This window comes from Typopeltis vanoorti, chromosome 20 (genome assembly GCF_054136105.1).
Source record: "Typopeltis vanoorti isolate ZY-2024b chromosome 20, IOZ_Tvanoo_1.0, whole genome shotgun sequence".
Classification (NCBI taxonomy): domain Eukaryota; kingdom Metazoa; phylum Arthropoda; class Arachnida; order Uropygi; family Thelyphonidae; genus Typopeltis; species Typopeltis vanoorti.
In genome coordinates this window covers 54789357-55302088 of record NC_143568.1, presented here as the reverse complement: position 1 = coordinate 55302088, position 512732 = coordinate 54789357, and the positions used below count along the sequence as shown (strand labels likewise).

Below are 512732 nucleotides of genomic sequence, written 5' to 3'. Positions count from 1 at the left end.
ATTTTAGAAACAAAATACATAGTAGTAGCATAGCTTGGTTACTGGCACGCTTAGCAAATTTGTAGCTACGCGCATTTCAGTATTTGAGCGCGGTCAGTAGTTGGAAGGGGACCAATTGTTCAATGCTGTTGGCACACTCTCCCTCGATGAGTCTTTGGACTCCCTGGAGGTGTCAAATAATAATAATAACGATTTCCATAAAATATGTCACTGTCGCTCTTCTGACAGCAGCGCCAACCATAGCGTTCCTTTCTCTGTATACTGTATTGATATGCCTTAGCATTGACGGAGAAATGCTTCTATTATTGATGCTCGAAGTTTCTCATGATATTACGTGAGATATAACAAAAATTGGTGAAATAATTTAATAAGGAAAGATGAACACTGATTCGTTTGCAGTTACTTGGCTAAATGGGGATGCACGTGTATTACATATTAATTGAATTATTACTGTTAAACTAGCATTTAGTTTGTAAAATGAAACTGCAAAGAATATTGCGTAAGTCAACATGATGAATACATTGTAGTGTCATGAATAATCAGTTTGAAAGAAGTTTGATTTTCCAATTTTAAGTGACATGGTGCCTTTTTAAAAGTGGAACGCTCAACAACAGCCACACAAAATAATGTTTGTTTATACCGAGAGCTTGGAGAATGTGTGAGAAAGAAGAATACCGCAACTAATTGCTTGACGTGATAGCAAAAATTGAAAATATATCACAGAAATAAAGTGAACAAGAAGTCGAATAGCAGTCTAACATAACAACTTACGGATTCTTTGGACTCCTTGGAGGTGTCACGTAATAATAATAAACACCTCCGATTCGTTGACCATAATTTATCATTTTAGTTACTTTTAAAAAGTTACCTTTAAAATTATTGACAATATTTTATTATTTTCTTCTCAAAACTCTTCAGAAGCTGGTAGATGATTTAGTGAAATTTTCATAGCTGAGAGAACACCATTATCTGCTTATTGTATTTTTTTATTATTATTTAAAATGCATTTATTTGCATTTTTTAGAAGCCTCAGTGGAAGTGGCCGACAAACATGCATGACGCACTTTGAAGAAAAACGTTTTGTAGAATGAACTTATGGAAAGTCGGAATACATTGTTCAAGACTGGGCTTAGAATAATCTCATATGGCAAAAGGCATACCGTTGGACAGTCCTCCAACCTGTCAATTTTGAAAAGAAACAAAAACACTTTACCAACATGATTTATTGTAAAAAAGTGAAAGAAATTTGGAGTGTTGTGAAATAATAGATGCCACAGATTCCAATAATAAATGAAAATGTACTCTTGGTTTGATGAGAAGCTAAGTAGAATATAAATAATCATAATTATTGTAGCTATGTATACTATGTCATATCGGTGTGATTATATGTATATATGAAAAGGCAGTCAAAATATCTTGACAAAGTTCCATCAATACCTACAAGATGCAATGAAGAACTTTATCCTTTTGAAAAAGATCAATGCTGAAGAATGGGAGTCCTCAGGTACACTTCCCATCATACTAACCAAACCAGTCACCTAGATAGCTGAACAGGAGGAACTTTTTATGTGTATGTTTGTGTGAGAGAGAGACTAAATATAATAGTATTATACAGGGTGTCCCAAAATTCACGCAAGATTTAAATTTAGCGCCATTTGTGCGGTAAAGTGTTGCCAACAAGAAAAAAAAAAAGACAGCGTGACAGCTGACAGTTCAAGGTTATTAAAAATGGAGTGCTACACGAAAGAACAACGCATTTTCATTGTTGAGCAATATTTTAAAAATACTGCCGACCATATTTCGTACAAAATATGGTCGGAATATTGATTTAACTTCATCAACTGTGAAAAGATTAATTAAAAAATTCAAGGAAACTGTATCAACAAGTCATTCAACAGAAAACATCGAAGCAGTTTGTGAGAGTTGCTGAGAGTCCAGGAACATCAATTCGGCACCGTGGTCTTAAATTGGGCATTTCGAGAAGCTCTACAGCGTATTCTCACGAAAGATTTCCATCTTTATGCTTACAAAGTTCAATTGACTCAAGAACTGAAACCTACTGACCACACACACACACACACACACACACACAGCGAAGAGCGTTCGTTGAATGGATTATGGAACAACAACAAGTGGATGCTTATTTTTCGAACAAAATCATCTTCAGCGATGAGGCTCATTTTCATCTTGATGGCTTCGTTAATCGACAAAATTGTCGCATTTGGGGTTCAGAAAATCCACGAGTGATTGTTGAGAAACAAATGCATCCACAACGTGTCACTGTTTGGTGCGGATTTTGGGCTGGAGACATCGTCGGTCCATTCTTCTTCGAAAATGCGGCTGGTAAGGCAATAACAGTTAATGGTGCTCGCAATCGCGACATAATAATCCTTTTTTTTTGTGTCTAAATTGCAAGATATGGATGTGGACGACATGTGTTTCAACAAGACGGTGCCACATGCATTACAGCCCGAGAAACAATTCAATTACTGCATGAGTCATTTCCTGGTCGTGTAATTTCCTGTTTTGGTGATCAGAATTGGCTGCCCAGATCATGTGACTTAACGACGTTGGACTTTTTTCTTTGGGGTCTTTTGAAGTCTAAGGTTTATGCCAACAAGCCCACGACCATCCACGCCTTGAAGGAGGAAATTGAGCGCTGTATCAACGAAATTCAGCCACATTTATGCAAAACGGTCATGGAAAATTTCGACAAAAGAGTGCTTATGTGCCAGCAAAGCCGTGGAGGCCATTTACCCAATATGCTATTCCATGCATAACCCTATACTGTATACTTTATGAATCAATAAGAAATTACAATTTTTAATTAAAAACCTGTGTTTTCAATCAAAATTTCTTCTTGCTTGGGACACCCTGTATATATATACTCTATATTAACTAATCAAAAGTAGTTAAAATTGATTCTGGAAGTGAACTTTAAGAACTCATGAGGCATAATGCTTAACAATTTATATTATTAATAACAGTAAATAGTAATAAAATAGTAAATAATAGGTATTTTATAAATGATATACGAGGTGGGATCATAAAACAAATGAACTTTTACAATCTCTGAATATAAAACCATTTAACTACTATAACACATTTGTAAACAAAAATGGTTAGAACATTTAAATCGAATGAAGAATAGTAGACTGCGAAAAATACTACAAGTACAGATATAAAATAATTTGAAAAATAACTGGAAGACCAAGAAACCGATGGCGTGAGACTCGAACAGGCCGCTTAGCCTAAAATCCATGATAGAAAGAAGAAAAGAATGAGAATAATAGTGAAACAATTCGTATAAGTGTACCAAACTGAATGTAACTAAGAGCGTAATTATTGCTATGTAACTATTCTTATGTAATTAGAAATAAATATGGGAAAGCCAAAATGTGTCATTGTTGTAATAAGAAATGTCTTAAATATAAAAGCTTTCGTTTGGCTATTAAAAAATAGCCAAACGAAAGCGGCTGGAGTTTGGTTCGATAATGATAGTGGTGGAAAAGTGTGCTGAAAATGTCAGGAATCCGAGGATTTGAAATGTGTCTCAGGTTGCGAGATTGAAATATAGATGAAAGCCATAATGTGATCGAAAAATAGTGATATGATAGAAATTTGCGATGTAGTGCCAGATAGCATTGAGAGTGGTGGTGAGGGCGAAAGTAAAAGTACAGAACGTGAGAATGGTTTGAGTGATTTAAAAAATGAAGATTTAGTTGCAATGAGGGAGATCGCACGGTTGCGCGGAGTGATACATAGGGTGAAGCGGCAGCTGGAGCGATTACAAAATTGTTTACCCAGTGCATCAGCTAACGGAAAGAAGCGAATGCGTGATAAGAAAAAAGAGCATGATCGGGAGTGAAAGGAAAATAAAGGAGCGAGTGTGGTACGGTTGATTCACTAGTAAGTGGTGTAATAGATGAGAGTTCGATAAGATCATATTTACCGGGTGCGAAAATTAAGGATGTTTAGATTGCGCTCTAATAGCCTCAAATTAGGCTATTAGAGCACAAAAGCAGAGAGGGTGAAAGAAATGATAGTAATAGCAGGAACAAATGATTTAAAAGGTGATAAATTTGCTATGAGAGAGGACCTGAAGGAATTACTAGAGGTAGCAAAAGAAAAGAGAGAGAGTTAAGATAGTGAGTCTGCTGCTGCGGTATGATGACAGAGAAGAGTTGAGAAGGAGGGCCATAATTGCAAATGACCTTATGCGCAGGTTATGCAGGAGAAGTGGTGTGGAGTGAGTTTGATGGGCGAAAGGATTTATACAAGACGGGTGGTTTGCAGCTGAATGGATTTGGTGTGCGGAGACTGGAAAAAGTGTTGCTGAATGAAGTGAAAGTGGATGTGCAGAATCAGGGAAATTAGAGCTATTGGGGGGGGGGGAGTGGATATGCAGACATCAGAGAGGAAGTTGAGTGTAAGAATGTGTATAATCCTGAGCTAATACAAAGGACAACAAATCAGAATGGGATAGTATAAGGCATCAAGATAGGGGTGGGACTAACAGGCTTCTGCACTTCATGTATACTAATACCAGGAGTATTGGGAACAAGAAGGAAGAATTTTCGACCTTGGTTGGCTCTTCCTGGCCACAGGTTATTGGCATTAGTGAGAAATGGCTGACAGAAGATGATTTAGCTAGTGGAATAGAATGTGAAGGGTACAGTGTGTTCAGGAGGGACAGAGAGAAAAGAATGGGGGAAGGAGTGTTATTCCTGATAGCTTATGAACTGCAGCCAAGAAGAATTGAAGTTGAGCTGCAGGATAGTGAAGAGAGCACATTTGAGGTTATTTGGCATGAGATTGAGACTTGCAGAACAAAATATACAGTTGAGTGCTGCTATAGAGCAGGTGATGGAATATATGGTGGAGATAGTATGCATAGACAAATAGACGCAATGAGTGGAAGGAGGGTAATTATTATGGGGAATTTCAACTATGGTAATATTGATTGGAAGGAGGAGAGGACACTTGGGAGGAAGCAATTGGATTTTATGCAGTTATTAAAGGATAACTACCTGAGACAGCATGTAATGGAATATACTAGGGGTTCGAGAGTGCTTGAACTAGTAACTGCATCTGAGAATTTGACTAATGAATATGACCACGTTACCACCAATTGGTGAGGGTGATCATAAGGTCTTGGGAGGTGGCTAAATGTGTGGAATTTTCAATTAAGAAAGGGTATATGTGGAATTACCAGGCTGGTAAGTATGACAAATTTAGGAGATTGCTTAGTTCAGTGCCATGGCATGTAAAACTGCAAGGGCTGGAGGTTGATAGTGCATGGGAAGCGGTAAAGGAGCGTTTGAAGGAGGTAATGGCTGACTGTATAACTAGAGTCCAGATAGTAAATCAAGTAGGGGATAAATGGATGAATAACACCATTAAGCTTCAGCTGCAAAAAAAGAAACAACAGTGGAGGGAATTTAAGGAGAAAGGTGACCTGCACACCAATGAACAGTATATAGCACAGGCCAGAAGGGTAACGAGTATGGTAAGAAAAGCAAAAGCGGATTACGAATGGAAATTAGCCACGCAAGCTAAAGAAAATCCCAAACAGTTTTTTCGATATGCTGCAAGTAAAAGAAAAAATGTATATGGCAGAATGATTTTAAGGAATGCTGATAGTAGGAAGGTAATTGAATCAGTTTGATATAGTGGAATTACTGAGCGAGCACTTTGCAAGAGTATATCATCCAGGTGGTGATATTGCAGGAATGAAGGAACCAATAGCTTATATGGGAATTGAGGTGAATAGTATATTACAAAACCTTAATGTGAATACATCTATGGGATTGGATGGTATACCAGCTCGGATCTTATGTGAAGCAGCTAAAGAATTGTCAGTGCCCTTGACCATTTTGTTTAATTTGAGTCTCGGGTCTGGGTTAGTCCCGAGGGGGTGGAAAGAGGAGGAAATAGTTTCACTGCATAAAGGAGGTTCCAAGACTGCTGTTGCAAATTACCGACTGATCAGCATATCAGGAGTCATTGTCAAGGTTTTGGAGAAAGTAGTCAAGAGAAAAACACAGGAATGGATAGATGAAAATGGGATACTGTATGGGGGACAGCATGATTTTGTGAAGGGTAAGCAAGTTGGATCATGCCTCACTAACTTGCTTACGTTTTATAACGCAGTGATGACTGAACTGGATAAGGGTAATGGGTATACAGTGATACAGCTGGACCTTGCTAAGGCCTTTGACAAGATACCACATGGAATTCTAATCAGTAAACTGCAGTATATGGGGAGATGGATATAGGATTGATGAGATGGATAGGAGGGTGGTTGATAGAGAGATACCAGAGAGTATTCAGGGGTAGAGTGCAAATGACGACCTGTGACTAGAGGTGTGCCACAGGGTTCTCTTCTTGGACCACTACTATTTAATTTGGTCATTAGCGATCTAGGAAAGGATCTGAGAGGAACTGTTCGTTTGTTTGCTGATGATGCAAAGTTGGGTAGGGCAATAGTGAATGCACATGATGTAAAAATTTTGCAAGATGATTTGGATAGATTGGAGGACTGGGATAAGGGGAATGGATGTCAATTTTATGTGGCCAAGTGTAAAGTTATGCATTTTGGGGTGAAAAGATTAGCAACAGTATACCACATCGGTGGAACTGTACTCCAGGAGATTGACGAGGCCAGGGATTTGGGAGTGTTGGTGGATAGGAAGTTGAAGTTTAGGGGGCACATTGCAAAAGTGGCTAAATCAGCTCATCAAATCACTTGGTTGCTGAAGAATACTTTGACGAGCAGAGACAAGAAAGTTATCGTTCCTCTGTATCAAGCCTTGACAAGACCCCATCTTGAATACTGTGCCCAGATCTGGACATCAGGGTTTCTCGATGGGGAGGAGGTGGAGAGGATCCAGAGGCGAGTGACCAAGATGATAGCAGGTCTATGGAATGAACGTTATGAGAACAGGTTGAAGATTTGTGGGTTGCAGAAATTAGTTGATGGCAGAAAAGTGGTGATATGATTGAGACATTCAAATTACTGAAGGGTTTCTATAAGATTAATTCAGGGGATATTTTTCATAACAGGACTGGTGGTGGGAAGACTAGGGGCTATCCATGGAAACTGGGCAAGAGTGTGGTTAGCAAGGGTGTTAGAGCTAGGTTTTTTACTTGGAGAGTGGTGAATGAGTGGAATAAGTTGCCAGAGTCTGTTGTGGGTGCCATGACTGTGAATGTGTTCAAGGCAAAGTATGATAGATACTTTGTGGATGTTGAATAGTTGAGTCTAAGGACTCCTTGGAGTTGCCCGTAACAATAATAATAAACCACGACGGTTAACAAGATTATAGAATTTCGAGAAGTAATTTCACAAAATTAAATAACTATAACAAATAGTAATACTTCCCGTACATAAAAGCATCTGTATGTATGTATGTATACAGGGTGGTTCGAAATTCCATGTACAAAATTTGAGGGGAGGTAGAGAACATCAACCATATTCGCATAGGAAAGCATGAACGGAAACGCCACCCGAAAGTGATAGGTGGCGCTGTTCGCCAGCTCTCCAGGCGAGCAATTGAGGCTTCCTCATTCAAGCTTGTGACGTTGTACAAAGAACATGAGTCGTTTTACGAATGCTGAGATGGCAGACATGTACCTTGTTTACCATATTATGTATCCAAATACTATTAAACTGTTCAGTTACGCCTAATAAAGTTTTTTTACACTGCTTACTGCCTTGTGTTATTTCTGTATCTTTGTGTCCCTGTTAGTACCTTCCTGTGGTGTTTCCGGTCATGCTTTCCTATGTGAATATGTTGATTTTGATGTTCTCTACTTCCCCTCAAAGTTTGTATGTGGAATTTTGAACCATCCTGTATATTGTAAATATTATATTATATACTATACTAAATTTATGATATATATATATATCTCTTTTGCGAATATAAGAGTAAAACTTGAACAGAAATACAAAGGAAAGTTTCAAAAAAGCCAGAGACATCTCAAGACTAAATGAAGACAGGTTAAGAATAGCATGTCAGGACATGCTGGAAAGCTAAGCTTAAGACCTCAAGTGAAAAACAAAATATAAATACAAAAACAGAACGATTGACTACAATACTAAAAAAAAAGCGGCAGAGGTAGTAATTCCTGAAAGAGAGACCAACAAGAAATGGATAACTCAGGAAACCCTGAAATTGGTACAAGAGAAAATAGAACTGAAACTTAAAAGAGATATTTCAGAGGCAGCAGATGAGTTATACCGTCAAAAATACAATGAAGTTCGGAAAGCGGTAAGATCTGAAAAAACCAAATGGCTGGAGAACCAATGCAAAGACACTGAACAGTACTATGGAGAGCACAGAACTAGAGAGGTCATAAACTTATAAGAAATGTCAAAAGAAAGTGGCAAACAAGATCAGTAGCAGTCAAAAATGAAGATGATAAAGTACTGTTTGCCAAGACCGAAATCATACACAGATGGACAAGATAGTGCAGCAAACTTTATAAAAATGAACTAAATATACTTCAACAGAAGTAATCAAGGAACTAAAAGCAATCTCTCCACCAGCAGACCTTTGAAAATGGCATCTAGGAAGAGGAGGTGAGCAATGCAATAAAACATCTCAAGAACAAGAGTCTGGAAATGACAATATAATAGGCGAGATGCTAAAATATGGGGGAGAATTTGTTGTAAAAGAAATGCATAAGCTACACCCTCTGTCCAAACAGAAACCGAACTTTTCGAAAATAGAAGAAACTGGTGACGCCCATCTGTTGTATCTTTTTGTTCTCGAAAGCGGCAACCTTCATTCAACTGTTTGTGACATTTGTTTCATTAGATGCCAAGTTATAGTTCCAAGAGTGACAGCGTGTTTTTGACGAACGGTCGGAAAATGAGTTTCAAACAGAGAGTTGAGATTGACTTTTGTGTTAAACTTGGTAAACGTTTTACCGAAACGCATCAAATGCATAAAAAAGCATAAGGTGATGAATGCTTATCCCGTACTCAAGTTTACGAGTGGTTTAAGCGATTTCAAAGTGGTCGCGAAACGCTTGAGGACGACGAAAAGCCAGGCCGTCCAAAAACTGGACCGAGCGAAGTTAACATTCAAAAAGTGCTTGATTTCTTCAAAGAAAATCCGAAATCGTCCTTGAGATTGATTGAAGATGAATTGGGGATTCCAAAATCAACTGTGCATAACATTTTGACCGAGAGTTTGGGTCTCCATAAATTGAATTCGCGATTTGTTCCCCACAAGTTGACCGACGACCAAAAAATGTATCGAATTAAGCACTGCAAGGACCTCATTAAAACTGCTCGTAAAGACTCAAACTTCCTTGAGACGATCGTTACCGGTGACGAAACGTGGTGATTTCAGTATGAGCCCGAAAAAAAGCGCCAGAGTGCTGAGTGGAGACTACCAGAAGAGGGGTATCCGAAAAAAAGTCGCTTGGAGAAGTCAAAAGTAAAGACAATGCTGATTTGTTTCTACGATTCCAAGGGCATTAATTATCCACAAAGAATTCATTCCTCCTGGCCAAAAGGTCAATGGTGAGTTTTATCTCGAAGTTTTGAAGCGATTGATAGCGAGAATTCTTCGTGTACGGTATGACTATTGTGTGCAGGCAGCTGGTCACTTTTGCATGATAATGCACCATCCCATCGTTCGAACATTGTGAGAGAGTTTTTGAGCAAAAACCAAGTTTGTGTGTTGGGTCACTCGCTGTATTCACCTGATTTAGCACCCTGTGACTTCTTTTCCTCCCCCCCCGACTTCATTTAACGATGAAAGGAAAGCGATACGCCACCATTGAAAACGTTCAAGCGGTAGTAACCACCACCCTCAACAGTATCCCAAAAACCGACATGAAAAACTAACCAATTACAGAATTGGTTAGTTTTTCATATCGGTTAACCAATTAATTGACTCGTTAAATGAGTGCCAAACGCTATTTCGAAGCTGAAGGAGAGTATATTGATTGAAATAAATGATTTGAATAATTATAATTGGCCTGTGTTTTATTTTCTATCAAAAGTTCGGTTTCGTTTTGGACAGAGGGTGTATGTAAATTGCATATACCCTCTGTCCAAAAAGAAACCGAACTTTTCATAGTAAATAAAACACATGCCAATTATAATTATTCAAATCACACATTTCATTACATAATCAATGAAATGTGGAGATCAGGGTATGCCCCAAAGAGTGAAAAAATTTGGTCTTGGTTGTTCTTCATATAAAAGACAGTGCTTTAGAATGCACCAATTACAGAACTATTGCATTGAGTCATTTTGGCGAAGTGCTGATGAAGATATTTACACTACACCTGAAGGGTCATATGGAGGCACATCTGCCTGTGAGCAAGCCGGATTTCGAAAAGATCGAAGACTAATAGCAGAGAAAGCTCGAAGAAAGAACAAAAAGATATACTGCTGTTTCGTGGACTTCCAAAACGTCTTTAATAATATTGACCAAAATACAACATGGGCAGTCTTCGAATCCTATGGTGTGAACAATAAATTTATCTGCCTGTTGAAAGATATAAACAGCCAAGCACAAGCAACAGTCAGGTTAGCAAGTGTGACTGGAGATTGGTTTGCAACTAGTCATGGGGACCCAATATCACCACCCATCTTCATCACACATATTAGAAGAACACTAGATAAAATTAAAGAAGGTAGAGCCATTTCAATAAATGGCATTAGAATAAACTACCTCTGCTTTGCAGATTGCCGTCCTGATTGAAGAAGATGTAGCAAGGCTGGAACGGACACTGCAAATACTAAACGCAGAAGGAAAAAGATGTGGGCTAAATATCAATTTTGAAGAAATTAAAAATACTCACAGCAGACGTTAATGAACAAAGTTACCATAATATTGACTGGAAAATGTAAAATATTTCACATATCTTGGATGCCACATGATGCATGACTTGGACCAAAAAAAAAAAAAAAATTAGAATAGCCAGAGCAACAGCTATCAAAAGCCTATACAAAATATGGAAGAGCCGAGCTATAAAGATTAAACTGCATATTGTGAAAATCTGTATCTTCAGCAGCATGTTCTATGGATGTGAGGCCTGGGAAGTCTTGAAAGAATCTGAAAGGAGGATATTAGCATTCGAGAGGAAATGCTAATTTCCTCTCGAATATCTTCTCGAATGCTAAATGATTCAGAAAATGAATAATGAGGAAATATATATACATATAGACGAATACAACCAAACGAAAACCTGATCCAGAAAGTAAGTAATCAAAAGGAAACTACGTCTATTCGACCATATATGTAGAATGAACGATGAGTGGAAATTAAAAACGCTGCTGTTTGGGATGATTGAAGAAAGACAAAAGAGGAAGACCAAACAGAGAATGGGACGATGACATCGTCAAATGGTGCATAAACTCTGCACACAAACTGAGTCATTTTGTACAAAATAGAATGCAATGGAAGAATCATATCAAGGTCAGACACTTATGGGCGTTGAACCTATGGTGGTTGTTGATGTCTCTATTGGTTCAATGAAATAGTCTCGGAGAATACTATTTCAGCCTATTCAACAAATTTGGGGAATAGGCTGGATGTTCCAACAATTCATAGCACAGATCCCTTAATTTTTATGTTGCCAAAACACCTTTGTGGGCAGGTGCATTGTACTGATGAAAGATGATTTTTTCTTTCTGCAAACCGGGTTTTTTCTCATGAATTTTTTCGTCTAGTCTGGTTAAAAGATCGGAATAATATTTCCTGATTATTGTTTTACCCATTTCAAGATAATTAATAAACAAAATGCCTCTAGCATTTCAAAACACTGATGCCATGACCTTTCCTGCTGATGGAACCACTTTGTCTTCTTTGCCGTTGAACAACCGGCTTCTGTCCACTGTTTTGACTGCTGTTTGGATCTGGTGTGTAATGATGAATCCAAGTCTCATCCATAATAATAAATTGACGCACAAAATCAGTGTTATTCTTGTTAAAACGCTCCAGGCACTTTTCAGAGATTTTCATGCGAGTGCGTTTTTGATCTGCTGTGAGCAAGCGCGGCACCCATCTTGCACAAAACGTTTTCATTTGCAATTCTTCTTGCAAAATATATCTTACACGTTCTTCTGAAATGCCTATAGTCTCAGCAATTTCACGCACTTTGATTTACCGGTCATCCAATACCATATCATGCACTGAATCAAAGATTTTTGGTGTTGTCACACTTTTTGAACGTCCTACACGTAGATCAACTTCGAGGCTGGTACGGCCACGTTTAACTCGGCAGTCCATTTCTTAATTGTCGAAAATGAAGGAGAAGAGTGACTATAAACTTTATGAACTTTGAATTCTTTTGGCGTTAAACCTTCTTATACAAAGAATTTTATAACCGCACGATACTCAATTTTATTAATTTCAAGGGATACAGACAACACTGTTGCTTCAGACAGCTGTGTAAAACAAACTACTTAACAGAATGACTTGCAATTTCACATGTATGCTTATGACAGATGTACCAACTTAAAAAAAAATCTTGCCGATAGTGTTGCTATCTATGGTCGAGGCCGAGAACTTTTCAGCCACCCTCGTAAATAACAAATGGCAAATCAGCAAAAGATAGGAAACTCCGAACTATAAATTCTGGAATAATATTCCGAACTATAAATTCTATAAAAATTATGAAAATTTTTAAATAAAATACATACAAATGGACAAATACCAATAAAATGGAATACAAGTATAGTAATACCTATATTTAAAAAAGAGGATAAAAGAAAACCTTCTAATTACAGAGGTATTAATTTATTGAATACATGCTACAAAATATACAGTAGAATACTTAATGAAAAATTGAAAATATACAGTGAGAAAATATTATTAGAATGTCAAAATGGATTTAGAAAAGGGCGCTCTACAATGGATGCTGCTTTTTGTTTAAAAACAACTTATGAAAAAAAAAAAAAAAGAAGAGAATTTAATTTAGAAACTCATATTTTGTTTAAAGATTACGAAAAAGCATTTGACAAAGTAAAAAGATATATACTATTTGATATATTACAAAGAATAAATATATCTAATATTTTACTACAATATTGAATATATAGTAAAATAATGAAATAAAAATAAATGAAAAAATGTCTGAAAAACAATCTATAAACCAAGGAGGAAGACACGGATGATCTCTGTCTCCAACACTTTTCAATATTTGATGAAATATTAATACAGTGTAACACCTTACACAATCCAGGTACAAAATTTCCCGGAATAGCAAAATAGATACGCTATTATTTGTAGATGATCACATAATAATACCGGATAAGGAAGACAATTTACAAAGAGCAATATATAATTTAAACATTATAGTAGAACAGTTTGGAATGAAAATATCCATAGAATAAACTAAAACAATGGCATTTTGTGGACAAACACCAGTTAGAAGTAAAATAGTTATTAATAATAAAACAATAGAACAGATAAATACTTTCAGTTATCTTGGATGTTAAACATTATATGAAGGAGAAAAAAACAGAAAATTAAAACCTTCAAAAGTTTTACAGATCATAGGCCTGATATATAGAACACTGAATCCAAATATAGTACAGAAAGAAACACGCTTGAAAATAATACAATGCTTAGCAGTACCCACAGTATTATATGGCAATAAATTTGGGCAATAAACAAGATAAATAATAAAAACAAGTGAAATGAGGTTTATGAAAAGAACTGCAAAATATACATTATTAGAGCCCCCCCCCCCCCAAAAAAGGAATAAAGATATTTTAAAAGAACTAATATATATATATTTATGAAAAGAACTGCAAAATATACATTATTAGAGCCCCCTACCCCCAAAAAAAGGAATAAAGATATTTTAAAAGAACTAATATATATATATATATTTGCTTCCACCTTTAAGGTGGAAGCAAAAAAAACAATGTTTTTTTTTTGCTTCCACCTTCCTTTGCTGTTTGTCAGATTTGAAGTGAACGTGTATTGTCCACATTTCAACCAATTGCTTGTTATTTATTGATTTTTATCGTTGAAGGTTTTCCTCCTTCAGCCATGGCTCAATATATCTTCAGAAGTGCTAAGTAATACTTAGACAAAATGTGTTGTGAGTTAACTCCAGTATTTATATTTTTCGGAAATCGCGCGAAAATATATATATGACCAGACCATGTATATATATATATATATATATATATATATATATATATATATATATATATATATAGAGAGAGAGAGAGAGAGAGAGAGAGAGAGAGAGAGAGAGAGAGAGAGAGAGAGAGATGATCAGACGTGGAGGGGTGTGGTTGGAAGGAACGGAGACCCCGACCTGAACACGAATGGGTTGAAATTATTGGACTTGTGCTATACTAACAGCTTGTCCATAATGAATACCTTCTTTCAGCATCGAGAAGTCCATAAATTTACCTGGTACAGGGATACACTTGGACAAAGGTCTCGGATTGATTTCTTTATAGTCTCAACAGACCTATTTTCCTCAGTGCTTTTGTGTGAATAGAGGGGAAGAACTGACAACTGACCACCACCTTGTTGTCTGCACTCTACGGCTTCAGAAACCCGATGCTACCATCAACGCTGGTAGGCCTAAGTAGCTATACCGCGTGAAATGGGAGGCACTGGAAAATGAGGCAGTGAGGAAGAATTTTGCAGATGACATTTCTTCCAGGTTCAGAGATTCCCAAGCATACTGCAGATGCTGAGGAGGAATGGGATCTGTTCAGAAATGCTGTCACTGCCTCTGCACTCTCATGCTGTGGCAGAAAGCGGCCCGGCGTGGCGACGGGCAGTGAGAAAAGGACACCTTGGTGTAAAGGTCCAAAAAGCTGTCTGGGCAAAAAAGGAATCTACCTAACACGGCTTAGGGTCAGGTCACCTGAGATGCGTTTCTGGTACACTCAGGTACGAAAAGCTGCTGCTGAAGCAGTAAAGCAGAAGGCTTGGGAATCCTTTGGAGAAAGATTAGACTCATCCTGTGCAAGTGCAAACAAAGTATTCTGGCAGACCATCCGCCGCCTTCGAGGGAGGAAATCGTGCACAGCAAGGGCAATTAAGGCCTCTGATGGTGCACTTTTAACAACCAAGAAGGATATCCTATACTAGTGGCTCACCCAATGAGGGGGTGACAAGGGGCCCTGACCCCCCCAAAAAAGAAAAGGTTAAAAAACACTAGAAAATTTTCCAAAATACTTTTCCTAATTAAAATTCATTTTTTATTTATGTTGTTTCATGTCTTCTATTTCTATACTACTTATGAATTAGGGATCACATAGGGTGAGAGAACCCTACAGCAGTGTTTCTCAACCTATGGTCCGCGACAATGGGATAGGTGGTCCACAGGCTTAAATGAACCAAATAAATCTATATATTTTAATTATCCAAACAAAACAAATTAAAATTGAATAAGTAAGTAAAATTATTAAAATAAAATGAATACTTAAAAAAAAAAATAGCGGCAGAATGTTCATGAAATGAACATTCTGCCACTATTTTAATTTGTAGCAGCAGAATGACGAGTAATAAAAGAGGGGTGAAGTGAAAAACAATGTTTTTTTTGCTTCCACCTTCCTTTGCTGTTTGTCAGATTTGAAGTGAACGTGTATTGTCCACATTTCAACCAATTGCTTGTTGTTTATTGATTTTTATCGTTGAAGGTTTTCCTCCTTCAGCCATGGCTCAATATATCTTCGGAAGTGCTAAGTAATACTTAGACAAAATGTGTTGTGAGTTAACTCCAGTATTTATATATTTTTCGGAAATCGCGCGAAAAGCAAGCTGGCAATTTAGTTGAAATGCTAACTCTCTTCAACCGAATTCCAATAATATGTGAAATTGCCATAACAGCATTCACTATATATATATATATGTGTGTGTGTGTGTGTGTGTCTTAGTTTTAACATGTTTACGAATTTTAACACTTTCGGTTGAATTTTATTGCTGCCGAGCGAACACACACAATCTAATTAATAACAATAGTTTTTAGTTAGATACTGTGTTTGCCGGTGCAACATATGGTTTTGCTTGAGTCTATATATACAGCATAGTTTCTGTGTGAGGAGATATGTGATTTATTAATTAGTGTCGTTTTTATCCCAGTTGTCTCTAATTGCACTATCTAATTAATAACAATAGTTTTTAGTTACTGTGTTTGCCGGTGCAACATATGGTTTTGCTTGAGTCTATATATATAGCATAGTTTCTGTGTGAGGAGATATGTGATTTATTAATTAGTATCGTTTTTATCCCAGTTGTCTCTAATTGCACTATCTAATTAATAACAATAGTTTTTAGTTAGATACTGTGTTTGCCGGTGCAACATATGGTTTTGCTTGAGTCTATAGATACAGCATAGTTTCTGTGTGAGGAGATATGTGATTTATTAATTAGTGTCGTTTTTATCCCAGTTGTCTCTAATTACACTATTTGTTGAGAAATATATTCCACAGACTGCTTATACCTTATTCACTGACATAATAAAAGTACTTGTTTTTCTTGCCTCTGCAATATAGTGGCTATTGGGGGGGGGGGGGGGGGCGTGTTGTTTACCGCGGGAGCAAGTTACTATCACCCTGCTCTGAACGTGTTTCAGCTTTTTTCATTTGCGAGGTATATGCGAAACTTTTTATTTTTTTTCGAAAAGTAAAATCAGGGGTGAGAGTTATATGCGAGTAAGTACGGTATTTCAATTATGGATAAGTACATTCGTACCTTCTTTAAACGGAAAAATATCTCGGATGACAGTGATAATACAAAACGAGTTTGTCATGACAGTTTGCGAGTAGTTTCTGAAAAGAAAGAGGTCTGTAACGAATCCACAGAATTCCCATCAGTTGCAATGCGATAATATTAATACGCTTAACGAAAGGAAAGATTTGCTGACTTGCAGGACACTCGACCAGTGGATCGCATTCAAAGGTAAATACAATTGGTTAGTTTGTACGAACATTTTTCTGTTCTGTGACTTTTCTTCCTTTACGGTAATTATCCCTACATTATTGTGTTATTATTCAACAATTGTTTACAGTTTTGAATGTGTATATAAAGTCAATATCAACAGTAGCCTGATTATGAACGCATGATGAAAGGGACGGGGAGGTTTGGAGCTTCCCCAGGTAGTATTCAAAAGGTAAATACAATTGGTTATTTTGTATAGGGCCCTGAAACTTATTAGTTTAGAATTTAGCCACTGGGAAAGGGTTTGTGTCCACCTCAAAACTCTGAAACAGAATTTGGAAACATTTTCCGAATAACTTTTTATAAGAAATTTCTGTGATTTCACGATCCATTTCAGAGTTGCAGTCACGAGAACGACCTTTCGTTATCGAAAAAAGAGCAGCCAATTGAGCTCTCAAGTGACAGTGGGCTTAAAACGCAATTCCATGATTGTGGTTTGGCTCGATTCTGGATCTCTCCTTCAGTGAGAAGTGAATTTCCCGAATTATTTGAAGAAGTCGAAAATCGTCATGCAGTTTTCTACAACCTACCTTTGCGAGAAACGATTTTCATCGTTCATTCAAATAAAAGCAAAATACAGAATTCGTCTTAGTGTGTGTGCTGACTGAAGTTGACCAATATTGAGCCAGATATCAGCAACTTTGCAACATCGAGAAGCTCATCCATCTCATTAAAAGTAAATAGTAACATAATTATATCATTTTATTTATTTGTTTAATAAAAATTAACTTTGTTTTAATTTTTATCCACAAAATTAAATTTTTTATCTATATATATCTGGCCTGGTTGGCCGACTCTCCAGCCAAAAGGCTGCGAGTTCGAATACCGCCGTGGGCATGGATGTTTGCGATTGTCTGTGAAAATACTAGTGGTAGTGGTCGGCGGTAGACAGCGTTGGTGTAGATGATGATTGTAGTTGTGGTTGGTGAAGACGGAGAATTGTAGAGTAGATGCTCTTCCTCGATATGTCTTTGGACTACCTAGAGATGTTATATAATAATAATAATATCGACAAGCTTTATATGTCCATTGTGCATCACACAGTTTGAATTTGGCACTTGGAAATGTTATATCTGTGACAAATAAGAAATTGCATTGGCATAACCGAAAAGGTACACAATTTCTTCAATGCCCCTAAAAGACAGGACGTCCTTGTTGTTTATAATATTATATTATAATATTAATAAGATTATATCTTTATTTAGCTTGCAAAAAATATTTGCGTGCACCTTACCATTGTCTAAAACAAAGCAAAAATCTGACAGTGACCTCATAATTGCCCTAAATTTTGATGATGATGTGGCTCAATTAAATACCGTTCGTGAAACACCAGATTCTTCATTTAAAGATATTTACAATGAAGCATGTATAAAAGCCAATAATTTTAATATTGACATTAAAAAGTCTAGGACTTCATCAAAACAAACATTAAGATCCAATGTTCCAGCCGATTCTGTAGAAGAGTATTTCATTCCATTTATTGACCAAATATTGACTCAACTTCATGAACGTTCCACTCGGCACCGCAACATTTTGAAATATATTTTTTTCTCTTCTACCAAATGGAAAAGATGCTCCAACAACAAGTGCAATGGAAGATTTTCGTCAATTGTGTGAATTTTAAGCCGGAGATTTGACTTATACAAATCCAGCAATTTTGAACGCCGAATTCAAGTTGTGGTATAAGAAATTTGAAAAACCGTTTGCAATAGCTCCATGCAAAAATGCCGTTCATGCAGTTTCAAAGTGTGACAAAATGATATATCCTAACATCTATAACTTATTAAAAAAATATCTGCAACGCTTCCGGTAACAACATACGCCAGTGAAAGGTCATTTTCTAACTTACGCCTTTTAAAAACTTATTTGAGATCTACCATGACACAATCATAATTGAACGGACTGGCTTTGCTATATATATACAGAGAGAGATTAATGTAACCACGACTGAAATAATTCAAGAGCTTTGTAAAAAGAAAGAAAAATGGATTTTATTCTTTAAATAAATTTTTATAATTACCTAATGAATTTTATTGAATGAATGAAATTTAACGAATTTCAGTTGAACGGATAAAAATATTTTTAATGCAAATTCATTGTATTAAAAATATTTTCATCCGTTAACCCCCCCCCCCCCAAAAGATTAAATCCTGGGTGCACCACTGTCCTCCACAGATGGAGGGAATACTTTAAGAGCCTTCTTAACCAAGGTGGGCCAGCAGTTGTGGACATCCAAGAGGTGCAGATCGGGGTGATAACTAGTCTCACAGCCGAATAGGTCCATTTAGCAATAAAATCGCTAAAATCGGGCAAGGCTGCTGGTGATGATGAAATTCGGCCAGAAATGCTAAAAGCCTTAAATCGAGACCGGGCTCGCTGGCTGACTCGAGTGTGTCAGGCTGCTTGGATATCTGGGCAAGCACCAAAGCAATGGCAGACAGGCATAATAGTACCAGGCTTCAAAGAGGGAGACCAGAGAAATTGCAGCAACTATCGTGGCATCTCTCTGCTCAGCCTGCCTGGGAAAGTATATGCTAGGTGCTCAGAAAGGTGCAGGAGTATAGTTGAGTCAAAGTTCCAGGCCGAATGTTGCTTTCGTCCTGGTAGAAGCACAACTGGCCAAACCTTCACTTTAAGGCAAGTCTTTGAGAAATCTTGGGAAAATGCCAAGAATGTCTACACGTTTTGTGGACTGGGTTCCTCAGGATAAGCTTATCCTGAGTATAGGAGTATGGAGTGGATGGCCAACTATTAGCTGCCATCAAGTCCCTCTATGAATGCCCGGAGTTTTGTGTCAGGGTAAACAGCACAAAGCCTGAACCTTTCACAGTCTTCATTGGCCTCTGCCAAGGGTGTGTTCTGGCACCTCTCCTTTTCATATTTATAGACTGGAATGATAGCCACAGCCGAGGCAGTGATCGTGTCAGAATTGGAAGATGTAGCATTGGACGTCTACTTTTTGCAAATGACCTAGTTCTGCTTAGCTCTTCCACAGATGACCTCCAGCTGGATAAGTTTGTAGCTGTTTGTACAGAAGTCGGAATGAAGTTCAGTGCGGCCAAAATTGAAACATTTGTGGTCTCAAGACAACCATCCCAGTGTACTCTACATGTGAGTGGAGTCCCTCTGAGGCAGGTGGAGAAGTTTAAATACCTTGGGTCCATATTCACGAGTGAGGGAAAGTGGGACGAAGAGCTAGATACTCTGATTGGCTCAGCAAGCACAATGTTGTGGGAGTTTGGCCGTTTGGTAGTACTGAAGCTGGAGTTAAGTCAGAAGGCAAAGCTAGCTGTTTTCAATACAGTCTATGTCCCCATCCTCACCTATGGTCATGAGTTAGGTAATGACTGAAAGAATGAGGACATGAATCCAAGCGACTGAAATGAGGTTCGGGTGGTTGTGGGCTGACAAGACTCGACCGGGAGCTTGGCCGTTCGGTAGTATTGAAGCCAGATTAAGCCAGAAGGCAAAGCTGGATATCTTCAATACAGTCTGTCCCCATCCTCACCTACGGTCATGAGAGCTGGGTAATGACCAAAAGAATGTGGACACGAACCCAAGCAGCTGAAATGAAGTTGCTTCGAAGGGTTGCAGGGCTGACAAGACTCGACAGAGGCAGAAGCTCTGCAATTCGGGAAACCCTCAATATCAACCATTGCTTCTCCGTGTGTAGAGAGATCAGTTATGTTGGTATGGGCACCTGGTCGGAATGCCAAGGATTCACTAGATAGATTATATCCATATCCAAAACCTTGGGTGGACACGTTTTGGAGTCCCACTAGAACACCTGAGCTTGGTGGTGGGGGATCGTGACCATTGGAAGTTCCTCTTTCAGAAGCTGTTGCTGCCCTCACAACCCAGTTAGGAAAGGTGGGCCTTGAAGATGAATATACATATTAGATGGATAATGAGACTGGAACAGACCAATATGGTCTATATCCGTAATTAGCGTTATGATGATTATGAGCTAAGGCAAATCGGGATTGTATTCTCGTAAGCTCTCAGGTTAACTCACGAAACTTTCATAGTTTCTACAAACATTTGGCTTTGAAATAATATTGGATCTAATATCCACTTTCCCTATGTAATTTAGCATTGCTGAAACAAAGCTGCATGGCTTTCTTTGTTTTAGTAATAGACAATTCATAAGTTTTAAATTGCATGTCATCTGAGTAGTTTCGGTTATCAGATCGACTGCGACGGTATCGCAGTGCTTGTGTTTAAGTAACTCTTATTTTACTTAATGGAGCCAAAGCGTAAGAGTAGTGATGCTGCAATTTGAATATGCCAAAGAGAAGCCGTAAAGTGCTTCCTTTTAAGTGAAAAAGGTGAAAGTTCTCGACTTCATAAAATAATAAAAATGTATGCCGAGGTTGCTAAGATTCCCATCCACATTCAGAACTTTTTATTGCAGTATGTTGTTGTTGTAATTGTTCTATTTTATTATTAGTTATTGTTGTTAATCTGTTACTGTGCCTAATTTATAAATTAAACTTTATCATAGGTATGTGTGTACAGGAAAAAACATAGTACATATATATATAGGATTCGGTACTATCGTGGGGTGTCTTGGAAGGTATCCCTTGTGGATAGGGGGGGAGGGGGTAAGGCTGGCTGCTGTACTGTACCAGCCTTACCACGCTTCGCTTTATAATGCATTCAATTATGACCAGTGCCCATTTATATGATGCTGCATTTGTTCATATGACGGTTTTAGCAACAAGACGCTCTCGCGAATCAACGAAAGTACAGTTCCCATGACTTTGTTTACGATGTTCGTTACTTGGTACAATTCTTTGCATTTTGGTGTTTCATGTCAATTGTAAGCTATTTATAATTATTATTTTGTTTTATTGTTGTTAACGACAGATAAAATGTGAAAAGAAAACACAAACCTATTACATTACATGCTAAGATTAAAATTATTAAATTTAGTGACGATGGTGCATCAAACACAGATTATTATATTATTATTATTTCACACTTCCATGGAGTCCAAAGACTCATCGAGGGAGGGCAGCTTCTCTACAACTGTCTCCACAGCTCAATCCACCAACTGACCACTACTAGTATTTCCAAAGACAATCACAAACATCCATGCCCATGGCGGGATTTGAACCTGCAGCCTTTTGGCTGAAGAGTGGATTCGCTAACCACTCGGCCAACCAGGTTGGAGAGATGTCGCAGGCTATTACCTTGCACTACTACTGTAGTTACAGTTGTTTAAAACAAAGATAAAGTTTTAAGTGAAGTGAAAAGTGCTACACCAGTTAACACTAGTTATCTGCAAGGGTTAACAATCTTACTGATGAAATGGTAAAACTTTTAATGTTGTAGATTGATGACTAAACAGATTGGTGCATTCCTTAAGCTAGGCTCTTCAGAATAACTTTTACGTGCTAAAAATGATTGTAAAAATTTTTTTTTTAAATTTACGTCCTTTACACACATATATCACTCTTTATTTAACCATTATAAGTGACACAAAAGGCAGTGATTCAATATAAGATGAAATTCTCTATACGACAGTGGTCTGTAACCTAACTTGTATGACAATGGTAATCTGGCCATTCTGATCATGTCCTGAATACTCTACACCTCTTTATTACATCACTCCTATAACGGTAGGAGCACTTATTTAAAAGCCCTGTGAAATTCTAATAAGCCACCCTAATCCTAACAATAATGGTCTAAAACTCCTAAATTATGGATGGCACATATTCTACCCACATAATCTTTTGTTCTAAAAGTTCAATTAGGAAAATAGTAATCTATGACCTTAGCCTTAATATAACAAACACTTATGTTAAATTATAGATTAGGCCACCACTATTGATGCATTCAAGTATTAATACGAATTTGTTCTCTGACAATGTTATAAATGGAATATAGCTTTTGTGTAGAAATTTTTTTATTTTTTTTTTCTTCACTAGAGGTCAAGCCCAGTAGAATAACAAATGATGAAATCATTATCAGTCTGGCATACTGTTTGAAATGCAATATAACTTTTCTCTCTCTCTTTATATGTATTCCAGATGATACCTTAATATGAAGGTTGAAACATTAGAAAATTATTCTTAACACAGTTGTAGTCTCCATAATTTATCTAAATGAATGCTGATTGCTGTGTAACATTAAAGGAAAGGAGAAACATGGTAAATGAATCTCAACTGCATCCTGAATGGATAACCTATAGAGCAAGCAAAACATTTTAACTATTTAGGCACAAAGTTTAGTGAAGATGGCAAGTTAAATATGGAAATAGAAAACAGAATTAGCAAATCTGGTATGGTAGAAGGTCAGCTGAATAATTTTATATGGAATAAGACAGAAATTGATCAAAACACTAGACTACCTGTGTACAAGATAGTGTTCAAATTAAGCTTATGGATCTAAGAGATGGGTTAGAAATAAAAGACTGGAGCAAAGACTAGTCTACAGATATGAGTTCTGAGAAAGATTTAGGGGGAGTGAACAGATAGCATCCATGGTGGTATCATATTAAAATGAGAAGATTAGGGAAGAATGTGACATTGTTAATGTGTTAGCAAGGCTAATCTGTGGTGGCATAGTCACTTAAACAAAATGAGAGAGAAAAGGTTAGCAAAACAAGTGTTCTTTGTCAGAATAGGATGAAAAAGATCAAGATCTAGATGGTTTGATACAGTAAAAAAAAGTGCCTTAGAAGATAGAAATATATCTGATTATATTAAAGCCTTAGCAGAAAAGAGGAGGGCAGCTGTGAATAGGAAGTTAGTAATCGCATAACATTTTAATGTAGGACAATCATATCCTGTACACTGCTGGTGTGTGTGTGTGTGGGGAGGGTATGCTTCAGGAATTTGATGATGAATGGTAGCCTCATTTCTGAAGAATGTAATGTATAGTTGTTTTTTTTTTTAAATGGTAATCCCATATACACATCAGACTGGAAGAAAGTTGCTTTAGAATTTGTTCATGATATTTCATGTGGACTGACCAATGCCTTCAAATGTTTGCTGGCAATGCAAAGCTATTTTGGAACAAATGGGTGGGATAGTAGTCTTAATATTAATAAATGCAAGGTGTTACACTTTAGGTACAGAGAGATAGATAAAAGGCTATGTACTATATTGGTGAAGCAGTACTTCAGGAAGTGGAGGAGATATGGGACCTTTGGGTGATGGTTGACTAAAGTTTTGAGGGCACATTACAAGGGTTGCAAAGTCATTTGCTGCTATGATAAGAAGTACACTGACATACAAGGATAAGGAGATGGTTATGCCTTTCTATGAAGCATTGGTTGCTGTGCTCAAATTTGTCCATCTAGTTGTCATTGTGATGTAGAAACACTAGAGGGGATCTAGAGACAAATGACCAAAATGATATCAGGACAATGGAATGTTGGACATGCAGAAGAGTTGAGGAAATGTAGATAGCAGAGTTTGGTGGACAGGAGAAAAAGAGGAGATATGATAGATAAGATAAGTGAGTGAAGTGAATTTATCATATTAATACAGAAGGGATTATAAAAAGAGTGAAGAGTGAGATGGGAAGAACAAGAGGACTTTCCTGGAAGTTGTGTAAAGATGCAGCAATGATGAAGACTGAGTAGCAGATTTTTTACATAGAGCATGGCATGCATTGCAAAATGAGAGGAATGTAGATGATTTCAATGTTTAAACGATGGATGTGATGCTAGTTAAATGGGCCTTCCACAATGAATCGACTGTAACAATAATTTTAAGATAACTATTTCATCATCATCAGGGGTACACAGGATGAGTACTACGTGAAAAGGCTACATCATTCTTTAAATATTAACATCCATTTAACTAATAAATTTAAATATTAACTTTCATTTAGCTCTGTGCCTGAGCTAAATAAATGGTGACATTCTGTATACAGCAAATGATATTTTGGGCAGTACAAATTACAATTGTATTCGAACTCACAATAATAAGAGAAATTATTCTGAAGACTAATGAAATTTCATCAAATATGAATATAGTATCTTAATTTAAAGGAGAAGACTACGTACTTCTCATATGTCACAAAAGCATCAATCTCACTCTACCTGGATATGTACAGGTAACCCTCGTATAAAGCGGTACTTATACAACGTGGTCTACAAATTGTAGTAACCCTTTATCTTTTCACTTAAAAATATGTGAAATATGATATTTGACTTAAAAATCAAATTTTATCTTTGTTAAATTTGAGTCTGCCCGTATCGTCATGTGGTTATAAGTAACAAAGTTATATTAGGGGAAATACCCTTTAGCACGCATGTACATCAATTGTTTACCATATAAAGTGTTTATAGTTGAAAATCGTCTTCGTTTTTTTTGCTGGGAAATTGCATTAAAAATCATAAGTGTGATAATCTCAAGTTGAGCACTTTATTTTCTGGTGAGTTATATACGTACATAATATGTAATGCTTTTTTATGTAAATAATTAATTTTTATAGTAATGGCCACTTAGAGGGCTTTTGCAATATTGTTGAAAACGAAATTAGTGAATTAATTGATAGGGAAATAGATTTAAATGAGGAGGAACTAGTACACTTAATAGATGATGTCGAACCAAATGGTGGGGAAAGTTCTAGGGAAGATTCTGATTGATGAATCCGTTGAAGAATTCAGTTTAAAGAAATTAGCAGAAGGATTGGACTTGGTAAGAAAGTTAGGAAGTTATTTCAGGGATAATGAAATAACTCAATGGAGCGCTCAGGAAAATTCATGAGACAGTTGGATATTTGTTTAGCTCCATATTATGAACTTAATAAAAAATTGCAGCATAGTGGTAAGCAAGGTCTTATTACTAACGTCTTGATAACTATAGCAGCCGAAGTATGCAATGAAAATTATACAAATGATGTCCAAGAGATTTCAAGAGATGACGATGTCCGGCCACTCGTAAATAAAGAACATCTACAAAATGTTAGTTTTGAAGTTAATGATGACAATTAAAATATACACTTTATTTTATTTTGCCTAAAACATTTATGCATTATGTGCAATGAAGTTTACATACAATTTGCAATTTTTATAATTTTATACTATGTATTTGTTTCATAGTTTAGATGTTTTCTTAACTTACATGAATTACCTGAATCAAATAAAAAAATATTTTTGTTGGATATGTCATTATTGTTTATATAATTTAAAAATGATTTTGGAACATAACCCTACTTTTTCTATGTGATCAGAGTCTTGCATGATGCGATTTATATAATGCGCCGTTTCTGTAGAACCTAACATCCGCGTTACACGAGGGTTACCTGTATTATAAATTTTGATATCAAGAATTACAAGTTGGTTGGCAAACTAATATTTATTCTGATCCAGTACTTTCATAATATCATGTTAAGTCGAATATGAACATGTTAAACAACTAAATGGAACTCACATTTTAACAAGTTATTGAAAGAGAAGCACCTCAACTTTTTTTTTTTTTTTTTTTTAAATAACTCTCTGAACATTAAGGCCTTAACATGCATGATCTCTGGATGTAAGTTTAAGTGTTCATGTATGATAAATCATTTACACCAAACGGAGTTTTAAATTTTTATTGTAACTTTTGTTTATTTATTTATTTAATTATATATATATATATATATATATATATATATATATACACACACACACACACACACACACACACGTGCATACCAGGACAAACACAAACAATAAAATCTTTACACCGTTAATGAAGTTACAAATACATGGGGACTATTAACAAACACAGAAGAGTTTCACACTATCAGTCAACTGAACATTCAGTGCAGCACCACAGGTGCCCAGTGCCTTACATGTTTGTTGGCAGATCCACTAGTATGTAAACAAAATAACATGGAAAATGTCTCTCCTTGAACTTAAAATTGTTGCTTCCTTTAAACATTTGTTATATATTAGCAACAAATGAAGAGCCAAAATGAACTAACCCATATCATTTTAAGAGTGCATTGCAATAATACATATATAATAAATTCAGCTATATATCGATCTGTTTAAATTTTTTGGAGGGGGGGGGGGGATGACAAAAGGAAGGAAGGTGAAAAAATACACAAGCAAACTGTCAAGTTTTTTTGTTTTTTTTAATAAAATACAAAGAAATTAATTCATTTAAGAGGAAGACTGTATTCTACGCATCTAATGTTGGTCACTAAAGCATCAATCCCACTCCAGTAGATATATATATATATATATATATATATATATATATATATATATATATAATGAAATACGGGAAGTATTAAGAAATGACCAGCAGTAAAAATTCTGTATTTCTTTAATGTCACATTTAGCCAAATATGAGCTTCATTCTAAATATAACAAATGTAGAAATAATATTCTATGGATTAGTTCATATTTGGACAAGTTATGCAGTAAGAGCAAGTTACCAAATAAATATTAAAAAACCTTTGATGAGAAAGAATACAATGACACCTTTGTCACAGGTCTATATCTCTGTATTTCATCTTGCAGACATTTCACCAAACTCTTGTCCTAATGACTAGTTTTTCCTTCGTTGATGTGAGGTTTCTCATTTTTATTTGCTGATGGTTGTGTTTCTAATGTATGTTTGTGTACATATAAATTTATGTAACAGTTTCATAGTCCCCCCAACCCAAAACCAAAATGTACAACTATGCCTAGCAGTAGATCCACAAAGAGGACACTTATAACATTCTTTATCTTTTATCATACAAAAGGCAGTTTGCGCTGGTTGCTTCCATCCTGCACAAGGCATGGAAATGCACAGGCTTCCTAGATAAACCCTTCCACTAGTCTTGCACATACTGTTGAACCATTCTTGGCAGTACAGATCTGTCTTAATGACAGTAACAATGATGCTTAATAATTAAGGATCATGACTATAGTTCTCCACATAAACACTGTTATCTCATAAAAGTTCATCCTACCATTAATGGTGGGTGAACTTTTAGTACAGGAAATATCACCAATTATTAAGCTATTATATTATGTGTATTCTTGCAGTAGCATAAATATTCTTCTCACAGAAGTCTTTTACAATTGGTCACAGAGCAATTTTTAAAAATGTCTATTTAGACAATAAGACAAATCCAACAAGAGAAACACTGATTAGAAACAAGATAAACATTCTCAATAACAGAATTTTGCTTATTTTAATGCCTGGTCAAAATTTTTATTTCTTTTTTCTTCTCATTCTCTTGTCTCAAGTGGATTTCAAAAATACTTTGATGGAAAACTTTTCTTGGGAGGGGGGGAAGAATTGACTTCATAAGAAAGATGAAATATTTTGAAGAGTAGAGATGAAAGGGAGGGAAGATGTGTGGAGTAATCACTACTTGTGAAATACATGAAATATGAAAATGTAACATGAAGAAATAATCAAAAACTGAGTATTTGTCAAAATCAGAATGACAAATCAGTATTTGGATCTATAGGTTTCAAACTGCACAGTCTTAAAAATAATAAAACTACTTTACAAACTGGACTTGAGATTTAGAGGGCAGGGAGGAGAGAGAGAGAGAGAAGTAAAAAAAATCACATTATGTAGCTAGTGAAATTCTAAAAGCTGAAAATATACATAATAAGTATAACACTAAAGTGAAATTTCAGAAACATACAATTTCAACTGCACAGATGATTTCATGGAAATCAAAATGATTTTAATTCATAAATATTGAGGTACAAACCGAGAATGTCTACTGTCCTCAGTTTACACATATTTGTTAAACTGCAAGTTATTGTCTTTCAATACACTCTTGTGACCAGCTTGCAACTGCCATGATAACTGTAAAACTGGAAATGTATAAAAACATTCATAGAAATGGAGGAGGCAAGTCTCCAGAGCAATGAGAGAGCAATATGAAAGATTAAAAACTTGCTATATTCTTGATCCTATCATATATATAAAGAATTATGAGATGAAGTGACAAAAACACAAGGATCATCAATACAGCACCAAGTTTTTTAAGCCCTCTGTACTACACATTGGCTATAAACCTGGCAACAGTTCTTGATTACAATGATTGCTACAGGAGGACACTAGCACCAGAACTCAGTTCATCATCTCTTTAAAACTATAACTAGTACAACCTAATGTTCAATATATATATACACACACAAGTTTTTCCCCAACAAAAAAAATTAAATATTAACAAATAAGAATACAAATTTAAAATGGACCAGTTTTCTCCTCAAATTATTAAAGATGTCATAAACTTCTGGTCATGGAAAGTATTACAATGTCATAATGTAGGCAAAACATTTTACTTTTATGAATGCATTCACATAATAATGTGTAATTGACAGATTCTGACTTTCATAGCAACATTATTTTTAATATGGCAAAAATAAAGAAAATTAAGATATTTAACAATGCATTGTCATAATAAAAGCAGTTATAGCATTTTTTGGAATCTAAATTAAAATGCAGTTTTAAGTTTCCCCATGAGAATTTCTTATGAATATTTTTTCTCTACAAGGGAATTTCATTTTTGAAAAATATGAATACATATTCTAACTGCTTATTATTAAATTTTTAATACAAAACTGGTCCAAAAATGAAATATATTATCTGTGTTTTGTCCATACTTACAAATTTTTTTTTAAAAAAACAAAAACAAGATTTCATAATCTATATCTTAGATGATTTTATACTTTAAAAGATATAACTGGACATACGTTTGCCTGGTCAAAATTTTTATTTCTTTTTTCTTCTCATTCTCTTGTCTCAAGTGGATTTATCTCAAGGGACAAGCAATTATGTATACTAAGGTTTTTATTAATTATAAAAACATTTATATGTATAATGCTCAAGAGACTTTCACAAGTGAAAAACGCCTAATCCCATGACAATTCTAAACAGAATCAGTTACTTCTTTTAAAGAACAGTGATGACATTTTGAAAATGTAAGATCTTATTAACCAGAAATGAAATAATTAAGCATTACATTAAAACAGTTTTGCTGTATTAAAGAGATGATTCAATTGTTTCAGAAAGTGAATCTGAGCAAAGATACATTTGTGTGAAATTATACTGGTTCTAATCAACTAGCAACTGATATTTTCAACCCCTGTGCAATCTCTCAGAAATTTAGAACAAAGAGAAAAATAAGTACTTAAGATGGCAATCATCACAACACATTTTTGGTCACATTTATAAATGCTTAACTCTGAGTGCACGTGTGTGAAGCAAGTACACACACAGAGACATTGATCAATAATGAAAGAAAGATGTCTTCAACAAAGTTACTGAAATAATTAAAACTGGATATATACACTTTCAACCAATGAATCCCCCACCAACAAAACATACATGAAAGCCCTTCCAAATATATCTAAATGTATATCCTGTACAATATATTCACTAATGATCACTATATAGGAACTGATTCCCATAAAGATCATATAGTACAAGCTCTTGGCATGAAGAAAAGCTCCATATTTGTTTCCAACTTACAAATTTTATATCTATATGGAAAACTTAACTCAAAAATTTAACATGACATCTGCATATGATATAACCCTTACATTTGGAAAACATATGTTTTCCAAATGTTTAAATGGAAACTCCGAAGTAGCTGGGTTGCAGCACTTTTCTAATTGTGTGTCAATGCCATGTAGTAGGACACCAATTGCAGTGCTATAAGCATCTGTAATAAATTTTGTGGCATATAATAACTATGTACATATAAGAACTAAAAATAATGGCCAGGCTAATATTCACTAGTCCTATTTATTCATTTTAAAAATAAGAATGCTAAATAAGTGTGTGCACTTTTATGTATATCAGAAGCATATTATATAAGAATAAAATTACTTAATATAATCATGATGCATTTTCCAAAATGCAAACAGAAAATGAAGTGCTCTCCAGCTTATATTTTATCAACCATACAAGTACATTTACAATCTGTTTAATATATTCCTATAACACCCTCTCCCTATGTTTAACATATTCAAATCAGGCAGCATACTATTTCTTGCCTTATAACACGCTCATAAAAATTCTTGATAATACTATTTCAATAAAATATCTTAAATAGGCATTAATGCATTTGCATGTAAAGCAGAGAAAGGAAAATGTAACCTCATGATATATATCATAAATTCTAATTGAAGCAATTAGCATCTTTGCAGTCATAAATAATGTGTTTCTTTATGTCAAACATATAATCAGTCACAAACAAAAACACTTCATTAATAGCCTGCATGCTCAGTTAAGTATTGGACACACATACACACTTGACTGTACCAATTAAATACTATCCATTTAAGTATTCTGGAAAGCCTCTGAAGCTGCAAGAAGAAACTGCACAAAACTTTCTTCCTTTTTATTGTTGTTTATTTATTTATTTATTTTTTTAAATTTATTCCTATTCTTATAGTTGAATTTGAAAGAACTTAAATGGCTTGGTAAAATAAAGATAACTTTAAGACACATATTCTCTTTGCCATTTAAATATTAAAAGCACTTAAACAATCTAAGAATGCATACTCTAAAATAGCATACATTTTTAGGTTTAATGGTGCAAGATATTAGTCTAAAAGTACACTTTCTCAAAGCTTTGACTGGAATAAAACAAGCTGCAAATCATAAATTCTAATGGATTTGGAATGAGGGAAATAAGATTTATGTGTTGGAATAGACATTGCATGAAAGTTTATTTACCAGCAATAATGAAAAACACCTATACTGCAACCTTATTACAAAGTGATTCACTTAAAAAAAGTCCATTTCATATGACTGCATAATTTATTATGGGCAAAAGTGGATGACATTAAAAGAAACATGCCAATATAAATGAAAGATTCATAAAAATGGACAGAGTGAAAATATCAGGACAGCAGATGTCAAAGTTGCTACACTTAAGAAAAGAGAAAAAGGAGACAGAGAGTAATAACGTCAAACAAATTCCACACAATTCAGAAATTATTGATTTTTTTTTATATCCATCAACCAATGAACTAAAAGTGGAAGCAATTTATGATAAACTAATTAGTAAATTTACTCATGTCAAAAACTTTTTTTTACAAGCCTTAACTGTAAAAGTGCAATAAGAATAGTTAATATATTATATAATTTGTAAATATCATAGCATACATTATTAAATTACAGATGAATTTAGAAAGCAGCTTTACATGTTTTTACTCTCCTCATCAGTTTTAAAATGTGTTTATCATATTTCATAAGATATATTAATCTGGAATACTGTTTGTTACTTACTTGGGATAAATATTATGCCCTAAAATATTCAACTGCCATATGATCTTTGTACATAGCACTACTATTTTTATGTCTGCCTGGACAAATGAAATATTATTAGCATGCGTGCGTCCAATTTTAATTGTTTTCCAAAATCATTCGTTACAGATTTCCAATAACAGTACTTTATAATAAGAAAATATATACATATATATTTCTTTATAATACTATTTTTATCATGTCTGCCTGCACAAATCAAATATCTGTCTGTTATTAATGTACAATAATACCCAATTTTAACTTTGTTTCCTAAATTCACTCATTAAGGATATTAACATTTCTAATAGTAGTACTTTATCTTAAGAAATATACAATATACAAATTTATATAATTTCTTTTATTAACTAATATATAAATTATGAATGTGAACAAGTGTACTTATTATGGCATGTATATGTTGAACATATTCACTGGTAATTCAACTAATAAAAGAGAAAAGTAATTTAAATATGAGCAGATGCAATTACTAATAAAAAATATTGTATAAAACTATTCACTTCACTGGAGGTCAAATTGCTGTTCAGAGTAAAAAAAATAAAATAAAAATAAAAATTTATATAACAATAAATATTGCTCCTTCCCAGTTTGCAAGATTTAATACTTTAAACTTCTAATCAAAGCAGTTGCTGTTTCTGAAATTACCTAAATGGATACTTCATTGGGTGACAGCAGGATGTTTCTATGAAATCATGGATTCCTATTAAAATCCAAGAATCACTGAGTTATTGTCAATATTATTTACATTAGTATTTTATGAATATCATGTGTATAGTTGCTGTTAGACCATAAAAAATAACAAATTGATAACTAGTTTGGATTTAACTATCTGACCAAATTATTGTTTATTAAGTTATGTGTGCATTCACTTTAAAAGAAACTGTGAAGATGATATATATCATATTCAAACATTTAGAACTGTCTGAACTTAATTTCTTGTTAGCTTCTTAAACTATGAAGAAAAATTACAAAAAGAAAATTAAAAAGAATGTATAAAATGATTACAGTACTTCGAAGATGGAAAGTAAACTTAAGACACCTCCTAGGGGAAAAATTGTTGGAACATTCCACTTTAAGGATTAGAAAATAGATCTGCTGATATTACAATTTATGTAATGACTGTAGGAGCTTGTCTTCCTGTCAGTTCTCTTAACTGGGACATTTGTAAAGCTATTTCAACCAAGGGTTTTAGCATATCCTATAAGAAAATCAAGGGCATATGCTTGAGAAGATTAAAAAAATAAAAAAAATAAAATAAATATAAAATTTCATGGAGACTAATTATGTTTTTAAAAAGCTATATAATAAATTTAGTTCAAAAATAGTAACTAGTCTATATAATACTTAGACAAAAAAAAAATATAAAATCAATAATAATAATAATTCTTAGCCCGCTCACAGTATGAACACAACACACACACACACCTGGTTTGAGGTAATCCTGTGTGAGGAGGTGTGCAATTTGAAATAACTGTAAAATAGTTTTTTTTTTTTTTTTTTTATTTATTGAGAATTTTTTTTAGATTACTTAATGTATTATTGTGGCTTTTACTATTTTTTTTTTATTGTATTCAGTACATTTTCTAAATATCTTTTAAGATATTTTTTTTTTTTTTTTTTTTTTTTTAAAATGACACCAGAAACCCTGAAGAACAAGAGTGCAGCTAAGGGTAAAAGTTTGTAAGGATAATGTCAAAAGCTAAGGGTAACAGTAATGTGTAATCCAATAAAGAGAACCTTTATGTTGATGACATAAATGAAGAAAATATGAAATGTCAAGATTAAAAGGAATAAACTGAAAATTGACCAGGGAGCTGGTGAAAGCAGAAAAATGTTTATAAGAACTAAGACAGAAAAAGGCAATTTAGGAGAAATATAATAGGAAGAAAAGCATGGTAGGTAATCCATGATGATGATGATAATAATAAAAATAGGTAAGTCAATTAAAATCTAAGAAAAAAAGGTCACATGCTATGGTGATTTGATAATTAAATTTGCACTTGTCAAAAGGAGTCACAACATCGACCTTTCTAGGAGATAAAATAAAGCATGTAACAAAGGCATTAATAAAACAGAAAATAAAAGTTAAAGAGATGGTAGTGCTAGTCAGAACTGATTTAAGCAGTGAAAATATAGTATAAGAGAAGATATGAAAGACTTGATAAAAGAAGCAAGAAAGAAAGGTGAGAAAGTAAAAATGGTTAGTTTATTAATAAGATATGTCAGTAAAGAGATAAAAAGGAAGGCAATGACAGTAAATGATTTCATGCAGGCTACGAAGTAAAAACAGATGAGTTTTTGGATATGTGGAATAAATTTGATGGTAGAAAAGATTTGTATAAGAGGGCTGGCCAGCCTGCACACTGAATGGATTTGGCATCAGGTGCCTGTAGAAATTATTTAATTATTTATTGGAATGAGACCTGATGCAAAGAGTTGGGAAAACTAGATCACCTTGGGAGGAATGCTGATGTGTATGTAAGTTTCAGCTAAGATGTGTAGACAATAGTGATAGAAATGTCAATGAGTGCAATTACAATTATGAATCTGCTGAATGGATTACTACATTTCAGGTTCAGGCATATTGAGTGTGTATGGAAGAGGGAAAAGAGAGAGTTGACCAACTGGGCCAAGCAGACTGTAGATTTAAGTATAAGAAAAAGGGAGAAGGTAACTTGTTATGTCTATACACATATGCCAGGAGCATCAGAAACAAAGTGGTTGAGTTTGTTACTTTGATGAATACATTCCAGCCTAAAATTTCTGGTATTAGTGAAACTTGGCTCTCACAGTCTAATGTTGTAACTGGAATCAAGTGCAAAAGATATAGTATTTTGTAGGAATGACAGAAAAGACATGAGAGGAGGGGGGAGTAGTAGGTTCAATTCTTTACCAACTAGAGGAAAAGAACAGTACTCATTGAAAAATTACTGAAGAAAAATGAAACAGTTTGAAATTAAGAAGCAAACACTGATTCGAGTAGGGAGGCAAAAACCTATAGTCAGGGCCAGCACTACCATTCAGGCAAACTAGCAAACCAGCACTACCATTCAGGTGCAAAACTTCAAGCTTTGCTTTATTCATACTTTACTAAAATATCAAAATTAAATAGTGATATATGATTTAAGTATCGATTCTTTTTCCTTATCCCTCACACATCACACTATTTTACTATTTAACTCTTGGTTCTTTTTTGTTCCTTACCTAAATGATTTGTTGAACTTACCGCTATTTAAAATTCAGTTAAGATAAATATTTTAAAACGTTAACATTTTAAAATATTAAATTTCGGTATTTTATAACTTTTTTTTTTTTTTTTTTTGTAAATGAATTATAACAGAGAATTTTCAAATTAATTAAAAAAAAAATAAAAAAAGCCCTATTAATTTAACCTGAAAGACAATTTTATTTTGTTTAATGTCAATTAGAAACATTTTAGTTTATGAAATAAGGGGCGCAAAATAACCTGGCACCGACAGTGCCTATAGTACATCTATATGACAGGCAGGATAATGATTTTTTTTTCTACTTGTATTGATTTTATATATTTTTTCCTTTAAAAAAAAATTTTTTTTTTATATACTTAGTCCAAAAAACCCTACTCTAGAGTACTGTAAAAGGAATCAAAGATGATAAAGGTGACATGAAATCTGAAGATGAAGAAATTTGAGATGTTTGAGGTAGTTACTTTGAAAGACTTAAACAAAACAAGCTGTGAGAGAACAGTAGTAGAAAAATTTCAGCAGGAATGCAAACAGGAGTACACATCAATACTTGAGGTAGAAAAAACTTGAAATATGGAAAGGCAGCTTGTTGTGTGCCTTTTCCAGATCTACAAAAGATATGCTCTTGTCTTATTCCCATGATTTTTCAACTGTTTATTATAATGAGAAAATCTGATATCTTGACAATTGAATCCAGCTTGTTCTTCCCCAAATTTTTGATCCTCAGTTTTTCTCAGTCTCTTTTTAAGTTGATTGCATAAATCTTATCTAGCACACTTAGTGGAGAAATTTATCTATAATTCTCAAACATTCAGCTTTATTCCCTTTTATATAGATGGGACTATGACAGCTTTATCCCAATAATCTGGAATTTGATCTTCTGACCAAGTACTCTGAATTATGCTGTGCAGCGAGTGTTTTCCATCACTGCACAGCATAATTCATTACTAAGACATCAAGAATGAACCTGACATTCTTTGCATTCAAGAATGTGTGAGCAGGGCTAATCTAAGGTGGTATGGTCACTTAAATAGAAGAGATGAAGAAAAGTTAGTAAAACAGGTGTTTGATGCCAAGATGGCAGAGAGGAAGACCCAGGTCTAGGTGGATTGATTTGGATCAGAAGTGCCTTAGAAGCACAAAATGTTAGATATGACAATATTGGAGTGCTCACAAGTAATAGATTGATCTGGAGGAAAAGTGTTGATAGGAGATTAATAATAATGTAAATATAATCATGCAGTGCTGTCCTAGCAGCCTGAACACTCCTTGAGGATATATATAAAGAAATTGATGATGATGAAAAACATTTTCCAGCTACTGCAAATCTAATCCACAGTTTTGCCCATGACATTACTACACTTCTGCATTTTTCTTTCTCATTTGACAAACACTGTACTTTATAAGTCAATTTTCCTAACCAAACCAATATAGAAACTACTTTAACAACCACTTCACCAACACCTGCAGCATAAACACCACCATAAATGACAATCATCATCACAGACTACACACATCAAAGACCATACTTACTTTTAATGGAAACCCAAATTACAGCCACATCACATTCTACCTTAACAATCAAAATTACACTTCCTATGGTTTCTTTTGCAGCACAGGTGGCACGTGTGCTTTGGGAGATCTAATATTGCTTGATAGAGAATGCAAAACATAGAATCCTCTGCTTCTGACCACCTCTAACTTAAGGTTTCTTTACCCCATTCAGTAATGTTCATCTGTTTATCCACTGCTCTTTGTCATTAAAAATGAAGATATTAGGAAGAAACTTGGCACTTTTAGTATTTAGAAATGTGTGAGCAAATCTAAATTGACATGGTACATGGTCACATAAACAGAATGAGAGAGGAAAAGTTGATGAAACAGGTGTTTGATGCCAAGATGGTAGAAAAAAGACCCAGAAGAAGACCAAGATCTAGATGGATTGATTCAGTCACAACTGTCCTAGAAGACAGAATTATAAGATATGACCATACTGGAATGCAAACAATGCACTTATTTTGAGGGAAATTGTTGATAGGAAATTATTTTAAAAACCACTCTGAACTCATAATTTCTTATCTCTGAAGTTGAACTTTCTTCAAAAAGTGAAGTCATCTTACTAGGTGATCATGTTCTTAATGCACACAATTCCAAATTGCTTCCTCTTTTCTAATTCCACAAACCAAGTTCGAAGAGATGTGGAATTATTTGCTATAAGCAAGATTTACAAATTGTCCCCATACAATCCAAATACCACCACTCTCTTCCAGTGCCTTTGTTATTTTTTTTATCATCATCAATTTTCTGATATATATCCTCAAGGAGTGTACAGGTTAGTATTCAGAAATGTGTGAGCAAAGCTACACTGACATGGTACATGGTCACATAAACAGAATGGGAGAGGAAAGGTTGATGAAACAAGGTGCTTGATGCCAAGATGGTAGAAAAAAGAATGACAGTACTACATGACTCTATGACAGTACTACATGATTAAGTTTACATTTATCGTCATCTTCTACAAACAATTTTCCTTCAAACTTGTTTATTACTTGTCAGCTCCCCACCCCCATTCTATTTAAGCAATCAATATCACCTTAGACTAGCCCTGCTCATCAACATTCTTCAATCTTGACAATGTCATGCGCCTTCCCAATATCTTCATTTTTAGATATGATTCTTCCACTGATGCCATCTGTTCAAGCCCCTGATTTTTTGTCAGAACTCTCATATCTGTGGTCTTAAATCTTTGGTCAGGTGCTTTATTGCTAACCCAACTCTCAGATCCATAACTTAAACCTCATTTGTACATTGTCTTGTGTGCTGCTATAGTTTAGTGTTTTTAGCTAATTTCAATCTTATTTCATATAAATTTATCGAATTGGTTTCCCACCAAATTAGCTTTGCTTACTCTGTTGTCTATGGAATTATTTCCATATTTAGTTTCCAATGACATAATAGCTGAAATATTTTACTTGTTGTTATATGTATATGTTAAACAGATTATAACAGAAATGAGTCATCTCCTTAAGAACTCCTCTTCTTATCAGATTATAGATTTAGATCCTACTAAATCTGAAAAGAAAAGTGTATAAATTATTAAAAAATAAAAGTTGCATGCTAGCCTAAGGAAGTTACCAAAAAGCCAAAACCTTATTATGTCAGCACATCCAGGATATATGGAGTCCAAAAATTCACAAACCTAATAATCCCGTTTGTTCAACCATTGACAGCACAGACAGTCTCCCCTACAAATTAGCCAAACATTCATTCAAATCACTTTCCTCCTTGCAGGCAATTCTCCCCAAATCACTCCCCCCCCCCTCACAGGCAACTCTCCTTCTTTTATTCTATGTTCTGTGCTTTGAAACATTAATAAAACATTTACTCTGACAAATTGTGACATCATGGTCAGCCTTGACATTACTTCGCTGTTCACTAATGTACCTTTGGCAGAGACCCTTGACCTCCTTGTTAAGTCACATTTACATGGCATATTATTTATACTGTATATTAATAAATAAATAAAAATTTATTTAATTTCCTTAAATTCAAAATGTTGAAAATGATTACTCATTGTATTTCAGACATTTTCATTATTCTCATAAGTCTCAATGTCACAGAAATAAGTTTATTATATAATGAATACCCTCGTACATATACTTTGTATATATATGAGGGTGTGCTGAAAAGTTGTGATAATCATGAAGGAATTGAGGTAGAACCTGTAACTTACACATTATTCTACATATTCCGCATAAAGTGTATATCAAGTGTTATACACTTGTTACAATGCTGCTGCTGCATCATTTGCAATGCTTTGAGAAAAAGGTCTTTCCCATAAACCAGTCATTTTTGTCCTAGGTGTTTAACAGAACTTTTCATACCCCCCTCGTATTGTGGAATATTCCCTCAAATGGTAAATTATTATCATTAAAATATTTGCATAGTATTAGCACATGTTTGTCTGTGTCTTCTTTATGCTCATTTATAACAAGAATTATAAAAGTCATGAAAATTTACCATACTTTGTCTATTATAATAGGCCAAGTATATGGTAAACTTTTATGACTGGTACCAATTTGGGAGTACATACTGCTGTCTGTAATACAGCCGATTCTAACTACAACAAATTACTGTAAATTATTAACTAGCCAAAACATTCAAGTGAAAATCACCAGAACATCGTATTAGTGCTATGTTAACAAACTACTACTTTGGTTGTTGAGTTCACTATACGTATTGATATTAGGATTGGGCTTAGATGAAATTATGAGCGAGGAAATTTACTTCTATACTGTGTTAACTGTGTGCATTATCTGGCTAGACTTGTTTGTTTTACATTATATGCTTAGTTGTGCCTCCAATTTTTTTTTTATTTCTCATACATAAAGATAACAAGTCACGTTTGTTCAAGTTAAACAAGCCTGAGGTGACTTGAAAACAAGACAACTTGTTACAGGATTAAATCAATAACACTGGCCTGGTTGGCCAAACGGTTAACATATCCTCTTCAACCAACAGGCTACAGGTTTGAAATCCACCATGGGTATAGATGTTTGTGACTGTCTTTAGACAGGAGGTGAATTTCATTACCTGGTGTGAGTTTGTGTGACCACTGTGAGACCAATGGTCGACTTGTTGGAAGCCTGAAATGGCTTGAGCAAGTTCCAAATTTGATCTCCAGAGCAAGGTTTCTGGAATATGTAAAAAATCAATAAAAAAAATAGATAAACTCCTTAGCCCAACCATGGTACAAATGCACTATAGCATACATAAAACCTTTTGTGGGTGGGAGCTATAAAAAATGAATAAATGATTAAATGTGCTATAGGATAACTTTTTGTGAGTGGGATTATCATAAACATAGCAACAGATAATGAAATGTACAAATAAGAAACATGTTGAAAAATATAGGAAGATGTATCTGGAGTGAGGAATATAAATTTCTTTTCTTAAGCGTTATTGCAGCAAATTATGTCATGACCTCCACCTCCATTTTATACAACCAATAAAATGTTTTCCTGAAATCTGACATATGTTATAACTTGTCATGTTGTAACTGGATCTACAAATACATATTAATAGATCTAGTATAAAAATCAACATGTAAAAATCTGGTTGGTTTGTGAGTGATTAACATATCTGCAGGTTCAAATCATAACTTGGGCAGGATGGATGTTTGTGATCATCTTCAGATGGGAAATGAAATTCACCGCATGGTGTGAGACTATCACCCTGTTTAATGGAGGTCTGAAGTAGCTTTTAAGTTCCATGTTTTGTCTCTAGAGCAGGATTACCCAGCCGTGGAAAATCACACACACACACACACACACACACACACACACACACACACACACACACACACACACAGCAATAGAAAATAAAAAAAACAAAGAAAATTTCTTGATAATGCAGGTAATCTTTATATGACAGGCAGATGTAAAAGATGAAAATGGAATATTGATTACAAACAGAAAAAACATGTTGGATTATAGCAAAATTTTATCAAGAATTATATACAAATAAGGGGAAAATAACGAACAACAATACAGAAAAGGATACTGAAAACTATAGTAGTCAAATCTGGCCTTGCAGACCATGTATTGGATACAACCCACAGGATCTCCTGGAAAAAACTACCATGCTCCACCATAGTAGATTTAAAAAGGGAAAGATTGTTTTTAGAATCTACAGCAGCACTCAGAAATCTACTGACTTTAAATAAATACAGATGCATAAAACTTCCCAAAATTTGGGAAACAATAATTGTCAGAGGTCTCACTTTACATCCTAGGCCACATGCCCATAGATGGCACACCACCTAGATGGGATTTGAGTTACCCATGCATTTCATTTAGTATTGTGTTATCTTTGTCTGTGTGTTACAAGAGTTATTTGTAATCCCTGAAGATGTCTCAGTGACAGACGAAATTAAAAACTAATTTAATTAAAAAAATTAAATTAGTTTTTAATCCTTTCCTAGTGCTGTAAATATTCCATTAAAACCTCCAACATGATGTCCTCCCAGCACTTAAGCCTTACACATGGACAGGGGAGACTATCTCACCAAAATTATTTGTTACAGCTCTTGAACATGCTATGAGAAAACTGAACTGAATATTGATGGAGTATATTAAGCAATCTACGATTTACTGATGATATCATACTAACAGCAACATCATCCAAAGAACTAGAACTCGATTATTGAATTAAATGAAGGAAGTTTGGAGATAGGCCTACAAATAAATATGGATAAATCAAAAATAATGTATAGTGAAAATACTCCAGAATTTTCACTATACATTATTTAAAAACAAAACAAATAAATATAAAGACAGATTGAAATAATGAATTCATACAAATACATAGGGCAAATCATTACAAACAACCATAAACTTGAAAATGAAATTTCAGCTAGAATAACAGCAGGATCAAAAGTTTTTAACCATTATAGAAATATATTTAAAGCCATTTATCAAAGTGCTTAGAAAGAAAGATCTATAACTAGTGTGTACTCCCAACAATGACCTGTGGTAGTGCAACCTGGAGCCTGACTAAAAATCACCTAGAAAAACTGAAAGCACGCCAGAACATGGAAAGAACCATTCTAGAAATAAGATGGTTAGATAAACTTGGTTAAGGAAGCAAACAAAGGTAACAGACATTGCATTAGTAATAAAAGACAACAAATGATGCTGGAAGGACATGTAATGAGAATGTCTGTCAACAGATAGACAAAGAGAACAACAGAATAGGCACCAAGAACTGGTTATCAGAAACCAGGTAGACCCACAGTAAGATGGGATGGTGAGCTGAACAACATGTTATGGACATTTATGGTGAAGAGAAGTACAAGACCAGCCAAAATGGAAGAAGCATGGAAAGGCATTTGTCCAGGAGTGAACTGAAGAAAGCTTTTGATGACATACACAGTAATATATTTATCTAACCATATCAGGAAGGTAATTTGCTGTTCTGATAATTGAAGCACATGGTGCTGCAGACGTTGACTAATGTGCAAGAGTTGGTTAATTGAATGGTCTTTGTTTTGAAGGTTGGATAAATGGTAGTAGATTACTGTGTATGTGTGTACATATGCAATCATGAGCCAAAACATTATAACCCTCCCTAAAAGCATGATGGGCCTCCTCTGCCCGAGATAACTGCTTGCACATGTCTTGATGTTGATTCCATTAGACCACAAAAGGTGTCTTGAGATATTATGGACCAACTAGAGAGAATAACATCTCGCAGGTTAGCAAATGAGCGAGGCACTGGCATCGGTTGGTGGGATTTGATTCAGGAGAATTAGGTGGTCAGGTGCACAGAATGGTTGGATTCCTGATGCTATGCTTGTTCAACACAAGTTTGTGACACAGGGTGGTGTATTGCTGGAAGAGTCCAGATTCACTGAGTAACATTGTCACTGTGTAAGAATTAGCAGTCAAAGTGTATTCAAAGTGCATTCAATGAATACCCTAAGAACAATCTCTATATAGGAAATTAGATACCACCATAACAGGCTTATTTCCAGCTAACTGAGTTCATGGTGAAACTGAACGAGGCCGCTGGGTCAGGAGGCAAGAAAATATGAATGAGTTTTGAGTTGATACTCTCTTTCCTTCTGATACAGAAGCCTTATTCAGTTTTATCAAGAACGTGAGCAATTTAGCATGAAAGGGGAAAACCCATAAGCAGACTGAAGGCACAGTTACAGGTTCCTATCAATTTTCATTGAGCGCTATGAAAACACAATCCTAAACTATACCCTTCTCAAACTCACAATATGATTATGCTACATGGATGTGATTCCCTGTTTGGCCATATGGCTGGTATATGTTGGAGACATTCTTAGCCACACCTCAATGGCTAACACTCAAAGAAGGGCAGATAGTTACTGTTTTTTCCTTTTCACCATTCAAAATGAAAATAAAATAACTGTTTGCTCTTCCTTGACACTCTGGTCACTGGACTTCCCGATGGAACCTAATCCTTTTCAGTCCACAGAAAAGCTACTCACACATATCACTACCCCCCCCCCCCCATCTCCAGCAACTCTGACCATACTAATATCTCCACAGAACTCAATCACATGTGGGACACTTTTTAGCCAATGGCTCTCCTCTTACCCCAAACCTGAACCTCTGCCCCCACCAAAATTCAGAACACAAAAAATCCATTGCCATTCCCTACATCTGGGGCATGTAAAAAAAAAACCTCATGTTTTATAAAAAGATATGAACCGATCTTCAAATTCATACCAAAAATTAACTACCCTTAACTGCTCAAAAAACGAATTTCCTTCATCATCTTGACCATCCTAAGCATCATCATCTTGACCATGTCTAGAGTATTTCTTACTCCTGCAAACTTTTGTATTTTGGACAAATAGGAAGAACTGCCAATATCTGTTTGGAGAAACATAGAAAATATGTCCATTATCTACACAACAGTCATTCTGGTGTAGCAGATCAAGCCATGGATATGAATCACTGGATTGAATGAAACAAAACTGCCCTTTTATTCAGGAGCAGATATAAATCAGAGAGATTATCTTTATAATCCATCACAGCATTGCAACATTTGCTATATCTTAACAAATTTGGCTGTCTTGCTTTACCTCAAACCTGGAAGACCTTCTTGAGGCTTTCAGCAAAATTCCATCATTGCAGCCATAGAGGGTGATGAGTGAATGAATGATCTTGCCTTTCAAACTCTGTCTGTATTTGCCTTCCTACTAGTGTGCCTGTATGCATACTTAGTGTTTCTTTGTGCCTATGAAGATGCCCTGGAGACCAAGATAAAATATTGGCTTAATTTATTAGCTAAATAAATTTAGTTGGCAGTTATTATCTCTAGACTTGTGTTTTCTCCACTAAACATCAACATGCACCATTTGTCTGTCATGGCCAACTAACTTGGATTTATATAATAACCTAATTAACACAATGATAGGAGGATTAATTCTATCTGCAAAATCTCTATGCCTGTGAATTATGTATATTCTCTCAATTAGCTGTCTTATGGGATGAAAAACTCAGTTTCCATGAATAAAAAAAATCCACAATCTCCATATGAGACCAGCTAACTCATCTTGCTCTGAAAAGCTTTCACAAGTGAGTTCAATCTCAGATTTTTCCAATCAAAGGGTATCATTATTAATGACTAAGCTACAGAGACTCTAAATATGTAATAAATATTAAACTAACAAATTAACTTATTTTCTGTCTCTTTTTTAACTTCTTGGTATGTTATCAGAAGTGCATATTGTTGTTTGTGTATTACCTTCATTCTAAAGTACCTATGTACAGCAAATGAATGGGACTTTTATTTTTCTTACCATATAGTGCATATACATTGAAAACTAAAAAGTTTAGTGTTCAACGAAATGTGGATTTCACAATTTTAGCTAACAGAGCAGAATCAGACCCTTGTATCATGATGGTTAAAGACAGGAAAGATGACAGCACTCTCATCTTATTTGAAACTGTTATATCCTTAAAATAAAAAGCTGCTCGAATCTATTAGAATAACAATCATTTATTGGCACATGAAATTAATTTGAATTAGGGAAATATGTCAAACGTAAATAAAATTAATCATGGGAATTAAATAAAGATGCAAATGAATACCTGAGCACTAAGTTTATGCTTGGTCTTATCTGCTTCAAAACTATCTACGTACATACGAATTGTAGCTCCAGTACTTCCAGTACCACTTAGTCTCATTACTATTCTTGAACCATCACTAAATACGATACGTATTCCCTACAATGAAAACAATTAAAAAAATATTATGGAGCAAATTTACAATTTCATATGCATAGTCATAATATTATTATCCAGGCCTCCATGGAGTCAAAAGACTCATCGTGGGAGGTCGTTTTTAGGAAACACAAAGTTTATCATACCACTCCTTGAACCCCATTGACCGTTCCCGCTCCAACCACTCTCTCAGGCAATGCATTCCAAGGTTCAACCACCCTCCATGCAAAGAAACCACTCCTCACCCCCCTGCGCACAGCCTCCTTTCGTAACTTCCAGGATGGCCCCTTGTCATCGCTCCTTCCCGTCGTTCCACCAAGTGAAAGAACTCTCTAATTTCTACCCTGTAACTGCCTCTCAACAGTTTAAAAGTCTCGATCATATCACCTCTCCTTCTTCTATCCACCAAACTCTGCAGTCCACATTCCCTCAGTCGATCCTCATAATGTACAGTTCTGAAACCATCTTTGTTATCCGCCTCTGTACCCTTTCCACAGTTAATTTATCCCCTTCAAATCCTGGGGACCAAATCTGAGAACAATAGTCTAAGTGTGGTCTGATCAGAGTCTTATACAACGGAATGATAACTCAATTGTGTCAGTAGTTTGTACAGTGGCGCAGCACAGTTCGCAACGCAGCTAGGATTATAAATGTTCAATGTGACGGCTGTCATTCATGAGAATGGCTGTCACACAATGGCGAATAACTTCTTTCAACATGGCCAGTGACGTCGGGCGACCTCTGTACACATGTGACTTCAAGTAGCCCCATAACCAAAAGTCACAAGGTGAAAGGTCTGGAGACCTTTCACCTTGTGGGAAACACAAGGCTGAGGACACGGTCATCGCTAAATGTCGATCGCAGCATATGCGGCGATCGACATTTAGGAAACTAAATGTCGCGATATCATGCTGCGATATGCAGAGGCGTTCCATCCTGCATGAATGTTACACTTGCCTCTCTTGCAAGGAGGAAATGATGCTGTCTCTTAAAAGCGCTGCATAACGCTCGCCTGTGACAGAAACAGTTTGAAATGTACTACTGTTGACTTCCTCGAAGAAAAACGGGCCTATAATGAATGACGCAGTGAACCCGCACCACGCCGTCACCTTTGGCTCATGTAAATGGGTTTCCACAATCGCGTGTGGGTTCTCTCTTGCCCAGATGCAGTAGTTGTGTACATTTATGCTTCCATTAAGCAAAAAGTGCATCTCGTCAGTCCGCTGGACGTTTGACAGCCAATCCGCATTGTTTACCATCTGTTGAAAAGCCCAATTTGCAAATTCATGACGTCTCTCGAAATCGGTTGGTTTCAGTTCCAGTACGTGTTGGATTTTGTCAGGATACCTCTTGAGGATGATCCTGAGTGATCGCCACACAGTCCTGAATGAAATGCCAGTTCGTCTTGAAATTTCACGTGCACTGCATTCCCCATGTGTGGAAGCTGCTGATTGTATGTCGTCTTGTGTTCGACCTTGTGCACAACTGCAATAGTTTTTTTGGGTCTCCCGCTTCTTGTATGTGCTTCCAAACTGCCAGTGTCCTCAAACCTTTTCATCATAGCTATCAGTGAGGAACAAGACATTGGTCACTTTCTACTTCTAATACCCCACATCGAACGATAGGGGCGCAAAGCCACACTTGCACATTTGGAGTTCTGATAATACAGCTTAACTAAAAGTGCTTTACCTTGTAACGATAACATGCCTCACCTTGGCAGAAAGTTTAATTCAGTAATAAACGTTAAATGCTGAAAGTTTAACTTCAGTATTCACTACATCTGAAATTTACGTACCTCATGGTTTAAATAGTGACAGGTAGCAGCTCCGGGACCGCTACAGTGCCACCTGTTGGTGACAAATGTAACTATTCTGGCAATAAAATTGTTTGTTATTAAAAAAATCCCATGTCTTTCTGTGAAAACTGCATCGTGCTACTGTCTATACTTTTCGAATTATTACTTTTTCTGTTACTTTTGGATCACCCGGTATGTGTATGTATGTATGTATATATATATATATATATATATATATATATATACACACACACATACATACATACATACATACATAATACATATGTGTGTATATATATATATATATAAATTCAGTCAGTGTCCCAAGGAGTTTTTCAGTCAGTGCCTTAAGGAGTTTTAAAGCTCTACTGATGCTTTCTAGGACTCATCTGTTGGTCTACCTTGCAGTGTACTGGATCCTCAAACAGTCTATCACACCACATCTAAAAAGCATCTATCTTTTTTTTTTATTAGATTTCTTCATGTTCAAATTTCACATCCAAAGGTAGTAGTTATGGCAAAAACAGCTCCAACCAGAATCCTCAGGTTTATTCCTGGTAAGAAATCTGTCTTTCCAGACTTTAGGTAAGTCTTTGACTATTGTCCTAGCCATTCCTAATAAGTTTCTACTGAAGAGCAATTTTTCACATTAGTAATGTGATCTCAGATACTCAAATTTGCTGACCTTCTGAATTATTTCTCCATTAACGTACAACTGTTTTCAAAACCTTCAGTCTATACATGTTCCCTCTAAGCTGCATGAGTGCACATGCCTAGTAACTGTGTGCACAAAATTTTCGCTTTCAGAATTTACAGTCAATAAATTTTGAACATACTATAAAAATAACAAATATGTTAAATCATACTTGACAGTTATTCAGTAATTTCTCTAATGTTGCCACTTTAATATTACTCTAACCCATTCCAACTTAATACACTTTAATTAGTTACTTTAAGCTTGCAGCATGTGGTCAAACTGACACTGAGGTCAACAAGTTGTGGAGGCATATCTGTTTGGGTGTCTACTGTCTAGATAGCATGGTCACTTCGACCATATAAATGGGGATGGATTTTTTATAGCTACATGGCTTTAAGCGTTCACAATTTTACAGGTCATAGCTAGACAAAAAAAGAGCGACATTAATATGAGGAATATTGCATTAGCGGTTTAAGTGTGTTAAACCCTTAAAAATGTCAAAATTACAGTACACAACACATTGAGTCTGGGGCTGAAAACTTGCACACAAAATGCTTTTCATGCACATATGAGCCAGCAAAAATTAGATGGAACATTGATTCAAGAACCATAATGTTCTTCCTACCAGGTTTGAGCTAAGTCCTCTGTTCTTGATGATCTCATTATTCTGTCAAGGATTCATCCTAGCTATCCCTATCATTACAGAGGGGTAACATATCAACACATCTCAGATTGTTGACCAATCTGACACCTATCCTAATTCCTGTCTTCAGCAAATCCAGTGTTATATGTATGTCTTCTGAATAGATGAGAAAGTAGGTATCCTTCACTACCTGAAGCCAATCAATTAATCCAACATCATGTTGGAGGCTTAATGGATTGTATACAGCACTCAGAAAGGATTAAAAACGGAATTTAATTCTTCCTATATTTCGTCTCAGTCAATAAGACATCTTCAGGGATTACAAAAAAACTAATGTAACACAAAAACAAATAACAAACATTAATAAGTCCAACCACGTAGGAGATACTAAAGTCCCATCTAGGTGGAGTGCCCTCTAAGGGCGGTTGTAGGTGGCCTGGAATGTAAAGTGGGACCTCTGGTGATAAGCGTTTCCCAAATATTAGGAAGCTTAATGCAACCATATTTGTTAAGATTTGGTTGATTCCTGAGAGCTGCTGCTGATCCTAAGAATAGTCTTTCTCTTTTGAATTTGCTGTGGTGGAGCATGGTGGTTTTTTTCCATGAGATCCTGTGGGTTGTATCCAAGACATGGTCAGCCAGGCTTGACTGACCATAGTCTAGCTTGCAGATGTATGACTTATGTTCCTCCAGACGGATAGTAGCTGATCTGTCTGTCTGTCTGTCCAAAGTACGCCAGTTTACAGGAACAGGGTACTTTATAGACTCCAGGCACTGAGAGAGGAGGAAGCTGATCTTTTGTAGAGCGGATGAGGGTAGCAAGTTTGCAGTGGGGCTTAAATGCTGTGTGTAGGTTGTATTTTTTTTTTTTTTAAATCTTAAAAAAAATTTAATAGCTATTTTTTCAGATGTGCCACGGATGTGTGATTCTATATAAAAATAATTTGTGAATTTTTATATAGAAAGGATATTATCATAATATTTAATCCTACCATAGAGATGATCTCTGTTTCTAACAATTATTTTTTTAATTCCGAGTGTACCTATATGTTATTATATGCACAAGGGTTCACTTCAATTGGTGCAATGAGCTTAACTCTTTCTTTCAGAATTCAAATAATCACTGACTCAAGACCAAAATAAACACATTTTATATAACAAAAACAATATATATACACTTCAAACAAATATTACATAACTAACTACAAAAATTAATTGGATCCAAGGCCTTTTAAAAATAAACTTACACTTAAGACTAGACTAAACACTTTGTTTGCACAATCACAAAATGTTCATAGCCAGTTTCTTTCTCTCAAGGCCCTTTTCAGAAGATATATGACTCTATTCTTCATTTTTACAGGATCCTTTCTCATCACTTATGTAACACACATTAATTCTTCCGAACTTAATTTTGTCTCTTTTCTTCAGTAGAAATAATAGTCAGATCCAACGTCCTTAATACAGATGAAACTTCCTAATCAGAGTTTTCTCGAACATTCCTTTACAACGTAAATAGCAAATTCTTCTTTTATTCATTAATACTCATTGACAGTCTTGTTTTAACTCTTCCATTTAAAAAAAAAACTTACAGTCCTACGATTCCCTTTTTGGAATCTACTATAAATCTTTCAATTAGTGTTTCCTCCAATATTCCGTTTAAAATGCATATAGCAATATTTTCTTTTATTTATCCCCATACTTATTCCACATTAAAACTTAATAGTTCCACGATTCCTTTTTCAGAATATACTATTAATTTTCCTTCGACTGTCACATAAAAAACTTAAGTTCCTCTGAATCTAAATATCTGCTGGTCTGTATTCTAAATTCCTTCCGAACGCTATCCTGTTTACTCTCTCGTTGCTTCGATACCGAACTTGTCAGCTGTCAATCACACATCAAACTTCTCGGCGAGCATGCGCACTCCATGAAACTGGTAAGCAAGAAGTTAGGTATAATTAATGGCTGACACGTTGTCTCCGTTAGCGACAAGAGAGAATGTCTTCATAAAAACACAAAACTGAATATTTTAAATTACAATAAAATTCCTGTAAATAATACAAATATCAAATCTGGTAAGTACATCAATTTTTTTAACTTCTTTACATATCATTTTTGACAAAACAATTTCAATAACGGGCACATTGCAAGTGCCGACAATGCGTGTTATGAAACTAAAACTAATAAACATGTTAACATAAACAATACGTAAAAATATTCAGAATTTTAAATTATGATTATTTTTGCATCTTTTTATTTTTAAATCTTGGCTATTTTTTCAGATGTGCCATGGATGTAAGGTATGGTGACGGCATTTCTAAACTCTTTTTGAAGAGAAGAGAATGGGAGAGGAACTGATTATTTTTCTAATGCTGTGATCACTAGCCATTGGAGAGGAAAGTGTTGTGTATGTGGTCTAGCATAGTTGGTCAAGCATAGGGCAGTTCCACTGGAACAAAGATTGGGCTCTCTTGGTAAGAGTTTTAATAATGCCATATTGTTGAGCAGGGTGGTGGTGGTCGGAGCGTTTGTGGATGTATCTGCCTGTGTGCGTGGGTTTTCTATATACCATTAAGGAAAGTGTACCATTGGGGAGGCGTGCAACTAAGGTGTCTAGGAAGGGTAAGCAATTGTTCTTTTCCTTTTCCATCGTGAACTGAATTCTTGGATGTAGGCTGTTGAAGTGACTGAGGAAGGCTTCTAATGTGTCTGGGCCATGAGGCCAAATAAAGAACACATCATCTACATATCTTAGCCAGATGGAAGGTTTGAGAGGGGCTGAGTCTATGGCTCGTTTTTCAAAATCTTGCATATAAAAATTGGCAATGGGGGGTGATGGGGGGGAACCCATGGCGGTTCCTTCTATCTGCTTATAGATTTTGTTCTTCCAAAAAAAATAACTGGAATAGATGGCAAAGGAAAAGAGATCTAAGATGTCAGAAGGAAAAACGTTTTTTAAGAGTGTTAAGGTATCAATTAAGGGAATATTGGTAAACAATGAGATGTCAAAGCTTACCAATATGTCTGTGTTATTTAAGGTTAAATTTTCTATGAGGGTTTTGAAATGGGTAGAGTTTTTTATATAGGATGTGGAAAGTGCAGTGAGGGGGGGGGGAGGTCAGAGAATTGGCCAGCTGTTTGTAGTGGCATCTACTATAGGTCTTAGTGGGGAATTGGATTTGTGGATTTTTGGTAAACCGTATATTCGGGGGGGAGGGGAACAGAAAGGTTCGAGTTTTTTCGTGATTTCCGGGGGCCAGGAAGACACTTTTTTAAGTAAGTTTTTTAACTTGTGTTTTTGTGGGGTCATGTTTTAGCGGGGTGTAGGTAGAGCGATCTCGGAGGATAATCTCCATTTTTTGATTGGATTGTATTCCGTGGCATTACCCTTATCAGCTCTGGTGATAACGATACTTTTTTCTTTTCATAATTTCATGAGAGCAGTGCGTTGGGAGGACGATAAATTACTTTTAGGAGGCAAAGACTGGGCGAGGATGTTAGTGACGTCAAATCTGACGTTGTTTGCTATCTCCGGCGCTAAGCGACAGATCCCGCGTTTGACGTTGAACATCACATTAAGCACCGGCACTTCTTTCAGAGCGACCGCGAAAAATTGTGGCTGAGGCTCAGTGACAGCATCGTCACTGAGCCTTTTGGACGATAAGTTCACTACTGTCTGGAGCGGTTGAATTTGTGGTTGTGGCTTGGCTTTACAAAGGTTGTTAAATTTCTTGATATGTTTATTTTTTGAAATTCTTTCTGTGCGTAAGCTTCCGAGATACCAGAGAGAATAGACCAATGTTCAGGGTTAAATACAGCAGAGAGCTCCGATTGTAAGGAGCCAATGGCGGCATTCGTCACGGAGAGGGTGGCACGAGTAGCGACGATTTGTTCCCTCAGTAGTGCCAAGCTGGCATGGTTTTAAATGCGGAGGGCTTTTTTGGAGTGGAAGCTGATGTTTAGCTTAACACAGTTCAGTATTACTCTTGTATCCCGACATCTTTTTAAAAAGGCCAGCCTATTTAGTTGCCTAGATAGTCGTAGTTTTGACTTTGCAAGCTATATCTTCTCCATGAATGATTAGAATCCGTGTGTAGAGGCTTAAGTGCTGTGAGAACATCATGTTTTTATGTTTATTTGTTTTTATGTTACATTAGTTTTTTTGTAATCCCTGAAGATGTCTCATTGACTGAGACGAAATATAGGAAGAATTAAATTCTGTTTTTAATCCTTTCTGAGTGCTATATACAATCCATTAAGCCTGCATCATGATGTTCTCACAGCACTTAAGCCTTTACACACAGAGTTAATCCAACACCACATGTTCTTGTGGCTTTTCTGCTCACTGTACACGTTAGCTTTCAACCAGAATATGTTCATGAAAACCAATTACTTACATTTTCCTCCCTCCCTCCCCACACACCAATATCATAAGCTAAATGCAGTCAAAAGCTTTTCAATGGTCCATGAAGCACAATGATCTGCCTAAGGATCTGATCTCTGGTAGCCTGTGCCTTTTCTAAAAAAAAAAAACCTGCCTGTTCTCAGGCATCTCAGCCTCGATTTTCCCTTTGCCCTCAATCCTATTAAGAATAATCTTTAGTAAAATCTTGCTGGTGTAAGAGATTAAACTAACAGTTCCGTGGGTCTTACATAAGCAAGATTATATTAAAGATCATTCAAAATCTGAATACTGGCTTCTTCCTGTCTCTAGTCATACTCCTGTCTTCCATATCCTTATAAATCAATCCATGATATACTTTTAATCACCTTTGTCTGGATTTTATCTTCATCTGCAGCTTTATTGTTATTAAGCGCCATAACTGCTCTTTCAATTTCAGGTGTAAGTGGAGGCTGTTCCAATGCAACATTCCTCTAGGGATGGGTCTCATTTTCCTGCTGTATAGTTTCTCCTAAAACCCTTTCCATCTGTTTCAATCTTCTGTTCTTCCATTAGTACTGTCCCATTTTGTCCTTGACGATATTCGATTTGGGTTTAAACTTGTGCATAAGCTCATGCACTGACCATAACATACTTTTGTAATGGCTTCCTCACATGGAACTCTGATTCTTCAGTTTTCTTAGCATAATATTTTTCCCTGTCCTTGATGTGTTTTATAACCTCTCTACATAATCTTTTGTAATCTTCAGTCTTTTTCTCCTAATCAGATCCTGTGCAGATTCTGAGATCCAAGGGTCACCTGGACTTCTAAATTGGGCCAATATATTTCTTGGTTGTATTCCTGTTCTTGACTCCCCTCACTACACCCAGAGGTAGGATATTAACAGATATATTTTTTAAAATATTTTATTTTTTATTATATTTTATTATAATTTTTAGGATATTATACTTTTTATGATATTAACAGAAAGAATAAGGAAATAAATAAAAGAAAATTTAAAAGACAAGTAAGCAGAATTCAGAAGAGAGAGGATTACACTGCATCAAATATTAATGTCAAGGAAGATACATGGGATATTTTAGTTCAAGGTATGAGAATCAATAACCTAAAGGTTTGCAGATTGCATGGTCATTATTGAAGAATAACTAGAAAGAATAGTGCTGATGTTAAGAAGAGAAGGAAAGGAAAGAGATACAGGTTGATAATGAACATTAAAGAAAAAATCTAAGGAGCTGTACTACCTAAACAACTGCAATGCTGTTGCTGCACTCTGAGAATTTCTTCACCTGAACAAATGTCGACAAGGTCCACTATCACCAAGTGCTCTGCGACAAATGATTAGTCGTTTTGAAGAAGCTGGATCATTGGGAGTTAGACCTGGCAGCAGTCACAAACCAATCAGTTCACAAGTGAATGAAGCTGATACTGCTGTTATGGAGCAGGCCATGAATAACAGCACTGATTCCTGCAGTGCACGTGCTGTATCAAGATACACAGATGTACTGTATACAACTGTCTGGAAAATTCTATGGAACATTCTGCATTTCTACCCTTTCAAGATAACCCTGACACATGAGTTGCACCCACAGGACTTAAGTTGACTGACATTTGCTTTAGTATTCTTTGCTGAAGTGGATGATTTTGTGGGGAGACAAAATCATCCACTTCAGTATGAGACTCGCTTTCACCTGAATGGAGCTACAAATACCTAAATTCGCCAGGTATGAGATATGCAAAACCCACATGCAATCTAAAAAATTCCTTTGCATTCAACCAAAGTTACTATCTGGTGTGGGTTTGCAGCTTCATTTATCATCAAACCATTCTTTTTTTGAGGTAATTTGCCAGTTGGGTCCTGTGACCTACTCAGTTACTGCTAAGAGATATCATGATATGATAAACAATTTTGTTGTGCCACAGCTACAGCAGCACCTGTACATGGATTTAGTCATTTTCATGCAGGATGGGGCCCCCTCCACATATCAGTCGATCTGTACAGGAGATTCTTCAAGAACATTTAATGGAAGCCAGAGTGATCAGCCGTGTGTTTCCCACTGCATGGGTGCCTCGTTCACCTGATATGACCCTCTGCGACTTCTGGCTCTGGAGATATCTCAAAAGACAGGGTTTATTGGAATATAACTTGTCAGTGCTAAAATACAACTAACACAGCATGTGCACAACATCAATCTCAACCAGTTGCATTCTGCTGTTAAACACACTGTGCAAAGAATGCAGTTTGTACCATACTAGGACCATATCAGAATAATGTGAATACATCCATTATGCCTGTGAATGCATAATGGAAGTGAATAAAAATGTGTTATTTATGCTTATGTTGCTTTCTCCTTCTTACACAAACACACACACACACAGAAAAATTACTACATCTGCATTGCGTACATTATACAGCACCCCCCTGGTGGTGAATTTTGGACTCCCCATATCATGTCCATGTGACACAAAATGTATTCCTGCAAAGTTTTGCAGCATTTGGATCACTGGGTGGTGTTCCACAAGACCTTAAACAGGAAAACTTTAATTTTGATCACTCTGTACTTGGGAATAAGGGGAATCGACAGAGCAAAGAGGTATACAATATCACTTTGAAATATAATACATAATTTAGTCTGGAAAAAGTAGATAAGAAGTCAGATAACAAATGCAAAAATAAGCCCACAGGCAAATAGATAAGATACGAAAAGTAAAGCAATGAGGCTTGAAACAATGCTGAGAATACTAAAATATATGCATATTCACAGACTCAAATTAAGTCACTCTGTATGGCAAATATGACATCTGAAAGAATGTGCTATAGAAAAGTTCTATGAAATGGATGAATGCACAAGATACAAAACTACAGAAAAGTTAATTAGAAAAAGAATCTAATTAAAATTTGGACATCTTTTTCGGACATATCAACATGATGGATGACAGCAGAAAGATCCAATCTTTGATGTTCAGCAGAAGAGGATGTCCAGAAGACAGCATGTAGATGATGTAAAAGAGTGGCGTGGAGAGAGAGAGAGAGAGACTGTGAGTAATCTGCAATAGGCCAAAAGAGATGGGAAAAATAGTGAACACAGCACTAGACATCAGTGAATGTTGGATCTACAGGCTTTGATGATGAAATCAATTCCTTTTCTCCTCCATATCATGTTCACAGTTTTGTGTCGCCATATAAGGTAAGCTTTATATCTACTGTGATATAAAATGATCATAAAAATCATACCTGTTTTCTAGCTACACTGCCATCAATAGGGTCGGTATACTCAAAATTATCAGCTTTTACTACAGTATAACTTTTGTCTCCATGAGTGTAGATCTTTCCAATAAAAGAAGGACTATTTATAAGCTCTTCCAAATTGGACATCATTGTTGTGCTTGGTCCTTCATCACAATTTTCATAGTCATACCTACAAAGAAATCTCTAATAATTAAACTAGAATATATAATTATTAAACCAGAACATAATTATTTTATATCTGAAGAGTTTAATACTAAAACTTATGCTCAAGCTTTGTTTGTAATCTAATCCACTACATCCCAAAAACTTAGGAAATAGTATTTTTTATTATTATTATTAAATATGCATTTTTGTTATCCAGTCTGAATGATGCTGTCCATAACAACTTTAACAGACTGCATCATTCTGCCTATATCAAAAGTTCTTCAGGTATGGAGTCACAGAAGTCATGCAACTGGTCATGAGCATGAAAAATTTTCCCAATATTATTACTACTCAGTTACAATTTTATATTTTACAACAATTTTGTAGATGACAGTAATTCCAGGTCAATGTCAATAATGCAACGAACCTTTAAGTCCAAAACAGATTTCACATCTCTGGAATGGAAAAGCATGCAAAACAAATATTTATTTATTTTTGACAAACTATTTTTTTTTATTTAAAGAAAAAATAAATCCTAGATGACTGATGAAGTAGTTTGAATTCATTTAAAATTTACAATTTCACTACTACTCAGAATAATTTTTTAAACTGTAATCTAATTCCACGTACGAGTGTGTTCAACATACATATAGTATGTTAATACTGTGGATGAGCAGAAATTGAGTTGAAAAAGAAACTTGTTAACTGCATTTGGAGGCATATAGGTTGTATGCTCTTTGAAAATACATAAGAAGAGAAGGCTGTTCCAAATAACAGCAGCAGAAAAAAAAGTAATGGAGTGGAAGAAATGTGTTCTGTGTGCCTGAAGTTGGCTTATGAAGTGTAGTGAATAGTTACATGTTTTAACAGATTCTGAAGAAAGTAGGAGGAATTTACTGATACAAATTCTAACGAACAGTGGCAATTATAGAAAATGCAAGCAGCAAAGACAACTGTGATTAATTAGAGAGATGTCAATAATCAACCTAAATTACCCCTGGTGAAAGAGAATTCTTAAGAGGATGCTGAGAAGCGATATATGTAATGTGATCATGATGAGATACAGTTCTCCAAAGAGAAAGCTTATAAAAAATCTGGGTTACTAACACTGAAATAGTTTCTTTCTTTTGTGAGAAATAAAACAGGATTGAGTTTACTAGCAATGAAATGAACAAGGTATTCAAAATCTCCTCTGGAGTGGTGGTGGTGGTGCAGATTTTGGAAAAGTTGGCAAGAACAGAGAGTCTATACTTTGCAATGGACAGCATGTGTTTTTGCTAAGAAATGCTATATTTGAATCACTTGATAATGTTACAGTTCAGTTAGGCAAGGGGAATGAATACATCATGATGCTTTTGGACTTTGTTAAAAGCTTTTGACAGGATACAGCATGGAAGACCATTATGTAAGTAGTTGAAAGATGAAGGATTGGATTATAAACAGTCACTTAGACAAAACGATAATTGACTGACAGACCAAAAAAGTGGTGTGTGTAGGGGGGGGGGAGTGAATCTGCAAGATTTAATGTAACTGGTAGCAATTTTAGGGATCAGTCTATTGTTATTCAATCTTTACACTAATGACACACTGAAAAAGATTGGGAGGGCATACAGCTATTTGCTGATGATATCTTGCTGCTCAGAATAATTGTTTTAAACTGTAATCTAATCCCACATATGAGTGTGTTCAACATAGATATAGTATGTTAATACTGTGGATGAGCAGAAATTGAGGAGAAAAAGAAACTTGTTAACTGCATTTGGAGGCATATAGCAACATAATCAAAGATACATTGTGGTTGGTCGGTGAATTTAGCACATGTAAAATTGGATTTTTGCCTGTTTTATTGTGTTTTTCCCTTAGAAAATTAGTGTTTTATAACATAATTTTATTAAGATATTCCAATAATAATTATAAGTTTAAAATGGTACCAAAAACACACACCAAACATAATGCTAAGAGCAGCACTGCAGGCAAGAACAAGAAGGTTAGCCCCACTAATGAGGTTATTGGAGATATGGAGGATGTTTATGAAAATGAATTAACCTCCAAAATAGCAAAATTAAAGCAGATCATTAGAGAGATGATGCAGAAATTACCAAAAGTCTAGCAGCCTTTAAATGAACTTAGGGAGGAAAAGAAAATTAACAAACAAAATAAGATAAGAAACAGCAAAGCATGGAAACAGGTAAGTCAGGAAGGAATGGAAATCAGGTAAGTGAAGTTGTTTGTAAAAAGAAGGAAGTTATTTGGTATGGTGACTCTATAATAAAACATGCTCTTGATGAGTGAATTATAACTCTGAGTTTTCCCGGCATGAAAATTAAGCATATATAGGAAGCAATTCAAAAACAGAAAAGAAAAGTAAATGAGACTGTAATTGTACTAACGAGTAAAGGTACTAACGACTTAACTAGCGATAAGTCCAGTATGAGAGGATATGAAAAGGTTGTTTGAAGAGGTAAGAGTGAAGAGTGAGAAAGTGAAAATCGTAAGTTTACCTCGATATGATAAAAATGAATTAAGAAGAAGGGCTATAATGGCAAATAATTTGATGCATAGGTAGAAGAAATAGAAGCAAGTTTTTGGATGTGTAGAGTGAGCTTCAGGGAAGATTGGATTTGTATAAGAGGGATGGCCTACACCTGAATGCATTTGGTATCAGGAGTCTTGAAAATCTAGTGCACTGTGTCATAATGCTGTTGCTGTAACTGCATGGTTTGTGGACATGAACAGGGAAACCTCATTCTATTGGGGAAAATTTGCTACTTCCAGCTATAAAAGATGTGGTAAAAATGATGTTTGGCAACAAGTGACTAAAAGATGATTTCATTCTTCTTTCAAATGACACTGTCGGTCACAGAATTAATGATATGGCAGGTGACATAGAATCTCAGTTAATCGAAAGAGTTAGGAAGAGCCCTTATTATGCGTTACAAACAGACGAGACTACTGATGTTACAAGGTGATGCGTAGTTAATATGCTATGTAAGATATGTGCATGATAACAACATTCATGATGATATTCTGTTTCGGAGAACTTTGCCATCCCAAACAACTGGAGAAGAAATATTTCACACTCTCAATAATTACATAATACACAAAGGGATCCAGTGGGAAAAATGTATAGGCTTCTGTTCAGATGGAGCTTGTGCCCTTACAGGCAGGCAGGCAGGCATAGTGGGGTTGTTTCTATGGTCAAGGAAGTAGCTCCGGATATGAATTGGGTACATTGTTTCATACATAGGGAAGCATTAGCTTCCAAAGGAATGCCACCAGAATTTAATACTGTGCTATATAATGCTGTAAAGGTAGTTAATTTTATTAAAGTTCGACTGTTAAATAACAGGTTATTTCAGTACTCTGCAATGAAATGGGTAGTGAATATACACTTTTGCTTCACTCTGAAATTCACTGGCTTTCCATGGGCAAAGTACTAACAAGGTTATTTCAATTAAGGTACGAAGTTTTATTATTTGTAAATGAACGTAATTCTGATTTTGCATCACTCCTTGTTGACGAAGCATGGTTATTTTCAGTTATTTTCAGCATGGTTATTTTCGAAATTAAATGAACTAAATCTCTCCCTTCAGGGAAAGTCTTTAACTGTTCTTGATGCCTACAAAAAAATAAAGGCATTCGAGAAAAACTGGTTTTATGGATTAATTATGTAAAAGACAGACAATTTGCACCTTTTCCAACATTGGAATCTTTTTAGTGGAAAATGATATTTTTGTTGATTTTGAGTTTCTGGAAAGGGTTTTTTATGACCACCTCAAAAATATGAAACGGATCTTTGAAACATATTTTCCGAATAATTTTTATAAGAAATTTCTGTGGGTTCGCGATCCATTTCAGGCTTGCAGTCACGAGAACGACCTTTCGTTATCGAAAAAAGAACAGTTAATTGAGCTTTCAAGTGACAGTGGACTTCAAATGCAATTCAGTGATCTTGGTTTGGCTCGATTTTGGGTCTCGCCTTCAGTGAGAAGTGAATTTCCCGAATTATCATTGAAAATCGTCATGCAATTCTCTACAACCTATCTTTGAGAGAAAGGATTTTCATCGCTCCTTCAAATAAAAACAAAATACAGAAATCGTCTTTGCGTGTGCGCCAATCTTCGACTGAATTTGACTAATATTGAGCCAGATATCCAGCAACTCTGCAAGGGCTGAGAAGCTCAACTATCTCATTAAAAGTAAGTAGTAACATAATTAGATAATATTATTTATTTGTTTAATAAAAATTAACTTTGTTCAATGATGATACACTTTTAATCATTTACTTTCAATTTAATTAATTATGTTTCCATATGTATTCAAAACATGCTTTTAGATTTATTATGTTATAAATGGCACAGTTTTTTCGAAATGTTAGTAATTCCTACATAGATTTTTAAAAAATTATGAAAAGTCAAAATGATGTATAGGGAAATAAATTAAAAAACACTATGTTTATTTTTTGAAGTAAAACTTTAATTCCAACATTCTAAAATGTTATTTTTCTTGCTTTTCTGTTTGCAAAATCGTTGATGACATTGTCAAAGTCTATTCCATCACTCAGTTGCTGTTTTATAGACAGTAAGACAAGATTTCTTAAACACCAATAACTGGTGATAGAAAATGTGCCACCCAGGGTAGATCGCCCCCCTCCCCCAGCTACACCTCTGTAACTTAGTGGTCCATAGAATTGTTTTCAGCATTTTACTGGTCCTTGGCCTTAGAAAGATTGAGAAACGCTGCTCTAGAGAAAGGTTCTCACTGAGACCAAAGTGGTAAATATACCAAACCTCTAGCTGTGTCATATGCTTTTTCCATGAAAAAAAAAGGGGGGGGGGGGAATTATGATGCTAAGTGGCATTTTATGACAGCATCTATTATGTATGCATTAAAGATGTATTAAATGATCTAATGTTGAATTATGTTTACAGAAACTAAGTTGTGTTTTTGAAAAAAAAAGGACTAGCACTAACCATTTTTACTAAGATCTTTCACAAGCAGCTGGTCAGAGCAACTAAACTAGGTAATTTGCTGGAAGTTTTGTATCCTTACCTGAGTTTAGAAAGGCAAGAATAATTGCCTTTTGTCAGGATTCAAGAAATTTACTGTTACAGAAAATTCTGAGTAAGTAGAGAAGTTGATCCATGGACAATGCCGACAAAAGTTGAGCCATATCATGATGGATGCCACTTGGACCTACAGCAGTTTTTCAACATTGATGAAAAGTAGTTATCCGTTCTTCTTTGTTATTAACTTCCAGACCATTTCAAAGTGAACAGAATTGGATGCCTTTCTTTGTATTACTTTAAGGCCAGGAATTTTGGTAAGAGGATGCTGTTAATGTTTCAGCAAAGCTCCCAAGTGTTTCAGTATCAGCAACTGATTTTGTGTGAGCAATTGTGTATTTATTTCATTCCTGGACCAAAGAGAGAGGTAGGTGGTATACTTCTGATCTTTCAAGTTTTTTGCCTCAGACCTCTTTCATCTTTGTTGAACTGGTGATAGAAAATGTGAGCTCCGTCCACGAGTCCTTTTGGCTATGACAGTGCTCAGGCCAAGCATATCTGAAAGCACTAAGTTCACTATGTAGAATTAATGAAGGCAAAATACACGTGTTGGAGCAATTATTTGACTCACAATTAAGAAAATAACACTTGACATATCGCCCTCTATATCAAAGTCATCACCAGGAAAACATATATGAGCAAGACACAAGCTACATAATACTACACATAAGTAGTGTGGTGCAAGTATAAGTACTGTTGGGTCTTGTTCATATACACACACGCGCGCGCGCGTGTGTGTGTGTTTTCCTGATGATGATCTTCACGTAGAGGCCAAAACATTGTGTTGGAAGTTTTTCCACTTGGTTATACTATAAATTGAAGACACCATGAAATTATATACTTGGTTTAATTCTTTATCCAAGTGTAAGCAAACAAAGTTTGCGCCTGAAGTATATTTAGGAACAAGACAATTCATATATAGTGGTTAATGATATGATACTAAAGTTACTAACCTCTGGGTCCCACTGATGAGACCTGAATAAAGGTTGAAACCAGTCTGGGTAGTGACTCTTCCCATAATGCATAGCATTATACATGTCTGCCAGGATATGTGCTTTGCATTATGGGATACTAAGGCAAATGATGTGAAATCATTAGCCTCTATATATGAGTTGTCCCAGTCCTGAAAATACTTCAGTCGCAAACTTTGTTTGCTTACACTTGGATAAAGGATTAAACCAAGTATATAGTTTCCTGGTATTTTTAATCAAAACATTGAGTGTTATTTTTTTAATTGCACATAAATTAATTGATCTAATATGTTTTTGTCTTCATAAATTCTACAGAGTGCTGACCACTGTGTAACCTCGAAATACAGCAGAAAATACCACAAAGCTTTGTGCTTTCTTAGCTAACATACATTCTGAATTCCACCATAGTTTGGGAAAAGGCAAAAGTCAACTTGGTGTTTTGGATGTAATTGTAGTAGCTTGTATTATATGTTTTGTAGCATGACTGATCGCTTCATTGATAGAAAAGGAGTGACTGTTGCAGAATCAAATTCTGATAAGAATAAAATGACATTCCAGTCAGCTGGATCTATTTTTTATCATGATATCCATGATGGAAAATGTAGCTGCCTGTGTAAGAGAGTGGATATCACAGGAAAATGATTGCGCCCATAGATGTTATCTTCTACTTCCCATTTAAATAGTGGGAAGATCAACGGTGAACAAATCTATTGATACCAGTTGGTTAGATGCTTTGGTTTTATAGCTGAAACAACACAACTATGGCTATAAGGCCACAGTATTGTCTGTAAACTGTGTGTTCTGGTCAGTTTGCAGGGAAAAAAAAAAGTTTCTGGAAGGAAAAATCCTGCCTCATCTATACGAGACTGGCTAACTCACCTTAAGTTAGAACGCATTGATACCAGTGAACATTTGGGTAGGCACGTGGAAGAATATTTATTTCAAGTATTTATAAGAGAAAGATTATTGTTATCAAACACATGCTTAACAACAATTCATCTGATGTTAGATTGTACATTACTCCACAGAGAACTGTGGCCATTTAAATCCTCATTAAAATGTATACTGTATACAATATTGGAAGTGGCACCTGTAGCATGATATCATCAAGATCATCCTGAGATATATCTGCATTGAGTAGTATCGATCTTATTTATTAGTGGAGTCTGAAGGCACTTCCTTGATTGTTTTAAGGTGCAAATTTCATTATATTTCTTACCAGATGAGTCCAACGTAGTGAATCATTTCTAGGAATAAGGCAATATTTGTTTCTCTCTCCCTCCTGATTTACGTGTGAAATTCCCAAATATATTGTACCATTAGGGTTATGTAATTGTGGGAAGGTAGGGCAGTCATACATGCTAGTATCTCTTTAGATACTTTTTTTTTTTTTTTTAAATTGTTACCTTCTCAGCATAAGAAGGTTTATCAATAGATGTAGTAACATACTTTCTCTTCACCACCTCCCACCCCTGATAAGGAATGATCTGTTCTGTTTGATCTTTTGACTCTCTCTTTATAATCATTCTTCCACCACTGACATGCTCTTGGGATTATTACTAGAGGAGCTCCAAAGCAATTAGCATATTTGGGTGTTTTGCACTTACTTCTTTTTCATGCTCTTTAATACTACATCAAGCACTGATAGCAGCCATGACAGGTATGAGGCACTTGAAGCAGCACAAAGGATTTGGAATGTAGAACCAGACAGGAAAATCAAGATACCCTGCTTTCATTAATGTTGGAGATTTCACGGTATAGATTATAAATTTTAAACATACAGATGATATTGCTGGTCGGTAACAGAACATTATCTCTGCATACGAGAATTCTTATCGCTGGTGCTCCTTTCGCTTTTAATTTAGGACAAATCTTTGTGAGGAAGATCAAGGAGATCCCATTCTGATATTAATCCTTGGAAAAAGTTCAAAGTTTTGTGTGCACATGGAAGGATTTACCATGATTGGTATTTCCCAGACTGATGCAGCATGGAGGAGTTATGAATGTTTCTGGCAACATGTTTTGACTAAATATCACTTAAACAGTTTTTAAGATTTTGGGTCCTCCTAAAATCCTTCTGGATAAAAAAGAGTAACATTTTCTTAATAGAACATTCACACTTGTTGAACGTATAATGAAGAAAGCTGAGATATTAGTGGGCACCTTAGATATTTACTGATCTTTGTTCTTGATGTTAAATTAATGTGGAAATGGTTTCTAGACTTGGTTGGGGATCCCTGATAAACCCAAGAATGCAACAGTTAAAAAATAAAATTAAAAAAAAAAAAAAGGGGTGGGATGAGTGAATTTGGGTTGAGGAGCTCACACCCACCATGGATGCCCATTATCTGGAAAAACAATGACTATCCTAGTAAATGGAATCCAGGGCTACTACAGATGACACATTAGCACACAGCAAGCATTTTGGACCTCGTCAATGGACCATGGGGAAAGCGACTTACTGCAAAACTGTTAACTCTTGCAGGCAAGCACATCAGCCAACTGAACCTGGCAAAGTAATGCATAAAGAAACCCCCCCCCCCACGTCAAAGGGTAATACTGCACAGAGCAAACATGGCGGAAGGATGCTGGATTCTAGTAAAAAAAAGTGTAAGTAATAGCTCTTAGAATATTATTTAGTATTTGTCTTTTTTGTAATATATTAAATAAAATGTTTTTATTTAATTCAATTCAAAATCTATAAATGCAATGTGTGTTTCTACATTTTCAATTTTTATTAAAGACGGGGGGGGGAGCCCACTGCAGTCACATCTGGTTGTCTGTGTATTTTTCCCTTCAATGAAAAATAACTTGAATATATAGAAAATTTGAATAACAAATATATTGAGGGAGGAGGGAAATTAATAAGGTCAAAGGTCTCTGTTAGTGGCATACTGGTACAACAGAGTAATATCAAACACGACTAAGATGCAGTGGTGTAGCTAGAGCTTTTGTCGCCCAGGGCTGTCCCTGAGTTTGCTTCCCCTCTCAATACACACCAAAAATACTACAAAAAGTCAAAACAATATAGGGAAATAAATTAAAACACTGTTTATTTCTAAAGTAAAACTTTATTTTCGACATTCTAAAATGTTATTTTTCTTGCTTTTCTGTTAGCAAAATCGTCAATGATATTGTCGAAGTCTATTTCATAGTAATGTAGGTAATTCTTAATCAATTTTATTTAGAAAAACTCCTCTCACAACTAGCAACACTTACAGCAGTTGTGAGGAAAATTCGCTGTAGTATTACAATAGTTGGACCTGAGTTCTCGGGACTGTATTTTAAAATTAACTGCAAAAGTTCAAAAATGTTCAGTGCCGTGTGGGGCGGACCACCCCCTCTGCCATGATGTCTGCATCTTTCGGGTTAAGATATTTTATTAACATTTTAAAGAGAACAGAATTTTTAATAAATAAAAAGGGGAAAGTTTCCCATGATAGGGATAATTTTGATAATTGTCTCTAAATAATCAACTAATGAACAAAAAGGGATAGATTGCAAATTTTTGAAATTTCATATATTCAAGGTAGTTTGACATGGTAAAGTTATTTCTTTACATGGAATGTTGCTCTTGAAAAGTTTGAATTTTGAAACATGTCCAAATGAATATTGCTAGCCACTGTGGGAGATAGATCATAGATGTCATATTTGATGATCATGATTTCTAGAACAGGTCTTGTCTAGGAGTAAAGGCAAAATTATGACCTTGACTGATACCATCGACAGCATATCCTGTGATGGTAAATTAAGTATTATACAATCCTGTCAGGATATACTTTACTTTTAGAGAGCTTCAAATTTTTTTGCATGTGATGATTTTTGGCTTTTTTTTTTTTTTTAATTCTTTAGTTGCTGCAATTTTGGAATGGTGTAAAGGATTGACCACAGTTGTGGATTTAGTATTTCAGATAGTACTTTTAACCAAGTGACAGCCCCACTGATTCTGGCAAGCTCAGTGTGGGTGATGCTGATCAGTTTATGGATTAATGCTAAGCTTGCTTACATGTAGATACATTTGGCTATAGCAGAATTCAATTACTGTTTCAACTTCCAAATATCAGGTTACAGATGGTATTAATGTATTTTAAGACAGGCATGCCTATTGAGATGTGAGAGTTTTAATTTCCACTTACCTAAGTGATGTGCTTTATGAGCAATTGCTGTTCTACATAGAATCTATACATGTGCATATAAATATAGATAAGTTCAGGTTTTTTATCTCTCAAAACAGGCAAACCAGCCCCGTGAACATATAAATTTACAGGCATACAATACTGGACAAGGTCAACAAGAAACCATCTTTTTCTATAATAATTCCCCAGTAGACAACATTGTTATTCCACCAACCATTAGGTGCAGGGGAGGGGGGAAACAAACAAAGACAGACAAAGAACTGAGATTAATATCTCCAGCTTTAAAACCAGACATAATGTCACTTTCCATCACAATGTTATCTATATATATGATGAATAACAGAGGTATAGTGTGCACCCTTGTCTTGCACCTAATTTTACATCAAGTCATCTATCTTCCTGTACCTGCTTCAATTCCATTCAGCTGATTTGCAACTTAAGTAACTGTTATACTGCTCTGCATAATGTTCCATTTACACCATATAACTGCATGGTATTGGCAGCTTTTCTCTTGGCATGTCTAAATCCACAAAGCTTAAATATAGATCCTTGTTATATTCCTACAATTTCTTGACTATTTGCCTGGTTGGCTGAGTGGTTAGTGTATCCACTCTCCAGCCAAAAGACTGCGGGATCAAATCCTGCTGTTAGCATGGATGTTTGCGATTGTCTGTGGAAATACTAGTGGTGGTGGTGGCTGGCGTAGATGGCATTGGTGTAGTTGCAGTTAGTTGTAGTTGGTGGAGACAGAGAAATGTAGAGTAGGTGTCCTTGCTCGATGAGTCTTTGGACTCCCTGGAAGTGTCATGTAATAATAATTTATTTTAAAGTAGAAATATGTAGAAATCTGATCTCGAAAACCTCTATTTGGCTTAAATTCAGTTTGCACCCCCCCCCCCCCCCCCCCCCATACACACACATTTCTTAGCCTCTTCTCAGATCAGTTTCATAAATATTACCTGGGATACTCAGTAAGAAAAAATAATGTGAAACTTATTTTCACACTCTTTTATATATGAGTACTATACTTCAATAATCTGAATAACTAAACTTTCTGAGCAGGTCTTTGTCTCTGTATATTTGAGCATTCTGGTCAAATATCATATGATTTGGAGTGGATAAGGTCAATTTACATTTAAAGTAGTGTTTCTTTCTTTGTGTTAAATGGCATCCAGATGTTCAAATTTTGTTCAAATTCAGATTTGAACATTGAGGATGTTCAAATATGAACATCCTCAATGTTCAGATTTGAACAAATATTTCCACCATCTGTTGTCTCAGGATCAGTTTCTGATTGGCTAATTTATAAATTATGTTTTGTATGATCTAGAGAAAGAAAGATACGGTCTGTTTCCTGCTGTGAGTTTATCTAGGAGTCTTTCCAATCAAGCTGATTAATTTTAGCAGGTGTAAAGATTTAGGAAGTGTTACTGCTTTAATATTATATATTATTATTATTTATGTGGGCATTCCATGCTGTCAAAAGACTCACTGCAAGAGATCCTCTATTCTGCCTGGTTAACCAATACTTACTATGCATCACCTTAAACCTATTCACTGTTGGGGTGCTCGCAACCACCTCTGGCAACCCATTCCAATCATTCGTCACTCTCCAAGAAAAGACTAGTTCACACACACTTACTAACCACATTCTTAGACAGCTTCCAAGTGTGACCTCTTGTTTTCCCTCTACTCCTCATGTACTGAAAACAAAACTTTCTTCTGTGTCAATCTTATAGTATCCATTTAGTAACTTATAAGTTTCTATCATATCCCCTCTTCTCCACCTGTCAAGCTAAACTCTGCAACCCACATACCCTCAATCTATCCTCATAAGGAACATTCCACAGACCTGTTACCAGCTTGGTCACTCATCTCTGAATCCTCTCCACCACCCTCCCAATCCCCAAGAAACACAGGTCACCAAATCTGTGCACAATAGTTGACATGTTTCTGAATCATAGCCTTATAAAGAGGAATAACCTCCCTATCTTTAGATGTCAATGTGTTCTTCAGCATCCCAGTAATCCTCTGAGCTATTCTGCCAACTCTTGCAATATGTCATTTGAATTTCAAATCTCTATCCACCATCACTCCCCAGACCCTAACCTCATCAATTTCTTGTAAACTAGTACCATCAACATGATAGAAAGTGTGTGTGTGTGTGTGTGTGTAATCTTTTCAAAACACTGAAGTGCATTTTACCTTACATTTCAAAACACTGAAATGACAACCATTGTCCTTTGCCCACACTGCCAATTTATTTAAATCATCTTGTAAGATATCTGCATCACCTTTATCAACTATTGTCCTCCCTAGTTTTGCATCATTGGCAAATAACTGAATGTCTCCCAACCTTCAAATCTTCTGCTACATCATTAATATACAAATTAAAAAGTAGTGGTTCTAGTACAGAGCCCTGGGCACTCCACTAGTCACCCTCATTTGCAACTTTAGCAATGTTATTTATTTTTGCCTCAATTCTGCTCTACCACTGGTACGTAAGTTGACATACTTAGAAAAATTAAACATGGAAACTAAAACTTCATGAAATAAAGGCATCCTCAGTACATTGAAAATGAAATGTACAATTTTATACATACATAAAAATACAGGGTGGTCCAAAAGTCATGCACATCAAAGTCGAAGCTGAGCTGCATCAAAATGTTTCAATTCTAATTATTCATTTCACCTACAGATGGCACCCTAGGCCACTATCATGTAATCTATCTGTCATGTGTCAGGTATTGGGCATTGACTGCATAGTTTTTTTATGAGGAAAGTGAAATGGTACTTTCTCAGGAGCAAAGAGTTCTTATTTTGGAATGTTATTTTGCCTGTCGTTTTTATGCAAATATTGTGGAGGAGTTTCGTCAGAAGTATCTCGACTGTTGTTCCTCAAAATTCGATAATTACACGATTAATCAAAAACTTGGGAAACTGGATTGGTTGCAGACAAACAGCAGCACGAAAGACCTTCCATTTTGACTGAGGCTAAAGTGACTGTACTACATGATGTGTTGTAATGCACACCTTCAAAGAGTCTTAGAAAACTCTCTGCAAATGCAAATACAGGTATGTCATTAGGCTGTACTTGGAGAGCCACCAAACAATTAAAGCTTTGTCCATACCATGTTCACTCAGTTCAGGAAATGAAGCCACTGGTTTAGACACCATCACCCAGTTCATGGCTCTCCTTGAGATTGAAAAATGTGATTGCTGTCTTCAGCAGGACAGTGGCACTTGCCATGCATCAAATGAAATGATACAATTTTTGCAAGTTTTTTGGTGACAGACTGATTTCTAAAGGATTTTGGCCCCCAAGGTCACCAGTGGCACTTGCCATGCATCAAATGAAATGATACAATTTTTGCAAGTTTTTTGGTGACAGACTGATTTCTAAAGGATTTTGGCCCCCAAGGTCACCAGATTTCACTTCCAGATTTCTTTTTATGAGGTAAGCTGTATAAAAATAATCCTCACATAACTGATGAACTGAAGACAAACATCACTGAAGCAATCAGAGCAGTCAGTAATTCCATGCTTCGAAGAGTTGCCTCCAATTTGGTAAAACGATCACGTGCCTGTGTTTAAGAACAAAGTGGCCAGTTTGAACATTTACTTTAGCAATGTTATTTATTTTTGCCTTTGTAAAAATACTATTCTAGGTTTTGTTTGTAGCAATTTAGTTTGATAAAGTTTGTCACTAATATTGAAAAATTCAAATTTATTTTTTGATGTGTGTGACTTTTAGATCACCCTGTATAATACTCAGGAATTTACATAAAAATGATGTAGTAATATTTCCAATAAAGGGAATAAGGTAACCAAAGGTCATCAGATGTGTTTAAGTTAGGTTGGTATAGAAAGGTCTCACAATTCTCTTTATATAAGCACTCTACAAGGAATCTATTTCTATATAAAAGTCATCAGATGATAGAGGCAAAACGAGAAGGACAGCAATGATGAAAGCTAATGAATCAATATGCAGGTTGTGCAGAAAGAATGATGTGGAGTTTGTGGACCGATGGCCTGAGTTTGATGGATGGAAATATTTGTACAATGCTGATGGTCTGTACTTAAATGGATTATGCATAGGTGCTATAGCAACAATACATCTAAATCTAATTTAAGGAAATATAACGTTTTACTTATCTAAATAACTCAGTCTATCTCACACACTTACAAAACAATAAATACAATAATTCAGGTGATTATGATATGTGGAACAATAAAGAAGGTGATTGCGATACATTTAGGAGGCAAGTTGAAGCAATACCATGGCATAAAGATCTGCAAGGATGTTCACAGAGCATAGAGGACAGTCAAGGGATATCTGGAGGAAGCAATATTACATCGTATACCCAAAGTCAGGAGGGTAAATTGGGTAGAAGTTAAATGGATGACTAGTATCATCAAGCATGAGCTGCAAAAAATGAATATGTTGTGGAGGGTATATAAGGAGAAAAGTGACCAGCTAACTCATGAACAGTACAAGAATCAGGAAAGAAAGGTGTCCAAGCATTATAAGGAAGGCAAAGTCAGATTATCAAAAGAAATCAGCTGAAGAGGTAAAAGGAAATCCCAAAGAATATTTTTCATTATGTGTGACAAGTAGGAGGAATAATAACTATGGAAGGATAACTTTAATGAGTGCAGATGGTATAGAGGCAGACTGAGCTATTGCATGACCATTTTGCAAAGGTATATCATCCAAGTGAAGATATTGTTATGGCAGAGATGACGGGGACTGATGTGAGAGCAGAGGTAGATGAATTAGAGGTACTTGTGTAAAATTCGATGCAGCGTCATAATTCTTACAATGTTTAATTGCATCAATTTTACAGGAGTCACATCTGAAATTCAAAGAATTGTAAACTTGTATATAATAGATGTAAATAATAATATTAGCCCAGAAAAATTTACATGATAACTATAGATAGAAGATATATGAGTGTGTATTTCAAAAGAAAATCCCTCAGAAATCAGAAGTATGCTAGAATTACCTACATAAGTAATACAAAATGCCCATCTGTAGAGACCCAGAGGAATTAAACATGCTAAAATAAAGTAAACAAATATCTAAAAATAGAAGTTTAGGGGCAATTACCTTAGAATTCGGAAATATATTTGATGTATCACTTGATATAGGGTAGAATAGAAATCCATTGTAATCAAAGCAGTATGACACCGCCGCCAAGGTCGATAGCAAAAGGGGTGGTATAAATCAGAAGCTGTTACGCTATGCTGAAAAAGGGATTAAACTACACTTCAGGGAGATAGAAGTCGGAACTTTCTAGAAGGGAAGGAGTTAGCATGTGATAGATACGGGGATCTCAGACCTTAATTCAAAGTTTGCGCGGAGATATTTGGGGTCTAAGAAACTTTGCGCAGGGTCCCATGAGAGGTGAAATAAAAAGTTCAGCAATCGACTAACATGCATTGGCAGACTTGACACAAGGAGAAGAGGGGAAGGTCGATCCATGGAATCCCGGATGAATTTGTGGAGGGTAACCGGAGGTGAAACCTTATAGAGCAAGTAGCGGCTCAGGACCCGGATGACTAGGCTTTGACTGTCAGACCGCACGTCCTAGTGCCTACAACGCCAAAAGATCGAGTTCCAACCCCACAAAAAATTCCAAAGGAGAACACAGTTTCCATGATGCGTCTGAAGCGATAGAGCAAGCCTTGACAATAGAAGGGGGATCCAGAATAAGTCCGAAGAGAAGATACAACTAAGTGCAATTGCGCCTATGAAAGAATTAATGTGAGTTGACTTTTTTTGTTGAAAAACTTTCTCTTATTTATGATGTGAAGGACTGTTTTGGATAGACTGAATTCTTAGAATTGAAAGATGTAATAGATTGAAAACTAATTCGCATGAAGTGAATCTGCTTTTAGAATAACTGAAAAGATGTTAATGAAAGTTTAAGCTTACATTGTATTACATTGAAATGGTTTAAAAGAACTGATAAGAAAGTTATAGAATTTAGAATTGTAATGGTGTGAGAAGTTGGTTGCTAAATGAGTGTTACATTTTTGTTGTGAAAGTTAGAATTGGAGATTTTATGAATCAAAACATGATATTTCCTAGATTGTAAATGGGCTGATAGTTATTTGATATATAGAATTAATTGTTTGATGATTTATGTCTTTGATGTTTATAACATGCCTAAGAGTTGTCCTATATGATGTTTTAATTTTGATGCTTAGCCTTGAGAGGAAATGATAGTGACATCATTTAAGTGTATACATTGTATTACTGTCCTAGTGTAAATAAATATGTTTGTTTTATTCATAAGTGCAGTCTGATCATTTTAGCAACTGCACTGTTCTCAAATAAAATCCGATCCTGTAAGCGGGAAAGAAATTAAACCTTGGTATGAATTTTAAGTTAGGAGTTAGCCATGACTGTAATTAACTGTACAGAGGTGCTTTACTGGAGGTATAAATAATTTCTTATGCCAATTAGAGATTTTTAGTGGTGCAGTCTGGAATAATCAAATAAATTTCTAGAAATCTCAAGTATAAGTATAATATACTGAAAGTAGAGAAAAGGAATTAAGATTAACTGACTATATAGAAAGGTAACGAATAAGGATAAAGTATAATAAAGCTAACAAATGAAAATATAAAAGACAAGTCAAAAGAAATAGATAGATATATTACAACATTGATAGACAGATAAAAAAAAAACGATAAAGATTACACTTGGGATATCATTTCATTTTAATAAAATGTACAGGGGGAAATGGCAATGCCTTTGACTAGGCTGTTTAAGTCTCTAAGCTCTGACAAAGTCCCAAGAGAGTGGAAGCTGGACAAAATAAATGCTTTTTTATATCCTCCGTTATTCCTTTGCATAACGGAGGATATAAATCTATGGTAGCAAATTACATACCAATCAGGATTTCAGGAGTGGTGGTGAAAGTACTCAAAAAGTTGATCAAAAAGAGAATTCAGGAATGGGTGGATAAAAAAATATGATACTCTATGAGAGGCAGCATGGCTTTGTGAAGAGTAGATCATGCCTCAATAATCTAACTTTTATAAGTTACACAATGATATTTCTGGATTTTGCTAAGGCATTTGACAGGATACCACATGGAAATCTGTTAAGCAAACTATAACAAATAGGGATGGATATGAAACTAGTGATTGGATAAAAGGGTAGCTCATGGAAAGATACCAGACAGTAGTATATGGAGGATCAGAATCGAGGAGAATTCAGGTTACTAGTGGTGTACTGCAGGGCTTGGACCACTGTTGCTTAATTTTTAAATAAATGACATAGGAAATAATTTGAAGGAAGATATTCACTTGTTTGCTAATCATGCAAAGTTGGGTTAGGATAATAGTTAATCAAGGTGATGTAGAGAGCTTGCAAGATGATTTGAATAGGCTGACAGTATGGGCTAAACGTAATGGAAGTTGATTTAATGTCAAAAGTGTAAAATTATTCATTCTTCTTTATAAAGCCTTGATATGACACATCTTGATTACCATGCTCGTGTCTGGCGTCTGGGTTTCTCGGGGATGAAAAAGTGATGGAGAGGATCCAAAGGTGAGTGACCAAGATGGTGAGTGGTCTATGGAATGCTCCCCATGAGCATTCTGCAAACCTAAAGAATTTTATATGATTGATGCAGGGGAAATATTGGGTTGGCAAATAAGTTCGTTCGGTTTTTGTGTCAGTACAAGTTGACGCCGCTTCGCCTGTCATTATTGTTGCGCTACCGCGCAATACTATTGCGCAGCTGAAAGGCGACATTTGACATGACCTTACAGTGAATTTTCGTTTGGCCTACTTCAGTTGCGTGCATGTAACATATTTTTAGAAATGGAAGGAAATAACGTACAATTACCGGCATATTTTGTTTTTTTCTTTCAAAAAAGGCAAACGAGCTATGGAGGCCCATAAAAAAATATGCAGCATATGGGGATGGTGCCTTAACAGAACGCGTATGCCAAAAGTGGTTTGCCAAATTCCGTTCTGGAGCTTTCGACGTCAGCGATGGGCCTCGATCCGGTCGCCCGACCGAGATTGATTCAAGTGTTGTGAACAATATCATCGACAAAAATCAGTCACAAACAGTGCAGGAGATTGCTGCAGTACTGAACATATCCCATACAAGCATTGAAAACTATTTGCACAAGCTGGGATATGTTTCAAAACTCAATGTTTGGGTGCTGCATGAAATGACTAAGGCCAACATGACTGCTCACATATCCATCTGTGATTCGCTGTGATGTCGCCAAGGAAACGACCCATTTTTGAAGCGGATGATTATGGGAAGTGAAAAATGGGTCGTGTACGATAATGTGGTATGTAAAAGATCATGGTGGCACAAGAACGAACCACCACAAACAACCTCGAAAGCGGGATTGCACCCAAAGAAGATCATGCTCTCTGTGTGGTGGGATTATAAAGGTGTTGTCCACTATGAGGTGTTACCGTCAGGCAGAACGATTGATTCAACTGTCTATTGTTCACAGTTAATGTGACTGGCCTGTGCAATTAGCACAAAACGTCCTGAATTGGCAAATCGGAAAGGAGTCGTCTTTCACCACGACAACGCCAGACCCCACACACATCGTTAACAACCCGGAGTAAATTGTTACATCTTGGCTGGGATGTTTTGCCGCATCCTCTGTATTCACCACACCTGGAACCTTCCGATTACCACTTATTCTGATTGTTGCAGAATTCTCTGAACGGGAAAACCGTTCAGAGAATTCTGTAACGCTAATGAGGAGGCTGTCAAAAAACACCTGGATTAGTTTTTTGCCAGTAAACCTCAGGAGTTTTATGAACGCGGCATAATGAAGTTGGTGGACAGATGGCAAGAAGTCATTGATAAAAAGGGTCAATATATAACTGACTAGTATGTATTATATATATTAAATAAAATGTGTTTCATTCCACTCTGAAAAACGGAATGAACTTATTTGCAACCCGATATTTCAACACCTAGTTACAAGGAGCAGCACAAGAGGATATCCCTGGCAGTTGGGTAAGAGTGTGGTAACCTAAGATGTGAGAATTAGATTTTTTGCTTGGTAAGTAGTGAATGAATGGATTGCCTCAGTCAGTTGTAAGTGCTTCGTATGTTAATGGTTTCAAGGAGAGGTATGATAGATATTGTGTTGATAGTTTGGGTCTCCATTGATGAGTCTTAGGACTGCAAGGAGGTACTCGTGCAATAATAATGGACTTTTCCCGCCCCCCCCCCCCCCATCTCATAGAGGCTTACATTTATTTCCAAAGTTCATTTTCAATCAGCTACAATTCTTTTCAAAGCAAAACTACCACCTACTAACCTAACACCACCAGAATTCAAAGCAGAACGTAATTCTCTAAAAAAGTATAATAATTTTATCATTACTTGGGCAGACAAGGGCAAAGTAGTCATGCAAGATAAGAAAGAATACTTTAGAAAGATTTCCTCAATGCTGTGTGATTTCTCTGTTTATCACCTCCTCTCATCTGATCCAACTTTAAGTCAAGTTAAGAAAGTCAATAAACAATTGATAATATTTCCAGTTGGGATGAAGAATTCAAGAAAAAAGTAAACATTTTTCATGCTCATCCACCTAGATTATATGGACTTCCCCAATGATTCATAAACCAGGCATTCCATTAAGCAAGACAGCCAATGCAACGGTAGACTGCATTGGCTGCCCCACATATAGTTTCTAAAAACTTATCTTCACTGCTTGTAAAGAAGTAAATGGGCACAGCGTGAAGAACAAACAGCCATGGTGCTCAACTTAATATGATGTAGGACCTCCTTTTGCTACATTGATTGCAGCAATCCTTTAGGGCATATTTTCCACAAGTGTAGGATGGTGATCAATAGCAATTTTGGACTATTCTTCCTGTAGGAATGTAATGAGGTCCTAGACTGTTGAGTGGTGGACGTCACTCGACCTCACCTGACACTCCTGTTCATCCCACAGATGTTTAATAAGGTTGAGGTCAGAGCTGTGGAGGCCAGTCAAGTGTGGCAACATTCATGTCCACAAACCATACAGTTACAGCAACAGCCTTATGACACAGTGCACTGGCTTGCTGAAAGAGACAATGGTTAGTGCCATAGAAACACTACAAAGTGGAAAGTAATGCAATGTCTAGAATGTTCGGGTACTTCATGAGTTCGATGTTCAGGGCACGACCAACAGAGGGCTGAGGCCAAACTAGAAAAAACAAGAGCATACCATCATATCGCCACCTCTGAATTTCATAGCTGGAGTTACTCACTCTGGTAAGAGATGTTCATCAGGCATTCACCACATCCATCTGCTCAGTAGAGGGTGTAGTGTGATTCATAACTCCATAACACAGGTTTCCAAGTATCAACTTCCTACTGTACATGCCCTTTGCACCACTGAAGATGATACTGCATGTCGGTTCAGGTAATGTGGAACTTGCATATCAAAGTCCTACAGTGGAAATCCATGTTGTCAGCCTCAGTTCTGAATGTTTTTGTGCAAATCTGTGTTCCAGTTAATGCTCAGGGCTCTGCATTCATGCATGGAGGCTGACAAATGGCAGTTTTACATATTATCCTTTGTAGTATATCCTACAGTCATGTGTGTGTAGCACTTGCAATTTACTCCTTGTGCTTCCATCTCAGTATAGTATCGCTGAATGCTGATTTGGGATGGCTCAACTTGTCAACAGTTTGCTGACCAGATAAGCCTTCAACACATCCTATCACAATGCCTCTTTCAAACTCCGTCAGTTCCCTTCTTGAAGCCATTTTACACAGACAGTTACAGTGACTTGGGTGCATCATATTCCTCCATTTTACACTGTCTAAAAACACGACTCATTACATGGCATGATTCACCTTGCCCATGTGGTGTCAGTTGACTTCTTGCAAGCAGTGCACGTTATTATCTTCAATTACTGGAAAATCTATTTCTCACATCAAGAACTCTCTAGATTTTTAAACTTGTGTTTTTAATCTACATTCAGAACCTTCAGATATTATATTTAGTCTTGATGCATTATCTCTTTTCACTTTTCATTTTGAAGATTGTCTCCTTAAGGCATTTCCTCTAATCATATGTTTCATACAGATACATAGATGATGGAAGATCTACAAAATGGTAGTAAGACCTGCATTGATGAATAACAGTGAGACCTGGCAGATGGGAGAAGAGAATGGACATAGATGAAATGAGAATGTCAAGACTTTCAAGTAGCATAACAAGATTGGACAAGATCAAAAACTCACTGATCACGGGAACAATGAATGTAACCAAAGAATTTAAAAAGTTTAGGGCAGGATGTCTTCAACTTTTCAGATAGTGCGGGCCGCATTAAAAATTTCAATGAAGCCCGCAGGCCACTAAGCTATACTGTGGTATTTAGAATTATAAGATGCTTTCCAGATTCACAAGGAATGCTGGGCATTTGATACTTTACATGAAATAATGTAAAAATAAACAAACTCAGCTTTAAGAGTGTAGGTAGGAGTTGGGTTCATGATTAGTAAATATAATCAATACTTGAAAAAAGATAATTTAATGAAGAAAACATTCATTTTTTACAATGTCAATGGGAAACTTCACAATGTTTTTCCTTGACCAGCTTGTCGATGTTGGCAGTACAAGAACTCGGATTACAGACCAACATTTCGAGAATACTCGAGATGTTGGTCTGTAATCCGAGTTCTTGTCTTGAACTTCACACGCTTCATTCTAGAAATGAACTACTCACATAAGTATGTACTTCCTAACAAAGGCATAGGCGCAGGGTATTCTCGAGATGTTGGTCTGTAATCCGAGTTCTTGTCTTGAACTTCACACACTTCATTCTAGAAATGAACTGCTCACATAAGTATGTGCTTCCTAACAAAGTGCACATCCTCAAAGCATGCCAGCGAAGATTAGGGAATGCGTCCTCAGAGATGTACCCTTATTAAAACGTAAGCAAAGGCACACTGAATAATTTTTCTCTCAAAGAAGAGTTGTTTTGGAGTTCAAGCAGCTCCATTTGTACTGACCAATGTAGCCTGGCATTTCGGCAGCATTGACACTGAATGGCATTGAAAATAAATCTAAAGAAGACTGTTGGTTACGAAAATCACTAAATCTCTCTTCGAACTCACTTTGCAACACGGCTAATTTTGTAGCGTATTCATCAAGAGACGAACAGTTGGACTCAGCAAGAAGCTGAAAATGAGTTGAATCTTTTTTTGCAGCGTATCTGTGAGTTGTGCCTCCCAAAGTTTGAGCTTGGCCACAAAAGCTTTTGTGTACAAACAGAGTGTGTGTACCAGTTGATCTTTGGATTATAGCCGCATATTTAGGCCATTCATATGCCACAAGATGTCAGTCACAAAGGCAAAGTCTGTCATTCACTTCGGATCATTAAATTCCGCAATCAGATTCCCCTTGGTTTGCATGAACTGCTGTATTTCGCTCCTTAAGTCAAAGACACTTTTAAGAACCTTCCCTCTGCTCAACCAACACACATCACTATACTAAACTACATCGCCATGATCTGCTTTGCACTCTTGGGTCAAAAACTCTTGAAACTGACGATGATTCAATCCTCTTGCCCTAATAATGTTGACGACAGTCACAATAACTATCATGACATTCTCAAATCCAATAGTTTCAACACACAAATTCTCCTTGTGGATTATCTTTTTTCTTTGTCATCTTAGTCGATTGTAACCAGTTTTTGCATGCCACTGGTTTTAACACCCTCCAGTCTCTGGCACTTATTTTCTGAGGCCATCCTGGGTGTTTTCCTGCACTAGTGATGCCAGAACATCTCCATTTATCGATCACATTGCCAACTGTTGATTTTGGATGCTCGAGTTGAGCAGCAATGACACGTATGGACATGCCACTTATGTGACAGCCCACGATGACACCTCCCTCGAATTAGTGAGTTCACGTTATTGTCATACCACTTATATTCAAGTGCTATGACGAAATACTGCTTCCTACTATCTGTACACCAGATTTTGTGTTATTAACAAACCTGGAATGTTCCATATCTTCAAATAATAGAGGTGTCTGACAATTATTGGTAGATAGTGTATATTTGCAACATGGAAAAATTCATTTCAAAAATAAACATGATTCATCCCAGAATTCAGTTTACTTTAGTAAAAGAAGTAAAAAAAAAAAACAATCAAATAGCTTATTTTAGATATTTTAATTCTTTGTCAACCAGATGGTAGTTTACAATTTTCTGTTTTTAGAAAAGAAACTCCTCCTGATCATTATATCCATGTGAATTCTCATCTTAGTCAAAAGACTGGAACTATGAAAACCTTCTTACATTGTGCTCATAATATTTATTTCACAGAACACCTTTTACAGCTTTAGACAACCAGTCTCTAAATCTCCTGAAGATATCACTTGGATTCTACTCCTTTATATTATCGTATAGCTAAAGTTCTGAAACCTCTTAATATTGTAGCATCCTTTCATTCTGTCAGGAAGATTTCTACCTTTCTTTCTTTATTCACTTAAAGACAAGCTTTCTCTACTCAATCCTCCAGACATTTATCAGATCTCATGCTTCTGTCATTTGTCTTACTTTGGACAGTCTGGCAGATCTGCGGCTATCCGTCATGAGGAATATAAATCTTACATCCTTTACAATGAATGTGAACAGTTCTGGCCTATCAGAACATGCTATTTCAACCAAACACAGAAGTTTTTGGAAGAAAAGTAAGCTTTTGCATAGAAGTAGATTCCTTATATAAATATAAAGAAAGTTATGAGACCTTTCTACATTGACCTAACTTAAACAGATCTGGAGGCCTTTCGTTATTCTCTTTAAGGGAAATATTATATCATTTGAAAAAATAATTCGGAATTTTACTGACCATTTGCTACGGTGCTTTTTAAAAATGATTCTTTAACTGTAGTTTTATATTGTTCCATTTTCAATGTATTGAGGATGCTTATGATACATGTGTGAAAATTTTACAGCTAATGTTTGTTTCATGTAAATTTTAGTTTTCATGTTTAATTTTCTATCTATGTAGTATATTTGTTAAAGATCTTTCTTTGTTGAAGTGATAACTTGGAATATTTGTTAGAAGGAACTAATTTGCACTTTCAATACAAAATTAATAACGGAAAAAACTCATGTACAAAGATTATTTAATAGTATAATTTTTGCAGGCATCTTCAGTACATTAAGCTCAAATTAAACAATAACTGACAATTCCAAAAAGCGCCACATAAGTAGCTGGTGTAAGATAACTAAAAAGGTCAATAAATTTCCTAAAAAAAAAAAAAAATCAATACAATAAAAAGTTTGGAAAGATTAGCTGATTTGTAAGTACTATCTCCCATAAAGGGGATAGACGTAAGCCATCGGATCTGTTTAAGTTAGGAGAATGAAGGAGAGTTTCACATGTTTCTTTATAAAGGCATTCCATGAGAAACTGACTTTTGTAAAGAACTCTTGTCTTTCTCCAAAGAACTCTGTGTCTAGTGAAGATGGCATGTTCTGCAAGTCCAGACTGTTCAGGTTTAAAGTATTCAATATAAGATTGGTGTTCTTCTAGCCGAATGGAGGCAGATCTTCCTGTTTGTCCGAAATAAGATAATCCACAAGAGCACGGAATCTGGTAGACATCTGGATGATTAAGATGTGGAAGCTTGTCCTTAGGAGAAGTGAGAAAGGTGGAGATTTTTCTAAACGGTCGAAAGGCAACAAAAATATTCGGTGGTTTTAAAACTTTTGCTATACGTTCACTGATGCCTTGTACATAAGGAATAATAATGCGCGTTATTTCTTCCATGTTTGAAGAGGAAGACATATTAAAACTACTCGAAGTTCTTTTAATGCAGCAATTCTTATAACCATTAGACAGAAAGGAAGAAGTTATATATCACAGTTCTTTCTGTAAAAGATCGTCTGAAGAACAAAAGGAGTGGGCCAGATGACCCAGTGTTTTAATAGTTCCTGCCTTTTGACTGGAATGGTGATGAGATTCCACATGGATATAATGGCCTGTATGAGTTCTTTCTATAAACTGAGAAATGTAGGTTACCATCTGGTTGGCGAAGAATTAGAAGATCTAAAAAGGCTAATTGCTTATTTGATTCTACTTCTAGGGTAAACTCGATCCTAGGATGAAATGCGTTTACCTTAGTGAGAAATTGTTGAAGTTCATCCGAAGAGCCATTCCATACAGCAAAAATGTCATCGACATAACTGAACCAATGAGTAGGTCTGGGAGAAATGTTGTCAAAGATACGTTGTTCAAAATGTTCCATAAAGAAATTGGAGATAGCAGGAGAAAGAGGATTACCCATTGCTGTTCTTTCAATTTGTTGATACAACTTATTTTTAAAGGAAAAATAACCAGAATTTATTACAAAATCAAATACGTTTACAATGTCTGAAGGAAATTCCTGTTGTAGTAATTCAATGCTTTCCGAAAGAGGCACATTTGTAAATAAAGAAACATCTAAACTGATCATGATATCAGAAACGTCCAAATGAAGATCTGAAATTTTATTTTTGAAATCCAAAGTATTTTTTATATAAGTAGCAGTTCTTCTAGTTGAAGAGGAGAGTAAATTTGATAAAAATTTTGAGATTTTGTAAGTGGGGCAACCTATACAATCCATGACTGGTCTTAACGGAATGCCTGGTTTATAAACTTTTGGAAGACCATACAATCTAGGTGGACGACCAAAGAAGGTTTTAAGTTTTTTCTTTTGATCTTCATTCCATGTAGATATAAGAGAATTAAGTCTCTTCAATTGACTCCGGGTAAGATCCGATGTAAGAGGCCTATAAGTTGAACAGTCGCAAAGTAAAAGAGACATTTTTCTCTCATATTCCTTCCTATCTTGAATCACTACAGCCTTCCCCTTATCAGCTTTTGTAATAATTAAATTATTGTTATTCTTCAGTGATTTCAATGCTTTAAACTCAGAGTAAGAAAGATTAGGACGAGAAGGCTTGGCATGAAAAAGAATTTGTGCACATTCAAAACGTAATCTGTTGGCTGTTCTTTGGGATAAGAATCGAATACCCCTGTCTATGTTATGAAAAAAAATCCATAAATGGCACCTTATTCGGCGTAACGGCGAAATCATGTCCTTTTGATAAAACAAAACGTTCACAGTCTGTTAGTGGACGTCCAGAAACATTTATAACTACTTTATCTATATCAACAGTATTATTACTGGATCTAGGTATGCTGACCAGTGATTCAAATTTGCGTTTTAGCTTATCACGAGAATCATTAAAGACCTTTAGGTAAGAACTTCTAGCCGAATAGAGGCAGATCTTCCCATTTGTCCGAAATAATTTGTTCTTCTGCCTCTCTTCGGCTAGAAGAACACCAATCTTATATTGAATACTTTAAACCTGAAAAGTCTGGACTTGCAGAACATGCCATCTTCACTAGACACAGAGTTCTTCACAAAAGTCAGTTTCTCATGGAACGCCTTTATAAAGAAACATGTGAAACTCTCCTTAATTCTCCTAACTTAAACAGATACGACGGCTTACGTCTATCCCCTTTACAAATCAGCTAATCTTTCCCAACTTTTTATTGTATTGATTTTTTTTTTTTTTTTAATTCAGTTATTGTTTATTTTGAGCTTAATGTACTGAAGATGCCTGTGACACACAGTTTAAAATTATACTATTAAATAATCTTTGTACGCGAGTTTTTTCCGTTATTAATTTTGTATCGATATGTCTACTCACGGTATACCTCTTTTAAAACTTATTGCCCTATACATGAGCATGATGAAAGCTGGAAAGAATGTGTGTGCAAATGATCTACTTCTGATAAAGTTGAACATTAACAACCAGGCATACAGCTGAAAAATTCAAACCACGTTTTTTGGGGGTGGGGGAGAGAATTAAAGATCTAGTGAGCAAATTTAGCTAGAAATGCATATAGTCTTGTACAGTAAAGTGAAGATGATTTCACAATTACCTTAACAAATTTGGATAATTCTTAATGCAGCCATGCTTATTTAGATTAGAGAAAGTAGTTTATTGCTGCTTCATTTATGCCTACTCCAAAAATGACCTTTCTGATTTTGAATAGCTATAAGATTGTCTTTTTCTGTCTGATCCTATGAAAATACAGTTAAGATTTTATGTAAATAATACCAGTTAAATTTCTGGTATCAATCAAAATAGCAATTTTTACCTGAAGACAAACTCAAACACTCCAGGTGTAAGATTTTATGTAAATAATGCCAGCCTGGTTAGCGTATCCGCTCTCCAGCTAAAAGGCTGCGGGTTCGAATCCCGCCGTGGGCATGGATGTTTGTGATTGTCTGTGAAAAGACTAGTGATGATGGTTGGCAGTAGATGGCATTGGTAAAGATGATGAAGGTAGTTGCAGTTGGTGGAGACGGAGAATGGTTGAGTAGGTGCCCTCCCTCGATAGTCTTTGGACTCCCTGGAGGCGTTATATAATAATAATAAATTTCTGGTATCAATCAAAATATCAATCTTTACCTGAAGACAAACTCAAACACTCCAGGTGTTACCAAAGGTTGAAGTGTGATGCGATGTTGGCTTATTTTGAACACAGAGTAAGAATGATTAACACCTGTCCAAGGAACATGAAGAAATGTGCAAGCTGATGTGCTAGACAACTCTCATTTCAAGTCAGATGATGAAAACAGCTATCCTATACAAAAACTTTTACAATTCCAAAAGGCTATTCTTGGAATAGGCAGTAGAAGTAGTATCATAATCTCAACAATTTCAGGTACATTAAGTTAGTCAAAACTATAATTTCTTCAGCCCATTAGCAAGCTATTTCTATTCCCAGAGGGGTGCATGTTGCAACTTCAGTTTTTTGTTTGTTTCCATTATAATTCTGATGTCAGATGAACTACTTTGTATACTTGACAGCTAGTGCTTTATGCTTCTGACAAGTGTTCTGAAAATGTTCATTTGAAACCAACAACTTTTGAAACCAAAAACCAGCAGATTTAGCTTATAGTGTTGTGACCGTGATCATATGTTTGATCTTTAATTCTGAATTTTTAATAATGACAAATCAATTTCATTTTACATGTGCCACTTTTTCTCATCTGTAGAGTGTTTGAAAGGCACATTTTAAATTATGCTATAAAACAGAATATATGAAGACATCAGCAGACATTCTGAGCATAGTGTGTAAGTGATATCAGTTGTATATACACTTCTCCTACTCTTTTCTATCTGGAGTTCTTCCAGGATATCCATCTCAGCTAAGTCTTTTAGCATGTTAGTGTTGTCGTAGTCTTCCTCTAGGTTGCTTTCCAGTAGACCTCATTCTGAATGTTTGTTTAGCCATTCTCTCCTCACCCATTTGTTCCACCTGTCCAAGCCATCTCTATCTGCAAAACTTTGATTTCATCAATTAGTAGATGAAATGAGGTGAATGGAGAAGACATGGCATGTCTTCTCCGTTCACCTCAATGCTATTTCTTACATGTCCAAAGACTAAGGATTTGTATTTCAAAGGTCTGCAAAGATTTTGCATCTTAGTCATTTATGCTTCAGATTTCTGCTTCATATGAAATAATAGATCTAATGATTGTATTGTATATTTTTATGCTAACTCTGCTCAAAAGAATTGTGGATGATAATAAATGATGTAGGGAATGATAAGATCTGGAGATGAGAATTCTAGCTTTATTTCTGTAACAATTTTATTATCTTAATAATCAATGTTACAAGATGTTTGAAGAAAGTGGCATTTTTAGATTTAAGGTTATGGAAAACTACATTTATATTAGGTTGTTGTTCTACAAACTTCTAAATATTCAGATTTATCCTAATTGACTGATTTGTAATCCAAATGTTTCAGAAGAAATTTTGAGTTTTCTGAATGTTATTTCAGCATTTTCCCCAACTAGGCAGATGAAAAGGTTCAGATCTAATTCCATTAACCAATACTGTGCTTTGGCTGTCAGTAGTGAAAATGTTCACATTTATCTCATGAGGTATTCCAAATTCATTTAATACTCCCAAAGGCATTCTCTATGAATGATATCATACGCTTTTCTAAAATCTCTAAATAAGATATGGACATGCTAATTATATTACCATTTTTTCTCTATTATTTATTTCTCTTAGTATAAAAATTAACTGTGGAACTATTTCTTTGAAATTATTATGTGTGACACCTCCAAGGACTCATCACAGGAGGGCACTCTGCCACATCCTCATAAACATAGTGCTGCTTATCATTACATTTCTAGATGCAGCCAAATTAATCAATCTTTCTCCATTAATATTTGTTTCTTCATGAAGGTTTTGGCTTCCAATAATTTTTTAAAAATATTTCTTACTTTCTAATTTTTGCAGTGAAATCTCTAAACAGAATACTTAACTTTTTTTGAGGATTAGTTCCAATTTTTCACAAAATAAATCTTTTTATTTCCTCTTCTGCAACTTTTGTGGGGGCATGTTAATAAGTTATCTTGAATCATTCTAGTTGTAATCTTAGCATGCTTAAGCTTTCTTTAAAAGCTTTAAATTCAATCATAAATTCTTAATAATGAAAACTGATCCAAGTTGTTTGTACCATATAGTAGTAAAAGATTGGCTTTCTTCTACTTACCTATCCCTATCTATCTCATCTCTTGTATTACTAATACATCCAATACATATTTAATCCAAGGGTAAGTTCTTGAAATGCTCTGGCTCTCTACAAAATTCTCAAATTCCACAATTCTATTATAACAATTATATAGGATACCACATGAAAGGCTGTCGCATGAAATAGAGAATATGGGATTGGAATATAAACTCTTGACTTGGATCGGTGGATGGTTGACAGATAGATATCAAAAAGTGGTATATGGTGCATGTGAATCTGCCAAATTTAAGGTGACCAGTGATATACTTCATGGTTCAGTCTTTGAGCCATTGTTGTTCATTCTATATATTAATGATGTTAGGACGGGTCTAACAGGAGATGTGCAATTGTTTGCCGATGATGCAAAGATAGGCAGGACAATCAGGGATGCAACTAAATATCTAGTACTTACAAAATGATTTGAACAGGATGGAAATTTGCTGTCAGCTTAATGTTAGTAAGTGTAAAGTGATGCACTTTGGCATGATCAGATTTCCAGCAGCATATTAAATTAGAGGGATTATGTTACAAGAAACTGATGAGGATAACAATCTTGGTGTAATGGTGGATAGGAATATGAAAGTCAAAGGTCACATAGCACACATAGTCACAAAGGTCACACATGATATCAAAATTGGAGATGTTAATCTCAGCTCTTTGCTTTATGCAGTTTATACTTCTAAATAAATCCGCTAGAAGTCTGCAAGATTCCATGACTAAATTGCTAGGGTGGTCTGAAAAGTTCTCTGCCTTGACCATAGATGGCAACACTATCAGCATGATTTTTTTTTTTTCAAAGTTGGTACATTTCTCATAAACATCCATGTGAAATTGCAAGTCATTCTATCAAGTAGTTTGTTTTATACAGCTGTCTGTATCCCTTGAAATGGATAAAATTGAGTATCACACAGTTATAAAATTCTTTGTAAAAGAAGGTTTAACGGCAAAAGAAATTCATTCAAAGTTCATAGAAGATTATGGGCTTCATTTTTGACAATTAAGAAATGGACTGCGAGTTTAAACATGGCCATACCAGCCTCGAAGATGATCCACATGAAGGACGTCCAAAAAGTGTAACAACACCAGAAATCATTGATCAAGTGCACGATATGGTATTGGATGACTGGCAATTAAAATCAAAATGCGTGAAATTGCTGGGACTAGAGGCATTTCAAAAGAATGTGTAGGATGTATTTTGCATGAAGAATTGCAAATTAAAAAGTTTTGCGCAAGATAGGTGCTGCGCTTGCTCACAGCAGATCAAAAACGCACTCGCATGAAAATCTCTGAACAGTGCCTGGAGTGTTTTAACAACAATAAAACTGATTTTGTGCATCAATTTATTATTATGGATGAAACATGGATTCACCATTATACACCAGAATTCAAACAGCAGTCAAAACAGCAGACAGAAGCCGGTTTTCAGCGGCAAAGAAGATAAAGTCGGTTCCATCAGCAGGAAAGGTCATAGCATCGGTGTTTTGGGATGCTAAAGGAATTTTGTTTATTAATTATCTTGAAAACTGTAAAAGGGGAATATTATTCCGATCTTTTAACCAAACTAGACAAAAAAATTCGTGAGAAAAGACCTGGTTTGCAGAAGAAAAAAAATCATCTTTCATCAGGACAATGCACCTGCCTTCAAAGGTGTTTTGCAATGGGAAAATTAAGGGCTCTGCACTATGAATTGTTGGAACATCCACCCTATTCCCCAGATTTGGCTCCCTCTGACTTCTATCTCTTCCTCGTTGGTCAGCGTTTTTCTTTGAATCAAGAGGCAATTGCAGCTGCTGTAGAGGGGTATTTGCAGATCTTACTGAGAACCACTACAGGGACAGGATAATGGCACTGGAGCATCGCTGGAATAAATGTCTTAAGGTAAATTATGTTGAAAAATAAAAATAATTCTGAAATTATATTTGTTTTTTCAATGTTAGGCCAAGAACTTTTCAGACCACCCTCGTAGATATAGTATGAAGGTCAGCAATAAGAAGACAAAGAAAATGAAAATAGCCAGAAGCACTGAAAATATCAACTGCATTGTGAATGGAGAACCCATTGAATAAGTAAAACATTTCAGCTACTTAGGCACGATTTTTAGTGAAGATGGTAAATTAAATATGAAAATAGACAACAGAATCAACAACGCTTTGTTGATTCTGTTGTCAATTGGCAACAGTATCAACAAAAATCTAATTTCTCTCTTATTCCATATAAATTTATTCAATTCCTATGATAGATATGAAAATTCCTATGATATGTCAATTGAATAAATTTATATGGAATAAGAGAGAAACTAGTGAAAACAATATACTAGCTATATACAAGAGACAGTGTTCAAACTAATTTTAACTTATCGATCTGAGAGCTGGGTCAGAATTAAACACTTGACAAAAGACTAGAGACTGCAGATATGAGAGTCCTGAGAAAGATTAGGGGCATAAATAGAGATGGCATCAATAGCAATATCATATTAAAAATGAGGATATTAGGAAAGAACCTGACATTGTCAGCATCCATGAATGCATTAGCAGAGCTAGTCTCAGGTGGTATGGTCACCTAAACAGAATGGGAGAGGAAAGATTAGCAAAATAAATGTTCTCTGCCAGGTTGGCAGGAAAAAGACCCAGACCAAGATGTAGGTGGATTGATATGGTAAAAAGTGTCTTAGAAGATAGAAATATACGATCTGATAATGTTGGAGTCTTCACAGGTAACAAACTGATTTGGAGGAAAATTGTAGATAGGAAGTTAGTAATGATGTAAATCTTTCATGTAGTACTATCATATCCTATACACTCCTTGAGGATACATGGCAGGAATTTGATGAAGAGGTCATATAGGAAAAGTTGCAAATACAAATGAGTGGATAATTGCGATGTTGAAGCAAACCTTGACATGTAAGGATATGGATGTCATTTTGTGTCTTTATAAGGCCTTTATAAGATCGCACCTGGATTATTGTGTGCAGATTTGGTGTCCCAGGTTCTAAGGGAATAAAGAAGCCATGGAAAGTTTGAAAAGAAGAGTTACAAAGATTATATCCAGATTATAGGATTTAGATTAGGACAGATAGCAGGTATGTGGGTTATAGAATCTAGTTAACAGGAGAAAGATGTGTGATATGATAGAGGTCTATAAACTTCTGAATGGAGGTTAGTTATAGGATATAGGCGAATGAAATTTTTTGTTATATGGAAGGTTGCGAGAGAACATTGGGAGAATCCATGGAAGCTAATGTTTGCAGTCAAGAAAGAGGTAAGAGCTAGGTTTTTTCTCACAGAGCAGTGAGTGGAATAGTTTGCTTTAGAGGTAGTGAGTGCATCTAGTGTGAATGAATTTAAGGGAAGGTATGGCAGCTGTTTTGGGTAATTTATTGGCTCTATCAATGAATCCTCAACTTGCTGGAGGTCTCAGATAGTTATTTATTTTGTATCCAAACACAAGTGGTACAACATTATTTACAACAAATTAGAATACATTACAAATGAGAACAGCTTAAATTTGTTAGGTGAATTATACAGGGAATAATAATTAAATTTGAAAAAAAGGAAACTATACATAACTTATATACAATAAATATGGTCAATGTTCCTTCAGTATCTTGCACAATCAGCTGCTCTTTCTGTGCAGGATATAAGGTCCTCTTTTATGCAAGATGATGGAAGAAAGGGACAAGAAAGAAAGTGTTCCATGGACTGGGTTGTCCCACATTCACAATTATCTGGGCCAGTGAGATAGCCTAATCTCAGATAGTAATAATAATATTTGGAATCTATTATTACAAAGCTCAGGTTGATTTAAGTTCATCCAATGAAGACTACTTGATACTTTGTTTGTGGCCAGTAGGTTTTTTGGTGACATGGGGTTGTTGGCTCTATGTTCAAGCAATCTAGATGCTGAGAGTGAGTGTTTTTATCCGATTTCTATGCCTTCACCTATCCAGATAGGATGGCTCTGCTGGTTGCAATGCTACTGCTAGTATTTCTTGTAGGATCATAGAGATATGCATGCCCCCCACACACACACTATGACAAAGCAGAGGGTATACAAGTTTTAATTCCATAAATATCAATGAGATTAAAACAAAATTTCAGCTCTATTGTCATATGATTTTCCCATTCAACATATCAGTTAATAGAATTAAGAGTTTGGTACATTTTATTAGAATAAAATCTTATTCCAAATTTCTAAGCTGATTTCGACAAAAAATAAGAGTTAGAACTACCTTGTAAAGAAATTACGGCCATAGGTACTCCAGTGATCCAACAAGATATCTTCAACAGTTTGCTTTCGCTTAGCAAGAATAGACAGCCAGGCCAAAGCAGCCCATATGCCATCCTTTTCTCTGTAAAATAAAATAAACATTTGAAACACACAATGGTAAGAAATTCCAAATTATTTCTCTTTATCTTACTTAAATACATTAGCAAAGCTTAATTTTGAAAGATGCCTATAAACTACCACTTAGTTTAGTTCTGAATGTTTTGAATAAAAAATGAAATAACCTGAAAATGAATGATGATAAAAAGTTAAAACACATAGCAAGACAGAACCAAAATCAGCAAATGGTACTTTTCTAAATAACTTAGGGAATTGAAACAACGTAGATCCGAATATAAATTAAATAATACTTTAATAGATATCTCCAATATTTCGGCAATGTCTCATTGCCATTTTCTATAGGAACTTACAAAAGGCAGGAGCACAACAAGCTCTAACAATATAGTAACTGGAAATGAAGATATGAAGCTATCTTTCTCCTAGAAGTCCTGATGGTGCCCTCTGGTGGGCTAAGTAGGCATTCTTGGCCGTTGGGCTGAAGGTCTGCTGATGTATGCCTCCCAAATCTGGGGCAGTCGCATACAACCAAATTTGTTGAGGTTTGGAGAGTTTCTTAGGGCAGAGGCTGATTCCACAAATAATCTTTCGAATTTATATTTGCTCCGGTGTATTATTTTTGCTTTCTTCCACCGTATTCTGTGGCGAGTATCCAGAGCATGGTCTGCAAGACCAGAATGGCTATATTTGTAAAACCGGATGTAGTCCTTGTGTTCAGAAATTCTGATATTCGCTGTCCTGCCTGTTTGGCCAAAGTACGACAGTTTACAACTGCAAGGGACCTGGTATACACCAGGTAGGTCTAGGGGAAGTGGTTGGTCTTTGGTAGAGCGGATAAGGGATGCCAATTTTCTGTAAGGCCTGTAACAGGAGGTGAGGTCATGTTTTTTTTAGAATTTTGGTAATTTTTTCCGAGGTACCTCGAATGTAGGGAATGATGATGGATTTAGAGTAATCTTTTTTGTGGAGGGGGGGAGGAGGGGGGCTGTGGTTTGTAGGTTTTAATATTTTTTGGATTTTTTTTTTGGGGGGGGGGGTAGCCATTGGCTGAGAAAGTGTTTAAGATGTGATTTAGTTCAGTGTTAAGGGCTATGTCGTTAGAACAGATTAGTTTAGCCCTGTTGTATAGTGTTTTTACCACTCCATATTGTTGTGAGGGGGGGTGGTGAGATTGTTGGTGGATGTATCTGCCTGTATGGGTGGGTTTTTCTGTAAACTGAGAAAACCAAAGTTCCATCAGGCTGGCGGGTGACTAGTGTGTCTAGGAAGGGGAGGCAGTTGTTTTCCTCTTTTTCCAGGGTGAACTTGATTCTGGCGTGTTGGTTGTTTAAGTGTGTGAGGAAGGAGAGGAGTGTTTCAGAGCCATGTGGCCAAATAGCGAACACATCATCAACGTAGCGAAGCCATATGGTTGGTTTTTGTGGGGCAGAGGCTAAGGCTTTTTCCTCAAAGGTCTCCATAAAGAAATTGGCTAAGGGTGGGGAGAGTGGTGAGCCCATGGCTGTCCCCTCTATTTGTTTGTAGAATTTTCCCTGCCAAACGAAATAGCCTGAGTTCATTGTGAACTGAAACAGGGCTGAGATATCGGGAGAAAATTTAGCTTGGATTAGCTCTAAAGTTTCCTTGAGTGGGACATTGGTGAATAAGGAGGAGACGTCGAAGCTGACCATTATGTCATTATGTTGGAGTGTAAGGTTTTCTATGCTGGCTTTGAAGTGGGCTGAGTTTTTTTATGTGTGATGGTGTGTTGCCAGTATAGTGTGTGAGCTCTTTGGCTAAATATTTAGCTAGTTTGTATGTGGGGGAATCAATGCCATCCACTATGGGACGTAATGGCACATTTTCTTTATGTATTTTTGGGAGTCCGTAAATACGGGGGGGTATAGAGTTAAACGGTTTTAATCTGTTGGTAACTTCTACAGGCCAAGAAGTAACTTTCTTAAGGAGGCTGTGAAGTTTTCTAATTTGTGAGTTGGTGGGATTGTAATTGATAGGGAGGTAAGTAGCCCGATCTAATAGGAGAGCATTCAGCTTACATTTGTAGTCCTTTTGGTTAAGTACTACAGTTGCATTTCCTTTATCTGCTTTGGTGATAACTATTTCTTTATTATTTCTCAATTCCTGTAGGGCTTCAAATTCCTTGTTGGATATATTGGTTTTGGGTGGTTTTGCTATGGAAAGGACACAAGCTACATCCAGTCTTACACTGTTGGCGATTTGATGTGGAAGGTGGCGGATTCCTCTTTCAATCTGGATCATTATATCCTCACTTGGTATTTTTTTGGGAGCAATAGCGAAATTGTGGCCACGTGAAAGCACGTTGAGAGCTTCAGGCTTCAGGGTGACTGAAGAAAGGTTGATTACGGTGTTGGTAGCAAGTTCTGGATTGACGGTGGAATTCTTTTTTATTATTAATTTATCGAATTTCTTCATCTGTCGGCTTCGTATTTTTTCAAACTCTTTGTCTGCGGAGGTACACGAGACGTCATGTAAAATTGTCCACAGTTCTTGATTCAAAGTGCACGACAGTTCCTCTTCGAGGGTACGAATAGCTTCGTTAATTTTGGCTAAGCCTAACCGCGTGGCGGTGATTTGTTCGCGTAGTAACGCGTAGCTAGCGCGGTTGTATATACGGAGCGCTTTTTGTGAAACAAAACGGTGCTTCAATTTCACACAGTTCGGGATTACCTTGTTATCCCGGCAGCGTTTCAGGAACATCAGACAATTTAATTGTCTTGACAGCTTCATCTTCATTTTACCATATTGGCGAGCCTTCCGTGCGATAGTATCTCCGTGGATGATGTTGATTCTCGTAGATAGGCTTATCCGCTCTACCAAAGACCAACCACTTCCCCTAGACCTACCTGGTGTATACCAGGTCCCTTGCAGTTGTAAACTGTCGTACTTTGGCCAAACAGGCAGGACAGCGAATATCAGAATTTCTGAACACAAGGACTACATCCGGTTTTACAAATATAGCCATTCTGGTCTTGCAGACCATGCTCTGGATACTCGCCACAGAATACGGTGGAAGAAAGCAAAAATAATACACCGGAGCAAATATAAATTCGAAAGATTATTTGTGGAATCAGCCTCTGCCCTAAGAAACTCTCCAAACCCCAACAAATTTGGTTGTATGCGACTGCCCCAGATTTGGGAGGCATACATCAGCAGACCTTCAGCCCAACGGCCAAGAATGCCTACTTAGCCCACCAGAGGGCACCATCAGGACTTCTAGGAGAAAGATAGCTTCATATCTTCATTTCCAGTTACTATATTGTTAGAGCTTGTTGTGCTCCTGCCTTTTGTAAGTTCCTATAGAAAATGGCAATGAGACATTGCCGAAATATTGGAGATATCTATTAAAGTATTATTTAATTTATATTCGGATCTACGTTGTTTCAATTCCCTAAGTTATTTAGAAATGCATAACCAACGTATAAGCCTATCTACGAGAAGCAAATGGTTCTGTTAAGAAATTATTATAAAAGTAACTTATTGAAATACAGTGGCTGGATGATTTCTTGTCAGAATAAAAGAATATTTATTGTTGAAAGTTTTTCACTTGGTTATATTATAAATTAAAGATACCAAGAAATTATATACTTGGTTTAATCCATTATCCAAGTGTAAGCAAACAAAGTTTGCGCCTAAAGTATCTTTCAGGACTGGGGCAACTGGTGATAAAGGTGGTATGACTACACATCACTTGCCTTAGTATCCCATAATGCAAAGCACATCTCCTTGCAGACATGTATAATGCTATGCATTATGGGAAGGGATGATTACCCAGACTGGTTTCGACCTTCATTGAGGTCTCATCAGTGGGGGCCAGACCCAGAGGTGAGATCTCTAATCCAGAGTGTTTTAATAATAAGGTGCAGGGCCGGATTTAGACTTGCTGAGGCCCTAAGCTATACAAAACCCAGAGGCCTTCTACTGTTTTAAATTACATCAGCTGGTCTTTTTGTTTTTTTATTTGAGGCCCCGGCAGATTGCGAGGCCCTAAGCTGTAGCTTTTTTAGCTTATACGTAAATCCGGCACTGATAAGGTGTGACACATTTTGGCAACTCATATAGGAAAATATGACTTCTGCATTACTTCGACCTTGGTATCTCACCTCCAGGTTTGGTTCCCATTGATGAGACTTCAATAAAGGTTGAAACTGGTCTGGGTAGTGACCCTTCCCATAATGCATAGCATTATACATGTCTGCAAGGAGATGTGCTTTGCATTATGGGATACTAAGGCAAGTGATGTGAAGTCATACCACCTTTATCACGAGTTGCTCCGGTCCTGAAAGATACTTCAGGCGCAAACTTTGTTTGCTTACACTTGGATAATGGATTAAACCAAGTATATAATTTCTTGGTATCTTTAATTTAGAATATTTATTGATCAAATATAAGATCTCTGTGAATAAAAAATAATTTATTTCAATAAAAGTCATAAGATGAAAGAAAATTTCATGTTAAACTAGAGTAATATGTATAGATGAAATATTAAGCATTTAGATTTGAACCTATTTTAGAAACTTAAAAAATAACAAATTAGATATTCTGTAAAATATTAGGGAAGAAAATTCATGAGAATAATTGTAAGCTAGGATGAAATTTAGGACTAATTAGTAAAAATTAAATGCAAGGATTGAAAACAAAAAATCTGTAATAGAATCATTCTGTACCAAAAAACCCTTCAGTATGTTGAATTTTTTCTTGACAATTATTCATAAGACTATTACACTTTTTTTTATAATCTTTGTCAAGTAGCTTTATTTTATCCTCCTACATGTTTCACCAATCTTTTTCTATTGGCATCCTCAGGGAATACAAACTAGTAAGCTAAAATGAAGGTTACAGACTAGGTTATAACTGATAATTCTAATTCATACAAAAAATTGGTATTGTGCGTGACAATGTGCGTGTCTCGTTAACGTGATTTATTCGTTATGGCTCATTACGTAATTGTTATAAAAGTTCATTTCTTTGATGTTTAATGATCTGATAAAAGTTTTCCAAATTTCTGTTAAATTAGACCTTGATTCTTATTTAGGTTTTCAGTTTTACGGGCGACTGTAGCTGCTTCTTTAAAGATTCTTGAATGGTAGTTATCTTCTATGTATGGTATAAGGCTCTTATCCCACTCAATATGATGGTTAGTAGAGGCAAAGTGGCATGAAAGGCCTGAAATGTCTTGTCTGTTATTTCTGACATATCCTACGTGTTCTTTCTTTCTCGTTTCAAAGCTTCTAGAGGTCTGACCTACGTAACTAATACCACATGAGCAAGGTATATTATATACTCCAGAGTACTTGTAGAATGGGTGAGGATCTTTCGGTGATCTTAAAAATTTCCGAATAGTGTTGATTGGTTTGAATGCCACTCTGATCTTATGTGGTTTTAAAAGGTTAGCTAATTTTTTGGAAAGGTTGCTGACAAAAGGAATCATAATTGTACTGATGTATTGGACGTCATCACGTTGTTGCTGTGGTATATCAGTAAAGAGAATCTTGTTATAGAGTCTTTTTGGGTAACCATTTAAAGAAAGTTCTCTGGATATTGTGGTTAATTCCGTTAGTAGGTCATCCTTGTCTGTCGTATACTGTATAGCTCTTTTCTTGAGACTATGGATAATGCTAAGTTTCTGAGCTATGTGATGAGTTGAGTTGAAATGGAGGTAACGTCCAGTATTTGTAGGTTTTCTGTATACAGATAGGTTGATACTATTATTGGATTGTTTCTTTATTAAAATGTCAAGGAATGGCAGTTTTTTATCTTTTTCCATTTCTAATGTGAATTTGATGGTATTGTGGAAACTATTGATTTGGTTGAGGTAATTCATTAGTTCTTCTTTCGTATGATCCCAAATGATAAAGATGTCATCTACATATCTGTACCAAATTTTCGGTTTTGGAATGATCTGGGTTAAGATTTTTTTCTCTAGATCTTCCATGAATAAGTCAGCACAAGCAGGTGATAGGGGGCTGCCCATAGCTAATCCAGTGAGTTGTTTGTAGATCGTTTTTTGCCAAATAAAATAGTTAGAAGTTACACAGTGATTGAACAAAGTAGTGATATTTTTTGGGAACAAGTTGTCTAAGATGTTGATGACTTCAAACACTGGAATGTTAGTAAACAGAGATGTAATGTCGATAGTGTATTTTCTCTCAAACTAACAGGGTATAGGCTGAAATCACAACTCAAATATGGATGTTTATGAAAAAAAAAAAAGTGTAATAGTCTTATAAACCCTTCAGTAATTTTAGAAATCATCTACAAAACTAAAGTCTACTTTCCTTTCAAGGTTATTCAGGTATTACTTTCTATAAGCTCTACTAAGTAACTGGTTTTAAGGACAGACAAAATACTTGAAGGCATATTTACTAAGCCTCAGCATGAAATTTGGTATGACAGCACTAATGAACATCATACACTAAAGTATGCTGTAGAAATTTGTGCTAGTTGCCATGAGTTTTTACAATGCTGTTATCTCCTGCAAAACATGACAGTCTAGTTAGACAAGTCGATAGTGTATTTTCTCTCAAACTAACAGGGTATAGGCTGAAATCACAACCCAGATATAGATGTTTATGAATGATTTTAGATGGAAGATGAATTTGATTACCCAGTATGATATCACCATTCTGCTTGAAAAGTTCCACATTTGGTCTCTAAATAAGCTTTCTGGATTATCTAATCCTCAATCTATAGTACTAATGCACAATAGGTTTCTAGGATGGTTTCACATAAAAATAAATAAATAAAATAAAACAAACAGTTACCACATGTATTGATATTAATTCCCAAAGAGTTAGCAGTTTCAAAGTGTCTACAAAATGTTTAAATCGCAGGATAATTACTATAATTACTCTCAAATTACCTACAATTTGAGAGTGCTCAACAACTCAACAGGTTAGTTGGAATTATGCCTGGAGTAACTAAGACTATGAGCCCAGTGTTAATTTACTGCATGTATTAACATCCTGTCACTTTTTCTGGATGAAAAATCATGTTACCCACATATGAGAATGGCTAGCTTACTTTTAGCTGAAAAGCTCTTATATGGTTCTTCACATACAACAGGGGATTTGATTCCAGATCTTTATAGCTGCCTAAGAGTTAAGCAGGCCTAATTAAAAGTACTGTGGAGTGTGGGAGGACAACTTAACTCTTAAAGGAACTTACTGAAGTTTGTTGCAATGTGATGGAGAAAAAAAATCAGTTATGCCACTGGTTAAAACTAATATCACTTAACTAAAATCTTTGTAAATGATAAACTAAATATCTGTGATTTGTCGCATGAAAAGGGAGAGGGAGGAAAGTCAAAGAAATTATGCTTGAAACTGTATTCCAAATTTTACACACTTTCCTGCCACTGAAAATAAAGGATCTATGAAAAATCTCACATGGTTACTACCAACCAGAATAAGTCAACTTCCTAATGGTGACCCCCCCCTGATTGAGGGAAAGAGGTGCAAATGATGGAACAGGCATGCATAAGTTGCTATCTGTAAAATGGTTTCCATGAAGAAAAAACAAATACACACTATTACATTATCACCATCAAATTCCTGACATGTACCTTCAGAGGCCATACAGGATAATTATGATAGTACTACATGAAAAAGTTACACCATTACTAATTTCCAATCAACAATTTTCCTCCAAATTAATCTGTTATTAGGAAAGACTGTAACATTATCAGATCTTATTTCTCACTTTTAAGGCACTTTTCACCATATCAATCTATTTGCATCTTGGTCTTCTCTGGGTCTTCTGCCAACTGGGCAAAGAACACTTGTTTTGCTAATCTTTCCTCTTCCATTCTTTTTATGTGACCATATCATCTCAGATTAGCTCAACTAACAAATTCCTGCATGGTAGCTATGGCAAGTTCTTTCCAAATATCCTCATTTTTTAATGTGCTACTGCCACTGATGCTATCTGTTTGCTTCACTAATCTTTCTAAGAATTCTCACATCAGAGGTCTCCAGTCTTTGATCAAGTGTTTTATTTCTAACCCAGATCTCAGATCCATAAGTTAAAATTGGTTTGAATACACTGTCTTGTATACAGCTAATTTAGTGTTTTGATTCTTATTCCATATAAATTTATTCAACTGACTTCCTACCATACCAACTTTACTAATTTTGTTGTCTATTTCCATATTTAATTTAACATCTCCACTAAAAATTGTGCCTAAATAGCTGAAATGTTTTCCTTGTTCTATAGGTTCACCATTCAAGATTCAGTCCTTTCTACCTATTTTCATTGCCTTTGTCTTGTTATTGCTGATTTTCATATCAAATTTATTACAGCAGTTATTCAATCTAGTCAGGGAATCTTGCAGACTTGTACTGAATTTATTTAAAAGTATAACATCATCTGCATAAAACAAAGAGCTGAGATTAACATCTCCAATTTTAATATCAGGTTTAATACCGCTTTCCTTCATAATGTGATCCATTATTCTTGTTGAGAGGCTTATACGCTGGTTAAACATGATAACTAATATTTAAGGAATTGACAGCGTATACTAGAAATATAGATTAAATAAACTTTAATATATACTTTCCGATATTTCGGCGAACGTCACGTTGCCATCTTCTTGGGAACTTACTACAAAGACACGTGCACACAAGTACTAATAACAGCAAATGAGACTGAAGCTAGGAAGCTAGCGTTTTCCTAAAGTCCTGATGGTGCCCCCTGGCGGGCTATATTGGTAGTTCTTGGCCTTTGGGCTGAAGTTCTTCTGATAAAAGTTTCCCAAATTTGGGGCAGTCTCATGCATCCAAATTTGTTGAGGTTTGGCATGTTTCTAAGGGCCGAGGCTGATTCCATGAATAGTCTTTCATACTTGAACTTGCTGCGGTGTATTACTGTGGCTTTCTTCCATCTTATTCTGTGGCGAGTATCCAGAGCATGGTCTGCAAGCCCAGAGTGGCTGTACTGGTGAAATCGGATGTAATCCTTGTGTTCTGAGATTCTGATATTTGCTGTCCTGCCTGTTTGGCCAAAGTAGGACAGTTTACAGCTGCAAGGGACCTGGTATTCACCAGGTAGGTCTAGGGGAAGTGGTTGGTCTTTGGTGGAGCGGATAAGGGATGCCAGTTTTCTATGTGGTCTGTAACAAGTGGTCAAGTCATGTTTTTTTAAGATTTTATTGATTTTTTCCGAGGTGCCTCGGATGTAGGGAATGGTGATGGATTTAGAGTAATCTTTTTTGTGAAGGGGAGGGGGCGGTGGGTTGTGGATAACTGGCTGGGTTAAGTATTTTTTGGAGGGGGTAGCCGTTCAGTTCAGTGGTTAGGGCTTGATCATTATATTATACATTATACAAAAATAATCTTGAACAGATTATTTTTGCCCTGTTGAATAATGTTTTAATAACTCCATATTGTTGTGGGGGGGGGGGGATCGTTGGTGAATGTATCTGCCTGTATGGGTGGGTTTTCTATAAACTGAGAAAACCAAGGTTCCATCAGGTTGGCGGGTGACTAGTGTGTCTAGGAAGGGGAGGATATTGTTTTCCTCTTTTTCCAGGGTGAATTTGATTCTAGGGTGTTGGTTGTTTAAGTGTGTTAGGAAGGAGAGGAGTGAATCCGGGCCATGTGGCCAAATAGCGAAAACATCATCAACGTAGCGAAGCCATATGGTAGGTTTTTGTGGGGCTGAGTTTAAGGCTTTCTCTTCAAACATCTCCATGAAGAAGTTGGCCAAGGGTGGGGGAAGTGGTGAACCCATGGCTGTCCCCTCTATCTGTTTGTAGAATTTTTCCTGCCAAACGAAATAGCCTGAGTTCATTGTAAACTGAAATAGGGCTGAGATATCGGGAGGAAATTTAGCTTGGATTAGCTCTAAGGTTTCTTTGAGGGGGACATTCGTGAATAGGGAGGAGACATCAAAACTGACCATTATGTCATTATGTTGGAGTGTAAGGTTTTCTATACTGGCTTTGAAGTGGGCTGAGTTTTTTATGTGTGATGGTGTATTGCCAGTATAGTGTGAGAGCGCTTTGGCTAAATGCTTGGCTAGTTTGTAAGTGGGGGAATCAATGCCATCCACTATTCTACGTAATGGCACATTTTCTTTGTGTATTTTTGGGAGCCCATATATGCGGGGAGGGGGGGGGGGTCTAGAGTTATAGGGTTTTAGTCTGTTGGTAATATCTACAGGCCAAGAAGTGACCTTCTTAAGCAGCCTATGGAGTTTTCTAATTTGTGAGTTGGTGGGATTGTAATCAATGGGGAGGTAAGTGGAACGATCTAATAATAAAGCCTTGAGCTTACCTATGTAGTCTTTAAGACTGAGTATACCACAGTGGCGTTCCCCTTATCCGCTTTGGTGATCACTATTTTTTTGTTTCTCTTCAATTCTTGTAGTGCCTTGTATTCACTAATGGATATGTTGGATTTTGGAGGTTTTACTTTATTGAGAACACAGGCTACATCCAATCTCGCCACAGAATAAGATGGAAGAAAGCCACAGTAATACACCGCAGCAAGTTCAAGTATGAAAGACTATTCATGGAATCAGCCTCGGCCCTTAGGAACATGCCAAACCTCAACAAATTTGGATGCATGAGACTGCCCCAAATTTGGGAAACTTTTATCAGAAGAACTTCAGCCCAAAGGCCAAGAACTACCAATATAGCCCGCCAGGGGGCACCATCAGGACTTTAGGAAAACGCTAGCTTCCTAGCTTCAGTCTCATTTGCTGTTATTAGTACTCGTGTGCACGTGTCTTTGTAGTAAGTTCCCAAGAAGATGGCAACGTGACGTTCGCCGAAATATCGGAAAGTATATATTAAAGTTTATTTAATCTATATTTCTAGTATACGCTGTCAATTCCTTAAATATTAGTTATAATGTGATCCATATAGATAACGAATAACAGAGGGGATAATGTACATCCTTGTCTGACCTAGATTTTAGTATAAAAAACTATCTTCCTGTACCTCCTTCAATTCTAACTACTGACTTACAGCTTAAATAGAGACTATGTGTTGCTTGATATAATGTCCCATTTACATCATATAACTGTAGTGCTTTAAAGAGCTTTCCTCTTGGCACTTTGTCATATGCATTTTCCAGATCTACAAAACATAACACAAATCCTTGTTATATTCTGCTGAAGATTTCTCAACTATTTGTCTTAAAATGAAAATCTCATCCTGACAACCTCTATTTGGCCAGTATTCTTCACCAAGCTTCCGATTCCACAATTTTTCTTAGCCATTTATCAAGTATACTGGCATAAATCTTAGTAGGAACACTCAGTAGGGAAATACCTATGTAATTCTCACATTCAGTTTTATTTCCCTTTTTATAGATAGGCACTATGGGAGTTCTGAACCATTCATTCAGAATTTGACTCTCAGACCAGGCATTCTGAATTATGCAATGCAGCTATTGTAAAATTTTATACCTCCATATTTGAACATTTCTGGTTGAATTTCATCTACTACAGCTGCCTCTCCACATTTCAAGTTTTTGAAATGTATTCCTGATTGCATTCCTGTTGAGTTTTCTACCACTGTGCAGATGCTGCTTGTTTCATTTAGCAGTCTTTCAAAGTAATTACTACAGACATCTAGAATATCTTTATCTTTAGTTTTCATGTCACCTTTATCATCTTCAATTCCTTTTACAGTACTTTTTGAATAGTCTCCAGAATATGTTGCTGCCATCCTGATACTTAGTTTCTATGTTCTTACCAAAGTCTTCCCAAAACTTGTGTAGCTAATTTTATCCAGTGTGCATCCCTTCCTTTTTTCTTTAAGAGCACAAGCTGACTTACTTGTGAGGAACTTTCGATATGCTTTCTTCTTTTTCTTTAACAATCTCACCACATGAATCTCTGCTGAATCAACAAATGTTTTTTTCAGGGTTGGCTATTGAATTTTCAAGGTTTGGTTCTTGTTTTCAAACTCTTTCATTTTTTCTTCAATGATGTTTGTGTATTTTCATCTCTGAAAGCTGCTCAACTCTGATCTGTTTTAAAACTTTCTTACACATGCTTCCTTTCAATATGAAATTCCATTTTATTCTGGTTAAAACAAAGTAGTGATCACTTCCTATTTCAAATCATCTGTATATTCTTGTGTCCTGAACCAGCAGGAAAACATTGCTAGCAACTATAACATAGTCAATAAGACTTTTCTTAATTCTTGCATCTTCTCTCCATGTGAATTTGTCCACATTTTTATGTTGGAACATGGTGTTAGTAATAATTAATCCATGTACTGAACAGAAATACAGCAGGCATTTACCATTATTATGAGCTGTGTGCTTTTCTGCAAATTTTCCCAAAACATTTCTATATATCTGGTAATCATTTCCTACTTTGCTGTTTAGATTTCCTACGTGGACCAACTTCTCCTTTTTCATTGAGCCAGCTGCCTTCGCTAATGCCTCAAAAATTCTTCCATTTCTTCCTTGGTAGAACTTTCTCTGGGAACATAAGCACAAATAAGTCTCAATGTCCAATTCCCCAGTCTAATATTTGCCCACATCAATCTATTTGATACTGCCTACCATTCTAGATCACAGATGGTGAACCTATGGTACGCATGCCAGAGGTGGCACATCTGAGAATTTTGTTGGCATGTCAACGATTTGCAGGCGATATCCTTTTATACGCTTATAAATTATTCAGCCCTTTTTTTAATTGTTACAATACGTACAACTTAAATTTTGTTTTACACTAGAGAGCAGCTATGAAGACATGCATATGATTGGTGAAATTGCAACCCAAATGCAAAGACAACCGACAATTCTTGAGTTGAAATGCTAATTCTCTTCAACCAAATTCCATAGCATCTGAAACTGTCATAACAACATTCACTATATATTTCTTAGTTTTAACACATTCACGAAGGGGTGCTGATTAATGTTCCGATGGAACTTCTCATTACCTGCCGCTCAACTGACACGACGTTTCAACTCTTGGTTGAATTTTATTGCTGCTTATTTGAGCTGGCAGACGAACTCACACACACATTATATAGCCTTTGTGATCTGTCATAATGACATCAAGAATTTCAAATGCAATAAAACAAACACTTATTTCATGTAATTGAAAAATTGGACAATAGTTTTTAGTTAGATACTGTGTTTCTGATGCAACATATGGTTTTGCTTGAGTCTATACAGCATAGTTTCTGTGAGAGGGGACATGTCATTCATTAGGCTAATAGGCCTAATGAACGCCATTTTTATTCCAGCTATCTGTAATTGCACTATTTGTTGAGAAATATATTACACATACTGCAGAAGGCTCTGTATCTTATTCAGGGATACAATAAAATTACTTGTTTGTCTTGCATCTGCAGTATAATGGCTGTTGGGGAGGGCGTGTTGTTAACTGCTGGGAGCGAGTTACTATTTAGTTTATTAACTGGTTAAACTATAAATTATATACATGCGTCTTCTGAAACGTTCTTGGCCTAACAATGAAAAAAATGAATTTATAATTTCAAAATTATTTTTATTTTTCAACATAATCACCCTTAAGACTAATACATTCATTCCAGCGATGCTCCAGTGCCATTATCCCATCCCTGTAGTGGTTCTCAGTAAGATCTGCAAAATACCCCTACAGCTGCAATCATCTCTTTATTCAAAGAAAAACGCTGACTAGTGAAGAAGAGTTTTAGTTTTGAGAAGAGATAGAAGTCAGAGGGAGCCAAATCTGGGGAATAGGGTGGATGTTCCAACAATTCATAGTGGAGATCCCTTAATTTTCCCATTGCCAAAACATCTTTGTGGGCAGATGCATTGTCCTGATGAAAGATGATTTTTTTCTTCTGCAAACCGGGTCTTTTCTCACGAATTTTTTTCGTCTGGTCTGGTTAAACGATCGGAATAATGTTCCCCTGTTATTGTTTTACCCTTTTCAAGATAATTAATAAACAAAATGCCCTTAGTATCCCAAAACACCGATGCCATGACCTTTCCTGCTGATGGAACCGACTTTGTCTTCTTTGGCACTGAACAACCGGCTTCTGTCCACTGTTTTGACTACTGTTTGGATTGTGGTGTGTAATGGTGAATCCAAGTCTCATCTATATTAATAAATCAATGCACAAAAAATCAGTTTTATTCTTGTTAAAATGCTCCAAGCACTGTTCAGAGATTTTCATGCAAGTGCATTTTTGATCTGCACAACACCCATCTTGCACAAAGCTTTTTCATTTTGCAATTCTTCATGCAAAATATATCCTACACATTCTTTTGAAATGCCTATAGTCACAGTAATTTCACACACTTTGACTCGCCAGGTCATCTAATATCATATCGTGCACTTGATCAATGATTTCTGGTATTGTTACACTTTTTGACGTCCTTCACGTGGATCATCTTCAAGGCTGGTATGACCACGTTTAAACTCGGCAGCCCATTTCTTAATTGTCGAAAACGAAGGAGAAGAGTGTCCATGAACTTTCATGAACTTCGAATGAATTTCTTTTGTCGTTAAACCTTCTTTTTACAAAGAATTTTATAACTGCACAATACTCAATTTTATCTATTTCAAGGGATACGAACTACACTTTTGCTTCAGACAGCTTTATAAAACAAACTGCTTGATAGAATGACTTACAATTTCACATGGATATTCATATGACATACCAACTTAGAAAAAAAAACATCTTGCCAATAGTGTTGCTATTTATAGTAAGCTGAGAACTTTTCAGGCTACCCATGTATTTAATTTAATCCTTTATCCAAGTGTAAGCAAACAAAGTTTGTGCCTGAAGTATCTTCAGGACTGAGGCAACTCGTGGCAAAGGTAGACTGACTTCACATCACTTGCCTTAGTATCCATAATGCAAAGCACATCTCCTTGCGGACATGTGTATAATGCTATGCATAATGAGAAGGGTCACTACCCAGACCGGTTTCGACCTTTATTAAGGTCTCTTCAGTGGGAGCCAGACCCAAAGGCGATACGAAGGTTGAAGTAATGCAGAAGTCATATTTTCACACGTTATTATTAAATAACTCTGGATTAGAGAAGGATGTTGGAAGTGAAACACCTTTTGGCAACTGGTATAGGAAAATATGACTTCTGCATTACTTCAACCTTGATATCACCTATGGGTCTGACTCCCACTGAAGAGACCTAAATAAAGGTTGGAAATGGTCTGGTTAGTGACCCTTCCCATAATGCACAGCAATATACATGTCCGCAAGGAGATGTGCTTTGCATTATGGGATACTAAGGCAAGTGATATGAAGTCAGTGCACCCTTGCCACGAGTTGCCCCAGTCCTGAAGATACTTCAGGTGCAAACTTTGTTTGCTTACACTTGGATAAAGGATTAAACTAAATGTAGTACTATCATATCCTGTACATCCCTTGAGGGTACATGGCAGGAATTTGATGATGATGATGATGTAATTTATAGTCTAACCAAGTGAAAAAAACTTCCAATGTTCAAAAATTTTTTTGTCTGTGAGATATATGCAAAACATTTTAATGTCTTTTTTAATGAAGTAAAATCAGGGGTGTGAGTTACATGTGAGAACAAGTTATATTCGACTAAATACGGTAAGCATTTCAACAAGTTGACATCCTTCTGCTGCTTCCCCTGCTCAGCTGACTTCTATGGTGAGTTACAATGCATAAATATTTTTCTCACTACGTTTTTTTTTCCAAACCAACATCATTAAAACCAATTTAATAATACAATAATCAATTTTAAACTAAATATTATTATAAATTTATATATAAATATTATAAATAAAATGAAATATTATTTATAAAATTATAAATAATTATTTATAAAATATAAATAAATATCTATATTATAAATTTATAAATTAAGTTAGATTAATTTTCTATTAATTTTCCCCTATTGAAAACTGCCTGGCACGTCAGCAACCCAATTTGCAAATTTTTGGCACGCGCACATAAAAAGGTTCGCCACCACTGTTCTAGATTATCCTCATATTTAGTGTTAAATACTACAGCTACTCCTTTTCGCTGATTGTTATTGTCTGAATATAACGTCTTGCATTTGTTGCTTAGAAAGATCTCACCTATTTTTGTCTTCTTAGTTTCAGTCATGCCTATTATGTTGATCTGGTACTTACCCAATTTTTCTACTGGTTTCATTTCTTTTCCATTGATGCTACTTACATTGATAGTACCAATCTTGAACTCTGCTGATGCTGACTTGATGTGTTGCAGTAGTTGAATTTATGCTGTTGCCCTGGTTCCCTGATGATAACAAGGGGGGGGGGGGGGCAATTGCTTAACCAGGTGATGCCCCATGCCAGCATGAATGTTGTTTTGTACCATCATTTTACATTGTGGTTTTTAAGCCAATAAAAATGCAATTTAGTTGGCTAAAACCAAAATTGCCAGCCCATCCTTGTTCATTTGGTATCCCTGTAGATAGGTAACAGGGATGCACCATGGGAAGGTGAGGATTGGATGTTACGGTTTTTAACATTCCTTAAAAGGCTATGTAAAAGTTCTCCTTCCATTTATGCAGCTTTGATCCTTACATACCCCTGATATATAGTTAGGTGAGAATCGGACATTACATTAAAAATATGAAAATGGGAAAATGTAAAATTTGGCTTGCACATATATACCTGTACATGTCTGTATTTATATTGTATTATTAATATAAGGAGTATTAACTGGAAAGGAAACTGAGCTAGAAGAAGAACTGGAAAAAATGCAATGTACACATAATTAGCATCACCAAAACAAAGAAGAAAAAAATAGATGAGATCTTGAGCAGAAGAGCGGTGATATTGAATGGCATAATAGCGAGAATGTGTGACAAGAGAGGACTGGTATATGTGGATGCTTGGAGTGCGTTTGAGGAAAGAGAGGAGTTGTTTGCGAGAGACCGTTTACATTTGAATGAGGAAGGACGTAGGCATCTGGAGAGATTGCTGTTCTGAACGAGTCAGTGTGTCCCAGGGAGGATGATAGCAGGGGTGGCCTCTTGTGGGAATGGATACTTGGGAGAAGGGAGACAATGTCAGGTAAGACTGAGCCCAGTGGAGTCTAGAAGGGATAATGCTGGGTATAGAAACAATGGCATTTATATGCTGTATACTAATGCCAGGAGTATCCGGAATAAGGGAGAGGAATTGGTGGCGCAGATAGCATCAGCCTGGCCAAAAATTATTGCGATCACTGAGACGTGGTTGACAGAAGGAGATATAAAAACAGGTTTAGAAGTCGCTGGGTATAGCATTTTTCGCCAGGATAGGAGGGGAAAGCGTGGTGGTGGGGTGCTGCTTATGATAAGTAATGACCTATGTCCTCTAAGAGTGGAGAATTTGGAAGGTAGTAAGGTATAGACAAATGATTTTGAGAGCGTATGGTGTGAGGTAGAGGTAGACAGGACAGGATATTTAGTGGGGTGTTGCTACAGACCCAGGAGCACAGAGGATGGGGACCAGGAGATGTTTAGACAGCTAAGTTTGGCAAGTGCAAGAAGAATGATTGTTATGGGAGATTTTAACTTCAGTAGTATAAATTGGAGAGAGGAAGATGCATGTAACAATAGGGGAATGGAATTTCTAGAATTCTTGAGGGACAAATGTCTTAGGCAACATGTAACAGAGGGAACAAGAGGTTCAAAAATTTTGGATTTGGTTATAGCATCAGAAGAGTTGATAATAACTGAGTTGACGTCTCTCCCACCAGTTGGAGAGAGTGACCATATGGTTTTGACTTGGAAAATGAATAGACATGCAGGAGTATCAAAGAGACGGGAACTTATGTGGAATTATAAGGCAGGTGATTATAATAGTCTTAGACGTCAACTTCGGGAAGTTTCATGGAGGGAGGAATTGGAAGGCAGGGATATCACCAGTGCGTGGGAAATTGTGAAAGAATATTTGTTATCAGCAATGGTAAGTTGTATACCACGAGTGAAGAAGAGGGCGCAATTTGGAGTAAAGTGGATGACAAACAATATTAAACAGGAATTGCATGCGAAAAAGAGGCTATGGAAGAGATATAAGGAGACAGGTGAAGAGATGCATGAGGAATATAAGACACAGGCCAGAAGAGTGACTCGTGTGGTAAGGAAAGCGAAACTGGAATATGAGAGGAGATTGGCCCTAAGATCCAAAGAAAATCCTAGGGAATTTTTTAGCTATGTGGCCAGTAGGAGGAGAAATGACTGTGGAAGAATGATATTGTGGGATAAAAATGGGAATAGAGTGACTGATGCAGAGGACATAGTGGAATTGTTTAATGAACACTTTATTGGAGTATTTCATCCTAGAGGAGTCAGTTTTAATGCTAGAGGGATAGGACTGGTACGAGGTCTGGAGGTACAGGAGGAGAGTGTGTTTCAGATACTGAGTACTCTGGATGTCAGTAAAGCTGTGGGACTGGATGGTATTTCACCACGAGTTTTGAGAGAATGTGCTAGGGAATTGACAGTACCTTTAACGTGGCTTTTCAATGAAAGTCTGGCTTTGGCAAAGGTGCCCAGGGAATGGAAGGAAGGTAAGATAGTGCCATTGCATAAGGGTGGTAACAGACTGGAAGTGTCTAATTATAGGCCAGTCTGTGTGTCATCAGTAGTTGTTAAGATCTTGGAGAAAGTAGTGAGGGACCGTATACAGCATTGGACAGATGAGGGTAATGTTATCTGTGAGAATCAACATGGATCTGTGAAAGGATGCTCTTGTTTTAGCAATATGCTAGCCTTTTATAATAAAGTTACAAGAGCATTAGATGAGGGAAAGGCATATACTGCAATTTTCTTAGACTTGGCGAAGGCATTTGACTGGGTGCCACATGATAAGCTGATATTTAAGTTGCAGCTCATGGGTCTGGATGTCAGATTGGTCAACTGGATTCAGGATTGGCTGTCTGATAGGTATCAGAGAGTTGTGTATGGTGGAGCAGTTTCCAGGAGGCAGAGGGTTACAAGTGGGGTCCCACAGGGCTCAGTACTAGGACCTATATTGTTTAACCTTTATATCAATGACATAGCCAGTGGATTGCAGGGGGATATTCAGTTGTTTGCAGATGATGCAAAGCTTGGAAGGATTATTAGTAATAGTGCAGATGTGGTAGCCCTGCAAGAGGATTTAAATAAGCTAGATAGATGGGCAAATGAATGGGGGTGTCAGTTTAATGCAGCAAAATGTAAGGTCTTGAGGTTTGGGAAACATCGATGGGATGCTGCATACTCTATGGGAGGAGTTATACTGGAGGAAGTAGGGGAGACAAGAGATCTGGGGTTGATGATTGATAGAAACCTGAAGTTTAGGGGACATATTGCAAAGGTGGTGAAGGTAACACAGAGGATTGCTGCTATTATGAGAAGGACACTGACCTGCAGAGATAAGAGGGTTATCATTCCGTTGTATAAGTCTCTGATCAGACCACACTTGGACTATTGTTCTCAGATTTGGTCCCCAGGATTTGAAGGGGATAAATTAACTGTGGAAAGGATACAAAGACGGATGACAAAGATGGTTTCAGGACTGTACAAGGATAGTTATGAGGATCGGCTGAGAGAATGTGGACTGCAGAGTTTGGTGGATAGAAGAAGGAGAGGTGATATGATTGAGACTTTTAAACTGTTGAGAGGTGGTTACAGGGTTGACACTGGGGAGTTCTTTCGCTTGGTTGATCAGCGGGAAGGAGTGATGACAAGAGGCCATCCCTGGAAGTTACGAAAGGAAACTGTGAGCAAGAGGGTAAGGAGTGGTTTCTTTGTGTGGAGGGTGGTTGAGCCGTGGAATGCATTGCCTGATGGAGTGGTGGGAGCGAGAACGGTCAGTGGGTTTAAGGAGTGGTATGATAAACTTTGTGTTTCTCAGGGGGGGACCTCCCCTCGATGAGTCTTGACAGACTTTATGTCTTAGAAAGGACCTCCCTCGATGAGTCTTTTGACTCCTTGGAGGCCTGAATAATAATAATAATAATAATAATAAAAAGCATAGGGTGTTATATTCAGACAATAATGATCAAGAAAAGGAAGGAGTGATAGTGGTCGCTTAAGGGTCAAAGCCAAATAACTTGGAGGAGATCTCCATATTGCCTTTAAGGAATGCAGAGAACCAACTGGGGCTTCTGACATAATGTCCAATCCTCAACTTCACGTGGTGTGCCCCATTAGTAGGTATCCACTGGGACTGGATGAACAACGAAGAGCTAATGAACAAATTGGGACTCAGATGACCAAACTGTACTCTCTATCGGCTTAAACCACAAATATGATAGTGTAACATGAGAAACCAGCCATGACATCTATAGATGTCCAGCTAAATCTGGACAGGATTCTGTAACACCCGTTGAATAACATAGATAAGAATGCAATTTGGTCTCACTATTTCATCCACCTCGGCCAGTAGGAAGGTTAAGGTGACCAGTGGTGTACCTCAGGGTTCAGTCATTGGGCCATTGTTGTTCAATCTATGCATTAATGACATTAGGAAGGGTCTAAAAGGAAATGTGCAATTGTTTGCTGATGATGCAAAGATAGGCAGGACAATCAGGGATGCTACTGATATCCAGCAATTACAAAATTATTTGAATAGGATGGAAATTTGGGCAAATGAAAATGGCCATCAGTTTAATGTTAGTAAGTGTAAAGTGATGCACTTTGGCATGATTTCCAGAAGCATATTATATTAGTGGGATTATGCTACAAGAAACTGATTATGCTAGGGATCTTGTGCAATGGTGGATAGGAATTTGAAGTTCAAAGGTCACACAGCAAAAGTTGCAAATACAACTCAGAATAATTGAGATGTTGAAGCGAACCTTGACATGTAAGGATAAGGAAGTCATTTTGCGTCTTTATAAGACTGCACCTGGATTACTGTGTGCAGATTTAGTCTCCCTGGTTTAAAGGGGATAAAGAAGCCGCGGAAAGGGTGCAAAAATAAGAGTTACAAAGATTATATCTGAATTATGGGATTTAGATTATCAGGACAGATTGTGAGTATGTGGCTACAGACTCTGGTTAACAGGAGAAAGATGGGCAATATGATAGAGGTCTATAAACTTCTGAATGGGTGTTATAGGATAATAGTTGGATGAAAATTTTCGTTATATGGAAGGTGGAGAGAGAGAGAGAGAGAGAGAACACATGGGGGGAAATTCATGGACGTTTGTTTGCAGTAATCAAGAAAGGGGTACGAGCTAGATTTTTTTCTCACAGATCAGTGAGTGAGTGGAATAGTTAGCCTTTAGGGGACAGTGAGTGCTTCTAATGTGAATGAATTTAAAGGAAGGTATGACAGCTGGTTTGGGTGATTTATAGTCTCTCTCTCTCTTGATGAGTCCTTTACTCTCTAGAGGTCTCAGATAATAATAATATTAGTTAACCCAGTATTCTATAATGAAAAAAGCATTATAAAGACCACAATTCAGATTGTCTTCAACCTTTATTTATTTCGTATCCAAACACAAGTGGTAGAACATTATTTACACCAAATTTAGGATACATTACAAATGAGAAGAGCTTAAATTTGTTAGGTGAATTACACAGGGACTAATAAGCAAAATATGAAGAAAAAGGGAACTATACATAAGTTATATACAATAAATATGGTCAGATGTTCCTCCAGTATCTTGCGAAATCAACTGCTCTTTTGTGCAAGGTGATTGAAGAAGAGGAACAAGAAAGAAGGTGTTCCATGGACTGGGTTATCCCATACTCACAATTATCTGGTACAGTGAGGTAGCCCAATTTCACGGGGCTAATTTGTTTGCAGCATCCAGTCATTCGAAGTCTGTTGAGGCTTTTCACAGTATTCCAGTCCAAGTGGGCACCACTTGGAAGATGTTCGGCTGTTGGAATACCAGTATTATTTTCCGGGTATACTGCAAGCCATTGTTGAAGTCTTGTCTCTGGATGGTTTTTAGGTGGGTCAAAAAACCATCCATTTGTTAGGTGAATTACACAGGGACTAATAAGCAAAATATGAAGAAAAAGGGAACTATACATAAGTTATATACAATAAACATGGTCAGATGCTAGGAAGCTATGTCAGGATCTTAGTCTTTGGGGCACTGTGGTCTGGCCAAATAGTGGGTGGTGTTCATCATTTATTTGTCTGTTTCTTTCGTCAGTTGAGGATGCAGATCTTCGAATTGAAAGGAGGTTGCAATACCAGCCAAAGTATACAGGTCTCTTAGTAGTGTTGGCTGGTTTCAGGCATCCTGTAATTAAGTAGCAGCTTTCATTCAATGCTGGGTCAAGTTTTTCAGCATGGCAGGATCTGGACCATATCGGGCAGGTATATTCAGCAGAAGAAAGCAAGGGGCCAAGGCAGAAGATTTCAATGTGCTAGAGTCTGCACCCCATTTGGAGGAGAAAAGCTTCTTAGTATACTGTTTCTTGCTTTCACTTTTGCCTTTATTTTTTCTGTGTGTGTTTTATATGAAAGAGTGTGATAGAGAGCACACAAGGTAGATTGGGTTCCAGGATTGTTCTATATTACAGCCTTCTCAAGAAATCTGTAGCTTCCTGTTGGCTTCCTTATTGTTAAGGTGGAAAAGGCCAGTCTGGGTTTTCAAGGGATTTTAATTGATTACTGCTATAATATGTGGTTAGACTATTTAAAGCAAGTGATAGAGCAGTTTCAATGGACTTGCAATTTTTTGATTGAGTAGCTATGGCAAGGTCATCTGAATAGATAAAATTTCTAGTTCCTGGAAAGATGGGGAGATCATTGATGTAGATGTTGAAAAGTACTGGTGATAACACACTTTCCCCGGGAAGGCCATTTCTTTGGGGATGCCAGTGGCTCTTCTCTCCCCCTCCCCTCCCAGGTCTGCAAAAAAGCGTCTATTTTCCAAGAATGATTGGATCAGGAGGACGAGGCGATAGTCTCTAGTTATTCTGTATATTTTATTTCTGAGTGTGAAATGGTTTATGGTATCATATGCTGCAGTTAGGTCCACAAAGATTACTCCTGTGGCTGGTTTTTGCTCGTAACCATTTTCTGTATATCGAGTAAGGTTGAGAATTTATGATGTACAGGAATTGCCTGGTCTAAAACCAGCCTGCTCAGCAATAAAATGGGGTACGATTAGGGTTGTAGCCTATTCAAAATGAATTGTTCATAGAGTTAAAAGAGGTTGCTGAGTAGTGGTATAGGTCTGTAATTTTTTGCTTTGATTGGAGTTTTCCCTGATTTCAGAAAGGCTACCACTTTAGCATGCCTCCAGATAGTCGGTATCCTCAGGGTTCTGAGACAAGTGTTGTATAGGTTTAATAACCACTCTTTAGTCCTAGATCCAAAATGCTTAATTTGTTCAAAACAGATATCCATCAAGGCCTGCAGATTTTAATATAATAGGTTTATATTATTATTATGTGACACCTCCAGGGAGTCCAAAGATTCATCGAGGGAGAGTGTGCCAGCAGCATCGAACGATTGATCCTCTTCCAACTACTAACTGTGCTCAAACTTGCTTAACTTTTTGCGTGAGCCATGAGTAGCAGAGGCTCTATCAATTGACCAACCTTATTATATTTATATTATATTAATATATTAGGTTAATATAATAGACCATAATAGGTTTATAGCAGCGTTGAGTTCAGTGATGGTGAAATCTGAGTTAATCATATTTTGTTCCTCACTTCGGGTTCTAAGTATCTTATTTTTTGGGTGCTTTTTAGGGAATTTTCCATTCAGCAGCAGATGGTGAGCAATTTGATTAGCTGTTACCTGTGGATACTCATATGGCTTAGTGAAATCCTTCCTAATTCTGTTGATAAAGTTCCATGCCTTTCTGCTACTATGGGTCATATCAAGGGTTTCTATTTCTTTTTCCCATGAGGAATGTTGGTGTTGTTGCTGTGAAGGGGTTGGTGTTGTAAAGTTGTAAGTAATTAGCATACCAGGCTTGTATGTCACTGGAAAAGTCTGGAATGTAGTTTGTGCAGCGAGGATGTTTTTGGTGGAGATTTTTCCTCAGCATTTTTATGAATTGAGGATAATCTGGAGGGTTTGGAGGGACTGGTTCTATGGAGAGGTCAAGATCTTCCATGACACCCTTCCAATTAGCTTTTTTGAAATTAAATCGTCATCTGTAAGGGACTGTGTTAGACATAATGGCTGGATTACATTGAAGCATTATAGGTCTATGCTGAGTATGTGGAATGGGATTTAAAACCTTTTTAACACAAATGTTGGATATTTTTAGCTAACAAATATGAGGTCAGGGTTATATCCTCACTTCCATCTGTCACTGTTGAAAGATACAGGGAGTTTTGGATTATGTATCAGGTTCAGAGAAAGGTTTTCAGCCCATTTTTCAACAAGTTCTCCATCTTCATTGGACTTTGTGTAACCTCAGAAAGTCACCTAATACATCAGTCATGTATGCATTATTGAGGAGGATGTCAGGGAAGGAGAAAGCTTCTGGCAGTTTATAAACTGAGGTGATTGAGATATTTTTAAATGTGATTATAATAATCTTAATGTTTCTGTTTGTTGAGTCAATGACGATGGAATTAAGTTTTCTTTTGTAAATATTGCACTTCCATATTTATCATGGGGGTATCTCTTTGATGAGTTTCATGCCATGGATGTAAGGTCTTGCAGCACCTTCCTCTCTGTGAATTTCTTGCAGGCAGAGCACATCACAGTCTCTGCAAATATTTGCAATGAGGCCTTGCTTGACACTGGAGAAACCTTCAATATTAAATGATATTATTTTTAGGCCTGGCCCCAGGTGGGATCCTTTAGGGCAGGAATTTGGGAGCATTTTAGTTTGTTCACTTGCGTTTAGTTGATAGCAGCTTTAGCTTCCCCTGATGGGTACTAACAGGGTGCAGGAACAAGAACCTAAGTGTTGCACACCCCAACCATTATTGAGGTCTCATAAGTGGTATCCAAACTCAGGAAGTTACCAAGCTTGAATCGGTGAATTGTCTCAGTATCTCATAATGAAAAAACATTATGGGAATGTGCACTATTCATAACAGTTTCTACCTTTAGTGAGGCCTTTTTGAACTGATGAGGCTTCAATGCAAAAATCATATTTTCCATATGCAAGTAGTAAAAAAGTATAACTTTATTATTAAAATATTCTTGATCAGACATAACTGTCGAAAGTTTTCCCCTCCCCCCACTTGGTTATAAAGTAAATTATATTTGACAAAAAATTTTATATTAAAGCTTTACCCATATCTAAGCAAATAAAGTTTGTCATGAAATATCTTCCTGACTAGGCTATTTGTATACAGAAGCCATTGACCCCACATCATCTCAACATTCCATAACACACAAACATTATGGGAAGGGACCACTACCCAGACCAATTTCAACTTTCACCTGAGGTCTTGTCAAAAGTGGGAGCAAAACTTCATTTACTTACACCTTGGTAAAGGAATAAATAAGAATATAATGTCTTATCAAATACCATTTACTTTGTAACCAAGTGCAATACACCTTTTTACATCCTGTTATGAAAAATATATGACTTCTGTATTGATTCAAACTTGGTATCTTCCTGTATCTGGCTCCCACTCACGAGCCTCAAATAAAGGTCAAAACTGCTCTGGGCAGTGGCTTTTCCTATAATGCTTTTGGGTTATGAGATACTAAGACAACTGGTGTGAAGTCAGCTTCTCTATACAAGTAGCCTAGTCATGATACTTCATGTGCAAACTTTATTTACCTACATTTGGGTAAAGGATTAAAGAAATATAATTTATTCAGAGCACCACATCTTGTTTAATTATGATTATTATTAAAGTATGGAGAATATACTTTGAAGGGCTTTTGAATGAAGAAAATGCAAGAACTCACAGAGAAGATGGGGAGCCTTATGAGGGGATGGTGCAGAACATTAGTAGAATGGAAGTGAAGGAGGCCAGAAAGAGGATGAAGAATGGAAAATTGGTGGGCCCTGCCAGGATTCCAGTGGAGGCATAGAAGGCACTCAGGAAAGATGGAATTGACCTGCTGTGGGACTTGTTAATAAAAGTTTGTCAATAGAAAAATATACCCGAAGAATGGAGGGAAAGTACTCATCCCATTCTACAAGAGTAAAGAGGATACACAAGATTAAGAATTACAGAGGAATAAAGTTGATGTCTCACACAATGAAAATCCTAGAGAGGGTTCTTGATGGAAGACTGAGAAAGGAGGTGGATATTGCATAGGAGCAATTTGGCTTCATGCCTGGTCGATCGACGACAGATGCTATCTTTGGGTTAGGATAGATGATGGAAAAGTTTTGCGAGAAACAACGGGAGCTACATCTGGTATTTATTGATCTGGAGAAAGCGTATGATAGAGTGCCAAGGCAAGAAGTCTGGAGGTGTCTGAGGGAGAAGAAGGTACTGGAGAAATATGTCAGGCTGGTGCAGGAGATGTACAGAAATGTGAAGACAAGAGTTCAGACCAGCCTGGGAGAGACAGCAAGTTTTCCAGTGACAGTTGGCTTGCATCAAGGGTCAGCATTAAGTCTGTTCCTGTTTAATATTGTGATGGACGTGGTGAAGGAGGAGGTGAGAGAAGGTGCACCTTGACTATGTTGTATGCAGATGACATCATGCTGCATGCAGAATCAAGAGAAGAAGTGGCAGCTAAACTGGAAAGTTGGAGGAAAGTACTGGAAGAGAGGTATGAGACTGAGCAGAAGTAAGACAGAGTACATGTGTTGCAAAGTGGATGGCAACCAGGAGACATCTGGAGCTGGAAGAAAATGTCATCAGGAAGGATCAGTGATTTTAGATACTTAGGTTCAGCAATGAAAGAGGATGGTGAGGCTGAGAAGGAAGTGGGATGCAGGATAAAAGCAGGATGGAGGAACTGGAGAGAGAGAGAGAGAGATGGCTGGAGTGCTATGCGATAAGAGGTTGGCGATCAATCTAAAAGGCAAAATCTACAGGACAGTAGTGAGACCAGCTATGACGTATGCTATGGAAACTGTGGCCCTGAGGAAAAATAACATCAACAGGATGGAGGTAGCAGAGATGAGAATGCTTAGGTGGATGTGCAGTGTGACCAGAAAGGATCTGAGAAAGGACTATGTAAGGTGAACGGTGAAAGTTACAAACTTGGGAGCAAAGATACAGGAGGCAAGGTTGAGATGGTTTGGTCATGTGATGAGGAGGGAGGAAGAGTATGTGGGAAGAAAGGTCATGCAGATGGATGTGCTGAGGAGGAGGAAACGCGGGCAGCCAAAGAAGAGATGGAGGGAGATGATGGAGGACTTGAGGATGAAGAACTTGGATGTGGCTACAGCCCAAGACAAGAGGTTGTGGAGGAGACTCACTACAAACAGCGATCCTACTTAGGTGGGAAAAACTGCAGAAGAAGAAGATTATTATTATTAAAGTACTGATTAAAAATTTCTATTTAGATCAAAAATATTTTATTTTTTTGCAAGAAAATTTAACTTACAAATGTCAGTTTTTTTGTTCCAAATCTTTGGGAATTAAAAAAATGCAAATAGCTTTGATGCAAAAACAAAAACATTATGCACTTTTGATGAACCAAACATACAGTGGTGTCCAAAACCTAAAGACAAACACTATTTCTGAAGAATACAACTGCAAATAAAGATGAATTAGCTTGTGGCTAATGTGTATAAATGAAGATTGAGTAGCACTCAACAGGATAAAAGGCAAAAGGCTGTGCTAAGCAACTTGTGTTTCAAGGACTCTTTTTTCGTGAAGGAATGAAACTGCAAACTTGGATGTCTTGTAATGTTTCAAAGACATCATCTAGATAATTTCATGTGGGGAAGATTTATTGGAAAACTTGAAGAAGGCAGAAGAATTACCGATACTGCCAGAGTTTGGAACATCACACAGCATTATATTCAGGATGTGGGCAGTGTTTCAAACCAATGGAATGTGTTCCATTGGATTGAAACACTGAAATAGTTTTGCTAAGAGGTCGGTGTTGCTCTATCATGGAGCATGAAGACAGAGTTTTGGTTATAACAGCAAAACATAATCGATGCACCACAGGAGGTCAGCTTGCAAGTTGGCACCATTCAAGCATAAGCTGTGGATATCTCAAAAAATTGTGGTATGACATCTGCAATAAGTGGGTCTATACACCCGAAGGCAGTCTGTGTCCCTTTATCCACACCTCATCGTATAGCATGTTTTCAGTGCTGTGCTGTTGTATCCATAAAAATTGGACAAGACACCAATGGGTTAATATATTCTTTACAGATGAGAGTTTTTTTAGTCTTTTTCTATGGTTCTAAATGACATTTCTGGTGTGAAAGTGGTACTGCTTATGATTGCAGTCCTTGAAAGGAATAGATATGGCAGTGCTGGGGGGTCATGATGTGCGTGTGTGTGTGTGTGAGGGGGGCATTATGCTTAACAGATGTACCAAGCTACAAGTGCTGGTAAAAGGGACTATGACTGGTGAATGATATTGCAATGAAGGTCTTCAACATCATGTTCAATTATTCCATGGTGCTATAGGCAAAGAATTCATTTTTATGGATGACAATGACACACCATATTGTACAAGAGCATTGGAGATATTTCTGGAGACCGAGGATATTAAGAGAATCGAGTGGCCAGCATGCTCCCCAGATCTCAACCCTATAGAACATGACTGGGACACAATAGGGAGGTGCATTGCTGCTCGAAATTCCCCTCCAGAAAACAAGGCCTTATCCTTGCTCTGAAGGAAGAGTGGGCCAGTTTGGAGATTGCCTCAAGAACTCCAAAATCACTTTTGAAAAAACTGAAAAATGCAAATAGCATTTTTTTCAAAAATGAAAACAGTATATATTCTGACTAACCAAACATGTTTTATAAAGAATGAATGATATTTCAGCTTAAATATATCATGTTAAAGAAGCGTGACTTACCTAATGTGATCAGAGCCTGTTCCAAAACTTTCTTCACCACAAAGTGATAATTTTTCAGCATCCATTAAGTTTCCAAAATACTTCCAGCCCGTAGGTACTTCAAAAAATTCTTTTCCTGTTTTCTCAGCAACCCTACAATGAATACATAAATGCATCTAAGTACATTTCCTAAGCACTCATTGATTCTCAGTTATAAGTTTTTTTTTTTTTTAATATGCACCCACAAATATTGTTCAACAACTAGACAAAAAGAAAACAACATACGAAAATTAGCATTCATTGACAGAATCCTACATATAAACAAGCTCATGCAAAATTAAAATGTTATGCAAAAACTGTGGTTGTGCTAAGAGCTGAACTGAAAAGATAATTCATTCTGATAAAATGTTCTACACGAATCAGAGCAGAACACTCAAGCAGTCTGATGAACAGATGTGATTGTAACAAAAGGAAAATCAGCAAAGCAAAAATGCCATTTACCATCTTTCACAAAGGAAACTAACTTCCATTGTAGAAGATGTTATATAATATAATACTTTCAAAGAGTAATGAATTTGATCTTTTCTGACTTAGCAGATATGTTTTTAGGACTATCCATGGATATATTCAAAGAACTTAAAAAATTATTAATCTAACAATTTCTGAGATCACCACAGACTAAATGAGGCCAAGTCATTCTTAAATCTCGTCATTCTCAAGGGAATCAAGTAATATAACAATAACACCATTAAGATTTCATGCCGTACTTTCTGATCAACAATTTTCTTCCAAATTGGTCTGTAATTTGTCTCTGATTAGATCACTCTTACATTTCCATCTTCTAAATCAATCCTAACTGTTCTATCCCACGATGAGTCTTCGGACTGGAGGTGTCACGAGTAATTATAATAATATTTGGTCTTCAAGTGGGTCTCTTTTCCTGCCATTTTTTGTTTCAAATATTCATTTTGCTAATCTTTCATCTTGTTTAGATTAGTCAATGTTGAAGTTATTATTAGGTTCTTTTCTGATATAAACAGATAAGACATTTAACTGTTTTTGATACTGAGGCTATCTATTTATTCCTGTAATTTTTTTAAAAATGATCATTTTGCTTATTTGATCATTTGCTTATTTTCAAAGGTATGTCATAATAATTGAGAATTTTGAACATCCTTTGTCTATTGATTGAAATTAAAACTTTTGAGAAATCTATGAAGATCAAGAGAAGGGGTTCATGTGTAAGCATATATTTAATTGACTCCACATGAATCTTTTTTAAATAATCTATTTCCTTATTTGTCATCTTCACTAAGAATTGCACCAACAGTTAAAATGCATAACTTTCTTACATCACTCTTGAGAAAGGTGTGAAATTTTATCTGTTTCTCTGCTTTTTTTGAAATTGTTTTATTGCTGATTTTTATATTTCTCACAAATTCTCACAGCAGTTATTTAATTTGACTTAAGTCTCTTGAACAATTCTTTGATAAAGCAGATTGAAGAAGATGATACATAGAAATTGGCTTAATACCTCCCATACGAATATCAGTTCTGATTGTTCCTGCCTTTCTTAATAATAATGTAGGCCATACAGATTATAAATAACTTCAGAGTTACTAATAATCTTGTCTTACATTTGATTTGCTTTTTAACTGCCAACTGCAACTTAATTGTGAGCTAAGTATCATTTGGTACAAGATTGCATTTACACAATACAGATTGCCTGGCAGAGTTTATCTTTTGATAAATTATCATATGAGGTCTAGCAGAAAAGTAATGTTTTTTTTTATTATTATTATTATTGCAATAATTGGCAGCACCATTGAACTGAAGACACCGTAGACTGTTAGAACAATTCTTGTTCTTTCCGTTAGTACAATCTCTTGTCAGTAGTATAAACACTTGTCAAGTTATTGTATTTTTAATAAGTATACGTCTCGTATATCAAGAAAATGGAGAAGCAAAATCTCAAACAACATTATGCGATTAAATTTTGTGTTAAACTGACAGTGCAACTGAAACATTTGATAAAATTAAGTTGATATGTAGTAATGATTCTTTATCATGTGTTGAGTGCTTAAATGGCACAAGATGTTTTTGGAAGATGAGCGACATGCATGGTGCCTGTCACAATAAGGATGAACAACAACCTCCTGGAACAACTGTCAATCAAATTTACTACAAAAAAAAAATCCTTAGATGGTTGCATCCAGATACTTTGAATATTTGGATTTTGCATCACAATAATGCCCCTTCTCATTCTGCTCTGTCAATTTGCAAGTATTTAGCAAAAAAAATGTTTTACCTAAGCTCAAGAACAAACGTAACCATTTTGAGGCTATAGAAAACATCCAAAAAAACCATGAAAGAGGCCATAATTGAGCTAACAGGAGGACTTCCAATCTTGTTATATTGCATGGAAGAAATGTTGGAACCTTTGCATTTCATGTGGGGAGGGAAGTTACTCTGAAGATGATCACAGTGTATCAGACGATTAATTGATTAGATGATTTTATACGAATTTTGTCTCATTATTTTTCTGGTAGACCTTGTATGCTTTTTCAAGATCAACAAAGCTTAAACAGAAATACCTTATATGGTCTTTTAGTAACCCTAATTTGGTTTAAATCCCAGAAACCTTTAGAAAATTCCTCTAATTTGCACATTCTTTTATTTCTCTTTTTATAAATTAATATGATGAGAGCTCTTCTCTAATCATCTAGGATTTAACCACTTGTGAAACCTTAAGAATTATGGCAATGTAAAACTTTTCAAACTTATAAAACTTTGCAAAATTTCAAAAATTTCAAGTTGAATATCATCTGTTCTGGCTACCAGAACGATACAAATATTTAAGGTTTCTGAATTCATATCTACTCCTGAGTCATTATCATTAGCAGTTTTCAAAATATTTTACTCCAAAATTTATTTAAATAACTTTCAAGAATTATATATGTAACAAAAATTATATAGAATTCTATTCAAAAACGTCAATATATTTCATCCAGTGTTATGTGGGCATCATCAGGGAAACATACTATTAACTTCATTCAAAACATCAATACCTGCAGAATGGCTTCTCTCAAAGAATTCAACACATCTGTGACACAAGCTTGTCCCTAGAAACCTTCGATAATTAGGGAATAATTAGAATAAGACTCTCCCAAATTTTTGCTATGGAAAGACAGTCATCCTGATTTAAGTTGTTATAGCGTAGTAGAGCTTCAGTACTCTTTGAACACTCCCCAAACTTAGAACAACATTAATGTGAGAACCAGGTGTCTCTCTGACCAGAGGATATGGTAGTCAGTGTTGTCCATTCTGTTTTATGTCAGACCAAATTTTTCATGCTTTTTATGGATGATGTAATAGAGCAATGTTCCTGTAGTTATTTTTCAACTGAATGTCCTAATTGTCTAAAATAAGAGAGAGAGAGAGAGAGAGATACATTCCCATTACTTTACAGGTTGTTCTTTTCCCAGGGCTATATATCTTTGCAACATACATGAAAACTAAGTTTTCTTTTTATATATTTTATTAACAAAGCATGTGCGTGCACACACACACATTTATAAACACAACATATAAAATAAGTTTGCATTAAAACAGTAAAGAGACGATTTTACTCTCTCTCTCTCTCTCTCTCTCACACACACACACACACACACACACACACACACACACACACACACACACACACACACACACACAACCTTAAAGCATTGGTCTTCTGGCATTAAATACAAGATATCTGCATAGATATATTCGGCAGCTAGAGGGCAGTAAGTTGTGTAGTGTCAGAAAGAGCTCTGGAAAAATAAGTTCTATTTTGAATAATAATTGGCAGTGTTTCATAAATTTTAGGGTTTCATTATTTATTTTTGAGAACAAAGTGTGTCTGAGTGATTTTTGATGTGAATTCTATCAGAATTATTAGTCTAAATTGCTGTTTTAAATATTACACAATGCCAGTCAAGAGGTCAACCACGCGGGCATCGACTAGTGCTACTAGGCGAATGGTGCAAAAGTCAAGTGGCATTGCCAACATAGACTTTTCAAAACTGATTCGATGTCCGATATGAATGCATGGCGGAATGCAAGAGATGTCTTTGTGGAGAGGAAGAGAAAATGAGTGAAAGACGAGAGAAAGTATGGATTTGTACTTTTACTTTCACTCCACTGATGGACTGAAAGATTGCAGGAATGTAGAAGTGAAAATTACGAAAAACTGAAATGAAACGAAAACAGGAGAAACTGAGGGAATGAAAGAATGCAAGGATGTAGAAGCAAAAGTTACGGAAAAAGTTGCAAAAACGAAAATGAAACGAAAGTTGGAGAAACTAAAGGAGTGAAAGAAAGTATGAGTGAGGAAAAGGAAATAAAGTGCGGCCGAACGAGCGGTAGTGAGATAGAGAGTGAAATTGTTGGAATGCAAGATTTAATAAAACAGATATTGGAAATGAAAAATGAAATGAAGAATATGTTGAGTAACATTAGGCATCTAGTGGAAATTAATGAAAGTATGCAAGAAAACAGAATGAAAGAACCAAGAGTAAAAGAAGTGATGAGTGATTCCAGGATAGCAGTATATGGAGACTTCATAATTAGGGGGCTAGTTACTCACAGAGTCCATAAGGTCTGCTATCCGGGGAGTTACTCTGAAGGAGAATGTGTACGATAATTAAGGCATTGGACATGAGGAAGAAACGAGCAAGAGAGTTAATTGTGATTGTAATTAAAAGAAACACGTTTCTTTTTATAAAAAAAAAAAATAAATAAATAAATAAAATTGTGATTGTAGGGGACAAATGATCTAACTGGACATAAGGAGGAGGTGAGGACAAATATCAGGAGGCTATCGAGAAGAGTGAAAGATAATAGTGTAGTAGGAAAGGTTGTCAGTGTGTTACCCAGGTATGATGATGATGAATTGAGACGGAGAGCCAAAATCATAAATGGTATGTTGGAAGAGCTGTGGGAGTGGAGTTTGTGGATGTATGGCATGTGTTTGAGGGAAGAATGAAATTATACAGGTGTGATGGGTTGCATTTAAATGGCTTTGGAGTGAGTGTGCTGGAGAAAATGCTGCTGGATAAAAGTATAGTGTGGGAAGTACAGTGTGTGATGCTGTTGTGTCCTGAATAGGCTAAGAAATGTTTAATGTAAATTATTCAGGTCACAACTTTAATACAATTTAGGCAGAGAATATGGAACGTTGGCAACAGGATAAGTGTAAGCTGTTTACAAGTACAAAACAATTAAAATTTAGGAATTTCATGAATTTGTATAATAAGCTTTTATATTTTATATATAATCTGTATTAAGTCGGAACCAGATATAGAGATCCATGTAAGCTGGCAAATCCATTTGAAAAAGCCAGTCTCTAGTACTAAATTAGCAAAGCCTATGAGTCAGGGTTCAAGGGTCACTTTGCCGTCCTGCAATATGAAAGAGAAGGGAGGGAGAGAAGTATTGGAAAAGGAAACCTAAGCGTCTTCCAAGAAAGGAAGGCAGACACACGTGCAAAAAAAAAAAAAAAACATAGGGAGCTAAGGTGACCAACGTTGGCACACGTGACCGTGTTAGCGTGCATCACGAAGATCGAGATTTGCCGAGAGGAAAGAATTATACAAAAAGGCCTTGCAAAGACGATTCGAGATCTTTTTTCCTGGATTCCTGGTTCCTGATCTCTCGGACAAAGGTCGAGCTCGTCGTCGTCGGGGAAGGCATTTGGTTCGTCTGTCATAGCGTTCGTATTGGGCCAAGCTATGTCCATGCTCTAGGATAGCTGTGTGTTGTCGTGCGACGGAAGAACCAAATTTGATGCTGGCTGTACAAGGCAGCGTTACCGTGCCACCGCCCAGTTTTCCCGTGGAGATTCTACTCGCATAGATCTACGGAAGATATCCTCTAAAGCGACTATATTGAAGGCCTTGATGACCAGACAAGGCAGGAACAAGTTTAAGAAATCAAGGACAGAGATGATAATGTAAACTTTTGAAATTCTAATTCCAGTTATAGAAGAGAGTGAATTCCCTGTGAGAACATTTATATTGGACTGAAACTTAAGGGACTGTAAGAGTAACCTACAACTAGGCATAAGTAAGAAACAGTGTTAAGATTTGTTAGCCCACGAGGCCGAGTAGATATCTGATTATGCTAAACTTAATGTGTAAATTGTGTGTTGTGTTAACTAATGGCCATTAGTTAATATCTAAATGGCCATTAACTAATAACTAAATTCTTCATTTTCCAATATGGAAAACGAAGAATTTTTTTGATCCAAAAATCTAGAGCAAGTATTCCCACAGTTTTCTGGGGAAGACAACGATGATGTGGGTACTTTTTTCGAAAATATTGAGGAACTAAGAAAGATTAACTGCTGGAGTGATTTCCAGCTAATTCTATTAATACGCAGCAAATTAGTAGGGAAGGCCATGGCTTACTTGCATTCATCGCCAAGCCTAAAAGCAACCTTTGATTACTGAGATTTCAGAGAGATCTTAATCTCGAAATATTCCAGAGTACAGATTGTAGGGCAGAGCCTCTGGAAGCTGCGGAAGATAGTACAAGAAGATGGTGAGAAAGTGTCTGATTTCTACGACCGACTGTTCACTCTCTCTAATACCTTTAGTGTTTCTAGTGAAGACAAACATCATTTAGAATGGGTCATCTTCCAATACTTCAGGACAAGTTTGAAGCAGGAGTTGAAAGAAACAGCTTTTGGAAGAGGGATATCGAACATGAAAGAGTGCTATGCAGCAGTAAGAGAAAGAGAACAATTGCTAGGAAACATCTGTCCCACATCTACCACCAACTACATTAATATGATCGAGGAGACGAAGAGTTCCAACTGCGAGAACAAAACTGAGAATGAATCTAGCTCATGCATAGAGACGAGTAATGATCAAAAGGACAGTGAGGAAATAAGAGAAAATACTGTCAAAACTAATCAAGAGGCTGAAGTAAAAATAAACATCACAAAGGAAGAAGTAGGGATAACAAATATGGAACTACGCACTTTTATAGGACAAGAAATTGAATGACTACAACAGCCTTTAATATACTGTCTTGATACTGCACTGAAGCAGCTGGCGGCAATGATGGAAAGGACCTCTAATTCAGCTATACTGCAAAACGAGAGGACTACTGAATTCATCAGGCAAGAAGTAGAAAGAATTCAACAGCCTATAATAGACCGTCTTGATGCTGCATTAAAGCAGTTGGTGGCAAAGACAGAACAGAAGACCGAGGAGCCCTTACAAAATATCAAACAAAGCAATAGACAAGGAGAAAGAAAGAGACTCCTCGATGTTTTAATTGTCGCAAGATTAGGCATCTAGCCCGAAATTGTTTTAAGAACAAAAGAGCCTCCTATATGAATAATAGATATGAGCCGAGATTTGAGCACACTCCTCATAATTTCGCAAGTAAACGGTGGAAGAGAGAAAAAGGGAAGCATGAACATCTAAGAGGATCAAGAATGAATATAAAGGGGAATGTACATGGATATGGTTGTAACATCTTGCTAGACACTAACTCCTGGGCCTCTGTAATCACTGAAGATTACCTTCAAGAAATCAAACCCAATATATGGCGAGGTGGTTACAAACTAAAAAGACCTGTTAGATTATCAGGGATCTCTGCATCAGAGATATATATATATAACAAAGAAATTTACAGTAAAGTTGTACTTACCCGATTTTAACATGAGTGTTTGGCAAGATTTGCTGATTCTCCCTAGGGCATCTTGCCCAAGTGTACAAATCATCTTAGGAAAAAAATTTCTAGAGAAGTATAGATTCTTATACGACCTCTCGAAATGAAATATCCCTCATGGGAAGGAAACAGTTGGGAAACAGGAGGAATAATAATGGAAGGATAGCCAAGGAATCATTTCAAAGGAGAGTGCATAATGAGACTAACATCACAGAAAGTGTACAGTCTGAGAGGAATAATGAAAATTACATAGATGAACAGGCTGATTCCTCAATGGTTTCTAAATCCAAAGAAAATAGCCAGACTGAAACTCACTTCATATCAAGTGTCAATATGGTAAATGATCAAAGCGAAGGAGAAGGGAAATTAAAGAAAATTAGCCAGAGAAAGGAACAGGGAAATCATAGCCACAAAGATTGCAAGCTTACAGTAGTTAAGAAGGCTGAGGAACATACCTCATCTGAGCATAGTAATAACACCAGACCAAAGGAAAGCAAGGAAATTAATCCTAGAGAGCTGAGGGAAGAAGGCTGTAAAAGAATTTTTCAAATGTAAAATTTTTTAAGAAAGGGGAGACCTATGTTGTGTCCTGAATAGGCTAAGAAATGTTTAATGTAAATTATTCAGGTCACAACTTTAATACAATTTAGGCAGAGAATATGGAACGTTGGCAATAGGATAAGTGTAAGCTGTTTACAAGTACAAAACAATTAAAATTTAGGAATTTCATGAATTTGTATAATAAGCTTTTATATTTTATATATAATCTGTATTAAGTCGGAACCAGATATAGAGATCCATGTAAGCTGGCAAATCCATTTGAAAATGCCAGTAAATTAGCAAAGACTATGAGTCAGGGTCCAAGGGTCATTTTGCCGTCCTGCAATATGAAGGAGAAGGGAGGGAGAGAAGTATTGGAAAAGGAAACCTAAGCGTCTTCCAAGAAAGGAAGGCAGACACACGTGCAAAAAAAAAAAAAAAACATAGGGAGCTAAGGTGACCAACGTTGGCACACGTGACCGTGTTAGCGCGCATCGCGAAGATCGAGATTTGCCGAGAGGAAAGAATTATACAAAAAGGCCTTGCAAAGACGATTCGAGATCTTTTTTCCTGGATTCCTGGTTCCTGATCTCTCGGATAAGGGTCAAGCTCGTCGTCGTCGGGGAAGGCATTTGGTTCGTCTGTGATAGCGTTTGTATTGGGCCAAGCTATGTCCATGCTCTAGGATAGCTGTGTTGTCGTGCGACGGAAGAACCAAATTTGATGCCGGCTGTACAAGGCAGCGTTACCGTGCCACCGCCCAGTTTTCCCGTGGAGATTCTACTCGCATAGATCTACGGAAGATATCCTCTAAAGCGACTATATTGAAGGCCTTGATGACCAGATAAGGCAGGAACAAGTTTAAGAAATCAAGGACAGAGATGATAATGTAAACTTTTGAAATTCTAATTCCAGTTATAGAAGAGAGTGAATTCCCTGTGAGAACATTTATATTGGACTGAAACTTAAGGGACTGTAAGAATAACCTACAACTAGGCATAAGTCCGAAACACTGTTAAGATTTGTTAGCCCACGAGGCCGAGTAGATATCTGATTATGCTAAACTTAATGTGTAAATTGTGCTGTTGTGTTAACTAATGGCCACGTGTATCTGAATGGCATGGTAATGACCTGTGAATTTATACTAAAAATGATTATATTAGTGGTTATTGCAATTTAATATGTGTGATTAGTAAAAATTAATTAGAGCCTTTGATATAAATTGAGTGCAACCATATTAACCTGTTTGAATTGTATTATTGTATATCACCTTAAAGCTAATTAAATTGTTTCATTCAAGTACGTGCCTGATCTGCTTACGTTATATGAATTCAAAACTACTGCTCGTAAAAATATCAACGAAGCGGGATAAACCCATGAGTACAAGTATATTAAGCGAGCCACGACTGTGAGAAAGAATTAAACAAGCGGAAGGGTAAGATTAATCTGGATCTAAATATCATGTGGTACTCTGAAGGGGTCACCCTGAGCAAGAATCATTTGCATCCTAGGTATCAGCTGGCGCAGTAAAAAAATAAATGTGTTAATACTTATAGGGTGAACTCCATCAGATTGTTGTGCGATAAAGTGATGTTTAGAAAATAGAGAGGCCAATAAGACTGCAAAGATCCTAACAAATAAGTTAATTTGATAGGAGACAAGCGATTTACTTGCATGTGTGAGAGAGAAAGGATAAATAAGTAAAGATAAAGGTAATGGTAAACTAGACATAGAAATCAGAACGAGAAGCAAATGCCAGATATAACAATGCATGCCAGAGATCAGAAGAAAGAGATGAAGAGAAAAATCAGGAGCGTGGTACTGAAGAGACAGCAATGCTTGGCAGTGGAAACAGTAGTGGTGTAACAGAGGGAGAAAGAATTGGAATACAAGAGGAAATGGGGAAGCTCGGGTGGACAGGGAGACATGGCATAGAGAGAGTGAATATTGAAAGTGACAGTGAATGTGTGTATGAAGATGGAGTATATTGCAATGTGGGTGGAGAAGTGGAGACTGAGGAGATATATGTGGTAAGCGGTGATAAAGATGATTTGGCAGTTGTAGTCGGGAAATCACAACCAACATATGGCTTAGATAGGACTGGCTATAGACCTAAAAATGAACTATTGTGTTTGTTTACAAATGCCAGAAGTATCAGAAATAAAGGGGATGAAATGGTATCAGTGATTGAGTTTATTCACCCCCAAATCATTGGAATAAGTGAAACATGGTTGAATGAAGATGATATTGTAAGGGAAATAGAAATGGAAGGGTACAGTATTTTTCGTGAAGATTACAGTATTACCGTGAACGGTACAGTATTTTTCGTGAAGGGCAGGAAGGGAGGGAGAGTGCTGCTGATGATTGCAAGGGAATTAAGTCCACATAAGGTAGACATGAAAGGGGGAAATAGTGGCAATGGTTATGAAGCAGTGTGGTGTAACATGGAGGTTGAGAGGAAGAGATATTTAGTTGGATGTTGCTATAGGGCTAGGAATGTTGTGATGAAGGAATGTATAAACACAACTTGGATTAGTGAACAAAGGAAGGGTAATTATTATGGGTGATTTTAATTATCGTGGTATAGACTAGAATGAAGAGATAGCATTTAGGAATAAGGAAAGTGAATTTCTTGAGTTCTTGAGAGATAACTATCTCAGGCAGCATGTAAAGAAAGGCACGCAAGGATCAAGAGTTCTAGAGCTCATCATTTCATCAGAGGATGTAATTGTTAGAGGGGGTTTCATATTTTCCTCCAGTTGGTGAAAGTGATCATGAAGTAATCACCTGTGTTGTGGCTAGTCATATGCAAGCTTTTGCGAGGAAAGGATATATATGTGGAATTATAAGGCTGGTGATTATGACAAGCTTAGGAGACAACTTCGAGCTATAACATGGAACGAGGAGTTGAGCGGTAAGGAAATAAATGCTGCATGGGAACTTACAAAGAAATACATAACAGCATCAATGTACGAATGTATACCAAAGGCCAAAAGGCTGAATAAGGTTGGTATAAAATGGATGAATGTGGAGTTAAAGCATGAAATCTGGAAAAAGAAAGTCCTTTGAAGGAAGTACAAGATGAATAATGGTAATCAGTCACATGAAGAATATAAAGAACAAGCCAGGAGAGTGCCTCAGTTAGGAAAACAAAAGTAGAGTATGAGCAGAAATTGGCAAATCAGGCTAAGAAAAACTCTAGAGAGTTTTTTTTTAGATGTGGCAAGTAGAAGGAAGAATGGAAAGATGAAGTAAAGGGATGAAAGTGGTAGAATAGTAACTGCTGCAGACGACATTGTTGAGGTATTCAGTGATCAATTTATAAGTGTGTTTCATCCTGGTCAGGGTGGAATCATGAGGAACTTAAGTGTAGAGGACATAGGAGAGGATAGCTTAATTGTGAATGAGCAGGAGGTATTTGAGGAAATAAATAACCTTGATGTTAATAAGGCGATAGGATTAGATGAAATATCACCACGCATCTTAAGAGAATGTTCCAGGGAACTGGCAGTAGCATTGGCATGTCTGTTTAACAAGAGTTTTGCAACAGCACAGGTTCCAAGGGAGTGGAAGGAGGGTAAAATTGTTCAACTGCATAAAGGTGGTGATAAGGCTCTAGCTTCGAATTATAGGCCGGTCTGTATATCTGGAGCTGTGGTGAAGGTCCTGGAGAGATTGGTGAGAAGTAGGATATAGAAATGAGTTGATAACAGCAGTATTCTCTGTGGTTATCAGCATGTGTTTGTTAAGGGGAGATCATGTTTCACTAGCTTACTTATGTACTATAACAAGGTGACAAATACCTTGGACAGAAGAGATGCATATACACTGGTGTACTTGGATTTTGCAAAGGCTTTTGATAGACTGCCACATAACAAGCTCTTAAATAAATAGAAACAGATTGGATTGGATAACAGATGTCTGCATTGGATCAGTGACTGGCTATCAGATAGGTATCAGAAAGTTGTATATGGGGGTGCAGTATCTCGAAAGAGAAAGGTCACCAGTGGTGTGCCACACAGGTCAGTTTTGAGGCCATTGTTGTTCAATTTGTACGTTAATGATATTGGGTTGGGTTTAACTAGTGATATCCAGCTGTTTGCAGATGATGCAAAACTGGGGAGACCAATGCACAGTCAGGCTGATGTTAATGCCTTACAAGAGGAATTGAATAGATTGCATGAATGGGCAGGTAAGTAGAACTGTCAGATCAAGTTCTCAAAACCTTACACTTGTTGCCAAGTGCAAGGTTTTGAGATTTGGTAAGCAATGATAGGATGCAAAGTATACACTTGGTGGGGAAACTTTAACAGAAGTTGAGGAGATGAGAGATCTAGGAGTGATGGTGGACAAGGACCTGAAATTCAGGGGCCACAATGCACAAGTTGTGAAGACATCACATCGAATAATGGCAATGATGTGGAGAACCCTGACATGCAGAAATAGAGAGGTTATGATTCCATTGTATAAGACCTTGATCAGGCCTCATATGGATTATTGTGCACAGATTTGGTTGCTGGGTTTTCATGGTGACAAGGATATTTTGGAAAGGGTACATAGAAGATTCACAAAGGTAGTCAGTGGTCTTTGGAATGTGGAGTATGAGGACAGATTGAGAGAATGTAAGTTGCAGAGTCTTGTGAATAGGAAGAAAGGGGGGGAGGGGGTATGATTGAGACATAAACTGGTCAGGGGTTGTTATCAGGTAGACATGGAAGAGATTTTTCATAGAATTAGAGAGGGGAGTATAACAAGAGGCCACTGCTGGAAACTGTATAAGGAGGGTGTGAGCAAAGGAGTGAGAAGCAGGTTTTTTGCATGGAGGGTGGTTGGTGAGTGGAATGCATTGCCTGTGTGTGTGGACACATTTAATCAGTTTAAGACGCGGTTGGATGAGCATTGTATGCAATAGTGAGTATCTCCCATGATGAGTCTCTGACTCCATGGAGGTCGGGTGTTGATGATGATAATAATAATATTCATAACCTTAAAACATTGGTCTTCTGGCATTAAATACAAGATATCTGCAAAGGCAGAAGTTAGCATATTAGTGAGAGACTCAAACAGATATTCACAAAAAATGTGGCAAATATTTCTCTAGAAAATAACACAAAATTGTCATCAATGCTTAAGCTCTAAGGGAAACAGCAGCAACACATTTTCTTGCACACAATCACACAGACAAAATGACAACTTATATCTATGTACTCAACATATGCCTTACTTCTCTAGCATATTCAATTACTGCTTAAAACAAGTACCAAAAATTTCAATAGTGTGCTTCATAAAATAAATTCAGCTATCCAGCACTGAAGCAGAAAACAACATACATGGAATGTTCTAGCATTTTTATTTGACAAGTGTCAGTTCCACAAATAATGAATAGCTTTTCATCCAACCTTCACTCAAAGAAGCAAAAATCACACTTGATGATTTTTCACTTCATGATTATTTCATTGCACTCAGTATAAAAAACTGTCCACAGGTATTTTAATTCCAACAGCGTAGAAAGATATGTAAATATTACTGATACTTTGTGCTGCTGAATGATAGGTTGTTTCTACCGATGACTTGAATCATGAGGCATAGTTAGGCTTCACAGCCTATAGTCTGTTTACAGTAAAATATTGTTTTAACATAAATTCATCCACATTTTTATGTCTTATGTTATATCATTTTCAATTACCTAAACTAACAATAATCTTCTTCTTTGAGCGCCACTCCTATCGGAGGTCGGCAACCACCTTGGCAAATTCTGAGCAATCCTCAGCCACTCTGAACAGTCCCTCAGAGCTCATGCCAATCCACTGTCTGTCAGGCAAGATTTTCTTCATCTTCTTTGTCCTCTTCTTCAATTTATCTTTCCTTTTATAATCAATTGAAGTACCTCATATTTTTCATTACAAAGTAGGTGACCAAGATATGCAGTTTTCCTTCTTTTTATGGTATCTAAAAGTTCACGATTTTCCCCATTTATTCCAGTACTTCCTAATTGGACGTTTTTACTGTCATGGGATTTTTAACCTTCGTCTGTATAACCACATCTCCAAGGCTTCAAGTTTTTTTCATTGATGTTGTCTTCAAGGTCCAAGTTTCAGCACCATAGAGCAGTACAGACTACTATACATGGCATTTAGCCATGCATACTCTAAGCTCTAAATTTAAATTGCAGTTACACAGTGTTGATTTCATCAGGAGAAAATTTTTTTTGGCATTTCAATTCAAACTTTTATTTCCATTTCTGGATTGCATTCTTCATTTAACCAGCATCCGAGATATTTAAACTTTGTCATTCTTTCTATTTGTTTACTATTTAAAGAAAGTGCTGAATTAAGAATTGGTTTCTTGCTTATGACCATGAATTTAAGTTTTGGTGATATTTATTTTTAATCCCATTTTTTTCACTCTCTTCCTTCACTAGTTCCAGAAGATTTTGAAGAACCAGAATATTGTCAGCCAGGAGAGCTGTGTCATCAGCATATCAGATGTTACTGATGATTTTACCATTTACATTAATCCCTTCCTCTCTTCCTTTTAAGAGTTTTTGAAATATGGCTTCTGAGAATATGTTAAAAAGAAGAGGCAACATCCTCAGTCTTGAGGGATTATGTCTGTATTGTAGATCTTATTAAATAGCTTTACTAATATAGCAATGTTGTCACCTTCTAATAACTTTACTATTTCTGCTGGTATTCTATCGAGACCTAAGGCTTTACCATTTTTAGCTGAGTTCAGAGCACATTCTACCTCTGACCTTAGAATGCATGGACCTTTCATCTGTTCATAAGTATTTTCTGGGTTCTGTCTGTTATCAGTAAAGAGTTCTTTTACATATTTCACCCATTCTTGTATTTTGTCATCCTTTTCGGATATTATTTCTCCCTTTTTGTTTTGAAGGATATGTAGTTATTTTTTTTAAATATACCGGAGATCTCTTTCAGCTTTTTGTGTAGATTAAAACTGTCATACTTTTCCTGTAGAATTTCTATTTCTTTATATTTTTTATTCATCCAGATTTCTTTTCCTTCTTTGATGTTGCGTTTAATAATTTTCTGAACCTCTTTATATTTTGTTGGACTATGATTTTTATATAATCTGCATTGATCCACGAGAGAAAGAATTTTGTCAGTTATCCAATCTTTCTTTTTTACTGCTCTATCAAGACACAAGGTATTGGTACATTTCTCTATGAAGAAAGATTTTAATTTGTCCTATGATTCATCAACCCTCATGAAGTCATCATTCTTGATAAGTGCTATCTATTGATTCAGATCTTGACACTCAATTTGTTCCTTATCTCTGGGTTTTATAAGTTTACTAGATCAAACCTTTTTTGTTGATGTTTCTTAAGTATAGCTTTCAGTCTAAGTTTTAACTCTGTCACCAGTAGATTATGATTAGAAACAATATCCGCACTAGAATAGGTTTTTGTACTCTTTATGGAACTTCGAAATCGTTCATTAATTAGCAAGTAATAAGTTTGGTTTCTGACTATATATTTGCATTATTATCCAGTGGTGATCACCAAGTATAGCCTTTGGGATGGTAGCTTAAACCATGTGTTTGTGATTATTAGTTTCTCTTCTTGGCAGAATTGAATAAGATGGTCTCCTCTCTCATTTCTTGTCCCTAGTCCATATTTGCCAACTATATCTCCACTTCTATCTTTCCCAACTTTAGCACTGAAATCACCCATGATGATGTTAATATCATACTTCTTTGTGTTTTTTCATTAGTTCTTTTAATAGATCATAAAATTCTTCGATCTCGGTATCATTCTTGTCAGCAGTAGGGGCATAGATCTGTATAAGATTAATATCTAGTGGTTGACCTTCAGTTTTAATAACATCATCCTATCTGAGTAGGGGATGAAGCTCAACAGTGACTTATTGGCATCTTTGTTTAATATTATTCCAACTCCATTTTGATGACTGTTTTCACTACTTCCAGAGTGGTACATTGTCATGTCATTAACTTGAGTTTTGCCTGATTGATCCTGGCCACATAACTTCACTCATTCCTAAAATCCCAATTTCAAGTCTTTTCATTGCCTGGATAGCATTTCTTAGCTTACCTGCTTCATATAGGGTTCTGAATTCCAGGTTCCTAGATTTAGTGTACATGTTAGCAGTAGTTTCTCCATTTGCTTTCTGCTCTGCAGGATTACAGACATACACAATAAACTGTTTTGCCATCTACAATTTTCTAATCACAAGCTTTACCATCATCATGAGACTTCAACCTTGTGTTAGTACTGACAAAGCTGCTTCCCTATGTCAGAGGATTGACTCTTTTAATTTTCCTTGTAACCCTAGGTAGGAGCCCTAACCAGTTACTGACAGCCAGAACCAGCTAAGTGCAGGTTATTTACATAGGTCTGCTCCTCTGAAGATTCTTCCAGACATTTCTCCATTGGGATATGAATTCTCTTCTGCTGATATGTCTGTTGTTCTTCACAGAGGTCCATTAGCATCCTTATTAGGAGTGTACCTTAATGAAGGTTCCAGAGAGCACGACAGGGACATGGACTTGCCTCGCTCCCCCTAACAATAATATTTTCTGTAAACAAAATCATGTTAAATATCTTAACATACGAGGGTGGTCTGAAAAGTTCTTGGCCTCGACCATAGATGGCAACACTACTGGTAAGATTTTTTTTTCGAAGTTGGTACATCTGTCATAAACATCCATGTGAAATTGTAAGTCATTCTATCAAGTAGTTTGTTTTACACAGCTGTCTGAAGCAAAAGTGTTGTTTGTATCCCTTGAAATGGATAAAATTGAGTATCACACAGAAATTCATTTGAAGTTCATAAAAGTTTATGGGCACTCTTCCCCTTCATTTTTGACAATTAAGAAATGGGCTGCTTAGTTTAAATGTGGCCGTACAGCCTTGAAGATGATCCACGTGAAGGACATCCAAAAAAAGTGTAACAACACCAGAAATCATTGATCAAGTGCACAATATGAAACTGGATAACCGGAGGGTCAAAGTGTGTGAAATTGCTGAGACTATAGGCATTTCAAAAGAATGCATAGGATTTGCAAAGAATTGCAAATGAAAAAGTTTTGCGCAAGATGCGTGCCACGCAGATCAAAAATGCACTCGCATGAAAATCTCTGAACAGTGCTTGGAGCGTATTAACAAAAATAAAACTGATTTTGTGCATCGATTTATCACTATGGATGAAACTTGGATTCCCCAATACACACCAGAATCCAAACAGCAGTCAAAACAGTGAACAGAAGCTGGTTGTTCACTACCAAAGAAGACAAGGTCATGGCATCAGTGTTTTGAGATGCTCAAAGCATTCTGTTTATTAATTATCTTGAAAAGGGTAAAACAATAACCAGGGAATATTATTCCAATCTTTTAACCATACTAGACGAAAAATTTCGTGAGAAAAGACTCGGTTAGCAGAAGAAAAAATCATCTTTCGACAGGACAATGCAACTGCCCAGAAAGGTGTTTTGGCAATGGGAAAATTAAGGGATCTACACTATGAATTGTTGGAACATCCACCCTATTCCCCAGATTTGGCTCCCCCTGACTTCTATCTCTTCTCAAAACTAAAACTCTTCCTCACTGGTCAGCATTTTTCTTCGAATCAAGAGGTGATTGCAGTTGTAGAGAGGTATTTTGCAGATCTTACTGAGAACCATTACAGGGATGGGATAATGGTGCTGGAGCATTGCTGGAATAAACGTATTAGTCTTAAGGGAGATTATGTTGAAAAATAAAATAATTTTGAAATTATAAATTTGTTTCTTCATTGTTAGGCTAAGAACTTTTCAGACCACTCTCGGGCCCCCCTCTTAACAGAAAAAAAAATTTATATAATTTTTTTAATATAAATTAAATATATGTCTAGAAATCATTTTAGGCTAATAACATTAACAAAACATAATATCTAGTAACTTACATTTTTTTTCTATGCTTAAACTATTTCAACTTTAAAATAAAGTGAACATTTTCGTCCTTTAACATTTGATCTTAAATAGTATGTACTAAAGAAGACAAGGTCATGGCATCAGTGTTTTGAGATGCTCAAGGCATTCTGTTTATTAATTATCTTGAAAAGGGTAAAACAATAACCAGGGAATATTATTCCAATCTTTTAACCATACTAGACGAAAAATTTCGTGAGAAAAGACTCGGTTAGCAGAAGAAAAAATCATCTTTCGACAGGACAATGCAACTGCCCAGAAAGGTGTTTTGGCAATGGGAAAATTAAGGGATCTACACTATGAATTGTTGCAGTTGTAGAGAGGTATTTTGCAGATCTTACTGAGAACCACTACAGGGATGGGATAATGGTGCTGGAGCATTGCTGGAATAAACGTATTAGTCTTAAGGGAGATTATGTTGAAAAATAAAATAATTTTGTTTCTTCATTGTTAGGCTAAGAACTTTTCAGACCACTCTCGGGCCCCCCTCTTAACAGAAAAAAAAATTTATATAATTTTTTTAATATAAATTAAATATATGTCTAGAAATCATTTTAGGCTAATAACATTAACAAAACATAATATCTAGTAACTTACATTTTTTTTCTATGCTTAAACTATTTCAACTTTAAAATAAAGTGAACATTTTCGTCCTTTAACATTTGATCTTAAATAGTATGTACTAAAGAAGACAAGGTCATGGCATCAGTGTTTTGAGATGCTCAAGGCATTCTGTTTATTAATTATCTTGAAAAGGGTAAAACAATAACCAGGGAATATTATTCCAATCTTTTAACCATACTAGACGAAAAATTTCGTGAGAAAAGACTCGGTTAGCAGAAGAAAAAATCATCTTTCGACAGGACAATGCAACTGCCCAGAAAGGTGTTTTGGCAATGGGAAAATTAAGGGATCTACACTATGAATTGTTGCAGTTGTAGAGAGGTATTTTGCAGATCTTACTGAGAACCACTACAGGGATGGGATAATGGTGCTGGAGCATTGCTGGAATAAACGTATTAGTCTTAAGGGAGATTATGTTGAAAAATAAAATAATTTTGTTTCTTCATTGTTAGGCTAAGAACTTTTCAGACCACTCTCGGGCCCCCCTCTTAACAGAAAAAAAAATTTATATAATTTTTTTAATATAAATTAAATATATGTCTAGAAATCATTTTAGGCTAATAACATTAACAAAACATAATATCTAGTAACTTACATTTTTTTTCTATGCTTAAACTATTTCAACTTTAAAATAAAGTGAACATTTTCGTCCTTTAACATTTGATCTTAAATAGTATGTACTAAAGAAGACAAGGTCATGGCATCAGTGTTTTGAGATGCTCAAGGCATTCTGTTTATTAATTATCTTGAAAAGGGTAAAACAATAACCAGGGAATATTATTCCAATCTTTTAACCATACTAGACGAAAAATTTCGTGAGAAAAGACTCGGTTAGCAGAAGAAAAAATCATCTTTCGACAGGACAATGCAACTGCCCAGAAAGGTGTTTTGGCAATGGGAAAATTAAGGGATCTACACTATGAATTGTTGCAGTTGTAGAGAGGTATTTTGCAGATCTTACTGAGAACCACTACAGGGATGGGATAATGGTGCTGGAGCATTGCTGGAATAAACGTATTAGTCTTAAGGGAGATTATGTTGAAAAATAAAATAATTTTGTTTCTTCATTGTTAGGCTAAGAACTTTTCAGACCACTCTCGGGCCCCCCTCTTAACAGAAAAAAAAATTTATATAATTTTTTTAATATAAATTAAATATATGTCTAGAAATCATTTTAGGCTAATAACATTAACAAAACATAATATCTAGTAACTTACATTTTTTTTCTATGCTTAAACTATTTCAACTTTAAAATAAAGTGAACATTTTCGTCCTTTAACATTTGATCTTAAATAGTATGTACTAAAGAAGACAAGGTCATGGCATCAGTGTTTTGAGATGCTCAAGGCATTCTGTTTATTAATTATCTTGAAAAGGGTAAAACAATAACCAGGGAATATTATTCCAATCTTTTAACCATACTAGACGAAAAATTTCGTGAGAAAAGACTCGGTTAGCAGAAGAAAAAATCATCTTTCGACAGGACAATGCAACTGCCCAGAAAGGTGTTTTGGCAATGGGAAAATTAAGGGATCTACACTATGAATTGTTGCAGTTGTAGAGAGGTATTTTGCAGATCTTACTGAGAACCACTACAGGGATGGGATAATGGTGCTGGAGCATTGCTGGAATAAACGTATTAGTCTTAAGGGAGATTATGTTGAAAAATAAAATAATTTTGTTTCTTCATTGTTAGGCTAAGAACTTTTCAGACCACTCTCGGGCCCCCCTCTTAACAGAAAAAAAAATTTATATAATTTTTTTAATATAAATTAAATATATGTCTAGAAATCATTTTAGGCTAATAACATTAACAAAACATAATATCTAGTAACTTACATTTTTTTTCTATGCTTAAACTATTTCAACTTTAAAATAAAGTGAACATTTTCGTCCTTTAACATTTGATCTTAAATAGTATGTACTAAAGAAGACAAGGTCATGGCATCAGTGTTTTGAGATGCTCAAGGCATTCTGTTTATTAATTATCTTGAAAAGGGTAAAACAATAACCAGGGAATATTATTCCAATCTTTTAACCATACTAGACGAAAAATTTCGTGAGAAAAGACTCGGTTAGCAGAAGAAAAAATCATCTTTCGACAGGACAATGCAACTGCCCAGAAAGGTGTTTTGGCAATGGGAAAATTAAGGGATCTACACTATGAATTGTTGCAGTTGTAGAGAGGTATTTTGCAGATCTTACTGAGAACCACTACAGGGATGGGATAATGGTGCTGGAGCATTGCTGGAATAAACGTATTAGTCTTAAGGGAGATTATGTTGAAAAATAAAATAATTTTGTTTCTTCATTGTTAGGCTAAGAACTTTTCAGACCACTCTCGGGCCCCCCTCTTAACAGAAAAAAAAATTTATATAATTTTTTTAATATAAATTAAATATATGTCTAGAAATCATTTTAGGCTAATAACATTAACAAAACATAATATCTAGTAACTTACATTTTTTTTCTATGCTTAAACTATTTCAACTTTAAAATAAAGTGAACATTTTCGTCCTTTAACATTTGATCTTAAATAGTATGTACTAAAGATTGTGGAAACTAAAGATCTATCTCTTACTTGAGTATTTGGAGATAACTCAGATGTACTTTCTAAATGATCAACATTTTCAGCAACTGATTCTACCTGCTCATTTGATGATGTGGATTTCTCAGTTCATAATCACCATAGATAGAATTTCAAAGTTCCCTAATATTAACCAGATATCAACTGTAGAGCTCTTTTATTATATGTATCAAAACTTTTTCTGATAATGTCTCAGTTCCACAAGCATTTTGATTAGGTACATTCAATTTTGATTTATTTTTATTATTATTTCACGGCATGGAGTCCAGTGATTCATCGCAGGAAATCCACATCAACCATTATACAAATCCTATCATACCTGTCTCCTTGAATCCATTTAACTAATATGGACATAATGAACATTTAACAAAATGTTACATTTACAAAATTTAACATTTAACATAATTTAACAAAATTTAACATAATTAATGGAGTCCAGTGATTCATCGCAGGAAATCCACATCAACCATCATACACACAAATCCTATCATACCTGTCTCCTTGAATCCATTTAACTTCAGGAACTCACAACCAATTCAAGTAATCTATTCCACTCACTCACCACTCTCCATGCAAAAAATCTGGTCTGCACACCCTTACTAACCACACTCTTACATCAATTCCACAGATGACCCCTAGTTCACTGACTATTTGTCATATATTGAAAAATTTCGCTTGCATCAATTTTATAAAACCCCTTTAATATCTTAAAAGTTTCTATCATGTTCCATCTCCCTTTCCACCTATCAACTAAACTTTGTAACCCACAAAACTTCAACCTATCCTAGTTGGGAGTATTCCATAGACCTCTCACCATCTTGGTCACTAGTCTCTGAATCTTTTTGACCACCTCCTGGCCCCCAAGAAACCCAGGTGACCAAATCTGTGTGCAGCAGTCAAAATACGATCGAATCATAGCCATATAAAGAGGAATAATAATTTCCTTATCTTTACTTGTGTGTTTTTCAACATCCAAGTAATTTGCTGAGCTATTTTACCAATTTTGCAATGTGCCCTCTGAATTTTAACTCTTCGTCCACCATTATCCCTAAGTCCCTAGCCTCATCAATTTCCTGCAAACCAATACCATCAAAATGGTACACCATATGCAACCTTTTCAACCCGAAGTTCCTTACATTTTGCAACATTAAATTGACAATCATTATCCTTTGCCCTCGATGCCAATTTATTTAAATCATCCTGCTGAATATCTACATCACCTTTATCAACTATTGCTCTCCCCATCTTTGCATCACCAGCAAACAACTGAATATTATTATTCTTATTACGTGACACCTCCAGGAAGTCCAAAGGACTCATCGAAAGTGGGCACCTACTCTACAACTATCCGTCTCCACCACTCAAATCCACCAACTACAAAGAACCGCAACTACCATCATCTACACCAATGCCATCTAGGAATACCACCCACCACCACTGGTATTTTCACAGACGATCACAAACATCCATGTCCACGGCGGGATTTGAACCTGCAGCCTTTTGGCTGGAGAGTGGATATGCTAACACCACTCGGCCAACCAGACCAGCAACATATCCCCTCCTCTTAAATCTTTCCCTATGGGATTGATATACAAATTAAAGAGCAGTGGCCCTAGTACCAAACCCTGAGGTACTCTACTAGTCATCATCTTGCTCCAAGACTCCACACCACCATATACTACTCTCTGGTGTCTGTCCATCAGCCATCTTCTTATTCCATGCTACTAGCCACATATTCATTCCCATCCCTCTCAAATCTTATTCTGTCAAATAACTTGACAAAGTTGAGCAGTATCATGGTGTACCATTACCTTTAAAGAGGAAAGATTTGAGGTTTCCTAAAAGAAATACCCTTCTGATAGTAATATTTCATTATTCTATCTGAATGTGTAGTAATGATTTTGTTAGGGTGTTTTATGTCAACAAGCTTATAAGTTATAGGAGAACAATCTCTCTAAAACTCTTTATGGTCTTGAGGCTTTAACATCTGAGCTGCCTCTTTCTTTTATCTCCATAGTCTTGTACTAAGGTCAAAGCCCCAACTCCTAAGCTTTGTTCCTTTCCTAACTTATTTAAAGTTAATTTACTTTTTTCTTTTCAGACGAAGCTTCACTTTGTTGCTTTATTACTGCCCTAGATGCATTAAATTTCTGTATTAGTTAGAGTTAGACAGCTTCAGAGAATTTGTTCATTCTCTCACAAAGTCCTTACACTAAGGCCAGTATGGTGTTGTGAATATTTTCTTGATATTCAAAAGCATACACACTTGTAGAAGCAATTCTGATGTAAAATTTGGACCTCTGTCAGCAAGAATGACTCAGGATAATATCTACAAATAATGTTTTCAACAAAACATCTAGTTAATGTTTCTTCCTTCTGGTCAGGAAAGTGAGATAACATATCACTGGTAGCTTTACAGATTGAAATGGTACTTTACCTCTGAATGGATTTCTTAGATGAAAAGTATGATAAGATTTCACCTAGTTCTTCACATCGTATCTCATGGTTGGCCAATAAAATCTCTCTTCAATTCTAGATAGAATCTTCTTATGTTCAAGGTGACATGCCAAGAAGGAAGCACAATACTGATTTAATTTCCAATATTTTAATAAATTAATATGAAATGTTAGAAATTGTTCTCACAAGATCACTTGAAAAGATGCATTATTAATTACTTGAGAGGCCAACAGCTCATGAGAAACAGAAAGATCGAACACAGATGGATAAGAAAATAACTATTTATTAACTTAACATCAACTTAAAAGCTAATATTTCGCTGGCATTATATCCAGCATCTTCCGAGCACACAACACAAAGTTTGTTACAAATGCAAGACAACCGATTACCGATTTACCATAGCTATATACCATAACCGAATATGGCCCGATTTACCATAGCTATAGCAGTTAAGTTTTCTCTTATCAGAAGCAGAAGAATTTTTACAAATGGGAGTATCACTCTCAATATTTCTGTGTGAAGAGTCTTCCCTTCTAATCTCTCTTTCAATTTTGAAATCGTTAACAAGAGAAGTAAGCTGCACTCCCAATCTAGTTAATTCAGAGAGCTTTTTATTTATTTTGGCACTAAATTCTTCTTTTAAGGAATTTAGTTCCTTCACAAAATGTTTTGGTATTGAATTACCAGAATCTGAATCCTTTTTGATTAGTTGACATCAACTGAGAAGTATTAGGTTCAACTAAACTGATATTTTTAAGTGAAGGATTCATGCTTTGCAATAAACTCTCCTTACTTTGATGCCATTTCTAATGCCCATATAATATTCAGCACTTCTTTTCCATGTACAGATTGCCTAAGGTCTGTTTTCAATGATGCTTCACTCACTCTGAGTTTTGCACACCAGACTTAGCCTTTCCTTGCAATTTAGACTTCAATATTATGAACAGCTGCTCATCGGACCATCTTCCTAAATTTCAATTTAGGAAGATGATGGTCTTATGGTTTGATCAAGATAAAGATCAAGACCCATATCACTGACATCATTCTTCACCACAGGTGACTAAAATGGAAATGGGCCAGACATCTATCCAGAAGAGAAAATGAGTGATGGACCACCATACTAACAAATTGGATTCAAAAAGAAGGGGAATTAGGCCAAGGACGTCCTAAAAGAAGGTGGAATGATGAATTGTCAAATTTTGTTGGGAAAAATTGGTCAGCCATTGCCATTGATGTGAAGTGGTGGCAAATTGATTTTTTTCTGTCTCTACCAATGGTGCATGTTTAACATTCTTTTCTCTGGGTGTGAAATGATGTACACAAATGCTGCGGTTTAACAACATAATGATTACTCCTGGTCCTGCTGTCCCATTCACGTGGGAAGCAACAGTACTTAGTGTATCCTATTTGTAACCCAAGCAAAATGGCAATGATTAAGATCAGCACAGATGTTCCACTTAGATGCATCATAATAAATGTTCCCCCCCACCATTGTGAAGAAGAACAGCTTTCAAACTGGATTTTGATAAATCAAAAAGTCTCCATCAGATGGCATGTGTTCATTAACCCGTCTATTTTAGTATACAAAAAGGTCATGGTATCACTTTTGCAGAAATAACCGATGTATTCTGACAGTGCCTCAAATATGCAATCTTAGTTCCTTCGGCTAGGAGATTCCATCCTTTCAGCCATGATGCTAACAGTTCTGAGTGATCCTTTGTAAGATTAAGATCTCTTACAAGATCATTCAATTCCTCTTGAGTGATTAAGTGTGGATTGTTGTTTTCACTCCAAAATCATGTTTTCTGTTTCTTCACCACCACTCTGTTCTGCAGTTGTTGGATGTTTCAGTACTGGCAAATCAACAGAATGAGGTACTGGTTGCAAAGCTGAAGCATCATTTGAATACACAATGTGTTTCTTAGTTTTTGAAGAAAATCTTAAAACTTTTGTAAGACAGAAATAACAGACTGTAAAATGATTGGTTAGCTCTCTCCAAATCATTGGAACAACAAATGGCATGTAGGGTCTAGTTCCTTTTAGCCAAGCCTGCAGATTAACCACACAACTTGCACAACACACATGGAGCCCAGTCATTGTGAGAGCGTCGCTGAAAGTGTAAATGAAGGTAGAAACACCGAAGGAATGGATGATTTGATCGATAATGAAAATGGTGAGATAAATGCGAGTAGCGAAATTGCCCGTTTAAATGGTGCGATACACAGAGCCAAACGACAACTGGAGCGTATGCAAAAATGTGTGTTGAACGTACCGACAAATAACCGGCGGAAGTCTGTGACGGCAAACAATAGAATGTACATAAACGTCAATAAAATGAAGGAGCGAGTGCTGTATGGGGATTCGCTATTAAGAGGCGTAATAATTGAGAGTTTAACGAAGTCGTACCAGCCGGGTGCGAACATAAAGGACGTCAGCGAATCTATTCGACTGCAAAAACAGAGGGTGAAAGAGATGATAATAGTGGCAGGAACGAATGATTTGAAAGAGGACAAAATGGAAATGATAGAGGATGTGAGGGAGTTGTTTGAGGTAGCAAAAGAGAAGAGTGAGAGAGTTAGGATGGTGAGTATCTTACCGCGGTATGACAGCGAAGTGTTTAGAAGGAGGGCCATAATTGCCAATGACTTTATGCGTGGGTTATGCATGGAGAGTGGTGTGGAATTTGTGGATGTGTGGAATGAGTTCGATGGGCGAAAGGACTTATATAAGATGGATGGGTTACATTTGAATGGAGTTGGTGTACGGAGACTTGAAAGAGTGTTGATGAATGATGTGGAAGTGGATGTACAGACTCAGGGAAACTAGATTTATTAAGAGGGGGGGGAGTAGATATGCAGACTTTAGGGGGGGCAGTTAAGTGTATGAATGAGTATATTATGCCCGGGCGAGTACGACGGACAACAAATCAGAATGGGATAATTAGTATAAGGAATCAAAGTAGGGATGGGACAAATGGGCTTCTGCGATTCATGTACACTAATGCCAGGAGTATTAGGAACAAGAAGGAAGAGTTTTTGGCCATGGTTGGCACTTCCAGGCCACAGGTTGTTGGTATTAGTGAAACATGGCTGACAGAAGATGATAAAGCTAGTGGGATTGAATGCGATGGGTATAGCGTGTTCAGGAGTGACAGGGTGAATAAAAAGGGGGGAGGAGTGTTATTGATGATAGCTGATGAGCTTCAGCCAAGGAGTATAGAAGTTGAACTGCAGGATGGGGAAAAAAGCACATTTGAGGCTGTTTGGTGTGAGATACAATCTAGCAGAACAAAATATACAATTGGGTGCTGCTATAGACCGGGTGATGGAGTGGATGGTGGGAATAGTATGCATAAGCAAATAGAAGAAATGAATGGAAAGAGGGTAATTATTATGGGTGATTTCAATTATGGTAATATTGACTGGAAAGAGGAGAGGGCACATGGGAGGAAGGAATTGGATTTTATGCAGTTATTAAGGGACAACTATCTACGGCAACATGTATTGGAAAATACCAGGGGGCAGAGAGTGCTGGACCTAGTAATTGCAACTGAGAATGTGGCTGTAACGAACATGACCTTGTTGCCACCAATTGGTGAGAGTGACCATAAGGTCATGACTTGGGAGGTGGCTAAAGGAGTCGAATTTACAATTAAGACAGGGTATATGTGGAATTATCGGGCTGGTAAGTATGACAAGCTTAGGTGTGTGCTTGGCTCAATGCCATGGCATGTAAAACTGCAAGGGCTGGATGTTGATGGTGCATGGGAGGTGGTCAAGAACTGTTTGCAGGAGGCAATGGTTGACTGTATACCAAGAGTCCGAATAATAAATCAGGTAGGGGTTAAATGGATAAATAACACTATTAAGCTTGAGCTGCAAAAAAAGAAACAATTGTGGAGGGAATTTAAGGAGAAGGGTGACCATCAGGTGCATGAACAGTATAAAGCTCAGGCCAGGATGGTAACAAGGGTGGTAAGAAAAGCAAAAGCAGATTACGAAAGGAAATTGGCCATGCAGGCTAAAGAGAATCCCAAACAGTTTTTTCAATATGTTGCAAGTAAAAGGAAAAATGCTCATGGTAGAATGATCTTAAAAAATGCTGAGGGTAGGGAGGTAACTGAATCAGTCGATGTTGTGGAATTACTGAGCGAGCACTTTGCAAGAGTATATCATCCAGGTGGTGGCCTTGCGGAAATGGAGGAACCAACAGCTTATACTGGAATTGTGATGAATGAGGTAGAGGTAACTAGTCTGTTACAGAACCTCAATGTCAATACATCTGTGGGATTGGATGGTATACCAGCTCGTGTCGTACGTGAAGCGGCAAAAGAATTGTCAGTGCCCTTGACCATTATGTTTAATTTGAGCCTCAGGACTGGGTCAGTCCCAAGGGGGTGGAAAGAGGGGAAAATAGTTCCACTGCACAAAGGTGGTTCCAAGGCTGCTGTTGAAAATTACCGGCCAATCAGCATAACAGGAATCATTATCAAGGTCTTAGAGAAAATAGTCAAGAGGAAAATACAAGATTGGATAGAAGAAAATGGGATACTGTATCGGGGACAGCATGGTTTTGTGAAGGGTAGGTCATGCCTCAGTAACTTGCTCACGTATTATAACACAGTGACGGCTGAACTGGATAAGGGTAATGGGTTTACAGTGATTCTGCTGGACCTTGCTAAGGCCTTTGACAGGATACCACATGGAATTCTAATCAGTAAATTGCAGCATATGGGAATGGACATAGGGTTGGTGAGATGGATAGGAGGGTGGTTGACGGAGAGATATCAGAGAGTGGTTTACTCAGGAGTAGAGTCCACAAGACGGCCTGTGACTAGTGGTGTACCACAAGGATCTGTTCTTGGACCACTGCTGTTTAATTTGTTCATAAATGATATAGGAAAGGATCTGAGAGGAACAGTTCATTTGTTTGCGGATGATGCAAAGTTGGGTAGGGCAATAGTGAATGCAGATGACGTCAAAATTTTGCAGGATGATTTGGATAGATTGGAGGTCTGGGCTAGGGAGAATGGATGTCAATTTAATGTGGCAAAATGTAAGGTTATGCATTTTGGGGTGAAAAGATGGGAGGCAGTTTACTGCATTGGTGGAACCGTGCTCCAGGAAATTGATGAGGCACGAGATTTAGGAGTGTTGGTGGATAAGGAATTGAAATTTAGGGGACACATTGCAAAAGTGGCCAAATCAGCTCATCAAATCACTTGGTTGCTGAAGAATACGTTGACAAGCAGAGACAAGCAGGTTATTGTTCCTCTGTATCGAGCCTTGATAAGACCTCATCTCGGCTACTGTGCTCAGATTTGGTCACCTAGGTTTCTTCTTGATGGGGAGGAGGTGGAGAGGATCCAGAGGCGAGTGACCAAGATGATAGCAGGTCTGTGGAATGAACCGTATGAGAACAGGTTGAGGATTTGTGGGTTGCAAAAATTGGTTGATAGGCGGAGGAGGGGAGATATGATTGAGACATTCAAATTACTGAAGGGTTTCTATAAAATTAATTCAGAAGATATTTTTGAGAACAGGGCTGGTTGTGGGAGGACTAGGGGACATCCATGGAAACTGGGCAAAAGTGTGGTTAGTAAAGGTGTTAGAGCTGGGTTCTTTACTTTTAGAGTAGTGAATGAGTGGAATGCGCTCCCTGAGTCTGTGGTGGATGCTGTGACAGTGAATGAGTTTAAGGCGAGGTATGATAGATACTGTATGAATGTCGAATAGTTGTGATGAAAATGATTTGGGGCCTCCCTCGATGAGTCTAATGACTCCCTGGAGTTGCCCGTAATAATAATAATAATAATAATAATAATAATCATCTACCTTATAACCGAAATAACATTCGTGGGTTTCCTTAATTAACTTTGTAAATGGTCTCCTTCTTCAGATTAAACTCCCTGCACACACAGCAAAACAAATTAAGAGAATTGATACACATCTGAGGCCTTTTTCTGTTACACAAAGAATACAACATAAGCTATATCCAAGCCTCGTGCACCGAATGGACTGTATAGGATAATGTGGAATAGTGTATGGTATTGCATCATCTTAAGCAATAGTTTCATATATACATATTGCATCATCTCTTGTTAACTAAACATGGTTGATGCAATAATAGCAGAATGTGATTCATCATAATAGGCAACAATAGCTCTTATAGGGCCGATTGTTTTTTCCAGAATGATAAGAGATAGAAAAATTTCAAAAACATTTGAAATCAGTGTGAAAAACTGATTCAGAAATATTTTTTTGCAAAGGAAACAATATCTTCTTCTTTCAGCCATTTTCTGTCCACTGCTGGACAAAGGCCTCCTCCAGTTCTTTCATGGACTCATGAAAAACTGTGAAAGTAATGGAATCAGGAAGCAGCAGGGTTTCAGTATTTTAAACAAATTCTCAAAAATAAGTGTGCAAAAGTAAAGGAAGGCATTTTCATTGGGCCTGAAATTATTTAATGAATGATCCCAAATTTGAACAAGTTCTATAGCAAAAGGAAGCTAATGCATGGACACATTTTGTTAGTTGCAGAAAAATTTTTGGCCAACCACAAATCTTCAGATTACAAAGAAATTGTTTCTTTTATGCTCAAGGCATATCATGACATGGGATACAAGATGTCTCTGAAAATACACTTTCTGAACTCACATCTAGACTTTTTTCTCAGAAAATCTCAGGTCCATAAGTGATGAACATGGAAAGGGGTTTCATCAGCAGATTATGAGGATGGAAGGCAGGTATAAGGACAAGTGGAGTTGTGCTATGTTAGCTGATTACTGTTGGGGTTTGAAACAGTCAGTCATTCTAGCTGCCTTTCATTCTGCATGTATGATATTGTTAATAGTGTTTATATCATAAAAACGTACAGAATTCGTTCTCAAAAACTATACGTTATAAGAAAAATTAAAAAAAAAAAAACATATTTAAAATCAGCATGAGAAATTGAGTAAGAACCACACACAACTGGAAAGAAAACAAAAAGAAAAAGTTAAAATTTGTCGAACGCTGAATTATTATTGGTGATTTCTTTAGCTCAATTTCAGTTGAGCTAAAGAAAGCTTCAACATTTTCAAAATTTTCTCCACTAAAATTCTTTATTAGCATAAGTTAAGTTTATAGATTACTTAAATTAAGGGGATATTAAATCCCACATAGTTTTAAAACCGAATAAGAAACTCAAAGATTGGAATCAGAGAGTTTCTTGCCGAATATAGTAAACTATAAAGTATCGGCGAACACTAGCGTTAGCAAATGCAAGTGATCCTAGTACGTAGTACAATACTGGGCAACTCGTTGCAAAGGTGGAGGAAGAAGTTCAGATCGCTATTCTTAGGTATTTTCCATAATGTAAAAACACATTTCCTAGGAAATGTATGCTGTTATTACATTATGGAGGGAGGTCACTGCCCAGACCGGTTTCAGCCTGTTTTGAGGCTTCATCAGTGAGCAGCTAGACCTAATACCAAAGTGTATAGCGAAAAGAACTTATGTACTTTGCGAACGAGTTTTCCAAATAGGTGCAACCATTAAGTTACTTAAGTATAAAGAGCTAATAAGCTTCATTTCGGCAATGAAAACGTTACTTAAATTAAGGGGATATTAAATCCCACATAGTTTTAAAACCGAATAAGAAACTCAAAGGTTTCTTATTCGGTTTACACTTTGGTATTAGGTCTAGCTGCTCACTGATGAAGCCTCAAAAAAGGCTGAAACCGGTCTGGACAGTGACCTCCCTCCATAATGTAATAACAGCATACATTTCCTAGGAAATGTGTTTTTACATTATGGAAAATACCTAAGAATAGCGATCTGAACTTCTTCCTCCACCTTTGCAACGAGTTGCCCAGTATTGTACTACGTACTAGGATCACTTGCATTTGCTAACGCTAGTGTTCGCCGATACTTTATAGTTTACTATATTCGGCAAGAAACTCTCTGATTCCAATCTTTGAGTTTCTTATTCGGTTTTAAAACTATGTGGGATTTAATATCCCCTTAATTTAAGTAACGTTTTCATTGCCGAAATGAAGCTTATTAGCTCTTTATACTTAAGTAACTTAATGGTTGCACCTATTTGGAAAACTCGTTCGCAAAGTACATAAGTTCTTTTCGCTATACACTTTGGTATTAGGTCTAGCTGCTCACTGATGAAGCCTCAAAAAAGGCTGAAACCGGTCTGGGCAGTGACCTCCCTCCATAATGTAATAACAGCATACATTTCCTAGGAAATGTGTTTTTACATTATGGAAAATACCTAAGAATAGCGATCTGAACTTCTTCCTCCACCTTTGCAACGAGTTGCCCAGTATTGTACTACGTACTAGGATCACTTGCATTTGCTAACGCTAGTGTTCGCCGATACTTTATAGTTTACTATATTCGGCAAGAAACTCTCTGATTCCAATCTTTGAGTTTCTTATTCGGTTTTAAAACTATGTGGGATTTAATATCCCCTTAATTTAAGTAACGTTTTCATTGCCGAAATGAAGCGTATTAGCTCTTTATACTTAAGTAAGTTTATAGATTTTATAAATGGGGGGGGGGGGGGTGGGGGGGGGGGGGGGTGGGGGGGGGGGGGGGTGGGGGGGGGGGGGGGTGGGGGGGGGGGGGGGTGGGGGGGGGGGGGGGTGGGGGGGGGGGGGGGTGGGGGGGGGGGGGGGTGGGGGGGGGGGGGGGTGGGGGGGGGGGGGGGTGGGGGGGGGGGGGGGTGGGGGGGGGGGGGGGTGGGGGGGGGGGGGGGTGGGGGGGGGGGGGGGTGGGGGGGGGGGGGGGTGGGGGGGGGGGGGGGTGGGGGGGGGGGGGGGTGGGGGGGGGGGGGGGTGGGGGGGGGGGGGGGTGGGGGGGGGGGGGGGTGGGGGGGGGGGGGGGTGGGGGGGGGGGGGGGTGGGGGGGGGGGGGGGTGGGGGGGGGGGGGGGTGGGGGGGGGGGGGGGTGGGGGGGGGGGGGGGTGGGGGGGGGGGGGGGTGGGGGGGGGGGGGGGTGGGGGGGGGGGGGGGTGGGGGGGGGGGGGGGTGGGGGGGGGGGGGGGTGGGGGCCCATTCTATTCAAGTGACCATACCACCTGAGATTAGCTCTGCTAACGCATTCCTGGGTGCTGACAATGTCAAGTTCTTTCCTAATATCCTCATTTTTAATATGATATTGCCATTGATGCCATCTGTTCACGCCTCTAATCTTTCTCAGGACTCTCATATCTGCGGTCTCTAGTCTTTGGTCAAGTGTTTTACTTCTGACCCAGCTCTCAGATCCATAAGTTAAAACTGGTTTGAACACTGTCTTGTATACAGCTAATTTAGTGTTTCGACTAATTTCTTTCTTATTCCATATGAATTTATTCAATTGACTTCCCACCATACCAGCTTTGCTGATTCTGTTGTCTATTTCCATATTTTTTCCAACAATAAATTAATGTGCACTTATGTATTTATTTCCAAGAGAAAATGGACTGTGGTATGAGAGAGAGAGAGAGAGCATGTGTTGTAGATGTTTTATGAGCCAGAAATGCAAGACTTGTCAGAAACAGGAAAACAAAGTAACAGAAGTTAATGCTGAAAGTTATGAAAATGAAAGTGTTGTAGTGAATGGAGTTCTGGATTCAAATAAGGTGAAAAAATGTGAAAGAGTTTAAATGAGGTGACTGAAACAATGGTAAGACAGTGAGCATAAGTGAGGATGAAAGTGCAACTGATCTTGGTAGAGATAGCAAAGAGCAACAAGAAAGTAATTCAGGATATGAAAGCAGAGTTGATGCAGATGAAACAAGAGATGAAGCAAGGAGAATAACAGGTATGCATGGAAGAGGGAGGAAGGCTGGAATAAAAGATGACAATGTGAAAGAGGCGTCCAATGAATAAAGAGTAGCCATGTATGGGGATTTCATTCTTAGAGATGTTGTTAATGAGAATGTGCACAAGATTTGCTTTCCAGAGAGTGGATTGAGCAGTGACTGGGATGCTGCAGAGTTGTGTGAAGAGAGAGGAATTCGTTTTGTCATGTGTAGGATGAATGTGAGGAATAGATGGAGCTGTATAAATGAGATGGACTGCATTTAAATGGTTTAAAGCAATGTGAAAGAGGTTGTGTGAGCCAGATGGAGAAACTGTTGTTGCAAGAGAGAGTAATGACTAAAGTGAATGGAAAATCTGAAGAAGCAAGAGAAGGTAGAGGTAACATGAAGGAGCACAAAAGTATGGTAGGAGAGCTTGTGAATACATTGGTAAGTGGCATGAGTGAAGAGAATGAGAGAGAAAGAACACAAGACAAACAGGAAAGAGGGAAAGTATGTAATAATACAGAAGTAAATGCATATGTACAAGGAAGGATTGGGAAGGCCAGGGATGTAGGGGAAACAAACAGGTCTAAGGAAAGGTGTAAGATCAGTGATGACAGAGAAGAGTGACCAAGGAGCGATGGTTATGGAGAAGTCATATCTGAAGAGTGAGGGTTGGTGAGGCTTGTTACAGAACATGAAAAAATATAAAGAAAATTTAGACTCCCTATGGTAATGACAGACTACTCCAAAGCTTCTGAATGTGTTCAGCATGTGAAACTGTGGGAAGTACTAAAAATAATGGGTTTTCCTCAACACATTATCAGGTTAATGGCTAACTTGTGCAGTGAACAAGAAGTCATGGTAAGAACAAGTGTTGAATTAACTGATTGGCTTCAGGTTAGAAAGGGATGTAGCTGTTTTTCAAACAGTAGCTTATGGATGCAAGACTTGGAACTTAAAGATGTCTGATTGGAAAAGGATAGCTGCTTTTGACATGTGTTACAGAAGGCTATTGAGGTTATCATATATACTGAAAGGTGAACAAAGAGATGGTTGCTAGAAAGGATCAGTAGAACTTTAATGTTCCTTAAAGATATTGACAGAAGTTGAAATACTTCAGACACATTGAAAAGATGGAAGGAGGACTTCTCAAAACAGTAATAAAAGGCAAAGTTTCTGGGGGGGGGGGGGGAAGAGAGGAAGGAGTAGACACTCAATGATATGGATGGGCAGTGTGCCTGGTCTTCAGAGCTGAAGCCACCAGAAAAGGACACAACAGTACCACCTGGCAAGGACTGGTGTCGCACATCACCGAGCAACAGAGTGACCATATGGCATCTGATGATGTCCAATGAATAGATGGACACAAAGTGAAATGCTTTTAGCTACAGTAGTAGTTCACAAAATCAAGGTGAAAAACATTTGCAAAGCTACTGAGGTTACCATTTGGTCATTAGCAAAGAAACCATTCACTTTTCTTTTATGTTTGGAGATTACCTCCTATTCTACATCAGGAACAAAAAGTATTAAGCATAACATTTCTTTTACATTACTACAACAATATCTAAATACAAAACTAACCTACTGGCATTATCCTCCTCTTCTAACTCCTGCACAAGTGACAAGGCAAATCACTATTTGCTCCTATCCTTCAATGGCTAATCTTTTTCATATTCTGCAGTAATATTTGATGATTGTTCAACAACTAAAAAAACAATTATTTATACTACACTCTTGAGGCAACTGACTATGGGTTGTTCAGTGCTTCCAACAACTTAATTGTGGAATATGCTGCTTTTTCCTTGACAGTACAGTGCATGGTTTTGCAGTAATTATCAAGAATTACAATACCTCTAATGATCCACAACTGAATAACAGTCATTATTGTTGACACCTCCATGGAGTCTGAGGACTCATCACAAGAGGCTATTCTATACTACATAATCTGTCATTTACACTACAAAATCCATCTGCATACAACAAAATCTATCACCCACTGCATAGTATTTTTTGTCTAATAACTGTATGTATTTCTCTGGCTGTCTTAATTTGCAGGATGAAAATTAGTTTTGAGGAGGTAAAAACCCACCCTCTATAAGAGGTCAGTCAACAACTAACCTTAAAATTCCCACAAAGATTTTTTCATCATAACAAGCATAAAACTCTCAAATCTTCCCCCCCCCCCCCGTAATTCAAATTGGTACATTGTTCTTTCAACTGCATTAGCAGCATTAGTTAAGATGCAAGCAGGCAGGCAGCAAATATATTATTTGCTGCCTGCAACTTGAGTGACTGGAGAAATAACTTATGTGGTACATCAGGAGGAAGAAAGAAACAAAAAAAAAAAAAAAAAAAGTGAATGGGAAAAGTATGAAATTGCAAGAAACTGGGAGTAAGGAAGAAGGCTGTAAAGTCATTAGCCTCTACACATAAGTAGCCTAGTCGTGAAGATACTTCATGTGGAAACTTTGTTTGCTTCCACTTGGATAAAAGATTAAATAAGAATGTAATTTCTTGTCAAATTTAAGCCAAATCAGATTATGAGAGAATATTAGCTATGCAAGACAAAGTAAATCCAGATTGTTTTTTTTTTGCTATGTAGCAAGTAAGAGGAAGAATGACTATGGAAGGATGACTTTAATCATTGCTGAGGGTATGAAGATGACAGAGGCAAAAGAAAGAGTTGAGTTGCTGAGTGATCACTTTGCAAAGGTGTATCATCCAGGTGAAGATTTTACAGTTGCTGATGCGACAGACCAATATCAGAATTGAGGCAGATGAATAGGAGATGCTCAGCATACTGAAAAAATATTAATGTGAATACAACAGTGGGACTGGATGGCATGTCAATCTGTGTGCTATGCAAACTGTGCAAGAGAACTGGCATCAACACTGATGAAGCTGTTCAATCTGTTTTGGCTCTGGCAAGATTCCAATAGAGAGGAAAGAGGATAATACTGTTCTCATTCCATAAAGGTGGCTACAAGACAGAAAAAGCAAATTACAGACCAATTAATATGTTAGGAATAGTGGTTAAGCTATGCAAAATAGCGATACAGTAATCTATGTCATGATACTACTGGACTTTGCAAAGGCATTTGATGGAATACCACATAGAAAACTATTACAAAAGTTGGAATGGAAATGGTTAGGAAGCTAGTAGCATGGATAGGATGTAAGGGGGGGGGGGGATAACAGACATAACAGAGTAATATTCCAGGAGAATGATGATGACTAGTGGAGTACCTCAGGGTTCTGTACTAGGACCACTACTCTTTAATTTGTATATTAACGATATACAGAAACATTTAAAGGGGATTCAGTTGGTTGCTGATAATGATGGAAAATTGGGGAGGGCAATAGTTGATAAAGCTGATATAGACATCTTGCTGGACTATTTAAATAAATTTGCATTGTGGACAAAGGATAATTGCTATTAATTTAATATTGCAAAATATAAGGTTATGCACAATAGGCTAGGGACCTGGGGATAATCGCCAACAGAAAGATGAAATTTAGAGGGCATATTGCAAAAGTTCGCAAAATAGCTCAATGGATTACTTGGATGTTGAAAAACACACTAAAGAGAGGGAGGTTATTATCCCTCTTTATAAAGTTATGATTCAGCTTCATCTTGACTACTGTGCACAAAATTTGATCATCAGGGTTTCTTGGAAATCAGGATGTGGTGGAGAGTATTCAGAGATGTGTGACCAAGTTGGTGACATCTCTGAAATGCTCCCTGTGTGGATAAGCTGAAGGTGTACAGATTTTAAAGTTCAGTCGATATGCAGAAAAGAGGGGATACAGTAGAAACTTATGAGTTATTAAAAGGGGTTTTCTATAAGATTGTCAAAAAGGAAATTTTTCCATACATGAAGAATAGGGAGAGAAACTAGGGTCCCCTGGAAGTTGTGTAAGAGTGTGGTTAGTAAGGATGTGCAGACTAGACTTTTTTTTGCTTGGAGAGTGGCGAATGAGTGGTATGATAGGCATAAAGGTTAGTGTGGGTCTTCCAAGATGAGTCTTCTGACTCCAAAGAGATACTTAGATGATAATGATGATAATAATAATAAGAGAATAACAGAGTAATTTCCCTACTGACTATTCCATTTAAAATTTATGCAGGCATACCTGAGAAAAGGCTAACAGAAGTTGTGTAAGAGAAACTTGGAAAAGGACAAGTTGGGTTTGGGTCAAATAGAATTGAGAAGATCAGATTTTCAGACGAATAGTTGAGAAATTGTGTGAATATATAATTAGAATCCATATTTAAGTTTTGTACATTTGGAAAAGGCATATGACTCTATGCCAAGAAAAAATTGATTCAAACATTACATTTATAAAGAATAATGGGATATTACATTGAGACATGTAGTCTATATTTGAGTTGTAAGTCCAGTTAAAAATGAAGAAGGATGTACAGGAAGATAGTCTTCTGTAAAATCAGGTGAGAGACAAAAATATGCTTTATCAGCAGTGGTATTCTCATTCCACACGGATCATATTATGAAGGAAAGTGGCATTGAATTTGGATATATTAATTTTGACAACTTTCTGCAGATGATGTTTTATACTCCTATATCTAATATGAGTCTTCAGGATTCCTCAACAAAATGGATGACCAAAGCAAATAACCTCCCGCAGTTCAATGAACTGCCTACTGCATGCATTCTCTGAACTTTTGCCAAAAGGACATCAGAAAAATCCTCATTAATCTTGATACTAATTAGCCTCCTGGTCCAGATGGTATTCCTATGGTTGTGCTCCAGAATTGACACTGTCCTGTACTGTATATATAGAAGCTTTCATATTCTATTGCCATCTACCCAACAGCATGGAAACAAGCCCACATCAGCCTACACCTAAAAAAGGAGACAAAAATCAGTCATCTATCATTATGCTGCTCTCACCTCAGTACTTTCAAAAGCAATGGAGAAGGTTATCAGCAATCAGCTTCATTACCTGGAGTCTCATACTCCACCATATTACTGTGTGGTGTCTGTCACCCCCCCCCCCCTGCATCCTATTAAATAGCCATCACCAATATGGATTTCACCATTCTTGTTTTACAGCCAACCTCCTAACTAATCTCACCTACCTTTGCACTCAGGCCATGGAAAGATTTGGAGAAACTGTGATATCATCTCTGCAGTTTAGTATGTGTTTGACTTGCTCATTTGTGCTCTGACCAGTGAACCTCAATTATTTTTCTTAAGCATTTCCTTTCATATGCTCTGATTTTCTGTATTTCTTCCTGATTGAGTCTCCATGTCTCAGCTCCATATGTTACCATAGGTATAAAATGATTTTACACAGTTTTAGTTTGAGAGATATGCTGCTATTTTTCCATATTTTGTTTAATTTTTCATATTACACCATTCTATGTTAAGCCTGTATTTTAACGTGTCTGTGTTTCATTTCTCATAACCTCAAGTTATGAGAAATGCGACATCCAAGATATATAAATTTCTTCACCTGTCTCATGTCTCATTTTGTTTTGCTTAAATTCATTTTCATTTCAAAATTTTGCATTCTTCATTTAAAATATTTGTAGTCTTTTCCAATTGTGCTCTAGAATCTGCAAGAATAATATAGCCTGCATACGTTGGTTGATATTCATGCCAGTTATTTGTAAACCTAGTTCGTTCGCTATGGTTTTGCACATTTCTTCGAGATAGATAAAAAAAAATTTGGTGACAGCATGCAACCATGCTGACTCCTTTTTCTACTTTGAATTTGTTTTTATTTTATTAAATTTGACAATTGTTTTGGAATCTTTAGAATAATTCTTAATATTTCAGAATCTAATGTTATAATTTTTTTTTTTTTTTAACGTTGAACCCATATATGAGAGGGTTGGTTAATCAGCCTGTAGCACTGTATGGGTAGTAGGTTGGGAAAGGAAAAACTTATTTACATTTGATTTAAAAACCCTGTATATTGTACTCCTTGGGAAACACATAAGGCAGAAGACTGTTTCACAATACAGCAGTAGCAGGGATGAAGGAAGAGGAGGAAAAAAAAACTTGTTCTGTGAGTTTCATCAAGGTGTATTTGTGAAGGGATGTTGGGTGGCAACCATACATGTTCCAACAGACTGAGTGAGGGAATTACTGATGCTATTTCATACAAATATTTGCACATGGAAATATTTATATATTGCACACATATTGCTGCAGAAACCAAATGGTTGTGCAAAAGTGGAAGGAGAGTTGATAAGAGATGGGTTATTAATCAATCTAATCGCCCTCTTCTGTACTGAGTCAAGCATTTTGAGGGAACTCTTGGGGGGGGGGGGGGGTTCGTGTGATTTGTATAAGGTTAACAGCAGTTCAGAGGTGAAGCAATGTCTTGAGTGAAAGAGAAATCCCAGTTCTTTAGAAGTTGAGGAGGCAATGGTTGTGATGAATTTATGTCAGGAGAGGCTTGCTGACAGTGTGATTATAAGAAGAGAAATCAACATCTTGTCTGGAAATTTGAGTGTTGTCAAAGGTATTTAAGATGTTTATCATTTTGTTGTAGTCAGTGGAATCAAATTCTTACTTGAAATCAATAAAACTGCAATACATAGGTACATTTTATTTCCAGTACTTTTCAGCCAGGCTATTAACTGTAAAAATATGGTCTATGGTAGATTTCTTAGGTCTGAAGCCTGCTTGATCGTCACCTATTATTTCATTCATTAAAGTTTGAATTCTCATTTTGTACAATGTATGTGAAGATTTTGTAGTTATGACTTAGCAATGTTACTATAATTATTATTATTAAACCTCCATGGAGTCAAAAGACTCATCGCAGGAGGTCCCGCTGTTACACACACACACAGTTTATCATACCATGCCTTAAATATATTTACTGTCTCTGTACTCATCACACTCGGGCAATGCATTTCAATCGCTCGCCACTCTCCATGCAAAAAACCTGCTCTAACTTCTTTGCTCACACTCTCCTTATATAGCTTCCAGGGATAACTTCTTTTACTCTCCCTATCTTCACCCATTCTATGCAAACCTCAACCACATTAATCTGGTAATAACCCCCTTAACAGCTTATATGTCTTGATCATATCCTCTCTCCTTCTCCTATCCACCAATTTCTGAAAATTGCATTTTCTCAATCTGGGTTCATACTTAACATTCCAGAGACCAGAAACCACCTTAGTCAATCATCTCTGGACCTATTCCAATACAAATTCATTTTGAAAACCAGGTGACCAAATCTGTGCACAGTAATCCATATGTGGCTGGATCAAAGCCTTATACAAGGGAATCATAATATCCTTACTTCTATAAGTCAGTGCGCACTGCATCATTCCCATTATACAATGTGCTGTCCTCAGAATTTTAGCAATATTTATAAATTTTAGATCCGTGACCACAATCACTTCCTGATCTCTCATCTCCTCTACCTCTTTTCCACCGATTCTGTTCTCTGCATCCCATCTCTGCTTCCCAAACTTCAAAATCTTACACCTCGCAACACTGAATTGACATCCTCACTCATTTACATTCAGCCAGTGTATTCAAGTCCTCCTGCAAAGCTATGGCATCCACTCTACTCCTGATCTCTCTCTAACTTTGCATCATCTGCAAACAACTGCATATCACCATTCCAACCTTTCCCAGTAACATTTATATGCCAATTAAATAGCAATGGACCCAAAATATGCCCTTGGGGTACACTACTAGTAACTTTCCTCTTTCAGAATAATGCTCCTCCACAGACAACTCGCTGATGGCTATCAGAGAGCCAATCTCCAATCCAGTGCACTAATCTACTATTTAGTGTCATCCATTCCAATTTAATTATCAGCTTGTCATGTGGCAATTTATCAAAGGCCTTTGCAAAATTTAAATATACCACTGCATATGTATTAATCTTATCCAATGCATTTGTTACATTATAATAAGTAAGCATACTGTTAAAACATGAACTTCATTTAACAAGCCCATGCTGGCCACCAAGGAGTATTTTTCTGTTATCAATCCAATTCTGAATCGTGGTCCTAATTAACCTCTCTAACACTTTAACCACAACTCCAGACTGACCTATAATTCAAAGCCCTAGTCTTATCACCTCTCTAATGAATCTGAACAATTTTACCCTCTTTCCACTCCTTCGGAACTTGGCCCAGTGCAAGACACATTAAAAAGATATGTAAAAGCTATTTTAACTCCCCAGCACATTCCTTCAAAACACGTGGTGAAATAGTATCAAGTCCTACAGCTTTATTTACATCAAATTTATTCAATTCCTCATATACCTCCTGCTTACTAACAGTTCCTCCTCCTCTGCCACTGCATTCAAGTTCTGCATGATGTCATATTCACAAGAATGAAATGCCTTTATAAATTGCTCATTAAAATAACTCAACTATATATAAAGACTGCATCTTGAGAAAAGGGGCAAAACTTGGGGCAAAGAAAATGAATTTTCTTTGCCCCAAGTTTTGCCCCTTTTCTCAACTTCTACTCTAGCTGGTAGAGGGCAGCAGCTCTACTAGTACTTGCTGGAGCACTGCAGTGGAGAAGGCAACAGGAAACCGCTCCACTAATCACTAATATCCCTAGAAAATTTTAGTAGCAATGAATAGAATGTCCGCGCGGTTAGCCTAGTGGCTTTGCTCTTCGCAACCATATGCCTGGGGAAGGAGTGTCCTAGGTTCGATTCCCGTCGGAGACGTGAGGAGCTGAAGGATCTTCCTCAGCCATAGCCAAGTTAGCTGGTCTTGGGCGCAGGCAGTAGGGTTTTTTCCGCCTGTTTATCTGGTGTTTTTCATCCCGCAAGCAGGCAAACCGGCCCCGTGAGCACACATGGATAAAGCCAAGAATACCTTGAGGCATAGGAGTGACCATTCTATCCTTGTATTTCGGTTCGGTTACGAAATACAAGCATGCTTGGAAGGTTGTGGGCCTTAAAGGCCTGTTAAAGCCATTGGGATAGATAGATAATGAATAGAACTTAACTTATAAGGGGGTAGCTACCAGCCCGGCAAACCAAGGTGGTGTCTCTTGGCACAGAGAGGAAAAGAAGGTGCACACTGGAATAGATACAATATCGGGAAATAAGGACGCTTCAAGGGCTGATGTTCCTCCCGATCAAACCTCTAAAAGTGACTTAAAACAATCTACAAACAAACCAAAAATGAAAGATTGTCAGAGAATCGAAATTGCAACATGGAATGTGAGAACAATGAATAGATGTGGAAAATTAGAAAACCTCAAACAAGAAATGGACAAAGGAAAAATTGATATCATAGGGCTCTGTGAAGTCAGATGGGGAAGGAATAGGGGATTTTTATGGTGATGAAGTAAGAATAATTTACTCAGGTGGAGATAAAAAGGAAAAAGGAGTTGCACTTGTTTTTAATAAAAGAATAGCAAAGAGCATCATTAGCATAAAATGTCTGAATGACAGGATTATGGTGGTAAAACTGAAGGCTGAACCGGTGGACATATAATAATGCAGGTATATATGCCACCACGTGACCATTCAGATGAGGAAATGTAAGAACAATTACAAGAACTAATTAAGGAAGAAAAAAGAAAAGACTATATGATTATAAAGGGAGACTGGAATGGAGTTGTGGGAGAAGAAGAAGCGGATGGGAATGTAGTAGGAAGATACGGACTAGGTAATAGAAATGAAAGGTTAGTGGAATTCTGTAAAGAAAATAAGCTAATAATTACGAATACTTGGTTTAAAAAAATCTAAGAGAAGACTATACACATGGAAAAAACCAGGAGATACAGAAAGGTATCAAATTGATTAAATTATAGTCAAGCAAAGATACAAGAATAGTGTAAAAAATGCATGCACGTATCTTGGAGCTGATATTTACTCTGACCACAACCTACTATTCATAGAAATAAATGTGAAAAGGAAAAAATGTAACTTAGAGAAATCATAAAAATACCAAGGAATTTGGAAATAGATTGGAGAAAGAATTAGAGGAAACAAGTTTTGTCAAAACTGAAGATCCAGAAAAGAAATGGGAACAAACTGGATTTGAAAGAGCTAAAAGAATAAAAAAACCTTGGATAACAATGAGATGATTTCTCTAATGGAAGAAAGAAGAAAATGGAAAAATAAAGACACCCCAGAAGGGAAAATACAATATAGAACCCTGAATGACAAATTGAGAAGGGAAGCAGAAAGGAGTAGAGCAGATTGGCTTAAAAAACAATGTGAAGAAATCGAAAATTATGAGAGAGTGGGAAGGTATGATCTTTTGTATAAAAAAGCAAGAAGCAAGAATCACAAGAGAAATGGAATTCAAGCTAGAGGAATAGAAAATAATGGAGAAATCATAACTGAAGAAGATAAAATCCTAATGAGATGGAAGGAATACATTGAAGATCTACATGAAAAGGAAAATAGACCAAATGAGTTACCATTAGAAGATATAAAGAAGGTAAATGAAGATGATCTAGGCCCAGAGATTTTGAAGACAGAAGTAGAAATTTCATCTATTCCTTCTGCCTTTCTACTAAAATGTGGAAAGGCAGAAGGAATAGATGAAATACCTGCAGAATTCCTGAAACAACTTCAGAAGAAAGGAACTGAAAAAATAACCAAAATAATAAATTTAATTTATAACAAAGGAGAATTACCAAAAAGATTTTATGACCTTAATATTTATACCTATACCAAAGAAAAGTAATTCAGTGAACTGCAAGGATTTTAGAACAATAAGCCTCATTTCCCATACATCAAAAATACTTATAAGAATCTTAACATGAAGAATTGCATCCAAGGTATAAGAATTTCTTGGAGAAGAAGATCAGTTTGGTTTCAGGAAGGGTAGGGGAATCAAGAGATGCGATTGGACTGTTAAGAATAGTAAGTGAAAGAAGTCTGGAAGTGAATAAAGAAGTTAATATCTGTTATATAGATTTTGAAAAAGCTTTTGACTTTGTGAAATGGGATAAGATGGTGGAAGTAATGGAAAAGATTGGTATAGATTGGAAAGCCAAAAGGCTAATTATTTCACTATATATGGGACAAATGCCATGGTGAGAGACACATATATGGTACAACAGAACCAAGTATGTTCTCTGTCACCCAATTTTGTTTAATATGTATTCTGAAGCAATGTTAAAAGAAGAACTGGAGAATTCAGAAGAAGGAATAAAGATTGGAGGTAGACAGACAGTTGCAATAAGATATGCAGATGACAAGGCATTATTATCAAATACTGAAACAGGACTACAACATCTGTTGAACAGATTACTGGAATTTTGTATCAATTATGGAATGAAAATTAACATCAGAAAAACAAAGGTAATGAAAATAGCAAGGAAAGAGGCAAATATGGATATCAGAATAAATGGGGAAAAATTGAATCAAGTAAAAACATTTAAATATCTAGGAAGTGTTATTAGCAGTGATGGAAGATGTAAATGTGACATAAAAGCAAAAATAGCGATGGGAAGAGATGACTTTAATAGAAAATGGAATTTGTTCAGAAGCAAAACGGATAGAAACCCAAAGAAAAGACTAATAAAATGTTATGTGTGGAGTGTTGCCCTCTATGCAGCTGAAACTTGGACACTGAAGAAAGAAGAAATTAAGATTTTGGAAAGCTTTGAGATGTGGATTTGGAGAAGGATGGAAAAAATCAAATGGACAGATAAAATAACTAATGAAGAGGTCTTAAAAAGAGAAGAAAGAAGTCTTAATTAAGAGGGAGATGTTAAATCCCGTTTTATTTTATAGCCGAGTACAAAACTCGGGTCGAAATCCATCGACACCCATAGAGTTTCAATGCCGAAAAAACTATCGGCGGAACCAAGTGTAAATGATCACTTGGATAGCACAACACCGGGGCAACTCCATGCAAAGGTGGAGCAAGCTCCGTCACTAACTTTAATATTCTCTCATAATGTAAAACCCAGCTCCTATGAGATGTATATATATTGTTTTACATTACGAGACGAGGTCACTACCCAGACCGGTTTCAACCTTTTTTGAGGTCTCATCAGTGAGTAGGTAGACCTGGAATATCAAGGTTTTAACAGAAACTTACATACCTCTACTATCGAATTGCCGAAGTGGTGTACTATAAGGGATTTAACATCTCCCTCTTAATTAAAAAATTCACCGGTAAAATAGCCTTTCGGCTTATCTTTGTAAGAAAGAAGTCTGTTAAGGAGGATAAAAAGAAGAAAGGGAAACTGGATCGGACATATTCTGAGAGGGATGGAATCATCAGAGATGCCATCGAAGGAAAAATAGACAGAAAAAGATCCAGAGGAAGAGTAAGGAAAACAATGCTAGATGACATGCTGAATGGAGACAGGTACACAACCTTGAAAGAGAAGGCTCAGAACAGAAGAGAGTGGAAGAAAAGTTTTTGCTCCTAAAAGAAGAATCTATTCAATTGCAGAATACTCAAGAAGAAGAAGAAATCATTTCTGGTTCTACAAGTCCTACAAACATCTCTTCTCTAATGTGACTTTTCAATACCCCCCCCCCAATTCCCTTTCTCTATATTACCACCAACTCTATAACTTTCCTAACACCCAAACTCTTCTCTCCCATCCCAGGCAATGTCAATCGTTTTTTGTCCACTCACACATTCACCTCTGAATCCAGCATCCACATGTTTCATAAAGTATCTCACTATCCACCTGACTCCCCACTACAGTGTTTCCACCTTCTCATTTACTTCGTGATATTCACCTCTCCATTCACAAGCCTCCTCACCCTGCTTTTTTGCTCCTTCATATTACCTCGCACCACCTCAAATCTATTCATTACAGTCATTACCTCTCCTTCCAGCAACAATTTCTCCAACCGACTCACACCAAAACTATTTAAATGCAGCCCATCTTCATTATACAGTTCCATCCATTCCTCAAATTCATCACATACATTTACAAAATGCACTCCCTTTCTCCTCACATAACTACACTAATATATCATTCATAATCTTTGCTTGCCACCTGTGTTTCAATCACAATCATACCTTTACAACACTGACTACCTTTCCTATTACACTGTTATCTTTTACTCTCCTTAATAATCTCCTAATATCCAATCTGACATTTTCCTTGTACTCATCCCTACTATAACCACCAGCTCTTTTGTTCCTCATGTTCAACGTTTCAATCACTCTGCTCATTCTTACCTCCAGGTAAACAAACCTTATGCACCTTCTCATTCACCACACCTCTAATAAATCTTCATAGAGAGCCACTCTCGAATAATTTGTTATATCTTTCGCATGGCCATCTTTCCTTCCATTCTTTTCACTCTTCCATGCATTTCATCTCATGCCTCATATTCATCAACTCTGCTTTCATGTTTGGATCCAATATATGGTTACATATGAAGATTCATGTCTGATATTTTTATGCAGTTTCATATGATGCTTTTGGTTACTACTGCAACTATAACTACTAAGGATCTGCAAGGATAATTAATTGACTCATGTATCTATCTTCTAAGTGACATTTTGACCTTGTAGTGTGTATGTACTTCATGATTGATTGGTGCAACAGTAGTAGGCCTGGACGTATCCCAAGACATCATCATAGACCTACTACTACCTTGATGTGAAGAACCAACTGAAGGCAAGAGTACAGTTCCAGGTAATAAGAGTGAGACACCAGGTTCAATATCTTGTATCATGCCATGTGCAACTTGACAAGAAGTAGATAATTCAGGTGATACAGAACAAGCAACTAATATTTGGCTATCTCCACATGAGCCTGATTCTATGTTATTTGATTGAGTTTCAACTGACTCAATTGTATTAAGAATAGGCGTTGTATCTATAACCGGGATTAATGTTGGATCTTGGAGCAAATTGTCAAAAGAAGTTGTCACTGCCTATGATTCAGCCATTTCTATTACTGTATCTTCACTTTGTTGCAATCCTTATACCAATACTGAACTCTGCACAGATGGAAATAAGTTCTGAGCTGGACTAGGATATATTGACTGAGAAACAAACCTCACTTAGCAGATAGTCAGTTCCTGACAGCTCTGATTTAGTATTTTCTGCTGTGGTTGGTTCATTTATTCTTAATGATATATTGGTCTTTATGCCTTTACTGTTACAACTATAACTACTAAGAAATCTATTCTGAGGTCTTCTTCTTTTCCTCTTACTTAACGGTGACAATTCTGTTTTTTTTTTTTTTTTTTTTTTTTTTTTTTTTTTTTTTTTTTTTTGTTGTTGTTGTTGTTGTTGTTGCACCTCAGCAAATAACAAGGCTTGGTTACTTGAGTCATGTTCACTCTTCTCCTGAAAATTAATACTGGAAGTATCATAATGTGCAACCTCTGTACAGATCTGAACATTCAAACTTGTAGCAACACTAAGCAGTATAGAAAGTTTATCTTAAGAAATGTTCACTTCACCCTCGTACATAAAATCTATTATCTGCTGCAAGTTTTTCCGCTTGGTTTTACTATAAAATAAAAATGCCAAGAAGTTATTCTTGGTTTCATCCTTTATCCAAGTGTACACAAACAAAGTTACTTTGTTTACACACAACGTACATATCCTTGCAGACATGCTTAATGCTAAGCATTATGCGATATGTGATCAAGGATATGTGAATTGCATTATGGGATACTAAGGCAATTAATGTGAAATCATTACTGTCTGACTACAGATGCGAGAACCTTGGCTGGCAATGTGCCAAGAAGAGTCAATTCATGTTGAAGGGAAGAAAGGAAGGAATATGGCGATGTATGAATTCATCACCAACTTGCAAAATCACATGCTTTATAAGTAAAATTTTCCAACTGTTGTAAAAGCAAAATAGTTACCACTTTAAAAACTAGAATTTTCATAAATGAAAAGCTTATGTATAATAATAAACACTCATCCCACGAAATGCGTTGATTACCCTATTGTTGGAAAGGATTCGCTTTCTTCTGCCATGTGCAGAAGTGTCGAGGGGTCTTGCATCTGTGGTTGCACAGTAGCCTCTATATACAAGTATCCCAAGTAGTGAAGTAACTTCACTACTGAACTGCTTATACACTTGGATAAAGGATGAAACCAAGAAAACAACTTCTTGATATCTTTAATTTATAGTATAACCAAGTGGTAAAACTTTCAACATCTATCTCTATTCCACAGAATTTTAGTAATAAAATGTGACACCTTTTGACTATTTGTATATGGAAATATGACTTCAGCATTACTTGAACCTTATGGTCGCTAGTGAGTCTTCACTGATACGGTTGTGAACTTTCTTCTCTGTAGAACGTGGTAATTAAATATGATGGTTTTGAAGTGTAGCTGCTAGATTAACTAGCAGAGACGCGTTTATTTAAAGTCATTAAATTGCGGACTATACTGAATCTAAGAACATCAGCAAAGGTAAGTGGACGGTAATTGCAACGAGGGCGATTCGTTAGGCCTAACAGCCGATAGAATCGCCATTGTTAGCATATCTATTCCAGATACATTTACTTGCGTTTATACGCAAACTGTCAATAATGAATGTGTCAGATTTGGACGCCCTCACAGATTCGCTGGACGAAGAGCCAGCGTTCATACTTGTAAATAAACTTCAAAGGAAATTTAAGCTCAAATGGCCATCAAACTTGATAGATCCTGATACAATTATAGACTCTCTAGATAAAGGATTGGCTTTCAGCTTCATAAAGAAACTCCTTAAGAAGTTCGAGCGTGAATGGCCCGGCTTCCTGAATCTTTACTCTTCACCTGAGACCGACGATGATCCAAATGAAGACACTCCTCAAATGGAGGAAAATTTAAATCCAGTCACCTCTGAATCTACTCATTCAGATCAAGGAGAGAAGCACGTGCGTAAAAAACGCAAAACTCTCGCCTCGGAGTCAGCAAACGAAAATGGCATGGATGAAGATGCCCCCGACATAGATTCCTCTGCCTCCACCAATGAAAAGGTGCCTCCAGTCATTCTTAGGGAAAAACAGAGATGGACAGCCCTAAGAACCACCATGGCCAACCTGCAAATAAATTACTCCACTGCCAAGAACATAGAGGACGGCATCAAAATTCAGCCCACTACAGTGTCTGACTATAGAAATCTAACCAAGGAGTTGGACACAAGAGGTATACAATACCATACCTTCACACCTACCTCGGAGAAAAATCTTAAAGTGGTACTCCGAGGAGTATCTGAAGACATTGAAACAGCTGAAATAGCTGCTGACCTCAACATGCAAGATCTGCCTCCCATCAAAGTCAGTAGAATGTACAGATCTAACAAGACCCCTATGCCTCTAGTATTGGTAGAAATACACAACATCTATAAAGATATTTACAATTTGAAGACAATCTGTGGGCTCAAGATCTCACCAGAGCCACTTAGGAAGAGGGCCTCTTCTGGGCAATGCCATAGATGCCAAAAATTTGGTCATGCCCAGAAGTTGTGCAAAGCCCAATACAGATGTCTGAAATGTGGTGACACCCACCCCACATATACCTGCTCCAAGCCAAAAACCACCCCGGCTAAGTGTGCTAATTGTGGTGGCCCCCACCCTGCAAATTACAGAGGATGTATATGCCACCCAAAAAACAGACAAACTGAGTTAATCAGTCAGTCTAGCTCACTGACAGAAACGAAAGCCCCAGAAGCCCAAGTTCATCAGGCTCCTATTAGCTTGAACAAGATGACAGGTGTTCACCCACCATCAACTGAGCCCCCTAAGAAAATAAATCTTCAACACCAAACAAGAACATATGCTGATGTGGCCCGCCCCAAAAAAGCAATCCATGACCAGAATATGAAAAATCCACATTCAAATATAACAACCATCATCACCTCTTCTCTTGTAAATATGTTACAGGATTTCAGTAACGCAAATCCATCACTGAGCACTACGAAAAGTTTCTTGCAGCAAACACAGCTCATTTTATCTGCACTCTCCAATGCATAGGAAAAAATTTACCCCAGATTCTCTAATGATTATCTCATGGAATGCCAACGGCCTTAAAAATAAAATACTAGAAGTACAGGAATTCAATGACAGATATAATCCGGATATATTATTAATTAATGAAACTCACCTGAGACCTGCTGACAATCCTAAATTCAAAGGATATCAGCTCTACAGGAATGATAGACTGGATTACAGAGGTGGTGGCACAGCCATCCTCATCAAAAATCACATCAATCATCATTCTGTAGCCATTCCTACAACCACCAATCTCGAACTTACAGGTATCAATGTCATCACAAACTCTATCGGAAACATAAAAATATATTCTGCTTATAACCCACCATCAAAAACATTGCTGACCACAGATCTGGATGCTATCCTCGGCATTAAACTGCCGGTTATTATTGCAGGAGATTTTAACGCAAAACATCACGCCTGGAGCAGTAGGTCTATAAATAGGAATGGCCGCATCCTCTATAACTACACAAGCTCAAATTGCGCAACTGTGGCTGGTCCCTCAGTGCCAACTCACCACAGTCCTACTGGCTCATCCGACGTCTTGGATATAGCTGTCCTTCAGAACGTTAACCTACAGTACTCCCTGGAATCATTGAATGAGTTATCATCAGACCACAATCCTATTCTGCTCCAACTGGGTTATCAGAGGGATCTTCCCCATTCGCCTCATACCTTCATTCCCTGGGAAAAACTATCCAAAATGCTTCCAAACTACATTGATCCCATCCCTCATATTAATTCCAAGGAAGAAATTGATTCTGCAGTCAATAAACTTACTGATCAAATCAACACAGCCATAGCATCTATCACCTCAAATTCAGTTGCCTTCAAGCCTAAACGACTACCAGATGACATAATGAACTTAATCAGGGAGAAAAATAAAGCAAGAAAAAGATACCACAACACCAGAGCACCCCAAGACAAGAAATATCTCAACAAAATGAACAGTGCAGTGAGAGATGCACTTAAAGTCCATAGAAACAAACTATGGGAAGATAAATTAGCCTCCATATCACCTGGTGATCAATCCGTTTGGAAGTTCCTGAGAAACATCAAAAACAAAAACAAATCTCTTCCTCCTCTCAAATCTGACCTGAACATTGTTTACACAGATGCAGAAAAAGCCGAAACTATAGCTAAAAATTTAGAAAAACAGTGTAGCCCTTCATACAATAATCTAAATTTCAATCATATTTACAAAGTCCACCGCCACGTCAGACATGTGTTAAAACGGCCTGATACCTGTACTAGCCAACTCACACCTATTTCCCCAGCTGAAATTTATGACATTATAAAGAATTTAAAGAATAAAAAAGCTCCAGGGCCTGACGGCATCTCCAACAAAGTTATTAAACTGCTACCCCGAAAGGCCATCGTATATCTCACAACAATAATAAATGCTATGTTCAGGTTTAAGTACTTCCCCTCTGCATGGAAGTTGGCAGACGTAATTCCTATATACAAACCAGGCAAGGATCCTCAGCAGCCTCAAAGTTATCGTCCCATAAGTCTGATATCTAATCTGGGCAAAATAGCAGAAAAAGCTATCCTTTCCAGAATTCAACTTTCAGTAAAAAAATTAAACATCCTTCCTTCAGAACAGTTTGGTTTTCGCCAATTTCACAGTACCACCCAACAAATTCACAGACTAATAGAATTCATTATCACAAGTTATAATTGGCATCAATACACCGGGGCAGTTTTTCTTGATTTAGAGAAGGCGTTTGACAAGTTATGGCACTTTGGACTACTATACAAGTTGATTTTAGCTGGCATTCCATCAGATCTAGTTCATATTATAAAGTCATTTCTTAGTGACAGACGAATGCAAGTCAAACTAAATGATATATTATCTACCCAACGACGCATCTTGGCAGAAGTTCCTCAAGGGTCCCTTCTGGCACCGATACTTTTCACGATTTACATGGCGGACATTCCGCACAATCCAATGTCATCCATCATTGCCCTATACGCAGACGACACAGCTATACTAGCCAGATCTATTAAACCTCACCTTGTCACCAAGAAACTGCAAGAAAATCTGCAGAGATTAGAGCACTGGTTCTCGGAATGGAGACTGCAAGTAAACCCTCAGAAGAGTATTGCCATGCTCTTCACTAAAAACTCAATACTCCCCAAAGATGATATCTTCCTATTTAATACCAAGATTCCCTGGAAAGCAGAAGCCAAATATCTGGGTGTACTGCTGGACAGAAAACTAACTTTCAGTTCACATATAAAAGCCTCATGTTCAAAAGCATCAAGAGTCATTGCACAGCTTTACCCTCTTATCAATAGGAATAGCAAGCTGGATACCAAAATAAAACTGCTCCTTTATCAACTGTTGATTCGACCCATTATCACTTACGCATCCCCAGCCTGGAGTCACACCTCAAGTACAAATATCCTCAAACTACAGAAAGTGCAAAACAAATGTCTCCGCATGATATTAAACGCACCATGGTACGTCAGAAATGTCCAACTTCACCGGGATACAAATATCCCCTACATCTATTCTTTCCTGCAGTCTTCAGCAGTGAAGTTCTTCTCAGTGTCCTCTTCACATCCAAATGAATTAGTGCAACAAGCAGCAAATTATGATGAAACAGACTTCTCAAAATATAGGAGACCGAAGGCCATCCTACTTCCAAATGAAGATCTCTGAATCGCACCCACTCAGGCAGAGCTCTTAGCTCATAAACTTTTCCTCACACAGTAATCCTTATCAGATAGCAGGGAATAAAAAAGCATTTTGCTTCGCCCTTATAGTCAGCAACGTCTTGCGTCTTGCTTGGTATCACTTCTGGGTATGGCTCCCACTAATGAGACCATCATAAGGGTCAAAACCGGTCTGGGTAGTGGCCCTTCCCCATAATGAAAAGCATTATACATTGCATTATGGAATACTAAGGCAACTGATGTGAGGCCATCAGCCTCTATATACAAGTAGCTCAGTTGTGAAGAAAATTCATGTACAAACTTTCTTTACTTACACTTGGGTAAAGGATGAAACCAAGAATACAACTTCTTGACATCTTTAAGTTATAGTATACCCAAGTGGTAAAACTTTCATCATCTATCTCTAATCCAGAGAATTTTAGTAATAAGTAATAATTGACTATTTGTATATGGAAATATAACTTCAGCATTACTTAAACCTTGGTATCACTTCTGGATCTGGCTCTCATTGATGAGCCCCCAATAAAGGCTGAAACTGGTCTGGATAGTGGCCCTTCTCATTATACACGTCTGCAAGGATTTGAGCTTTGCAATATGGGATATTAAGGCAACTGATTAAAGTCATTAGCCTCTATATACAAGTAGCCAGTCATGAAGTACACTCACTCGCTAACTTTGTTTGATTACACTTGGTGAAGGCTGAAATCAAAAAAATAACATCTTGGCATCTTTAATTTATAAAATCTGTTATCAATCTTTAAATCCGCATATTTTAAATCTTCGAGAATAACAACTGGATGTTTACACGAGGTTCCAAGAAATGTGCCATAAAAGAAAGAACTGCAGGCAAACAGCAGTATTTGTGCTGTTTGCCTGCACAAATCAGATTTTAGTATGCATTTAAATCATACTAAATTCACATCTACAAAATCCTTTCTTTTAGTGTTACATGGTGATCAGCATTCATTTTACACAAATTATGGACTCTATAACTATGTTATAATTATTTTAATTTCCCGATGTTTCATCATCAAATTCCTGACATGTACCCTCAAGGGGTGTACAGGATATGATATTACTACATGAAAAATTTACATCATGACTAACTTCCATCTACAATTCCCCTCCTATCAATCAATCCACCTATATCTTGGTCTTCCTCTGGGCCGTTTTCCTGCCAACCCAGCAGAGAACACTTGTTTTGCTAATCTTTCCTCGCCCATTCTGTTTAAGTAACCATACCACCTGAGATTAGCTCTGCTAACGCATTCCTGGATGATGACAATATCAAGTTCTTTCCTAATCTTCTCCTCATTTTTAATATGATATTGCCATTGATGCATTCTGTTCATGCCTCTAAACTTTCTCAGGACTCTCATATCTGCGGTTTCTAGTCTTTGGCCAAGTGTTTTACTTCTGACCCAACTCTCAACACTGTCTTGTATACAGCTAATTTAGTGTTCTAACTAATTTCTCTCTTCATATAAATTTATTCAAGTGACCACCATACCAGCTTTGTTGATTCTGTTGTCTATTTCCATATTTAATTTACCATCTTCAGTAAAAATCGTGCCTAAGTAGCTGTAATGTTTTACTTGTTCCACAGGTTCCCCATTCACAACACAGTTGACATTTTCAACAATTCTACCTATTTTCATTGTCTTTGTCTTTTTAATGCTGACCTTCAATACCATATCTATTACAACAGTTACTCAATTTAGCCAGGGAATCTAGCAAACTTGTAGCCGATTTATTTAGAAGGATAACATCGTCCGCAAAAAGCAATCAGCTGACATTAACATCTCCAATTTTGATATCATGTTTAATACCACTTTCCTTCATAATGTGATCCATATAGATAATGAATAACAGAGGGGATAATGTACATCCTTGTCTCACACTAGATTTAACATTAAACCATCTTCCTGTACTTCCTTCAATTCTAACTGCTGACTTACAACTCAAATAAAGACTAAGTATTGCTTGATATAATGCCCCATTGACACCATATAACTGTAGCGTATTGAATAGCTTCTCTCTCTTGGCACCTTGTCATATGCCTTTTCCAGATCGACAAAACTTAAATACAGATCTTTGTTATATTCCCATGCTTTCTCAACTATTTATCGTAAAGTGAAGATCAGATCCTGACAGCCTCTATTTGGCCTGAATCCAGCTTGTTCTTCACCAAGCTTTTCTTCCACAATTCATCTCAACCGTTTCTCAAGTATACTTACATAAATCTTGCCAGGAACACTCAGTAGGGAAATACCTCTGTAATTCTCACATTCAGTTTTATTTCCCCTTTTATATATGGGTACTATGAGAGCTCTACTCCAATCATCGAGAATTCGTAACTCTGTCCATGATTTCTGAACTATGCAGTGCAGCCACTGTAAGACTTTTATACCACCATACTTCAGCATTTCTGGTCGAATATCATCTACTCCTGCTGCCTTTCCACATTTCAAGCCTTTAATGGCTTTTTCTACTTCAAGTATGGATATGTATTGCTGACTGTATGCCTGTTGAGTGTTTTTTTACCACTGTACTTTTCTTTCCATTTAGTTACTTTTTGTTACTTTACATTTAACAATTTTTCGAAGTAATTACTCCATACTTCAAGGATATTTTTTTCTCCCGTTTTCATGTCACCTTTATCATCTCTAACTCCTTTTACAGCATTCTTTCCTTCATTTCTAAGCTTCTTCAACAACCTCCAGAGTATCTTACCACCTTTCTTGATATTTATTTTCTATGTTCTTGCCAAAGTCCTCCCATGACTTTAGTTTAGCTAGTTTTACACAGTGTTTTGCTTTCTTACATTTGTCTGTGTATTCTCTAAGAGCAAAAGCTGACTTATTTGCCATAAACTTTTGATATGCATTCTTCTTTTCCTTTACTGCCTCTTTAACTTCCTGTGTCCAGCATGGAGTTCTGATTTTTCTATCCTTGCAGACAACCTCACCACATGCCTCTCTGGCTGAATCAATCAGGGTTTTTTTCAAGGCTTTGCCACTGAATCTAAGGTTTGGTTACTGATCTATTTCATTTTTTTCCCAATAATCTTTGTGTATTTTATTCTACAGTTCACATTTGCAAGCTGCTCAACTTTTATTTGCTTTAAAACGTTTTTACATGTTATTCTTTTCAATATGAAATTCAATTTTATCCTGCTCAAGACTAAATAGTGATCACTTCTAATTTCAAATCCTCTGTACACTCTGGTGTCCTGCACCAGGGAGAAAATATCACTATTAACAATAACATAGTTAATGAGACTTATCTTATTCCTTGCCTCTTCTCTCCATGTGATTTTGTGCACATTTTTATGTTGGAACATGTGTTAGTAATAACCAGTCCATGTGCTGAGCAGAAATATTACATATGTTAACAGCATGTGTTCTAATGACTGGTTTTCGTGCATTGCAGGATGAATCTTGCACAGGAAACTGATGGATGCTATTACTCAATATTTCCAAAGTTTAGTAGGGAGTTCATCATAACCAGGCAATTTAGACAGATTCATTTGGTTTATTGCATTCAAAATTTCTTCTTTTACTACAGATAATGTTTGTTCTGTCCCTTCATTTATATTTTTCCAATCTTCCTTCCCCCAGGAAAGTATCTAGTAATATTCTTTCCAAATTTCTTTTATCTTTTCATGATATCTTATAAGGTGCAAGGAATAAACAGACATATAAATTAATTAAAGACATGTTTAATCAATCCTATATTTCATCTGTCACTGACACATCATCAGAGAAACAATATTAACACAGCACAAAACAATAAGTGGAAAAGATTAGACAGAAAGCCTAACGTTTTATGAAGGGTACCCTCTGTGGATTTTATTGGCAAGCCTCAGCTGTTGGGCAAGAAGGCCTAAGAATTAAATCATTGGTTAATTTGGTAATCTTTCTGTTTTCATTCTTTGAACGTGTTCCATCCATTTATGTTTATATTTTATTTTTTCTATTACTGGTTCTTGGTTTAATTCTTTCATAATTTCTTCGTTTCTTTTGTGATCAAATAGGGTATACTTTGCAGTTTTTCTCATAAACTTCATTTCTGTTGTTGTTAATCTTTGTTTGTCTTTTTGTTTTATTGTCCAGATTTTGCTTCCATACATTAAGACTGATATGGCTAATATATTGTATACTTTTAGTCTGGTTTGTTTTTGAACTGGGTTTGGTTTAAATATAGAGTTAATTACACCTGTTATTTTTAAATATTTTGCATTTTTTACGTTTTTTTTTTCTTTTTCATTTTCATATGTGATCATACATCCTAAGTAGGTAAATGAATTCACCTGTTCTAAGATCTTGTTGCCTATTAATATTTTAGTTATTGCTGGATCTTGTCCTTCAAAGGCCATAGTTTTTGTTTTTTCTGTTGATATTATCATACAATAATCTTTGGATATCTCATTTAGATCTAAAATAGCTTTCTGTAAGTTATTTTCAGAATTTGTAATTATTATTTGGTCGGTGGCAAAGAGGAGAGTCTTTAAGTTCACTGTAGGAGAAAGTTTAATTCCTTGATGTAAATTTTTATTCCATTTTATTATTATTTCATTTAGGTATATATTAAAAAGAGTTGCTGAGAGGGGACATCCCTGTCGGACCCCTTGGTTTATCTCTCTCGTATATGATAGCTCATGATTTAATCTTATTTGGATTTGATTATTTTCATATGTACTTGTGATAGCTTTTAGGATATTATTTGGTATTTGTCTTTCTTTTAATATGTTAAATAATATGTTTCTTTTAACTGTCAAATGCTTTTTCAAAGTCAATAAATGCAATATGTCTTTCTAAATTTTATTCTCTTCTTTTCTCTATTATTAATTTTAGGGTCTATACATGATCGTCCTTTTCTAAATCCATTCTGTACTTCTGAAATAAAATTTTCGGAATATTTCATTAGTTTGCTATTTAAGATTCTGCTATATATTTTGTAACAGGAATTTAATATACTGATACCTCTATAGTTTTTTGGGTCATCTCTATTACCTTTCTTAAAGATAGGAATCACAATTGCTTTTTTCCATTCTATCGGGAGGATACCAGTTGAGTAAATTTTATTTAAAAATAATAAGTCTTTCTTTGAATCTTGTTCCTGCGTATTTATATAGTTCTAAACCTAGCTTATCTTCTCCAGGTGATTTTACGTTTCTTGTTTCTTTCAAGCTGATTTCTAATTCTTCTTTAGTTATTTCCTTTCATTTTTGTTAATTGTTTGCCAGTTGTCTTCCACAGTTCTGTGTAGTAATTTAGAAATTCTTCTAATTTCAATTCAGTGTTTAACTTTATGTTTTCTTTGGTATCTGCATTTAAGTGTTTCAAAATCTTATATACATTGGGTCTTATTTTATATAAATCATGTTCTAAATTAGAAACAAATTTGTTCCATGATTGTCTGTCTTTTTCTGACTTCTCTTTTAGCTATGGCTCTTATTCTTTTATGTTCTATTTCATCTTCTAATCTTTTACTGCTTAACCATTTGTGATAGGCTTCTTTTTTTCTTTTTATTTCTTTGATTGTATCATCCCAGATCTTCAGTGTTTTCCTTTTATTGAATTTTTTGGCCTTTCCTAAGCTTTCATTTGCTGCTGCATTTAGTATCGTTTTTATATTAAGCCATTCTATTTCTATTTCTTCATTTTGTTTTATTTTATCTAGATATTGGTTAATTCTTTGTTCATATAGCCATTGTACATTTGTGTCATTCAATAGTCTAGTTTTATAAACAAATGTTTCAATTTTTCTTTCTGTTCTTGCTACTTGTAGTCATTTAGGTGATAATCTTAATTTTATTTTAACAAGGAAGTGGTCACTGCTTATTTCATATCCTCTGTGAACTCTAACATCTAGTGACAAGGGTCCGTTCCATAAAACTGCACAGTGTAGGCATCATCTGATTATTCAGAGTATCAAGGTATATTGAGCTGCCTTCATGGAACCATGGATAATGACCAGTGGTCCCACTCCAAATCAGCTGAATGCACCCCACACCGTTACTCCTGCACCACCAAACCTTACTGTCGTAAAACACACTATGGTAACAAGCATTCACCAGGCTGCCTCCACACCCTACTATAAAACTGGAAACAGGTGAACCTTGATTCATCGCTCCAGAGTACCATTTTCCACTGGTCAATTGTCCCGTTCACATGCTCTTTGCACCAGGCCAGATGAACTGCCTTGTTCGTTGTGCTGTTCGGCTTGTTTGTCGCTGCTTTTCTGTGAAAACTCAGTAAACGGAGTTCTTTTGTAGAGTATTAGTGCTCATTATAGTGCTACTTGTGCTCTGGAACTCCTAACAGATGGTCTCCCGATTATATTATAGTTGTTTTTTTTTGTGTGACACCGGTTTTAACATCCTCCTGTTCCATTCAATCATTTTCGGTGGCCACTCTGGGTGTTTTCCTGCACTACTGATGCCAGAATGTCTCCATTTGTTGATCCCACTGCTGCTCAACTGGAGCATCCAAAATCAAAGGTTGGCAATGTTATCAACAAATGGAGATATTCTGGAATCATTAGTGCAGGAAAACATCTGGCATGTATGGACATGCCACCAGTGTGATGGCCGACGATGACACCTCTCTCTCTCTCTCGAAGTTACTGGGTTCACATCATCATCATGTTGTCATGCCACTTGTATTCAACTGCTATGATGAAATACTGCTTCCTAATATTATATCTGTACACTGGTTTATGTTAACAAACCTGGAATGTTCCATAACTTCAAATAAAAGGGGTGTGTGGACAATTATTGGTAGATAGTGTACATATATTAATTTCATATGGCTTTGTATCAAGGATAAACTACAAAAAAATGTTTAATATAATATAATAATAAAAATAATAATAAAATAATATTTATCTCTCTCCTTTTTCTAAAAAAAGTTTTGTAGTTCAATCCTTGATGCACTTCTCTTGTTTTAAGCTTTTTGCAAACCATTGTGGTTCTTTTGCTGTGGACTTCACAACCACGACTGTCTCGAGAATAAGGTGGTTGGCCCTATGCCTCCTGGATTGTCCTATGACTGTATATGCGCGTGTTCATGGGGCTGATTTTCCTGCTCTGTGGGATGAAAAAAAAAACCACGTTTCCAAGTGGGAAAAAAAAACCCTATCTCTGTATGAGACTGGCTAACTCAACTTTAGTCAAAAGAGACCAGATAAAGTTCATTTTAGAAATTATGGATTTTACAACCGTGTTATAAATAACTCTTTTAATTTCCTGATGTTTCAATCTTCATATTAAGATCATCTGGAGCATATACAAATATACAGGACAAGCTGAGTTACATTACATACAGTAAGCTAGAGAAACAGTGATTTGATCACAGGTTATTCTGCTGGCATGAACTCTAGTGAAAAAAAAATTACAAATTTAATTACCTTATTTGCCAGCATATAAGACGCACTCCCTTTTTCATACACATTTTTTAGGAAAAAAACTTTATCCAGGTTATTATCATTTTCTCAGTTGGGGACGGCCCGAAATGCCTCTCTGCAGCCTTGTTTCCATGTTCTTTAGCATATGCAATGACACGTAGCTTGTATGCAATATTGTAGCAATGGCGACATTTTTCAGCCATAATTTGCCAAGAAATTTAGAGAAAATTTAACGGCAGAAAGTTGTCACCATTCACAACAACCATGACAACAAATGGAAAGTTTAAATGAACAGGGACACAGCTGTGATCTTTGATGACAGCACATGCGCATCCACTGAACTCTACATAACTGGAATGCTCTCTCACACTGCAAGGAAGCAAGAAAGAAATCGTGTAACTCGGAACAGAGAAAATTTCCAGAAACGAAAGTAATAAAAAACTGAGTATCGGCATGTAAGACGCACCCTGTTTTTCAGACCTATTTTCAAAGAAAAAAGTATGGCTTATATGCCGGCAAATACGGTAATCATTTAGAAACTACATCAAGCTAAATTTTATTTATGATAACATGAGCAAACATTCTTTCTTATAGATAGTTTTCTTTCAGTAACAATGATTTCAGTAACCATCATTATTGTTCAGAACATCCCCAACATATGGAAGGCACATATTCGACCCACGGAACCTTCCTCTCTAAGAGTGGCTATGAACAGGACTGTAGATAATCCAGGATCCTAAATCAAAAATAACAATTGTAATGCTAAAAATAGGACATCATTGTTATATGAAAGAAAACTATCTATAAGAAAGAATGTTTGCTCATGTTATCATAAATAAAATTTAGCTTGATGTAGTTTCTAAATAATTAATTTGCAATTTTTTTTTAACTAGATGTCATGCCAGTAGAAAAACCTGTGATCAAATCATTGTTTCACTAGCTTACTGTATGTAATGTAACTCAGCTTGTCCTGTATATTTGTATATGCTCCAGATGATGATCTTAATATGAAGATCGAAAAGTCGGGAAATTAAAAGTTATTTATAACATGGTTGTAAAGTCCATAATTTCTAAAATGAATGCTGATCACTGTGCAACGCTAAAAGAAAAGGAAAGACCAGATAAAGGTTCCTCACATCTTGGATGGGAATCGAACCCAGGTCATTCCAACCAAAGGGCTTTGACTATACTGACTGAGCTACACAGGCTCACAGTTCGTCCTTGATACATGACCATTATAAAATTACTATATGTATATTTCAGCTTCTAATTCGCACATCTTGAATTTCTGCATTTTTAGTTCCCACATATCTTTATCTCCATATTTTTCTGTTTCCCCTTCTTCATGAGGAAAAAAAAAACCCTAATGTATTTATCCAAATGACAGCCCTAAATGGTTATAGTCCATCATCCAGAGTTCATTCTAAAGTTCAGTTATATAATTTCTATCGATATATTTCTGATGCTGCTCCACAGAAAATCTCGAGGATTCTACAAAGGTATGTCAAAAATTATTCCTTCCATATTTTTCGTTTAATTTATGTCTTTAAAATTATTACTCCATGTTACTCCTCTAAAATTGATATTAATTTTAGAGGAGTAACATGGAAAATTTCCAGAAATAATATTTAAGAATTAAAGTTTCCCATATCTTGGGAAGTTTCATACAACCATATTTATTAAGATTAGGTTGTGCATTAAGTTATTTGGGGAAATTAATAACAGACTAGATAACTAAAAATATTTAATTATTATGTCCTATATTTTGCCAAAGTTATATCAGCATCATCATCTATTAAACATATGCATGCAGGAACACTTCAGTAACAAAGACAGAACAGGAGAGAGATACAGGATGACCTATAATTATGCCACCTACTGGCTTTGATGGGTGTTCTTGGCTGTTGGGCTGATTCTCTGCCAATGAGGATTTCCCATATGAGAGGCAGTTTGATAACAAGCATATTTTATTTAGATTGGGATAGTTGGAAAGAGCTGCACCAAATTCAAGGAAAAGCCTCTTGAATTTAAATTTGCTTTGGTGGAGTAAGATGGCTTTTTTTCCAACAGATCCTGTGCTTGATATCCAGGGCATGGTCTGCTAATCCTTAGTAGCTGTAGTGGTGGAAATGGATGTAATCCTGGTGCTTTGATATACCAAAATTACTAAGATCAGGTTGGTTTTCAAATCTGCTGCTGATTCTAAAAAAAAAAAAAAAAAAAAGTTTATGAAATTTGTATTCGTTGTGGTAAAGTATAGTGGTTTTCTTTCATTTGATTCTGTGCAAGGTGTCCACAAGACATGGTTGACCTGATTGACCATACTTATGGTAACAGATGTATTTTTTTATGTTCTTCTAGGAGGATGTCTGCAGATTTCACAGTTTGACCATAATATGATAAGTTGCAAGAACAAGGAATTTCGTAAATAAACACCTGGAACAGAAAGAGGAGGTAGAGAATCCTTGGGAGAGTGAATGATGGCTGCCAGATTTAGATAAGGTTTGAATGCAGTGCAAAGGTTGTGCTTTTTTTTTTTTTTTTTTAGAGTTTTTGAATCAGCATAATACAGTTAATAACCCTCATATAACGCGAATGTTAGGTCCCATAGAAATGCCGCATTATATAAATCGTGTTATGCAAGACTCAGATCACATAGAAAAAGTAGAGTTATGTTCCGAAATGGTTTTTTTTTTAATTATATAAACAACAATGACATATCCAACAAAAATATTTTTTTATTTCATTCAGATAATTCATGTAAGTTAAGAAAACATAAACTATGAAACAAATACATAGTATAAACTTATAAAAATTACAAATTTTAGGTAAACTTCATTGCACGTAATACATGAATGTTTTAGACAAAATTAAATAAAGTGCATATTTTAATCTTCATCACTGTCTTCAAAACTAACATTTCGTAGATGTTCTTTACTTACGATTGGCCGGACGTCCTCATCACTTGAAATCTCTTGGACATCATTTGTATAGTTCTCATTGCATACGTCGGCTGGTTGAGTTATGAAAAAGTCAGTAATAAGACCTTGCTTACCGCAATGCTGCAATTTTTTTTATTAAGTTCATAATATGGAGCTAAACAAATATCCAATTGTTTAGTGAATTTTCCGGAGCTCTCCATTAAGGATTCATTATCCGTAAAATACTTCCTAACTTTCTTGCCAAGTTCAATCCTTCTGCTAATTTCATCATCTTCGGCAGAACTTTCCCCGCCATTTGGTTCGACGTCATCTTTTAATTATACCAGTTCCTCCTCATTTAAATCTGTTTCCCCATCAATTAATTCACTAGTTTCATTTTTAACCATATTGCAAAAGTCCTCTAAGTGGTCGTTACTATAAAAATAAATTTTTACATAAAAAAACATTACATATGTATGTAACTCACCAGAAAATAAAGTGTTCAGCTTGAGATTAGCACTTATGATTTTTAATGCGCTTTCCTGGCATAAACAAAGAAATTTTCATCAATAAACATTTGAAACAGTAAACAATTGACGTACATGCATGATAAAGGGTATTTCCCCTAATGTAAATTCACTACTTATAACTACATGTGCTACAGAGGCAGACGCAAATTTAACGAAGATAAAATTTGATTTTTAAGTCGCACGATGAAAAATATATGAAAAGATAAAGGGTTACTACAATTTCTAGTGTTACATCGAAACCACGTTGTATAAGTATTGCGTTTTGCAAGGGTTACTACAATTTGTAGACCGCATTATATCGAAACCGCATTTTATAAGTACCGCGTTATACGAGGGTTACCTGTATTTAAAGAAAAAATGGCAAACCTAATCTTAATAAACGTGGTGGTATTAAACTTCACAATATTTGGGAAACTAATTCTGAGTCCTCCCATCCAACAGCACCCACAGAGGATACTCCTTATAGGAGCTCAGGCTTTCAGTCTAATCTTTTCCTCTTACTGTTTTGTACAATTTCGTGTGCATTTCTGCAATTTTAATATGTTTTCCTGATGATGTCTCAGTGACTAAGATGAAATATAGAACTGATTAAACATGTGTTTAATTATTTATATATGCTGTATTTATTCCATTAAACCTTATAATTAGTTCAAACTAGAACGTAAGTCTAAATAATCTCTTCTTGATGACAATGCCAGAACCTTATTCAAAATGAAGATATTAGGAAGGAAGCTGAGACTATTAGCATTCAGGAACATGTGAGCAGAAGTAATATCATATGGCATGGTCATACGATAATGGGCTCTCCCATTCTATTTAAGGTTAGCAAACAGATGTTTGAAGATGTTAGGAAAAACATATGGAGGAAACCTAAGTAGATGTGAAAAAGTGCATTAGAAGAATGATATATGATCTGAAAGCATTAGTCCTAAAAGATAAGAATGAGTTGGAGGAAAACTGTTGACAAGAAGTAATAACAAAAACTTTTCATGTTGTACTGTCAGAGTATCTGCACACATCTTCCTTGAGAATACATATCTGGAATTTGATGGTGAGAAAAAGGCATAAAAAATGGAATTGAAGCCAATTAAAATTTCCAATTTTAATTGGCTAAACCCATCTAAATGAAAAACTGACAGTACAACATGAAAAGATTTTGTTATTACTTCCTGTCGATAGTTTTCCTCCAATTCCATCTTATCATTTAGGACTAATATTGTCAGATCACATCAATCTTCTAATGCATTTTTTCACATCCACTTAGGTTTTCATATGCTTCTATTCCATTACTATGTCTTGGTTCATTTCACTGTTTGTTCTCAAATGTTAAGGAAGAATGGAAGTAAGAAAGGAGTTTAACGTTATTGCTAGCTACCTTAATTTTTAAAACTACAAGAGAATGAGTCATTAATAGAAACTCTTTCTGAAAACCTGTAAATTTCATTTTAATCAACACGAGGTTGTAAAATAGGATGTCAGTTCTTGTGTCCATTATAATTTTCAATTACTTATACTAATAACAGATTGTTAGTGCTTGTGTACCATGTTGTTGTGCGCTAAAGAAGTTGGTTTAAAATCCAGTGAAATATTATTAGATAAATAAATAACTTTCCGATTTATTATTGTTCTAATGGTGTTATGAATAATTTTAATATTATTTTAATAAAAATTATTGGCAGGAATACAGCTGTTGGGGGATGTCTGTTAGTCTATCTTCCTGTATAAGCAGAATGTTATATATACAGAAGATGAAACAGTTTTGAGCCAAAATAAAATTATCCTCCTGGAACATTTCAAAAGGAACTCCCCCCCCCCCCCTTAAATGCGTGAATGAATAATTCTAAATATATATATATATTTTTTTTTTTAAATCTATCCGAATAGCTATCCGGATTGGAACAATTTACTCGTTCTTCTGAAGATATATTTCTGGGTCAGAGTAAGAAAAAATAAAAAAATTAAAAAAAATAATAATTAAAAAAAATAGTGAAAAAAAATGATGCTAAAATAGTATTTATTTATTGTTACTATTAACGATAGTTTAGATTTATTGAAATACAAAATGGAAATAAAAGAAAAGCTTTATTTATACAGAAGTAGTGGGGGTGAGGACTCACCATGTATTTTAAATATTGTACAGAGCTGAACAGTTCCCATTATTACGAATGGAATGAAAACCATGTACTGATCTAGCACACACACAAAAAAAAATCTGTCAAGTTTTGCAAATTTTGCCAGATTCTACTTGCACTTATTAAAATCATTCTCTTTACAAGGTACCTACATATTTATTATTATTATCGAAGGCACTGTGTAGGCAAACGGATGCATGCACGTGTTATCACTGCTCCCGTTTTTATAAGTTTAAAGTGGTTTTAACTCATGTTTTTAATTTGAAAATGCTGCTATTTAATTCTACTTGTTACGATGAAAACAGGGACATTTAATTCATCGGAATTGGCTAAGTAATATCCAAATTTTGTGTGCTGAAAGTCAAATATAGAGTGAACTGCTGTCACCACACAGTAAAGAATAAAGGACGTCGGCATTTTAAAAGTCTCACTACAGTTGCTAAAGAGAAGGAAGTCCAAAGGTCACCAAAACATCGAAGGTCAAGCACAATGAGCTGTAACAAGTGCAATAAGCCATTAAGCGACGAAGGGGACAGGCCGCATTGCTCTGGATGCGGCTGAACACAACACTACCAATGCTCTGGGATCTCAGAAAGCAAGTGGAAAGCAAAAGGAGCTGCAAAATGGACCAAATGGCGCCATCTACAATGCCATGAGAAAATGAAGAACAAAGAACAGACACCAAGCAAAAGCAACAAATCAACAAAACATTCAAGGAGTATGAACATTACATACAGTACAATAAACGTGACTTTTGAAGAAATGTTAGGAACTGTGCGAGACAAAGACGAAATTAAGTGTATCAAATAGAAACACAAAAAAACGTTAAGCGCAAAAATGAAGAATTGCAGAAAGAGGTAAATACCCTGAAATGCCAAATCGAACACATACTACAAAAAGAACTTCAAATAGAGGGAATACCAAAAGAAAAGACAGAAGACTTAAGCAACATAGTGCAACTGATTGGCACCAAAATTGGCATTCCAGTCACAACCACAGACATCACCTCTATTAACTGAGGCCCACAAAAAAACAAAGAGAGACTACTGCCAACCATTGATCATTTTACCAGCAGAAGTTCGAGAGAATGGATTCTTGCAGCAAGTAAGAAAACAAAGCCGACAACATCAATCCTAACTGACAAGAAACTCAAACTCAAGGAAAACAAAAACAGAGAAAAACTACAAGTTCCTGTGGACTAAGGATTCACAGATATTTATGAGACAGAATGAAAACACTCGAGTTTATATAATTGCAAGAGAATCTGACCTACATAGTCTACCAATATGATACATTAACTATCCCAATCCATAAGAACAAGATTTAAAATTATTTTAAAAATCATATCATGGAGATCTCAAATCTAGGTGAACATATCCAGTCAAAAAATATAAATTTCAGTCTTTGACTCTTTCAAGAAATGGACAGACATTTCCACCAATACCAACTTCACTATCATACACACAAACATAAGTATAAAGAAACACTGGCTTATATTGATAACACTGCTCAACTACACCTTGACAAACATAGATGCACTAATACTGATAGAAGTTGCAATAAACAACACAGAAATTTATGCATAGAACATTAATAATTACCAAACCTACAACTTATTTAGACCAAACAAAAGAGGTGGCATCGTGCCCTTTATCAAAGAAAAATACAGTGTGACCGAAAAACAAACTCATTTCCAACATGCAGAAACACTAATTTTGGAAATCACAAACATAGCATCAAATACACAATAAACATAATATACAGACCCCCACCAGATAATAATCCACTCAGCTTTCTGCATGAATTAGAATCATGGCTAAGCAGCATTGAACCCTGTACAACACTTAGGTTCATCCTAATAGGAGACATTAACAAATACTCTCGACCACGCTTCTTTAACCATTAACACATACCTTGATATACTAAGTCAGTACAACATAAACTCTCCAACAAGAAAAGAAATACTCAACAATTCACTAACACAATCATGCATTGACCATACCAACATACAGGCCCCCATTCCATACATATACATCATCAGTAATTAACGTAAAAATTGACGATCACTACTTTATCTCATCTTTGTTTCATTATATTACCTTCCCCCACCATAAAAGTCGACAAAACTCGATCATATTAAAGAACATTGTTGATAACCTTGTAAAAAATACAGACTGGAATTGCCTAATTAAAATAAATGATCCTGTAATTTTGTATGAGAATTTCCAACTAATGTTCACAGAAATATACAAAAAGGCAACAAAGCCTACACAAATGAGGCGACAAATGGACAATAATCCATGGATAAATGGTGACATTCTAAATAGTATTACTGTAAAGGAAAAGAATAAAAAAGTCACCCAGTAACACTCAACTACAAAGATTATATAAAAACACAAGAAATCAACTAACAACAAAAATTCGTAGGAAAAAGACACTACTACTTCCAAAAATTTACAGAATATAATCACAATATGAAGCAAACATGGGCTATACTTAACTCAAATATTACTGACTCGAAAAAAGAAACCTTCAGCACAAGATTTTATTGCAAAAAGCTTCGGTCAGGATATTCGTTCCAAGAGGAACTAGCAGACTCATTCAAAGCATTCACAAACAATCAATATCATATAACTCAAAAAAGATAACCTACCAATGATAAAACAAAAAATTACAAACACAAAGTGAACAGCAAACTATGTATTTCCACCTGTCAAGCTAACACCTGTAACAAGACAGGAACTGAAGGAAGCACTCTTAAAACTAAAACCAAAGACGACTCCAGGAATAGACAAAATAAGACTCATAGACCTCTTAACACACTTTGAACAAATAAATCCAATACTTTCGAGACTCGTGAACATAATAATCGACACTGGCATTATTCCACAACTAAAAACTGCAATAATTATGCCAAATTACAAACATGATAAGAGAAATGATACACTAGAGGCCAATAGCTAACCTACCTGTCATTTCAAAAATTCTAGAAAAAATAACACACACCAGACTACAGAACTATTTACAAATCAATACGGCTTTCAGAAAACAAAAAGCACCATAATTTTATTGGAAGACATCGCTGATGCCATAAACAAAGCCCTCGATAAAAACGAGTATGCTGTCCTTATACTGCTTGACTTAACCACTTTTGATACACTTGAATATGACATACTACTGACTGAACTATACTCAATCGGGATAAGAGGAACACTGCATACCTGGTTCAGAAACTCTCTCTCAAACAGAACACAAAGTAACAAATAATAACAAATAACAAATCAGACTCATGTTACAGCCAGGTTATACAATTAAAATACAGTGTCCCACAAGGTGTCATATTATCACCTACTCTATTCAACATATACATTAACGATGTTCATAACCTGGCCACATGAAGTCAAATATTTCAGTACGCAGATGGCGCTGCGCTACTCGCAGTTCACAAAGACATAACACAGTTCTTGCCAAAGCACAACAAAACCTAAATGAAATCGCAACATACTTCTACCAAAACTCAATTGTAATCAACGGCACCAAGACACAGATGTTAGTAATACATAATCCAAGAATCATATGCCCCGCACCACTATCGCCACACTGTCACACATACCACTGCATTAACAAAAAAAATACCTGCCAATGTCCCGAAATCAAACCCGTAACACATGCAAAATACCTTGGCCTTTACATAGATTGCTACCTTAAATGGACAAAAACATATAGATTACCTGCATACTAAACTCTGCAACATCACAGCAAAACTCTTCCAAGTAAAAGGCATGATTCCATCTAACATAAAAGAAATCCTATATCATGGTATCTGTGAATCTCTACTCGGGTACAGTATAACAGTCTACACAAGCACATCAACAGCCACCTAACAAAATTAGAAATATTACATAGGAAAATTGTGTCAACAGTGATTTGGAGACCTTATATACAACAGCCAATATCCGAACTGCTTATTATGTCTACATACACAATCCTGAGCATAAAAAATATGAAACACTACATAATGTTACTAAAAAATTACTTCAACATCATCTATCGTAACAACAGAGACACATATCGCATAACACGACCCACAACAACTCTTTACATCCCCAGACCCTTCGACAACTCGTACGGTTCTTTTGTGAGACCACATCAGATACCCATGCTACTCACAACAACCTATCAAGAAATTTAAAACACATAGATAACTACAGAACATTAAAACACAAACTCTGTAAACTCTATACCAACACAGTTAATATAGCATTAACACTTATATACACATGACAAATCAAAAGCATCCAACGCCTACATTCCATCCATAAACAGTACCAAACAACATAAATAGTGAAGGCTAATCCTACTCTCTTCATAAAAGCTAACCCTAGCTTTGAAGTAGGGAGGATTAGCCTGCCTCATTCAACTAATTCTCATAATCATAGAGTGCAAATTATTGTAATGTATATGTCAATATTGTGTATAATAATAAATGATGATACTGATATGGAAAAAAAAAAATGTGCATTTATATTTAAAGAAAAAAATATTAAAAAAAAAATAAGGTACTTAAACTGCATACAGAATTTTGTACAGAACAGAAAATGTAATATGTCTTAATTTTACATATGTAAATACTCTGTATGATGACAATAGAAAAAAAAATATTATTAAAAAAATTATTACATAGAGAAATAATATCTATTGTTATTATTTTTTTTTAAATATTATGTATGTGCAAGTATGGCATTCATAAATATTATATATATATATATAAATAAATTATTATTGTATGTATGTGTATATGTAATATATCTGAGAAATAATAAAATGTTAAAAAAAAATTATTATTTGAGACCTCCAGGGAGGAGTCAACGACTCATCGAGGACTATCATTAAAATCTTCTAAACTTGTTTACGCAGGAGGACAGGAATACAAGCCTTGTTTACATTGTTTAATCTTAATTATTCAGTTGTCTAGAGTGAATATCTAAGTATAAACGTGGAGAGATGAAAGAAGACTTTACTGCACAAATTATTTGACTTTGACAACTCATTAAAAATCAAAACGCAAGCAAATGAAATGCAATGTTCAGCTCGTTGGAAGCCATGCAGGAAACCTGAGAAATTATTTACGAAGGTACCATCTAGAAATTTCATTAATGTTCTAACAGAATAGCAAGATAATGAAATACACTATCTTGGTGCACCTTCTACTTAAACAAAACAAAAGATTTGTACTGAAATGTCTCAAGCTCAAGTCATAGTGTCTTTAAAGTTAGTCCCTGATGAAGGTGTTCCTTTCAAATTGTTAGATTCCTCTGTGTTTCAGACTTTAAACTCTATCTGTATGTGAAGTGATCATTAATTAACAAAATGAAATGCCTATCATTAATTCTCATAATATTGAGAATTATTTAAATGATATAGCCACAAAAGTATGAGGAAACATTAAAAAGCTGTAGCTAAGAAACTCCTCATACTGAAAATTCAATGTACCACTAGACAAGAATGATTTTTCCCTTTCAATTGTTTCCAACCATAGGTGACTTTGTAGGCTTGCCCACAAAATATTCCTGGCAAGATTTTTACAGGGTAGTTCACCATGGCTTTCCCCGACCCCCCAATTTTATCCGGGCTCAGGACCGGCATATGGTTTGGATGTATTCATGACTGCAATCCATATATGTTCACAGAGCCGGTTTGCCTGTTCTGGGGGACAAAACAGCCAAGTTTCCAGGTGAAAAAAAACCCCTACCTCCATATGAGAACGGCTAACTCATCTTTAGTTGAAAGAGACCAGATAAAGGTTCCTCACATCACTGACAGGAATCGAACCCAGGTCTTTCCGAACAAAAGGTCTATACTGACTGAGCTATGAAGGCTCCCACTATACAAGAAAGAAGCATATAAAAAATAAATCTCCAATATATCGAAATTCAGGAAGATGAGAATAATACAACTTTTCCCATCATTTTGTATTATATTAGGCAATACCACCAAAAAATACGACTAATGTTCAATGTTACTAAGTTTCTCCTGTTTCTAACTCAATCCATTCACATTACTGGAATGCTATAAATGAATAATCTTTTGTGTGTGTGTGTGGAGTTATGATAACATGAAATCAATCAGTAAATTAATTGGAATATCAAAGTTAATGAAATAGTTTACAAACCCCATCACCATCAAAAGCAGCACCAAATCCATATTCTCCAGCTTCCATGGCTTTGACTAAGTCTGCAGCATAAGTTAAATTAGGATCAGGATGGTGGCCACCAAAATCCTCTAATGGAACACAGTTCACTACACTGTTAGCAGGTGCTCCTAATTCATCACAAAATATTCTCCGAGCATATGGTCCAGTTACTAATGAAAAAAGAAGCAGTTACTGAAAATTTTCAAACAAAGCCTTATGGTAATTTCCACACTTATTTATTTAAATATCACATTCTGAAGTAATATTTTACGAGGATAACTATATTAAAAATAAATGAATAAGTAAAATAAAAATGAATCAATTTTTACCCTCATAAAATATTAGACACTTAGGTAAACATTTATTCAGGAATCAAAATTTTTGTCTTATAAACCAATTTCGAAAACTTCAAATGGTTTTTAGGGTTGTTCTAAGGATAACTGTTCTTCCCAAAAGTATCAGAGATGACTACAAAATATACTATAGCAATGTGGCAAGATTTACAGAAGTCTAACTCTGAAAAAGTTATGAAAATTCAGGAGTTACACTGCATCTAAATCTAGTAATTCTTTTCATATCTGATTTTGAGCACAGCTGGAGTAAACTAGACCAAATGTATGACCAGATGAGCTGCTTGAAACAACAAACAATGCAGTGTAAAATGCTGAACTGTTGCTGATGAATAAACTTGAACGTTGGTAGGTTCATATATAATGTTGATTTCTCATATCCAGTTTTTCCTGAATTCATTTATCTTGGGGTTGTTGCCATAACAGCAAAATGTGAATTCCTGAATAAGTGCTTACTTTATGTATTTTTACTTTAACTCCACACATGACAGGTTGCAAATTTATAACATACCAATACTGTCTGCTTGTGTGTGTGAGCAAAATTTAAATAATCTCAATTCCATGCTTCACCACATGCTATACATGACATCAAATAAAGGCAACAAAATAAATTTTATACAGTTTAAACTCAGACAATCTGAGTACAAGTAGAAACCCTTTGGAAACTATTTATTGAAAATACATGAGCGTGAGGGGGGGGGGGAGGAAGAGTGAGTAATTCACAAATACTTCAGACATCTTCAATAAAATAAACTCTTTAACACCTTAACTATCATCTGGAAGATTGATGAGTAGCCAATCTCTACCCCTAGCCATGACCAATATCTGAACACAAGAATCAGGAGAGAGTACATCAAACAACTGCTGCCATTCTAAGCCTTCACACATTTTTGGTGGATAGAGCAGTGGTTTCCAAATGTTTTTGATCGCGTACCCAAAAGACAGAAAAAAATAAATAGCGTGTACCCCCAATTGATTGATAAAAAATCTATTGTAATAAGTATTATAAAGAGGAAATATGCCTTGTATCATCATATAATAATTAAAAACGCTAGATATTTTTACACATTATTTTTATTATTAACAGTTAACAAACATATTTTTTACAATATTTAATGTGAACAATGGCCTTGCATTTCTTTCATAATTTCTTGAAATTCTAGTTTCATGGCATCTGATACTGCGATACGTTGCTTCTTTAAATTATCTGCAATGATTTCTATACGTCTACCAATAGTATTTGCTGATAAGGGTTTTTAGTTTATCTGCATATTCTTTTCCATGGATTATTTCTACCATTTTTATGGCAGTTGGGAGTACAAGTGTTTCCCCAATGGTGTGAGGCTTTTGGTCTTTTGCAATTAAGAATGCAACCTCAAGAGATGCCTCCAAATATTTATCTTTAATTTTAGTGAATTTTTTTAAGTTGTTGGATTGAGAATTACATGTCTTCAAACATCGTTCAAAGAATTGTAAAGATTTGTGTTCATGTTTGGGATGTTTAGTTTTTAAGTGTCTTATTAATAATCATGGTTTCATACTTCCATTACATAGCATCTCATGACACAATACACATGTAGGATGCGGTTCATTATTGACTATCGTCGATGTAAATCCCCATTTCAAGTAGTCGTCTTGATAATTTCGAACTTTCTTGGGCAAGGTTTTGTTAAGTTTCAGATTAATGTTTTTATCACTTAATTTGACTGATAAAGAACTTGTTTGAATAGAAGAATCAATCCTATCTTTTCCTTGTTGTTGTTCGTCTGATGTAGGAGTACTATCATAATTATCTTCAATTCGCGGTTTCTTTGGAGGAAATTTTTTTAACCATTTATCCATTTTGTGAGGGATAATTTGTAAAATTTAAATATAAATCATTTACTATTGATAATATCAAACACTTTTAAAAAAAATGTAAGCACTTTTGATCATATTAATGCACTATTTCTAGTGTAAACATAAAAGTAAGCACAAAAAAAAAAGGCGTTGGAATTGCACAGAAACAATATATACTAAAAAATCGTTAAACTTACTACTAATAGTCAAATAATTAATACAACTGTGGTGTCATCTGTAGATAGCAGGATAACTAAGCAATTTTCCTTCTCTAGTTGGGCTTGTCAACACTAGGATGCTCTACAAACAATGGCAATGATAAGAAGTAAGGGGTATAGTGTATTCAGGAATGACATGGTGAATAAAATGGGGGGAGGAGTATTATTCATGATAGCTGATGAGCATTATTGATGATAGCTGATGAGCTGCAGCCAAGGAGAATAGAAGTTGAATTGCAGGATAGAGAAAAGAGACCATTTGAGGCCATTTGGTGTGAGATTGAGGCTAGCAGAACAAAACATGCAATTGGGTGCTGCTATAGACCAGGTGATGGAAAAGATGGTGGAGATAGTATGCATAAGCAAATAGAAGAAATGAGTGGAAGGAGGGTAATTATTATGGGAGATTTCAACTATGGTAGCATTGATTGGAGGGAGGAGAGGACACATGGGAGGAAGGAATTGGATTTTATGCGGTTATTAAGGGATAACTATCTGCGACAGCATGTAATGGAAAATACTAGAGGTCAGAGAGTGCTTGACCTAGTAATTGCATCTGAGGATCCGACTGTAACGAATATGACCACATTGCCACAATCGGTGAGAGTGATCATAGGGTCTTAACTTGGGAGGTGGCTAAAGGTGTGAAATTTACAATTAAGACAGGGTACATGTGGAATTATTGGGCTGGTAAGTGTGACAAGCTTAGGAGTTTGATTGATTCAGTGCCATGGCATGTAAAAACTGCAAGGGCTGGATGTTGATAGTGCATGGGAGGGGGTGAAGAAGTGTTTACAGGAGGCAATGGCTGACTGCATACCTAGAGTCCAAATAATAAATCGAGAAGGGATTAAATGGATGAATAACACCATTAAGCTTGAGCTGCAAGAGTCCAAATAATAAATCAAGTAGGGATTAAATGGATGAATAACACCATTAAGCTTGAGCTGCAAAAAAAGAAACAACTATGGAGGGAATTTAAGGAGAAAGGTAACCTGCAGGCAAATGAACGGTATAAAGCCCAGGCCAGAAGGGTAACAAGTGTGGTAAAAAAAGCAAAAGCGGATTATGAAAGAACATTAGAAATGCAGGCTAAAGTGAATCCCATACAGTTTTTTCGATATGTTGCAAGTAAAAGAAAAAATGTATATGGCAGAATGATTTTAAAGAATGCCGATGGTAGGGAGGTAACAGAATCAGTTGATATAGTAGAATTACTGAGTGAGCACTTTGCAAGAGTATATCATCCTGGTGGTGGTATTGCAGAAATGGAAGAATCAACAGCTTATACAGGAATTGTGGTGAATGAAGTGGAGGTGAATAGTCTATTACAAAACCTCAATGTCAATTCATCTGCAAATTGGATGGTATAGCAGCTCGTGTCTTACGAGAAGCGGCTAAAGAATTGTCAGTGCCTTTTGACCATGTTGTTTAATTTGAGTCTCGGGTCTGGGTTAGTCCCAAGGGGGTGAAAAGAGGGGAAAATAGTTCCACTGCATAAAGGAGGTTCCAAGGCTGCTGTTGAAAATTACCGGCCGATCAGCATATCAGGAATTGTTGTCAAGGTCGTGGGGAAAATAATCAAGAAAAAAATACAGGATTGTATAGATGAAAATGGGATACTGAATGGAGACAACATGGTTTTGTGAAGGGTAGATCATGTCTCAGTAACTTGCTCACGTTTTATAACACAGTGACTGCTGAACTGGATAAGGGTAATGGGTTTACAGTGATTCTACTGGACCTTGCTAAGGCCTTTGACAGAATACCACATGGAATTCCAATCATAAACTGCAGCATATGGGGATGGATATAGGGTTGGTGAGATGGATAGGAGGGTGGTTGATGGAGAGATATCAGAGAGTGGTTTATTCAGGAGTAGAGTCGAAAAGACGGATTGTGACTAGTGGTGTGCCGCAGGGTTCTGTTCTTGGACCACTACTTTTCAATTTGTTCATTAACGATATAGGAAAGGATCTGAGAGGAAGTGTTCACTTGTTTGCTGATGATGCAAAGTTGGGTAGAGCAATAGTGAGTGCACAGGATGTCAACATTTTGCAAGATGATTTGGATAGTTTGGAGGCCTGGGCTAAGGAAAATGGATGTCAATTTAATGTGGCAAAGTGTAAGGTTATGCATTTTGGGGTGAAAAGATTAGTGGCAGTATATCACATTGGTGGAACCGTACTCCAGGAGATTGATAAGGCTAGGGATTTGGGAGTGTTGGTGAATAGGGAGTTGAAGTTTAGGGGGCACAAGTGCAAAAGTGGCTAAATCAGCTCATCAAATCACTTGGTTGCTGAAAAATAATTTAAGCAGAGACAAACAGGTTATTGTTCCTCTGTATCGAGCCTTGATAAGACCCCATCTAGACTATTGTGCCCAGATATGGGTACCAGGGTTTCTTCTTGATGGGGAGGAGGTGGAGAGGATCCAGAGACGAGTGACCAAGATAATAGCAGGACTATGGAATGAACCTTATGAGAACAAGTTGAAGATTTGTGGGCTGCAGAAATTGGTTGATAGGCGAAAAAGGGGTGATATGATTGAGACATTCAAATTACTGAAGGGTTTCTATAAGATTAATTCAGAAGATATTTTTGAGAATAGGACTGGTAGTGGGAGGACTATGGGCCATCCATGGAAGCTTGGTAAAATGGTTAGCAAAGGTGTTAGAGTTAGGTTTTCTACTTGGAGAGTGGTAAATGAGTGGAATAAGGTGCCAGAGTCTGTTGTGGGTGTCATGACTGTAAACGAGTTCAAGGTGAAGTATGAAAGATATTGTGTGAATGTTGAATAGTTGTTTTTGACATGATGTTGGGCCTCCCTCGATGAGTCTAAGGACTCCTTGGAGTTGCCGTAATAATAATAATAATTTACTCCCTAGCATTAAAAAACATCACAGCTTTGCCACGGACGATTATGTGTGCAAAGTCGCCCAATGCGTGCTACTTGCAAATTTAAGTTTATTACAGGATCTTTATAACGTCTTTGTCTATATTAGATATATGTTTAATTGATGAAAGAAAGTAATATTCTTTATCTTTAATTAATTACTTAATTTTTTTCCTATCAGTATAAAACTGTGTTTTATATTGATAGGAAATTGACTATGTTATTGTTAACAGTGATGTTTTCTCCCTGGTGCAGCACACCATAGTATGCAAAGGATTTGAAATTTGAAGTGATCATCATTTAGCCTTGAGCAGGATAAAACTGAATTTCATATTGAAAAGAACATGTACGAATGTTTTAAAGCGAATAAAAGTTGAGCATTTCTCAGAAGTGAACTGTAGACTAAAATACACAAATATTATTGAAGAAAAAATGAAAGAGTTGGAGAACAGCAACCAGCAACTTGGAGATTCAGTGGCAAGCCCTGAAGAAAACACAGAACTCCATGGTGGACACAGGAAGTTAAAGAAGCAGTGAAAGAAGAAAGCATATCAAAAGTTCCTGGCAAATAAGTCAGCTTGTGTTCTTAGAGAATACAGAGACAAATGTAAGAAAACTAAGCACTGTGTAAAACTAGCTATATAAAAGTCATGGGAGGACTTTGGTAAGAACATGGAAAATAAATATCAAGAAGGCGACAAGATATTCTGGAGGTTGTTAAAGAAGCTCAGAAATGGAGGACAGAGTGCTGTAAAAGAATTAGAGATGATAAAGGTGACATGAAAACAGGAGAAAAAGATATCCTTGAAGTATGGCGTACTTACTTTGAAAAACTGCTAAATGAAGCAAGCAGTGATGACAGGACAGTGGTAAAAAACACTGACCAGGCAGTCAGGAATACATATCCATACTTGAAGTAGAAAAAGCTATCAAAAGCCTGAAATGTGGAAAGACAGCAGGAGTAGATGATATTCGACCAGAAATTTGAGTATGGAGGTATACAAGTCGTACAGTGGCTGTACTGCATAGTTCAGAATGATTGGAATAGAGCTCTAATAGTACCCATATATAAAAAGGGAAATAAAACTGAATGTGAGAATTACAGAGGTATTTCCCTACTTAGTGTTCCTGGTAAGATCTATGCAAGTATACTTGAGAAACGGTTGAGGATTGTGGAAGAGATGCTTGGTGAAGTACAAGCTGGATTCAGGTCAAATAGAGGTTGTCGTGATCAGATTTTCACTTTACGACAGACAGATGAGAAATCATGGGAATATAACAAAGATCTATATTTAAGTTTTATAGATCTGGAAAAGGCATATAACAAGGTGTCAAGAGAGAAGTTATTCCAAATGCTACAGTTATATGGTGTTAATGGGGCATTATGTCAAGCAATATTTAGTCTTTATTTAAACTGTAAGCCAGCAGTTAGAACTGAAGGAAGTACAGGAAGGTGGTTTAATGTTAAATCTGGTGCCAGACAAGGATGTACATTACCTCCACTGTTATTCATTATCTATATGGATCACATTATGAAGGAAAGTGGTATTAAATTCGGTACCAAATTTGACATCAATTTGGTATCATGATATCAAATTTGGAGATGTTAATCTCAGCTCTTTGCTTTATGCAGATAATGTTATACTTGAAGATAAATCCGCTACAAGTCTGCAAGATTCCCCGACTAAAGTGAATAAATGTTGCAATAAATATGGTACAAAGGTCAGTATTAAAAAGACAAAGACAATTAAAATAAGCAGAAACATTTCAGGTAAAACAAGTAAAACATTTCAGCTACTTAGGCACTATTTTTAGTGAAGATGGTAAATTAAATATGGAAATAGACAACAGAATCGACAAATCTGATATGGTAGGAAGTCAACTGAATAAATTTATATGGAATAAGAGAGAAATTAGCCAAAACACTAAATTAGCTGTATATAAGACAGTATTCAAGCTAATTTTAACTTATGGATCTGAGAGCTGGGTTAGAAGTAAAACACTTGACTGAAGACTAGAGAATGCAGATATGAGAATCCTGAGAAAGATTAGGGGCATGAACAGATGGCATTAATGGTAATATCATATTAAAAACGAGGATATTAGGAAAGAATTTGACATTGCAGCATTCAGGAATGTGTTAGCAGAGCTAATCTCAGATGGTGTGGTATAAACAGAATGGGAGGAAAGATTAGCAAAAACAAGTGTTCTCTGCCAGATTGGCAGGAAAAAGACCCAGAGGAAGACCAAGATATAGGTGGATTGCTACAATAAAAAAGTGCCTTAGAAGGTAGAAACATAAGATCTAATAATGTTGGAAGTCTTGACAGATAACAGATTGATTTGGAGGAAAACTGTTCACTTGAAGTTAGTAATGATGTAAGTTCTTCTTGTTGTACTATTATAATATCCTGCACACCCCTTGAGGGTACATGTCAGGAATTTGATGATGATAATGAGGATACTGATTATGGGTGAGATACTGATTATGGCTGAAGGGAAAGAAGAAATGCCACCTGCTGTATACTAAATTAATTTTCTTATCTTAAATTCCACTGCATAGATATAGTAGCCTCTGATATATTCTGAATCTTCTGTAGATTAGTTGGCCTGGTTAGACGAGTGCTTAGTGTATCCGCTGTCCAACCAACAGGTCATGGATTCGAATCCTGCCATGGATGTTTGTGATTGTCTTTAGATGAAAGATGAATTTCATTGCCTGGTTCAAGCCCACCGGCCCTGCTTATTGGAGGTCTGAAGTGGCTGACAAAGTTCCATGTTTTGTCAAGAAGTACTTTCCTTACCTTTTTCATTATAAACTAACCTAACCTAAGCTGTTATAATTCCAGATCCTGTAAAAATAAATAAATTTTTTAAAAAATTACAAAGAAATATATAAAAGTGACAAAAATGGAGGGAAGAAATCCTTAGCCCACCCAGTGTACAAATGTACCATAGGTTTAGTATTAACCTTTTGTGGGTAGTAACCACATTGTTTTTATATATATATGTTATGGTTAGAGTAATAAATCCGGTCATTATTAATAATTTACAAGAATTAATCACTTTAACCAGTTAAAGTGAATAATTCCTAGAGGAGTCTGGTAAATGTAATAAAAACATGTTTATAGGTTTTATATATAGGTTTTCATTCTCAATAGAAATTATAACAGCTTAGGTTAGGTTAGTTTATAATGAAAAAGGTAAGGAAAGTACTTCTTTTGCACTCAACGAAATCAGAAATCATTATAACCTAATCTTTATCGGTTGAAAGTCATAAACTAACCTAACCTTTATCGGTTGGAAATCATTATAAAATAACTTAACCTAATCTTTATTGGTTAGGTTAGTTTATAATGAAAAAAAGTACTTCGTTTGCACTCAATGAAATCAGAAATCATAAACTAACCTAACCTAAACTATATCGGTTGGATATCATTATAAACTAACCTAACCTTTATTGTTTAGGTTAGTTTATAATGAAAAAAGTAAGGAAAGTACTTCTTTTGCACTAAATCAGAAATCATTATAAACTAACCTAACCTAACCAATAAAGGTTAGGTTATAATGATTTCCAACCGATAAAAGTTAGGTTAGGTTAGTTTATTTCTGATTTCAATGAGTGCAGAAGAAGTACTTTCCTTACCTTTTTCATTATAAACTAACCTAACCTAAGCTGTTATAATTTCTATTGAGAATGAAAACCTATATATAAAACATATAAACATGTTTTTATTACATTTACCAGACTCCTCTAGGAATTATTCACTTTAACTGGTTAAAGTAATTAATTCTTAAAAATTACTTTAACCGGTAATTATTAATGATAAACAGATTTATTACTTTAACCATAACATACATACATATATATACATACATACATACATATATATATATATATATATATAGAGAGAGAGATTATCAAAACTGGAAACTACTTTCAAATATCACAAAATTAAACGAAGGGATACATTATGTGAGATACTAAGACAAGTGATGAGAGCTTAGTCCATCTGTACTTTATTTGTGTACACATTTAATGCAGATTAAAGAATAAGAAAATTTCTGAATTCAAGTTAAAAGAGAAATTCAAATGCTGAAAGAGCATTATAAAAGCAAAAAATATCTGAAGATTTAAATAAGCATTTTCAAAAACTGCCTTTAGTAAAATAATTAAGCTAAACATGTGTAAAAAATAATAAATACTTAAAAATAATCTGAACTATTCCCAAGAGAAGGAATTCCTAAGAAAAAAGTTAGAAATTCTACAAACACATAATACAAATATGGATGTCCCAAAGTATTATAACATTCCCCATGATCATAATTGGCATTCTCAACCACAGTCATAGAATGTTTATAAAACTCCATCACACTGCACTAAGACTTCAAATGAATCTTTACTAGCACAAAACAGTTGGATAGGGAGCTAAAGTCTGGGTGTCAAATCCTTCAGCTGATCTACCTATTTAATCAATCCCAACTATAATAAATTTTCTTTAATCCTTTATCCAAGTATAAGCAAACAAAGTTTGCACCTGAAGTATCTTCAGGACTGAGGCAACGCGTAGTAAAGGTGGACTAAGCTCTCATCACTTGTCTTAGTATCTCCCATAATGCAAAGCACATCTCCTTGTGGAGATGTATAATGCTATGGAAAGGTCCACTACCCAGACCAGTTTCGACCTTTATTAAGGTCTTGCCAGTGGCCCTTCCCTTAATGCATAGCATTATACATGTCCGGAAGGAGATGTGCTTTGCATTAGGGGAGATACTAAGACAAGTAATGAGAGCTTAGTCCACCTTCACCATGAGTTGCCTCAGTCCTGAAGATACTTCAGGTGCAAACTTTGTTTGCTTACACTTGGATAAAGGATTAAACTAAATTTATTATAGTCTAACCAAGTGGAAAAAACTTCCAACATCTTTCTCTAATCCAGAGTAATTTAAAAATAAGGTGAGACACCTTTTGGCAACTCATATGGGTAAATATGACTTTTTGATTACTTCCACCTTAGTATCACAACCTCTGGGTATGGCTCCCACTGACGAGACATCAATAAAGGTCAAAACCCTTCCCTTAATGCATAGCATTATACATGTCTGCAAGGAGATGTGCTTTGCATCTCCTTGGGAGATACTAATGGATACAGTATGTGAGATACTAAGACAAGTGATGAGAGCTTAGTCCATCTTTATGACGAGTTGCCTCAGTCCTGAAGATACTTCAGGTGCAAACTTTGTTTGCTTACACTTGGATAAAGGATTAAACTAAATTTATTATAGTCTAATCAAGTGGAAAAAAAAACTTCCAACAATCCCAACTTTTTTAAAAGAATGAACTCAGCGTGTCAAATGCCTTTTTAAAATCTAGAAAGCCACAGCCAGAACTACAATTAAAAGCTCTTCATAAAAGGTTGTTGCTATCTCAATACACTTTGACATCTTCAAGGCAAACTGCTGATTACATTCCAGTGACGTAAGCTGCTATTTCCTTTACAATATTATCTAGTTATTAAATCCAGAGTTCTATTTTCCTGTTGCATCCATTACATATATCAAATATCAAAGAAATATCAAAATATTCTCGCTTTAAATTCTGTCTCATTTATATCCACAAATGAAAAAGCCTTTGAAATCATTACAATCTCCCATTATAATCATCAGCTGCTAAGTACATGCCCATTTCAATCTTCTACAACTCAATTCATTTCCTGTATGCAAACAACAGCCACAACTGATCACATTATCTATTTATTTCAAATATCAGTCAAGACATCGTAATTAATTGCAAGCAAAATTTTAACATTTGTAAAATAAAAATCACTAATTACTCTAAGGACACCTCCATGATATCGAAAAAATCATTGCAGGAGACCCAAACTATCTACTCAATATCTATTGTACCTCTCCTTGAATCCATTCCCAAAAAAAGGCATCTGCAACTGACTTTGGCAAACCATACCTTTCATTCGTCGCTCTCCAAGTGAAAAATTTAGCTCTCCCTATCTCTCTCTCACACACACCTAGCAATAGTCCTGCCCAACTTCTGAGGATGACCTCTTGTTCTGCCTCCTCTAGCCCCTGCATCAATCCTATAAATCTTTTAAGTAATTTAAATGTTTTGCCTATCAACCTACTACTGTAACCAACAAACTATTTATCCCCTTTGGGAGCATTCTGATTCATTAGAGAAATTTTAAGAGTCAACAAAAGGAAATGCCAGTTCTCAGAAACTTAAACAGTAAATTAGAAAAGTAATCCCTGACAAAAAAATATATATTTGGGGAAAATCTGCACAAAAAAAAAAAAAAAAGAGTAAGACTAATGATAATATGGGTATGTACCTACTGGATTTCTGTTTGACATGTGGACCAGTCATTATCATGTTATAAGATACAGGAAAACCTCGCTTAATGCGATTATTTAATCCATGAATTAATGCGTGCTAAGCAAAATCGAGTTAAGCAAATGATGCAGTAAACAATAAGAATAATTATAATTTATCCAACAGTTAACAAAAATCTGAAAAAAAAATTACAGTATAAGCTATATTAGAGGATAAAATCATCAAAAGTTAATTATTAAGAAAAATCAATTGCTTTTAAAATTTTGTTTAATGTCTAAACATTTGATTGAGTTACTTTTTCTTTTTACAAAAAAAAAATTAAGTAAAATGTTTGAATAGTGCTCAACTTTTTCATCTTGTCATGCGATTTGATAGCTGGCGATTGCTTTATCAAGATTTTGGTGGACTTCAAAGCTTTGTTCCATATCAGGATCAAACAAAATTTCCTTAGCATACTTGATGTGATTGAAAGCTAGCTCAAGTTCTTTTGCAGTTACCTTCTGAGTTATACTCTCAGAACATTCTCTTCTTATTCACACTCTTCTTCATATGCATGCTGTTCTTCTAGTTGAAGGAGATCATTCTCGCTTAACTTTCCCGAGTGGGAATCAAGCAAGTTTCTCACATCTTTTTATCGAGTTCATTATATCCAAGCTCTTTTCCAATTGTGTTGATTTCTTCAATAATGTTAGATCTTGGATTTTGAGCATGATAAACATAGACTTGAGTTTAAAGTTGCCTTCTACATTGCCTCCTAATAAAAGCGTAAGACGATCTTTAGATACTTTGTATCCTGGTTGAGATGCTTCAGTTTTAGCTAGGAAAGATTTTGTTAGCATATGCTTCCAAAAGAGACCAGTTTCGTCGACATTGAATATTTGATGATCGTCATAATCACCCTCCTGAATTATCCTTTGCAATTCTTCAGGATTGGCCACGGAATCTTTATCAGCACCAGAAGATTCCCCAGTTGTTCTTAGGTTATGCAGTCCAGCTCGATTTTTAAAATGGTTAAACCATTCAAAACTCGCAGTAAAGCTTTCCTATATTCGTCATGAAATTTGGTCACTTCAATGATGTAAAAATATTGAGAGCTTTTGCCTGAATATGCCCAATATGAATCTTATCAGACAGTAAGTATTGGGGGGGGGGTGCAGCAAGCATTATAATACTATTAATATAATAAAAGCAAAAAATTCCATATTTAATCTAGCACCCCTATTTATATTATATGTTTGGCAACACTGATCAGAATATTTTATGTCTGGTAATACTGTTCAAATTTATATGCTACTTATTTTTTTTTAGAATTTTTACATCGAAAGTTATGTAATTGGACTAATTTTTGATCTGAATTTCCTACATTGAAAATAATTAATTTGGGCTATTTTTAGCAGAATCCACTACTTTTATAAGCTTTATCTGCTACTATTCCTAACCAACCCTGGTTTGCAGTTTACATCTACCCCCATGGTATCATGTGGCACACTTGGTTGATATTGTGTAGCACTGCAGCCCATTAAAATGAGGGGGAAAAGAGTGTCAATGTTCAAGTGGATATTTAAAATATGGAGTTATTCAGTCTTTCAATAATGAGCAGTTACCAATATGCTTAATATGTGAAAAAAATTTCTCAAACAAAGGAATGAATCCTTCAAGAGCATTTAAGAACAAAGCATCCAAAAAAGGATGTGGAGTACTTTTGCAAATTAAAAGACTAAATTTAAAAATCGTCCTGGACTTAAAGGGTTGGTCGCAAAACAAAGTAACCAACAAGAGAAGGGATTGTGTCTTACAAACTTTCAAAATTAATTACCAAATGTGGAAAGCCACATTGACAAAACTCTTATCCTACCAGCTATAAATGAAGTTTCAGATAATGATTGACACAGGTCAAAGTAATAAGACATCGTCAATTCCTCTTAGCAATAGTTCAGTATCAACAAGAATTGATAAAATGGCAAGGATTTGAAAAAAAAAAAAACTATGATGATTTAAAAACCATAGAATTTTCTTTGCAACTCGATGAGACAACTTTATATGACAATGAAGCTTTGTTAATGGCTTATATGGGCTATATAAATACTAATGAAGAAATTATTGAAGAGTTTCTATTTGCTGAACAACTGAAAATTGGTTGTTAAAGACTTTTTTAATGCTAAAAACATTCCTCTCACAAATATTATTGCATGTGCTACTGATGAAGCACCAACTATGATTGGTTGTCACCATGGATTTATAACCCATTTAAAAGAAGCAGTTCCAAATATCTTTACAACTGACTGCATTATTCATATGTAGCTGCAAAACATCTTAGCAGTAGACTACATAAGCCTCTGGATGATGTTATTAAAGCAGTGAATAAAATAGAAGCCCAGTCATTGAATACCTGTATTTTTCGGGAACTTTGCCATGAAAATGAAGAAGAATTCGAGCGACTTTTGCTTCACACTGAAGCAAACAGTTCTCAAATGGAAACTGTCTGCAATGCTTTAATGATCTCTATGATACTGTATTTTGGAATTTCTTAATTCACATGATGAGAACACATGTAATATTATAAAAAAAAAAGGAAAAGGTTGACATTGCATATCTTTCCAATATTTTCACCAAATTAAATGAGGTTAACATCAAATTGCAGGGAAGCAACATGAATCTTATTAAAGCAAAGGGAATTATAAATGTTTTTATCAGCAAATTAACATTTTACAAGCAGAGCATTGCAAGACAAGATTTTTTGCAGTTCCCAAGTTTACAAATAATAGATTACTTAATGTTAGATACAAATAGTTGAAAGCAGATGCTAGGCAAAAAAAGGTTATGATCCATTGCTCTAGATAGACATGTTGCTGTCAACTATGAACTCCTTTCCCTTCCAAAAAGCTTGAGGCTCCTAGTTTTGCAGGAGCAATGGTTGTTATTACCAACTGAGCTCCTGACACCATTATAAACAGGATGAAACACTGTTAAGCACTGTTTTGTGGTGAGGAGTGACTACATTACTTATGGTGACACTGTAACAATTTATTCTGAATTCTAGTTTTTGACCAAAGTCTTCATGTGCTGATTTGTTACTGAATTAAACTATTTATTTACAATTTTGACACGTTTCTTTCCCATCTCAAATCATACTGCTATTCAAATTGCATAAAAATTCATCATACAGTGTTTGAGTTATGATGATTTTTCTCTTTGTTCCTTAATTTAAGAAACCAGTATTTGGTGTAGTAATCTACCATTTATTCAACTTTCAAAACAGTAATCTATAAGGCATATGACCCAGCATGAAATTACACTGTCCTACAGTGCATAAGTATTCTGCATATGCAATCAGACTGGATTTTATTACCTCTCCCTCTTAACACTGATTACACTGGCCAACAAAAACAAAATTTTTTTTCTACTGATTATGATCTGACACTTGTTTTTTACTAATTTGGGTGCACTGATTTCAAATATCAGACCCATTTTTCTCTGTCACGTCAGGTTTTTCCTCTATGGCATTTTCTTTTTTCTAATTTGTAAGTTTCTGATAGTTTTAAGGAGGCAGTACTATTTAGAGGATCAAAAAAATCGATTTTTTAATATTATTTTCTGAAAGTATGTACTTTTAAAAATCTGTTCCTAACTTTTTATCAAGAAATTCGAAAAATTCCCGAAGTTATAGCCTATTATTCAAATCGGAGCACTCACCGCTCTCGCTTGTTAGTAAACGAATAAATGCGTAAGAACCTGCAATGGCACATACTGGCACTTTGAATGCGAGAGAGGCCGACTGACCTAATACATTTAGGCGATGACAACTGCTTAAAACAAATGAATGCTATATGTGTCATAGCGGACAAAGAACAATCGAAATCAGTCAATCGTTAATCGATCATGAAAGTATGATGAGCGCTTATAACGTTTCAATAAAGTCTCTGGTTTTTTTTGTCTTGTTAATTGCATGTTAGTCGGCAGTGAAGAAAATACATCGTCTACTACACGAAAATGTGTCAATGGTGTAGATTCCTTCTGCTACTTTTGTAGCAGCTTTACTGTTCCCAGTCAGAGGACAAATATCACTGATTTCGTTAAGAAAGTGTACCTTGCATACTTTGACGTAAAACTTGCAGATCAGGACAATTCATGGGCTCCAAATAAAGTGTGTAAGTCATGTGTAGAAAATTTACGACAGTGGAGCAAGGGAAAACGCCAAAAATTAGCGTTTGGCATTCCAATGATTTGGCGTGAACCGAAAAATCACGTAGATGATTGCTATTTTTGTTTAGTTCAGACTTCTGGTTATAATAAGAAGAATAAGAAAAAAATTGTGTATCCAAATCTCGACTCAGCAATTCGGCCAGTTGCTCATTCCAATGAAATAGCCGTGCCAATTTATAAAGGACTTACTTTACTTGAGAACAAGCATGATGGGGATATGCCAGATGTTCTTGAGGACCAAGACCCGAATGTTGAATCAGGCAATAAAAATTTAATTTCTACTTCTGGACCGCAACGTTTTACTCAAGCGGAATTGAATGACTTAGTAAGAGATTTGGGCCTATCAAAGGAATCATCGCGGAATTGTTAGCTTCAAGATTAAATGAAAAAAATTTACTGGAGCAAGATACGAAGTAACTTTTTATCGTAGCAGGGAAAGTAATCTTGTACAATATTTTAAACACGAGTGTGGGTTTGTTTACTGTAACAATGTGTCAGGTTTACTAACTGAAATGAGTGTTGTACAATATCATCCAAATGAGTGGTGTTTATTTATCGACAGTTCAAGCAGAAGTCTCAAGTGTGTCTTACTACACAATGGGAATGTATATGGCTCAATTCCTATTGCTATTCAGTCCACTTAAAGGAAACATATGAGGACATTAAAAAGGTTCTGAAGTTATTAAAATATATAGACCATAACTGGATCATCTGTGTGGATCTTAAAATGGTGAACTTTTTACTTGGCTTTCAAAGAGGATATCCAACGTTACCGTGTTTTCTATGCTTCGCGGATAGTCGAGCTAGAAACCAACACTGGAGTCAGAAACATTGGCCGCTTAGAACATCCTTAAATGTTGGAGAACAGAATGTTATAAATCAACCTTTAATCGACAGAGAAAAAATCATTTTTCCACCTCTACACATCAAACTAGGTCTGATGTGTAGAGGTGGAAAAGGACGTCTGATGGACGTCCGGAAATAAAATGTTTCCGGGACGTCCACTAACACAGCGCTTTCCAAACTGTGGGCCGCGGCCCCCTTGGGGGCCGTAGGTTTTGCTGAGGGGGCCGTGAAATAATGAAAACAAATTTAAATTGTTTTAAGACTAAGTACATTTTTTTTATTTTAAAAGAAACTTATTTAACTTTTATTATTTATTATTTCTTTTTTGTTATTTTTTATATTTTAATGGAAAAATTGGTGTTGGTTCACAAACTTTGCTTCCTGCGTATTTCGGCGCTTAATGAATATTAGTAAATATTGCTTATTCATATGTTACATTTCAAAGCAGTGGTTAATTGTATTTACTTCAAATGCTCTCCAGGAGAGCTACAAATCTTCCTGTCCCTGTCATCACGCGTTCGTAATCAGGGATTGTTGATATTGACTTTATATACATATCAAAACTCGTTTTATATTATCACTGTCATCCGAGCTAGTTTTCTGTTACCAATAAAAGTTTCACATATACTTCACACATGAAAAAAAGCTTAAACAAGTTCATGTGGGGAGATAGTAACTTCCTAGCAGTGGTAAACAACACGATCTCCCTAACAGCCACTATACTGCAGAGGCAATAAAAACAAGTACTTTTATTATGCCAGTGAATAAGGTATGAGGAGTCTGTGTAATATATTTCTCAACAAATAGTGCAATTAGAGACAACTGGGATAAAAACACACTAATGAATCACATGTCCCCTCATACAGAAACTATGCTGTATAGACTGAAACAAAACCATATGTTGCATAGGCAAACACAGTATCTAACTAAAAACATCATCATCATCATCAAATTCCTGCCATGTACCCTCAAGGGGTGTACAGGATATGATAGTACTACATGAAAAAAATTACATCATTATTAATTTCCTATCTACAATTTTCCTCCAAATCAGTCTGTTACTTGTCAAGACTCCAGCATTATCAGATCTTATATTTCTATCGTCTAAAGCACTTTGTACCGTATCAATCCACCTATATCTTGGTCTTCCTCTGGGTCGTTTTCCTGAAAACCTGGCAGAGAACACTTGTTTCGCTAATCTTTCCTCGCCCATTCTGTTTAAGTAACCATACCACCTGAGATTAGCTCTGCTAACACATTCCTGGATGCTGACAATGTCAAGTTCTTTCCTAATATCCTCGTTTTTAATATGATATTGCCATTGATGCCATCTGTTCACGCCTATAATCTTTCTCAGGACTCTCATATCTGTGGTCTCTAGTCTTTGGTCAAGTTTTACTTCTGACCCAGCTCTCAGATCCATAAGTTAAAACTGGTTTGAACACTGTCTTGTATATAGCTAATTTAGTGTTCCGACTAATTTCTCTCTTATTCCATATGAATTTATTCAATTGACTTCCCACCATACGAGCTTTGCTGATTCTGTTGTCTATTTCTATGTTTAATTTACCGTGCCTAAATAGCTGAAATGTTTTACTTGTTCCACAGGTTCTCCATTCACAACACAGTTGACATTTTCAATGATTCTGCCTATTTTCATTGTCTTTGTCTTTTTATTGCTGACCTTCATACCATATCTAATACAAGAGCTATTCAATTTATTCAGAGAATCTTGCAGACTTGTAGCAGATTTATTTAGAAGTATAACATCGTCTGCATAAAGCAAAGAGCTGACATTAACATCTCCAATTTTGATATCATGTTTAATACCACTTTCCTTCATAATGTGATCCATATAGATAATGAATAACAAAGGGGATAATGTACATCCTTGTCTCACACCAGATTTAACATTAAACCATCTTCCTGTACTTCCTTCAATTCTAACTGCTGACTTACAACTCAAATAAAGACTAAGTATTGCTTGATATAATGCCCCATTGACACCATATAACTGCAGCATATTGAATAGCTTCTCTCTTGGCACCTTGTCATATGCCTTTTCCAAATCGACAAAACTTAAATACAGATCTTTGTTATATTCCCATGCTTTCTCGACTATTTGTCGTAAAGTGAAGATCTGATCCTGACAGCCTCTATTTGGCCTGAATCCAGCTTGTTCTTCACCATGCTTTTCTTCCACAATTCTTCTCAACTGTTTCTCAAGTATAGTTGCATAGATCTTGCCAGGAATACTCAGTAGGGAAATACCTCTGTAATTCTCACATGCAGTTTTATTTCCCTTTTTATATATGGGTACTATAAGAGCTCTACTCCAATCATCGGGAATTCGTCCCTCTGTCCAGGCTTTCTGAACTATGCAGTGCAGCCACTGTAAGACTCTTATACCACCATACTTCAGCATTTCTGGTTGAATATCATCTACTCCTGCTGCCTTTCCACATTTCAAGCCTTTGATGGCTTTTTCTACTTCAAGTATGGATATGTATTCCTGACTGCATGCCTGTTCAGTGTTTTTTTACCACTGTGCTGTCATCACTGCTTGTTTCATTTAGCAGTTTTTCAAAGTAATTACTCCATACTTCAAGGATATCTTTTTCTCCCGTTTTCATGTCACCTTTATCATCTCTAATTCCTTTTACAGCACTCTTTCCTCCATTCTTAAGCTTTTTCAGCAACCTCCAGAATATTTTGCCACCTGCTTGATATTTATTTTCTATATTCTTGCCAAAGTCCTCTCATGACTTTTGTTTAGCTAGTTTTACACAGTGTTTAGCATTCTTGCATTTGTCTCTATATTCTCTAAGAGCACAAGCTGACTTATTTGACAGGAACTTTTGATATGCTTTCTTCTTTTCCTTCACTGCCTCTTTAACTTCCTGTGTCCACCAGGGAGTTCTGATTTTTTTATCCTTGCACACAACCTCACCACATGCCTCTCTGGCAGAATCAATCAATGTTTCCTTCAGAGTTTGCCACTGACTCTCCAAGGTTTGATTCCTGTTCTCAAACTCTTTCATTTTCTTTTCAATAATATTTCTGTATTTTAGTCTACAGTTCATATCTGAGAGCTGCTCAACTTTTATTCGCTTTAAAACTTTCTTACATGTTATTCTTTTCAATATGACATTCAATTTTATCCTGCTCAAGACTAAATAGTGATCACTTCCAATTTCAAATCCTCTGTACACTCTGGTGTCCTGCACCAGGGAGAAAACATCACTATTAACAATAACATAGTCAATGAGACTTTTCTTATTCCTAGCCTCTTCTCTCCATATGAATTTGTGCACATTTTTATGTTGGAACATGTGTTAGTAATAACCAGTCCATGTCCTGAGCAGAAATCCAACAGATATTTGCCATTATTATTAGCTTTGCGCTTTTCTCCAAATTTTCCCAAAATATTTTTGTATGTCTCACAATCATTTCCTACTCTGCTATTTAGATCCCCAACAAGGACCAACTTTTCATTTTTCATTTTGTCTGTTGCTTTCTAAAGCCTCAAAAAACTCCTCTACTTCTACCTTAGTAGAACCTTCTGTGGGACCATAGGCACAAATAAGTCTCATTGTCCAGTTCCCCATTCTCATATTTGCCCACATTACTCTACTTGAAACTGACTGCCATTCAAGAAGATTAGCCTCGTATTTTGTATTGAATACTATGGCTACTCCTTCTTTTCCTTGATTGTCATTGCCTGAATATAACATTTTGTATTTATTGCTCAGAAAGATCTCACCAGTTTTGGTCTTTTTTGTTTCAGTCACCCCTATTATGTCGATCTGGTACTTATCTAATTCCTCAGCTAGCTCCATTTCTTTGTAATTCAGGCTTCTTACGTTGATAGTACCGATCTTTAATTCTGGTGATGTTGAGTTGGGGTTTGTTTTCAGATTTGTTCCAGTAGCTGACTTTTCGCTGTTCGCCCTGGTTCCCTGGCGAAAACAACGGGGGCCTTGTTTAACCGGGCGACGCCCCACCCGGCATGAAATTCTGTCATGTTGTACCATCATTTTTTATTTTGGTTTAACCAATAAAAATACAATTTGGTCAGCTAAATCCCAAATTGCCAGCCCATCCTCGTTCGTTCAGTGTGTGTGTGAGTTTGATTTCCCAAGGCAGCAATAAAATTCAACCGAACATGTTAAAATTCGTAAAAGTGTTAAAACTAATAATATATATATTATGAATGTTATGGCAGTTTCACATATGGAATTCCGTTGAAGAGAGTTAGCATTTCAACTCAACTGGCGGCGTGCTATTATCTTTCGATTGCGCGATCTTTTGTTAATACCCCACCAATCATATGCACGTTTTAATAACCTGCATTTGCTGTCTGTTTCGCGTTAGGCTTAATTACCGTAAAGGGAGAAAAGTCACAAAAGAGAAAAATGTTCCTGTTCCGGGGATTCTCTTATTCAGGTAATATTCACTACTTTCATGTTATCCAGTCTGTGGTGTGCCAGTATCAGTAAATGGTGATATTATTTGATCTATTCTACGTTAAAAAATTTAACCCTGAGATGGATAAGTGGCTGATAAAAAATTTTAAAAAATTCCAGCGAACAATCAGAAGAAGCAGAAACAGACTCAAAAAAAAAAAGGACAGTATTTCATATTTTACCAGAACAGCCCACAACGTCTTCAGAACCAAACGGTAAGAGGCAAAAAATGTAATATTTGCATTTGAATTTTGCAATATTCACTGTGTATATTTTGTATTGCATATAAATACAATAAATATTATAATAATATATCTCTATTACGATTTTTTTTCGAGGGGGGGGCGTGAAATATTTTAATTTTTGCAAAGGGAGCCCTGAGATCCAGAAGTTTGGGAAGCACTGCACTAACAAACTGTGAACGTTTTGTTTTATCAAAAGGAGATGATTTCGCTGTTACGCCGAATAAGGTGCCAATTATGGATTTTTTTCATAACATAGACAGGGGTATTCGATCCTTATCCCAAAAAACAGCCTACAGATTACGTTTTGAATGTGCACAAATTCTTTTTCATGCCAAGCCTCATCGTCCTAATCTTTCTTACTCTGAGTTTAAAGCATTGAAATCACTGAAGAATAACAATAATTTAATTATTACAAAAGCTGATAAGGGGAAGGCTGTAGTGATTCAAGATAGGAAGGAATATGAGAGAAAAATGTCTCTTTTACTTCGCGACTATTCAATTTATAGGCCTCTTAAATCGGATCCTACCTGGAGTTAATTGAAGAGACTTAATTCTCTTATAGATAATGTATCTACATGGAATGAAGATCAAAAGAAAAAACTTAAAACCTTCTTCGGTCGTCCACCTAGATTGTATGGTCTTCCAAAAGTTCATGAACCAGGCATTCCGGTAATACCAGTCGTAGATTGTATAGGTTGCCCCACTTACAAAATCTCAAAATATTTATTAAATTTACTCTCCTCTTCAACTAGAAGAACCGATACTTATATAAAAATACTTTGGATTTCAAAAATAAAATTTCAGATCTTCATTTGGACATTTCTGATATCATGATCAGTTTAGATGTTTCTTTATTTACAAATGTGCCTCTTTTGGAAAGTATTGAATTACTACAACTGTAATTATAATGTCTGAAGGAAATTCCTTCAGAATTTCCTTCAGACATTATAAACGTATTTGATTTTGTAATAAATTCTGGTTATTTTTCCTTTAAAAATAAATTGTAACAACAAATTGAAGGAACAGCAATGGTTAATCCTCTTTCTCCTGCTATCTCCAATTTCTTTATGGAACATTTTGAACAATATCTTTGACAACATTTCTCCCAGACTTACTCATTGGTTCAGATATGTCGATGACATTTTTGCTGTATGGAATGGCTCTTCGGATGAACTTCAACAATTTCTCACTAAGTTAAACGCATTTCATCCTAGGATCAAGTTTACACTAGAAGTAGAATCAAATAAGCAGTTAGCCTTTTTAGATCTTCTAATTCTTTGCCAACCAGATGGTAACCTACATTTCTCAGTTTATAGAAAGAAGACTCATACAGGCCATTATATCCATGTGGAATCTCATCACCATCCCAGTCAAAAGGCAGGAACTATTAAAACACTGGGTCATCGGGCCCACTCCTTTTGTTCTTCAGACAATCTTTTACAAAAAGAACTGTGATATATAACTTCTTCCTTTCTGTCTAATGGTTATAAGAATTGCTTCATTAAAAGAACTTTGAGTAGTTTTAATATGTCTTCCTCTTCAAACACGGGAGAAATAACGCGCATTACTATCCCTTATGTACAAGGCATCAGTGAACGTATAGCAAAAGTTTTAAAACCACTGAATATTTTTGTTGCCTTTCGAACGTTTAGAAAAATCTCCACCTTTCTCCCTTCTCCTAAGGACAAGCTTCCACATCTTAATCATCCAGGTGTCTACCAGATTCCATGCTCTTGTGGATTATCTTATTTCGGACAAACGGGAAGATCTGCCTCTATTCGGATAGAAGAACACCAATCTCATATTGAATACTCTAAACCTGAAAAATCTGGACTTGCAGAACATGCCATCTTCACTAGACACAGAGTTCATTGGAGAAAGACAAGAGTTCTTCACAAAAGTCAGTTTCTCATGGAACGCCTTTATAAAGAAACATGTGAAACTCTACTTCATTCTCCTAACTTAAACAGATCTGACGGCTTACATCTATCCCCTTTATGGGAGATAGTACTTTACAAATCAGATAATCTTTCCTAACTTTTTATTGTATTGATTATTTATTTATTTATTTATTTATTTTTTTATTCTTTTTTATATTTTAAAGAAAAATTTTTTTAGTAAAGTTATTGACCTTTTTAGTTATCTTACACCACTACTTAGGTGGCGCTTTTTGGAATTGTCAGTTATTGTTTAATTTGAGCTTAATGTACTGAAGAGATGCCTGTGACACACAGGCGAAAATTATACTGTTAAATAATCTTTGTACGCGAGTTTTTTCCGTTATTAATTTTGTATCGATATGAATATTGTTAAGTAGTTATGTATCTAATTATCGGCCTCTCTAGCATTCAAAGCACCAGTACGTGCCGTTGCAGGTTCTTACGCATTAATTCGTTTACTAACAAGCGAGAGCGGTGAGCGTTCCAATTCTGATCTGCGCACCGCTTTGAATAATAGGCTATATCTTCGGGAATTTTTCGAATTTCTTGATAAAAAGTTAGGAACAGATTTTTAAAAGTACATACTTTCAGAAAATAATATTAAGAAATGGATTTTTTTTGATCCTCTAAATAGTACCACCTCCTTAAAACTATCAAAAATTTACAAATTAGCAAAAAGAAAATGCCATAGAGGAAAAACCTGACATGACAGAGAAAAATGGGTTTGATATTTGAAATCAGCGCACCCAAATTAGTAAAAAACAAGTCTCATAAAAAAGTCAGCTAAAATTGTGTTGGACTGTGTTATCATTCTTTATATGCATGTAGAAGTATGCTAAACTGAAATATAACTTGAAATGAGTAACAGAAATTATAATTAAGAGAATGTGTCCTTCAGTGCATGGTGGATAAAAGGAAAGGTGATATGATTCAGATGTTTAAATTGGTGAGAGGAACCTACCAGACAGATACAGAAGAATCACAATCGGATAATGGGTGATACATAAACGAGAGGTCTTGTAAGGAAGTCAAAGTTGGAAGAAAACAGTGGAAAGAAACTGTTGCAACAGGTGTGAGACCTAAGGTGGAAGAAGTAAGATAGAGAACCTGCTAATTCAGCATACACTTGACCCCCCACACACACAGTCATCTCTCTGAAAAATAACACAGTAAGCTTTGGTTTTAGTAGCTGAATACAGATTATTATTATTATTACCCCAAGACCTCATGGAGTCAAAGACCCATCTGGGAGGTCCTTTTATCACACACAGTTCATCATACCATGTTTTAAACACACTCAAACTCCTTGCAGACACTACACTCTCAGGCAAGGCATTCCAATCATTTACAACTCTACACGAAAAAAACCTGCCTCTCACTCCCCTACTCACACCCTCTTTATACAGTTTCCAAGGATGACCTCTGGTTCTCCCCCAATCTCCCACTATTTTCTGCAGAACTTCTCCAGCACTGATCCTATAACAACCCCTTACCAACTTGTAGGTTTCTATCATATCTCCCCTCTTCCTCCTGTCCATCAGACTCTGCAAATTACATCTCAATCTTTCCTCATACTCAACATTCCAGAGGTCAAAAACTATCTTAGTCAGTTGCTTTTGGACCCTTTCCAACATCTCTTCATCCTTCTGAAAACCCAGTGACCAAATCTGGGCACAATAGTCCATGTGTGGCCTAATCAAAGCCTTATACAATGGAAAAACTTATACAGTCAGTCTCTCCTCCCCATCATCCACTGCTCTCAATCTCTCCGTGAAGTCACATTCACAAGATTGAAAGACCTTTATGAACTGTTCATTAAGTATCTCCACCACACATTCTGCAACAACAGCTGTCTATAAACCATTTTCTCCAATCAATGTCATCCTTCCATAATCATTCGTTCTTTTGCTGGCTACATATCAAAAGAACAGCTTAGGATTCATTTTGGCTTCATTAGCTGACTGTTGTTCATACCTCTCTTTAGCTACCCTCATCACCCAAATCACCCTCCTTGACTGGTCTTTGTAGATCTCATGGAATTCGTTATTTCCACTTCTCTTATGCTGCCTCCACAATGCCCTTTTTCTCTGTATTGCATGCTTAATCTCTTTATTCATCCATCTTACACCTACCTTATTTAACCTTCTCACCCTTGGAATACATTTAGACGCTGCATCTACTAGATAGTTTTTGAAAAAATCCCACAAGCTGCATTGATCTCTTTTCCAGCTAACTCCTTATTCCATGCTACACCCTCAAGCTGTCTCCTGAGCTCTTCATAATCACCCCCCCCCCCTTGTAGTTCCACATAGACCCTTTTCTCACAGAGGTCCTCACACTGTGAGAAAAGCACTGCTGGCAACCACCCAAGTAATCACCTCATGGTCACTCTCGCCAATTGGTGGATGATTTGACACCTCATTTATAATTACCTCCTCTGATGAGATGACCAAATCCAAGACCTTCAATCCTCGTGTGCCCTCTGTAACATACTGTCTCTGAGGTAGTTATCCCTCAAAAACTCAAGAAACTCATTTTCTTTACTTCCAGTTGCTATCTCATCATTCCAGTCTATACTGCCATAATTAAAATCACCCATAATGATCACTGTTTCTTATTTGCTTGGCTAATTTGATTATACATTACCTGGTCTATAACAATAAAGGGGTGCTTAAGGGTCAAAGCTGTATAACTGAGAGGAGACCTCCACATAGCCTTTAAAGGAATGCGGAGAACCGACCAGGGCTTCTGACCTAATGTCCAATCCTCACCTTCTCGTGGTGCACCCTGTTGGGTATCTACTTTGATACTGAACGAACGAGGATGGGCTGGCAATTTGGGATTTAGCCGACCAAATTGTATTCTTATTGGTTAAACCAAAATAAAAAATGATGGTACAACATGACAAAATTTCATGCCGGCTGGGGCGTCGCCCGGTTAAACAAGGCCCCCGTTGTTTTCGCCAGGGAACCAGGGCGAACAGCGAAAAGTCAGCTACTGGAACAAATCTGAAAACAAACCCCAACTCAACATCACCAGAGTTAAAGATCGGTACTATCAACGTAAGAAGCCTGAATGGCAAAGAAATGGAGCTAGCTGAGGAATTAGATAAGTACCAGATCGACATAATAGGGGTGACTGAAACAAAAAAAGACCAAAACTGGTGAGATCTTTCTGAGCAATAAATACAAAATGTTATATTCAGGCAATGACAATCAAGGAAAAGAAGGAGTAGCCATAGTATTCAACACAAAATACGAGGCTAATCTTCTTGAATGGCAGTCAGTCTCAAGTAGAGTAATGTGGGCAAATATGAGAATGGGAAACTGGACAATGAGACTTATTTGTGCCTATGGTCCCACAGAAGGTTCTACTAAGGTAGAAGTGGAGGAATTTTTTGAGGCTTTAGAAAAAGCAACTGACACAATGAAAAAGGAAAAGTTGGTCCTTGTTGGGGATCTAAATAGTAGAGTAGGAAATGATTGTGAGACATACATAAATATTTTTGGAAAATTTGGAGAAAAGAGCAAAGCTAATAATAATGGCAAATATCTGTTGGATTTCTGCTCAGGACATGGACTGGTTATTACTAACACCATGTTCCAACATAAAAATGTGCACAAATTCACATAGAGAGAAGAGGCTAGGAATAAGAAAAGTCTCATTGACTATGTTATTGTTGATAGTGATGTTTTCTCCCTGGTGCAGGACACCAGAGTGTACAGAGGATTTGAAATTGGAAGTGATCACTATTTAGTCTTGAGCAGGATAAAATTGAATTTCATATTGAAAAGAATAACATGTAAGAAAGTTTTAAAGCGAATAAAAGTTGAGCAGCTCTCAGATATGAACTGTAGACTAAAATACAGAAATATTATTGAAAAGAAAATGAAAGAGTTTGAGAACAGGAATCAAACCTTGGAGAGTCAGTGGCAAACTCTGAAGGAAACATTGATTGATTCTGCCAGAGAGGCATGTGGTGAGGTTGTGTGCAAGGATAAAAAAATCAGAACTCCCTGGTGGACACAGGAAGTTAAAGAGGCAGTGAAGGAAAAGAAGAAAGCATATCAAAAGTTCCTGGCAAATAAGTCAGCTTTTACTCTTACAGAATACAGAGACAAATGTAAGAAAGCTAAATAGAGTGTAAAACTAGCTAAACAAAAGTCATGGGAGGACTTTGGCAAGAATATAGAAAATAAATATCAAGAAGGTGGCAAAATATTCTGGAGGTTGTTGAAGAAGCTTAGGAATGGAGGAAAGAGTGCTGTAAAAGGAATTAGAGATGATAAAGGTGAAATGAAAACAGGAGAAAAAGATATCCTTGAAGTATGGAGTAATTACTTTGAAAAACTGCTAAATGAAACAAGCAGTGATGACAGCACAGTGATAAAAAACACTGACCAGGCATGCAGTCAGGAATACATATCCATACTTGAAGTAGAAAAAGCCATCAAAGGCTTGAAATGTGGAAAGGCAGCAGGAGTAGATGATATTCGACAAGAAATGCTAAAGTATGGTGGTATAAGAGTCTTACAGTGGCTGCACTGCATAGTTCAGAAAGCCTGGACGGAGGGACGAATTCCCAATGATTGGAGTAGAGCTCTCATAGTACCCATATATAAAAAGGGAAATAAAACTGAATGTGAGAATTACAGAGGTATTTCCCTACTTAGTGTTCCTGGTAAGATCTATGCAAGTATACTTGAGAAACGGTTGAGAAGAATTGTGGAAGAAAAGCTTGGTGAAGAACAAGCTGGATTCAGGGCAAATAGAGGCTGTCAGGATCAGATCTTCACTTTACGACAAATAGTCGAGAAAGCATGGGAATATAACAAAGATCTGTATTTAAGTTTTGTCGATTTGGAAAAGGCATATGATAAGGTGCCAAGAGAGAAGCTATTCAATACGCTGCAGTTATATGGTGTCAATGGGGCATTATATCAAGCAATACTTAGTCTTTATTTGAGTTGTGAGTCAGCAGTTAGAATTGAAGGAAGTACAGGAAGATGGTTTAATGTTAAATCTGGTGTGAGACAAGGATGTACATTATCCCCTCTGTTATTCATTATCTATATGGATCACATTATGAAGGAATGTGGTATTAAACCTGATATCAAAATTGGAGATGTTAATGTCAGCTCTTTGCTTTATGCGGATGATGTTATACTTCTAAATAAATCCGCTACAAGTCTGCAAGATTCTCTGACTAAATTCAATTGCTGTTGTAATAGATATGGTATGAAGGTCAGCAATAAAAAGACAAAGACAATGAAAATAGGCAGAATCATTGAAAATGTCAACTGTGTTGTGAATGGGGAACCTGTGGAACAAGTAAACCATTTCAGCTACTTAGGCACAATTTTTACTGAAGATGGTAAACTAAATATAGAAATAGACAACAGAATCAGCAAAGCTGGTATCGTGGGAAGTCAATTGAATAAATTCATATGGAATAAGAAAGAAATTAGTCGGAACACTAAATTAGCTGTATACAAGACTGTGTTCAAACCAATTTTAACTTATGGATCTGAGAGCTGGGTCAGAAGTAAAACACTTGACCAAAGACTAGAGACCGCAGATATGAGAGTCCTGAGAAAGATTAGAGGCGTGAACAGATGGCATCAATGGCAATATCATATTAAAAATGAGGATATTAGAAAAGAACTTGACATTGTCAGCATCCAGGAATGCGTTAGCAGAGCTAATCTCAGATGGTATGGTCACTTAAATAGAATGGGAGAGGAAAGATTAGCAAAACAAGTGTTCTCTGCCAGGTTGGCAGGAAAACGACCCAGAGGAAGACCAAGATATAGGTGGATTGATACGGTACAAAGTGCCTTAGATGATAGAAATATAAGATCTGATAATGTTGGAGTGTTGACAAGTAACAGACTGATTTGGAGGAAAATTGTAGATAGGAAGTTAGTAATGATGTAATTTTTTCATGTAGTACTGTCATATCCTGTACACACCTTGAGGGTACATGGCAGGAATTTGATGATGATGATGATGATGGTCTATAACAACATCCAACCAAGTATTTGATTCCATTCACCTCTATCTCACGCCATACTGCCTCAAAACCACTGGCACTATTTCCCTCTTGCATCTTTACTTTGTATGAACATAACTCTTTCTCTATCATCAATAGCACTCCCCCTCCCTCACAAAACACATCATACCCTTCCATCTCTATTCCTGTCAGGATGTCATCCTCTTCCAACCATGTCTCACTTATTCTGACAATCTTTGGGTGAACAGACGCAATTAGTGCAACCATTTCATCTGCTTTGTTTCTCATACTTCTAGCATTTGTATACAAACACAACAGTTCATTTCTGGATCTACAGCTACACTGATACCACTCACTCAATGTGATCTCTCCATGCTCGACTGGGGCCATTTCCCTTTCTGCTTATTCATTTTAGAACCCTTTTCAATTCCAATTGTTTCCTCTTGATCCTACATCATCCCATTCCTTTCCTGTCTACACATGCTCTCACCTCCTCTTGGAGCATCCACCTTTCTCACGTTGTGTCCCCCTTATATGGATGGAAAATAAAGTTACGTTGTTTCTGCTTATATTCTTTGAAGTAACATTCTTTGCAACACTTCCATTTCATTCATTTATTAAAAAAACAGCAGAATACTCTACACAATACATGATTAAAGTATGTTATCCAATAAAACTATAAAGTTAGTGTAATGTAGAAGAAAGAAAGAATAAGACAGGGGAGTTGTACACTTGAATGCAATAATAATAAAAGTAACCAATTCATTTAGTAATAAGTTAATTGAAAGTTGCTAAAGAATACCACCAAATTCATATCTGTTAGTTTCAAGTCCTGAAAACTTCAGAAAAGAAAATGAATGTTTGAACTACCTGCAGTTGTATAAAGGTATTATTATTATTATTTGCACTCTCCATGGAGTGACTCATTGTGAGAGGTTCATTCAACTGACAACATATTTATCATACCAAATCTTAAAATCCTTAACACTCCTTACATTAACAACACATTCTGGTAATATGTTCCATTCACTGACAATTCTCTATGTAAAAAAAATCTAATCCTCACACCCGTCTTCACCACACTCTTACATAACTTAAAGGGATGAACTCTAGTTTTTCTCCACTCGCCTTCGACTCTTCATAATCTCATCTGGATTAATCCGATAAAATCCTCTTGCTAACTTAAATGTCTCTATCACATCACCTCTTTTTCTCCTATCCACTAAACTCTGCAATTCATATTTTTTCAACCTCTCTCCATAGCCAGCAGTCCAAAGTCCTGATATTGTCTTTGTCACTTGACTTCTGGACCCTCTCCAATATCTCCAGATCACACTGAAAACAAGGTGACCCGATTTGTACAAATAGTTGAAAGGAGTGCTAGGCAAAAAAGGTTATGAACCATTCCTCTAGATAGACATGGTGCTGTCAATTATGAACTCCCTTCCCCTAGGAGTACAATAGTCCAAGTGTGGTCTAACCAGTACTTTATACAGTGGCACAACCACTTCCTGATCCCTACATGTTAGCACACTTCTTATCATAGCAGCACTATGTGCAGCCTTTGCAACACTAGCAATATGCCTTCTAAACTTCAGTCTACTATCAACCATCACTCCCAAATCTCTAATCTCATCCACTTACTGCTGTATGGCACTGTCAATATAGTACACAGTCTTATATTTCTGCACTACAAAATGCAACATCTTGCACTTATTGATATTAAAACTACAACTCCTCTCCTATGTCCAAGATAAAAGTCTATTCAAACCTTCCTAAAGGGAATTAACATCAGCAGTACTACTTATAATTCTTCCCAACTTTGTATCATCAGCAAACAACTGAAAATACTCAATCAGTCCACATGATGTATCGTTTACAAACAAGTTAAACAGAAGGGGGCCCAAGAACAGAACCCTGGGGAACCCCAATGGATACCCTCCTTTTTTTTTTGAGACACTGCTCTATCATACACAACTTGTTGTATCATTCAGAGAGCCAATCTTCGATCCATCTAACCACTATACCATCTATTCCCATCCTCTGCAGCTCGTACACCAACTTCATTATGTGGTAATCTATCAAACGCTTTCGCAAAGTCCAAGAATATCACTATATGATTCTCCCATATCTAACACATCCGTTACTATCATAAAATGCAAACAAATTGCTAAAACAAGACCTACCTTTTACAAATCCATGCTGACCATCATAAAGTATGCTATGTCCATCAATCCAATCCTGTATTCTATTCCTAACCAATCTCTCCAGCACTTTGACCACAACCACAGTCATACAGACTGGTCTATAATTGAAAACTTGTCCTAGAACTATGCCTGAGGAGTGGTACTATTTTGCCTTCTTTCCACTCCTTAGGAATCTTACCCACTGCAAGACTTTCATTAAATAACCAGGTCAAGGGTATAGCCAACTGGTGCACATTCCTTAAGGATACGTGGTGATGTCATCCATTCCCACAGCCTTATTAGCATCTAAGCCAACCAACATCTGATAGACCTCTGATTCTTTCACTTCCAATTCTCCTAATACTTGTCTCCCTTCTCTCTCTATATATATATATACAGTCATTCATTGACTTGCATTCATTTGAGTTACATCCTCTCGAAGATACGTCCGTGATCCCATAAGGGAATAAAACACATTTTCAGCTATACTTTCAAACAAGACACAAACGAGCATAAAGTAAAGCATGCACAGCGGCAACCTCCCTCGGCAGTCGGCATGTGTCTTCAACGGTTCCTCTGTGATTTTGTGTTTGAGAAATGAGTTATTTGTGTATTTATCGTTAAATATTTCACGCTGTTTTGTGCAACATGGCCCCTACACGCATAATCAAAAAACCTAGTGAAGAATCACAGAAAAAGAGGCGAGCAATTGATCTTGAAACGAAGCTGCAAGTTATGAAGCTACATGAAGCTGGTAAGCCCATCAACGTGATTGCACATGAATTTGGATGGCTTTATTCTACAGTGACAACCATTTTGAAAAATAAGGATAAAATTGTAGAGTATGTGAAAAGATCTGCTTCCATTAAATCGACAATAGTGATGAAGCAACGACAAGGTCCTATCGTTGATATGGTGAAGCTACTTGCATCATGGATAGAGGACCTGAACCAAAAGCCCATACCCATTGGCACTGTGACCATAACCGCTAAGTTTCTTTAACAAGTTGAAGGAGAAAGCAGAACCCGATTATGACTAAATTCAATGCTTCTTCATGCTTCTTCCTGTTGGTTCATGAGATTCAAGCAGCGTTTTGCACTACATAATGTATGGGAATCTGCAAGTGCTGAAAAGGCTGCCAAGGAGTTTGTGGAAAAATTGGATAAAATTATTACGGATGAAAATTATTTGCCACAGCAAATATTTAATATGGATGAGACATCCTCGTTTCGGAAAAAAAATGCCCAAATGGACATTCATCCCCAAAAAAGCTAAAATCTATACCTAGTTTCAAAGCTCTTAATGCCCATATTACAATTCTGTTAAAGGTAATGTGGCTGGATATAAACTAAAACTTTGTGATATGGCACAGTGAGAATCCACGAATCTTCAAAAACATTAGGAAGCATACTCCCAGCTCATTATCGAAGCAATAAGAAGTCGTGGATGACTCAAAAATTGTTTGAGGATGCCTTAATCAACTTTTATGCAAGTGAAATAAAAATATATTGTGTGAAAGAAAATGTAGAATTTAAAATTTCATTAATTTTAGATAATGCTCCAAGTCATCCGTCTTATAGTGGTGATCTTCACCAAGTTCAAGGGCATGTTTCTCCCTCCAAACACTGCTTCATTGATCCAACTGATGGATCAGGGAGTTCTTGCAGTGTTTAAGGCTTATTATCTAAGGATAACTTTTTCACAAGCCATTTCTGCTACTGAAGGAAATGACCAGGCTCTCATGCAATTCTGAAAAACATTCAATATTTATTATACTATTAAAAATATTGCTGTGGCTTGGGACGAAGTAATCTCTCAATGATATATGGGTGGCATATGGAAAAAGACATTAAAAAAGGTTTGTGCATGATTTTGGAAGTATGTAATAGCGGGCCTAGCAAACAATCTGCATCTCAAAGTGAATGATGACAACATAATTCAACTCATAAAAAGTTCTCCTGAAGAGTTGACCAACGAAGAATTGGTCGAACAGGAGGAACAAGTGTTGCAGAAGAGGAAAAACGAGAAAAGGAAGAGGGTAAAAGAGAAACAGAAGAGGTAATTAAACAATTTACAGTGAAGGATCTTGCAGAAATGTTCTTTGCAGATAGCGATGTTCTCAAAATGTCTTCAGACATTTTGAGAACACTGGAACCCCAATGTTGAACTCTACTTAATAACAGTAATGAAAATACATGATGCGTTTGCTTGCTATGAAAACAAATTTATGATGAGAAGAAGAAGAGGAATAAGCAAAGCACATTGGACATTTTCATCAAAAAAAAACAAAACTTACACCAGAAGAACCACAGCCTGATTGTGGATGATTAGTCTCCCTGTTTTATAGTGGCACTAACACACAGTACAGTTTTATAATAAGGTTTAAAAATTAAAATGACAGTATACTTATTAAAATTAAGTCCCTAACCCCTATAACTCTATTGATTTAATGTATCGACTTACTTCCTGCTGGATGGAACAAAACCTGGATGCAAGTCGAGGGATGACTGTATATATATATATTGCACCGCATCATTACACCTGTATGATATACACTGATAAAGTGCTCATTCAATAATTCTCTTATATCCTTCACAACTGTTATTCTACTGCCATGACTGTCCACCACTGTCAACCTGCGATAATTATCCTTTCTCTTGCTTGCCATATAGCAGAAAAATTCCCTTGAGTTAACCATGGCCAGACCAGTCAATCTCCTCTCATACTGCACCTTTTCTTTCTTTACCATGCTCGTCACCTTTCTAGCCTGCACTTTATACTCTTCATGGATCTGATTACCACTAATTGTCTTGTACCTTCTCCATAACATTTTCTTTTCCAGCACAGTTTGCTTGATTTCACTGTTCATCCATTTCACTCTTACTCTATTTACTTGCTTAACCCTTAGTATGCAGTTATACATTTCTCTTGTCAGATGCTGCCTTCTGAGTTTCCATGTTAACATCTTTATGCTCTACTCATCTACCCAATGTACTGATGCTAACAGACTACAGAGCTTTCTATGATCACCCACTTTATACTTCTACATACATCCATTTTTGGCAGAAACTTTTTCTTGTTTTATCACTTCCCAAACAAGCACCTCATGATCACTCTCACCAACTGGTGGCAGTGTTAACACCTCATTAACAACTACATCTTGCAACGTTTTCACCAAATCTAAAACACTAAAGCCTCTAGTTGCTTCTGTCACATGCTACTTAAGTTATTTATCTCTCGGAAATTCAATAAACTCACTCTCTCACTGTTCCCATACACTTTCTCCTCCATCTATTCTATATTCCAGTAATTAAAGTATCCTATCACCTTTCTTTTTATATGCCCAACTAATTTACCTAAACATTTCACAATCAGTATTCTCTGCATCCACTGACCTATAACAGCATTCTATCAGATATACTAGCCTGTTTATTTAAACTTCACACCACACAGATTCAAAATTTGTGCATGCATTATTAACTTCCAGCTTTGTGGACACAATTCCTCTGCAATCATTAACAGCTCCCCCCCCCCCTCCCCTCCTCTTTTCACATTTCTAGCTGCTGCTTCTGCAGCTTGTCCCACTGAAGTAGGGTCGCTGTTTTTGGCAAGTCTCTTCCACATCCTCCTGCCTTAAGCTGTAACCACATCCAAGTTCTTCATCCTCAAGTTCTCCTCCACCAGCTCCCTCCATCTCTTCTTCGGCTGCCCACACTTTCTCCTCCCCTGCACATCCATCTGCATGACCTTAATTCCCACTCATTCGTCCTTCCTCCTCTTCACATGACCAAACCATCTCAACCTTGCCTCTATATCTTTGCTCTTAAGTTCGTAACTTTCACCATTCCCCTAACATGGTTAATTCGCAGACAATCTTTCTGGTCACACAACACATCCACCTAAGCATTCTCATCTTTGCTACCTCCATCCTGCCGATGTTATTTTTCCTCAGGGCCACAGTTTCCATAGCACACACGTCATAGCTGGTCTCATTACTGTCCTATAGATTTTGCCTTTTAGATTGATCGGCACCCTCTTATCGCATAGCACTCTAGCCATCTCTCTCTCTCTCTCTCTCTCTCTCTCTCCAGTTCCTCCATTATGCTTGTATCCTGCATCCCACTTCCTTCTCAGCCTCTCTATCCTCTTCCACTGCTGAACCTAAGAATCTAAAGTCCTAACCTTCCTGATGACATTTCCTTCCAGCTCCAGAGCTGTCTCCTAGCTGCCATCCACTTTGCAACACATATTCTCTGTCTTACTTCTGCTCAGTTTCATACCTCTCTCCTCCAGTACTTTCCAGTTTAGATGCCACGTCTTCTCTTGATTCAGCACACAGCACGATGTCATCTGCAATACAACATTGTTCAAGGCACGTCTTCTCTCACCTCCTCTGTCACCATCCCCCATCACAATATTATACAGGAACAGACTCAATGCTGACCCTTGATGCAAGCCAACTGTCACTTGAAAACTTCCTGTCTCTCCCAGGCTGGTCCAAACTCTTGTCTTCACATTTCTATACATCTCCTGAACCAACCTGATATATTTCTCCGGTACCTTCTTCTCCCTCAGACACCTCCAGATTTCTTGCCTTGGCACTCTATCGTATGCTTTCTCCAGATCAATAAACACCAGATGTAGCTCCCGTTGTTTCTCTTGAAACTTTTCCATAGTCTGCTATAACCCAAAGATAGCATCTGCATCTGTTGTTGAACGACCAGGCATGAAGCCAAAACTCCTTCTCCCTTTGCAATCTCCACCTCCTTCCTCAATCTTCCATCAAGAACCCTTTCTAGGATTTTTGTTGTGTGGGACATCAACTTTATTCCTCTGTAATTCTTAGTCTTGTGCATCCCCTTTACCCTTGTAGATGGGGACAAGAGTACTTTCCCTCCACTCCTGAGGTTTTTTTTTTTTTTTCTTTTTTCCTTTTCACATTTCTATCCTTCCAGAAAATTATATATACCTTTTATTTCTATTCCTGACATCGCATCCTCCTCATAAAACCAAGTTTCACTTATTCCAATTATCTTTCAACATACTGACTCGATCAATGCAACAGACTCAGCTCTCGTTTTGAATACTCCTTACATTTGTGTACAAACATAACAATCCTTGTGTCGGCCATTCTACCAGCACTAACATTACTCGATATTACTATTTTAAATAGAAAGTACAATATTTGGATCAGAGCTCAGACTAAGTTGAGAGACATTATAACAGCCATTAACAGATCATATAATAGGCAATGAGCAAATCATACTACAAGAAGTAACACTCAAAAATGGACAAAGTTGGAATCCCACAGATGGAAACAGTGATATGAAAGACCATAGACATTGGAGGTTGAGATTAAAGAGATCGCTGAAATTCAGTGACATAGAAAATCTCAAGATAGAATTGAATGGAAGACTTTGAGGGAGGCCTTTGTCCAGCAGTGGACAGAAAATGGCTGATGACAATGATGTGACATCAGCTCTGTCAGCCTTTATAATAAGTATTTCTAATAAGTAAAAGTCAGACGTCTTTGAAACAGGTTTCAAGATTTAATTTAGTATGTTGTAAGAGTCCAGCTAATTATATGTAATGTGCAAGGGATCTTAAACCTCCGGAAAATCATATCTAACTTATAAAAAGAGCAAGGTGCAGTGGCAAAATTTGGACCTCTGTTAAAGTGACAGTTCACCATGACAAATTAAAAATGTGGATGACTTTGAGTCACTGACTGCTTAAGTTCTTGTTTCTTTGTTACAATAACTAGCTTTCCATCAGGCTGTTTAGCATATTGCAAATCTATAAACACACCAGCCAACACATACCAATTCTTTTCACTTGACACAAAAAAGCTTTATAAAGAGAACAATTTGCTCCAATGAGAATGATCTCAAAACAGAATTGATATTTTACCAAGTTAAACGTTTTTGAAAACGATATCAGTAGATAATAAAAAAAAATCCCAATGTAAATAAAAAATATCAGATCATCAACGATTATAAGAAGACCATATATGTGCCGTACCACATATAAGTTTAATAAAAAAAAAGTAGAAAAATTGATAATATATACACACACACACACACACACACATTATTATTATTATTACCTCAAGACCTCATGGAGTCAAAGACTCATCTGGGAGGTCCTTTTATCACACACACAGATCATCATACCATGCCTTGAACACATTCAAACTCCTTGCAGACACCACACTCTCAGGCAAGGCATTCCAATCATTAACAACTTTGCATGAAAAAAACCTGCCTCTCACTCCCTCTTTATACAGTTTCCAGGGATGACCTCTGGTTCTCCCATGATCTCCCACTATTTTCTGTAAAAAATCTCCAGCATTGATCCTAAAACAACCCCTTACCAACTTGTAGGTCTCAATCATATCTCCCCACTTCCTCCTCTCCACCAGACTCTGCAAATAACATCTTCTCAATCTTTCCTCATACTCAACATTCCAGAGGACAGAAACAACTTTAGTCAATCGCCTTTAGACTCTTTCCAACATCTCTTCATTGTTCTGAAAACCAGGTGACCAAATCTGGGCACAATAGTCCATGTGTGGCCTAATCAAAGCCTTATACAACGGAAGAAGAATCTCCCTACTTCTACAAGTCAATGTCCTCCACATCATTCCCAGAAGCCTTTGTGTTGTCTTCACAATTTTGGTTATGTGTCCCTAAATTTCAGATCCTTAACCACTATCACCCTCAGATCTCTTATTTTTTCCACCTCCAACAATATATCCTCACTAAGCATAAATTCTGTATCCCATCTTTGTTTTCCAAATTTTAAAACATTACATTTTGCAACATTGAACCAAATCTCCATTTCCATGGCCAATCACTCAATTTATTCAAGTCTTCTTGTAAGGCCACAACATCTTCACTACTCTTCATGGTTCGTCCCAACTTTGCATCATCTGCAAACAACTGAATATCTCCATCCAAATCTTCACCTATATCGTTAATATACAAGTTAAATAGTAACGGCCCCAAAACAGACCCCTGGATATTGCCCCCCCATACACAACTGTTGATACCTATCAGATAGCCAGTCTCCAATCCAATGCACTAATCTAATATCCAACCCCATATGCTCTAGTTTAATTATCAATTCATGAGGTACTCTATCAAAAGCCTTTGCAAAATCTAAGTATAAAACTGTGTATCCTTCTCCTCTGTCCAAGGAAGCAGTCACTTTATTGTAATAAGTAAGTAGATTACTAAAACATGACCTCCCTTTAGCAAATCCATGCTGTCCATCAAAGATAATACCATTGTTGTCAACACAACTCTGGATCCTAGTTCTCACAAGCTTCTCCAACAGCTTCACCACAACACCTGACACACAGATAGGCCTACAGTTTAATGCTTGGGTTCGATCACCTCCTTTATGAAGTGACACAATCTTGCCCTCCTTCCACTCCTTAGGGACTTGACTGAGTGCAAGACTCGTATTAAAAAAATATGTCAAGACAGGTGTCAACTCCCTGGCACATTCCTTCAGAATATGTGGCGATACACACACACACACACACACACATCAAACCACCTTTGCTTTAAACAATTGCCTCCCTACACTCGTGCATCCAGAAGAATGAGAGCTAAACTAAATGTGTAATTGACTATACATAGTTGAATTTGTTAACACAGTGGAAATCAGAAATGCATATCTGTTTACTCAAAAACTATTTCCATGTGGAACAGGTTTTCCTGATCATATACTAGAGACATTCCATAGAACTGATTGATTCGAAATGCATATCCTTTCCATTCATTCTTTTACATCCAGCTACCGAGAAAAATTAACAGATGCTTCACCAACTTTGTAAAACACAATCGATTCTAAAATCTTGTCAATATATTTCTAGACCCCCACATCTCACTCACTCCCGAGGCTACAGTTTGCATATGGCAGTTATGTCAACTTCACGTTAATCATTCAACTGTAATTTTGTTGATAAAATTAGAGGATTAATTTTCAAACAAGAGGATCAAAAGATGTAAACAAGAAGACTCTCTTCCTCCTCTCTCTAATAAGGCACACAGAATCCTATCCCCATATAAAGGCAAATTATAATTTAGAGTTCAAATAAGTTAGAAAAATATAAAAAAAAAGAAAAAAAAAAGAAAAAAAAAGAAAAGACACCTACAAAACAGGCCTCTAGGGTATTCTTGAGGCACTACAATTACAGAAAAGAATGAATAACAAAGCAACAGGACTTGTAGGAAAAATAAGACAAACTGCAATTGTAACCTGTGCTTTTCTGACTAGACCTGATGTAATTATATACATTTTTTATTTTCACCACAAAATGTCAAAGCTGCATAGGCCATGTAATTTCTAAACATGTAGTGCTATGGTAAAGTAGATTTTGCGAAGTGTATACACTCCTGAGGATAACTTTGATATACAGGTTATCCAGAAGTATATAAAGTTTAACATAGCCGACAATTTTAATTCAAGTTATTTTAACTCAAAAATGGTAAATATGATAAAAATGATAAATAAATTTATCATTATGAGTACTGCACCAAAATCTTAATAAAGTAAGGATGTTTGATTATTAAATAATATTTCATTAAATTTTCTTTAAATTACCTCCATGCATAGCATCTATTAAAATTTTAAATGATCCAGAGAGAAGTTCTTTAATAGATGCAAAGTCAAATATTTCTTTCATGAGTTCTAAATAATCAGCAACAGAGTCAACTACTTCAACTGTAAATGTAGATCCATTGACAGTAAACTCTTGAGTGCCTATTTCTGAAAAGTTGCATTCTAAACTGGAGCATATGTGATATTCTGAAATGTTCTTTGTAAGGCTATAGATCTGATTAGTCACAATGTCTGGTGCTGGTCCTGTAAAAAGTTAGGGGGAAAAAAGCTTTATATATATAGGAAATTCCACCAATTAACATTTATATTCTAATTTCAAGTAAATACTTTTTCAAATCAACACCAATATTACTATTTTAAACATTATTCAAAAATAAAAATTAAAAAAAAAAAAAAAATGAACAATTTATAACAAACAGGATTTATTCATTTTTGGAATTCCCATAGTTTCTTTTTTTTTACTACAGCACTTTTAAAAACATCAAGTGTCTATAAGGAAGCAAGTTCAAATTCCACTATAGCATAAATATAAGTCTTCGGGTTACCTTCTCAAAAATCCTCTCTAAAATAATAGTGTCACTAATAAAATTTTCCATTACATGAAGGCTTATCAATATGAATTCCACTAACTCTAGATCCACAGCAGATATAGCCTGCATCACCCACCTTGGGACATTTGTAGATACCCTTATTGGTTGGACTTGATATATTCACAATATCTGATGAATATAGTATATAGGACTGCTCAGCAAACTGCCATCTTATGGTCTGCATTCCATCCTTTGTCACTAGTTTTCTCTCTCTAGTAGGTCAAGCATATCGTGGTATATAGCTATCTCTCTCTCTCTTAGGATTTCTCTATCAATGCAAGAGAACCTTACTATTCTATTACTTATTCCCTTTGTACCATATAAATGACCTTCTCTCATTTGCTGCTCACTGTTTTGATGATGATAGTATTCTCCATTCCTACTCATTTAACAAACCCTTGCAGTGCTCAAAATTCAATATCATCTCAAAAGATATCGAAGTTGAGATCAAAGTAATACCTACTCATTTACCAAACTTCTGTAGTGCTCAGGCATCCCAACTTTGCTATTCCTGTGTCCCAATTTACGATTATTAGGCTTTCAACTATCCTTACATGTGAAACTCTACTTGTCTTTGTCCAAATCTTATTTATATACGAGATTTACCCAAATACAAATATTCAAGCTTCTACTCCCCTTAGTGTCCCTAAATATATGTTTTATACTGTGCCTTTCAGGATATTTAGTATAAGATATAAAATTCAAAAACAAGGAGCAATTACCAAAATATGTCTGAGTGTGAAACTAATATGCAACGTGACCTTTATCTCATAACTTAACAAATCCTCCCCCCCCCCCCCCCCGGGTTATTAGATTCGTACATTTTACAAGTGATGCATTGAGTGGCAATCTCAGACAACTGTGTTTTCAATGAACAAAAGTTTATTGAACTCTTAAACATGGCACAATTCATTCTTTATCAAATAAAACTCAATTCAATACTAAGAATATATAATACAAATTTTCACTAGCTAAACACAATTATTAGGTTAAGATCCTACATGAGAATTTGTGATCATATCGCCATAACAGATTCTATACATATAAACATGTATAATTCTAGAACTAGTCGATCCTTTGTCTAACCCCTTACTGGTTTGATCACGCTATAATTCTGTATTTTCTAGGACATATATAATCAGTTACTCGAATTTCCTCACTAAGACAATATGGATTAAATTTTATCCTTTTGCTGAGCTAATACACAATCTTGACCTTTAAAACTTTCTTAATTAAAATACAATGTACATCCATAAATCTCTAGGCACATGAATTACGTATTAATTAATAATAACAAGCTCATTTTATTCTAGTTTGACATGTATTAAAGTCCTAGTATAATTCTCATTAATCCTTTCAACTGTTCAGTAATTGAACAATGACTACAGTTACATATGATTTGAACTGACACGAGATTTTACAGTACCTTTTGACTTGGGTCTTCTACACTGGTCTCTACCTTTTTCTGATATTTTACCTTCCTAGGATGAACTCTTCTATAACTTATCACTCCTAAGTTCTTTTGGCACTAAGATGGGCTTTCACAATCTTTACCTTACATTCTTCAATCAAGGACATACATAGGATCATCTATTCTATGGCTGTGAAATTCACAACGTGGGCACTGACTCCTTTATAGAATTTTCTTTCTCTCGTTACGATCACTGGATGATGAAACACACTGACATTATCTTCTCTCTTTTTAACTAAATGGCGTCCCTCATTTCTTACAATAGGAACACGGAATCGAAATCCCGCACACTTTGTTTACTAATTGTGTCGGATGGAGAAAACTCCTAACTCTCGTCACACAAGAAAACCGCGTGAGACCTATATGAAGAAAAACTCTGAGGAAAAAAGCCTCCTGGGGGGGGGGGGTTCCTAACCATTTTATATGATGATCCCTACCGGCACCTTCAATTTCTTTTCTTCCCCCCTTGTTGGAGTCGATTTCACTGACCAATTAGAGTGGTGTTTTTCTGCAAAAACATTATGCAGTCCGTGTGCATGCGACTGACACGTGACAAAGTCTCAATTTGGGAATTATGACCTTGAGCTTTAGTTTTTGTTTAAGCTAACCTCTATGTCATCTATACTAAATTAATCCCCTTTCCAAATTTTCTAAGAATTAACTCGAATCTTTAATCTCTTATTTCAAGTGTAAAAACTAGCCTCTCATATACAAAATCCTATGACTAATCTTCTTTGCTTTACTTAACCTTATTTTATCATATCACCACTGTAATAAAATTCCCTCCCTTTTTTTTTTTAGTTCAACAAACAATTTCAGCTATATTTTTCACTTGGATGCAAGCATGTTTTTCTTCCTTTTTATTTTTTGTATTCATTACTTTCAAAGGCATTACTTTCAAACGATATCTGCTTAGGAACAAGCTTGCTTACTTAGTTATCTATACATGGTTTTTATTTCTTCTCTTGTTACATCATGATAACTGAAATTTTCACATTCTTAAGTTATCAGAGTGTAACACTATCTACTCTTATTACTTTAGCAGTGATCCCCATACCATTCTGCAAGAAAAAGAGGACAACCTTATGATGTTCAGTATTACCAAAACACAGTCCCATTCCATCCCCCCCCATCTCTTATAAAGAGCGATTTCAGTTCACCTCCCTTTACCCTAACATCAGCTTACTTTCTGAGCTGACCCTTATCTCTAGCTATTCCTGGCACAAATATACACATTTATAGCTTCTTAAGTCTCCAAAACATTGGATCTTCTTTTCTTCCTGTCTAGCTACAAACCCTGTACAAATCTGTCCTACTTAAAATACTATTGTTGCATTTGGGAGAGTACACAAAAGTCTTCCTAAAAATTCTTTACATTGTTATCCTCAGGAATGTATACACCCAAAGTAGATAATTCAGTCAATCTTTCTCGCAACAACTACTTCGTGAAAAGGTTGTAGTGGTTTGTTTTGCCTTACATCTTTTCTACAGATAAAAAACATGGACATCCATCATTCCTCTATTTTTAACAGTGCCTCTAACAACACAAGCAGCAACATCCCAACATCCATTTACAGTGGAACTGATAATGCAGTGAACCTGCTTCTTCTTGTCCTCCTGTTTCATCCTGTCTACCTTTGTTCTCTAGAACAAATTTTCTCACAAAGTGTTACAAAGGACTAGAGCTCCATTCATTCAAAAATTGATTTATAGATTTCTTCTTCACGATCTCTGCCCACATGCAGCACTGGTGTGGAATCGATATAAAATGAAGTACATAATTTCACTGCCTAGTTAACAATTAATAGAGGGATGAAATTGCTTGGAAAAGTATCATGTTTGGTTTCTAGAATGGGGTTTTTAAATCATCTAACTTAGCCTGTTTATAGTATTAATGTGCTATAGGTTCCCAACCTTTATGTGTGTGTGTGTGTGTGTGTGTGTGTGTGTGTGTGTGTAGGATTATCACAAAAATACATGCAGTACATATAATATTATCAATTTCTTGATATGTACCCTCAAATGTGTATTAGGATACAATGACAGTACTACCCAATGAAGTTTACATTACTACTAAGCTGCTATCAATTTTTTTTTCCAAATTAGTTCTATTACCTGTCAGCACTCCTTAGATATCATATTTCTTTCTTCTAGGATACTTATGACTATCATTCCACCTAGAGTCTAGTCTTCAACTTAGACTTTTTCCTGCCATCAAACAGTTGTTTTGCTAACCTTTCCTGCTTTGATACTGTTTAAGTGACCATACTGTAACATTTTCATAATTTGTAATTTATTGTTTATTATATTGTTTATGACGTTACCTTTTTACTCAATGTATTTCAGCTCTTACTTCGTTATTTTCGTGGTTGCTTGAGTTTGTACAAATGTCTATATGCTTTGATTTTGAACTTACGTGCATTACTATTATTCAACTTTAATCCTTTAGTAATCTACTTAGATTTACTCCCCTCCCCCCTTCAATGCCGTTAAATCTACGTTGCTATAATTCAATTGTACTAATCCTTAAAAATTTATTTTTTGTTAAAGACTGTGCCATTAAGGATCGTGTAAAAGAATTTTCTATCTTTCCATTACATACAAGAGAATATTTTAGCTAAGCACGTATAATAACCCTTAAGTCAATTTTATCTCAAGCAACTCCGAATTATTCAGTCATGGATGCTACTTTACGTAGGTCACATAGGTTTGATTTTTTCTTATGAGACAATGCATTGGCTAACAAAGATGATCAGGCAAGCTATTAACAAAACCAAACATGTTTATTTTAACTTAGACAATTTATATACAAAAGTTATGAGATATCATGTGCCTGATTCACCACACATTCATTAAAACAACTCACTTAAAGCATTAGACAAAGAGATTATTTACACTTGTGGAAGGATTTAAGCACACATAACCTTACTCTCATTACAAATAATAAAAGGAAAAATTATACTATACACATTCTAAGCATTATGTTTATGCTTATGAAGCACTATTCAAGATTACAATATTCTATTATACACATTCAAACTGACGTTCAGCTATCTGACCTCTTCAACACATTATGCCATTAGTTAAACAGAATCAACATCTATCAATCTATACACACAATCTAGGCTATTAACATAAAGCAATCTACTTACAAGCTCACTATATCATTATACAGTCCTTAGTCCAAAAGGGTTAAGGGTGAATTCTGCTGTTTCCTTGAGCGATGGCTGTGATCAGGCACTATCTGACGGTAGTCGTCTGGCGATTTCCTCCCTTGTAACAGTACTGCATTTCTTCGGTGATGTCAAGAACTGGTTCGACTGCAACCAATCAGCATACAAGTGGATACTTGTCAAAGAATTTTCTACCAGCGAATTCCCCATGATCTCCAGAACTACTCCTCGCAGATCCATGACTCTTCCCCTCCTCGAAAAGCTTGGTGCAGGAACAAAAAAAAGAGAGAGAGAGCGTTTGACCCTCAATCTCCACCTTTTACATCATTTGCCGTCCCTTGCTCTTCTTTCCAAAACTCACCGGATTTACTGGAGGCGCCTTTATCACCCACACTTATGTTAGGTTTTGGCAGCAAAACTCACATAATCTGGTGATCTTTGTTGTTGACCTTCAGTTTACTAGCCAAATCCTGTCTGGTCTTTTTAGTTACAATTGCTTGTGGTTCTACATTCAGCTATTCTAACATTATATTACAAAATTTATTTCATAATGGCAAACCGTGAGCAGACATATAAATACAAAATTAATAATGGAAAAACTCACGTAAAAATATTATTTAATAGTATAATTGACAATTCCAAAAGATTATTTAATAGTATAATTGACAATAACTGACAATTCCAAAACACGGCACCTAAGTAGCTAGTGTAAGATAACTAAAAAGGTCAATAAATTGACCTTTTTAGTTATCTGAACCTGAACCTTGTTCAGGTTCAGATAACTTTAGTTATCTGAACCTTGAACCTGAACAGTCCAGACTGTTCAGGTTCAAGGTATTGAATATAAGACTGGTGTTCTTCTAGCTGAATAGAGGCAGATCTTCCTGTTTGTCTGAAATAAGATAATCCACAAGAGCAAGGAATCTGGTAAACACCTGGATAATTAAGATGTGGAAGCTTGTCCTTAGGAGAAGTGAGAAAGGTGGAGATTTTACTGAATGGTCGAAAGGCAACAAAAATATTCAGTGGCTTAAAACTTTTGCTATAATAAATTATAATAATAACGGAATAACTCACGTAAAATATTATTTATTAGTATAATTTTCACCTGTGTATCACAGGCATCTTCAGTACATTTATAAAGCTAATTAAACAATAACTGACAATTCCAAAAGGCGCCATCTAAGTAGCTAATGTAAGATAACTATAAAGGTCAATAATATTTCACGTGAGTTATTCCATTATTATAATTTTGAATTCTTAAACTGATTCGATGTTCTACATTCACAATGCACTAAGGCAATGCATTCCACTCACCTACCACTTTCCATTCAAAGAACCTGCTCCTCACTCCTTATGACAAGTAACACAAAACATTTGCAAACAAATATAATTTTCTACTGTGGTTGTACACTGTGATTGTGTAATTATGCTAGTTTAGTGTTTTGGCTAATTTCTCTCCTATTCCATAAAAATTTATTTAGCTAGCTACCCTTCATAACAGTTTTGCTTATTATATTGTCAATTTCCATATTTAACTTGACAGTTCGCTTAAAATTGTGCTGCTGAAATATTTTACTTATTCTACAGCACTATTGAGAATGCTTTTGAAATTTTCCATGTTCCCCTGTTTTCACAGTTTGGTGTTTTTATTGTTAATTTTCATGTTGAAATTGTTAGAGCTATTATTCATTTTAGTTAGAGAATTCTAGAGATTTGCACTGGATTTATTTAGAATACAACATCTACATAAATTCTGTAATTATTATTCTCTTCACAAATTGTCATAAAGTTTTGTAGATCTAGAAAAAACATAAGTACAGATCTTTCTTATATTCTCACAATTTCTCAACTATTTGATGTAAAGAGAAAATGTGATCCAGAAAACCTTCATCCAGCCAGAATCCAGTTTGTTCTTCTCCAAGTTTGGTTGGCCTCTTCTCAAAATATGCCAGCATAAATCTTACCTAGAAAAGAGTAGAAAAATTCTCCTATCATTCTCACACAGAATTTTTATGGATAGAAACTATGACAGCTCTATTTTAACATCTGGAATTCAACCTTTCTAACAAGATCTTCTGAATTATGCAGTGTAGCTATAAAACTTTTATACCTCCACATTTGAGCAGTTCTGATCAAATACTATGACTAGTTGCCTTACCACATTTCAGACATGTTTATAGCTTTTTTTTTTTAATACCTTAAGTACAGATATGTTATTCAAGACTGCTCTTCTTGAATATTTTTTACTACTATTCTGTCACTGCTTGTTTCATTTAGCAATCTCTCAAAGTGATGACTGAGATACAAAGAATATCTATCTTCAAATTTTCATAATATTTATCATCTGATTTCTTTTACTGTACTGTTTTCTCTATTTCTATGCTTTGTCAACATCTCCAGAATATTTCATCGCATTCCTAATATTTATCTTCTTTATTCTTAACAGGGTGAGGTGGGACAACATTCCTATAAAATACCTCAAATACCTTATAATGGCATTGTGACATGACAAGTTGAGGACTGCCATTAAACAAGTCAGGACTTTTTGTGACTAAGATCAACAGAGTGTGGTTGGACAACATTCCTATAAAATACTTCAAACACCTTATAATGGCATTGTGATATGGCAGTTGTGGGCTGCCATTAAAAAAAAGTCCCCTGGCTGTGATAGATGGCAACAAATCTATCAGAACCTATGGAAGGTAGAGCTGTAGTTGAGCAGAATGGATGAACAGGGTCGAAATGATCATTGGCCATGTGCAGATCATTGATTGCAGTACAGAAGGCAAAGGGAAACCACTCTACTATTTTCTCTATGAGAACCAAAATGTATTATGTATGAGTCTTCCAAATATAGTGAGGCAGATTACCAGCCAAGAATACCAATGTATCACCTCTGTGAAGTTAATCTCTCTTAGAAAAATATTAAGAATAGAAACCTGGAATATTCATGATCTCCTGCAGATAAGAACTTTCAAAGATTGATCCATTAGAGATTACACATTTTAAGCTTTGCTGAAACCTACTGGAGAGGGGCAGGACATTTTGTGACTAAGATGAATAATACCATCCACCTCTCTGCTTTGCAGGAATCTAACTATACTGGCGTAGCTGTGATGGTTGATAGCAATACAGCAAAAGCTGTACTTGATGTCAACTTTACAGCAACAGAATTATGACCTGATGAGGATATCATTGACATCTTCTGCAATGAATTAAATAGAGCCTTAGAGGAATACCAAACAAGGATATTGTAATAATGCAATATTACAAGGAGAAAGAAACCTAAATGCCAAGAACAGATTTTGAAAATATAGCAGAAGGGGAGTTATGTACCCGGTTTTAGAAATCAGAGAGATGAAAAGCTAATAGATTTTTGCATTAAGAATGACCTGTATTATGAACATATTTTTCCAACAACATAAGAGAAGACTCTACACCTGGAGGTTCACTTGATACAGATTCAGAAATCAAATAGACAGTCTACTTCTAATGATTAGAAGTAGACTGGATCAGATCACCAACTGATGAATGCTGATGTTAGGATCCATTTAAAAACTATAAAGAACAAACCAGTAAACAGATATGATTCTAACATAATCCCCAAAGAATATAAAAATGAAAGTGAAGAATGAGTCCATGAGATCTTACAACAGATGAATTATGGAAGTAGGCAAGATGATCTTGACTGAAACAGCAAATCACATCCCAAAAACAAGTGGAAAGAAAATTAATAAGATGCTTTCAAGAGAAACAATTAATCTGATCAACCATAGGAGAGAAATTAATTCCAGGGAAATGACAAATGAATGCAATAGAATGTTGAAAGTTTTGTCCTGAAGATACTTTCAGGCGCAAACTTTGTTTGCTCACACTTGGATAAAGGATTAAACTAAATTTATTATATTATTATAGAATGCAATAGAAATTATTGCAAAAAAAAAAAAAAAAAAAAATCAGTAAAACAATAATAAAAAAATCTTGTAGGAAATATAAAGAAACATACATCAATAAATCATGTGAGAAAATAGAGTCCCATGCAGACAATAATGAAACAAAGATTCTCTTTTCAAATGATTGTGAGGGCGGAAGTCCCTTGATCTCATTTGATGCAGTTCATCACACATGTGTTCAACAGGGCTAAGATCAGGGCTCTGTGGAGGCCAGTTAAGTGTACTGATATTCATGTGATGCTGATGAAAGTGACCATGCAGTCTTGACTTGGGAGAGCATAAAACATGAGGAATATTCTATCAAGAAGGGGTATTTTGTGGAACTACAAGGCAGGTGATTATGACATGCTTAGGAAGAAGCTTAAATCTATACCATGACATAAAACTCTGCAAGTAAAGGTTGTTAATAGTGCATGGGATATAGTTAAAGGTCATCTAGAGGAAGCAGTATTAAATTGCATACCTAGGGTAAGGGGGGGGGGTTTAATCAGGTAGGAGTTATATGGATGAGTAATATCATTAAGCACGAGATGCAGAAGAAGAAAATGCAGTGGAGGCATATAAAGAGAAAGATGACCAGCAAACTCATGAACATTACAAGGCTCAGGCAAGAAAGGTGATCAGCATGGCAAAGGCAAAATCAGATTATGAGAAGAATCTAGCCAAGGAAATCCTACAGAGTTCTTTTGTTATGTGGCAAGAAAGAGGAAGAATGACTATGGAAGATTAACCTTAATGAGAGATGATGGTGACAAACAGATAATTAGTTGAGTTACTGAGCGACCACTTTGTAAGAATATATCATCCTAGTAAGGTTACAGCTTTAACCTATGTGACAGACACTAATGTGGGAACAAAGGTGGATGAATTGGAGGTTCTTAGGATACTGCAGAATCTTAATGTAAATACAGCTGTCGGATTAGATAGGATATCAGCTAGGGTTTTGTGAGAATGTGCAAGGGAACTGGCAATGCCTTTGACAAGACTGTTTAATTTAAGTCTCAGCTCTGGTAGAGTTCCAAGGGATGAATGAGGGCAAAATAATTCCTTTGCATAAGGGAGGTTCTAAGACTGCAGTAGCAAATTATGGACCAATCAGTATATCATGCATCATGGTAAAGGTACTAGAAAAATTGGTAAAAAAGAGATTTTCAAGATGGTCAGATAAAAATATGATACTGTATGAGGGTCAACATGGTTTTCTGATGGGTCAGTCATGCCTTAGTAATTTACTAACTTTTTATAATACACTAATAGTTGAGTTGGATAAAGGAAATAGCTACTACACAAAGATTTTGCTGGATTTTGCAAAGGCACTTGACAGAATACTATGTGGTGCTGGCTGGAGGTTGCTATCCATCCCCATACACAAATGGGGATGGATAGCATGCTGGTTAAGTGGATAAGAGGGTGGAAGCTGGAAAGATATCAAAAAGTGGTATAATGGAGGGGCAGAATCGAGGCGAAAACAGGTGACTGGTAGTGTGCTGCAAGGTTCAGTGCAGAGACCATTGCTGATCATTTATGCACAAATTGTTTAATGTGTGCATAAATCATATAGGAAATAACCTGAAAGGAAATATTCGGTTGTTTGCTGATGATGCAAAATTAGGTAGAGTATAGTTCGCCCACAGTTTGTAGATCTCTGCTTGGCGTCTTGCCAAGAATAGTCGATTCATGCTGAAGGGGAGAAAGAAATGAAGGATGTACACATTGGTCGCCAACATGCAAAATCACGTGCTTTTATAGGTAAAATTTTCCAACTGTTATACAAGCAACATAGTTAACTACAATAATCATAAAAGAGAAGTTAATTTTCCGACGTGTTATAATAAACAACTCATCCCACAATACGGACTGATTACCCTATTATCGGAATGGATTCCCCTCCTGTTGACATGCGCAGAAGTGTCGAAGGGTCTCGAATCTGTGGGCGTACTATAATAGTGCCAGTACCTGCAATGATAAAAGGCACTGGCAAATATGAGGGGCTCCACTAATAATTTTTTCCCAAGGTCCCACAAAACCTTCAGTCAGCCCTGACTGATTGCACTGTACCCCAGGAAAAAAAGATGAAGCTAGAGATGTAGGAGTGGTGGTAGACAGAGAGATAAAGTTTAGAGGGCATATTGCTAAGGTAGCCCATAAGATTAGTTGGCTATTAAAAAACACATTAACAAGTAGAGATAAGGAAGTTGTTATTCCTCTTTATAAGGCTTTGATAAGTCCCCATCTCGATTACTGTGCTGCTCAAGTCTGGTCTTCTGGGTTTCTTGGGGATGTGGAACCAGTGGAGAGGATTCAGAGACGAGCAACCAAGATGGTGAGTGGCCTGCGGAATGTTCCCTATGAGGGTAGACTGAAAGTGTATGGATTGCAGAAGTTGGCTGATAGGAGAAAAAGAGGGGATATGATAGAAATATTTAAGTTGCTTAAAGGGTTTTATAGGATAGATGCAGGGGAAATGTTTCAACACTTGGTGCCAGAGGAATCAGAACAAGGGGTCTTCCCTGGAAGTTGAATAAAGGTGTGGTTGGTAAGGATTTGGGGACTAGATTCTTTGCTTGGAGAGTTGTGAATGAATCGAATTGGTTGCCAGAGTCAGCTGTGAGTGCTTTGTCTGTTAATGGGTTCAAGGAGAGGTATGATAGATTGTGTAGATAGATTGGGTCTCCCGCGATGAGTCCTCAGACTTCGTAGAGGTGCCAGTATAATAACCACACAGTGACAGCAGCAGCCCTATGACATGGTGCAGTGTCTTGCTGAAAGAAACAATGGTCAGTTCTGTAGAAACACCATTAAGCATTGTATTGTTCAGAATGTTCAGATACCTCTGAGAGTTCCATGTTTGTGGTTCAATGTTGAACCACTGAAGAAGTGCTGCACAGTGTTTCATGTATCATGGGGGCTTGCAGATGGCAGTCCTACCATGGATACCCATGTTGTAAGCCGAGGTTCTAAATGTTTCTGTGTAGATTTGTGTTCCAGTCGATGCCCAGAACTTCACATTCAATGTGTTGGCCGGCGAATGGCAGTTTTTACATATTATCCTCCGTAGCACCCTACAGACACATCCAGTGAGTACGGTGGGTCATCCGCTATGGGTTGCACTTATACAGGGTGTTCGGGATAAATTTGACATATTTATAATTAATTATATTTTTCCGTAAGTTACATGTATTAACACACACTTCTCTTCATTTAAAAGTTTGGACCCTTCTTCATTCATATACAAGATGTCAGAAAGGATGGATAGCTGGAACCCACCTGAATCATGGAAGAGAATAACTTGTATCATGATGATTCGTGCCCGCCATCAAAATAAGGATATTACGACTGCTGCCCAATGCTCCCTGAATACAGTAAAAACAATCAGGCATGAACTAGAGACTTGCAATGGTGACTACGAGGATGTAGCAAGAAGAAAGATCCCTAGCAGACGATCTGATTGCGTTCGTACAGCAGAATTCCTCGCAAATCTGCAGGAACAGGTGTTGAAGAACCCTGGCATTGGAATTCGGGCTTTGTTCGTGGAGTTGCTAACTGTAGTCAAGCCCTGGATAACAAGGGTAGCCAATGGTAGGCCATATGTATGGCAGCAGGATTCGGCCCCTTGCCACACCTCTGGGAAAAGTCAAAAATGGTTGTCTGAAAATTTCTACGACTTCACCAGTCCAAATGTTTGGCCTCCAAACTCCCCAGACCTTAACCCCATGGATTATTTTGTATGGGGCGCAGTTGAAAAAGACACCAATCGCACTTCCAGTAATACAAAAGCCCAGTTAATGGATAAAATTAAAACAGTTTTTGCGGCCCTTCCCAGGGAGACTGTAGCATCAGCTTGTTCGAGGTTCCGAAGCAGAATTGAAGCTGTGATCGATGCTAATGGTGGTTATTTTGAGTAAATCTTGTTGATAGTATTGTAATTAACTCTGCCTGTAATGTTTTTTTGTCAATTCATTAAATTTAATAGATACAAAGAAGATTTTCTTTTTCCTTACGAAACTGTCAAATTTATCCCGAACACCCTGTAGTTGACTCTCTGTGTTTCTATCTCAATATGGTGTCACTCACTGTTGACCTGCGATGGCCCAAGTTGTTAACAACTTGTCAAACGGATAAGCCTGCAGTATGGCATCCTATGCCTGTTTCAAACTCCATCAGTTCCTTTCTCACAGCTATTTCTACTGAACACAGTTTCACTGACTTGGGAGCATCATATTCCTATAACTGACAGAATGCACCTTGCCCATGGGGATCCACTGGCTTTTTCTCAAGCATTATGCATATGTGACATAGCCACATTAAGCACTTTTTTTTGGGGGGGGGAGAGATTTTCTCAGTCAGTATGTGTTTTGTGTATTTTTTGTGTACCTGAAAGAATCTGGAAAAGATTATGTAAAAATCTTTTCTCGAGACCAGAGAGGTAAAAAGAGCCACTGATAGCGAATGAGCAGGAGGTATATGGAGAACTGAGTAAACTCGATGTTAAGAAAGCTGTAGGACGTGATAGTATATCACCGCATGTGTTGAGGGAATGGTCCAAGGAGTTAACAGCTTTCACTTTCTTTTTTTAACAGGAGTTAGATTTACCCACATTCCAAAGGAGTATCCTTTGATATATTGCTGCATTACAAGCTAGTAATTAAACTGGAACAGATGGACTGAATACTAGATTAGTGCACTGGATCGGAGAATAGCTGTCTGATAGATATCAGCAAGTTGAGTATGTGGGCATGATATCTCAGAAGAGGAAAGCAACTAGTGGTGTGCCCAAAGGTTTGTTTGGTTGCCATTGCTGTTTAATTTGTATGTAAATGATACTGGGAATGTCTTGAATTGTGATGTACAGTTATTTGCAGATTATGCAAAGTTAGGAAGAACTATGAGGAGTGCAATGGATGTTGTAGCCTTGCAAGTGGACTTAAATACTTTCATGAATGGGAGAATGAATTGAAAAAAGCTCAAAGTAGCAAAGTGTAAGGCTTTAAAGTTTTGGAAGAACAGATGGCATGCAGAGTATAATATTTGTGGGGCTATATCTCATAGGAGGTGGAGGAGATGAGGGATCTGGGGTGTTGGTGGATAAGATCTGAAAGTTTGGAGATATTTTGCTAAAATTGTGAGGAAAACACAGCTCATTATAGCAATAACAACTATAACACTGACATGTAGGAGTAAGGATGTTACAATTCTCTTATATAAAGCATTGATCAGAAAACTGTGCACAGATTTGGTCACTGGGTTTTCCAAAAAATCAAGAGATGTTGGAAATGGTGCAAAAGCGATTGATTAGAGTGGCTTCTGGTCTCTGGAATGCTGAGTATCAAGGAGGATTTGATTGAATGCAAATTATAATGTATTGAATAAAAGATAAGTGGGGGGGGGGGGGTGATGAGCAAGACATAAGTTGGCAAGGGATTATAATGTAGATCAGATTTTTTTTCATACATTAGGTGGCAACAGGGGGAGAACAAGAAGCTATTCCTGGAAGCTGTATAAAATTGATGTTAGCAAATGGCATAGTATAATATAGAGAATTACAGCCTTCTTTATCCCAAGACAAAATGTAGTAAGGTTAAACGGTTAAAAAACGTTTTAAACAGTCACATAAATGCATAAATGACATAAATACAACATTCGTTTATGTCAGTTATGCAAAAGAAAAATTTTAAATAATTTTTGCAAACGTAAAAGTTATTCTTAAATGGCTTCAACTTAAAGGAACACACCAACCTACAACATTAAAAGTTTTTTCATTTCATCAATGAGATTGTTAAGTTTACAGATAAATGTAGTATTCACTAACGTAGCACTTTTCACTTCACCTTTGTTATTAATAACCACAACAACAGCAGTGTGAGGTAAGTTTAACCTGGAGTCACTCTTGGTATTCGATATGCCATTGTCACTAAATTTAATCATTATAATTCTGTGTGCAGAATCAAGAGAAGAAGTGGCAGCCAAACTGGAAAGTTGGAGGAAAGTACTGGAAGAGAGAGGTATGAGACTGAGCAGAAGTAAGACCGAGTATATGTGTTGCAAAGTGGATGACAGCCAGGAGACAGATCTGGAGCTGGAAGATAATGTCATCAGGAAGGTCAGTGACTTTAGATACTTAGGTTTAGCAATGAAAGAGGATAGAGGGGCTGAGAAGGAAGTGGGATGCAGGATACAAGCAGGATGAAGGAACTGGAGAGAGAGAGAGAGATGGCTGGAGTGCTATGCGATAAGAGGGTGCCGATCAATCTGAAAGGCAAAATCTATAGGATAGTAGTGAGGCTAGCTATGACGTATGCTATGGAAATTGTGGCCCTGAGGAAAAATAACATCAGCAGGATGGAGGTAGCAGAGATGAGAATGTGGATGTGCGGTGTGACGAGAAAGGATGGTCTGAGAAATGACTATGTGAGGAGAACAATGAAAGTTAAGAACTTAGGAGCAAAGATACAGGAGGCAAGGTTGAGATGGTTTGGTCATGTGATGAGGAGGGAGGAAGAGTATGTGGGAAGAAAGGTCATGCAGATGGATGTGCAGGGAAAAAGGAAGAGCGGATGGCCAAAGAAGAGATGGAGGAAGATGGTAGAGGAGGACTTGAGGATGAAGAACTTAGATGTGGCTACAGCCCAAGACAGGAAGTTGTAGAGGAGACTCACCACAAACAGCGACCCTACTTAAGTGGGAAAAGCTACAGAAGAAGAATCTTAGTATGTGATGTAATAGGATTATGCATCTTCTTTTCAATGGAAGCAACAGTACTCTTATTTTGAATTGTATCTGTCATTAATAACAGTAAAATAAAACAAGTTATAAACAGTTTGTTTATAATTCACAGCAAAACATAAAGAGATGTAGGGAGCAACAAACATCGCATAAAGACATTGGTCATGAAGTGAAACATCGTATAAGTGAATCGTCATAAAGTGAAGCATCAGAGACAGTTATTACTATAATAATAGGAAGAAATATATAACAACTTGAAGGAACGCTTCATGCACTGCCAGGAAGTACTACTCTTGGGGCCAATAAATGCTTTCACGTTATTGTTCATTTGAAATATAATCACTGAAGCTTTTTGATTACATCAATTAAAAAAAAAAAAAAAAAAAGAAAACAAAACAAAGTCATAAATAACATTTTCGGAATAATGGCTTTCTCACAAGCAGAAGATTTCCGAAGGACAAATATTTATCAGAAAAAATTGTAAACAAAAACACTACTTTCAATTGAATATAAATATACAAGTATGTTTATAATGGAAAGCCAGTTTTCCTGAACTATTTATCAACAAACTTCCTTTCAATCAAACAGAAAATAATAAATCCGTCCCATCCAAAATAAAAAATCATTTCTTTTGTACTGTCACCAAAATAATAATAATTATTATTATTCAAGTCTCCATGGTGTCAAAAGACTCTTCGTCGGAGGTCCTTCCTACGAAATACAAAGTTTACAAGTGTGCATCCCTTGTTTCATAAACTAAAATGTTTATGAAATAAGGGGTGCACTTGTAAACTTTGCCTAGGGTGCAAAATAACCTGGCACCGACATTAAACAAAATAAAATTGTCTTTCAGGTTAAATTAATGGAGCTTTTTTTAATTAATTTGAAAATTTTCTGTTATAATTCATTTACAAAAAAAAAAGTTATAAAATACCGAAATTTAATATTTTAAAATGTTAACGTTTCAAAATATTTATCTTAACTGAATTTTAAATAGCAGTAAGTTCAAATCATTTAGGTAAGGAACAAAAAAGAACAAAGAGTTAAACAGTAAAATAGTGTGATGTGTGAGGGATAAGGAAAAAGAATCAATACCTAAATCATATATTACTATTTAATTTTGATATTTTAGTAAAGTATGAATAAAGCATAGCTTGAAGTTTTGAGCCCCTTCATGGCTTGCGACCTAGGCAGTTGCCTAGTTTGCCTAAATGGTAGTGCCGGCCCTGATGCTGCAACTTAAATATACCTTTGCTAAATCCAAGAAAATGGCAGTATATGCCTTTCTCCTCATCTACTGCTCTTGTAACTTTATTATAAAAGGCTAGCATATTACTAAAACAAGAGCACCCCTTAATAAATCCATGTTGACTCTCACAGATAACATTACTCTCATCTGCCCAATGCTGTATATCCCTCACTAATTTCTCCAAGATCTTGACAACTACTGATGACACAAACTGGCCTATAATTAGACACTTCCAGTCTGCTACTGCCCTTATGCAATGGCACTATCTTACCTTCCTTCCATTCCCTGGGCACCTTTCCCATAGCCAGACTTTCATTGAAAAGCAAGGTCAAAGGAGGTGTCAGTTCTTTAGCACATTCTCAAAACTCGTGGTGAAATATCATCCAGTCCCACAGCTTTACTGACATCGAGAGTACTCAGTATTTGGAACACACTCTCCTCCTGCACCTTTAAACCTCGAACCTGTCCTGTCCCTCTAGTATTAAAACCTACTTCTCTAGGATGAAATACTCCAATAAAGTGTTCATTGAACAACTCCACTTTGTCCTCTGCATCAATCACTCTATTCCCATTTTTATCCAACAATGTCATTCTTTCACAATCATTTCTCCTCCTACTGGCCACAAAGCTAAAAAATTCCCTAGGATTATCTTTGGATCTTAGGGCCAATCTCTTCTCATATTCCAGTTTTGCCTTCCATACCATACTAGTCACTCTCCTGGGATGAGTCTTATATTCTTCATGCAGCTGCTCTGCACCCCTCTCCCTATATCTCTTCCATAACCTCTTTTTCACCTACAATTCCTGTTTGATATTGTGTCTTCTTCTTCTTCTTTACTTGTGGAACAGAGCTTACTATTGCTGCTAACAAATATTCCTTCATAATTTCCAAGCACTAATGATATCTTGGCCTTCCAATTCTGCCGTCCATGGAACTGCCCCAATCTAAGATTATTATAATCATCTGCTTTATAATTCTACATACGTTCCCTTCTCTTTGATACTCCTGCATGTCTATTCATCTTCCATGTCAAAACCACATGGTCACTCTCTTCAACTGGGGGGAGGGGAGGTTATCTCAGTTATTATCAGCTCTTCTGATTCTATGACCAAATTCAAAACTCTTGAACCTCTTGTTTCCTCTATCTATTACATGTTGCCTAAGACATCTGTCCCTCAAGAATTCTATAAATTCCATTCCCTTATTACTACATGCATTTTCCTTTTCCTAATTTATACTGCTGTAGTTAGAATCTCCCATAATCATTCTTCTTGCACTTGCCAAGCTGAACTGACTAAACATCACCTGCTCCCCACCCTCTGCGCTCCTTGGCTTGTAGAAACATCCCATTAAATATCCTGTCTCGTCACTAAATTTTCTGTCTAACCTCACACCATGTGCTTTCAAAACCATTAGTGTCACTGCCTTCCAAAAAGCCTCCACTCATATAAGTCATCACTCATCATAAGCAGTACTCTACCACCACGTTTTTCCTTCCCATCCTGCCAAAAAATGCTATACCCTGCTACTTCTATTCCTGTTATTATATCATCTTCCATCAACCACATCTCAGCGATCACATTTTTAGCCAGGCTGATGCTATCAGCACCACCAATTCATCTCCTTTATTCCAGATACTCCTGGCATTAGTATAAAGCATAAAAATGTCACTGTTTCTATACCTATCATTATCCCCTCCAGACTCAGCGTTAGCTGATGTTATCTCCCTTCCCCTAAGCACCCATTCCCACAAGAGGCTTGGGAATTCCCTGCATTGACACACCGACTTGTTCAGAAAACAGCAATCTCTCCAGATGCCTACATCCTTCCTCATTCAAATGCAAGCAGTCTCTCGCATACAGTTCCTTTCTGTCCTCTGCCCTCCAAGCATCCACATATCCAATCCTCTCTTCTGACACATTCTTGCTATTATGCTATTCATTATTACTGCTCTTCTGCTCAGCTTGTCATTATCATACTTGGGCAACACACACACACACACAATCTTTCCTCTCTGTGTTTTCTTGTGTACAACCTCAAGCATGAATCTCAGATCTCTCATCATTCAATTTACACTGCCTCTCAAGTCATTCATGCCCACTATCACAATCATCTCATTCACCCCGCTTAATTGCCATAGCCACACTTTCTATCGTTACTCCAGGAAACACTCCTCTGGCATCCTATCTTGCACACCACGGATCAGCGAGTCTCCATACATCACACCTCTTACCACTGTTCCTTGATTGCTCACCTACATCCCTCACTATCTACTCTAACACTTTCTCTCTGTGTTCCTCTACTTACCCGCTGTCCTGGCATCACTCTATCCCTGGTTCCAGCACCCCCTCATATTCTTCTCATTCCCTCTCTCTCTCCTACTGTTTCTATTCTCTCCTCTTCTATCATTCTCATCACTCTCTCTCTCTCTCATTCCCTCTCTTAAACTGTTTCTATTCTTTCCTTTTCTATCATTCCCATAACTCTCTCTCACTCCTACTCTGATACACCTTGCATTCATCTCTTCCATTTTTTGCCTAATCTCATCTAATATTAATAATTATTATCTAATATTTATTATTAATTATCTAAAATTAATAATTCATACTTTTTTTAAAAAACGCATTTCGAATTTTAAAGTTCAGTGCATCTCAAAATGCAAAATGCCCATAATTAAAAAAAAAACATACAGTAAGTATATAGTGGTGCCCACTCTGCTACAAAAATTTCACTTAACTCCTTTGTTAGCTTCTAAAGAGTTAAAGGAGAAAAATAAAAAGATATCTAATAATTTTAAAGTTAACTAAAATGATAAATTATGGTCAATGAATCATAAGTGTATTCGCAGTTGCTATGTTAGAGATAACCAACTTCTTGTTCACTTTATTCATGTATCATGCAATTAGTTGTGGTTTTCTTTTCTTCTTCTTCTCTCCCCCCCCCCCTTCCCTCAAGATCTTGGTATAACTTTTTTTTTTTTTTTTTTGAGAATTCTACTTTAATAAAATCACAATGTTACTTCAAATTGGAAAACCAAATTTCCTTCAAACTGGTTATTCATTCGCTGCAGGAAATGGAATTAAATTGGGAATAGCTTTACGATAGATGCATTGATGAATGAGTGTATCCAATCCATCATGCTGACTTGAGCAATGTTCTTTGCCTATCATTTTATAAACAAAGTGCTAGTTTAACAATATTAATGTTATTAATATGTAGTGAACAGTTTAAATGCATGTATATCTGTTAAGTCAAGTAATTTGTTTACCAAGCAACAAAAGTTGCTTCATAAACAAATCATGTTGATCCTGTCTTCCAGATCATTTCACTAATTTCTGTTATATCACATGTAATACCATCAGAAACTTTGACTGTTATTAAGAAACATTTTTCTGTGAAGGCCAAGAGTTATTAATATGCAAAGATAGGAATGCTATGGTTGGGCCAGTGTCAGAAGGGTGCCAGTGACATGATATTATATGGGAATTGTCACATATAATATCACGTAGGATATTATATGCGACAATTTGCCAAGGACAGAAGTAACTAAATTATGCTACTATCGATATGCACTTTGCCTGTAAAAAATCTTAATTTGTATAATCTCATATACCACAACCAATGGGAAAATATGGCAGTTCAAATATTGCTGATTTTAGGTATGTTGCTTAAAAGCATGCCAATGGGTGCACTAAATTAATTATAACTATGAAAGTTATTTTCTCTCTCGGGGGGAGGGACCCTGTAACCCCTAGAGAGCGCGTCCCCTGGGTGGTGGATAGGGGAGCCCACCATGTGTGTGTGTACGTGCGTGCGTGGTGGGGTAGTCCAAATATACTGAATAAGGACTCGTGGACCAACAGGGCCATAAGGGGGCAATCATCTTGACTGTAAGGGAAGTGGCACTCCCATGGACCCGTAGATGGATCTATCCTCTTCTTCTTCGAGAAAGATCCACTTACTTTAATCTTTCCTATAAGGCCTTATCAGCCGACTCTTCTTATTTTATGACCCTTATGCTATTAGAGTACTCTAGGGCCATGGGGTCTTTTCATTTCTGGCCGTACAACTATGCCCTCTCTATAAACCTTACTATAATTCTTCTATAATCTACTCCTTCCCCCTTCAATATACCCTATTCCTCCTATGGGTTTAAATTCGGAAGGCTAGTTCAGAAGCATTAAGGTAGCAGCCCTACCACTGAACTATTCCATTGTCAGGCTAGTCCCCTGACATGGAGAACATAATTCTACTTGTAAGCTGACAGCAAAAGATAATCAGATGGAATCTATGGAAAACGACCCTGGAATGGAAAAGGTAAAACAAAAATGGAAACAACAAAATATAATACACATAGCAAACTGGAATGTAAGAGGAATAGCATATAAAGAAATAGAATTAAACCAACTATTATATGAAAGAAATTTTAAAATAGCAGTAATCACTGAAAGAAAAAAGAAATTAAAAGGAACTATGAAAACCAAAAATTTTAATGTGATATACAGTGGAGTCGACAGAGACCAAAGAGCACAAGCAGGAGTCATGATTTGGATTCATAACTACCTTTCAAAACAGTTAAAACATTATAAATTATGGACTGAAAGAATAATAGAAGCTAGAATAAAAATAGATAGAGGCTATTTAACAATAATTGGTTTATATGCCCCAGAAGAAGGAAGAGAACAGGATAATATTGATTTATCAGCAACAAAACATATATAATAAAATAAATAAAACTGATTACGTAATTTCAGCAGGAGACTTAAATGCAAGAATTGGAAACACAAAAATTAATAATAATATAGGAATACATTGAGAACATACTCTAAACAGGAATGGTAAAAATTGATCGACTTACTTGATATACTTGGACAGCAAGAGGATGTAAATCAATATTAGATTATTTTATATTAAATGAAAAGACATCAAAATTCTCACTAGATGTTAGAGTTCACAGAGGATATGAAATAAAGCAGTGACCACTTCCTTGTTAAAATAAAATTAAGATTACCACCTAAATGGCTACAAGTATCAAGAACAGAAAGAAAATTTGAAACATTTGTTTATAAAACTATACTATTGAATGACACAAATGTACAATGGCTATATGAACAAAGAAATAACCAATATCTAGATAAAATAAAACAAAATGAAGAAATAGAAATAGAATGGCTTAATATAAAAACAATACTAAATGCAGCAGGCAAATGAAAGCTTAGGAAAGACCAAAAAATTCAATAAAAGAAAAAAACTGAAGATCTGGGATGATACAATCAAAGAAATAATCAAAAAGAAAAAAGAAGACTATCACAAATGGTTAAGCAGTAAAAGATTAGAAGATGAAATAGAATATAAAAGAATAAGAGCCATAGCTAAAAGAGAAGTCAGAAAAAGACAGACAATCATGGAACAAATTTGTTTCTAATTTAGAACATGATTTATATAAAATAAGACCAAATGTATATAAGATTTTGAAACACTTAAATGTAGATACCAAAGAAAACATAAAATTAAACACCGAATTGAAATTAGAAGAATTTCTAAATTACTACACAGAATTGTGGACAGACAAATATTTTAAAAAAGACAACTGGCAAACAATTAACGAAAATGAAAAGGAAATAACTAAAGAAGAATTAGGAATCAGCCTGAAAGAAACAAGAAACAGAAAATCACCTGGAGAAGATAAGCTAGGTTCAGAACTATATAAATACGCAGGAACAAGATTCAAAGAAAGACTCTTATTATTTTTAAATAAAATTTATTCAACTGGTATCCCCCCAATAGAATGGAAAAAAGCAATTGTGATTCCTATCTTTAAAAAAGGTAATAGAGATGACCCAAAAAACTATAGAGGTATCAGTATGCTAAATTCCTGTTACAAAATATATAGCAGAATCTTAAATAGCAAACTAATGAAATATTTCTAAAACTTTATTTTAGAAGTACAGAATGGATTTAGAAAAGGACGATCATGTATAGACCTGGCCTTTTGCCTAAAATTAATAACAGAGAAAAGAAGAGAATACAATTTAGAAACAAATATTGCATTTATTGACTTTGAAAAAGCATTTGACAAAGTTAAAAGAAACATATTATTTAACATATTAAAAGAAAGACAAATACCAAATAATATCCTAAAAGCTATCACAAGTACATATGAAAATAATCAAATACAAATAAGATTAATTCATGAGCTATCATATACGAGAGAGATAAACCAAGGGGTCCGACAGGGATGTCTCCTCTCAGCAACTCTTTTTAATATCTACTTAAATGAAATAATAATAAAATGGAATAAAAATTTACATCAAGGAATTAAACTTTCTCCTACAGTGAACTTAAAGACTCTCTATTTTGCCGACGACCAAATAATAATTACAAATTCTGAAAATAACTTACAGAAAGCTATTTTAGATCTAAATGAGATAGCCTAAGATTATGGTATGATAATATCAACAGAAAAATCAAAAACTATGGCCTTTAAAGGAAAAGATCCAGCAAGAACTAAAAGAGTAATAGATAACAAGATCTTAGAACAGGTGATTTCATTTAACTACCTAGGATGTACAATCACATATGAAAATGAAAAAGATATAAACGTAAAAATTGCAAAATATTTAAAAATAACAGGTGTAATTATCTCTATATTTAAACCAAACCTAGTTCAAAAACAAACCAGACTAAAGTATACAATACATTAGCCACACCAGTCTTAATGTATGGAAGCAAAATCTGGACAATAAAACAAAAAGACAAAGATTAATAACAGCAGAAATAAAGTTTATGAGTAAAACTGCAAAGTATACCCTATTTGATCACAAAAGAAACGAAGAAATTATGAAAGAATTAAACCAAGAACCAGTAATAGAGAAAATTAAAAAATATAAACATAAATGGATGGAACACATTCAAAGAATGAAAACAGAAAGATTACAAAAACAAGCCTTAAAGTACAAGCATTAGGAAAAAGAAAACCAGGCCGTCCTCTTAAATGATTCAACGATGACTTCTAAGGCCGGAACAGGCGATGCTAGGCCTAAATCCTTGATACGCATGATGACGACGACGATGACGAAAGTTATTTACAGTAATCACTCTAGGAAAATAGAGGGGTCAATTTTTCTATTCAGCCAAAATGACTGCAGATTGTTCCAGAATTTGGAACTTGAATGAATTCATATGATCTATCATACTTTGGGTGGGGAGGGGATGACAAATTTAGAATTATGACACTTTTTAAAAGAACAATGAAAAATGTCACAAGCTAAGAAACTGTATAATAAATGTTTCCTTACTATTAATCATTCCTGCATATGGCAACATCACTTTGTAAAATCTATCATGTTGTCCTAAAATGACTGTTTCATAGTTCTGATAAAATCATGAATTTAGTGCTAATAATCTCAATTCAATTTCTGGAAAAACCACTGTAATTAATTTGTCATTTTTCCATGTAGTTGCGGTATATAAATCTATGAATGTAAAGAATATGATTGCAATGCTTAAGCGGTTGAGAGGTATTTACTGAATGGGGATAGGAGAGATTTTTATTTACTTGGATAAGTAGGTGGTAGATGGATAGGTATCAGAAAGTGGTGTATGGTGAGTGTGAATCTCTACCAGATTTAAAGCAACCAGTGGTGTACCCCAGGAATCAGTCCTTGGACCATTGTTGTTCAATCTATATATTAATGACATCAGGATAGGTCTAGCAGGAGATGTGCAACTGTTTGGTGATGATGCAAAGATAGGCAGGGCAATCAGGGATGCTACTGTTATACATCACCTACAGAAGGATTTCAATAGCCTAGAACTATGGAAACCTGATAATGGCCATCAGCTCAATGTTAGTAAGTGTAAAGTTATGCACATAGGCATGATGAGATTTCCAGCAGTATATCATATTAGTAGGATTATGTTACAGGACATTAATGAGACTAGGGAGGTGGATATCAAACTGAAGTTCAAAGGTCACATTGCAATAAACGAAAATACAACTTAGAGGATAATTGTAATTTAGAAATGAACACTGACGTCTAAGGATAATGAAGATATTTTGCCTCTTTTATTAAATCTTTTATCAAGACATGACCACACTCAGACTACTGTGTGCAGATTTGATCTGTTTTTATTTACTTATTTTTTTTTATGTAGTTCTATCAATGAAATATTTTAAACAAACCTATAGTACATTTGTACTGTGAGTGCACTGAGGATTTTTTCAATTATTTTTTGTATTTTTATTTATTATCTTTACATAGTTGGAAACTCTGCTCTACACACCAAACATGGAATTTTTTCAAGCAACTTCAAGCCTCCAATAAGCAGGGAGCTGGTCTCACACCAGGTGACAAAATTCAAGTAAACAGGAGAAAGAGGAGTGATATTTGTGTGTGTTTTTCCTTAGAAAATTGGTTTTATAGTATATTAGAACGATTTTCGTGTTTTTAGAGTATTTTGTGTGTCTTTATAACATATTTTATTGGGGCTGTCGCCGCTAGAGGGATTCGTAGTGTGTATTGTTCGTGAAAGCTACGGATAAGATTAGTATTATTTTCAGTTATCGTTGATAAATTTATTTAATATTGCGTAGTTTTGTTTGCCTTGCGTCTCTTAGTGCATCTTTTTGTGTGTTTTTGGTGTGTTATAATTTGATAAAATATGTTGCAAGTAAGTATGGCTCCAGTACGAAGGAAAATGGCAGCCAGTAATGATGGTTCGCCATCTTTATCAAAGAACGGTAGTATAAAATAGATGATTCAGTGTACTAGCTGCGAAATGTACGCTTTGCGGAGTGCGGTCAGAGTGTGGTTAGATGATAATAAAGGAGTGAATGTGTGTAGAAAATGTAGGGAGAATGAGAAATTGAAGAGTATTTCGGATCGTGAGTGTGATATTTTTGTCAAACTTCAGAATGAAGACAATAGGGATATGACAAGAAACGGCGAGGTTGTACCAGAGAATTGTGAGAGTGTGAATGTAGAAAGTGTGAATGATAGTATTAATGGTTTTACTGAGAATAAAAAAGATGAGATAGACGCAATGAGTGAGATCGCGTTGTTGAATGGTGCGATACAAAGGGCAAAACAGCAGCTAGAGCGTATGAGCAAAAGTCGACTGAATGAACCAGCCAATAATAAAAAGTATGACAGGAAAAATAGATGTATGAGTGTGAACATGAACAAAATGAAGGCTAGAGTGCTGTATGGAGACTCGTTAGTACGAGGTGTGATAGTAGAGGATTTGACAAAATTGTACCAACCTGGTGCAACCATAAAGGATGTAACTGAGTCTATTAGAGAGCAAAAGGAAAGGGTGAAAGAAATGATTGTTGTGGCAGGTACGAATGATTTGAAAGGAGACAAAATGGAAATGATAGAAGACCTGAATGAATTGTTTGAGGTAGCAAAAGAAAAGAGTGAGAGAGTTAGAATGATTAGTCTTTTGCCACGGTATGACAGTGAAATGTTTAAAAAGAGGGCCATAATTGCGAATGACTTTATGCGTGGGTTATGTATGACAAGTGGTGTGGAATTTGTGGACGTGTGGAGTGAGTTCGATGGGCGAAAGGATCTATATAAGATGGATGGCTTGCATTTGAATGGTTACGGTGTAAGAAGACTTGAGAAAGTGTTGCTGAATGTGGTGGATGTGCAAATTCAGGGAAACTAGATTTATTAAGGGGGGGGGGAGTAGATATACAGTCCTTAGGGAGACAGTTGAATGTAAGAATGAATATAATATGCCCGAGCAAATAAGGACAACAAATCAGAGTGGGATAGTTAATATAAGGCATCAAGGTAGGGTTGGGGCTAATGGGGGGGGGTCTTAAATTCATGTACACTAATGCTAGGAGTATTAGGAACAAGAAGGAAACGTTTTTGGCCATGGCTGGCACTTCCACACCACAGGTTATTGGTATTATTTTCAATTCCACATGTACCCTGTCTACAGTCAGCCATGTTAGTGAAACATTGCTGACTGTACATGATATAGCTAGTGGGATTGAATGCGATGGGTATAGTGTGTTCAGGAATGAGAGGGAGAATAAAATGGTGGGAGGAGTATTGTTGATGATAGCTCATGAGCTGCAGCCAAGGAGAATAGAAGTTGAATTGCAGGATAGAGAAAAGAGCACATTTGAGGCCATTTGGTGTGAGATTGTGGCTAGCAGAACTAAATATACAATTGGGTGCTGCTATAGACCAGGTGATGGAAAAGATGGTGGTGACAGTATGCACAAGCAAATAGAAGAAATGAGTGGAAGGAGGGTGATTATTATGGGAGATTTCAACTATGGTCGCATTGATTGGAGTGGGGAGAGGACACACGGGAGGAAGGAATTGGATTTTATGCGGTTATTAAGGGATAACTATCTACGACAGCATGTAATGGAAAATACTAGGGGTCAGAGAGTGCTTGACCTAGTAATTACATCTGAGGATTTGGCTGTAACAAATATGACCACAGTGCCACCAATCGGTGAGAGTGATCATAGGGTCTTGACTTGGGAGGTGGCTAAAGGTGTAGAATTTTCAATTAAGACAGGGTACATGTGGAATTATCGGGCTGGAAAGTATGACAAGCTTAGGAGTTTGATTGGTTCAGTGCCATGGCATGTACAACTACAAGGACTAGAAGTCGATAGTGCATGGAAGGTAGTTAAGTGTTTGCATGAAGCAATGGCTGATTGTATATCTAGAGTCCGAATAATAAATCAACTAGGGGTTAAATGGATGAATAACACCATTAAGCTTGAGCTGCAAAAAAAGAAACAACTATGGAGGGAATTTAAGGAGAAAGGTGACCGGCAGGCACATGAACGGTATAAAGCGCAGGCCAGAAGGGTAACGAGTGTGGTATAAAAAGCAAAAAAGGATTACGAAAGAACATTGGCCATGCAGGCTAAAGAGAATCCTAAACAGTTTTTTAGATATGTAGCAAGTAAAAGGAAAAATGTACATGGCAGAATGATTTTAAAGAATGCCGATGGTAGGGAGGTAACTGAATCAGTTGATATAGTTGAGTTACTGAGTGAGCACTTTGCAAGAATATATCATCCAGGTGGTGACATTGCAGAAACGAATGTACCAGTAGATTATATGGGAATTGTGGTGAATGAAGTGGAGGTGAGTAGTCTATTGCATAACCTCAATGTCAATACATCTGTGGGATTGGATGGTATACCAGCTCGTGTTGTACGAGAAGCAGCTAAGAAATTGTCAGTAACCTTGACCATTTTGTTTAATTTGAGTCTCGGGTCTGGGTTAGTCCCGAGGGGGTGGAAAGAGGGGAAATAGTTCCACTGCATAAAGGTGGTTCCAAGACTGCTGTTGTAAATTACCGACCGATTAGCATATCAGGAATCATTGTCAAGGTCTTAGAGAAATTAGTCAAGAAAAGAATACAGGATTGGATAGATGAAAATGGGATATTGTATGGGGGACAACATGGTTTTGTGAAGGGCAGATCATGCCTCAGTAACTTGCTCACATTTTATAACACAGTGATGGCTGAGCTGGATAGGGGTAATGGGTTTACAGTAATACTACTGGACCTTGCCAAGGCTTTTGATAGGATACCACATAGAACTCTAGTCAGTAAACTGGAGCAGATGGGGATAGATATAGGGTTGGCGAGATGGATAGGAGGGTGGTCGAAGGAGAGATACCAGAGAGTGGTTTATTCAGGAGTGGAGTCTAAAAGATAGCTTGTGACTAGTGGAGTGCCACAGGGCTCTGTTCTTGGACCACTGCTTTTCAATTTGTTCATCAATGATATAGGAAAGGATTTGAGAGGAAGTGTTCACTTGTTTGCTGATGATGCAAAGTTGGGTAGAGCAATTATGAGTGCACAGGATGTCAAAATTTTACAGGATGATTTGGATAGTTTGGAGGACTGAGCTAGGAAAAATGGATGTCAATTTAATGTGCCAAAGTGTAAGGTTATGCACTTTGGGGTGAAAAGAATAGCAGCAGTATATAGCATAGGTGGAACCGTACTCCAGGAGATTGATGAGGCCAGGGATTTGGGAGTGTTGGTGGGTAGGGAATTGAAGTTTAGGGAGCACATTGCAAAAGTGACTAAAACAGCTCACCAAATCACTTGGCTTCTGAAAAATACTTTAACATGCAGAGACAAACAAGTTGTTGTTCCTCTGTATCGAGCCTTGATAAGACCCCATCTGGACTACTGTGTCCAGTTATGGGCACCAGGGTTTCTTCGTGATGGGGAGGAAGTGGAGAGGATCCAGAGACGAGTGACCAAGATGATAGTAGGTCTGTGTAATGAACCTTATGAGAACAGGTTGAAGATTTGTGGGTTGCAGAAATTGGTCAATAGGCGAAGGAGGGGTGATATGATTGAGACATTCAAATTACTGAAGGGTTTCTATAAGATTGATCCAGAAGATATTTTTGAAAATATGACTGGTGGTGGGAGGACTAGGGGCCATGAATGGAAGCTGGGCAAGAGCATGGTTGACAAGGGTGTTAGAGCTAGGTTTTTTACTTGGAGAGTGGTGAATGAGTGGAATAAGCTTCCAGAGTCTGTTGTATGTGCTACAACCGTGAATGAGCTCAAGGCAAGGTATGATAGATACTGTGTGAATGTCGAATAGTTGTTCTTGACATGATGTTAGGGCCTCCCTCGATGAGTCTGTCGACTCCTTGGAGTTGCCCGGAACAGTAATAATAATAATAATATGATAGAGGTCTATAAACTTCTGAAAGTTATAGGTTGGTGCTGCCCTTATACCTGGGCAAGAGACACTGCTCTATGCTTTAGAAGACACACATATCACAAACACACAAAAATGAAATATACAGAATCAATCTTATAGAAAAATAAATTTCATAGAATAAATATATAATTTATTAACTATTTACTGTCTTTATTTTATTAGACATGCCAACATTGCTAAAGATGCCCGAATTGTTTTATGATAATATAAAACAAAATAAACACTTGACATTTCAACCTTCACATTAAGGTCATCATCATCATCTGAAGTATACACATACATACAAAGAAACAAGCTGCATTACAATCTACATGGCATGCTAAAGTTACTGACCAACTGTTGCAACTATTGGCGTTGAAAGTTGTTGAAAGTTTATTTTTCACTTGGTTAGACTATAATAAATTTAGTTTAATCCTTTATCCAAGTGTGCGCAAACAAAGTTTGCACCTGAAAATATCTTCAGGATTGAATATGGTGTTGTACTGCCTTACCAGTGTAGGTAGAACAACACCAGGTAACTCGTAACTAAGGTGGAGCAAGCTACCAACACTCCAATCCCAGTATCTCCCATAATGCAAAACACTACTCTGGTAAGGTAGTACAACACCATATGCTGTCCTGAAGATATTTTCAGGCTCAAACTTTGTTTGCTCACACTTGGATAAAGGATTAAACTAAATTTATTACAACTATTGGCCTGACCTCTGTGGAAAAAAAAAACTTACTACAAAAGCTAGAGTCCTATTATTATTATAAGCTACTTGGTTACAAAATTAAATTAAGCTGGAGAGCAACATGTTTATTGATTAACCATCCCAATCTTAACAATAATGGTGGCATAAAAATCCCAAGAATATGGATGGCACACATTTAGCACACTTAGTTTCCAGTAAACTCTGCCTTTAGGACTCAAAGCAATTTTTCAGCTTTTATTTGCCACTAAACATACCAGGCGGCTGTAATTTATATGTATACGGTAAAACCCCGAAGTTATGCAGAAGGTGGGACCAACAAAAAGCACGTAAGTCAAATTTGCATAACTCGGGGTATAATTTTGCATATAATTTATATATACAAACATACAAAATATTAGTTAATTGGGACCAAAGGTTTACAAAAACACCTATATTTTTTAAGTAATATAATCATAATTATAGTTTTTCGTATATAAAAAAAGAAAGTTATTTCGATGTCAATGGTTTCATAAAATCTAATAGATTCGTCTGACGGCATAATGTCTTTTTCTTGTCACGCAGCTACAGTTACAGCGAATTTTAAATCGGTTGAACCAACCATTGCTGGACATGAAATTTTCTTCTTTGGCTGCTTCTCCAGTTTCTACTTTTAGCCTCTCAAAAATCAGCTTGGCTACATATTGTCGTTTGATCAACTGGACAATTTGTTACTCTCACTTGATTATCACACAATTTAAGCATCGTTTCCATCTCACCAATAATCCCATGACGTTTACGAATTATGCTTGAATTCAATGATTGGGCATTTTTCACAGCAGCGAGAATTCTTTCTTTATTTTTTATGATTGTTCTTACTGTGGATTCTTGTAGATCGAACTTCTTTGCTAGCTCAAATTTTTCATTTCGCTTTCAAAATCCTTAATAATGCTGAGTTTTGTTTCCAAAGTCAATGTTTTTCTTTTCTTGCTAGCTGTAGAAGAATCGGATTTGCTTCTTTTGGATGACATTATTATTTTTTATGTGATAAAATTTTTTATCAAGAACATAACATTAAACAATCGCAAGGTTTGTAGACTATAGAAATCGTGTATGAATGGAGACAGCACGAAACACATCAGTGCTTGTTCACAGCATGTGCGACACTGGTGAATGCGGCCGGCGCCGGAAAGATACGACTAGTGACGAGGCGTGAAGTGTGACGGGAATACGTACATATAAGAAACCACGTAACTCCGGATTTACTTAAGTCGGGGTATTACTGTACTTATTTAAGTCATTTATTTATTTATTATTATTTTTTTCTTTTTTGTAAACATGTTGCTCTCCAGCTTAATTTAATTTTGTAACCTAATAGATGATAATAATAGGACTCTAGCTTTGATGTAGTAAGTTTTTTCTTTTTCTTTTCCCACCAGAGGTCATGCCAATAGTTGTAATGATTGGTCAGTAACTTTAGCATGTCATGTAGATTGTAGTGCAGCTTGTTTCCTTGTATATATGTGTATACTCCAGATGATGACCTTAATGTGAAAGTCAAAATGTCGAGTGTTTATTTTTGGTTGATATTAAACTAAAGTTTTACTCTAACATGGTAGTTGTTTCCATAATTTGCATGATGTATTCTGATCACCATGTAAGCATGAAGGAAAGGATAGTTAGAACAATGTGAAAATATCACCATTAACTATGATCAGTGCCGTTGAAAGCCTGCCTCACAGCGCTGCTTAATAAGGGTGCTCATTCAGCCATATTGCGGTAGGCGCCATTGCTAAGCTAACAGTTCCTGTTAGCATAGCAAGTGCGAAAAGCAGTTTTTCCAACTTTAAACCGATTAAAAATTATTTGCGAACAGCAATGACCCAAGAAAGATTGGTTGGTCTAGCAACTATATCGATAGAGATGGATATAGCTTATAATTTAAATTTAGAAGAGCTTATAAACAGTTTTACTGTGCGATATCCCCGCAGAGCAAACATTTAATTAATATTATTGTGTAATTTTTTTTTTCATTAATGTTTCTCTTGTAATAAAAACAAAATAGCAATTGGGGATTTTCTTATATTTTTGTCTTATAATCCATCAGGGGCGATATTTAATTGTTTGCCTCAGGGCATGATCTAATCTGGCGACAGCCTTGACAATGATATAGTCAAAATATCATATTTTTTTTTGGTCTTCTCTTCAATGAATTGTACACATCTTTATGTTGAAACATAATGTTAGTGACAAGTCCATGTTGTAAACAGAAATCCAGCAAGTCAACTTGCCATTTTTAATGGCTTTGCCCTTTTCTCTAAGTTTTGCCAAAATGTTTCTATATGCCTGGGCATAGATCTCTAATAAGGACTAACTTTTCGGTTTTCTTTATTAAATGTGCCTTTTCTAATGACTCAAAAAAATTCCTCCATTTCTTTAGGGAAGCCTTCTATGGGATATGCACAAATGTTTCACTGTCCAATTCCCCATTTTGAAACTGCCCACATACCTCTACTTGAAATTTCCTGCCAATCAAGTTTGTCTTTGTGTGAAGTTGAATGCTATTGCTACTCCTTCCTGCCTCTGATCAGTACTGCACAAATATAAAATCCTATTTTTATCAATTAACAGGATCTTGCCTGATTTAGTCACATTTGTCTTAAAACACGAATGGTGTCCATGTGGTATACTTCTCTAGTTCTTCTGTCAGTTAAACTTCATTACCAATGAGTTTTTATGCTATAGTGCCTAGCTTGAATTCTGCTAATGGCAAGTTTGTTCCCGTAGCTGACTTTCCATTTTTGTCTTAGTTTCCAGATGAAAACATCAGTGGCCTCATCAAGTTATCATCATGTTTGTTTCTGATTTAAACCAAGACCAAATTGTGTTCTGTAGAAAACAATTTGATTGGCAAGTCCCAAATTGCTAGCCCATCCTGATTCATTAAATAAGTAAAGATGAAGCCCTTATGTGAAAGTCTTCTCCCAGTTATTTAGTTTGATTGTTAACCAACACTTAAGGGTCAAGGCTGGATAACTTGGACTAGACCTTCACATGGCCTTTTGGGGAATGTGGAGAATGCACCCTGATGGGTATCTGCTCGGATACTGAATGAATGAGAATGGGCTGGCAATTTGGGATTCAGCTGACCAAATTGTGTTCTTATTAGCTTAAACCATAACTTGAAATGATAGTACAACATGATGGAATTTCGTGTAAGCTGGGACATCGTCCAGTTAAACAAGTCTCCCCTGTTATTTTTCTCAGGGAACCAGGGCAAACAGCAAAAAAGTCAGCTACTGGAACAAACCCCAACTCACCATGTGCCTCATGGGGGAGGGACCTGCATTGGCAGAGAAGAGAAAAGAGGAAGTAATCCACCATGACATGCAATGAATGAATGAATGACCAGAGAGAGGAAAAGGCAATCCATTCAGAGTATGAGTGGGGGGGGGGGGTCCAGAAAAGTTCTGATAAACACCTAGAACAAAATGATATTAAAGCAACTGATATACCCACAAGAAAGAACATGATATAAGAACATAAGTTACCTTCATAACTCTGCTACTAGTATGTTCTTTCTTGTGGTTATACCAGTTGCTTTAATATCATTTTTGTTCTAGTTGTTTATCTAAATACTTTGTAAATATCAAGAGCAAACACATTCAGATTCAACAATTCTTTCCATGGCCTGTGGTGGATAATGTTAATGAGGAGATCCACTGTAGAATGAGAATGGTGGAATTCATATTGTTTATCAATGGATCTCTAGCGAAGAAACTAGTTGTTGACCTTCTCTATCACTTTTGAGAATACTGAGGTGAGGGAAATGGGACAACAGTCTAATAGCTGAATCTATCCTTTTAAGAACAGGCTAGATTATCCAATCTTTTGTTAGTACTGTATTTTTACTACTGGGTTATTACTGTATTCGTGTTAATATTTTGTTTTAGTGTATTAAAATTATTAAGTCAGTACATCCTGAAGCAGTTGGTCAAGAGTGCCAGCAAAACTAGCAGAATAAATAAATAAATATAACAGTTATAAATTCATATGGGCATATACCATGTAATTTCTCTTATAAAGAATGGACAGCAAGCACACGTCTCCATATCCTAATGTTTATCCAAGATTACTATATCTTTATTTATTAATACTTCAAGCACAACATACTAATTACCTCCATTATCAATGTTAAACTTTATTCCAAAATCACCACCTGGCCCACCAGGATTGTGACTTGCTGTAAGGATTATTCCACCAGCAGTAGCTCGGTTTCTGATAACACAAGACACTGCAGGAGTAGACATGATGCCATTTTGACCAACTATCAGATGTTTTACCTACAGTAAAAATTATTAGCAACTCATATTCAGGTCATCAAACTGAATTATTTTTTTAAGGATCTAAGAAAGATATATACATCAGCACTATGCTACAGGTTCCCCCCACCTCCTGCTTAGAAAATCTCATTTTTCTTCACAAAAGATACAAAACAGCTGTTTGCAAGAGAATAAACTAGTTTCTTCTTGAAAAGATCTATAATTTCCCCTCCCCCCATCAGATTTGACCTTAGATGTCTCACAGACAAATGGAGCATGGTGAAACTACTTTATCCCCTATTCATTTCTTATCACTCAATTTATTTCATAAATTTTTTATGACAAGAGTAGTTGAGAAAAAATTAAAATAAGGAACTATAGTTGGGAGGGATTCAATGTTTCAGACAGAATTCAAGTATGCTAGTATATTTATAACTAAATATAAAAGCATCACTTAAGTCTTTACACAACTTAGAAATTATAAAAAATATTTTTAAAAGGTAAAATGAAAGCACTTTCATGAATGGAAGTGGCATACTTCATGAATACCAATTTTCATTCTGCAATACTGTATATCAACAGAGGACACCAATGACATTTGTTTTTATGCCTAATAAATGTGTTCTCTTCCACTGTGTTATAAATGATATATTTAAGACTGATCTTAAACCATGGCCTTTTTAATCCTCAGTGTGCTAGTCCCCTGTTTGCCTATCCCCCCCCATACTTCTATTAAGTTAATATTAAGATAATTTCACAGCCTTCAGAATGCAAGATCAATTTAACTCTTCTCAGTGTGTTCATTTCCCATCATGACACATGCTTGCTTCATATTGTCCATGTATCATGTTTGTTGACATGCTAAAATGGCTCTAGATTCAGATGCTGGGATAATGACTTGTATTTACTATATATGAATCAATAGTAGTCTGAATGTAAGCAACATGTGTGGTGCAGGAAATGTGGAAACAAAATGAGTGGAGCTATACAGAAATGAAGATAGTATAGTAACAAATTTGGTATAAAAGATATGAACATGAATAAGAATAGCTTGGCTGGCCGAGTGGTTAGCGTATCCGCTCTCCAGCCTTAAGGCTGCAGATCAAATATATCGAATATGCGAATCAAATATATTTGATTCGAATCCCGCCGTGGGCATGAATGTTTGCGATTGTTTGTGGGAAAACTAGTGGTGGTAATCGGCTGTAGATGGTGTTGAAGTAGTTGTGGTCAGTTGGTGAATAATTAGTGAATGAGTGGTGGACAGTTGTAGAGCAGGTGCTCTCCCTCAATGAGTCTTTGGACTCCCTGGAGGTGTCAAATAATAATAATAACTGGTGAAGTTGAGGAATGAATTAAGGCAGATGTAGACACACCAGCAGATGTAGAGTAAGATGGGATATTCAGAGAAGTGTAAGAGAGGTGCCGCTTAGGTGATAAAGAAATCAAATATGAATAATTGCTGTGGAAGGGTGAAAAATAAGTGTTATATGGTGAAAGATGTAAAAACAGAGGAGATATTGAAAGTATATTTGATAACAGTGATGACAGGAAGAATGACTAAGGCTGTGGAGAGGAGAGGAAGTGCAAAATAATCTGTACTAGTAGGAACAAATTAATAAATAACTTACATTAATGATACTGCTTTAATTACAACAAATATTCATGATCTTCAACTACTCCTAGAATATGTCAACAAAGAAAGCACAGAAATGAGCCTAAAAAAGTAACATACACACACACACACACACACACACACAAAAACTTATGATAATAAGCAACAACCCTTCGATAACAGCTTAATTCAATTGGAAATAAAATCAAACAGGTGAAAAAATTCAAATACCGGGAATCCTGGCTAAATGATAGTTCAGACTGTGAAATGGAGATAAGATCAAGAATTAAAATTGCAAGGCAGTCCTTTATCAACATAAAACCCATTTTATGTAACGACTTAAACATTGAAATTCGAGTATGAATGATGAAATGCCATGTATGGTCAAGTTTACTATACGGAGTTGAAACATACACATTAAAGGCAAATACAATTAAAAAAAAAAAACTGGAAACCTTGGAAATGTGGATATTTAGAAGAATGCTCATGATCTCATGGATAGAAAAGATACTGAAAAGAATAAATAAAAATTAGGAATTAATCAATACTGTGAAAAGAAGAAAAACTGCCTACTTAGGACATTTAATAAAAAACCAATAAAAAAGACAAAGATTAACAACAGCAGAAATGAAGTTTATGAGAAAAACTGCAAAGTATACCCTATTTGATCACAAAAGAAAAGAAGAAATTATGAAACAATTAAACCAAGAACCAGTAATAGAAAAAATTAAAAAATATAAACATAAATGGATGGAACACGTTCAAAGAATGAAAACAGAAAGATTACCAAAACAAGCCATTAGGAAAAAGAAAACCAGGACGTCCTCTTAAACAATTTTTTCAACGATGACTTCTAAGGCTGGAACAGGCCATGGTAGGCCTAAATCCTTGATATGCATGATGATGATGAATAAAAAACCATAAATATAACATTCTCCAGGTAATACTAGAAGGTAAAATCAATGAAAAGAGAAAACCTGGAAGAAGAAAATATCATGGCTAGACAATATAAAAAACTGGACTAAACTTCTGTCTTTAGTACTCTTAATCAGAGCCACTAAAGACAGAAGTAAATTTGAAATGGTGATCGCTGAACTCTGTTAGGAAATAGCACTTAAAGAAGTAGGAACAAATTATTATTATTATTATTACCCAAGACCCCATGGAGTTAAAGACTCATCTAGAAGGTCCTTTTATCAAACACACAGCTCATCATACCATGCTTTAAACACATTCAAATTCTCTGCAGACACACCACACTCTCAGGCAAGGCATTCCAATCATTCACAACTCTGCATGAAAAAAACCTGCTTCTCACTCCCCTACTCACACCCTCCTTTATACAGCTTCCAGGGATGACCTCTGGTTCTCCCATGATTTCCCACTATTTTCTGTAAAAAATCTCCAGCATTGATCCTATAATAACCCCTTAATAACTGGTAGGTCTCTATCATATCTTCCCTTCCTCCTCCTGTCTACCAGTTTCTACAAGTTGCATCTTCTCAATCTTTCCTCATACTCGACATTCAAGAGGTCAAAAACTACCTTAGTCAGTCGCCTCTGGACCCTCTCCAATATCTCTTCATCCTTCTGAAAACCAGGTTGATCAAATCTGGGCACAATAGTCCATGTGTGGCTTAATCAAAGCCTTATACAATGGAACAAGAATCTCCCTACTTCTATAAGTCAGTGTTCTCTGCATCATTCCCAGAAACCTTTGTGTTGTCTTCATAATTTTGGTTATGTGTCCCCTAAATTTCAGATCCTTATCCACTATCACCCCCAGATCTCTTATTTCCTCCACCTCTGACAATATATCCTCACCAAGCATAAATTCTGCATCCCATTTTTGTATTCCAAATTTTAAAACCTTATGTTTTGCAACATTGAACTCACATCTCCATTTCCATGCCCGATCACTCAATTTATTCAAGTCTTCTTGTTAAGCCACAACATCCTCTCTACTCTTCATGGTTCGTCCCAACTTTGCATCACCTGCAAATAACTGAATATCTCCATCCAAATCTTCACCAATATCATTAATATACAAGTTAAACAGCAATCGCCCTAAAACAGGGCGATTGCCTAAATACACAACTTGTTGATCCTATCAAATAGCCAGTCTCCAATCCAATGCGCCAATCTAATATCCAACCCCATCCACTCCAGTTTGACTATCAACTTATCATGCGGTAATCTATCAAAAGCCTTTGCAAAATATAAGTATACAGCAATCCCTTGATTAATGCGCTCCCGATTAGTGCGCCTATATACATCTTAAAAATAAATGTTACAGATTTTAAATATTTTTGATCTATACATTTTTTATGACTACTATTTAAAAAAACCACTCACCAGGATGAAATAATTTAGTTACCGATTTGAAACATCTTACAAAGTGATTTTTTAACGGCTTACTACACTATTTCCATGTACACTATGTTCCAAATTTACCGCCAAAATTTATGTGGTCTGCTTGACACAGCATTTTGCTGATCATAACACGTGCAATTGTCTTCCTTACTTTTTTATTTTAAATTATTTTCCTAACCTTTAATCATGAGTAAAAGAATTAGTTAGCAAAAAATAGAAGTGTGAAAATTATTCGAAAAGTAATCTCACTGGAAGAAAAACTTAAAATAATAAAGAAAAATGAACAAGGCGAGTCTAGAGCAAAGACACGTCAAGAACACAAAAATGGATGAATCAATTGCTGCATACAAAGAGAAAGGTAAGGCTGCTTCAAGTTCATCATGCATGCACTCTAAAACAAAGTATTATAATGATTGAATTAGAGAGACTTCTTTTTACATGGATCAAAGATTGTAACCAAAAACAGATCCTGCTAAACACTGGCCGTATTAAATCAAAAGCATTGTCTCTTTGTAACTTGGAAAGAAAGGGTTATCAATGATGGAAAGGAAGAAGAATTCCATGTTAGTGCTGAATGATTTGAGCATTTCAAAAAGAGAAATAGCCTACATAATGTTCTAATCACGGGAGAGGCTACAAGTGCAGATAAGGAGATATCCAGAGATTTTGAAGAAAATTATGTAAGGAGACTATTGTGATCAACAAATATTTAATGTCGATGAAACCGGCCTTTTTTTGGAAGTGAATGCCTTCCAAGACTTTTTTTAGCCAAATCAGAGAACTCTTAGCCTGGTTATAAAGTTGCAAAGTCGAATGAAATTACTGCTAGCAATATGCGAGCCATTTGGAAGCACATTCTTCCACATTGTGCAAATGATTTTAGAGGCTTTTCAAATGAATCTAAGTTAATTAAATCTCATTCTGAGAAGTTGAGTGATTCCGACCTGCTAAATTTAGATACAGAGCGGGAAGATCCTGAAGAATATGAAGAAAATTTAATCACTGACAAGCCCAAAGAGGTTTCACAGAAACAATTTGAAAATAGTTTTCGTACAATCGAAGTTTTTAAGCAGCAATGTTTAGAAACTGACCCTGGTGAAGAGAGAACCAGTAAAATTTGCAGAAGAAGCAATAGGGCCATACCATCAGTTGTATGAAAAAAAGAAACAGAATGCCCGCTAAACTACGTTAGCTCAATTCTTTGTTAAGAAACAGAATAATAAATTGATATTCTGAATATGTTTTATTGTCTTTCAGCTTCATGGTTTTCCCTTAACTAGGCCCTGAGACATACCCTAATTCTTATAAAAAAAATTAAGGGTCAAAAAAGAAATCTGAGGAACAAATTATACGTTTTCCCATAGGTTACTATATTTGATTAGTGCATTTCCGAATACAGCTGTTTTAAAGAACGCATTAGGAGCACTAATTGAGAGATTGCTGTATTACTGTGTATCCTTCTCCTCTGTCCATGGAAGCAGTCACCTTATTGTAATAAGTAAGTAGATTACTAAAACATGACCTCCCTTTAGCAAATCCATGCTGCCCATCAAAGATAATACCATTGTTATCAACCCAATTCTGGGTCCTAGTTCTCACAAGCTTCTCCAACAACTTAACTACAACACCTGACACACAGATAGGCCTATAGTTTGATGCTTGAGTTCTATCACCTCCTTTATGAAGTGGCACAATCTTGCCCTTATTAGGAACTTGACCGAGTGCAAGACTCGTATTAAAAAAATATGTTGGCGTCAACTCCCTGGCACATTCCTTCAGAATACATGGTGATATATTATCAAGTCCCACAGCCTTATTTACATCTAGTTTGCTCAACTCCCCATACACCTCTTGCTCACTTACTGCCAGTCTCTTCCCCATCATCAACTGCTCTCAATCTCTCCATGAATTCACATTCACAAGATTGAAAGATCTTTATGAACTGCTCATTAAGTATCTCCATCACATCTCCTGCAACAGCTGTCTTTATAACATTTTCAGCAATAAATGTCATCCTTCCATAATCATTCTTTCTTTTGCTGGCTACATATGGAAAGAACTCCTTAGGATTCTTTTTGGCTTCATTAGCTAACTGCTGTTCATACCTCTCTTTAGCTACCCTCACCATCCAAGTCACCCACCTTGCCTGCTCTTTGTAGTCCTCATGGAATTGGTTATTTCCACTTCTCTTATGCTGCCTCCACATAATGCCCTTTTTCTCTGTATTACAGAGAAATTTTTCATGCTTAATCTCATTATTCATCCATTTCACACCTACCTTATTTAACCTTCTCACCCTTGGAATACATTTAGTAGATGGGATTTGAGTGTTACTAAAGACAATGAAGTGAAAGAGTGTGTTGCCAAGGCATGACAATAAGGAAACAAAGAGAAAAGTGATGATTACTGAATGGCATGATATGACACAAGAGGAAGAGAGGCCTTGAGTATGTGAATATATGGAACAAATTTGAAGGTAAGAAAGTGCTGTTTGCTGGAGATTGTCTGCATTTGGGTAAGAGTGGGACAGTGAAGCTAGGATGATTGTTCTCGAGATGAACAGTGTGTGTGGCCAGACAGGAAAACTAAAATTAGAAGAGCTCTGTTGTCTACATGTGAAACCTTAAGAAAGAAGTAGTGATAATGGCACCGAGTCCATCCAGTGTGACACTGAAATAAACACAAATTTTAGATACTTAGTGGGGTGTTGCTATAGGCCAGGAAATGCAGACAGAGATGACTCCAAAATGTTCAGGTAGATGAGACTGGTGAGTGACAGCAAGGTAATAAGAAAGTGCAATAACCATAGTGCTTTAACCTTAGTGTGAAAGCACTGATTGGCAGCAGGAAAGAATTGGATTCTTCCAACCATTACCGAGGAGTGACTAAGGAGACCGAGTTCCTTAGAGATAACTATTTTATGCAGTATGGCACAGGGGTGTATGGAGAGGCAGCACCTTAGTATCGATGTCAGCTGCTGATCTCAGAGTCAGGATATTGGGTTCTGGGTCCTCACACTCAACTCTCACTTATGGCTCCAAGAAGTTGGTAGTGCACACCAGTGGCCACACCCTGGTAAACCACCTCAGCTGGCAGGCTAAACTAAGTGAGGGTATCAGCAAAATAGAATGCTGCAAATAGGGAATGTCAACTTTTATGTGCACAGTGTCTGGAATGGCCAAGATGGCAGAAGAATCAACATTGACTGATCGATGGCATCAAGAGCATGATAGCAAGATGTGTGGCACATCGAGGGCATGCTCCTGACATCTAAGAGATTTGTGACCAGCCGTTGTGGAAGAGATTGGAGTCTCACCACATATTTACCTGTTGTCAACCATCAAACACACCCTGCCACAATATGAAGTTAGAGATGTGATTGAGACCCCTGCAACTAGTGCAGTGAAGAAGAGCTTGAAACCGGGAATTGTAAGACAAGAACTACTAAGGTAGTGTATGAAGATGATATCTTAAATCCTCCAGGGAGAATATTCTCAGATGTCCCTTGTTTGAAAACCAGGTGCAATCTCTTAAAAATAGTAAGATGGAACATCAGAATACTCTATGAGGCAGGCAAATTAGCCAACTTAATCCAGGAATAGAAGTTATGAAAGCTGATATTGCCGGTATCAGTGAAGTGAGGTGGACAGATACAGGAATAATAAGAAGAAAAAAATCACACTATAATCTACTCTGGCAGTGACTTGCACCTTAACAGAATAGCGCTTGTCCTAAGTAATAAAATTGCAAAATCTCTACATGGTTATTAGCCCATAAATAACAGAATTATAACAGCCAAAATAACTGCACAACCATTCAACTTGTATATTATCCAAGCATATGCACCAACCCAAGATCACCCAGATGAAGAGTTGGAATAATTTTATTAAGACATCCAAAAATCTCTAATGCTAATTCAGATGATATTATTATAATGATAGGCGACCTAAATGCAAAAGTGGGCTCAGAAAAAAAATCTCATTTTGCAGGGAAAACCAAGGGCTTGGAACCAGAAATGAAAGAGGTGAAATATTAATTCAATTCTGTGAAACTAATGACCTAATAATTGCCAACACACTATTTAAACATCCTCCCAGAAGACTACATACATGGAAAAGCCCTGGGGACATCTATAAAAACCAAATTGACTATATAATAATAAGCAAAAGATTCCAAAATGCAATAACACAAACAAAAACATATCCCGGAATATGTTTTTGTTTGTGTTATTGCATTTCGACATAGGATTAGACCATAGGATCAGACCACCACTCAGTGATTGCAAAAATCAAAATAAAACTTAAGATACCAAGTCAACCATTCATAAGAGAAACTTATAATTCAGACTCACTTAACATCCAAGAAGTTAAAGACTGCTTTATAAAAGAATTCACAAAATCCCTCAACAAGTCTGACACCACAACTCACACAGAAAATAGAACATCAATTGATGAAATTAACATGAACTGGCAAACATTCAAGAATAGCATCAACAAAGCAGCCAGAAATATACTCCCACAATTAAAAAGGAAAGAGAATAAACCATGGATAAATGAAAAAATATTAAGGTTGATGGAACAAAGAAAAAAGTTAAAGAACAAACCTGAATATAAAAGCATGAATAAAGAAATAAAAAAAGAATGCAGGAAAGCTAAAGAGGAATGGATTAAGAATAAATGCACAGACACAGAAAACCTTGATAGAAAACACGGAAGCAGAGAAATGTATGAAAAGATCAGAGAAATGAAGCAAGACAAATACAGCAAATCATGCAAGTGTCATTAGAGACCATATTCTAATGGATAAAAAAGAAATCATGGAGAGATGGATTGAATACACAAGGAAATTATATGAGTAACAAAGAAATAATATTCCCGAACAGACTGATTTAGAAAGACCACCCATTTTACTTTGTGAAGTTGAAAACGCTGTCAGAAAAAAAACTAAAACTACATAAAGCTGCAGGAATAGATATTTTTGCAGAATGGTTGAGGGCTCTCAATGAAGTAGGACTGAAATTTCTAACAAATTAATGCAATAAGATATATGAGACTGTATTTCTACCCAAAGATATTAATCACTCAATTTTCATTCCAATTCCCAAGAAAAACTACAAGATGTTAAGAGTTCAGGACAGCGTTTTCATTCCCACTAGAAAGTATGCTATTCTTGAAAGAAATAAAAGAAAAATAAAGATAGAAATAAATGATACAAAAAGTGGCTTCAAGGAAAATGCAGGTACAAGAGAAGGTATTTTCAATGTCAGAACCATTATAGAAAGATATCTAGAAAAACAAAAAGATGTATACCTCTGCTTCATAGATTACAAAAAAAACATTCGACAATGTTCAACATGAGCAATTAATTGAAATCCTTTCAAAAAATAGGCATGGATAAGACATCAGGCTAATAACTAATCTTTATTGGGAACAGACATCTTTGAGAATAAACAGAGAGACCTCAGAAGAATTCCCAGTTCAGAAAGGTGAGAGACAAGGCTGTATCTTGTCCCTGATTCTCTTTAACCTGTACACAGAAGAAATATTTAATAAAATTAGTAACCTCAAAGGAGGTTACAAATTTTATTCAGAGGTCACTGTACGGGGCAGAAATATTAATAACCTAAGATATGCAGATTTCTAGTTCTAGCTGAAAACAAATTTGACCTCAAGACTCTTATAGAGGAAACCCTCAAGTACAGCAAACAGTATGGCCTCAGTTTTAACTTTCAAAAGACAAAAATCATGATCATTTCAAGAGAAAAGGAAATTAATTAGAACAGGTGCAAACATACACATACCTCAGACACTTGATCACAGAGAAAGGCAGGACAGAAGATGAAATTAGAAAAAGGATTGAAATTGCAAGGTCAACTCTCAACAATATGAAAAATCTACTGACATCTAGAGAATTAAATCCAAAAACAAGACTAAGGATCTCCAAATGTTACATATGGCTGACATTATTATACGAAGTAAAGACATGGACACTCTCTCCAATCTGAGTGTGAAAAAACTGGAGGCCTTTGAAATGTGGAAGCTGCAGAGAATTATGAGGATATCACGAAAAGACAAATGAAGAGGTACTAGAGATGGTAGGCATAAACAGGGGCCTGATAAAAAATTAAAAAGAGAAAAGTCAGCTATTTCGGACATATTCTGAGACATAACTATCTAGAAAGGACATTTCTCAAAGGAACTGTTGAGAGGAAGACAAAGACTGGAGTGGATGAAAAATATAGAAGACTAGACCTATCTCTCATATGAGAAATGCAGCAGATTAGCCCAGAATAGGACATGGTGGAGACACATACTATTCAATCTCCTGGAAGAAGTCATCTGACAGGACAGGAGATGGCACAATGAGCCATACACTATCTACAAAATAATTGTCTGGACACTTCTGTTATTTGAAGTTAAGGAACATTCCAGGTTTGATAATAACACAAAAACCAGTGTACAGGTAGCAGGAAGCAGTATTTCATCACAAGGTGGTTTGGCAACACGATACGAACTCAGTGACTTCGAGAGAGAGATGTCATCATCGGTTGTCACTTTGGTGGCATATCCAAACGTGCCATTGCCACTCGACTGGAGTATTCAAAATCAATGGTTGGTGATGTGATCACAAATGGACACATTCTGGCATCGCTAGTGCAGGAAATACCCCAGGACAGCTGCTGAAAATGACTAACAGGGACAGGAAGGTGTTAAAACAGGTGGCATGCAAAAACCAGCTACAATCAGCACAGACATTATGTGATGAGTTTCAGAGTGCCAGTAACACCATGGTAAGCACTAATACTGTACAAAAAGAAGTCCATTTACTGGGTTTCTATGGAAGAGCAGTGTCACACAAGTTGAACATCACAACAACAAAAAAGCGGTGTCTCTCACCTGGTGCAAAGAGCATGTGAAATGGACAATTGACCAGTGGAAAATGGTACTCTGGAGCGATGAATCAAGGTTCACTTGTTTCTGTTTTCATCAGTCCAAGGATGCATTCTATACCAGCCTCTGTAATGTCATCTCATCATTATTTATCCTTCTTTCCATTCTTGTGGGACTATTCCTTTTGCCAGACTCTTGTTGAACAATCAAGTCAAAGGCACTGGCTCTTGTGCTTTCCTTAATATATGTGGTGATATTCCATCCACTCTTACAGCCTTGCTATCATAAAGTTTACTTAAAATTCTGAACTTTTTGGAAGCATTTCTGATGTGTCAGTCTTCTGTCTTTTTTCCTGTTGCTGTTCAACACCTCTCTAACCCCCTTCCCCCATCTCAACATGAAATACACTAGAAAAAATATTAATTAAACATTTCCACTCCTCCATTGATATGATTTGTGTTCCAGCTTCATCAGCTAAAGCATTTCTTCCATATTCACCCTTTCTTCTACTAGCCAAATAACTAGAATTCTCTAGGGTTTTGTATTGTTTCTTCAGCTAGTTTCAGTTCATATGCCAATTTCTCTTTCCTCACTACACTAGTCACTTTTATGGTTTGTAATCCATGACATTTTTTTGCTCAGCATCCCTTGCATAATTTTACAATTCATCCATTTCACCTTACTTTATTTATCCTCCTAACCATAGGAATACAATCTGACATTGCCATTAGAAACCGATTTTGGACTAAGTTCCAGGCATTACTGATTTCTCTCTCCTTCACTTGATCAGTCTTCTATGGCAGGTCACCAGTTTGTTTCCTTAATTCATCATATAGTCTACTGCTCTGTAATTCCACACATCTCTTTTGTTTCATGAAACTTGCATCTGCCAAGTCCACCTCCCACATGATCATCCTCCCCAATTAGTGGAATTGTGGTGACATCAGTTATTTCTGTATGAGTTGTTATTAAATCCAACACTACACTATTTACCAACAACTGCCAGACACTTTAGTAATTTACAATTGAGACCAGTAAGCAAACCCTAATATTGGGTATGTCTACCTTTGGCTTTGATCACCTAATGCACCCTTTGAGGGAGGATTTCCACCAATGTGTGGCAGACATCAGGTGGAATTTGTCTCCATTCCTCCATTAAAGCAACAGTGAGTTCAGTGATAGATCAAGGATGTGCTGCTGTAGACCTCAATCACTGCTCCAATTCATCCCACATTTAACACATCTCTTCATGCCATTCCATAACAGCTACAGCTTTGTGGCATGGGGGATTGTCATCTTGATAGCAACAAAAGTCCATTCCATAAAAACTTCACAGTGTAGGCAGCACCTGATTATCCAGAATATCAAGATACCTTGGAATCATGGACAACGACCAGTGGTCCACTCCAAACCAGCTGAATGCATCCCCATACCATTACTACTCTACCACGTTCACCAAGCTGCCTCCACACCCACATCCTGACATCAGATGGATAGAATATCAGATGTAGTTTTTGAAATAATTTTTATTAAATTTACTTATTTCTAGAACAGTTATTTTCTTTTACTTTACAGTTACTTTATTATTTATAATATTTAATGAAATAAACATAGGTATGTGTCATGTTTTCTTTATTAAACGATTTTGTAAGTCAACAGTTTATTATCATAATTCCTTACTGATAATTTTTATGAAAATTTTCATTAGAGTTCTGCAGTCTCAAAAAATTTAAGAAAGTGCTTTAGGGACAGCTCAGTCATGCAAGGTAATGAATTGATCATTACAGCAATCTATGCAGTGGACGACAATTAGCTTATTTCTTATGTAGTGAGGGAATACGCAGAATTTGACTGTTAATAGCAGATATTAAACTGGAAGTGAAGACAGGGTATTCACCAACTGACCATCCGATGATATTTTTGGGACATTCAGAATTCAGAAATGTACTAATCGAGTTATACATGTAGCCTTAAGTGTTTAATTCTATTGAGTTTTTATGATACTGAATGTGTTCAACATTTCTAATGCTAGAGAAGAAAATGATTTTTTTTCATAAAAGTTATTCAACGGATATTAGAAGCAAAAAAACATAACAAAAAATAGTATCAATAATAATAATAATAAATGGCCACATACTCTTATAAACTTGTTGGAAGTTTACTTTGCACTTGGTTAGACGATAATAAATTTAGTTTAATCCTTTATCCAAGTGTAAGCAAACAAAGTTTGCACCTGAAAATATCTTCAGGACTGAGGTAAGATGGTACATCTCTTGGCAACTCACAGCAAAGGTGGATCAAACTCTCATCACTCCTTGTCTCAGTATCTCCCATAATGCAAAGCACATCTCCTTGCAGACATGTATACTGCTATGCATTAAGGGAAGGGCCACTACCCAGACCAGTTTCGACCTTTATTGAGGTCTCATCAGTGGGAGGCAGACCCAGAGTGGTGATACTAAGCGAATAACGAATAACATTTCTGGCTAGATGGGCGAAGCAAAATTGCTTTTCATATTCCCCTTTATCAGTAATGAAAGAACTTTGAATGGAGTGTTTGCGAGCTATATGCTCGCCCATTGAGGGCAGTGAAATTAGCTGTGTTCAGCTTAACTTAAGATAGACTTTGGTCTTTTATATTTGTAACTTTCCGCTTCATTATATTCCGAGGCTTCTTTGATTAACGGGTTAGGATGAATGCTTGTCTTGGTAAAGAACTTCTCAGCTAGATTTAGGAGAAGGGAAGAGATATAAAAGATATTAATTTCTCTATGGATCTGGGTGTTTCTTATAAACCAAGGGGCATCCAGAATCATCCTCAGGCACTTATTCTGTAATCTCTGAAGTTTCAGAATGTTTGTATTCACCGTGTGGCTCCATGCGGGGGATGCGTAAGTGATGACCGGTCAAATTACCATCTTGTAAATTGTTAATTTTGTTTGCGTGTCCAGTTTACTTTGTCTGTTGATCATAGGGTAGAGCTGTGCTAAGACTTTGGATGGATGTCTTCGAGGTAATGTAACTTATATGTTTGCTGAATAGGAGTTTACTATCAAGAATCACTCCAAGATATTTAACTTCAGTCTGCCATGGAATCTTTACTCCCAATAAATAAATGTCCACAATGGTATGGATTTTCTTTCTAGTAAACAGTATGGCTGAGCTTTTCTGGGGATTACCTTAGATCTTCCTGTCTGCCATCCACTTTTCTAAAATGTGTATGCTGGTTTAAAGTCTTCTAGTTGCCAGTTTTAGGCTCCGAGATCTTGCCATCAGTGCAGTATCATCTGCATATAATGCAGTGAATGTTGTTCTTGGGTTCAGAGGGATGTCCGCTACATAGATTGAGAACAGGAGAGTAGCCAGAAGAGATCCCTGAGGTACGCCTGCCGAGATCCTGCGTCTGGTCGAAATCATTTTGCTGACCCTGACATGCATATATCTGTCTTTCAGGTAAGAGTGTATTATTTTTATTAACTTGATTGGCAAGTTAAATATTCAAAAGACATATTTCGGTGATTACACCACATTTTTTATTATTCAGTTATACAATATACTGAAATAATAGTTCCTGATAAGTTTCGTAAATCGTAGGATTTACATCTTCAGGGGTAAATAGCATAACTTAAAATTTAAACAAGAGAAATTAATAAACACACATCATAACCGTCTGGTTATTCATAAACTCAAATAACAGAATGCAGATATAAAACGTTATTGACATTGAACAATACTGGACGATGTCACGTGTTCTTGTTCTCGTTCAGTCTGAGCTGAGATTGAGGTAGATTTTTTATTAGAGCTGACCACACTTGATGGAGAATTAAACATTGATTTTTATTGCCTTGGGTTGGGTTTTTCAGCATATTAGCAGCTTCTTTAAATTTTCTTATATAGCTGTTGTTTTCTATGTATGACATCGTCGTTTTTTGCCAGAGTACATCGTGTCCAGTGGAAGTGGTATGGAAAGTAAGACCCGTTTTTTGTTCTCTTTTGTAATGTACGTCTTTTTGGTGTTCAGCCATGCGTATTTCTCCAGATCTTCCTGTCTGTCCTACGTAGCAAATCCCGCAAGAGCAATGGATTTTGTACACTCCTGGTCTTTTAAGAGGATGATGAGGTGGTTTGGTGGATGTAGGAATCTTGAGATTTTTTCCATAGGAAGGAAGGCTACTTTTACGATGTGTTTGTTCATTAATTTGGCTAGCTTATCTGTAACATTTTTGATATAAGGAAGCGAGATTGCGTTTTTGTAATCCTGTTTTATTGTGTTGTTAGTTGGAGTCATTTTAAGGATTCTCTTGATGGTTTTTGTTTCATACCCATTCTGTTGGAGGATTTGTGTTAAGTATTTTAGTTCTTCATTACATCTTGTGTGCTGGAAATATTGTATGCGCTGTCTCGAAGAGTTTTAATTAAGCTTATTTTTTGTGAAGGATGGTGGTGTGAGGCTGCATTTAGAAATCTTCCTGTGTTTGTCGGCTTCCTATATACTAAAAAGGAGAGTTTACTTTCTTCATTAACCTTTAATAGAACATCTTAGATCTTTTTAAACATTGTATAAACAATACTTTTTTCACCTATCAAGACAGAATCTGGGAACAAAAAGGACTGGCCATGGGTTCATCATTATCACCGGTATTAGCAAACCTATTTATGGAAAATATTTGAAAACAATGCTCTTAAGAATTAGCATAAAAAGCCAAAAATATGGCTACGCTATGTAGACGATATTTTCATCATATGGAATGGAACAACAGATGAACTTATCAATTTCAAAGATTATCTCAACAATTTGCACAACACCATAAAATTCACTTTAGAACAAGAAGAAAATAGAAAACTTCCTTTTCTAGCTATTCTATTAGAAGTTAAATAAGAAAGTAAACTCTCCTTCTCAGTATATAGGAAGCCGACAAACACAGGAAGATTTCTAAATGCAGCCTCACACAACCATCCTTCACAAAAAATAAGCTTAACTCTTCGAGACAGAGCATACAATATCTCCAGCACACAAGATGTAATGAAGAACTAAAATACTTAACACAAATCCTCCAAAAGAATGGGTATGAAACAAAAACCATCAAGAGAATCCTTAAAATGACTCCAACTAACACAATAAAACAGGATTACAAAAACGCAATCTCGCTTCCTTATATCAAAAATGTTACAGATAAGCTAGCCAAATTAATGAACAAACACAACGTAAAAGTAGCCTTCCTTCCTATTGAAAAAATCTCAAGATTCCTACATCCACCAAAACCACCTCATCATCCTCTTAAAAGACAGGGAGTGTAAAAAATCCATTGCTCTTGCGGGATTTGCTACGTAGGACAGACATGAAGATCTGGAAAAAATACACATGGCTGAACACCAAAAAGACGTACAATACAAAAGAGAACAAAAAACGGGTCTTGCTTTCCATACCACTTCCACTGGACACGATGCACTCTGGCAAAAAATGACAATGTCATACATAGAAAACAACAGCTATATAAGAAAATTTAAAGAAATTGCTTAAATGCTGAAAAACTCAACCAAGGCAATAAAAATCAATGTTTAATTCTCCATCAAGTGTGGTCAGCTCTAATAAAAAATCTATCTCAATCTGAGCTCGGACTGTATGAACGAGAACAAGTGACATCGTCCAGTATTGTTCAACGTCAATAACATTTTATATCTGCATTCTGTTATTTGAGTTTATGAATAGCCAGACGGTTATGATGAGTATTTATTAATTTCTCTTGTTTAAACTTTAAGTTATGCTATTTACTCCTGAAGATGTAAATCCTACGATTTACGAAACTTATCAGGAACTATTATTTCAGTATATTGTATAACTGAATAATAAAAAATGTGGTGTAATCACCGAAATATATCTTTTGAACCAATTAGATACAGAAGTCTATGCCTGCAAGTTAAATTTTTATCAGTTTGTAGAGAAGGCCTTGATGCCATACTTTGTCAAATGCCTTCTCTGTGTCGATGAAGATGGCAGCTGTATTGAGGTTCCAGTTAAAACCTTGAGTAATGATTTCTACCAACCAGTGTACTTGTTGAGCTGTACTATAGGCCTGACAGAAGCCGAACTGTTCATTAGGCAAAATTCCTAATGTATCTGTTTCTGCTTGGAATCTTGAGAGGATCACTTTCTCTGTCACCTTTCCAAGGCTGGACAACAGATTTATGGGTCTGTAGCTTTCAGGAAGGTGAGGATTTTTTCCTGGCTTCTTCAATGGCATGATGGTGGCTGTTTTCCATGTAGTAGGGAAATGCTGGAATCTAAAGATGGCATTTGCAATGTTGACGAGATGGACTATGGCCTTTCTTGGGAGTAGATGAAAGTTTATTTTTCACTTGGTCAGACTATAATAAATTTAGTTTAATCCTTTATCCAAGTGTGTGCAAACAAAGTTTGCACCTGAAAGTATCTTCAGGACTGGGGTAAAGTGGTACAACACCGGGCAACTCCTTGCAAAGGTGGAGCAAGCTACCAACACTTCTATCTCAGTATCTCCCATAATGCAAAACACATCTCCTTGCGGATATGTATAATGTTATGCATTAAGGGAAGGGCCACTACCCATCTAGTTTAGACCTTTATTGAGGTCTCTTCAGTGGGAGCCAGGCCCAAGTGGAGATACAAGTGGGTAGTGGCCCTTCCCTTAATGCATAACATATCTGCAAGGAGATGTGTTTTGCATTATGGGAGATACTGAGATAGGAGTGTTGGTAGCTTGCTCCACCTTTGCAAGGAGTTGCTCGGTGTTGTACCACTTTACCCTAGTCATGAAGATACTTTCAGGCGCAAACTTTGTTTGCACACACTTGGATAAAGGATTAAACTAAATTTATTCTTGGGAGTAGCTTTACTATTCTGTTAGTTATGCCATCTGGTCCTGGAGCTTTTTTTACTATTTAGATTGCAGATGATATTTATCATTTCTGCCGGATTTGTAGGAGTGATATGTTTGGAGTTAACAGTGTTCTGTCTTAAGGTTGTCCTAACATGACGATGAATCTTGTACATAATGTTGATATTTAGATTTGTATAAGATGGACTGCACCGAGATTCAAGATTATCTACTAGTGCTTCAACTTTCTCTTCATCTTTGTGAACTGTCCCTTTCTTGGTTTGTATAGTGGGCATGAGTTGCTTTTTGGTGTGGATTGCTAGAATTTCCAAACAGAATGATATTCAGTATTGATGTTAGCCAATTTGGTTTCCCATTGATGGTTTCTGTGTTTTTGAAGAGCTTCCCGGACCTGCCTGTTTAGATTGTTCAATACTGTTTTGTCTTGTGGGGCTCTGGTATTGTGGTATCTCTTTCTGGCTCTATTTTTTGCTCTGATTAGCTCCATGATTTCTTCAGGGATACGGTTGGTTGGATGGAAGACAGTGGATTGTCTGACTGATTCTATTGCTTTCTCAATTTGTAGAGTTAGGTTATTTACTGCTGAGTCTATCTCTTCCTTTTTACTGATGTTGGGCACTGGACCAATATGATCGGGAAGAACCTTTGCTAACTTGTCCCATGGTATGAATGTGTGCAGAGGAGAGAAACGATCTGATGAACCTAGATTAAGCACTATGGGACTGTGGTCAGAAGATAATTCGTAAACTGATTCCAATTTGAATTTGTATCTTATATTTTTAAAGATGACAATGTTTAGTACATTCGAGCTACCTGAAGGGCTGAAGTGGGTGGGCTCGGTAGGACTGGCCACAACAGCAGAGTTCAGCATTGCAAAGTTGAATAGTGTGTGGCCTTTGGTGTTAGTTGAAGAGCTGTACCAAGCTGTGTGTTTTGAGTTGAGGTCTCCTGCTATTATTATGGAGTCATTTGGACCAAGTATGGAGTCCAGATCTGTTGTCACAGAGGAATGCTCAGAGGATTATAAGCAGCATAGATCTTGAGACTCCCAGCATTGCAGGTATGTACCTCCACACCGGTCACCTCCAGGTTTACTGTTTGGGGCTTGTCTATTGTATTATGATTCAAATAACTCTTAATATATATGGCTGTGCCTCCACCTCTTGTGCCAATTCTGTCGTTTCTGTATATAGTGTATCCACGGATTTTTGGGTTGTTAGCTGGTCTTAGGTGTGTTTCGCCAATCAAGATGATATCAGCACTGAGACGAGTCGCAAATTCTTGAAGTTCCAAGACCTTGTTCATCAATCTATTTGCATTCCATGCCATTATCTTAAGAGCTTTTGGTTTGAATTTTTTACTCATGACAGATGGCTGTTATAATGGTTTGAGTGCCTTGCAGGAATCTCTTTCTGGAAGATGGTGAGGGCATGTCTTGCCGAATTCCTGCAGCATGGTGGCAAGTGAGGCTGTTAAAATGGATGTTATGTTAGAGCTTTCTAGTTCGAGAGATGTAGGAGGCTTAGTTCTTGCAGCCTCAGCATATGTTTTGGTCATGGTTGTTCCTTCCTGTGTGGCTGAAGGTGAGGTGCCTCAGACTGGGGGACGACCTGCTTGGTTGCTTAAAACGTTGTTACGTGGAGGAGCAAGATTGACTTTTGTTGATCCTCGATTTTTTGGATTGGAAAGGCATCCTTGTAGTTGGCGGGGTGAGGTCCTCTGCAGTTTGCACAGCAGGCTGGAGTTGAGCGTGGCTTGGTGCATGTGATGGTCTGGTGTCCCTCGCTGCACTTCAAGCACCTGAAGGCTGCCTTACATAATTTTTGGGCATGTCCAAACCTTTGGCATCTATGACACTGTTCTGCAGATGCTCTTTTCCTAAGAGGCTCAGCTGAAATCTTGAGTCTGCATACTACTGTCAGTTCATAGATCTACTTTTGTGTGTTGCTCATTTCCACCAGCACCAAAGGCATTGGTCTTTTATCTGATCTGAGCATCCTGCTCACTTTTACTGGGGACAGGCCCTGTCTGGAGAGATCAGTGCTCACATCTTCAGGAGTGATACCTTCAGCTTCTTTTCACTGGGTCAAGTGAAGGTGTGGTATGGGACATTAGCATTGTCCATAAATCTGGTCATCTGTCTGTAATCCATGACAGTAGTGGGTTGTATTTTAACTCCCTCATCTGAGTTTTTGGCCCATGAGAATGAGATGTTTTGTTCTCTGAGGGCTGACGAGACAGAGTTCCATTTTTCCTTATCCCTTAAGATGACTGGTGGTATCTTTTCTTTAGGACCTTTGAGTGCTTCTATCCCTGTTGTTATGGGTTCTTCAACATTGGTGGAGATTTTCCTCTTCTCTTTGACCATTTGGAATTCTGTATCTGTTTCCAAGGTCTGATAACTGCTGTCTTGGGATGTAGCATCTTCCATACTTGGGAGTGTGCAAAATCGGATTGCATCAGAGTTATGGGATCTTCACGCATGTCATCCATATTGTTTTCTGTGACTGCTATGTGTGGTGGGAGGAATGTGTCAAAGAGCTTGACTTTTCTCAGCCAATTATCACTCAGTAGCTTTCCTAGTCTGAGGAATTCCTTGTATACTTCCTCAACTTTGGCCTCATTCAGAACTTTTGCCATGACAACAATAATTTAGAAATGTGTAAACACCCAGATGGAGAAAGAGTAGAGATTGCTCAGAGCAATCTCTACTCTTTCCCGAGCAGGTTACAGGTAATCCTGTGAATTTTTGAGGGTCTACTAGCAAATCCCGTAGACACTCTCAGGTGTCTACAATAAAATACAACTAGCTATCCTATAGCAGGGAAAAGGAGTGTCACGAAATCACTTGGCCACAGATTGAAATAAGCCAGAAGCAATGGAGAGGTCATATTTACCTATATGAGTTAGCAACTGGTGTACCACTTTATTATTAAATTACTCTGGATTTAGAGAAAGATGTTGGAAGTTTATTTTGCACTTGGTTAGACTATAATAAATTTAGTTTAATCCTTTATCCAAGTGTAAGCAAACAAAGTTTGCACCTGAAAATATCTTCAGAACTGAGGTAAGATGGTACATCTCTTGGCAACTCACAGCAAAGGTGGATCAAGCTCTCATCACTCCTTGTCTCAGTATCCCCCATAATGCAAAGCACATCTCCTTGCAGACATGTATACTGCTATGCATTAAGGGAAGGGCCACTACCCAGACCAGTTTCGACCTTCATTGAGGTCTCATCAGTGGGAGACAGACCAGAGTGGTGATACTAAGCCAGAAGCAATGGAGAGGTCATATTTACCTATACGAGTTAACAACCGGTGTACAACCTTATTATTAAATTACTCTGGATTTAGAGAAAGATGTTGGAAGTTTATTGCTTCTCGCTTAGTATCACCACTCTGGGTCTGCCTCCCACTGATGAGACCTCAATAAAGGTCGAAACTGGTCTGGGTAGTGGCCCTTCCCTTAATGCATAGCAGTATACATGTCTGCAAGGAGATGTGCTTTGCATTATGGGAGATACTGAGACAAGGAGTGATGAGAGTTTGATCCACCTTTGCTGCGAGTTGCCAAGGGATGTGCCACCTTACATCGGTCCTGAAATTATTTTCAGGACCGATTGTGTGGGCAGATCCAAGTGTACACTTGGATAAAGGATTAAACTAAAATTTATTATACTCTTATAAACTGCATGAATTTTTGATTCACAAACTGATAAATACACTAATATAAGTAGTTAACACATCTGCTTCAACACATGTAGTTAGTCTAAAAATTAGCTATAGCATTACCAAAAGGTCATAAATTGCCCAAATTCATTATTAAACAAGTGACTACGACATATCAAGCGACCATGGTAGAGTACACCCAAGTGAAGATCTGACTAATGAGATATTTGCTTGAATGGTTAGCCAACATAAATTTTTCATGTGTATATATACATATATAAATGTAACACAGCTGACACCTATCAGATTTAATGACAGTTAAGTAATGCCAATTAGCCAAATAGCCAGCTTCTTGGCCATTTATAATTAACTATTGATATGTAAATGAACAAGTAAGGAAAGACTGCAAACAATCATCAAAAGGTGGATATCATAATAGCATTCTTATAAAGTAAAAACCAATCATCATCACCACAACCAAACTGTCTGGCTTAACAATCAAAGCTCATCGACACCCAACTTACACCTTATGGCTGATATATGGTACAAATACCTGCCTTGTGCAACATCTTTCCATCACATCTTTGAAGGTCTGATGCTTTCCTTGAAGAGTATAAAAAGAAATAATAATCATCTTCTCCCTGTGCATGAGGATGCTCCAGATTTGAGAATCAATCATTTAAAATCTAGGCAACTGCCAATATGTGAAGCAGAAAATTTAATCACAAATTTCATCTCCAGAGAAGAATGGACAAGGTGTTGTGATACAAACACTGATGATCTTCAACTACAACTGTGGGTTCAAGGTATTAATAACCAAACTCCTGTTCTTCATCCTCCCCATAATACATAGGTAACTATGAACATGATTCACACAAACCATACAGTATGTGCAGACTTACTATTTCAAGTGGGAGAAAAAAAGCCTTTCCCTAAATGCGATTGTGGTGCTCCTAAATAAACAATTTATCACATGCCCACTGAATGCAGCATGCATGCCTATCTAAGTGACTGTTCTTCCTACAAGCTGTACCATTGCACTGTACTAGATCACACTTAGATTTGCAATTATAGTTTTATACTTATGATCATATTTATTCCGTTTACTTGTACTGCATGAGCCAAATGCTAAATAAGTAACTAAAAAAAATCACACCAAAGTAAACGGAATCAAGAGTCATTTTAGCATATGTGAGAGTACTGTATGCACAATTTTATTTTGTCTGATTAAAGGGCATTAAGGGGCTCAGCAAATGATAAATATTAAAAATGTTCTAAATAATTTCATTAAATTCTATCAAGCTAGGGAGGGAGGAATTAGCATTTTAAACCACTCTGCCAATAAAAATGGCCAGTTATAATAATAATAAATGGCAAAATATACTTTCAAATTATCAAATAATTTGCAAATGAAATGATTTTTTTTTTTGCCAACAGAAATATAACAGGGGGATAAAAAATGAAAATAAAATAATGTTTCAACCAGTTTTGAACTAGTTTGAAAGAAAACAAAATTAATTGCACAGCAGCATAGCAAATGAAGCCAAGCATAATTAAAATAATTTATGACTAATCAGTCATAACTTATTTTAAACTGCTTGCATATAATACATGAACTTTTTTAGAGTTAAATTACTGATAGTAAATATTTACAATGGTTTTGTAAGAACTCGTGACTTTTGTAACAAATTTATACTATTCCAAAAATTTCATTCAGCCATCTTACTTTAATTTTTTTTTTTTCCCATATCAATAACTATGGCTAAAAATAAAAAATGACCGGTCATTTTTTATTTTTAATTAAAGTGTATATATATATATATATAAAGATTTAGGCATATTAATAAAACCACACAGATATCTATACATTTATAGATTTGAAAAGATTGTAGAAATTAAATGTAAAAATATGGAAACATTAGATACACTCAACAGACCGATAAAATATGCCCTAATGAGTACAAGGCTTATTAGGACTGGTAAAAGTGGTAAATTAATGATTGTGCGTGCTCATTAAATAATAAGGACAATTTATTAAAATTAAACTGATAAAATGGATGAACAATATTCATAAGTATGCCATATTACCACTCCTCAAGGAAGGTATAAAATGAGCATACCCAACTAAAAACGACTTTCTCTCTGTGAATCCTGCATAGACAGTTTGCAACAGTTTAATTTCAGGCTTAATTTAATATAGCTATGTTAAATGTATATTAGAAACTAGAACCACAAGAACTAATAAAAATTCTACCTAGTCTAGTCAAAAATACTGTTACAACTTGAACAGCACATAAACCTTTAATCTATCAGTAAATCATTTACAGCTTTCAGTACATACAAACCGCACATATAATGTGCATGTAGCAGCAATGTTCGAAATGTCCCCCCCTTTTGCCTTCACACATACCTGAAGCTGTGAGGCCAAATATTGATGGTGGCAAGCACAACATCCAACAGAAATGCTGCCATTGCTCGCTCCAAATCCACTTTCAGGCTGGTGATGCTGGGGTGTCATTTCTTGCAGGCTATTCTCTCTCAAGCTCTGACTACGACTTGAAGTCTAACAGATTCAGATCAAAACTTCCAGATGACCAATCAGATGGTGATATGTGGACAGGCACACTCACCTCCAACCACTGCTATGTAGCCCTCGCCTTGTCTATAAGGGCCGAATCCTGTTTGAAGGTCCACTGCCTACTGTGAAACAAGGTATTGTCTGGCCTTACCGCAGGTTCCAGAATGGTGTCTTAACCTTTTGACTCCTCTTTTCTTGCAGAAATGCAATTTGGATATCCCGATACATAATCCCATCACCAAACCATTACTGATGTGGGATGATGATCTCTCAGATTCATGGGTGCTATGGCGTATACTGTGTGACCATCCAGAGCATATACCCAATTGTTTTGGTTAAATGACTTTTTAATGGTGAAAATCTTATCTGTGAAGATAATATCTCTGTGTCTGTTGTTTGAGTACTGCCAGAGAAGTGTCTTTGATTTTATCACTCTCTGCTGTATAAGAAGTGTCCAGTAGAACGATGATACACTCTCACCCACACGTCATCAGTTAATACATGTGACATTGTTCTCTGCAAAATGTATCATCTCTCATGACATCACTTTCTACATTCTCACAGGATTATTTAAAAAAAAAAAAAAATAATAATAATAATATATTATTGCACAGATGTGCCTTCACAGCCCTCACAAGCTGTTGCATCCTAATGCAGCATGGTCAACCTGTTCTTTGGCAGTCAGATATGTCTTCTGTATTGTCATAATGGTTAACAGTCCAATACACAAAGATTCTACTGATCCCCAAGTGTTATTAGCATGTTGAAAATAACAGGTGGCTGCATTCCAACCTTGTGAATGTTGTGCTATTACATCTACATGATTCTCATAATCTCCCCACTGCATGTTAGTCTGTACACCTAGACAACTCTCTCTTTCTACTGATAAATGTGCAAATGATGGCTGTGCACAGTGCCATTAATGGAACTGCGCTTGCGCAATTCTGTGGGCAGCACTATGGTGTATGAAAGTTGCAGCAGTATTTATGGCAACATTGTGTATAAACATCCACTGCTTGATGTGATCTCAGAAAACTACCTAGTTTTCTGAGATCACACTCAGTAGATCTTGGTAGTTCCACAACATTAAAATTACCTCCAAGTTTCAGCCAATAAAAAACTACTAGTGATTTGATGTAGCCTATTTTTATGACTTTCACTTTTCATTCCTCATTTCCTCCCCCCCCCTTTCTTCAAGAGAGTGCACTTCATGATTCTGAAAATGACTGCACGTTGAAATGGCTCACATTCCACAATTCTAAAGCATCATCCCCATCTCTTGATTCATTCATTCTCATCTAGTGTTTAATTCTCCATGTGTATATTTAAATCTTCACATTTTTAGTCTTTTGCAGTTCATCGCATTCTTAAATTCACATTTAACTTATTCTTTTAAAATGGTTCGGTTTCCTCTTTAAAGTTCTTGGGATACTTTATTTATATATTGACTCTGTGAAATTAAGCATCAGCACAAAGGATTGTTTTCCACTTCAAGTATGGCAATGTATGACATAAGATTTGATGTTGAATTGTTAATGCCCATTTCTTAATAGTCAGGGATACTCCTAAACACAACAAGCTTACTATTATGTTGATTAGATAATAGAAGAGCTTCATGAATGAATTTTGGAAGTAATATATTGTTTAAATTCACTTGGAATAATGTACATATTTATTCAGAATAGTAGAGTAAATTTACACCTTATGTAATTTACTATAAGCTCTATGACATACACCTTGGCAGTATAAATTGCTAAATTCTAGTCAGATAAGATTATATATTAAGCTGTTTGGGAAGACAGCATCACACCACTAAAGACTGATTTTGAATCATCTGTGTAGAATGGTATAAAATCAGAATATTCTGCCTTATGCATTTGAAAGAACTGCTGGAAGACAGAAAAGTGGGATGTTTCTTTGCATAAAGAGAAGCTGCACAATGGAGTGCAGCTATGCAACAGTGGTAACGTCTATAGCAATACCTACACATTATATTAGTTCTTTCATATGCAATCAAAAACTTATTTAAAACATTAGGTGTGATATGTGTCATATACGTTTTCCCCAACATGGACAAAAAAAAAAATACTTGCTCACATAGGTGATTTGGCAGGAATTTTACTTTAGCTGAAATGGTAATTGCTACCATTGAAATGAGTAGCGGGCCATTTGAAGTGACAAATTATGAATAGGCAATACCTAGAATGCTCCAGTTCAGTTCTAACTCCCAAGTTTATGGTTCCAAAGAATCATAAACTTGGGAACCATACTGAGTCCAAATTTCATAGAATTGAAAAAGTGGACAGAAGTGCTCAATAGAAGCAGAGCAGAAACACTGGTCTGCACTTATCCCACAACTGACTTATGTGAAGCAGGAATTTTAGTTTATGAAGTGAGTTCCAAGATGTCTCTGCTACAGCCAGGATTACCATTTGTTCTAATCTTAGCTCTGGATCAGAGTGGGAACTAGATTTGGGGGGTGTACACAAAGTCTTCTGGGGGTGAAAATGGCAAGTGGCAAGGTGATTAATGATTTGGTACAACTGTCTTTCTATGAAACTCATAGTGCATTAAAAAAAAATTAAATTAAATAATTAAATTTTTTTATTCCCTATATGGGAATAAAAAAAAAAGCATTAGCTGATTTTTTTTTAATAAAAAATTAGCTAGCACCTTTTATTCTCACATAGGGAGTAGGCAAGGTTGTTTTAGCTCTAACTTTTGGAGACTGAGTTTTAAATAAAAAATGTTAAAGAAATATAACTTGGGCATTCAGATTGTTATATTAATAGTATTAATACTTTCTGTAGAAGTACACACTTCACTGGAAAATATGAAATTTCCTGTTATACAATAATTATCAGTAACAACAATTTCATTTTAAATGTCTTTCATCTTGGTGCCATGTGTAGCCATTCAGAAATGAATTTTGCTTCTATAGTGCAATATTTGAAAAAAAGACTTACAGGTTCAATTTTCATTCCTAACTAAAAGGAACTTTTTTTTTTTTTTTACTGGCCTTCTTTAGCAAGTTCCTGGGTTGGTCTATCTTTGGAATGGGAAGGTAGTGTTTCCCTCATGGAAATTTGGGTTTTAATCGTGCAACTCAAAAAAACAGACTGTACAAACTCACTATTATAGACAATAATATGAGTATTAAGGTGTTTAGGGCATGAGATGATGGCAGAGGTCTGCTCTACTCTCAAAAGCCTTAGTTCAATGATAGCTTCAGTCTACTATCAATGATGGTTGGAGGCTAGAAGCCCACATCTGTCTTTAAAAAGTGCTAGACAGGCCTAAAGAAACTTTGCTTATTCTCTTTAGGAAGTAAAATGCAAATTAGATTCATTTATTTAGCACCCAATATTCATCACTTCCACTTGCACCCCATTTACAACCACTATTTGTTTAAACAGTTTATTAAAACTTTTAAAAACTCTAAGCACTCTTTAATTCAATAAGAATGCAAATATTGATTACAAGAAACAACACTGGACTACTGAAATAGCCATCATAATATTCAAAACATTGGGCCATGTTATGACCACAAATTAAACCAAACAATATTCCAAACATACCAGGATCCCTACAAAGAACTCATTTTCATCCACTTTACAAACATCCATGCATAAATTCCAACTTAAATGATGTTCATCATCACGTATGGACAAATGAACCAGACGACCTGCTCTTAACAGAATCTCAAACTGCAGCTACATCAACTTCAACCTAAATAATACTCTTTGTGGTTCATTGTGCCACAAGGGTGGCATCTTTGCATTCTGACCTTGCCTGCCAGAGAATGTCAAATTTAGAATCTCCTGCTTTTGACCTCCTGTGGCTCAAGGTTTCCTTGTCCCACTTAGCAACGTTCATCTGCTGCATTTACAGATCTCCAAATTCTGAAAACCACTCAGATCTCTTCACCTTCTTCTCCATGAAGCTCCACCGTCTTCCTAGGTGACCTGAATGTCCACAACTCCAACTGGCTCCCCTCTTTCAACACTTCCAATCAAGTTGGGCATGATATATGTTTCAAATCATACACCTACATACCTGAATTCCCAACATTCCCTTCCACTTTCTCAATACCCTTGATCTTTTTTTTTTTAAACTAGATTTCCTTCCAGACACACTGTAGAGGTCACCACTCCTCTTGACAAATCAGACCACAATCTTGCGAAAGTTTCCAGCCTCAAAGAATGCCTCTTCTCTGACCACACCCCTAACCTCATATCCTTTGGTAATATAAAAGGTACCAAGTGGGATGACCTCTGGAACTACTACTCTTCCTTTCCATGATGTGACTATTGCTTCCAGTGATCCAGACACCTACACTGAGCAAGTCATGGAAATCATCCACACTGTCATAAAAGTCTTCATCTCTCATTCCACCCAAGATTTCCATCCACTTTCCAAGTACCTTCAACAGAAGATGTATAAAAGCAAGTGAAGGAAAAAACTCAGCTTTCTGCAGGTGGCTTGCACCAAGAACCCCCAGCTTCATATTCAGCCTATGCAGAATCAGACAATAAATGTAAAACAACTATCAGTAAATCCAACTTCATAAAGACCAATACCAGACATCCTGCCTCTAGTTCAAATGAAAGCTATACCTTCTGGTCCCTTACCAATCACATGCAATTTCTCTCTCTCTGTCTTCCAGGTGGCACCACTGTTACAGCATGCTTCATTTTGTAACTGAGCACCATATGCTTCTTGCAGTCTTTCAGCAAAAACTAAAAATATTAAATAACCTGGACACTAAAAAGTCTTGACGTCTCGATGCCATTTCTCTCACTGCACTCAAACATTCTGCTCAAAAGCTAACACCTGTTCTCTATCATTTCTCTCTCATCATGGAAGCAAGCATATAACCAACCTATTAAAAAAAAAGAGTTAAAGTCCATCCAACTACTGACCGATTACCATCACCTCAATCCTCTCCAAAATAATGGAAAAAATTATCAATAGTCAACTTCACTACTTAAAAGCTCACCAGTTAATCAGTGACCACCAATATTGACTCTACCAATCCAGATCCATGGCTAATCTCTTAGCCTACATCACCGCTGCAGGACAATGCATGTTTGGCCTTGATGTCAAACACATGCACTGTTGCCCTTGACATATCCAGAGCTGTCAATCATTTTTGGCATTGAAGCCTGCTTTGCAAACTTCCTTTGATCTACCTGCCTCCCTCTGTAACTGGATAGCCAGCTTTCTCTCTGGTCATTCATTGCATTCAATGGTGGACAGCACCATCTCTTCGAGCTTTGCCACCAAAGTAAGAGTGCTTCAGAGCTCTGTTCTATCACCTACCGTCTTTCTCTTATACATAAATGACCTATTCTCAATGACCAATCCTATCCACAGCATTGCAGATGATAGCACACTCCATTCATAGTTCTTAAAGATCCCTAACATTAAGATCATTTGCAGCCAATGCATTAAACACTGATCTCCATACCATCCTTCAGTCGGACAGGGATAACGTGATCACATTCAATATTGCCAAAACACGTCACAGGATTAGATCCCTCTTCTCGGACATTTACTTCCAGCCTCTCCTGGCAAAAACACATCACATCAATAACATCCTCAGCCTAAAAAAATTAGTAGTTATTTTCTACTCAAGAAGTTATTTAAAACCCTACCAGCTACTAACCTTAATTAATTCCAAATCCACCCATCCTTAGAATGCTGTTTACACATTTGGGGTGGTGCACCGAAAACCTTCCCCAAACACTCTTGATGCTGTCCAGAAGTTCTGCTCATAGATGATCCCTCTCATACAGATTCATTTCAACCTCTATCTGTCAGATGACACAATGTCAGCTCTTCATATCTTCTACAGGTACTTCCATGGTCACTGCTCCAGTGAACTAGCATACATTATTCTTCCACTTACTGTTGGGCCTATAAAACAAGAGCAGCAGTTGCCAAACATCCCTTTTCAGTACAACTGCAAACACATCAAACCTGCTTCTTCTCATTTATTCCATCTACTTCTATCCTCGGGAACAGCCTTCCTCATAATGTGTTTCCCAACTCCTTCAAACCCCAGCTCTTTAGGAAAAATGACAGCACATTTCTTTTCTGAATCCTTATAGCACTTCATACAATGCACTGATGTGACATAGGTTCTTGTCCCTATGTCACATCAGTGCATTGTATCCCATTTATTTATCCTATTTTTCCCACACACAAATATAAAAAAATAAAAATACAGTATATTATATATATATATATATATATATATATATATATATATATATACTTTTTTTTAATAGATTAAATTACTATAAGCCAAGAGATAAAAACAAAAACACTATTTTAATTAAGTAGACTGCACAACACGTTAAATCTTCATAGAAGACTTCTTTAGATGGAACTACCAACAAACATTGCGAAAGACAAAAAAACTATACATTAAAGCAGTGGTCTCCAAAGTGTGGTACGCGTACCCCAGGGGGTACATGAGTCGATACGTGGGGGTACGTCAAAAAAGTTTCATATTGATAGGAAAAAAATTAAGTAATTAATTAAAGATAAAGAATATTACTTTCTTTCATCAATTAAACATATATCTAATATACACAAAGATGTTATAAAGATCCTGTAAACTTAAATTTGCGAGTAGCACACATTGGGCGACTTTGCACACATAATTGTCCGTGGCAAAGCTGTCATGTTTTTTAAAACTAGGGAGTAAATCTCTTACTTCTTATCATTGCCATTGTTTGTAGAACATCCTAGTGTTGACAAGTCCAACTAGAGAAGAAAAATTGCTTAGTTATCCTGCTATCTACAGATGACACCACAGTTGTATTAATTATTTGACAATTAATGATTTTTTAGTATATATTGTGCAATTCCAACGCCTTTTTTTGTGCTTACTTTTACGTTTACACTAGAAATAGTGAAAATTGCTTACATTTTTTTAAAAGTGTTTGATATTATCAATAGTAAATGAATTATATTTAAATTTTACAACTTAACCCTTCTATTCAAACAAGTTCGTTATCAGTCAAATTAAGTGATAAAAACATTAATCTGAAACTTAACAAAACCTTGCCCAAGAAAGTTCGAAATTATCAAGACGACTACTTGAAATGGGGATTTACATCGACGATAGTCAACAACGAACAATGTCATGAGATGGTATGTAATGGAAGTATGAAACCATCATTATTAGTAAGACACTTAAAAACTAAACATCCCGAACATGAACACAAATCTTTACAATTCTTTGAACGATGTTTAAAGCCATGTAATTCTCAATCCAACAACTTAAAAAAATTCACTAAAATTAACGATAAATATTTGGAGGCATCTCTTGAGGTTGCATTCTTAATTGCAAAAGACCAAAAGCCTCACCAAAAGCACCATTGGGGAAACACTTGTACTCCCAACTGCCATAAAAATGGTAGAAATAATCCATGGAAAAGAATATGCAGATAAACTAAAATGTATTCCCTTATTAGCAAATACTATTGGTAGACGTATAGAAATCATTGCAGATAATTTAAAGAAGCAACGTATCGCAGTATCAGAAGCCATCAAACCAGAATTTCAAGAAATTATGAAAGAAATGCAAGGCCATTGTTCACATTAAATATTGTAATAAATATGTTTGTAAGCTGTTAATAATAAAAATAATGTGTAAAAATATCTAGCGTTTTTAATTATTATATGATGATACAAGGCATATTTCCTCTTTATAATACTTATTACAATAGATTTTTGCTCAATCAATTGGAGGTATGCACTATTTATTTTTTGTCTTGGGGGTACGCGATCAAAAATGTTTGGAGATCACTGCATTAAAGCATTAACATATTAACTGTTCTTTGTATCTGTTCATTGTTGGGCATGTGCATGCGTTCAAGAAAGAAGGAAAGACCATTCAGGAAAGAAGAATTGTAGAATCTTAAGAAATTATCCTCAATCCAGTACATCTCAACACTAACTTCAGCTATAATCTCTCAGGTTGTCATTGCACTACTATCTAACTTTGGCATTCATGAGACCATGAACGTATGCACATGCCCAACAATGAAGAGATACGCAGAACAGCTGCAAACGTCAATATGTTAATGCTTTAATGTATAGATTTTTGTCTTTCACAAAGCTTGTTAGTAGTTCCATCTTGCTATACACCCAAAGAAGCTTTCTATGAAGACGAAACTAGTTGTGCAGTCTACTTAATAGTGTTTATTTTTATTTCTCAGCTTATAGTCATTTAATCTATTTTTTAAAAAAATATGTCTCTCAGCTGAGTAAATCAGTTATATCATATATTATTATTATTATAGTTGGCTAAGGATTTTTATTTATTATTTATGGGTTGGCTAAGGATTTTTTTTTTAATTTCTTTAATTTTTTTAATATTTTTTAAAATAATCCAGAAACTGTGCTCTATAGATCAAACATGGAACTTCTTCAAGCCATGTCAAACTTACCACTAATTATTCTTAATCTGATGCATTTCTTCATATATATTTTGAAGTTATTGCTGAGACTTCTTTTGCCTATTTCTCTTCTTTGGGCTCTTTCAGGTCCAAGAAAATATTTCAGAAACTAGGTATCTGGCATAAAGATGACATGTCAAATCCAGCAAAATTGGTAGTGGATAACTTCTGCATCAAGTCATGTATTTAGCTTCAGTCAAAACATTGATTTTGGTGCATCTGTTTTTCCAATGAATTTTAATGATTCTTCAAAGATAATACTGGTGGTTACTAGACTTTTCAAGCACAGTATATGGTCCAGGCTCAATAGTTATACAGGCAAGTCAGAATGACAACAGTCATATATAAACCAAACATTTAGTTTGGATATTCAATAATCAAAGATTTTTCTCAAAATGTCAAAAAGCTGGAATAAAATATCTATGGATTTTTATTATCCTTTCTATTAATATTTAACTATTATTTGCTACTTTGCTTAGTTCTATCTTTATGGACACGTCAAGGTGTAAAGTTTTTTAATACGTTTATTTTAACTATTCTACCATGATCAATGCAAGATATTTTATAAAATGAATTTTGATTTTCAATCACATTTCAAATGACAATGCAATTTTCGATAAAGTCAGCATTTGGTTTTTTTTTCAATTAAAAAAAATGGTCAGAATATTTTCGTTGACAGTGAAGAATATTTTGAGAAAGACATTGTCATCAGTACAGTGGAGTTCCACTAGTGATATTTTATTATTTTTTTTTTTTTAGATTGTAGCTTATGAAGGTTAATGAAAAAGTTTTTCATTAATAAAATGATGAACTGTTGCAATAATTACTGCAAAGAGAATGGGTAACTTTTTTCATGTATGCTTTTATCACAGATAGGTCTTCCAGTTAACTGTTGATTACACTTGATATGCAGCATGTCTAAAAACAGATTAATTTTAGTGGAAAAGCAATCATCAATAGAATTTTCCAGAAAGCTTCCCAGTTGAACAGCCAAATGCTTAATTTAAATCAGTCAAGTCCATAAAAAATGGTCAAATCTATTCACAACACTTCTCTTGAAACTGACATGCAGTGAAGAATGCATGTCAACTTCATAGAAATTATTCACTGGGATAGCCAAAGATATTATTATTATTACTACTACTACTACGTGACACCTCCAGGGAGTCCAAGGACTCATCGTGGGAAGACACACTACTCTACTTCGCTAGATACATCTCATCCTCTCCAGTACTACTTAATTCTCCAACTACGACACCACTACCATCAATGGCATCTAACACCCATCATCACCACCAACAACAGTATTTTTTTTTTGTAAATTGTGTGTGTTCTGAAGGCCGATTTATCTGTATGCAGGATGAAAAACCCGAGTTTCTGGGAGATAACACTGATATTTGGGAAGGTTTTTAAGGAGGTGGCCAGCAGTCAGTAAGAATGCAAAGAGCTTCCCAGCAACAGATAATACATACTGAGATAACCATTGCAGTGACTTATAAAACCTCATTTTAAGAACAATACATCTTTGGCCACCGATGCAGCCATATAGATAAAAATTGAAATAATTTATGCTTCCTATCCATATTATTTTAAAAGTATCCCAATATTCTTTTAATTTCAATGGATACTTCACATCTATGCAGTTAATGACTTGTAAACATGCCTAGGCAGGTACAGTGGTTAAACTTAACAAACATATCTTCTGTGTTCCAAATAAGAATGAAAATATTGTGTGGCTGATGCTTGAGATTAACACAACCTTCCTTGAAAATCTTGGCTTGAATGCTATGAAGACCAGAAGGCCCACTGCATTTCATATGCTTGACCACATTACTTAACTTCAGTCAAAAGGTGGTAGAAATGAGGCCATTTCTAATCAGCTCTTGCAGAACACACAGAAATTCATCAGTAACAGCTGTGTTCTCATCGAGATCTTTAAAATGTTCCCTCCAGCAGGCACAGCTCAAGGCTCCTTTTTCACTTTTATGGGATTTGAGGTGGGAAGAGAAAGTCCACAAAATGTTCTGACACCTGTAAAGAAACTGTGGGATTCACAAGTGCCAGTAAGGCATACTATTTCCTTAGATCTTTGCTTTTTAGAAGTGACATCTTCCTTTACAACTTTGTTTTGGTTTCTTGATATGAGTTTTTCTTTACACAGATGTTAAGGTCATTATGGAAGGCACGGAAAGCTTTCTATTTCTTCTAAATCAGAAGTCATTTCCCTGTCATTTTCTTCCTTATGTCACTTCTTGTATTGATGGTCAACAGTTTCTTTGCGAGGAAAGCAGACTTAAATGCTAGCCAGTGCTGTCCAAGATGCTCAGCAGGTAATTTGCTGCTGTTGAGAACCCACTGTGCTTTGCAGATCTTTCAGAGCAATCACAATTAAGTCTGTGTGATTTGCATTCATATGCATTTCATCTTTTCTTAGATGTAATCCTGATGGCTATAACTGAGCAAAAATCTGAAGATTTTTGCTCAGTTATAGCCATCTAAGAAACCAGAGCATCAAAATTATCTCGGACTTAGTGATCTGAATCTCAATTTTATCTTGGGTGCTATCTTGATAGTTATGATGGAGCAATGATCTTTCAGAGCATCACGTAATATTAAGTCTATTCTGTGTGATATGAATCTTGATCTACTCCTAGGTGCAGCCTTCTGCCCATGATGGAGCAAAAATGATTATCATCATCAAATTCCTGATATGAACTCTCAAGGGGGAAGGGGGGTGTGCAGGATGACTATGATAGTACTACATGAAAAAGTTACACCATTACTAACTTCTGATCAATAATTTTCCTCCAAAGTAATCTATCTACACTCCAATATTATCAGATCTCATATTTCTGATTTTTAAAGCACTTTTTACTGTATTAATCCATCCATCTACATCTCGGTCTTCCGCTGGGGTCTTTTCCTGTCAACAAACACTTGTTTTTGCTAATCTTTCCTCTCCCATTCTGTTTAAGTGACCATATTACCTGAGATTAGCTTTACTAACACATTCAGGAATGCAAACTCACCACTGTTAGCATTCCAGAATGATAATAGTGGTGAGTTCTTTACTAATATCCTCATTTTTAATGTGATACTGCTATTGATGCCATCTGTTCACTCAACTAATCCTTCTCAGAACTCTCATATGTGAGGTCTCTAGTCTATGATCAAATGTTTTATTTCTAACCCAGCTCTCGAATACAAAAGTTAAAACTGGTTTGAACACTGTCTTGTATATAGCTAATTTAGTGTTTTGACTAATTTCTTTCTTATTCCATATAAATTTATTCAGCAGACTTCCTACATAGCAGCTTTACTAATTCTGTTGTCTATTTCAATATTTAATTTCCAATCTTCACTAAACATTGTGCCTAAATAGCTGAAATGTTTTACTTGTTCTGTAAGCTCAACATTCAGGATACAGTTGATGTTTTCAATGTTTCTGCATATTTTCATTGTCTTTTTCATGTTGATTTTCATACTAAAGGGGAACTTGTTGCGAAAGAAATAAGGTGTTATACAGGTTCAGAATTTATTAAACGATGTTTATTAGCTGAAAATGAACAAATATGCCCAGAAAAGAAGATGTTATTCAAAATATTAGTTATTTGTCAGGACTTGTACAAGGCGAGTAGAAGAAATCGGTATCAATTTATTTGAGCAGCTTAAATTTAAAGCAAAATCATTTAAGTGTTACGCGAAGGCAATAAATGAAAGTACTGAAGTAACAGACACTGCGCAATTAATGATATTTATTTGGAGCATCGATAGTGACTTTGATGTTCATGAAGAATCATTCAGTTTGTGTGGTTTAAAAGGTACTACAACCCGCAATGACTTGTTCATAAAGGTAAAAGAAGCTATTGATTCTTTAGAATTGGACTGGAAAAAAATTATATAGTGTGATAACCGATAATGGAAGAAATATTTGTGGCTCTAACGCCAGTGCAGAAGGTCGAATTTGTGCGAATTACAGAATTTAGGTTATGATAATCTTATGGTGTTCCACTGCATTATTCATCAGGAAGCACTTTGTAGCAAAATTTTGTCATCAATGAAAGATGTTATGAACATCGCGATATCAACTATAAATTACATCTGACGCGACAGTCTGAAACACCGTCAATTTCAAGAATTCTTGATAGAAATAGAATTGGAGTATGAGGACGTTATCTATTACTCAGCTGTTATATGGTTAAGCAGAGGTGCTGTACTAAAAAGATTTTTTTAATTTATGTGAAGAAATAGATATTTTCATGACGGAACACGAAAATACTGTCCCACAACTATGGAATAAAAAATGGATTATGTCCCTTCATTTATGGCAGATATTACAACGTACCTTAATGAACTTAATTTGAACCAGCAGGGTTAAGGTAAATTATTAGCAGAACTGTTTTCTGACATAAAAGCTTTTGAAGGCAAACTATGTCTGTTGAAGAAACATATGATGGAAAAAAATCTACATCAATATATTTGTTGCAAATTTGCATCTACAGCTGAATGGCAAACACAAAAGGAAATTTTTTTGTTGGTACTATTGAAGATTTACAAACAGAATTTTCAACAAGATTTGTGGATTTTCATAAAAATAGCATCGAAATGCGATTATTTTTGAACCCTTTTAATGTCGACATTGATGACGTACCAAACCAACTACAGATGGAAGTTTTGAATTGCAACACAATGAAACATTAAAGAACGCATTTTCGTTAGAAAATGTCCAAAAATTTTATTGATGCTTACCAAAAAAATTTGAAAGATTAATCAGTTTTGCAAAGATAATAGTCGCATTTTTCCAAATTTGCACCTCAGGTTATAAAGTGGATCTAGATAATTTGGCTAAGGGAAAACAATCACAAAAGGCACATTAATCAGGGAAACACACATATTGTGATGCATAAACTATCTTACTTTGTTTTAAGGTTATAATTTTTCATTGAGTTTCATTTTCAAGCTTGTTTCATATCTTGTACTTTAACTATTTCTGTGTTTTTCAAGATTGATATCATAAAAATTGATAACTTAAGTATTTTTTTTCACTCATTATTTTCTCTTAATTAAATGCTTGCAGCCTGATTATTAAAAATAAAAGTTGAATGCGGCCTGTGAGTCTGAAAAGGTTGCCGACCCCTGCTTTACATGATGCAACTTTATGTACACTCCTAACTGACTTGCAGCAGAGCCCGACGTTGAGGGGAAAGGTATTTATGTCCGTCAATGTGTGTGTTAACAAGGTTGGTTTGCCTGTTCTGAGGGACGAAAAACCCAAGTTTCTGGGAGGGGGGGGGGGAAACCCTCCATCTCTGTATGAGACCAGCTAAGTCACCTTTTAGTCAAAAAAGAACAGATTCATGTCAGTGGATATCTGGTCTTTTTCTTGAAGGGAATCGAACCCAGGTCTTTCCAACCAAAGGGCTTTGTCTGTAGCAACGAGCTAAGGCAGCTCTATCTTAGCCGTTTCTCAAGTACTGGCATAAATCTTACCAGAAAGACTCAGTAGGGAAATACCTCTGTAATTGTCATATTGTTTTTTTTTTTTTTATCTCTCTTTATATAGAAGTGTACTATGAAAGCTGTACTCCAATAATCTGGAATCCAACCCTCTTGACCAGGCCTTTTGAATTATGCAATGCAGCCACTGTAAAACTTTTATACCTCCATATTTGAGAATTTCTGGCCAAATTTCATCTATTGCAGCAGTCTTTCCATATTTCAGGATTTTGATGACTTTTTCTTCTTCAAGTATGGATAGGTATTCCTGACTGCATTCCTAATGGAAATTTTCTACCATTAATCCAGACATCTAGAGTATCTTTATCTTCAATTTTCATGTCTTATCACCTCTAGTTCCTTTTACAGCACTTTTTCCTCCATTTCTAAGCTTTTTCATTAGCCTCCAGAATATTTTGCCACCTTCCTGATATTTATTTTCTATGTTCTTACCAAAGTCTTCCAAGGACTTTTTGTTTAGTTTTACACAGGAACATTCAATATTCTTTCTTCTTTTCCTTGACTGCCTCTTTATCTTCCTGAGTCCACTATGGAGTTATGATATTACTATCCTTGTACATTATCTCGCCACACGCCTCTCTGGTTGAATCAATCAACATTTTTTTTCAGAATCTCCAAGGTTTGGTTCTTGTTTTCAAATTCTTTCACTTTTTCTTCAATGATGTTTGTGTATTTGAATCTACAGTTCACCTCTGAAAGTTGCTCAACCTTGATTGGTTTTAAAACTCTCTTAAACAACTCCTCTTTTCCGAAATTTAATTTTATCCTGTTCAAAACTAAATAGTGATTACAGTGATCACTTCCTATTTCAAATCCTCTGTATACTCTTTTGTCCTGAACCAGTGGGAAAACATTGCTATCGACTACAACATAGTAAATGAGACTTTACTTAATTCTTGAATATTCTCTCCATATGAATTTGTGCACATTTTCATGTTGAACGATGGTGTTAGTAATAACTAATCGATGTCCTAAAAAGAAACCCAGCAGGCATTTACCATTATTATTAGCGTTGAGCTTATAAGTCTCCAAATTTTTCCAAAACATGCGTCTGGTATGAACAATGATTATCAAATGATAGAGACTTGAGTAGGGATATTTTCACACTAGAGAAATGTCTTGAATTTTTTTTCACAAAAAAATTTGCTGTTGATAAAGCTGCATTCAGTACAACACACTTTGTCCACATGACAATTTTAAGTTTCATTTTCCAACATCCTTCCAATATCCTTATCAGTGTTGAGCTGCACCCAAATGGCAATATTACTAAGAAGAAGGATCGTCACTCTGTGATGAGTCATGACTACTCTTGGTACAAAAACTACCCTTGGTGGTGGCTGGCAGCAGATGACAGTGTAGATGATGAAAGATGTAGTTGAGTGGTGGAGACAGAGTTGTGGAGTAGGTGCCCTCCCTGTAGGTGCTATGTAATAATAATAATAATAAAATAATTAGAGCTAAAATTCAACTGTTATAAACTTCAGTTATAAGGTGAACACTATTGCATCACTTATTTTACAAAAGGTATTTAATGAACACAGCTGCCAAATTTGGCAGGCTAAACATAACTAATAAATCAACTAAGGTATTTTGAAATTTGTTAAAAATGTCCCAAGAGTTACTTTTTCTTCTTCTCTGATACTGATACAGACATCATTGAAATAACTGACTAAATTTGGAATATAATTGATAACAACCACTACAATTTTGGCACAATCTAAGTGAAATGGAGGATGGGACTGTGAAGGAGGGCAGAACATAATAAAATATAATAGACACAGCTACAGGTCGTTCTAATTTTGAAAATTCATTCCTTGACTGTTTATAACCTGGTTCAACTAAATAATAATAAAATAAATGATATCTTATGGAGGAGGATGCAAAAGTGAACTTAGAATTAACTCACTGGTATTTGAATAAGACCATATCAGCACCAGCGATATCACTAATTATTCAAAATGTCAGTATAGCAGAGGCTTCTAAATTACAGCCCTCTTACTATTTCCTCAGTGATTAGCACAATTTAAAAGAAGAAATAAATAAATAAAAATTTCCAAGATGTACTGCATATGCAGATAAATTTTTCTGGAATAAATACTATATGCAAAACTGATTCATCAACATAAAAACAGGAACAACTGATTGTATATTTCATATTAAATAGGATGATTAATAAATGTAGCTGTTTGTTGATAATGCTCATTTCATGGTGTTCAATTGCAATTATTTAAACTTGCCAATTTCATCGAGAGAGAGAGAGAGAGTGTGAAGATATGGGATTAGTGCAAGTTAATCCTATCTCTCTGATATTAACAAATACTAAAATGATGGGTAAATGCATGGTCTTTTTTTTTCCCTGTTAATCTTTTTTTGCTTGGCTTTTTTTTCTTCTGTTAATCCTATCACCTCAGCAGGTGATAGGATTAACCAGAGTTATGATTTTAACATAACTACTTGATGAAACTGACATTCTTAAATCATCCTATTTATTAATATTATTACATCAACTCTCCTGGAGTCAAAGACTCATCAAAGGGAAGAAATTTATGCCATTAACAATTATATATATTATATATGAAGTATATAACTGACTAAATTTGGAATATAGATAACAAATCCTGGCAAATTTGGCACAATCTAAGTGAAATGGAGGATGAGGTGGTGAAGGATGGGAGCATATATTAAAATGTAATAGACACAGCTACAGGTCATTGTTCAGATTTTGAAATATATAATACAGTCATACCCTGAATTTGTGCGGTAGGTGGGACCAATAAAAAGCGCGTAAGTCGAATTCGCATAACTCGGGGTATAATTTTGCAAGTAATTTATATATACAAACATACAAATGGGACCAAAGGTTTACAAAAACACCTATATTTTTTAATAAATATAATCATCATTGTAGTTTTTCGTACATAAAAAAAAAGAAAGTTATTTCGATGTCAATGGTTTCATAAAATCTAATAGATTCGTCTGAGCATAATGTCTTTTTCTTGTCACACAAAATTTCTTCATAGCAAGCTAATAATTTTTTTATTCCTTGCTTTGTGGCTACAGTTTGTTCCTCATTAGAATGTATGTCCTCCAAAATCTGTAAACTTTCTTTTATGATTGTTCTTACTGTGGATTCCTGCAGATCGAACTTCTTTGCTAGCTCACAAATTTTCATTCCGCCTTCAAAATCCTTAATGATGTTGAGTTTTGTTTCCCAAGTCAATGTTTTTCTTTTCTTGCTAACTAGAAGAATCGGACTTGCTTCTTTTGGACGACTTTATTATTTTTTATGTGATAAAATTTTTATCAAGAACATAACATTAAAAAATCACAAGGTTTGTAGACTATAAAAATCGTGTATGAATGAAGACCGCGAAACATGTCAGTGCTTCTTCACGGCATGTGCAACACTGGTGAATGCAGCCTGTGCCGGAAAGATACGACTAGTGGTGAGGCGTGAAGTGGGACGGGAATACATACATATAAGAAACCGCATAACTTCCGATTCGCATAAGTCGGAGTGTGACTGTATATTAATACATGTAACTGTAATATATTATTAAGAGAGACCTCCCTCAATCAGTTCCTGACTCCAGGGAGTCAGGAACTGATTGAGGAAGGCCATACTACTCATAACAGCTGTCATACCTGTTCTTGAATTCATTCACGCTACTTGCACACACAACATCCAACGGCAATCCATTCCAATCATGCACTACTCAATGAGAGAAAAATTTAGCTTTAATCTCCTTGGTGAAAGCATGCATTCTCAACTTCCATGGATGCCCTCATATCGTTTTCCTACCTTCCATAAAATAAAAAATTCCATCTACTAAAATCCTGTATGACCCTTTCAGAAGTTTATAAGTCTCAATCATATTACTCTTCTTTCTCCTGTTTGCTAGTGCCTGCAGCCTACAAATTCCCAATCTGTCTTCCACAATCCTGATATAATTTTTGACACTCTTCTTTGCACTCTACACTGGATCAGAATCACCAATGAAACAAAGAGATCAGACCTGCATGCAGTAGTTCAAGTGAGGTCTTATCAAGGTCTTGTAAAGAGGAAAAATGACTTTGTTATCTTTAAATGTCAAAGTTTGTTTCAGCATTGCCATTATTCTCCGAGTTGTATTTACAATTTTTGCTATATGATCCTTGAACTTCAACTTCCTGTCTACTAAAACTCTGAGATCCCTAGCCTCATCAGTTTTTTTACAAGCATAATCCCAATATAATGCAACATCGAATATCTAATCACACCGAAGTGCATGACTTTACATTTATTAACACTGAAATGACAGCCATTTTCACATGACCACAATTTCAGCCTATTCAAATCATTCTGCAAGTACTGCATATCAGCAGCATTCCTGATTTACCCTACCTATCTTTGCGTCATCAGCAAACAGATGTATGCTGCCTGTCAAATCCTTCCCAATGTCACTAATATATGATAGATATATTATAGACAGGAGAGATTTTCCATAAGTCTGTAGACTTTTGTAAAACACACACACACTAATGCATACATATATACGTTAGTGTGTATATGATAGGTAACCAGTGGTATCCTTGAGGCATACCACAGGTTACCTTAAATCTTGCAGATTCAAACCCATATACACCACCTTTTGAAATTTGTCAGTCAGCCATTGTCTTATCTATGTCTTATAATTTCAATGTATCCAATCCCATATTTTCCAATTTATGCAACAGTATTACATGCTGTATTCTGTCAGCCTTAGCAAAATCCAGTGGTATCATGGCGTATCCATTCCTCTTGTTTAACTCAGTGGCAACATTATTACAGAATGTAAGCAGGTTCTAAAACATTACCTTCACTTAGTAAACTCATGTTGTTCATTGCAAAGTAGAAATTCTATCAACCCATTTCTGCTTGTGAGCCCTAACTGCTCACAAGCCCTGAGATACTGATTAATCAATAGTTGGATACATCAGTCTTTACACCACTCTTGTGCAATGGGATTACCATACATTCTTTCCACTACTGTGGAATATTCCGTGTTCTGAGACTCAAATTATATAGAATGGTCAAGGGAATAGCCAGCTCAGCTGAACATTCTTTTAGCATCTGCTGATATCCCAACAGTTCCTATAGGAGAATTCTTATTCAGTTTGTGCAACAGCTCTAGTACTTCATCACAACCATGGGTTTTCTCATACAGTGAAGAGGTAGCAGTGAGTTCAATGTTGCATATACCAGGTTGATTGCTTTTAGCAAAAGGGCTGCTCATTAGTTGAATAATCACTTCTGCACCTGCATTCAGTAGAATTATTCTTTCAAATTCATTCTTTCTTTTACCTGCAGCATAGTGATAGAATTCATTTGGGTTGTCTTTAATTTGCAGAGCAAGTTTCTTTTCATATTCAAAGTTTTCCGTACGACACTTGTGACTCTTCTGGCCTGCTGCTTATGATTATCATAGCAGACATCATCCTTAGGTACACAATATTCTTTCCACATCTTTTTCTTATGAATCTCTTGCTTAATTAAATTACACATTCATTTCACTTCTACTCTATTTATTCTTTGAACTCTAGGGACACATTCTGATATTCATCATTTAAGTATTTTTTAAATACTTCCCATGCACTGCCGATATCCTTCCTATCCAATAACTGATGCTATGGAACAGAACCCTAGCATACTCCTCAGGTGGTCACAATTTCCTGCTTTGTAGTTCTGCATGTAACCTTTTCTAAATGGAACATTCATAAACTTAGCCACTTCTCAAGTGAGTAATGCATGATCACTGTCACCAACTGGAGGCAGAATAATTACATCTTTAACTGAAACCCCCTCTGACCCTATAATCGGATCTAACACTCTTTAACCTCGAGTTCCTTCTGTTACATGCTGCTTGAGGAAGTTGTCTTGCAACAGCTCAATAAATTCAGTTTCATTCATCTCATGCTATTTCATAGCTACCCACTCAATGTTCGGATAATTAAACTCCCGCATTATGATTATTCTTTTGGCACCCATCATATTTATTTGTTGATGCATTTCATTGTCACCAGCAACCGATCCACCAGGTCGGTAACAACACACCACCATGTATTTGATTTTGTTAGTTTCCACCTCACACCAGATGGCTTCAAATTCACTGCCACATGAAAAACTGTTACTAGTATTACAATCATAGGTCTCAACACTAACTGGATTCAAGCCATTTGATATCATTAGCAGCACAGCCCCCTACTCTTCTATCCTGTCTATCCTTCCTAGAAATACTGTACTCTTTGCACTCGATACCAGTTAGCACATCTTCTTCTGATTGCCAAGTCTCACTAATGCCTACAATATGAGGTCCCAATATATGAACCAAAGCAACAAACTCTACTCCTAGCATTCATGTACAGACAAATAAATTACTTGCATGCTCTTTTTTGCATACACTTGTCTGTGGTCAGCATTACACTGTTCGATAACTAGCAGACTTTGTTCTTATCTATGTAGTTCTTTACTTATGCAGACATTGTTACACATGCTTGATAGGTCTGAACCAGATGAACACAGAATTGCTCTCTCTCTCTCTTCATGATCATTTCCATAATAATAACCATTTCCATCATTAGCACAGTTACCTAACAATGTCGCTCTTACCCAGAGTTCTCACGATTCCTCCCATTAGAATTCCGTTTCCCTAACTCTGTGTTAGGTCTTATATTAATTAATAATTTTTCAAGACTCCTTATGCCAAATGCATTCAAGTGTAGGCTATCCTCTCTTATACAAATTCAATCTTTGTTCAAACTCACTCCACACATCCAAAAAACTCACATCCGTTTCTTCTACACAGCCCATGCATCGAATCATTTGTCATCATAGTCCTTTTTATCATATTGAGGTAATATGCTTACTATTTTATTTTATCACTCTTACCTCTTCCAAAAACGCTTTCATGACCTCTCTCACGTAATGTGTGTGCGCACATGCACACACACACACACACTAACGTATATATGTATGCATTAGTGTGTGTGTGTTTTACAAAAGTCTACAGACTTATGGAAAATCTCTCCTGTCTATAATATATCTATCATAAAGAAGCTTAAACTCATTCACACGCTTAAGCATTCACAACATATTCTCCAGTATACTTCCACATATGGAGTACATGAACAAACAACTGAATACCACTTTGTAAATTGTCTCCAATATCATTAATATACAGATTAAACAACAATGGACCAAGAACAGAGCATTGTGGAATACCAATAGTCACTTTTTTTTTTTTACCTATGACTTCGCTCCACACTACTCTCTGACAACCATCCTCTTATCCATCTCACAAATGCTGTATCCATTCCCATTGGGTTGAGCTTACTTAACAGATTCACATGTGGTATTCTGTCAAATGTTTTTGCAAAATCCAACAATATACCAGCATAACATTACCATTATCCAACTCTAGTGTTACATTATTACGGAAACAAAGTAAACTGCTAAGGCAAGACCTCCCCTTAACAAAGCCATGCTGACCTCTAAAAAAAACTATCCGATTATTTTCCACCCAATCTCGAATTCTGGCTTTCACCGAATTTTCCAAAACTTTAGTCACTACTTCAAAGACAGTAACAAGTCTGTAGTTTAACCTCTGTTTTAGAATTCTGAAATTAAAGTTGGCAGCTAAGATAAAAACAATTTCTAAATCTGCCACAGCAATTGTGCTAGATACTTTAGGGCTGCAATCAGCAACTCATTGCCCTTGAGTCCATTTTATACAGCTGTTTGAGCTCTTTTGATAAAACGAAAACATAGTGTATTCGCAGCTGGTTTGATTATTTTAACAATTTTAATTTATTCTTTACTCAACTGATTAAAAAAATTTACATTAACAGTGATCAATATTAAACTTTATAAACTCGTTTTTTATTTACTTGCAATATAAGTGGGTTAAATCACCACTGCTATACAAAATTAAACAAAATCTACATATGGTTCAGTAACACCTAATAAATATGCAGTATCTACATAATAAATTTACAAATTATCTTGTCTCTTATTTGTACTTTTAACACCTAACAGTTAAATAGTTCAGTCCTCATCATGAAGCTGTATGCAAATATAGCCAAGTACAAAAATGACTGCTGATTCTTGCCTTAGAGGACAGACAGTCCAGGAGTACATATTCTTCAATGCCTTTGGAAGTTTAATCAAATTTCACAAAACTGTATTAAATGTTATTTTTATAGATTTATATAGTGTTATGGCTTATGTTACTAAAAAAATAAACATGGTTTACCATAAGCCTAAAAAAGTAATGTTGCTCACAATCTCATAACAGGATATCTAAAGCATATTCAGCATCATCAGACAGAAGTAAATAATCCAGGAAACATGCTACTGAGACCAAATGTGGAACAATTATCAGTACCAATGAAAATCAATCATGCAGTGAATCACAAAAACGTAATATTTCTGAACAAGCTATGAATCTAATTTTCAAACAAGCATAATAAACATTTACAAAAAAAGTTAAATATTTCTAGCATTCATGTTGATCTGAAATTTTATTATTATTTGACACCTCCAGGGAGTCCAAAGACTAATAGAAGGAGGGCACCTAGTCTACAACTCTGTCTCCACCACACAATCCACTAACTGACTGCACTACACCAACACCATCTACCGCTGACCACCACTACTAGTATTACCACAGAGAATCATAAACATCCATGCCTATGGTGGGATTTGAACCTGCAGCCTTGTGGCCAGAGAGCAGATACACTAGCGTAATTTATAGGACTTCTTTTATATATGCAGAAGAATTAGAATAAATACCATTACTTTTTTGTGCAAGTGGAATAGTTGAGTCAAACACCACTTATCGTACTGTGAAAGAAATGCTTTTTAAAACAAAATTTGGTACCAATAATAAGTAATGAATCAACTCAACTCTTCATTACTTTCCAAAAAATTACGACTATGATTCTGAGTATAATGAATTTCTTTTAAAAAAAGCAGCTGACAAGGAAGATCAAGGATTTATTGATTGCAGGAACAATTCAAAACTCAGTAAATGCTTTTTTTTTTTCACCCTGAAATCAGAAAAAATAAATTCTAAGAGGGTTTTATTTAATATGAATATCACTAATGAAAAACAGTAAGCCTATAGTACATTAATAACACAGATGGGCTATGTATTAAATTATCTGGAAGTCCTGCTGTAGAGACAAACATGGCACTTTTTCAACCCACTTCAAGAAGTCTTAATAGGCAGGGTGGTTTTCTCACACTGGGCAATGAAAATTATCTACCACCTGAATACTTTCCCAAATATCCATACCATACTGAGTTTTGAATCCATAGCCAAATAGTTGAAGAGCAGGTATGTTATCTACTTGGCTGACCAAGGCTTGATTTTGAATGGTATTAAGAAAACTGTGTGGAAAGCTTTCTGAATTGAATGCAAGAATTCCTTACAGAATGAAAATATCCAAGAATTATGTTAAAACACTGGCAATGAACTGTAATAGGATCCTTGAGAACATTTTTTGCTTTCTTATTCAAATTTCTTTCTGATGAACCTTGGGTGCAGCTGGTGATGAGCATGATAAAGGATATCAGGCATTACTCAGATTAGTACTGGACTAACTGCCAGTGCTCCAGGTGCTGTCAATAGATGACAAGCAACTTTAAAGAAAATGAAATTTCTGTGAAACATAATTTAAGCTTTTAACACTTTTATATTTAAAAAATAAAATCTACCATTATAACAAAAACTTGGATTCAGTTCTGTTGTTAACTGCTGATGACAAATTTTAAAACTCAAAACTGCACATTTAACTTTTAAAAAAAAAAAAAGCATTTTCAATTTAAAGAAAATGATTTAAATTGTTACTCAAATGTTATATTGCATACTGCCAATTCTAGAATAACTCTGCTAAAATTGAATTTTATCCATTTAAGCATTTCATTAATGCTCCTTTGTTTTCACTCCTAATGATGCTATATAACTTATACATATATATATCGCTTTCGAATCTAAACAATTCGACGTTTATCTTTGGCTTTCTAATGTTTGTTTCTAATATTTCTAATAAGTGCAACATTTTACAACTTTACAATATTTTACGATATTTTACAATTCGAATAGAAGGAATGGTTTTTTTTTTTTTTCATCCAATATCACTAAGAGAGTAATTTATTAAAAATAGTAACGTTCCTTCGCAAGGAAGCGCTGTTAATGTAAGGGGAGACGCAAATCAATTCAATTCGTACGGCGTATTGTTGAGGGCGTTCATATAGCTCAACTTCAACAGGAAGAGAACCATAATTGGTATGCCAGGCTGGAAAGATTAAACCATTAACTTACCAAACACGAAAGATGGACGTTTTTAAACAAACTTTTTTTTAAAAAAATATAATAAATTCTCTTTCGTATGTAGCATCCCAGTTTCATATATTACAATTCTTCACACCAAATAAGTGATCAGCCATAATTAAGAATAATCAGAATTTATTCATATTTATAAAATTCCCCATATAGCATTTATTGATATTCTTGAAAAGGGGCAATGGCATACATATGAATAAATAAAAATCAATGTGTGTAGAGGGTGAATCCATAAATAACAGATTACTGAATTTTAAATGCTGCTAATGACCTACTTACCAGGCATTTTATCAATGGTCCATTCAACTTGCCGAGGAAGTAAGCTGGCTTCACCTTTGCTGACAGCAGACGCCGGTCACTGCGGGACTTAGATCCACTGAGTATCCACAAACTGTTACTCACAGCCAGTTTCTTTGAGGGGTTGCTGGACGCGGTTGTATCACATCCCGCAGTAACCGGCGTCTACATTGCCGAAAATGACGCGAATGCCCTCCGCTTACCGGCGGAGTGATAGTACACCCCCAGTGGCAGTGACTTTTAGGTACTCTCAGACGGGACCGGACCCAGACAGTCAATGACCTCAGAACTGCTACTTCTGCAATGCCTCTCTCCCTGCGCATAAATGGATTCAGCCGCGTACGTTCCTAGTGCACCTAGCAACATGGCTTCACTTCCTTCAGGCAACGAACGGAAAGCGAGACAAAAAAAGGATATAAGAGGGGGGGGGGGGACTACGAAGGTCACATTACAGATCCTCTAAATTTTCTTGCCTTTAATGTTTACTTTAAACTTATAGCAACGAAAATCATATAATATTGAAATACTCATACAATCACTGATTTTCCCTCTCACTTCCCGTCATTACAATTGCAAGATTTTAATAGAACAGGAGATCTTAAATTCTATATTTATCCATGTGTATAATCAGGGAATCACATTTTAGGCGTGTGTATGTACACGCATCATTGGTTCCAATAATAAGTGATGAATCAACTCAACTCCTTGTCACTTTCCAATATAGATACCCACATCTTAGAAGTGACAAATAACACGCACACACACACACACACACACACACCCCACCTATCTACTATTAGAGATGTTCATGTGATATCAATATTATCAGTTTAACCAAAACTGATAAAGAAAAACCATTCTCAAAACACTTTCTATACTACAGAAATAGCTTTTTTTTTTTTTTTTTTTTTTTTTTGCGAAATTTTACTTCAAAATATTCGCAACATGGCTGGTTGCATTCAAGTTTTAAGAAACGTTTGGTTTTATTTGAATGTGCAACACTTGTGTCTAAAGAAATCATTCGGTATTCTGAATAGCAAATCGCTGCAGCATTCGATGCACACTGCAGATGTTCTAACATCAATAAGATGCCAGGAAGAGCAGCTCCTACTACTACTACGCTTCTGACAGAAATCGAACAGCGGAGACCACCTGCAAGCACTTCTACGTGGACGAAGCTTGGGGGACCTTTATTTCAGCTGGTTGTAAAAGCTACATATACGACACCAATGTGATTTATACATCTTTGCTGCAATGTGATTTCAGAATGTTATTAATTTCACGCAAACTCAATTATTTGCTATTTCTTTTCACAAAATAAAAAATTTTTCTCCATTCGACTTCAGATAGTGTTTTCATAATAACAATAATAATTGACATCCAAACTGAAAAATTAAATTCTTAAACATAAGTTTGTAAATAAGGCTCGTTTGTACTTAGCATACCATGAAAGAATTATCAAAGTCAATATCTTAATATTACAAGACATAGCCAGCGTGATGTTAAGAAATCGGTTTTGAGAATCCTATTCTAGAACATTAAACTGCTCAGTGTTGCCCAAACTTTGCATAGGTGGGGATTTATTATTTTTTTTAGTATAAATTTTGCGGCACATCACATACAAACATGTATATATATTATTAAATGGATAAGAATCCTATTTTGTTATATATATATTATTTATTATTAAATGGATAAGAATCCTATTTTGTTATATAGCCAGTAAGTGAAACTCAAGATCGAGAACTACGATCTAAGAGTTTCAATGCCGAAAAACTATCGGCGAAGGCAATTCGAAGCAAAGGTGGAGCAAGCTCCCTCACTATTCTTGATATTCTCTCATAATGTAAAACACAGCTCCTAGGAGATGTAATTTTAATGTAAGGCCTTGATGCCAGATCTTATCAAAAGCCTTGGCAACATCCAAAAATACAGCAGCAGTATGAAGGTGCCAGTTAAAACCATGAGTGATATGTTCTGTTAGTCGGTGAATTTGTTGCACCGTGTTGTGAGCTTTGCGAAACCCAAATTGTTCATTTGGGATTATTTTCTGTTGGTCCACTGCTGTTTGCAGTCTTGATAGGATGACCTTTTCTGTCACTTTGCCAAGACAGGAAAGAAGACTGATGGGCCTGTAGCTTTGGGGAAGTTGTGGGTTATTACCAGGTTTTTTCAGAGGTATAATGTCCGCGACTTTCCAATCAGAGGGAAAGTATTGGAATCTTAAGATGGAATTGGTAATATTAACTAGATGAATTATGGCTTTCCGTGGGAGTAGCTTTATTATTCTATTGGTAATGCCGTCAGGGCCGGGGGCCTTTTTATTCTTCAGATGGGAAATGATATTTATTATTTCTGTTGGAGATGTGGGGATGATGGTTTCTGAATCATCCTTAAGCTGACTTAGTGCATTTCTAACTTTACGATGGACTTTGTAAATAAGATTGATATTTAAGTTTGCATAAGATGGGCTGCATTGATTTTCCAGATTGTCAATTAGGGCTTCTGCTTTTTCTTCATTTGTGTGTGCAACTCCAAGATTGGTCTTTAAAGGGGGAAGTGGTTGTCTTTTGGTACGAAGAGATTTTACAAACTTCCACATGGAGTTATCTTCTGGGTTGATTTCTTTCAGTTTGGTTTCCCATTTGGAGTTTCTGTGGACCTGGAGGGCTTCTCGAACCTGTCTGTTCAGAGTGTTTAAGGTTGCTTTGTCCTGCGGGGCTCTGGTGTTGTGATATCGCTTTCTGGCCTTGTTTTTGGCTCTAATCAGGTCCATTATCTCTTCTGGGATCTTGGAAGCGTGGAAGACAGTGGTTTGAGTGACTGATGCTATTGCTGTGTTGATTTGCCTAGTTAAGTTGTTTACAGCTTGACCTTCACTATACGAATGCCATAAAGGTGTACTTGTATCTTGTAATTAAAATTAAAAGCCAAAAGGCTAGTTTTCTGGCAATTTAATAGTTATTAAATGGATAAGAATCCTATTTTGTTATATAGCCAGTAAGTGAAACTCAAGATCGAGAACTACGATCTAAGAGTTTCAATGCCGAAAAACTATCGGCGAAGGCAATTCGAAGCAAAGGTGGAGCAAGCTCCCTCACTATTCTTGATATTCTCTCATAATGTAAAACACAGCTCCTAGGAGATGTATTATTGTTTTACATTATGAGGAGAGGTCACTACCCAGACCGGTTTCAACCTTTTTTGAGGTCTCATCAGTGAGTAGGTAGACCTAGGAAAATATCAATGACCATTGACCATTGACGTTACTGACAGGATGGGTGAAGCACAAGTGCTTTTCATATTCCCCTTTATCTGTAATGAGAGTTATTTGGGAATGGGAGATTTGTGAGCAATTAAGCTCGCCCTCTGAGGGCAGTAGTGTTAGCTATGATCAGTTGAGAGAAGAATAGCCTTCGGTCTTTTGTGTTTGTAGTAATCAGTCTCATTGTAATTGACAGCTTGCACGATTAGTGGGTTTGAATGTGAACTTGATTTCACGAAGAATTTTTCTGCAAGATCACGAAGAAGGGAGGAGATGTATGGAATGCCGGTTTCTCGGTGAATCTGTGAATTTCTGACGAACCACGGTGCATCCAGGATCATCCTAAGGCATTTATTTTGGATTCTCTGCAATTTTGAAATGTTTGATCTTGAAGTGTGACTCCATGCTGGTGAGGCGTAGGTGATGACTGGACGTATTACCATCCGGTAAAGAAGCAATTTATTATGTAGGTTCAATTTGCTCTTGCGGTTGATCAATGGGTAGAGCTGAGCTATGACTTTGGAAGATTTGGAACAAACGAGATTGATGTGTTTGTTGAAAAGGAGTTTCTTATCCATCAATACCCCAAGATATTTGGTCTCTGAATGCCATGGGATCTTTTGACCAGAGAGCAGGATGTCTTCTTTGTTGCAGATCTTTCTTCTTGAAAACACCATGGCTGAGCTTTTGAGGGGGTTTACTTGAATTCTCCAGTTGGTGAACCAGTTTGCTAGCTCATTGATACTTCCTTGGAGTCTAGTGATTGCTAGGTGAGGGCTGAGCGATCTGGCCAGAATAGCGGTATCGTCGGCATAAAGAGCCATAGTAGTTTTTGGGTTGAGAGGAACATCTGCCATGTAAGTTGTGAAAAGTATTGGGGCCAGAAGAGAACCTTGAGGTACTCCCGCCTGGATTCTGCGCCTTGAAGAAACAATTCCGTTGAGTTTTACTTGCATGTATCTTTCATTGATATATGAATATATGAGTTTCACTAGTTTAATTGGGATATTGTTCTCAATTAGTTTGAAGATAAGGCCTTGATGCCAGATCTTATCAAAAGCCTTGGCAACATCCAAAAATACAGCAGCAGTATGAAGGTGCCAGTTAAAACCATGAGTGATATGTTCTGTTAGTCGGTGAATTTGTTGCACCGTGTTGTGAGCTTTGCGAAACCCAAATTGTTCATTTGGGATTATTTTCTGTTGGTCCACTGCTGTTTGCAGTCTTGATAGGATGACCTTTTCTGTCACTTTGCCAAGACAGGAAAGAAGACTGATGGGCCTGTAGCTTTGGGGAAGTTGTGGGTTATTACCAGGTTTTTTCAGAGGTATAATGTCCGCGACTTTCCAATCAGAGGGAAAGTATTGGAATCTTAAGATGGAATTGGTAATATTAACTAGATGAATTATGGCTTTCCGTGGGAGTAGCTTTATTATTCTATTGGTAATGCCGTCAGGGCCGGGGGCCTTTTTATTCTTCAGATGGGAAATGATATTTATTATTTCTGTTGGAGATGTGGGGATGATGGTTTCTGAATCATCCTTAAGCTGACTTAGTGCATTTCTAACTTTACGATGGACTTTGTAAATAAGATTGATATTTAAGTTTGCATAAGATGGGCTGCATTGATTTTCCAGATTGTCAATTAGGGCTTCTGCTTTTTCTTCATTTGTGTGTGCAACTCCAAGATTGGTCTTTAAAGGGGGAAGTGGTTGTCTTTTGGTACGAAGAGATTTTACAAACTTCCACATGGAGTTATCTTCTGGGTTGATTTCTTTCAGTTTGGTTTCCCATTTGGAGTTTCTGTGGACCTGGAGGGCTTCTCGAACCTGTCTGTTCAGAGTGTTTAAGGTTGCTTTGTCCTGCGGGGCTCTGGTGTTGTGATATCGCTTTCTGGCCTTGTTTTTGGCTCTAATCAGGTCCATTATCTCTTCTGGGATCTTGGAAGCGTGGAAGACAGTGGTTTGAGTGACTGATGCTATTGCTGTGTTGATTTGCCTAGTTAAGTTGTTTACAGCTTGACCTTCACTATACGAATGCCATAAAGGTGTACTTGTATCTTGTAATTAAAATTAAAAGCCAAAAGGCTAGTTTTCTGGCAATTTAATAGTTATTAAATGGATAAGAATCCTATTTTGTTATATAGCCAGTAAGTGAAACTCAAGATCGAGAACTACGATCTAAGAGTTTCAATGCCGAAAAACTATCGGCGAAGGCAATTCGAAGCAAAGGTGGAGCAAGCTCCCTCACTATTCTTGATATTCTCTCATAATGTAAAACACAGCTCCTAGGAGATGTATTATTGTTTTACATTATGAGGAGAGGTCACTACCCAGACCGGTTTCAACCTTTTTTGAGGTCTCATCAGTGAGTAGGTAGACCTAGGAAAATATCAATGCTTAGTGAAAAGAACTTACATACCTTCACTATACGAATACCATAAAGGTGTACTTGTATCTTGTAATTAAAATTAAAAGCCAAAAGGCTAGTTTTCTGGCAATTTAATAGTTATTAAATGGATAAGAATCCTATTTTGTTATATAGCCAGTAAGTGAAACTCAAGATCGAGAACTACGATCTAAGAGTTTCAATGCCGAAAAACTATCGGCGAAGGCAATTCGAAGCAAAGGTGGAGCAAGATCCCTCACTATTCTTGATATTCTCTCATAATGTAAAACACAGCTCCTAGGAGATGTAATTTTAATGTATGTATATAGTCTGCTGAATTAAGCTGAATTATAATACCAGTAAAATGTTTTTACTGGTATTATAATATCTGATATCGGTTAGCCAATGCCTGAAATGTCACATAACATGCGCATCACGCATGTTATTATGTGACACATCCAAGGATTTATATCGTGAGAGAGCACCCCAACAACAACCATCGCTCCGCTATCTACAACAGCAAGCCTCCGTAGCTCAGTTGGTTTCAACAGAGCCCTTTGGTTGGAAATACTTGGGTTTGGATTGGATCCAGTCTATGACGCAAGGAACTTTTATCAGGACATTTCAGTCAGAGCCGGTTTTGAGGGACGAAAAACCGGATCCGTGAACACACATATCTAAAGACATATGATACTAACTGCGAGATATTATAGCCTCACAATTTTATCTTTCTAACTGCACATTATGGATCTAGTGGAACAGCCAACCATCTGGATGGAGATGACACCTGACATGGCAAGGCACACAGCATCACTAACTACTATCAACACACAACGCCTTCTCCTGCCCAGCAATAGCATTTTTTTTTTTTAGAAAGTTTTACCATTGGGTTACAAAGTATATTATATTTATCACGAAATTATATATTTATTTTAATACTTTACCCCAGCCTAAGCAAACAAATACTTGCCGTCTAGACTTCTGGTTACGTTCTTCACTGTATCTTAGCTTAAAGCGAGGGTGTACCAGGACTTGTGCCCCTGCTTGGATCTAAGGGCAGCGGAACCCATGGTGGGAGAGCACTATAGTCTCCTCCACCACTTATCCTCCAACTACAGGAAAACCTCGCTTAACGTGAATTTGATATGTGCGATAATCAGTTAGCACGATTGAGTGAAATGATACAATTTCCCGCTTTAAGCAAGTGATTAATCAGTTAACGCGATATTTTTACGTTACGCGAAATTTTTTGTCGCCAATCTGCAGCGAGCGGAAAAGCTGGAAGTCATTGAGACATGAAAGTGGCTATAGTAATAGAATGATTGTGCAAGACCTGGGATACAGCGAGTCTACAGTTTCGACTATGTTAAATAAGAGCAAAGAATACAAAGAACAAGGAAAAGTTGCTACTGATTCTTTAAGCATGCAGATCACCCGAAATAGACGCCATTTAATGATCGAGATGGAGCGTCTTCTATCACTCTGGATTGAGGATCATAACCAAAAAATAACAACTCTTAGTACAGGGAATATTCAGGCAAGTGCTCAATAATTTTACTTCATTGAAAGAGACCAAATTTCAAGAGGAATGTGAAAGCTTTATTGCAAATTTAGGATGGTTTGACCGTTTTAAAACTCGAACTGGACTGCATAGCGTAAGAATAACTGGGGAATCTGCTACTGTTGATAAAGATTCTGCAGCCAAGTTTCCTGAAGAATTGCTAAGCATAATTCAGGAGGGTGATTATGACGATCGTCAAATATTCAACGTTGACGAAATGGGTCTCTGTTGAAAGCGTATGCCAACAAAAATTTTCCTAGATAAAACTGAAGCATATCAACCAGGATACAAAGTATATAAAGATCGTCTTACACTTTTATTAGGAGGCAATGCAGAAGGCGACTTGAAACTCAAACCTATGTTAGTTTATCGTGCGCAAAATCCAAGATCTAACGTTATTGAAGAAATCAGCACAATTGGAAAAGAATTTGAATGTAATAAACTGGATAATTAAGATGTGAGAAACTTGTTCGATTCCCATTCAGAACAGTTAAGCGAAAATGATCTCCTTCAACTAGAAGAACGGTGTACATATGAAGAAGAAAATAAGGAGTGCGAACAAGAGAATGTCACAACTAAGAAGCTAACTACAAAAGAACTTGAGCTAGTTTTAAATCACATTAAGTATGCTAATGAAATTTTGTTTGATGCTGATCCTGATATGGAACAAAGCTTCGAAGTCCGCAGAATTTTGATAAAGCGATCGCCAGCTATTGGACATCGCATGACAAGATGAAAAAGTCGAGCACGATTCAAACATCTTTACTTATTATTTTTTTTTTTGTAAAAAAAGTAGCTCAATCAAATGTTTAGACATTAAATAAAAATTTAACCAATTGATTTTTATTAACTTTTATGATTTTATCCTTTAATATAGCTTATTCTGTAATTTTTTCCAAATTTACGCTAACTAATGGATGAATTATAATTATTCCTATTGTTTATTGTATTCGTTTAACGCGATTTCGATTAGCGCGCATTAATTGATTAATAGCGTTAAGCGAGGTTTTCCTGTGCAACCATCAATGCGCAATGCCCTACCACATCTACAGCCCACCAACACAAGAATAGTATTTTGTTTGTAAATTATATTCCCATGGCCGATTTGCCATTATACTGAAAATCCCTATTAGGATAAGTTTCACATCTGCTGTTTGTTTATTTATTTATTTTTTATCATTTATAGGTTGCTTTTCTTTGTTGACAGCAAAAGTGCTATATTTCAATTTTCTTATTTTCGGAGGAATGACCGGGCTTAGGTTACACTCTGCGAAACGCTACTCAAATCCACGATAACATCTGGCTAGATTTTACACAGTTTCATCTTCCAGTAATGTATTGTCTACAGTCATTTATCATGCATTCCTTGATGTACCAAGCTCTATTACTATTATGCAGTCTTAGAAAATGATGGATATTTATAATTTTTCCGTATTCCAAGTCATACCTACATTATTATTATTAGACACCTCCACGGAGTCCAAAGACTCATCGAAGGAGAGTATGCCAACAGCACCGAACGATTGGTCCCCTTCCAACTACTAACCGCGTTCAAACTTACTTAACTGAGCCCTTAGTAGCAGAGGCTCTATCAATCGACCAACCTTTGTGATAGCTCTCATCCAAAAGAGATGCCAGCAAAATAAAAGGACATACACTATTTCCCAAACGTGTAACAAGGTTTTCACTATTAAAACACTTCAGGTTGTTGTCAAGATATTTTCTCACATTTGCTTTGACCTCTTCATCATTTTCAAGATGGAAACTCGTCTTGAAATTTAGAATAGAGGTTCGGTGTAGTGGTGGAGACGGAAAGTTGTACAGTAGGTGTCCTCCCGCGATAAGTCTTCGGACTCCTTGGAGGTGTCACGAATAATAATAATAATAATAATTAACTAGAAGTCTGGAGTATAGAGAGGATGTTCCGTAATGTCGTTTACTTCAACGGCAATCGAAGAGACTGGATTTGAAGATGAGAAACATCTTGCTTACAGCCTAGAATTGGCTCCAGACTTCGTTACTTGACGATAATTTCAACAGCATCTATTTTGACAATAAAGCTCAGGGGAGAAAAAAAGTTTCGAAAATAATACATGAAGTTGTACTACGCGAGTGGGAAAATGTATAAAAATTAAGTAGAGACTTCAAAGTACAGTTCAGTCCTCGATTTACAATGGGTTTCTGTTCATACGATCCAGTCGTAAATCAGAAATTACGGTACTTAGCATTCAGGCATGTTAACATATCCTTATGAACCATAAGGATATGTTAACATGCCTGAATGCTAAGCTACGTAGGTCTGTTTATATTTTTAACTGTTTTACTCTTTGCTTATAGTGAAATAATACAATGCACAGATTATAACAAAATTTCTGTATCCAGTACTGTACTATAACAAATAATGAAATATGAGAACACAGTGCTTGTACTTACTAATAAAATAATCAGATAAAAATACATGGAGCAAGAGTAATGATTTGAAGTTGTTGCTTTATTAATAGGACAATTCATCAGAAGATGCAGGGTAGGACAGGTAATTAATATCAAATTCTTCAAATGCAGGAGCTGTAACAAAGAGTTCTGAGGATGGTTCATCGGATCCAATATTTAACAGCCTAGGCTCATCTTCAGAGGTTGACGTGACAGCAGGAGTGAGCTTCTTTAAAAATTTGTACACTGCATCAAAACTAACAGTCTGTACAAGCTGCCTTCTCTTTTCTGCAAAAATTTCTCTGTAGCATGTAACTGCAGCTTGCATTTTTCTTCCACTTTGCTAAATCTATCCATGTTGGGATCTGCCTCTGCCAATTTTTTCAGCGCAAACTTTTCTACTTATGCTTTTCTCTCTTCCTCTACAACTTTCTGCACATCTCGCTCTATAGGATTTGTTTGAGAACTCTTCTTTCACATCTTCCAACAAATTTACATCTTCATTGTCGATGTCAACTTCAACTCTTCAGCTGGCAGCACTATTAGTTATTACTATTATGTTACACCTCCAAGGAGTCCCTCATTTTGGAGGGTACAACCTCAACCGATCTTAAGGGGAAAGATGAGGAAAACTGGGGGAAACCCCACATAATAACAACAACAACAACAACAACCTCCAAGGAGTCCAAAGACTCATCGAGAGAGGGCACCTACTCTACAACTCATCTCACTACTCAATCCAACAACTACAGCGAACTGCATCATCTACACCAACGCCATCTACTGCCTGCTACCACCAATAGTATTTTCACAGACAATCACAAATATCTACGCCCATGGTGGGATTCAAACCTGAATCCTTTTTGGCTGGAGAGAAGATACGCTAACCACTCGACCAACCAGACTAGCAAAAAAATCAGTTGAGGTGCATTTGAACCACCAACCTATGGATAGATGCATCATACATCAGTCTACCGCTCTGCGAGCTGAGCTATCGATGCACTCTGCTGTCACCTCACTCTATGCTATATATCTTCCTTCCAAATGTCTCTGAAGGTTCCTCTGTCCTCAGTAGTAGCAGCAGCAGTCCAAGCAATAGGAATTCATTGAATATAACAATAACAGTTTGATCCATTGGTTGCAGGAGGAAGATGGTATTCGGTGAGTGTATTAACAAGATGACTGTCATAAGTCACATACATCATAAGTTGAGAACTGACTTTTGTTTACTGTTTCACTGTCATCTTTCTTTTTGTATGAGGAACTATCACAACTGAGGTATTACTTTCAGAATTCCTTTCTTATTTTGCAAAAGATAAGGCAGTCTTCCTTAACACTTTCATTGCCAAGCTGAAAATTGGAATTTCGTGTGGTGGCCAAATTTTTTTTATTTTTTTATTTAGTTAGCGACGTCAACGTGATAACGCGTGATCGGCCGTTTGGTGAGAACTTGCATCGCGTGATTGGAAATGAACGTGTTAAGGGAGAACTGCAATTTGCCTAGGATGCTACTGAAAAAAAAAAAAAGGTAGTCAAACATCAGGGATCGTTTTCAGGAGTGTTACATGTTATAATGAAGCTATGTTGCTTATTTTAACAATGACTATGGTTCAGCACTGTTCTGCACAGTGCTGAACCATAGTCACCAATATACATGATAGTGCTGTCTGCAGACATATAGTAATATAATAAATTAAAAGCCTTAAAAAAAACAAGATGAAACAACAATCGGATAATGATTCTTCCACCTCTTTTAAACACAAAAGTTTGAAAGATCCACTGAGACGACAAACAGCTCCCTTGGAACCTTGAATGGACCTATGGGAAGCTCTCATGCTCTTCCATATCTCCATTGTAAGGATTGGTGGCATAATATTCACTGATTATCTGACAATAACGGTTTGGTCCATGGGAATATAACAATAACAGTTTGGTCCATGGGTTGCAGGAGGGAGGTATTCGGTGAGTGTATTAACAGGATGACACAAGTAAATATACTTGTATCTGATACAAATAAATATACCAAGAGTTATGTAAATAAATAATAGGAGTGAGGTAGATGAACTGTGAAATCAGACAAATACAGAAAAACTTTCTGTGAAAACGTCATGGAGGAGGTGCAAGACAGTAGTGAATGAACAGACACATGAATATAAAATGCATGCTAAAAAGGTGACAAGCATGGTAAATAAATAAAAAAAGTACAGTATGAAGGGACACTGGTGGATAGTCATGTAGTAGAGTTACCATGGGAAAGCATGTAGTTGAATTATTTAATGAGCACTTTAGCAGTGATTTGGTGTAAATGATGCTGTGCAGCATGGATGGAAGGCATATAATAGGGGGATTAGAGGTGAAAGAATCTAGTGCATCAATTGCTGATTGAGCTAGATTAATAAAGCTGTTAGAATGGATGATACATAACTGCATTTTTCTAAAGAGCTGAATATGCTTTTGTCCTGTAATTTAAAGTCTTGTAGTGGGAAAGGTCCCTAAGAAGTGAAAAGAAAGCAAAACAGTACCACCTCCATAAGCATGGTTTCATAACAGAACTTTCAATTAAATACAAGTCTATATATCTGCAAATTTGGGAAGAATTACAAGGTGTGTTGATATATTAATTCCCTTCAGGAAAATTTGAATATACTTAACTTGAATAAATGAGAGTATAAGGAGTACAGAGATATAAAGTTGTGTATTACTATTAGGGGAACTGTTCTTTGTGATATTTGGAATCTGAGGGGGAGGGGATTGACAGTCAACTGAAGTTCAGAGGGCATACTGCAGGTGCAAAGACTGCATTTCACATTGCTGCTATAAGAAGGAATATACTGACAAGTAGGAATAGACAGGTGCAAGTGGTTGTATAAAGCATAGATGGTTCAGAGACAAATGATCAAGGTGATATGATACACATTTAAGTCAGTAAGATTTTACTGGATTAATACAAAGCGTGAAAGGTACGGGAGGGAGACAGAAAGCAATCCCTGCAAGTTGCATAAAGGGGGTGATCAAGAGAGGAAAGTAGATTTTTGACATGTAACGTGGTTAGGCGAGTGAAATACAGTTGTCCCTCACTTTACGGAATTAATTAGTTCTATGAAATAATCGCATAACACGGAAGCGAAAAGTGAGTTGAATTTAGCATGGGTGAGAAGGATAAAAAAATGAAAACTTTACACCTGTGAGCAAAAGAAATTTTAATGAATGAATTATTTAAACTTATAAACAAAACACACAAATTTCCAAGTGTGAGCAAACAAAGTTTGCGCCTGAAAATATCTTCAAGACTGGGGTAAGGTAGTACAACACTGGGCAACTCATAGCAAAGGTGGACCAAGCTAACATCACTCCTATCTCAGTATCTCCCATAATGCAAAACACATCTCCTTGTGGATATGTATAATGTTATGTATTAAGGGAAGGGTCACTACCCAGACTAGTTTCGACCTTTATTGAGGTCTCCTCAGTGGGAGCGAGGCCCAGAGGTGGAGACACCAGGCAGAAGCAATGGCAGGTCATCTTTACCTATAGGAGTTGCCAAACGGTGTGCCACCTTTTTATTAAATTACTCTGGATTTAGAGAAAGATGTTGAAAGTTTATTTTAATCTAACCAAGTGAAAAATAAACTTTCAACAGAAATTTCGTCATTTCGTCGAGATTGAACACTTGCTGAGGCAAATAACCATGTTCCTGAATTACACTTAGAAATTTTGCTTGAAAGTTCTCAGAAGCAACAACATCAGCTCCTGCAGCCTCGCCAGTCAGCTTGAGATTATGGAATCCATGTCACACCTTGAAACTTTCAAACCACCCATACTTGCAGCAAAAGATTGCACTTTAAGATCAGGATCTATAGCATTCAAATCATCAAACAAACTTTTCGCTTTAGCCTGGATAATGGAACAGCACGTTGATTTTCATATTCAATCCATTGGGCCAACATCCTTTCCAATTTCTCCATAACTGGTGCCCTTATCTGTGTTATCTTAGTTGTTGAATTCTCGTCGCACTTTTACAACTTTCTTTTATTTTCTCTGCTTGATTTCTTATTGTTCTTAAAGTTGATTCTGAAATTCCTGTAGCTCTGACCATGTTGACTGTGCGCTCATTACGTTCATACCTCATAACAACTCCTAATTTTTCCTCCAGTGTTATAGCTTTTCTCTGTTTTTTAATCTTGGAAGTATTTTGTTCACAATTACCTCTTTTTTCCATATCTTTGCATTGCAAAAGATTCAAACAATGGAGCTTACTAATTCTAGACCTTCTGCGAGACTGACATGCAGCACAATGCCGCCTTGTCAAAGTGGTGTTGCCACAATGTCACATGACCACGCACAGGGTGACTGCGAAATTGCTACCGGTTGCGATTTTTTTTAATTAACTTTTTAAAATCGCATTATAGTGAAAACGCATAAAGTGAGATCGCGTATAACGAGGGATACCTGTACATTGAGTATGCTGTGAATGCTTGGAACATAAATGAGTTTAAGATTCATAGACACACTGATAGTTAAGTGGGATTTCCATAATGAGTCTACTAATTCATTGAAGGTTGCTGTAATATGTGTGTGTGTTTATATTAATGCAAATCCCACCCAGGAAAGGCTACAAACCAATCACACACATTTTATTTCAGTATGGTGGATGAGCAAAGGGTTACACGTAAACTGGAAACCCTGCTTGAAAAATCAAAACCTAAATTAAGCCAATAAAGAGTACAATTCAGCTGGCCAAATCCCAATTCACCAGTCCATTCATTTGTGCAATACCCAATGGATACCTAATAGGTAGTATCACTTGAAGGTAAGGATTGGACATTCCCGAGTCAGTTTTTTGGCATTCTTTAAAAGCATTGTGGAAGTCTCATCCTAGTTATCTGACTTTAACCCTTTAGAAGCCCTGTGTTTGTTTTGTTTCATATGAATGAAAATGGTTCCAACCATGTTTCTCACTTAACACCGTTGTAGTGGCAAAGGATAAGTCGGAAGTCACTTAGATAAGTTATAGTTTAAGTTTGAACATTTCAGGTTATAGTTTAAGTTATTGGTAGGAGAAGTAACCTCAATTTTAATGGAAGAACCATTTCAGAAGAAATCAAAAGCATTGAGGGCATGGTGAAGGTTATCTGGTATTTTGATAGGTAAATGGATAATCTGTGTCAGATAACTGCCCACTGTAAATGTATCTTTTTTTTGAGCTTGGTCAATGGAAAAAAAAAAAAATTGAAGTCAGTTGTAGTTGTGAACATTAAAGCTTACGGAAAGGTGTTTGTTGTTTATCGTAGGAATTGTCACAAATGTTTACATGATTGTCACATGATTAACATGATTGTTTTAATGTTGTGTGTCTAATTCCTTTTCATATGGTTGTTGTTGTGTTTGTGTTTTAGCATTTGTAATGCAAATATATATGGATTTGTATATATTTTCTTTTGAATGGTTTTGTTTTTCCAAGGGTAATATTTTTAAGCAATCGTAGTTTGGTAATTTTTAAGATGAAGATATTGTTTCTTTTTATAAGTGTCATGCTACTCGTGTTGCTATTTTGCATTTGTTTTCTTTATAATTTGTAAGGATATATTTATTTTCCTTTTCTAATGCAAGTTTATGAGTTTTTAGTATGATATAGGTTTTTATTTTTTATTGGTTTTTGATGGTAGCATTTGTGTTAGTTTTGTAGGTGGCTTTGCTGAAATTACTCATATCTTTATTTAACTGTTTTAAGGCAAGATTTGGTTTCCAGAGGCCAGATGTCTTTGGATTTTGGTACCAGCATTTCTGGTACTAGTGTTACTGTATGCATTTCTGAAAGGGTGCCATGATGATCTCACTGACTGAAAAGGTTAGGTTAACTCTTGAGAGCTGCAGGCCAGAGGTGTTTGGACTCTAGGTACTAGCATTTCTAGTGTTACTGGCTTTTTTGGAATTAACGTGGCAGCGTTTGTTTCTGTGTGAGATGGTATGTTGGTTTCTGTGATCTTAATGGTAAATGACCTTGTAATAACAGGTTTGGTATTTTATGCTGTATTAACAATTTTTAGTGTTTTTTTTTGCTTATTACTATTTTTGTGGTTTTAAACTTTTTTTAATGTTTCAGTGTTTTTTCTTTTTTGTTGAATGATACTTCTACTGGTTTTCATGATTTTGATTTTCGACTGTGGAGATATTTGTAGAAACTGTGACACAAATCTTCACACAATTATCAGGAAGAAATTTGGCTGTGTACGGGGTATGCTAGTTTGGTGATAATATAACAAAACTTCATGTAATAAGCAGGGTCTATGCAGTGTTTCACCAGGGGAAAGTCATTTAAAACTTAGTAGGTCAGCTGTTAGCATTTGCTGTAATTATAAATATATCCTTTAGTAGTAGGAATATTCACTGCTTTTGCAAGAGCCAGAGGGTAATATGTGAGCTTACATATTACACTCCTCACCTGTTTAAAAATGACTGTCATTTATCCTTAAATGTTCCCAGCATTTTTTCAAGATAACTGGCAGTGTCTCTGATGAAGTTGTTCAATCTAAGTCTCAGCTCCAGAAAGGGAGTGGAAAGAGGGTAAGATAGTATCAATGCATAAAGGTGGCTCAAAAACAGAGGTAGCAAACTACAGACCAATCAGAATATTGGGAGTGGTTGTTAAAGTATTGGAAAAGTTGGTGAAAGGTAAAATACAATAGTGGGATAGGAATGCAATGCTCTATAGCGGGCAGCATGGCTGTGTAAAGGGTAGGTCCTGTCTCAGTAGCTTATTCACATTTTATAATAAAGTGACACTAGAATTGGATAAAGGTAATGGCTACACAATGATACTGCTCAACTCTGCCAAGGCATTTGACAGAATACCACATGGAAAACTATTACAAAAACTGAAGAGGATGGGAATGGATATGAGGCTAGTAGTATGGATGGGGGTGGCTGATGGACAGACACCAAAGAGTAGTATATGGTGGAGTGGAGTCTAAGAGAATGATGATGACTAGTAGAGTACCTTAGGGTTTGTACGGCCACTATTCTTTAATTTGAATATCAATGACATCAGGAAAGATTTAGGAGAGGATATTTGGTTGTTTGGTGAAGATGCAAAACTGGGGAGAGCAAGTGATGTAGATATCCTGCAGGATGATTTAAATAAATTGGCATCATGGGCAAAGGATAATGATTGTCAATTTAATGTTGCAAATAATGTAAGGCAACACTTTGGGTTGAAAAGGGATATACGGTATGTCATATCGATGATATTGGTTTGCAGGAAACTGATGAAGCTAGAGACGTGGGGATAATGGTGGACAAAGAGTTGAAGTTCAGAGGGTATAAAATTCAATGTCGTAGAAATTTTCCTTTTTCTTGCATCGACTTTTACAGAGGTCGCAACTCGTAAACAAGCATAACAAATTTTGTATTAACGATGTAAATATTGACAGTTTGCGCAGGAATGTTCGGGGCCTCGACCCTTCATATATATATATATATATATATATATATATATATATGTGAAGGGTCGAGGGCGGTATAGTTCTGAAGCCCAATGGAAGTCTGAGATTTGTACTCGATTTAAGGGAAGTCAATAAGGTTAACACACCCATTGACTTCCCATTATGTAAGATGGAAGAACTGTCGATAGGGTTGGAAAATGCAAAATATTTCTCAAAGCTTGACTTGAACTCGGGCTACTTTCAAATCCCTTTAAGGAAGGAGGACAGAAAATATTTTGCCTTTACAACTAGGGGGCACAAGTACCAACTGTGTAGGCTTCCACAAGGCACAAGAAACTCTGCCATGTCCTTTCAGTCTCTGATGAACACAGTTCTTGCTGACATTCTGGATAAAGGGGTCATTTGTTTTCAAGACGACCTATTAATATATTCGCAAGATTTGCATGCCCACAAAGAGATCTTAACAGCTGTATTAATGAGATTGAACCAGGCCAAGCTCTCATTAAAGTACTCAAAATGTCGTTTCTTTTTGAGAGAAGTTGAGTATCTAGGCCACCGAGTTAGTGAAAATGGAATATCCTCACTCAGACAAACATAAGTGCTATTCTTGCAGCAAGGATTCCAAAAACTGTGAAGCAAGTCTGGCGATACATTGGGATGATTAATTTTTATAGAAAATTTATTCCCAACTGTTCTATGTTGATGGAAGAACCTATTGTTAGAATTACAAAGAAGGGAATGAAGTTTAACTGGGGAAGTGAGCAACAAAGTGCCTATGATTCTCTAAATTTGGCCGTAATGAGATTCCCTGTTCTCACTTATCCTAAATTTGTGGAAACATTTTTCCTCTCTGCGGATGCCTCACATGATACTATAGCCTCAGTGTTAGAGCAAAAGCATGGGGACGATTTCTGTCCAATAGCCTTCATTAGCAGAAAGTTCTCATCCTCCGAGCTAAACTATTTGGTTATAGAGAAGGAAGCCCTAGCGATTGTGTTCTCCTTTAGGAAACTCAGATATCTGTTATTAGGACAACACATAATCTTGAGGTCGGATCACCAGCCACTGTCCTTACTGTCCTCCATGAAGGATAAAAATCAAAGAATAATTAGGTGGACCCTGGAACATCAAGAGTATATACTAGGATGTACTGGACATTAATGTCCAGTACATCCCAGGAAAGAAGAATGTGGTGGCTGACTACTTATCGAGGTTGAACACAAGCATTGAAGAAAATCAGCCTATTAATAGAGACGACAGTTCTACTATTATTCATTAGATCAAGAAATTAGAAGCAAACAAAAATAAACCTCCATCTTCAATCTTGGGAAAAGCCTCTCATTATTGAAGCTCAACAGAGAGATCCATGAGGAGTGGATTATATGACAAAATTGAGAAAGGGGAGCCTTTTCCTGATGATATTTTCATTTGTGAGGACCCTACATGTGGATGATGATGGGCTTCTGCTCTCCAAGCAGGAAGTAATGGGAAGATGGAGAGACAGGATACTGATCCCAGCAGTCATGATCCCATGGGTACTTTATACATTCCATGATTCTGACCTGGCAGGGCATCAGGGGTTTGATCAAACATGGCAACACATATCTGATAGATATCTATGGAAGGGTATGAGAGGGGATGTTCTCACATATGTGTCCTCTTGCCATATGTGCCAAAAGAAATCCATCTTTAGGGGGAAAGGCCCCCCAGTGCAGCCGTTTCCCATCCCTGTCCGACCTTTCCAGACAGTGGCCATAGATATAATAGGGCCCTTACCCACTACACAGAAAGGAAATAGGTATATACTCATTGCCATAGATATGTTCACAAGATTTCCTGAGGTGACGGCCATGAAAGATCAAACTGCATGAATGGTAGCTAATAAATTCCTCAAATTAGTGACATCCAGGTATGGGACACCCCAAAACCTTCTGTCTAATCAGGGTGCTAACAGCGGAAATTATGTCGCAACTGTGCAGGGTACTCAAAATAAAAAAGTTGTTCACTACTCCATATCACTCCCAAGGAAACGGGATGTGTGAGCGATTGAATAAAACCCTCAAATACACACTGGCCAAGCTAGCTGACAGTAAAGTGAAGAATTGGGATGCATACTTGCTGCAAACATTATTCGCTTGCAGGACTGCCATTCATTCTGCAATCAGAGAAAGCCCTGCAGTTGTCCTTTATGGGTTCGAGCCAAGTTTCCCTTGTGATCTGAAATACTCTCACATCAACACCGGTTTCACGGACATAGATGAGTACTTATACAATATAGTTGAGTGCAACAAGTTGACTCATGAGATAATAGCAGAATCCAGCAGACGTAGCTCGTAAAGAACAAGAACGTATGTCAACAGGCTCAGAAAATATAAAGATTTAAACCTGGTTCTCCGTGAACAAAAGTCAATCCAGAAGAAAGGGGGGGAAGTTTGGGAGGAGTGCACTAGGTCCTTACGAGATCTTGAAAAAACTTTCTCCAGTAAATTACAAAATTCGGGACGTGAAGGACCCTGGAAAGGTCATAATAGTGCACACTGACAGGATAAAACTGTAAAACAAAAGGAATGACAGACTTGTGTGTTTGGGCGATTCTTTAGATTCAATATTGGAAAAAAGAGCCTCTAATCATCAGAAGAAGAGGAACTTATAATAACAACCTGGGAAGAAGGGGTAACTCTACAGTAGAGGAGGAAGCAGCAAGTACCATAGGTTTGTGAATTAGAATATTCACAAGGAGGATGTAAATGAATGCAACGAGATCCCAAGGGAGGACTGTACTGAGGTTGACGATGCAAAGAATAGGCAGGCACGTTCAGATGCAGTATAATTTAAGATCGAGAAATAACATAGGATGCCTTTGAAAACAGGTAACATATGATACAAAAAAATTTCATCCACATTCTTGGCTAAATTTTTTTTTTCGCGAAGGGGTGGGCCTTTGTAAAATTCGATGCAGTAGAAATTTTCCGTTTTCTTGCATCGACTTTTACACAGGTCGCAACTCGTAAACAAGCCTAACAAATTTTGTATTAACGATGTAAATATTGTAAAAGCCCATGTATTTAACATGGAATTAACATGCAAATTTGTACAAAACAGCAAATGTTTAAATTGTAAGATTCAAGGGCAATGCCTCAGAAATCGGCATAGTATTGATTGATGTAGGAATTATTTACAATGTAAGTGATTTTTAACGTGCTCGGAGTCACTCTGATACCACCTTCAAGGACAGTGATAAAAGGCGATATAATTTTGAAGCAGTTCCACTTTTTGAAAATAGGATTAATTGAGTGTATTCCGGGAGAACTAAAAGTGAACTTTAATGTGAACGTCAAAATGGTTTGTGTGGGAATGTTCGTGGGCCTCAATCCATAGACCTGAGAAATTGTATAAAGGTCATCTAAGAATGAAAAAGGAGGAGGGAGGAGGAGAAGAGAGAACTTCAGATCGAGTCGATTCATCGTGTTCGTCAGTCCGGTTGAAGGCTGCGAGGGACAGCCATGGGAGCCTTAAAACTACCGAGGGAGAAGAGAAGCAGGACCAGCATGCATTGCCAATAGGACAGCCTGCTAAGTGTCTCGATCGTTGGACCCCTTTAGCCAATTCATAGACATCGGAAGAGAAATGTACTCCAAGCCCTGCGAGTCATCCAAGTGAGATGACGGTGACAACAGAATCTTTGCATGGAAGTCAAAACCTGAAACGGATGGAAAGCCAAAGGAACCTAAGAAGGAACTAGGAACGGGTATATAATAGCGTTAAAGAAGATATGCGAGTAAATTTTGTTGTGTTTGCTTATGATATGTGAAATTGACTGAGAATCCACAGGACATTTATAGTGCTTAACATAGGTCAAATTTCAGGACTGAAAGTTAGTCTAAGAATAGTTTGTTCACTAATATAGTTGGAATTACTTGTTATAAATTATAGAGCATGATAATCCTTGAATTGAAATGGGCTGATAGTTTTCTTTGAGTGTTGATACAATATGTTGCATGACTCCGTGCATATACTAAATGTTAAATAGCTGAAGTTTTAAACTTAGAAAAGAATTAAGAGGGAGAACCAACCTTCTTGTAAATTACAAAGCATGATAATGCTTGAATTAAGAAGGGCTTATCAGTTTCTTTGAGTGTTGATATAATAGGTTGCATGACTCCTTGCATTTATTAAATGTTAAATTGCTGAAGTTTTAACCTTAGAGTGGAGTTAAGAGAGAACCCCTACTTATTGTATGATAATGTATAATTGCAGTTGGTTTAAATAAACACGTTTGTTTTGTTTACAAAGTGTGCCGCCTGATCTTTATGCAATGCACGGTTTCTAAATAAAGACGAACGTGTGAGTGAGGGAATTTAATGTTAGCCACGACTGTTAAAAAAAAAAAGGCTTTAGGATAATTTTAGAGTGAACTCTACTGGAAGTATAATTATATCTAATACCACAAGGAGAGCACTGGTGGCACAGTTGATGAATCTAAATAAATTTCCAGAGTTCTCCTGGTATCGGAAAAATACTAATCCGTAGAGTAAAGTAGCGAAGATTAATAATAATATAATAGAGAACCATTAATAGAGAATATATCAGAAAAGATTACAATAAAATTAGAGAAAGGATTACAAATAATTAGAGACAAAGAAAATATTACAAGGGCATATTGCAAAAGTTGGTAAAATAGCTCAACAAATTACTTAGATGATGAAAAACATGCTAACAAGTAAAGATAAGGAAGTTATCATCCCTCTTTACAGGGTGTTCGGGATAAATTTGACATATTTATAATTAATTATATTTTTCCGTAAGTTACATGTATTAACACACACTTCTCTTCATTTAAAAGTTTGGACCCTTCTTCATTCATATACAAGATGTCAGAAAGGATGGATAGCTGGAACCCACCTGAATCATGGAAGAGAATAACTTGTATCATGATGATTCGTGCCCGCCATCAAAATAAGGATATTACGACTGCTGCCCAATGCTCCTCCCTGAATACAGTAAAAACAATCAGGCATGAACTAGAGACTTGCAATGGTGACTACGAGGATGTAGCAAGAAGAAAGATCCCTAGCAGACGATCTGATTGCGTTCATACAGCAGAATTCCTCGCAAATCTGCAGGAACAGGTGTTGAAGAACCCTGGCATTGGAATTCGGGCTTTGTTCGTGGAGTTGCTAACTGTAGTCAAGCCCTGGATAACAAGGGTAGCCAATGGTAGGCCGTATGTATGTCAGCAGGATTCGGCCCCTTGCCACACCTCTGGGAAAAGTCAAAAATGGTTGTCTGAAAATTTCTACGACTTCACCAGTCCAAATGTTTGGCCTCCAAACTCCCCAGACCTTAACCCCATGGATTATTTTGTATGGGGCGCAGTTGAAAAAGACACCAATCGCACTTCCAGTAATACAAAAGCCCAGTTAATGGATAAAATTAAAACAGTTTTTGCGGCCCTTCCCAGGGAGACTGTAGCATCAGCTTGTTCGAGGTTCCGAAGCAGAATTGAAGCTGTGATCGATGCTAATGGTGGTTATTTTGAGTAAATCTTGTTGATAGTATTGTAATTAACTCTGCCTGTAATGTTTTTTTGTCAATTCATTAAATTTAATAGATACAAAGAAGATTTTCTTTTTCCTTACGAAACTGTCAAATTTATCCCGAACACCCTGTATAAGGCTATGATTTAGCCACATCTTGACTACTGCGCACAGATTTGGTCACCTGGATTTCTTGAGGACCAGGTGGTTAAAAGGATTCAGAGACAAGTGACCAAGATGGTGACAGGTCTGTGGAATACATCCTATGAGAATAGGTTGAAGGTTTGTGAGTTACAAAGTTTAATTCATAGGCAGAAAAGAGAGGACATTAAAGGGGTTTTATGAAATTGATGCAAGTGAAAATTTTTAATATATGACAAATAGAGAAAACTAGGGGCCATCCATGGAAGTTGTGCAAGAGTGTGGTTAGTAGGGGTGTTTGGATCAGATATTTTGCATGGAGAGTGCTGAGTGAGTGGAATGGACTGTCAAAATTGGTAGTCTGTGAGTTTCCTGACAATGAATGGATTCAAGGAAAGGTATGATAAGATTTGTGTGTATGATGGTTGATTTGGATCTCCCCCTGATAAGTCTCTGGACTCTATGGAGATGCAGTAAAATAATAATTATTTGAATTATTAATATTCAGGGTGATCGAAATTAAAGTATTCCTGTTTAAGGCATTGTGGAGTGCCATCCAGTGATCAAAATGCTGAAACTTTGCAGAGATACATTGTTCATCAATCAGAAATGATATCTGAGAAAAAAAGTAGTTCCAAAATTCACTACCTGGTTCTACCTCAATTCCTTCATGGTGATTGTACTGAAAAGGCGAGGTTACCATTAATTAATTATCATATGATGATACAGCAGCAGTGAGTCCTCTTTTACAGGAATGTATGGCACCATCTCAGTTACCCCAAATTTTATCCGGGCTTGGAACTGGCATAGCTGACGAATTAGGCCTGGGTCAGTATTCCTGACTGTAATCCGTGTGTGTTCATGGGACCGCTTTTGCCTTCTTATGGGATGAAAAACCCCAGATAAACTGGCGTAAAAAACCCTGCTGTCCACGTCCAAGACTGGCTAACTTGGCTATGGCTGAGGAAGATCCTTAAGCTCCTCACATCATCGAACCTAGGCCACTCCTTCCCCAGGTATAGGGTTGCAAAGCGCAAAGCCACTAGGCTAATCGTGCAGACAAGGTTACCATTGTGTAAGCATGTTACTAAGGTGTCTAAGAAAGGCTAAATTATTATTAGTTTCTTTTTCCATGGTAAACTGGATTCTGGGGTGAAGACTACTGAGGTGAAAGAGGAAAGAGTCAGTGTGCCTGGACCATGAGATCAAATGGAGAAAACATCATCCGCATATCCTAACCAGACAGAAGGTTTTAGAGGGCTGAATCCAGAGTTTGTTCTTCAAAATGTTCCATAAAAAATTGGCAAGGGGGCAGTGAGAGGGGATAATCCATAGAGGTACTTTTTATCTGTTTATAAATTTTGCATTTCCAAGAGATATCTGAGAACTGAACTGAGTTCTGGATATCTTATCCAGAATGGATAAGATATCCAGAATGGATAACAAAGGTAGATCAGTAATATCAGAGAGGAAAAATCATTGCAATCAGAGCTCTCAGCTATTCTGAACACTGCACTTTTTACCATTCTCTTTGATATTTCACAATTCTCTGCTCAGAAAAAGAAAAAAAAAAAAAAAAAAGTACAACAGTCTTCTGGATTCTAAATTATTATTATTACTATTATTACGGGCAACTCCAGGGAGTCATTGGACTCATCGAGGGAGGCCCCAAATCATATTCATCACAACTATTTGACATTCATACAGTATCTATCATACCTCGCCTTAAACTCATTCACTGTCACAGCATCCACCACAGACTCAGGGAGCGCATTCCACTCATTCACTACTCTAAAAGTAAAGAACCCAGCTCTAACACCTTTACTAACCACACTTTTGCCCAGTTTCCATGGATGTCCCCTAGTCCTCCCACAACCAGCCCTGTTCTCAAAAATATCTTCTGAATCAATTTTATAGAAACCCTTCAGTAATTTGAATGTCTCAATCATATCTCCCCTCCTCCGCCTATCAACCAATTTTTGCAACCCACAAATCCTCAACCTGTTCTCATACGGTTCATTCCACAGACCTGCTATCATCTTGGTCACTCGCCTCTGGATCCTCTCCACCTCCTCCCCATCAAGAAGAAACCTAGGTGACCAAATCTGAGCACAGTAGTCTAGATGGGGTCTTATCAAGGCTCGATACAGAGGAACAATAACCTGCTTGTCATCGTATTCTTCAGCAACCAAGTGATTTGATGAGCTGTTTTGGTCACTTTTGCAATGTGTCCCCTAAATTTCAATTCCTTATCTACCAACACTCCTAAATCTCGTGCCTCATCAATTTCCTGGAGCACGGTTCCACCAATCTTTTCACCCCAAAATGCATAACCTTACATTTTGCCACATTAAACTGACAGCCCAGACCTCCAATCTATCCAAATCATCCTGCAAAATTTTGACGTCATCTGCATTCACTATTGCCCTACCCAACTTCGCATCATCCGCAAACAAATGAACTGTTCCTCTCAGATCATTTCCTATATCATTTATGAACAAATTAAACAGCAGTGGTCCAAGAACAGATCCTTGTGGCACACCACTAGTCACAGGCCGTCTTGTGGACTCTACTCCCGAGTAAACCACTCTCTGATATCTCTCCGTCAACCACCCTCCTACCCATCTCACCAACCCTATGTCCATTCCCATATGCTGCAATTTACTGATTAGAATTCCATGTGGAATCCTGTCAAAGGCCTTGGCAAGGTCCAGTAGAATCACCGTAAACCCATTACCCTTATCCAGTTCAGCCGTCACTGTGTTATAATACGTGAGCAAGTTACTGAGGCATGACCTACCCTTCACAAAACCATGCTGTCCCCGATACAGTATCCCATTTTCTTCTATCCAATCTTGTATTTTCCTCTTGACTATTTTCTCTAAAACCTTGACAATGATTCCTGATATGCTAATCGGTCAGTAATTTACTACAGCAGTCTTGGAACCACCTTTATGCAGTGGAACTATTTTCCCCTCTTTCCACCCGCTCGGGACTAACCCAGACCCGAGACTCAAATTAAACAAAATGGTCAAGGGTACTGACAATTCTTTAGCTGCTTCTCGTACAACACGAGCTGGTATACCATCCAATCCCACAGATGTATTGACATTGAGGTTATGCAATAGACTACTCACCTCCACTTCATTAACCACAATTCCCGTATAATCTACTGGTTTATTCGTTTCTGCAATGTCACCACCTGGATGATATACTTTTGCAAAGTGCTCACTCAGTAACTCAACTGATTCAGTTACCTCCCTACCATCGGCATTCTTTAAAATCAATCTGCCATGTACATTTTTCCTTTTACTTGTTACATATCTAAAAAACTGTTTAGGATTCTCTTTAGCCTGCATGGCCAATGTTCTTTCGTAATCCTTTTTTGCTTTTCTTACCACACTCGTCACCCTTCTGGCCTGTGCTTTATACCGTTCATGTGCCTGCCGGTCACCCTTCTCCTTAAATTCCCTCCATAGTTGTTTCTTTTTTTGCAACTCAAGCTTAATGGTGTTATTCATCCATTTAACCCCTACTTGATTTATTATTCGGACTCTAGGTATACAGTCAGCCATTGCTTCTTGCAAGCACTTCTTAACTACCTCCCATGCACTATCAACTTCTAGTCCTTGCAGTTGTACATGCCATGGCACTGAACCAATCAAACTCCTAAGCTTGTCATACTTTCCAGCCCGATAATTCCACATGTACCCTGTCTTAATTGAAAATTCTACACCTTTAGCCACCTCCCAAGTTAAGACCCTATGATCACTCTCACCGATTGGTGGCAATGTGGTCATTTTTGTTACAGCCAAATCCTCAGATGTAATTACTAGGTCAAGTACTCTCTGACCCCTAGTATTTTCCATTACATGCTGTCGCAGATAGTTATCCCTTAATAACCGCATAAAATCCAGTTCCTTCTTCCCATGTGTCCTCTCCTCACTCCAATCAATGCGACCATAGTTGAAATCTCCCATAATAATCACCCTCCTTCCACCCATTTCTTCTATTTGCTTGTGCATACTGTCACCACCATCTTTTCCATCACCTGGTCTATAGCAGCACCCAATTGTATATTTAGTTCTGCTAGCCACAATCTCACACCAAATGGCCTCAAATGTGCTCTTTTCTCTATCCTGCAATTCAACTTCTATTCTCCTTGGCTGGAGCTCATCAGCTATCATCAACAATACTCCTCCCCCCATTTTATTCTCTCTGTCATTCCTGAACACACTATACCCATCACATTCAATCCCACTAGTTATATCATCTACAGTCAGCCATGTTTCACTAATACCTATAACCTGTGGTCTGGAAGTGCCAACCATGGCCAAAAACTCTTCCTTCTTGTTCCTAATACTCCTAGTATTAGTGTACATGAATTTAAGACCCCCATTAGCCCCAACCCTACCTTGATGCCTTATATTAACTATCCCACTCAGATTTGTTGTCCTTATTTGCTCTGGCATATTATATTCATTCTTACATTCAACTGCCTCCATAAGGACTGTATCTCTACTCCCCCCCCCCACCTAACAAATCAGTTTCCCTGAATTTGCACATCCACTACATTCAGCAACACTTTCTCAAGTCTTCTTACACCGTAACCATTCAAATGCAAGACATCCATCTTATATAGATCCTTTCGCCCATCAAACTCACTCCACACATCCACAAATTCCACACCACTCATCATACATAACCCACGCATAAAGTCATTTGCAATTATAGCCCTCCTTTTAAACATTTCACTGTCATACCGTGGCAAAAGACTAATCATTCTAACTCTCTCACTCTTTTCTTTTGCTACCTCAAACAATTCATTCAGGTCTTCTATCATTTCCATTTTATCTCCTTTCAAATCATTCGTACCTGCCACAACAATCATTTCTTTCACCCTTTCCTTTTGCTCTCTAATAGACGCAGTTACGTCCTTTATGGTCGCACCAGGTTGGTATGATTTTGTCAAATCCTCTACTAACACACCTCGTACTAACGAGTCTCCATACAGCACTCTATCCTTCAGTTTGTTCATGTTCACATTCATACGTCTATTTTTCCTGTCATACCTTTTATTATTGGTTGGTTCATTCAGTCTACTTTTGTTCATGCACTCTAGCTGCTGTTTGCTCTTTCTATCGCACTATTCAACAACGCTATCTCACTCAATGCATCTATCTCATCTTTTTTGTTCTCTGAGAAACCATTTATACTATCATTCACACTTTCTACATTCACACTCTCACAATTTTCATGTACAACCTTGCCGTTTCTTGTCATATCCCTGTTTCCTTCATTCTGAAGGTTGACAAAAATATCACACTCACGATCCGAAATACACTTCAATTCCGCATTCTCCCTGCATTTTCTACACACATTCAATCCTTTATTATCTTCTAACCACACTCCGACCGCACTCCGCAAAGCGTACATTTCACAGCTAGTACACTGACTCATTTCTTTTATGCTACCGTTCTTTGATAACGATGGCGAACCTTCATTACTGGCCGCCATTTTCCTTCGCACAGGTGCCATTCTTATCTGTGACGTGTTTTGTCAAATTATACCCTAATCTTTAATAATTATTCAATTAATAAATAAGAGGAAAAAAAGTACAAACATCAGAACATTTAAGTACTAAATATAATTAAATAAAATGAAATATAACTAAATACAGTAACTTAGCTTTGTTTTGTCTTCCACCGTTACGCGTTCGATTCCGACGGATTAGCAATGTTACCATCAGTGTCCTTAGTCTCAGGCATAATTTTGCTGTTGCTCCAAAACAAGAGCACCAGCAGTAGATCTAATGTCCAACATTGAATGTGGTATCTGTACTATAGCACTGGAAATAGCTAACAACATTAGGCTTGACATAGCCAGCATTCTTTCTCAATTTTCATGTCCTAAAAGAAATCTATCATCTTGCTAACTCAATGCCCTCAAGAAACTACACAAAGATAGCAGTATAGTCATCACCAAAGCTGATAAGGGACGTGCTACTGTTATTCTTAATACCAGTGAATACAATATTAAAATGGACATCATTCTCAGAGACTGCTCCACCTGCAGACCTTTATATTATGATCCCACCAAATCTCAGAAAAAAAAATTGAAAAGTCTGCTCAAAAAAGTTTCTTCGTGGCCTCATGTATTAAAAAAAAAACTGAAACCCTTCAGTTCTCATTCTCCCCTCCCCCAGATCACCTAAACATAAACTCAATTCTTCCTAAGACCTATAGTAAATGTTATAGATTCTCCATGCTATAAATTAGCAAAACAGTTAGCAAGTTCTTTTACCCATCCCCACTCACTAGTCATACCACTTCCTACATAAAAAACTATCCATTTTAAAATTTCTATTGAGAATTTTTAAATTAAGTGATCGATTTATAAGGGTGTTTCATCCTGATCAGGGTGGAATCATGAGAAAATTAAGTGTGGAGGACATAGGAGAGGATGGTTTAATTGTGAGTGATCAGGAGGTATTTGAGGAAATAAATAACCTTGATGTTAATAAGGCAATAGGATTTGATGACATATCACAATGCATCTCAAGGGAAGGTTCCAGGGAACTGGCAGTAGCATTGGCATGCCTGTTTAATAAAAGTCTTACAAGAGCACAGGTTCCAAGGCAGTGGAAGGAGGGTAAAATTGTTCCACTGTGGTGATAAGACTGTAGCTTCAAATTATAAGCTGGTTTATATATCTGGAGTTGTGGTGAAGGTATTAGAGAGATTGGTAAGAGGTAGGATACAGAAATGAGGTTCATAGCAGCAGTATTCTCTGCAGTTATCAAAATGGGTTTAAGGGGAGATCATGTTTCACTAACTTACTTATGTACTATAACAAGGTGACAAATACCTTGGCCAGGGGATCAGATTTTGCAAAGGCTTTTGATAGACTGCCATAAAACAAGCTCTTAAATAAATTGAAACAAGTGGGATTGGATAAAAGACTTCTGAGTTCGATCAGTGACTGGCTGTCAGATAAGTATCAGAAAGTTGTAAAAGGGGGTGCAGTATCCTGAAAGAGAAAGGTCACTAGAGGCATGTCGCAGGGCTTAGTTTTGGGAGGTCCATTGTTGTTCAATTTGTATGTTAATGATATTGGGATAGGTTCAACTAGTGATATGCAGCTGTTTGCAGATGATGCAAAACTGGGTAGAGCAATGCAGAGTCAAGCGGATGTTATGCCTTACAAGAGGATTTGAAGAGATTGCATGAATGGGCAGGTAAATGGAACTTCCAGTTCAATGTTGCAAAGTGTAAGGTTTTCAGATTTGGTAAGCAACGATGCGATGCAAAGTATACACTTGGTGGGGAAACTTTAAAAGAATAGAGAAGATGAAAGATCTAGGCATTATGGTGGACAAGGACCTGAAATTCAGTGGTGACATTGTGCAAGTTGTGAAGACGTCACATTGTTTAATGGCAATGATGCAGAGGACCCTGACATGCAGAAATAGAGAATTATGATGCCATTGTATAAGGTCTTGATCATGCCTCATATGAATTACTGTGCACAGATTTGGTGGCTGGGTTTTCATGGTAATGAGGATATGTTGTAAAGGGTCTAGAGAAGATTCAGAAAGGTGGTCTTTTGGAATGTGGAGTACGAGGACAGATTGAGAGAATGTAAATTGCAGAGTCTCATTAATAGGAGGAGGAAGATGAGGGGAGGGATATGACTGAGACATATAAGCTAGTCAGGGGTTATCAGGTTTTCATGGAAGAGATTTTTTCATAAAATGAGGGGGGGGGGGGAAATAGAACAAGAGGCCATCGCTGGAAACTGTACAAGGAGGGTGTGAGCAGAGGAGTAGGTTCTTTGCATGGAAAGTGGTTGGTGAGTGGTATGCACTGGGTGTAGACACATTAAATCAGTTTAAAGCACATTTGGATGGACAATGTGTGCAATAGACAATCTCACGATTTGTCTCTAACTCCATGAAGGCCAAATTTTAATAATAATACGGATATTTTAGTTAGCTTTGATATCACCTCATTGTTCATCAACCTTAACTTAAATGACAGTTTAACACTTATTAAAAAAAAAAAAAAAACCTTTTAGCACTACTGTGTGAACAGAATAGCGATACTCGTATGGAGCGCTCAAAAATAAATGCAACTATCAATGCTCTACACAATGAACTGTGTGATATTTTAAACTTGGGACTATGGGCTATCCTTGAGAGCATCTCCAATGCAATGGCAAATAAAGAATTCATTAAAGTCAAAAATCGGAAGCAGAAAAAATTTGAAATCCTCCAACATCGTAATGCTATGAAACGACTGCAATTGCAACAAGACCGCATCATTGTGAATTTATCATTAGTAGGTAACCCTAACAGATGAAGCTGTTAGCCCATTACATCAATGGCATAACTTTGCTGTTACTCCCAGGCAAGTTCCAAAATGAAAAACATGCCTTCTGTTGAACGGGGAATATACTACCTGCTTCCAGCAATTGCCAGTAACATTCGTTTGAATGTGGCCAACATCTTAATCCAATCCAAGCCTCCCAAAAATAATATGCAAAACTCAGTGCTTTAAAAGAGCTATACAGTAATTTTTAGGTCGTTTAGTTATAATATGTTATAACTAAAGCAAAGGTAATGCAATAATTCAACTTTGGTAATGAATTTAGCTGAATATGAAAGCAAAATGCACATTCTTTTACAATATTAGTCCACATATCAAATCATGGATCGTGATCCTGCTAACTCTTAAAAGAATAAAGTTTGCAAATTATTGAAAAAGTCACTTCCTGGTCAAAAGAAACAGTTAACTTAAACCTTTTCATGTTAAAACACCAAAAATATATGGAGCACCTAAAATTCACAGACAAGGTACATCCCTATTATGGATAGTATAAACAGTCCCGCATACAAACTTGCTAAACATTTAGCCAAATTACTAGCCACTGTCAAATAATTCTCTCTCCTTTGTTAAAAATTCTGTTCACCTAAAAAAAGTATATTAGAAACCATATCTTAAAAAGTTCAGATGTAATGATTAGTTTTGATATTACTTCACTATTTATCAATGTATTGTTAATTGAACTCTTGATTTGCTAAAGTCACATTTCTCTCAGATATATTTGAACTATTTAAATTTACAATGCATGCAGGTTATTTTGCATGGAAAGGTATGCAAATGAAGATATACAACTAGATGGGATAGCAATGGACTCCCCCCCCCCTTCTCCCCCTTTAGCCAATGTCTACATAGAATACTTGGAAAAGCTAGCTATCAATACTGCCACTCTGAAACCAGTAGTTTGGCTATGCTATGTTCATGATGTGTTTGCTATTTGGCCACATGGTCCAGACACATTGGATACATTTTTAGTGCATTTACATAGACAACACCCTAAAATCCAACTTCACAATGGAACAGGAAGCTAATGACTGTCTGCCCTTCCTAGAGATACATTAGTCGCAAGGCTTCCTGACGATTCATTATCTTTTTCTGTTTATAGAAAACCTATACATAGAGGGATATATTTGCATAAACAGTCACACCATCATCCAGTTCAACAGTATGGTATTCTTAAAACACTAATTCACAGAGCTAGAGCTATCTGTTCCAATGACAATACTCTTACCACTGAACTCACTCAACTTGCATCACTTTCTTAGATAATGGCTATAATCCCCATAGGATAGAAAAAATACTAAATGCTCCCCAGAAATCCTCTCCATTGCCCATGACACAAGACTATAGCAAAACTGTTACAATCCCATACATTCAAGGGACATTTGAAAAGATATTTAGAGTGCTTAATAAATATCAGCTTATTTATTAATGAGCTATATTTAAACCATATGTCAAATTGCAACTCTCATCCATTCACCTAAGGACAAACTCTCTTCTTTATCACATCCAGGAGTTTATGAAGTGTTCTGGTCTTGTGACTTGGCTTGCTATGGACAGACAGGACTGCTGACATTCACCTTGGTGAACATAAAAAATACATCCGGCACTATCATTATGGCACGTTGAGTTGTCTAGCAAATCGTGCCTTGGATGCCGCTTCACACAGGATCAAATGGAAGAAAACAAAAGTGCTACACAGAAGTCATTATAAGTCAGATTGTTTTTGGAATCAACAGCAGCTTTAAAACATTCTCCAAACCTCACCAAGTATAGCTGCATAAATTTATGAAAAATCTGGATGAGTCATTTTAAGATCAATTAATACTTGTTTTCCTTCTTTTTCCAACACAGATAGTGCCAATCATTTTAGTGCCAAATTAGGATTTTAGTTCGTTGTGTTGTCTATTACAATTTTTTTTAAACTATTCCCACTGTTATACCAAATTGTTGTTTTGTATACTGTGACAAACTGTTCTTGTGCTCTGAAGATGTGGATATAATACCAGCAAAATATTAGCTAATGAGTTAATAAATATTAATTATTTTCTTATCATTCTGTGTTGTAATCCATACCATGAAAATAAACTAACATGTACTGCCAACACATAAGCCTTTTCATGTGATTTATAAATTTTATAAAATTTATAAATTTCATGTGATTTTAGAGATTTTTAAATTTATAAATTTATAAATTTAAAAATTTTTTAAATAAAGCTCACCCACAAGGCGGATACATTTACAAACTTTTCCATCATTTCCTCTCCCCCCTCCCAATCAATATGGTTATCGTTAAAACACTAACCAATAAAACCTATAACCTTTGTTTCAGTGAGTCCTCCCTTACAGCAGAATTTAATCCTATACACCACACCTTCTCATCTAATGGCTACAGTTCCCACCATATCAAAAAAAGAATCAGTCCTTCCTCCAATCCTCGACCTTCTCTTATGAAAGAATTTAGTAATGATGTCATCATCCCCTATGCCTGAGGCACTTCAGAAAAAATAGCCAGTCTTAAAGAAATACAATCTCTACATGGCATTCAAGTATCTCTCTCTCTCTCTCCCTGGAGTATACAAAGTGCCCTGTTCCTGCAAGTTGGCCTAATATGGACAGGTAGGAAGATAAGCCAACATCCTTATGGAAGAACACACACAAAAAAAAAAAAAGACATCTGTAATCATAACTATGGTAAATCTGGCCTTGCAGACAATGCTTTAGCTATAGCTCAGTTGGAAAAAGACCTCCATGCTCCATTACAGTAAATTTAGATCAGAGAGCCTATTTTTGGAATCTGCAGCAGCAGCTCTCAAAAATCAGCCTAATTTAAATAAATATGGTTGCAGAAAACTTCCCAAAATATTGGGAACAGTAATACTTTAAGATCCCAGTTTACATCCTAGGAAGTGGAGTGGTTGTGAAGCAGCATGATGTGAGGTGGAGGTTGATAAGAATGAGTCATTTGGTTGGGTTACTACAGGTAAGGGAATGAGGAGGGTGGAGACAAAGAAAGGCATAAGTCAACTTGGTTTAGTGAGCAGATGAAGGGTGATCATTGAGTGACTTCAATTATGGCAATACTGACTGGAATGAAGAGACAGCATCAGGGAATAAGGAGAACAAATTTCTAGAGTTCTTAAGGAAGAACAATCTAAAGCAATATCTAATGGAGGGCACATGAGGGTTAAGAGTCTTAGATCTGGTTATATCATCAGAGAATGTGATTGAGAATTGAGTGTCTAATCTTCCCCTGATTGGCACCATGAAGTGATCACCTGGGATAAAGCCAATCATTTGAGAACTTCTGTGAAGAAAGGACATATGTGGAACTACAAGGATGTCCTGGTATGCTGGTAATGAGGAAAGTTTTAGGAGACTGAAAACTATAGCATGGAAAGAGGAGTTCAGTGGAAAGAAGTAGACAGATGCTTTGCATTGATCAAGTGCTATTAACAGCTGGGCATATTCTAAAAGCTAAATAAGGAAGGAATAAATTGGGTGAATAAAGATATCAAAAGTGAAACATGGAAGATGGAATTGTGGAGGCAACACAATATGAATGCTGGTAATAATCAGTTACATCAGCGTATAAAGAGCAGGCTAGGAAGGTGACTCAATAAAGACAGAAAAAGCATAACATGAGCAGAAATTAGGCATTCAAGCCAGAAAAATCCTAGTGAGTTCTTTTGATATATGAAAAGTAGAAGGAAAGTAGAAGAAAAGTAGATGGGAGGATGTTAGCTGATGACACTGGCAGATTGGTAACTGATACAGTTGGAGTATTCAATAAGCAGTTTATCAGATGAGAACTATTTCATCCTAGAGGGTATGGTGGAGGAGGTATATAAGGAATTAAGTAAACTTGATGTTAATAAGGCATTAAGTATTGACAATATATTCCCACATGTCTTGAAGGAATGCTCTAGGGCAGGGATGCTCAACCTATGGTATGCATACCACCAGTGGTATGTGAGCCACTGCCGGCTGGTACGAAAATAGATATGCTTACTGGTACATCTAATATCTTGAATTAAATATAGTGGTACGCCACTGGAAAAGTTTGAGAACCCTGCTCTAGGGAATCAATGGCACCTTTGGCACACCTGCTTAACATTAGTTTTGCAAAAGGTAAAATCCCAAAGGAATAGAAGGTGATAAAAATAAAAATTGCTCAACTTCACAAGGGGGGGGTTAGAAGATAAGACTGAAGCTATAAATTATAGGCCAATCTCTGTGTCTGGAGTTGTTGTTTATTAAGGTATTATTAATTTACCATAATTGGGTGATTATGGGAAGCTCTGTAGTCAACTAGCATCAATACATCATACTAACATCATATGTAGAAAAAAGACAACAGTTCCTTGAAATTCATAAGGCAGTATCTGACATAAGCAATGTATAACTGGATAACAAGGGAGAAGCAAGAAAATAGAGTAGGAGTGAAATGGATGAAATGAACTGTGAAATCAAGTGAGCTGTGTTGGAAAAGGAAACGTTATGGTGAAGGCACAAGGCAGATGGGGGAAAATGGATCCATGAAGTGTATAAAGTGTAGGCCAGGAAGGTGATACGCATGGTAAAGAAAGAAAAGGTGTAGTATGAAAAGAGATTGGCTGGTTAGGCCAAGTTTAATTCCTGGTAATTCTTCCAATATATGGAAAGCAACAGAAAGAATAAGTATGGCAGGTTGACACTGGTGGATAGTCATGGCATCAGATTAACAGTTTGCAAAGGATATAGTAGAATTATTGAACGAGAACTTTATCAGCGTATATCATTATTATTATTATTATTATTCGTGACACCTCGAAGGAGTCCGAAAAATCATCACGGGAGGACACCTACTGTACAACTCTCCATCTCAAACACTACACCGATCCTCTACTACCAATCATTTACATCAGCACCATCCACTGCCCACCACCACTACAGCTAGTATTTTTAGTCTGTAAATTGCGTGTGTTCTGAAGGGCTGATTTGTCTGTATGCAGAATAAAACACCCGAGTTTCTGGGAGAAAAACCCCTGCTACCTCCGTATGAAATCGGCTAACTCACCTTCGATTGAAAAAGTCCATATAAAGATTCCTCCCGTCATGACGAGAATCGAACTTAGGCCTTTTCCCAATTGAATAGCGCAACGTACTGACGTTCTTCCAATTGTGCTACGGAGGCACCAAACTGATATATTTTTATGACAAATCAACATATCATATGGTTGTAAATGATGTGGTGCAATATGTAGAAGGGAGGCAAGTATTAAGAGAATTGGAAGTGAAAGAATCAGAGGTGTATTAGGTGTTGGTTAGGTTAGATGTTAATAAGGCTGTGGGAATGGATGACATATCACCACGTATTCTTAATGAATGTGTGCACAACAGTTAGCTATGACCTTGACCTGGTTATTTAATTAGTCTTGCAGTAGGTAAGGTTCCTAAGGGGTGGAAAGAAGAAAAAATAGTATCATTACACAAACATAGCTCTAGAACAGGAGTTTCCAATTATAGACTAGACTGTATAACTGGAGTTGTAATCAAGGAAAGATTGGTTAAGAATAAAATACAAGATTGAGTTGATGGTCAGCAGGAATTTGTAAAGACTCTTGTTTTAGCAATTTACTTGCATTTTATGACAAGATGATGAGTGTGTTAGATAAGGGAGAATCATATATAGTGATATTCTTGGACAGTGCAAATTTTCTTGATAGATTGAAAGCATATGGTGTGAGGTGGAGGTGAGCAAGACAGGATATTTAGTGGGGGTGTTGCTACAGACCAAGGAGCACAGAGGGCGGAGACCAGGAGATGTTGAGACAGTTGAGCGTGGCAAGTGCAAGAAGAATGATTGTTATGGGAGATTTTAACTACAGCAGTATAAATTGGGGAGAGGAAGATGCATGTAGCAATAAGGGAATGGAATTTCTAGAATTCTTGAGGGGCAAATGTCTTAGGCAACATGTAACAGAGGGAACAAGAGGTTCAAGAGTTTTGGATTTGGTTACAGCATCAGAAGAGTTGATAATAACTGAGATGACATCTCTCCCACCAGTTGGAGAGAGTGACCATATGGTTTTGACTTGGAAAATGAATAGACATGCAGGAGTATCAAAGAGACGGGAACGTATGTGAAATTATAAAGCAGGTGATTATAATAGTCTCTTAGACCTCAACTTGCGGAAGTTTCGTGAAGGGAGAAATTGGAAGGCTGGGATATCATTAGTGCTTTGGAAATTGTGAAGGAATATTTGTTAGAAGCAATGGTAAGCTGTATTCCATGAGTGAAGAAGAGGACAAAATTTGGAGTAGAGTGGATGACAAACAATATTAAACAGGAACTGCATGCAAAAAAGTGGCTATGGAAGAGATATAAGGAGACAGATGAAGAGAAGATGCATGAAGAATATAAGACATAGGACAGGAGAGTGACTAGTATGGTAAGGAAGGCGAAACTGGAATATGAGAAAAGATTAGCCCTTAGATCCAAAGAAAATCCTAGAGAATTTTTTAGCTATGTGGCCAGTAGGAGGAGAAATGACTGTGGAAGAATGACATTGTGGGATAAAAATAGGAATAAAGTGACTGATGCAGAGGATATAGTGGAATTGTTCAATGAACACTTGATTGGAGTATTTCATCATGGAGGAGTCAATATGAATACTAGAGGGATAGGGCAGGTTTAGAGGTGCTGGAGGAGAGTGTGTTCCACATACTGAGTGCTCTGGATGTAAGTAAAGCTGTGGGACTGGATGGTATTTCACCACAAGTTTTGAGAGAACGCGCTAAGGAACTGACAGCTCCTTTGACCTGGCTTTTCAATGAAAGTCTGGCTGCGGGAAAGGTGCCTATGGAATGGAAGGAAGGTAAGATAGTGCCATTGCATAAGGGCGGTAGCAGACTGGAAGTGTCTAATTATTGGCCAGTTTGTGTGTCATCAGTAGTTAGTAAGATCTTCAAGAAAGTAGTGAGGGACCGTATACAGCATTGGGCAGATGAGGGTAATGTTATCTGTGAGAGTCAACATGGATTTGTGAAAGGGTGCTCTTGTTTTAGCAATATGCTAACCTTTTATGATAAAGTTACAAAAGCATTAGATGAGGGAAAGGCATATACTTCCATTTTCCTAGACTTAGCAAAGGCATCTGACAGGGTGCCACATGATAAGCTGATATTAAAGTTGCAGCACATGGGTCTGGATGTCAGATTGGTCAACTGGATTCAGGATTGGCTGTCTGATAGGTATCAGAGAGTTGTGTATGGTGGAGCAATATCAAAGAGGCAGAAGGTTACAAGTGGGGTTGCACAGGGCTCAGTAATGGGACCTATATTGTTTAACCTTTATATCAATGACATTGTCCGTGGATTGCATGGGGATATTCAGATGATGCAAAGCTGGGAAGGGTTATCAGTAATAGTGCAGATGTGGTAGCCCTTGGTAGCCCTGCAAGAGGATTTGAATAAGCTAGATAGATGGGCGAATGAATGGGGATGTCAGTTTAATGCAGCAAAATGTAAGGTCTTGAGGTTTGGAACACATCGATGGGATGCTGCATACTCTATGGGAGGAGTTAAACTGGAGGAAGTAGGAGAGACAAGAGATCTGGGGTTGATGATTGATAGAAACCTGAAATTTAGGGGACATATGGCAAAGGTAGTGAAGGTAACACAGAGGATTGCTGCAATAATGAGAAGGACACTGATCTGCAGAGATAAAATGGTTATCATTCCGTTGTATAAACCTCTGATCAGACCACATTTAGACTATTATTCTCAGATCTGGTCCCCAGGATTTGAAGGGGATAAATTAACTGTAATAAGGGTACAAAGACGGATAACAAATATGGTGTCGGGACTGTACAATGCTAGTTATGCGGATCAGCTGAGGGAGGGTGGACTGCAGAGTTTGGTGGATAGAAAAAGGAGGGGTGATATGATTGAGACTTTTAAACTGTTGAGAGGTGGTTACAGAGTTGACACTGGGGAGTTCTTTCGCTTGGTTGAACAGTGGGAAGGAATCATGACAAGGGGAAATCCCTGGAAGTTACACAAGAAAACTGTGAGAAAGAGGGTGAGGAGTGGTTTCTTTGCATGGAGGGTGGTTGAACCATGTAATGCATTGCCTGATGGAGTGGTGAGAGTGAGAATGGTCAATGGTTTAAGGAGAGGTATGATAGACTGTGTTTCCTAGGAGGGACTTCCCTCGATGAGTCTTGATAGACTTGTGTTTCTTAGAAAGGACCTCCCACGATGAGTCAAAAGACTCATCGTGGGAGGCCTAAATAATAATACTAATACTAGATTACCACATAATATGTTGGGATACAAGTTGCAGATGATAGGAACAGACAGTATATTGATTAGATGGATCAGAGATTGGCTCTCTGAACAATATCAGCAAGTTGTGTGTGATGGAGCAGTGTCTCAAAAAAGGACGGTACCCCAGGGTTCTGTTCTTGGGCCCCTGCTATTTAACTTGTTTGTAAATGATATACCATGTGGACTGACTGAGGATCTTCAGTTCTTTGCTAATAATGCAAGGAATGATGTTTGGGGAGAATTATAAGTAGCACTGCTGATATCAATTTCCTTCACGAAGATTTGAATAGACTTTTGATTTGGACTAAGCAGTGGGGTTGTAGTTTTAATATTAATAAATGCAAGGTGTTGCATTTTGTAGTGCAGAAATATACGTCTGTGTACTATATTGATGATGCCCTGCAAGAAGTGGAAGAGATTTGAGATCTGGGAGTTACATAAAATTGTAAGAACATCACAATAGAATATGTCAATAATGAGGAGGACATTGACATGCAGAAGTGAGGAGGTTATAGTTCCCTTGTATAAGACTTTGCCAGGGCCATGTATGGACTACTATGTGCAGAGTTAGTTGCCCAGTTTTCAAAGGAATGACGATGTATGAGAGAGGGTTAAGAAAAGGTCCAGTAAGTCAGTGCCAGGTCTATGGAATGTCAGATACGAAAACTAGAAAGCATTAAGTAAGAAGGAATTGGATAGGTTATCCCCAAATCAGCTATGCTCTGAAAAGTAGGTAGTGTTCTATAGTTATAAAAAGTAAAGAGTTATACAGATTAAGAAGCTTCTGTATAACTGATGCTTCTTATTTTTTTTTGTTTTTTTTGCTGCATATGCCAAAAAATTTCACATTTCGAGAAGAGAGACATGCTTTTATATCAGACATAATAAAGGAAAAGTTGGTTCTCGTTGGTTATTTAAACAGCAGAGTATGAAATTAATTATAATTCGCCCACCATTTGTAGATCTCTCCTTGGCATTTTGCCAAGAATAGTCTATTCATGCTGAAGGGGAGAAAGAAATGAAGGATGTACGAATTGGTCGCCAACATGCAAAATCATGTGCTTTCTTGTCTGTCGCTGTACTAGTACTAGCTTGATTTTTGTTGTCGCTTTTTTGCATTATTTTTTTTATTATTAATTTGTATGATGGATCCAGTACAGTCAACAAGTTCTGTTGTTAAACATTTCAGTAGCTCTTGCAAAAGAATATTGAATAATGTGCTGACATTCTGCGAAAAAGAATTGTCTCCTTGTTCCCCTTTCTCAAGTCATAAAATGTGCAAGTGCAATTGCAAGCGTATCGGGGTCGGCTGTTAAAAGAATTCGTAGGGAATCAAAAGGTGAAGGTAAGCCAAAATTTAAATCTAAAAAAAAAAAAAAGCGACAGAGTAAAGAAAACCATTGAAACCGTAGCTCTGAATGATTTTGGTGTAGACGTTATAAGAAGAACTATTCACGAATTTTACGTGGTAGAGAAAAGAGTGCCAACTGTTCCGAAATTGATTCCTGTGCTTAAAGAAAAAATTAATTTTCCTTGGAAAATAGAAACCTTAAGGAAAATACTTCATGAAATCGGATTTTGTTTTAAAAAGTCCCAGAATAAAAAGGAAACTTATCATGGAGCGAAGTGACATTGTTTTATCTAGAACGCAGTATTTGAGAGCAATAAGACGTTTCAGGGAGGAGAAAAAACCACTTGTGTATCTAGATGAAACTTGGATTGATAGTCATTTAACTTATGGAAAATGTTGGTAGTCTAAAGAAAAATGTGCAGTGCTACAAACTGGAAATTCCTCGCGGCACATAATAATTTTGTGTGTGGGTGGAGAAATGGGTTTTTTACCGAATTCAAACTTACTATACAAAGCCAATTCAACTACTGGTGATTACCATGGGCAAATGAGTTCTACGATCTTCGAAAAATGGGCAGAAGAAAAACTTATTCCAAACCTTCCTAAAAATGCTGTTGTTATAATTGATAATGCTTCATATCACTCTATTCGATTAAACAAAGTTCCAAATTGGTCTAATAAGAAGCAAGTTCTTATGGATTGGTTCTCTACAAATAACATTTCTCATTCCCCAGATATGCAAAAAATTGAATTGCTTAATTTGGTCAAAAGAAACTCGCCCACAACTAAATTATTTAAATTCGACACGACGCTCAAAGAGCATGGATTTCTAGCTTTGAGGCTACCACCATATCATTGCGATAGTAATGCTATTGGGTATGTTTGGGCAGAAGTGAAAAGTTTCATTCGGCATCGCAACGTAACTGGGGATATTGATATGTCGAAACTTTTTAAGCTTCCAGAACAGGCGATTGAAAGTATTACAGTTCAAAACTGGGGAAAATATTGCTCTCATGTCACCTCATTGGAAAATATGTATTGGGACAGAGACGGAATTATTGAAAAATAATGTGAACCTTTGGTGATCAGTTTAAGTGAAAGTGATGGCAATTCGGATACAGATTCAGATGACTCTGAAGATTAAAAGGATTTGATAATGGTATTTTTTTACATTTTTTTTTTGCACGGATTTGTTAAAAGAGTCACAACAAGTCATAAATAATTAATCGGTTTAGGACATTAAAGTGTCTCAGTTCTCTCAACTGTAAGTTTAGAATATCTAAGTTCATTTGAAAAAATTTCTGTTTTTCTGTATAATTATTTTTATTTTATAGAAAACTTTCTTAAAAGTAAATTTAGTTAAATTTTTGTTTTATGCTATACTTTTTAATTTTGTTAATACTCTACGTACATTTTTCCAACTGTTATGCAAGCAAAATAGTACACTTTAAAAACTACAATGTTCGTAAAAGAAAAGCTAAATTTTCCGACATGTAATAATAAACAAACTCAACCCAGAAGACAGATCGATTATCCTATTATCAGAATGAATTCTCCTTTTTCTGACATGCACAGAAGTGTCGAGAGATCTCTAATCGGTGGGCGAACTATACCTCGAGGGCTCACTTTAGTGAGTACGGGCATGGCAAACCCGAGGTACCTGATACTGGACCGTGCGTTACTTCATGTAATATACATCTGTTATATTATCTGTAGACTGGTCCCTCCCCTTTTTTCTTTGCTTCTTTCTCCTCTTCTTGCTCCTTCCCCCCAATGCTATTAGAGTATTCGAGGGCTAGGGGTGAATCTTTCCTATCTTGCTAACTCATTTCGTCTTATGCAGCCACTGAAGGGGACAAACTAGCCTCAATAGGTGCCGGTCCCAAGCCTGGATAAATGGCGAGGGTTGACGTCAGGAAAGGCATCTGGTCGTAAAACTTCACTGCCAACTTTAGCTATGATCTAATGAGTCAAAAAGAAAGTGATATAAGGGCTAGGGCATACCCCTTAAGCGACGTGCAACCACATCACCCTACAGCTGCGAGAAGTGGAAGTGGGTAGGAGGAACGACAGAATTATGCAAATAAAATTGGGTCTTGGAGAAGAGCAAGTGGTCGTCTTATGTGTGTACCCCCCGCAAGTTGGCTGTACCGCAGAGGAGAAAGATGAGTTCTGGAATGTGTTAGATGAAGAAATGAGGGAACTGGAAGAAAACAAAATGGTGATTGTCGGTGGAGACTTGAACAGATACATAGGGAGACAGAATAGAGACTGTGAAAAGGTGCATGGCGGCCATGGAGTGGGAATGATGAACCAAGAAGGAGAGAGGATTGTGGACTTTGCAGCAGCTTTTGATCTGGCAACTGTGAACTCGTTTTTCTACAAGAGGGAAGAACATTTGATAACATTTAGAAGTGGTAACAACAGCTCACAAATTGACTACATTTTGACTAGAAGAGGGTGTTAGAGAGGATTTCGGATGAATCAGAAAGTGTACAAGATTGGTGGAAACATAATTCAAAAGCAATTCTGAGCTGTGCAATCAAGGTGCTTGGTGAGACATCTGGAAAGATTAGGGAGCAGAAGGAGGGTTGGTGGTGGAATAATAATGTACAAGAAGCAGTGACAGCTAAGAGGAAGGCAAAGCAGAAGTGGGATGAGTCAGGAGTGGAAGAATACAGAGAGGTGTACAGAAAGAGAAAGCAAGAAGCCAAGAGAGTTGTGGTGCAGGTGAAGGTCATGGCATATCAAGATATGTATGAACAATTAGAAACAAAGGAAGGACAGAGAAAAATTTACCAACTAGCAAAATGTAGAAATAAAGCAGCAAAGGACATCTTACATGTGAGGTAGATCAAAGATGCTGAAGGAAGAGTATTATGGAGCATGTGGATATAAGAAACAGATGAAGAATATACTTTGAAGGACTTTTGAATGCGACAAATGCGAGGACTCACAGAGAAGATGGGCAGCCTTCTGAGAGGATGGTGCAGAACATCAGCAGAGCAGAAGTGAAGGAGGCCATGAAGAGGATGAAGAATGGAAAATCAGTGGGTCCTGACAGGATTCCAGTGGAGGCATGGAAGGCACTAGGGGAAGAGGGAATTGACCTGCTGTGGGACTTGTTCATGAAAGTTTGCCAACAGGAAAATATACCTGAGAAATGGAGGGAAAGTACTCTTGTCCCCATCTACAAGGGTAAAGGGGATGCACAAGACTGTAAGAATTACAGAGGAATAAAGTTGATATCCAACACAATGAAAATCCTAGAAAGGGTTCTTGATGGAAGATTGAGGAAGGAGGTGGAGATTGCAAAGGAACAATTTAGCTTCATGCCTGGTCGATCAACAACAGATGCTATCTTTGGGTTATGGCAGATAAAGCTTCGAGAGAAACAATGGGAGCTACATCTGGTGTTTATTGATCTTGAGAAAGCATATGATAGAGTGCCAAGGCAAGAAGTCTGGAGGTGTCTGAGGGAGAAGAAGGTACCGGAGAAATATGTCAGGCTGGCATAAGAGATGTACAGAAATGTGAAGACAAGAGTTCGAACCTGTCTGGGACAAACAGAAAGTTTTCAAGTGACAGTTGGCTTGCATCAAGGGTCAGCATTAAGTCTGTTTCTGTTTAATATTGTGATGGAGGTGGTGACGGAGGAGGTGAGAGAAGACGCACCCTGGACAATGTTGTATGCAGATGAAATCTTGCTGTGTGCAGATTCAAAAGAAGAAGTGGCAGCTAAACTGGAAAGATGGAGGAAAGTACTGCAAGAGAGAGGTATGAGACTGAGCAGAAGTAAGACAGAATACATGTGTTGCAAAGTGGATGGCGGCCAAGAGACAGATCTGGAGCTGGAAGCAAATGCCATCAGGAAGGTGAGGGACTTTAGATACTAGGTTCAACAGTGGAAGAAGATGGAGGGGCTGAGAAGGAAGTGGGATTCAGGATACAAGCAGGTTGGAGGAACTGGAGAGAGATGGCTGGAGTGTTATGCGATAAGAGGGTGCCGATCAATCTGAAAGGCAAAATCTATAGGACAGTAGTGAGACCAGCTATGATGTATGCTATGGAAACTGTGGCCCTGAGGAAAAATAACATCAGAAGGATGGAGGTAGCAGAGATGAGAATGCTTAGGTGGATGTGCGGTGTGACCAGAAAGGATCGTCTGAGAAATGACTATGTGAGGGGAACGGTGAAAGTTACAAACTTATGAGTGAAGATACAGGAGGCATGGTTGAGATGGTTTGGTCATGTGAATGAGGAGGGAGGACAAATATGTGGGAAGAAAGGTCATGCAGATGGATGTGCAAGGGAGGAGGAAGCATGGGCGACCAAAGAAGAGATGGAGAGAGCTGGTGGAAGATGACTTGACAATGAAGAACTTGGATGTGGTTACAGCCCAAGACAGGAGGATGTGGCGGAGACTCATCAGAAACAGCGACCCCCGCTTAAGCAGGACAAGCTGCAGAAGAAGAAGAGTAGGAAATTAATATCAATATTTCTATAGGAATTATATTATACTTCACAAGAAATTTTACTTGTTTTAATCCTTTACCCAAAAATAAGCAAATAAAGTCTGCATGTAAAGCATCTTCATGACTAGTTGACTTGAATACAAAAGCTCTTGATTTCATGCCAATTGCTCAGTAATCCCAAAATGAAAAAAAATAAATAAATACAAGTCTGGTAGTGTCACTTTTCATAATGTTTTCATTATGAGGAAGTCTCTACCCAGCCTGATAGACTGATGTTGAAGTTATATTTTCTATATACAAGTACTAAAATGGTGTATCACCATATTATTAATACTTCAGATCAGAATATTTAATAACATGGTGATAGAGATATCATCACACTGGATCAGGATACAAGAGTATATAGAGAATTTAAAAGATGAAGTGATCACCATCGAGTACTGAGCTGAATAAAAATGAATACACAATGAAAAAAAATATATAAAGAATTAAAATCCTGCTTTCAGAAATAAAATGTAGAATGAAATTATATATATATACAGGGTGGCCAATAAATAACTTTCCCTCTTTGGAGGCATCTAAAACCAATAAACAGAATGAGACCAAATTTTATACTGAGACGTTTGAAGGCATGGGGAGATGATTTCTGCAAAAAAAAAAAAAAAAGATTTAGTACCAAAAGTCGCCAATAGGGGAAATTGTGGTGCTGGCAGAGCCAAAAACAAGCGGATAATTACATCCAAGGCAGAAAAAATGGAATAATAACATTTCGACAGTGTAAGCGACAGCCGTGTCGGTCACTCATTCCAGCTGGATATGTGGCGTGTTACAATGATAATAATAATAATAATAATTAAACTAAAACAACAACTTGTGAAAGACGCAGAAATTAATATAGTGATTGAACTCACAGGAAATAATGTTTTATTCATCAGAATCAGGGTCCCCTGGACCACATACACGATTTTCAATGTGCTGACCTTTCTTGTGTACAACAAATTGCATCCGGTGTGTGACATGCTCTACAGCTGAACATAAGGAGTAGGATTGGATGTTCATAACAACCCGTTTTATGTTCTCTTTCAAGACAAGCAAGTTGGAAATGCCACCAACATGCACAACGGATTTCAAATACCCCCACAGCCAAAAGTCACATGGAGTGATGTCCGGGGATCGAGGCGGCCATGCCGTCAGAAAGAACTGACTGATAACCAGACAGTCATTCGAATATGACAACAGATGGCAGCACAAGGCTGCACGCACAGTCACAGGGAGCACCGACCTTCATAAGTCAGTGTGCCAAAAGACATCGGGAGCTGTGCAACTGATGCTATTCTGACCACATCTGCGATTTCATCATGGACAGCAAGTTAGAACAAAGAGCAAACATGAAATTCACGTTTGAAAAAACGTGAAATTAGAGGATCATTACCGGTGACGAAACTTGGGTGTATGGGTACAACCCTGAGACGAAGCAACAGTCTTCACAGTGAAAGAGCAAATCATCTCCACGACCGAAAAAGGCAAGGCAGATCCGCAGCTCGACCAAGTGCATGTTCATCGTCTTTTTCGACATTCGCAGAATTGTGCATCAAGAATTCATCCTCAGAGGCCCAGACCATCAATAGTGAGTTCTACTGCCAGGTTTTAAGGCGTCTGAGGGAGGACATTCGGCGAAAGTGACCAGATCTGTGGCGTGCGAAAAACTGGATGCTCCACGACGACAATGCACCATGTCACTGATCTCTCCTCACACGAGTTTCTCACCAGAAACAACATGATCTCACTTCCGCACCCACCCTACTCACCAGATTTGGCTCCTGCAGACTTCACCCTCTTCCCGAAGATGAAGATCCAGCTCAAAGGTCACCGTTTTGACACCACTGCGGAGTTCCAGCGCTAATCACAGAAGGTGCTTGACATGCTTCGAAAAGAAGACTTCCAGGACACGTTCCAGAAGTGACAAGAATGCTGGGAGCTCTGTATTGATATGCAATGGGACTATTTTGAAGGTGATAGTGTGTCAACGTAGATAAATAAAGTAATTTATCATAAACAGAACTAGTCCCAAAACTTTTTGATACTACCTCGTTCCCCTCGTTCCCCTGAACGTTCCCAATCCCTTTTTAAGTGGAATTGGTGGCGCTGCTGTCACGTACGCACAGTATAATTTGTATAATCCTTTTTACCTGCATTTACTGCAAATATTTGACTGGTTTCGGCTCTGCCAGCGCCAAAATTCCTACTTAAATACAATAATCTGTATTTAAGTCTTGTAGATCTGAAAAAGGCTCATAACAAGGTGCCAGAAAAAAGCTGTTCAAAATGCCAATTTTATATGGGATAAATGGGACATTAAACATCGCAACATATACTCTAAGTTTTAAGTTAGCAGCTAGAATTGATGAAAATATAGGAAGATGGATTAATGTAAATTCAGGTTTGTTAGACAAGGTTGTATGCTATCTTTGCTTTTATTTTTCATTTATATGGATCATAATATGAAAGCAAGTAGTATTACAACTTAGTTCTTCACTTTATACAGATGATGATATACTCCTAAATAAAGCTAGCACTATTCTTCAGGATTCCTTAACTAAATTGAATATCTGTTGCAACAAATTGGAAAGAAAATCAGCAATCACAGTTGCATGAATGGAATCATGCAACTGTGATTTCCATCTTTAACCTGCCGTTAGTAAGGTGGGGTGTCACAGTTTATTTCTATATCTTTGGGGTCTGTGACACCCCACTTTACTAACATCGGGTTAAAAAAGTTAGAAAGAATAGCTGTGACAGCTACAGAGGAATAAGTTTACTAAACACATATTAGAAGATAAAAATACTAAAGAACAGAATGAACTATATTGTAGAAAAAATTATTATTATTACACCCTCCATGGAGTTGGCACACTCATGAATGAAGAACAAAATGGCTTTAGAAAAGGAAGATCCTGCACAGATTTTATATCCATCATCAAACTATTAATTAAGAAAAGAAGCAAATTCAACTTAGAAATGCAACTAGCATTCAGAGATTATAAAAAATTGACAAGATTAGACAGGTATAAACTCTCTGATACACTAAAAAACACTTATTTGTAAAATTATTAAAACCACTCTACAGCCTATATGAGAACAGTAATAAGCATAAAAAGAGGCAAGAAAAGAACCAAGACACTTAAAGTAACAGGTCTTAGAGAAGGGTGTCCCCAACTGAAGATACTACAAAAAGCTGAATATAAACTGAATTTAATAATAAAAAAATATCATATGTCAGTCTCTCAAGGAGGGGGGGGGGGAAAACCATGGTATTCAAAGTTAAAATGCTCATCTGAACTAAAATAGTAATAGACAATAAAATAATATAACAAATCAATAATTTTAATGAATTGGGCTATAAATTATGTTACATGGAATACTGACATTTCTAACAAAATTAACAAATTCTTCACAGTACTGACATTTCTAACAAAATTAACAAATTCTTCAAAGTAAATGGAGTAATAAACAAACATTACAGCTAGCAACAGTCACACAAAAAAAAGACTAAAACCAACATTATTAGACAAGGTTGTATGCTATCTTTATTAGACAAGGTGGCAAGCAAACGTAGACAATAAGATAAGAAGCACTGTAGCAAAAATGAAATATATGAGATGAACAGAAGGTTATACAAGACTAGATAAAATGAGAAATGAAGACATACTTAAAGAACTAAACCAAACATCAATAATGGAAACAACAGAAACATACAGAACCAAATAGAAAGAGCATCTAGAACAAATAGCTTAACAAGAAATTATATACTTGGTTTAATCCTTTATCCAAGTGTAAGCAAACAAAGTTTGCACCTGAAGTATTTTCAGGACTGTCCTGAAAATACTTCAGCTGCAAACTTTGTTTGAAACAGAGGCACACCAATGAAATGCTGGTCTGAGACATACTGCCTGGCCTAGATTTGTGAAAAGAGAAAGAATAAAACAGTAATGAACATGGAAACATCAACTGCATGAACCTGTAGAACAAATAAAATATTTCACTATTTAGGCACAGCGTATTAACATTAAAGAACAGTATATCACCGAGAACAAAGAAGTACTTTATTAAAAGCTTTGTATGGAGTGTGGCCCTTTATGGTTCAGAGTCATGGGCCCTTCAAAAAAAGGGATAAATCAAGACCTAGCATTCAAGATGCATATAGTGTTGGCACATAATGCTGAAGATTGCATAGAGAGAAAGTGCCACAAATGAAGAGTATAAAGAGTTAGCATAAAGTGCAGGCTAGAAAGGTGACAAGTGTGGTAAAGAAAGAAAAGGTGCAGTATGAGAAGAGATTGGCTGGTCAGGCCAAGGGAATTTTTCCACTATATGGCAAACAAGAGGAAGAATAATTATGGCAGATTAACACTAATAATAATGTTATTAGTGGATAGTCATGGCAGCAGATTAACAGCTGCAAAGGATATAGTGGAATTAGTGAATGAGCACTTCATCAGCATATATCATACTGTGTAAATGATGCTGTGCAATACATAGAAGAGAGGCAAGTATTAGGAGAACAGGAAGTGAAAAAATCAAAAGGTGTATCAGATGCTGGTTGGGTTTGATGTTAATAAGGCTGTGGGAATAGATGACATATCATCTCATATTCTTAGGGAATGTGCACCACAGTTGGCTATGCCCTTGACCTGGTTATTTAATGAAAATCTTGTAGTGAGTAGGATTCCTAAGGTGTGGAAAGAAGGCAAAATAGTACACTCCACAAGCATGGTTCTAAGACAGAAGTCTCTAACTACAGGCTAGTCTGTATAACTGCAGTTGTGGTCAAGGTGTTGGAGAGATTGGTAAGGAATAGAATACAGGATTGGGTTGATGGACATAGCATTCTTTATGATGATCAGCATGGATTTGTAAAGGGTAGGTACTGTTTTAGTAATTTACTTACATTTTGTTATTATTATTATTACTACATGACCTCCAAGGAGTCCAAAGACTCATCAAGGGGGATACCAACTCAACAACTGTCTCTGCCACTCAATCCACCAAATACAAAATTAGTGAGAGGATTCCATCAGATTAATCCAGGGGGATTATGAAATGAGTAGAAAGTGAGAAGGGAAGAACCAGAGGTCATCCCTGGAATTTTATGATAAGGTAAACAAGGGTGTTAGATAAGGAAGAATCATATACAGTGATATTCTTGGATTTTGCAGAAGAATTTGATAGATTACCACTTATCATGTGGTAATCTATCAAACATCTATCAAAAATCATGTGGTGTACAACCTACAGAGGATGGGAATAGATAGTATATTGATTAGATGGATCAGAGATTGGCTCTCTCTCTCTCTCTCTGAAAGATGCCAACAGGTTGTGTATGATGGAGTAGTGTCTCAAAAAAAAGGAGGGTGACCAGTGGCACCCCAGGGTTCTGTTCTTGGGCCCCTACTGTTTAACTTGTTTGTAAACGATATATCATGTGGACTGGCTGGGGATCTTCAGTTGTTTGCTGATGATGCAAAGTTGGGAAGACTTATAATATTGGGAAGACTGCTGATGTTAATTCCTTTCAGGAAGATTTGAATAGCCTTCTTACTTGGACAAAGAAGGAGGTTGCAGTTTTAATATCAATAAGTGCAAAGTATTGAATTTTGGAGTGCAGAAATATAAGGCTGTGTATTATATCGATGGTGCTGTACTGCAGGAAGTGGGTGATATTAGAAATTTGGTAGTGACGAAACTTCAGCAGACTGAAGTTTAGAGGGCATATTGTTGGTGTTGCAAAGGCTGCATATCATAGTGATGCTATGATAAGAAGTATAATCTAACATGTAGGGATAAGGAAGTGGTTTTGCCACTGTATAAGGCACTGTTCAGACCACACTTGGACTATTGTGCTCAGATCTAGTCATCTGGTTGTCAATGTGATGTGGAGATATTGGAGAGGGTCTAGAGATCAGTGACTAAGACAATGTCGGGACTTTTGAGTGCTGGCTATGGAGGAAAGGTGAAGAAATGTGGATTGCAGAATTTGGTGGATAGGAAGAAAAGAGGTGGTATAATAGAGACATTTAAATTAGTGAGAGGATTTTATCAGATTAATCCAGAGGGATTATAAAAAAAAGTAGAAAGTGAGAGGAGAATAACCAGAGGTCATCCCTGGAAGTTATGTAAAAGCGTGGTGAAGAGGGGTGTGAGGCAGTGGCGGCCCGTACATAAGCACTGCGACACTGCAGCACCCCCAAGAAAAAATTAAAAATTTGTTTGTGTTTATAAATAATAACAATGCTTACATTATATAAATGCAATACATCATGTTAAAAGTTACAGCTTATGTTTTGACATTGATTGAATGTCAAATAGTTAATAATTGGAATTGTTCAATTAACACTTTAGATTACGAAACAGATGCACTGCGACCTAACACCGATATTCGTTTGCGCTTGTCATTGCACGTTACATCATTCCCACATTGCCCAAACAGCAGTGTATTTTTAGTATCCATACGCACGTTATTTCTGTGAGATATGAAACGTTTATTATTGCCGCATGTGCGTGGTGAACTATTTTTTTTGTGAATCTTATTTTATTTTGTTAAAACAACATATAATTATTTATTTATTATAGATACAAGGCTGAATTATGACGAGCGTTACTGTTGAAAATATGAAAAGAATTAAATTTTTTCAATTATCGTTACACAAAACAAATGCACTGCGATCTAACGCCGATATTCGTTTGCCCGCCACTGGTGTAAGGAGCAGATTTTTTACATGGAGAATTGTCAGTGAATGGAACACATTACCAGAATGTGTTATTAATGCAAGAAGTGTTAAGGATTTAAGATTCTATATGATATGTATGTTGTCAGTTGAATGAACCTCCCATGATGAGTCTGCCGACTCCATGGAAAGTGTAATAATAATAATAATAAAATGAAGAGATAAAAGAAAAGTACCAGAAAAATAAAATAAAATAAAAAATACTACATAAATTTAAACTAGAAATAAGGAAAAATACTATAATAAGATGCTATTAAGAATCAGATTGGACTACAAATTTCATGGAGGGAATGATGCCAGAATATCTGGTAAGGGAAATCAAGAACTGAACCGAATACATGAGTGACATCCAAAATTGAAAAGTTACCAAAAAGTCAAAAAATTAAAGATACCTATCAGTAGCATGCCTATCCCATGCTACCCACTAACCATTAGGTTGAGAAAAGATGGCAATTACACAGACAACAGAACAGGCAAAATCTGCTATGGTGAGAAATTACCCACACACTAAACACTAGCAGTCTATAAGACTGTTCAAATCAAATTTTAACTTGGAGGTCTAAGAATCAAGTAAGAAATAAAGCAGTTGATCAATGATTAAGGAGCACAGGTATGAGAGTCGTGAAAAAAAATTTGAAGAATGAATCAATGGCATCAATGGTAAAATCATGTGAAAAATGGAGACATTATTGAAGAAACATTGAAGAAACCTGATATTATTAGCATTTCAAAATGTGTGAACAAAGCAAATATAAGGTGGTATGGTCACTTAAACAAAAAGGGAAACATTAGCAAAAAAGGTGTTAATGGTTACTGGCATTAGCAAGACATGGCTGCCAGAAGATGATATAGTTAGTGAGATGGAATGTGAAGGGTATAGTGAGTTCAGGGAGGATAGAGAGAAAAAAAAAATGGGAGGAGTAGAGAGGAGTGTTATTGATGACAGCCAATGAGCTGCAACCAAAGAGTAGAAGTTCAACAGCATGCTAGTGAAAATACGAGGGTGGTCTGAAAAGTTCTTGGCCTCAACCATAGATGGCAACACTATCGGCAAGATTTTTTTTTCTAAGTTGGTACATCTGTCATAAGCATCCATGTGAAATTGCAAGTCATTCTATCAAGTAGTTTGTTTTATACAGCTGTCTGAAGCAAAAGTGTTGTCTGTATCCCTTGAAATGGATAAAATTGAGTATCGTGCAGTTATAAAATTCTTTGTAAAAGAAGGTTTAATGCCAAAAGAAATTCATTTGAAGTTCATAAAAGTTTATGGGCACTCTTCTCCTTCTTTTTCGACAATTAAGAAATGGACTGCCAAGTTTAAATGTGGCCCTACCAGCCTTGAAGATAATCCACGTGAAGGACGTCCAAAAAGTGTAACAACACCAGAAATCATTGATTAAGTGCACGATATGGTATGGGATGACCGGCGAGTCAAAGTGCGTGAAATTGCTGAGACTATAGGCATTTCAAAAGAACATGTAGGATATATTGTGCACGAAGAATTGCAAATGAAAAAGCTTTGCACAAGATGGGTGATGCGCTTGCTGACAGCAGATCAAAAACAGACTCGCATGAAAATCTCTGAACAGTGCTCGGAGCGTTTTAACAAGAATAAAATCGATTTTGTGCATCAATTTATTACTATAAATGAGACTTGGATTCATCATTATACGCCAGAATCCAAACAGCAGTCGAAACAGTGAACAGAAGCCAGTTCAGCGCCAAAAAAGACAAAGTCAGTTCCATCAGCAGGAAAGGTCATGGCATCGGTGTTTTGGGATGCTAAAGGCATTTTGTTTATTAATTATGTTTAATAGGGTAAAACAATAACTGGAGAATATTATTCCAATCTTTTAACCAGAATAGACGAAAAAATTGGTGAGAAAAGACCCAGTTTTCAGAAGAAAACTCATCTTTCGTCAGGACAATGCATCTGCCCACAAAGGTGTTTTGGCAATGGGAAAATTAAGGGATCTGCACTATGAATTGTTGGAACATCCACCCTATTCCTTAGATTTGGTTCCCTGTGACTTCTATCTCTTCCCAAAACTGAAACTCTTCTTTGCTGGTCAGCATTTTTCTTTGAATCTAGAGGTATATTTTGCAGGTCTTACAGAGAAGCACTACAGGGACAGGATAATGGCACTGGAGCATTGCTGGAATAAATGTATTAGTCTTAAGGGAGATTATGTTGAAAAATAAAAATAATTCTGAAATTATAAATTCGTTTTTTCATTGTTAGGCCGAGAATTTTTCAGATCACCCTTGTAGCAGATTTAAGGCTATCTGGTGTGAGATAAGAGGCCAGCAGAACAAAATATACAGCTGATTGCTTCTTTAAACCAGGGAATGGAAAAGATGATGCGCAACAGCATGTCTCCACAAATAAGCTCACTGAGTGGAGGGCGGCTAATTACAATGGGGGGATTTCAACTATGGGAACAACATAGACTGAAAGAAGGAGAAGACACATGGGTGGAATTAAATGGAATTTATGCAGTTACTAAGGAATAATTACCTGAGACAGCATGTGATGGGGTTTGATAGTGAATCTATTAAGTTTATCTGAATATTTATTCAATATAACCATGTTCATATGGTCTTGACCTGGGAGGTGGTTATATGTGTGGAATTTTCAGTTAAGAAGGAGTATATGTGGAATTACAGGGCTGGTAAGTATGACAAGCTTAAGAGTTGCTTGGAACTGCAAGGACTGGATGTTGATAGTGCATGAGAAGTGGTAAAGGAGTGTTTAAGGGAAGTAATGGCAGACTGCATGCCTAGAGTCAGGAGAGTAAACCAAGTGGGAGTCAAATGGATGAATATCGCCATTAAGCTGGAGCTACAAAAAAAGAAAAGAAAAAATTGTGAAGGGAATTCAAGGAGAAAGGTGATCAGCAGGAAGAGGAGAAGTACAAAGCACAGGCCAGAAGGGTAACCAGTGTGGTAAGAAATGCAAAAGCAGAGTATGAAAGGATATTAGCAGTGCAGGCCAAAGATGATAATTATTATTATTACATGGCACCTCCAGGGAGTCCAAACACTCATCGAGGGAAGGCACCTACAATACACCTCTGTCTCCACCACTCAATTCACCAACTACAATGAACAGCAACTACACCAATGCCATCTACTGCCAACCACCACTAGTATTTTCACAAGACAATCACTTGCATCCATGCCCATGGCAGGATTCGAACCCGTAGCGTTTTGGCTAGAGAGCAGATACACTAACCACTCAACCAACCAGTCCAGTTCTTTTGATTTGTTGCAAGTAAAAGGAAGAATATTTATGGCAGAATAATTTTAATGAATGCTGATGGTAGGGAGGTAACTGGATCTGTCAAAATAGTAGAATTACTAAATGAATATTTGTGAGAGTATATCATCCAGGTGGAGATACTGCAGTAACAAGAGAGGTAAAGACTGTGAAACCTGTGGGAAATCCATAACTATAGAATAACACATATGCCACAGTAAATAACTTTTTTGTTATGTAAATATTTCGTTCTATGTATCAAAAGACATCATCAGTATCATCATCACCTCGGAAAATTCGTTTTTCTTTTAAGAACATTCTAGTTTTTAAAGTGGTAACTATTTTGCTTGTATAATAGTTGGAAAATTTTAAGTATAAAGCATGTGATTTGGTGTGTTGGTGATGAATTTATACATTGCCTTATTCCTTTCTCTCCTTCAACATGAATTGACTTCTTGGCACAGTGTTATCTAAGGTTATCTTAACTGTGGGAAGACTATAGCAATGAGTTGATATTTTCTCATAATTTTTGCCACCCGTTCAGAGATTCCCTCAATATATGATTATTATTACTAATAATAATCATATATTATTATTACATGATACCTCCAGGGAGTCCAAGACTCGTTAAGGGAGGGCACACCTACTCTACAACTCTGTTCCCACCACTCAATCCACCAACTACAACGAACCGCAACTACATCAATGTCACCTACTGCCAACCACCACTATATTTTTACAGACAATCACAAACATCCATGCCCACAGCGAGATTCGAACTAGCAGCCTTTTGGCTGGAGAGTGGATACGCCACACACTTGGCCAACCAGGCCAGCAACAATTTCAAGTTAATAAAAAAACTCATAAGAATGGTTTTTCCGGCTTTTATTACTGTATTACTATATGATATAATGTTTTATTACTATATGATATAGGAGACCTGTGGGCTTCTTCGTCTGAGCTGATTTGCAGGAGAGTGGTTATTGCACTTATCTATTGAGTTGTATTTGCAATCTTTGCTACATGGAACTTATTTTTTGGGTTGCTATTGAATTATATTCATTTAGTAAGGCTGAAACAGCCTTACTAAACGGCCTTTGATAATTTCCAATTCTTGTTTTAGGGATTCTTCAGAAGAAAAAATCTTGTGTGCTCTGGATACTAAAGATTTTATGATGCCATATTTTTGAGATGTATGGCGAGTTGGATATAATGGAATTATGGATATAATGACCTGAAAAAGTTAATTTTTCAGGTCATTATATCTTTGCTCACGTCACTTCACTTACTTGTGAAGTATTTCTATAAGAATGGGGAAAATGCTGCCGCAGCATTTTGCAAATACAGAGGCTTGAAGACTGCAAAAAGGCCCAGTGATACCAAATACAGTGCCAAGCATGCTTCAGTAGCTGAAGAGTCAAATGAGAATGATGTAGGTTCATGCAGTGCACTGCCATAGCAAGACAATGAAATCTGCCATGCACAATGGTATGAAAAACTTAATGTAATCATTAGTGCTTGGGAAATTGTGAAGGAATATTTGTTAGCAGCAATAGTAAGCTGTATTCCACAACTGAAGAAGAGGACATAATTTGGTGTAAAGTGGATGACAAACAATATTAAACAGGAACTGCATGTGAAAAAGAAGCTATGGAAGAGATATAAAGAGACAGGTGAAGAGCAGATGCATGAAGAATATAAGACACAGGCCAGGAGAATGACTAGTATGGTAAGGAAGGTGAAACTGGAATATGAGAAGAGATTGGTCATAAGATCCAAAGAAAATCCTAGGGAATTTTGTAGTTATGTGGCCAGTAGGAGGAGAAATGATTGTGGAAGAATGTCATTGTGGGATAAAAATGGGAATAGTGACTGATGCAGAGGACATAGTGGAGTTGTTCAATGAATACTTTACTGGTGTATTTCATTCTGGAGGAGTAAATTTTAATACTAGAGGGATAGGGCAGGTTCAAGGTTTAGAGTGTGTTCCAAATACTGAGTACTCTGGATGTCAGTAAAGCTGTTGGACTGGATGATATTTCACCACAAGTTTTGAGAATGTGCTAAGGAACTGACAGCTCCTTCGACCTTGCTTTTCAATGAAAGTCTGGCTTTCATTGAAAAGTGCCCAGGGAATGGAAGGAAGGTAAGATAATGCCATTGCATAAGGGCAGTAGCAGACTGGACGTGTCTAATTATAGACACGTCCAGTTTATGTGTCATCAGTAGTTGTTAAGATCTTGGAGAAATTAGTGAGGATAATGTTATCTGTGAGAGTCAACATGGATTTCTGAAGGGGTGCTCTTGTTTTAGTAATATGCTAGCCTTTTATAATAAAGTTACAAGAACAGTAGATGAGGGAAAGGCATATACTGCCATTTTCTTGGATTTAGCAAAGGCATATTAAGTTGCAACACATGGGTTTGGATGTCAGGTTGTCAACTGGATTAAGGATTGGCTGTCCGATAGGTATCAGAGAGTTGTGTATGGTGGGGCAGTTTCAAGGAGACAGAAGATTACAAGTGGGGTCAGTATTGAGACTTATATTGTTTAACCTTTATATCAATGACATTGTCAGTGGATTGCAGGGGAATATTCAGTTGTTTGCAGATGATGTGAAGCTGGGAAAGGTTATTAGTAATAGTGCAGATGTAGCCCTGCAAGAGGATTTGAATAAACCAGACAGGTGGGTAAATGAATGGGGATGTCGGTTTAATGCAACAAAATGTAAGGTCTTGAGGTTTGAGACACATCAATGGGATAATTCATATTTTATTGGAGGAGTTGTACTGGAAGAAGTAGGAGAGACAAGAGATCTGTGTGTGTGTGGGGGGGGGGGGGGTGATGACTGATAGAAACCTGAAATTCAGGGAACATATTGCAAAGGTGGTGAAACCTAGAAGATTGCTGCAATACTGAGAAGGACGTTGACCTGCAGAGATAAAAAAAAAAAAAGTTATCTTTCCATCGCATAAGACCCTGATCAGACCAGACTTTGACTATTGTTCTCAAATTTGGTCCCCAGGATTTGAAGGGGATAAATTAACTGTGGAAAGGGTACAGAGGAGGATAACAAAGATGGTTTCAGGACTGTACAATGTTAGTTATGAGGATTGGCTGAGAGAATGTGGACTACAGAGTTTGGTAGATAGAAGAGGGAGAGGACATGATTGAGACTTAAACTGTTGAGAGGTAGTTACAGGGTTGGCACTGGGGAGTTCTTTTGCTTGGTTGAACAGTGGGAAGGAGTGATGACAAGCGATCATCCCTGGAAGTTATGAAAGGAAACAGTGAGCAAGAGGTGAGGAGTGGTTGAACCATGGAATGTATTGCCTGATAGAGTGGTGTTTCCTAGGAGGAACCTCCTGCAATGAGTCTTGATAGACTTTGTGTTTCCTAGGAAAGACCTCCTGCGATGAGTCATTTGACTCCATGGAGGCCTGAATAATAATAATAATAATAAAGCATTGAAACACTATCCATATAAACTCAGTTACAGCCAAGAGTTGCAAACAGGAGATGCAGTGTGCGGGAAACATTTGTGATGACATTTCTGGCATTCATAGAGGTGGATGATGAGCTTTGGAACATCCTACGGAGTAATAAAGGGAATTTTCATGTCTGGAGAACAGCAAACACTCAAAAACTGCTGCATCTGAGTTACAGAGAATTTCCATACATTTCAACATTTCATTTCCCTTACATTCTCTAAAGATCAAAGTATGGATAGCGTTTATGTCCAAATTTGTTATTGGGTCATTTTTATTCGAAGAAATAAAATGAACTAGACATATGACCTGCATGGTCACAGCTGCACATTCTTCTTATTATTATTAATAGACCTCCAGGAAGTCAGTGACTCATTGAAGGATGTCACGTACCACACACACACACACACACACTAGCTATCATACTTGTTCTTGAATTCATTCACACTGCTTGCACACACAACATTCAATGACAATTCATTCCAATCACACACCATGCTACGAGAGAAAAATCTAGTTCTCACCCTCTTCTTAGGGTACTCATTCTCAGCTTCCAAGGATACGCTCTTGTCCTTTTCCCATCCTCCATAAAATAAAAAATTCCATCAATTGAAATCCTGTATGACCTTTTCAGAAGTTTGTAAGTCTCAATCATATAACCACTCTTTTTCCTGTCTACTAGGGTCAATCTGTCTTCATAATCAGTATTCCACAATCCTAATATCATTTTTTTTTAACACTCTCCTTTGCATTCTCTTCACTTTATCAGAATAACACCAGAAACCAGGAGACCAGACCTGCACACAACAGTCCAAGTGAGGTCTTATTAAGGCTTTGTAAAGAGGCAAAATGACATCTTTATCTTTACATATCAAAGTTCATTTCAGCATTGCAATTATCTATTGAGTTGTATTTGCAATCTTTGCTACATGGAACTTCAACTTGCTGTCTACTAATACTCCAAGATCCCTAGCCTGGTTAGTTTCTTCTAGCATAGTCCCACCAATTGGATATCTAATAATGTCAAAGTGCATGACTTTACATTTACTGACATTGAACTGACAAATTTTCCCATGCCCACATATTAGCCGAATTCCTGATTACCCTATCTATCTTTGTATCATCAGCAAATAGATGTATGTCGCCTGTCAAATTGTTCACAATGTCATTAAAATGCAGATTGAATAACAGTGGACCAAGGACTGATCTTTGTGGTACACCACAAGTTACCTTAAATCGTACAGACTAACTTCCCCATATACCACTTTTTGATATCTATCAGTCAGCCATCCTCTAATCAATGCTAATATTTTATAATCCAAACCCATATTCTCCAATTTTATGCAAGTCTTCCATGCTGTATTCTGGCAAAAGCCTTAGCAAAATCCAAAAGTATTATGGTGTATCCATACCCCTTGTCTAGATCAATGATAACATTATTATAGAATGAGTGCAAGCTGCTAAAACATGACCTTTCCTTATGTTAAAGATACCAAGCAATTTTAAACCTGGTTTTACTCCATTTTTCCCAAGTGAGCAAACAGACAAAATGTCAAGTTTGCACCTGCAATTGATGCAAGACTAGCTGATCCCACAGGTAGTGCAAGACCAAGGCGACTCGTGGTAAAGGTGGATTGCTTGGTATCTTTAACATAATTATACCCAAGTTAAAAATACTTTCTACATTATGACCTTTTCTTAGTAAACCCATGCTGTTCATTACAAAGTAGAGATTCTCTGTCAACCCATTTCTCAATGCAAGCCCTAACCGACTTTTCCAAAATCTTCACCACCACTTCTGAGTGGTCTGATATTGAATCATTTAAGTATGTTTTAAATGCTTCGCATACACTGTCAATATTCTTCCCATTAAATGACTGATACCATTGCACTAAACTCAGTTGGTCATAATTTCCTGCTTTTTAGTTCAGCATGTATCATTTCCTAAATGGAACATTCATAAACTTAGCCACTTCCCAAGTGAGCACTGCATGATCACTGTCACCAACTGGAGGCAGAATATTTGTGTCTTTAACTGAAACACCCTCTGACACTATAATTAAATCTAACTCTTTGACCTTGAGTTCCATCTGTCATATGCTGCTTGAGAAAGTTGTCTTGCAAGAGCTCAATAAATTCAGTTTCATTCTTCTCATGAGATTTTACTGCTGCCCAATCAATGTTTGGATAATTAAAGTCCCCCCCCCCCATTACGATTACTCTTTTTGTAGCCATCATCTTTATTTGGTGACGCATTTCTTCATCACTAGCAACCGGTCCACTAAGTCTGTAACAACACCCCACTATGTATTTTATATTGTCAGCTTCTGCCTCACACCAGATGGTTTCAAACTCATTGTCACATGAAAAACTGTGATTACTTGTATTATAATCTTAGGTCTCAACGCTAACTGGATTCAAGTCATTCCATATCATTAGCAGCACCCCCCCCTCCTCTCTATCTTTCCTAAAAATACTGTATCCTTTACACCCGATACCTATGCTTGATTCTGATAGTTAGGTCATACTAATGCCTACAATCTGATGTCCCTACATATTGACCAAGGCAACAAACTATCCCTTTGTTTCTGATACTCCAAATGTCACACAGACGGAGAACTTGCAGATCTCTGTTCTTCCCTGGTGCCTTATATATGCACACATTCGATGGGTCCGAACTGGACAAACACAAATTTGAAATCGTTCTCTCTTCGTAATCATTTCAACAATAATGCCCATTCAATCATTAACACAGTTACATAACACTGTTGCTCTTACACCCATATTCTCACCATTCCTCCCATTATAATTTAGTTTCATCCTGATCATCCAGATCTCCTTGCCAGTTCATTGCAGCATGTCAACATGATATGTCAACGTTTTATTTGTATCACATTTTTTTAATGAAAAAAAAAAAAAAATGTGATGCAAACAAAGTTACTTAAGATGTTTATATTTTGTTCACTGACTCTAAATCATTTCTCAATCACATGCCATCTGGTTCATATTAATGTAATTTTCTTCTGCTCACAGCACCATATTTCTCCTATCAGTTATTTTATTTATTTATTTTTTTTTTTTTTTTTATTGTCAAAATCTCTTTCCCATGATCTGGGTAGAGTACTCACTAAGTTTGAGAGTATTTCTTCCACTGGTTCTCTTTACAAATTGCTGTGAATAGGGATACTTTAATTTGAAACACTTGCATATTCCTTTTTGATATCTGTTTAACACAGTGTTTCTCAAACAGTGTGCCATGAGAGAGCCAGAGGTGTGCTGTCAAATTTTGCCAGTAAAAAATAATTTTGTGAAATTTTACACTTTTGTCTGTTCATACAATTTTATTTGTATAAAAACTTTTGCCAGCCTAATATTTATGACTTTGGTTTATTTTGCTGCAAATGCTAAACTAAAGCACCACCAATCAACCGACAGTAATATGAAAATAATTATGTTAGTACAGCCAGCTTAGTAGTTACAGCTGCACTGTCAAGTTTAGCTGCTCCAACTTCAATAGCTTGACTTGAGTTTTTATTACTGTTTGTTTTTTTACAATGGATTTCCTAAAAAAAATGTTTTAAAAGAATTTGAATATAGTCAATGTAGTGTAAACTGTAAAATACCATAAATTTACTGTTAATTACACAAGAGTTCAGCATTAAGAACACAGGCGTGTGCCGCAACAGAAATTTGCAGTTGCCAAACGTGCCACAGCCTGAAAAAGTTTGAGAACCACTGGGTTTAACATAAGATTGTTGCATTTTGTAAATTCTAGTATTTTTCTTGCACTTGTTAGTGTTGTTTCTATTGTCAAATATTGGTGGCACTGTTCATGTTTCTTCTTATCTTTTCTTTCTTTCTTTCTTTTTTTTTTTTTTTTATTGTTGTTGTCTTCTTTCCATTAACATTTGTGATGGCATTCCATCACAAATATTAAATACAGAAGTGTAGTATAAGTGATATTTCTTCCTGCATGCGCAATTTGTTTTATTATTATTTATTTTATTAATTTTATATTTTTTTTTATTATTGCTTTGAGATCATGGAGAATATTGATATTTTATCTGAACTATGTTTTCATTTATGCATCAGTTTATTATGTCCATAGGGCAATGTCTGATAAATCTACAAAACATGGTTTTGTAGATTTATCAGAGAATAAACAATAAATTACACAATAACCACAGTAATTAACTTTAATGAAATGAAAGTACAGATATTTAATACTGAAAATAACAGTACATCATCAGTGCATAGAAACTAGCAAATCAAAGAAAGGGGAATACAAGGTACATACAGCAGTCAGTGGTTTACCAATTAAAAACTGGTGCCACATGCTAGAAATTAATATTAATAAATATTATTATTAAAAACTATTTTTCATGGTTACATAAAATAAGAATCTCCCAAACTTTGGGGGGGGGGCCCAAATCTGAATCGGAACGATTGTCTCTCCCCCCCCCCGGGGAGAGAGAGAGACAATCGTTCCGATTCAGATTTGGCCAATGTAAAAGGGCTTCACAACTTTCTTTGAAAGACATTCATATTTAAACCTGCTTCTATGGAGCAGACAAGCTTCATTCCACTGGATACTATATTTAGTGTCAATACTATGTGGTGCCAGACCAGAAAGGCCTGTCTGCTCAAAGTATGTTAGATTACATTCACAAGGTATCTGGTAAATGCCAGCTAATGATAGAGGTGACAGTTGGTCTTTTTTAGATGGCAACAGATGAGAAATTTTGTTGATAGGAAAATATGCGAGAATGAGATGATATGTCTTCAAAATTCTACCGATCAGTTCAGAGATGCCAGAAATATAATGGATTGGAACCCTGCAGTCTATTGAAGAATCCAGAAATGTTGGAACAAAGGAGTCAATTATCTGCTGGATTTGATTAGGATTGTAACCATTAAATTCCATTAATATTTTGATGGTGAGAAGTTCTTGTTGTAAGCTTGAGGGAGAGGAGCATGCATTATGTGCTCTATTAATTAAAGACTTGATAACACCAATTTTTTGAAAGGTGTGATGAGCAGACTTTTGATGAATGTATCTGCCAGTAAAGGCAGATTTTCAATAAATACTGTTTGATAAATTACCAGAGGCTGTGCATGTAAGAAGAATGTCCAAGAATGGTAAACTACCAGCCTTTTCTTTTTCCATGGTGAATTGAATGCATGAGTGAAGACTATTGATCTGTTGTAGAAAAGTGGTAAGTTCATTTTCAGAATGAGGCCAAACAGCAAAAACATCATCAACACAGTGAAACCAATGAGAGGGTCGGAGATGAATGGATGAGAACAAGGTATCTTCCAGATGGTTCAAAAAATAGTTTGGCAAAGGTGGAAATAGAGGGCAACCCATGGCAGTACCTTCAACTTGTCTATAGATCTTGTTTTTCCAGCTGAAATATCCTGATTCTATAACAAATTCAAAAATCTTTCCAATATCAGGAGGGTAATCATCATATAGTAAATTAACAGTGTCAGATAATGAAATGTTGGTAAAGAAGGAAGCAATGTCAAAGCTGACTAATCCAACTCTTGTATTTCAATATCCTTGATTGACTCAAGAAAATGTGTGGAATTCTTGATGAATAATCTGGATTGTCCAGTATGGGCAGTTAATAAACATGACAGAAATTTAGCAATTCTATAGGTGGGGGAGAGAGTCAATACAATTCATGATGGGTCTTGCTGGATAACTTTCTTTGTGAATTTTTGGGAAGCCATATAAATGAGTAGTTCTTCCAAAATGAGTGGAAGCAAGAAATATCATGTGTAAGAAGACAGAGTTTCTTGAGCTACTCAGGGACAATTATCTCATGCAGCATTGTAGTTGAAGCAACATGTGGGATTCGAGAGTTAAATTTAATATCATGATCTCATACAGTGATGAAAGAAGATGTCACCATTGTGCTACCAGCTGGGAAGAGGGATCTGAAAATGTGGATTTGAAATGGAGAGTAGCTAGCCAGGTATGAGCTTCATGGAACAAGAAATATGTGTGAAATTACAAAACAGAGGACTACGATAAATTTAGGAAACAGATTAGTGAAGTGCAGTGGCTCGATCAGTTGACGCAATTTGCATTCCTAAAGTTCGGAGGATAAACAGAGTCGGAGTGAAATGGATGAATCATGAAATTATTCAGGAATTTCTGGGAAAGAGGATGTTGTGAAAGTGGTATAAAGAACAGGGCACCCATCAGCAGCATGAGGAGTATAAGGTGCAGGCTAGGAAGGTGAGAAGTGTAGTAAGGAAAGAGATGATAAAGGATGACTTTAGTTGCTGCATATGGAACAAGAATCACATATGCTGAAAATATGGTGGAAATGTTTAATGAATATTTTGTTAGTGGATTTCTGTGCACATATCTGATCATTTAGATATATCAGTGATAAGGAAACATTGGAGAAAGTGCAGAGGCAAATAACCAAGACTGTCTCAGGACTCTGGAATACTGAGTATGATGACAGATTGAGAGAATGTGATATTCAGAGCTTAGCAAATAGAAGGAGGGGTGATATGAATGAGATGTATAAGCTCGTGAGAGTGCCTACCAAACAGATACAGGGGAATTATTGCATAGAATAATGGGTGATGTAAGAACTAGAGGTCATCCCTGATTCGGTACAAGGGTCATGTGAGGAAAGAGGTGAAAAAAAGTTGGTGGTGGTGAATGAGTGGACTACATTGCCAGAATGGGTGGCGAGTACTCCAACACTGAATGTGGTCAAACAAGGTACAACGATAGTTATTGTGGCCTGTGGGTATTCAACCTCTTGCAGTGAGTCTTTGGATCCATTGAGGCTTGGAAGTAATAAAAAGCAGAAAAACAGCCAAAAAATATGAAAAAAGCCACCAGAAACACTGGCACCAAGAACCAGGCCATTTCTTAGCACTGGTGTTTGCAGTAGGGGATTTTTTTTTTTATTGTTGCAGATGTTTTGATTTTCCATGGCATTGCCTGTTGGTTTTATTTTGTTTACTACACTGGTTTCCATAAGTTAAGGAACAAAGAAAAAATCAAATAACTTGGAGAGGAAAAGGGAAAAAAAAACACAAGTCCCATATACTATATCAAAAGTTACAATGAATATGGTTATTGTATACAAATGAAAGGCATCATCAGCAGTATATGCAAATGAGTCATGGCATAAAAGCAGGTGTTCTAAAACAGTTTTCATGTGAGTGAGAACAAGATATTTTATAATAGCAAAATTCTTGGATACAGCTGCAAGACATCGTGTAACTGATGAATTCAGGTGGCAAGCCATTGAAAGACTAGCAGCTGGCCAAATTCAGGTGGAGGAAGCCAGATAGTTGCATGCGAGTCGTACCATGTTCACAAACAGTGGAACCAATTCTAAGAGTCACAAACAGAATCCCAGAGATCCCGTGAAGGAATGCTATGGGATACAACTGCAATAGGTGACTGATATCTCTAATTATCTGCTCGGTGAAATAGAAGTGCTACTTCAGCTGTGATCTGACCTTGCATCATCTACAGCAGTGTTTCTCAAAGTGTAGTACGTGTACCCTTGGGGGTATGCAAAAGGTCTTCAGGGGATATGTGGCAATTTTTGGCTATGTATCATTAATGCATAGAATCGTTATACTTCTCAACAAAGAGTGCAATTAGAGACACTGGAATAAAAACGGCACTAACTAATGAATCACATCTCCCTCCAACAGAAACTGCGGTATGGACTCAAGCAAAACCATATGTTGCCAGTGCAACATATGGTTTTGGTTGACACCATCCCATCATGAATGCTAAAACTAAGAAATATATAGTGAATGTGTTTCAGATATTATGGAATTTGGTTGAAAAGAATTAGCATTTCAACTCAACTGTTGAAATGCTAATTTGTCTTTGGTTTGCACGATCTTTTGTTAATACTGCACCAATCATATGCACTTCTTCATAGCTGCTCTACGTATCTTGAGTCTTGAAAATTACTGGTAATTTTTGCTTGAAATAATTAAAAAGAAGATGAAGCTATCTGGGTAGATGACTTTGATGATGCACTCAAGGAAACTGTTCTCAATGGCTAAAGTAGCAATAGCGAGTAGGAGCTTCTTGGTAAGTTACACCATTTGCAGTTTTTTTTCTGAAAACTTGAGTTTCCGAAAATCCCCGCATATATCTTGCACCACGATTTCTTTGCTTTAATTTTGGGGAAAAAAGTGCAAGTTATATTCAAGTAAATATGGTATTTTTTGAGCTTTCAAATTCTTAAGTATGGATCATTTGTTAAAGATCGGATTTATAAAACCCACAAAAGAAAGCAATATAGCAAATACAAGTAGCTGTAAGCAACAAGAAAATGCTGATATTGTTTCTGGATCAAATGAAATTGATAAGGGTGTGTTGTCTGACATCAACTAGGAAGAAGATGAAAAATCTTCGTATGATGCAAATTACTTGAAATGTGGATTTTCGTGGATGGGAAATGAAAAGGAACCTATTCCAAATTTTGTTCTATTAAAAATAAATCATATTTTTTGTTTACATGAACATATAAATTCAAATAAAATAGACATTTACAATGAAATATACTTTATTCATTTATTATTTGATAAGGGGATGCTTGTTAATAATGAAAATTTAAGAAGGGTATGCAGATATCTGAAGTTTGAGAAACACTGATCTACAGGAACAAACATTGACATCTGCTTCCAGTGTGTGCAAGTCTTCACCAAAGTAGTCTGTATGCTAAGCAACCAGTAGTCTGCATGACCCTGTCCCTCCTCACACCACAGGAAAAAAAATGTTTGAACTGGACAAGTTCCACATCAACTAAAGACCAATGGGGGGGGAGGGGAAGAGATAGTGTTTACAGATGCATCCCATTCTGTTCTAGTATTATTATTCAGGCCTCCATGGAGTCAAAAGACTCATCACGGGAGGTCCTTTCTAAGAAACACAAGTCTATCAAGACTCATCGAGGGAAGTCCCTCCTAGGAAACACAGTCTGTCATACCACTCCTTAAACGACCATTCTTGCTCTCACCACTCCATCAGGCAATGCATTCCATGGTTCAACCCCTCCGTGCAAAGAAACCACTCCTCACCCTCTTTCTCACAGTTTCCTTTCGTAACTTCCAGGGATGGCCCCTTGTCATGACTCCTTCTCACTGTTCAACCACTGTTCTACAAAGTGAAAGCAGGTATGCTCTGATTTAGAGAGAACTAGTGATACTTATGGAGGTAGTGTGATAGTTTGGGGAGTCATCTCGATGGGTGAATGTGCTGACCTGCATTATGTGTTTCCTAGTTGAACCATGACCAATAGTCCAATAGTCCATCTTAAAACTCACTGAACCAACTTCACTGCCTCCTCTTTCATTCCATTTACTTCCATCATTTGGAACAGTTCCCCCACACTCTGTCTTCTGCAAAGATTACAACCCTTGGCTGTTCAAGCAAAATGCAAACGGACTCCTCTCTTCTATTCCTTTTACCCACACACGGTACTAATGTGCTATAGTCTTGTTGCCTATCGTATGTGGATCAGATAAAAAAAAATAAAGACAATGTCCTGGACTCCTATATTCATCTGTATGCAGGTGTGATATGGGAGACATTTATCCTACAAAATAATGCTTATCTTCATTGAGCAAAGCACGTGGCCAATATCTTCGAGAAGAGAACATGTCTACCTAGAGCATCCAGACATGCTAATAGGATTAAGGTCAGGAGAGCAGCCTGGCCAGTCCACACATGCTGCTGCTGTTAACCTCCTTCCCCAAAACTTTGAGGGATTTAAGAGCTTTGCAGGAGCAATGCTATTACCAGTTCCTGGACACCATCACTGTGAGCTGCATTACTATGAATCAATTCGACATTATCATTTTGAGTCTTCATGTACAAATTTGTTACTGAATTAAACTATTTATTTACAATATTTGTGGGTATTTTGTTCACATCTCATATCATACTGCTTTTCATCGAAATGCATGAAAATTCATCATACAGTTTTTGGATTATCGTGATTTTTCTTTGTTCCTTAAAACCAGTGTGCTTGAGTTGTTTGTGATTAGGTGTTTCATTTATTGGAAGTTAGATGTGCAGTGTTATTTTAGTTTATTTCTTTTTTATTATTTTTGTGGGCTTTCTCTTTCTGAACTTCACTTCATCTATTTCAACAATTTTATTTCTTGTTCATAATTTTGTTGAAGTTGTACATGCCTGATTAATATAGACTTCTCAGCAGAATGAAGATTGCTCTACAGTTGTTTTATCAATAAATATTAGTTTATATTTTATTGTGTCTGAGATATGGTAGAACTGGCCATAATTTAGTAAATATTGCTATTTCTTTGAGTTTTTTCTTTTGCTTTTTCAAACCATGTACTAATTTTTGCTGACTTGTAGTAGTTACGTTTTTTTTTTTTAATTATTTTCCCTTTAAAATTAAAATGCTAGGTTTCTTTATTTCTTCTTTGCATTTCTACACTCTGCAAATTCCATTATTAAATTATGTAAATATAAGAGTTTGAAAAACTTATTTATTCTTCTTAATTTTTGAGTATCCTAATTATAACGTTGCATCCTGTACATTCTGCTGCTCTTGGTGTTGATGGTATTTCTTCTGTTTCTCTTGTTGTCATCGGGATTGTTGCTGTCACTGATGTTGGCACTATTGGTGTTTATTCTCTTTATGGCATACTCAATGTTGTTTTCTTTTTTTCTGTTATTCCTTTTGCTGGAATTCCTCTTGATAGTAGCTGGTATTTCTTGTTCTTTTACTTGATGCTTCTACAGTCCACATTTGGTTTCTCAAATATCTTGAAGTGTTTGTTGCCTTCTTGTTTTTCATTATAATGGGCAAATATGTGTAACATTTTTTGTTGCAGTTTGGTTATTTTTAAGTTTATTTATTTATTTATTGTTTTTTAATGTTAATCTTTTTGTGTTTAATGTTGAATTTTTCTTGTTATTTTTATTATTGGTTTATATGTATAGTGTGTGATACATAGTACTGTATTTTTTTTTTTTAATTTAATTTTTTTTTTCTAATCTGATATTGGCTTCTTGTTCCTGTGTGGTGTTGTGTTGTGTGACCAACACATCCAGTGACGCCAGACATGTGACCCTAATCACGTGGTTTTGTTGATATCGCTCTCTCTCTCATCTAGCGGATGGGTAGCTCTCATAAATCTGTACCGTCTCCTGCACTTGTTATAATTTCCAGTTTATCTTAGTTGTTCAACATATAACCTATCTTAATTTGAACATCCATATACTTAGCTACTGTCCAGGTCAATAGAACATGATCACTATCACCAACTAGCGATAAAACAAGCACCCTTAAAACACTTATTTTATGACATTCGATAAAATTGTATTTTGGAACTGGTCTGGTTTACTTTACATGCATCTTGTACCTCTCTCTCTGGCTAGTTAATTCCTTGAGTCGGAAAGTAATTTTCTTTTCAATTTTCTAACTTCAAATAATTACGACGCTAAGAATTGAAATCATAAGTGATTTTAATTTTTAATTCAATGTAGTGTTGAATTTACATGATTCGGTTGCTACTGGCAAAAACATACATTTAGTAGCGAAATCTCAATCGGTTCACGCGAAATTAATTAACCTCCTCAAACTCAAACAGGGATAAATTCAGCTTACCTTATTTGCAGCACAGATCTTTATAATTTTGTTAACAGCTTCTTTTCCATAGTATCGCCCGTCCCCACCAACAACGAGCGTGCATCCTGGTAATTTTTCTCCCATAGCTGATAAAATACATTGTACAAAATTTTCCGTGTAGTGATTCTGCTTAAAAACTTCCACTGCTTTTCTAAGACCACTGGTCCCAGGTTTCTGACCTTCGAAAGGTTGCGTTTTAACTACAGTGGAAGTTAAACTCATGATGAATAATCTGTACTAATAACGGAACAGAAGAAAACTATTTGAAATAATATCCGAAAAAAACTTCTTATATTAATAAATGGTGTAGGGGAATTGTTTCGGAAAACAAAAGTTAAGCTATATTGCCGACTTCTCCAACAGAACAGTACCAAATAAAAACTCCACTTGACCTAATGAACTTCACGAAGTTTACCTGTTACAAACGCTTAAAAGTTGATGTCCTTGCAAGGTCACACAAATACATTATTTTATAAAATTTGTCAATGGCGCCATCTATGAATAATTAGAAGAAACTTAAATAACGGAGAAACAAAGAGAGAAGGTTGTATAAATCATATTATATTAAAAAAATTTTCTCATAAAAGAAGTAAAAATGTATCATATTTATAATTCAGTTTAAATTAAGTTGGAAATATATCATAGTTAAAGTTTTATTTTTAAATGATAATTACATTTTCTTACAGTCATAGTATGCAAAGGTGTCTTGGTAGCACTGCGGAAATGAGAATTGTATCCATAGCGCTAAGCTGTCCGAAGAAAAACTGCGAGTTCAATTCTAGTAGCTGAGTAGAGGAACTTTGCTAAGCCCTTCTTACAGGTTCCGGAGTTAATTGCTTTAGTACGATATCTTGTTCTGATAGTCTATACTATTCTGTGCCACAGAGAATATTCATCTCCAACAACCAAACATTGTGTCCTGTGGAAAAAGATTAAAGCAATAATCACATATAACATGTAGACAAAGAAAGTTTTGAAACATTGCTCCGCAGTCCAATTCTGAATAGAATGATGGTCAGGTGTTATTCATGCTATGGAAAATAATTCCCCATACTTTCCATAGCCAATAGTGTTTTTTTTTTAATTAATAGGGTTCTCTTGTTTCAAGTTATGTACTTAAACCTTACTGTGCTTGTCATGCATGTGGAGCTCGGGTATTTTCATTGTTGGGTTATCTCCTCATTTTGTTTAATTGGAAAGTCAGCAAGGGTTGGTCGATTGGTAGAGCCTCTACTACTAATGGTTCACGCAAAAAGTTAGGCAAGTTTTAGTGCAGTTAGTAGTTGGAAGGGGTGCAATCGTTCGATGCTGTTGGCACATTCTCCCTCGATGAGACTTTGGACTCCCTGGAGGTGTCACATAATAATAATATGTTCTAGCTATGACAGCGAAAAATGTTATGCTAAATAAAGCGCTTCGCGTAATTTTATTCAATAGTTAATAATTATTTATTTAGTTGCCTCCATAAAGCAATTGGAAGAACAACAGAACATTGCACCCTTTGATGGAAAAGACCTGGATTCGATTCTAGTCGTTATGAGGGAAATCCTTATAGTTCTTTTTCAATTGAAGGTGAGATAGCCGATCTCATACAGTGGTAGCAGGTTTTTTCTCCCAGAAACTCGGAAATTTTTCATCCCACGTATACAGACAGATCGGCTTTCAGTACACACTTCTTCTTCAAGGGTCATCTCCTAGAAGGAGGTTGGCAACCATGTCATGGAACCTTTTTCTTTCTTTTGCTGCTCTGGAACATTTTTGGTAATTCAAGTCAGTCCAGTCCTTAATGTCTTCGAACCACATTCTCCTGGGTCTACCTCTCCCTCTTTTTCCATCCAATTTCCCTTCTAATATTAATTTCTGAATGCCTTCTGTCTGGTTAGATGTCCAAAATATTTAAGTTTTCGCTCTTTAATAATTTTCATTAATATTCTTTTCATTTTTGCTTTCTTTAAAACATCTTCTTTTTTCATTTTCTCTGTCCATGATATTTTCAACAATCTTCTGATGGTCCACATTTCGAAAGCTTCTAATTTTTTCTCTGCTTCTTTATTTAGAGTCCAAGTTTCACTGTTGTAGAGAAGGCTTGACCAGATATAGCATTTTATTAATCTTTTTCTTGTGTCTATATTAATGTCTCTGGATGTTAGAACAGATTTCATATCAATAAAGGCTTTTCTTGCTATCTCTATTCTTCTTTTTATTTCTTTAAGGGAATTTCCTCTGTCTGTAAACATTTGTTCCAAATATATAAAAGACTGAACCTGTTCAATTTTCTTTCTGTTAACAGTTATGTTCAGTTTCTTATTTATTGGTTTCTTTTGATATAATCATGCACTTTGTTTTCTTTAGGTTAATAATTAGTCCCATGTCAAAGCTTCTGTTGTAAATTTCTATGATTAAGTTTTGAAGATCATCTTCAGATTCAGCTATAAGAACTGTGTCATCTGCATACCTGAAGTTGTTGAAGTACCTACCTTCGACTTTTACACCCTTCAGTTGTGAAATATTTTTAAAAACTTGCTCACTATATATATTGTACAGTAAGGATGATAAGACACATCCTTGCCTTACTCCTTTTTTATTTCAAAGTTGCCAGAATATGTATTTTTATATCTTATTGAGGTCATTTGATTCCAGTATATATTTGTAATTATGCATAGATCTTTTCCTTTTAACCCATTATTCTGTAGGATATATATTAATTTCTTGTGATCTATTGAATCAAATGCTTTGGTGTAATCAATAAACAAAGACATATGCTTTTCTGGTTGTCAAGGCTTCGTTCACATAATGTTTTCAAATTAAAGATTCCTTCTCTTGTACCTTTGTCTTTTTGAAAACCGGATTGAGTGTCTTCTATTTCTACTCACAAAGTGCCTTTTATTCTTTCTAGGATTATTCTCAGTAGTAATTTTGTAACATGGCTTGTTAAACTTATTAGTCTATATTCTGTACATTCAAAAGTTCTTGGAATTTTGGGAATAGTGACAAAGATGGATTTCCTTAGATCATCAGGGATGTATCCTGAATCATAGATGTTATTAAAAATAACCTTTAGGTCATTAAGTGTGTTTTCATCTACTTTCTTTAACAATTCAATAGGGATCTGATCAGGACCTGGTGTTTTACCTGTTTTCATTTGGCTTAGAGCGTATTCTATTTCTTCATATGTAATTGGTTCACCATCTATATTTTGAATATCTGGTACGTCTGTGCGATCAGAGTCAAACAGTTCTTTTCCATATTCTTTCCATCTTTTTATGATATCTTGTGACTCTAGTAGCATTTTTCCATTTTGATCTTTTATACAAGGATTATGGTTGAAATTTTTCTTTTTATTTGTCAGAGCTTGGATTGACTTATGCATTTCTTTACTATTGTGTTTCTTGTCCAATTCCTCTATTTCTTTACATTTTTCATTTAGCCACTTGTCTTTAGCTTTCCTGCATTCATTTTTTATAATTTTACTGAGTATTCTATACTGTTGTGTACTTTTCTTTTTTCGTCTTTCATTCATAAGTTCTAGTATTGATTCAGTCATCCAGGGTTTATTCTTATTGTATTTAATTTTTGGGATAACCTCGTTAGCTGTCTTATATATTGCACTTCTAAAATTTGACCACCTGTTTTCAATTTCCTCTGTGTTACAAAGTGTACTGTCTTCTGTTTTATATCCTACATGATCTAATTTCTCCCTAATTTCTGAGTTAAATACCATTATGTTGTCAGGTATATCAGAGCTGTGAAGTCAAATCTTTCAGTATGGTTGTTTTTAGAAATGTTTTTTAGTTTAATTTTTAAAGTGGACACAACAGGGTTATGGTCTGAACCTATATCAGCACTTGGGTATGTTTTTATGTTGGCTATATTATTTTTGTATCTATTATTTATCATTATGAAATCTATTTGGTTTCTTATAGAGTTATCTGGGTTTGTCCAAGTTTTGGATGTTGAAAGAAAGTATTCATTATGCGCAAGTTGTTTTGAATGCAGAATTGTATCAATCTCTCACTTCTTTCATTTCTGTCGCCTAGTCCAAATTTTCCAACAACTGGATTTTCTTCCCCTTCTCCAACCTTTGCATTCAAGTCACCCATCACTATGAGTATCTCATTTGATTTTACATATTCTATAGATTTTTGTAAGTTATTATAAAAATCTTCTATTTCTTCATCATTGTGAATCATCGTAGGGGCATAAACCTGGATAATTATGATGTTAAAAGGCTTTGTGGCTAATTTAATAAGTACTATTCTTTCGATTATGTGCCACAGCCCCATTAAACATTTAAAGATGTCTTTCTTAATCATGAAATCCACTCCATATTCATGATTCTCTCCACCAGAATACACACATGTACTCCATCTTTCTCTAGTTTTCCCATGTTAGGCCATCTTGTTTCATTAATTCCCATCACGTCAACTTTAAGTCTTTTTATTTCCTGTATAAGGTTGTCGAAATTCTCTAGTTTATATAATGTTCTCACAATTTTCAAGACTCTGTTTCTTGTTTTCAAACGAGGAATATCAGATGTCAACCTTCCTTTCGGATTTAAGTTGACAACATCATAGAGTGCACTTGTAGCGCTCGTTTTAATCACAGTTTTAGTGTCTTCTTCCCTGTAACTATTCACAGCTTGGGACGTTGCAGAGGTTCCAACTTCCAAAGCATAGCTTGTAAAATATTTCCATTTCTTCATGGTCGGCTATAGGATAAAGGATAGTAACGTGATGAGACCCCAATCTCTTCCACGTCTGCAATAGCCAGCTAACTTGGCTCACTCGCTCAGCCATTGATCTGTATTCAGAATCTTCAGCCTGCCAGTTGTTGCACATTGTCGTTGATATATGAATTCTTCCACCAATGATGAAACAGCAGATGTTATTGCAGTCCTAACATCTCCCACGCTGGCCACATAACGTCTTGGGAGATGCACTTTATAGCTTTCTGCCAGCTCTTTGCTTAGTATCAACTTTGCCATGACACCATGTTTACGACACCATGTTCCCCGGGGGGTCCACGTGGAGGCATGATACTAAGACTTCCTGGGTATGGCCCTCCGGACTTCACCGAAATATTGGCACTGCCATCTATATCACTTTCATCAGGGTTTTTGACAGTGTCGTCGGTTGCCAGCCAACCACGGAAATCCATCCCAGGCTTAACTGTGCTCAACATACTACAAGCATAACTGATGGCTAGTCAGCCGAGATATTGGTAGGAGAACACAGCTAATTCAGAACACACAGAATTTACAGATACAAAATACTGTTGTTGGTAATGATAAGCGGTAGATGGCGTTGATTTGTACTGTGGTGTGATAGTAGGAGAATTAAATAGTAGGGGAGGTGGTGAGATGTATTTAGCAAAGTAGAGTAGAGTGTTGGACACCCTGAAGGTGTCATGTAATAATAATAATAATAATAATAATAATAATAATAATTTTTTTATTGTTCTTTCAAATATTTACATATGTACAATGATCATCTATTCAGTATATTATTTCTCAGGGTTCAGCACTTTGTGCTACATATAATGAGAATAAAATAGTAATGATGATAACAGTTTTTTTTTATATAACGATCATAATAATAATTTACAATTATATTGTTCAGAGTTACATAAGTTGTATAATATTACATCTTGTGGTTTACTTTTTTTTTTTCAAGTTGGAAAAAGTGTGATTATATAACAGTATTTACAGATATGAAATTTGAATATTATGTGTCCTTATTTTCACAAACATACGGTGTAAACTCATGATTTACTTTTAAAATAAATTTTTTTTTTACATTGCATACATTTGTTACAGTTATTATATACATTACATACATTTGTTACAATTATTATATACATTACATTCATTTTTTACATATGATACATTACTTACATTTGTTTACATGTGATATTTACATTACGTACATTGGTTTACATATAATACATACATTGGTTTTCTTGTGATACGTACATTACATGCATTTGGTTACATATGATACATCTTGGATGAGAACTAATTTTTTTTCCCTTTCATCCTCGAAGCTTAAATGTAAGCTTATCTGAGGATGACACCAGTTGGTTATTATGTATTGCTTTTTTTTTTTTTTTTTGGTGTGTTCGGATGCTACGAAATCTATGATTGAGAAATTCGCGCGAGCGCACTCACACGCGCACGCACGCACGCACACACACACGCCCCCCCCCCCCCCCACAATAAATTGGAATGTACTGATGCGTCGCTGAACTGGAAGCCTGAGCGAATATATTGTGTTTCATTAAGTTCGTATGGTATTTTGGGTGCGTGTTTCTTGTTCGTAGTATGTCCTTAGAGCTCTTTTCAGGCTATTGTAGTTTGTAAGGTTTCTTTATTCAAAAGGTAATTTGTTTATCATGTCTGGGATGTAGAAGTTTCGCGTGCCCTTTCCGTAGTGATTATTGTATTTATATGTGATATAATTAGCAGTCTGAGGTCTTGTTACACGGTATGTATTTCTAACTGTCCTGTAGTTGGCATCGAAATAATGTTTTAGCAAGGCTGCATAGTGACATAAATGTTTTGCTGTCAGTATTTTGTGTTCTGCCATTGAAATGTTTATAAGATCGTGATTTTCTCTTTGGTCCCAAAAGATCGGTTTTGTCATTTTGTACTGTAGCGACATTAATCTATTTAATTTGTAGGGTGCACAGAAAGCATACGTTGTTATAGCGTATCTTAGTATATTTTGGCATAGTGATTTTATATTAGTGTTTTTAGGCGTATGGGAACTATGTCTTTTAATCTGTAGAGTTTGCCACTTATTGTTCGGAGTTTGTTGTGTAGATGTTTTATATGGCTATTCCAGTTCATATCTGCATCGAGGTAAATTCCAAGGTATCGTATTGTTTCAACCTGAGTGATTGTAGTGGTTTTGCTGTTCTGTGTGTTTTTTGTGTTGGAAAGTGGATGTTGGATGGTTATATATTTGTTTTCAACTGGTCGAGTCAGTGGATTTCTGAATATCATTAATTTTGTCTTTTCTGAGTTTACGTGTATGAATTTTTTCGTGAGCCAGTCTATGATCAGATTTATGTCATGTTGCATATTTGTTTGGGCTTTGCTTGCGTTATTATGGATGGATATTATTGCTGTATCGTCTGCGTATTGGAATATCTTGCCTTTGAGTGGTAACTGATTAATATCGTGCGTGTAAATGTTGAATAGAGTTGGGGAGAGTACAGCTCCCTGTGGCACCCCACAGGTTACTGGTAGCTCTCTGCTTCGGTTTGATCCGATAAATGTGATGTGGTTGTATATTGGAGGTAGTTTGTAAACCACCTGTGAAGAGGCCCGTCTATTCCAACATGCCTCAGCTTTTCTAACAAGGTTTGATGTGTGAATGTATCGATTGCTTTGGTTAGATCTATAAAGACTACCATGGCTATTTTGTTTTTGTCTAAGGCGGTATTAATTACGTCTGTAAAGTCTTCCAAGAGAGATGTTGTTCCCTTATTTTTCTGAAAACCATATTGTGTTTTGAGGATAATATTAAAGATCTCAGTGTATGCTGTGAGTTTCTTCAGTATGATCCGCTCCATAATTTGATTGATAATTGGTAATGTTGCTGTGGGTCTGTAATTGCTGATTAAATTTCTTTTTCCTTGTTTGTATATGGGTGTAATTATGGCGGTCTTTAGCATACTTGGTATCTGTCCTGTTTTAAATATTTTATTTATTAGTTTTAGTAGGATAGGACTTAAACTAGTTGCATGTTGCTTTCTATCTTTTGGTCTGATACCATCTATTCCCGCGCCTTAGTTTGATTTGATTTGATGTATTGCTGAGAGAAATTCTGCTTCTTTTATGGTTGGGAACCATAATGTCTGTTTTGATCGCGGTCCAAGTGGAGGGTCTCGTTTTGTGATTGGGGGAATATTTCTGTGAAGTTCTTGGATGGAGTCTGCAAAGTATTGGTTAAAGTCATTTGCTAGTTCTTGGATAGGTTTTGCGTCTTTCATGAAGCTGTGTTTTATGGTTTCGGAGGCAGTGGTGTTGGGAACAGAATCTAGCATCTCATTAATCAGATGCCAGGTTTGTTTCATGTTGTTTTGTGCGGAGTTTAGTTTGTCTCTGTAGTAGCTTCTTTTTGCATTTCTGATTTGTGTTGTAAGGCGATTGCTTGTTATCTTATATTCAGTTTTTAAAGTTGTGTTATTTGGATATCGCTTTAATTCTTTCCATAAAGCGTCCTTTCTGTGTATTTCTAGGATTAAGTTTTGTGTTATCCAAGGATTTTGTGTTGTGTTTGATCGAATTCGGACTTTCTTTGTAGCTTTCTTATATATTTCCTCCAGTGTGAGTTTAATGTTGTTGTATAAGATATCTGCTGAATCTGATGCCAGGTGTTCCCATTCTGTTTTTCTTATTTCGTGGTTGACTATTTCTTCGTCTATTATTGTTTTCTGTCGTTTTTCTTCTGTGGGACATTGCATGGGTATTGTCTTGGTGTGCAGGTTTAGAGCGGTGAAATAATGGTCTGCTACTTTGCACTTTATGACTGATGCAGTGTAACTATTTGGTGATGTTATTTGTGATGTTATTGATTTAGTGAATAATAATAATAATAATAATAATAATAATTTTTTTTTCAAAAATAAATAAATAAATAAATAAATAATAATAATAATAATAATAATAATTTTTATTATTAATTTTTTTTATAGTTTATTATTTCTCAAATAATTACATGAATATACTAATATTTAGGCAACAATGCATCTTTTTCTTGCAAAATGGTTCAGTAAGAATTATAATTACTCTTAATATCATTATCATTTGCAGAATTTCTCATTGACACAAGAGTAAAAAGCGTATATTTTTACCATTAATAATAATCGTGTTTATTATTAATGACTCACAAGTTAAACAATATTACTTATGTTGCAGTTTACATAATAATAATTTTTAAATTTAAATTGTAAATTAAATATATAATTTTAAACTTAAATATATAACTGAATTATTACTATCACATTTTCTGTTTACTACTAGAATTCATTACAGAATGTTAAGTGAATAATGTTAGATAAATACTACTACTGGGATGTAACTCAACTGCACCCTCGAAGCTTTGTAATTAGCTTATCTGAGGGTGATACTGATTATACATACATATCTTTGTTATTGATTTGGTTGCTGTGTTGGAAGTAGGCCGATCTTTGGGAGGTCAAATGAATGATCTGAAAGGTCGGATCAAAGTGAAATTGCCGATATATCCTATGTTATTGCATCTGTCTTGATGGTTCACGTTCTTTTTTTATTGTGGGCTTCTTTTTGAACTATTTAGGAGGCTTTTTTCTTCACAGTGGCAGCCTTTCTATGTCTTCTGTGCTTTTAATTTGTATCGGCTTTGAAGTTTGTGACTTCCTTATGAATATCTTGGCATCTCTGGTCCACAAAAATTGGTAATTTTTTTCCATTTTTGCTTTTCTTGCTTGGTACAACAGATTCTGGTTGAATGGTGTTAAATATTCGGATAGGAAGATTGGTGTATTGTCTTGCTGTGCGTTCAAGTCCTTGGCAACTGGTTTTTTCTGCCTGCTGGCTTTTATGAGATTGTCTCTTGTGGACTTGCTCTTAAGACGAATTATGACTGGTGCAGGTCGTGGGAAACCTTGGTTTTTGCTCTTCCTAGGAATCCGATTTACAGTCTGAATGTTGTTAAACTGTAGGGGGATATCAATTACATGGCCTAATTTTAAAACCACGTCTCTGAGGTTTTCTGTAGGCGCAGTTTCTGGAAGACCGTTTATGACAAGATCTTTATTATGTTGTTGCTGATTTAAACGTTCGTATTGTATTTTTAGAGAATGAAGTTCTTGACGGAGTTCGGATGTCTCTTTCATCAAATTGTGTTGCCTGTCTTTTAGTGCGTTAATGCTCATTTTAATGTCTTTTACCGTTTGCAACACTTCTATAACTGCTAAATTATTATGTTTTACCAAATCTTCATATTCGTTAGATATTTTTGTTATTTGTTCGTTCTGTTTCTTAAAGAGTTCTTGCACAAGATCTACTAAGCTGGCTTTTATAGTCACTAGACCGTTTTCTATTAGTATACTTAAAGAGTTTAAATTATAGGACTCACCTGCGTTTTTTTGTCTGTTCAATTCGTCATCTGATTTTGCCTCCGGTATAATCGGCTGCATCGTAGGTGTGCATGAGGAACAAAGAAACGCCTTACGTGCGTTTCTTTGTTCCTCATGCAGATTACACACTTCCATTCCTCACGTGTTACATCGGGTTCATACTTATGTTGCCCGGTTGTTTCTGAAAAGCCGGCACATTTTAAGTGTAGAATCCTACTGCATTTCGTACAAGTTATATTATTTCCGTTGGACGATAACTCCTCCAGGCATTTGATACACTTCATGACTCACCTTTCTTCCCTTAGGCAGTGAGGCGTGATTATAAAGATGGCGACGTCCTTTGTTCTTCGCTGGTCCTCTCTGTTCCCTCTTCAACACTTCAAAATTTGGTTTCTTCTTAGCCGATCTCGTTGAATTTTATATCACTGTCTTCGGCGTGATAAGTAGGGTTACTTGGGAGCACTTTCAACTTAAAAAAAAAAAATAAAAAATAAAAAAAATAAAAAAAAAATAATAATAATAATAATAATAATAATACACGAGCCTGTGTAGCTCAGTGGATATGGCGTTTGCACACCATGGCGCTTGACCGCACGAAGGAAGACTTGGTTTCGAGTCTAGTCGGCGACTAGGGGAAATTTTTCTAAGCCTTTTTCGACCGGTTCCCGAGTTAGTCGATCTCTGGCACGGGAAAGCGGGTTTTTCCTCCCGTAAACTCAAGAAAATCGACCGTAGAACCCACATTATTTATTTCAGATATTAAATATATTGTGTTAGGGTTAGGGACCACGAGATGGCGGCACATTTGAGCCGTCTCTCTTCACTTTGTACCGCTTAATTAGTGATAGCCTTGGGCCATCTATCTCTGATTGGTACCAGTTGAGATTGAACTGCCCACTCAGTCTCCAAAAGTTAGATAGGGCTAAATGGCCTCGCCTACTCCCGTATACGGGAATAAAAAGACGTTAGCTGATTTTTTTTGACCTATTACACAATAGTGATGTGTGTATGACCAAGTTATTAATTAATTAAAAAGCGAGAATATATTAACCAATTTTGTGAAAAGCTGAGAAAAATATGTTCATGTTCATTGGCAAATATTGTCTGAGAAGTCTATTCCAAAGAACAGAAGTAGTAGAAAGAAGCTGAAGGTTAAAAGTTGGTTTCATATCATTGGAAAGTAGACTGTGAATGGATATCAACTAATGACTGCTCTATCTAGCTCTTACATGGTTATAGGAAGGAGAAGGAATCGTAGTGTCCAGTTTTGTGGATCTATTCCCTACAGTATAAAGCATAATGTTGGAACACGACGCTAATGAAGGCGTGTGGCTGAAAGAACTCGCGCGCGCGCGTGTGTGTGTGTGTGTGTGTGTGTGTGAGTGAGAGAGAGAGAGAGAGAGGTCACCTATTAAGTGGATTTCCTTCTTCTGTATAATAAGAATTCTCAGGGAGGTTAGATTGTACCACACCAAATGTGAAGTCCACGAGGCTAGCATAGTGGCTATGCCCTTCGCAACCATATGCCTGGGGAAGGAATGTCTTAGGTGTTCGTTTCCCGTCGAGGACGTGAGGAGCTTAAGGATCTTTCTCATCCATAGCCAAGTTAGCCGGTCCTGGGCGTGGGCATTATTTTCCCCCTCAGTTTATCTGGGGGGTTTTCATCCCGCAAGAGGGCAAACCGGCCCCGTGAACTCACACAGGCTACAGTTATAGGATATAGTACTTAATCCCTCATTAGGAGAGCTCAACCAGTTCTAAGGGGCAGTCGAGGAACGGGGGAACCCTATACGAATAAATAAATAAATAAACCAAATGTGAACAATATTTTAAGATCTCTCAAATTTATAGAATGTATAGCATATTCAGAGTTGGTAAGTAGAGAAGTAGTGTTTCGAAGTAAAAACCTAAATTTTTTTTTTTTTTTTTGAAGATTGAGAAAGCTATGAATTTATGAATATATTTATGCCAAATAAAGTCATCCCAGGAAAAACAGGAAGGAAACCTATTTTGATTAGAAATCAGAACATTATCAGTATTACGAAAAGCAAGAGAGGGGGATAAATTAAGACCTATCCATTGGATAATGAGACAGGATTGTGTTTTTATAACAAAATATTCTGGATTATTTTAATCCCATTTGAGAAGTGAGAGTTATTATTATTCGTGAAACCTCCAAGGAGTCCATAGGCTAGTACACCTGCAACTCTCCATCTTCACCACTACACCGAACCTCTACTACCAATCATCTTCATCAAGCCATCTATTGCCCATCACCACCGCAACTAGTATTTTTTGTCCGTACATTGTGTGTGTTTTGAAGGGCCGATATATCTGTATGCAGGATGAAAACCCGAATTTCCGGGAGAAAAAACCTGCTACATCCGTATCAGATCGGCTAACTCACCTTTGATTCAAAAAGTCCATATAAAGATTCCTCCAGTTCGACGAGAATCGAACTTAGGCCTTTTCTAATCTAAGTACGCAACGTACCATCGTTCTTACAATTGCGCTACGGAGTTGCTTATTATGGAAGGTTTGAAGCTGTATTATTCATTGAACAATACAATATTTCTCAAAGGAGAGGGAGGAATTGTACTGTCATCTGCAAAGCCATGTATTTGAATATACAAGAAATTTTTAATAGATATAGAGAAGCAGAACCCTGAATCCTGAGTGGGGTATAATTTTCTTTATTATTTTTTTTTATTTTTGAATTTTTCATTCGTTATTAACTGATAGGGAAGTCCTATTTGGGAAAACAGGCGTTGCACTTTTTCAATACTGCAGGCCTCCAATAACCAGGATTGTGGTCACACACCCTAGGCGTCAAGACATATCACAGCATATCATAATTTATGTCCATTGAAATACTGTCTAAATAGTGTCTAAATATTTATGCCAATAGGACATGGGCCTCCAAAAGGCATAGGACTAAGACAGTCTTGAAGACTCTAGAGTTATTCACAACTTATACTAAACAAGGAACACATCTGTTTACAAGTGTTGCATGCTATATTAGCATTGGATATAATATTGGAGTCTAAATGTTTGAAACGTGTTCTTATCACATTTAATTATTGTGATATTTAATAAATTATGAAATACATGAACACAAAATGCATTTTTTAACAGCAGAACAAATGCTTTGTGATAATATATTATGATAATAGTTGTGCTATATAGCATAATTAAAATATATAAATTCTCTGGAAATTCGTGTTTTTTATCCCATAAACTCAAGAAAATGGACGGTAGTACCCACAGTATTTCAGACAGTAACATATCTTGTTAGAGGTTAGCTATCAAGAGATGGAAGCACCCAGCCTATTCATCTGTGGCTGCTATAATTAGTGATAGACATGGGCTGGCTATCTCTAATTGGCTATCGGTGGAGATTGAACTGTCCACTCAGTCTCCAAAAGCTAGATAGGGTATAAAGGCCTCGCATACTTCCTATAAGGGAATAAAAGGCGTTAGCTGAATTTTTTCTAGTGTATTTTATTCCCATAAAGGAGTATATCACTCTTTTAGCCCTAACACTTAAAAGATGACATGGTAGCCAATCTACATCCTCAAGCCATTGCTGACAGCTTATGCTATCAATGAATCAAAGATTTTTTTGGAGACAAAATGACAGAGAACTACCACTATCTAGTAATACAAAATCCTAATACTCATTTTATTGTATGCAACAATGTAAGTTTTATGGGCAATTGAGAAGTAGTGTTAGGCAGACTTTGAGTAACCCAAGAATTAGTAATAAGAAATACCTTAGAAAAGCTTTGTTGGCGACCGTAATCGAACTCTTTCTTTGAGTAGCCTGAAATTAGGAAAGAGGACATTTCACAGGCTTATACAGGCATCACTTATAGCATAATAAGTGAGTTCTTCTAGAACAATACGTGACACTTTGGCTAAAATAATAAGGTACACCCAAATTAGTGGTTATTCTGAATTACAGATGCGGTGATCAAGGAGAGCTGTGTCCAAAGAAGGTCGTGATTTAGGAGGAAAATGAAAATGAAAGATATTTGTTAGGATTTTTAAAAATTCATGTGTAGTTAGTGTTAATAAATTCAATTTTTATTCAATTTGTTTTATGCTCAAACAGGGACATGAAAATGATAAACAGTAGCTGAGAAAGATTGAATTTTTGAAGAAACGATTAAGAAATATTAAGATATATTATGAGATGAGATATTAAATCCGATTTGATCAGGACCATTGCCAGGGTATGTCTCCATTATGGAAGCACTGTCTTTCTGCATTAAATTCAAGTAATTATTCAAAATAAAAAATGTTTAAAAAACGCGGTATTTTATAGTTGAGATACAATTTTCCACCCTACAAACTTTTTTTCACTAGTCATTGCCTTAGGTAGAGCCTAGTAACGGAAATGTGAGTAATATTTATTAATATTTTAAATTTATCCTTTTGTTAATAATATATATATATATATATATATATATATATATATATATATATATATATATATATATATATATATATATATATATATGATTTCTGAAATATTTACACCATTACAATAATCATCTTTAGTGAAATTCCAACTTCTAATTTTTACAAAATTCAGCACTAAGTGCTGCATATGTGATTTTTTCAACATTGCATTTCAATTAAAATTTTGATAATAATACATTTTTCATCTATATTTACAACACGTGTTCTTCTAATATCAACAATGAAGATTACACGGAATTTTTGAATAATGGATAATAATAATAATAATTCTTTTTTTTTTAATATTTTTTTATTGATTGCTAAAATATTTATACATACAATAAACATCTTGTGTGAAATTGCATCTTATAATTTTACAGCTCAGCACCAAGTGCTGCAATTCCTACATTGGATTTCAATTAAAATTTCTAATAATTTTTTTTTGCCTTTATATTATGTATTTACAACACATGTTCTTCTAATATTAACAATGAAGATTATACAGAATTTTTTGTATAATTTTTTATTTTTTTATTTTATTATTATTTTTTTAAGTTTGAGAAAGAGAAAGAATGATTATACATACAAATTTCTACATTTGCTTATAAGGATTACTTGTAGATGAGTGAGGCAAGTTAATCCCACCTACTTCGAACCTTGGGTTAGCTTTTATGAAGACAGTGAGATTTAGCCTTCACTATTTGTGTTGTTGCTACTGTTTATGTATGGAATGTAGGCATTGGATGCTAGTGGTTTGTGATGTGTATTTTAGTGTTAAAGTTTTCTTAACTTTGTTGGTATATTTTCCAGAGTTCGTTTTTTAATGTTCTGTAGTTATCTACGTGTTTTAACTTTCTTGGTAGGTTGTTGAGTTGCGTGGGTATCTGATGTGATCTCACAAAAGAACCGTATGAGTTGTTGAAGGGCGTGGGGATGTAGAGAGTTGTCGTAGGTCGTGTTATACGATATGTGTCTCTGTTGTTTCGATAGGTGATATCGAAACAACAGATTGATTTCGATAGATGCTCTTAATATCTAAATCATAATGCTCTTAATAATAATAAAACTTTTTTTTTATTGTTCTTTCAAATATTTACATATGTACAATGATCATCTATTCAGTATATTATTTTACAAGGTTCAGCACTTTGTGTTACATATAATGAGATTTAAATAGTAATGATGATAACAGTTTTTTTTTATATAACAATCATAATAATAATTTACAATTATATTGTTCAGAGTTACATAAGTTGTATAATATTACATGTTGTGGTTTACTATTTTATTTTTTTCAAAATTGAAAAGGTGTGATTATACAACAGTATTTACACATATGCAATCTGAATATTATGTGTCCTTATTTTCACAAACATACGGTGTAAACTCATGATTTACTTTTAAAATAAATTTTTTTTTTACATTGCATACATTTGTTACAGTTATTATATACATTACATACATTTGTTACAATTATTATATTGGGGGGTGGGGGGGGGGGGGGGTGGGGGGGGGGGGGGGTGGGGGGGGGGGGGGGTGGGGGGGGGGGGGGGTGGGGGGGGGGGGGGGTGGGGGGGGGGGGGGGTGGGGGGGGGGGGGGGTGGGGGGGGGGGGGGGTGGGGGGGGGGGGGGGTGGGGGGGGGGGGGGGTGGGGGGGGGGGGGGGTGGGGGGGGGGGGGGGTGGGGGGGGGGGGGGGTGGGGGGGGGGGGGGGTGGGGGGGGGGGGGGGTGGGGGGGGGGGGGGGTGGGGGGGGGGGGGGGTGGGGGGGGGGGGGGGTGGGGGGGGGGGGGGGTGGGGGGGGGGGGGGGTGGGGGGGGGGGGGGGTGGGGGGGGGGGGGGGTGGGGGGGGGGGGGGGTGGGGGGGGGGGGGGGTGGGGGGGGGGGGGGGTGGGGGGGGGGGGGGGTGGGGGGGGGGGGGGGTGGGGGGGGGGGGGGGTGGGGGGGGGGGGGGGTGGGGGGGGGGGGGGGTGGGGGGGGGGGGATCACAGATTAGAACAGCAAAAAGAAACTACCACAGAAACAAATTATCAAAAGCTCAGAACGACATAAAGGAAACCTGGCACCTGATTAATGAAATGCTGGACAATATACTCAGAACCACTGCCTCAGATACAATAAAACACAGTTTTGCTTGCGACCCCAAACCCCTCAAATAGTTGGTAAACAACTTTAATCAGCACTTCGTGAAATCTGTCCAAAAGCTACAAGAAACAACCTTTCCTCACACACACGAACATTCTCCACTAGGTCGACGAGCAACCCAGTCGATGTGGTTCCCCACAGTAACAAAAGAAGAACTGGATAGACGGAATCAGACCAAAAGACATCAAGAAACACTCAACCAACCTATGTCCAGTTATAGAAAAACTGTTAAATAAAATCTTCGAAACGGGACACATACCTGAAACACTAAAGACTGCATTAATCACACCCATACATAAACATGGAAAAAGAAACATAAGCAGTGCCGGATTTACTTATAAGCTAAAAAAGCTACATCTTAGGGCTTTGCAATCTGCGGGGCCTCAAATAAAAAAACAAAAAGACCAGCTGATGTAATTTAAAATAGTAGGGGACCTCTGGGTTTTGTATAGCTTAGGGCCTCAGGAAGTCTAAATCCGGCCTATAATAAATTATAATTACTTATAATTTATAAGTAATTATAGACCCATCGCCACGTTGTCTGTAATCAACCAAATCATGGAGCGCATCGTGCATCGCAAACTCCCCACGTACGTTGAAAAATTTCAAATCATACCCAGAACACAATATGGCTTTCAAAAAAATAAAGGAACAGCAACACTCCTGGAAGATTTCACATACCGAATAAACGCTGCATTGGATAAAAACAGGATAACATTAGTGGTATTCATTGACCTAACAATTTGACACACTAAGACACTAACACATAAAACCATGTTAACGAAACTAACGCATATCGGAATTGGAGGTCGTCTACTCCAGATGTTTAAAGCATACATGAAAAACAGGAAGCACATCACACGTATAGGATCAGCGTGCAGCAAAGAGGTACAGGTAGCCTGTGGAGTACCGCAAGGAGCTGTCCTATCTCCCATTCTATTTTACACACACACACACACACACACACACACACACACACACACACACACACACACACACACACACACACACACACACACACACACACACACACACACACACACACACACACACGCACGCACGCACGCACGCACGCACGCGCGCGAACATAAAGCCATCTTCCCCTAAAAAGTAAAATCTTCCAGTACGGAAGATTTTACGTGTCGCCTCTTCCAGTACGGAAGAGACGACACGGCCATAGTATCCATTCACAACAACGCAAATATCGCTTACACAAATATGCAACACAACATCAATCAAATCACTAACTGCTTAACCGAAAACGGCATATATTTAAACCCTGGAAAAACAAAGCTAATGATTTTCAAAAACCCCCAAACCCTGCCCATAGAAACTAAATATCTTACTATACGACATTCATCCTCCTATACACAAAGTGCAGAACCTAAAACCAGAACCATGATACAGGTGAAAACAACATGCTATCTCTGACTTCACTTCGATGCTGATCCAAGTTGGAATAGCCATACAAACAACCTGCACACCAAGCTTAGGATAATAGCAAGCAAATTATACAGATTAAAAGACATTGCCCCAACACACATAAAAATACTAATCCATAAAGCATTATGTGAAAACATTTTAAGATATGCAATCACATCACACGCATTCTGTGCAGACTACAGACTTATCAGGTTACAATGATTGCAAGATGAAATCGTAAAACTAATATTCTGGGAACAACCCACACTTATGCACGCAGCACGGACACAACACAAAATATTTAAGGTGAAACACTTATGGCACTACACAGTCATGATAAAACATTACTACAGCCCAACCTATAGAGTAACCAGAACAACATATCACATAACAAGACGACAGTCAACAAACTACATGACATTATTATTATTATTATTATTATTATTATTATTCCTGATACCTCAAAGGAGTCCGAAGACTCATCGCGGGAGGACATCTACAACTGTCTCTACACCTAACCGCTACTACGAATCATCTCCATCAACGCCATCTACCGCCCACCTCCAACACCACCACAACTAGTAATTTTTGTCTGTAAATTGCGTGTGTTCTGAAGGGCCGATTTGTATGTATGCGGGATGAAAAACCCGAGTTTCTGGGAGAAAAAACCCTGCTACCTCCGTATGAGATCGGCTAACTCACCTTCGAATTGAAATCGACCAGATAAAGATTCCTCCCGTCGCGACGAGAATCATATATAATGACATATAAGTACAACAATCCCAACGGCAAAGCCACCCGAAACTTCTACGTACTTGACATGATAAACAAACTGCTGTTTGACAACAGAAACCTAGGGACATAGAGAGAGCTGAAATAGGCACTATATAAAATATTATAGCGAGAATGAAAATTAGAGCAATTCCTGTTTCTCTCTCTCTCTCTCTCTCTTCCCCCCCCCACAAAACCTATGACAAACCCATCTCAAAACCACCACTACAAGAACAACACACAAAAGAAACAAACACACCATGTCCAAATCCAACACTACTTGCAAAAAAAAAAAAAGTTAACCTGTGTAATAGCAGTCGAAGTCTTCCAAGCACGTACCATCAAACAGTAAAATCAACACCTGGCTTTCGACCAGTATAGAAACATAACCATGAAACTACCACCATCTATTATCTTCTTCAGATAAGCTCTGCTAAGCTTCGAAGAAGAAATCAGAAATGCCTCCCAAAGAAAGAATATAATACATTATACAGTGAAAAAAAGTAAATTTAGTTGTTTACAAAAAAAAAACCAAAACTTAACTAAACCTGTTGTAAATATTTAATATTCTTCATCTTCTTCTGCAACTTCTCCCACTTAAGTGGGGTCACTGTTTGTAATGAGTCTCCTCCACACCTTCCTGTCTTGGGGTGTCACCACATCCAAGTTCTTCATCTTCAAGTCCTCTTCTACCAGCTCCCTCCATCTCTTCTTTGGCTGCCCACGCTTCCGCCTTCCTTGCACATCCATCTGCATGACCCCTCTTCCCACATATTCGTCCTCCCTCCTCATCACATGACCAAACCATCTCAACCTTGCCTCCTGTATTTTTGCTCCTAAGTTCTTAACTTTCACTGTTCCCCTGACATAGTCATTTCTCAGACGATCCTTTCTGGTCACACCGCACATCCACCTAAGCATTCTCATATCTGCTACTTCCATCCTGCTGATGTTATTTTTCCTCAGGGCTACAGTTTCTATAGCATATGTCATAGCTGGCCTCACTACTGTCCTATAAATTTTGCCTTTCAGATTGATCGGCACCCCCTTATCGCATAACACTCCAGCCATCTCCCTCCAGTTCCTCCAACCCGCTTGTATCCTGCATCCCACTTCCTTCTCAGCCCCCTCCATCTTCTTCCACTGTTGAACCTAAGTATCTAAAGTCCCTCACCTTCCTGATGACATTTGCTTCCAGCTCCAGATCTGTCTCTTGGCCGCCATCCACTTTGCAACACATGTATTCTGTCTTACTTCTGCTCAGTCTCATACCTCTCTCTCTTGCAGTACTTTCCTCCATCTTTCCAGTTTAGCTGCCACTTCTTTTTTTGAATCTGCACACAGCAAGATTTCATCTGCATACAACATTGTCCAGGGTGCGTCTTCTCTCACCTCCTCCGTCACCACCTCCATCACAATATTAAACAGAAACAGACTTAATGCTGACCCTTGATGCAAGCCAACTGTTACTTGAAAACTTTCTGTCTGTCCCAAACAGGTCTGAACACTTGTCTTCACATTTCTGTACATTTCCCGCACCAACCTGACATATTTCTCCGGCACCTTCTCCCTCAGACACCTCCAGACTTCTTGCCTTGGCACTCTATCGTATGCTTTCTCGAGATCAATAAATACCAGATGTAGCTCCCTTTGTTTCTCTCGATATTTTTCCATCATCTGCCATAACCCAAAGATAGCATCGGTTGTTGATCTACCAGGCATGAATCCAAATTGTTCCTTTGCAATCTCCATCTCCTTCCTCAATCTACCATCAAGAACCCTTTCTAGGATCTTCATTGTGTGCGACATCAACTTTATTCCTCTGTAATTTTTACAGTCTTGTGCAATATTATGTGTTGTAAATATGTAATCAGAATATACAATCATAATTTTAATAATAAAAAAAGAGATTGAAATTTAAAAAAAAATGTAATCAATGTATGTAGCATATGTAGTCAAATGCATGTAATGTAAAGTAATAGACCAATCATATGGAATCAAACGCAGGAAATGTATGTATCATATGTAATCAAATGTATGTAAAGTATGTATCATACGTAATCAAATGTATGTACGCAATGTAAGTATCACATGTAATTTAAATATGTAATCATAAATTTTAATTAAAAAAATTATTATTATTATTTAAAAATTTTATTAACATACAAGTATCTGTTATTCATAATTGTAATGTATTATAAATAGCCTGTGTAGCTCAGTGGATGCGGCGTTTGCATACCATGGCGCTTGGCCGCACGAAGGAAGATTTAGTTTCGAGTCTAGTTGGCGACTAGAGGAAAAATTTTTCTAAGCCTTTTTTCGACCGGTTCCCGAGTTAGTCGATCTCTGGCACGGGCAAGCGGGTTTTTCGTCCCGTAAACTCAAGAAAATCGACCGTAGAACCCACATTATTTCAGACATTAAATATATTGTGTTAGGGTTAGGGACCACGAGATGGCGGCACATTTGAGACGCCTCTCTTCACTGTGTACCGATCTTAATTAGTGATAGCCTTGGGCCATCTATCTCTGATTGGTACCAGTGGAGATTGAACTGCCCACTCAGTCTCCAAAAGTTAGATAGGGCTAAATACCCTCGCCTACTCCTCGTAAAGATACCAAGCTATTTTAAACCTGGTTTTACTCCATTTCCCAAGTAAGCAAACAGACAAAGAAGTCTAGTTTTCCCCTGCAAGTGTTGCAAGTCTAGCTGACCCTGCACGAAGCGCAAGACCAAGGCAACTCATGGTAAAAGTAGATTAAGCTCCGATCACTAATCTTAATATTTACCCTTAATGCAAACTTGCACTACGTGCAGGATCAGCTAGACTTGCAACACTTGCAGGCGCAAACTAGACTTGTTTGTCTGTTTGCTTACTTGGGAAAAAGGAGTAAAACCAGGTTTAAAATAGCTTGGTATCTTTAACATTTATTATATTATACCCAAGGTAAAATACTTTCTACATATATATATGTAGAAAATTTTTATCATTTTTTAGATAATTATTTTTTATTTAATATAATTTTTATTATATATATATATATATATATATATATATATATATATATATATAATAAAAAAGCTTTAATGACTGTTACCGAGAGATAAAAAGATGACAAGATATATTTAAAAAGATACTACTTGTTTACTAGTTTCGTTGAATAGATCAACATCCTCAGGTATCACAATCAAAGAAGTATATAAAAAATTACAGACACTTAAAATTGTAATAACAGAACAAGTATAAAAAGACAGTAGCGTGTTTGAAAAACAAATGCGAGTATGAGTTCCAAACAAACGTATACTACGCGTTGTCGCAAGTGCGCCAGTACTGAACAGAAGCAAACTGTGCATCAGGGAGATTGTAACTCAGGCTGTTGTTGATATGAGTGGAATCTAGAGAAATTTCCCTAGATTCGACAATCTTTCTTTCGAGTTAATCGTAGCACACATGGATGTTAGAAGTTTGAGTCCAGTTTACAATGTGTTGGCGGCCTTCGTCTGAGTTAGCTGAAAAGAGAACGTGGCTAGAGAGAGCGCTAGCTTTAGTCCTGTTATAGGAGATATCTCTACGGTGTTCATCCAAACGTAAAAGGATGGATTTAGCGGTCTGTCCATAGTATGGCTTTCCACAATCACACAAAATCTTGTACACTCCTGGAAACTGAGTAGGAAGATGTTTCTGTTTATATTTGCTGGGTAATTAACGAAGTTTTGGAAGCGTAGTGAAGCAAGTTTTGAAGATAAATTTCTTGAGAATCTTGGCCAGTTTTGGTGAAAGAGAGCTGATGTAAGGCAAGGAGATGAAGGCTCTTGGGGGAGAGGGATCTTCAGAAGTAGTTGAGTCCCTGGGGGAAAGAAAATTGTCAATTTTCTTTGGAGAGAAACCATTATTAATTAAATTTTTTTTAAGAAAACGGAGTTCATTTTCAATTTCTGTTTCTTCTGTAAGTAATGATTTGGCTCGGTGAGCTAACGTGGAAATAATACCACATTTCTGTGGGGGATAGTGATGGGAGGAAGCATGAAGATATCTGTCAGTATGAGTTGGCTTTCTAAAAATTGAGATTTTAATGCTCTCAGCACATCTGGTAAGTTTGAGGTCTAAAAAGGGAAGGCAGTCATCTGATTCCAGTTCGAAGGTGAAAGAGATTTTTTCATGGCACTTGTTTAGGTGGTCTGAAAATAAATAGAGGTTATTGACACCGTCTTCCCAGATGAGGAAAATATCATCAGTATAGCGGTACCAGACTTTTGGTTTAAAGTGAAAGGAGTTAATAGCTTTTTCTTCAAAATCGTTGAGAAATATATCCGCGAGAATCGGAGAGAGTGGGCTGCCCATAGCCAGACCTGAGTTTTTTAAGTAGATCTTATTATCATATTTGAAGTGTCCTGACTTTATGCAATGGGAGAGAAGAGCAAAGAGTTTTTTTGATAATTTGTTCTTGAGAAGATCGAGGACTTCTTGAGCAGGTACATTTGTAAAGAGAGAAACAATATCATAACTGGCCATTAAATCTGTTTTTATAAGTTTGATGTCCTTGATTTTAGAAACAAAATCTGCAGAGTTTTTAATATGTGAAGAGGAAATTCCAGAAAGATTTCTTAGAAAACTCGCGAGATATTTGGAGAGATTATAAGTAGGAGAGTGTATTCCCTCAACTATAGGTCTGAGTGGGCAGTTATTTTTGTGAATCTTGGGGAGACCATATAGTCGAGGTATCAAGGGATGAAGTGACCTAAGAGAAAGCCGAATGTTTCTCTGTAACTCTAAGGTGGTTTTTAATAAATTATTAGTTCTATTGTGTAGTTCCATCGTAGGGTCACTAGCAATTTCTGAGTAAGTCTCACTATTTAAAAGTTCCAAGAATTTATTATGGTAATCAGACTTGTTTAAGATGACAGTAGCATTCCCTTTGTCTGCTGGAAGGATAACTATGTTACTATTATCTTTCAAGGACTTGATAGCTGTCCTTTCAGAGTGAGAAATGTTTTCAGGTGGAGGTCTAGCTTTATTTATAGAGAAAATTGCTTCCATACGGAGGAGACTAGCTTCTTTGTTTGGTAATAAAGAAGCTGCCTTTTCTATCTTTGTTAATAGATGTTCTCTAGGGATGGATGTAGGAGCAGTGACAAAGTTGAGACCTTTAGCATGTATGCTTTCTTCTGCCAAAGGTAATTGATGGGAAGACTTATTGATGACAACTTTTTTTAGATAGGTAGAGTCAAAATGAGAAGTTTTGCTATCCTGATTATATTTAAGAAAATCATATTTTCTAATGAGTTTGATTTTATTTAAATTCTGTATTTTAGAAGCTTTAAGAGTGCTAATTTCTTTTAAATGGTTCCAAGATGAACTGTCTAGAGAAAGAGAAAAACGTGTTTCGTGATAGGTATTCTTAGAAAAATAAGCAGCAAGACAACATTTGGTATCACAAATGCGTTCCGATAAAAGATCTAGTTTTGCTCTCCTGTAAATTCTTTCAGCTCTAGCGGTTTTAATCGATTTTTTCCCTAGATTGTTGAATCTAGGGAAATTTCTCTAGATTCCTCTCATATCAACAACATCCTGAGTTACAATCTCTCTGACGCACACGTTGCTTCTGTTCAGTACTGGCGCACTCGCGACAGCGCGTAGTATACGTTTGTTTGGAACTCATACTCGCATTTGTTTTTCAAACACGCTACTGTCTTTTTATACTTGTTCTGATATTACAATTTTAAGTGTCTGTAATTTTTTATATACTTCTTTGATTGTGATACCTGAGGATGTTGATCTATTTAACGAAACTAGTAAACTAGTAGTATCTTTTTAAATATATCTTGTCATCTTTTTATCTCTCGGTAACAGTCATTAAAGCTTTTTTATAATATTATTCCAACCGAGTAAAAATGAATTCTGAATATATATATATATATGTTGAGAGATCACAGTTACGCTGGTACGGGCACCTGGTCAGAATGCCAGAAGAGAGGCTCCCTCAGCAGGCCCTCTTTGCCAAGCTAGAGGGGAGGCCACGTGGAAGGCCAAGGACTCGCTGGATAGATTATATCCAAAACCTTGGGTGGACACGTTCGGGAATCCCACCAGAACACCTGAGCTTGGTGGCAGAGGATCGTGACCATTCGTGTGTATATATATTCGTGATCGTGTGTGTGTATATATATATATATATATATACACACACACACACACTAGGGTTACCAAGTAATTTTATAAGCTTGGTTATTTAACTCCTAATCCCAAGTATGCAAACAATTAAGTTTGCGCCTGAAACATAGTTCAAGTTTGTGACTTGAACTATGTTTCAGGCGCAAACTTAATTGTCTGTATGCTTGGGATTAGGAGTTAAATAACCAAGCTTATAAACTTACTTGGTAACCCTAATATACAGTATCCCCAAGTTAAAAAAATTAATTACATCTATATTTCCTCCAGAGATTCTTATTAAAAATAAAAACACCTTGCAGCAACTTTTATTTTTTTATGTGCTTAAATTATTTTTTTTTTATTACTTTAAACAATAATTAATTGTAAATCGTTTTTGCGCGCTAGTTGGTGAGCCAGGTTACTTTTGTTTGCATTAAATATTTATTTATTTTAATTATTTAATACTTTTATTTTGTGTTCAGTTAACGTTATGCTAACCTGTTATATATCGAATGTGTTTTTTTTTGTTTTCCTGTGCCCAAATCATTTGCAGGTAAGAGGTTTTACAATACGTTTATTTCGAATCCTTTAATTTTTACCTTTGAAAAATATTTTAGGGCCCCAAAAGGTGTCTTGCATCCGGGCTCCTTTATAGAGAAGATCGGCCCTGAGTGGACCCTCGTATTATCTATAATTGTGAGACAGTTGGATACAAGGAATAAAGAAAATATTACTTTATCTGATAGATGCGTAGAGATTTTTTTTTTTTTTTTTTTTTGAAATGAGCGAAAAACGCCTAGATTTTCAAGACTTTTGTAATATTGTAGAGTTTGTTCTTTGTCTTCCAGGAAGTACAGCACCTGTTGAGAATATTTTGTGTTATGAACAGTGTGTGGTCAAAGGAGAAATCTAGATTAAGTGTTGAGACAATGAGGGATATGCCAGTTGTAAGACAAAACTGTTTCATGGAATGTGAGAAGTTGTATGATTAAGGGGTTGAAAGACCGAAATTTGCTGCGCAAGATCACTTCATTGGAGAAATATTCATGGTACGATCGTGGTGAAATACAATCCCCCTCTAAGTCTACCTAAATTTTTGTATGAGTTCTGTTACTGAAGAATAATGGTAAGCTCAATATGTTTATGTAATAAAACTTTTTTTTTTATCGTTTTACTTTTTCATTAATACAGAATATTACGTAACCCCCCGTCCAGTTTTTGCCATCCCAATGTCCCGTTTTTGTCTCAAGAAAATATGATCAGCCTATCTATAACAGAATGCTTCTAAACCGAATTAATCCATATGTAACACCTCTTCTACTCAAAAATCAAGCAGGTTTCTAGAAAAGCAATTTTTTCCTTAGAAAACATCCACTGCCTCGGAAGGTTACTGGAAGGATATAAAGATAAAAAACTTTTCCTTAATCTGAAAATTCATAAATTTGTCATAAGCCTTCAATTTGATCAATATACAAAGCATGTTCGAATTTATCAGTTATTATGGCATACCCTTGAAGATAATCAAGGCAATAGCAGAACCTACTAGAATTATCATGCTCGTGCATAGTTAATGGAGGGGGGAGGAGAGAGAGAGAGAGAGAGAGAGAGAGAGAGAGAGAGAGAGAGAGAGAGAGAGAGACAGAGCTTTCCTATTATCACTAGAGTTCTTCAGGAAGACTATTTGGCAATATATCTTTTTATTATTGTCTTTGATTATGTATTTAGACTCTCAGGAAATGGGTACATAAAAACTCTCAAAGATTCAGCAGAACACACCCACATATGCAATTTTGCAGATTATGTTGTACTGATTGACTGTAACATTCAAACTACCCAAAACCACATAGATCGTTTATGTAAAAATGCAGCACTGATTAGGTTGGCTCTCAATAACAGTAAACAGGGCCGTATTTACACTTTACTTCGTGACCCCTTCCTCATTGTTTTGGGCCTATAAATAGCGCAAATTTTTCGGGGCCCTAGCTAGAGCTTTGTGCGCATGTGCATACTTATGGCCCTGGTAGTAAAATTAGTAAAGTCCTAAAGAACAGAATAGAAGGAAATGTAAGGCTAAACGACCATATTCTTGAAGAAGTAAATGATTTTCAGGAAAAATGAAAAAAAAAAAGAAAGCACAATGCTCTTCATCTCTGTAGAAGTCTAACTAATATCTGGAAATTCAATCTCAACACCAAAAAAAAAAAAAAAAAAAAAAAAATCAGTTAACGCCTTTTTATTCCCGTATAGGGAGAAGGCGAAGCCGTTTTAACCCTATCTAACTTTTGGGAGACTTAGAGCAGTTCAGTCTCCACTGGTAGCCAATCAGAGATACCTGGCCCAAGGCTATCACTAATTAATCGATACGCAGTGAAGAAGGCGGCTAGTAAGTGTTGCCATCTTGTGGTCCCAAACCTTAACACGATATTTTAATGTCTGAAATAGTGTGGGTTCTACGGTCGATTTGCTTGAGTTTACGGGACGAAAAACCCGAGTTTCCAGGAGAAAAAACCCGCTTGCCGGTGCCAGAGATCGACTAACTCGGGTACCGGTCAAAAAAGGCTTAGTAAAAGTTCCGCTAGTCAACGACTAGACTTGAACTCCAAGTCTACCTTCGGGCAGTTTAGTGCTGAGGAGTGCAATCACCACTTCCACTGAGCTACGCATGCTCTCAACACCACAAATACCAAATTTCATCTGTATAACACCATCAGTTAAGTCATATTTATATATGGTGGCCAGACACAGAATATCACTACTACATAACTGTATAACGAGCTATACATCACCCAGAGGCGTGCGTTGGGGGGGGGGGGAGGTACTCCCCGGATAATCGACGATTTTGCTAACGGAAAAGCAAGAAAAATAGCATTTTAGAATATTGGAATTAAAGTTTTATTTCAAAAATAAACATAGTGTTTGAATTTATTTTTCCTATGCGTCATTTTGACTTTTTGTAGTATTTTTGGTTTTGACCTTTTTATTATTTTATTGAGAGGGGAAGCAAACTCAGGGACGCCCAGGGCGGCAAAAGCTCTAACTACACCACTGACATCACCACATAATGAGCAATTAATATCATCAATAGTTTGGGGACAACATGCCTTTGATCAATACTAGGATATGCATAACAATATCACATTCCTGATATACTGTCATTTTCGAAGAAGTGCAGCCGCAAGACCCACTGATAGAAATAATTCAAAAACGTCAATTCAGATGGATGGAACACAATTGGTGTTCCATCTTCACCTACGGTCAATGTTTCTGCTCTCTGCAGGCCATTTAACAGCAGAAAGGAGGAGGGCGACCAAGAAAATAGTTTTGGCAATACATAAGGATTTTTTTTTAAAGTTGAGACTCATCACTTTCTGTGGAATAACGCATTTCATGAGTCAGTCTCGCGATTGTTAGATTTTTGATGAATGCATACTAAACTTAGTGTACAATGAAACCTCGTTTTTCATTACATTGTGTGTGTGGATATGGAGCATTTCTGAGGTTTCTTTAAGTTTTCTTCTAAAATAGTTGTGATCAATACATGACATTTCTGTGCTGAACTACTTGGTGGTCTGTATTTGTTGTGTGGAAAGCTAATCCTGATTTTTCTCCTCAACGTCTATTACGTGTCAGACATGTTCATCTCCAAATCGTCCCATGTGGCCTAAGTAGCATGTATCACAAGAGGAATGATTTTTTTTTATACTTTTTTTTATTGGAGGATGTGAAGGTTTCTATGGATTTCTCGAAATCTTATATATTGATAAATAAGGCACTTTAATGGTGCAACTTTGTCTGCAACATTCTTGATGTAAGGTAATGTAAAATCATTTTTTCAATCCAGTTTATTTGAGTCTGTTGGAGGCGTATCATGAAATTTGTTAATAATTTCTGTTGGTACCCAATGAGGAAGAGTAAATCTCAGGTAATATACTTCATCATTCTTTCCTTCTGACATACTAGAAATGTTACAACCACTGTCTTATAATGTTTTTTCTTTCTTTTTTTTTATCATACCTATCTTTTGCAAAGATGATGGTGTGAAGCTGCATGTAGGAATCTTCGAACTGTGGTGGGCTTTCTGTATACTAAAAAAGATCAATCGTTTTTTATCTCAGATACTTCTAGAAGGATATCAAAGAAAGGTAATTTTCTTTGCTCCATCAGTTCAAGAGTGAATTTGATGTTTGAGTTCAAGTTATTCAGATAAATTTTAACTCGAGTAAAGCCGATAGCAACAAACGACTTAATTTAAAGATTTTAATAAAATTGATCTCCTGGAAACTCGGGTTTTTCGTCCCATAAACTCAAGAAAATCGACTATAGAACCCACACTATTTCAGACAGCAAACTATAGTGTTAGGATTAAGGACAACGAGATGGTGGCACTTGTCAGCTTCTCGCTTCACTAGATGCCATGTATAATTAGTGTCAGTCTTGGACCAGCTATCTCTGATTGGCTAATGGATTCAACTTCCTTTAAATGGCCTCGCCGACTCCCTATAGTGGAATAAAAGTCGTTAGTGGAGCAGATAACATTGATTTCAAAAATGCAATTATATTACCTTACATCAAAATTTTACTGACAAAGTTGCAACTTTGCTTTCTGATTATAACGTTAAGGTGGTTCATTTCCCAATGTATAAGATTTCAAGACATCTACCAAAATCTCCACATCCCCCCATTTAAAAATACGAAAAAGAAAAACATAGACCTCATTCATTGCTCTTGTGGCATTTGCTATGTAAACTAGATGGGACACTCTGGAGAGAGATACGCACGTCTGAACACCTTAAATGTGTTGAGAAAAAAGAAAACACAGATCAGGAGTAGCCCTGTCCACAACATATACAAGCCACCAAAGAGTTTGGCAAGAAACAGAAATACCGTATGTAACAAACACTACCGTTTAATCCTACACCAAGTGTGGTCTGCATTCATCAAAAATATAACAACGGCGGAATTGAGATATGATAAGCATGCCACAGAACGTGATAGCAAGCATTATTCCGTTTTTTATATTAGTTAAATACTATATTATATATTTAACTACTTTGCATTGACTAATAGTATATTAGTTAATGCAATTTTTTTTGTTACTTTGTTTTTGTTAATATGCACCAGTACTAAAGTTCTGAATACATCTGTGTATAATTATTTATTTTCTAGTCTTTTTTTATATAAATCTTGTACCTCTGATGATGTAAGTCCGACGACTTATGAAAGTTGTCGGGTTATACCGCATTTGGAAGAATGCTGCTCCCTTCGATTGGAAAAAGCTCGAGTTTCATTCTCGTCGTGAGGAGAGCAATCTTTAAATGTTTTTTTTTTTTTTTTTTGCTTTCTGTTGAGGGTGAGTCAGACGTTTTCATTTGAGGGTAGCATGGTTTTTTAACCCTCATGCAGACAAATTGGCCTTGAGAACACAAGCAATTTACAGACAAAAATACTAGTAGTGGTGGGCAGTAGATGGCATTGGTGTAGATGATGATGATGATGATGATGATGACGTTAGTGGCGATTTGGTATGATTGGTAACGTTGGGAGCAGAGAGTAATAGACGTAGATGCCCTCCCTCGATGAGTCTTTGAACTCCTTGGAGGTGTCACGTGGTGATAATAATAATAATAATAATAATAATAATAATAATAATAATAATAATAATAATGTTTAGGAGCAAATGGTAGCAATACTGGAGCTTAAATGAAGATTTGATAAACCATAGAAATATTTGTGTCTCATTGTTCTTCTAACTGCGCGCTTGTCAAACGATTTTTTTTTTTTTTAATTACAGTGATCTCATACTCTGTGATACTGTTCCCTAAAATAAAATATAAAATATTAAGCTATACGACTTCCTTTTAAGTACAGTTTGAGCTCTTACACATTCTAAAAGTAAATTTAACACAGCTTATTTTAATAATGAATAGCTTAAAAAAGATTAAACAACTTAATTACATTTTGGTGATTTATTGTAAAGCGGTCATCGGTTATATTATTTAATAGTAAATTTTGAAGGGAATTCAATTTTGTTAAAATATTGCGCAAACAGAAGTAACACATCAGGGATTACCACGCATTTTTGTTAATTATTTCCTTAAAGCTAAGGCTCTATATAGAGCCTTACTTAAAGCCGTTAAGGTACGTCATCTTTTCCGAGAAGTGTACCACTACGTTTTTCCCGTGCAGTGTTTCCTAAGAGGTTAACCAATCGCGGAAATTCGTTGGATATTTAGCGTTAAAATCTGTAGGAGTGGCCCTTGCCGGTGTGTGTGAAATCCACTTTACTTCTTTGTATTTAAGCAGTATTTCAGAAATCAGTTAACTTGGTTTATTTGCGTTAGTGTAATAATCATGGTTCATATTGTTACTGACAAGGTAAGAAAAAAATGAATGAATTCTACTGCTTCATTTTCTTCCTTTGGTGAGTTTACAATTACCAAGCGGTTTTCAACTGATTAATGATTGCTGGTCGCGTTTTTTTCTTTTTTCTCCCCCAGTGCTTTTATTTTCCTAGGCGTAGAAATCGAAGTTAGCGCAGAGACGAAAACAGTGTAACCTAAGAGAAATATTTTTCATATATATACATGGCATATCATAATGTGATGTGATAATTGGTCTCATCGTCCAGCACGAAATATCCTGGACTTTTTGCTTAAGAATAATATTATTTATATAATAATATAATGCGCATTAATATCAACGAAAAATTTTTTTATTAGTGGTCATCACATTTTACGGACAGTCCAAGAACAGAATATTGAATATGATTATATATTTATTTAATAATAATTATTGTTATTGTAATATATATATATATATATATATATATAATATTGTTATGTGATTTTATTTATATTTAGGGTATATTTGTGTATATGCCGTTATTCTCATCCCCTCCCACCAAAAAAAAAAAAACGTGTTTTGCCCTTCTGATTATTATTTACACAAGCAAAGAAATTTTCATGAACACTTGGCAACAATAATAAAGATGAGCGTGTGTGCCCATCTTTATTATTAATTTCCATGCAAATGTTGGTATTAATAATTAATATACTGCCTAGCTGGCAATTTAGCAAAACTAGTAAATTAGTAACAGAGTAATTATTGTGTCGTCAAACTACCTCGTTAATAGCACGTAAATTACTTCACTCACGTATTACCGCAAAATGTTCTGTTTGTTTATTTATTTATTTATTTATGAAGTCATTCTGGTTTATTTCAATTGTTGTTAAAATTACTTCTAATATAATTTTATTTAAATTTTTTGGAAGGACAGGATAGCTGTAAATGTTGAAAAAAGATGCTCTAGATTTGAATTTCAAATAAACATACACCTCGAACGGATTTTATATTGAAAGGGTAGGCGGAGCTACTTTCTTTAATACTTACCATATCCAGAACATTAACTAAAGCAGGCGAAGGTATGTATTTTAAAAAGAAAGATTCCGGTATTTGGCTGAAATATGAGTTTTACAGCCGTTTACTCACACACATAGTGGTGACTGGTGGTGCATGTTTTTACAAATTTATAGGAAAGTGAAGAATTGTTCATGGAATGAGTAAAACTGTCACTGTGAAATGCCAGTTGAATACATTTATAATGGAATAAGAGAAATTAGCAAAAACACTTAACTAGCATGCAGGAAAAATTTTCAAATATGAAAGGAAAATATGAACGTTCTTTCTACTATCTTCATTTTTGTATGAAGATAGTAGAAAGAATGTTCATATTTTCCTTTCATATTTCATTTCATATGAAGATAGCAGAAAGAACATTCAAAAATATGTGAGAATAGCAAATTAAAGTGGTAAGACCAGCTAAACAAAATGGGAGAGGTGAGGCTAACACTTTGCACCTTGGCAGTATTAGAGATCTGATAACAGATTAATTTGGAAGAAAATTGTTAATAGGAAGTTAGTAGTTATATAGTAATATCATAGTATTTTTTATATGTCCCAGAAAGGTACATATCAAAAATCAATAAGAGAATTTCTTGTGCCAAGTCTGATCATTAGTAACCATGAAAATTCTTATATCAGAAAGCATTTGTATAAAAGATGAACTAATCACTAATAAATTGTATGTTAAAAAATGAGAATCACTGTGAATAACAATCTACATTGTTATTCACACTAGTTGAACATGTAAAAAGTTATTTCAAAATTTTCATATCTTGGTAAATCTTTTATCCACAGATGAACAGCTACTGATGCTTATATAAGGATTAAAGGGCAAGATCTTCATATACTAAATTCAATAAATTATGGAAAATGAAAAGTATTTACACAGGTATAAAAATATTTGTTTTTAAAAATTTTATTTTTTTGATATGGATTAATTTTTGTTTGGTTTCAAAGGAAATACAAAGAAAGCCCTATTCATTTACCAATTCCTGTGGAGTATACTTCAAATATGGTAGCCTCTAATGTTATTATTATTATAATACGGGTATCTCCATGGAGTCGAACTTATCGTGGGAGATCCATTTATTCACAACTTTCACTGATGAAGTATTCACAACCACCTCTGGCAATCCATTCAACTCATTCACCACCCTCCAAGCAAAAATAGTCATAAAACCCTTGCTACCACATTCTTACACAATTTTCAATGGTGACACCTTGTTCTCCCCTTTCTTGCCATGTACTAAAGTTTTCAGTGTCAATTCTATAAAACCCCTTTAATAACTTAAATGTTTCTATCATGTCTCCTCTTTTTCATCTCTCAGCTCATTTTTTAAGCCTATAGACCCGTGAGTCTATTCTTATAGGGAGCATTCCACAGACCTGTCACAATCTTTGTCACTCACTTTGGATCCTCTACATAACTTCATCGCCACAGAATTCAGGAGTCCAGATCTATGTCCACTAGTCTAGATGTGGGCTTATTAAAGCCTTATATAGGAAAACAATAACCTCTCTATCCCTGCTTGTCAAAGTGTTCCTTAACAACTATGTAATCAGATGTGCTGTTTGGTCACCTATGCAATATACTGTCTAAACCTCAATGTCCACAATCACACTCAGATTCTTGGCCTCATCAGTTTACTGCAATTCAGTTCCATTAATATAGTACACAGCTTTTGATTTCTTCCTAGAATGCATCACATTACACTTGGCCATGTTAAAGTGGCTGTCTTTTACCTTTTCCACCTTGCTAGTCTGTCTTCCTGCAGGATCTCTGCATCACCTTCTGTTGCTCTTCAGTTTAGCATCATCAGCAAACAACTGAATATTTCTTATATCATTGATATGCAAATTAAAGAACTGAGCCCTGTGTTACACCACTGGTTACTTGCCTTCCCGACTCAACTCCTTCATAAACTGCTCTTGATATCTGTCCATCAGCCGCCCTCTAATCCAAATCACCAGTTCATATCCATCCTCATTTGCTTCAATTTATATAATAGAGTTCTATGTGGAATCTTATCAAATGCTTTTGCAAAGTCTAGCAATATATCACCGAGTAGCCATTGCCCTTATCCAACATCATTGTCACTTGATTATAAAAAGTAAGCAAATTACTAAGTCAAGATCTACCCTGCACAAAACCATGTTGTCCCTTATAGAGTATCATATTCCTATCTACCTAGTCCTGAATTTTGTCTTTCACCAATTTCTCTAGTACCTTAACCATGACTTCTGAGATCTGGTTTAGTTTGGCTCTGTTATCTCCACACCATCAGCACTGTTTTAAAGTCATCCTTCCATGGTCATTCCTCCTTTTATTTGCTACATAGCAAAAGAAAACTCCTTAAGGTTTCTTTTGACCTCATTAGCTAACTTTTTCTCATAATTAGCTTTGGCCTTCCTTACCATACTGGTCACCCTTCTATACTGCTCATGGGTGAACTGATCACCTTTTTCTTTATAATTCCTCCAGAACCTTTTCTTTTTAACTCTTGCTTAATGAAGCTATTCATCCATCTAACTCCCACTTGATTTTTACTTTTGATTCTAGGTATACATTCAGATGCTGCTTTCTTCAAACACTCTTTGACCATCTCCCATGCACCAACATCTCTCCCCCCCCCCTCCAAATTCTTATGCCATTGTTCTGCTGAAAACTGTTTCCTCAATGTCATAATCACCTGCCTTTTCATTCCACATATTTATTAGAAAATTCTACATAACTGGCAATCTCCTAGGTCAAGATTACATGATCACTTCCTGCAAGCAGAGGCAGCATAGCTAGATTGGTTAGTGTTAAGTTCCCTGATGCAGTGATCCCATCCAGCACTCTTGAACCTTTTGTCCCATACATTACATGTTGCCCCAGGTAATTATCAACTGCTGTAAAAATTCCATTTCCTTTCCTGCCTGTCACCGTTCCTCCTCCCAATCTATGTTCATAGTTAAAATCTCCCATAATAATTACTCAACCTGTACTCGTCATGCTAATTTGTGAGTGCATATCACTATATTCTCCCATATACTTCCTGGATTATAGCAGCAATCGGTTACATATTTAGTCCCATTAGCTTCTATCGCTGTGCTATTAAGGCCAATGTGTGCTGCCCTTAATAGCACAGCGATATTGTGCTTATATCTGTCAGCACACTATCGCTGTGCTAAATAGCACAGCGATAGTGTGCACTCAGCTTTACATTGAATTACCAATGATACTCGACTCGAACCAAGGTGTTCCGTTAAAATTTCAGGATTTGTGAAGTGTTCCGTCATAGAAAAAATTTGGGAAACACTGCCATACATTAAAGGCACATCAGAAGAAATATTTAGAATTCTTAATAAACATCAACTACGCAGCGTATTCAGACCGTGTGTCAAATTAGCAACTCTCATCCATTCACCCAAGGACAGCATCCCTCCTTTATCACATCCAAGAGTCTACAAAATACCCTGCTCGTGTGATCAAGCTTATTACGGTCAAACAGGAAGAACTGTGGACATCTGCATCAGTGAACATAAAAGATACATCCTGCACTATTGCTCTGGCAAGTCGGGCCTAGCAGACCATACTTTGGATAACCCCTGCACACAAAATTTACTGGAAGAAAACAAAAGTACTGCACAGAAGCTTTTACAAGTCAGAGATTGTTCTTAGAAGCAACAGAAGCCTTGAAACATACTCCCAATCTCAACAAATATGGCTGTATAAATTTGCCTAAGATTTGGGAGACAGTCATCCTAAGACATAACTAGTACCTGCTTTCTCTCTCTGTTTTTTTTTTTTTTTTTTTTTTTTTAGATAGAGGGCACCTAATGTGCCCGTTACAATTTTTTTAAACTAGTCCCTTTGTTACACCATGTTGTAGTGTCGTGTACTGTGACAAAGTGTGTTTTTGTGCTCTGAAGATGCTGGTTATAACACCAGCGAAATATCAGCAATAAGTCAATAAATAATTATTTACTTATAATTCTGTGTTCTGATATATACTGTCAAAATTAAACAACCTATTGCTTTTATTCTCTCCAAATACACTGTATCCCTTGAATTTTATTCCTGTGACCATATCATTTTCGGTCAACCACAGGTCACTAATGTATAACTTTTGGCCAAGTTGTGCTAACTAAAGCCACAAACTCCTCAACCTTATTTTGAATACTTCAGGCATTAGTATAAATAAACTACAATACCCCTTCCTCCCACAGTTTTCCTTACATCTTGTTACATAGTTGATTAAAGTGAATCTGGGATGCTACATTTTGCATCATGTGATCACTCACCCACTTACCAACTTCTAGGTTGCCTGCATCCATGCTCACCTGCATCCATGCTCACCTGCATCCCTACTAAACATTCTAGTTTCCCTGACTTTGTATTTCCAGACTCTCACTGAAGGACACTTTCTCAAGATCCCTGACACCAAATCCACCTTCCTTCCATCAAACTCACTCCACAAATCCACAAACTCTGCACCATTCCTCCTGCACAATCTGCAGACTGACTCATTAGTGATCATAGCTCTCCTTTTAAACTCATCTCTGTCATACTGTGACGACAGACTTGCAACTTTTACTTTCTCACTGCTTTTTTGCATGCACTAGCAACTCTTTCATGTCTTCTTGCATACCACATTTGCCACCTGCTAAATCATTTGTACCAAAATAAACATCTCTTTCACCTTAATGATCTGCATCCTTATAGCATTACTGATATCCCTTATCTTAGCAACAGGACCTTATATCAGTATATTACAACACAAAATCTAATCTTTATTTTCACAATTTTGCTCCTTCATGCTTTGCTTTCTCTCTCTCTCTGTCTCTCTCTTTTTCACTTCTTTGTCATATTAGTTTGCTTCATTAATAATTAAGACTTCTGGAAAAGAAAATAAATCAGCAAAATATTAATCTACAAATACACGGAGATTGACTAATATAATAGGAACTGATGGAAAGTAAGTGGAATGAAAGCAAGCAAAGTTTAGTGAGGTTGGAGCTGGATTATAAATGGTTGTTGACTGGTAGCTAGAATTGAATTAAATTGCTTTCTTTGTAGTATCAGTTAGTCTTGGAGAGATTTTGGGTATGTCAGCACACACACACACACGTGAGCAGTATTTCATGGTTGGATGTTGAAGAAGCTATGGTTGAGATGTGTTCCTGAACTCAGTCAGCCAGTACAAGATATCTGATTGCAATTGGAGATCTTTGTATTATCAAATCTCGACACCAGAATGTGCTGTATGGCCAAACTTTGAAGTCTGGTTGGTCTGCAGCATTGCAGTCATCTATCTACATCTTCAGGTCGGTGGGTGTGTTAGTAGATCTAGATTGCGACTCCAGGCATTAGACTGAAGAAAACTACCTAAGCATGAACTGATGTAGGCAAGGGTTGAGGTGTCCATTCCCCCTGAAAGAAAAGGTGGAAATTGTTTTCCTTGGCCTATAATACTGCTGCTTTGCAGCTTGAAGTAGCCAGAATGTTTTGGACTCCAGAGCAAAGACCCAGTTTATTTGTTTCTCATTTCTTCTTGGAGAGATTTTGGGTATGTTAGCACACACATATGAGCACTATTTCATAGTTGGAGGCTGAAGAAGCTATGGTTGAGATGTGTTCCTGAACTCAGTCAAGAATGCAATGTTGAGTTTAAAAATTATCAGTGAGGAATTCCACTTGAGAACATAGCTGTAGGGACAATGTTTATACCGAAGTTCTTAAGGTTAAAAAGAAAATTGCACTAAAAATGCATACACTCTGTTCCACTTTAAGATTGCAGGAAATCACTTCCTCATGGAAAACGGCCAATTTCATCAACAGAAAATAGTCCCCACCCCTTTCTTAGGATGCATTTAATATATTGGTGAGCATAAAATGATATGTTAGTTTTTTGTTTTTTTTTTAATTAAACAGAACATTTAAAAAATTATACTATTTAAACCACAAAAATAAATAACTAAATAAATTAGCTGATTGTTTTGTCTAGTTGCATTGCTCCATGGTCATGCCATGATTTCAAAATCGGAACAAACAACATGTCGGATGAGAGAGTTATTTCGATTGCGACTTCAGATTGCAATCGAAATTCAGATTTATTTGAAATTCTCATGGGAAAATATTGAGTCAGTCAAAGCAAATTTTGATGAATGTTTGCATGAAGATGCGAGCTTTACATCCTGGAAAGACCAAGAAAGAGAGTGCAGTGATGGTGAACAAGCTGACCGGTGTTTTAGAGAGAACCATTTCAGTGTGAAAAATTATTAAAAAAAAAGAGGTCAGATATGCTGAAGACAGCACCCAAAGAAGTTTGCATAGCAGGGACTAGAACTTGGCCAATCCAGTGCGAAGCACTCGATGCCAAGATTTTATGACTGTTTGGTGTGCCATTTGCCGAAAGATTTATGCATTTTTTAATTCAGGAATGAGTAACCCAGACTGAACAAGATGATTGTCGAAGTCAGCAGTGATTCCAGTTTGCTGAATTATGAAGAACGACGCTTCATTGGATAATGGAGGATCTCGGCTTCAGGTACATAAAGCAGTTACGTGCACATAGGATGAGAGGATGTCATTGCTTAATGACATCAATATCTTTGAGAGTGAAAGAATATGTACCCTCCTTGCAGTGAGTGGGCTGCAGTTTTAATGTGGAATAGAGCATTATGCATGGAAATTGACCTTAGAGAATGTATTGCTGTAACCAGATTTGAATTATCCAATATTAATTTCAACACATATGCTACATTATGAACTGGTATTTTCACAACTCACAGAGATGTGGAAACAGTCTGCAACAAATCTGTCATTTGTCCTAAGGAATAAAAACAACTTGAAGAAATTCATTTGAAGGGTTAGCCAGTCTCATGTGGAGGTAGCAGGGTTTATTCCTCCGGAAACTTGGGTTTTTCATCCTGCAGAATAAATAAATTGGCTAGAGAACACATGCAAATAAGACACAAGTACTATGTTAGTAATGTTGGTGTAATGCAAACAGTGGATTATAGAGTGTAGATACTGCATTATGTGGTGTTGAGGGTAGAAGTCTCCTATGATGAGTCCTCATTCTGTGGAAGTGTCCTGAAATATTATTCAGGATATCCATTAAGTAACAAGACTCATCAAGGGAGACCTATCCTAGACAACCTTCTATCATACTACCCTACCCTTAACTCCTTCACAGTTTGTGATATTGCTATTCTAACAGGCAGTTCCATTCTCCCCAGGATGGTTCCTCATCCTCACCCTTTCCCTTTGTTCTCCTCAGTGTCAACCTTGTAACTACCTCTCTTATATCACCTCTCCTTCTACCTGCCAAACTTGGCTACCCATGTGCCCTTAGCCTCTCCTCTAGCCAGCATTGTATCCTGATTTCCTTTTCATTATCTGCTTCTGCACCCTTTCCAAGGTTAGTTTTATCCCTATCAAATCCTGATGATCAAATCCGAGCACAGTTATATAGAAAGGAAACCCCCCCCCCCCCCCCCAAGGTAGAAATAGTTCTGAGCTAGATATCTGCACTGTCAATCTCATCACTTTCCACCACTAAAGCTCAGAACTATTTCTAACTTTAGGACACAGAGCACGATCTCTTTTAAATGAACCAGATGAACTCCAAAAAGAAATTGAACAACTTTCTCTTATCTTTAAACAAAATGGATATTCTGGAAAAAATTAAGAAATTTCTTCTGAATCCTCCTAGGTAGCGTACTATGAAAACTACTGATTTTAAAGGTAGCTATCAATACCTTACATTAGTTCAGTCTCCAATAAAATGGCTAAAGTCCTTAAAAAATACAACATCGGGACGTTTTTCACTATACTCCCTAAAGTCTGTTCTCTTATAAGCCATCCAAAGCCTATTCATCATAACCTGAAATATTCAGGTGTTTATAAGATATGGTGCGACTGTAATCCTTATTTTGGACAGACTTACAAATCTGTTGAACTGCATATTGAGGAGCATAAGAGAGAGAGACATTTCCTATAAAAGATCACATGCATCTGCGCTATCCAGTCATGTTCTTTTCTCTAATAACCCTCATCACGATCAACAGAGTCACTCAGTTTGCTGGGATAAATCCGAAAACATTTTTCGCTGTAGTGATGAGTTTGAAAGGAAAATCGTGGAGTCCAGAGAAATCCTTCTTGATCCTGAACATTTGAACAGCAATTTGAGTTATAACATCCCTTATAGCCATGCTGCAGTTCAATACTGGCACTCACGAGAACCTGCAAGCACACATACAACAAACAATAGCACGTTAGATAGAACGACTGGAAAAATACATTTTTGTGTCAATTATGTATTGTATTTTTTGCCTGTAATTCTCAGTTTTTTCTTACTGTGTTCTACCTTTAGTGGATACCTGAAGAAGGCTGAAACTAGTTGTATCATTAAAATTGAATATTTTATCTTGGTCGTTTAAAATTTATTCTCTAAAATGTTTCATTACAACCGAGTAGAAGATCAAGAATATATATATATATATATATATATATATATATATTTTAAAATTGATTTATTATCCTGTTGCTTTGTAGGCTGATTTTGATGCGAAGTTGGAAGATGCTGGAGAAAAGCTGGTAGTAATTGACTTTTATGCTACTTGGTGTGGACCTTGTAAGATGATAGCTCCTTATATGGAGGTAATATATAGAGCTTCATATTTTTCTCTTCTAATAGTATTTCTTTTTATTTTAAATATATTAAAAATAAATAAATAGCTTCCATGGCTCATTGAATAAATGGTGATGCCCTTTGAAGGAAGAACAGGATGAAAAGTTCTTCCATCTGTATACCCTGATTTTCTGCTCATCCTGCAAGATAAACTGACCCGTTATGGGATACTGAGGCAATTGATGTTAAGCCAAAAACTTCTATATCCAAGTAACCTAGTTGAGAAAATACATGCTTGGAAAGAAGTTAATTCTTGAATATCATTCATGTTGCTAAGTGAATGTTATATAGATATGCATCATATGTGTGAAGTTAAATGCTTTTGTAGTTGATTCATTATAAAAATTTAAAAAAATTAGAAAATTGCTTTTGAGACCAATTGTGTCACTTTTCCAAGCTGCTTCATATATCCAGTAATTAGGATGCTGATCTTTTACCAAGTGATAAAAAATAATTTGCCACCTAAAACTATTTACAGTATCTGTGCCATAGTGGGATTCAGCTCCACATCCTGTAGCTTGGAGAACAGAGGTGTTTTCCAGTGCCATTCAGGCCAGCATATGATGTTATTATTAAATGGAGTTACTTATCACAGGAAGTCTCACTCAACCAGAAATGTATCGTGTTGAATCTTAAACTTATTCAGACTCCTAACATTCACAACACACTCAAATGCATTCCACTCACCCACTGTTATTTGCATAATAAAAAAAATTTACTCCTTCACCAATGAAATGTTTTTATATCAGCGTTATGACTGGCTAATTGCTTTAGATGGCAGATGGCCTCACATCAAATGGTTGTGGTATTCCATAATACTCAATACTCATGTTGCTATGCATTATGAGAAAGGTCCCAGAAGCTGTTCACCTCGATTGCTTCAATGTCCCATTATGCAAAAACATGGGATACTGAGGCAATTGATGTTAAGCCAAAAACTTCTATATAGAAGTAACTTAGTTAAGAAAATACATGCTTGGAAAGAAGTTAACAGACACTCTCCATGGGCAAGGTGCATCTTGCTATGCAATGAGTCATGTTTTTGTAGCCATATAAATTGGAGGAATATGATGATTCCAAGTCACTGCAACTGTATCCTGGTGAAATGGCTGCAAGAAGGGAACTGATGGAATTTGAAAGAGACTTTGTGATAGGATGACGCATTGAAGGCCTATCTGTTCGGGAAATTGTTGACAAATTGGGCTATACCAGGTCAACAGTCAGTGATACCATACTGAGATGGAAGCACCGGGAGTAAACTGCAAGTGCTACCTGCAGTGGACATCCCACCACATTCATCGAACATGACTGTAGGGTACTACGAAGGATAATTATGTGAAACTGCCATTTGTCAGTCTCCATGTTGAATGCAGAGCTCCGGACATTAACTGGAACACAAATCTGCACAAAACATTCAGCACTGATGCTTCCAACATTGGTTTCCATGGTAGGACTTCAATATACAAGCCCACATTTTCTGAGCGAACATGCAGCATAGCCTTCAGTGGTGCAAAGAATGTGTACAGTGGGACATGGAAGCTTGGAAAGTTTTGTTATAGAGCAGTGGATCATGCTATGCCCTCTGCTGAGCAGATGCCCCGTGAACATTTGAACCTCTGTTTGTGGTTCCATGAATATCGAACTTTGAGAGGTATCTGAAAATTCTGGGCTGTACAATGCTTTCTACTTTGTGGCGTTCTAAAACTGACCATTGTCTCTTTCAGCAAGACAGCACAGAGTCATAAGGCTGCTGCTGTAATTGAGTGCTTTGTGGACATTTATGTCCACAAAGCACTCAATTATAGCAGCAGCCTTATGTTCATCCCATAGATGTTCTACAGGGTTGAGATCCCTGATCTCAACCCTGTAGAACATCTGTGGGATGAACTAGAGCGTGTTGGGTGAGGTCAAGGGACATCCTCCCCAAAACAGTCCAGGATTGCAACATATGCCTACAGGAAGAATGGCCAGAAATTCCCATTGATGGCTGTCGTATGCTTCTGGAAAATATGCCCCATAGAATTGCTGCAGTCATTGCAGTGAAAGGAGGTCCTACATCTTGTTAAGGTGGATTGTTAAATTTAACCCTAGCTAGCTAGGGCTTCTACACAAGGTCCATTTCAGTGGTAGTGGTGATTGGTTGTTTTAGATTTATGGCTGAAGCAACTCAGGTTATGAAGCAAATGTATAATGTCTGTTTTAATTGTGTATTCTTATGGCAGGTTTTGTCTGTTTTGCAGGATGATTTTTCATTCCTTGAAAAACCCAAGTTTTCAAGAGGAAACCATTCACCTCCATACGAAACTGACTAACTCACCTTCAGTTAAAAATTCCTGATGAGGATTCTTATCTCTAAGATGGGATTAGAACCCTGGTCTTTATATCCATTCTAATAAATATAATCTTGACAGCACATTCAAACCACATATGAGAATACCAACCTTGATCTGTTTCTCCTAAATTATGGCAAGTCAGGACTGGTAGACCCTGCTTTGGGACACCCTTTCACACAAGATGGAAGAATACCATTGTGCTATACAGAAGTTGTTACACGTTAGAAAGACTGTTTTTAGGTAAGTAGTAATGGGATGCAAAGTATACACTTTGTGTGTGTGTGGGGGGGACTTTAAAGGATGTAGAGGAGATGAGAGATCTGGGGTGGTGGACAAGGACCTGAAATTCAGGGTACACATTGCACAAGTTGCGAAGATGTCACGTTGAATAATGGCAATGATGCAGTGGACCCTGACATGCAAAAACAAGAAGACAAGAAGGTTATGATGCCATTGTGTAAATCTTCAATCAGGCCTCATGGATTATTGTGCACAGATTTGGGTGCTGGGTTTTCTTAGTGACTAGATATGTTAGAAAGGGTCCAGAGAAGATTCACAAAGGTGGTCAGTGGTCTTTGGAATGTGGAGTATGAGAACAGATTGAGAGAATGTAAATTGCGAAGTCTCGTTAATAGGAGGAGGTAGGGTATATGATTGAGATATATAAACTAGTCAGGGGGTTGTTATCAGGTTGACAGATGAGATTTTTCATAGAATGGGAGGGGGAGTGGTAGAACAAGAGACCATTGCTGGAAATTGTATATAGAGGTTTTGAGCAAAGAAGTGAGGAGCAGGTTCTTTGCATGGAGAGTGGTTGATAAGTGGAATGTATTGCCCGAGCATGTGTGGCGAATGTTGACGCATTGAATCAGTTGGAGGCAGAGTTGTATGAGCATTGTTGCGTGTGTACCTTCCACGATGAGTTTTTGACTCTATGGAGATCAGATGTTAATAATAATAATTAAAGTTATCCTTCCATAATCATTCTTCTACTTACCTAATACATAGTGATAGAAACTTATGGATTTGCCTTGGCTTGCTTAGTTAATTTTTTCTCATAATTTGACCAGATTAGAAGAGTTACTATACTAGTTACTCTTCTTGTCTGTGCTTTGTATTGCTCATGAATTTTGTTTATATTCCTTCGGTAATGCTTTTTGCATCTCCTGCTTTATATTGCTACTTATCCTCTTAATTCCTATGCAGTTTATCCTCCTTGAGATAGGTATGTAGTCTGATACTTCCTCGCTCAAACAATTCCTGATAATTCCTCATGTACTTCTTTCATTCCTTGTAGCTTCTTATGCGATAGGACTACTTCAAGTTCCCACTTAAGTTTGTCATAATTGTCAACTTCGTAGTTCCACACAAAACCTTTTGACTAAGAATTCTACATTCTCTCATGACAAGACTACATGGTTCCCCATCAGAGGTAGGGTTACTACATTAGATAGATTTTCTGGCGCTGTTACCAGATTCAGCAAGAGCATGATTGAAAGCTGAGCCTGAGATATCGGGCTCAGTTTATCCTCATGCCGTTGAAAGAGAAATCCAAAGAGGAACCTGTCCACTGTTACATGCACCAAACAACCAAAGAGGAAACTTTATAGACTTGATTATTCCTACCAAAAGTTAGTTAGAATGAAGATACTCACAAAGATATGCCTTGCAGCTGTCGGAAATGTGAAGTAATTCCAATCTACATGTGGCATGATTTATCTCTCATCCTCTGTTATAAACTTGCAACTTATGCAAGAAATTGCCATTCTTATAAAAATCAGAGATATAATTAAATAATAACTTAACAAGACCTAATTTTCATTTGTTTCATTGCTAACTGTAATACAAAATAAGATATTTATATTGTTATTAAAAAATATTATATTATAAAATATTGTTATTTGAAGCTTTTGGCTCTTTGTTTGATGTAACCGCACAGCAAAGCCTACATCATATTGAAAAGAATAACATGTAAGAAAGTTTTAAAGCAATTAAAGTTGAGCAGCTCTCAGATGTGAACTGTAGATTAACATACACAAAGATTATTGAAGAAAAAATGAAAGAGTTTGAAAACAGGAACCAAACCTTGGAGTTCACTGGCAAGCCTTGAAGAAAACCCTGATTGATTCAGCCAGATAGGCATGTGGTGAGGTTGTCTGCAAGGATAGAAAAATCAGGACTCCATGGTGGACACAGAAAGGTTAGAGGCAGTGAAGGAAAAGAAGAAATCATATCAAAAGTTAATGGCAAATAAGTCATCTTTTGCTCTTAGAGAATACAGAGACAAGTGTAAGAAAGCAAAACACTGTGTAAAACTAGCTAAATATAAGTCATGGGAGGACTTTGGCAAGAACATAGAAAATAAATATCAAGAAGGTGGTAAATATCTGGAGGTTGTTGAAGAAGCTTAGAAATGGAGGAAAGAGTGTTGTAAAAGAGTTAGAGATGATAAAGGTGACATGAAAACAGGAGAAAAAGATATCCTTGAAGTATGGAGCAATTACTTCGAAAAATTGCTAAATGAAACAAGCAGTGATAGCACAGTGTTAAAAAAAAAAAAAATACACTCAACAGGCATACAGTCAGTAATACATATCCATACTTGAAGTAGAAAAAGCCATCAAAGGCTTGAAATGTGGAAAGGCAGCAGGAGTAGATGATATTTGACCAGAAATGCAGAAGTATGGTGGTATAAAAGTCTTACTGTGGCTGCACTGCACACTGCATAGTTCAAAAGGCCTGGACAGAGGGGTTGAATTCCCGATGATTGGAGTAGAGCTCTCATAGTACCCATATATAAAAAGGGAAATAAAACTGAATGTGAGAATTACTGAGGTATTTCCTTACTGAGTGTTGCTGGCATGATCTATGCAAGTATACTTGAGAAACGGTTGAGAAGAATTGCGGAAGAAAAGCTTGGTGAAGAACAAGCTGGATTCAGGCCAAATAGAGGCTGTCAGGATCAGATCTTTACTTTATGACAAATGGTCAAGAAAGCATGGGAATATAACAAAGATCTGTATTTAAGTTATGTCGATCTGGAAAAGGCATATGACAAGGTGCCAAGAGAGAAGCTATTCAATATGCTACAGTTATATGGTGTCAACGGGGCGTTATATCAAGCAATACTTAGTCTGTATTCGTGTTGTTCAAAATGTTCCATAAAGAAGTTGGCAATAAATATTTGATTTTGTAATACATTCTGGTTATTTTTCCTTTAAAAATAAGTTGTATCAACAATTTGAAGGAACAGCAATGGGCAATCCTCTTTCTCCTGCTATTACCAACTTCTTTATGGAACATTTTGAGCAACGTATCTTTAACAACATTTCTCCCAGACCTAATCATTGGTTCAGATATGTCGATGACATTTTTGCTATATGGAATAGCTCTTCTGATTAACTTCAACAGTTTCTCTCTAAGTTAAATACACTTAATCCAAGGATCCAGTTTATCCTAGAAGTAGAATCAAATAAGCAGTTATACTTTTTAGATCTTTTAATCCTTCGCCAACCAGATGGTAACCTACATTTCTCAGTCTATAGAAAGAAGACTCATACTGGCCATTATATCCATGCTGAATCTCAACACCATCCCAGTCGAAAGGCAGGAACTATTAAAACACTGGTTCATCGGACCCACTCCTTTTGTTCTTCAGACGATCTATTACAGAAAGAACTGCGATATATTATTTCTTCCTTTCTATTTAATGGATATAAGAATTCCTTCATCAAAAGAGCTTTGAGTAGTTTTAATGTCTTCCTCTTCCAATACAGAAGAAATAATGCGCATTCCTATCCCTTATGTACAAGGCATTAGTGAATGTATAGCAAAAGTTTTAAAACCACTGAATATTTTTGTTGCCTTTCGACCATTCAGAAAAAAAAACTCCACCTTTCTCACTTCTCCTAAGGACAGGCTTCCACATCTTAATTATCCAGGTGTCTATCAGATTCCTTGCTCTTGTGGATTTTCTTATTTTGGACAAACAGGAAGATCTGCCTCCATTCAGCTAGAAGAACACCAGTCTTATATTCAATGTCTTGAACCTGAACAGTCTGGACTTGCAGAACATGTCATCATCACTAGAGTTCATTGGAAGAAGACGAGCCCTTCACAAAAGTCCATTCATCATGGAATGGCTTTATAAAGAAACATGTGAAACTTTACTTCTTTATGGAAGGTTTTATGGATTTCTTTGTCCCCTTTATGGGAGATAGTACTTTATAAATCAGCTAATCTTTCCTACCTTTTTATTGTATATATAATTTTTTTTTTTTTTTTTTTTTTTTTTTTTTAGTTAGGAAATTTATTGACCTTTTTAGTTATTTTACATTAGCTACTTTTGTGGCACTTTTTGGAATTGTCAGTTATTGTTTAATTTTAGCTTAAAATGTACTGAAGATGCCTGTGACACGCAGGCCAAAATATACTATTAAATAATCTTTTTATGCGAGTTTTTCCGTTATTAATTTTGCATTCCTAATATTAGCTATCTTAGGAGCTAAGCTATGAATATCCCATTCAATGTTGAACATTGGGTACTTGTTGAGGTGCAATTGCAAAATTGTGGCCGAGACTTAAGATGCTAATGGCATCTTTGTTAAGCCTTTTTCGATGACAAGCTTACTATAGTACAAAGAGCTTGAACTTGATGAACAGGCTAAAGAATCCAAAAGTCTATATTTATTAATATGCTTATTTTCAGAAATTTTTCTGCACCGAGACTTTTGAAATATTAAAGAATTGTATAGAGGTGCTGTTGAACCTCAACTAGTACCTGTGAAAAATAAACCTATCAATAAGTATAACAGACTTTTGGATTCTAAACACATTCCTTAAGTTCTTCTGCTTCATACTGTAGTTAACTTGTCACGAAAAAGGCTTAATGTAGCTGCCATTATATTCTAAGTTTCAGCCACCATTGCACCTCACTAGCCCTAAGTTCAACATCGAATGAAAGATGTGAAGAAAGCAATCAAGTTTACTAATTTACTACATGTTTTTTACAGATTCCAGTTTTTGCTGCATGTAATGCACTTTCTTCATATTTCAGTTCCAAACTCGCAGAACAATTTATTTTATTTTTTTTTTTTTTTTGCCCTACCACATTAATTCCTTCTACTTCTGTCCTTGGAATGAATTCTCCTCACATGCATATTTCTAGAGTATAATCAGCAATAACATGTTTCTACTTATTTGTTATACTAATGTGCTATATATTAACCTTTTATATTTAAGATTATTATTACAAAAAATATGAAAATAAATTATATAAATCAAGTGGATATTAAATCCAGCATTATTTCAAAGCTGAATGCAGAAATTATAAAAGTTTTGTATGAAATTTGATCAGAGAGAGTTTATGGGAATACACTCTGGCATTTTTGAGTTGCCCTAGCACAGACCTTATAGGACACGTGATCGCTGCCCAAGCGTCCATATATTTGCCTTCTCTTAGTCCATTTTAGTAAGATTTCACTGGCCTGACAGTTGTGTGGTGGGTGGTAGATGGCGGTGTAGATGATGATGATACTAGTTACGATTTGCTGTAGTTGGTGGAGACAGTTGTAAAGTAGGTGCCTTTCCTCGATGAATCTTTGGACTCCTTGGAGGTGTCGCATAATAATAATTAATTAATATAATAAATAATAAATTACCATATTTTTTGGACGATGAGAGGCACCCCAAATTTATGAGATGATTTTTAGAAAAAAATATTTTATTATATAAAGATATTTACAAATTCTTACTTAATTTTTATTTATTGTTACAATCATTTGTATTAACAATATTCAGTTCCTCTTCACTCTCGGCACTATCACTCATCTCGTTAATGTCACCGTTCGTATTACTTTCATCTGAACCATTGTTGTCACTCCCTTCAAAAACTGCGTCATCTTCGGTACCATCCATCGCATTACTTATCCTGCATTTCTTAAATGACTTTATAATCGTCTCTTCTTTCACAGCTTCCCATGAATTTTTCACCCAGGTACATACTTCTGAAATTGTTGGGCGTTTCATACGTCATGTTGCTGTAACATTGTGATTTGGCTTTGCCATCAATTTGCTCCACTCTTCCTGCATAAAATTTTTGAATGGTTTATTAATAGATCCATCCAAGGGTTGTAATTGATTTGTAAGGCCTCCAGGAATGACAGCTAATTCTGTATTCATTTCTTTTAGAAGCTTCTTTGTTGATTCTGTTTTATGTGCTCTGTGATCCCACACTAAAATCGCAGGCTTTTTAAACAACGCACCTGGACGTTTTGCCCATATCTTTTGTATCTGTTATTTTATTACTGTTTCGTCCATCCAGCCTTTATCTTGAATGTGGATAATAATGCCACGAGGAATTTCATCTCTCGGTAACGTTTTTCTCTTGAAGATTAGCATGGGGGGATAGTTTTGTTCCGTCCGTGCAACAAGCTAAAACTACAGTGTAGTGAGTTTTTTCATGACCTGTTGTCATGAAAAAATTTTGATCACTATTGATTTTGTGTCTTTTGAATCTACTGTCCAATTTGAAGGAACATCATCCATGTTCGCAATTTGATTAAGCTCAAAGTTAAATTTTCTTCTCGCTGATATGACAAATCTATGGAATTCTATAATTTTAGCTTCATAGTCAGCCGGCATTTTTTCGGCTAGAGTGGTTTTTGTACGCATGCATAACCAGTGTCTTTTCATAAATCTAAAGCACCAAGATGGCGATCCTGTAAAATCTAAAATTGCATTAGCAGTTGCCCATTGTTTCGCTTCAAAAATTACACGGGCCAACAAAAAAAATATTTTTTTCTGCTGATTATGATCTAACAATTGTTTTTTACTAATTTGGGTGCGCTGATTTCAAATATCAAACCCATTTTTCTCTATCACGTCAGTTTTTTCCTCTATGGCATTTTCTTTTTGCTAATTTGTAAGTTTTTGATAGTTTTAAGGAGGCAGTACTATTTAGAGGATCAAAAAAATCGATTTTTTAATATTATTTTCTGAAAGTATGTACTTTTAAAAATCTGTTCCTAACTTTTTATCAAGAAATTCAAAAAATTCCCGAAGATATAGCCTATATTCAAAGCGGTGCGCAGATCAGAATCAGAGCGCTCACCACTCTCGCTTGTTAATAAACGAATAAATGCGTAAGAACCTGCAATGGCACATACTGGCACTTTGAATGCGAAAGAGGCCGATAACTGACCTAATACATTTAGGTGATGACAACTGCCTAAAACAAATGAATGCTATATGCGTCATAGCGGACAAAGAACGATTGAAATCAGTCAGTCGTTAATCGATCGTGAAAGTATGATGAGCGCTAATAACGTTTCAATAAAGTCTCTGGTTTTTTTTTTTTTTTTTTTTTTGTCTTGTTAATTGCATGTTAGCCGGCAGTGAAGAAAATACATCATGTCTACTACTCAAAAATGTGTCAATGGTGTAGATTCCTTCTGCTACATTTGTGGCAGCTTTACTGTTCCCAGTCAGAGGACAAATATCACTGATTTTGTTAAGAAAGTGTACCTTGCATACTTTGACATAAAACTTGCAGATCAGGACAATTCATGGGCTCCAAATAAAGTGTGTAAGTCATGTGTAGAATATTTACGACAGTGGAGCAAGGGAAAACACCAAAAATTAGCTTTTGGCATTCGAATGATTTGGCGTGAACCGAAAAATCATGTAGATGATTGCTATTTTTGTTTAGTTCAGACTTCTGGTTATAATAAGAAGAATAAGAAAAAAATTGTGTATCCAAATCTCGACTCAGCAATTTGGCCAGTTGCTCATTCAATGAAATAGCCGTGCCAATTTATAAAGGACTTCCTTTACTTGAGAACAAGCATGATTAGGATATGCCAGATGTTCTAGAGGAGCAAGAACCAGATGTTGATTCAGACAATAAAAATTTAATTTCTAGTTCTGGACCGCAACGTTTTACTCAAGCGGAATTGAATGACTTAGTAAGAGATTTGGGCCTATCAAAGGAATCATCGGAATTGTTAGCTTCAAGATTAAATGAAAAAAACTTACTGGAGCAAGATACGAAGATAACGTTTTATCGTAGCAGGGAAAGTAATCTTGTACAATATTTTAAACATGAGTGTGGGTTTGTTTACTGTAACAATGTGTCAGGTTTACTAACTGAAACGAGTGTTGTACAATATCATCCAAATGAGTGGTCTTTATTTATCGACAGTTTAAGCAGAAGTCTCAAGTGCATCTTACTACGCAATGGGAATGTATATGGCTCAATTCCTATTGGCTATTCAGTCCACTTAAAGGAAACATATGAGGACATTAAAAAGGTTCTGAAGTTATTAAAATATACAGACCATAACTGGATCATCTGTGTGGATCTTAAAATGGTGAACTTTTTACTTGGCTTTCAAAGAGGATATACAAAGTTTCCGTGTTTTCTATGCTTCTCGGATAGTCGAGCTAGAAACCAACACTGGAGTCAGAAACATTGGCCTCTTAGAATATCCTTAAATGTTGGAGAATGAATGTTATAAATCAACCTTTAATCGACAGAGAAAAAATAATTTTCCACCTCTACACATCAAACTAGGTCTTATGAAGCAGTATGTTAAAGCTTTAGTTTTACAAGGTGACTGTTTCCAATACATATGTGAAAAATTTCCATGACTTAGTTATGAAAAGATTAAAGCCGGTGTATTTGATGGACTGCAAATTAGAACTTTAATGAGAGACTCAAATTTCATCAACTCTATGAACGAAATTGAGAAAGAGGCCTGAACTTCATTTACGATGGTTGCGAATAATTTTCTTGGAAACAAAAAAGCGTGCAATTACAAAGATCTAGTGGAAACAATGCTTGAAAATTTCTAGCACCTAGGTCGCAACATGAGCATAAAGCTTCATTTCCTATACAGTCATCTTGATAGATTTCCCGAGAATTTAGGTGCTGTAAGCAATGAACAAGGCGAAAGATTTCATCAAGACTTAAAAACTATGGAAGATCGGTACCAAGGAAGATGGGATTCTCACATGATGGCCGACTACTGTTGGAGTATTCAAAGGGATTGCCAAAACAGAACACACAGCAGAAATTGCTGCAAACAAAAATTTATTCCCTGAAACTCGTGTGTAAGTAAAGTTGTTATTTTTTTATAAATATTCTTGTAATTTTTAATGAATATTGTTAAGTAGTTATGTATCGAATTATCGGCCTCTCTCTCATTCAAAGCACCAGTATGTGGCGTTGCAGGTTCTTACGCATTTATTCGTTTACTAACAAGCGAGAGCAGTGAGTGCTCCGATTCTGATCTGCGCACCGCTTTGAATAATAGGCTATATCTTCGGGGATTTTTCGAATTTCTTGATAAAAAGTTAGGAACAGATTTTTAAAAGTACATACTTTCAGAAAATAATAATAAAAAATCGATTTTTTTTGATCCTCTAAATAGTATTGCCTCCTTAAAACTATCAAAAACTTACAAATTAGCAAAAAGAAAATGCCATAGAGGAAAAACCTGATGTGATAGAGAAAAATGGGTTTGATATTTGAAATCAGCACACCCAAATTAGTAAAAAACAAGTCTCATATAAAAGTCCGCAAAAATTGTGTTGGACTGTGTTATCATTTTCGTAGAAATAGATATTCTCATGTTTCAATGATTTGTTACCCAATTTTTCATTTGTACTTCTAATTCTGGCCATTTTTCTAGGTGCGAACAGAATGTTTTCTTGTGTTTACATAGCACTTTTAATTGTTCCTCTTGTTTTCTCCATTCACGAACCATTTTTTCTGTTGGTGGTGGACCAAAATGTCTTTCTGCTGCTCTGTTTCCATATTGTTTTGCATAATTTAATCACATTTAATTTATAACTCACGTTATATGAAAGTCTTTTTTTGTTTTACACTAATTTTTTCTAATTTTAAGATGAAAATTTTAACTACTTATAAAAAATAATTCAAATGAACCATACAAAAGCGCATATGTTTACACACTAATGACTATTGATGCTCAAATCGGTGATTCACCCACATGCAGCGAGATAACTTAGGTACCTACCTTCAGTGGCGTACTTACTAATTTTATTAACATATTGTGCCAGTAATTGAACTTTGCTAACAGCTTCAGTACAGTGTAAAGATTCGCATTTTAATGTTACCTTCAGACCATGAGACGTACCCCAATTTTCAGTCAATTTTTCTATGTAAAAAGGTGCATCTTATGGTCCGAAAAATACAGTACTTTTTTTTTGTAATGAATTTCATTGAACTTACGAATATGCATTTCTTCCTTCTTTCCTTCCTGTCAGTTTATATAATGATTCAAATGATTTTTAAGTTTAATCTCTATCTCATTGCACTCAGAAATGTTGTATGATAGTGTCCTGTAAAGTATAAAAATGCATGAAACTTATGGAAATCAATTTAACACACTCACTGGAAAGGTCTGCAATGTTATGCAACTTACTTTGTGAGTACACTTGCATTTGCACACCCACACACGCATGATATTGTGAGAAATGACTGAACTCCAAACATGCCGTATTATAGGATGCAAAATATTTGTCTGTAATGAGTTTTTATTGCAAGTGTATGTATGTCACTTCTTTGTTATATTAAAATGAAAAGTTATATTCTTTTAATACCATGCCCTGTAACTACTCATATTTTTCATTACATATATGCATTTCTTCCTTCTTTCCTTCCTGTCAGTTTATATAATGATTCAGATGATTTTAAGTTTAATCCCTATCTATCTCATTGCACTCAGAAATTATCAGCAGAGTATGCAGATGTTGTCTTCCTAAAAATAGATGTGGATGAAAATGAGGTGAGTTAGTTTTTCATTCTGATTTATTTAAAAAATGAATAGATCACATTTTCTGCTTGTTCTTTAACTTTTTGTTCTATTGTATGCAGCGTAACCATGTGGGTAGATGCATAGTTAGTTTTTGATTTATGTAATTTGGTTTAATATAATTGAAGAATATATATATATATATATATATATATATATATATACATATATATATATATACATATATACATATATATATATATACATATATACATATATATAAATGCTGGCCTAGTTGGTTGAGCAGTTAGTGTATCCGCTCTCCAGCCAAAAGGCTGTGGGTTCGAATCCCGCCATGGGCATGGATGTTTGTGATTGTCTGTGGAAATACTAGTGGTGGTGGCAGGCAGTAGATGGCGTTGATGTAGTTGTGGTTAGTTGTAGTTGGGGGATTGAGTGATGGAGACTGAGACATGTAGAGTAGGTGTCCTCCCTCGATGAGTCTTTGGACTCTCCAGAGGTGTCATGTAATAATAATGATAATATATACTTCTTTATTTCATAATTTTAATTCTCATTTTAATGCAATTTGTAGCAGGTGATGTGGTGGATCACTGCTTGATATTGAAGCAGAAGAAGCTATATGTAGTAATAGTCAGTGCAACATAGGGAGAGGACAGGTATGCTTGGTTTCTTGATCCAAGCTTGATCTTATATTGTATTATTTCAATCTGCACATTAAACTTTGCACTTTACGGTAACTATAGATATCTCTACAGCTGCTGATGATTCAACAATTATGTTGAGGAAATGCTATTCGCCAGTTTCATCATTGGGATCATTGAACTTAGCTTTTAACCTGTGGAGTATCCTTCATATGAAGACGGGAAACTAGATCATATAGAAGTATGTTAATTTAGCCCAAATATTTATGACTCATCCATATAAGGTTGTAACCTGTACTAATGTACTATGAGTGGTCTAAGGATCTTTTTCTTTTAAATATTTTTATTTATTTTTACATAATCTAGAGACAGTCCTTGGAACTTTTTTGAGCCACTTCATGCCTCCAGCAGGATGATCTCACACTGGGTAGTGAAATTCAATTCCACCTAAAGACAATTACAAGCATCCATGTCCATGGCAAGATTTGAACCTGTTGGTTTGAGGGGGGGGGGAATTCTGATAAACACCTAGAACATGGTTATACCTCAATTCCTTCATGGTTATTATCACAACTATTCAGCACACCCTCGTATATTAACTCTCTGCCAACCAGGCCAACAAATACATGCAACTAGAGAGGAAAATGGAAACAGTAAACTGTATTCCTGAAACATACTGCAGAATACTTGATTTCTTCAATGTTTATCAGAATGCATCTGGTGCATTGCTTGGCAGTTCACTCTTGAATGAATTTGATGTTAACATTAAAACACAAGATGAGGCTTCCTGACAAGTCGGCACATAATTCTGCCAACTAGGCAATGTACTACCCAGCAGTTTATCATTTCACATTGCATGCCCCTACTCTTTAACTCTTCCCCAAACTCCCTTAAACATTGGGTTTTTTTATCCTTCAAACTAGCCAGAATTTACAAATGTAATCCACTGGCTTCAAAAGAACTTTAGTTGCTTTGTTTTTAAATGATAAAGAATTAAACCTAGAATATAATTTCTTGGCATCTTTAATTTATAGTATAACAAAGTAGAAAAACTTCCAACAACTTAATATATTTTAAATAGTCAACTTGCTTACCTGGATATTGTAATCCTAATATTTCCCATGTAACTTAGGGAGTTACATGGGAAATATTACATGCTGGTTATATATAACTAGGTTGGATATAGAGAAAAAGAGGCTTATCAACATTATATTGCTTACCTGCATTCTGAGTTTATTACAAACGTTGCACTTCACTAATATACAAAATTTCTAGAATATCTCAGACTATAAAGTCTTATTAGTCTTATTTTAAGTTTCATTTGGGTTTCTATAACTTTATAAACTTCACTGCTAGTAAACCTGAATTATTGCAAAAAAAAAAATTCCAGTTTTACTTTCAAAATCCCCCTAATTTATCATGCTAGGATTTCCATTTGTATTTTTCTTCATAAACATATTACATACACATAATGAACAAAAAAATGAAAATTGCATATTTCGATTAATATGGCATTGGTCCACGTTTTTATTTGAGTGAATGTTGAATATCAGTAATGGGGCATGTGTATTAGTTATAAGTTTTGGTTTGGAGCAACTCTTGCTTGGATACAGAAATGCTAACAAGAAAGAGAGAGAGAGAAACTGTAAAGTTGAATTATATCATTTCTGAAAATGTTTTATATGGATCTTTATTTACTCTTCAAGGAAGAAACTGTCAAATTAACATTGAAGAACAATACAATGCACCACACCTTCATGTATCGGTGAGAGTGCTATATGCTTAAAGCAAGTGAAATCCACGATAAAATTATTTTTTGTTCAACTTGCCTTTGGAACTGCTCATTCAAAACTTGTACGTCTATTGTTAGGGTATTTGTCATTCTCACTTCATGAATTTTAAGAAAAATCTTCTTCATCAAGGTAGGTTGCTAGAAAAGATATATGGAAGCATAATAATCAAGTGAAATATTCTGCATCTTTTATTGTAGTCTAAATAAGTCTGAATGCTTGAGTAGAAATTTAAAAAAATAAATAAATAATGAAGGAAGATAAATTGAACAGTCATTGAGATTATAATTGCAAAGGAAGCAAAGTTCCTCATATAGTCAAGAATTAAACTATAGAACTTTTAGCTGAATGCTGTTTCCTCTTTCTACATATTGATGTCATCCCTCAGAAATATGTTCAGTTTTGAGAAGACATTAATGCAAGAAATAAGCTCTCTTTCTCTCTCTCACAGCTCATATTGTATAATCTTTGGAATGACGATTTAGTTATTCTTTGTTAAAAATTAGATGTAAGTCATTAATCTTTACTGATTGTCATCATACAGAGTATATGATTTGTCACATTTCCATAGTTAAAGAGAATAACTTAACATACAGAATTGTATTCAATGTACATATATATTTTTGTTTATATTAATTTTTTTTTAATATATAAGTTGAGTCTTTGAGATTCACATGTTGATTTTGAAGTCAGTGCAGCATGAAAGGTAGGAATTTAAAATGTACTAATCAACAAATAAACAAAATAAAAAAAAAAAAATATGTATTATAGGTAATGTACTGTCCATGATTGACTAATAACATAACTAGGTTGGAGATAGAGAAAAAGAGGCTTATCAACATTATATTGCTTACTTGCATTCTGAGTTGATTACAAACCTTGCACTTCACTAATATACAAAATTTCTAGAATATCTTGGACTATAATCCTAGTCTTTTTCTAAAAACTAAAATTTTTACTTTAAGTTTCATTTGGGTTTTCATGACTTTGTAAACTTCTGCTAGCAAACCTGAATTCTTGAAAAGGAAAAAAAAAAATCCCAGTCAACATCATCAAATTACTGATATGTACTCTCAAAGGGTATATAGGCTATAATAACAATACTACATGAAGAACTTACATCATTAATAATTCCTATCAACAATTTTCCTCCAAATCAATCTATTATCTGTCAAGACTCCTACATTATCAGATCTTATTTCTTTCTTCTAAGGCACTTTTTACTGTATCCATCCACCTATATCTTGGTCTTCCTCTGGGTCTTTTTTCTGCCAACCTGACTGAGAGCACTTGTTTTCTAATCTTTCCTCTCCCATTCTGTTTAAGTGACCATACTACCTGAGATTAGCTCTGCTAACACATTCCTGGATTCTAACAATCTCAAGTCCTTTCCTAATATTCTCGTTTGTAATATGATATTGCCATTGATACCATCTGTTCACACCTCTAATCTTTCTCAAAACTCTCATATCTCTGGGTTCGAGTCATTGGTCAACTGTTTTATTTCTGACCCATCTCTCAGATCCATAAGTTTAAATTGGTTTGAACACTGTCTTGTATATAGCTGATTTAGTGTTTTGACTAATTTCTCTCTTATTCCATAGAAATGTATTCAGTTGACTTCCTACCATACCAGCTTTGATTTTGTTGTCAATTTCCATATTTAATTTACCATCTTCACTAAAAATCATGCCTAAGTAGCTGAAATGATTTACTTCTTCTATATGTTCTCCATTCACAGTGCAGTTGATATTTTCAATGTTTCTGCCTATTTTCATTGTCTTTGTCTGTTATTGCTGATTTTCATACCAAATTTATTACAACAGTTATTCAATTTAGTCAGGGAATCTTGCAGACTTATACTGGATTTATTTAAAAGTTTAACATCATCTGCATGAAGTAAAGATCTGAGATTAATATCTCCAATTTTGATATCAGGTTTAATACTGCTTCCTTCATAATGTGATCTATGTAGATAATGAATAACAGAGGGAATAATACACATCCTTGTCTGACACCAGATTTAATATCAAACCATCTTCCTGTACTTCCTTCAATTCTAACTGCTGACTTACAACTCAAATAAAGACTAAGTATTGCTTGATATAATGCCCCATTCACAACATATAACTGTAGCATTTTGAATAACTTTTCTCTTGTCACCTTATCATATGCTTTTTCCAGATCTACAAAACTTAAATACAGATCTTTGTTATAATCCCATGATTTCTCCACTATTTGTCGTAAAGTGAAAATCTGATCTTGACAGCTTCTGTTTGACCTGAATCCAGCTTGTTCTTCACCAAACTTCCCTTCCACAATCCTTCTCAACTGCTTCTCAAGTATACTTGCATAAATTTTACCAGGGAAATACCTCTGTAATTCTCATATTCATTATTCACTCATATTAATTTCCCTTTTTGTATATGAGCACTATATGAGAGCTCTACTCCAATCATCTGGAATTCATCCCTCTGTCCAGGCCTTCTGAACTATGCAGTGCAGCCACTGCAAGACTTTTATACCTCCATACTTGAGCATTTCTGATTGAATATCATCTACTCCTGCTTTCCACATTTCAGGCTTTTGATGGCCTTTTCTACTTTAAGTATGGATATGTATTCCTGTGAGTGTGCCTGTGTAGCTCAGTGGAAGTAGCGCTTGGTCGCTTGAGGTCAGACTTAAGTTCAAGTCTAGTCATCGACTGGAGGAACTTTTTCTAAGCCTTTCTTCGGCCGATTCCTGAGTTAGTCGATCTCTGGCACGGGCAAGCGTTTTTTTATCCCGTAAACTCAAGAAAATCGACCGTAGTACCCACATTATTTCAGACAGTAACATATCTTGTTAGGGTTAGGTACCAAGAGATGGCAGCACTTGTTTACCAGCCTATTCATCAGTGGCTGCTATAATTAGTGATAGACATGGGCCAGCTATCTCTGATTGGCTACCGGTGGAGATTGAACTTCCCACTCAGTCTCCAAAGGCTAGATAGGGTATAAAGAACTCGCCTACTTCCTATAAGGGAATAAAAGGTGTTAGCTGATTTATTTTTTTTTATTTTTTATGTATTCCTGTTTGCATGCCTGTTAAGTGTTTTTTTTTACCACACTGTGCTGTCACCATTTGTTTCATTTAGCAATTTTTCAAAGTAATTACTCCATACATCGAGGATAACTGTTTCTCCATTTTTCATGTCACCTTTATCATCTCTAACTCCTTTTACAACACTCTTTCCTCCATTTCTAAGCTTCTTCAACAACCTCCAGAATATCTTACCACCTTCTTGATATTTATTTTCTATGTTCTTGCCAAGTCTTCTCATGACTTTTGTTTAGCTAGTTTTACAGTGTTTTGCTTTCTTACACTTGTCTCTGTATTCTCTAAGAGCAAAAGCTGACTTATTTGCCAGGAACTTTTGATATGATTTCTTCTTTTCCTTCACTGCCTCTAACTTTCTGTTTCCACCATGGAGTCCTGATTTTTCTATCCTTGCAGACAACCTCACCACATGCCTATCTGGCTGAATCAATCAGGGTTTTCTTCAAGGCTTGCCACTCCAAGGTTTGGTTCCTGTTCTCAAACTCTTTCATTTTTTCTTGAATAATGTTTGTGTGTTTTAGTTTATAGTTCACTTTGTCCTCTGTTTAATACAGCCTTCCTCAAGAAGTATTCCCAAAAAACTACAACCTATAACTCTTGGAGGAAAAAAAAAATCTAATAGCTCCTCTCTCTTTCCTTAACTGCACCCCCCCCACACACACACAGTGCTAATGTGCTTGCAGATATCTTGACCTCTTGTTTATGGCATGAGTATTGAGAAAAAAAGAAAATAACACCTTTTACTACTTCACAAAGGCCTAATTTTTGCAGTTGCAACTCAAGCATTTAACAAATTCGATATGTTTTATATCAGTGGCAAAAAAGGTATAAAATCTCTGATGTTTAAAGCTGTTGACAAAATTAGACACTAGTAGCTTACATCATAATATAAAAACATTGGAACACCCATTCTTGGAGAAGTTATTCAGGGAAAAAGAAGAAAAGTTACCATAAAGTCATTCAGAATGAACAAGGAATTGCTCATGTCAAAAACCAGCAAAAATAATATGCCAGTTTTTTTAAATAAAAAATTATCTGTTAAAAAATGAACAATGTATGGTTTGCTCAATACTTGCATAGCTGTCAACTACATTCCTACTAAAAGACTCAAAAACAAATTACAGAATTTCTGACAAGTCTTTGCTTTCTATTGTGAAAAAATTAATACTCCATTATTCTAGACTGCAAAATCCACAAAAATAATATACCATCGAGACTGGAAGGGATACAGTCCATCATATTACCTAGCTAAGAAATTAGCAGCCACATTCAAGGAGTCGATAGGTCTTTCTGTCTCCTACATTAAAAATAGTCTACTATAATATGAAAATTAAAGACTGTTCTAAATAACCAAGATCTCTTGGTCTCACCATCTTCTTTATGAATTTTATCATGAATGGCACAATTCTTTTTTACACAAATTTTTGTCCAACATTACAGTTTGCTCTACTAAAGTTATTTGATGTGGCAAAACAACTTTGCCTTCCAAAAAGGAAAGTCCATAGACCCATCACAATCTTCTATATGAAAACATTTAAAAAACAAAGCTCTTTCAGCCACAATTTTAAAACCTGAGGTTTGATTTGGGCTGTTTCTCATTCAGTATGCATTGCCTACACATACTGGTCAATATGTACATATAGATGCCTATTATCACCCAACACAAAACTAGTGATAATTATAATATATATATATATATTGTATTAATATACTCTCAAAAAGGGGTGGAACCAATTTGCTGCAGGGAAAACAAAATCAGATTCAGCTTTTTAAACAGTAAATAGCATATCTGCTATTTACTGTTTAAAACAGTGAATATGCTAACCACTCGGCCACCCAGGCTGGCCGAGTGGTTATCATATCCGCTCTTTAGCCAAAAGGCTGTGGGTTTGAATCCCACCGTGGGCATGGATGTTTGCGATTGTCTGTGGAAATACTAGTAGTGGTGGTGGTTGGCGGTAGATGGTATTGGTGGATTGAGTGGTGGAGACAGAGTTGTAGAGTAGGTGCCCTCCCTCAATGAGTCTTTGGACTCCCTGGAGGTGTAATAAAGAAAGTAATAAATATAATTAAGACAAAATTGATAAAATACCTAAGCAGAAAGGTAACACACCTAAACAAAGATTAACAATTAAAGCCATATCTGAATTTAAACTTCCTATAAAATAATCAGCAATTAAGTTATACTTACCAAGAAATAATATTCTTGTTTAATCCTTTATCCAAGTGCAAGCAAAAAAAGTTGCGTTTGAAGTATATTTGTGCAATGTGTGTATTGACAACAAGTCAGCTTTATGTTTGGATGCTGTGACAGTCGTGCCATCTAGATGAGAGAGGTGGAAGTGGAGGTGAGTAGAAGTTGCATACAATGGCCTTGCAAGGAACCAGAAGGCACAGCTTCCATTTGACATGAGTCAAGTTTCTGCTATTGGTCTTTATGAAGTTGGATTTGCTGCTGGTTGTTTTACATTTATTGAATGCTTCATGTAGGTTGAATTAGAGGCTGGGGTAGTCGTTGCAAGCCACACAGTTATGCTGATTTTTTTTTTTTCCCTTCTTCTCCACTGCTTCATTTCCAAGAAACCAGACCAGAGCACATTTATCCAGATGGCATATCATGGCTTTATAAAGAGGAATAACAACTCCTTATCTCTACTTGTTAATGTGTTCTTCAGTAACCAAGTAATCTTATAGGCTACCTTAACAGCATGACCTTTAAGCTTTAATAACTCTGTCTACCATCACCCCTAAATCTCTAGCTTCATCTATTTCCTGCAGCAGATCTATCGATGTGGTACATAGCTTGCAATCTATTTTTCCTAAAATGCATGACTTTACATTTCTCCACATTTAACTGACACCCATTATCTTCTGCTCATTCTGACAGCCTATTTAAATCATCCTCCACATAGCCTTGATTAACTACTATTCTACCTAATTTTCCATCATCAGAAAACAGTGGAATATTTCCTTTCAGGTTATTGTCTATATCATATCCTAGGTATAAATTAAATGGTAGTGGTCCCAGTACTGAACCTTACAGCACACCACTAGTCACCTGTTTTCACCTTGATTCTTCCCTTTCATATATCACTTTTTGGTATCTGTCCAGCACCCACCCTTTTATCCACATAACTAGTGTCATATTCATCCTCATTTGTTGCCATTTGCATAACAGTGTTCTATGTGGTATTCTGTCAAATACCTTTGCAATATCCAGCAGAATCATCATATAGCCATTAACTCAACTGTTACGCTATTAAAAAAAGTTAGTTAATTACTAAGGCATGACCTACCCTTCACAAGCCATGTTGTTCTCATACAGTATCATATTTTTATCCACCCATTCTTGAATTCTCTTTTTGACCAGTTTTTCCAGTATACCACCATGCCTGAGACATCATCATCATCATCATCATCAAATTCCTGCCATGTACCCTCAAGGGGTGTACAGGATATGACAGTACTACATGAAAAAATTACATCATTACTAACTTCCTATCTACAATTTTCCTCCAAATCAGTCTGTTACTTGTCAAGACTCCAACATTATCAGATCTTATATTTCTATCGTCTAAGGCACTTTGTACCGTATCAATCCACCTATATCTTGGTCTTCCTCTGGGTCGTTTTCCTGCCAACCTGGCAGAGAACACTTGTTTTGCTAATCTTTCCTCTCCCATTCTATTTAAGTGACCATACCATCTGAGATTAGCTCTGCTAACGCATTCCTGGATGCTGACAATGTCAAGTTCTTTCCTAATATCCTCATTTTTAATATGATATTGCCATTGATGCCATCTGTTCACGCCTCTAATCTTTCTCAGGACTCTCATATCTGCGGTCTCTAGTCTTTGGTCAAGTGTTTTACTTCTGACCCAGCTCTCAGATCCATAAGTTAAAATTGGTTTGAACACAGTCTTGTATACAGCTAATTTAGTGTTCCGACTAATTTCTTTCTTATTCCATATGAATTTATTCAATTGACTTCCCACGATACAAGCTTTGCTGATTCTGTTGTCTATTTCTATATTTAGTTTACCATCTTCAGTAAAAATTGTGCCTAAGTAGCTGAAATGTTTTACTTGTTCCACAGGTTCTCCATTCACAACACAGTTGACATTTTCAATGATTCTGCCTATTTTCATTGTCTTTGTCTTTTTATTGCTGACCTTCATACCATATCTATTACAACAGCTATTCAATTTAGTCAGAGAATCTTGCAGACTTGTAGCGGATTTATTTAGAAGTATAACATCATCCGCATAAAGCAAAGAGCTGACATTAACATCTCCAATTTTGATATCATGTTTAATACCACTTTCCTTCATAATGTGATCCATATAGATAATGAATAACAGAGGGGATAATGTACATCCTTGTCTCACACCAGATTTAACATTAAACCATCTTCCTGTACTTCCTTCAATTCTAACTGCTGACTCACAACTCAAATAAAGACTAAGTATTGCTTGATATAATGCGCCATTGACACCATATAACTGCAGCGTATTGAATAGCTTCTCTCTTGGCACCTTGTCATATGCCTTTTCCAAATCGACAAAACTTAAATACAGATCTTTGTTATATTCCCATGCTTTCTCGACTATTTGTCGTAAAGTGAAGATCTGATCCTGACAGCCTCTATTTGGCCTGAATCCAGCTTGTTCTTCACCAAGCTTTTCTTCCACAATTCTTCTCAACCGTTTCTCAAGTATACTTGCATAGATCTTGCCAGGAACACTCAGTAGGGAAATGCCTCTGTAATTCTCACATTCAGTTTTATTTCCCTTTTTATATATGGGTACTATGAGAGCTCTACTCCAATCATCGGGAATTCGTCCCTCTGTCCAGGCTTTTTGAACTATGCAGTGTAGCCACTGTAAGACTCTTATACCACCATACTTCAGCATTTCTGGTCGAATATCATCTACTCTGCTGCCTTTCCACATTTCAAGCCTTTGATGGCTTTTTCTACTTCAAGTATGGATATGTATTCCTGACTGCATGCCTGGTCAGTGTTTTTTATCACTGTGCTGTCATCACTGCTTGTTTCATTTAGCAGTTTTTCAAAGTAATTACTCCATACTTCAAGGATATCTTTTTCTCCTGTTTTCATTTCACCTTTATCATCTCTAATTCCTTTTACAGCACTCTTTCCTCCATTCCTAAGCTTCTTCAACAACCTCCAGAATATTTTGCCACCTTCTTGATATTTATTTTCTATATTCTTGCCAAAGTCCTCCCATGACTTTTGTTTAGCTAGTTTTACACACTGTTTAGCTTTCTTACATTTGTCTCTGTATTCTGTAAGAGTAAAAGCTGACTTATTTGCCAGGAACTTTTGATATGCTTTCTTCTTTTCCTTCACTGCCTCTTTAACTTCCTGTGTCCACCAGGGAGTTCTGATTTTTTTATCTTTGCACACAAACTCACCACATGCCTCTCTGGCAGAATCAATCAATGTTTCCTTCAGAGTTTGCCACTGAATCTCCAAGGTTTGATTCCTGTTCTCAAACTCTTTCATTTTCTTTTCAATAATATTTCTGTATTTTAGTCTACAGTTTACATCTGAGAGCTGCTCAACTTTTATTCGCTTTAAAACTTTCTTACATGTTATTCTTTTCAATATAAAATTCAATTTTATCCTGCTCAAGACTAAATAGTGATCACTTCCAATTTCAAATCCTCTGTACACTCTGGTGTCCTGCACCAGGGAGAAAACATCACTATCAACAATAACATAGTCAATGAGACTTTTCTTATTCCTAGCCTCTTCTCTCCATGTGAATTTGTGCACATTTTTATGTTGGAACATGGTGTTAGTAATAACCAGTCCATGTCCTGAGCAGAAATCCAACAGATATTTGCCATTATTATTAGCTTTGCTCTTTTCTCCAAATTTTCCCAAAATATTTTTGTATGTCTCACAATCATTTCCTACTCTGCTATTTAGATCCCCAACAAGGACCAACTTTTCATTTTTCATTGTGTCAGTTGCTTTTTCTAAAGCCTCAAAAAATTCCTCCACTTCTACCTTAGTAGAACCTTCTGTGGGACCATAGGCACAAATAAGTCTCATTGTCCAGTTCCCCATTCTCATATTTGCCCACATTACTCTACTTGAGACTGACTGCCATTCAAGAAGATTAGCCTCGTATTTTGTGTTGAATACTATGGCTACTCCTTCTTTTCCTTGATTGTTATTGCCTGAATATAACATTTTGTATTTATTGCTCAGAAAGATCTCACCAGTTTTGGTCTTTTTTGTTTCAGTCACCCCTATTATGTCGATCTGGTACTTATCTAATTCCTCAGCTAGCTCCATTTCTTTGCCATTCAGGCTTCTTACGTTGATAGTACCGATCTTTAACTCTGGTGATGTTGAGTTGGGGTTTGTTTTCAGATTTGTTCCAGTAGCTGACTTTTCGCTGTTCGCCCTGGTTCCCTGGCGAAAACAACGGGGGCCTTGTTTAACCGGGTGACGCCCCAGCCGGCATGAAATTTTGTCATGTTGTACCATCATTTTTTATTTTGGTTTAACCAATAAGAATACAATTTGGTCGGCTAAATCCCAAATTGCCAGCCCATCCTCGTTCGTTCAGTATCAAAGTAGATACCCAACAGGGTGCACCACGAGAAGGTGAGGATTGGACATTAGGTCAGAAGCCCTGGTCGGTTCTCCGCATTCCTTTAAAGGCTATGTGGAGGTCTCCTCTCAGTTATACAGCTTTGACCCTTAAGCACCCCCTTTTTGGTCTATAATTTGTTACTGCAGTCTTAAATTTTCCGTTATGCAAGGGAATAATTTTGCCCTCTTTCCACTCCCTTGGAACTCGACCAGAACTGAGACTTAGTCAGTGGTATTGCCAGTTCCTTTGTACATTCATGCAAAATCCAAGCTGATATCCCATCTAATCCCACAGCTGTATTTACATTGAAATGATTCTGCAATATCCTAAGAACCTCCATTTCATCCATCTCTGTTCCCACATTAGTGTCTGTCACATAGTTAAAGCAGTAACCTCACTTAGATGATATATCCTTGCAATGTGGTCACTCAAGAACTCAACTATTTTATCTGCTTCTGTCACCTCGTGACCATCATCACTTATTAAAGTTAATCTTACATAGTCATTCTTCCTCTTATTTGTCATGTAAAAAAAAGAACTCTTTGGGATTTCTTTTAGCCTGCTAGGCTAGATTTTTCTTGTAATCTGGTCACCTTTCTTACCTGAGTCTTGTAGTGTTCATGAGTTTGCTGGTCACCTTTCTCCCTATATACCCCCCCCACAGTGGTGAGCTATAAGGGGCTCGCGCGAGCCCTTTGTTAAATTTTTCTCAAATTTGCGAGCCCCTTGTTCTTCTTCTTAAATTATGTTGTTTAAAAAAAAAAAAAACATAATTTTTTCACATATATTAAGCCACAAACTCATTCAATAACCTAACAAAAATTAATTTATTCGGCAGTGTATAGATTATTTGGAATTATGGTTTCAACTCCTCTATAACGAAAGTTTGAAAATAAATATGCAATCATATGGTAAAACCACAGGATTTGGAAGATGAAGAACTCAAAAACATTTTAAATGTATGTTATTATCCTGAAACATGGAGTATGGAAGAAGTTACGTGTCCATGGTTAGAAGGAAAAAAAAGATAACATCTTTAAATTTTATTTTGAAATAAGAAATTAAAATTAATGATTTTAGAGATTTAGTAGAAATGGCTTTGACTGGAAAGTTACAAAACGAAATTCCCAGCATGGCGAAAAAAGCCAAAGTGATTATGGCAACAATTGCAGTTTGCAGCGCTGAAGCCGAACAAGCTTTTAGTGTATATAATATAAAATAATGTTTTGGAATATGAGGCTCAGTTTAAATTGGAAATGTTTGAATTCAAATAAAATCGAGGAGTATTGAATTCTTTGTCTACTCACTACACAAAATTTTGGATAAAGCTTCACACCAATAACAAATATCCTGAAATCACAATACTGATGAAAAAATAACTGTTTGTGTTAACCTGGATTTGTGAAAGTACTTTAGCTTATTAACTTTAATCAGGTCTAGATACACAAACAGTGTATCTAGATAACCATAGTTATCTAGATAAAGTCTAGATAACCAAATTCACTTACTGACAGAAATATGGAACACCTGCAAATCATATACCCAAAACTATAATAAATTTAGTTTAATCCTTTATCCAAGTGTGAGCAAAGAAAGTTTGTGCCTGAAAATATCTTCAGGACTGGGGGTAAGGTAGTGCAACTCGTAGCAAAGGTGGACCAAGCTAACATCACTCCTATCTCAGTATCTCCCATAATGCAAAACACATCTCCTTGCGGATATGTATAATGTTATGCATTAAGGGAAGGGCCACTACCCAGACTAGTTTTCGACCTTTATTGAGGTCTCTTCAGTAGGAGCCAGGCCCAGAAGTGGAGATACCAGGCAGAAGCATTGGTGAGGTCATCTTTACCTATAGGGGTTGCCAAATGGTGTGCCACCTTTTTTATTAAATTACTCTGGATTTAGAGAAAAATGTTGAAAGTTTATTTTTCACTTGGTTAGACTATAATAAATTTAGTTTAATCCTTTATCCAAGTGTGAGCAAACAAAGTTTGCGCCTGAAAATATCTTCAGGACTGGGGTAAGGTAGTACAACATTGGGCAACTCATAGCAAAGGTGGACCAAGTTAACATCACTCCTATCTCAGTATCTCCCATAATGCAAAACACGTCTCCTTGTAGATATGTATAATGTTATGCATTAAGTGAAGGGTCAGGTCCACCTTTGCTACAAGTTGCCTGGTGTTGTACTACCTTACCCTAGTCCTGAAGATATTTTCAGGTGCAAACTTTGCTCACACTTGGATAAAGGATTAAACTAAATTTATTATATACTCAAAACATGAGCCTGGCTACATCGATGTGATGAGGGACTAGACGAGTTACTTTTCCTATAATTGGCCAGCAAAAAATTCAGCATTCAAGATTAGTGGTCCTTTATTTAACCACGCTACCGGCCAAGACGTCTATAGACGTTCACGTTATCATGGATGCGAAGTGCTTATTAAAATTGTAATACCATTGTTATAACAATGAAATATATGATGGATACGAAGCGTATGCGGATGCGTATTTGATCCATAACGGCCGGTAAGGTGGTTAATGTAATTGAGAAGCCCTGATCTATAGTATCATTATTTTTGTATATCCTTCATCATTTAAGTTATTTTTTTTTCAATGAACTTCAGAATACTTTTACCATTTTCCTGATATTTATCTTCTGTATTCTTACCAAATTCTTCCCAGGACTTGTCTACCTTTACACAAAGTGCTTTGCTTTCTTCTTATTATTAAGAGAGACCAGTGAGTCAGAGAATCATCGAGGGAGGCCACATACTACACACACCAGCTATCATACTTATTCTTGAATTCATTCACACTGCTTGCACTCACAACATCCAATGGCAATCCATTGCAATCATGCACCACCCTCTGAGAGAAAAATCTAGCCCTCACACCCTTCTTGGCTGCCTTCATTCTCAGCTGCCAAGGATGCCCTCTTGCCCTTTCCCCACTCTCCATAAATTGAAAAATTCTATCAATTGAAATCCTGTATGACCCTTCCAGAAGTTTGTAAATCTCAATCATATCACCTCTCTTTCTCCTGTTTGCTAGTGTCTGTAGTTTATAAATTCTCAATCTGTCTTCATAATCAGTATTCCACAATCCTGATATCATTTTTAACACACTCCTTTGTATACTCTCTCCAATATATCAGAATCACAACGGAGACCAGACCTGCGTACAATAGTCCAAGTGAGGTCTTATCAAGGCCTTGTAAAGAGGCAAAATAACATCCTTATCTTTACATGTGAACGTTCGTTTCAGCATTGCAATTATCTTTTGAGTTGTATTTGCAATCTTTGCCACATGGCCCCTAAACTTCAACTGCCTGTATACTAACACTCCAAGATCCCTATTCTCATCAGTTTCTTCTAGCCTAATCTCACCAATATAATACGACATTGGATATCTAATCATGCCGAAGTGAATGACTTTACATTTACTAACATTGAACTGACACCCATTTTCCCATGCCCACAATTCCAGCTTATTCAAATCATTCTGCAAAGACTGCATATCATCAGCATTCCTGATTACCCTACCTATCTCTGCATCATCAGCAAATAACTGTATGTCGCTTGTCAGATCCTTCCCAATATCATTAATGTACAGATTGAATAACAGTGGACCAAGCACTGATCCTTGTGGTACACCACTTGTTATCTTTGTACTGGTTATGGGCAGTACTACCCTTACATCATGTACAGACATATCGTCCAGACTTGATGTAGGCCTAAGCCTTTACAAGTGTTTTACCCTATGCCTGTTCTAATTATCATTATAGTCATTTTCTGGTGGCAATGCCATGCCACCAGTGTGCCCTGTAGGGCCCTCAAGGAAAGAACTTTTATATCCTTCTGCGTAAGCCCAAGCTGTTTTAAGTCCTTATAACTATCTGCGCTTAATACACCATGTAAAGAGATGGTGGCGCTGGTAAACCTTGGAGTTGCCCCATGCTCCTCCTGTATCTTACTAACTAGATCTTGGTTATTTTTATAATAGTTTACTTTATTATTATGGCTATAGGCTAGCAGCCACTCTGTTCCCACCACCTGGGCATCAACTAACCAAATGTCACCATCTCTTTTAATCACTAAGTCTGGCTTATGCAAACCCACGGAGGTCCTATAATGTGGTTCCACCGTGGTCTCCCAATCTTTGTTCTTAAAGCGGTTGTCAGAATGGAGACCACGCTGTCATGCCTCCACACATGGACCCCATGGGTGCGGAAGCAACACTGGGCTATATGAGACAATGTCTCAATGTAGTGGCAGTCAGCCCTACAGTTTGAGTCGTCACTACCCATTGAGCTGTGCAGGCTCAAGTGGGCATCGATCCTTATCCTGATAAGGTCAATATACTCAAATCCAGGGAGGAGTCTGGTGCCATCCCTTACCCAATCATGCTGGGGAGGCACAAAATATGACGACACCATCTACAGAACAGTGCAGCAGAGATGCCCACCTCTTGTGTTCTGCAGGTGCTGACTCAATTAAGGTACCTTGATCATGGGACCAACCTTTAGCCTGCTTAAATTCTTCTTGTATTAATGGGCTATAGAAAGCCTCTCTGCAGATAGGAGAAGATAGTTCTAACTTCGCGATTCTGGACAGCCGCAGGCGTGGGATCAGCCATCTAAGTGATGGAATCCCGAGCCCACCATCCTTCACCCTCGTGGAAATATGCAGTAGGAGTGTCGGGCAGCAGTCAGAGCCACGATCTCACGGCTGAATGGATAGCCCCGTCCATTCGGGACAGTACCGAGATGTATGTCCTACAAAGCACCAACTTGTGGTAAAAGGAAGGTAGGAGATAGTGGGAAAGGAGAAACAGTCTTTGCTGGGGTTTGAGAGGAGCTTTCCTCAAAGAAGCGATCTTAGCTTCTAGGATGGATGGGACAGAAGACCTTCCCTTTGGGATGAACATGATACTGAGGTATCTCTACTTTTCCATGATGGTCAAAGCATGCAACGGCCTCCTGTGCAGGAAAAACTCTATAGTCTTGGCCTTAAGCTTCTTGTCACGACCAGAGGGGACAAGAGCTAAAGAGCAAGACTTCTCTACATTAATAGAAATGCCTCGAATTGAGAAAAACTCAATTGCCTGTCAAGGAGTTCCTGCAAGCCTATTTTAGTAAAGGCTACGAGAATAAGATAGTCTGCAAAGGCCATAGCATTAAAGTAAGAAGTGCCTTTAGAGTAGCCTATATGGAATGGAAGAGAGTGAAGAAACTCATCTATGACATAGTTAAAGCAAAGGAGAGAGAGAGAGGATCATCCTGGTGAACACTCCGCACTGTGGCAGTAGAAGTTGCACAGGACCCTGTAGTGATAGTGATGGAGCTACCTAAGTATAGCCCATAATATAGGAAAGAAAGGGTTCTGGACATCCAGCAATAGACAGCGCTCGAAGGAGAGCAGGAAGGGAGATGCTATCAAAGGCCTTTTGGAAGCCTTATTCAGTGATGCCATATATAGAGGCTTAAGGCGGCGGCGGGAATCAGAGAGAAGAGAAGAAAGAGGATATATACAGGGTGTTCGGGATAAATTTGACATATTTATAATTAATTATATTTTTCCGTAAGTTACATGTATTAACACACACTTCTCTTCATTTAAAAGTATGGACCCTTCTTCATTCATATACAAGATGTCAGAAAGGATGGATAGCTGGAACCCACCTGAATCATGGAAGAGAATAACTTGTATCATGATGATTCGTGCCCGCCATCAAAATAAGGATATTACGACTGCTGCCCAATGCTCCCTGAATACAGTAAAAACAATCAGGCATGAACTAGAGACTTGCAATGGTGACTACGAGGATGTAGCAAGAAGAAAGATCCCTAGCAGACGATCTGATTGCGTTCGTACAGCAGAATTCCTCGCAAATCTGCAGGAACAGGTGTTGAAGAACCCTGGCATTGGAATTCCGGCTTTGTTCGTGGAGTTGCTAACTGTAGTCAAGCCCTGGATAACAAGGGTAGCCAATGGTAGGCCGTATGTATGGCAGCAGGATTCGGCCCCTTGCCACACCTCTGGGAAAAGTCAAAAATGGTTGTCTGAAAATTTCTACGACTTCACCAGTCCAAATGTTTGGCCTCCAAACTCCCCAGACCTTAACCCCATGGATTATTTTGTATGGGGTGCAGTTGAAAAAGACACCAATCGCACTTCCAGTAATACAAAAGCCCAGTTAATGGATAAAATTAAAACAGTTTTTGCGGCCTTCCCAGGGAGACTGTAGCATCAGCTTGTTCGAGGTTCCGAAGCAGAATTGAAGCTGTGATCGATGCTAATGGTGGTTATTTTGAGTAAATCTTGTTGATAGTATTGTAATTAACTCTGTCTGTAATGTTTTTTTGTCAATTCATTAAATTTAATAGATACAAAGAAGATTTTCTTTTTCCTTACGAAACTGTCAAATTTATCCCGAACACCCTGTATTCTCGGCACAGCTGTCCGAAGGGACAAAAGCTCTGTCTATATTCATGCTGTATATGTTGCTGAGGTCATTTAACTAAGATTTTATGATGGAGTTTAAGTATCACAGGGGAGATGGTAATAGGTCTAAAGTCTGATACACAGCTTGAAGTTTCTTTCTTCGGAATGAAGATAGTTCTTGAAGCACGCAGGTATGGTGATATTGCTTTACTGGAAAGGAGAATGTCCAATAAGTCTTGAAGAATCTTCAATGGCACCTTCTGAAGCCTAGGCACAGGAAAGCCATCAGTTCCGAAGGCAGAGAAATTGGATGGAAGAGCCGCTTAAACCTTACAGATTCAGATCCTCCGTATACCACTTTTTGATATCTGTCAGTCAGCCATTCTCTTATCCATGCTAATATTGTATAACCCAAACCCATTTTCTCCAATTTATGCAGCAGTCTGCCATGCTGTATTTTGTCAAAAGCCTTAGCAAAATCCAAAAGTATCATGGTATATCCATTTCCCCTTGTTTAGTTCAATGGTAACATTGTTATAGAATGTGAGCAAGTTGCTAAAACATGATCTTCCCTTAGTAAACCCATGTTGTTCATTGCAAAGTAGAGATTCACTGTCAACCCATTTCTGAATGTGGGCCATAACCAATTTTTCCAAAATCTTCACCACTGCTCCTGAGATACTAATTGGTTGATAGTTGGATACATCGGTCTTTGCACCATCCTTGTGCAATGGAATTACCATACATTCCTTCCATTCCTGTGGAATCTTCCCTGTTCTGAGACTCATATTAAACATCTCGGTCAAAGGAATGGCCATTTCAGCTGAACACTTTTTTAGCACATGTGCTGATATTCCATCAGTCCCTATTACTGAATTCTTATTCAGTTTGTGCAACAACTCTAATACCTTGGTCTCACACACCTGCGTTCGTTTCTTCATCTAGTGAAGAGGTAAGCTCACTGTTGCGTTCACCAGGTGATAGCTTTTAACGAAATGGGCACTCGTTAACTAAACAACCTCTTCTGCATCTGTAACCCTGACGACATCTGGATTTAAGAGTTATTCTTTCATATTCATTCTTTCTTTTACTTGTAGCATATCGATAGAATTCTTGTGGGTTGTCTTTAGCATGCAGAGCCAGTTTCTTTTCATAATCAGACTTTGCTTTCCTACAACAGTTGACTATTCTAGCCTGCTGCTTATAATGTTCATAACGGACGTCATCCTTAAAGCAAACGGTATTCCTTCCACGTCGTCCTTTTCTTATGAATCTCTTGCTTAATAAGATTACACATCCATTTGACTCCTACTCTATTTATTCTTCAAACTCTCAAGACACATTCTGATATCACATCATTTAAGTATTGTTTAAATGCTTCCCATGCACTGTCGATATTCTTTCCATCCAGCAACCGATTCCATTCCACTGAGCTCAGTATACTCCTCAGTTAGTTATAATTTCCTGCTTTGTAGTTCAGCATGTAACCTTTTCTGAATGAAACATTTATAAACTTAGTCACTCCTAAGTGACTAAGTTTATGAATCTAATGATATCTAATACCACATGATCACTGTCACCAACTGGAGGCAGAATAGTTACGTCTTTAACTGAAACACCCTCTGACACTATAATCAAATCTAACACTCTTTGACCTCTAGTTCCTTCTGTCACATGCTGCTTGAGGAAGTTGTCTTGCAACAGCTCAATAAATGCATTTTCATTCTTCTTATGCGATTCTTCTGATACCCAATCAATATTTGGATAATTAAAGTCTCCCATTATGATTACTTTTCTATTTGGTGATGCATTTCTTCATCACCAGCAACTGATCCACCAGGTCTGTAACAACATCCCACTATGTAATTTATCTTGTTAGATTCCACCTCACACCAGATGGCGTTAAACTCACTAAGACATGAAATATTGTTAGTAGTATTACTACATTCATAGGTCTCAACTCTAACTGGATTTAAGTCATCCAATATCATTAGCAGCATGCCCCTTCCTCTCCTATCCATTCTATCCTTCCTAAAAATTCTGTACCCCTGACACTGATACCAGTTAGTAGGTCTGATTCTGATAGTCAGGTCTCACTAATTCCTACAATCTGAGGTCGCAACATATTGACTAAGACAACAAACTCTGCCGCTTTGTTTCTGATACTCCTAGCATTTGTGTACAGACATAATAATTTACCTGCGTGTTCTTTTGTATACTCTTGTTTGCAGTCTACCTGACACAGTTGGACAACTTGGAGATCCCTATTCTTCTCTAATGCCTTACACATGTAGACATCTTTGCACACATATGATGGGTCCGAATTTGATGAACACAAACCCGAAATCATTCTTGCCTTGTCAACATTTCCATGACAAAGCCCATTATATTTTTCTTTGTACCCTCTTGAAGCACATGCTGGTTTACTTGTGAAGAACTTTTGATATGCTTTCTTCTTTTCCATGACTACCTCTTTAACTTTGTGAGTCCATCACGGAGTCCTGATTTTTGTATTGTAGACAGTTTCACCACATGCCCGTTCAGCTGAATCATTCCTCATCCACAGTTGCATATGGTGAAGTTGACTGCAGTGATATTTTTTCACTCTTAGGATTCTTCAAAGTTTGATTCTTGTTTTCAAACTTTTTTTTTTTCTTGAATGATATTTATATATTTGAATCTTCAAGCCCTCTTCTGATGCCACTCACCTTTTATTATTTAAACCTTTTGTCCAAACATTAATAGTGATTTACTTCTTGTTTGAAATCATCCATTTGCTCTTTTCCTGAATCATCATAAAGATATGCTCTCAACAAAAACATAGTCAATGGGACTTTTCTTGTCTTCTTTCAGTGTGAATTTGTGCACATCATTATGTGAAACATGGTATAAGTAATGACTAATCCATGTCTTTAACAGAAATCCAGCAAGTACTTAGCTTTGTTTTTCTCCAGAGTTTCTCCAAACACTTCCTTATGTCTGGTATTCCTTTCCCATTCTGCTGTTTAGATCCTCATCAAGGGCCAACTTTTCTTTTTTTTTCAAGTGCTTTCTCTAATTACCAAAAGTAATGCATGAACTTCGTTGATCATTCCTTCTACAGGCTCATAGGTGCAATTTATTCTGATTTTCCAGCTCCCCATTTTGATGTTTCACCCCATCAGTAGTACTTGATTTGTCTGTCATTCACTAAGCTTATCTTCATATTTAGTGTCATATACTATATCTACTAATTAATTTTCCTAATCATTATCTGAATGTAGCATCTTGTAGTTATTCAGAAGAATCTCACCAGTTTTTGTCTTCATTTCATTAACACTAATTATTCTGATGTATGCTTCTGTAATTCTTCTGTCACTCTATTGATACCTTTTACATTGTTGGTGCCTGTCTTGCAATCTGCTAATGTTAAGTTGTTTCAGTAGATGACCACTTTTTGCCCTGGTTCCCTGACAAACAGCATGATCCTTGTTTAACTTCAGCCGGCATTTCATCTTGTTGTACCATTGTCTTTTGCTTTGTCAGTACAGAATATAGTTTAGTAAGCTGAATTCCAAATTGCCAGCTTATCCTTATTCATTCAGTATTAAGGTAGATACTTGCTAATGGAATGCACTATAAGAAAGTGAGGATCGGATGTTAAGTTAGAAGCCTGGTCTTTTCTCTGTATTCCTTTGAAGTCTGTGTTTGAGTCTTTTCCCTGTTATCTGGTTTTTTAACTGTTAAGCAACCCATTATTGATAATTTTACAAATTACTAAGCTGACGGCATTCATTAATAGTTCAGTCCATTTCCAAACATAAACCTGAATCCACTTATTGGGAAGGATACAAGCTGAGTAGAAAAGAGTATAGAAATGATACAGACCATGTGTTTAGTTCTAAAGTACAACTTTTGAGTACAAGTGGGAAGATTTCAGGATCAGATGGCTTTTTAGTATCTAGGTTATTTAAGATTCTTCTTCCTAGCAAAAATGTATAGGAAGCATCTAGCGTACTGTTACTGATATGGTAGAAGGTACTTTGTTTTGGCCATTTATACAGTAGTTGCAGTGCCATTGGGTAAGAAAGATGAAAGTATAGTAAATCCATTGGCCTTTACCAGAGACCAGAAGATGCAACTGCTATTTGTACAAGAGCAAAGTTTTTTTGCACTTTGCTCTTTCAGAGTCATGGTTGGATTTGTTTGTGGTTGTTTTGCATTTGCTACATGCTTAAGTGTGTGCTATGTTCTTGTGTAAAGTCCCTTGTGGTATGCTGAATATTGGTGAGAATTTTGAATGGAGAAGAAGATGAAAGTTTTCATTTGAGTGAGGATAATATCAGTAATTTACTCAGAGTTAGCATTTAGAAGTATTAGCCTAACCATAGAATGGAAGAGACTCGAAATCCTGGAGATCCCATAGGTGCTTTTGTTGTGCCATGTGGTTGTGAATGGCTAAGTGCAGAATATTGTGAAGGAAGAATCTTGTACAATATTATGGTTTAGATTACTGAGAAGAGTAGTGTCCTCTAAGGTATGTTTGAAAGGAAAACTAGTTAAAAGTTCAAAGGCGTTGGCTACCTGGTATTCTGGTTGGTGGTTGGATGAGCATTGTTTACAACAAATACGCTGGTATCTCTCCCTACTTGATCACTGGAATTGTAAAAGGGAGGGTGGTTAGTTGTAGGTAGTGAAGTCACTTTTACAATTTAGGTGGTTGGACAATAGATAGTTGAGCTTCAGTAGTAGGATGTTGAAGAGTTGAAAGTTTTTTTCACTTTGTTATATTATAAATTAAAGATGCCAAGAAATCATATTCTTGACTTCATCCTTTATCTAAGTGTAAGCAAATAAAGTTTGTGTATGAAGTAATTTCACAACTGGGCTAGTTATATGTAGAGGCTGATGACTTCCCATCACTTGCCGTAGTATCCCATAATGCAATGCACATATCATGACTTGTTTCTAGCATTGTATAGGATATTATACAGTATAACTTGTTGATGGTCTGTTCAAAATATCCTGAACCACTTCTGATGACAAGCTGTCTATTTCTGCTTTGCTAGTCTGTGATTTTTTCCATTATTAAAGAAACTATAGGCATAAAATTTATTCTCTTCAATAGTCAGTTCCTTTTGTTTACTTTTATATTTATGATGTATAAACATACAACTTGCATAATCATTTTTGGTTGGAAGTTAGAACAATTCTTGGTGAATGATTATATTCTTGTGTACTACTTGAACAGGTTAATATGTCATTACTGGTACAGTAGAGGCAACTGTTTATCATGGATGTAGTACTCATGAAAAGTGTAGTAAATAATTAAGGAGTTTTTCCCATGGATATAATAAAAATATGTAGATTTAACAAATGCATAGAATTCAGAAACATGATGCTGCCTAAATAGACCAGTAAACTTCATCATCAAATTCCTGCCATGTACCCTCAAGGGGTGTACAGGATATGACAGTACTACATGAAAAAATTACATCAGTACTAACTTCCTATCTACAATTTTCCTCCAAATCAGTCTGTTACTTTTCAAGACTCCAATATTATCAGATCTTATATTTCTATCGTCTAAGGCACATTGTACCGTATCAATCCACCTATATCTTGGTCTTCCTCTGGGTCGTTTTCCTGCCAACCTGGCAGAGAACACTTGTTTTGCTAATCTTTCCTCTCCCATTCTATTTAAGTGACCATACCACCTGAGATTAGCTCTGCTAACACATTCCTGGATGCTGACAATGTCAAGTTCTTTCCTAATATCCTCATTTTTAATATGATATTGCCACTGATGCCATCTGTTCACGTCTCTAATCTTTCTCAGGACTCATATCAGTGGCCTCTAGTCTTTGGTCAAGTGGTTTACTTCTGACTCAGCTCTCAGATCCACAAGTTAAAACTGGTTTGAACACTGTCTTGTATACAGGTGTTTAGTGTTCAGAATAATTTCTCTCTTATTCCATATGAATTTATTCAATTGACTTACTACCATACCAGCTTTGTTGATTCTGTTGTCTGTTTCCATATTTAATTTACCATCTTCACTAAAAATCGTGCCTAAGTAGCTGAAATGTTTCACTTGTTCCACAGGTTCTCCATTCACAACACAGTTGACATTTTCAACGATTCTGCCTATTTTCATTGTCTTTGTCTTTTTATTGCTGACCTTCATACCATATCTATTACAACAGCTATTCAATTTAGTCAGAGAATCTTGCAGACTTGTAGCAGATTTATTTAGAAGTATAACATCATCCGCATAAAGCAAAGAGCTGACATTAACGTCTCCAATTTTGATATCATGTTTAATACCACTTTCCTTCATAATGTGATCCATATAGATAATGAATAACAGAGGGGATAATGTTCATCCTTGTCTCACACCAGATTTAACATTAAACCATCTTCCTGTACTTCCTTCAATTCTAACTGCTGACTTACAACTCAAATAAAGACTAAGTATTGCTTGATATAATGCCCCATTGACACCATATAACTGTAGCGTATTGAATAGCTTCTCTCTTGGCACCTTGTCATATGCCTTTTCCAAATTGACAAAACTTAAATACATATCTTTGTTATATTCCCATGCTTTCTCGACTATTTGTCGTAAAGTGAAGATCTGATCCTGACAGCCTCTATTTGGCCTGAATCCAGCTTGTTCTTCACCAAGCTTTTCTTCCACAATTCTTCTCAACTGTTTCTCAAGTATACTTGCATAGATCTTGCCAGGAACACTCAGTAGGGAAATACCTCTGTAATTCTCACATTCAATTTTATTTCCCTTTTTATATACGGGTACTATGAGAGCTCTACTCCAATCATCGGAAATTCGTCCCTCTGTCCAGGCTTTCCGAACTATGCAGTGCAGCCACTGTAAGACTTATATCACATACTTCAGCATTTCTGGTCGAATATCATCTACTCCTGCTGCCTTTCTGCATTTCAAGCCTTTGATGACTTTTTCTACTTCAAGTATGGATATGTATTCCTGACTGCACGCCTGGTCAGTGTTTTTTATCACTGTGCTGTCATCACTGCTTGTTTCATTTAGCAGTTTTTCAAGGATATCTTTTTCTCCTTTTTTCATGTCACCTTTATCATCTCTAACTCCTTTTACAGCACTCTTTCCTCCATTCCTAAGCTTCTTCAACAAACTCCAGAATATTTTGCCACCTTCTTTATATTTATTTTCTATATTCTTGCCAAAATCCTCCCATGACTTTTGTTTAGCTAGTTTTACACGCTGTTTAGCTTTCTTACATTTGTCTCTGTATTCTGTAAGAGTAAAAGCTGACTTATTTGCCAGGAACTTTTGATATGCTTTCTTCTTTTCCTTCACTGCCTCTTTAACTTCCTGTGTCCACCAGGGAGTTCTGATTTTTTTATCCTTGCACACAAGTATTGAAATGGTAAAGTAAACTTTACCATTTCAATTAGCATTTATTGAAACAGTGAAATATAACAGATAAAAGTCTACCTTGTATTACACAAGCATGGTACTTAATGATTAGTTTGTATCTCCATTGTCACTGCAATGCATTTAATAAATAAATATATGGAAATATTAAATTTTTTATATCATTGCACATGCATAAAATGAATACTATGCATTTATGAACTGATTAATCATGAACTATAATTTTAAAATTATAGAGCTAGATATTGGATATGTGAGATGTTGCATTGTCTAGTGCATTGGTACAAACATTGTGTTATGTGAGAGTCAATAATGAACTTTCTTCAGTATAATTTAAAAGCTTCATAGACTAGATTGTTGGATAGGAAGTGATGTCACTTTCGAGTTTCAGACTAGGATAAAGATGAGTATCACATGGAAAAAGTACAAAAGTATTTAAAAGAATCAGTTGAGGAACTTTCAAAATGAATTTAAGTATACAAATATTATTAAACTGATTCAGTGACAAAGTTGTCTGCCAAGATACAGAATCAAAACTTAAGATATGTGTAAAAATAGCTGAACAAAAATCATGGGATGACTTTGGTAAGAATATAAATACATAGGTGGCAAGCTCTTCTACAGTTACTGGAAAAATTTAGAAATGGAGGAAAAAGAACTATAAAGGGAATTGGACTGAAAGTATATGTTTTGGATGTAATTACTTTGAAAGTTTGTTAAATTTTTATCATTATAGGAGCATTGTAATACTTGATTCTTTAGAAATTAAATACATATTCTGCAGATGCTTGAACTTCAACCAGACAATATTTGTTTTGTAACTGCACATCTGTAGCTACCAAATTACAGAATTGCTGCTTAAAATGAAAATCAACACATTTTATATTTGAACAGTCCAACTATTAGATAACAATATCAAACAAACAACAACATTGCATTTATTATCTTGTACACGCACACTGTGTGTGTGTGTGTGTGTGAGAGAGAGAGTGAATGAAACTCGTGCAGCTAATTCTTTTTGTAATAACACATCTTAAAAATGTTATCTTTTTGCTTTTGTTCATTAATATTTAGATATGTTAAACAAGTCTCTTATGTTGGTTGGATATTAGTAGGTCTCTAATGTTAAAAATTAAAAAGTTTATCGTAAGTGTTTTTTGTTTTAAAAATTATATTGCAACAGTCTTTTCATTTGGGTGCTTTATAGGACCTTGCTGCAGATTATAATGTGACATGTATGCCAACATTCATTTTCCTAAAGAATAAGGCCAAGGTAAATATTTCTAGATATATTCTCTTTTCATAGAATAACCAGTGTTCAAGAAGACATGTTTTTTTTTAGCATATCACTTTGTTTGTGTTTTGATAAGATATTTGTAAATTTTTGCTTTGTATTCTCTTAGCTAAGAATCAAATACAGACTGATTTATGATTACCACATCCCACCACTAAAAATTTTGTACCACACACTTAGCAGGTTTAGGACATGTAGAAAATTGGTATTGCATGTGGGGTTAAGGGAGTAGAATCTATTAATTTTCTTTTTGAACACCTGGAGATTGTAGGTTTAGAGTATGTCAGTGGAAGGCACTGCTAGTGTTTGGGAGATTTGACAGATTAGTAGCAAAATGTAAATGGATATTGCACTCTTACTGCTTGTTTATATCCTCTGCACAACTGAAGTGCAGAGAATGATAAATGGAGCAGTGTTCATGGAATGGACAATATTCCATTTTAGAAAAGGCATAAAACAGAATCAGACAGTGATACAAGTGACTGGAGTGAGTCTGTTAAAGAAGGATCATCGTTTAGTTGAAATGTCCTCTTTATGGACAGCATCGAGCATTTTTAGGGAGAGTTTTGATGTATTTCCCCAGTGAGAGTAGTATTCTAAGGTTGGGCAGATGTGAAATTTGTACAAAGTTAGTAGGTGGACAAGTGAAAGTCTTAGCGTTTCCACTACACATTTACAAAAAAAAAAAAAAAAAAAAAAAACTTTCAGAGTAAGTTGAAATACTTTTTACTTAGAACTATTTTCCATCTTTGTATTTCTTTATGTTTAATAAATAAAAGCATGGGATTTTAAACAATCCAACATTGAAATGAAGATATATATTTTGATTCTCTTCTAATATTGTTTATTGCACAAATTTTGCATTTCTTTATGGGAAACATTTCTCAGTGTTGCCTGAAATTATTTTGTTGAATCTCTTTAGGAAGACTGATGATTGATAACTTGTACCCACCAGAGATAGAGAATTTATTTTTGTACCTTCTGTTTTGTGTCCTATTATCATCTCTCTCTCTCTCTCTCTCTCTCTCTCTCTCTCTCATACGGCAACATAGAATCTAGGAATGAACACATGCTAGGAAAATATTTTTTGTGCAATACAAAAATAACAACATGAAAGTCATTGGCGTAACGTATTTACAACAAATGGAAAAATAATTTCTTTGTAGTCCATTTCAGTGTTTATCTTACACAAGAATAATATTTGAATATTTGATGTGCTTTATCAACACATTTCATATGCATATTATAGTCCACTTCAGATGAAGGATGCACTTTTTTTGTTGTTTAGTTCCCTTTTAGTATTTGTCCATTGTAGTGGATTGCATTGTCAAAAATTGTTTTTAACTGCTCTCATCACACCACATCAACAAAAATAGTTGGCCTCTTTGCTTTTTCTTTTGCAACTGATTTCGTCACTGTTTCTTTTATAAAATTTATACTCCTGAGTATATTTCATTATTCCAGACATAGAGTATGATTCTGCAAGTTTGTTATAATTCTATATTTATATAGTTTATCATTTTGCTTATGTTGCTTTGAACTTCGAACATCCTCTCCACGCTGGCATACGTCTAAATTATCATTGAGGTGAAGGAATTCCTGAATAAGTACAAAATGTTAACAAGTTCTTGATTGTTGGTGGCAGGAGTAAAGATTGGAATCCCAATATGTTCTCAGGTTTGGTTGTTGGTTATTTCCACTTAACATTACCAGTCCAAGAAACGGCTGTATTTCTTCTTGTCAATGGTTTCAAATATTAACATGGACTCATAGGCTGATTTGAATGCATGAACAGCTCAGTGTAGTGATTCATTTTGGACACCACCACCATATCAATTAGCTTGCTAGTCAAAATATTTCAAGAGATTTCTTTCCGAGATTTGGTTGTATCTAGTAAAGAAAGATTTGGAGAAAGGGACAGTTAGTAATAGTGGTGAATGTCTACTGTATTTATTGAATATAACTTGCATCCCCCCCCCAAAAAAATAAAATTAGAGCTAATTAAAGTAATTTCCTTGCTTGCTTGTGTGCATCGTCAAAGTCATCTACCCAAATAGCTTCATCTTCTTTCCCATTATATCAAGCAAAAATTACCAGTAATTTACAAGACTTGAGATATGTAATAAACAATCCTTCATGAATGACAAATGAGAAGTGAAAGCAGAGCGCGAAACAGACAGCAGTGGTAGGCCCTTAGAGATAGAGCAGCTATGAAGACATGCATATGATTGGTGTGGTATTAACAAAAGATCGTGTGACCCAACAACAAAGGAAAGCTAACAATTGTTGAGTTGAAATGCTAATGCTCTTCAACCAAATTCCAGAATATCTCAAATCGCCATATATCTTAGTTTTAACACGTTCACGACGGGGTGGTGTTTTGCCTGTTTATTGTGCCAACAGAACTTCTCATTACTATTTGTGTACCGCTTCCACTTCGCACATGCGAGCTCAACTCCTACAAAGTTTCAACCCTTTGGTTGAATTTTACTGCTACTTGTTTGCATGCCACTTCAAACTGATTCATTGTGGAATTCTATTTGAAGTTAGCCTTAGTCATCTGTCTTAATGACATCTTAAATTTCAAATGCAATCAAGCAAACATTTATTTCATGTAATTAAAAAATTGGACAACAGTTTTTAGTTAGATACTATGTTTTCCGGTGCAACATGTGGTTTTGCTTGAGTCTATACAGCATAGATTCTGTGGAAGGGGGACATGTGATTGATTAATTAGTGCCGTTTTTATCCCAGTTGTGTAATATATTTCTCAACTATTTGTTGAGAAATATATTACACAGACTGCAAATATTTCTGTACCTTATGCAGTGATACAATAAAACTACTTGTTTTTCTTGTGTCTACAGTATAGTGGCTGTTCGGGTGGGCGTGTTCTTTACTATGGAGAACGAGTTACTATCGCCATGACGTGAACATCTTTAAACTTTTTTTTGTGTGTGTGTCCAAGATGTATATGCGAAACTATTTTAATTTCTTTTTTCGTAAAGTAAAATTAGGGGTGTGAGTTATATTCAAGTAAATAGATTAATTGGTATGTGCTCTGGACATGTTCATTCTTGTCACTACTATACTCTTTCAGCATATATGAATCTGCATAGAGGAGGTAAGGTGGAAAGTCTGAATTGCATTTTGCTGTTGTTAATTATTGCAAATTTGGTTTTTTGGTGCAGACATTTTACCACTTTTAGTCCAGTATCTCCACTGAAAGGCACAAATATTCAGCTGAATATTAAATCATATCAAAAGTTCCTGGCAAATAAGTCAGCTTGTGCTCTTAGAGAATATAGAGACAAATGTAAGAAAGTATAAACTGTATAAAACTAGCTAAACAAAAGTCATGAGAAGACTTTGGTAAGAACGTAGAAAATAAATATCAAGAATGCAAGATATTCTGGAGGTTCTAGAAGAAGCTCAGAAATGGAGGAAAGAGTGCTGTAAAAGGAATTAAAGATGATAAAGGTGACATGAAAACTGGAGAAAAAGATATCCTTGGCGTATGGAGTAATACTTTGAAAAATTGCTAAATGAAACCAGCAGTGATAACAGAACAGATGTGGTATCATGAAATGTGGAAAGGCAGCTGGAGTAGATGATATTCGAACAGAAATGCTCAAGTATGGGGGTATAAAAGTCTTACAGTGTTAGATAATAATTCGTCCTACTGCATAGTTCAGAGGGACGAATTCCAGATGATTGGAGTAGAGCTCTCATAGTACCCATATATAAAAAGGGAAATAAAACAATTGAGAATTACAGAGGTATTTCTCTACTGAGTGTTCCTGGTAAGATTTTTGCCAGTATCATCATCATCATTATTATTATGGGCAGCTCCAAGGAGTCCCTAGACTCATCGAGGGAGGCCCAACATCATGTCAAGAACAACTATTCAACATTCACACAGTATCTATCATACTTCACCTTGAACTCATTTACAGTCATGGCACCCTCAACAGACTCTGGCAGCTTATTCCACTCATTTACCACTCTCCAAGTAAAAAACCTAACTCTAACACCCTTGCTAACCACACTCTTACCAAGCTTCCATTGATGGCCCCTAGTCCTCCCACTACCAATCCTATTCTCAAAAATATCTTCTGAATTAATCTTATAGAAACCCTTCAGTAATTTGAATGTCTCAATCATATCACCCCTTTTTCGCCTATCAACCAATTTCTGCAGCCCACAAATCTTCAACCAGTTCTCATAAGGTTCATTCCATAGTCCTGCTATTATCTTGGTCGCTCGTCTGGATCCTCTCCACCTCCTCCCCATCGAGAAGAAACCCTGGCACCCATATCTGGGCATAGTAGTCTAGATGGGGTCTTATCAAGGCTCGATACAGAGGAACAATAACCTGTTTGTCTCTGCTTGTTAAAATATTCTTTAGCAACCAAGTGATTTGATGAGCTGATTTTGCCACTTTTGCGATGTGTCCCCTAAACTTCAACTCCCTGGCCTCGTCAATCTCCTGGAGTACAGTTCCACCAATGTGGTATACTGCTGCTAATCTTTTCACTCCAAAATGCAAATCCTTACATTTTTCCACATTAAATTGACATCCATTCTCCTTAGCCCAGTCCTCCAAACTATCCAAATCATCCTGCAAAATTTTGACATCCTGAGCATTCACTATTGCTCTACCTAACTTTGCATCATCCGCAAACAGATGCACAGTTCCTCTCAGATCCTTTCCTATATCGTTAATGAACAAATTAAACAGTAGTGGTCCAAGAACAGAACCCTGCAGCACACCACTAGTCACAGGCTGTCTTTTGGACTCTACTCCTGAATAAATCACTCTCTGATATCTCTCCATCAACCACTCTCTTATCCATTTCACCAACCCTATATCCATTCTCATATGCTGCAGTTTACTGATTAGAATTCCATGTGGTATCCTATCCAAGGCTTTAGCAAGGTCCAGTAGAATCACTGTAAACCCATTACCCTTATCCAGTTCAGCCGTCACTGTGTTATAGAACGTGAGCAAGTTACTGAGGCATGATCTACCCTTTCACAAAACCATGCTGTCCCCCATACAGTATCCCATTTTCATGTATCCAATCTTGTATTTTCCTCTTGACTATTTTCTCCAAGACCTTGACAACAATTCCTGATATGCTGATTGGCCGGTAATTTTCAACAGCAGCCTTGGAACCTCCTTTATGCAGTGGAACTATTTTCCCCTCTTTCCACCCCCCTTGGGACTAACCCAGACCCGAGACTCAAATTAAACAAAATGGTCAAAGGCACTGTCAATTCTTTAGCCGCTTCTCGTACGCTGGTATACCATCCAATCCCGCCGATGAATTGACATTGAGGTTTTGTAATAGACTATTCACCTTCACTTCATTCACCACAATTCCCATATAAACTGTTGGTTCTTCTATTTCTGCAATGTCACCACCTGGATGATATACTCTTGCAAAGTACTCACTCACTAATTCTACTATATCAACTGATTCGGTTACCTCTCTACCATCGGCATTCTTTAAAATCAATCTGCCATATACGTTTTTTCTTTTACTTGTAACATATCCAAAAAACTTTTTTGGGATTCTCTTTAGCCTGCATGGCTAATGTTCTTTCATAATCTGCTTTTGCTTTTCTTACCACACTTGTTACCCTTCTGGCCTGGGCTTTATACCATTCATGTGCCTGCAGGTCACCTTTCTCCTTAAATTCCCTCCACAGTTTTTTTTTTTTTTTTTTTTGCAGCTCAAGCTTAATGGTGTTATTCATCCATTTAATCCCTACTTGATTTATTATTCGGACTCTAGTTATGCAGTCAGCCATTGCCTCCTGCAAACACTTCTTAACCACCTCCCATGTACTATCAACATCCAGCCCTTGCAGTTTTACATGCTATGGCACTGAACCAATCAAACTCCTAAGCTTGTCATACTTCATCATCATCAAATTCCTGCCATGTACCCTCAAGGGGTGTACAGGATATGACAGTACTACATGAAAAAATTACATCATTATTAACTTCCTATCTACAATTTTCCTCCAAATCAGTCTGTTACTTGTCAAGACTCCAACATTATCAGATCTTATATTTCTATCGTCTAAGGCACTTTGTACCGTATCAATCCACCTATATCTTGGTCTTCCTCTGGGTCGTTTTCCTGCCAACCTGGCAGAGAACACTTGTTTTGCTAATCTTTCCTCTCCCATTCTATTTAAGTGACCATACCACCTGAGATTAGCTCTGCTAATGCATTCCTGGATGCTGACAATGTCAAGTTCTTTCCTAATATCCTCATTTTTAATATGATATTGCCATTGATGCCATCTGTTCACGCCTCTAATCTTTCTCAGGACTCTCATATCTGTGGTCTCTAGTCTTTGGTCAAGTGTTTTACTTCTGACCCAGCTCTCAGATCCATAAGTTAAAACTGGTTTGAACATTGTCTTGTATACAGCTAATTTAGTATTCCGACTAATTTCTCTCTTATTCCATATGAATTTATTCAATTGACTTCCCACCATACCAGCTTGACTGATTCTGTTGTCTATTTCTATTTTTAATTTACTATCTTCAGTAAAAATTGTGCCTAAGTAGCTGAAATGTTTTACTTGTTCCACAGGTTCTCCATTCACAACACAGTTGATATTTTCAATGATTCTGCCTATTTTCATTGTCTTTATCTTTTTATTGCTGACCTTCATACCATATCTATTACATCAGCTATTCAATTTAGTCAGAGAATCTTGCAGACTTGTAGCAGATTTATTTAGAAGTATAACATCATCCGCATAAAGCAAAGGGCTGACATTAACATCTCCAATTTTGATATCATGTTTAATACCACTTTCCTTCATAATGTGATCCATATAGATAATGAATAACAGAGGGGATAATGTACATCCTTGTCTCACACCAGATTTAACGTTAAACCATCTTCCTGTACTTCCTTGAATTCTAACTGCTGACTTACAACTCAAATAAAGACTAAGTATTGCTTGATATAATGCCCCATTGACACCATATAACTGCAGCATATTGAATAGCTTCTCTCTTGGCACCTTATCATATGCCTTTTCCAAATCGACAAAGCTTAAATACAGATCTTTGTTATATTCCCATGCTTTCTCGACTATTTGTCGTAAAGTGAAGATCTGATCCTGACAGCCTCTATTTGGCCTGAATCCAGCTTGTTCTTCACCAAGCTTTTCTTCCACAATTCTTCTCAACCGTTTCTCAAGTATACTTGCATAGATCTTGCCAGGAACACTCAGTAGGGAAATACCTCTGTAATTCTCACATTCAGTTTTATTTCCCTTTTCATATATGCGTACTATGAGAGCTCTACTCCAATCATCGGGAATTCGTCCCTCTGTCCAGGCTTTCTGAACTATGCAGTGCAGCCACTGTAAGACTTTTATACCACCATACTTCAGCATTTCTGGTCGAATATCATCTACTCCTGCTGCCTTTCCACATTTCAAGCCTTTGATGGCTTTTTCTACTTCAAGTATGGATATGTATTCCTGACTGCATGCCTGGTCAGTGTGTTTTATCACTGTGCTGTCATCACTGCTTGTTTCATTTAGCAGTTTTTCAAAGTAATTACTCCATACTTCAAGGATATCTTTTTCTCCTGTTTTCATGTCACCTTTATCATCTCTAACTCCTTTTACAGCACTCTTTCCTCCATTCCTAAGTTTCTTCAACAACCTCCAGAATATTTTGCTACCTTCTTTATATTTATTTTCTATATTCTTGCCAAAATCCTCCCATGACTTTTGTTTAGCTAGTTTTACACGCTGTTTAGCTTTCTTACATTTGTCTCTGTATTCTGTAAGAGTAAAAGCTGACTTATTTGCCAGGAACTTTTGATATGCTTTCTTCTTTTCCTTCACTGCCTCTTTAACTTCCTGTGTCCACCAGGGAGTTCTGATTTTTTTATCCTTGCACACAACCTCACCACATGCCTCTCTGGCAGAATCATCCAATGTTTTTTTCAGAGTTTGCCACTGAATCTCCAAGGCTTGATTCCTGTTCTCAAACTCTTTCATTTTCTTTTCAATAATCTTTCTGTATTTTAGTCTACAGTTCACATCTGAGAGCTGCTCAACTTTTATTCGCTTTAAAACTTTCTTACATGTTATTCTTTTCAATATGAAATTCAATTTTATCCTGCTCAAGACTAAATAGTGATCACTTCCAATTTCAAATCCTCTGTACACTCTGGTGTCCTGTACCAGTGAGAAAACATCACTATCAACAATAACATAGTCAATGAGACTTTTCTTATTCCTAGCCTCTTCTCTCCATGTGAATTTGTGCACATTTTTATGTTGGAACATTGTGTTAGTAATAACCAGTCCATGTCCTGAGCAGAAATCCAACAGATATTTGCCATTATTATTAGCTTTGCTGTTTTCTCCAAATTTTCCCAAAATATTTTTGTATGTCTCACAATCATTTCCTATTCTGCTATTTAGATCCCCAACAAGGACCAACTTTTCCTTTTTCATTGTGTCAGTTGCTTTTTCTAAAGCGTCAAAATATTCCTTCACTTCTACCTTAGTAGAACCTTCTGTGGGACCATAGGCACAAATAAGTCTCATTGTCGAGTTCCCCATTCTCATATTTGCCCGCATTACTCTACTTGAGACTGACTGCCATTCAAGAAGATTAGCCTTGTATTCCGATAATTCCTGATAATTACCCTGTCTTAATTGTAAATTCCACACCTTTAGCCACCTCCCAAGTCAAGATCCTATGATCACTCTCACCAATTGGTGGCAGTGTGGTCATATTCGTTAGTCGGATCCTCAGATGCAATTACTAGGTCAAGCACTCTGTGACCCCTAGTATTTTCCGTTACATGCTGTTGCAGATAGTTATCCCTTAATAACCGCATAAAATCCAATTCCTTCCTCCCATGTGTCCTCTCCTGCCTCCAATCAATGCTACCATAGTTGAAATGGAGATTTCAACTATGGTAGCATAGTTGAAATGATTTTCACTTTACAACAAATAGTTGAGAAATCATGGCAATATACAAACATCTGTATTTAAGTTTTGTAGATCTGGAAAAACCATATGACAAGGTGCCAAGAGAGAATCTATTCAAAACGCTACAGTTGTATGGTGTTAGTGGTGCATTATATCAAGCAATACTCTGTCTTTATTTGAGTTGTAAGTCAGCAGTTAGAATTGAAGGAAGTACAGGAAGATGGTTTAATGTTAAATCTGGTGTCAGAGAAGGATGTACATTATCTCTCTGTTATTTATTATCTATATGGATCACATTATGAAGGAAAGTGGTATTAAATGTGATATCAAAATTGGAGTGTTAATGTCAGCTCATTGTTTTATGCGGATGATGTTATACTTCTAAATAAATCCGCTACAAGTCTGCTAGATTCCATGACTAAATTGAATAACTGTTGTTATAGATATGGTATGAAGGTCAGCAATAACAAGGCAAAGACAATGATAATAAGCAGAAGCATTGAAAATATCAACTGGATTGTGAATGGAGGACGTATAGAAGAAGAAAAAACATTTCAGCTACTTAGGAACAATTTTTAGTGGATATGGTAAATTAAATATAAAAATAGACAACAGAATCAGCAAAGCTAGTATGGTGGGAAGTCAATTGAATAAATTCATGTGGAATAAGAGAGAAATTTGTCGGAACACTAAATTAGCTGTATACAAGACGGTGTTCAAACCAGTTTTAACTTATGGATCTGAGCGCTGGGTTAGACGTAGAACACTTGACCAAAGACTAGAGAATGCAGATATGAGAGTCCTGAGAAACATTAGGGGCATGAATAGATGGCATCGATGGCAATATCATATTAGGAAAGAACTTGACATTGTTGGCATCCAGGAATGTGTTACTAGAGCTAATCTCAGGTGGTATGGTCACTTAAAGAGAATGGGAGAGGAAAGATTAGCAGGAGATGCCATATTGGGAGGAAAAAGACCCAGAGGAAGACCAAGATATAGGTGGATTGATACGGTAAAAAGTGCCTTAGAAGATAGAAATATAAGGTCTGACAATGTTGAAGCCTTGACAGGTTACAGATTGATTTGGAGGAAAATTGTGGATAGGAAGTTAGTAATGATGTAAATTTTTCATGTAGCTCTATCATACCCTTGAGAATAAATGTCAGGAATTTGATGATGATATTATTCTTTCTCCAACTGTTGTCTTATTTTCAGTGACGAATCTTCCTCTTCCTATTTAACTTTTCGCACTCTGATCATCAAAAATATCCAAATCAATTTCAAGTTCTTCACTATGTTGCAAAGAATCATTTTAATAGATCTCAGTATTATTGTGAGCCAGAATATAATATTTTCTTTTAAAAATAGTCAAAAAATATTCCTTTAGATGACGTTAGTCTAAAGAGTCTTCTTTAATTGCATTATGAAAGAACAAGACTCATTTCATTGGCTTACTTGATTCTGAAATCTAAACGAGTCCCTTGTTTTTGAAAACAGCATTTGCCCTTGTAACTGCTTGGATAATTCCATGTTTGGATGATGTATGTTGCTGGCAACCATCAATGTTAAACAGGACAAAATTTGTCTGACAAATAGTAATAATGACTTATCTGCAAAACTATGAATAGGGCTTTGTGGTCAACGAGAAAAACTCATGTTTAGGGGAAAAGGGCAGGCTTTAACACGTTCATTGCCGATCACGCGATATCGCGTGATGAGAGTTCTCACCTGCCGGCCGATCACGTGCTATCGTGTGGACGTCGCTATCAAGTTTCTAAGCAGAATAGCGGCCACAGCGAAACAGCACGTAATATTTATATTGGCCACTAGGGAAGGGATCGACTTTCATGGAGTGGGGATGGCTGCCAGCCATTGTCTATTGTTTATGTTAGCCAGTGTGCACAATGGCGGCATTCGGACAAGGCGACGACACGATGATTTTGTTTAGTTATTCGTTGATTTAGCGTGCTTGAAGTTTGGTTTTTATTTATTTTGAGGGTTTTTTTTTTTTTTTTAGTATGTTCCCTATAAATGTTGATTTTTGATAATTATTTTTTTCTATTTGTACGTTATTTTTAAAAATTCTATGTGATTATAAAAGACTGATAATTAAAGTTATAATTATTATATTTAAATGTTTTTTATTTGTAAAATATATAACTTATTTGACCGAATTACATATCACGCGATATCGCGTAATAGATATTTAGAGTACATAATAACAAAAGCATATAAATAATATGCTAACTTATTTTGAGCACAATAAAAAAATAAAAAAAATTTGGCCACCACACGAAATTCCAATTTTCAGCTTGGCAATGAACGTGTTAAGAGTGTGTGGATACACTTGTATTGGCAGAGAAAATACTGCCTGCCATTACATGTGTAAACAACCAGAGAGAAAATCGGCTGGTCATTTACAAAGGATGGAAACAGACTACATGCAAATTTCTGATGCTAAACACAATTGTTTTCCTTGGAAATGTAATGTATACCAGCACTTAGTTCTATCAACTTTTTCATGTTATGTCTAGAGGTGGGTGTCTAGACTTGAAGATCTGCTTTGGATCTTGACTAGAAGAATCCATACTCTTAATCTCCTGGTGATGAAGCAGATCATTGAACACCTCCATTAGTTGGAGAGCACTGAGGTGATGGCAATAAGTCAGTGGGTTGATGTCAGACTTTTATCTCTTTCTTGAAATTAGTTTGAATGTGGGCTGGCATCCATGCTATGGAGGTCGATGCCATCTGAGTATAACAGAGATGATATAGAACAGATGTTAGTTCTAAATCACATTTCTTAAGTACAAATGGGCATTATCATGAAGATCAGATGCTTTTAGTATCTAGGTTATTCAGTATTCATTTGATGTCTATGACAGAATCTTGCAGGAAGTGTGTAGGTGTAGTGCATTATTCCTATGATTGGGGATGATTTCCCATGGTTATCTGTGCTGGAGAATGCCAGAATGTCACCATTTTTATTTACACTCAGGTGAGAAATAGGCAGAATACTATGAAGAGAGCAGTTGTCCTCAGTGATCCTTTTAGTGGATGACCAGAAAGAATGACTGCTATTCGTTCAAGAGGAGATTTTTCTGCATTTATTTAGTCAGATTTATTGATGTTAATGCTATTTTGCAAATATTGTTTGCTTTAGGTTGAAAATGAAGCTGCTTCCTTTTTGTTCCCCCCCCCCCCCCCACACACACACTTTTTTTTTTTTAAAACTTGGATTGCCTTTTTGCACTGGTTGGAAAACTAAGGCTTGTATATAAATTAGTTTTGAATGCAGTGGAGAATGAAAGTCTTCATTCTAACATGGATAATATATAATTTCTGAAAACTCATTGAGAGCAGTCATTTGGATTAGGGAGACTTGTTTCTGCAACAATAGTATAACTGTGGAAAAGAGAAGTCTGGGAGGTCATCCTACTTGCTCCATTTATAATGTCAAAGGACATAAGGTTGAGAATGACTGAGGGAGAGTATTCTGTTCCACCAGAAATTAAACTGTGTTTATGACTAAATACCAGAGGCATAACTGTAACCCAGAAACAATGGCCACCATAACAGAAATAGTCAGAACCCATGTTGTACATAAAAATTTAACTGCTACCAATTTGATTGTCTTTTCACTTTGAATTTGAAGTGCATTGATTTTGATAAATGCATAACAGATCATTTTTTCAATTCAGTATCCAGTCCTCACTTTTTTTTTTGTGGTATTGCATATTCAAATTCTGCATTGACTAAAATTGAATTTGTACAATGATTATACAGGTAACCCTCGTATAACACGGATGTTAGGTTCCATAGAAATGCTGCATTATATAAATCGCATTATGCGAGACTTACATCACATAGAAAAAGTAGGGTTAGGTTCCGAAATCGTTCTTTTTTTTTAATTATATAAACAATATATAATTTTGACATATCCAACAAAAAACAATATTTTTATTTATTTCAGGTAATTCATGTAACTTAAGAAAACATAAACTATGAGACAAATACATCATCAAATTCCTGCCATGTACCCTCAAGGGATGTACAGGATATGATAGTACTACATGAAAAAAATTACATCATTACTAACTTCCTATCTACAATTTTCCTCCAAATCAGTCTGTTACTTGTCAAGACTCCAACATTATCAGATCTCATATTTCTATCGTCTAAGGCACTTTGTACCGTATCAATCCACCTATATCTTGGTCTTCCTCTGGGTCGTTTTCCTGCCAACCTGGCAGAGAACACTTGTTTTGCTAATCTTTCCTCGCCCATTCTGTTTAAGTGACCATACCATCTAAGATTAGCTCTACTAACGCATTCCTGGATGCTGACAATGTCAAGTTCTTTCCTAATATCCTCATTTTTAATATGATATTGCCATTGATGCCATCTGTTCACGCCTCTAATCTTTCTCAGGACTCTCATATCTGTGGTCTCTAGTCTTTGGTCAAGTGTTTTACTTCTGACCCAGCTCTCAGATCCATAAGTTAAAACTTGTTTGAACACTGTCTTGTATACAGGTGTTTAGTGTTCAGACTAATTTCTCTCTTATTCCATATGAATTTATTCAATTGACTTCCTACCATACCAGCTTTGTTGATTCTGTTGTCTGTTTCCATATTTAATTTACCATCTTCACTAAAAATCGTCCTAAGTAGCTGAAATGTTTCGCTTGTTCCACAGGTTCTCCATTCACAACAGTTGACATTTTTAACGATTCTGCCTATTTTCATTGTCTTTATCTTTTTATTGCTGACCTTCATACCATATCTATTACAACAGCTATTCAATTTAGTCAGAGAATCTTGCAGACTTGTAGCAGATTTTTTTTTTATTTATTTAGAAGTATAACATCATCTGCATAAAGCAAAGAGCTGACATTAACGTCTCCAATTTTGATATCATGTTTAATACCACTTTCCTTCATAATGTGATCCATATAGATAATGAATAACAGAGGGGATAATGTACATCCTTATCTCACACCAGATTTAACATTAAACCGTCTTCCTGTACTTCCTTCAATTCTAACTGCTGACTTACAACTCAAATAAAGACTAAGTATTGCTTGATATAATGCCCCATTGACACCATATAACTGTAGCATATTGAATAGCTTCTCTCTTGGCACCTAGTCATATGCCTTTTCCAAATTGACAAAACTTAAATACATATCTTTGTTATATTCCCATGCTTTCTTGACTATTTGTCGTAAAGTGAAGATCTGATCCTGACAGCCTCTATTTGGCCTGAATCCAGCTTGTTCTTCACCAAGCTTTTCTTCCACAATCCTTCTCAACCGTTTCTCAAGTATACTTGCATAGATTTTGCCAGGAACGCTCAGTAGGGAAATACCTCTGTAATTCTCACATTCAGTTTTATTTCCCTTTTTATATATGGGTACTATGAGAGCTCTACTCCAATCATCGTGAATTTGTCCCTCTGTCCAGGCTTTCTGAACTATGCAGTGCAGCCACTGTAAGACTTATATCACCATACTTCAGCATTTCTGGTCGAATATCATCTACTCCTGCTGCCTTTTCACATTTCAAGCCTCTGATGGCTTTTTCTACTTGTAGTATGGATATGCATTCCTAACTGCATGCCTGGTCAGTGTTTTTTTACCACTGTGCTATCATCACTGCTTGTTTCATTTAGCAGTTTTTCAAAGTAATTACTCCATACTTCAAGGATATCTTTTTCTCCCCTTTTCATGTCACCTCTATCATCTCTAACTCCTTTTACAGCACTCTTTCCTCCATTCCTAAGCTTCAACAACCTCTAGAATATTTTGCCACCTTCTTGATATTTATTTTCTATATTCTTGCCAAAGTCCTCCCATGACTTTTGTTTAGCATTCTTGCATTTGTCTCTGTATTCTCTAAGAGCACAAGCTGACTTATTTGCCAGGAACTTTTGATATGCTTTCTTCTTTTCCTTCACTGCCTCTTTAACTTCCCGTGTCCACCAGGGAGTTCTGATATTTCTATCCTTGCAGACAACTTCACCACATGCCTCTCTGGCTGAATCAATCAGGGCTTTTTTCAAGGCTTGCCACTGAATCTCCAAGGTTTGATTCCTGTTCTCAAACTCTTTCATTTTTTTCTTCAATAATCTTTGTGTATTTTAGTCTACAGTTCACATCTGAGAGCTGCTCAACTTTTATTCGCTTTAAAACTTTCTTACATGTTATTCTTTTCAATATGAAATTCAATTTTATCCTGCTCAAGACTAGATAGTGATCACTTCCAATTTCAAATCCTCTGTACACTCTGGTGTCCTGCACCAGTGAGAAAACATCACTATCAACAATAACATAGTCAATGAGACTTTTCTTATTCCTTGCCTCTTCTCTCCATGTGAATTTGTGCACATTTTTATGTTGGAACATGGTGTTAATAATAACCAGTCCATGTCCTGAACAGAAATCCAACAGGTATTTGCCAATATTATTAGCTTTGCTCTTTTCTCTAAATTTTCCCAAAATATTTTTGTATGTCTCACAATCATTTCCTATTCTGGTATTTAGATCCCCAACAAGGACCAACTTTTCCTTTTTCATTGTGTCAGTTGCTTTTTCTAAAGCGTCAAAATATTCCTTCACTTCTACCTTAGTAGAACCTTCTGTGGGACCATAGGCACAAATAAGTCTCATTGTCCAGTTCACCATTCTCATATTTGCCCACATTACTCTACTTGAGATTGCCTGCCATTCAAGAAGATTAGCTTCGTAATTTGTGTTGAATACCATGGCTACACCTTCTTTTCCTTGATTGTCATTGTCTGAATATAACATTTTGTATTTATTGTCCAGAAAGATCTTGCCAGTTTTTATCTTTTTTGTTTCAGTCACACCTATTATGTCGATCTGGTACTTATCTAATTCCTCAGCTAGCTCCATTTTTTTGCCATTCAGGCTTCTTATGTTGATAGTATAATAAAATTAATTTAATCCTTTATCCAAGTGTGTGCAAACAAAGTTTGCGCCTGAAAGTATCTTCAGGACTGGGGTAAGGTGGTACAACACCAGGGCAACTCATTGCAAAAGTGGAGCAAGCTACCAACACTCCTATCTCAGTATCTCCTATAATGCAAAACACATCTCCTTGCGGATATGTCTAATATTATGCATTAAGGGAAGGGCCACTACCCTGAAGAGACCTCAATAAAGGTCGAAACTAATGGGTAGTGGCCCTTCCCTTAATGCATAACATTAGACATATCCGCAAGGAGATGTGTTTTGCATTATAGGAGATACTGAGATAGGAGTGTTGGTAGCTTGCTCCACCTTTGCAACGAGTTGCCCTGGTGTTGTACCACCTTACCCCAGTCCTGAAGATACTTTCAGGTGCAAACTTTGTTTGCTCACACTTGGATAAAGGATTAAACTAATTTTATTATACTCTAACCAAGTGAAAAATAAACTTTCAACAATATGTTGATAGTACTGATCTTTAACTCTGGTGATGTTGAGTTGGGGTGTGTTTTCAGATTTGTTCCAGTAGCTGACTTTTCGCTGTTCACCCTGGTTCCCTGGCGAAAACAACGGGGGCCTTGTTTAACCGGGCGATGCCCCAGCCTGCGTCAAATTTTGTCATGTTGTACCATCATTTTTTATTTTGGTTTAACCAATAAGAATACAATTTGGTCGGCTAAATCCCAAATTGCCAGCCCATCCTTGTTCATTCAGTATCCAAGTAGATACCCAACAGGGTGCACCACGAGAAGGTGAGGATTGGACATTAGGTCAGAAGCCCTGGTCGGTTCTACGCATTCCTTGAAAGGCTATGTGGAGGTCTCCTCTCAGTTATACAGCTTTGACCCTTAAGCACCCCTGAGACAAATACATAGTATAAGATTATAAAAATTACAAATTGTACATAAATTTCATTGCACATAATGCATAAATGTTTTAGACACAATAAAATAAATCACATATTTTAATCGTCATCACTGTCTTCGGAAATAACATTTCGTACATGTTAAGTGGCCGGAGGTCGTCATCACTTGAAATCTCTTGGACATCATTTGTTATAATTCTCATTGCATACTTCGTCTGGTTTAGTTATCAAGAAGTCAGTAATAAGACTTTGCTTACCACTATGCTGCAATTTTTTATTAAGCTCATAATACAGCGCTAAAGAAATATCCAATTGCCTCGTGTTTCCCGAGCACTTCATTGAGGGATCATTATCTGTATAATAGCTTCCTAACTTTCTTGCCAAGTCCAATTCTTCTGCTAATTTCTTTAAACTGAATTCTTTAACGGATTCATCACAATCAGAATATTTGGCATAACTTTCCCTGCCATTTGGTTTTACACCATCTATTAATTGTGCCAGTTCCTCCTCATTTAAATCTGTTTCTCCATCAATTAATTCACTAATTTCGTTTTCAACCATTTCGCAAAAAGCCCTGTCCACCAAAAATGTGTGCGACGTTTATTATACGACTTAGCTCAGCATCCACTGGGGGTATAAAATTTTGTTCCACAACGGCTTCTGGCCATAGTTTTTTCCAGCAAGCATTCAGCGTAGAGGGTTGTAATTCCTTAATGGACAGATAAATAATTTTCACACAATTCAACATTGAAAACTCTTTCCACGTTTGTCATGTTTGGATTAGATTCCATTTTTTCCAAAATTAATTGGAATGTTTGCTGAATATAATATGACTTAAATGTTGATATTATTATTCCTTGGTCGAGTGGTTGAATAAGCGAAGTAGTATTAGGCAGCAAAAAAGTTATTTTAATATTTGGATGGCTTAAATTTGTTGGGAGGCCTGGTGTGTTATCTAAAATTAGTAGAATTTTGAAGTCCATATTCTTTTTCTTTGTGTAACTTTCTACATCTGGTACAAAAATACTTGAAAAACCAATTTTCAAATATGCTAGCCGTAACCCATGCCTTTTTGTTGGCCTGCCAATAAACAGGTAGGGTGGACTTGTCGAGCCCTTTGAGGATTTGCAGATTGGTTAATAAACATTGGTTTTGTCATGTAATCACCTGATGCATTACTGCAAAACAGTAGAGTAATTCTATCTTTTGAAACTGAATCCAGGAGCTAATCTTTCATTTTTCAAAATATAGGTGCATTTTGGCATTTTTTTCCAATATAACCCAAATTCATCCGGATTGAACACCTAATCTGCACTATAACCACCTTCTTCAATGATTTTTAAAAGTTCTGCTGGGTATTTCCAGGCAGCTTCAACTTCTGCTGATGCTGATTCTCCTTGGATTTTAAGATTATACAAAGAAAACCGCTTTTTAAAGTTTTCGAATCGATCCTTACTGGCACAAAATCCACGTTGAGAGATTTCTTCTGAAGAATCTTGATCAAGTTCTTTTAAATGTTTATGAACTTTGAGAGCTTTTTGCTTAATAAGGTGTCCATCCAAAGGAATTTTCTTTTGAGTGCAATCTTCTATCGAAATCATTAGAGATTTCTCCATTTTTTTCTATTAGAATATCGCGTACATGAGCAATGTGCTTTGCACTTACCGTTGACCCAGCAATAACATTTTCTCGGATTTTATGTTCATTTTGTTTGATTTGTTTGAATTGTTGATTCATTGAAATTCAGAGTCCTTGCAACAACTCCTTGGTTTTTCTTCAATTTTCAACCAATCCAAGATTTTAATTTTTTTTCTTCGAGAGAAATGAATTTCCTCTTCAATGTTGGTTTTTTCCCTTTCATTGCAGTTTTAGTGGCCATTACAATAAAAATAAACCTTTACATTTAAAAAAAAAAAAAAGCATTACACATGTAACTCACCAGAAAATAAACTGCTCAGCTTAAGAATAACACACTTATGATTTTTAATGCGCTTTCCTGGCAGAAAACGAAGACAATTTTCAACAATAAACACTTTATACAGTAAACCCTAGATGGCGAACCTATGGCACATCAACGATTTACAGGTGATATCCTTTTATACACTTATAAATTATTCAACTTTTTTTTTAATTATTACAATACGTACAAGTTGAATTTTGTTTTACACGAGAGAGAGCAGCCATAAAGACGTGCATATGATTCGTGTGGTATTAACAAAAGATTGCGCGACCCAAAGACAACCGACGAGTGTTGAGTTGAAATGCTAATTCTCTTCAATCGAATTCCATAACATCTGAAACTGTCATAACAACATTCACTATTAGTTTTAACATATTCACGACAGGGTGTCATTTATCGTTCTGATGGAACTTCTCATTACCGACTGGTTTAACTCGCACAAAGTTTCAACCCTTTGTTGAATTTTATGGCTGCTTGTTTGCTTTTGAGGTGGCAGGCAAACTCACACACTCATTATATGGCATGTTTCAATTCTTGGTACAATTTTATTTGAAGTTAGCCTTTGTGATCTGTCATAATGACATTGAGAATTTCAAATGCAATAAAACAAACACTTATTTCATAATTGAAAAATTGGACAATAGTTTTTAGTTAGATACCGTGTTTCAGTTTAGTGCAACATATGGTTTTGCTTGAGTTTATACAGCATAGTTTCTGTGAGAGGGGACATGTGATTCATTAGTTAGCGCAGTTTTTATTCCAGCTGTCTCTAATTGCCCTATTTGTTGAGAATTACACAGACTGCAAAAGCCTCTGTACAGTACCTTATTCAGGGATACAATAAAACTAAATTTGATACATATAACTACTTGTGCGATACGGGCAGACCCAAATTTAACGAAGATAGAATTTGATTTTTAAGTCCTGCAGTGAAAAATATATGAAAAAAAAAATAAAGGATTACTAGAAATTGTAGACTGTGTTATATCGAAACCGTGTTGAACAAGGGTTACTATAATTTGTAGATTGCGTTATTTTATAGTCTACAAACCTTGCGATTGTTTAATGTTATGTTCTTGATAAAAAAAAAAAAATTTATCACATAAGAAATAATAATGTTGTCCAAAAGAAGCAAGTCCGATTCTTCTACAGCTAGCAAGTAAAGAAAAACATTGACTTTGGAAACAAAACTCAACTTTTCCTGAAGGTGGAATGAAAATTTGTGAGCTAGCAAAGAAGTTCGATCTACAGGAATCCACAGTAAGAACAATCATAAAAGATAAAGAATTCTTGCTGCTGTGAAAAATGCCCGATCATTGAATTCAAGCATAATTCGTAAACATCATGGGATTATTGGTGAGATCGAAACGATGCTTAAATTATGGTGTGATAATCAAGTGAGAGTAAAAAGTTGTCCAGTTGATCAAACAAAATATGTAGCCAAGTCGAGCTGATTTTTGAGAGGCTAAAAGTAGAAGCTAGAGAAGCGGCCAAAGAAGAAAATTTAGTGGCCAGTAATGGTTGGTTCAACTGATTTAAAAATTGCTGTAACTGGCACAGCATTGCAGAGAGTGGAGAGGCGGCAAACGCTGATAAAGCGGCTACGTCTTCTTTTCCTGAGACACTTAATGCTATCATCGAGGAAGGTAGCAATAGCAGTCAAACCATATTTAATGTAGACGAGGCTGGCTTGTTCTGGAAAAAGATGCCTAAGAGAACTTTCATCGCATGTGAAGAAAAAAAAAATAACGTTTCCTGGCTTTAAGGCTTCCAAAGACCGGTTGACAGTAATGCTTGGTGGAAATGCAGCTGGTGATTGTAAGTTAAAACCTCGCTTAATTTATCGCTCCGAAAATCCAAGAGCTCTAAAAAGTAAATCTAAAGCTGGCTTACCAGTGATTTGGAAGTCAAATTGTAAAGCTTGGGTGACAGCTTCTATTTTTGAAGACTGGTTTAGTCACCACTTCATACCTGAAGTTGAACATTATTGCCAGTTTAAAAAAATTCTGTTTAAAGTTATGCTCATTATTGATAATGCACCTGCTCACTCTCCTGCAACTTTAATTGATCTTGATCGACATGTAAAAGTTGTTTCTTGCCTCCAAATACAACCAGCTTACTTCAACCGATGGATCAAGAAGTTATCAAAACATTCAAAGAGTACTACACACGCCGTTCGTTTGAAAGTCTGAATGAAGCTATGAGGCAAAATGAGCAACTGTCTGTTAAAGAGTTTTGGAAACAGTTTGATGTTTTAGATGCTGTAAGGATTATCGGAGATTCTTGGGGTGAAATTTCCCAAAAACCTTTGAATGGTGTCTGGAAAAAACTTTGTCCATCCTTTTATAAATGCGAAACGGAAATGTTGCCAGAAACTGATCAAGTTGTTGAGGCAATAGAAGAAGTTGTCAACCTTGCAAGGCAATTAGATTTAGAAGTCAACAGTGAAGATTTCAGCAAGCTATTACACTCGCATAACAAGGAGCTTACAATCAACGAGCTCATAGAGATGCATGAGCAAAGCGCTACTGAAGAAACCGAAACCTCAGATCCAGTTCTACCAGAAAAGCACATGACAATTGCAAAATTAACAGAAGGTCTCAGCTTAATTAAGAAAGGTTTACAGATTTTGGAGGACATGGATTCTAATGAGGAACGAATTGTAGCCACAAGGCAAGAAATAAAAAAAAAATCATTGGCTTTCTATGAAGAAATTTTGCATGACAAGAAAAAGACATTATGCCGTCAGACGAATCTGTTAGAGTTTATGAAACCATCGACATCGAAATAACTTTCTTTTTTTTTATGTACAAAAAACTACAATTATGATTATATTTCTTAAAAAATATAGGTGTTTTTGTAAATCTTTGGTCCCAATTAACTAATATTTTGTATGTTTCTATATATAAATTGCATGTAAAATTATACCCCAAGTTACACGAATTCAACTTCGGTGCTTTTTCTTGGTCCCACCTACCATGTAACTTCGGGGTTTTACTGTATATTTTTCACTAGGAAACTAAATTCATCAGTGAAGGTCAGCTATTAGAACACTCAATTCTTTCCCCCCCTCTTTCTCAACAGAAAGTTGGTTTTGTGTGTATGAGAGAGAGAGAGAGAGAGACATTAACAGAAAAGGAGGAGCTTGCAGAGAAACTCAAACACCACTATAATGAAATGTAGTATTATAATAAACTGGCAAAGTCCTGATGTAAGTCCCATATAAAAAAATGCTATTTTAACCTTGTTATTACAGTAAATAAATAGTGCGAAATCTTACATTGACACAAAATACAAAGGGAAAATTGCAGGAAATAAAGAAAATGGAAGGAAATTGTACATTGACGACAGAACACATGATTTGTAGGAATCATATATAAAAGTACATAAAATGTTATGTTAGCTTAAATTAATGTTGCTTACTTGTAATCTTTATAATGAACTAAGTATTTGTAGAAGTGTGTGTAGACTATCTTTAAAATCAAAAACTTAGGTCAAAAACTAAAGAACTGTAAATCAGAAACTTGAATTTATTTTATGGATATGGAATATTTCAAACACAAAATGAGCTGTTACCCAAACAGTTTTCATAACTTTTACCTGAACTTTGAATTAATCAAATACTATATACTGGACAATATTTCTTTAACGCCCCAACCGGCCATGATGTCTATAGACATCCAGCTAAATTTGAAAGTTACGATTCTGTAACACCCGTTGAATAACATGGATAATAAGTCCAATTTGGTCTCACTATTTCATCCACCTCAGCCGGTAGAGAGGTTAATTTACAGTTCTAAGAGTATCAGCTTGTCAGGTGTAAATCATTGGATTTCTGTCAAGTTGGGAAGTTGGTATTCATACTGTCTCTGTTAATCACTGTTCTCCCTTCCCTCAGCTGACTAAGGCAGACTAATGTTTATCACTTGTGTCCCTCTTCCTTTTTGTATATTGTACTTGACAAGAATATTCTTGTTTTAATCCTATGCCCATCTGAATGAATAAGTGTGAAGTAATTTCACAACTAGTCATCTCGTATATAGATGCTGTTGACTTCGCATCAATTGCCTTAGTATCTTATAGTGCAGAAATCCTTCCTATAATGTTTTTGCATTATGTGATACTAAGGCAATTGATGCGAAGTCAACAGCATGTATATACAAGTAGACTAGACTGGTCGTAAACATTCTTCACACTTATGTTTGGGTATAGGATTGAAACAAAAATGTAATTTCTTGTCAAGTGTAGTATACATTGTAACCAAGTGAAAAAAACTTTCCACAACTTCCCCTGCTGAAGTTTTCAGGTTATTTTTATTGTAATTTTAGTTTATTATGAAGTGTCACATAAACAACATTAATTTTAGCTAATGTAACATTTCAATTTAAATGTTAATTCCAGATTTTCATTTTTATAATTTCATACTCTTCTATTTTTTTCTTATCTTCATGATTTGTTTGCATTTATACTTTTTCATGTTGCCATTTTGTTTGCTTTATATGTATGGCAGTATATGATTTCATGCCATTTCTTTTGTTCTCTTACCTATCCCTTTGTTTCATTGCAGTGGAGTGGGTGGTTCAGTATTTTATTTATTTTTCTTAAATGCATCATGGTGAACTATGCGTTTATAATAAAAAAAAAGTCTAGTTTCTAGTTTTCTATAGCAAGTACCTACTGTAATATTATGATGCCTTCTTATGATATAAGGCAGAAACAGAAGGATTTTTTCTTCCATTAACTTTAGTTTCTTCTACTCCAAAATGGACAAATTGGCCTGCAAATGCACTTTGATTATCAAATAACAGATAACCATTAGGTGACAAATGAGTTGGTTGGGCATAGGGAAAATGAAGATGGATTATCGAGAAAAGTGAAACACAACAGTGTAGTAGTAAGAGCAGTTGGTGTGTTGCCTAGTATGACAATAAGTTGAGATGGTGAGCAAAAATTGTGAATGGTATGCTATCAGAGCTGTGTGAGGAGAAGGGAGTGCAGTTTGTTGATGTGTGGAATGCATTTGAGATGTGAATAGAATTGTATAAAAGAGATGGATTGCATTACAATGGATTTGGTGTGAATTAACTGGACAGACTGTTGTCATGAATGATGTGAACAAGGGATCAGAGGAAATCAGGGGTGATCTTAACAAGCAAGAGAAGTGCATCAAATGAGACTGAAGTTTTTGTGAATGTAATTAATGAATTACTATGCTTATTTATGAATATCAAGTGTATCAAAATAAGGGAGGTAAATTGTTGCAGTGATGAATTTATTCTAGAGCCTTCATAGTCAGTTTGGATGATGCTTTAAGTTGGAAAGATGTGTTTGAATCCCACCTAGGATGCAAAGAACCTTTATCAGGACTTTTCAATTGAAGATGTGTTTGCTGATTTCATCCTTCATACAGGCAAACTGGCCAGGAGAACATGTGCAATTTTGTACACAATATACTTATATTCAGAGGGCACCTTATCTTGGAATCAGTTACAAAATCCAAGGATACCTTGGATGGTTATAGGCACTTAAGCCCCCCCCCCCTGTTAAGAACCATGGAAGAAGATTGAATTTATCCACTTGAAAAACATGATTGGATGAGAATATTCTGACTGGAATAGAAACAGAAGTGTATGATGTTTTTTTGTGAGGATAGCAAGGGATGCTGCTAATGATTGTAGGTGAATTATGTCGAAGGTTGAGATTTGAGGAGGAAATGGGACAGTCAGTAGTTTTGAAGCAGTATGGTGTCAAGTGGATGTTGACAGGGTGAGATATGCTAGTTTCCATAAATCGAGGGACAAAGAAAGAAATTATGATAACTTAGGAGAAAAGAGAAAAAACAAATGAAAGTCATGTACATTATGCAAAAGTATGCTAATTTGGTTATCGTATACAAATGAGTAGTGCCGCATGTGCAAATGAGCCATGACATAAAAGCAAGTGTTTTGAAGTGATTTTCCATTTCATGTCTGGACTGAAAATAAGATGCTTCGTGATAGTAAAATTCTTGGATATGACTGCAAGACATCAAGAGGCCAGCCAAAGTCAGGTGGAGGTAGCCATGTCACATGAGTCATTCCGTAGTTCACAGACTGTGGAACCAATTCCATCAGTCACAAACAGCATCCCTGAGATATAGTGAAAGAAGACCACAGGCTACAACCACAGTGGGTGATTGATGTCTCTGATTCTTTGCTTACCAAAACAGGTGTGCTATCCTGATTTGACTTTGCTTTGGCTACAGAAACATTGATATCTGCTTCCACTGTGTGTGTGTGTGTGTGTGTGTGTGTGTGTGTGTGTGTGTGTGTGTGTGTGTGTGTGTGTTGAATTCACTAAGGTACTCTGCATGTACCTCTATCCTCCCACATCCACTGAATCAAAGACATTTGACAGGGGGGGGGGATAGGGTATTGTTTACATATGAGTCTTGATTTGCTCTACAGAGTGACACAGGTGTGTTTTGATCTGGAGAGAACCAGGAACATGCTATTATCCCTCTAATAGCTGTGAAATTCATACTTATGGTAGAGGTAGCATAATGGTTTGGGAAGATAGCTTCTTGAGTGGACACACTGACCTGCATGTGCTTCCTATCTGAACCCTGAATGCTGCAAATTATACAGATGAGATCCTGGACCCCTATGTTCATCCATATGTAGGTGCAATAGGGGAGATATTTATCCTACAAGACAATAATGCTCATCAAGTGAAGCTTGTGGACTAATATCTTCAAGAAGAGGCTATTGCATGTAATGTATGGACTCATCAGTTAGGTCTCTTGACCTTAATCCTATTGAGGATATCTAGGATGCTCTAGATCAAGATAAAAACTAGACAACATTATAAACAGTATGAAATGTTGTGCACACTGTATTGCTGTGAGGGATGACCATATTTCTTATTGGGACACTTGGGTAATCTCATTTTGATGTCTTGTTTTTGGCCATTGTCTTTGTGGCCCATATGATACTGAATTAAAGTATGTATTTACAATTTTTGTATGTTTCTTTCACATCTCATATCATACTGCTTTTCATCAAATTGCGTAAAAATTCATCATACAGTTTTTGAGTTATCATGATGTTCCATAATTTATGGAAACCAGTGCATTTAGTTGAATATTGAGCTAGACACAAATGTAGGCCAGGAAAGTGAGTTGGTTGTTAAAGACAAAAGTCATTGTGAGCAGAAACTAGCCCAATAAGCCAAGAAAAATCCTCGAGTTCTTTTGATATCTGGCAAGTAGAAGAAAGTATTCTGTGGAAGATAATGTTAGCAGATGACAGTGGTAAAATTGTAACTGCTACAGAGGGCAATCTGTAGCAGTTACAATAATATATCACTGCATGTCATGAAGGAATGCTCCAGGGAATTAATCACACCGTTGGGACATCTGTTTAACCTGATTCTTGCAACAGGACAAGTCCTGTGTGTCTGGGGGTTGTGGTTAAAGTGTTAGAAAGGCTGGTGAGGACTAGGATGTGAATTTCTTAGATAATGATAATAGATTTCTTTCTGATAACCAGCAGGGTTTTGTTAAGGGGGAGATCATGCTTTAGCATTCTGCTTATGTATTACACAAGGTGATGAATTCATTAGATAAGGGAAATGTGTATGCAGTAGCATCCTTGGATTTACCAAAAGCCTTTTGGTAGATTGCCATGTTGAGAAGTTTGGGAGGATGTAGAATAGATGAGAGATCTGGGATTGATGGTTGGTAGAGACTTGGTTTAGTGATCATGTTGCTAAAATAGTGAGAACATCAAACAGATTATAGCAATGATCAGGAGGACCTTGACATGCAAAAAACAAAGATGTTATGGTTCTCTTGTATAAGGTCTTGATCAGATGATATATGGATAGCACGTATCTAGTCTCCTTCTTTTCAAGAGGATGAGGATTAAGTCTAGAGAAGATTCACGAAGTCTGTGTCAGACATCCATGGGATATGAAGACATAGAGAGAATGCAATTTGCAGGGCCTTGTTAATAGAATGAGAAGAGTGAGAGAATATGATTGAGATGTACAAATTGAGGGGCTGTTTACCCTTCTGTTAATGTAGAGTAGATTTTTCATAGAGGGAGACAAGTATAGAACTAGACTATCCCTGGAAGCTATATAAGGAGGGTGTGAACGAAGGAGTGAGAAGAAGCTTGTTTGTCTAGACAGTGGTTGGTGAGTGGAATTCATTGCTTGAGAGTGAGTGTAGAAGCTCAATGATCTAAACACAGTTTGATTATTTTTGCATGAGTGTAGACTTCCTACATTGAGTCTTTTGACTCCTTGGAAGTCTGGTTAATAATAATCCCTTGGAATGAGGCACAATAATAAAAATAAGGAGAGAAAGAGATTCTTGGAATTTGGAGCCTAAAAAAAAAAAAAATGCAAACCTTCTACATGAGTTGTCTGGTACTGCACCACTCAAACTGTTGGGTTTTGGATTTTGTTAGAGACCAAGCAGAATTTCTATCTAAGCAACATTTCTTACTATTTAATTCATGTTTGATAATGCATATTTTCAAAATAGAACTCTGTGTATAAATCATAATTATCAAAGTAAAGAATCCAAAAAAGATTCACTTGGTATTAGAAACTATTGAACAACAAAAAAGGAAACAGTATTTACCTGTGAAACTTTTTTTACAAAAGTGATCATGAATTTAAAGAACTTGGTAGGATATTGTATTTAATTAGCATTATGATATATGCCTGTAATATCCAGGACACTGTTGTTACATACTGAGGACTCTATAGAGGCTCCATGGTATTACATTAAAGGATGTGAATTTTGCCTGAGAATTTACCACCTTTTGATTTTAAGAATTTCAGTGAGCTGAGTTAGTCTTTTACACATATACGCCTTATAGTGCCAAATATAATGCGTAGATTGAGTTATTCTGTTTTCATAAGTTAGGGATGTGTGATATGCATTACTTACAGAAAAGTTCATCTTGGGGGGGGGGGGGAAATATTCCAGATGCTAACTGGTGGATTAGTCTTTTGTTACAGTAAAGTGTCTGTATTTTTAAGGAAATTACAACATAGACTATTATATTAACTAACAAATTTAATTAATGCTTCCAATATTTTGACAAAATCAAATCGCTTTCAAGGAACAAAAACATAAGACACGTACACTACACTGAGTAATGAAGATGAAGCATGTCAACTGAGAATAGGCTTCAAGTCCCTAAATAGTTTCATCTAGTAGTTTAAATTAGGCAACCCTGGCTGTTGGGTTGAAGTGCAAAGAATGAGAACTTCCCGAATTTGGGGCAGTTTCATTCACCAAAGTTGTTCAGGTTAGGGTAGTTTCTTAAAGTACAAGCAGATTCAAGAAAAAGTCTTTCATATTTATATTTGCTGCAACGAAGTAGTTGCTTTTTTTTTTCCCCGATGTTTCTGTGGTAGGTGTCTAAAGCAAGGTCAGCAAATCCTGAGTGTCTGTAGTGGTGGAAACAGATATAGTCCCTATGTTCAGCAATTCTGATGTTGGCTGTCCTGCCAGTTTGCCATTGTAGGATAGTTTGCAACTACAAGGGACTCTATAAACACCTGGTATGTCTGGGAATGTTGCTGGTCTTTAGTGGAGCAGATAGGGGATGCTAATTTTTTATATGATCTGTAGGTGGCTGAAAGGTTGTATTCTTTTAAGATTTTTATTGGTTTTTTTTAATGGGCCTTGGATATATGGAATAGTAATAGCTTTGGTGTAGTCTGTTCTGGAATGCGAGAGAGATAGGGAGTGTGAGTTTGGTGTTTTAAAATTTTTTGGATATGATATGAATTGTAGGAATGGGCTAAGAAGGTTTTGTAAAGATCATCAACTTCAGTGAAGAGGGTACTGTTATCTGAACTAATTAATTTAGCCCTGTTATACAAAGTTTTAATAATTTGATACTGATGGGAGGGAGGGAGGGATGTGACTCTTTGTGATTGCATCTACTGGTGTGTTGATTTCTGTAAACAGGGAATGTCAGGAATCCCTGGCTGGCATGTAATTAAAGTATCTAAGAAGGGAAGACATTTTCTTTTTCTAATATGAACTGGGATGTTGATTGTTTAGATATATTAAAATATGTTAAGAGTATCCAGGCCATGTTCTCACATAGAGAACACATCATCAACAAAGTGTAGCCAAACTGTAGGTCTATATGGGGCAGAATTTAAAGAGAATTAAGAAAAATTATCTTCAAATGTTTCTGTGAAGAAATTAGCCAGGGGAGAAGAAAGGCAAAGCTCATGGCTTCCTCTCTGTTTGAACTTACACAAGGCTGAAATATCAGGAGGAAATTTAGTTTCAATAAGGTTTAAAGTTTCTTTAATCTAAGACTACCAATACACATATATATGATCACTTCAGAGACTTCTTAAAAAGATCTCCTGGCCTGCTGAAGTTAGAAATCATATAATTCCAGACTCCCCCTGTATATATATATATATATATATATATATGGACTACCTAAACTTCATGAACAGTATGTGCCATTATGCTATTTAGAATGGAATTATTAAAACTTTATATAACAGTGCTAAATAAAATTTACATTTATTAAGTAATGACAGGGCTTTATATAAGTGCCCTCTCCATTGAACTTGATCATCTTTACAAAACCTTTTTAGTCAATGGCTACAATTCATATCATATCCAAAAATATTAACCACAAACCCACAAGCCCTCTCTCTTACTCCAGAACAGAGACTACACTGAAGTTATCACTATTCTATATATTCAAGGTACATCCAAAAAACTAATAAAAATCTTTAAAAAATACAACCTTTAAACCACCTACAAACCATATAAAAAATTAGCATCCCCCTATCTGCTCCACTGAAGACCACCCACAGTTCCTAGACATACCAGGTGTATGTATACTCTATTCTACTGCAGAAAATATAAATATGAAAGACTTTTCCTTGAATCTGCTTGCCTTAAGAAATTACCCTAACCTCAACAACTTTGATTGCATGAAAGTGCCCAAAATTTGAGTAGCTCTCATTCTTTGCACTTCAGTCCAACAGCCAGGGTTTCCCAATTTAAACTACTAAAGGGCACTATTTAGGACTTGAAGCCTACTCTCAGTTGACATGCTTCATCTTCATTACTTAGTGTAGTGTAGTGTACATATCGTATGTTTTTGTTTCTTGATGGCAATTTGACTTTGTCAAAATATTGGAAGCATTAATTAAATTTATGTCAGTTAATATTGATAGTCTGCATTGTAATTTCCTTAAAAATACATCTGTGAATAGTCAACATGAGCATTACCACCAGATTTACAGTAAAGAATCTGTAGCAATTATTTGTTGCTTGGATATAAGATGATATTCAGTATTCATCTTTGTGGGAATTTATAAATTTCTGTTCTTGCACATGAGCATTAAGTTACATAACAGTATTATAATACAGTAAAACCCCTAAGTTACGTGGTAGGTGGGACCAACAAAAAGCGCGTAACTCAGGGTATAATTTTGCATGTAATTTATATATACAAACATACAATTGGGACCAAAGGTTTACAAAAACACCTATATTTTTTAAGAAATATAATCATAATTGTAGTTTTCGTACATAAAAAAAAGAAAGTTATTTCGATGTCGATGGTTTCATAAAATCTAATAGATTCATCTGACGGCATAATGTCTTTTTCTTGTCACACAAAATTTCTTCATAGCAAGCTAATGATTTTTTTATTCCTTGCCTTGTGGCTACAGTTCATTCCTCGTTAGAATCTATGTCCTCCAAAATCTGTAAACCTTGCTTTTATGATTGTTCTTACTGTGGATTCCTGTAGATCGAACTTCTTTGCTAGCTCACAAATTTTCATTCCTCCTTCAAAATCCTTAATAATGTTGAATTTTGTTTCCAAAGTCAATGTTTTTCTTTTCTTGCTAGCTGTGGAAGAATTGGACTTGCTTCTTTTGGATGACATTATTATATTTTATGTGATAAAATTTTTATCAAGAACATAACATTAAACAATCGCAAGGTTTGTAGATTATAAAAATCGTGTATGAATGGAGACCGTGGGAAACACGTCAGTGCTTGTTCACAGCATGTGCGACACTGGCGAATGCGGTCGGTGCCTGAAAGATACGACTAGTGGTGAGGCATGATGTGGGATGGGAATATGTACATATAAGAAACCGCGTAACTCCGGATTCGCGTAAGTCGGGGTATGACTGTACTTAGGTTACAGTCCGGATATATATATATGCATGTATATATATAATATTCATCCAAGCTTGATTTGCTTCCTCAGCCTTAAATGAAAAGTTGTTCCACTAATTCGAACCCTACCCAAGGGCCTATGAGTTGTGGAAATACCTTCTGAATATGAATGCTGTGCAGAACAAAGTAGTCTTATGGAAACAACTTTTGTTTTCTTTCGCCAAATTCATTCAACTTCGACTTGAAACTCACGATACTTTGTAATTTTTTCAGTTTCTTTTTCATCAATTCAGCTATCTCCTGGTACCAATATTTCAGTAAGCTGAACATCCTTGTTTCCACTTCTCTTAACCACTGTTATATCGAGTGTATTACATTCCAAGCTTTTGTCAGTCTGGATTTTGAAATCCCAGAGTATTTTAATTTTTTCATTCATTTCATTATATATATGGATATAGATTGCTTGGAAAGAAGTCAATGGACGCCCCCATGGGCAAGATGCAACATGCCATGTAACGAGTCATGTTTGTAGCCTGTATAAATTGGATTAATATGATGCTCCAAAGTCAATGCATCTGTGACTGGGCAAAATGGCTGTGAGAAGGGAACTGTTAGAGTTTGAAAGAGATGTTGTGATAGGATGCCATGTTTCAGGCCTATCTGCTTGGTAGATTGTTGACAAATTGCACATCCCAAGTCAACAGTCATGACACCATACTGAGGCGGAACCACAGGAAGCCAACTACAAGTGCTACCCACAGTGGACAACTCACCACATTCACTGAACATGACTGTAAGGTGCTATGATGGATAATATGTAAAAACTCCCATTTGTTGCCCGACAGCACGTTGAATGTGGAGTTCTGATTATAGATTGGAACAAGAATCTGTACAATGACATTCAGAACTGAGGTTCACAATTTGGATTTCCATGGTGGCACATCAATATGCAAGCCCCACATTACCCAATCCAACATTCAGTGTCATCTTCAGTGGTGCAAAGAGCATGTACAATGGTATGTGGAAGCTTGGAAAGCTGTATTATGGAGCCACGAATTACACTACACGTTCTACAGAGTAGATGAACATGTGTGGATGTGGTGGATACCCAGTGAACATCTATTACCAGAGTGTGTAATCCCAGCTATGAAATTCAGAGGTGGCAGTGTGATGGTATGGTACTGTTTTTTCTAGTTTTGCCTCGGATCTCTCTTTGTGCTGCCACAAACATTGAACTCGGAGAGATATCTGAACATTCTGGACAATGTAATGCAAAGAAACAACGGTCAATTTCTATGGAACTGACTTGTTTCTTTTAGCAAGACAATGCATCTTGTCATAAGGCTCCTGCTGTAACTGCGTGGTTTGTAGACATGAACATCGCCACACTTGACTGGCCTCCACAGAGTCCTGATCTCAACCCTATTACACATCTGTGGGATGAACTAGAGCATCATTTGAAGTCAAGGGGCATCTGCCCACAACAGTCCTGGACTTCATTAGACGCCTAATGAAGTCCAGGAAGACTTCGAATGGTCCAAAATTCCCACTTCACTTTTGTACAATTGCAGAAAGTATTCCCTGTAGGATTGCTGCAGTCATTACAGAGAAAAGAGGTTCTACATCTTATTAAGGTGGGCACCATGGCATTTGTAAATTTCGATAAGACGCTAAGAAGAATGTTGCTTATCTTCAGTACGGATTGATATTTGCATTGACAGTAGCTTAACTACAAATAAATAAAATGTTCCAAAATTGTGAAATTTGTTACTAGTAACATTTTGAGAGATTACATCTCTGATATATTTACTACTTCAAAGCTGTTTAGTATTTAGCAAAGTATTTAGAGTATCATATTTTAATAATTTTTCATATTTATCAGGTTGAAGAATTTTCTGGTGCTAATCAGGACAAGCTGAAACAGCTAATAGATCGCCTTAAGTAAATAAGAAGCAAAAATGCACAACTGCCACAGTATATTGTTTTGTTTGCTAAGTACCCGTCCATGTTAATACAAGCATAGTACTTTGCAGTAATCAGTTCTCTGTAGTGATATTCTGATGTAATTATGAAACAATATTGCAAACACCAGTATTATATAAGTGCCTGCTAAAATTCAGTTGCAAATCATTGTAGCTATCATTAAGAATATATGAATGTCTGTTTAACTCATCACATTTAAATAGCTTAAGGTTTTCTTGTGTTCAAGATGCATTGTTAAACAGTTTCTTGTACTAGATATTTCCAGATGTTAGTTGATTACGGTTAGGGTCACATAATTTACGAATAAAATTCGTAAATTATGTGACTATCGAACATAAAAGGTGATTTGTAGAATATTTGTTAGTACAGATATCAATGTAAAATTATGCTTTCATAACCAAAGATCAGCCAACCAATTGGAAATTTTCGAATGATCTGTCTATTGGGGTGGGGGTGAAACCCTTAGTATATTTTGCTTTGTATAAATATTAGCTATTGACAGAGGTTGTATACATTTCTTTATTAATGTTTTGAAAGCCTCAAAATCGCACATCTTTATCTATATGAAATTGATACATTCCTTTTTATTTAAAGATTTTTTAACTCATTCTTTCAGCAGAAAAAGTTATCTATATAAAATATTTTGTAATTATATTGTGGCTATCATCATTAAATTGTCATTGAAGTGGCAACTGTTATTCATTAAAGGATTTTGCCAGTCTGTGTGTGTAATTATTATTGTACATAAAGGTTAAGTTATTGTTATAGAACCAATAGAAAAATGTTCAGGTGGTAGGCAAGTTTCATTGCTAGTGGAAATATACCACTTAGTGGGGAATTAGTAATGGGATCTAAGCAGTGGTGTATTTAGGTATTTCCCGCTCCCCCATATTTAATGAACATGTTGATTTACATGCATAACCTATTTATATCGTAAATTCATAATATAAATATAATTAAAAAAATGAGAGCCCGGAAATTTCCACCGCCCTTCAAATTTTGCCACTCTATGCCCCGGCCTATACTTAAATACGCCACTGGGTCTAAGTAAAGACTATTACCATATATTTAATTTCATTATCAAATTCCTGATGCATACCACCACCCCACCCAAGAGGTGGAAAGGATACTATTGTAATACTACATCAATTTTTTCTGAAATTTTTTGACTGTGATCCACTAAAACAAATGTGCAAGTTAGCATTTAAATACTACATGGGGAGGGGGAGAAAACTTAAAAACAAGGAATTAGGAAATATTTTATTTAATGTGATGGGTGTGTTTGCTGGTGTGCTGTTAACATGTTTCTTTCTTTTGTATTCATTTGGTTCAAGGTTGAAAATCCTAATTCATTGAAACAGGTTGTTGTGAATGTCTCTAATTAAAATGTTACGGTTGTTGTAAACTTGAAAAATGTTACACTTGATAACATCCTTTTTTGGAAAATGCTCTGATAATTTGTAACCTGTAATTGCTTCAGAGAATTGAATGAAATTTTTCTCAATACGTATGAAGAGAGATTCTGTAAGAGGTCTCTAGTGAAGGCAAATGTCACAAATCACCCCCCACACACACACCTGTTTGGCACATTTTCGTAAATGTCATGTCCATTTGTGCTTTATAGTTATTCAAGATTTGTACAAAATCGGTGTTTTAAATTTCTGTGATCTGCTCTATTTTTTATTTTTTTTCATTAAAATAAATACTGGTCATGACTTACTGTTCAAAAAACACTGACATGAGTTTATATTATTACTAAATTTTCCTTCAAATTAGTCTTATTTGTCACACTCCACTAATCTGTAATGATTACATGAAATGACCTAGATCTTCCTGTGGTACTTTTTCCTGCCATCAAACTCGCACATTTTGTGATATGCTTATGTTCTGCTCACACATTCCTGAATACCAACAGGGTCAAGTTCCTTCCTGATATCTTAATTTTAAATATGGTCATGATGCCATCTTTTCTCTCTATGTAGTCTGTAGTCTATGGTGTTTTTGATCAACTGCTTTATTTCTAAACCTACTCTCAGATTCATTAGTTCAAATTGGTTTGAATACTGTCTAGCTTATTATTTTGACTAATTTCTCTTTTTTTAATATGGAATAAATTTATTCCTTATAAATTGTTGTATGAATAAAATGTTTTATGTTATCTAGGTTCTTCAAGAAGTAGTTGATAGTTTTCATGTTCCTGTTTATATTCGTAGTTTGTCTTTTTGTTGCTGATGTTCAGGCGAAATTTGTTACTATGGTTTTTCACTTATGGAATCTGCAGACTCATACTGGAATTAAGAGTATAACATCATCTGCATAACTGTGAATGGATGTGTCCCATAACTAAGAGATGATATTACACAATGGAACCAGCACACACACACACACACACTGCATAGGCTACATGAGTCAATTTGTGAATATGAAGTCATTGCAATGGGAAAAGAAGAGGACTTATTGGATTTTGAACAGAGAATGGCAGTGAGCACAAGGAAGGTAGATGCAGATGTTGCAGGAATGGTCTGAAAACAGAAGTACATTCCACATGCTGGAAAAGGGAGACCATCACTTGTTTAGATATTTGAGGTCAGTGTTATCCTGCATGTGCTGTCCAATTCTGTCAGTTGACAATGACAGCTGAAACATATCCGAGCACGAGCACGCACACGCAAAGATAGAATGTGTTTGAGGATTTTTTTTTTAAATCTGAACTGAAGGGAAAAAAGAACCTTAAACATGATATCTCCAATTTTGGTATCAGATTTGATATATCTGATTCCAATATCAGGTTTAATGCCACCCTCTTTCATAATGTGATCTATATGGATGATGAATAAGAGTGGAGATTTCTGTCATCAGTGTAATCTTCCTATATTTCCTTCAGTTCTAACTTCTGACTTATAGCTTAGTGTAGATTGTGTATTGCATTGTATAATGTTCCATTTTCCCATATAATTGTGGCATTTTGAAAAGCATTTTTTTTCTGGGCTTGTCATTATACCTTTTTGAGATCTACAAAACTTACATACAGATCTTTGTAATATTCCCATCATTTCTGAACTATTTGTCATAAAGCAACAATCTGATCTTGACAACCTTTATTTGATCTGAACCCAGCTTGATCTTGAAGTTTGTATTTAACAGTTTTGTTTATCTCTTAAATATTTCTTGTTTTTCCTAGTAAGAACAGTGAAGAGTCTGATATTAGGTGATACTCAACAGAGATTAAGATCAGAACCATAAAACACCAAAGCATATAGAGATAGAATGAGTGGCATGGAAGTGTGGGAGCACAGCCAACCAGGCTGATATCTGAAAAGAATGAGTGAGTATATTTTAGTTCTAAAAAAAAAATGTCTGGATTAGATATTTAAACGGCTTGATCTTAGATGATTCAAATAGAGTTTTCATTGTACTAATTTATCAAAATGGAAGTAAAACTGAATAAGAGACACAAAATAAATCTTTATTGTGAATACTCCAGGAAGGAATTATGCAAACATACGTGAAAGGCTAAGAAAAAAAACTTTATGAATGAGCATTTGAATGAGAATGCTAAGACATTCAGATTTTTTTACTTTATAACAAATAGTTTAGAAATCATGGTGATATAACTGTTTTCCTTTAGCATATGAGGAGAAGGAACACTATTCAAATTGTTATGGTAGTAAAGGAACTCTTACTCAGTAATGTGTAGCTCAAGTTTCAAAGCAACAGCATTAAAGGATGTACAGGAAGATTGTTTAATGTTAAATGATGTATAAGGGAAGGGTTGTACACTATATTGCTAAGAAAAGAAATTGTGTATTATAGACCAGTGTTTTGCAAACTTTCAGTACAAACATACCCTTTTTAAAATTTAAGTAACATTTGCTTCCCCCCTCTCAGGTAAAGGCAATTTGGGAGAAGTTATATTTCATCCAAACAGGAATAATTATGAAGTGTGTATATATATATATATATATATATGTGTATATATATATATATATATACACACACACATAGTGTGTTTATATTAAAACCTTTTTAATTAAATCTCGGTTCTAGTCATTCAATTTTTTTCATAAAACTATGTATGTTAACCGAGTCAATGATCATTCTGTCATATACAGGGTGTTCGGGATAAATTTGACAGTTTCGTAAGAAAAAAGAAAATCTTCTTTGTATCTATTAAATTTAATGAATTGACAAAAAAACATTACAGGCAGAGTTAATTACAATACTATCAACAAGATTTACTCAAAATAACCACCATTAGCATCGATCACAGCTTCAATTCTGCTTCGGAACCTCGAACAAGCTGATGCTACAGTCTCCCTGGGAAGGGCCGCAAAAACTGTTTTAATTTTATCCATTAACTGGGCTTTTGTATTACTGGAAGTGCGATTGGTGTCTTTTTCAACTGCGCCCCATACAAAATAATCCATGGGGTTAAGGTCTGGGGAGTTTGGAGGCCAAACATTTGGACTGGTGAAGTCGTAGAAATTTTCAGACAACCATTTTTGACTTTTCCCAGAGGTGTGGCAAGGGGCCGAATCCTGCTGCCATACATACGGCCTACCATTGGCTACCCTTGTTATCCAGGGCTTGACTACAGTTAGCAACTCCACGAACAAAGCCCGAATTCCAATGCCAGGGTTCTTCAACACCTGTTCCTGCAGATTTGCGAGGAATTCTGCTGTACGAACGCAATCAGATCGTCTGCTAGGGATCTTTCTTCTTGCTACATCCTCGTAGTCACCATTGCAAGTCTCTAGTTCATGCCTGATTGTTTTTACTGTATTCAGGGAGCATTGGGCAGCAGTCGTAATATCCTTATTTTGATGGCGGGCACGAATCATCATGATACAAGTTATTCTCTTCCATGATTCAGGTGGGTTCCAGCTATCCATCCTTTCTGACATCTTGTATATGAATGAAGAAGGGTCCAAACTTTTAAATGAAGAGAAGTGTGTGTTAATACATGTAACTTACGGAAAAATATAATTAATTATAAATATGTCAAATTTATCCCGAACACCCTGTATATATATGACAGAATGATCATTGACTCGGTTAACATACATAGTTCTGTCATATATATATGACATTGATCATATATATGTCATATATATATATATGACATACAGAATGATCATTGACTCGGTTAACATACATAGTTTTATGAAAAAAATTGAATGACTAGAACCGAGATTTAATTAAAAAGGTTTTAATATAAATGCACTACTAGTTTCGGCCTGTAACAGCCTTCTTCAGGTGACATTATAAAAGAAAAAACACTAAACATTGAGGATTAAAAGACTATGAACAACATAGACAGTCTTTATACATAATTAGCATGAAAACGTTGTAGTTGTATTTGAAGCTATTCTTTCATTTGATGCATTGTTGGGAGAGTGCGTGCTTGCTGCATCACAGTCAGTCCCATCATTTCCCTCCTCATAAGCTTGGAATAATTTCCACCTTGGGACATAGAGCCCATTCTCTTCTTGATGATCCAAATGAACTGCTTACAGAAATAAACCATCTGAAAACTTCTTTCGAAGTTAATGGATATTCCAAGAAAATCATTAACAAATTCCTTCTTAATCCTCCTAGACATCACTCAGAAGAAACAAATAGATTCAAAAGCAATATATCTATTCCTTACATAAGTACTGTTTCACATAAATTAGCAAAAGTTCTAAAAAAAATACAATATCAGAACCTTGTTCACTCCACTTCCAAAGATCCGTTCCTTAATTAGCCACCCAAAACCTTGTCATCATCAACTCAAATACCCTGGCGTATATAAAATATTATGTGACTGCGATATTCCTTATTTCGGGCAGACAGACAAATCTGTCGAAATGCGTATGGAAGAACACATGAGAGACATTACTTACAAGAGACAGCGAGCAAGTGCATTATCAAGTCATATCCTTTTCTCGGCTAATCCTAATGATGATAACCAAAGTCACAAAGTCTGCTGGGAAAAATCTACAAACATCTTCCGTTGCAGTGACGAAATAGAGAGAAAAATTGTGGAATCGAGAGAAATCATCTTCAATCCTGTTCATCTAAATAACAACTTAAGCTACAACCTCCCAGATAGTCATTCAGCTGTAATCATGTACTGGCGTTCACGTGATGCAGCAAGCACGCACTCTCCCAATAATGCAACAAATGAAAGAACAGCTTCAAATACAACTACAACGTTTTCATGCTAATTATGTATAAAGACTGTCTATGTTGTTCATAGTCTTTTAACCCTCAATGTTTAGTGTTTTTCCTTTTATAATGTCACCTGAAGAAGGCTGTTACAGGCCGAAACTAGTAGTGTGTTTATATTAAAACCTTTTTAATTAAATCTCGGTTCTAGTCATTCAATTTTTTCATAAAAAAAAAAAATATATATATATATATACATATATTTGCATTTATAATAAATAAGAAATGTGGAACAACTTTGTTTCAGTATTAAATATATATATTTTTAGTTATAGGCATATAGTATATTTAGTGCAGAGATTTAACAAAATTTATCAGTTACAACCATGTAGGAATTTTAATACAGAAATTTAAACCATGAGGTTGGGATGTGATCATGCTATCAACTGAATATAATCCTAACTGAGATCAACTTGATATGTGCAAAGAGCCACATTTTAAAAAAAAAACTTCCTTTAGATTTTTTTAGTTATTGAAAAATTAATCATATAATAAACCTACACTTATCTGCAACAAAAACATAAAAGTAATTAAATTAAAAAATCTTGTTTTAATATATCATCATCAAATTCCTGCCATGTACCCTCAAGGGGAGTACAGGATATGATAGTACTACATGAAAAAAATTACAACATTATTAATTTCCTATCTACAATTTTCCTCCAAATCAGTCTTACTTGTCAAGACTCCAACATTATCAGATCTTATATTTCTATCGTCTAAAGCACTTTGTACTGTATCAATCCACCTATATCTTGGTCTTCCTCTGGGTCATTTTGCTGCCAACCTGGCAGAGAACACTTGTTTTGCTAATCTTTCCTCGCCCATTCTGTTTAAGTGACCATACCACCTGAGATTAGCTCTGCTAATGCATTCCTGGATGCTGACAATGTCAAGTTCTTTCCTAATATCCTCTTTTTTAATATGATATTGCCATTGATGCCATCTGTTCACGCCTCTAATCTTTCTCAGGACTCTCATATATGTGGTCTCTAGTCTTTGGTCAAGTGTTTTTTACTTCTGACCCAGCTCTCAGATCCATAAGTTAAAACTTGTTTGAACACTGTCTTGTATGCAGGTGTTTAGTGTTCAGACTAATTTCTCTCTTATTCCATATGAATTTATTCAATTGACTTCCTACCATACCAGCTTTGCTGATTCTGATGTCTATTTCTATATTTAATTTACCATCTTCAGTAAAAATCGTGCCTAAGTAGCTGAAATGTTTCACTTGTTCCACAGGTTCTTCATTCACAACACAGTTGACATTTTCAACGATTCTGCCTATTTTCATTGTCTTTATCTTTTTATTGCTGACCTTCATACCATATCTATTACAACAGCTATTCAATTTAGTCAGAGAATCTTGCAGACTTGTAGCAGATTTATTTAGAAGTATAACATCATCTGCATAAAGCAAAGAGCTGACATTAACGTCTCCAATTTTGATATCATGTTTAATACCACTTTCCTTCATAATGTGATCCATATAAATAATGAATAACAGAGGGGATAATGTACATCCTTGTCTCACACCAGATTTAACATTAAACCATCTTCCTGTACTTCAATTCTAACTGCTGACTTAGAACTCAAATAAAGACTAAGTATTGCTTGATATAATGCCCCATTCACACCATATAATTGCAGCGTATTGAATAGCTTCTCTCTTGGCACCTTGTCATATGCCTTTTCCAGATCAACAAAACTTAAATACAGATCTTTGTTATATTCCCATGCTTTCTCGACTATTTGTCATAAAGTGAAGTTCTGATCCTGACAGCCTCTATTTGGCCTGAATCCAGCTTGTTCTTCACCAAACTTTTTTTCCACAATTCTTCTCAACCGTTTCTCAAGTATACTTGCATAGATCTTGCCAGGAACACTCAGTAGGGAAATGCCTCCTGTAATTCTCACATTCAGTTTTATTTCCCTTTTTATATATGGGTACTATGAGAGCTCTACTCCAATCATCGGGAATTCGTCCCTCTGTCCAGGCTTTCTGAACTATGCAGTGCAGCCACTGTAAGACTCTTATACCACCATACTTCTGCATTTCTGGTCGAATATCATCTACTCCTGCTGCCTTTCCGCATTTCAAGCCTTTGATGGCTTTTTCTACTTCAAGTATGGATATGTATTCCTGACTGCATGCCTGGTCAGTGTTTTTTACCACTATGCTGTCATCACTGCTTGTTTCATTTAGCAGTTTTTCAAAGTAATTACTCCATACTTCAAGGATATCTTTTTCTCCTGTTTTCATGTCACCTTTATCATCTCTAATTTCTTTTACAGCACTCTTTCCTCCATTCTTAAGCTTCTTCAACAACCTCCAGAATATTTTGCCACCTTCTTGATATTTATTTTCTATATTCTTGCCAAAGTCCTCCCATGACTTTTGTTTGGCTAGTTTTACACAGTGTTTAGCATTTTTGCATTTATCTCTATGTTCTCTAAGAGCACAAGCTGACTTATTTGACAGGAACTTTTGGTATGCTTTCTTCTTTTCCTTCACTGCCTCTTTAACTTCCTGTGTCCACCAGGGAGTTCTGATTTTTTTATCCTTACAGACAACCTCACCACATGCCTCTCTGGCAGAATCAATCAATGTTTTCTTCAGAGTTTGCCACTGAATCTCCAAGGCTTGATTCCTGTTCTCAAACTCTTTCATTTTTTCTTCAATAATCTTTGTGTATTTTAGTGTCTACAGTTCACATCTGAGAGCTGCTCAACTTTTATTCGCTTTAAAACTTTCTTACATGTTATTCTTTTCAATATGAAATTCAATTTTATCCTGCTCAAGACTAAATAGCGATCACTTCCAAATCCTCTGTACACTCTGGTGTCCTGCACCAGGGAGAAAACATCACTATCAACAATAACATAGTCAATGAGACTTTTCTTATTCCTAGCCTCTTCTCTCCATGTGAATTTGTGCACATTTTTATGTTGGAACATGGTGTTAGTAATAACCAGTCCATGTCCTGAGCAGAAATCCAACAGATATTTGCCATTATTATTAGCTTTGCTCTTTTCTTCAAATTTTCCCAAAATATTTTTGTATGTCTCACAATCATTTCCTACTCTGCTATTTAGATCCCCAACAAGGACCAACTTTTTATTTTTCATTGTGTCAGTTGCTTTTTCTAAAGCCTCAAAAAAATTCCTCCACTTCTACCTTAGTAGAACCTTCTGTGGGACCATAGGCACAAATAAGTCTCATTGTCGAGTTTCCCATTCTCATATTTGCCCACATTACTCTACTTGAGACTGCCTGCCATTCTAGAAGATTAGCCTCGTATTTTGTGTTGAATACTATGGCTACTCCTTCTTTTCCTTCTTTGTTTATGGCTTCTATGGCTACTCCTTCTTTGTTTTAATATATTCCCCTGGGAAACACAGGTCTTTTAGGGGGTATGCATACCACACTTTTGGAAATGCTGTTATAGATATCTTTATAGAAGTGTGCTATATGTCTGTCTGAATTTAATAATTATTTTAAATAAAATTTGCTATAAAAATCAGTGATAAAAATGCATACTAATTAAATAAGCAGGAAACAAAACAGCTCTCCATTTTCTGTTATGCAACTATATAACAAGTTAACATGTTTTAGCCGTATGGAGATAGTAGTTTAGGGGATAAAGTATGAGCCTGAAAAAGAGAGACATGAACAGTTTGAAGAAAAGTATCAGTAGAAATTAGATGCAATGGTGTATAGTATAATATATATATAGTATAATATTCTGATATATACCAAGAAAAAAATATACTTGATAACAAAAAATAAACTACCATGCAGACAAAATTACTGAAGCATGCATTCAATACAGCTATACATATGTGAGAATTATATATTAACCATCTTACCGGCCATTATGGATCAAATATGCATCCTCATATGCTTCGTATCCATCATATAATTCAATGTAATATCAATGCTATTACAATCTTAATATGCACTTCACATCCATAATAATCTTGACGTCTTGGCCGGTAGCGTGGTTAATTCTTAAGTAGTTGAAAGTTTATTTTTCACTTGGTTAGATTATAATAAATTTAGTTTAATCCTTTATCCAAGTGTGAGCAAACAAAGTTTGCGCCTGAAAGTATCTTCAGGACTGGGGGTAAGGTGGTACAACACCAGGGAACTCCTTGCAAAGGTGGAGCAAGCTACCAACTCTCCTATCTCTTAGGAAAAACCTGAGTTTCCGGAAGAAAAAGTCCGCTTGCCCGTGCCAGAGATCGACTAACTCGGGAACCGGTCGAAAAAAAGGCTTAGAAATCAGTACAATGAAAATCTTAGGTTCTAATCTCAAATATATAACCCAAAGAACATTTATTACAATTTTTTTAGTTGAAAGTGAGTCGGCTATTCTCGTATGGAGGTGTCAAGATTTTCCGCTTAGAAACTGTTGCATTCCCAAAACAGGTAAACTGACCAGAGGAATATGTGTAATTAGCACTCACTGTTCTTGTTGCCTTAGTTACTGCAGTCTTAATTCAGAAAACAGACCTATAACCTGCGTTCCAAATATGGGAAATCAACCTAATAGATTACACTCTTCTCACTAACTCTCTCTTCAAGTCACTTTTTTGCTAGATTTACTGCCCTATCAAATTTATGTTTCAAACAAACCAAGATGTTTCTCTGTGACAGGCCATTCAGTCTAAAATGCAAGGGTAAAACGAATCTTTTAGCCAGTGATATTGGGTTTTCTGCCATCAAAAAGGGAAGATGTCATATTCATTTATAATATAATAATAATAGTGGCCTTCAGCAGTTCTTTCACTATTATATCTTTAACTGAATTCCTTTGTTGCTTGCTATAATGTTTCTGCAGTAGTACAGAAACTTTATCTACACTTTCGTCAGAGCATGTGTACCATCCTAGGTCTGGGAATGTTCCTAGTCTCAGGTTGTTTCCTGATTATTATTGATTGGTGGATTCTAATGAGACTGAGAGCTTTAAGAGAGAATGGAGGAAAGAGGAAGCAAATTTCCTGGCAAGAAGTGGAGAGCAAATTTGGAGAAACAGCTTTAAGTATTTTAGGAAAAGTCTTATATCAGGTGTGGTCTCTCTATTTTAGGAACGAACACTCAATATGGATTCTGTCTACTCCCTGTACTATAAAGAATTCATTTGTAAACAGAATTTTAAGAGAAGGCTAGTACTAATTATGATTAATTTATTTTCGCTTCCAAAGAGTGTTAGGGATTAGTGATTGGCAGGGATAGAGAATAATGCATTTACACTTGCTGTTATTAATCAGCAACAAGCCTAAAAATGACTCGCATTTAGATTCAAAGAACTCACATTCAGTTCAATAGAAAACAAGCAACATAAAGAAAAATTCCTTTGTGGGATATTCTTGATATCTCCACAAAGAGTTTAAAAAGAGCTGAACTGAGGGAAAAACTGAACACCCCTGGTCATTGGTATATAAGTAAATAAAAAGAAAAAAGAACTGGAGAAGATAAATAGATACCTACTTTTTTCCCTAATCTCTTGCCTATAATAAAACCGATAACAGCATTGCTGCTGTAGGTTATATGTGTAATAGAGTATAGATATTTTTGAAGTCGTTATGATCAGTTCGTTAATCAGAAGGAAATAAATTGCGTTTTGCCATTTTCCCTGGATCTTTATCTTTTACTCTACAACCTCCTAGGTACTACCACATTTTCTTCTTGTCAACAATATTTGAGCAGGATTGAGGAGTGAAGTATTTATTTGTGATATTTTTCTGTACATCTCTCTCTCTGAATATAAAAACCCGTTCAACCAATTCAACTTGAGAATTATTATACTTCCCCACCCCCTCTTAAACTTACACACACACACATTTTTACATACTCTTGCATACATATTATATTATACATATTTTTTTATTAATATGGTATTGGGCTACCTTTTGCCTTCAGTACAGCCTGAATTCTTTTTGGATAGACTCAAATAAGTTTTGGATAGTTTTTGGTGGAATTTTGTTCCATTCTCGAACATCTTTGGAGATGGGAATCTGTTTCTTATTCTAGTGTGTGTTGTCCAAGTGTATAATTTCTCTGACTATTAAGGTATAAAGCTATTGTTTATAACCTGCTTGGACGAGTTATGCCATTCATTAATTAAATTATCATCTGTTCTTTAATTTTTCTTGTTGAGTATGTCCTCTCAATTCAGAAGTATTGATCATAGAGCTCGCACAGCAATACCTAGTTTATTACTGGGAGCACGAGATGGCAGCAGTTGCCTACCGTATTCTCTTCACACGTCTCATATA

At 36.4% G+C, this 512732-nt stretch overlaps 2 protein-coding genes across 2 annotated transcripts; one reads left to right on the top strand and one right to left on the bottom strand.

Annotated features, from left to right (window-relative positions):
• Positions 1–26950: 26950 nt before the first annotated feature.
• Positions 26951–386070, bottom strand: Pgm1 (phosphoglucose mutase 1). Its single transcript, XM_090410682.1, has 10 exons — positions 385639–386070; positions 266382–266544; positions 231605–231865; positions 191421–191611; positions 143293–143537; positions 119026–119157; positions 90102–90221; positions 55941–56124; positions 45039–45173; positions 26951–33380 (listed from the first exon to the last, which is right to left on the bottom strand). The coding sequence occupies exons 1-10, from the start codon at positions 385879–385881 to the stop codon at positions 33291–33293; spliced, it is 1764 nt and encodes a 587-aa protein (XP_090266808.1). The 5' UTR covers positions 385882–386070; the 3' UTR covers positions 26951–33290.
• Positions 386071–416921: 30851 nt separating this feature from the next.
• On the top strand, positions 416922–500961 carry LOC150095451 (thioredoxin-2-like). The gene is made up of 5 exons (XM_090410051.1): positions 416922–417110; positions 426682–426786; positions 439902–439961; positions 467185–467250; positions 500140–500961. Exons 1-5 carry the CDS (start codon positions 417087–417089, stop codon positions 500200–500202), a joined length of 318 nt encoding a protein of 105 aa, XP_090266177.1. The 5' UTR covers positions 416922–417086; the 3' UTR covers positions 500203–500961.
• Positions 500962–512732: the final 11771 nt, after the last annotated feature.

What these genes read in the sequence shown, in the direction of transcription:
- Pgm1 (XM_090410682.1), bottom strand. Translation starts at nt 385,881, where the DNA reads ATGAGTTTAACTTCCACTGTAGTTAAAACGCAACCTTTCGAAGGTCAG. An exon ending in AGATCTGTGCTGCAAATAAG is followed by an intron (nt 266,545 to 385,638) that starts GTAAGCTGAATT and finishes TTTTTACTGTAG; the next exon opens with GTAAAACATCTGATAGTTGG. An exon ending in AGCATAAACTTAGTGCTCAG is followed by an intron (nt 33,381 to 45,038) that starts GTATTCATTTGC and finishes ATTTTCTTATAG; the next exon opens with GATATGCTAAAACCCTTGGT.
- LOC150095451 (XM_090410051.1), top strand. Translation starts at nt 417,087, where the DNA reads ATGGTTCATATTGTTACTGACAAG. An exon ending in TGATAGCTCCTTATATGGAG is followed by an intron (nt 426,787 to 439,901) that starts GTAATATATAGA and finishes CATTGCACTCAG; the next exon opens with AAATTATCAGCAGAGTATGC. An exon ending in TAGATGTGGATGAAAATGAG is followed by an intron (nt 439,962 to 467,184) that starts GTGAGTTAGTTT and finishes GGTGCTTTATAG; the next exon opens with GACCTTGCTGCAGATTATAA.